The sequence below is a fragment of the Dendrobates tinctorius genome, unplaced genomic scaffold (genome assembly GCF_039654945.1).
Source record: "Dendrobates tinctorius isolate UK_male_01 unplaced genomic scaffold, ASM3965494v1 ptg000064l, whole genome shotgun sequence".
NCBI lineage: Eukaryota > Metazoa > Chordata > Amphibia > Anura > Dendrobatidae > Dendrobates > Dendrobates tinctorius.
Genome location: NW_027361732.1, coordinates 30,721,721 through 31,298,436, shown reverse-complemented (window position 1 = coordinate 31,298,436; position 576,716 = coordinate 30,721,721). Strand labels below are relative to the sequence as shown.

The 576,716-nt window shown below is 42.8% G+C and overlaps 1 protein-coding gene across 2 annotated transcripts; it reads right to left on the bottom strand.

Annotated features, from left to right (window-relative positions):
* Positions 1-98,966: 98,966 nt before the first annotated feature.
* On the bottom strand, positions 98,967-573,860 carry TDRD3 (tudor domain containing 3). Of its 2 annotated transcripts, none has more exons than XM_073580355.1 (14): positions 573,563-573,858; positions 462,748-462,832; positions 429,692-429,757; positions 364,934-365,094; positions 318,518-318,659; positions 261,877-261,948; positions 256,381-256,530; positions 251,673-251,810; positions 238,897-239,053; positions 232,646-232,771; positions 195,875-196,713; positions 181,518-181,643; positions 105,717-105,841; positions 98,967-99,201 (listed from the first exon to the last, which is right to left on the bottom strand). In XM_073580355.1, the coding sequence occupies exons 1-13, from the start codon at positions 573,604-573,606 to the stop codon at positions 105,725-105,727; spliced, it is 2,223 nt and encodes a 740-aa protein (XP_073436456.1). In that variant the 5' UTR covers positions 573,607-573,858; the 3' UTR covers positions 98,967-99,201; positions 105,717-105,724. The 2 variants fall into 2 exon arrangements, with proteins under 2 accessions (XP_073436456.1, XP_073436457.1); XM_073580356.1 differs by lacking the exon at positions 98,967-99,201 and adding an exon at positions 103,692-103,774 and having other exon boundaries at positions 573,563-573,860.
* Positions 573,861-576,716: the final 2,856 nt, after the last annotated feature.

The window sequence follows — 576,716 nt, the reverse complement described above, 5'->3', positions numbered from 1 at the left end:
AAAAATTGTGTCCAAACAAAAATTTTGGGGAAAAAAAGTTAAATGTTCATTTTTTTCCTTCCACATTGCTTCAATTCTTGTGAAGTACCTAAGCACCAAGAGGGGTGCAGTTTTTAGAATGGTGTCACTTTTGGGTATTTTCTGTTATATTGACCCCTCAAACTCACTTCAAATGTGAGTTGGTCCCTAAAAAAATGGTTTTGTAAATTTTGTTGGAAAAATGAGAAATTGCTGGTCAACTTTTAACCCTTATAACTGCCTAAGAAAAAAAAAATTTGGTTCCAAAATTGTGCTGATGTAAAGTAGACTTTGGGAAATGTTATTTAACTATTTTTTGTGACATATCTCTCTGATTTAAGGGCATAAAAATTAAAAGTTTGAAAATTGCAAAATTTTAAACATTTTCACCATATTTCCATTTTTTTCATAAATAAACGCAAGTCATATCGAAGAAATTTTACCACTAACATGAAGTACAATATGTCACGATTAGTGTTGAGCATTCCGATACCGCAAGTATCGGGTATCGGCCGATACTTGCTGTATCGGAATTCCGATACCGACATCCGATATTTTTTCAATATCGGGCATCGGAATCGGAAGTTCAAAGTTGATTGACAGCCGAAATGACGTCATCATGATGCGCGCTGTGTGCGCATCATGATGCGCCGTCATTTCGGGCCTTCCGGGGGTCTCTGCCGGCCTGCCGGGGGGCTGTGTGGACTGCCCGGGGTCTGTACCGGCCTGCCGGGGGGCTGTGCCGGCCTGCCGGTGGTCTGTGCACCCTGTGGGGGTCTGTACCGGCCTGCCGGGGGGCTGTGCTGATGTCCGGGGGTCTGGCGATGCCTGCTACCATGACAGTGATTGACACATTAGCCAATGATGGGACAGTAGTAGTCCCATCATCCGGCTAATGTGTTAAATGTTTAAAAAAAAAAAAAAAATACTACATACATACTACATACATACAGCTTTTACCATAAAGTGAGACTAGGGACTTTTTTTTTTTAAGTGGCGGAGGAATACAGTGCGGAAGGATACCTACCTTCCGTCATTGGATTCCTGCAGCCCGTAGAGAGCGGCAGCATCAGCTGATGCTGCAGTTCTCTACCCAAGATCGTTGTGGGACACACTCGTGGACTGCTTCGGATCATGGGTGAGTATTTTTGTGGTTTGTTATGTTAATATTTATTCCGTAGACGACAATGGCTTCGGGGAACAATGTGACAAGTATTGGTAAGTATGTTACTCTATGTTATATGTACTGTATGTCTATGTATGTATTGTATGAATGTATTGTATGTAGCATGCATGTAGTATGTATGTAGCATGTAGTATGTATGTAGCATGCATGTAGTATGTATGTAGCATGCATGTAGCATGTAGTATGTATGTAGCATGCATGTAGTATGTATGTAGTATATGTAGCATGTAGTATGTATGTAGCATGCATGTAGTATGTATGTAGCATGTATGTAGCATGTAGTATGTATGTAGCATGCATGTAGTATGTATGTAGCATGCATGTAGTATGTATGTAGCATGCATGCAGTATGTATGTAGCATGCATGTAGTATATATGTAGTATGTATGTAGTATGTATGTAGCATGTAGTATGTATGATGCATATATGTAGTATGTAGTATGTATGATGCATGTATGTATGTATGTAGCATGTAGTATGTATGTAGCATGTAGCATGTATGTAGCATGCATGTAGTATATATGTAGTATGTATGTAGTATGTAGCATGCATGTAGTATATATGTAGTATGTAGTATGTATGTAGTTTTTTTTTTGTTTGTTTTTTTTTACATTTAACACATTAGCCGGATGATGGGACTACTACTGTCCCATCATTGGCTAATGTGTCAATCACTGTCATGGTAGCAGGCATCGCCCGATGGGACTTGTAGTCCCATCGGACGATGCCTGCACAGACCCCCGGACATCAGCACAGCCCCCCGGCAGGCCGGCACAGCCCCCCGGCAGGCCGGTACAGACCCCCACAGGGTGCACAGACCCCGGGCAGTCTGCACAGCCCACCGGCAGGCCGGCACAGCCCCCCGGCAGGCCGGTACAGACCCCCACAGGGTGCACAGACCCCGGGCAGTCCGCACAGCCCACCGGCAGGCCGGCACAGACCCCCGGCAGGCCGGCAGAGACCCCCGGAAGGCCCGTACAGACCCCCGAGAGGCTGTACAAGGGCAGGAAAGGGTTTTTCCAATTCCGATACCGGAAGTCTCATAGACTTGAATGGGACTTCCGGTATCGGCATCGGCGATACTGATACTTTTTTTAAAGTCCATTCCGATCCGATATTTTGAAGTATCGGACGGTATCGCTCAACTCTAGTCACGATAAAACAATGTCAGAATCAGCAGGATCAGTTGAAGCATTCCAAAGTTATAACCACATAAAGTGACAGTGGTCAGAATTCAAAATTAAGGCCTGGTCTTTAACCTACAAAATGGCTTGGTCGTTAAGGGATTAAATAAAGCTGCTTTCTTTTATATACAACCTGGTATTTGACAAAACATTATTGATACAGACATGAGCAAATTACATGCGTTTTCAATGCATACGCAGAGGATTTTCAGCATCAAATACAATTCTATACAGAAAGTCTGCAAATAAAACTAAGCATACTTACAAGAAAACTTGACATGTAAAAGAGTTCAAGCACTCTCCGCAAGTCAGTTTATGCAGTGTAAATAAAAAGAAAAAAAGAAGAAGGCGCACAGTGGGCATGAGATTTCTATAAATCCCCTCCACTTTGCTGGAACTGTAAGATGCTACATTTTTTATGCAGCGAAAATGTGCAGAATCAAAAGCTAATGGTAGAAACTTATATATATATATATATATATATATATATATATATACTTGCCTAAAGCTGTAACACAGTACTGTATATAATAACCATGTACTTTCTATTTTATACTGCTTCTCAGCTTATATTTGCCTGGTAAACCAGCAACAGAAAAAATAAAATCCAGCACTGGAATTAAGCAGAGAAGTATGAAGCTGTTATCTTTTAGTTTGAATAAGCAAAAAGACGTAATTTTCACTACATACGCGCTTAAGTAATTAAATGAAACTTTTTTGTGCTGAGTCCTATGTTACTTACAAAACTAACATAAAAAACCAATTCACATACCAGTAGAAGGTAACTCATTTTAAGTAATTGCCTCCTGTTGAGCTAGCTGAACTACAAATTAGTTTTCTGAGATTCAGTAATTAGAATGCAGGCTATTCCTACTTACCAAACGAATGTCACCATTATGTGCTTTGTGTCACTGGTGGTGGAAAAGCATGAGCATTAGGAAGTCCCTAATGTGTGTGCATAATTTGCAATGTCTGCTTTACATAAGGTTGTTACGGTCTCTTTTTTAGATAAACAAACACATGAGCAAGCAGAACATACTCCACGTGCCACGTCAAAGCCAAGCATCAGTTTCAGGCAACATCCACACATCCATAAATACAGCAAAAAGGCAGAGATGCTTACCTGCCAAGGCCTCCAAACAAATGCAGTGGACCCATATAGTTAAGATGGCAGCAACACAGGTGCAAGAATACCGATGAGACAACCACTCACATCCTACCAATCCATGGAGGGGGCGGCTGATTGGTATATAAATGCACAATGAAGACTTGTATGTGGCGCTGTTCACACTATAGCAATGCACAGCATCCAGGTTAACAGCCTATAAAGGTACTGTCACACTAAGCGATATCGCTAGCAATATCGCTATAACTTGTGACATTAAAGCGATATTGCTAGCGATATCGCTGTATCTGATACTTACCTACGACCCGCTCCCCCGCTGGTTATCGCTGATCGCGCGAGAACGTCCAGGACTGTTTCTCGTCGTCAGCTTCCTGCAGCGCTTCCTGTGGAGCGACGAGCGTGGAGCCGGGCGGGAGGACGCAGGATCGCCTAGTGTGACAGGTAAGTAGCAACCCCCGTCCCCAGCGATGTCGCTGGTGAGATCTGCCTGTGTGGCAGCTCACTAGCGACCACTTAGCGATGTACCAGTGATCCTAACCGCGTCATATCGCTGGTCGGGATCGCTGGTACATCGCTAAGTGTGACAGTACCTTTAGTTACGCCCTTCTATTAGATCAGGCGGGCTGCCCAGCGCTATCAAGATGCCTCCCATGTGAACAGACACCACAGTTTACAAGACCAAATGGGCTCAACTGCACCCCGAATAAAAAAGTGCAAAAAGCACATTAAAAAATGTGAGGTATTAGTTGATATTTTGTCCAAAATACGTAAGCTCGTAATCCTCGTCACGGATCTCCACGTTTACGAGTCCCTAACACTAAACAGCAATAGCACAAATTTGTTTGGAAGCCTTAGCAGGTAAACATCTCTGCCTTTTTGCTGTATTTTTGAAGGATTTTCAATTCCTCTTTTTGTGCTATTGCTGTTTAGTAGATCCACACATTCATGTCTACTTTTACATCCATGTAAAATGGACCATTTTGCGTCGGAGTAACGTTCATTTTGAATCCATATTACATCCGTTTTTTCTCATTAATTTTTAAAAACTGAAGGAGGTAGATTATCTTCTACAGATAAAACGAACAAAAGATGGATGGTACACTAGAGAACAAAGTATTTAATCTGTTTTATACAGATCCTCAAACTTTAATTGCGGAGTCTGTTCTGCAAAACATGAGAATAGGACATGCTCTGAGGATTATAGACCAGAGACACAGATCGTTTTATAAAACAGCGGTATTCATGGATTAATGAAGCTCTAAAGGCCCCTTTACATTTAGCGATGCACCAGCGATCCCGACAGCGATACGACCCGGTCAGGATCGCTGGTGCATTGCTAAATGGTTGCTAGTGAGCTGCCACACAGGCAGATCTCACAGCGACGTAGCAACGCAGCAGCGGTCGTTACTTACCTTTCAGACGCGGCGATCCTGACGTCCTCCCGCCCGCATCCACGCGTCACTCGTCGGCGCCAGCAGGAAGCCCAACAGGAAGCGCCCTACGAGAAATGGACAATCAGCAACAGACAGCGGTGGAGCCGGTCGGAGGTAAGTATCACACATAGCGATATCGCTGCTGCGTCACAAAATCAGTGACACTTTAGCGATATCGCTATGTCTAAAGGCCCCTTAAGGGCCTGTGCACTGTCTGAAAAAAAGAGAGTATATGGACTTGTCACATGATCTATTAATATAGCCTCTGTCATGCAACAAAAACATGAACAAAATAGAATACAAATATAGAAATCTAGGTAACCACAAACAAATGTAGCTGATGAAAGGCTTAAATGCACAGTAAGTTTTGTATCCTGACTAATTTGTCTCAAAACTGGTCATTCAGAAGAACTCACTCTTTGCTTTGTCTCCAAAGAAAAGTCTTCCTTTTTGATCCCTTTCTCAAGAGGCTGGTGCCTACATGTTAGGTCAGCGTGGACATTTTTAGAGGTTTGTGTGCAGGGTTCATTTCTCACAAAAGTGAATTATTTCAACCACTGATACAGTGGGGAAAATAAGTATTTGATACATTGCCCATTTTGCAAGTTTTCCCACCTACAAAGAATGGAGAGGTCTGTAATTTTTATCTTAGGTACACTTTAACTATGAGAGACATAATCTAAAAATTAAAAACAGAAAATTACATTGTATGATTTGTAAATTACTAAATTGCAATTTATTGCATGAAATAAGTATTTGATCACCTACCAACCAGCAAGAATTCTGTATCTCACAAACCTGTTAGTTTTTCTTTAAGAAGCCCTCCTACGCTGCACTCATTCCCTGTATTAATTATGCCTGTTTAAACTCATTACCTGTACAAAAGACACCTTTCACACAATCAATGACAAATAAATCTCTCCATCATGGCCAAGACAAAAGAGCTGTCTAAGGACACAGGGACAAAACTGTAGACCTATACAATGCTCAGATGGACTACAGGACAATAGGAAAGCAGCTTGGTGAGAAGGCAACAACTGTTGACACAATTATTAGAAAATGGAAAAAGCACAAGATGACTGTCAATCTTCCTCAGTCTGGGGCTCCATGCAAAATCTCACCTCATAGGGTAAGAATTATTGTGAAAAAGGTCATGAATGAGCCCAGAACTACACGGGAGGACTTGGTCAGTGACCTGAAAAGAGCTGAACCCATAGTCTCAAACATTACCATTAGTAAGTTAGTAACACACCGCTATCATGGAATAAAATCCTGGAGGGCACGCAAGGTACCCATGCTAACACCAGCACATGTCCAGGCCCGTTTGAAGTTCACCAATGACAATCTGGATGATCTAGAGGAGGCATGGGAGAAGGTCATGTGGTCAGATGAGAACAAAATAATTTTTGGTATTCACACCATTCGCCGTGTTTGGATGGAGAAGAAGGATGAGTACAACCCCAAATACCCTGTCACAACTGTGAAGCATGGTGGGGGAAAACACCATTCTTTGGGGGTGCTTTTCTGAAAATGTGACTGGACGACTGCACCACATTGAAGGGAGGATGGATGGGGTCATATATCGTAAGATTTTGGCCAACAACCTCCTTCCCTCAGTAAGAGCATTAACCCTTAATGACCGGAGCTTTTTTCGGTTTTGCGTTTTCGTTTTTCGCTCCCCTTCTTCCCAGAGGCATAACTTTTTTATTTTTCTGTCAATATGGCCATGTGAGGGCTTATTTTTTGTGGGACAAGTTGTACTTTTGAACAACATCATTGGTTTTAACATGTCATGTACTCGAAAACGGGAAAAAAATTCCAAGTACGCTGAAGTCGCAAAAAAGTGCAATCCCACACTTGTTTTTTGTTTGGCTTTTTTGCTAGCTTCATTAAATGCTAAAACTGCCAATATTTCTTCAGATCATTATGAGTTCATAGACACCAAACATGTCTAGGTTCTTTTTTATCTAAGTGGTGAAAAAAATTCCAAAGTTTGCTAAAAAAAAATTGCGCCATTTTCCAATACCCGTAACGTCTCCATTTTTCGTGATCTCGGGTTGGGTGAGGGCTTATTTTGTACACGCCAAGCTGACATTTTTAATGATACCATATTTGTGCAGATATGTTCTTTTCATCACCCGTTATTGCATTTTAATGCAATGTCGCGGCGACCCAAAAAAACATAATTCTGGTGTTTCTATTTTGTTCTTGCCAAGCCATTTAGTGATCAGGTTAAACCTTTTTTTATTGATACATCAGGCGATTCTGAATGCGGAGATACTTGATATGTGTATGTGTGATTTTTTTATATTGTTTGATTTTGAATGGGGCGAAAGGGAGGTGATTTAAATTTTTATTTTTTTACATTTTTTTATATTTCTAAAACTATTTTTCTTTAAGTTTTGGCATGCTTCAATATCCTCCATGGAAGGCTAGAAGCTGCCACAACTTGATCGGCTCTGCTACATAGAGGCGATGCTCAGATCGCCTCTATGTAGCAGAATTACAGCATTGCTTTGAGCGCCGACCATAGGGTTACACTCATAGCAATCCGGCATCAACAACCATAGAGGTCTCCAGGAGACCTCTGGTTGTTATGCCGACGAACCAATGACCCCCGATCACAAGACGGGTATCAGTGGTGAGCGCATTTCCGGCCGGATGGCCGGGAGCGCTTGTTAAATGCTGCTGTCAGAGTTTGACAGCGGCATTTAACTAGTTAATAGGCCCGGGTGGATCGCGATTCCACTCGTGCATATTGCGGGCACATGTCAGATGTTCAAAACAGCTGACATGTCCCAGCTTTGATGCGGGTTTCACCGCTGGAGCCCACATCAAAGCAGGGGTGCTGCCATTGGACGTACTATTCTGTCTGATGGCAAAAAGGGGTTAAAGATGGGTCATGGATGGGCCTTCCAGCATGACAATGACCCAAAACACAGTCAGGGCAACTAAGGAGTGGCTCTGTAAGAAGCATTTCAATGTCCTGGAGTGGCCTAGCCAGTCTCCAGACCTGAACCCATTAGATATTCTTTGGAGGGAGCTGAAACTCAATGTTGTCCAGTGACAGCCCTGAAACCTGAAAGATCTGAAGAAGATCTGTATGGAGGAATGGGATAAAATCCCTGCTGCAGTGTGCAGACTTGTAAAGAAGCAACAGAAAAAACAGTGCATAAACATCCAAGATAAATAGGAATCACATAAATCTTTATTACAGACACAGATAAAAATTGGCATGACAGGAGTGACACAAGAAAAGCGCACAGAGGTACATAGCATCCCTAAGGTATATCAATATGGTAAAATATATCTCCATATCTAGTATACACAAGCCGACTAGTCATAATAGTGTAATAGCTTCCTTCCTCACCCCCTGAGGAAGGAAGCGGTTTTGCTTCCGAAACGTACGTTGGGCTGTTTTCCTTGCGCCAGTGGTCCAGTGCCCCCTTAGGTATGAGTACTATGCTTGTATTTTGATTTCCTATACCCCTTTTTGGGTTGCCTGACGGTCGGGGGACTTTACCCTTTACACTATTATGACTAGTCGGCTTGTGTATACTAGATATGGAGATATATTTTACCATATTGATATACCTTAGGGATGCTATGTACCTCTGAGCGCTTTTCTTGTGTCACTCCTGTCATGCCAATTTTTATCTGTGTCTCTAATAAAGATTTATGTGATTCCTATTTATCTTGGATGTTTATGCACTGTTTTTTCGGTTGCTTCTTTATATATTATAGTCAGTGTATCCTATTTTCGAATTGTGTTGGGCTTTAAAAACATGATTATTTGGATTTTCATTAAATTGAATCTAAACCATATATACCTACTTTTTAGCCCTATGCACTGTCAATTTTGTTGCTTACCAGTGTGCAGACTTGGTCAAGAACTACAGGAAAAGTCTGACTTCTGTAATTGCAAACAAAGGTTTCTGTATCAAATATTAAGTTCTGGTTTTCTATTGTATCAAATACTTATTTCATGAAATAAGATGCAAATTAATTATGTAAAAATCATACAATGTGATTTTGTGGATTTTTTTAGATTCTATCTCTCACAGTTGAAGTGTATCTACAATAAAAATTATAGACCTCTCCATTCTTTGTAAGTGGTGTAAGATGGCCATCGGACAAGTCCTTGAGGGGAGATATGTGTCACTGCGGCAGTTATCTGTGGTGATGTGAGCTTGGAAGCATGCTCCAGCACATATAGTGCTGAGAGAGTTATTTGGCCATTCCAGGGCCGGTATTACGAGTGGTCATAAGAGATGGGTGGGAATGACTGCTCACATATCCCAACCCAGGGGCATGGTTTGGCAGATAAAATGGAGGCGAGTCTCATTCAGTATCTGGAGATGTGGAGACCTCCCGTGTGTGTTGCGAAAGAAACACAGACCTGAGCGTGCGGACCAGCAGTGCTATGTGGACTGTTTATTTCTGTCTGTTTCACTTTGTTCTGGAAAAGGCTGTTAGTTTGTTTCGCTATCGAGAGGAGTTTATGCTGTTTCAATAAACTTGCTTGGACATTTCAGCAATATCGCTTTCTGTGCCTACCGCAACCGCAGCCAAGTGAGTACAGATCCCTAGAACTGGTTTTAGAAGCACGAGCACAAATCCCAAGAGGCAGTGTGCCTACAGATATTGTATGTCCTGGGTAAAAGCAGCTGCAGGAGTTAAATCTGACAACAAGGACGATCTGATAAAGCAACTGGTGCAGGCTAATCTCCAGCAACAACAGATGTGGCAGCAGCAGCAGTGGCAACAGCAGATGCAGCAGCAGATGGAACTCCTAGCTGAGGTGATCCGTGGCAGGGCCCCAACCCAAAATCCAGGTGATGACTCTCATGTGAGGAAGACGGTAAGAAAAGCATTGCAAAAGATGACCCCGGGGAATGACGTCGAGGCGTTCCTGGCGATGTTTGAAAGGGTGACGGAGAGGAAGAAATTACCTCCAGAGCAGTGGGCGGAGGTTCTGGTGCCATATTTGACAAGTGAACCACAGAAGAGGTATTATGACTTGGCTTTGCAGGACGCAAAAGAATACGCCAAGTTAAAGGCTGAGATCTTGGCATGCTTAGGAGTGACTCTGATTATCAGGGCAGAATGGGTTCACGAGTGGGTGTATCGCAGTGACAAACCTCCCCAGTCCCAAATGTTCGATCTCCTACACCTGGTCCAAAAATGGTTGCAACCTGAATCCTCCTCCCCAGCACAGATAGAGGAGAAGGTTGTCATGGACAGGTTAATACACTCCCTATGAAGGCCGATGCAATACTGGGTTGCCCAGGGAGATCCCCTTAATTCTGATGACCTAGTGAGCCTGGTGGAGAGGTACCAAGGGGTCCAGAGGTCCTTGGGGAAGCAAGGGGGTGGAGCCTACCCATACTGGGGGTCCTAAAACGGGGCAGACACCAAAAAGGGGGTGGGACATCCACAAACCCAGGAGGTATCTGAGTCAAAAGCCCCATCCAATAGAATAATTTGTTGGAGGTGTCATACCTCAGGTCACATAGCCGCTCGTTGCCTCATAACCACCAAGACAATGGATTGCAGCCTAGGACGGCGCTGCTCATATTTTGCATACCCAGCCTGCAGTGCTGTCCCTCAACCAGGTGAAGAACTGCAGTAAAGCTCCGTGTCAGTAAACGTGGTGCAAGTGACTGGTCTTCTCAACTAGTGAGGGCCACAATTCCCTATTGGCTGATTACTGGAAAGAGGATGGGTGTCCACTGTATCCATGGCAATGCAAAAGACTACCCTGTGGCCCAAGTGGTCATATACACAAACTCTAGCACCGAGTCCCATGAGGTCAGCGTGGTCAGGTACCTATTGCACCATATTATAATAGGGCATGACTTTGTGTTATTTTGGGACTTGTGGTGGAAAGGGAGGACGTCTGGTTGTTTGGACAACAGCCAGGTTGTTCCCAAAGAAACCTTGTAGCAGACTGCAGATGACACGTTTCCATTTTGTGTACTTGTTGGTGAGGAGGATGAGACAGCATCCACCGAGTCCAACGTCTCTGAGCTGGAGGTGTCCGGGGAAACTTATGGAACCGCCCAACTCGTGGACCTGACTCTTAAAGTGGCATTTGACAATGTAACTGTGTTAAATGGTGTGCCTCAGGAGCTGGGGGCCAATAGTCGGTTCCCTCATTTTGCTGTGATTGGGGATCTGCTTTATAGAGTAACCAAGCCAAGAGGTGTAGTAATAGAGCAGCTATATAGACACAGGGTGTTAGACATGGCTCATTCCCATGTGTTAGGCACCTGGGGCAGATAAGACCCAAGTGCACATTCTGCAGAGATTCTACTGGCCTGGGTGTTACAGAGAAATTGTAAACTATTGTTGTTCCTGACCCACGTGTCAGCTGACCTCCCCAGTAGACCACATCCACAGTCCTCTGGTAGCATCATTGAGGTGCTATTCAAGTGAATAGAAATGATCTGGTAGGTCCTCTAGTAAAATCTGCAAGAGGACATCAATATATATTGATGGTTCTGGATTATGCTACCCGGTACCCAGAGGCAGTACCCTTAAAAAATACCTCTGCCAAGTGTATCTCTAAGGATCTGATCCATATCTTCTCCCGAACCAAGCTGCCGAATGAGATCTCAACTGACCAAGGGACCCCCTTCATGTCAAAGGTCATGAGGGAGCTGTCCAAGTCCCTGCCAATTTCCCAGCTCAAAACCTCGGTATACCATCCCCAGACTAATGGATTGGTGGAGTGATTTAACAAAACCTTGAAGGCGATGCTAAAAAAAAGTGGAGGACGGCCAAGACTGGGACTATCTGCTTCCTTACCTGTTGTTCTCTATCAGGGAAGTTCCCCAAGCTTCCACCGGCTTCTCCCCATTTGAACTGCTCAATGAACTGCACCCTTGAGGTCTCCTGGATGTGGTGAAGGAATCCTGGGAAGCTGAAACCACCCCTTATAGAAGCATGGCAGAGAATGTCTCTCAAATGCAAGTGAGGATGGCCAACATGATGCCCATTGTGAAGGAGCACCTCCTCAAGGCTCCGGAAACCCAGTCCAGGATGTACAATAGGTCAGCCAGGGTAAAATAGTTCAACCAGGGGATCAAGTACTGGTGATGGTGTCCACAGTGGAGCCTAAATTCATGGCCAAGTAGCAGGGTCCCTATGAGATAGTGGAGAAAGTTGGTGAGGTCATCTACAAAGTCCACCAACCGGTGAAGCAAAAGCCCTACCAGGTGTACCACATGAAGCTGATCAAACCATGGCAGGACAGAGAACCGGTGGGAGCTCCTTGTCTGCTGGCCAAGTTCGATAACCAGGTGGAGAATGTTAAGGTGGCAGACACCTTGTCGCGCTCACAGAAGCAGCAGTGCCGAGAGTTGCTACAGCATAACAGAGACCTGTTCTCAAAACTTCCAGGTTGTATGAAGGTCATAGAGCATGACCTCCTGACGGAGCTTCATGTCCGGGTAAATTTGAAGCCATACCGGATTCCGGAAGCACGCCAAGAGGTGATCTCAAAGGAGGTGAAGCGGATGCTGAGCCTGGGAGTCATCGAGGAATCCAAGAGTGGCTGGTCCAGTCCAGTAGTCCTAGTGCCAAAACCAGATGGGGAATGGTGATTTTGCAATGACTATCGGAAGCTGAACGTGGTTTCCAAGACCGATGCCTACCTGATGCCCCGGGTCGATTAATTAATTGAGATTCTGGGGACGGCTCGGTACATTACCACCCTTGACCTCACAAAAGAATATTGGCAAATCCCCATGTCCCAAGGCTCCAAAGAGAAAACTGGTTCTCAACCCCAGACAGATGCTTCCAATACAGATGGATGCCATTTGGATTACAAGGAGCTCCAGCAACGTTCCAGAGAGCCATGGACAAGATCCTAGCTCCCCACAAAAGGTATGCAGCTGCCTACCTGGATGATATTGTGATCTTCAGCTAGGATTGGAGAAACCATCTGAGCAAGGTCCAGGCTATATTTGATGCTTTACAGAAGGCGGGGTTTTCCTTACACCTGAAGAAGTGTGCCTTGGGAATGGAGGAAGCGAGGTACTTGGGCTATGTTGTAGGCAGCGGCGAAATAAAGCCCCAGATAAACAAAGTTGAGGTGATCCAGGGTTGGCCACAACACCTCTCAAAGAAGCAGGTGAGGGCGTTCCTGGGCATTGTGGGCTATTACCGCTGGTTTATCTCAAATTTCACCATGGTAGCTGCCTCTCTGACAGACCTCCTTAAAGGGACAAAGTCAGCTATAGTGAAGTGGTCTCCAGAAGCTGAGACGGCCTTTCCAGGAACTGAAACTGGTGCTGGTAACACCTGACTTCTCCAAGGAGTTTGTAGTCCAGACAGACACATCAGATGTAGGGCGGGGAGCTGTCTTATCTCAAGAGATGAACGGTGAAGAGCACCCCATAATGTATCTCAGCCGAAAGTTGTCCTCCTGTGAAAAAAATTACTCCATAATGGAGAAGGAATGTTTAGCCATCAAGTGGACGTTAGACATGCTAAGATACTACCTTTTGGGCAGGAAGTTTAGATTGGTGTCAGACCATGCACCACTGAAGTGGATGAGTGAGAAAAAGACTTAGTGACCAGGTGGTTCCTAGCACGTCACTTCAGTGGTGAGCGGTGTGTCATTGATATCGATGACGGTGGAGCGCTGTCCCGGCTGGTGACAGGCACCCTGATTCCTCTTCAGTCCTGCCGTGCAGACGCGGCTCCCCTGCTGTGTATAGATACTTGCGGTGTTGCAGTGTCTGGCCGGCAAGGACCTGCATGACGTGGAGGGTCATGTGAGAGTCACGTGACTGGTATTTAGTAAGGAGCAGCAAAAGGACTACAACTATCCTACGCGTTTCAGAAACTCTGGTTTCCTTTCTGAGGATCCTTGCCAACCGCTGACCACTGTAGGTGGGCAAGGATCCAGCAAAGAAGTACTCCCACTCTATTGCACATCTCGCCTCACTTCTCCTGAGCCTCCACTACGCAGGGTTCATCCGGAGACAAGGTAATTGAATCTCTCCACATTGTGATGATAGATGACTTGAAGATGGAATGAGTGACAATTGTGTCTATTGAATCTCATTGCCTCAGTCAATAAGGATCTGCTAACCCCACATAGGGAGTTCTCTCCCTATTTGTTTTTTGTACAACGGAATTCCAGCCTCTGTATATTTATGATTAACCTGTGGTGATAGCCAGAGGCTAGCTACTTTCTCCCTCAGTAGTGGCATTTTTTGAGCGCAAATATGTTTATCATTGTTAAAAAAACACATGTATTCTAAAAAGTTTTATTTGTTGCTTGTGGGGGATTTTTGGTCAGACTATATCCAAAATCGTCCAATTTCTATTTTAAATATTTATTAGTAAAAATCATTGGTTACAAAGAACAATAAATCTTTTAAACCTTACCTGACATTAACTCTTATTAAACTAATACAATTAGGTAGGAGACTACTATTTTGTCTGGGGTATGTACCGTATATAATATAGGAAAAAAATATGTTTTCTTATAAAATCATATACCGTATATACTTGTGTATAAGCCGAGGCACCTAATTTTGCAAGAAAAAAATGGGAAAACTTATTGACTCAAGTATAAGCTGGGTATGCATTGTCCCCTCATCCCTATCCTGGCATGCATGGCTTCTCATCACTATCCTGGTATGCATGGTTCCTCATACCCATCCTTGTATGCATGGCTCCTTATCAGTATCCTTGTCTGCATGGCTCCTTATCCCCATCCTTTTCTGCATGGCTCCTTATCCCCATCCTTGTCTGCATGGCTCCTTATCCCCATCCTTTTCTGCATGGCTCCTTATTCCCATCCTTGTCTGCATGGTTCCTCATACCCATCCTTGTATGCATGGCTCCTTATCGGTATCCTTGTCTGCATGGCTCCTTATCCCCATCCTTGTCTGCATGGCTCCTTATCCCCATCCTTTTCTGCATGGCTCCTCATCCCCATCCTTGTATGCATGATTCCACATCCCTATCTTTGTATGCATGGTTCCTCATCCCTATCCTTGTATGCATGGCCTCCATGAGAAAAGCATTATAAAAAACACCCTACTTACTTTCCCTATGCACCCTTGCTGCATTTTGTTCCAGTGCCCACAGCTCCAGCTGGAGGGGCGATCACATGTCCCCACTCATTATGGTAATGATTATGCACTCCACTCCATGCCTATGGGAGTGGAGAGAGGTGAATATTTATAACTCTTATACAGTGGGGAAAAAAAGTATTTAGTCAGTCAGCAATAGTGCAAATTCCACCACTTAAAAAGATGAGAGGCGTCTGTAATTTACATCATAGGTAGACCTCAACTATGGGAGACAAACTGAGAAAAAAAATTCCAGAAAATCACATTGTCTGTTTTTTTTTTTCATTTTATTTGCATATTATGGTGGAAAATAAGTATTTGGTCAGAAACAAAATTTCATCTCAATACTTTGTGATATATCCTTTGTTGGCAATGACAGAGGTCAAACGTTTTCTGTAAGTCTTCACAAGGTTGCCACACACTGTTGTTGGTATGTTGGCCCATTCCTCCATGCAGATCTCCTCTAGAGCAGTGATGTTTTTGGCTTTTCGCTTGGCAACACGGACTTTCAACTCCCTCCAAAGGTTTTCTATAGGGTTGCGATCTGGAGACTGGCTAGGCCACTCCAGGACCTTGAAATGCTTCTTACGAAGCCACTCCTTCGTTGCCCTGGCGGTGTGCTTTGGATCATTGTCATGTTGAAAGACCCAGCCACGTTTCATCTTCAATGCCCTTGCTGATGGAAGGAGGTTTGCACTCAAAATCTCACAATACATGGCCCCATTCATTCTTTCATGTACCCGGATCAGTCGTCCTGGCCCCTTTGCAGAGAAACAGCCCCAAAGCATGATGTTTCCACCACCATGCTTTACAGTAGGTATGGTGTTTGATGGATGCAACTCAGTATTCTTTTTCCTCCAAACACGACAAGTTGTGTTTCTACCAAACAGTTCCAGTTTGGTTTCATCAGACCATAGGACATTCTCCCAAAACTCCTCTGGATCATCCAAATGCTCTCTAGCAAACTTCAGATGGGCCCGGACATGTACAGGCTTAAGCAGTGGGACACATCTGGCACTGCAGGATCTGAGTCCATGGTGGCGTAGTGTGTTACTTATGGTAGGCCTTGTTACATTGGTCCCAGCTCTCTGCAGTTCATTCACTAGGTCCCCCCGCGTGGTTCTGGGATTTTTGCTCACCGTTCTTGTGATCATTCTGACCCCACGGGGTGGGATTTTGCGTGGAGCACCAGATCGAGGGAGATTATCAGTGGTCTTGTATGTCTTCCATTTTCTAATTATTGCTCCCACAGTTGATTTCTTCACTCCAAGCTGGTTGGCTATTGCAGATTCAGTCTTCCCAGCCTGGTGCAGGGCTACAATTTTGTTTCTGGTGTCCTTTGACAGCTCTTTTGTCTTCACCATAGTGGAGTTTGGAGTCAGACTGTTTGAGGGTGTGCACAGGTGTCTTTTTATACTGATAACAAGTTTAAACAGGTGCCATTACTACAGGTAATGAGTGGAGGAAAGAGGAGACCCTTAAAGAAGAAGTTACAGGTCTGTGAGAGCCAGAAATCTTGATTGCTTGTTTTTGACCAAATACTTATTTTCCACCATAATATGCAAATAAAATGAAAAAAAAACAGACTATGTGATTTTCTGGATTTTTTTTTCTCAGTTTGTCTCCCACAGTTGAGGTCTACCTATGATGTAAATTACAGACGCCTCTCATCTTTTTATGTGGTGGAACTTGCACTATTGCTGACTGACTAAATACTTTTTTTCCCCACTGTAACTCTTAAGTAGCGTGCACCTGTGATAGCCCAGCAGCTGCTGGAAGCCGTCGGCTGACACTGTGCGCACTATAAGAGAAATGAGGACAAAATAAAGTTTCATGTGAAATACAGAGGTAAAAATCAATATAGAGAGTTCAGGACAAAAAATGGTTCTACACCACAATGAAAGGAAGCATATACAGGAAATGGGTAAATGAACCCAAAGACAAAAGAATTGTATTAAAAAGATATATTTTTATTATAATATCAATACAAACAAGTGCCAAATGGTAAAGGAAGTAAAAAAGTAAATAGTAAATAAATATCAAGTTTCAAAGTTAGCCTTAAGATGACACTACAAAGTAAAGTAACAGCAAAGTGAGGTAGGATAACAAAATAAATATAGGTTATACCCCACAAACAATGTGGCTAAACAAAAGGTGAATAATTATCAGAAAATGCAATGCCAAAATAACCAAGGTTTGTATAAAAGTGTCACAAAATATAAGTGAATAAGCCCAAGGGATATATAGAGTTAAAATAAATACCAGTAATGTGCCTTGGCGCCAGGAGTCTCTACACACGTTTCGGCAGTGTAAGTCTTCTTCGAGGGAATGCTGGAAGCCGGCAGCTGCGGCTGAACCTGTGCGTGCTATAAGAGAAATGAATATTCACTGCCTGCACAGTGAATATTCATTTGTCTTTAGTAGCGGGCACAGGACTTAGCCGCAGCCACCGGCTCCTGCCTCATGTGACAAGCTGCTCCAACGCTCCCCCTCTTCCGCTGTCTTCTGGGACAATGACTGGAGTATAAGCCGAGAGGGGCATTTTCAGCACAAAAAAAATGTGCTGAAAAAGTCGGCTGATACTTGAGTATTTACGGTATATTTGAAATGATAAAAATGAATCATTATAAAGAAAAGAGGCATATATATCACTTTGTAATGAGTCTTCCAACAGTTATATGAATCGAGGACTCTGAAATGCCATTTATTATACAACATCTGTAAGAAATTAGTAAATGCATAATACGACTGAGACTCTCACTGTGCTCTGACCTATTTTATTAGAAAGGTTTACTTTGAACGGTGTACTTATAGACTGAGCAGAGCAGGTAAACAGAATAAGACACACTTATGAAAACTGGACAAAAAGGGTTTTGCTTCTAATCAAATCAAATTGTTCATTTTCTTACTATCTGCAAAAACATTATTAAAATTCTCCTGTATCCATTTACAAATGTCAAACATGTATAAAAAAAAAAATAAGACATAAATGACACTCTGCAAATGTCACAAAGGCTAATATTGAGCCAAAATATATCCCTATCGAACACATTTTTCAACCCATTAACTGCTTCTTGACTGAATAATTTTTTTTTGCGCTTTCTAATTTTCCTCTCTGGCTTCCATGAACCAGAAACTTTCCTTTTTTTCTAGCAGCATAGATATACGATGGCTTGTTTTTTACAGGATGAAGTTTTGAATGGCTTCCTTTTATTTTACCATTCAATGTACAGAAGCATGAGAACAAATATTTCAAGTGGGTATGAAATAGTGAAAAAAATGCAATTCAGCAATTGCACTTCATGGTATTCATTACATGATAAAATTACTTGTCAACATGATCTTCCAGGTCAGTACGATTACAGTGATACCAAACTTACCATACGTAGTTTTTTTATTTGAAAAAATATTTGGCAATCAGGGGAAAAAAAGTTCTGCTTGTGATGCCATTTTCCCTTAAAGTTTTAATTTTTGGGTTGCTGGAGGGCTTGTTTTTGGACAAGCCTTAAACACTGCACTTCCGACATTGATTCTTTTTCTTGTTATGTCATTTATTGATAGGGATCATTAATTCCCAATTAGATTGTGACTTTCCAATGAAAGACAGGGACTTTACAATTGATGTAATAGAAAGTCATAAGTCATGAAAGGTTTTAAACTAAAGCACAGATACCTTCATTGTGTAAAATGAAGGCAAGATGATTTAATAATAAAAAAAGATAAACTAGGTTGTGTTTCACTAGAATTTCAGTTGTGGTCAAAAGTTTTGACACTGACAAAAATTTTGGTTTTCACAAAGTGTGCTGCATCAGTGTTTTTTGATCCTTGTCTGCAAATTGAGATTCTGATTTGGCTGTTATCCTAAGTCATATTACAAGACTCGTTAAAGGGTTGATTGTGACTTGTAGGACCGCTACTACCAATAGGTGGCGCTGTGGAGTAAAAGTCCTCTTACTCTCTGAAGAGGCAATTTGCATATTTTAGATCCTTTAGTCAGCATTTTATACGATTTTAAGCTTCTTTTACAACTACGTCAAGTTTATGCAAAGACTCCTCAGTCCTCTGCAGGCCAAGCGCTGTACTTCCAGTAAAGTTATTTTGTCTGATGATGCCTCCTTTGAGACATCTAGAAGAATGACTGCCCTGAGCAGAAAAAGAGGGACCACTAGTGAGTCTTGTGTCATTGCAACAGTAAAGTATCCTGAGACCATTCATGTGTGAGGTTGCTGCTCGGCTAGGGAGGTGGGCTCACTCACAGTTTTGCCTAAAAACACTTCCACGAACAAAGCATAATATCTAAATATCCACCAAGAGTAACTTCTCCAAACAATGCAGGAGCAGTTTGATGATAAACAATTCTTGTTATAGCATGATGGAGCTCCATGCCAAAGGAAAAGAAAGATGAACGAAAGACTGAAATATGGCCAAGGCCAGGAAAATGCAGTGGAATATGTTGGCGTTATGTGAGCAGGCATATTAACTATATAAATATCCATTTGCATCCAATAAGAAGATATAGGTCACCTCATAACAACCAACAGAAAAGGAAAAGATGGTATAAAATATATTGCAAATTATATAATCTTCATTGTAAACCATTTAAAGAGGACCTTTCACCAAATTGTTCATGTTGAAGTGGATACGTGATGTAATTGCTGCTGCTGAGAATTAAATGTTTTGTTTTTTTTTATTTTGCCTCTCCATTGCAGAGATATTAGCAAACAAAGTATTTGTCACCTAATGAATTACTTTTCGTTAAGTCCAAGAGGGTGTTATCCCTTTATGATGCTGACCAATCAAAGCCAGGCAGCAGCACTCAAAGGAAAGAAGCACATATCACCATCATAATTTAGAGCACGTTTCACAATGAGTAAGGTGTAATAATACAGCTCTGATCTCCTGGTCTAACCTCATGTATGAATCGGTGTGGGGTAAAGGGATGTGAAGCCGAGTTTAGCTATGTCACATTATAAATCCTTCTATCAGCTCTGCTCTTAGCATGGTCACTTCTGTAGTACTGCCCCTCCTCCCACACTGCCTTTCCGAAGATGTGTCAATATCACACTTATGGCTTCTGTGAATAACTTGTACTCTCTCTGCATTGAAATCAGACTGTCTGTCATTATATGTCTCACAAAGGAGTAACCTGCCCGTGCTGTTCTACTGCTGTGTGATATGTAATAACACCCTGCTCTCATCTCACTGCAGAGTGATTACAAGTTACTTGAGCACAGCACAATTAGGTGTGATACTGACACTTCTCCAGGTAGACAGTATGGAGGAGGGGCAGTCCAGCAGAGCTGACAATGTTTTGCTAGGAGAAGACTAAATGGAGGAATTTCTAATGTGACACAGTTAAACTTAGCTGCACCGGCCCTTCCCCACACTGACTCATTCAGGAGGTTAGACCAAGAGAACAGGGCTGTATCATTATATTTCTCAGTGAGAAATCTGCTGTGATGCTAGTCACAACCCACGGACAGGTCATAAGTCAGTGAAGTCAGATGTTCCAGGGTCAATACCAAAAAAGCACGTAGCAAACCAAGGAAAAATACAAAATTGTAAGTCAGGTCACATTCCGGTGTCAGAATACCAGAGAAATAGTGGATAAGAATATCGAACATATGAAATGTATAACTCATGGGAATCAAAAAGTAGTGCGAACATATAAATCCCCTAAAAACACAGTTTAATTAAAGTACATTAAAAAACACCTATCCCAGTGAAAAAATGGCAAATACCATGAAAGAAAAGACCTAAACTGGGATACTACATAGCCCTACATTAAGGCTTACTGATACCTTCCTAGCCGTGGAGGTTGGCACCCTAAGAACGAGATTTGGCGCCCCCACTCAACGAGGACTGTCCCTCACTCCCCTACCAGTCCCTGATCAGACAGGAGGGAAAACAATAATCTGATAGTGCAGAAATGAATATTCAAAATGCCCTAAGCTAGAGCAAAACCTCAAACAAATGGTAATACCGCATCCTGATCATTTATAGACTCATATATCAAACAAGCAGCTAAGCTCCCCACACAGGGGTATATTTTGAACTAATAAATTGCTTGTCATGTGCAGGTATGCCCCTCTGATAATACAACAATGAATATTCAAATTGCCTTAGGCTAAAGTAGGACCCCAGAATAATATCACAGATATATAAAAAATTCTAATATCTCCACATCATGATCATTTGTGACAGACTAATATGTCAAAAAGACAGATAATACAGATTCACCCCTCTCAGGGGTATGTTATGAATCATAGCATAATAAACAGAGTCACTTATCATGTGCAGGTCAACCCCGACACGTTTCTTCGCCTGTAGCGGTTCATCAGGAGGATCAATCAATAAACATATCCATATACGATACCCAGATGATGCATGATGGTACCGGTGGGCAGGAAAGGGTGGATTTAAATAACCCCCATGATGCAAAGCCACAAATCAAAGACAGATAATACAGATTCACCCCTCTCAGGGGTATGTTATGAATCATAGTATAATAAACAGAGTCACTTATCATATAATGGATATAATGTTTATTGATTGATCCTCCTGATGAACCGCTACAGGCAGAGAAACGTGTCGGGGTTGACCTGCACCAAGAAATCAATACAGGCAAAGGGGAAGGGGAGCACAGCATCTGTCCTCAGGTCCTTCCTCATCTGGACCACAATCTTTTTTGGACAGAGGCCCTGTAGCGGGCTATGATTTGAGGAAAAGACCATAATTGATCAAGGTCAGATCATAAATTTGTCATCACATAATTTATCTGGGGATGAATGTCTTGTTTTGCAGAAAGGTCTCAATTTTGTGCCGACAAATAAGTATAACTGCTTCAATTGGGTTAAAGATCTTAATTTGTTTGGTCGTAACCTAAAGTGGAAACTCTTTTTTAAGCAGCATGATCGTGAACAGTGCCTCAGACTTGGTTTATCAGAAGAGGACATGGAGGGTCTTGATGCCCTGACCAGCCTCCTGAGGGAGAATGAACAGCAGCGGGGGGTTGGTCCGTTCACCACCTTGAAAAATAAGAGTACCAGAATGCCACCTAAAAAGGAGGTAACAAGTATTGATATATTTATAAAGATGGTGGAGGATGACCTCCGGAAAATTCCTTGTGTCAGTCGTGATGGTATATGTAATCTTTCACATGCCGAGGATATAGCCCTTGAAGGATTGGAAAAGAATTGTAATATAATAATCAAGGCCTCTGACAAAGGTGGGAATCTGGTGGTGTTGGATCACGACAAGTATCGTGCGATGTGTTACACACTGTTAAATCATGAGGATACATATGAGGTGTTGCAAGGCGACCCGACTGTGGAATATAAGAAAGAATTATTGTTAATCTTGGATGAGGCAAGGCTTAATAAGCTAATATCGGGTAATGAGTTTCAGTTTCTGTTACCAAAGGCACCTGTGATTGCAACTTTCTATGCGCTACCAAAGGTGCACAAAGGGCTGGATCCACTAAAGGGTTGGCCCATTGTCTCGGGCATAGATTCCTTGACCCAGAACAGTGGTCTTTATTTAGATAGGATTTTGAGGCCCTCTGTGGCTGCACTTCCCTCGTATGTACGTGACACATCGCACTTATTAAATCTGCTTGAAGGGGTTACGCTTGAAGAAAATATTATGTTAGCATCCATTGATGTGGAGGCACTATACAGTTGTATTCCACATAGATGGGGTCTGGAAGCGGTTGCCCATTTTTTGCAAACGAGAGCAGTGGAATGTCGGGCACATAATTTATTTGTTAAGGATTTGCTGAAATTTGTCCTTATCAGGAATTATTTTCTTTTTGACTCCAGGTACTTCCACCAGCTCAGGGGGACTGCAATGGGGAGCCCTTGTGCCCCCAGTTATGCAAATATCTTCCTGGGCTGGTGGGAGGAGACCGTTATATTTGGAGATGAGGATAAGTGGTGGATTCCATTTCTCAGCCTCTGGGCCAGATATATTGATGATATATTGATATTTTGGTCTGGCCCAGAGGCTGAGTTTAACCGCTTTATTGAGTTGATTAACGTCAACTCAGTAGGACTAAAATTTACATATGAATGCCATATGCATAGCATTAATTTTCTTGACTTGACGATTACTAAAATGGCCGATGGGGGTATCAGTACTTGCACATATAGGAAGCCAACCGCCACTGTTATGATGAGTCTCCGAAGGAGGAAAAAACAAAATACCAGCTAAGTCCAGAAAAACCAGAGAGGTTGGCAGCTATCGGATTGCAGACCCTTGGACCTATCCACAACAACTAACAGTAGCCGTGGGGGGTTCCTACGGTGCCCTAGACCCCTCGATCACAGCCGGAGAACTACATAGCCTAAAGACAGAAAGGGGAAAAACTAAACTGCCCCAGAGCAGACCCCAAAGCAATAGGCAGCCCCCAACATATAATGACGGTGAAGCAAGATGAAAACACTAACACAGATAGAAAGATAGGTTGAGCAAATGATGGGGCCCAAGCTAACTACATAGGAAAGGATAGGAAAGCTGCTGTCTGCCATCCGCAAAAACCCTATCAAAATGAGCCAACCGACTGATAGGAAAAACAGGCCCTGAAGTCGCTAGGCTTCAAAAGACTATATCAGCACTCAGGTATATTCTGAAGACAGAGCAAAAGATAAACAGACCAGAGACAAAAATGGAATTCAGCTCACCCCCGGCCGGGGATGGCAGAACTCCCAAAAAACAAGGCAAAACAAAAACAAAACTGAAGAGTACAAAGCAGAGCAGAAAAACTTAGCTTTGAGATGCAGGAATCAGACTGGTCTCCAAGCATCCAGCAGGAAAATCACCAGCCAGGAAGAAGGGCGTCGGCAGCCTTATATCCAGTCCTCAATTCCAGCCACCCAGTCATCATCTAGCTGCCCAGGTGTTTGGTAATCAGCCTCACTACCTTCCTTCACCAGAGGAGAGAGTTCATCAGACCTCAATGGTGAAGGGAAAAATGAACTCACAACACGCCACTAATAATCTGCTTAGATGGACAAGTCATCACCCAGAGCCACTGAGAAAGGGGATCCCTAAGGGGCAATTCCTGAGGATCCGAAGGAATTGCTCTGATTTAAATGCTTATAGAAGACAATCCAAGGACCTGTATAACATGTTTAAGATGAGAGGGTACCCCCCCCACAGGTATTGGATAGACCACAACACGAGGTGATAGTAAGTGACAGACACTCCTTGCTTCAGAAAAAAGGACCCAGGAATGATATACATGAGAATATTGTGAGGCTCATTGGAACTTATGATGCTCAGGCGGATAAAGTATCACGTTCTTAAAAAACACTGGGGTATCTTGCTAGCTGACCCCAATATGAGAGGTCTTATAACACAAAAACCAAGTGTCACGTATAGGAAGGGGAGGTCTGTCGGTGATAGGCTTGTCCATAGTTTGTATCAAAGGCCAAGGGGGGCGGATACATGGTTGGATAGGAGACCCCTAGGTTTTTTCAAATGTGGTAATTGCTCTAGGTGTGAATATATGTTGCAATGTAAAACCTTTACTAGTTCACATAATGGGAGAACTTTCTGCATTAGAGATTTTGGTAACTGTAGATCTACAGGTCTGATTTATAAGGCCACGTGCACGTGTCCCAGGGACTATGTGGGTAAGACCACTAGAGAACTCAGGGTTAGAGTGGGGGAGCATCTGGGGGATATCAAGAATTAGAGAGATACCCCTGTCGCAAGACACATGAATGCAGTACACCAAGGCTGTGTGAGCGACATCTCTTTCACTATGATTGAACTAATAAAGCCGAAAGTGAGAGGAGGTAACCTGGATAACATAATTCTGAGAAGGGAATGTGAGTGGATTTTCAGGTTACAGTCCCTCTCCCCAGATGGGATGAATGAGTGCATGTCATATACCTGCTTTAAATAATAGAAAAAGACTTTTCCTGATATGACGATTGTTCCCTAATACATGTTTTTGATTGATGGGGGTTTTTTATCTAGAGGGCATATCTGAGGATGCTTGTAAGGCATACGCTGCATTGAAAAGGCGGCATTTATTTATTATATTGGTTTGCTGATTTGTATCTATATATAGAATTTTTTGTCTCCAATATTGTCTCTCTAATAAAAGGCATGTAGTGGAATATTAGTATAAATGAGCAATATACTTATATATTTTATACTTTTGAACATCTTGCACCCTGCTTGTGGTTCAGCGTTTTGTTTTCCCCATGGTAACTCTGGAGGCGGGGTTAGAAGGACTAAGACCGGAAGGTCCGGCGCCATTTTTGGTGCGCCCCGCTATGAGGTGTACACTGTCTGCTCCTCCCTGTATCTGAGGGCGGAAGCTTTTTGAATGCCGGTATTGGAGCCTGATTATGTCTGCCGAAACCGAAAGTCCCGGCGCCATCTTGGATGCGCTCCACTGTGGAGCGCACTCCGGGGCTTTACCTGCCCGCTATGTATCTGAGGCAGTTATGACGACGTGGGACTGACACTGAGGACAGGTGGCTAATGATTACGTTATCATGTGGATGTATTGGGGCTATCACTACCGTCTCTTATGTGATTTACCCACCGGATAGTGGGTGGGGCTGATTTGTGGCTTTGCATCATGGGGGTTATTTAAATTCACCCTTTCCTGCCCACCGGTACCATCATGCATCATCTGGGTATCGTATATGGATATGTTTATTGATTGATCCTCCTGATGAACCGCTACAGGCGGAGAAACGTGTCGGGGTTGACCTGCACATGATAAGTGACTCTGTTTATTATGCTATGATTCATAACATACCCCTGAGAGGGGTAAATCTGTATTATCTGTCTTTTTGACATATTAGTCTGTCACAAATGATCATGATGTGGAGATATTAGAATTTTTTATATATCTGTGATATTATTCTGGGGTCCTACTTTAGCCTAAGGCAATTTGAATATTCATTGTTGTATTATCAGAGGGGCATACCTGCACATGACAAGCAATTTATTAGTTCAAAATATACCCCTGTGTGGGGAGCTTAGCTGCATGTTTGATATATGAGTCTATAAATGATCAGGATGCGGTTTTACCATTTGTTTGAGGTTTTGCTCTAGCTTAGGGCATTTTGAATATTCATTTCTGCACTATCGGATTATTGTTTTCCCTCCTGTCTGATCAGGGACTGGTAGGGGAGTGAGGGACAGTCCTCGTTGAGTGGGGGCGCCAAATCTCGCTCTTAGGGTGCCAACCTCCACGGCTAGGAAGGTATCAGTAAGCCTTAATGTAGGGCTATGTAGTATCCCAGTTTAGGTCTTTTCATTCATGGTATTTGCCATTTTTTCACTGGGATAGGTGTTTTTTAATGTACTTTAATTAAACTGTGTTTTTAGGGGATTTATATGTTCGCACAAATAGTGGATAAGCAAAGGGTTAATAACAAATGGTAGTTAGAACACGGTCCCAAGATCCGCAGGAGAAAATTAGAACTTATGGGCAGCACGGTGGTTCAGTGGTTCGAATCCCACCAAGGACAACATCTGCAAGGAGTTTGTATGTTCTCCCCGTGTTTGCGTGGGTTTCCTCCGGGTACTCCGGTTTCCTCCCACACTCCAAAGACATACTGATAGGGAATTTAGATTGTGAGCCCCGATCGGGGACAGTGATGAAAATGTGTGCAAACTGTAAAGCGCTGCGGAATATGTTAGCGCTATATAAAAATAAAGATTATTATTATTAACTTACAGCACAAGGATCAGGCAAACACATGCCAGAGAGCAAAAGGTGTACCCACAGGACAGTTTCTGCAACTGCGTAGAATATGCTCAACTAATTTGGATTTTGAACTTCAAGCAGAGGATTTAAAAAGGACGTGGTTATAGCCGTCGCATGGTGAAACGGGCCTACAATCGTGCTAAACATTCTTTGCGGCATGATCTATTATATAAATCGGAGGTGCGACCAACTGATGATAAAGTAAGGTTTGTCACTGATTACCATGCCCAATCGGCCAGAGTAAGGGATATTCTTACTAAATCTTGGCCCATTCTTAGGGCTGACCCAATTTTGTCAAAATATGTTCCTGAAAGACCAGCTATTTCTACCAGACGCGCCAAGAATCTACGCGATTATTTGGTTAGAAGTTATCATTTGGGTAATTCTAAACCAACGTTCTTGGATACTGGAACAGGTCTCAGGGGAGGTTGTACTCCTTGTGGTCGATGTGTAGCTTGTCCTAATGTAGAAAGGTGCAATACCTTTCACAATGCCGATAGATCAAGGACTTATGACATAAGGAAAAGTATTACATGTAATACTCGTAATGTCAATTATTTTGCAACATGTCCTTGTGGACTTATTTACGTTGGTCTGACCACACGTCCCTTCAAGGTTCATGTGAGAGAACATGTTCTAGGCATTCTGGCAGCAGTCGACCACAAGGAGGCATCCTCCCTAAAAACTATACCGTGGCATTTTTGGCTGCGTCACTCTTGCGATGCCTCCCTTCTTCGTGTGAGGGGCATTGATTGTATTGATGCCACTCCGCGAGGTGGTAGAATGTCGCAGAAGTTGGCCCAGCTAGAATCCCGCTGGATTTGGACTCTTAACACACGTCATCCACATGGGCTTAATGAATATAATAGCTTTGCTTCCTTTCTATGATCTAGATGGCGTTAGTTGAGTTAGTTTCCATCTGTGTTAACAGCTTTGTTTTTTATTCTCATTTTATTTTTTTATGCTGATATTTTAGGTGGTTTGTGGAGTGCTCTTATTTCTGTGTTGCCACTTGTGTATTCCATGGAGTTTTGACATCTTGCAAAATGACAGCTACTGTGAATCTACGCGGATTCCCCTGGAGAGTGATGGAGGCCTATATTTGTTGGACAGTGTTTACATCATTTTATGTGCAATATAAAGCCAGGTTGCATTTTGCCTGCTTCGTATCCCTTTACTCTATATATACTGTAATTTGCATTATATGCACTATGTGTACATCATCATTGTTATATACGTGTATAACTATTCATATTATTTATGAAGGATATTGGTTTTTATACTATAGTCAAACCTATTTGGATGAAATATTATATATACATAGACATCATAGTATTATGTGCTGTAATTTTGCTAGCAAGAGAGATATGGATAGATATGCTTTTGTATATACATATGTATTTTCTGATGGTGTATTTTGTTATCCTGTAAGCTTATTCCACCTCTTTTTTGTGTCAATTCTGGTTGGTCACATAGCTTGATCATTCCACTTCTTTATGTGTTACAATTTTCTTTTTGTCACTCGTTTCTTTATGTTGCTACGTCAACGTTGATTTTCATGTTGGCTAGCGCTATTCTTATGTGCCCCTTTTATATATGACTAATGGTCTATGGTGTTCCATTTTTATGCATTTGCCCACACATTTGCCCTTTTTCAATATTGCGCCAAGTATCTGCACATGCGCGCTGTGAATCACTCTGATGGTGCTCTCCTTTCCTGGTGACGTCTGATCATGTGGGGCCCGCATGTTTCCGGCATTCACTAGGACTGGGGCGCGGTCTAGAGTTGACGGGCAGCTGCTGCGCTCATAGAACTTCCGGTCAGTGCACTATATAATGTAGCACATTGTGTTCCCTAACCACACCCCCTGAAGAAGGAGCAGGTGCTCCGAAACGTGCGTCGGGGAGACGCTTGGACACTGAACGCTGTTGCCTCCTGCCCCCTGCTGTTGTTCATTTAATTAGGTATGACTGTTTCTTTATCATTTAGTTGCTATTGCTATGTGAGTGTCCTCTGGTGCAGGCATTTATCCATGTGGTAGCGGATGCTCACTCTAATTAATCTCTTGGCACAAGATTTTGAGAAGTAATTTGGGTTACTATTATGATCTTTGATACAGAGATAGATGCAGGGGAGATTATTTATGACAAGCTATTTTTCCTATAATACATTATATGGATGAGGTGTCAGTGTGACGTGTCAGCGTCGTTAGCTTTCCTTGCTGTTTTCACAATGTGGTGTTTTAACCTCACCTGTATGCTTTCATATAATAAAGGATTTTTTATGAATTTTTTCATACTAACTTTGGACTTCATGATCGTATTTTTCTGTTGGTTTGTGGTAGTGATCTAGGCTAGACAGCTCACTTAAATAGCAGGGCAATTACTAAAAACAGGGAGCACCAGTGTGGAAATCTCTGCACCTGCCAGTCTCAGATAGGTCAATCTATCTGTCAATCAAAGCACTGACAGCTCAGCATGCCCCAGTACAGGATAGGATGACAGAGCTGTCCATGAGTGAGTCCCAGACACTCTGAGCAGAGGAATCATGACACTTGCTCTAAGCTATGATGAGAGTGTTTTTCGTTTCCTTTGAGTGTTGCTGGCAGCTTATTATTGATCAGCATTATACAGGGAGAAGAAATATACAACTCTAGAGAAAACTGTCTGATAACATTCACTTGAAATGATCAAAAAATCAAACAGTGGCAATTACTTTGATTTCTAATAGCTCTACAATGGAGACGTGAAATAAAGAAAAAAACAATTCTGCTCTGCGGCCACTTTTGCACGCTATGTCCAGTTCATCATGAAACATTTGGTGAAAGGTCCTTTATAAAAACAGACATATTTATTACAAGGAATCTCATACTTTCTTTGAGATACCTCGTTCTAGATATGTCTGTTTTTAAAGTTTACAGTAAAGATGATGTAAATTGAGAGATATTTAACCCATTCATCCAGAAGCCAGTTTTCACCTTCACAACCAGGCCAAATTTTACAATTCTGACCAGTGTCATTTTATGTGGTAATAACTCTGGAATGCTTCAACAAATCCCACTGATTCAGAGATTGGGTTTTTTTGGCGACATATTGTACTTTATGTTACTGGTAAATTTAGGTAAAAAAAAATGTTTGGTGAAAATGTAAACCATTTTATAATTTTAAAACTTTAAATTTTTAGATCTTTAAACCAGTTTGTCATGCTGTACAAAATAATTTAGAAATAACATTTCCCACATATCTATTTTACAACAGCATCATTGTTTAAACATAAGTTTTTAGTTAGCAAGTTAGAAGGATTGAAAGTTTATCAGCAATTTATTATTTTTTCAACAAAAATTTACAAAACCATTTTTATAGGGACCACATCACGTTGATTTTGAGAGGCCTATTTAACAGAAAATATCCAAAAAGTAACACCATTTTAAAAATTCTCAGGAAAGAAGGAGCACTATTTTACTCTTGGAAAACATATTATTGCAGAATAATTTGTGGACTCCATACACAGACCCCTAAGTGTCATAACAACAGAAGCCCCCCTCAAAGGGCCTCATTTTGGAAATTACACCTCTCTGGAAATTCATATACAGGTGGTGTCTATTTTGACTACATGAGAGTTTGACAAAAATAAACAGCAGTGAAAATTGCAAATCTGCACAGTATGTTGTAGTGCCCGTACATTGTGTCCAGCCCTTGCTCCTGTAGACATGGACCCCGTAAGTGAAGCGGGCTTTCGTCACTAAATAAATGCCAAACGTGGATGCTAACTGTGGTTTAGGCACACTGGTACTCAGAAGGGAGAGCAGATTTGGATTTTGGATTGCAGAATTTGTAGGATTTCTTTTGGGGGTGAGGAGTAATAAGTCTTTTCCAGAGCTTTTCTTCTGCCAGTAATATGAAAGCCCCCTATATTTCCATTGACAGGCGATAGACCTGGGTGGGGACCTGCTTTTTTTTGTGAATTGAGTTGAAGCTTTTATTGGGAACATTTTTACATAACATTTTGGATGACATTTATCCTGTGCTCTTCGCTGAGCACATAAATCGGGGTTTCCATGTAAATCTCTGAATGGCATGATTCAGATGAAACCCGAGGGATACATTCACTGCAATGAGGCAGCAGAGTTACTCTAGATTCCGTTTGGCCTCTTTTCAGTGGTGTCCTTCTTTTCAGAGGTGCACATAACTGTGGTCGATGGCACTTTTATACATGCTTAAAAAGATGAACACCACCAGATCATAGGCCAGACGGTGTCCACAGTGCCTAAACATCTGCTTCATTATAGGGAATGTTCCTTTGGGAGTTACATCTGAATCAGCTGTTTCAGAGAGTTACAGTTAAAACTCCGGTGTAAGTGCTCTATGCACAGGATAAATGTGAGCCGAGCCTTACTGCGATCTTTGTGAGGCAGAATGAACAAATCAACAGCATGTGAAGAATTGGTTTTATTTAATTTTTACGACGTTCCTCGTGTGGTATAAGTCATTATATTACTTTATTCTCTGGGTTTGTGCAATTACTGCAATACCAAAGTTATATTTTTTTATGTTTGGCTGATGTAACACACTCTTTTTGCAAAACAAAGTTTTTGCATCTCCATATTTTAAAAGCTATAATTTTTCTATATTTCTGCCAAAAGAGTAATATAAAGGCTTGATTTTACAGGAAGAGTTGATGTTTTTAATGATACCATTTTCAGTCACATAACATTTTTTAATCATTTTCTATTCTGATTTTTGGTAAGTAGGATGAAAAAAACAGAAATTCAGGAATTATTTTTTTAGGTGGAGTTTATGCCGCTCACATTGTGGTAAAAGTGTTAAAACTTTGCTCTTCGGGTCAACACAATTACAGCGATACCATATTTATGTTATTTTTTTTCTACATTTATCTACTCAATTAAACTATTTCCATTATGAGAGCTATAGCTTTTTTATTTTTCTGGGAATCCATGCAAAGAGAAAAGGTCGCACTCATCGAGATGGAAGTTTCACTGATTTATTGACATATCATAAACATGTCAAGTCAGGGGAGTGACATAAGGAGTGCAAGAAAGGCTGACAACGGCCGTTTCGCGCTGCTCGAGCGCTTCAACGGGTTAAACAGTGGGGGGAAGTGCCGGGTTCATATGCAAATCACATCACTCCGTACCTCCTACCTCCACAGCTGCTGTCTAAATGACATTGGTGAATTAAAAACATGCTGAGATGCATTACAACATACAAAAGCATAAATACAACTTACTGCACAAGCAGAAAAAATGGTTACATCGAGAGATAAATTACAATGCATATTCATACAACGAAGACTACTGTTATTTTCATATGTCGAAAACTACTATTTTTTTCTTTTCTTTTTTCTTATGGAAAACATCTACAATCATATGTATTCAGAGACCAAACTGTCTCACTATTATTATAATGAACTATTAATATACTCACAGGAAAAAAAAAAAAATTTTCAAAAAAATTCTCCCAAAAAATTTTTTTTCAAAAAATTTTTTTTTTCCTGAAATAAAAAATACAAATTGTGTGCAACTTAATATCTGTTTTTTCATAAACGACTATGTACATGCATAGCTGTGTCTTATTATGGATAAACACAAAAATGGACTATCAATGACAAATCTCAATCCTAGCGGACAGAAACCGCTGCACTGAAAACGCACAATGTATATGTGCACGTATACTAAACAAACAAAAAACAAGTCACTAAACGATTCAAGTGTTACGGGAAAAAAAAAAAAAATTCACCAATGTCATTTAGACAGCAGCTGTGGAGGGAGGAGGTACGGAGTGATGTGATTTGCATATGAACCCGGCACTTCCCCCCACTGTTTGACCCGTTGAAGCGCTCGAGCAGCGCGAAACGGCCGTTGTCAGCCTTTCTTGCACTCCTTATGTCACTCCCCCGTCTTGACATGTTTATGATATGTCAATAAATCAGTGAAACTTCCATCTCGATGAGTGCGACCTTTTCTCTTTGCATGGATTCCCAGGATTGACTGTTTCCAGGTCTGGCACCCGAGAATCCCAGCTGCTGGGCTTCTGTATGCCGCACATCATTTGAAGTCACACGGTAACAGCGGTGCCGTCCGCTTTTTATCTTGAGTTTTGTTTTTTATTTTTCTGCTTATGGAGCTGTGTGGCACATTGTTTTTTGCGGGACAAGATGATTTTTTTAGTTATACCATTTTTATTTACATTCGATTTTTTATAACTTTTTTTCCACTTTTTGATTAGTGGTATGATTAAATAATCTTTGCCACTTTTTTTATCTACAGTGTTCACTGAAGGGGTGTGGCAGTTTTATAGGTCAGGCCGTTCCAGATGTGGCGACAACAAATATGTTTACTTTATTTAAAAAACGAATCTGAACTGAGAAAGTAAGTTAATGTGTATGCACAATGTAAATGCATATTAGCACATGACCATAAACCAGAGAAAACTAAAAGCAAAAAACACAAATATCCTGAACTAAAAAGTAAAAAATAAACTGCAAATAATGCATAAAGGTAATAATAATAATAAGGGTATTTAGTAAACATAATTTTGATCAAAATAATGTATAAGCCATCCCGCCATGTCACGGCAACCCTTGTGGGACAGTCCCTACTCTAGTATTTAAAACCTTTTCACTTGCCAAGTGACATGAATGTGAACAAGGATTGAGCGGCTGAACCACTACTAAAAGCTTAGGCCAGACAGGATGGTTTTCCCAGCTCAGAAAGAGGGTGGTCACACCCATATATGCACTGAATGCACAATGAAATGAATAAAAAATGAATCTGAACTGAGAAAGTAAGTTAATGTGTATGCACAATGTAAGTGCATATTAACACATGACCATTAACCCCTTCACTACCAAGGGTGGTTTGCACGTTAACTACCGGGCCAATTTTTACAATTCTGACCACTGTACCTTTATGAGGTCATAACTCTGGAACGCTTCTATGGATCCCGGTTATTCTGACATTGTTTTCTCGTGACATATTGTACTTCATGTTAGTGGTAAAATTGCATTCAAATAACTTGCGGTTATTTGTGAAAAAAACGGAAATTTGGCGAAAATTTTGAAAATTTCGCAATTTTCCAAATTTGAATTTTTATGCCCTTAAATCACAGCGATACGGCACACAAAAAACTTAATACATAACATTTCCCACATGTTTACTTTACATCAGCACAGTTTTGGAACCAAAATTTTTTTTTGTTAGGAAGTTATAAGGGTTAAAAATTGACCAGCGATTTCTCATTTTTGCAACACCATTTTATTTTTAGGGACCACTTCACATTTGAAGCCACTTTGAGGGGTCTATATGATAGAAAATACCCAAAAGTGACACCATTCTAAAAACTGCACCCCTTAAGGTGCTTAAAACCACATTCAAGAAGTTTATTAACCCTTTAGGTGCGTCACAGGAATTTTTTGAATATTAAAAAAAAAATGAACATTTAACTTTTTTTCACAAAAAAAATACTTCAGGTTCAATTTTCTTTATTTTACCAAGGGTAACAGGAGAAATTGGACTGCAAGACTTATTGTGCAATTTGTCCTGAGTACGCTGATACCTGATATGTGGGGGGGGACCACTGTTTCGGCGCATGGCAGAGCTCAGAATGGAAGGAGCGCCGTTTGACTTTTTCAATGCAAAATTGGCTGGAATTCAGATCGGACGCCATGTCACGTTTGGCGAGCCCCTGATGTACCTAAACAGTGGAAACCCCCCCAAGTGACCCCATTTTGGAAACTAGACCCCCCAAGGAACTTATCTAGATATGTGGTGAGAACTTTGAACCCACAAGGGCTTCACAGAAGTTTATAACGTACAGCGGTACAATTAAAAAATCATATTTTTTCCACAAAAATGATCTTTTCACCCCCAATTTTTAATTTTCCAAGGGTAACAGGACCCTAAAAGTTATTGTGCAATTTGTCCTGAGTACGCTGATACCCCATATGTGGGTGTAAATGACTATTTGGGCGCATAGCAGAGCTCGGAAGGGAAGCAGCGCCATTTGACGTTTTTGGCTAGAATTGAGATCGGACACCATGTCGCGATTGGAAAACCCCTGATGTACCAAAACAGTGGAAACCCCCCACAAATGACACCATTTTGGAATCTAGACCCCCCAAGGAACTTATCTAGATGTGTGGTGAGAACTTTGAACCCACAAGGGCTTCACAGAAGTTTATAACGTACAGCAGTACAATTAAAAAATCATATTTTTTCCACAAAAATGATCTTTTCACCCTCAATTCTTATTTTTCCAAAAGTAACAGGACCCTAAAAGATATTGTGCAATTTATCCTGAGTACGCTGATACCCCACATGTGGGGGTAAACCACTATTTGGGCGTATGGCAGAGCTCGGAAGGGAAGCAGCGCCATTTGACGTTTTTGGCTGGAATTGAGATCGGACACCATGTCGCGTTAGGAAAGCCCCTGATGTACCAAAACAGTAGAAACCCCCCACAAATGACACCATTTTGGAAACTAGACCCCCCCAAGGAACTTATCTAGATGTGTGGTGAGCACTTTGAACCCCCCAGTGCTTCACTGAAGTTTATAACGTCCGGGCGTGAAAATAAAAAAATCGTATTTTTTCCACAAACATGATCTTTTAGTCCCCATTTTTTATTTTCCCAAGGGTAACAGGAGAAATTGGACCCCAAAAGTTGTTGTCCAATTTGTCCTGAGTACGCTGATACCTCATATGTGGGAGAAAACTACTGTATGGGCACACGTCGGGGCTCGGAAGGGAAGTAGTGACGTTTTGGAATGCAGACTTTGATGGAATGGTCTGCGGGTGTCATGTTGCGTTTGGAGAGCCCCTGATGTACCTAAACAGTGGAAACCCCCCACAAGTGACCCCATTTTGGAAACTAGACCCCCTAATGAACTTATCTAGATGTGTGGTGAGCACTTTGAACCCCCCAGTGCTTCATAGAAGTTTATAACGACCGGGCGTGAAAATAAAAATATCGTATTTTTTCAATAAACATCATCTTTTAGTCCCCATTTTTTTTATTTTCCCAAGGGTAACAGGAGAAATTGGACCCCAAAAGTTGTTGTCCAATTTGTCCTGAATACGCTGATACCTCATATGTGGGAGAAAACTACTGTATGGGCACACGTCGGGGCTCGGAAGGGAAGTAGTGACGTTTTGGAATGCAGACTTTGATGGAATGGTATGCGGGTGTCATATGCGTTTGGAGAGCCCCTAATGTACCTAAACTATTGAAACTCCCCACAAGTAACCCCATTTTGGAAACTAGACCCCCCACCGAGCTTATCAAGATGTGTGGAGAGCACTTTGAACCCCCAAGTGCTTCACAGAAGTTTATAACGCCTGGGCGTGAAAATAAAAAAAACATTTTTTTCCGCAAAATTATATTTTTGCCCCCAATTTTTTATTTTCCTAAGGGTAACAGGAGAAATTGGACCCCAAAAGTTGTTTTGTAATTTGTCCTGAGTAGGCTGATACCCTACATGTGGGGGTAAAACACTGTTTGGGCACATGGCAGAGCTTGGAAGGGAAGGAGCACCATTTGACTTTTTCAACGCAGAATTGGCTGGAATTGAGATCAGACGCCATGTTGCCTTTGGAGAGCACCTGATGTGCCCAAACAGTGGAAACCCCCAATTATAACTCCAACCCGAACCTCAACACACCCCTAACCCTAATCTGAGCCCTAGCCCTAACCCTAGCCCTAACCCTAGCCCTAGCCCTAACCCTAGCCCTAACCCTAGCCCTAACCCTAGCCCTAACCCTAGCCCTAACCCTAGCCCTACCCTAACCCTAACCCTAGCGGGAAAATGGAAATAAATACATTTTCTTTTAGTTTTATTATTTTTCCCTAACTAAGGGGGTGATAACGGGGGGTTTGATTTACGATTTATGGCGGTTTTTATGTTTGGCGGCTGTCGGACGCTAAAAGACGCTTTTTATTGTAAAAATAGTTTTTGCATCACCACATATTGTGAGCTATAATTTTTCCGTATTTTGACCCACCGAGTCATGTGAGGTCTTATTTTTTGCGGGACGAGTTGACGTTTTTATTGGTACCATTTTCGGGCACGTGACATTTTTTGATCGCTTTTTATTCCGATTTTTGGGACGCAGAATGAACAAAAACCAGCGTTTCATGAATTTCTTTTGGGGGGGTGCGTTTACACCGTTCCGCGTGCGGTAAAATTGATAAAGCAGTTTTATTCTTCGGGTCTGTACGGTTACAGCGATACCTCATTTAGGTCTTTTTTTATGTTTTGTCGGTTTTTTGCAATGAAAACTATTTTATATAAAAAATAATTATTTTTGTATCGCTTTATTCTGCGAGCTATAACTTTTTTATTTTTTTGCGGATGATGCTGTATGGTGGATCGTTTTTTGCGGGACAAGATGACGTTTTCAGCGGTACCATGCATATTTATATGCGTCTTTTTGATCGCGCGTTATTGCACTTTTTGTTCGGTGGTATGATAATAAATCATTATTTTTTGCTTCGTTTTTTATTTTTATTTTTTAAGGGGTTCGCTAAAGGGGTTAACTAATGGGACAGTTTTATAGGGCAGGTCATTACGGACGCGGCGATACCAAATATGTGTACTTTTATTGTTTTTGTTTTTTTTTATTTTGAAAAAATGGATTTATTGGGGAATATTTTTTTTTTTTTACTGATTTATTTAGCGATTTTTTTTAAATTATTTTTAACACTTTTTTTTTTTTTTTTTTTTACTTTATTACCTTGTCCCAGGTGGGACATCACTGTCCTGTGACAGATCGCTGCTCTGTCACATCACAGATCACTGTGACAGATCAGCGATCTGTCACAGGCACTGCTGCAGACTTCCTCATGCCTGCGCTTTGCAGGCAGTGAGGAAGTCAGCTCCCTGCAGGCCCCCGTCGCCATCTTGGATCCGGGGGCCTGTAGGGAAAGAGCCCCCCGCAGCAGCGCTGCACATTGCGCTGCCGTGGGGGGCTCAGGGAAGCACGGAGGGAGCCCCCTCCCTGCCGATGCTTCCCTTTAACCCCCGGTACACCGCGATCGCGTTTGATCGCGGTGTGCAAGGGGTTAACGTGTCGGGGGCGGTCCGTGACCGCCCCTGACACATTGTGCCGGGTGTCAGCTATGATAATTAGCTGACACTCGGCCGCGATCAGCGGCGCTTACCACGTGGGCGCCGCTGATCGCGATGACGTAATATTCCGTCCATGGTAATTAGGTCCATGGTCACATGGACGGAATATTACGTCAATTGTAGGTAAGGGGTTAACCAGAGAAAACAAAAAGCAAAAAACACAAATATCCTGAACTAAAAAGTAAAAAATAAGCTGCAAATAATGCATAAAGGTAATAATAAGAGTATTTAGTAAACATAATTTTAATCAAAATAATGTACAAGCCATACCGCCACGTCACGGCATCCCTTGTGGGACTGTCCTTACTCTAGTATTTAAAACCTTTTCACTTGCCAAGTGACGTGAATGTGAACAAGGATCGAGTGGCTGAACCACTAGTTAAAGCTTAGGCCAGACAGGATGGTTTTCCCAGCTCAGAAAGAGGGCGGTCACACCCATATATGCACTGAATGCACAATGAAATGAATAAAAACGAATCTGAACTGAGAAAGTAAGTTAATGTGTATGCACAATGTAAGTGCATATTAACACATAACCATTAACCAGAGAAAACAAAAAGCAAAAGGCGACACCAAATATGTTTACTTTATTTGTTTATTTTTGTTTTCACATAAATATATGTATTTATTGGAATATTATTTGCTTCTTTTTGCTCTTTGTCTTGTGATTTATTTTCTAATATTTTTACATTTTTTTAAAAACTTTTTGTTTTTTTACCGCATCTCACTATGGGACTTCAACTTTCCCTGCCCTGGTCTAACACTCCGCAACACTTTTGCATGTCAAGGTATTAGATCAGTGTCTCTCACAGAGAGAGGAGGCGTGTCAGCTCCTGCTCTAAGCAGGAACTTACAGGCCATTGTACCTGCATGACCCTGCTGCCATCTTTCAGCCTGGGGTTACCATGGAGGCCATCAGCACAAAGGTCCCTCATTCTGCTGTGGGGAGGAGGACTCCCAGACAGTGAAAGGACAGGTACCCAGGGGACCGCCATCAGGGTTCCAGAGGGAATGATACTGGGAGGACAATAAAGGGAGAGACTTGACTGAAGTTGTCAGGGAAACAGGGGGCGGAGCAAGCTTAAAAGGAGCAGGGGGCGCGCTGAAGTGGCAGTTGACAGAGAGCAGGACAACAGACAGGAAGCCGTGTGAGACAGAGAGGACCGAGGGAGCAGACGGTGTGTTGTGGAGAGACCGACAGGGGCCTGTGAAAGGAAAGCTGCGGACTCACCAACTAGTGACACGTGAGCGACTTGCACCGGCGGCTGCTCCCCACATACGGTCCCATACAGCGACTCCCGCTGTTTCCCACCCTGTTGTGACAAGGCGGCTACCTCGGGTGACCACTGTGACGACAGACCATTCCTTTACAGCGGTCAGGACACTGCCCCCCTGCCTTCTCCCACAGCTGCGGCCCTGTCATCACCGGCCACAGGGGGTGCCACTTCGCTACAGGCGATAGTAGAGGCCCCCGTCCGGTTTGCTAAGGGACCCTGAGCAGAGGTTGGTGAACGGTTATATTTAGAGACTGCGTCATCACCGCGCCCCATCAGCACCGTTTCTTCAGGGCCTGTTGCGCCCCACCGGCATCGTTTCTTCAGGGCCTGTTGCGCCCCACCGTCATCGTTTCTTCAGGGCCTGTTGCACCCCACCGGCATCGTTTCTTAAGGGCTTGTTGCGCCCCACCGTCATTGTTTCTTCAAGGGCCTGTCGAGCCCAGTTTCATCCCGGAGTATAGAGGCGTCAAGGCAGCCGCATCAGCGACCTCTACGTGGCCACGCCTGTGATCCTGACAGACCTCTGGAAGGATAAGTGTACTATAGGAGATAAGGACCCCCAGTTTGGTCATACGTGGCCTATAGTACCCGGGCCAACCGGGTTAGTCGCATTTACCACAAGAAAGTGTTGTTAGATTTGTTGAGTCCCTGCGTGGACTGGTGTTTTGTTCATACTTTTTGTTTGCTCAATATAGCCCCAGCAGCTACCATTTATAAAAGTTATTTTCACAAACCACACCCAGTCTCGTGTCTTGTCACTGCATCCTGCGAACCTGCTAGAACCCTACACTGCTATGCCAATCAATGTCACGGTCAGTACTGACAGAGACATCAGAAAGGTTAAACGCCCTCGATTGGTACGAGCACCAATTGTGGGAGTTGCTGCAGGGTGTCAGCTCTCAAATAGCGCAGACACCCACTTTTGATCTCGATGGCACTCGGAGCGAGCCCGCACAAACGTCTCGCTGCCCATATATGTCAGTTTGCAGGAATGCACTTCCCACTGAAATTTAATGTCACTCATCTTGCTCTCTGGTCTCTCCAGGAGCTTTATACGCAAGGGGGCATAACGTAATGAAGTCATTACTCTGCAACATACACCATGATTCTGCATGCACATGTGCAAAACCATCTCGGGCCTCATCAGAGCCTAGCATGAAGGAGGTCATCAGAAAATGCACTGAAGACTGGACGGGTGAAAGTGAAAAGCAAAGGGGCCAGAGAAGTGAGTGATAAGATGAAGAATAAGTTTTTTTTATTTTTTAATCTTTTGATGACCCTTTTTTGGTTCAGAAAAAATGGCAGCCAGTGACCTCCATTTTAAATAATTTTATCAGGCGAAAAATTACAAAAAAAAAATCAGGCTTTTTAGCGAATGCATATTTTTGTAATATTTGAGCAGAATTCAATTTCATGTGAATATATTTTGGCTATCTCTATCATTTACTCTTTTAGAAAGCTTTGATAAGCAAGGTCCTCAATTCCGTATATATCACTTTAATTGTCAATCAGTACAGTGTAGAATAGCAGAAAAGCTGCTCACGTTGACCTTAATCTTAATGTAATTGACTACTTCATATTTACATAAATGTAAGAACGTAGAAATGTAACATAAAACACTTCTGCTGTAGCAAGCAGGGAAAAAATATTTCTATTATACCATGTCCTTGAGTTATATTAATGTTATACTGATACAGTCTGTAATATTAGAGCTGTAAGTTTTATTATCACCAAATATGCTGCTTTTCTACCTAATCTCCATTTATGTTTCTGAGAATGTTTCACAAGATTACAAGTTCTTATTCATTCTCAAAGAAGGAAAGCATCTGTACTGATGCCCAAAATCTTTTCCTGTTGGATCCAGAGACAGATGAAGTGGGGTCTGCACAGAATCCAGACCGTCATCACCAGACGTTAACCACCGGTGGTGGAGGTGATCCTAATGAGACTCATATACCTGAGGCGCACGTGGATTGTGTTGTGCTGTCAAGGTAGGAAGAAGACGAGAGTGACTCTCAAGGTGAGGAGTGGGAGAATAGATAGGATGACGATTAGGCTCTAGATCACACTTGGTGTGAACCGAGAGGCACGAAGAAGAGTAGCTCAGCAGAGAAGGTGGAGGAGAAGGAAGACGAGGAGATTACATTGTGCCTTCTCGCACAGACACAGAGTGATGCAACCAGAACAAGCACTGCATTCACAGACACAACTCTTGCTGTGGCCAGCAGCAGTCTTGAGTCTGCAGTTTGCAGGGGCGGCAAGGGTTGCCTAGCCTGAGCCTTTTTTGAGACCGCAAAGGATGACAAGAACTCATGTCATCTGCCAACTTTTAAAAAAAACAACTCAGTAGAGGCAAAAATTGCAATAATTTGACTACTACATACATGAACTGGCAAATGCGCGATCAACAAGTTTTAGTCTGGGAATCTCACTGCGCAAAAATGTGAACTAGAGGGATTCGCAAACCACCAACGTCCCATTAACCACATCTGCTGCTTCTTCTTCCTCCGTCACTGTAGTAAGTGTTGTCACACAGGTCTCCAGCCGCAGAAGCTACACTTGTTTACCCCCTACAGCCGTTGTGCGTGAGAGCCCGTCAGTTGTTACGGAAGTGAAGATGACAGCTGTTTTTGTTTCACTGAGCACACCACATCTTTCTCAATCCACCATAACATCTCCGCCTGTGTAAGGAGGAAGACCAGGCTGCAGGCACCTGCACTGCACCGGGTCTGGAACTGTCAAGGCTGCGTACCAGCTTGTCCAGGGGAAGGTACTGTATAGGGAACTGGACAAACCTAGTGACCCGGAAGCAGAGGGTGCGGTAAAAAGCAAAGCGCGCAAAGCGACGTGCAGTTTCTTATCGGTGGTGTCAGAGCAGAGGTGTGGCAGGGTGCTCCGCTTTGTGTGCCACAGAATCACAACGTACCGCAGGTGGCTTCACACAAGCATGCCGTCGGGACCGGCAGCAGAGGAAGGGCTTTAGGCTCCAATGGACTGATTGTCGTGCGTGGGCACAGGAATGGGGGCCGTGTTCAGGACTGTTTGTTGTGGCCTTCTTTGCTGGACAACATGCTGCAGACCCCTCTTGTTAATAGACTGCAAGCATTTCCCTAGACTTAGGCTGCACAAGGCTGTGGACTAATTGACTCAATGGGTAAAAATCGGACACCGCCCGTTGCCGCCAGAAGATATACTGTGAGCTGTGGAATCTCCTCTGAGGACACTGCACCTGCCGTTGCTGGGATTACAACCCTCATTGGATCCTCCATGGCTGAAGAAACTACGAACATGATTAGTTGATTGCGTGGTCTGGTATTGTGGTTGCCTATTTTCCCATCATTTGCCCCTTTAACTGTTTATCTCCCTGTGAGGAGTATCTTTACTGTTAAACTAAATTGTCAACCCTTGTTCTACCTGTTTTGCTTCACTGCATCCCACAACCTGTTTACACTTGGCGTAGTTGGCAGGATGCAGCCCACAAGTGCCACAATCTCTCAAAGTTTACAGGGAGCAACTCGCTGCTATGGGACAGGACTAAACGGGTCAAGGGAATGCTGAGGATGCACCCTATGACACCTGGTATGCAGGCAGAGATTGCTGTGATGGCCTTGGATGGGGAAGCCCGATGTTCCGTTGTGTTTTGGCTCCTGCATGAGCAGAACACTTTTACTAAGGTGTTACAAATTTTGGATGAGATGCATGGGGACCCCACAGATGTTGTAGAATTGCGCATGCTCTTGTTTAGCCGCATTCAGGGCGAGAGGGAGAACCCGTTACTCAATAGATGAACGCTTTGCAGGAAATTCATGTGGCCATAACCAAGCAGAATGAGGTGGGCGTGGGGCCTCCAGTTGTGATTCTGAAAGACCACCAACTCGTAGCCGGTCTCAGAAGTCTGCTGGTTAAACAGGCTCTGCAGGAGCACTACCTAGTAAATCCGCACATGTCTTTCTTAGAGATTGGGGTAGAAGCGCGAGTGCAGGAGCAAGGGAAGGCAGCCTCAGGGGAAGGTTCGGAATGGACAGGTGCCCGCTTTGCCCGTAACTGAGCCAGGATGGGTCAGAGAGATCCGGAAGGAGATACAAGAAATGAGGGAATAGTGGACCGACCTTAGAAAAGCCCCCTCTGTGGCTCTGAATCCACCCAGAGGCAGAATTAGCCCAGACTCTCACTTGCCTCCTGTAACTTGCCAGGAAATGGGACAATCCCAAAAAGAGACACAGCTGATCTGTTTCAGATGTGGAGACATTGGGCTCAAGGATGTTCCAAGCGAGTGAGACTGCTCACCCGGCAACCGTTAAACTAGTGGGCTCTGCGGCTGGGGGAAAACACATGGAGACTCAGCAGCAAAGGAGGAGAGAAGGCAGTCTCGAAAGTTTGATTTTCTTGAGCCCCCTTGTATGGGCCGAAATGGATGGTCGGGCCATCCGCTGTCTAGTTGATACCAGTTCTCTGGTGACCACCATGCAAAAAACCCATTGCCGACGCCATTTTTCTGAAGCGGCATGGCCCGAATGGGTCCCAGTGATTAAGTTAACTGTGGCCAATCAATTGCCATTCCAGTCACATGGGTGGTCTGGACGCAGATTACTGTGTGCAGCAAAGATGTGGGCCAGAAAGGAGTCATGTTGACCACCAGAGAAAAGAGCAATGGCCCTCCAGTGACTCTGGGGATGAATGTGCTGAAAGAACTTGGTATCCTCTTAATTAGCAAGTCACCAGATGCTTTTCTGGACAGGTCGAGTCCATGAACCCCCCAGAGGAAGCTGTTTCAGCAGTTGATACGGGTTGCCCAGGCCCAGGAAACATCAAGTGAAGGGAAAGTTCTCGGAAAAGTGATAGTCCCTGCAGCTGCTAAACTCATCCTCCCACCTGGACAGATTGTGCTCACATTGTTCATACAAGCTTGTACGCCCCTCGAAGGAGTGGAAGTCCAGATAGAGCTCACCTCCATGGATCAGATACCCACAGGACTTCTCATTGCTCGGACCTTAGCCGTTGTTCATGATGGTAATGTTGTAGTGCGGTGCGCCAACCTGGGGGAGGATAATCTTACTCTCCAGCCCAAGAGTGAAGTGGCACAGGTGAAGGGAATGCCGGAAGAATTTATGCAACATGAAGCCGTCCAGTTGACAGTAAAACAAGGAGATCCATGGACTGTAGCTGTTACAATGACCCCAGTACAGTCGTCTGGAAATGTAAAAGAAGGGCGTTGAATCCTGGAGCACATGAGGGCTGAACTGACGAAGCTCACACCCCAACAGGTGCAACAGGTGCAAGCTGTGCTGGAGTGTACAAGGACGTCTTCACTTGTCATGACAATAACTTTGGGTGTAGCACAGCCATAACCCACAAGATACCTACAGGAAGTGCCACGTCAGTCCGTGATAGATATGGGCAGATCCCACCTCAAATGTACCAAGAAGTAAAGGATATGTTGGCTCAAATGGAGTTATTCGGGAGAGCCAGAGCCCGCGGGCAGCCCCCATCATCCTACTTTGTAAGGAGGATGGAACCCTGCATTTTTGTGTCGATTATAGGCGGCTGAATGCATGTACAGTGTGGGATTCATATCCCCTACCAAGAATTGAGGAGTCATTGTCCGCCTTAGGAAAAGCAAAATACTTCTCATACCTAGATCTGGCCAGTGGTTATTGGCAGGTGCCCATGGCCAAATATGACCGGCCAAAGACAGCGTTTGTACTGCCCGTGGGATTATTTGAATTCAATCAAATGCCTTTCGGCATGACTAACGCTCCTGGCACGCTTCAGCGATTAGTGGAAAGATGGTTGGGGGATCTGAACTTTGAAGCTACTCTCATCTACCTTGATGACATGATTGTCTATACTGCTACCTTTGAAGAGCATCTCCGACGGTTGGAGCAAGTGTTGAGTCGTTTACTGAAGCATGGCCTAAAAGTGAAATCTTAAGTGTCACCTTTTTCACAAATTGAATACTTGGGACATGTCATATCCGCTGATGGAGTGAGACCAGCACGAGAGAAAATAGCGGCAGTGCATGACTGGCCCACTTCGAAGTCAGTGAAGGACATTCGGGCCTTCCTGGGACTCACTGTGTACTATCGAAGGTTTATGAAGAACTTCACCCGAATTGCCAATCCCTTCTGGAGTTACGAAAGGGAGTGCCATCTGGTGCAAAAAATCGGACCATCCAGTGGGGCGATAGCCAAGAAGAAGCTTTCTAAGCTTTGAAGATGGCCCTGACTGAGGCCCCAATATTGGCCTATGCGGACTTCTCCCAGCCCTTCATCCTTCACACCGATGGAAGTCTACACGGTCTAGGAGCTGTCCTGTCCCAAATGCAGGATGGGAAGGAGTGAGTGATTGCCTATGCAAGCTAGTCCCTTTATGACTCAGAATGAAACCCAGATAAGTACAGCTCTTTCAAGCTAAAATTGTTGGCGCTGGTGTGGGTGATGACTGAGAAATTTGCCGAATACTTGTCAGGGTCCGAGGTCTTGCGCACCGACAACAATCCCCTGGCCCACCTGGAAAATGCAAAATTGGGAGCCTTGGAGCAGAGATGGGTGGCCCGCATGGTGAAGTACCAGTACAAGATAGTGTACCGAAAGGGGGCCGAGAGCACACATGCTAATGCTGTCAAGAGTGACTCATGACCGACCTCAGCACGACAGAGATGAAGAGCTAGAGGCAGAAGAGATTCCTGGGTTTCAGGGCCTCACCAGGCCATTGGCAGCGACACAGGGACAGATCAGAGAGGCGTCCCGAGAACAAGGGCTGGGGCAACCTCGAGACAAATGGGTGCAACTCCAGCAGAAAGATAGGCAACTTGCCCAGTTGAGACAGTGAGTGGCCTTGAAACGACTCCCTAGCTGAAGTGAAAAAGATACTTTGTCCCTGGGAACACTGTAGATCCTCAGGCAGTGGGAGAGTTTTCAGTTGGAAACGGCCTGTTGTATCGGAAAGTGCAGTTTGTACGGGAGTTGGAGGATACCTGGCATATGGTACTCCCAAAGAAGTTGATCAGTGTGGTAGCTACAGAGGCTCATGAGAGAGGGGCTGTTATGCTCCCAAGAGTGGACCCTCAGGATCGTGATACCCGAACCCACCTGAGCAACCTGATCTAGTGAAACCATCCCCTATACAGGGAGCATCAACGGCAGGCCCAGGGAGTCGGAATACCATGACAGCCGGTACCAAGTGGTGGCTCAGAGGAAACTGTGAAGAGAATAAGAGAACTGCGGGATGATAGAGAGAGCAACAGGGAACAGGGGAGGTGCGGACAGGAACACTGATAACACACGGTAGGAAGGTGGAGGTGCAGGAATGGGATCCGTGGACCAAGAACTATGGACGCAGAGCAGGGTTCAGACACAGATAGGATTCCAGGGAACCGGGCACTGCAAGGTAAAGGGGACAAGACAGAATAAGGCTACACAAGGAAATAGAGCACAAGGAGGGAGCCTGTGAGAGACAGCGCCAGAAAGGGACCTAGAGCAGGCACGGGGTAGAAATAAACAATAATCAGGCACGTTTTCTAACAGGAAGCAACCTGATATACTCGGTAGCCGCTGCCCAGACTGGGCAGTGCTTCCATGGCCAAACAATCTGACAGTATTAAACTGCCGGGATAGCACGCACCCGCGACCTAATCAGGTGGGTGTGTATGCGTGGAGCTGGAGATCCCCAGCGTGGCAGAGGACCCGGAAGTGCTGGTGAGACATGGCAAGGGACCCAGACAGTGGGAGAAGCGAGGTGAGTATCGTGACCAACCACTTTAGTAACAGGGGCCACTTTGGCTCAGAGAAGACATTCCAGTGGTTACAGAAGTTAGCCTACCACCCCCATTTGAAGACTGCAGTAGAAGAAGCCTGCCAGAAATGTCGAAGCTGCGAACTGTTTAAGACCCTGGAACAGAGAGCCCCCACACAGACCATCGTGACATTCTCTCCCTTAGAGATATTGGTGATTGACTATTTGACCGTGGGACCAGCTCATATGGAATATGAACATTGCTTAGTGATGACCGACCACTAACAAATTTTCTGTGGTGGTCCCCACTCGAGATCAGACTGCTGAGTCAGCTGCACAGGCCATTTGTCGAGACTTCATCTGCGTTTATGGCTGTCCAAAGTGAATTCATTCTTACCAGGGCGCTTGTTTTCAAGGTCGATTGATGGAAGAGCTGCACAGCCTGTACCAGATTGAGAAGTCCAGATCAACGCCCTATCATCTCCAAGGGAATGGGGTCTGTGAGCCCTTCAACCAGACACTGATCCAAATGATGAGAACGTTGGAAGAGGACAGAAAAGTTCGCTGACCTGAGTATGTGGTTGAGCTGGTCTGGGTGTAAAACAATCGGGTGCACAGTATGACCGGATACACCCCGTATACCCTGCTGTTTGAGTGAAAAGGACAAGAGATTACAGAGTTGGAATTGGATCCAGCAGAGGACTACAAGCGGATGGGGATGTCTTCCTGGGTCCCAGAACATTGACACAGGTTACAGACCCTTCATCAGCTGGTGCAGACCAGGTTTAGAGAACTCGAGAATCCTGAAACGGCACCTCTTCGAGGGACAGCTCCCTTTGTTATCTCACTCACATCATACATCAGGGACATGATGGATCTCCTCCGGAGGTTGGAGGGCATTTCCCATGAATCAAATGTCTTAGGCCGGTTTCACATTAGCGCTTTTTAATCGCACGCACGGCCGGGGGTAGCTCTGCCCCCGAGCCGGCTCTCTGCCCGGCGTGCCCGCCCCTTGCTTGTAGCGCCGCCTACTAGCGGACAGCGACGCCTGCGATCGGCGCACCCTATCTTTAGCATAGGGTGCGCAGATCGTGCGCAGGCCGTGCGCTAGTTGCGCTTTGACCTGCGCTGCGCACTTTTGACGGTGCGCCGTGCGCGCCAAAATCCGAAAAGTTTGATTTTGGCGCGCACGGCGCACCGTCAAAAGTGCGCAGCGCAGGTCAAAGCGCAACTAGCGCATGGCCTGCGCACGATCTGCGCACCCTATGCTAAAGATAGGGTGCACCGATCGCAGGCGCCGCTGTCCGCTAGTAGGCGGCGCTACAAGCAAGGGGCGGGCACGCCGGGCAGAGAGCCGGCTCGGGGGCGGAGCTACCCCCGGCCGTGCATGCGCTTAAAAAGCGCTAATGTGAAACCGGCCTTACTGGCCAGTATTGATGTAGAGGCTCTCTACTCGTCTATTCCACATGAGTGTGGCATGAAGGGGGTACAATACTTCCTTGCCACAAGAGGCCTTCAGTTTCAAGCCCATAGTGAGTTGGTGGTTACCCTTTTAGAGTTTGTACTCAGGAACAATTACTTCTGCTTTGATGGACATGTCTCCATCTGGTGTGTTACCTGTAGTGAAAGGGGTGTCAGCGGCCCTTTATACTATTTGTACTCTGGGGAAATTGATGCCTCTTTAGTTGTGTGTGGCAATATTTTTTTTGAAATGTTTGCACTCCAAGTTGGGTCTCCTCCATGTGTGTTGCCTGTAGCAGTAGGGCTCCCAGACCAGCAGGCCTGCATTTACTTTCAGTCAACTACTGGTGTTACTATCCTTACACTTTCTAACATTCGTGGTCTACCAAGCCAATATTTGTGCTAGGCGTCGGGTTCCTGCAACTGCACAGCGGGAATCCAGAGCCTTGCATCCAGCGGTCTCCCATTCTCCTCCGACCACTCAGGAGCCTGCACAGCAATCTCAGCATCTCAGACGCTGTGCTCAGACCAGCTCTGTAGGACTGGTTGCTGCTGCCACCTCTGGGTCAGCAATAGCAGCACAGGCTCTCCTGCAGCAAGTCACTCCAGTGGCAAAGTCCTCTCGTCGTGCTACTGGGCATGCTCACGAGACGATCTCCCATTGGAGATCGGGAGTCACGTGTTCCGTTCCTTCTTCTAATCTGATTGGTCCATCCCAGAGAACTGGAAGGTCCCGCACGGCTGTAAAAGGTCCACATGGCCACTCGGCCATGCGCTAGTATAGTCTCTAATCGCTACTGTGTGAATGATGATGGATGCATGTACCTGCGAATGACTCATTAAGATCACCTCCCTCTGATATTATGTGTGTGGATAGGGACTTAGCCTTAGAGTCAGTGCCAGTCAGTGGCATGCTACAAGCCACAGTGCTCATCTCCACAGAGCTAGCGTCCGACAGTGCGCCCCTCCTGGGCATTGTCGTATAGTGGCTGAGTCAGTTACCGTGCTGCAGTCAGCAGCACTTGTGGGCGTCCGCAGTAGCGACGCCGCATGCACGGTAGGTCTAGACGGACACCGACCCTGTGCCTTGGGCCCGAGTCCTGTGACCATATACCGTGCGTGCACACCGCTGACACCTGTGAGGTCAACAGGCTCAGCATTTATGTTTATGTCTTAAGTCGCCTCTGTGAATATAACAGAGTACGCCCAGTGCACACCGGGTGACGTTCAACCCGTGTGCGATATACCACCATATTGTGCGTCTGCCATTTTATAGCAGCAGTTTAACACCTCTGCACGGTGGACCCCGGGCGGTGAACGCACTTTCTATTATTTTATATTTAGTGCGTTCCGCCGTCCCTAACAATTTGTGCCACCTGAGTGTGGCTGTGCAGAAAAGCAGTTTGATCTATTGCATGAGGTATCAGAGCTCCCAGCACAGCAGGCTTACACCGATCACTAACCCACCATGCCTTATTTTAAAACTTAAATTCAAAGCTCTAAATGCTGGCACAGACCCTGATACCTCTCATGCATGGCTCATGGCTGACTGCTGCTGTGCCATTCTTAAATTTCTACTGTGAATTGATCATCATTCAACTACCTTTGTTATTATCCTTACATTTTTCTACCAATAGTTGTCTATGAAACTGATGTTTGTGTCACCTGAGTGTGGCTGAGCAAAAATCTAGCTTGAGCTGTTGCATGAGGTGTCAGGGCTCCCAGCAAAGCAAGCTTACATTGGTCCCTCACCACCTCGTCTTAATTGAAACTTTAATTCAAAGCTGTAAATGCTGCCCCAGACCCTGATACCTCATGCATGGCCCATGACTGACTGCTGCTGTGCCATTATAAAATTTCTACTGTGGGTCAATTGATTCCACTTTTCAAGCGGTCTGCCCCTAATTTTTGGAAATGTTTGGACTCCAAGTTGGGTCTTCTTCATTTGTGTTGCATGAATTTGGCAGGGCTCTCAGAGCACCAGGCCTACACCTGTCACTCATCCAACTCTTACTGATCAATGATTCAGCTAGAAATGCTGCTCTTATCCCTGTGCCATGCATCCTTGCTGTGCAGTTATACTATTTGTACTCTGGGTCAATTCATGCCATTTTTCCTGGTGTTTGTCCCTAATATGAGCTGTTTGGGAAGCTTTTTGACCTCCCTTAAGATGTTGTCTACGCATTTGGTTTTGCCTCCTTTTGAATTCAGTGGGGTTCGGGTATGTTCGGCGATCATTGGGACGTTTGCTGAACAGAATCTTGAAAGGTTCGCTCACCTCTAATCTTGATGTTCCTTTGTCCACGGTCCACAAGATAATCATGAATTTTACAACCCATGGCACTGTAGCTAATCTCCCTGCATGAGGACGGCAAAGAAAAATTGATGAAAGGTTGTAACGCAGGATAGTCCAGATGGTGGAGAAGCAGCCCCAATCATGTTCCAAGGAAACTTAAGCTGCCCTGCAGGCTAGGGGTGCATCAGTATCAGCGTGAACTATTGAAGAACATTTGAATAAAATGAAACTGTATGGCAGGAAACTCAGGAGAACTCCACTGAGACATAAAAAAGCTAGACTGCAGTTTGTCTTGTGGACAGATGAGACCAAGATACAGTGGGTACGGAAAGTATTCAGACCCCTTTAACTTTTTCACTCTTTGTTCCATTGCAGCCATTTGGTAAATTCAAAAAAGTTCATTTTTTTCTCATTAATGTACACTCTGCACCCCATCTTGACTGGAAAAAAACAAATGTAGAAATTTTAGCAAATTTATTAAAAAAGAAAAGCTGAAATATCACATGGCCATAAGTATTCAGACCCTTTGCTCAGACACTCATATTTAAGTCATATGCTGTCCATTTCCTTGTGATCTTCCTTGAGATGGTTCTACTCCTTCACTGTGTTTAATTAAACTGATAGGACTTGATTTGTAAATGCACACACCTGTCTAATAAGACCGCACAGCGCATGTCAGACCAAATGAGAATCATGAGGTCAAAGAAAAAATTGATCACTTTGTCCACCAGACATTGGTGAATACTTTCTGTAGTGAGGTATAGGGCATTGTCCCACTTAAAAATCCACTACTGTTAATAAGTAGTGATGGGCGAACTCAAACATTAAAGTTTGGGGTCCGAACCAAACACCTACTGTTCAGGCATAGACCCTGCACATGGACTTCTCCAGGAAGTCTGTGTTACTGATTAGGTTTGGTACCCCAAACATCGGGTGTTTCCCACATTGTCAGTTTTATGACAGTACCAAAAATACCGGCGGCTCTGATCGGCAGTAAGATTCTTACCATCAATCAGAGAGCTGGGATTCATCTGACCACCAGCAGCTGTGACAGGCGGTAACAATTTTATCTCCTTTCATAGAGGAGTCGGCTGATATGAGTAATACTACCATCAGCCTATGCCTGCTACCGCTAATAACAGCGAGAGCAGGGACTGCTAATGAAATGTTCAGTGGGGGGCCTGCGTTAGAAACAAATAAAAAAAATGACATGGAGTCTTACTATTTTGATAACGAACATGGCAAAACTGACAGCTGCGGGCTGCAACCCTTAGCTGTCAGCTTTATCATGGCTGGTTATTAAGAATAGAGGGATTTAAATGATGCTTGTGGGAAGAAAAGACTCAGTGCCGGATTTAAATGATGTTTGTGGGAAGAAAAGACTCAGTGCCCATTACCCAGTTTCAGGTCACTAGTTGTCCGTTTTGTATACCATTTTTGGTTCACTGAGTACTAGGAACAACTCACAAGACGTGCCTATTTGGAGATACTCTGAGCCAGTTGTCTAGCAATCACAATTTGGCCTTTGTCAAAGTTGCTTGCAATTGATCATTTTGATTCAAGGACATCAACATTTTGAAGTGACTGTGCATTTGCTAACTTAACCAGCATCATTGATCAATGTTATTCATTTCACTTTTACAATAATAATCTAATGATCAGCAAAATACAGTTTGGAACAAAATCAAACCCTGCAGAAATGTACTGCATTTACTAATGCAAATATATTTGTTAGTGTTAGACCAGTTTGACACATCCATGAAACATAAACCATGTTCACATCCCAATCCTTGGCTGGACTGCCTGGTTTCTTGACCTGAGCTAACTGACTTAAGACCTTTGAGACAGTTAGCTCAGATCAGGAGACCCAGTGAGCAACATAAATACAGTTTCACAAATTTTATCATAACAGGACGAGGAGCCTTCATGTTTGTTCTCATTCATATGAAGTGGCTGGTTTTGCCACGAAACGCGTAGACTTATTAAAGAAGTTTTTTTATTATATGGACTGCCGAAGGTGCGTTTTTTTTTTTTTCCTGGTCAGCGCGGTTTATTCAGCCCGGCTCTTTTTTCCACTTTGGATTTGTTTAATTTACTACCAGCGGGATACCAGCGACGACCGGACCTTTATGAGTGATTCCCAGTTTGTTGTGACTCACACAACTTCAGCAGGTGAGTCTAACTGATTGGACTTGCTTGCTATTGTGGTTCTTCAAGACGATACACCCTATGTGCGCTTTCCATCTTTGTTTTTTCTCATTCATATAGCAATATGCCCGTAATCACTAGCCTTGTCTTTGCTTAAGATCTAACCACCAAAATATGCAACTTTTCTCCACCCGAAAACTGGCATAAATAACTTAATGAAAATCCCCTATTGTTCTTTTATTCAGCTCAGAATAGGAAGTAAAAATTGAGTGCTTTTGGACTTTCACAAGATGAGATGGTGCTGTATTCAAAACACTTTTGGAATTTTTACATGTCTTAAGGACTTGTCAGAATGTGTAACTATCACAGTACTTTACACATTTTTCATTTATGGTATAAAATTTAAAATACAAGTAAAGTCACTTTTGGATATTAACATTTATGTAAGCCTGCAAAGAATTAATAATTGATCTACTTGATGCATTTTACAGATAACGTCCTTCAACTTCAAATTTGTGGGCTGAGAATTGTGGGAAAGTTGAAGTTTGTCATTATGAAATAATAAAGTAATAATGATGCAGTATCAGTACAAAAAAACAGATTTATCAAAAGGAAAATTTACATGATATGCATAAAATTTATCTGACTAAACACAAAGAGGATGTCCACTTTCCTGTTAGTGCAGGTTTGGGCTCATGTCAGATTGCATGCATAATAACTGAATTCATCTTCAATAGCGCAGCACTGGAAAAGTAGATGAGGTGTTTTCCTGCAACTCTGTAGCCTGAAATCGAAAATAGCAGGGAAGCTGATAGTAGCCCTATGTCACACTGGTGGGTGTGGACCCACTGCTCCGTGGAGTGGGGTGGAGCCTAGAGGGTTGTAACTAAGCAACCATCTGATTGTTCACTAGAGGCACTGATGGTGTGGTTAAACAAGAGCCACAGGTACCACTCCAGGATAGACTCCGGCACAGCAGCATCTGACCCCAATGGGACAGGGATGAAGGTAAAGACCTCATGGGGCAGGAACAGGATTACAGCCAGAACAGATATTCCAGCTGGTTCAGAAGAAATGGATTCAGAACTGTAGGACTGTCTAAGGGTTCAGTCAGAACTGAATAACAGGATCAGACAGGACCAACTCAGGATATAGGAACAGGTCAGATAGGATAGTATCAGGTGCCAAACTGGTTCAGACAAGGCAGGTTCAGGAAGGCAGAATTGGTCCCAGTTCTGGGAAACAAGACTGTTACAGGAATAGGAACCTGACTAGGACTTAGCAGCTTGCAGACTAACTAAATACAAATGTTGCTCAAGCACCTCACTACAGGGGAAGATGCTTTAAATACTTAGTGTCTCCCATCTATTCACTGGGGACACATTAGAAGTGCGTGCGCTACCCCTTTGAGAAATGAGGAGAATGCGTACACTAACCACATTGCCCGAAAACCAGCACGGTGTGCGCATGCCCTGGGACACTGTTGATGCGGGAAGAGCCAGAACAGAGGTTGGGTTGGGTGGCCATGACTGTATGTCAATGTCTCTGGTGGGGGTAGGGGGAAGCAGCATCCAGACATTACAGTGCTCCCTCTTTTTAAAGCGCACAAGGAATTTCTTCAGGACAAGTGGGGCATGAATATTCTCTCTGGGCTCCCACGATCTTTCTTCGGGACCAACCCCCTTCCAATCCACCAGAAAAAAGGTTTTCCGCTCACCTTCTCCATGGCCAGGATGCTCTCCACTTCAAAGCCATCCTCAGAGCTGACTGTAGCAGGAGTAGAACCAGGATTCTTGAAGTGGTAGACTCCTCAAATGTATGGAGGAAGGTGCTGTGGTCAGATGAGACCAAAATTGAACTTTTTTGCCACATGTCTTTTGGCAAACTCAAAACGAGCCTTACAATTTTTGTGTGTAAGTAAAAGATTTTTTTTTCTGCCCACTCTTCCATAAAGGCCACCTCTATGGAGTGTACGGCTTATTGTGGTCATATGGACAGATACTCCAGTCCCTTCTTGGGAACTCTGCAGCTCCTTCAGGGTTACCTTTGGTCTCTGTGCTGCCTCTCTGATTAATGCCTTCCTTGACTGAGCCGAGTGTTGCGGTGGATGATCCTCTCTTGACAGGTTTGTTGAGGTACCCTGATTTTTTCCATTTGATGATAATGGATTTGATGGAGCTTCAGGGTATCATCAGAGATTGGGATTTTTTTTTAAACCCAACCCTGACTTGTACTTCTCAACAACTTTTTCCCTGACTTGCTTGGAGATCTACTTGGTCTTCATGGTGGTGGTGTTTGGTTACTGGCTCCTCTTGTGTAATGGTATTGCAGCCTCTGTGGCCTTTTAGAACAATATATATAACATATACTGACATGTGACACTTAGATTGTACACAGGTGAGCATCCTTTTACTAAGCATGTAACTTATGAAGGCAATTGCTTGAACAACAAATTTTTAGGGGCTTCATTGCAAAAAAGGTGAATACATATGAACATGCTAATTTGTAGTTATTTGAGCCCATAAATTTCATTTATGCTTATATTTTTATCACTTCACCAATTTAGACTATTTAGTGCTGATTCATCACACACAGACTGGTTAACAAAAATATTAAACACAGGTTGTAATGTAACAAAATAGTTTGAAAAACCGATGGGGGTGAATATTTTCACAAGTCATTGTACATATATCAATCTAATGTAATCTACACAACCTACATATGCTGCCACATTAAAAATTCACATACCAGGAAAATCAGATATAAAACTGTATCTCAATACAACCCTAGATCAACTCCAATTTAGGGTCACTGGTAAAAGGTTTCTGCTGTTTCGACACCTTAAAGGCTCTGCAAATGCAACATGGGTCTGCAAACAGTTCCATCAAAGTCTAGGATCCAATATGTTATTCCTTCCTTTTGGAGCTGGACAGTGTGCCCAACCACTATCTAAAATTAAAAATTTTCTTTTTTATTCATTATTTCAAAGACACCAGTGGCTCCTTCTTTCTCCTTTGGCATTATTTGTGTTTTTGAGCTGGTGCTTCTCTCTTTTTGGACTTGCGATGTGATTACACGTCCCCCTTCCAGCTGTCCAAAATATGTATTGGGAACTTTGTGCTTTAATAAGTTTTTCTGTGTTTTTCACAGTTTTTCCCGTTACAAAAATGGATTTTCGCGCCCGTGATGGCACTTGGCGCACACAAATTAATAATGTTATCCAGGATAATGCAGATGAGGGTGTTGATGGGTCTAAAAAAGATCTGCAGGAGGCTATTGTACGATTCAAGGATTTGCTACGTAAAAGGACACACATTTCTTGGAATCACGAATTCCTGGACAAATACTTGCAGAAAGATCTCATTCCCAGAGGTCTTCGGGTACAGGTTTTCCCCTCTTTCCCAGCGTCAGATGAGGCATTTAAAAATACTTGGGAAAGCCTGGCGAATACTTGTTCCAAGGGATTCATGGCCCTCCTTAAACAGATGAACCATGAATGTTATGAATGAGTCACCGTAGGAGGCAAAAACAGAAATACTAGCTAAGCCCAGAAAACCAGAGAAGTTGGCAGGTATCGGATTGCAGACCCCTGAACCTATCAACAACAACTAGCAGTAGCCGTGGGGGGTTCCTACGGTGCCCTAGACCCCTCGATCACAGCCGAAGAACTACATAGCCTAAAGACAGAAAGGGAAATCTAAACTGCCCCAGAGCAGACCCCAAAGCAATAGGCAGCCCCCAACATATAATGACGGTGAAGCAAGATGAAAAAACACTCACACAGATAGAAAGATAGGCTGAGCAAATGATGGGGCTCAAGCTAACTAGATAGGACAGGATAGAAAAGCTGCTGTCTGTAATCCGCCAAAACCCTATCAAAACAAGAGCCAACAGCTGATAAGGAAAAAAGCCCTGAAGACGCTAGGCTTCAAAAAGACTATATCAGTACTCAGGTATTTTCTGAAGACAGAGCAAAAAGGAATTCAGCTCACCCCAGCAGGGAATGGCAGAAATCAAAGAAAACAATGCAAAACAAAACCAAAACACAAATGCAAAAAGTAGAGCAGAAAACTTAGCTTTTGAGGAGCAGGAATCAGACTGGTCTCCTAGAATCCCTCAGAGAGGTCACCAGCAAGGCAGAAGGGTGTCGGCTGCCTTATATCCAGTCAGTAATTCCCGTCACCCAGTCATCATCATCCTGCCCAGGTGCTTGGTAATCAGCCTCACTACCTTCCTTCACCAGAAGAGGGAGTTCATCAGACCTCAATGGTGAAGGGGAAAATGAACTCACAACAGTACCTCCCCCTTGAGGAGGGGTCACCAAACCCTCATCCACGCCACCAGGGTGATCAGGGTGAGCCCGATGAAAGGCACGCACCAATCTTTTGGCATGAATATCAGAGGCAGAGACCCAGGAATTATCCTCCTGACCATAACCCTTCCACTTAACCAAATACTGGAGTCTCCGTCTAGCCAGATGGGATTCCAGTATCTTCTCTACCTCATATTCCATATTACCTTCAACCAATACAGGGTCCGGAGGTGCCACACCAGGAAATACTGGTTCAACAAACCTCTTCAACAAGGACTTATGAAACACATTATGGATTTTAAATGTAACAGGAAGAGCCAAACGAAAAGAGACCGGATTAAAAATCTCCAAAATCTTGTAAGGTCCAATAAATCTAGGCTTAAACATAGGAGAAGCCACCTTCATAGCGATATTTTTTGATGATAACCAAACCATATCACCAACCTTAAACTGGGGACCAATGGTCCTATGTCGGTTGGAAAACCGCTGGGCCTTTTCCTGGGAGAGAGATAACTTATCCACCACTTGGTCCCAGATCTGGTGCATTCTCTCCACCACAGTGTCAACACCTGGGCAGGCAGAAGGCTCCACCTGCCCTGAAGAAAATCGAGGATGAAACCCAAAGTTACAAAAAAAAGGTGACATCAAAGTGGCAGAACTAGCTCTATTATTTAAAGCAAATTCGGCCAAGGGCAAAAATGAAACCCAATCATCCTGATCAGCGGAAATAAAACATCTCAAATACGACTCCAAGGTCTGGTTTGTTCTCTCCGTCTGCCCATTGGTCTGAGAGTGAAAAGCAGAGGAGAAGGACAACTGAATTCCCAGCTTGGAACAGAAAGTCGTCAAAAATCTAGACACAAACTGAACTCCTCTGTCAGATACAATGTTCTCAGGAATCACGTGCAAGCGAACCACCTGTTGCAAAAACAGGGGCACCAACTCAGAGGAAGATGGCAACTTAGGGAGTGGTACAAGATGAACCATCTTAGAGAACCTATCACAAATCGCCCAAATAACAGTCATTCTCTGAGAGACAGGCATATCAGAGATGAAATCCATTGAAATATGGGTCCATGGCCTCCTGGGAACCGGCAAAGGCATCAACAACCCACTAGAGCGAGAACAAGGTTTAGACCGGGAGCAAGTCCCACAGGACTGCACAAAATTCCTGACATCACGAGACAAGGTGGGCCACCAAAAAGACCGACTCACCAGATCTCTAGTACCAAAAATACCTGGATGACCAGCCAATGCAGAGCAATAAACTTCAGACATCACTCTCTTCTTCCACTGGTCAGGAACATACAACTTTCCACTGGGACAACGCTCAGGTTTGTCCTCCTGGAACTCTTCCAGAGCACGTCTCAAATCGGGCGAGATGGCAGAAAGAACTACCCCTTCGCCTAAGATGGTAGCAGGCTTGGTCACCACAGGAGAATCAGCAAAGAAGCTCCTAGAGAGAGCATCAGCCTTGACATTCTTAGTGCCAGGAAGAAAAGAGACCACAAAATCAAAACGTGTAAAAAACAAGGCCCACCTAGCCTGTCTAGGGTTCAAGCGTTTGGCCAACTCCAGGTAAATCAAATTCTTGTGGTCAGTGAGGACCACGACTTGATGTTTAGCTCCTTCCAACCAATGTCTCCACTCCTCAAATGCCCATTTCATGGCTAGCAGTTCCCGATTCCCCACATCATAGTTACGTTCAGATGGAGAGAACTTTCGGGAAAAGAAAGCACAGGGATTCATTTTAGATGTTACAGGATCCTTTTGGGACAAAAAAGCTCCTGCACCAATCTCAGAAGCGTCCACCTCTACCTGGAACGGGAGTGAGACATCAGGTTGCCGCAAAACCGGGGCAGAAGTGAATCTTCGCTTCAGCTCCCGAAAGGAAGAAACAGCCTCCGGAGACCAATTCAACACATCAGCACCCCTCTTAGTCAGATCAGTCAATGGCTTGGCAATACTAGAAAATTTTGCTATAAATTTCCGATAAAAATTAGCAAAACCCAAAAACTTCTGGAGGGCCTTCAAAGAAGTGGGCTGAACCCAATCATAAATGACCTGTACCTTGGCCGGGTCCATTTCAATAGTTGACGGAGACAAAATAAATCCCAAAAAAGAAATCCTCTGTACCCCAAAAAGGCATTTCGATCCTTTGACATACAGGGAATTCTCCCTCAAGATCCGGAACACAGTCCGAACATGTTCCACATGAGAATCACAATCCTTGGAGAAGATCAAAATATCATCCAGATAGATAATCAAAAATTTATCCACAAAGTCTCGGAAAATATCGTTCATGAAGCACTGAAAGACAGAAGGGGCATTAGTGAGCCCAAAAGGCATCACCAGGTACTCAAAATGTCCCTCCGGAGTATTAAACGCCGTCTTCCATTCATCCCCATGCTTAATGCGGATAAGATTATACGCCCCCCTGAGGTCAAGCTTGGTAAACCAGCAAGCACCTTTAACTCTGGAGAATAGATCCGAAATCAGGGGTAACGGATACTGATATTTAATAGTAATTTTGCTGAGGGCACAATAATCAATACAAGGCCTTAATGAACCATCCTTTTTGGCCACGAAAAAAAACCCAGCACCTAAGGGTGAAGAGGATGGTCTAATATGACCCTTCTCCAACACCTCCTTAATATAGGATCCCATAGCCTCGTGCTCGGGTACAGATAAATTGAAGAGCCAACCCTAGGTAAATTTACACCCGGGGCTCAGTTCAATTGCACAGTCAAAACTCCTATGAGGAGGCAAAGACACAGACTCATTCTCACTAAATACATCATAAAAATCCGCCAAATAGTCAGGAACATCATGCGACTGAGGAGAGGTGGAAAAAAACGGAGCCTCACTAAGGGCACACCGACAACCCCAACTCACCACAGACACAGATTTCCAATCCAAAACTGGATTATGAATTTGCAACCAGGGAAACCCCAGAACAATGGTATCATGCAAATTATGCAACACCAAAAATCTGCAATTTTCTTGATGGTCTGGGGCGACCCGCATTACCACCTGGGTCCAAAACTGAGGTTTATTTTTCGCCAAAGGAGTAGCATCAATCCCCCTCAAAGGGATAGACGTCCGCAGAGGTGTCATAGGAAATCCACAACGTTTAGCAAAATCCAAGTCCATTGGGTTCAGGGCTGCTCCCGAATCCACAAAAGCCTTGGCGGAAAATGTGGACAGGGAGCAGATCAGAGTAATTGACAGAAGAAACTTAGGTTGAACACCACCCACAGAAAACGTGTGTGCAAAACGTTTCTCTCGTTTAGGACAGACAGAAATAATATGCAAGGCATCTCCACAAAAGAAACACAGCTTATTACGCCTTCTGAACTCCTGACGTTGCTCCCTGGACAAAACTCTATCACATTGCATAGGTTCAGACATTTGTTCAACAGGTGGCAACACCTCTCATGCAGTCCTGCGTCCATGTAAACGCCGATCAACCTGAATGGCTAATGACATAGAATCGTCAAGACCAGAGGGAACAGGAAATCCCACCATAGTATCTTTTACGGCTTCTGACAAACCCTTCCGAAAGAGAGCTGCCAAGGCATTATCATTCCAGGTAGTAAGGACCGCCCACTTTCGGAATTTTTGACAGTACAATTCTGCAGAATCTCGACCCTGGCTCAATGCCAACAGGGTCTTTTCAGCCTGATCAATAGCATTAGGTTCGTCATACAACAACCCCAAGGCTTGAAAAAATGCGTTCACATTAGTCAGAATAGGATCATCTGGTTTCAAAGAAAACGCCCAATCCTGGGGATCGCCACGCAGCAGAGATGACAATTTTAACCTGCTGCGCGGAGCTCCCTGACGAGTTAGGCTTCAAGGCAAAAAATAATTTACAATTATTTCTGAAATTCAAAAATTTAGACCGATCCCCAAAAAACACATCAGGAGTGGGGATCTTTGGTTCAGCAGCATGTGAATGAGAAAGGTAGGCGGAAATTCCCCGCACTTCTGCAGCGAGCTGCTCCACACGATCAAACAATTTCTTTATCTCCATTGAGAGAAAAAAAAATTCCCCCTATGGCCTCAGAGATATAGAGGAAAAAATATACACATCTTTTTTTTCTTTTTTTTTTTTTACAATTCTTTCCTGCTATTGAGTACTCTAGGATCTGCGGTATGGCTGGTGATTCTGTTATGAATGAGTCACCGTAGGAGGCAAAAACAGAAATACTAGCTAAGTCCAGAAAACCAGAGAAGTTGGCAGGTATCGGATTGCAGACCCCTGAACCTATCAACAACAACTAGCAGTAGCCGTGGGGGGTTCCTACGGTGCCCTAGACCCCTCAATCACAGCCGGAGAACTACATAGCCTAAAGACCGAAAGGGAAATCTAAACTGCCCCAGAGGAGACCCCAAAGCAATAGGCAGCCCCCAACATATAATGACGGTGAAGCAAAATGAAAAAACACTCACACAGATAGAAAGATAGGCTGTGCAAATGATGGGGCCCAAGCTAACTAGATAGGACAGGATAGAAAAGCTGCTGTCTGTAATCCGCCAAAACCCTATCAAAACAAGAGCCAACAGACTGATAGGGAAAAAAGCCCTGAAGACGCTAGGCTTCAAAAAGACTATATCAGTACTCAGGTATTTTCTGAAGACAGAGCAAAAAGGAATTCAGCTCACCCCAGCAGGGAATGGCAGAAATCAAAGAAAACAATGCAAAACAAAGCCAAAACACAAATGCAAAAAGTAGAGCAGAAAACTTAGCTTTTGAGGAGCAGGAATCAGACTGGTCTCCTAGAATCCCTCAGAGAGGTCACCAGCAAGGCAGAAGGCCGTCGGCTGCCTTATATCCAGTCAGTAATTCCCGTCACCCAGTCATCATCATCCTGCCCAGGTGCTTGGTAATCAGCCTCACTACCTTCCTTCACCAGAAGAGGGAGTTCATCAGAACTCAATGGTGAAGGGGAAAATGAACTCACAACACACGAATCTTTGACATCTAGTGAGACTGAAATTGATGGTTTACAAATAATTTTAAGGAGGGATATGACAAGTGATTCCTTAAAGAAACTGAATGATGATATTGATATTGAGATGCAAAAATGGGTTACGGACGTACAGACTACTAAAACCAAAAAGTTCAAAAGGGATATACAGGATAAACGGGTAGCGTATATAGATGGCGGAATCCATCTGGCCGCTCCTGTTCCAGATTCAGGAGTGAATCGTATTCACGTTCAAGATCTACTTCCACACAATCTAATAGATCCAATTTTGAGGAGGATCTGGCACCTACTAAATCTCAAGCCGGAGGCGGTACAGCTGCGGAGTCCTCTAATAGAAGGATTGTGACAAGACAGCTCACTAAAACTAAGATCTCTAGTGCTGGAACACCTCAATCCAGCTCCCAAGGGGGACACCAGGTAGTTAATCTTTCCTGCCACATATTTACCATTCCCCAGTTGGAGGTTCTTTCTAAGGGCCTGACCTTTGCACCTACTATCCATTTCAATTACTTCACAGCCCTGAAAGATCTTCATCTTTTCTCGCACAAACTGGTATTAAGGAAACTTCACAGTAGAAAACAGACATTTGAATCTATGACTGAGGTTGAAAGACAGGCCCTACATGACTTGGAAGACCGCCTGGAGGAACAAAATACACCACAGGCAAGGAGTTTTCCTTCACATGTTCTTCCCAGGTCCACAAGGTTTCCCCCCTTGTCTCTGAGCTCCAATGTGGAAATTTTTACAAAGTTGGTTAGTAATGATTTTAGAAAACTTTCAACTAGGTGCAGATTTGATAATTTAACACACAAACAGCGCCAAGCCATTGGAGAATTGCAATCATGGAAGGATGTTGTAATTAAACCAGCAGACAAGGGGGGGAACATAGTGATCTGGCCCAGTACAAAATATGAGAAGGAAGTCTTCCGACAGTTAAGAGATTCTAACACCTATTCTAAGCTGTCCTTCAACCCCATGCCCTCCTTTTTGCGTGAGTTACAGACAATCTTGATGAGGGCTGTGGACAATAATATAATTACCAAAAAGGTTTTTGATGGTCTCATGGTCAGGTCCCCCAGAGCCCCAACATTTTATTTGTTACCAAAAATCCACAAGGACGCCCTCGACCCACCAGGTCGCCCTATCGAGTCAGGTATTGGAGGCATTTGTGATATGACTTGCCAATTTATTGACTATTATCTCAAACCTTTGGTAAAGACCCTACCCTCCTATATCCGTGACACGACGGATGTCTTGGCACGGGTTGACAGCGTCCTTGTGGATACCCATGTTCTTTTGGTTACGGCCGATGTTGAGAGTTTGTACACTTGCATCGATCATTCCCAGGGCCTGGATGCGGTTCGTCTCCTCCTGGGGGCCTCCAACCTGGAAAGTCCTTTGTGTGAGTTGATCATCGAGCTGGTGGGTTACATCCTCACCCACAACTTCTTTGTCTTTAAGGACGTCTTTTATTTACAGAGGCATGGCACTGCCATGGGCACGGCCTGTGCGCCCTCGTACACCAATCTCTTCCTGGGTGCCTGGGAGAGATTCATCTTCGGCAACAGGGGCCCGCAGGCTGCCTCCCATATGCTGTGCTGGTATCGATACATCGATGACATTTTATTGTTGTGGGATGGGGGGCACACCAGCTCGAGGACTTTATGAGGACGCTCAATGAAAATAACTGCAATATACGGCTTAGATATGCCTTAGAATCATAGAATCATAGAATTGTAGAGTTGGAAGGGACCTCCTGGGCCATCTGGTCCAACCCCCTGCTCAAAGCAGGATTCGCTAAATCATCCCAGTCAGATGTCTGTCCAGCCTCTGTTTGGAGACTTCCATTAAAGGAGAACTCACCACCTTTCGTGGCAGCCTGTTCCACTCATTGATCACTCTAACTGTCAAAAAGTTTTTTCTAATATCTAATCTGTCTCCTCCCATTCTGTTTCATGCCATTGCTTCTAGTCTTTCCTTGTGCAAATGAGAATAAAAATGATCCTTCTACAATGTGACAGCCCTTTAGATATTTGTAGACAGCTATTAAGTCTCCTCTCAGTCTTCTCTTTTGCAAACTAAACATTCCCAAATCCTGCAACCTTTCCTCATAAGACAGGGTTTGCAGACTGGTCACCATTCTGGTCGCTCTTTTCTGAACTTGCTCCAGTTTGTTGATGTCTTTTTTAAAATGTGGTGCCCAAAACTGGACACAATATTCCAGATCAGGTCTGACCAAAGAGGAGTAGAGGGAAATAATGACTTCACTTGATCTAGACTGTATGCTTCTGTTAATACATCCTAGAATTGCATTTGCCTTTTTTGCTGCTGCATCACACTGTTGACTCATATTCAGTCTGTGATCTATTAGCATACCCAAGTCTTTTTCACATGTGCTGTTGCTTAGCCCTATTCCTCCCATTCTGTATATCCTTTTTTCATTTTTATTGCCCAGATGTAGTACTTTGCATTTTTCCCTGTTAAAAACCATTCTGTTAGTTGCTGCCCACTGCTCCAGTTTATTTATATCTTTTTGAATCCTCTCTCTTCTCTAGTATTAGCTATCCCTCCTAGCTTTGTGTCATCAGCAAATTTAATCAGTTTACCCTCAATTCCTTCATCTAAATCGATGATAAAGATGCTGAACAATACAGGGCCCAGGACAGAGCCCTGTGGTACCCCACTTGAGACATTCTTCCAACTGGATGAGCAGCCATTTACGACCACTCTTTGGGGCCGATCACTAAGCCAGTTATGAATCCACCTAACAGTTGCCTTGTCCATTCCATACCTAGTCATTTTTTCAATAAGGATTGTATGAGATACTTTGTCAAATGCTTTGCTGAAGTAAAGATATACTATATCTACAGCATTTCCTTGATCCACACAATAAGTGATTCCGTCATAGAAGGATATTAAGTTAGTCTGACATGACTTATTAGTTACAAACCCATGCTGACTCTGTTTAATCACTTCATTCTTATCCAGGTACTGACATACATGTTGTTTAATAATTTGTTCAAAGATCTTTCCTGGTATAGAAGTCAGACTCACCGGCCTATAGTTGCCTGGGTCCACCTTCTTCCCCTTTTTGAAGATAGGAACAACATTTGCTCTTCTCCAGTCTTCTGGCACTTCTCCTGTTCTCCAAGAATTTTCAAAGATTATGGAGGGGTTCAAAAATTTCTTCTGCTATCCCCTTCAGTACTCTGGGGTGTAATTCATCTGGACCTGGAGACTTGAATTCATTTAGGTTAGCTAAGTGTTTCCTCACTATCTTTCTGTTTATAGATATCCTGGATTCTTCTATTCCCTTAATAGGACAGTGAAGAACAGTTGATGTTACATTTCCGTTCTGAGAGAAAACAGATGCAAAATTGGAATTTAAAAGTTCGCCTTCTCAACATCCTGTCTTACCATTTCATCATTTTCATCCTGTTAAAATCCTATAGCATCTTTGACTTTTCTTTTACTTTTGTCATATCCCCAAAATCCTTTATTATTGCTTTTGACATCTCTTGCAAGCCTTAATTCATTGTCAGATTTAGCTAATCTGATTTATGCCCTGCAGGTTCTGCAGACAGCATTATATTCTTCTTTAGATATGCCTCTCTCTTTCCATTTTATAAACTTTTTTCTTCCTTTTTAGCATGTGCTTAAGTTCTGTGTTCATCCATCCTGGTTTCCTTAAATGCTTCCTAATCTTCCCTCTTTTCAGAATTGTTAACAATTGTGCTTTGAGAATTTAATTTTTCAAGATTTCCAATCCTTCCTGGACATTTTTGTCTTTAAGGATATCCAGCCATTGGATCCCTCCAATTCTCTTTCTGAATCCCTTAAAATCTGCCTTTCTGAAATCTAAACTTGACGTCTGAGTCTTCACAGATCTTCCTCCTCTAGTTATCCAAAATTCTAAAATAGCATGGTCGCTACCTCCTAGGGTCCCATCCACTTTAACCTCCTCAACCATTTCCTCCCTGTTTAAAAGGATTAGATCCAAGGTAGCAGTTCCCCTTGTTTTCTCCCCTACCTTTTGGAAGATAAAGTTGTCAGCAAGAGAGGATAAGAATTTCCTTGACCTGTTAGTTTTGCCTGAGAGAGATTCCCAACAAATGTCTGGATAGTTGAAATCTCCCATGACAACTATGTCATATTTTTTGGAGAACTTGGCCATTTGACGCATATAGAGTTCATCCATATCTTCAGCTTGCACAGGCGGCCTGTGGTAAATGCCTACAATGGTGTCCTTTCCATTGTTCTGTCCTTGTATTCTTACCCAAACAGTTTCCACAGAACTCCCAGTCTCTGAAGCTTCAATCTCTGTGCAGATATACGCGTTTCTAACATACAATGCGACACCTCCTCCTCGTTTTGGAAGTCTGTTTCTTGCAAATAAGTTGTATCCTTCTAGTCTTGTATTCCAATCATGTGTATTGTCCCACCAAGTTTCAGTGATTCCAATGACATCATATTTCTTTTCCTGTGTTAGTAGTTCCAATTCTCCTTGTTTGTTGCCCATGCTTTGTGCATTAGTATAGAAACAATTTAGTTTGTGATTGGTTTCTCTTTCTCCAATATTTGTATTAATTAGATTCTTTTGTCTTTGTTCTTCCTTTCCACTTCTAATAGCAGAGTTCTCAATAGCATTTGTCAGGTGTATGGCTTTTTCTGGTCTTTTGCTTCCCTTCCCATGTTGTTCTAGTTTAAAGCTCTCCTTACAAGTGTAGCAAGGCGACTTCCAAATACATGTTTTCCAGTCTTCGTAAGGTGCACCCCATCTCTAGCAAGTAGTCCATCGCATAGTTAATTCACTCCATGATCCAGAAATCCAAATTTCTGCTGACGGCACCATCGACGTAGCCAGTTGTTCACCTGCAGAATCTTATTCCACCTCCTTGTTCCATGGCCATCCACTGGGAGGATGGAAGAGAAGACCACCTGCACTCCCAGTTCTTTCATTTTCTTGCCTAAGTCTTCAAAGTCTCTGCAGATGGTTTCCAGGTCGTTTCTTGCAGTGTCATTTGTCCCCACATGTAGTAGCAGGAATGGGTAGTCATCTGTAGGTCTGAAGAGTCCTGATATCCTGTCAGACACATCTTTAATTTTTGCACCTGGAAGACAGCACATTTCTCTTGAAGTTATATCTGTTCTGCAGATAGCGGCCTCTGTTCCTCTTAACAGGGAATCCCCCATGACCACCACTCTCCGTTTCTTCTTCACAACATTTTTCTTTCTCCATCCAGGAGGACTCTGAAGGCGTACAAGGTTGCTGATTGTGGGCAAAGTCTTATCCTGATGTATTTCTTCATCGTTTACCTGCGTGAGAGCCTGGTACTGGTTCCTGAGAAGTATGGGGGTTGACTTCCTCCTGATCCTCCTGCTTCTCTGGGTCACATGTTTCCATTCCTCTGTATATTCAGGTGCACTTGAATTTCTTCTCTTTCTGTAACATGGAGATAATTCTGCTCTGTCTAAGAACTCTTCACCTTCCTTAATGATCTTCAACGTAGCTAACCTCTCTTCGAGATTTTGCAACTTTTCCTCCAACAGGGACACAAGCTTGCATTTGTGGCATGTGAAGTTTGGCTTTTCCACTGGTAAGTCTGTGAACATGTAGCAAGAAATGCAGCTCACCAAATGGCTCCTGGCCTCTTCCATATTGAGATTTCTTAAAAACGATGAAAGATGAGCCAAAATTGGCGCGCGGTTTTCCGATTTCCTCTTTTCAACTGCAACGGCCAAAACCCAGTGATCGTTGAGCTCGCGGAGACTCTTCACTTATCCCAGAAGGCACTGGGAATATGCAAATGATCTCCTCAGGACTCTTCCCCTGGTTTTCAGATTTCCTCTTTTCAGCTGCAACGGACAAAATCCAGTGAAGAGAGCTCCAGGTTAGGGTGCGTGAGCATGTGTGGGACATTGGCGCAGCCAGAACAGCTACTGACATTAGGGAGTTAAAGGAGATTCCCCGGCATTTTAAGGCCCATCACAATTGTGATGTTAAGTTACTTCAGGTCAGGGGGATCGAGGCCCTCCACTTAGGGATCAGAGGTGGGGACGATAAAAACTCCTGGCTCAAATTGAAACCAGGTGGAGTGTGTGTCTCGACACAACTACACCTAATGGCCTGAATGAGTCTTTAAGTTTTGCCCCATTTCTTTAAACTCATCAATTCTTGTGGCGTCCTTCTCATCCCTCTCGTTATTCCCATCACACTATCCTATTCCTGATCCGGAGGATGTGTTGTGTCTCTTTTATTTGTAATGATTTTTAAACTTGTTGTTGTTTCTTTTCCACTAGTGACTTTGCTGATGTTCCATCATTTTCATTCATCTAGCCTTGTTGGGACACTGAAATAAATCAACTGATAGAAGGGATTGTGGATTTGCAGCATGGAGGACAAAAACAATATGATCCTCTGTGGAAATATTGATCTATCCGTATCATTTATGTATTTTCAATGATGGCTCTGTATGATATAATTGTTATTGTATATCAGCTATTTATATATATACATATTATATTTTTTCTATAATGATTTTATTGCTGCTATACATGAGCTCTGCTTTGTATTTACATTTATGGGCTTAGTGCCTTTGCTCCACCAATTTTGAGCTTATTATATATTTCCCTTCCCTCCCCTCTCCCCTTATATCTTTTTACTCTTTGGTCCCACAGAAGATGGTGCGCACGGCAGTGTTTCCGTCGGGGTCCTGTCTGCATCAGGGCGTTTCTACATCGCACACACCACATACTGAGGGGCGGGTACTGTGTACGTGACGCCTCTGGTGCACGCAGGACTTCTCCAGCGCACTGCGCATGCGCCGTTTGAATCACTTCCCATTGGTCACATATAACCATGTGACTAGGCTCACGGGGCTATTTGAAGGTCCTGTTTGGACTCTATTTACTTCCCCTTGAGAAAGCAGCTTTTCTTTGCCGCAAAACGCATGTCGGGGAGCTCCACACCCTCCATCCTGTCCCCGTCGCCTCTTTCTGGTAAGCCTGACAACTTTTTTACTCCACACTGGCCCTCCATCCACTTGGTATAACATTTGGGCGCTGTGTGGTCTATGCCATTTTGGCTGCTACTTTCCTTGATTGACCACTTACCTTTCTGCCTCACCATGGTTTGGACAATTATGTGATACACTTCCAATTTGTTCAAGAGGTTACTGGGCACTCGGGGATAGCCTCCTGTTCTGCATTTTCACTGGTATTTGTATACTTATATTTATATGCATGTTATTATTATTAATTATCTAAAAATAAAAATTGTCTTTTTTATTCATTATTTCAAAGACACCAGTGGCTCCTTCTTTCTCCTTTGGTATTAAGTGTGCCCAACCAGTAGTTTTCTGCCACATATGGGGTATCGTTGTACTCACGAGAAATTTTAGGGTCTACTTTCTTCTGTTACCCTTGTGAAAATAAATAAAATTTGCTAAAGCAACATTTTTGAGGGAAAAATATGATTTTTTTGCTTTCATGGCTCAAAGTTTTTAAAATTCTGTGAAGCACCTGCAGGTTTCAAAGTGTTCACCACTAGATAAACTCCAAAGTCAAAAAGTATTAATGCACATGTGCCAGTGAATTATGTCCCGGAACACAGCGAAATACTTCCGGGACACAGTAAATGCAGCGCATGCGCACTAATGCTTTTTGGCTTTGCTCGCAGTTGGGCAAAGCATACTGTGCACTCGCAGGAGGCAATTTGAATGCGCACGCGCGGTACCTGTGCGAAGACAATGCTGTTCACAGAACGGAATGCGTACAGCACACTGATTTGGGGTGGAGAGAGGGACCAGAACCAATGCGCATCGGACCAGACCGAGGATATTACCATACTGCGCGGGGGCAATATAAAAGGTTTTTATGGGGGATTCATGGGGAGTCAGGGGGTTTCACAAGTAGTTGGGGAATGTATACCTCACACTCTATAAGATGATATTTTTAGTTGCTAGGCCAAAAAACTGGTGACAGATTCCCTATGGAGTGCAATTTCCTAAATGGGCTCACTTGTAGGGGTTTTCCACTGTTAAGGCACATCAGGGCCTCTGCAAACACGATATGGTATGCACTATCGATTCCAGACAATTTTGAGCTTCAGAAGTCAAATGGTGCTCCTTCCCTTCTGTGCCCTGCTGTGCACCCAAACAGTAGTTTTCCATCACATATGGGGTATCGGCGTACTCAGGAGAAATTGCATAACAAATTTTAGGGTCTATTTTCTCTTGTAACCCATGAGAAAATGCTAAATTTGAAGCTAAAGAAACATTTTTGAGGGAAAAAATATCATTTTCATTTATTTTTGCTTCCACATTGTTTTATTTCTTACATAGCATCTGAAAGGTTAATAAACTTCTTGAATGTTATTTTGAGCACTTTGAGGGGTATACTTTTAAAAAATTGCTTCACTTTGGGTATTTTCTGTCATATAGGCCCCTCCAAGTCACTTCAAATGTAATGTGGTCCTTAAAAAATTGGTTTTGTAAATTTTGTTGGAAAAATGAGAAATTGCTGATCAATTTTTAACCCTTCTAGCTTCCTAACAAAAAATTGTTTTGACAATGATGCTGATGTAAAGCACAAATATGGTAAATATTAACTATTTTAAGTGACATAAATATCTGGCTTAAGAGCAGAAATATTAAAAGTTTAAAAATTGTAAAATGTTTAAAATTGTTACCAAAATTCTGATATTTTCATAAATAAATGCAAAATGTCAACCTAAATTTACTACTAACATGCAGTGTGATGTGGCTATCTCAGAATTACTGGGATACTTTGAAGAGCTGTTGAATTATTACTACAAAAAGTGTCACTGCGTATCATCCATGAGAAGATATAAAAATGAACTTTTATTTAAATGATAAGTTAAAATAGAGCTACCCTTTGTAGAAAGATACTCCTGATCTTCTCCATTGATTGGAGGGCGTTTCTGTGGATCCTGGGGTGTTGATAGGCAGTATAGATGTGGAGCCCCTTTACACCTCCATACCACATGACAAGGGCTTGGAGGCTGTTCAATACTTTTTGAGCACATGGGGTTGTCGGTATCGGGCCCATAATGAGTTCATTCTGAGATTGCGCTGCTTCTGCCTGAAAAGAAACTTTTTTCTTTTTGATCACAGGGTGTTCCACAAGCTCAGGTGAACCGCCATGGGGAGTCCATGTGCCCCGGTCTACGCCAACTTGTTCCTCGGTTGGTGGGAAGAGACCAAAGTGTTTGGGAATGACAAGAAGGACGGACGTATTGAGTTTTGGACCCTTTGTATAGACGATATTTTTGTGGTGTGGGGGCACTCATGAGTGTTTCCTTGCCTTCGTTGAGAATAGACCCAATGACTGTGGTCTACTCTTTATTCCCTTCATTGACTCCTCCTCCCTGCCATTCCTGGACACTATGATCCAGAAGGGACCCAATGGGGAACTTACCACGTGTACCTACAGGAAATCTACACCAACCAACTCATTACTTAAACGGCACAGTGGTCATCTTAAAAAAGGTATCCCAAAGGGTCAACACCTCAGTGTCCGCATAAACTGTTCCACGGAGTAAGCCTTTGAGATTCATGCCAGGAAGCTTAGAGATAAGATTCCTTGAAAGAGTGTACCCCCCGATGTCCTTAAACATGCCTATAAGGAGGTGAAATGTAAAAACAGAACTGACCTTAAATCGACAACTAAAATACCAACTACAGGTGAAACAAGATTTACTACCACCTTTTACAATGGGGCATAGGAGGTACGGAGTATCCTCAAAAAACATTGGCCAATCTTATTAATGGATTCCAAGATGGGCACCAAACTTATAGAACAACCACTCATTACTTACAGAAAGGGTCGCTCCTTCAGAGATAGACTTGTCAATAGTCATTTTAAGAAACCTGCCCCAAATATATGGCTGCCTAATGAAGTCAAGAGATGTTTCAAGGGCGGTCACTGTATTGCCTGCACCCACATTAGTCTTGGAAATACATTTACCAGCAATGTCAAGGGAAACTGTATAAGATAAAAGAATTTATCAATTGCAGTAGAAAGAGGGTAGTCTATAAGGCTACCTGCACAAGTGGCATTGAATATGCAGAGAAAACCATTAGGAAATTTAAACGCAGGATTGGTGAGCAAGTGGGAGACATCTAACATAAAAGATACCCCATTTTCACAACACATCAACAATCTGTCATGTGGGTGACATCTGCTTTATCTAATCCATGGGCATTGAAGGGATAGCCAAACCACAGAGAGGTGGCAACTGGGACAGGTTGATACTACAGAAAGAAACCAGATGTATTTTCTATTTGAAGACAGTGTCCCCGACAGACCTTAATGAGCAGCTTAATTATAGATATTTTACTTAAAATACTTTTTTAGTTACCTTGGTCTCTGCCTACCTCTGTTTAGGCCTTTTAATTGTCAATACCTTTTCCTTTTATTTGTTAGTTACCCGGTTAGGCTAGTTTCACACTAGCTTTTTTGAGCGCAGCGACGGCCTGCGCACGGCCGCCGCCAAGCCCCGCCCCCTGCCGCGCCTCTGCCGGTAGCTCCGCCTACCGGCGCATGACACTGCATGCGCCCTGCGTCCCCTATCTTTATCACTGGGGGCGCAGGCCGTGCGCAGTATGCATTTGGCGGCGCATGCGCCTTTTTGACGGTGCGCCGGCGCAACCAAACTGCAGCAGGTTGCGTTGAGGCGCGGCGAAGGGGCGGGGCTTAGCAGGCCATCGCTGCGCTCAAAAACGCTAGTGTGAAACTAGCCTTATGTTGTTGTTTTGGTTCTGCAATAATAACTACCACCTACTTGTCTTGTTACATGTTTGTTTCCATCACTAGATGCCCATTTATAAATATGTATCTATTACCTCCATTAGTACCAGCAAATCAGTTTTTCTATGGGCCATGTAACCGCATCTGGTATCAGTGGCGTTTTTGTATTCTAGCAATCTTATTCTTGTCAGGGTCGAAGATTGTTATTTATGCCTCGGGCTGATACCGGAAGTTATTCAATCCCAGTGGAATGGCAGCATTCCACCTACTACAATGCGCAGCAGGGTTCCAGATCGGGGGACCGGAGCTGCCTCTTACTCAGAGCGCAGTACGTTCCATGGTTGAGCTGAGCAACCGGTATAGGTTTCAGCCGCGTACAGTGTTCATTTTGACTGGGTGATGTCTAGTGATGTCAAATATCGGGTATCGGCCGATATTCGCTGTATCGGAATTCCGATACCGAGTACAGATATTTTTTCAATATCTGATACCGGAATCAGAAGTTCCCATAATGCAATGAGTCACTGTTGTGGCTGTGATTGGCTGCTGAAATGATGTCATCATGATGCGCGGTCTGTGCCGACTGCGGGGGGTCTGTACGGGCCAGCCGGGGGCCTGAGCTGGCTGCCGGGGGTCTGTACTGGTCTGCCAGGGCCTGTGCCGGCTGCCGGGGGTTTGTGCGGGCCTGCTGGGGGCCTGTGCTGGCTGCCGGGGTCTGTACAGGCCTGCCGGGGGCCGGTGCCGGCTGTCGGGGGGTCTGTACGGGCCTGCCGGGGGCCTGTGCTGGCTGTCGGGGGTCTGTACGGGCCTGTGCCGGCTGCCGGGGGTCTGTACGGGCCTGCCGGGGGCCTGTGCTGGCTGCCGGGGGTCTGTGCGGGCCTGCCAGGGGTCTTGTGTGTGTGCAGGCATCGTCCGATTGGACTACAAGTCCCATCGGGCTATGCCTGCTATAATGACAGTGATTGACACATTAGCCAATGAAGGGACAGTAGTAGTCCCATCATCCGGCTAATGTGTTGAATGTAAAAAAAAAAAAAAAAAGAAAACATACATACTACATACATACTACATTCATACAACATACATACTTCATATATACTACATTCATACAACATACATACTACATATATACTACATTCATACAACATACATACTACGTACATATACACTACATTGATACAACATACATACTACATACATATATACTACATTCATACAACATACAACATGCTACAGACATACAACATACATACTACATACAATACATTCATACAATACATACTACATATATACTACATTCATACAACATACATAGCACATACATACTACATACATACAACATGCTACAGACATACAACATACATACTACATACAACATACATACTACATACAATACATTCATACAATACATACATACTACATATATACTACATTCATACAACATACATACATAGTACATACTACATACATGCTACAGACATATAACATACATACTACATACATACTACATACATACTACATACAATACATTCCTACATTCATACAATACATACATATAGACATACAGTACATATAACATAGAGTACATACTCACCATCACTTGTCACTTTGATCCCCGAAGCCAGTGTCATCTATGAAAAAAAATTAGATAAAAACAAACAAGCAATATACTCTCTGATCCGCAGAAATCCACGAGTGTCCCACGACGATCTGCTGCACTGCATCACTGAGAGGTTACTATCGTTCACTGGTCTCACTTTATGGCAAAAGCTGTGTGGGAACTTTCTCACACAGCAATGCCAAAAATGAGACTAGGGACTATTTTTTTACAGTGGCGGAGGAATACAGTGCAGAAGGATACCTACCTCCCGTCATTGTATTCCTGGAGCCCCCAAGAGAGCGGTCGCACCAGCTGATGCTGCTGTTCTCCACGGGAGATTGGCGTGGGACACTCGTGGATTTCTGCGGATCAGGGAGTATATCGGTTGTTTGTTATTTTCATATTTTTTCACAGATGACACTGGCTTCGGGGATCAAAGTGACAAGTGATGGTGAGTATGTACTCTATGTTATATGTACTGTATGTCTATATGTATGTATTGTATGAATGTATTGCATGTAGTATGTATGTAGTATGTTGTATGTATGTAGTATATGTATGTTGTATGAATGTAGTATATATGTAGTATGTATGTAGTATGTAGTATGCATGTATGTTGTATGAATGTAGTATATATGAAGTATGTATGTAGTATGTATGTATGCTGTATGAATGTAGTATATATGTAGTATGTATGTTGTATGAATGTAGTATATATGTAGTATGTATGTATGTTGTATGAATGTAGTATATATGAAGTATGTATGTAGCATGCATGTATGTTGTATGAATGTTGTATATATGTAGTATGTATGTATGCTGTATGAATGTAGTATATATGTAGTATGTATGTATGTTGTATGAATGTAGTATATATGAAGTATGTAGTATGTTTGTATGTTGTATGAATGTTGTATATATGTAGCATGTATATATGTTGTATGTATGTAGTATGTATGTATGTTGTATGAATGTAGTATATATGAAGTATGCATGTAGTATGTATGTTTTTTTTTTACATTCAACACATTAGCCGGATGATGGGACTACTACTGTCCCATCATTGGCTAATGTGTCAATCACTGTCATTGTAGCAGGCATAGCCCGATGGGACTTGTAGTCCCATCGGACGATGCCTGCACACACACAAGACCCCCAGCAGGCCCGTACAGACCCCCGGCAGCCGGCACAGGCCCCCGGCAGGCCCGTACAGACCCCTGGCAGCCGGCACAGGCCCCCGGCAGGCCCGTACAGACCCCCGACAGCCGGCACAGGCCCCCGGCAGGCCCGTACAAACCCCTGGCAGACCCGTACAGATCCCCAGCAGCTGGCACAGGCCCACGGCAGGCCTGTACAGACCCCCGCCAGGCCCGCACAGACCCCACCCGCACACACAGACACGCACAGTGTCCGCCCACGCACCGCCCACACTCTTCCCCCCTCCCGAACTGGATGTGCAAGGAAAGAAAGGGTTTTTTTAATTCCGATATTTCTGTCCCATTGGCTTGAATGGGACTTCCGGTATCGGAATCGGCGATACCCGATACTTTTTGGGTATCGGTCCAATGCGATCCGATATTTCTTTATATTGGATGTATCGCTCAACACTAGTGATGTCATTATCCTTCCTCTTTGGTCAATCCACTTTTGTTATCCAAGTCCATCCTTTCAGGTGTCTCTTGCATCCCATAATCACAGGAAGAGCCCAGGAGTGTCCATTTCTGTCTGCACTAGCAGTGTGCCCATGTATGTTATAGGTCACCTGAAGATTTATAGCTGATAAAACGCATTGAGACGCAAAGGGAGAGTGCAGGTCCTCCATTGTAAGGGTCAGATGTGGACTGCCCTTAAGGGAGGGAGTCTTGGGGCTTAGGTTCTGCCAGCCATTATAGGGTCTTTTAGGGCCAGCTTTCTTACCCCGTTTCTCCTGCAGGATACCCGCATAAACGAGATGACCTCCTACACCTGACGTGATATCTACTCATGGGTGAGACCACTCTGTTTTACTATATATATTATCTGGATGGATTTCTTTGCCTTACCCATGTTATTATGTCCCTACATTGACATATGCAATTGTCATGTATAGTGGTTCTATTAGGGTTGGGTTGTCTTGACCACTATCAAGCTGTACCTCTCTAACTACCCTGTAGGAAGTACCATTCGCTGTACCTCTTTTGCGGATTGTGAGTTAGTAGGGTTTAATCCAGTCAGTGTGTTTGCAGGACTGAAAAATGTTGCCTGATATATGTACAGGGGTATTTGTTGCTATATGCTTCACCACATGTATCTAGTAATAGAAGAGGAGTGAGGTCTCCTTATTTTATTGTGCATTTGTTACCTTCATTTCCACTCCAAGGGTAGCTCTATTTTAACTTAACATTTAAATAAAAGTTAATTTTTATATCGTCTTTATTGCTGATACTTTGCATTATGAGAGACTATATAGTGGGCTTGGCCCATTTTTTTGCTGACTTCCCATAAAGTGATACCGGTTAGAAATGTAAAAATTGAGCTGATCAAGGTAAAAAAACAGGCTCGGGGGTGAAGGGGTTAATCCCACAAATTTCTAATAAACGGTAGTTTAGATAGGTTATCGGCAAAAGCAGACAAATCTGAATCACATTTATATTGAGTACAGGAAATTAAAGAGAAGATGTGAAACAACTGATTAGACATTCAGGAGCACTGGAAAAGTCCAAGAGCCAATAGGTTTTGTGAATGCTCCATAGACTGATGTTTGCTGATCCATTGTCTTAATTTATTACAGAACAAATGGATCATCTGCCATTTGTCTTGTAATTATGTATATTCGCGAGCCTTGACAATAACAATGTCAAGCTAATTACAATGTTAAGTTTTTCTGCTTATCCCATTCTCCCAGGTAGTAATGCCTAGATTCAGGGTCCTTAATTAGCAGTTATCTATGGGTTTTTAAAAGGTTTCTTTGTATCTGATTCACTTTGTTCATACCTTACATCAGGAGCTAATGCGTTAAGCAGACATTTAGAAAAAATTAAAAAGGCTGCTAATAAGCCTAGAGTAGAACCATTATCATTTTATATAGGGTCAGTGAACGCCTTGCATGAATTTAATGTGAAGAGGGACAGGAGAAAAAACTGGTTAAATAGGGTGCACTTATTTAGTATTGGGAAGCCTGCCCGTTTAACTCCTTAGTGACCACCTATACGTCTTTTTACTGATCTGCGATATAAGAGACTAGTATCCCCCAGTGGGTGACAATCCAGCAGCTGTTGCCTGCACACTATAGCTGACAACTTGCTGCTTCAGCTATAATCAATGTTGGTACCAACTATAGTAGTTTAACCCCTTAAATGCTGCTGTCAGTAAAGGCTACAGCACTTAGATGGTTAACTGAGTGTGGTGGCACCGTGAGATCTTGATCATGTGGTCCTGATGTTTGCCATGACAATTTATGGCCTTATAATGGCCTTCCAGCTATAGTGGCCTGATCATAAGTTAGAAACATTTAGATGGTAAAAAAAATTTTTTATTCCTGTTTTGCCACTTTGAATTAATTCCTGAAAAGCACCTGAAGGGTTAATAAACTATCTGAAAGCAATTTTGAATAAATTGAGGGGTGTGGTTTTAAAAACTGTACCACTTTGGGGGTTTCCAATATGTAGGACCCCCAAAATCACATCAAAACTTAATGAGTACCTAAAAAAAAATAAGTTTTGTAAATTTCCTTCAAAAAATGAAAAATTACTGCAACATTTTTAGACCTTCTAAAATGCTAACAAAATAAAACAACATTTTACAAATGGCGCTGATGTATAGCAGACATGAGGGAAAGGTTATTTATTAACATTATGACCATCTTGATTAAAGGTATAATCAAAGTTTGAAAATTGCAAATTTTTTTACATTTTGTAAAATTTCTGATATTTTTATAATAAATGCAGAAAATATCGACCTAAATTTACCAGTATCAACGTGTCACGAAGAAACAGTCTCAAAATCATTGGGATATGTTGAAGCGTGCCAGAGTTATTACCACATAAAGTGACACTAGTCAGATTTAAAAAATGTGGCTCAGTCACTAAGGGGTTAAAATTATAGGTGTTATTATTGGGCTGTATGCCTGATATTGTGCACCACTCCTATCTGTGTGACGCCCTGTGTAAGACTCATCGGTGGGCATCTATAATACTAGGCAATTACCCACTCCATGTTTGCTAGCTTTGCGTGGTTGCTTTATTAGTATTGTGCCTCTACCAAGAGGGCACCTGCATTTGAATTGTGATTTGCTGTAATTAAGGCTGCTTTTTTTTGTGCTGATTATATGTCCATTGGTTTTCAGGAGAAAAGACTCCCACAATCAAATGCATCTTTATCGACGACTATATATATTCCTACATCCCATTGATTATACTGAAATTCCTAAAATTAGTTGTAAAGCCTTTCTATTGCAAATCTCAACCCTTGATTCAACAGGGATCACAGAAAAAAAAGTGGACAGAATGTGCATGTTTGTTTGTGTAGTCATTTTCACAAGCAGAAGCCACACACTGAATTTAAAGGAAAATGCTTATAATCAAAGCAGTAAATCTTCAAAACAGCAGTTTGATGGAGACGCTTAAAGGGAACCTGCCAGGTCAGATAACACTATTAACTTGCATATATAGGGTATGCCTGCAAGACTGAATGCCAGGGGCAGCAGGTACGAATAAAGTGCATTTTTTCCCTGGTACAGGGACAGATGCGCTCTCCTATTAGCAAAGACATGGAGAAAAACATATGTTGTGCAGTTTGGCCAATAGAAGGGATCACATAATACACTGGACATATTTTCATGAGAAGAGTTATCTCTACAACCAACCATCCTGGAGCAGTCCAACAATTAATGTGGGGAGGGGAAAGAACTTCTCTTCTGCTGAATTTACTGAACTATAAAAACAAATAAGAATGTCTCTGCATGTACCAGACTATTAGAAACGGCATGTTATTACAGAGGACCATAAAGATTTGAGGACCCTTGTCTGGCATCTATGTTGGTTCTCCATCATTGATAATGAAAGGGGAAAAGCCAACCAAGCCACCAGGAAACCAGATAATACAAAAATATAGAACCTGAGGCAAAATAATTTAACTTTGCAGGAAAATATATTTATTGAAAAATGGAACATGGACAATACAGACTTCCCAACGTTTCGGCTCAACCGAGCCTTTGTCAAGGGTTTATCTATAAAAAAATAGAATAACCATAATATATAATCAGAATATGTTGGGAGAAAGTTTTAACATCTTGATATATAATCAATGTTCAGAAACAAAACACAAATCGCATAACACAGACATAAGATAATGATTCCATCCGATGACATGAATCCTAATACTCTGTTGAAAAAGAGACATATCATATATGTAAATATATGCGTTCATAAAAAATTATAGGTGACATGGCATCATAGAGGGAAAAAAATACATAAAAAAATAAAAATAATATTAATAATACCTGTGTAGTCATATGTTCCCTTTTTTTAAAATAAAGTTCTGGGAAATAGAGAAAAGAGAGACGAAAGGTTGCTAAATACCAGGTAGAAAAATAGCCCAGAAAACAAAAAAGAAAATCGCTATATGTGCAAACCTGTATAATCATGACACGCTGAGAACAGGGGACCACGCCGCCGTCTTGGTAAGAGAAAGTGTGTACCAGACAGAGGAGATGTAAGTTTATTTATAAACCTAATAATAACCAAAATGTCAGTCAGCTATGATTAGAATCATCACGAGTCATAGCGTTCCCTGGACATGCGCAATGCGTGCAACAAGACGGAAGAGAGGAAGAAACAAAACCTGCCATAGGTTCAGACGATCGCACGTCATTGTGCCACTCGCACATGCGCAATGTACATTGTATGACGGAAGTGGGGAAGAAAGAATTTTTATCGGGTCTGTCCAGTTTATATTATAAAGAGTCTCCGCGAGCTCAACGATCACTGGGTTTTGGCCGTTGCAGCTGAAAAGAGGAAATCGGAAAACCAGGGGAAGAGTCTTGAGGAGATCATTTGCATATTCCCAGTGCCTTCTGGGATAAGTGAAGAGTCTCCGCGAGCTCAACGATCACTGGGTTTTGGCCGTTGCAGCTGAAAAGAGGAAATCGGAAAACCAGGGGAAGAGTCTTGAGGAGATCATTTGCATATTCCCAGTGCCTTCTGGGATAAGTGAAGAGTCTCCGCGAGCTCAACGATCACTGGGTTTTGGCCGTTGCAGCTGAAAAGAGGAAATCGGAAAACCAGGGGAAGAGTCTTGAGGAGATCATTTGCATATTCCCAGTGCCTTCTGGGATAAGTGAAGAGTCTCCGCGAGCTCAACGATCACTGGGTTTTGGCTGTTGCAGCTGAAAAGAGGAAATCGGAAAACCAGGGGAAGAGTCTTGAGGAGATCATTTGCATATTCCCAGTGCCTTCTGGGATAAGTGAAGAGTCTCCGCGAGCTCAACGATCACTGGGTTTTGGCCGTTGCAGCTGAAAAGAGGAAATCGGAAAACCAGGGGAAGAGTCTTGAGGAGATCATTTGCATATTCCCAGTGCCTTCTGGGATAAGTGAAGAGTCTCCGCGAGCTCAACGATCACTGGGTTTTGGCCGTTGCAGCTGAAAAGAGGAAATCGGAAAACCAGGGGAAGAGTCTTGAGGAGATCATTTGCATATTCCCAGTGCCTTCTGGGATAAGTGAAGAGTCTCCGCGAGCTCAACGATCACTGGGTTTTGGCCGTTGCAGCTGAAAAGAGGAAATCGGAAAACCAGGGGAAGAGTCTTGAGGAGATCATTTGCATATTCCCAGTGCCTTCTGGGATAAGTGAAGAGTCTCCGCGAGCTCAACGATCACTGGGTTTGGGCCGTTGCAGCTGAAAAGAGGAAATCGGAAAACCAGGGGAAGAGTCTTGAGGAGATCATTTGCATATTCCCAGTGCCTTCTGGGATAAGTGAAGAGTCTCCGCGAGCTCAACGATCACTGGGTTTTGGCCGTTGCAGCTGAAAAGAGGAAATCGGAAAAACCGCGCGCCCATCGGCGCGTGAATTTTGGCTCATCTTTCATCGTTTTTAAGAAATCTCAAGATGGAAGAGGCCAGGAGCCATTTGGTGAGCTGCATTTATTGCTACATGTTCACAGACTTACCAGTGGAAAAGCCAAACTTCACATGCCACAAATGCAAGCTTGTGTCCCTGTTGGAGGAAAAGTTGCAAAATCTCGAAGAGAGGTTGGCTACGTTGAAGATCATTAAGGAAGGTGAAGAGTTCTTGGACAGAGCAGAATTATCTCTTCATGTTACAGAAAGAGAAGAAATTCGAAGTGCACCTGAAGAAACAGAGGAATGGAGACATGTGACCCAGAGAAGCAGGAGGATCAGGAGGCAGTCAGCACCCATACTGCTCAGAAACCAGTACCAGGCTCTCACGCAGGAAAACGATGAAGAAATACATCAGGATAAGACTTTGCCAACAAACAGCAACCTTGTACGCCTTCAGAGTCCTCCTGGATGGAGAAAGAAAAATGTTGTGAAGAAGAAACGGAGAGTGGTGGTCATGGGGGATTCCCTGTTGAGAGGAACAGAGGCCGCTATCTGCAGACCGGATATAACTTCAAGAGAAATGTGCTGTCTTCCAGGTGCAAAAATTAAAGATGTGTCTGACAGGATATCAGGACTCTTCAGACCTACAGATGACTACCCATTCCTGCTACTACATGTGGGGACAAATGACACAGCAAGAAACGACCTGGAAACCATCTGCAGAGACTTTGAAGACTTAGGCAAGAAAGTGAAAGAACTGGGAGCGCAGGTGGTCTTCTCTTCCATCCTCCCAGTGGATGGCCATGGAACAAGGAGGTGGAATAAGATTCTGCAGGTGAACAACTGGCTACGTCGATGGTGCCGTCAGCAACGATTTGGATTTCTGGATCACGGAGTGAACTACTTATACGATGGACTACTTGCTAGAGATGGGGTGCACCTTACGAAGACTGGAAAGCATGTATTTGGAAGTCGCCTTGCTACACTTGTAAGGAGAGCTTTAAACTAGAACAACATGGGAAGGGAAGCAAAAGACCAGAAAAAGCCATACACCTGACAAATGCTATTGAGAACTCTGCTAATAGAAGTGGAAAGGAAGAACAAAGACGAAAGAATCTAATTAATAAAAATATTGGAGAAAGAGAAACCAATCACAAACTAAAATGTTTCTATACTAATGCACAAAGCATGGGCAACAAACAAGGAGAATTGGAACTACTAACACAGGAAAAGAAATATGATGTCATTGGAATCACTGAAACTTGGTGGGACGATACACATGATTGGAATACAAGACTAGAAGGATACAACTTATTTGCAAGAAACAGACTTGATAAACGAGGAGGGGGTGTTGCATTGTATGTTAGAAACGCGTATATCTGCACAGAGATTGAAGCTTCAGAGACTGGGAGTTCTGTGGAAACTGTTTGGGTAAGAATACAAGGACAGAACAATGGAAAGGACACCATTGTAGGCATTTACTACAGGCCACCTGTGCAAGCTGAAGATATGGATGAACTCTTTATGCATCAAATGGCCAAGTTCTCCAAAAAATATGACATAGTTGTCATGGGAGATTTCAACTATCCAGACATTTGTTGGGAATCTCTCTCAGGCAAAACTAACAGGTCAAGGAAATTCTTATCCTCTCTTGCTGACAACTTTATCTTCCAAAAGGTACGGGAGAAAACAAGGGGAACTGCTACCTTGGATCTAATCCTTATAAACAGGGAGGAAATGGTTGAGGAGGTAAAAGTGGCTGGAACCCTAGGAGGTAGCGACCATGCTATTTTAGAATTTTGGATAACTGGAGGCGGAAGACCTGTGAAGACTCAGACGTCAAGGTTAGATTTCAGAAAGGCAGATTTTAAGGGATTCAGAAAGATAATTGGAGGGATCCAATGGCTGGATATCCTTAAAGACAAAAATGTCCAGGAAGGATGGGAAATCTTGAAAAATGAAATTCTCAAAGCACAGTTGTTAACAATTCCGAAAAGAGGGAAGAATAGGAAGCATTTAAGGAAACCAGGATGGGTGAACACAGAACTTAAGCACATGCTAAAAAGGAAGAAAAAGATGTTTATAAAATGGAAAGAGGGAGGCATATCTAAAGAAGAATATAATGCTGTCTGCAGAATCTGCAGGGCACAAATCAGATTAGCTAAAGCTGAAAATGAATTGAGGCTTGCAAGAGATGTCAAAAGCAATAATAAAGGATTTTGGGGATATGTCAAAAGTAAAAGAAAATTCAAAGATGCTATAGGATTTTTACAGGATGAAAATGATGAAATGGTAAGACAGGATGTTGAGAAGGCTGAACTTTTAAATTCCTATTTTGCATCTGTTTTCTCTCAGAAAGGAAATGTAACACCAACTGTTATTCACTGTCCTATTAAGGGAATAGAAGAATCCAGGATATCTATAAACAGAAAGATAGTGAGGAAACACTTAGCTAACCTAAATGAATTCAAGTCTCCAGGTCCAGATGAATTACACCCCAGAGTACTGAAGGAGATAGCAGAAGACATTTCTGAACCACTCTCCATAATCTTTGAAAATTCTTGGAGAACAGGAGAAGTGCCAGAAGACTGGAGAAGAGCAAATGTTGTTCCTATCTTCAAAAAGGGGAAGAAGGTGGACCCAGGCAACTATAGGCCGGTGAGTCTGACTTCTATACCAGGAAAGATCTTTGAACAAATTATTAAACAACATGTAAGTCAATACCTGGATAAGAATGAAGTGATCAAACAGAGTCAGCATGGGTTTGTAACTAATAAGTCATGTCAGACTAACTTAATTTCCTTCTATGACGGTATCACTGATTGGGTGGATCAAGGAAATGCTGTAGATATAGTATATCTTGACTTCAGCAAAGCATTTGACAAAGTCTCTCATACAATCCTTATTGAAAAAATGACTAAGTATGGAATGGACAAGGCAACTGTTAGGTGGATTCATAGCTGGCTTAGTGATCGGACCCAAAGAGTGGTCGTAAATGGCTGCACATCCAGTTGGAAGAATGTCTCAAGTGGGGTACCACAGGGCTCTGTCCTGGGCCCTGTATTGTTCAACATCTTTATCAACGATTTAGATGAAGGAATTGAGGGTAAACTGATTAAATTTGCTGATGACACAAAGCTAGGAGGGATAGCTAATACTAGAGAAGAGAGAGAGAGGATTCAAAAAGATTTAAATAAACTGGAGAAGTGGGCAGTAACTAACAGAATGGTTTTTAACAGGGAGAAATGCAAAGTACTACATCTGGGCAATAAAAATGAAAAAAGCATATATAGAATGGGAGGAATAGGGCTAAGTGACAGCACATGTGAAAAAGACTTGGGTATACTAATAGATCACAGACTGAATATGAGTCAACAGTGTGATGCAGCAGCAAAAAAGGCAAATGCAGTTCTAGGATGTATTAACAGAAGCATACAGTCTAGATCACGTGAAGTCATTATTTCCCTCTACTCCTCTTTGGTCAGACCTCATCTGGAATATTGTGTCCAGTTTTGGGCACCACATTTTAAAAAAGACATCAACAAACTGGAGCAAGTTCAGAAAAGCGCGACCAGAATGGTGACCGGTCTGCAAACCCTGTCTTATGAGGAAAGGTTGCAGGATTTGGGAATGTTTAGTTTGCAAAAGAGAAGACTGAGAGGAGACTTAATTGCTGTCTACAAATATCTAAAGGGCTGTCACATTGTAGAAGGATCAACTTTATTCTCATTTGCACAAGGAGAGACTAGAAGCAATGGGATGAAACTGAATGGGAGGAGACACAGATTAGATATTAGAAAAAACTTTTTGACAGTTAGAGTGATCAATGAGTGGAACAGGCTGCCACGAGAATTGGTGAGTTCTCCTTCAATGGAAGTCTTCAAACAGAGGCTGGACAGACATCTGACTGGGATGATTTAGCGAATCCTGCTTTGAGCAGGGGGTTGGACCTGATGGCCCAGGAGGTCCCTTCCAACTCTACGATTCTATGATTCTATGATTGATGAGTGCTATTGATGCGCCTTTATGGTACCATGATACTTTCTAAGATCAGTCCAGCGCGTCTGCGTGAGCAGGACTTTCTGCCACACTTCCTGTTCTTTCTTCCCCATACTTTCGTCTCTCTTTTCTCTATTTCCCAGAACTTTATTTTAAAAAAAGGGAACATATGACTACACAGGTATTATTAATAATATTATTTTAATTTTTTTATGTATTTTTTTCCCTCTATGATGCCTTATGATCACCTATAATTTTTTATGAACGCATATATTTACATATATGATATGTCTCTTTTTCAACAGAGTATTAGGATTCATATCATCGGATGGAATCATTATCTTAAGTCTGTGTTATGCGATTTGTGTTTTGTTTCTGAACATTGATTATATATCAAGATTAGAGTTGAGCGATACCGTCCGATACTTCAAAGTATCGGATCGGAATGGATCGGCCGATCTTTAAAAAAAGTATCGGTATCGCCGATTCCGATACCGGAAGTCCCATTCAAGTCTATGGGACTTCCGGTATCGGAATAAGAAAAACCCTGTTTTTGCCTTGTACAGCCTCTCTGGGGTCTGTACGGGCCTTTCGGGGGCTGTGCCGGCCTGCCAGGGGGTCTGTGCAGGCTCCGGTGGTCTGTGCCGGCCTGCCGGGGGGCTGTGCCGGCCGTCTGTGCAGGCTCCGGTGGGCTGTGCCGGCCTGCCGGGGGGCTGTGCCGGCCTGCCGGTGGTCTGTGCAGGCTCCGGGGGGCTGTGCCGGCCTGCCGGGGGGCTGTGCCGGCCTGCCGGTGGTCTGTGCAGGCTTCGGGGGTCTGTGCAGGCATCGTCCGATGGGACTACAAGTCCCATCGGGCGATGCCTGCTACCATGACAGTGATTGACACATTAGCCAATGATGGGACAGTAGTAGTCCCATCATCCGGCTAATGTGTTAAATGTTAAAAAAAAAAAAAAAATACTACATACATACTACATGCATGCTACATACATACTACATGCTACATACATACTACATGCTACATACATACTACATACATACTACATGCTACATACATACTACATATATACTACATGCATGCTACATACATACTACATGCTACATACATACTACATGCTACATACATACTACATATATACTACATACATACTACATACATGCTACATACATACTGCATGCTACATACATACTACATACATACTGCATGCTACATACATACTACATACATGCTACATGCATGCTACATGCATGCTACATACATACTGCATGCTACATACATACTACATACATACTACATACATACTACATGCATGCTACATACATGCTACATGCATGCTACATACATGCTACATGCATACTACATGCTACATACATACCACATACATACTACATACATACTACATACATACTACATGCATGCTACATACATACTACATACATACTACATACATACTACATGCATGCTACATACATACTACATGCATGCTACATGCATGCTACATACATACTACATGCTACATACATACCACATACATACTACATACATACTACATGCTACATACATACTACATATATACTACATGCATGCTACATACATACTACATGCTACATACATACCACATACATACTACATACATGCTACATACATACTACATATATACTACATGCATGCTACATACATACTGCATGCTACATGCATGCTACATACATACTACATACATACCACATATATACTACATACATACAATACATTCATACAATACATACATAGACATACAGTACATATAACATAGAGTAACATACTTACCAATACTTGTCACATTGTTCCCCGAAGCCATTGTCTTTTCTGGAATAAATATTAACATAACAAACCACAAAAATACTCACCCACGATCCGAAGCAGTCCACGAGTGTGTCCCACGACGATCTTGGGTAGAGAACTGCAGCATCAGATGATGCTGCCGTTCTCTACGGGCTGCAGGAATCCAATGACGGAAGGTAGGTATCCTTCCGCACTGTATTCCTCCGCCACTTAAAAAAAAAAAAGTCCCTAGTCTCACTTTATGCCATTGCTGCGTGGGAAATTCCCACACAGCAATGGCATAAAGTGAGACTAGGGACTTTTTTTTTTTTAAGTGGCGGAGGAATACAGTGCGGAAGGATACCTACCTTCCGTCATTGGATTCCTGCAGCCCGTAGAGAACGGCAGCATCATCTGATGCTGCAGTTCTCTACCCAAGATCGTCGTGGGACACACTCGTGGACTGCTTCGGATCGTGGGTGAGTATTTTTGTGGTTTGTTATGTTAATATTTATTCCGGAAAAGACAATGGCTTCGGGGAACAATGTGACAAGTATTGGTAAGTATGTTACTCTATGTTATATGTACTGTATGTCTATGTATGTATTGTATGAATGTATTGTATGTATGTAGTATATATGTGGTATGTATGTAGCATGTAGTATGTATGTAGTATGTATGTAGCATGCATGTAGCATGCAGTATGTATGTAGCATGCATGTAGCATATATGTAGTATGTATGTAGCATGCATGTAGTATATATGTAGTATGTATGTAGCATGTATGTAGTATGTATGTAGTATGTATGTGGTATGTATGTAGTATGTAGTATGTATGTAGCATGCATGTAGCATGCATGTAGTATGTATGTAGCATGCATGTAGTATGTATGTAGCATGCATGTAGTATGTATGTAGTATGTATGTAGCATGCATGTAGTATGTATGTAGTATGTATGTAGCATGTATGTAGTATGTATGTGGTATGTATGTAGCATGTAGTATGTATGTAGCATGCATGTAGTATATATGTAGTATGTATGTAGCATGTAGTATGTATGTAGTATGTATGTAGTATGTATGTGGTATGTATGTAGCATGTAGTATGTATGTAGCATGCATGTAGCATGCATGTAGTATGTATGTAGCATGCATGTAGTATATATGTAGTATGTATGTAGCATGTAGTATGTATGTAGCATGTATGTAGTATGTATGTAGCATGCATGTAGTATGCATGTAGTATGTATGTAGTATGTAGTATGTATGTAGCATGCATGTAGTATGTATGTAGTATATATGTAGTATGTATGTAGCATGTATGTAGTATGTATGTGGTATGTATGTAGCATGTAGTATGTATGTAGCATGCATGTAGTATATATGTAGTATGTATGTAGCATGTAGTATGTATGTAGTATGTATGTGGTATGTATGTAGCATGTAGTATGTATGTAGCATGCATGTAGTATGTATGTAGCATGCATGTAGTATTTATGTATGTAGTATGTATGTAGCATGCATGTAGTATGTATGTAGTATGTATTTAGTATGTATGTAGCATGCAGTATGTATGTAGCATGTATGTAGCATGTATGTAGTATGTATGTAGTATATATGTAGTATGTATGTAGCATGTAGTATGTATGTAGCATGCATGTAGTATATATGTAGTATGTATGTAGCATGTATGTATGTAGCATGCATGTAGTATGTATGTAGTATGTATGTAGCATGTAGTATGTATGTAGCATGCATGTAGTATATATGTAGTATGTATGTAGCATGCATGTAGTATATATGTAGTATGTATGTAGCATGTAGTATGTATGTAGTATGTATGTAGTATTTTTTTTTTTTAACATTTAACACATTAGCCGGATGATGGGACTACTACTGTCCCATCATTGGCTAATGTGTCAACCACTGTCATGGTAGCAGGCATCGCCAGATGGGACTTGTAGTCCCATCGGACGATGCTTGCACAGACCCCCGGACATCAGCACAGCCCCCCGGCAGGCCGGTACAGACCCCCACAGGGTGCACAGACCACCGGCAGGCCGGCACAGCCCCCCGGCAGGCCGGTACAGACCCCCACAGGGTGCACAGACCACCAGCAGGCCGGCACAGCCCCCCGGCAGGCCGGTACCGACCCCGGGCAGTCCACACAGCCCCCCGGCAGGCCGGCAGAGACCCCCCGGAAGGCCCGAAATGACGGCGCATCATGATGCGCACACACCGCGCATCATGATGACGTCAGGCCGTCAATCAACTTTGAACTTCCGATTCCGATGCCGAATTCCGATATTGAAAAAATATCGGAAGTCGGTATCGGAATTCCGATACAGCAAGTATCGGCCGATACCCGATACTTGCGGTATCGGAATGCTCAACACTAATCAAGATGTTAAAACTTTCTCCCAACATATTCTGATTATATAGTATGGTTATTCTATTTTTTTTATAGATAAACCCTTGACAAAGGCTCGGTTGAGCCGAAACGTTGGGAAATCTGTATTGTCCATGTTCCATTTTTCAATAAATATATTTTCCTGCAAAGTTAAATTATTTTGCCTCAGGTTCTATATTTTTGGGTTCTCCATCATGACATCACAGAAGCTTTGACAATTACAGAGGCGCAAAGGATAAAAGCAGTCAAGTGTCGATCGAGGAAGTTTGCAGGACTTTACAGAGAACCGGCATGGACACCAAACCAGGTCCTGCAAGTCTTTATGCTTATCTCTATGTGCTTCACACCTTGGATGGTGCAGGGAAATAATAGAAGTCCTTCATGTAGAAAAATGTTTCACATCCAGAGTACAACAGCTAAAATCAACTATATTTATTTAACGCCTTTAAAAAAAACAAACAAGTAAGCACTTTATACCAGGAGACTTACTGACACAAATCCTTAAGGTTACTACTCGGGGATAACATGCTTGTTTGAATGCTTTTAAAGGAATTAAATATTGTACTGTAGATTTTAAATATTACTTTGGTAGTGATGCTGGATACCTTTTTCTATATTGCGCTGAACTCAAACTATGTGTCTGGAAAACTGTCTGATTTTTTTGTGCATGTGCTATTTTGGTTACAACGAAAACAGACTTTACACAGAGAAGCATAGTGCAATGACAGACCAGTGAAAATCAATATCAAAATAGCATACAATAAAAACAGAGAAACCTATACAGTCATGGCCAAGTTTTGAGAATGACACAAATATTAATTTTTACAAAGTCTACTGCTTCATTTTTTCTAATGGCAATTTGCATATACTCCAGAATGTTATAAAGAGTGATCAGCTTAACAGCAATTACTTGCAAAGTCAATATTTGCCTAGAAAATGAACTTTATCCCCCAAAACACATTTCAACATCATTGCAGCCCTGCCTTAAAAGGACGAGCTAACATCGTTTCAGTGATTGCTCCATTAACACAGATGTGGGTGTTGATGAGGACAGGGCTGGAGATCAATCTGTCATGATTAAGAATGACACCACTGGACACTTTAAAAGGAGGCTGGTGCTTGGCATCATTGTTTCTCTTCTGTTAACCATGGTTATCTCTAAAGAAACACATGCAGTCATCATTGCACTGCACAAAAATGGCCTAACAGGGAAGAGTATCGCAGCTAGAAAGATTGCACCTCAGTCAACAATCTATCGCATCATCAAGAACCTCAAGGAGAGAGGTTCCCTTGTTGCCAAAAAGGCTCCAGGGCGCCCAAGAAAGACCAGCAAGCGCCAGGACCGTCTCTTAAAAGTGTTTCAGCTGCGTGATCGGGCTACCAGCAGTGCAGAGCTTGCTCAGGAATGGCAGCAGGCAGGTTTGAGTGCATCTGCATGCGCTGTGAGGCGGAGACTCTTGGAGCAAGGCCTGGTCTCAAGGAGGGCAGCAAAGAAGCCACTTCTCTCCAGGAAAAACATCATGGACAGACTGATATTCTGCAAGAGGTACAGGGAGTGGACTGCTGAGGACTGGGGTAAAGTCATTTTCTCTGATGAATCCCCTTTTCGATTGTTTGGGACATCTGGAAAACGGCTTATTCGGAGAAGACCAGGTGAGCGCTACCACCAGTTTTGTCTCATGCCAACTGTCAAGCATCCTGAAACCATTCATGTGTGGGGTTGCTTCTCAGTCAAGGGAATGGGCTCTCTCTGTCTTGCCTAAAAACACAGCCATGAATAAAGAATGGTACCAGAATGTCCTCCAAGAGCAACTTCTCCCAACCGTCCAAGAGCAGTTTGGCGATCAACAATGCCTTTTTCAACATGATGGAGCACCTTGCCATAAAGCAAAGGTGATAACTAAATGGCTCAGGGAACAAAACATAGAGATTTTGGGACCATGGCCTGGAAACTCCCCAGATCTTAATCCCATTGAGAACTTGTGGTCAATCATCAAGAGACGGGTGGACAAACAAAAACCTTCAAATTCAGACAAAATAAAAGCATTGATTTTGCAAGAATGGACTGCTATCAGTCAGGATTTGATCCAGAAGTTGATTGAGAGCATGCCAGGAAGAATTGCTGAGGTCCTGAAGAAGGGTCAACACTGCAAATCTTGACTTGCTGCATTAACTCATTCTGTCAATATAACCTTTTGCTACTCATAATATGATTGCAATTATATTTCTGCATGTGATAAAAACATCTGACAAACACACATAAAAACCAGAGAGCAGCAGATCATGTGAAAATATAATATTTGTGTCATTCTCAAAACTTTTGGCCATGACTGTACAATGACCATATACACCGAACAACCATAAGTACTTCACCTCTCCAAAGACATGGGATAAAAAGCTGAGTAAATGTTATATTACCCCAAATGGTACCAATGTTATTTATAACTTGGCCCACAAAAAAAAGTTTTCACAAAGCTCGAAATGACATAAAAATATAAAAATTATTGTTACGCTCACGCCCTGACTGTTGGGCACGAGCCTGGGGGTTGTAGCCCCACTGTGCCATAAACCAGACTACCTTGGAAGGGCTGTGACTAGGTCAGCTACCTTGGTGTTCACTGGAGCCTCTGATGGTGAGGTCAGGCTTGTGTGGAAGGTAGCTGCCAGGTGCCACTCCAGGGTGGTGTCTGGCTGTGGCTGCTGATCCCACTCGGGGAAATGGAACACTAGGACAAGTGCGGGCAACAGGCACGACTCTCAGATGAGCACGGCTGATACTCCGATGAGTAGGCAGGCAAGCATGGCAGAGACACTGGCAGGCGGGCATGGTTGAGACACTGGCAGGCGGGCACGGTTGAGACACAGGGCAGGCAGGCACGGCTGAGACACAGGGCAGGCAGGCACGGCTGAGACACAGGGCAGGCAGGCACGGCTGAGACACAGGGCAGGCAGGCATGGCTGAGACACAGGGGCAGGAACTAGCTCAAAAGACACAGGGACACGGGTAGGAAGGAGTGGTGTATGGAATAGGTAGAGTCCTGTTCACACAGCAGGTGCAGGTACTGGCAGGAAGAAATGGTGTATGAAGGAACAAGTTTGGACCTGTTCACACTGTGTCACACCAGCGCCACCTGTCAGGTCGGTACCAGCGCCACCTGTCAGGTTGGGGCCGGCGTCACCTGTCTCGCCGGGTCCCGCTCTGCCTGCTCCTGCTCCCTGGGTCTCCCCCCGACTCCCCGCTCACCACTCCAGCCGGTGCACGGCACCCCCAGTCTCCCATCCTGCAGCTCTGCATAAGGCTTCCTCCTCCTCCTCCTCTGCTCCTGTCCCGGGCATGCACCTTAGGCCACGGGCGCACACTCTTCTCTCTTAACCCCTTCTGCACCTTCCCTGTGGAGCAGTTACCAATCAAGCTCCAGCACAGGGTATATCAGGCGGCTCCTCCCTCATGGAGGCCCCTGATTATTGTGTGCCTTCTGTACGGTACTCTGGCCCCGTCCGGTCACTCCTGTCTCCAGTCGCTCCTGACTCCAGTCGCTCCTGACTCCAGTCACTCCTGACTCCAGTCGCTCCTGACCCTCTGCCTTGTTTGAATCATCCGCACCTGAGCTGCCCCTATTGGTATCAGCTGTCGCGGTATTCGACTCCTTCGGGCCTGTTCCTAATGGTCCCTGTATAGGGGTCGGCACCACCTGGCCAGCTCGCCCCAGGGATCCCGGTACCGTGACCCAGAGGGTCCACTCTTCCTACTCCTTACACACTGGAGAAGAACCGCAAGAGTACGGAGCAGGCAGAGCTGCAAGAGTGCGAAGCATAGGCAGAATCACAAGAGTACGGAGCAGGCAGAGCCGCTAGAGTGCGGAGCATAAGCAGAGCCACAAAAGTACGGAGCAGGCAGAGCCCCCCCAAGAGTGCAGAGCACAGGCAGAGCCGAAAGAGTACGGAGCAGGCAGAGCTGCAAGAGTGCGGAGCACATGCAGAACCACAAGAGTGTGGAGCACAGGCAGAGCCGCAAGAGTACGGAGCAAGCAGAGCTGCAAGAGTGCGTAGCACAGGCAGAACCGCAAGAGTGCAGAGCACAGGCAAATGGAGAGGACACAGGGATAGACACAGCAGTGAAAGGAGCCACAGACAAGGAGACTGACATACAGAAGTAGGACAGAGTTCAGACAAGGTAATGGTACAAGACAAGGTACAGGAACCAAGACACAGGGAGCCGGATATACTGCCACCTGGTGGGCAGAGAGGACACATGCAAGGAGGCAAGGCAAGGAACAATAGAACAGGGATCAGGATATTGCCTCCTGGAGGATGGACGGAGAGGTACAAGGCAAGGTAAAGAACAATAGCACAGGGATCAGGATATTCTGCCTCCTGGAGGGAGGACGGAGAGGTACTAGACAGGGCAAGGAACAAGGACACAGAGACTAGAATATTCTGCCTCCTAAAGGGCGGACAGACAAACACAGAACTAGAAATCAAGCTTCCAGAGAAGGCGAAACATAGGACAAGACCTGGCGACTCAGCAGCAAGACACTATCTGAGTTAAGGCTTTGCTCAGGCAGCTACCACTGGGTGGAGCTGCCCTAAATACTAGAGGCCTCTTGGTAATTGGTCAGGGACACATTAGACAGGTGCACCCTGATTCTATAAGAACCAGAGTTTTCTGGCGCCGCCCCCCTATGCACACAGCCAGGAAGCATGCAGAGAGCAGGCAGGAAGCAAGAGGCACACCGCAAGGAGCCGGCAGCAGACAGAACACACAGCAAGGCCTGGAGCAGTGAGTAAGTTGGTGTGTGGGGGATGGGAGGCCATGCAGTGATGTCGGCAGGGTTTGCTACAATTATGACTGAAATTAAAAAGTTGAACAAAAAAAATAAAAGAACAAATTGGTATTGCAGCGTAACAAGTGGCATATTGATAGTTCCAAGCCAACTTTTATCACAGAGTTAACGCTGTCAAAAACAAAACATAAACAACAATTGTGAAATAGGAGATGTAAAAACTGAAAAAGAAAAAAAATTTCTGAGGCAGTAAAGTGTCACCTCTCTGACAATGTGTATGGCTTTCTTATGCAGCAAAGAAAGTTCTGATCCATCAAAGAATTTGGTGGCCAGGTCAAGCTATCAGGAACATTTTCTGGCTTAAAAGAGGAGACTTCCTTAGAGAAAACCGTTGCCATGAAAACTGTACCAAGTTTCCAACAGTATTTAGGTAGATGCTAAACTACCACTCACAAAATGCCAGGACACAAGGTTTTCTAATAGAATACTGCCCAGAGCATCACACTGCCTCTGCTAGTTTACCTTTTTCCATAATGCATTCGGATCCTCTCCATTCCCCAAATGACAAACACATGCGCCTGGACAGTCACTCGAAGTAACAACCAACATGATTCAGATTAGTAGAAGAGGGAAAGAGGGGAAAAGATTTATGTGAATAAAAATTAACTTTCATTAAACTATTAAATAATATGTTTTTCTAAAAAACAAATTCACAAACATCCAATTAAGGATGTATTATGGGTCATAGTTAAATGAGCTGTTATGTTATAATCACTACTGTGACCCACTATAGTCTCGATGTGATGCTAGACTACAGATATATAATCATTTATAATAGGATCCCTAACCATTGTCCCTAATAACCAATTATAGGTCAGGTTTAATATCTCTATCATATACACATAGAGTCTCAGATTTTACAAACGCTGTCATGAATGAGTCTTAGATGGATTTAGACTCAACTGACACGCTGCAATAAATTGAAAATGTCTGTGACCACTACTATATTTGGTCAAAGTTATTACATATCATCAGACAAATTGTGTACCGGTATAAATATGTCACTGCTGAGGTGGTGACACACTGCTATTTAATTCACATATTGCTGATGATATTGTGCAGCTTATCAGAAGACCACATGTAGAGGTACTGCTGCTGTCATCGAATATGCTCGCCGCTAATGTTCTAGCACGCGATTCACATCTAATTATGTGCGGCCAGCAGGAGAGACTGTGTAACAGCTGCAGATGTGGTCTCCCTCAGTGAGTGAACCCCCCGATCCTGATCCTGCAGCATACACGGTTGTCAATTATGCAGCGCACGCTATTGTCAAATGTACTGCGGTTTCTTATAGGGAAGCCACTCTGGTGGCGTTCATTGACATCTGCTGACTTGTACACAGACCCTAATCATTCTCCGCTATGAAGCATAAGATTGAGTCATGTGGCCCTGATGCGTGTTTTGCCACGACACCAGCTTTTCCTCTGAGCCCTTAGACTGCACATGCTCACTGGAGCCATAGCAAAGATGCACCACTGAAATTGGGGAGGATGCGTAAAGCTAATTCTGTTAATTTTGCTAATTTTGTTGTCCAATCTGCAGGTTGTTGGACATCTAGGAAATAGTGACCACAATATCGTACAGTTTCACTTGTCTTTCGCTAGGGGGACATGTCAGGGAGTCACAAAAACACTGAACTTTATAGGAAGGCCAGCTTAAGGCCAGCTTAGAGATGCCCTTAATCTGGTTGACTGGGACAATGTCCTCAGAAATAAGAATACAGAAAATAAATGGGAAATGTTTAAGAACATCCTTAATAGGCACTGTAAGCGGTTTATACCTTGTGGGAATAAAAGGACAAGAAATAGGAAAAACCCAATGTGGCTAAAAGTAGTAAGAGGGGCAATTAACAGTAAGGCTATGTGCACACTTTGCTGATTCTGCTGCGTTTCCGCAGCGGTTTTGGCCCTGCGGAAACGCAGCAGTTCTGCAGACATGGTACAGTACCATGTTAGCCTATGGCATTTCAAATCCGCTGTGCTCACGCTGCGGTTTTTTCCACGCGGTTTTGCTGTGGTTTACAAACTGCAGCATGTCAATTGTTTGTGCGGATTCCGTAGCGGTTTCACACCTTTAACATAGTAGAGGTGTGTCACCGCAGGGCAAAACCGCAGGTCACTTTACCTGCGGTTTTACCTGCGGATCCACGTGGAAAAACCCACAGGTGAATCGGCAGCATGTGCACATAGCCTAAAAAGAAAGCATTTAAACTACTAAAGCAGGATGGCACTGTTGAAGCTCTAAAAAACTATAAGGAGAAAAATTCTTTATCTAAAAAAATAAAGCTGCCAAAAAGGAAACAGAGAAGCACATTGCTAAGGAGAGTAAAACTAATCCCAAGCTGTCCTTCAAATATATCAATAGTAAAAGAATCAACAGTGAAAGTGTAGGCCCATTAAAAAATTGTGAGGAAAGTATGGTTGTAGGTGATGAGAAAAAATAATATATTAAACACCTTCTTCTCCACGGTATTCACGGTGGAAAATGAAATGCTAGGTGAAATGCTGAGAGACAAAGAAAACCCTATATTAAGGGTCACCAATCTAACCCAAGAAGAGGTGCGAAACTGGCTAAATAAGATTAAAATAGATAAATCTCCGGGTCCGGATGGCATACACCCACGAGTACTAAGAGAACTAAGTAATGTAATAGACAAACCATTATTTCTTATATTTAGAGACTCTATAGCGACGGGGTCTGTTCCACAGGACTGGCGCATAGCAAATGTGGTACCAATATTCAAAAAGCGCTCTAAAAGTGAACTTGGAAATTATAGGCCAGTAAGTATAACGTCTATTGTTGGTAAAATATTTGAAGGGTTTCTGAGGGATGTTATTCTGGATTATCTCAATGAGAATAACTGTTTAATGCCATATCAGCATGGGTTTATGAGGACCAATCTAATCAGTTTTTATGAAGAGGTAAGCTATAGACTGGACCAAGGTGAGTCATTGGATGTGGTATATCTTGATTTTTCCAAAGCGTTTGATACCGTGCCACACAAGAGGTTGGTACACAAAATGAGAATGCTGGGTCTGGGGGAAAATGTGTGTAAATGGGTAAGTAACTGGCTTAGTGATAGAAAGCAGAGGGTGGTTATAAATGGTATATTCTCTAACTGGGTCGCTGTGACCAGTGGGTTACCGCAGGGGTCGGTGTTGGGACCTATTATCTTCAACATATTTATTAACGATCTGGTAGAAGGTTTGCACAGTAAAATATCAATATTTGCAGATGATACAAAACTATGTAAAGCAGTCAATACAAGAGAAGATAGTATTCTGCTACAGATGGATCTGGATAAGTTGGGAACTTGGGCCGAAAGGTGGCAGATGCAGTTTAACAATGATAAATGTAAGGTTATACATATGGGAAAAAGGAATCAATATCAGCATTACACACTGAACGGTAAACCACTGGGTAAATCTGACATGGAGAAGGACTTGGGGATCCTAGTTAATGATAAACTTACCTGGAGCAGCCAGTGCCAAAGCAAACAGGATCATGGGGTGCATTAAAAGAGGTCTGGATACACATGATGAGAGCATTATACTGCCTCTGTACAAATCTCTGGTTAGACTGCACATGGAGTACTGTGTACAGTTTTGGGCACCGGTGCTCAGGAAGAATATATTGGAACTAGAGCGGGTACAAAGGAGGGCAACAAAATTAATAAAGGGGAAGGGGGAACTACAACACCCAGAGAGATTAGCAAAATTAGGATTATTTAGTCTAGAAAAAAGACGACTGAGGGGCAATCTAATAACCATGTATAAGTATATAAGGGGACAATACAAATATCTCTCCGAGGATCTGTTTATACCAAGGAAGGTGACGGTCACAAGGGGGCATTCTCTGCGTCTGGAGGAGAAAAGGTTTTTCCACCAACATAGAAGAGGATTCTTTACTGTTAGGGCAGTGAGAATCTGGAATTCCCTGCCTGAGGAGGTGGTGATGGCGAACTCAGTCGAAGGGTGCAAGAGAGGCCTGGATGTCTTCCTGGAGCGTAACAATATTGTATCTTACAGTTATTGTTAGGTTCTTTAGAAGGACGTAGATCTGGGGATTTATTCTGACAGAATTTTATAGGCTGAACTGGATGGACTAATGTCTTTTTTCGGCCTTACTATGTTACTATGTTATTTTTGTCATGGCAAGGATGAGCTTGTACAATAAATTCAAAGGGGAAAGCCCTTGTAATGAACAAGGCAAAACCTAAATACAGGCTGAATTACAGGAGGCAATCCCATCAGGTGACAGGGAGAATAGGAGTAGGCTTTTATTTTTCCCTTTGATATAATTCCTATTTTTCGTTATCAATAAATATGGAAAATGCAGAAATAATGAAGACCAGAGACATTGTTCAGGTGCACTGTGGATTTATTGATGCAAACAAGAAATCAATATTTAAAAAAATCATTTGTTAAACTAATAACTGATGGCAAATCTGTAGCTACTTGCGTCTGAAAATTCTCAGTCTTGTTCGCAATAAGAATATTAACACCACAGTGCAAGGCAATTCTTTAGAAAAATATACCACTTCCGTGAAAACAGCTGCAGTATTCCTTTCTTGTGTGGGAATCTCATGGTGGATCTGGTGGATTACAAACAAGCATTAGGTAATACAACGGGAAATGGAAAGAAACTCAAGCAACTGCTATTCTATAATTATATAGGGAAGATTTTTAATTGCAGAAATCATTAAAGTCATGACTATACTGTAGATGAAAATACATGCTTTTTATTGGAAGAAAATGTCATCTTCCTCAATTTGCAGTTTTGTTCCTAATCAGCCTGCCTTCAAAATATCTACCATTAAAAAAGGTCTATCAAGAGCAAACCAGTAAATGGTAGATGTAGAGGAGCAAAACCCAGTTTCGGGCTGATATGAAAACACAGCTGAACAAAGAGAATCATTAATATTGAATACAAGATAAAAACAAGTAATAAATATCTAACGTAAATGCAGAGTGATAGTAATAATAGCAGAGTGCACAGTAGGGTGGGTATCACTAGTACATCCTCAAGGTGTAATATATATACCAAATATATACTGCAAAAAATTGTCATATGCGTAGATTATGCTGTATACACCTGCGATAACCACGTGACAAGGTATGGCTGAAGTATAGAAATAACATCCTGAGCAGATTAGTACAGGTCAATTCAATGCATAAATAAAAGTATAATATATTATTGCCATTCTACAGATGCCAGGATGAAAATAACCATATATTAAGCTATACAGTACAAAGGGCTATAAGCCAAGAGGTATGTTATTCACAAGTGTGGATAGATAGCTGAAAATAAGAAGTAAGTTGAACTGCTACCTTAGTGGAAAACAGGAAAGTATACCATGTAGGACCGACCAGAATATATCTCAACACTGCCAAGCATGTTTCGCAACTCAGCTTTTTCTGGAAGCTTCTTTCACGCCCCTGGAAGAACCTCAGTTGCGAAACTTGACATACAGGGCTGAGGCCAGAATTCCCGACCTAGGGCTCTCACTCCAAGCTGGGACTTCTGGCTCGAAAAGGCTCCGCGAGGTCACTGAGCATGTGCAATGACCGCTGTGGCCTGCTCACGGCTAGAAGACCCAACTAAAGGCCCCGTTACACATAACGATGTCCCAGCGATCCCACCAACGATCCGACATGATGGGATCGCTGGGACATCGTTAGGCTGATCGCTGGTAAGCTGTCACAAGACAGTCCCTCCAGCGATCAGGACCACCGACACTGGACGCTGGTTTCTAATGTAAACATCGGGTATCCAGGAGCTGCGGCTCCTGGATACCCACTGTTTACCTTGGAAACCGGCGTACACGCTGGTTTCCAAGGTAAAAATTGGGTATCTAAGAGCCGTGCGACTCCTGGATACCCGCTGTTTACCTTGGAAACCAGCGTTTACATTAGAAACCAGCGTCCAGCGTCGCTGATCTCTCGCTGCCACACGCAGCGATGAGCGCTGGCCAGCGGGAGACCAGCGATCGAAAAATGGCCCTGGTCGATCGAGCACAATCAGCGATACCCGGCAGGGGGGCCGGTCGCTGATCCCCGTCACACACAGCTCACTGGTGAGATCGCTGTGGCATCACAAAATCAGCGATCTCGCTAGCAAGATTGCTGTGTGTGACGGGACCTTTAGAGTAAACAATGGGCCAATGATGCAGTGTGATGAATGCGTGGAGACCTGCACAACGGGAAGGGAACAGGAGGGGCAGGCGGAGAGGTGAGCAGCAAGTTGTTTTTCCTTTTACAATAATTATGCTCGGGGGACTAAAAGAGACCCCCAGAGCATAATAGGGAACACTGAATTTGCATTCATTAAATTAGCTGTGAATCAAATTTCACAGTAAAATCCACGCAACTTGGCAAATTAAAATGGTGTCAGATTCGCTCTTCTCTAGTTGCAACACAGTTTTTTTTCAGTATAATAGGTATGCTTCAAAAAGCAAAAACTATACAAGATATACAGTGTTAATAAACACAGTCTTATAATTCATGGATAAAGCAAACAAACATCAGTAATTTGCATATATACACACACAACCTCCTGAAAATTACTAGGATGTAAGATGAAAAAAATTGCCAAAAAGTATATATAAGATTAAAAAAATCTTTATTCATAAAGTGTAATAAAAAGGGTAACATTTTTTTTTTTGCACATCAAGCTAATGGAACATGATGAAGAACAACACTGGGAAAATGTAAGGTAAGTACCAAGGACACACAAACTTTGTTTGAAAATCAATGCATGAAAACATAATTTTTTTTTTTTTTTTTTAATTTTTAATACAAAAGTGGATATTGCATGTGAAAATACATGATCTAAGGCTGGTTTCACACTTGCATTTTTTGCGCTGTATTTTAGCGCTAAAAAACGCATGCGTTTTTTTCCCTATATTTTGCATGGGATGCGCTTATGTGCGCATACACATGCGTTTGTATGCGTTTTTACGTGCATGCGTTTTTTTGTGGCGTGCGCTCGGGCGCACAAAATGCATCCTGTTGCATTTTTGGGGGTCCGACTTGCCTCAAAAAAACGCATGCGCGCGCAATGCGTTTGTTTACAGCAAGACACCCATTATAAGTCTATGGGTGCGCATTGGCATGCTCATGTATGCGTTTTTTTGCGCATGCGTTTTTTTGTTGACCATTAGTTAGACAATGGAATTTATGGGTTTGGGTTAGAGTTAGGGTTAGTTAAGGTGGGTTAGGGTTAGTATGGTTTGGTTAAGGGTTAGGGTTAGTTAGGGTTTAGGGTTAGGGTTTGGGTAGGGTTTGGTTAAAGGTTAGGGTTAGTATGGTAGGGTTAGGGTCAGGGTATGGTTTGGTTAAGGGTTAGGGTTAGCAAAGTCATGGTTTGGGTTAGTGTGAGGGGCCAACTAATGTTGGAAAAAACCGCAAACGCGGTAAAAACGCCCTAAAACGCATACAAACGCATAAAAACGCTACGTTTTTTTCATGCATGCTCATAAAAATGCTTGAAGAAAATGTAGCATTTGTACGCGTTTTTTCTATGCTTTTTTTGCGGGAAAAACGCGCTGCAAAACAAAGCAAGTGTGAAAGTAGCCTAAATGATATAAAAATTGTAAAAATTATATCAGTAATGATGGATGTGTCCACCACATACTTGTAAAGAAAAAAATCATGCAAGAAAAATCAAAACAAAAAAAAACACTGAAAACAACTCTTCATTGATATACAAGGAAGTATAATTGCATGCAAACTGTTGCACAAAAAAAAGGAATGTGAAATGATGTATCATGAAATACTAAAGTGTTCAGTGCACAAATGCAACAACTGCATGCAATTACATGATTAAATTAGGCACGTATTTATGTGCTGGTAAAGTAAATTCAGAGTGACGAATGCATGAATATAAAGAACCTCAGTGCGCTGTAAGGCTGTGTGCCCACGTAGCGATTTTTAAGCGTCTTTGCCGCGATTTTCGGTGCGAAAACATTTAAAAATCGTGTACAGAACGCCCTCCATGCATTCCTATGGCATTCTGCACATGCTGTGCTAATGCTGCGCTTTTTTCCGTGGCGGAATCGCATCGCGGAAAAAATCGCAGCATGCTCATTCTTTTGTGCGGAATCGCAAAGAATTACCGCGATTCCGCACCCATAGGAATGCATGAGAATCGCTTACTTCCCGCATGTGGCTATGCCCACCATGCGGGAAGTTAAGCGTCTCATGTGCGGTTGGTACCTACGGTGTGGAGGAGAGGAGACTGTCCTCCAGGCCCTGGGTACCATACTCCTGTAAAAAAAAAGAATAAAAAATAAAAAATCGGGGTATATTTACCTTCCAGCGTCCCGCGCTGCATTCCCGGCCTAAGCGTTCCCAGTAATGCCTTGCGGCACGGTCCAGTGATGACGTAGTCTCGCGTGACTCTAGCGGTCTCGCGAGATCGCTATAGCAACGCGAGACTACGTCATCGCAGGTCTCGCAAGGCATTACTGGGAACGCTGTGGCCCGAGATGGCAGCGCGGGACGCCGGAAGGTAAATATACACCGATTTTTTTATTTTTTTTTAGCATTTTAACATTCTATCTTTTACTATTGAAGCCGCATAGGCGGCCTCAATAGTAAAAACCTGGTCACACTTGTCAAACACTATGTTTGACGAGTGTGACCAACCTGTCAATCACTTTCCAAGCGATGCTTCAAATCGCTTGGAAAGTGCTTGAATATCGCACACGAAAATCGCGGCAAAATCGCGGTAAAATCGCGGTGAAATCGCGCGGGAAAAAAACGCGCGATTTCTGGGAAGGAGTCCGGTTTTTGGTGTGCGTTTTAACACGCACCGTGGGCACATAGCTTAAAGACTAATAAGTATGAAGCAAATGTCTATAAAACTCTTTAAAAAAAATATTTCAATGTGACAAGTGCATGAATATAAACAGCTTCAATGCACTATAATAGTCTGCATGTTAGCAAGCATAAAGAAAAAAATGGCATATAGAGATATACCTAAAGTGCATGTGTGCTCGGGCTCCCAGTGAATATCCTCCAACCCCGACAGCGCCGTTTCACAGAGTGCTTCTTCTATATAAATTTTTTTATATGTTTTCATGCATTGATTTTCAAACAAAGTTTGTGTGTTCTTGGCACTTACCTTACATTTTCCCAGTGTTGTTCTTCATCATGTTCCGTTAGCTTGATGTGTAAAAAAAAAAAAAAAAAAAAATTACCTTTTTTATTATACTTTATGAATAAAGATTTTTTTAATCTTATATATACTTTTTGGCAATTTTTTTTATCTTACCTCCTAGTAATTTTCAGGAGGTTGTGTGTGTATATATAAGATATACAGTGTGTCCGTAAAGTCACGGTGCACTTTTGACCGGTCACTGGAAAGCAACAAAAGACGATATAAATGTGAAATCTGCTACAAATAAATGTAAAACCCTCCCAGTTTCATACCTATTCAGTGCAGTTCGATGTGGGCTCCATTTGTTGCCCTACACACATCCAAACAATGTGGCATAAGCTTGTGGTTGCATGATGTCACAGACCTGGCAGTGTATTAGGCTATGTGCCCACGTAGCGATTTTTAAGCGTTTTTGCCGCGATTTTCGGTGCAAAAACGCTTAAAAATCGTGTACAGAACGCCCCCCCATGCATTCCTATGGCATTCCGCACAAGCTTTGCTAATGCTGCGCTTTTTTCCGCGGCGGAATCGCACCGTGGAAAAAATCGCAGCATGCTCATTCTTTTGTGCGGAATCGCAAAGAATTACCGCGATTGCGCACCCATAGGAATGCATGAGAATCGCTTACTTCCCGCATGTGGCTATGCCCACCATGCGGGAAGTTAAGCGTCTCATGTGCGGTTGGTACCCACGGTGTGGAGGAGAGGAGACTGTCCTCCAGGCCCTGGGTACCATACCCCTGTAAAAAAAAGAATAAAAAATAAAAAATCGGGGTATATTTACCTTCCGGCGTCCGGCGCTGCATTCCCGGCCTCAGCGTTCCCAGTAATGCCTTGCGGCAAGGCCCTGTAATGACGTAGTCTCCCGTGACTCTAGCGGTCTTGAGAGATCACTATAGTAACGCGAGACCAACGTCATCACAGGTCTCGCAAGGCATTACTGGGAACGCTGTGGCCCGGGAATGCAGCGCGGGACGCCGGAAGGTAAATATACCCCGATTTTTTTTTTTTTTTAGCATTTTAACATCCTATCTTTTACTATTGATGCCGCATAGGCGGCCTCAATAGTAAAAACCTGGTCACACTTGTCAAACACTATGTTTGACGAAGTGTGACCAACCTGTCAATCACTTTCCAAGCGATGCTTCAAATCGCTTGGAAAGTGCTTGAATATCGCACGCGAAAATCACGGCAAAATCGCAATCATAATCGCGGTAAAATCGCGGTGAAATCGCGCAGAAAAAAACGCGCGATTTCTGGGAAGGAGTCCGGTTTTTGGTGTGCGTTTTAAAACGTACGTGGGCCCACAGCCTTAATCAAAGTTCTGTTTTTTTGGCTTAATCTGACTGGGGGCTCAGCGACAGCTTAAATGAGTTTGCGCTGTTTGATTGGTTCTTGTTATCTCTCTTCATGAACAGGTCTGATATGATTGGGACAGAGAAAGGGCCAAAATGTAAACCATAAGGCTATGTGCACACGCTGCGGATTCACCAGCGGATTTTTCCGTGCGGATCCGCAGGTAAAATTGACCTGCGGTTTTACCTGCGGATTGGCCAGCGGTTTGACACCTGGACAATGGAGTAGGTGGCAAGCCGCAGCGGAATCTGCAGAAAGAATTGACATATCAATTCTTTCTGCAGATTTAAAACCGCAGCTTTTCCGCAGTGAAAAAAACGCAGCATGTGCACTGCGGATTGTAAATCCGATAGACTTATATGGTACTGTACACTGTCTGCGGAACTGCTGCGGATCCGCAGAGGCCAAATCCACAGCAGAATCCACAGAGTGTGCACATACCCTAAAAGTGCACCATGACTTTACGGACACACTGTATATTCTAATGTAATGTAAACCCTTCCAATTTTTCATGAATGTGTGTAACTACTGTAATATTGGCTACAAAGATAAAAGCAATGAATATCTATTGTATCTATTAAATTGTTTTCACCTTAACAGTCAGTTCCGTGCTCTGGGTGGTTGATAAAACTGTTGAGTGGGTCTAGTAGATCTTCTCGGTTGTCCATCACCTCCTCTGCGGAAATCAAGTGAATCTCCATATTCCCCTTCTTCTTCCTAAAACAAAGTTTTGCAGAATGAATGGTTAACTCCTTAAATATATCTGTACACCAAATGTAACACATAAATTTATGAATGGACAGTATAAAGTTCTAATGATCTAATCTAGGCCTGTTACGATGATAAATTGACATCCTCTACAGTTTTGGCCAAAAGTACTGACATCCCTGCAATTCTGTCAGATAATACTCAGTTTCTTCCTGAAAATGATTGCAAACACAAATTCTTTGGTATTATTATCTTCAATTAATTTGTCTTAAATGAAAAAACACAAAAGAGAATGAAGCAAAACATTGATCATTTCACACAAAACTCCAAAAATGGGCCAGACAAAAGTATTGGCACCCTCAGCCTAATACTTGGTTGCACAACCTTTAGCCAAAATAACTGCGACCAACCGCTTCCAGTAACCATCAATGAGTTTCTTACAATGCTCTGCTGGAATTTTAGACCATTCTTCTTTGGCAAACTGCTCCAGGTCCCTGATATTTGAAGGGTGCCTTCTCCAAACTGCCATTTTTAGATCTCTCCACAGGTGTTCTATGGGATTCAGGTCTAGACTCATTGCTGGCCACCTTAGAAGTCTCCAGTACTTTCTCTCAAACCATTTTCTAGTGCTTTTTGAAGTGTGTTTTGGGTCATTGACCTACTGGAAGACCCATGACCTCTGAGGGAGAACCAGCTTTCTCACACTGGGCCCTACATTATGCTGCAAAATTTGTTGGTAGTCTTCAGACTTCATAATGCCATGCACACAGTAAAGCAGTCCAGTGCCAGAGGCAGCAAAGCAATCCCAAATCATCAGGAACCTCCGCCATGTTTGACTGTAGGGACCGTGTTTTTTTCTATGAATGCCTCTTTTTTTCTCCTGTAAACTCTATGTTGATACCCCCCTATCCTGGTAAGCATGGTCCCCTCACCCCCTATCCTGGTATGCATGGTACCCTTCATCCCCCAATCCTGGTATGCATGGTCCTCTCACCCCCATATCCTGGTAAGCATGGTCCCCTCACCCCCTATCCTGGTACCCTTCATCCCCCAATCCTGGTATGCATGGTACCCCTCATCCCCCAATCCTGGTATGCATGGTACCCCTCCATCCCCTAATCCTGGTATGCATAGTATCCCTCATCCCCCAATCCTGGTATGCATGGTACTCCCTCATCTCTATCCTGGTATGTATGACCCCCTATCCTGGTATGCATGGTACCCCTCATCCCCCAATCCTGGTATGCATGGTACCCCTCATCCCCCAATCCTGGTATGTATGGTACCCTGTTGTGAATTCACTTTCTGGCCTACCTCTGGTAGCTAGTGAAGGTAGTGGAGCTGCTTGTATTGACAGAGGGGTCGCAAGTTCTCTTTCCGGGCTCCCTCTGGTGGTTACTGGAGGCAATGGAGCTGGATCAAATTAACAGAGGCCTGCCACCTGATAATGAGGAGGATGACTGGAGATTTGGAGTTTCTGACTGGATTTAAGACAGCCGACTCCCTCTATCCCTGCTGGTGATTTTTTCCTGCCTCCTGAGGTCTTAGTTTCCAGCTCAGTCCCTGCATGCTCAGCTAAGTGTTCTTTTGCTATTGTTCACATTTGATCTGGTTTTGTCTATTTCAGTATTGTGTGGTCAGCCAGCTCCGGCTGGGGCTGTGCTGAATTTCCATCCTTATGTTACTGCTTGTGCCAGTTTGTTTTTGTCCCTTATTAGATTGGCCTCTTTTTGCTCTGCTTTCAGAATATGACAGAGTGCTGATATAGTGGGCGAAGTCTAGTGACTTCAGTATTTTTTCTATCAGACGTGTTGGACATTTTGTGCAGGGTTTTTTGCGTGATTGCAGACAGTGTCTTTCCTTTCCTGTCTAGTTAGTGTGGGCCCCATTGTTTGCTCAGCCTATTTTCCTACCTGCGTTTGTGTTTTCATCTTGTCTCACCGACAATATATGTTTGGGGGCTATCTATTCCTTTGGGGTCTGCTCTAGGGCAGTTTAGATTTCCCCTTTCTTGCTTTAGGCTTATTTAGTTCTCCGGCTGTGTTGAGGCGTCTAGAATCATCGTAGGTACGCTCCACGGCTACTGCTAGTTGTGTGGATAGGATCAGGGGTCTGCAATCTGCTTAGTTACCAACCCCTCTGGTTTTCTGTGGCTTCGCTTGGTCTTGTTTCCTCCTTGGTGACCCAATCATAACAGTACCCCTCATCCCCCAAACTTGGTATGCATGGCCAGGGGAGGAGTCTAGCGCCAGAGTACGCGCATGCCCATAGCGCTGTCCGGCGCCATATTGCTGAAGACACACTGCAATGACCTCCGGTCATTACTATGCTCATTCACTTTTAGCCAGCGCAGTGGTACTTTCTTTTTTAGTGCTATTATTTTTTAACCCCTTTCTGCCATATGACGTACTATCCCGTCCATGTGCCCTGGGACTTAATGCCCAGGGACAGAATAGTACGTCATAGCGATCAAGGGCGCTCACGTGGTGAGCGCTGCTGATCGCGGCCGGGTGTCAACTGATTATTACAGCTGACACCCGGCACTATGTGTCAGGGGCGGTCTCGGAACGCCCCCGACACGTTAACCCCTGGCACACTGCGATCAAACATGATCGCAGTGTACCGGGGTTTAGGGAAGCATCGGCAGGGAGGGGGCTCCCTCCGTCCTTCCCCGAGACCCCCGCAGCAGCGCGATGTGCAGCGCTGCTGTGGGGGACTCCTTCCCTGCAGGTCCCCGGATACAATATGGCGGCGGGGACCTTCAGGGGCCTGCTTCCTCATGCCTGCAAAGCGCAGGCATGAGGAAGCCTTCTGCACTGCCTGTGACAGATCGCTGATCTGTTACAGCGATCTGTGATGTGACAGATCAGTGATCTGTCACATGACAGTGATGTCCCCCCGGGACAACGTAATAAAGTAAAAAAAAAAGTGTAAAAATAATTTATAAAAAAATCGCTAAATAAATGTAAAAAAAAAATTCCCTAATAAATTCATTTTTTGGAAATAAAAAAAAACCAATAGAAGTACACATATTTGGTATCACCGCGTCCGTAACGACCCACCCTATAAAACTGTCCCATTAGTTAACCCCCTTACTGAACCCCTTAAAAAATAAAAAACAAACCAAAAAATAATGCTTTATTATCATACCGCCGAACAAAAAGTGCAATAAAGCGCGATCAAAAAGACGGATATAAATAACCATGGTGCCGCTGAAAACATCGTCTTGTCCCGCAAAAAACGAGCCGCCATACAGCATCATCAGTGAAAAAATAAAAGTTATAGCTCGCAGAATAAAGCGATAGAAAAATAATTATTTTTTATATAAAATTGTTTTCATTGCATAAAAGCGCCAAAACATAAAAAAAGACAAATGAGGTATCGCTGTAACCGTACTGACCCGAAGAATAAAACCGCTTTATCAATTTTACCGCAAGCGGAACGGTGTAAACGCACCCCCCAAAAGAAATTCTTGAAATGCTGGTTTTTGTTCATTCTGAGTCCCAAAAATCGGAATAAAAAGCGATCAAAAAATATGTCACGTGCCCGAAAATAGTACCAATAAAAACGTCGACTCGTCCCGCAAAAAATAAGACCTCACATGACTCGGTGGGTCAAAAAAAGGAAAAATTATAGCGCTTAAAATGTGGTGATGCAAAAACTATTTTTACAATAAAAAGCGTCTTTTAGCGTGTGACACCTGCCAAAAATAAAAACCCGCTATAAATAGTAAATCAAACCTCCTTTATCACCCCCTTAGTTAGGGAAAAATAATAAAATTAAAAAAATGTATTTATTTCCATTTTCCCATTAGGGATAGGGCTAGGGTTAGGGGTGTGTTGAGGTTAGGGTTGGAGTTAGAATTGGGGGGGTTTCCACTGTTTGGGCACATCAGGTGCCCTCCAAACGCAACATGGCGTCTGATCTCAATTCCAGACAATTCTGCGTTGAAAAAGTCAAATGGTGCTCCTTCCCTTCCAAGCTCTGCCATGTGCCCTAACAGTGTTTTACTCCCACATATGGGGTATCAGCCTACTCAGGACAAATTGCAAAACAACTTTTGGGGTGCAATTTCTCCTGTTACCCTTAGGAAAATAAAAAAATTGGGGGCAAAAATATCATTTTTGTGGAAAAAAAATGATTTTTTTATTTTCACGCCCGGGCGTTATAAACTTCTGTGAAGCACTTGGGGGTTCAAAGTGCTCACCACACATCTAGATAAGTTTCGTTGGGGGGGTCTAGTTTCCAAAATGGGGTCACTTGTGGGGAGTTTCAACAGTTTAGGCACATCAGAGGCTCTCCAAGCGCGACATGACACCCGCAGACCATTCCATCAAAGTCTGCATTCCAAAATGTCATTACTTCCCTTCCGAGCCCTGACGTGTCCCCATACAGTAGTTTTCTCCCACATATGGGTTATCAGCGTACTCAAGACAAATTGGACAACAAGTTTTGGGGTCCAATTTCTCCTGTTACCCTTGGGAAAATAAAAAAAAATGGGGACTAAAAGATCAGGTTTGTGAAAAAAATATGATTTTTTTTATTTTCACGTCCGGGAGTTATAAACTTCTGTGAAGCACTGGGGGGGTTCAAAGTGCTCACCACACATCTAGATAAGTTCCTTAGGGGGTCTAGTTTCCAAAATGGTGTCAATTGTGGGGGGTTTCCACTGTTTAGGCACATCAGGGGCTTTCTAAACGCGGCATGGCATCCAATCCCAATTCCAGCCAAAAAAGTCAAATGGCGCTGCTTCCCTTCCGAGCTCTGCCAAGCGCACAAATAGTGGTTTACCCCCACATATGGGGGTATCAGCGTACTGAGGACCAATTGCACAATAACTTTTGGGGTCCTGTTACCCTTGGGAAAAAAAATTCACGGTGAAAAGATCATTTTTGTGGAAAAAATATGATTTTTTAATTGTACAGCTCTACGTTATAAACTTCTGTGAAGCCCTTGGGGGTTAAAAGTTCTCACCACACATCTAGATAAGTTCCTTGGGAGGTCTAGTTTCCAAAATGGTGTCATTTGTGGGGGGTTTCCACTGTACTGGTACATCAGGGGCTTTCCAAACGCGACATGGTGTCTGATCTCAATTCCAGCCAAAAAAGTCAAATGGCGCTGCTTCCCTTCTGAGCTCTGCCATGCGCCCAAATAGTCGTTTACACCCACATATGGGGTATCAGCGTACCCAAGACAAATTGCACATTAACTTTTAGGGTCCTGTTATCCTTGGGAAAATAAAAATTGGGGGTGAAAAGATCATTTTTGTGGAAAAAATATGATTTTTTAATTGTTCGGCTGTACGTTATAAACTTCTGTAAAGCCCTTGTGGGTTCAAAGTTCTCACCACATATCTAGATAAGTTCCTTGAGGGGTATAGTTTCCAAAATGGGGTTACTTGTGGGGGGTTTCCACTGTTTAGGTACATCAGGGGCTCGCCAAACGAGACATGGTGTCCAATCTGAATTCCAGCCAATTTTGCATTTCAAAAGTCAAACGGCGCTCCTTCCCTTCTGAGCTCTGCCATGCGCCGAAACAGTGGTTCCCCCAACATATCAGGTATCAGCGTACTCAGGACAAATTGCACAATAACTTTTGCCATCCAATTTCTCCTGTTACCCTTGGTAAAAAAAAAAAAAATTGGACCTGAAGTAATTTTTTTGTGAAAAAAAGTTAAATGTTCATTTTTTTTAAACATTCAAAAAATTACTGTGAAGCACCTGAAGGGTTAATAAACTTCTTGAATATGGTTTTGAGCACCTTGAGGGGTGCAGTTTTTAGAATGGTCTCACTTTTGGGTATTTTCTATCATATAGAGTCCTCAAAGTGACTTCAAATGTGATGTGGTCCGTAAAAATAAAATGGTGTTGCAAAAATGAGAAATCGCTGGTCAACTTTTAACCCTTATAACTTCCTAACGAAAAAAAAAATTTGGTTCCAAAATTGTACTGATGTTAAGTAAACATGTGGGAAATGTTACTTATTAAGTTTTTTGTTTGTCATATCTCTGATTTAAGGGCATAAAAATTCAGAGTTGGAAAATTGCGAAATTTTCAAAATATTCGCCAAATTTCCATTTTTTTCACAAATAAACGCAAGTTATTTGAATGAAATTTTACCACTAACATGAAGTACGATATGTCACGAGAAAACAATGTCAGAATCAGTGGGATCCATGGAAGCGTTCAGAGTTATTACCTCATAAAGGGACAGTGGTCAGAATTGAAAAAATTGGCCCAGTCATGAACGTGCAAACCACCCTTGGGGGTTAAGGGGTTAATGAGACTTTATTCAGGTTGCTTATACGATCATCAGCAGTGGCTATAGCTGTCTATTCGGTATCCTTGTATATAATCCTTTTTTTTCCTTTGTTACAAAAATGCTCTACAGCCTGAAACACATGCATTTTGCACCACTGTTGTCCATAGGCTGGGTCTGTTATTGTACTGTACACATGGACGAGACTGTATAGTTTATTCTAACCCTAAACAGCCACTATAAGAAAAATGCACCGCAAACAATTTCATGTCTATTCGAGAGTTAAAGCAAAAAAAAATTTTTTTAAAAAAATTCAGAGAAAAACTAATTAAGAACAGTGAAGAATAAAATTGTATCATGTCGTAACTTCAAAAAGCCAATAACAATTCAGCTAAATGAAAGTTTCCCTCTAATTGCAAAATAGGTCAAAATACAAAGAGTACTGGACAAAACATGTAAGGTATTGTCACATGGGGCGGATACCAAATGGATTTTCAATATTACACTAGCAGCAAAATGGATGAGATTTTACAAATCTTTTTCAATTGCTGCAAAAAGTAAAAATACACAGCAGAAATTTGCGGCATGTTAATTCATGCATAATTTAATTAATTCCAAAGACATACTGATAGGGAATTTACACTGTGAGCCCCATTGGGGCTATATTGATAGAGCTATATAAGAAAAGCATAATGATTCATGATGCAGATTTTCACAGAGAGTATGAACCTTTACAATGGCATGTGGTAACATCTGCACTAAGTCGGCATTTTAACATATGCAAAATCCACAAATAACCACAATGGAAATTTTGCCTATCCACACAGTTGGCTAGGAGCAGCAGCTATTAGTGCTGTAAGCATAGTCCATTTAGATTAATATTTGAGTTTCCTTTGAGATATTACAAAATAACCAACCTGGAAACCGATCAGTAGATGAAGCAAAGCGGTTAAGAGTTTTTAATGTTGTTAAATCACTCTTTAACGTTTCTAGGACTAATAAATAATACTGCAATTCTATATTTCAGTATTTCATTTCAATTAACTAGGGCTTCACAAACTGCTCGTCAGAAGCAGAGCGTCTGATACAGAAAATCATCAAAAATGGAACCACAATGAATGCTTGTAGTCTTACCTATACACGGTACACTGACACATACTGCACAGATAAGACCGATGGCACGCCTTGAAACTATGTTAATCTGCCTTTTTTGTATCCAGGGTACACATGGACATTTGTGTTTCTTATTTGAGACCGATGCATATGGTGATAATATGCTGAGACACAAATGCCAATAAAAAGAGGTGAAGTTCAACTTGCTGGGTTAATGTCAAAGCACAGGACCATAATATATGAATGTAGACATAATCGGGTCAGAAAGCACAGTATCACAGTCAATGTGGACAAATATAGCAACTGGCAGAGAAGCCAATCTCTAGAGCCCTGCGATTACATAACGGAGTTGTTGGTGTCTACTTCCATTTCGGCATCAGAACACTAGGGATAAAGCTACAAGAAAATGGTTAAAAATAAGCCGTTATGTCTGTAGTAACTGTGATAAAACACTCCAGGATCGCCTTTGCTGGGGTCAAAGGTCACGTGCATTCGGGTATAACTGACACTGGGTCAGGTTTATTAAAGGTGAAAGCAATGCATAAAGGAAATAAAAACATAAAACAAATCCTTGCCTGTCCGGCACCAACTAAACAAGGTACAACCTAACTACGAACTGGCGGGCTTCTCCCGTCCAGCCAAACCACAGTTACTGTGAGCACTGCTTTCATTCACATGTGTCTCTCACACAGACAGGCTCTCTGTGTCCCCAGGCTGAGACACTCACACAACCACCTGGCATCCTTTTATATCCGCCTCCCATTATTCATTAGTAACCAGGTGAGATACTGACCAGACTAGACCACATAGGAAAGGTATCTGGGCGAGATATACCTGCCCTCATCCACTATTCCCACATGATTCTCACATATCCCCCCCTCTGCTCAGACCACTCCGGTCGAGCAATGACACCCGCCAAACAGTGCACTCGGGACAGGGCATCTGCATTCCCCATCTGTACCCCTGGGCGGTGCTCCACCGTAAAAGTGTAGGCCTGCAGGGCAAGGAACCACCGGGTCACCCGGCTATTCCGTTCCTTGTGCAAGTGCATCCACTTGAGAGGGGCATGGTCAGTGATCAGCCTGAACTTTCGGCCCACCAGGTAAAATTTGATGGCCTCTAGAGCCCACTTAATGGCTAGGCACTCTTTTTCTACAACTGCATACTTTTGCTCATGATTATTCAGCTTCCTGCTGAGATAGAGGACAGGGTGTTCCACTCCGTCCCTCACTTGGGACAGTACGGCCCCGATACCGGTATCAGAGGCATCCGTTTGTACCACAAACTCGCTGCAGAAGTCCGGAGTCACCAGTACAGGTTGAGAGCAAAGTGCCCGTTTTAGGCTACGGGAGGTTTCTTCAGCCGCTAAATTCCATTTAATCATGACAGAGTCTTTCCCTTTGGTAAGATCGGTCAGGGGGGTAGCGATGGCTGCAAAATTGGGTATGAACCGGCGATAATAGCCGGCGATCCCCAGAAAGGCTTGCACCTGCTTCTTGTTGACAGGTTGTGGCCAGTCCTGATCCGCTTGAATCTTATCGACCTGGGGTTTAACAATACCCCTCCCAATTACATACCCCAAATACCGGGCTTCTTCTAGCCCGATGTGACATTTCTTGGGGTTCGCGGTTAGACCTGCCTCCCACAGGTCGTCAATCACAGCTTGTACTTTCTGGAGATGAGTCTCCCAATCCAAGCTGTAAATGACAATGTCATCCAAATAGGCCGAAGCGTACCACCTATGTGGCCTCAGGACTCGATCCATCAGTCTCTGGAAGGTCGCCGGTGCTCCGTGCAGTCCAAACGGCATATACACATACTGAAATAAACCTTCCGGCATAGCAAATGCCGTCTTTTCTCTGGCCGCCTCTGCCAGAGGGATCTGCCAATACCCCTTTGTTAGGGCTAGGGTCGTAATATACCGGGCTTTTCCTAACCGATCTATTAACTCGTCGACCCGGGGCATATGTTAGGCATCAAATTTTGAGACCGCATTCAGTTTCCTGAAGTCATTGCAGAACCGGATGGTGCCGTCCGGTTTAGGAATTAACACAATCGGGCTGGACCAAGCACTGTGCGATTCCTCAATGACACCTAACTCTAACATTGCCTTCACTTCTCGGGAAACGTCTTCACGGTGCGCTTCCGGAATTCTGTAGAGTTTCACGTGAACTGTGACACCAGGTTCCATTACGTCATGTTTCATTAGCGCAGTCTGCCCGGGTTTTTCTGAGGAAAACTTTTGGTTGTGAAGTAGAAACTGCCTGACTTCAGTCATTTGCTGCTCCGAGTGAGTCTCTGCAACCCGTACATCCGGTACGGTATGCGCGCAAACGGGACGGGCTAGCTCTGCTGACAAGGCAGACCGATCTTTCCAGGGTTTTATCAGATTTACATGATAAACCTGTTCAGATTTCCGTTTACCTGCCTGGTATACTTTGTAGTTTACTTCACCAACTCTTTCCTTAATCTCAAAGGGGCCCTGCCACTTTGCTAGGAACTTACTGTCCACCATGGGGACCAGGATCAACACCCGATCTCCGGGTGCAAACGTACGGATCTTGGCGCCCCGATCATAGCTTCTTTTTTGGGCTCCTTGAGCCTGCATCATGTGTTCTTTGACGATAGGCATAACAGCCGCAATACGGTCCTGCATTTGGGATATGTGATCTATCACTGTTTTAAATGGAGTGACCTGACCCTCCCAGGTTTCTTTGGCGACGTCTAACAGTCCGCGAGGACGTCGGGCGTACAATAACTCGAAAGGCGAGAATCCCGTGGAAGACTGGGGCACTTCCCTGATGGCAAAAAGCAAATACAGAAGTAAATAGTCCCAGTTCTTCCCATCCTTGTCTATCACCTTTCTCAGCATCTGCTTCAGAGTTTTATTGAACCGTTCGACCAACCCGTCTGTTTGAGGGTGATACACGGATGTGCGTAACGGTTCGATTTGTAACAACCGGAAGAGCTCCTTCATTACCCTGGACATAAAGGGAGTCCCCTGGTCGGTGAGTATCTGTTTTGGTATACTGACCCGACTAAAAACATGCACCAGTTCCTTGGCAATTGTCTTGGTGGCCGTGTTACGTAAAGGGATGGCCTCCAGGTAACGAGTGGCATAATCCAAGAGGACCAGGATATGTTGGTGTCCACGTGCAGACTGTGGAAGGGGCCCAACTAAATCCATCCCAATCCTCTCAAACGGGATCTCAATAATAGGTAGGGGTACCAAAGGGCTACAGAACCGGGGCTTAGGCGCAGAGGCTTGGCAGTCAGGACAATACTCACAATATACACGAATATCGTGATGCATGCCTGGCCAAACAAAACAGTGTAATATCTTTTCGGTGGTCTTCTGGACTCCCAGGTGACCTCCCATCACATGTCCGTGGGCCAGGTGAAGCACCTGACGCCGGTAGGGTTTTGGCACGACTAATAGTTGCACCGTGTCTTCACCCTTTTTCTCTATCTGATATAGTAAATCATTCTCCAGGACCATGTAAGGATATGCCAGCCTAGAGCCAGGTTCTACGGGTACCCCATTTATCACTTTTACATTTGTCCTAGCCTGAGAAAGGGTAGGATCCTTTATTTGCTCGCTTTGGAAGTCATCTTTCTGAACTTCCAAATCCGGCAAATGGGGAGGTGGACGGCTGTCGGCCTCCTCCTCTTCCCTGGTCTCCTCCGTATCACCCGCCATGACTGAAAACGGGAACTGCAGGTAATTTCCAGCAGATACTTCCACCGAGTCATCCAGGGGTTCGGGACTCACACGCGCCCTGGGAGAAGAACCATGTATATTATTACCCTGGGGCATCAACTGATTCTCCCACAATTGCCAGAAGTGGGGAAAGTCCCGGCCCAAGATAACATCATGCAATAACGCAGGGATGGGTCCCACTTTATGTTGCACAGACCCATAGGAAGTAGTAATGCATATGACCGTGGTTTGGTACGAACAGGTGTCTCCATGCACACACGTTACAGAAAATTTGTCTGATGGTCCAGTCGGGACTGACACCAGACTGGCCTTCACCAGAGTCACCACACTTCCTGAGTCTAACAATGCCACCACATTTTTGCCATCAACAGTTAAATCACACAAGTATTTCTCCACATCCTTTTGACTGGCATTCACACTCACTACCCGTGCAACCATAGACATGCGGTTTTTAGAGTCTGTGACGTCGCACTGCATGGGTTCAGCAGTGACCGGACAGTTCGCAGCAATGTGGCCCATCTCTTGACAGCGGAAACACCTAATGGGCCCCTTGCTTAGACCATAGTTCGTTACCCTCGGCCTCGCAGTGTGGGCAGTCCCGTTTTACTCCCCCACTGTCTTAGGGCTTTTTCCTTCTCCCCTACTCCCTGAAACAGTCTTACCGGTTCCACGTGGAGATGATGTAGAACGAGGTGGGGTAGCGTCGTCTCAGAGTCCTTCCGCCACGGAGTAACGTTCAACCAGATCCACCAGTTGATCTGCCGTCGTAGGATTTCCATGGCTTACCCACTTCCTCAGGGCTGGCGGTAGAGCTCTCAGGTACTTGTCCATGACGACTCTCTGGATTATCTCTGGCGCTGTCAGCACCTCGGGTTGTAGCCACTTCTTTGTCACGTGGATCAGGTCGAACATCTGTGACTGCGGTAGTTTATCCGGCTGATAAGTCCATTGATGCACTCTCTGCGCACGGACAGCGGTCGTCACTCACAGCCGGGCCAAGATCTCGACTTTCAGTTTGTCAAAGTCCTGCGCGGCTTCAGGTTCTAAGTAAGTAATAAGCATTTTGGGCCTCACCGGAAAGAAACGGGGCAATCAGGCCGGCCCATCGTGCCTTCGGCCATTTTTCTCGCACCGCCGTCCGCTCAAACGTGGTCAGGTATGCCTCGACGTCATCTTCGGTCATCATCTTCTGCCAGTACAGACTCAGGCTCACGTGAATCACTCTCGACTCGGCTTCCAGGTTACCCTCAGGTAAGCTTGCCAGGCGCTGCGCCACCTGCTGGAGAAGCGAACGATCGGTAGCTGTCATGTCCACCAACTCCTTCAGCTGGGCCATCATCACCCAATTAGCTTCTTGCTGGACGGCGGTGGACTGTACCAGCGCTTTCACCACATCCTCCATGCTCATGCTTCCAACGTGATGCCCGCTTTCTCCACCACAATGTGATAAAACACTCCGGGACTGCCTTTGCTGGGGTCAAAGGTCACGTGCATTCAGCATGAAACTCAGGCGCACAGCCGGGGTCCGGGTATAACGGACACCGGGTCAGATTCATTAAAGGTGAAAGCAATGCATAAAGGAAATAAAAACATCAAACAAATCCTTGCCTGTCCGGCACTAACTAAACAAGGTACAACCTAACTACCAACTGGCGGGCTTCTCCCGTCCAGCCAAACCAGTTATCGTGGGCACTGCTTTCATTCACGTGTGTCTCTCACACAGACAGGCTTCTCTGTGTCCCCAGGCTGAGACACTCACACAACCACCTGGCATCCTTTTATATCCGCCTCCCATTATTCATTAGTAACCAGGTGAGATACTGACCAGACTAGGCCACATAGGAAAGGTATCTGGGCGAGATATACCTGCCCTCATCCACTATTCCCACATGATTCTCACATAACAAACATATGATGCAAGTCAGAAAACCAACTAGGTGGAACTGCCGAATTACTGACACATGGAAGAATAGAAGAACAATTGTGCTGTAGTCCTTATATTACAGTATATTTCATAGAGCACTATAAATTAGGAGCGGTTCATCTACTTGTACATGTGATGCTTTAACCCCTTCACCACCTTGCGATTTTCCTTTTTTCCTTTTAGCTTTTTGCTCCCCTTCTTCCCAGAGACATAACTTTATTATTTTCCGTCAATATGGTCATGTGAGGGCTTGTTATTTGAGGGATGAGTTGTAATTTTTAACTACACCATTGACTTTACGATACTGTGTACTGGAAAACAGGAAAAAATTCCAAGTGCGGTGAAATTGCAAAAAAAAAAAATTCACAATAGTTTTTTTGATTTTTTATTTATCATGTTCAATAAATGCGAGAACTGAACTGCTATTACGATTCTCCAGGTCAGTACGAGTATGCAGGTACCACACATGTAGAGGTTCTTTTTTTATTTAAGTGGTGAAAAAAAATCAGCAAATTGTAAGGAAAAAAAATAAGTTACTTATGTCACCATTTCCCGAGACTCGCGGCTGGGTGTTGGCTTATTTTTTGGCGCCCTGAGCTGAGCTTTTCATTGATAACATTTTGGGATAGATACGATGTTCTGATCACCTGTTATTACACTTTATTGCAGTGTTGTAGAAGACAAAAAAACATAATTCTGGTGTTTTGATTTTTTTTCTTGTTACGCGGTTTACCGATTGGATTAATTCACTTTGATAGATCGGACATTTCTGAATGCAGCAATAACAAATATGTATTGTTTTTTAAATTGTTTTATTTTGAAAGAGGCAAAAAGGGGGGTGATTCTGAACTTGTGTTTTTTTTTTACTTGCTCCCCTTAGGAGACTTGAAGCTGCGATCATCCGATCGCCTGTGCTACACATAGCAGAGATTCAGCACTGTTAAGCGTAGCACAAATCACGATCTTCTACGAATGCTGGCCACGAGCCAGCGTTCATAGGAGATTCACAATGACAGGCATGGGTGTCTTCTGCAGTCTTACGGCTATCATGAAAAGACAACCCATCGGCACCCCTGGATCACGTAACAAGGGTGCCAATGGGGAGGGGGCAGGATTTGTGGTGTGCTTCCAGCCTGCGTGTGTTAAATGCTGCAATCAGTGATTGACAGCGGCATTTAACTTGTTAACAACTGCGGGTGGATCTTGGATCTACTCGTGGTGGTTAAGAGGCACATTTCCTGTCATGTGCAGGGAAAGAAGTGGGCTCAGAGTCTGCATCAAAGGCAGGGACACAACCTTGGTCATGAAGGGGTTACAGTCATACGCTTCCCAAATACAACCCACATGGCCAAAGTCTGCTCTGCAAAATTGCAGTTTTCCCCGTGAAACTATATGACCATTAGTTTTCCTCGGCTCCATGCAGCCATACTCTAATAACCTAACAGAGGTAAACAGGGGTCGCAATAAGGGAGCAGTCAGATGGGCATATAAATTGGACAGAGGTCGGAACACAAAGCACGGACTGGCAGGTAGCTCTCCCGACATCTACATATATGTTTAGACAGCTGTCACACTTGGATCAAGAGAGCCACCAGCCAGTCTGTGCACTGCGTTCCGACCTCAGTCCAATTTATACGACTGTCTGACACAGCCCTAAGGCTGGTTTCACGTTAGCGCTTTTTAAGCGCACGCACGGCCGGGGGTAGCTCCGCCCCCGAGCCGGCTCTCTGCCAGGCGTGCCCGCCCCTTGCTTGTAGCGGCGCCTCCTAGCGGACAGCGGCGCCTGCGATCGGCGCACCCTATCTTTAGCATAGGGTGCGCAGATCGTGCGCAGGCCGTGCGCTAGTTGCGCTTTGACCTGCGCTGCGCACTTTTGACGGTGCGCCGTGCGCGCCAAAATCGAACTTTTCGGATTTTGGCGCGCACGGCGCACCGTCAAAGGTGCGCAGCGCAGGTCAAAGCGCAACTAGCGCACGGCCTGCGCACGATCTGCGCACCCTATGCTAAAGATAGGGTGCGCCGATCGCAGGCGCCGCTGTCCGCTAGGAGGCGGCGCTACAAGCAAGGGGCGGGCACGCCGGGCAGAGAGCCGGCTCGGGGGCGGAGCTACCCCCGGCCGTGCGTGCGCTTAAAAAGCGCTAATGTGAAACCAGCCTTACACTGACAAAAAATCCTCTTCTTACGGTCAGGCTACTAATAGCTTAACATGGATGTCCAGACAAAAATACTGATGACCTCTCCAGAGGAAAGGTCAATAATGTTAGATAACTACCAAAACAGAAAAAAACATGTTTAAAAATTGGCTGCACTGCTGGAAAGAAGTCTCTGGCTGCAATATTCATTAGGAGATTTATTGAATAAAAAATAAAAGAACCTTTTAATGGACAATAAGGAATCTTCTAATGAATATTGCAGCAAGAGACTTCTTTCCCGCAGCACAGCCAATTTTTAAAAGGAACATGTCAGTAGGATTGTGCACAGTAACATATGCAGTAAAGAAAAAAATTTGATCCAGCTACTGATACGTTACAGATAAAATCCAAGATTTATTCTTATTCATTTAAATAAAGAAATATCCAAAAAACATTTGCCAAAGGATATTTGGAAAAAGGGGGGGGGGGAACATGGGAGGAAAAAGGACATATATTCACCATACGCATTTCGAACAGGACATGTTCCTAGACTTGGTGTGAATGAACACTAAACCATGGGAGGAACCTTATACTGTATATCCATCAGGTTGATTAGAAAACAGGTGTGTAGCATTCAGGAAAGAGAGAGGAAAAAAAAAGGGGAGAGACATACTAGAATAGCCAAATTTTTTTTTTACCCATGAATAAAAATGAAAAATAAATAAAAACAAGCAAGAACGTAATGTAACTAATAATGTAGCAACATTTCTTTTTGAAGGTTTAGACCTAGAGGAACCCATGTATCTAAAGCAAAAATCCAATATGCTTCTCTACTATGTAATGTGTCACTTCTGTTGCCACAGCACATTTTTTAAAATATGTGTTCAATCGAACCTGGTTGCCTTCCTATTGTGAATATCCACAAAATGCTTAGAGGCATTGGACATGGTACAATTAGTGGGATGTTCAATATCATGTAGGTGTTCCCTTATGCGTGTTTTAAGCTTTCTAGTTGTGGAACCTATATATTTTAATTTACAGGTGGTACACTATTATATAGATAATATGATCTGTATTACAATTTAGGAAGCTCCTGATGGGATATATGCGGCTATTGTCACTGCAGCTGTGAAAAAGATCTCTAAAATCGAAACACGTTGCTAAACAGTCAGTGCTCTGTGCACGTCCACTATATCAGGGTTCCCCAACTCCAGTCCTCAAGGCCCACCAACAGATCATGTTTTCAGGATTTCCCTAGTATTGCTCAGGTGGTAATTTATTCACCTGTGCAATACAAAGGAAATCCTGAAAACATGATCTGTTGGTGGGCCTTGAGGACTGGAGTTGGGGAACCCTGCACTATATTATGAGGATTTTTTGCCTGGAACATTATGCTTTAATCATTTTTCAATAAAGGATTGATTTTTAAGGAGCTGGAACAACAACCTTCATTTCTTCTATTGTGGCTACGTGGATGGAGTTCTGAGCACCTGTGGCTGTTGGCGAGCTGGCAGGGCTTAAGCCCGTTTTTCTTATTTTAAAGAAATACTAGTACTGTCAACACGATTAGTGAAAAGTAAATTAGACTGATTGTTATTAAGATACTGTAAAAAGGAAGAAATATCAGACATGGGGCCACTCCAAATAATTAGTATATCATCTATAAATCTAGTATAATAAACAATAATCCAGGGAAAAGAGAAAAACAGTCAAACCAACGCGTATATAAAAAAATACAAAAAACGTAGCCATATTAAAATGTGAAAAACTCTATAACTATAATAATAATATATAATAAACAATAGATGAGGATTTTGAACATTGTACACAAAGCATTCCTCCCACCATGCCATAACTAAACTGGCAACAGATGAAGAGAATTTTGCACCCATGGAAACTCCACTATACTGCAAATAAATTTTTTTTGTCAAATATATAATCATGTGTTAATAAAAAAGTCAAAACAGATTTAATAAATTCTTGTAGATCTTGTGAATATTAACTGTATTTGGCTAAATTATGATTTATAGCAGAAATAGCTATGTGGTGGGGAATGATGGTGTACAATGAGAGAACATCACAAGTGAGCCATGTCCAAGAATTAGACCAGTTTATGTCCTTAAACGTTTCCAAAACATCACACGAATCTTGGATTTAGCCTGGAATTCTATGTACAAGGGGTTGTAAGGCAGAGTCCAGCCTCTGTCCAAGAAGCTCACCAAGAGATCTGATGACTGATACAATGGGGCGCATAGGCAGTGGTGTTCCATATTTATGAGTTTTTGGTAACCCATGCATAGTGGGTATGACAGGATAATCCACAATTAAATATTTTTCTTTGTAAAAATACCAAGGGATACACCATCCAGAATTATTTTTTCTTTTCAGAAAAAAATAGAGTGGGGTCATTAGCAAGAGGGGTGCAGGTGGTAGCATCAGCTAGCATAGACTTGATGGCAAAGGCATAATCCTCACTCTTTAATACCACCACTGAGTAAGGGTACCGTTACACCTAGCGATGCACCAGCGATCCCGACCAGCAATATGACGCGATCAGGATCGCTGGTGCATCGCTAAGAGGGTCGGGGGTCGCTACTTACCTGTCAGACGCGGCGATCCTGCGTCCTCCCGCCCGGCTCCACGCGTCGCTGCCACAGGAAGCCCAGCAGGAAGTGGCCGACGAGAAATGATCCAGGAGCTTCTCGCGTGACCAACGATGAGCAGCGGGGGAGCCGGTCGGAGGTAAGTATCACATGCAGCGATATCGCTAGCAATATCGCTGCTACGTCACAAAATTGGTGACTTTACAGCGATATTGCTAGCGATATCGCAGTGTGTAACGGGGGCTTAACATACACACAGTATCAGGTTGTTGCTGTTATACTGATTAAAATGATACCTTGGTTGATGAAATCCATCTTGTGGATGTTCTTTAATCTTTATTTTCAGTTTGTAGTTAATGATATGCTTGTGCTCTGGAGCGGTCTGGAGGGGGGGGGGTCTGCATGTGGTGCTCTGATTACACTGTGTTACCAAGGTTTTGTCCCTCGGACAATTTTGAGTGTTCCTGATAGATTATTTCATGTTGATTTCAGAAATGACTACAGATTTTTCCTATCACGTAAGGTTTTTGGGAAATGATACAAAACATTATAATATTCTGTTACAATTCTAAAAACTCATATGAAACAGTATATTCTAAATTTTCCACTGAAATAACAAATCGTTGATCTACAACATATGCAAGCATTTATTATGCAAATTCTGCGCAGGCAATCATTCGTCTGACTGTGTACGGAGCATACCACATCTCCTGGGCAGGGGAGGAATCAAAAGACAATACTGACATACTTAGAACATGGCTGAATGGATCACGACCTTCAATGCCGTTCGCTGTCCCAATGATATGGAGAGAGCAGAGAAACAGGATATTCAGCAAATAACAAGAAATCAATAGAATATCCTAATCTTCCTTCAGCCATAAGACTAGTGCCACGCGATGAAAGTCTTCAAGCTCCAAAGCCACCCAAAGTATGGACAATGGAGGACAACGAAGATGAACTAACAATGTCATTGGAAAATGAAACTGCTGCAGACCCAGACTTTGAGCCTTCTACATCTAATCACTCTGTTCAGTCAAGCTGATATGAGTGACTTGGTCAGAGATTTGAAATTGTCAATGAGTCAGGCAGAATTATTGGGATCAAGGCACATAAACGGAATCTCTTATTACCAGGAACAAGAGCTTCTGTTTTTCACAGTCACGAAGACCTTAATCAATTTTTCAACCATGTCGACAGTTTAACCTTTTGCAACGACGTCTTGGGGTTGTTTGGAGCTCTTGGATGCAAACATGACCCGAAGGATTGGCGACTGTTCATTGACTCGTCAGTTTTAAGTCTGAAGGCTTTACTACACAACGGAAATATCTACCCTTCTATACCTATTGGACATGCCGTACACATGAAAGAAACGTATGAGAATATGGAGTCACTGTTGACCCACATTAATTATAAATTATATCTGGAACATATATGGTGATTTAAAAGTCGTTGCACTTCTTCTTGGACTGCAAATTGGATATACCAAGTATTGTTTTATTTGTGAGTGGGACCGTAAGGACTGGCCACTCCGCGAAAACCTGGTTGCTGGACAGAAGAATGTTAAATATAATCCTCTCGTTAATCTAGCAAAGATATTTATCCTTCCTTTGCATATTAAACTATTAAACTTGGGCTTATGAAGAATTTTGTCAAAGCAATGAACAAAGAATCGGAAGCCTTTTCTTACTTGCGAAAGAAATTTCCAAGAATAAGTAATGCAAAGATTAAAGAATGTATTTTTATTGGCCCACAGATCAGAGATATAATGAATGACAGTAGCTTTGATGGTCTTTTGCAAGGTGCTGAAGAAGTGGCATGGAAAGCCTTTAGAGATGTGACCTTCAACTTCCTTGGCAACAGCAGAGCACCGAACTTTGAACAACTTGTGGACAACATGCTCACAGCATATCATTTGATGAAATGCAATATGTCACTAAAAATGCATTTTCTACATTCTCACTTGGACTTTTTTTTCAGCCAAACTTGGTGCCGTTAGCGATGAACACGGTGAAAAATTTCACCAAGACATTGCGCTGATGGAAAAAGGGTACCAGGGAAAGTGGAGTATGTCAATGCTGGCTGACTATTGCTGGAATCTTATTCGAGAAGCAACAGACACGGATTATAAACGAAAGTTGTCTGTGAAGCACTTTTGAACAATTGCTTTTGCTATTGACATCGATGCACATGTACATAGTGTCTCGGACGTCATAATGTAGACTATAAACAGTTGTTTCCTAAAAACCTTACAGACTTTTGGAGCACATATTCATGTTCAGCATATCAAAATCTATAAGATGCAAAAAAATTTTCTCAGGGGACAAGAACTTCGCTGAAATTTGTTGTGCAGTGTTATATATTCATAATGCAGACTGCTGACAGGTCACTGACCTGCCCCCTCGGCTATCTCCGAGCTGCTAACGCGCAGGCGGCGCCATCTTGGAGGAGTAATTTTTTTTCTTCTCCAGAAAGATGGCGCCGCCAGCGCATGCACAGAAGCAGCACTCTGATAGCTGCTACTGCACAGGCGTGGCATTTTCAAATTGATCTTTTATCCCTAGTTGAATAACATCAAGAAAATGTATTATTGGCACACTAAACATGCGATTATGCTGCAGAGCAGGTGCCACGGCAGGCACCCGCCTGCAGAGGCTTTTTTGCCTCTTTCTTCAGTATGTTACAGTGCCTTGCGAAAGTATTCGGCCCCCTGGACCTTTTCAACCTTTTCCCACATATCATGCTTCTAACATAAAGATACCAAATGTAATTTTATGGTGAAGAATCAACAACAAGTGGAACACAATTGTGAAGTTGAACGAAATTTATTGGTTATTTTAAATTTTTGTGTAATTCAAAAACTGAAAAGTGGGGCGTGCAGTATTATTCGGCCCCTTTAACTTAATACTTTGTTGCGCCACCTTTTGCTGCGATTACAGCTGCAAGTTGCTTGGGGTATGTCTCTATCAGTTATGTACATCGAGAGACTGAAATTCTTGCCCATTCTTCCTTGGCAAACAGCTCAAGGTCAGTGAGGTTTGATGGAGATCGTTTGTGAACAACAGTTTTCAGCTCTTTCCACAGATTCTCGATTGGATTCAGGTCTGGATTTTGACTTAGCCATTCTAACCTGGATATGTTTATTTGTGAACCATTCCATTGTAGATATTGTTTTATGTTTGGGATCATTGTCTTGTTGGAAGACAAATCTCCATCCCAGTCTCAGGTATTTTGCAGACTCCAGCAGGTTTTCTTCAAGAATGGTCCTGTATTTGGCTCCATCCATCTTCCCATCAATTTTAACCATCTTCCCTGTCCCTGCTGAAGAAAAGCAGGCCCAAACCATGATGCTGCCACCACCATGTTTGACAGTGGGGATGGTGTGTTCAGGGTGATGAGCTGTCTTGCCTTTACACCAAACATATCGTTTGGCATTGTTGCCAAAAAGTTCGATTTTGATTTCATCTGACCAGAACACCTTCTTCCACATGTTTGGTGTGTCTCCCAGGTGGCTTGTTGCAAACTTTAAATGACACTTTTATGGATATCTTTGAGAAATGGCTTTCTTGCCACTCTTCCATAAAGGCCAGATTTGTGCAGTGTACGACTGATTGTTGTCCTATGGACAGACTGTCCCACCTCAGCTGTAGATCTCTGCAGTTCATCCAGAGTGATCATGGGCCTCTTGGCTGCATCTCTGATCAGACTTCTCCTTGTTTGAGATGAAAGTTTAGAGGGATGGCCGGGTCTTGGTAGTTTTGCAGTGGTATGATACACATTCCATTACAATATGATCGATTGCACAGTGCTCCTTGGGATGTTTAAAGCTTTGGAAATCATTTTGTATCCAAATCCGGCTTTAAACTTCTCCACAACAGTATCACGGACCTGCCTGTTGTGTTCCTTGGTCTTCATGATGCTCTCTGTGCTTCAAATATACTCCTGAGACTATCACAGAGCAGGTGCATTTATACGGAGACTTGTTGTGAGCTCATTTTCGGGTTTGCCTCTGGCTTCTGGTGAGGGTTATGGAGCTGGCTGTGCTGACAGAGGAGTAGTGAGTTCTCTATCTGGACTCCCTCTGTTGGTGAAGGGAGGTAATGAAGCTGATCTAAATGGCAGAGACCGGCCACCTGAGGAAGAGGTTGATCTCTTTTGCTCTGTCTTCAGAATATACCTGAGTGCTGATATAGGGTATTGAAGTCTAGCGACTTCAGGGCCTTTTTCTATCAGACGTGTTGGACATTTTTTAGCAGGGTTTTTTGCGTGATTGCAGACAGCAGCTTTTCTTTCCTGTCCTTTCTAGTTAGTGAGGGCCCCATCGTTTGCTCAGCCTATCTTTCTATCTGTGTTTTCATCTTGTTTCACCGACAATACATGTTGGGGGCTGTCTATTGCTTTGGGGTCTGCTCTGTGGCAGTTTAGATTTTCCCTTTCTTTCTTTAGGCTTATTTAGTTCTCCGGCCATGACGAGGCGTCTAGGACCACCATAGGCACGCTCCACGGCTACTGCTAGTTGTGTGTATAGGATCAGGGGTCTGCAATCCGCTAGTTACCAACCTCTCCGGTTTTCTGGGCTTAGCTTGCTTTTTGTTTTTTCCTCCTCGGTGACTCATTCGTAACAGAATCACCAGCCATACAGCAGATTCTAGGGTACTCAAAAGCAGGAGAGAATTGATAAAAAAAAAAAAAAAGTGTTGGAATTTTTTTTTTTATATGTATATTTTCTCCTCTTTCTCTGGGGCCGTAGGAGGATTCCTTTTTTTTTTTTTTTCTTTCTCCTTGATGGAGATTAAGCAATTGTCTGATCGTGTGGAGCAGCTTGCTGCTGAAGTGCAGGGAATTTCCGCCTATCTCACTCATTCACATGCTGTTGAACCAAAGATCCATAATCCTGATGTGTTTTTTGGGGATCGGTCTAAATTTTTGAATTTTAAGAATAATTGGAAATTATTTCTTGCCTTGAAGCCTAACTCATCGGGGAGCTCTGCGCAGCAGGTTAAAATTGTCATCTCCTTGCTGCGCGGCAATCCCCAGGATTGGGGGCTTTCTTTGACACCTGAAGATCCTGTTTTGACTAATGTGGATGCATATTTTCAAGCCTTGGGGTTGTTATATGATGAACCTAATGCTATTTATAAAGCTGAGAGAGCCCTATTGGCATTGAACCAGGGTCAGGATCCTGCAGTTATACTGTCAGAAATTCCGAAAGTGGACGGTCCTTACTACATGGAATGATAGTGCATTGGCAGCTCTCTTTCGGAAGGGTTTGTATGAAACTTTAAAAGATACTATGGTGGGATTTCCTGTTCCCTCTGGTCTTGACGATTCTGTCATTAGCCATTCAAGTTGATCGGCGTTTACGTGAACGCAAGACTACACGGGAGGCGCTGCCACCTTTTGAACAAATGTCTGAACCTATGCAATGTGAAAGAGTTTTGTCTAGGGCGCAACGTCAGGAGTTTAGAAGGCGTAATAAGCTGTGTTTTTTCTGTGGAGATGCCTCTCATGTTATTTCTGTCTGCCCTAAACGAGAGAAACGTTTTGCAAACACATTTGCTGTGGGTGGTGTACAACCTAAGTTTCTTTTGGCAATTACTCTGATCTGCTCCTTATCCACATTTTCCGCGAAGGCTTTTGTGGATTCAGGAGTGGCCGTGAACCTGATGGACTTGGATTTTGCTAAACGTTGTGGTTTTCCTATGACACCTCTGCGGACGCCTATTCCTTTGAGGGGTATTGATGCTACTCCTTTGGCGAAGAATAAACCTCAGCTTTGGACCCAGGTGATAATGCGGGTCGCCCCAGACCACCAAGAAAATTGCAAATTTTTGGTGTTGCATAATTTACATGATACCATTGTTCTGGGTTTTCCCTGGTTGCAAATCCATAATCCGGTTTTGGATTGGAAATCTGTGTCTGTGGTGAGTTGGGGTTGTCGGTGTGCTCTTGGCGACACTCCTGTTTTCTCCACCTCTCCCCAGTCGCATGATGTTCCTGACTATTTGGCTGATTTTTATGATGTATTTAGTGAGAGCAAGTCTGCGTCTTTGCCTCCTCATAGGAGTTATGACTGTGCAATTGAGTTGAGACCTGGGTGTAAATTTCCCAAGAGTCGACTTTTCAATTTATCTGTACCCGAACACGAGGCTATGCAATCTTATATTAAGGAGTCATTGGAGAAGGGTCATATTAGACCATCCTCTTCGCCCTTAGGTGCTGGGTTTTTTTTCGTGGCCAAGAAAGATGGTTCATTAAGGCCTTGTATTGACTATCGTTCCCTCAACAAAATTACGGTTAAATATCAGTATCTGTTACCCCTGATTTCTGATTTATTCTCCAGAGTTAAAGGTGCTTGCTGGTTTACCAAGCTTGACCTCAGGGGGGCGTATAATCTTATTCGCATCAAACATGGGGATGAATGGAAGACGGCGTTTAATACTCCGGAAGGACATTTTGAGTACCTGGTGATCCCTTTTGGGCTCACTAATGCCCCTTCTGTCTTCCAATCCTTCATGAATGATATTTTCCGGGACTTTGTGGATAAGTTTTTGATCATCTATCTGGATATTTTGATCTTTTCCAGGGATTGGGATTCTCATGTGGAACATGTTCGGACTGTGTTCTGGATTTTGAGAGTGAATTCCTTGTATGTTAAGGGATCAAAGTGCCTTTTTGGTGTACAGAGGATTTCATTTTTGGGATTTATTCTGTCTCCGTCAACTATTGAAATGGACCCCGCCAAGGTACAGGCCATTTATGATTGGGTTTAACCCACTTCTTTGAAGGCTCTCCAGAAGATTTTGGGTTTTGCTAATTTTTATCATAAATTTATAGCCAATTTTTCTGGTATTGCTAAACCACTGACTGATTTAACTAAGAAGGGTGCTGATGTTCTGAATTGGTCTTCAGAGGCTGTTTCAGCCTTTCAGGAGCTGAAGCGGAGGTTCCCGTCTGCTCCGGTTTTGCGGCAACCTGATGTCTCACTTCCTTTTCAGGTGGAGGTAGACGCTTCAGAGACTGGTGCAGGAGCTGTTATGTCCCCAAAAGATCCGGTGACGTCAAAAATGAATCCCTGTGCCTTCTTTTCCCGAAAGTTCTCCCCATCTGAACGCAACTATGATGTGGGGAATCGGGAATTGTTAGCCATGAAATGGGCATTTGAGGAGTGGAGACATTGGTTGGAGGGAGCTAGACATCAAGTTGTGGTCCTCACTGACCACAAGAATTTGATTTACCTTGAGTCGGCCAAATGCTTGAATCCTAGACAGGCTAGGTGGGCTTTGTTTTTTACGCGTTTTGATTTTGTGGTCTCCTTTCTTCCAGGCACTAAGAATGTTAAGGCAGATGCCCTTTCTAGGAGTTTCTTTGCTGATTCTCCTATTGTGACCAAGCCTACTACCATCCTAGGTGAGGGGGTAGTTCTTTCTGCCATCTCGCCCGATTTGAGACGTGCTCTGGAAGAATTCCTGGAGGACAAACCTGAGCGTTGTCCTATGGGAAAATTGTATGTTCCTGACCAGTGGAGGAAGAGAGTGATGTCTGAAGTTCATTGCTCCGCATTGGCTGGTCATCCAGGTATTTTTGGTATGAGATTTGGTGAGTCGGTCTTTTTGGTGGCCTGCCTTATCTCGTGATGTCAGGAATTTTGTGCAGTCCTGTGGGACTTGTTCCCGCTCTAGTGGGTTGTTGATGCCCTTGCCAGTGCCTAGGAGGCCATGGACCCATATTTCAATGGATTTTATTTCTGATCTTCCTGTCTCTCAGAGAATGACTGTTATCTGGGTGATAGGTGATAGATTCTCTAAGATGGTCCATTTTGTACCACTCCCAAAGTTGCCATCTTCCTCAGAGTTGGTACCCTTGTTTTTCCAGCAGGTGGTTCGGTTGCATGGGATTCCTGAGAACATTGTATTGGACAGAGGAGTTCAGTTTGTTTCCAGATTCTGGAAAGCCTTTTGTTCCAAGCTGGGAATTCAGTTGTCCTTCTCCTCTGCGTTTCACCCTCAGACCAATGGGTAGACGGAGAGAACAAATCAGACTTTGGAGTCCTATTTGAGATGTTTTATATCTGCTGATCAGGATGATTGGGTTTCATTTTTGCCCTTGGCCGAATTCCCCTAAATAATAGAGCTAGTTCTGCCACCTTGATGTCGTCCTTTTACTGTAACTTTGGGTTTCATCCTCGATTTTCTTCAGGGCAAGTGGAATCTTCAGCCTGCCCAGGTGTTGACACTGTGGTAGAGAGAATGCAGCAGATTTGGGACCAAGTAGTGGATAAGTTGTCTCTCTCCCAGGAAAAGGCCCAGCGGTTTTCTAACCGGCATAGGACCATTGGTCCCCGGTTTAAAGTGGGTGATATGGTTTGGTTGTCATCAAAGAATATCTCTATGAAGGTGGCTTTGCCAAAGTTCAAGCCAAGATTTATTGGACCTTACAAGATTTTGGAGATTCTTAATCCGGTTTCTTTTCGATTGGCTCTTCCTGTTACGTTTAAGATCCATAACGTGTTTCATAAGTCACTGTTGAAGAGATATGTTGAGCCAGTAGTTCCTATGGCGGCACCTCGTGACCCTGTATTGGTTAAAGGGAATGTGGAATATGAGGTAGAGAAAATACTGGATTCTCGTCTGGCTAGACGAAGACTCCAGTATTTGGTCAAGTGGAAGCGTTATGGCCAGGAGGACAATTCTTGGGTCTCTGCCTCTGATATTCATGCCGATAGATTGGTTCGTGCTTTTCATCGGGCCCATCCTAATTGGCCCGGTGGCGTGGATGAGGGTTCGGTGACCCCTCCTCAAGGGGGGGTACTGTTGTGAGCTCATTTTCGGGTTTGACTCTGGCTACTGGTGAGGGTTATGGAGCTGGCTGTGCTGACAGAGGAGTAGTGAGTTCTCTATCTGGACTCCCTCTGTTGGTGAAGGGAGGTAATGAAGCTGATCTAAATGGCAGAGACCGACCACCTGAGGAAGAGGACTGTGATTGGATATCAGGAATTTCTGATTGGATTTAAGGCAGCCGACTCCCTAGTTTCTTGCTGGTGATTTCTCCTGACTGTGGCTTCTGGTTTCCAGTTTGGTTCCTGCCATCTTAAAGCTAAGTTTTCTCTGCTTTTGTTCATATGAGTTTTTGTCTGGTTTACTTAGTTTTTGTGTTCAGCCAGCCCTGGCTGGGACTGGGCTGAATCCCCATTTTGTCTCTGATAAGTTGATCTCTTTTGCTCTGTCTTCAGAATATACCTGAGTGCTGATATAGGGTATTGAAGTCTAGCGACTTCAGGGCCTTTTTCTATCAGACGTGTTGGGACATTTTTTGGCAGGGTTTTTTGTGTGATTGCAGACAGCAGCTTTTCTTTCCTGTCCTTTCTAGTTAGTGAGGGCCCCATCGTTTGCTCTGCCTATCTTTCTATCTGTGTTTGTTTTTTCATCTTGTTTCACCGACAATACATGTTGGGGGCTGTCTATTGCTTTGGGGCAGTTTAGATTTTCCCTTTCTTTCTTTAGGCTTATTTAGTTCTCCGGCCGTGACGAGGCGTCTAGGACCACCGTAGGCACGCTCCACGGCTACTGCTAGTTGTGTGTATAGGATCAGGGGTCTGCATTCCGCTAGTTACCAACCTCTCCGGTTTTCTGGGCTTAGCTTGCTTTTAGTTTTTTCCTCCTCGGTGACTCATTCATAACAGAGACTTGATTACATACAGGTGGATTATATTTATCATCATTAGTCATTTAGGACAACATTGGATCATTCAGAGATCCATAATGAACTTCTGGAGTGAGTTTGCTGCACTGAAAGTAAAGGGGCCGAATAATATTGCACGCCCCACTTTAGAGTTTTTGAATTTCCACAAAAATTTAAAATAACCAATCAATTTCATTCAACTTCACTTGTTGTTGATTCTTCACCAAAAATTTACATTTGGTATCTTTATGTTTGAAGCATGCTATGTGGGAAAAGTTGGAAAGTTCCAGGGGGCTGAATACTTTCACAAGGCACTGTATGTATTCATTATGTAAACAAGGGGGCAGGTCAGTGAGGGATCAGTGACCTGTTAGCAGTCTGCATTATGAATACCTAATCAGATGACCACATGCAGACCCCCCCTCAAGGCCTGCCTTAGGGTACCGTTACACTTAGCGACTCATCAGCAATCCCGACAACGATACGACCTGGTAAGGATCGTTGGTGCGTCATTAAATGGTCACTAGTAAGCTGTCAAACAGTCAGATTTACCCAACAAAGCAGCAACGGTCCAGCGATCCATATAACGACCTCGGCGGTCGTTAGGACCTTGTCACACAGCAGTGATTTTTACGATTCCCGCCTGCATCCATGATTTTTGAGTCGTTACCTAGGTCGCTCATCGGTGTCAAACATAGCGATGCGCGCTGGCCAACGGGACACCAGCGATCAAAAAATGGCCCAGGACATTCGAGCACGATCAGCGATATCGCAGCGGGGGCCTGGTCGCTGCTAAGTGTCACACGTAACGAGATCGCTGGTGAGGTCGTTGCTGCGTCACAAAATCGGTGACGCTTCAGCGATCTCGCTATGTGAGACGGGGCCTTTATGGCACGAGCATATCATTAACTACAAACTGAAAATAAAGATTAAAGAACAACCACAAGACAAATTTCATTAACCAAGGTATCATTTTAATCAGTATAACCGCACCGACCTATGTGTAGGTTATTGTCCACAATCCTGCTGACAGATTCCCTTTAAACATGTTTTTTTCTGTTTTGGTAATTTCCCTCTGGCGGATCCTTCCCTCAGCCATGGGGCAGCAGCAGCAGCTGGCTATCTAAACCTTTATAGTGGTAGTGTCTTCACACAACCACCCAAGGTGAGCAAACCTATTGTTTTTACTGTCTCCTATATTAGGGTTTCACCCTATAGTGCACTTCTACCTTCACAGTCAATGTTTATTCAATAATGTGAGATAGGTGAAGGTCCAATACCCTCCCACCCCCACCAATTGATTGAAAGAAGCTCTGGGTACTGCAGCACTGCTCTTATTCCTTTTCTTTTGAATAAGAGTTGTTCTGCAATATTCAGCAGTGGCCACTACACAATGAAAAAAGCAGCATTTAGCAGTTCCGTTCAACATTTACATCCAGCGGCTGGGATTACGGGGTGTCAGTCCCATATCGACCACCACACTGATCTGCCCTATGGATAGGTCATCAATAATTTCCAGAACACCCCCTTTAAAATGTAAAAAGCAAATTACTTTTATCATTGCGCAGGCAGCAATCCCACAACTCATATAAATAAAGGAATATCAATTCAAACTACTGTCATATCTATTAATAAAATGTGGCAAAGAATTCTCAAGAAACTTTTACAGAAAACATTTTTTGTAGCATTTAATTTATGTAAAACACTCAAACAGAAAGAAAATACAATTTTGTTATATATTAAATTATTAATTCACTATATTTTTATGTACATATTGTAGGTCTTAAAAGAACAAAAAATGTAATCACGAGCAGAAGAGACAAAAAATGTGCAGGAATAACGGAGTTACATAGTGTGGTTGAAAAAAAAAAGGTCATCAAATTTAACCATCGGAGAGGCAAACATCTGGATTTTCACCAACATCATCATCACAATGTTCTTTCAAAGGAAAATGGTCATGTTAAAACCACAAAGGGCTCTGTTCACATTTTGTGATCTAAATGCTGAGTATCAAAAATTGGGGCAAACCCAACAGTTTTGCTGCAATTTTACAAAGATCACAACGGAAATAGTGATTTGACCACCCCATGTGAAGATAAAGCTGATATTTCCATCAGTTTTCCATTGCTCTTTTATGGAGGAAGGATGTCTTAGAATAAGATGAACATGGAATTCTGAAGTTTAAATTAAACACTCCTCAAGAGAAATGGAACTCTTGTCTGCACAGGAGAGCATGTACTGGAGTGTAGTCATACAGCCTAGAAAGAAAAGGTGAAAAACGTACAGGGGCAACAGAGCTGGAATAAAACAAGTTAGAGCGCACCTTTCTGGATGCCCAGCTATGCTGACAGCATATGGTGGCATTGTGCTGCATTTAGTGGCTGCCAGACCTGTAGTACAACAACAGGGCAGAGAAGTACACCTGCGCAGGAGCGCAATGCCTGGGAGCCATGAAGCAAGCAGGAGGGAGGCAATCATAAGAAGATGGGAGGCGCCACACCTGCGACACCCATCAGACCGTACCACCAAGGCTGTCAATTTTATTAAATATTAGAGTCAAAATTGCCTGTAATAGTTCGACTTTCTAACAAAGTCGACCGCAAATTGGTGGGTTGCTGGATCCCTGCATGCAGAACAAGGTCCCACAACCCTCCATGACCCCTCTTGCAATGAAAGAGTGAGATCTCACTCCTCCAACTCAACACTGCCGCGTGCCATACAGCAACCACTATAATGATGTTAATATTTGGTAACAGCAGAGTAAAAAAATACACCATAATGCTGGGTTAGTGGAGTGAGCTCATCCTTTCACTTAGAGGGGCCACAGAGGGTTGGGGGATCCTGCTCTGCATGCTGGTATTCCACAACCCGGAAAATCAAGACAGACTTTGGTAGATAGTCGGGCCATTTCTGGAAACATTAGGATCACATATACTGGTAAGCACTTTTGTAATGAAATAAGAACAGAGCCACATTAAATAGAGCCTGCACACACCACAAATATCATACATAACATATACTTTTATTCCAGCAGCCCTTTATCTTCTCTGTAGAATGGTTTGCTTTTTCAAATCGCTATTTGTATTTATTGTGCGTATCTTTTGCACTGACTTTAAGCTTGTGGCGATTCTATAACATATCAGGATAATGAGCATTCCTCTTATTATGTTCGTGGGCTGCAATGGACATAACCATAATTATTATATCGAGGGGGGGGATGTTTCTGGTGTAGTTTTTAAAATGGTCTTTAATTTATGTGTACAGCTATATATTTTTTTTAAATGAAATAAGTTGTTTCTGATATTTGGGGTATGTGCATTTTTCATTATATATACAGTATTTGCAACCTCACTCCATTTACACCTTGATCACTTAAGGTACCAATCCTCTGCCCTTTTTGAGTTGTATACTTATGAACACTAACTTATATTTACTAAAATCACATGTTTTGGCTGTTCACTTTTAATAAAAAAGGTCAGCCACAGATTGGTGATAAGTGTCCGCTTAAGGAGAACCTAACATTACTGAACCATGAAAGTAGCCTGGCTACACAGCTCCAAAGCATCTCTAACCTCTCACCACTTCTACAACTGAAGGTCTTCTGGTAAGACTATCTTCTTTTTGAATCTTCCTTTCAAGCTAGAGAAAAGGAGAGAGATTTGCAATTGAGATGCAGTGTCTAGGTTAAGCTAAGATCACATCTAGAGCTGAGATCATTGCCTTGTTTTCAAAGGAAAAAATCTTGGCTTTTTCTTTTTCCAATCTAGAGCAGATTGATGTTGGACCTGCACATATTTGTAGCTCTCACATCAGCATCGGGTTACTAAATCTACAGTATAATACTATGACCGAACTAGGAGGAGAATGCTGGAGCTGCTAATCATGCATGGAAAAGAGGGACTCTAGAGGGTTTGCATCAGGGAAGCCCAAAAACTTCCCTGGGGTAGAAACGCCTATTGGCAAATGACACTTAACATCGGTATGGTTAAATTTGACGTTTCAGTGGTGTAAGCAGCTTAGTGGGGTCAAAATTGCTGGAAGATCCCCTTTTTTAAGGAACAGCTTAAAAAAATACTTTCCTAATATATGTCTACAAGACTTTAAGCATATAGTAGTTTATACTGATCTATGTTGTATGTACAGCCTTATGCAGATTGTTTCCCGATAATTTAATTCGCCTTTTATAAAAATGAATTATGGTAACTATGGAACTTATTTCTTAGCAACAGCTAAATCCAAGGATCTGCTTTAATAATCTGTGCACATAATGTAATTACATAAGTGTTGTTAATTATATCTTAATGATCATCTCCAGAAATCTAAGCTTCTGCAAGAATTACTAGTTCCATAATTTATTTAGCATTGCACTGTACAAATTGGAAACAAAACCTAATATATTATAAGTGGTTACCATCTAATTAAACATAGTAACAGTTTGTGCGCTTGCCTTTTCGATGACACTAGACCAATAATCACCATTTCATCTTTTTCTTTATAACGGGGGAATTCTAAATGAATAGAAAGCCTCCTAGTGAAGCAGCCGTCTATGCCGCAGTGTACGGAGTAGCTACAAAGAGTCTCTCGCTCCAGAAGACTCGGCACATCTGTGCATCACATTAGCTGCACGCTGATTTCACGATGAATTGTTCTATGGTGGCGCTGCAGGGTAATTCAACACTTGTGCATCTGATTCCCACAGACTATAGATGATTTCTCTGGGTCTCAGCAGCAAGTCACCTGGTTATCTGTTTTACTAACAAAAAGTTGAACAAACCCTTTAAAGCAAATCTCCCCTAGATTAGACATTTGTTTGGCTGATAAGTTTTCTTGTGCTCACAACCCTAGTATGTCTTTCTAAGAAGAAAAGGTAAAAAAAAGGGATATATGACCACAAATGTGTAACAACTAGATACACACAGTGCAATTCTCAGTTTGATAATTAAGGCAAAAATTTGACAGTTTTAAATACCTTTTATCATAACATTGTACTGTCTTGAGTTTTCCCACATGCATGCATCAAAAGCATTTAAAAAGTGATGAACGGCCAGGGTTGCTTTTAATTAATTTAATTAAAAATAAGCCAGCTCCAATGGATAGCGAATGAGGTATTTTGAGCCATTCTACATTTTCTCTTGTACATTTGATTCCATAACATACAAAAGATATAAAAAATCTACAACCCTCTGTAAAATGTCAAGTGTTATGAGCTCATTTTCTGCTCCACCAGCTGGGAGTTCTCCTTCCGTTCTCCCTCTGGTAGTGACAGGAGGTAGTGAGGTTAGTTTAATTGGTAATGGTCTGCCACCTGACGAGGAGGATAGTGATTGGATCTCCGGAGTATCAGACTGGATATAATACAGCCAACGCCCTATTCTGTTTTGCTGGTGATTCAGTCTGTTTCTCAGGTCTTGGACTTCAGCTCTGCTCCAGTCATCTCAAGTTAAGTTTGTTTTTTGCTAATGTTCACACTTGCTCGTGTTGGTCAACTCAGTTTTTGGGTGGTCAGCCAGCCCGGCTGGGCTGTGCTGAATTTCCACTCTTATTTATCTGTATTTGCCAATTTGACTTTTTGTCCTTTATTAGATTGGCCTCTTTTTGCTCTGTCTCAGAATATTCCAGAGTGCTGATATAGTGGGAGAAGTCTAGTGACTTCAGGGTTAATTTTGTTATCAGAAGCGTTGGACATTATGTCTGGTAGGGTTTTTTTGGCCGATTGCAGACAGTATCTTTTCTCTCCTGTCCTTTCAAGTTGGTTTGGCCCCATCGTTTGCTCAGCTTATTTTTCTGCCTTTGTTTGTGTTTTCATCTTGCTTCACCGTCCGTGCATGTGGGGGGCTGTCTTTCCTTTGGGGTCTGCTCGGGGGAGTTAGTTTTCCTCTTTTCTTACTTTGGGCTTATTTAGCTCTCCGGTTGTGAGGAGGCATCCGGGACCACCGTAGGCACGCTCCACGACTGCTTCTAGTTGTGTGTTAAGATCAGGGCTCTGCAGTCTGCATAGTTACCAACCTCTCTGGTTTTCTGAGACTTAGCTTGTTTTGCTTTTTTCCTCCTCGGTGACCCATTCATAACAGAATCACCAGCCATATCGCAGATTCTAGGGTACTCAAAAGCAGGAAGGAATTAAGAAAAGAAAGGAAAAAAAAAGTGTCAGAATTTTTTTTTTTTATTATATTTTTTCCTCTTTCTCTGGGGCAGTAGGAGGCTTTTTTTTTCTCCTAATGGAGATTAAGCAATTGTCTGATCGTGTGGAGCAACTTGCTGCTGAAGTGCAGGGAATTTCTTCCTACCTCATTCAGTCAAATGTTGCTGAACCCAAGATCCCTACTCCTGATGTGTTTTCTGGGGATTGGTCTAAATTTCTGAATTTTAAGAATTGTAAATTATTTCTTGCCTTGAAGCCTAACTCATCGGGGAGCTCTGTGCAGAAGGTTGAAATTGTCATCTCCTTGCTGCGCGGCGATCCCCAGGATTGGGCGTTTTCTCTGACACCTGAAAATCCTATTCTGACTAATGTGGATGCATTTTTTCAGGCTTTGGGGTTGTTGTATGATGAACCTAATGCCGTTGATCAAGCTGAGAGGACCCTGTTGGCATTAAGCCAGGGTCAGGATCCTGCAGAGTTATACTGTCAAAGATTCCGAAAGTGGGCGGTCCTTACTACATGGAATGATAGTGCGCTGGCAGCTCTCTTTCGGAAAGGTTTAACAGAGACCGTAAAGGATGTTATGGTGGGATTTCCTGTTCCCTCTGGTCTGGATGGCTCTATGTCATTAGCCATTCAAGTTGATCAGCGTTTACGTGAACTTAAGACTACACGGGAGGCGCTGCCACTTTCTGAACAAATGTCTGAACCTATGCAATGTGATGGAGTGTTGTCTAGGGTGCAACATCAGGAGTTTAGAAGGCGTAATAAGCTGTGTTTTTTCTGTGGAGACGCCTCTCATACTATTTCTGTCTGCCCTAAACGAGAGAAACGTTTTGCACACACATTTGCTGTGGGCAGTATACAACCTAAGTTCCTTTTGGCAATTACTTTGATCTGCTCCTTGTCCACATTTTCCACAAAGGCTTTTGTGGATTCAGGAGCAGCTCTGTATCTGATGGATTTGGACTTTGCTAAACATTGTGGCTTGTCCATGACGCCTCAGCAGACGCCTATTCCTTTGAGGGGTATTGATGCCACTCCTTTGGCAGAGACTAAACCTCAGTTTTGGACCCAGGTGATAATGCGAGTTGCCCCAGACCACCAACAAAATTGTAAATTTTTGGTTCTGCATAATTTACATGATACTATTGTTCTGGGTTTCCCCTGGTTGCAAACTCATAACACAGTTTTGGATTGGAAATCTGTCTCTGTGGTGAGTTGGGGTTGTCAGTGTGTTCTTAGGGACGCTCTTGTTTTCTCCACCTCTCCTCAGTCTCATGATATTCCTGATTATCTGGCTGATTTCTCTGATGTATTTAGTGAGAGTAAGTCTGCGCCTTTGCCTCCTCATAGAAGTTATGACTGTGCAATTGAGTTGATGCCTGGGTGTAAATTTCCCAAGGGTCGGCTTTTCAACTTATCTGTACCCGAATATGATGCTATGCGATCCTATATTAAGGAGTCGTTGGAGAAGGGTCATATTAGACCATCCTCGCCGCCTTTGGGCGCTGTTTTTTTGTGGCCAAGAAAGATGGTTCATTAAGACCGTGTATTGATTATCGTTCCCTTAACAAGATGATGGTTAAATATCAGTACCCGTTACCTCTGATGTCTGATTTATTCTCCAGAGTTAAGCGTGCCTGCTGGTTTACTAAGCTTGACCTCAGGGGGGCGTATAATCTTATTCGCATCAAGCACGGGGATGAATGGAAGATGGCGTTTAATACTCCGGAGGGACATTTTGAGTACCTGGTGATGCCTTTTGGGCTCTCCAATGCCCCTTCTGTCTTCCAGTCTTTTATGAATATTTTTCGAGACTTTGAAGATAAGTTTTTGATCATCTATCTGGATGATATTTTGATCTTTTCTAGTGATTGGGATTCCCATGTGGAACATGTCCGGACTGTGTTCCGGATTTTGAGGGAGAATTCCCTGTTTGTTAAGGGATCGAAATGCCTCTTTGGTGTACAGAGGATTTTATTTTTGGGATTTATCTCGTCTCCATCGACTATTGAAATGGACCCGGCCAAGGTACAGGCCATTTATGATTGGGTTCAGCCTACTTCTTTGAAGGCTCTCCAGAAGTTTTTGGGTTTTGCTAATTTCTATAGTAAATTTATAGGTAATTTTTCTAGTATTGTCAAACCACTGACTGATCTGACCAAGAAGGGAGCTGATGTGCTGAATTGTTCTCCTGAGGCTGTCTCAGCATTTCAGGAGCTAAAGCGGAGATTTACTTCAGCTCCAGTTTTACGGCAACCTGATGTTTCACTTCCATTTCAAGTGGAGGTAGACGCTTCTGAGATTGTTGCAGGAGCTGTTTTGTCCCAAAAAGATCCTGTGACTTCTAAGATGAATCCCTATGCCTTCTTTTCTCGAAAGTTCTCCCCATCTGAACGCAACTATGACGTGGGGAATCGGGAATGGTTGGCCATGAAATGGGCATTTGAGGAGTGGAGACATTGTTTGGAGGGAGCTAGACATCAATTTGTGGTCCTCACCGATCACAAGAATCTGATTTCTCTGGAGTTGGCTAAACGCTTGAATCCTAGACAGGCTAGATGGGCCTTGTTTTTCACGCGTTTTAATTTTGTGGTCTCTTTTCTTCCGGGCACTAAGAATGTTAAGGCAGATGCCCTTTCTAGGAGTTTCTTTGCGGATTCTGTTAATGTGACTGAGCCTACTACTATCTTAGGTGAGGGGGTAGTTCTTTCTGCCATTTTGCCCGATTTGAGACATGCCCTGGAGGAATTTCAGGATGATAAACCTGAGCGTTGCCCTATGGGAAGATTGTATGTTCCTGACCAGTGGAGAAAGAGTGATGTCTGAAGTCCATTGCTCCGCATTGACTGGTCATCCAGGTATTTTTGGTACCAGAGATTTGGTGAGTCGGTCTTTTTGGTGGCCTGCCTTGTCTCGTGATGTCAGGAATTTTGTACAGTCCTGTGGGTCTTGTTCTCGTTCTAAACCCTGTTCTCATTCTAGTGGGTTGCTGATGCCCCTCCCGATGCCCAGGAGGCCATGGACCCATATCTCAATGGATTTTATTTCTGATCTTCCTGTCTCTCAGAGAATGACTTATCTGGGTGATTTGTGATAGATTTTCAAAGATGGTCCATCTTGTACCACTCCCAAAGTTGCCATCTTCCGCTGAGTTGGTACCCTTGTTTTTACAACAGGTGGTTCGGTTACACGGGATTCCTGAGAACATTGTGTCCGATAGAGGGGTCCAGTTTCTTTCCAGATTTTGAAAAGCCTTTTCCAATCTGGGAATTCAGTTATCCTTCTCCTCCGCATTTCATCCCCAGACCAATGGGCAGACGGAGAAAACAAACCAGACCTTGGAGTCTTATTTAAGATGTTTTAAATCTGCTGATCAAGATGATTGGGTCTCATTTTTGCCCTTGGCCGAATTTGCGCTGAACAATTGAGCTAGTTCTGCCACTTTGATGTCACCCTTTTTCTGTAATTTTGGCTTTCATCCTCGATTCTCTTCAGGACAAGTGGAATCTTCGTCCTGCCCAGGTGTGGACACTGTGGTGAGAATGCAGCAGATATGGGACCAAGTGGTGGATAAGTTGTCACTCTCTCAGGAAAGGGCCCAGCATTTTTCCAACCGGCATAGGACCATTGGTCCCCGGTATAAAGTGGGTGATATGGTTTGGTTGTCGTCTAAGAATATTCCTATAAAAGTTGCATCTCCAAAATTTAAACCAAGATTTATTGGACCTTATAAGATTTTGGAGATTCTTAATCCTGTCTCTTTTTGGTTGGCTCTTCCAGTTACGTTCAAAATCCATAACGTATTTCACAAATCACTGTTGAAGAGGTTTGTTGAGCCAGTAGTTCCTGTGGCGGCTCCTCCTGACCCTGTTTTGGTTAAAGGCAATGTGGAATATGAGGTAGAGAAAATATTGGATTCTCGCTTGGTCAGACGGGGACTCCAGTATTTGGTCAAATGGAAGGGTTATGGCCAGGAGGATAATTCTTGGGTCTCTGCCTCGGATATTCATGCCGATAGATTGGTTCGTGCTTTTCACCGGGTCCATCTTGTTCGGCCTGGTGGCATGGATGAGGGTTCGGTGACCCCTCCTCAAGGGGGGGTACTGTTATGAGCTCATTTTCTGCTCCACCAGCTGGGAGTTCCCCTTCCGTTCTCCCTCTGGTAGTGATAGGAGGTAGTGAGGTTAGTTTAATTGGTAATGGTCTGCCACCTGACGAGGAGCATAGTGATTGGTTCTCCGGAGTATCAGACTGGATATAAGACAGCCAATGCCCTATCCTGTTGCTGGTGATTCAGTCTGTTTCTCAGGTCTTGGACTTCAGCTCTGCTCCAGTCATCTCAAGTTAAGTTTGTTTTTTGCTAATGTTCACACTTGCTCTTATTGGTCAACTCAGTTTTTGTGTGGTCAGCCAGCCCGGCTGGGCTGTGCTGAATTTCCACTCTTATTTATCTGTATTTGCCAATTTGCCTTTTTGTCTTTTATTAGATTGGCCTCTTTTTGCTCTGTCTCAGAATATTCCAGAGTGCTGATATAGTGGGAGATGTCTAGTGACTTCAGGGTTAATTTTGTTATCAGAAGCATTGGACATTATTTTTGGTAGGGTTTTTTGGAAGATTGCAGACAGTATCTTTCCTTTCCTGTCCTTTCAAGTTAGTTTGGCCCCATCGTTTGCTCAGCCTATTTTTCTGCCTTTGTTTGTGTTTTCATCTTGCTTCACCGTCCGTGCATGTGGGGGGCTGTCTTTCCTTTGGGGTCTGCTCTGGGGAGTTAGTTTTCCTCTTTTCTTACTTTGGGCTTATTTAGCTCTCCGGTTGTGACGAGGCGTCCGGGACCACCGTAGGCACGCTCCACGACTGCTTCTAGTTGTGTGTTAAGATCAGGGCTCTGCAGTCTGCATAGTTACCAACCTCTCTGGTTTTCTGAGACTTAGCGTGTTTTGCTTTTTTCCTCCTCGGTGACCCATTCATAACAGTCAAGTTTTTGTCATGTAAAATCATACCAAGAAGAATCATTTCAGAACCCTTTCCACCTTTAATGTCATCCATAATCTGTACAAATTTATTTAGAAACAAACTGATATAATTTTGCAGGAAGAAATAAAAACAACAAAACTAAAGTAATGTGGTTGCATAGAGTTGGCATATGGTTGTGTTTAGAATTAGCCATCATATTTAAACTCGTGTCAAATAGTAGTCAGTACACTGCTGCCATCATTTATAGTGATCATACCATATTTTTCGTACTATAAGGCACACTGGACCATGAGACGGACTCCAAATTTTCAGAAGGAAAATAGCGAAAAGAAAATAATGTGTCAAATGGGGGTCCATCTTACTGGGGGGGGATCAGCACAGGTGGAGGAGTGATCACAGGGGAGCTGTCACAGGGGTTGTTCGGTGGTCCAGGCTGGTGCTGTGGCTTCCGATAAATCCCATCCCAGGCTGGTGCAGTGGTGGTGCTCTGGGGTTCCCGGTGGTTCCGCTGGTATTTTGCGACAGGTTCAGATATGGTATTTTGTGGTGGGGCGGTGATGCTCTGTGGTGTGGTGGGGCTCCACCGACATTTGGTGAAAGCCCAGACACCCCCACAGATCCATTGCTGCGATGTGCTGGCCACGGGGAAAATGGCCACTGGGGGTGATGCATGCTCAGATTCAGATCTCGTCTCCCAAGATCTCGGTGTCGAGATCTGAATCTAAGCACGCACCGCCCCCGGTGGCTATTTTCCAAGAGGCTACCGCATCGCAATAGATCTGCGGGGGCCTCCGGGATTTCACCAAATGTCACCGGAGCTCACTGGCACCACAGAGCATCACAGTCGCACCAGCCTGGGGAGGCTGCAGTGCCCTGCAGCGTCAGACCGGGACCGCCGCCACAGTATTTTGTAAGTATATTCCGACTGTAAGACGCACCCCCATTTTCCCAAAAAAATTTTTGGGAAAAAAGTGCGTCTTATGGTCCGAAAAATACAGTAATTAACTCCATATAAAGTTTAGCTGTTTTAGTAAGAGTTCCCTGATATTCTCTTTGTTGCATTTTACAGCAAAACCCAATGTTCAGTAAATAACTTACAACACAGCAAAAGGATCTCACTGTTGAAAGTTATCAGTCGTGACAAGGATCCAAAAAGATCTCCAAAGCATTTGCAATATCATGGAACACTATGAAGACGAACATCAAAAAGTGGCTTAGATTTGGAACAACATTAACATTTCTTAGAACTGGAGGTCCTTGAAAAACTGATGAAAAGCCAAAGAAAAAATTGGTCTGGGAGGCTGCCAAAAAGCATCTAGCAACATTGCAGGAGCTGCAGGAATTTTGGTTAAGTATTGGTTGTGTACGGCTTGTGACAATCTCCTGCATTCTTCATATGCATGGCATGTGGGGTAGGGTAGAAAAACAAAAGTCTGGATATGCTTTCCCAAAACCTACATCAAGTCTGCTGAAAGCATGTAGGAAAACATGTTTTAGTCTGTTAAGACCAAGGTTAAACTTTTTGGCCATAATTCCAAAAGGTAAATTTGACATGAAGCCAGACCTGCGCATCACCAAAACAAACACCATACCCAAAGTGAAGAACTGCGCATGAAGCAGTATGCTTTAGAGCCTTTTTTCAGCAGCTAGAACTTTGGCTTTAGTCAAGGTAGAGAGAATTATGAACGGTTCCAAGTTTCTGTGAGCTTTGCATCAAAACCTTATAGGGAACCTGTCACCTCGTTTTGCCGCTATAAGATGCGGCCACTACCATTCTATAATGCTTTAGATAAGCCCCCGGTCTGACATGAAAAAGAAAAACAAGTTTTATTATACTCATCCAGGGGCAGTCCGGTCCGATGGGTTCGCAGGTCTCGGGGCCGGCGCTTCCCATCTTCATGCGATGTCATCATCCTGCTTGCTTCGTGCCACACTCCTGCCCAGGCGTACTGATCTGCCCTGTTGAGGGCAGAGCAAAGTACTACAGTGCACAGGCGCCGGGAAAGGTCAGAGAGGCCTAGCGAGATTTTACACAAAATCTCTACATGCCTGGTTGAATTTTTCATATTCCAAAAATTCCAATTATGGTAAAAACATGCATTTCTGACATTGTTTTTTGGGGAATTGTGTCATAAAAATGTCCTGGCATCATGATTCTCTTCATCAGTACGATTACAGCGATACCAAACGTCCAGTATTTTACTTTAGTAGTAAATGGGAATTTAAATATATATTTATATATTTGTGAAATTTTCGAGATCCATAATGTTTTCACTTTTAAGTATGGTATATGAAGACATTTCTATAGATATGACATTTCGATCACCTCTCATTGCATTCTTTTGCGGAGACCAAAAAAATGCAATTTCGGTGTTTTTAAGTCTTTTTGGTTTACGGTGTTTAGCAATCAGGATGATCAATTTTATATTTTGATAAATCAAACTGTTATATGTTATGACTGAGTCACCGTAGGAGGCAGACACAAAAATAGAAGCTACGTCCAGAAAACCAGAGAAGTTGGCAACTATCAGATTGCAGACCCCTGAACCTATCAACACAACTAGCAGTAGCCGTGGGGGGTTCCTACGATGCCCTAGACCCCTCGATCACAGCCGGAGCGCTAAATAGCCTAAAGACAGAAAAGGAAATCTAAACTGCCCCAGAGCAGACCCCAAAGTAAAAGGCAGCCCCCAACATATGACGGTGAAGCAAGATGAAAAAACACTCACACAGATAGAAAGATAGGCTGAGCAAACGATGGGGCCCAAGCTAACTAAACAGAAAAGGAAAGGAAGGTTGCTGTCTGCAATCTGCCAAAACCCTATCAAAGACATAAGCCAACAGCTGATATGGAAAAAGACCCTGAAGCAGCTAGGCTTCAAAAACTAAATCAGCACTCAGGTATTTTCAGAAGACAGAGCTAAAGGAATTCAGCTCACCCCAGCAGGGAATGGCAGAAATCCAGAAAAACAAAGCAAAACAAAGTCAAAGCAACAATTCAAAAAGCCGAGCAGAAAACTTAGCTTTAGAAGAGCAGGAATTCAGACTGGTCTCCAAGGATCCCAAAGAGAAATCACCCGCAGGGCAGAAGGGCGTCGGCAGCCTTATATCCAGTCAGTAACTCCACTCAGCCAGTTATCATCATCCAACTCAGGTGTTTGATAATCAGGCTCACTACCTTTCTCTACCAGAAGAGGGAGTTCCTAGGGCCTCAGTAGTGAAGGGGAAAATGAACTCACAACAGTACCTCCCCCTTGAGGAGGGGTCACCGAACCCTCAACCACGCCACCAGGGCGATCAGGGTGAGCCCAATGAAAGGCACGCACCAATATTTTGGCATGAATATCAGAGGCAGAGACCCAGGAATTATCCTCCTGACCATAACCCTTCCACTTAACCAAATACTGGAGTCTCCGTCTAGCCAGACGGGAATCCAGTACTTTCTCTACCTCATATTCCATGTTACCTTCAACCAATACGGGGTTTGGAGGTGCCACTCCCGGAACAACAGGTTCAACAAACCTCTTCAACAAAGATTTATGGAACACATTATGGATTTTAAATGTGACAGGAAGAGCCAAATGAAAAGAGACCGGATTAATAATCTCCAAAATCTTGTAAGGTCCAATGAATCTAGGCTTAAACTTAGGAGAAGCCACCTTCATAGCAATATTTTTTGATGATAACCACACCATATCACCAAACTTAAACTGGGGACCAATGGTCCTATGTCGGTTGGAAAACCGCTGGGCCTTTTCCTGGGAGAGAGATAACTTACCCACCACTTGGTTCCAGATCTGGTGCATTCTCTCCACCACAGTGTCAACACCTGGGCAGGCAGAGGGCTCCACATGCCCTGAAGAAAATCGAGGATGAAACCCAAAGTTACAAAAAAAAGGTGACATCAAGGTGGCAGAACTAGCTCTATTATTTAAAGCAAATTCGGCCAAGGGCAAAAATGAAACCCAATCATCCTGATCAGCAGAAATAAAACATCTCAAATATGACTCCAAGGTCTGGTTTGTTCTCTCTGTCTGCCCATTGGTCTGAGGGTGAAAAGCAGAGGAGAAGGACAACTGAATTCCCAGCTTGGAACAGAAAGTTCTCCAAAATCTAGACACAAACTGGACTCCTCTGTCAGATACAATGTTCTCAGGAATCCCGTGCAAGCGAACCACCTGTTGTAAAAACAGGGGCACCAACTCAGAGGAAGACGGCAACTTAGGGAGTGGTACAAGATGAACCATCTTAGAGAACCTATCACAAATCACCCAAATAACAGTCATCCTTTGAGAGACAGGCATATCAGAGATGAAATCCATTGAAATATGGGTCCATGGCCTCTTGGGGACAGGCAAAGGCATCAACAACCCACTAGAGCGAGAACACGATTTAGACCAGGAGCACGTCCCACAGGACTGCACAAAATTCCTGACATCACAAGACAAGGAGGGCCACCAAAAAGACCGACTCACCAGATCTCTAGTACCAAAAATACCTGGATGACCAGCCAAAGCAGAGCAATGAACTTCAGACATCACTCTCTTCTTCCACTGGTCAGGAACATACAACTTTCCACTGGGACAACGCTCAGGTTTGTCCTCCTGGAACTCTTCCAGAGCACGTCTCAAATCGGGCGAGATGGCAGAAAGAACCACCCCTACGCCTAAGATGGTAGCAGGCTTGGTCACCACAGGAGAATCAGCAAAGAAGCTCCTAGAGAGGGCGTCTACCTTGACATTCTTAGTTCCAGGAAGAAAAGAAACCACAAAATCAAAACGTGTAAAAAACAAGGCCCACCTAGCCTTTCTAGGGTTCAAGCGCTTAGCCGACTCTAGGTAAATCAAATTCTTGTGGTCAGTGAGGACCACGACTTGATGCTTAGCTCCCTCCAACCAATGTCTCCACTCCTCAAATGCCCATTTCATGGCCAACAGTTCCCGATTCCCCACATCATAGTTACGTTCAGATGGAGAGAACTTTCGGGAAAAGAAAGCACAGGGATTCATTTTAGATGTTACAGGATCCTTTTGGGACAAAACAGCTCCTGCCCCAATCTCAGAAGCATTCACCTCTACCTGGAACGGAAGTGAGACATCAGGTTGCCGCAAAACCGTGGCGGAGGTGAATCTTCGCTTCAGCTCCTGAAAGGAAGAAACAGCCTCCGGAGTCCAATTTAACACATCAGCACCCTTCTTAGTCAAATCAGTCAATGGCTTGGCAATACTAGAAAATTTTGCTATAAATTTCTGATAAAAATTAGCAAAACCCAAAAACTTCTGGAGGGCCTTCAAAGAAGTGGGCTGAACCCAATCGTAAATGGCCTGTACCTTGGCCGGGTCCAGTTCAATAGTAGACGGGGACAAAATAAATCCCAAAAAAGAAATCCTCTGTACTCCAAAAAGGCATTTAGATCCTTTGACATACAGGGAATTCTCCCTCAAGATCCCGAACACAGTCCGAATATGTTCCACATGAGAATCCCAATCCTTGGAGAAGATCAAAATATCATCCAGATAGATAATCAAAAATTTATCGACGGGGCGTGGCCTGCACACTGATGGCGACGGCTGCTTGAAAGGAGAGCTCTGTGCTTCAGCAGGATAAACCAGCTCTTATCAGCTCACAGATAACAGGATTACCAGCTACAGGAGGTGTGAGTAACCCCAGCCCTTAGCGATGCCTAAGTTGAGACCTAAAAAAACTGGCACTCCAGCCAAGCTGACAGACTTTTACCCCCGGGATAGGGAAGTCTCCTCACCTAGCAAGATGGCGCTGGCTTCCCACTCAGCGTCTTCCCACTCCTCACAAGGAGACACAGGCTGCGTGAGAGGCAATACAGGCATTCCTCTGACAGAGGAAACAATGCAATCTCTGCTGAAAACGCTGAGGGTTTCCCTACAGGGTGATCTCAGAGAAATAGTCAGAGAGCTGAAGGAAGAAATCAGGTCTCTGGGTGATCGCACAGAGCACGTAGAAACTAAAATGGCTGAATTTGCAACATCACATAACAATCTGATAGATGCTAACACAGCTTTGGAAAAGGAGGTGGAGGCATTAAAACTTAAAATCAGTGATATAGAGGACAGATCCCGAAGAAATAACCTAAAAATCAGAGGGATTCCCTCATCTGTAGCAGATAAAGACCTCCATGAATACTTCCACAAGTTTCTGCAGCTTATACTTCCTGGATGGGATGCCAGAGACCTGATAGTGGACAGAATTCATAGAGTCCCTAAATCCAAAGGCATAGATCCAGCTCTGCCTAAAGATGTCCTGGCTAGACTTCATTTCTATAAAACAAAAGAAGCTGTGCTGTACACACTGAGGGAAAGTCCAGCCCTGCCAGACACTTTCATGGGACTAAAAATCTTCCCAGATCTTTCTGCTACAACTCTTAATAAAAGAAGAGAATTCGCCCACCTTTCTAAACTCCTTAGAGATCAAGACATCAAGTACAAGTGGGGTTTTCCGGTGAGGATGATAATTTTCAAAGATGGAGGCACTTACATATGTCATACTCCTTCTCAGCTGGGCAAATTGCTGGATGACTGGGGAATAGCCCACCCACCAAACCCTGGCGGGCGGGAGAATCAAAGAAGATCTCCAGACAGGATTAACCCTGAATGGTCAGCAACTTAGCTGGGACTCCTTCCTGCTTATGGCACCTGCTGTCCTTGCTCCTGTGACACGGGATGTCACGTAGCCCCCCTGATGTTCTCGCCTATGGCGAGCGGTTATACTCCGGTCACCCTACTCGAGGCAAACCGGTGTTGATGGAACTTTTTTGTTTTTGTTCTTCTCAAAAATGTTCTTTAATTTTTTTCGGAAATTTCTTTCAATTCCTTGTTGGTCTAACCCTTCTCATCCCTGATGGCGTTCCTAGGAATTCAAACCCCCCTGCGGCTCCAATATGAGAATTAAGATATTGTCTATTAATGTGAACGGACTCAACTCCCCAGCAAAAAGGTCAATGATGTGGAGAGAGGTGATGGCATCTAACTGTGATATAGCGTGCATTCAGGAGACCCACCTTCTTTCCACAGATAATAAACGGCTACTTCATCCCAGGTTTCAACACGCCTTTTTTGCTAATGACTTAAAAAAAAGAGGAGGAGTGGCCATTTTAATAAAGAACTCAGTGGCCCTTAAATTGATAAATGTCAGTTATGGAGCGGATGGAAGATATATTATTTTGTCTTGTTATATTAACAGTGTCCCTTATACCTTGGCAACGGTCTACTCCCCAAATTCATCGCAATTGACCTTTGCTAAGAAATTTTTCCAAGCATTCAAGGATACTGCCACAGGGGCGGAAATCATCTGTGGAGATTTTAATATACCTGTTATACGCTCCATGGATTGCTCCAACATCAACATCTCACATGCTAAGGAACTTAAGCATCTCATCTATGAATTCCATTTTCATGACATCTGGAGATATTTACATGCATCAGAAAGGGACTATACATTCTTCTCTTCCAGGCATCGCTCATACAGTAGAATTGATTTCTTTTTGGTCGACAGCAAATCTATAAGTAATTGTGTTGCAGCTGATATTGGTTTAATCACTTGGACAGATCATGCGCCGATCTCTTTGTCTGTTCAGGGTGGCTTTAATGTTCAAAATTCCCCCAGGTGGAGATTGAATACTAGCTTGCTTGGTAGGCAGAAGGTACATGATGAAGTAGAGTCAGTGTTAACAGAATATTTCAAACTTAATAATAATGGGGAAATTTCTGACGAGACCCTGTGGGCTGCTCATAAAGCAGTAGTCAGGGGGCAGTTCATAAAACTAGCCTCCATCCAAAAACGGCAAAAAGACGCAGATATTAAATATATATTAACCCGTATTCATCACCTTGAATCCCTGAATAAAGCCAAAGCAACCCCTAACTTGACTAAAGAAATTGTAACCCAAAGATTTCAACTAAGATCCCTACTCCTGCAAAATTACGAACATAATCTAAAAAAAAAATAGATCGACATTTTATGCTATGGGGGATAGAGCGGGGTCCTTATTGGCAAGAAGGACGAAAAAACGTGAGATTCAATCTAAAATAGAATTCCTGAGGGACCCAAATGGAACAATCACTAGACATCCCATTGAAATAGCAGAAGCATTTGCGAAATATTATGAGGCCCTGTATAATCTAAAAAATGATTCCAACACGTCACAGCCGACTCAAGTGGATATACAGGGCTTTCTAGACACCCTGGATCTTCCCCGGGTCTCAGATGAGCAATTAGAGGAACTTAATCTTCCCTTTACTACACATGAAATCCTAGGTGCCATCAAAATGACTAAGTCTAACTCTGCCCCGGGCCCCGATGGGCTGCCATACGAATATTACAAACAATTTACATCCACTCAGTCCCCCTTTATGTTAAAAACCTTCAATTTTTGGCAAAATAAAGGGTCAATTTCCCCAGACAACTTGGAAGCGATTATTATCACGCTACCCAAGCCAGGGAAACCTGCAGACACCCCGGGTAATTTTAGGCCCATTTCACTCCTAAATTGTGATGTTAAAATTTATGCCAAACTAGTGGCGGATAGACTTCATAAAGTGATCCCGGCCTTAGTGGCCCCAGACCAAGTTGGTTTTGTGACAGGCAGGCAATCTAAGGATGGCACCAGACGGATGCTTGACTTGATTGGACTGGTGGAGATATCGGGTGAACCCAGTGCATTCCTGTCTCTTGATGCTGAAAAAGCCTTTGACAGGGTGCACTGGGGATACCTGGAGAGAGTTCTAACAAAATTCGGGTTCTTGGGAAAAATTAAGTCATCCATTCTAGCTCTCTACTCTTACCCAAATGCGTCAGTGTTGGCATCGGGGTTTCTGTCATCTAAATTTCAAATAAGTAATGGCACTCGCCAGGGGTGTCCATTGTCTCCCGCTATTTTTGCTTTAGTGGTAGAACCTCTGGCGGAAGCTATACGAAAAAACATAGCCATTTCTGGTATAAGAGTTGGGGAATTTGAACATAAACTTGGTTTATACGCAGATGATGTGATAATTTCCTGTTCTAACCCTGTAGTTTCGATTCCAGCAGTGGTGAACACATTATCGAACTTTTCTAAAGTGTCGTATTATAAGCTTAATGCGGCAAAGTCTTTGATATTGCCGTTTAATGTACCGGTGGAAGCCAGGAGTGTGCTGGAGGGGGCCTTTCAATTCAAATGGTGCGACAGGGGGATACCTTATTTAGGTATTAAGCTGACACCATCGCAGATGTTAATTAAAGAAAATTTGGAACCTCTGATCCAAAATTTAGAAAAGGAATTGGGAAGGTATGAAAAAATATCGTTGTCCTGGATGGCCAGGATACAGTCCTTTAAAATGGTTTTCTTACCCAAAATATTGTATGTACTCAGATGCTTACCCATCAAAATTTCTCACAAAACCCTGATGAAACTTCAATCGTTGACTAACAAATTTGTCTGGGGTAATAAAAGGGCCAGGGTCGCAGGTAAAGTGTTATATCCCCCATATGACTCAGGGGGACTGGGCACCCCAAACATATCGGCATATTATAAAGCCTTACTAATTGAATCACTAAAGGAATGGTGGCGTCCAGGTAATTCACATAGATGGGCTCAGATTGAAAATTTCCTGTCCCGCCAGGGCTCGGTCAGAAGAATGATGGAAGCAGAATATTTGAACCGTTCACGGTTCTCCCCGTGTGTTCCCACCATGTCAGCTTCCCTGGAGGTCTGGCGAAATGACTTGATTCATAAGATTCAGATTCCTCTTTCAGAGATTTCCCTCAAGTCGTTGGAATCTCAAATCCCCTTTTTGAATCTAGCCAGGTGGGAGGGATCGGGCATTACAGTGCTGGCGGATCTATTCTCTGATTTCGGTGTTAACCCCTTTAGTGAAATAGTACGGAAACACCCCTCTTTAAAGGGTTGTTTCTATCAACACATCCAAATTAGTCATTTTCTGGCCTCTAAATTTCCTCTAAAGTCGAATCCTCTGTTACCTACAACAAAGGCTTTGGTATTTAAAAAGACAATTAAATCCAAAGGTATCTCCTCAACATACAAATGGCTCAATAACCCCCCCCGAAGAGCAAAAATCTCCTTATATGAATAAATGGGACGTGGAGTTGAATGTTTCTACCTCTCCTTCAAACTGGCACTCGGCTTCAGCAAATATCCAAAAATATTCCAAGTGCATAAATCATCTGGAGCAACTGAAAAAAGTACACCTGCGATGGTATCGGTCCCCAGCCAACTTAGCACAGTTCCTCCCAAATTATTCGCCACATTGTTGGAAGGGCTGCCTCCAAAGGGGTACTCTTGGTCACTGCTGGTGGGCTTGTCCCAAGGTTTTCTCGTTCTGGCTGGAGGTGTTTGGCCTGATGGGTGAGCTGACAGGCAATACTATTAATCCGAATCCGGGTCTGGCAGTGCTAAACGTGGGTATAGAGGAGTTCTCTTGGGAATCCAGGGGATTATTGGTTCACATTCTAGTTGCTGCCAGATATTGCATAAGTAGCTATTGGAAATCCCCAAAGACACCTACATTAGCTGAACTATATAACCGAATTAATCTCCATTGCCAATACGAGTTCTGTCTGGCTCACTCCATCCGCGCCAAAAACAAAATACTTCAGACTTGGGACACGTGGCTAAACTCTGTATATGCATCCCCTGTCAGGCATCTGTTTCCAGGGCAAACTGTCTGAGATTAATAAAATGGGTCAAATAGGGTCAAAGAGAGTGTTGCGCAGGGAGTTCATCCGTACCACATGTCAATATTCAAGGTGTTTATATCTATGTTGTTGTTACTGCTCGGGCTACCCCGGAACGCCATCTAATTCCCTAGCTCCCCCCCCTCCCTGGTTGCCTCTTTGCAACCATCCATGGTTCTCCCCCCCCCCCACCTCTTCCTCCCTTCCCCTTTCTTATCTTCCTTTCTTACTCTCTGGTTCTGGTTGTTTGAAACCCTCGTTTTGAGGATTAGAGAGTAAATTGTAGGTTGACTTTATACGTAATTAGGTGTTGATTAACCAAAAAAAAAAAAAAAAAAGGTTGTAACTTGTATCAGACATGATTGTTGGTGGTGTGATGGGAAATGTGAATCATAATCAAAAGATATACTACCACGTGTTACAGCGTTGTTCTCTTTGTGTATTAATGCCATTGATACCTGAATTTTTTTCCTTTTTCTAATGTAACTTCCTACAATAAAAATTGATGGGAATAAAAAAAAAAAAAATTTATCGACAAAATCTCAGAAAATATCGTTCATGAAGCACTGGAAGACAGAAGGGGCATTAGTGAGCCCAAAAGGCATCACCAGGTACTCAAAATGTCCCTCCGGAGTATTAAACGCCGTCTTCCATTCATCCTCATGCTTAATGCGAATAAGATTATACGCCCCCCTGAGGTCAAGCTTGGTAAACCAGCAAGCACCTTTAACTCTGGAGAATAGATCAGAAATCAGGGGTAACGGATACTGATATTTAATAGTAATTTTGTTGAGGGCACGATAATCAATACAAGGTCTTAATGATCCATCCCTTTTGGCTACAAAAAAAAAACCGGCACCTAAGGGTGACGAGGATGGTCTAATATGACCCTTCTCCAATGCCTCCTTAATATAGGATCACATAGCCTCGTGCTCGGGTACAGATAAATTGAAGAGCCGACCCTTGGGAAATTTACACGCCGGGCTCAGTTCAATTGCACAGTCATAACTCCTATGAGGAGGCAGAGACGCAGACTCATTCTCACTAAATACATCATAAAAGTCCGCCAAATAATCAGGAACATCATGCGACTGAGGAGAGGTGGAAAACACCGGAGCCTCACTAAAGGCACACCGACAACCCCAACTCACCACAGACACAGATTTCCAATCCAAAACTGGATTATGAATTTGTAACCAGGGAAACCCCAGAACAATAGTATCATGCAGATTATGCAACACCAAAAATCTGCAATTTTCTTGATGGTCTGGGGCGACCCGCATTACCACCTGGGTCCAAAACTGAGGTTTATTTTTAGCCAAAGGAGTAGCATCAATCCCCCTCAAAGGGATAGGCGTCTGCAGAGGTGTCATCGGAAATCCACAACGTTTAGCAAAATCCAAGTCCATTAGGTTTAGGGCTGCTCCCGAATCCACAAAAGCCTTGGCGGAAAATGTGGACAGGAAGCAGATCAGAGTAATAGCCAGAAGAAACTTAGGTTGAACACCTAACGTGTGTGAGAAGCGTTTCTCTCGTTTAGGACAGACAGAAATAATATATGAGGCATCTCCACAGAAAAAACACAACTTATTACGCCTTCTGAACTCCTGACGCTGCTCTCTGGAAAAAACTATCACATTGCATAGGTTCAGACATTTGTTCAACAGGTGGCAACACCTCTCGTGCAGCTTTGCGTTCGCGCAAACGTCGATCAACCTGAATGGCTAATGACATAGAATCGTCAAGACCAGAGGGAACAGGAAATCCCACCATAGTATCTTTTACGGCTTCTGACAACCCCTTCCGAAAGAGAGCAGCCAAAGCATTATCATTCCAGGTAGTAAGTACTGCCCACTTTCGGAATTTTTGACAGTACAATTCTGCAGAATCACGACCCTGGTTCAATGCCAGCAGGGTCTTTTCAGCCTGATCAATGGCATTAGGTTCGTCATACAACAACCCCAAGGCCTGAAAAAATGCGTTCACATTAGTCAGAATAGGATCATCTGGTTTCAAAGAAAACGCCCAATCCTGGGGATCGCCACGCAGCAAAGAGATGACAATTTTAACCTGCTACGCGGAGCTCCCTGACGAGTTAGGCTTCAAGGCAAAAAATAATTTACAATTATTTTTGAAATTCAAAAATTTAGACCGATCCCCAAAAAATACATCAGGTGTAGGAATCTTTGGTTCAGCAGCATGTGAATGAGCAAGGTAGGCGGAAATTCCCCGCACTTCCGCAGCGAGCTGCTCCACACGATCAGACAATTGCTTTATCTCCATTGAGAGAAAAAAAAAATTCCCCCTACGGCCTCAGAGATATAGAGGAAAAAATCTACCCTTTTTTTTTTTTTTCAAATTCTTTCCTGCTATTGAGTACCCTAGGATCTGCGGTATGGCGGGTGATTCTGTTATGACTGAGTCACCGTAGGAGGCAGACACAAAAATAGAAGCTACGTCCAGAAAACCAGAGAAGTTGGCAACTATCAGATTGCAGACCCCTGAACCTATCAACACAACTAGCAGTAGCCGTGGGGGGTTCCTACGATGCCCTAGACCCCTCGATCACAGCCGGAGCGCTAAATAGCCTAAAGACAGAAAAGGAAATCTAAACTGCCCCAGAGCAGACCCCAAAGTAAAAGGCAGCCCCCAACATATGACGGTGAAGCAAGATGAAAAAACACTCACACAGATAGAAAGATAGGCTGAGCAAACGATGGGGCCCAAGCTAACTAAACAGAAAAGGAAAGGAAGGTTGCTGTCTGCAATCTGCCAAAACCCTATCAAAGACATAAGCCAACAGCTGATATGGAAAATGACCCTGAAGCAGCTAGGCTTCAAAAACTAAATCAGCACTCAGGTATTTTCAGAAGACAGAGCTAAAGGAATTCAGCTCACCCCAGCAGGGAATGGCAGAAATCCAGAAAAACAAAGCAAAACAAAGTCAAAGCAACAATGCAAAAAGCTGAGCAGAAAACTTAGCTTTAGAAGAGCAGGAATTCAGACTGGTCTCCAAGGATCCCACAGAGAAATCACCCGCAGGGCAGAAAGGCGTCGGCAGCCTTATATCCAGTCAGTAACTCCACTCAGCCAGTCATCATCATCAAACTCAGGTGTTTGATAATCAGGCTCACTACCTTTCTCTACCAGAAGAGGGAGTTCCTCGGGCCTCAGTAGTGAAGGGAAAAATGAACTCACAACAGTTATAGATCTGGCAACATCATGTTTTTTTTACATTTTAAAATTTTTAAAGGGGAAAGAACGCGATTCCCACATTTTTTTTTTTATATATTTGTTAATTTTTTTTTAACTTTTCATTGTATTTATTAACATCATCCAATTGCTTGTACTATAAACTGTGTTCCAAATTATTAAGCAAAAAGAGTTTAGGAGTGATAAGGTTAGAATTTTTTTGTTTGTCATTTAAAATCATTGATGTTGATGTGTGTCGGGGCTCTTTATATCACTGAAAGCAATTGCAGAAACCTGTGCAAATTAGCTTGTCAGGTGTGTCCAAATAAAGGCAAGACTTCTTAAGAAGGCTGTTCCACATTACTAAGCAGCCTACGTTTTTTGCCAAAATGGGAAAGAAAAAGGATGTGTCGGCTGCTGAGAAGCAACAAATAGTGGAGTATTTAGGTCAAGGCATGACTACAATCAACATTGCCAAGACACTTCATCGTGATCATCGCACAATCAGGATGTAGCTGATTCCCAGCACACACGTGTGCGTGCTGATAAGGAAAAATTGAAGACGCTTTCCAACAGGCAATTGCGTCAGGCTAAAAGAGCAGCTGCAAAAATGCCTTGTCATAGCAGCAGACAAGTTTTTGAAGCTGCTGGTGCCTCCAACGTCCCCCGAACAACAAGATGCAGGGTTCTTCAGAGGTTTGCAGCTGTGCGTAAGCCTTCCCATCGACCACCTCTATCCACTGCACACAAGCAAAAACGGCTCCAGTGGGCCAAACGATACATGAAGACTGACTTCCAAACTGTTTTGTTCACTGATGAGTGCCGTGCAACGCTCGATGGTCCAGATGGATGGAGTGGAGGATGGCTGGTTGATGGACACCCCATGAAAACACAGCAAATGTGCCAACAAGGAGGAGGTGGAGTAATGTTTTGGGCTGGAATCATGGGGAGAGAGATTGTCGGCCCCTTTAGGATCCCTGAAGGGGTAGAGATGAACTCCATAATCTTTGTGGAGTTTCTAAAACAGCACTTCCTGCCAAGAGGAAGAGCCGTGCTTTCGGCAGCAAGATCATTTTCATGCATGATAATGCACCGTCTCATGCTGCAATTAACACATCTGCATCTCTGGCTGTTATGGGCATAAAAGAGGACAAACTTATGGTGTGGCCACCATCTTCCCCTGACCTCAACCCCATTGAGAACCTCTGGAGCATCATCAAAAGGAGTGTCTATGATGGCGGGAGGCAGTTCACATCTAAGCAACAGCTCTGGGAGGGTATTCTGTCCACATGCAAAACAATTGAAGCACAAACCATCCAAAAACTGACAAATTCAATGGACTAGAAAGTTCAGAAGCTTCTTTCGAACAAGGGGTCGTATGTGCAAATGTAACATCACCTAGAATAAAGTTTTGACTTGAAAACTGTTTGATTTAATTTTGTAATAAGCTGAAAATGCTTATAATTTCACAATTGACCATTTTTTGTTCAAAATAAAAATAAAAAGGTTGAAAACTCTGCTGTGCATAATAATTTGGAACATGCATTTTGAGTGTTTCTTATTTTTAAAAATATACTGTTTTCATAGGCAGTTTGTTCAAAAATATTGCAATTATACTAGAATATTAGATGACTGGAAAATAACTGCAATTCATATAGGTAATTTAGAGAAAATATGGGGAAATATTTTTTGCATAATAATTTGGAACACAGTGTACACTGCAGTTATAGTAAAAACCAGTTTTCTTTGAAGCTTGACCACAGGCTGAGTTACGATGGTGCTCCAGGAGAGCAGGTACAAAGGTCTTCAACAGACTCTGGGTTGCTATAGCAAACCATTGGCAGCCCAAAATCGTGTTGTTATGGCGCAAACGGCGTGGGTTTCCTCCCACATTCCAAAGACATACTGATAGGGTATTTAGATTGTGAGCCCCATTGGGGACAGTGATGATGATGTGTGCAAATTGTAAAGCGCTGCGGAATATGTTAGCGCTATATAAAAATAAAGATTATAAAAAAAATAAAGATTATTATTATTAAATGATGCACCCCCATGTTCGTGCACTATTAAAGGGGATGCCTGGTCTAAAACTACAAGTCTGCAGTCACCATATGTGACTTCTGTGCCGTCAGCATACTCTTGGCCATAATCCAAATAGATGAGCACAGAAGTCACGTATAGTTTTAGACCAGACAACCCCTTTAAGAGTGCAACAGCATAGGGGGTGGCATTTTTTTGCATCCTACTTATCTTCACTTATATCCCATTAGGCATATAATTATGATGGAAAAAAATTCTGAGATTTGCCAATCCTCCTGCTAGCCAGAAGTTCAATTTTTGTTTTTTCTTACAATCACAGCTCTACTGTATCTGACAAGCTGTGCCTGCTCCATTAGGCAATTGCAGCTCTGCTACATCTGTAGTACATGAAATACAATCATACCATCAATGGGGTAATTACCAGCCCCTTCACCTCCTCAATGATGCATAGAAGATGATTAAATATGGGTCTACATATATATGATATACACCAATTTACGTGTGTATATATATATATATATATATATATATATATATATATATATATATATATATATATATATATATAAATATAAAAGCAACATTTAATCTAGATTACAAAGTACCGCCACATTCAATCTAGATTATAAAGTACCACGGATTGAGCACCGTCATTGGACACAGTATGGGCCCAATTCATTACAACTGCCATTAATAGGTGAAATGTAGGGGACATGTAACAATGTTATTAGCACTGTAGATGGGATGTGTGGTGGAGGGGATTGCTGCTCTGTCACTTCTAATGCTGGAATGAATGACAGAGGTCAGTATTGGGGTAGATAACAGCCAATAAGTGTGCAGTGGGCAGGCAGAGGGCGAGGCTGAGGTAGATACTAACAGCCAATGAGTGTGCAGTGGGCGGGCAGAAGGCAAGGCAGGGGCAGATACTAACAGCCAATGTGTGTGCAGTGGACGGGCAGAGGGGGAGGCTGTGGTAGATAACAGCCAATGAGTGTGCAGTGGGAGGGCAGAGGGCGGATCTAGGGCAGAAACTAACAGCCAATGAGTGTGCAGTGGGAGGGCAGAGGGCAGATCTAGGGCAGAAACTAACAGCCAATGAGTGTGCAGTGGGTGGGCAGAGGGCGAATCTAGGGCAGATACTAACAGCCAATGACTGTCCAGTGGGCGGGCAGAGGGTGAGGCTGGGGTAGATAACAGCCAATGAGTTTGCAGTGGGCACACAGAGGGGGAAGGCTGAGGCAGATACTAACAGCCAATGAGTATGCAGTAGAAGAGCAGAGGGCGGATCTAGGGCAGAAACTAGCAGCCAATGAGTGTGCAGTGGGTGGGCAGAGGGCGAATCTAGGGTAAGTTACTTATTATTATTTTTAGTGCCAATTATGAGATGCAAGGATAGCATGTATTTGGAAGTCGCCTTGCTACACTTGTAAGGAGAGCTTTAAACTAGAACAACATGGGAAGGGAAGCAAAAGACCAGAAAAAGCCATACACCTGACAAATGCTATTGAGGACTCTGCTATTAGAAGTGGAAAGGAAGAACAAAGACGAAAGAATCTAATTAATAAAAATATTGGAGAAAGAGAAACCAATCACAAACTAAAATGTTTCTATACCAATGCACAAAGCATGGGCAACAAACAAGGAGAATTGGAACTACTAACATAGGAAAAGAAATATGATGTCATTGGAATCACTGAAACTTGGTGGGACAATACACATGATTGGAATACAAGACTAGAAGGATACAACTTATTTGCAAGAAACAGACTTGATAAACGAGGAGGGGGTGTCGCATTGTATGTTAGAAACACGTATATCTGCACAGAGATTGAAGCTTCAGAGACTGGGAGTTCTGTGGAAACTGTTTGGGTAAGAATACAAGGACAGAACAATGGAAAGGACACCATTGTAGGCATTTACTACAGGCCGCCTGTGCAAGCTGAAGATATGGATGAACTCTTTATGCATCAAATGGCCAAGTTCTCCAAAAAATATGACATAGTTGTCATGGGAGATTTCAACTATCCAGACATTTGTTGGGAATCTCTCTCAGGCAAAACTAACAGGTCAAGGAAATTCTTATCCTCTCTTGCTGACAACTTTATCTTCCAAAAGGTAAGGGAGAAAACAAGGGGAACTGCTACCTTGGATCTAATCCTTATAAACAGGGAGGAAATGGTTGAGGAGGTAAAAGTGGCTGGGACCCTAGGAGGTAGTGACCATGCTATTTTAGAATTTTGGATAACTAGAGGCGGAAGACCTGTGAAGACTCAGACGTCAAGGTTAGATTTCAGAAAGGCAGATTTGAAGGGATTCAGAAAGAGAATTGGAGGGATCCAATGGCTGGATATCCTTAAAGACAAAAATGTCCAGGAAGGATGGGAAATCTTGAAAAATGAAATTCTCAAAGCACAGTTGGAAAGAGGGAGGCATATCTAAAGAAGAATATAATGCTGTCTGCAGAACCTGCAGGGCACAAATCAGATTAGATAAAGCTGAAAATGAATTGAGGCTTGCAAGAGATGTCAAAAGCAATAATAAAGGATTTTGGGGATATGTCAAAAGTAAAAGAAAAGTCAAAGATGTTATAGGATTTTTACAGGATGAAAATGATGAAATGGTAAGACAGGATGTTGAGAAGGCTGAACTTTTAAATTCCTATTTTGCATCTGTTTTCTCTCAGAAAGGAAATGTAACATCAACTGTTATTCACTGTCCTATTAAGGGAATAGAAGAATCCAGGATATCTATAAACAGAAAGATAGTGAGGAAACACTTAGCTAACCTAAATGAATTCAAGTCTCCAGGTCCAGATGAATTACACCCCAGAGTACTGAAGGAGATAGCAGAAGAAATTTTTGAACCCCTCTCCATAATCTTTGAAAATTCTTGGAGAACAGGAGAAGTGCCAGAAGACTGGAGAAGAGCAAATGTTGTTCCTATCTTCAAAAAGGGGAAGAAGGTGGACCCAGGCATCTATAGGCCAGTGAGTCTGACTTCTATACCAGGAAAGATCTTTGAACAAATTATTAAACAACATGTATGTCAATACCTGGATAAGAATGAAGTGATTAAACAGAGTCAGCATGGGTTTGTAACTAATAAGTCATGTCAGACTAACTTAATTTCCTTCTATGACGGTATCACTGATTGGGTGGATCAAGGAAATGCTGTAGATATAGTATATCTTGACTTCAGCAAAGCATTTGACAAAGTCTCTCATACTATCCTTATTGATAAAATGACTAAGTATGGAATGGACAAGGCAACTGTTAGGTGGATTCATAACTGGCTTAGTGATCGGACCCAAAGAGTGGTCGTAAATGGCTGCACATCCAGTTGGAAGAATGTCTCAAGTGGGGTACCACAGGGCTCTATCCTGGGCCCTGTATTGTTCAACATCTTTATCAACGATTTAGATGAAGGAATTGAGGGTAAACTGATTAAATTTGCTGATGACACAAAGCTAGGAGGGATAGCTAATACTAGAGAAGAGAGAGAGAGGATTCAAAAAGATTTAAATAAACTGGAGAAGTGGGCAGCAACTAACAGAATGGTTTTTAACAGGGAGAAATGCAAAGTACTACATCTGGGCAATAAAAATGAAAAAAGCATATATAGAATGGGAGGAATAGGGCTAAGTGACAGCACATGTGAAAAAGACTTGGGTATACTAATAGATCACAGACTGAATATGAGTCAACAGTGTGATGCAGCAGCAAAAAAGGCAAATGCAATTCTAGGATGTATTAACAGAAGCATGCAGTCTAGATCACGTGAAGTCATTATTGCCCTCTACTCCTCTTTGGTCAGACCTCATCTGGAATATTGTGTCCAGTTTTGGGCACCACATTTTAAAAAAGACATCAACAAACTGGAGCAAGTTCAGAAAAGAGCGACCAGAATGGTGACCGGTCTGCAAACCCTGTCTTATGAGGAAAGGTTGCAGGATTTGGGAATGTTTAGTTTGCAAAAAAGAAGACTGAGAGGAGACTTAATAACTGTCTACAAATATCTAAAGGGCTGTCACATTGTAGAAGGATCAACTTTATTCTCATTTGCACAAGGAAAGACTAGAAACAATGGGATGAAACTGAATGGGAGGAGACACAGATTAGATATTAGAAAAAACTTTTTGACAGTTAGAGTGATCAATGAGTGGAACAGGCTGCCACGAGAAGTGGTGAGTTCTCCTTCAATGGAAGTCTTCAAACAGAGGCTGGACAGACATCTGACTGGGATGATTTAGCGAATCCTGCTTTGAGCAGGGGGTTGGACCAGATGGCCCAGGAGGTCCCTTCCGATTCTACGATTCTATGTATGTAGCCAGAAAGCCATTACTTTTTCTATTTTTTTGCTACTCAATAATTACAGCAATGTGTAAATACCTTTTAGTTCCAGTGTTCTTTTTTCTATGTATTAAAACACTATAGATAGTGAACATTTTATTTCACACAATTTTTCTTAGATTCTTTTAGCTATGCATTAATTTATTTTCATTGTAGAAAAAAAGGAAGCATGTCTGAGTAATACTATAAAATCTTACAAGGTTATTTATACCACAATTCATTAGACAACTATTGAAGTGGATATAGTATAAAGATCTGTCTCTGTTCTCATAAATTATGTTTATGTCTTATATATTATAATATTTAGAAATTAGCAAAATATTCTCACTACCCTGGTCCAGTAACTACTCTGATACTCCATGGAAGCCAGACCAGGGCAGTTCAGGAATCCTCAGCCAACAATTGAATGCACCAATTGTGATTAGTAGCCCACATCATGATGGCACATAAGGCCTAGCGACTAGGTCTCACACTACAATGGCCTAGAGTCGCCAAGGATGCCAGCATTTCAGTGTTGACTGAGGAAGCTCACATTGACCTCAACCAGGTGCCATATTTAGAGATCATCACATGAAATCATCACATTTATATTTGAAGACTTAGTAAGACCAGATAGCTGTCAGTAGAAAAAGATATTCCCACTAAATCTTCCATATCTATGCAAAACTAGACAAGAAGCTATCAGACACCTCTATTGACAGCTCATCTGCCCTAAAAGGAAAGTACTATGCATGTTCAAATCTAACATACTCAACTCTTTTATGCACAATGTCTACATTTGTGGAGAGGTGGAACAATCAAACATACATTAGATGGTTGATCAGTCCCAACAAAATCAGCAGATTGAGCTGATTCATTTAGATCAGTGATTCTCGAACTGTAAAGCTATGTTTACAAGTGAAAAGCCAGTTTGGTGTTGGTGAGGCTAAACACCTGACAAAAGTACTAACTGCTAACATTTGTTAGACATGTATGTACAGTATATGCAACGATAATTCTGTGGGGGATATATTGTATATTTTGTTCATTTTTGACATTGCAAACTTAAATTTCTTAGCATATTTTACACAAGGCTGGATTTACACTTGCCGTGTTTTTTGCGGCCTGTTTTTACAGGCCGATTTTGCCGTGATTTTTGCGGGGGCCGCAAAAAACCTTCTCAGATCGCCATTTTTCCCTGTTATAACAAATAGCAGGGAAAAAACAGCGATCAGCAAATATGGTGTACCGCAAAAACAAGCAAACGTTATTTTTGTGGTACCACTGAAATGCATTGCGGCCGTGTCCGTTAGCCGCATAAAATATCGAGCAAGCTCGATATTTTTTCACGGCCGCAAATACGGCCCTCACGGCCATACGGAGCACGGCCCTCCTACTAATTTTTGCGGCCTGTTTTTGTGGTCCCATTGAAATGCATTGGGGCCGCAAAAACGGCCAGCAAAAATACGGCAAGTGTAAAATAGACCAATCTTTATTTGTAAACAGTCCTAAATGTAAAAATAAAAACACACAAACTTTCATCCTCTGCACTTATTGGATGCCTTCTTTGCATGCACATAAGCCTGGAGACAGCAGCAGCAATACCTGGCACTATCACAATGAAGGATGACAAACTGACTTCAATCAGCTTAAAGATTAATAATAATCTTTATTTTTATATAGCGCTAACATATTCCGCAGTGCTTTACAGTTTGCACACATTATCATCACTGTCCCCGATGGGGCTCACAATCTAAATTCGCTATATTAGTATGTCTTTAGAATGTGGGAGGAAACCGGAGTACCCGGAGGAAACCCACGTAAACACGGGGAGAACATACAAACTCCTTGCAGATGTTGTCCTTGGTGGGATTCGAACCCAGTGCTGCAAGGCTGCAGTGCTAACCACTGAGCCACAGCTTCTTTTATGTTACCATTCAGCCTCTGCACAGGTCTGGATCTTTGACATATACCCAATTACAATCTTACATCTTTTTGCGGAAAGCGCTGTTTTCACTAAAGTTACTGTTGGTGACTGGAGGGAGAAGCAAAGGTGGCTCTGATGGCAGCATGCATGTATGCAAGAAGTGTGTGTGGAGCCAGTTTACATGCTAAAAAGGACATGACAGGTTCCCTTTAACATATTGTGTAAATACAAAGGTCAAAATGAGCAACATTTACCAAAATATTTTGCGGCGTAATCAATCAGGATAAATAATACAACACCAGGTCCTTTTTTATTTGCACTGATTAAGAATTAAGATGTTTTGTACATTAACAAATCGTAGTCCTGCTGATGTTCAAATAGGTCTAAATGGGTTTGTACAGTGTCTATTTGTTCCATCCAATCTGAAACCAGGTTCATAGACGTTGCTGTATTCTGGATTTGTCAATTGCAGAGGCAAGCGTCTGAGGCAAGGCAGGTATCGTCCCATTCTTATCAGGTCACATGAACATTACTGTAAGCACTGAGATGCTGAACACTGTGCTGGACTGTATGGATCCACGGAGACAGTATTGTCCCCCACAGATTACCTAAGAGAAACTGATGTGCGGTGACCTCAAAATATTATACACTAGAAATGAAATTGTAGAATTCAATAGAAACATCTCAATCTGCAGGGGAAAACAAATATGCAACGAGGAACAAAACACATACTGATATCCATCATCTTGTCATCCATTATTCCTGAAATTCTCAGTGCTTCTCAAGACCAAAAAGAGTAACATTTTTTAACTAAAGAAATAACAGCCGTTTTAAACATTTTTGTGATAACATTATATTTTGGGATTTTGTTCTGAATATTCTCCAACATCACAACTGAGTTTTTTGTTTACTTTATTATGAATGCTTGAAAATTTAGGACATCTGATATTCCAGTATTCAAGTCATATTATTTGGAGAAATTTTACTGACTATATTGCAAGAAGAAGAGAAAGTGCTTTATAATATTGTGTATTCACCACAAACTGGATGCAGTTCCTCGGCCACACATCACTCTTTACTACAGAAAATTTATATATATATAGATTTGTTTTGCTTCCATGATACAACAAACTCTTCAGTGAATACTGTTGATAGACACTTATGACACGACAAAGCTCTCTGTTCCACTGGAGAGTACCTAAGAAGCCAAGCCGGAGAGCAAACAATTATAGTCAATGGTCCACGAACGGTATTGATGAGGACACTTTATTATCAAAGGAATTGCTGCCCTTGTGTCACTGCATTCTTGCAATATTTTCAACAGATATAAGCAATTTAGCAAATAGCTATTACAAGTTAGTACTCAACAGGGAGTAGTTGACTTTCAACTTCACTTCCGTTCTAATTTTACCGGAGTCCCCATGACTGACCAATCTACTGCACCCTGCTGATTACGCACATCTAGAATAAAGAGCTCCATGCAGCTTATCGTTTTGACAAACTCATGCTAGATCGTAAAAACTGCATATTTATTCGAGCATTCGATTTCATTAAATCTGCAGCTGAAATAACTAATCCTACTTGAAGAGAAGAAAACGAGGAGAACGCTGAGCAGGTCAACCTTCCGGATGATGGTTTTTGAGCGTGTGTGACTACAAAGCGCTAAACTTCTAAATAACAGGCTGCGACCAAAGTTATTAAACAAGAACCACAAAAGAAAATGTTAAAACGTGGGGCCAGTTTCTGCAAGTGATACTTGTAAAAGTGAATATGTCTTTACTCTCTATATTAATAAAAGTTTACCTACAGAACCTGTAAGTACATTACATTTTGTACTTTCTCAGGCCATGTGCACATGATGCAGATTTCCAGCGGATCCGCAGCGGATTTTACCGCGCAGAAACGCTGCATATCCGCATTGTGATGTACAGTAGCATGTTAATCAACAGAAAAAGAAAACCGCTGTGCAGACGCTGCGGATTTTTCCACGCGGCTTTCTTGTGGTTCAAAATATGCAGCATGCCACTTCTTTGTGCGGTTTTCCACCTGCTCCATTCTCCAAATCCGCAGGGGAAAACCGCACAAAAACCGCAAGAAAAAAGGAAGAAATCCACAGGAAAAATGCAGGTCATTTGACCTGCGGATTTCTTCAATTCTGCGTGGAAAAATCCGCAGGGCAAAAAAGTACGTGTGCACTTAGCCTTAGTGTTTTTTTTTCTATTTAAAAGTATAATTACGATAATGTTGATTTATTTTTCCAGGAAAGACAGATCAGTGGTGTTTTCATATAGATTTATAATAAATAATAGCAATGACAAATGCAGAAAAAGAAAGATTTTGCAGATAAAGCTGTATTTCTAGGGAGATAATACCTATAAGGATACGGATAGTCATTATGTTTCTTTGTCTGGCCTTAGCCTTTAGATACTTTATTCTGTATCTATGTTCTAACGGCTTGAATACGGTTTAGTTACCTTGCAACCATAATATTTACAGCAAGCCTTGGATTGTAGAAAGGACACTGCTGATGGAAAATTATCAAGAGTGCTACTATAAAAAGAATTAAAGTTGGTGGGTTATTTGCGCTGTTATCTGAGAACTTTCCAAACAACTTTGCAAAAATATATCCATGGAAAAATAAAAGGTAAAAAGCTTGAAAATGCATCTGACTAGCAGAATTCCCTTTTCCATCTAAATTATTAGAAAATATATACTCTCCAACCTGTCAGTTGCCAATAGTGATGATTACTCAAAGAAACACAAATCAATACTACATTTATTTTGACAACTTTTGGAATGAATATACATCAACCACAACAGTATGAAGAAGAATAGTGAGATTTGGATGTTTCTAGAGATTTCCTTTGGTCAGGTTCCATCACTTCTTTAGTTCATAGTACTAATGGGTGAGCCCACCTGTGCTTAGAAATAACTTAGTAATTAGGAGGCATATATACATAATGCCATCATGTACATGGTATATTAGCCTCCTATGAATCCTAAGGTTTTAAGAACAAATAATCTGGTGTATATAGCTATTGGCAAATCTATTAACTTGATTTATAGTATGCTTAACAAATGCATATCTAGAGCTGTGAAGATAAATTGATGTGTGAACTGGCAATCTTGAGCTACTTGTGGTTGTATAATCAGGGATGATGAGAGGGGGAAGGAGCCACCAAGCACATGATACCATGAGATGCTTCCTGTATCTCTAACAAGGACAGAACTTCCTATACCAGGATACTGAGCAGCCTGGATACTGGGCAGCCTGGATACTGAGCAGCCTGGATACTGAGCAGCCTGGATACTGAGCAGCCTGGATACTGAGCAGCCTGGATACTGAGCAGCCACGATACTGAGCAGCCACGATACTGAGCAGCCACGATACTGAGCAGCCACGATACTGAGCAGCCACGATACTGAGCAGCCTGGATACTGAGCAGCCTGGATACTGAGCAGCCTGGATACTGAGCAGCCTGGATACTGAGCAGCCTGGATACTGAGCAGCCTGGATACTGAGCAGCCTGGATACTGAGCAGCCAGGATACTGAGCAGCCTGGATACTGAGCAGCCAGGATACTGAGCAGCCAGGATACTGAGCAGCCAGGATACTGAGCAGCCAGGATACTGAGCAGCCAGGTTACGGAGGTTCAGACTGGGGGATCAGTACATCTTCGGAAGCAGGAATAATTTTAGTAAGTGTTATCATTTCTTACAACAAAATCACTAGGCAATAATTTTTATCGAATAACCCCTTAATGCGTGTAAAGGAATAAATAAATATGGACAAGAATTATAACATGGTAGCCACAAGAACAAGCCAGCTTACGGACATCCTACAACATGTATAGAAAGAAATTGGCATGTAAACAACCACTAATCTTTTAGTAGAATAACATAGCACATCAAGCTATTATTTTGACTGAACAATTATTTATACTTTAAGAGGACCAAAATGTTACAAATTGTGAGTGTCTACAACTTACCTAATTTTACCAAAAAAACAAACAATGGCCTGAAAAAAAACCTGTCCTAGAATGTTAATAGGACAACAGCCTGTGAGCTTGTACACCATTGGTGCTGAGACAACAAAGGATGCTGCTTACACTGCTGTCAATCCTATCTTTCTGATATAATACTGGAAATACTAGTGGTGCTGTGGTAAGAAGAAGCTGCTCACTCTGCTGTCAACCCTGTCTTTGTGATTTAATACTGGAGATGCCAGTAACTGGTTTGGAGAGACAAAAAGATGCTGCTTACAATGATGTTCACGGTGTCTTTCTGATATAATACAAGAGATAACAGGAATGCAGAGGCAAGGAGAGGCTGCTCACATTGCTGTCCACATTGTCTATAAGATCTAATACTGGAGATACCAGTTGTGCTGAGATAAGACGTTGATCACACGGGTGACAAGCATGTCTTTCTTATTTAATGCTGGAGCTATCAAGGGTACTAAGGTAAGGAGAAACTGCTCACACTGTTGACAACGCTGTGTTTCTGATTTAATACTAGAGATACCATGTGTACTGAGTTTGAACCCGACCTTCCACCGCTCCACCCATCCCTTGTACTGAGGTAAGAAGAGACTATTCAAACTGCTGCCCACCCTGTCTATCTGATGTAATATTGGAGATACCAGAGGTGCGTGCTGAGGTAAGAGGCTATTAATACTGGTGTCCACCCTGTCTATCTGATGTAATACTGGAGATACCAGAAGTGCTCAGGTAAGAGGCTATTCACACTGCTGCCCACCCTGTCTATCTGATGTAATACTGGAGATACTAGGAGTGCTGAGGTAAGAAGAGGCTATTCACACTGCTGACCACCATATCTATATAATGTAATACTGGAGATACCAGGAGTGCTGAGGTAAGAAGAGGCTATTCATACTGCTGCCCACCCTGTTTACCTGATGTAATACTGGAGATACTAGGAGTACTGAGGTAAGAAGAGGCTATTTATACTGCTGCCCACCCTGTCTACCTGATGTAATTAAAACTGGAGATACCAGGAGTGCTGAGGTGAGAAGATGCTATACATACTGCTACCCACCCTGTTTACCTGATGTAATACTGGAAATACCAGGAATGCTGAGGTAAGAAGAGGTCATTCATACTGCTGCCCACCCTGTCTACCTGATGTAATACTGGAGATACCAGGAGTGCTGAGGTAAGAGGCTATTCACACTGCTGCCCACCCTGTCTATCTGATGTAATACTGGAGATACCAGGAGTACTGAGGTAAGAAGAGGCTATTCACACTGCTGCCCACCATATCTATATGATGTAATACTGGAGATACCAGGAGTGCTGAGGTAAGAGGCGGCTATTCACACTGCTGCCCACCATATCTATCTGATGTAATACTGGAGATATCAGGAGTGCTGAGATAAGAAGAGGCTATTCACACTGCTGCCCACCATATCTATCTGATATAATACTGGAGATACCAGGAGTGCTGAGGTAAGAGGAGGCTATTCACACTGCTGCCCACCATATCTATCTGATATAATACTGGAGATACCAGGAGTGCTGAGGTAAGAAGAGGCTATTCACACTGCTGACCACCATATCTATCTGATGTAATACTGGAGATACCAGGAGTGCTGAGGTAAGAAGAGGCTATTCACACTGCTTAGCACCAGGTACAGCAGTGCAGTTTCTTTCTGCACATGCTTATAGGCTCCTGTACTAATAGCATTCTAGAAAAAGTTTCTGACAAGACAGCTGCCATTTTAATGTACTACGGCAATTACTTCTCTGGACAACACGAGCATGGTTTGCTAATTAAAAGTATTTAGAATTTATTTTAGAATTACATTTCCTTTATTTTTTTTTCAATTCCAAGAGAACCCCTTTAAATAATATTATAATTTATGACAATTGGGTCAGTAAGATTGGGGTGGGGTTGGAATAGAATTGATTTGAAGTAACAATCCTGCATTACTGCCAGTGGGATAAAAGGAAATCACAAGACTTGCCTAGCTTAATGAGAAATGTCTACTAGGTGAATAATAGCAAGCGAGTGGATGTGTATTACATATATTAGAGCACATTGATTTTTCTGTTTACATTCCAAAGATTACACCATAACACAAATTAATATTGATCAGAGTGGCTAATGTTTGGTTAAGTAAATGAAAAATAAAGCAAATTACTGTTCACACAACAGGATTCGGTCACTGTAATAATGCTTCAACACTTATTCTCAGCGTTCTAGAATTAAAAAAATTGGAAAACATTTATTTTAGGAGAGTGCAGTGCAAGAAAAAAAAATGCACTTCCCACATCCAAAAATGTCTCGAACTTTCAGAACCAAATAAGCTTTCATACTTTTCACCTTCTTTATAGAGTACAATCCATGTGGTTAATTGATTCTGCACATTTACAATTTAGATCTATTTCTTGTAGCTATGAGGTGAAGGAAAATGTAAACCACAGCAGTATCAGACACTCCCCTCCTGTTTTCCTCCCAAACCACATGACAGAAAATATATTACAGTAAGCCATATTAGTAAAAGGGGAAAAGTAGGCATCTCCAACAGATCATATATTTTAAGGTGAAATCAGATGGTGCATCCACTGGCGTGCGCCCAGCCCATACTGTGGTGAAAGGTCACGATTTTGCTAGTAAATCATAAGTTCATTTGCTTCAGCATGTGTATGTGGCTTATATGTCTACATTCAGCCGCACGGCCTGGTTTTATCCTTATTGGAAATTGAATAAAAATTGCATAACTGTACTATGTTTTATTAAGTAAAAGATACAACACACATGGCACAAAAAGTAATAAATGTGATCCCAAACGATATGTAAAATGTTCCCAATAAAAGCTTCAACACAATCCACAAAATAAGCAAGTCCCCACTCAGATCTGTCACCTGTTAACAGAAATATAGGACGCTTCCACATTATTGGTAGCACAAAGGCTCAAGAAAACCTAAATGGCTCCTTGCTACCCAAAAGAAATTCAGCAAATTCTCAGTTTCCAAATCCAAATGCCCCCTCCCTTCTGAGCCCCAGTGTGCCTAAAGAACATTTAGCGCCTACATGTTTGGCATTTCTGTAGTGATGAGAACACGCCAAATTTACAGGTGCATGTCTCCAGAAGCATAATGTACTGGTGACTGCAACGTACTGGTCACTACAACAGCAGTTTGCAATTTTCACTTAGCAACATCCAGTATTGCTTCCTTCTGGAAAACACCCACAGAGTCAAAATCGTCACTACATCTGTAGATAAATTCCCAAAGGATATTTTCCAAAATGGGGTCACTTGAGGGGGATTCTGCTTTTCTAGCACTTAGGGGCTTATTATATGGAATCTGCAAACTAGTCTAGGAAACTCTGCACTCCAGGAGGCAAATAGCGCTCCATCCCTCCCGAGTCACGCCATATAGAAAAGTATTACTGTACAGCAACATATGGGGTAATTCTACATTCAGCAGCAATTGTGGAACAAATTCTGTTGCCATTTTTACCCATTTCACAGCGTGAAAAAGTAAAACTTGGGGCTAACACACAATCCTGGTGGTAAAAATATAAATTATTTTTTCTTCACTGCCCAGTGGCAGAGTTTGTGACACACCTGTGGTGTCAATATAATCACTGCACCCCTAGATGAATTCATTGAGAAGTTTAATTGGGGTCACTTATGGGGGGGTTCTGCTACCTCAGGGGCTCTGCCATTGTGACATGACACCCTCAAAACAAGTGCAGCACTGTAATATGGCGCTACTTCCCTTCTGAGCTTTGCACTGTGCCTCAAAAGTAGTTTTCGACCACATATGGGGTATCGGTAAACTCAGGAGAAATTGCCCAACAAACTTTGGGGTTCATTTTCTCCTTTTTCCCTTGTAAAAATACATTTAAAGCTAAAAAGAGATTTTTGTGGGAAAAATGTGATATTTTTTTTTTCACGGCTTAACGTTATAAACTTTTGTGAAGCACCTGTGGGTTCAAGGTGCTCAATGCACATCTATATAGGTTCCGTAAGGGGTCTAGTTTCCAAAATGGTCGGGGGTTTCCACTGTTCAGGGGCTCTTCAAATGCAACATGGTGTCCGCTAATTATTCCATCAAATTTTGTATTCAAAAAGTCAAATGGCGTTCCTTCCATTCCAAGCCCTGCCGTGTGCTCACACAGTAGTATTCTCCCACACATGGGGTATCGGCATACTCAGGAGAAATTATACAACAAATTGTATGGAGCACTTTCTCCTGTTACCCTTATGATTATGCAAAATATGGAGCTAAAAAAGATTAATTTGTGAAAAATGTGATTGTTTTATTTCCATGGCTCTACACTATAAACTTCTGTGAAGCACCTGTGGGTTCAAGGAACTCAATACACATCTAGATAAGGTCCCAAAGGGGTCTAGTTTCCAAAATGATGTCACTTGTTGGGGGATTCCACTGTTTAGGCACATCAGCGGCTCTCCAAACACGACATTGCAACTGCTAATTATTCCAGCATATTTTACATTAAAAAAGTCAAATGGCACTCCTTTCCTTCCAAGCCCTGCCGTGCACCCAAACAGTTGTTTTACTCCACATATTAGGTATCTGCGCACTCAGGAGAAATTGCACAACAAATTGTATGGAGCAATTTCTCTTGTTACCCTTATGAAAATGCAGAATTTGGAGCTAAAAAAGAAAAATGTGATTTTTTTTTAATTTTGATGGCTTAACATTATAAACTTCTGTGAAGCACCTGTGGGTTCAAGATGCTCTGTTATGAATGAGTCACCGAGGAGGAAAAACAAAAACAAGCTAAGCCACAGAAAACCAGAGTGGTTGGTAACTAAGCAGATTGCAGACCCCTGATCCTATCCACACAACTAGCAGTAGCCAAGGAGTGTATCTACAATGATCCTAGACGCCATGTCACAGCCGGAGAACTAAATAAGCCTAAAGCAAGAAAAGGGGAAATCTAAACTGCCCCCGAGCAGACCCCAAAGCAATAGACAGCCCCCAAACATGTATTGATGGTGAGACAAGATGAAAACACAAACACAGATAGAAAAATAGGCTGAGCAAACGATGGGGCCCACACTAACTAGAAAGGACAGGAAAGGAAAGACGCTGTCTGCAATCACGCACAAAACCCTGCCAAAAAAAGTCCAACACTTTCTGATAACAAAAACCCTGAAGTCGCTAGACTTCAACTCCCTATATCAGCACTCTGGTATATTCTAAAGACAGAGCAAAGAGACCAATCTGATCAGGGACAAAAAGCAAACTGGCATAAACAGAGACATAAGAATGGAAATTCAGCACAGCCACAGCAGGGGCTGGCTGACCACAAAAACTGAGTAAACCAGACCAAATCTCATGTGAAAAAATAGCAGAGCACACTTAGCTTGAGAAAGCAGGAACAGAACTGGAAACCAGAACCTCAGGGCAGGAAAAAAATCACCAGCACAAAATTAGGGAGTCAGCTGTCTTAAATCCAGTCAGAGACTCCTGATGTCCACTCACAGTCCTCCTCCTCAGGTAGCAGGTCTCTGCCATTTAGATCAGCTTCATTACCTACTGTCACCACTAGAGGAAGCCCGGATGAAGAACTCACGACTCCTTTGTCAATACAGCCAGCTCCAGCACCCTCACCAGAAGCCAGAGGTAAACCAGAAAATGAGTTCAAAACAGTGCTCAATGCACATCTAGATAAGGTCCCAAAGGGGTCTAGTTTCCAAAATGCTGTCACTTGTTGGGGGTTTCCACTGGTTAGGCACATCAGGGGCTCTCCAAACATGACATGGCGTCCGCTAATTATGCCAGCAAATTTTACATTTTTAAAGTGAAATGGCGCTCCTTCCCTTCCAAGCCCTGCCGTGCGCCCAAACTGTTGATTTCCCCCACATATGGGGTATCGGCATGCTCAGCAGAAATTGCACATCAAAATGTATTGTCCATTTTCTCCTGTTACCCTTGCGAAAGTAATATATAGACCCCTCAAAGTCACTTCAAATGCGAGGTGGTCCCTAAAAAAATGGTTTTGCAAATTTTGTTGTAAAAATTAGAAATCACTGGTCAATTTTAACCCTTATAACTTCCTAACAAAAAAAATAAGTTTCCAAAATTGTGCTGATGTCAAGTAGACATGTGGGAAATGCTATTTGTTAACTATTTTGTGCGATATGACTCTCTGATTTAAGGGTATACAAATTAAAAGTTTGAAAATTGCGAAATTTTAAAAATTTTCACGGAATTTCAGTTTTTTTCGAGAAATAAACAAAATAAAGTCATATCAAATAAATGTAACCACTATCATAAAGTACGATGTTACGAATAAACAATCTCATAATCACTGAGATCCGTTGACACGTTCCAGAGCAATAATCTCATGAAGTGACACTTGTCAGTATTATAAAAATTGGCCTGGTCAAGAAGGCGAAAACAGGCTTCGGGGCGAAGGGGTTAAATGTGACCCAGAAAAACAAGCCAGCATTTGCTTTTACAAGAAGAAAAAATGAAAAGTACTGACCCTTGGAAGAAGGGGAAAAATGATAATTTGCCATGGTAGGAAGATGCTAACCGCTTTACCCCTGAAGGTAGTTAGCACGATAATGCCCAGGCCAATTTTTACAATTCTGACCACTGTCACTGTCAGAGGTTATAACTCTGGAACGCTTCAACAGATCCCAGTGATTCTGAGAATTTTTTTTGTGACATATTGTACTTCATGATAGTGGCAACATTTCCCACATGTCTAATTTACATCAGCACAATTTTGGAAGCAATTTTTTTTTTGGTTAGGAAGTTATAAGGGTTAAAAGATGACCAGTGATTTTTCAAACAAAATTTACAAAACCATTTTTTTTAGGGACCACCTCACATTTGAAGTGACTTTGAGGGGTCTCTATGATAGAAAATACCCAAAAGTGACCCCAGTCTAAAAACTGAACCCCTTAATGTGCTCAAAACCAAATTCAAGAAGTTTATTAAACCTTTAGGTGCTTCACAGGAATTTTTGGAATGTGGAAAAAAATTAAATTAACATTTAACTTTTTTTCACAAAAAATGTATTTCAGATCCAATTTCTTTTTCATTTTGATAAGGGTAACAGGAAAAAATGGACTCCAAAATTAGTTGTGTAATTTCTCCTGAGCATGCAGATACTACATATAAGTGATAAAACCACTGTTTGGGTGCATGGCCGTGTTCAGAAGGGAAGGAGCGCCATTCACGTTTGGAGAGCCTCTGATGTGCCTAAACAGTGAAAATCCCCCACAAGTGAAACCATTTTGGAAACTAGACCCCTCAGGGAACTGATTAGAATGTGTGGTGAGCACAACAAACCTTCCCAAAAGTTTTACCATAACCAGGTTCCCCGCATCATGTTCCCACATGCTTTATGCATCCATTAGCCCAGGGTTTCCCAACTCCAGTCCTCAAGGCACACCAACAGATCATGTTTTCAGGATTTCCTTTGTATTGCACAGGTGAAGCAATTATCACCTGAGCAATACTAAGGAAATCCTGAAAACATGATCTGTTGGTGTGCCTTGAGGACTGGAGTTGGGAAACCCTGCATTAGCCCTCTGTGTCTGTACTGTTACACACTTAACATTATGGCTGGTCCATACAATCAGGGCAACTGTTACCACCCACCTTTCGTGTCTACCTCTTTCCTCATAGACTGTAAGCTTGCAAGCAGGGCCCTCATTCCTCTTGGTATTTGTTATAATCTATGTGATTTTTGTTATGCTGTAATGTCTATTCTCTGTACAAATCCCCTCTGAAATGTAAAGTGCTGCGGAATATGTCGGCACTATAGAAATAAAATTTATTATTATTATTAAACCTTCAGGTGCTTTAGAGAAGTTTATAACGTTGAGCCGTGAAAATAAAAAAAAAGACGTAGTTACTTATCGGTAACGGGATTTCTCAGAGCCATGACGGCACCACGAAAAGAGGGGATCAACCCTTCAAGGACAGGAAACCTACTGTACAGATAAAAAGGGACGTACCTCTCTCCCGCATCAGGTGTTGACGGAAAAATAAAAAAAGTCATGACTCTGGGAAGAAGGGGAGCAAAAAAACAAAAAAAGCGCGTAAACGGAAAATCCCATGTTCGTGAAGGGGTTATCTGTGTTTTAAAGTTGTGCAGCTGCTGCACTGAATGCATGGCCTACAAGGAGGTGATCAACTTTATTAGTTCTGGCAGCCACCGGGTATAAGTCATAGAGGCATGGCTTACGCAGCTTCAGTCACTACTCAGTACACAGTGAGCAATGGCTGTAAGCATGCTCTGGCACACTGGCCTTTTGCTGCATTAATATGCTGCAAAGATGGCTGTCAGTCCACGTACCGGGGTGTGCTTACAGTCACTATATATTGCGCCGTGACTCAAGTCACACTAGTACACCTCTTTGACTGAAAGTCAGAGAATGCTTGGAGAAATAAAGTTCATTTTCTCCTGGTAGCTGGGCTTTCAGTGCAGCAGAATCACAGCTTTAAGCCCCCGTCACACATAGCGATCTCGCTAGCGAGATCGCTGCTGAGTCACAAGTTTTGTGACGCAACAACGATCTCACCAGCGAGATCGCTGTGTGTGACACTGACCAGCGACCGGCCCCCTGCCGGTTATCGCTGATCGTTCTGGAATAGCCAGGACATTTTTTTGATCGCTGGTCTCCCGCTGGCCAGCATGAGACAGGCGGGAGACCAGCTATCCGCGCGCTGGTAACTAAGGTAAACGTTGGGTTTCTAAGTGGCGCGCGCTGCTTAGAAACGCGATGTGTACCTTAGTTACCAGCGCGCTGGTGCAGGGGAGCTGGTAACCAAGGTACACATCGGGTTTCTAAGCAGCGCGTGCCGCTTAGAAACCCGATGTGTACCTTGGTTACCAGCATACTGGTAACTAAGGTACACAGTGGGTAACTAAGCGACGTCCGTCGCTTGTTACCCATGTGTTGCTGGTGCTGATCGCTGGTGAAGCTGCTTGTTTGGCAGCTCACCAGCGATCATGTAGTGATGCACCAGCGATCCTGACAAGGTAATATCGTCGCTGGTGCGTAGCTATGTGTGACGGGGCCCTTAGAATGCTATTAGTCTGCAGATTAAGGGTCCTGTCACACATAGTGATCTCGCTAGTGAGATCGCTGCTGAGTCACAAGTTTTGTGACGCAACAGTGATCTCACCAGCGAGATCGCGACCTGCCCCCCTGCCGGTATCGCTGATCGCTCTTGGAAAGCCCTGGACATTTCTTTGATCGCTGGTCTCCCGCTGGTCAGCACGCATCGCTGCATGTGACAGGCGGGAGACCAGCGATCAGCTGGTAATTAAGGTAAACGCAGGGTTTCTAAGCACCGGGCGGTGCTTAGAAACCCGATGTGTACCTTAGTTACCAGCGCGCTGATACAGGGAGCTGGTAACTAAGGTACATATCGGGTTTCTAAGTGACGCACGTCCCTTAGAAACCCGATGTGTACCTTCGTTACCAGCTCTGTTATGATTGGGTCACCGAGGAGGAAAACAAGACCAAGCTAAGCCACAGAAAACTAGAGAGGTTGGTAACTAAGCGGATTGCAGACCCCTGATCCTATCCACACAACTAGCAGTAGCCGTGGAGCGTACCTACGATGATTCTAGACGCCTCAACACAGCCGGAGGACTAAATAAGCCTAAAGCAAGAAAAGGGGAAATCTAACCTGCCCAAGAGCAGACCCCAAAGGAATAGATAGCCCCCAAACATGTATTGTCAGTGAGACAAGATGAAAACACAAACACAGGTAGGAAAATATGCTGAGCAAACGATGGGGCCCACACTAACTAGAAAGGACAGGAAAGGAAAGATACTGTCTGCAATCATGCCAAAAAAACCCTGCAAAAATATCCAACACTTCTGATAGCAAAAAAACCCTGAAGTCACTAGACTTCACCCACTATATCAGCACTCTGGCATATTCTGAAAACAGAGCAAAAATGGGCCAATCTAATAAGGGACAAAAAGCAAACTGGCACAAGCAGTAACATAAGAATGGAAATTCAGCACAGCCCTAGCCGGGGCTGGCTGACCACACAAATCTGAATAGAAAAAACCAAATCAAATGTGAACAATAGCAAAGTACAGTTAGCTTGAGAAGGCAGGGACCGAGCTGGAAACTAAGACCTCAGGAGGCAGGAAAAATCACCAGCAGGGGCTAGAGGGAGTCGGCTGTCTTAAATCCAGTCAGACACTCCAGATGTCCAATCGTCGTCCTCATTATCAGGTGGCAGGTCTCTGTTAATTAGATCGGCTTCATTACCTCCTGCAACCACCAGAGGGAGCCCGGAAAGAGAACTCACGACTCCTTTGTCAATACAACCAGCTCCACCACCCTCACCAGCAACCAGAGGCAGACCAGAAAGTGAATTTGCAACACAGCTCCCTGCATCGGCGTCGCTGGTGCTGATCGCTGGTGAAGCTGTCTGTTTGACAGATCACCAGCACTCATGTAGCGACTCAACAGCGATCCTGACACGGGATCGCTGGTGAGTCGCTATGTGTCACGGGGCCTTAACTTGGGGACATAACAGGTTCCCTTTAAGTGTTCTATCACACCTAGAGACACTAATACCCGATTTGCATGTGAATTAAAATGCTAATTACTTGGGAATGCCACATTAGATTTCAAAGACTGGTATGTCCTTATATTCAGCTTGAAGGATGGGTTTGACCTTACTGAGAGAGTCTTGAAAGAGGACCTGTGTGCACTCTCAACATATCTAATTTATTAAATCGGTGAATTGTCTGTTAAATAATTCTGGGGAAATCTCTTGTAAGAGCTCAGAGTTGTGCAGTTCCTCGGTTGTTACTCTTAGTAATGCATGTGTAGAGTGACAAGGTGGCGTTCTCATTTCTATTATCCTTTCGACACATGACAGTTACATAATTCGCAATGGGCCTCAATCCATTTTAAATGACATACAGAATTAGAAACATCACTCACCCATGCTTCTGCCTGAATGGGTTTGATGTTTTCTAATAGTACTTCTTCATAGTTCCCATAATCGCTAAATTTTACGACAGCCGTGGTTCCAGAAGAGTGCAGGGCTTCAATCTCAGCTCTGTAATACTGTAAATAGATATGCACTTATTTATTACGTAGGTGAAGTTACTAATTAAAAATGTTCCTAAAAGTGATTTTGTTTCTCGTACAACATTTTATTTTTTAAATCAGGCAAAATGTCACCTTCTTAAAGTCCCACAAACAGTGAAGGAAATAATTATTTGATCCCTTGCTGATTTTGTAACTTTGCCCACTGACGAAGACATGAACAGTCTATAATTTTAATAAATTATATACATTTATTTGCATTTTGCAGTGAGAAATAAGTATTTGATCTCCTACCAACCATCAAGAGTTCTGGCTCCTGCAGACCAATTAGACGCACATAATCAACTCGTTACCTGCATTAAAAGGAACCTGTCAGCAGGATTGTGCTCCGTAACCTACACACAGTGTCAGGTCGGCGGCGTTATACTGATTAAAATGCTACCTTGGTTGATGAAATCTGTCTTGTGGTTGTTCTTTAATCTTTATTTTCAGTTTTGTGTTAATGAGATTCTCGTGCCCTAAGATGGGGTGGGGGTATGTGGTGCTCTGATTAGATATTCATAGTGCAGACTGCTGACAGGTCACTGAACCCTCACTGACCTGCCCCTGCCCCATAATGAATATATGTATATACTTTAAAAAAAAAAAAAAAATGCTTCTGCAGGCAAAAAAAAAAATCAAATTTGAAAAATACGCCTGCGTAGTAGCTGATTTTTTTTCCCTCTAGCTGAATAACCTGAATAAAATGTATTATTGGTACACAAAACATGCGATTTCGCTGCAGAGCAGGTGCCACGGCCAGCACCTGCCAGCAGAAGCGCTTTTTTTTTTTTTTTTTTTTTAAGTATATACAGATATATAATTATGCAAACTAGGGGGCAGGTCAGTGAAGGTTCAGTGACCTTTCTGCAGACTGCATTATGCATATGTAATCAGAGCACCACATACCCCAAACCCGCCTTAGGGAACGAGAATCTCATTAACACAAAACTGAAAATAAAGATTAAAGAACAACCACAAGACGGATTTCATCAACCAAGGTATCATTTTAATCAGTAAAACGGTGCCGACCTGACACACAAAGAAGGTTACTGTGCACAATCCTGTTCACAGGTTCCCTTTAAAGACAGCTGTCTTACATAGTGACCTGTTATGAATGAGGCAAAAACAGAAATACAAGCTAAGTCCAGAAAATCAGAGAAGTTGGCAACTATCAGATTGCAGACCCCTGAACCTATCAACACAACTAGCAGTAGCCGTGGGGGGTTCCTACGATGCCCTAGACCCCTCGATCACAGCCGGAGAATTAAATAGGCCTAAAGAAAGAAAGGGGAAATCTAAACTGCCCCAGAGCAGACCCCAAAGCAATAGGCAGCCCCCAACATATAATGACGGTGAAGCAAGATGAAAACACTAACACAGACAGAAAGATAGACTAAGCAAAGACGGGGCCCAAAACTACCTAGATTGGAAAGGACAGGAAGGCTGCTGTCTGCAATCTGCCAAAACCCTATCAAAGACAAAAGCCAACAAGCTGATATGAAAAAGGCCCTGAAGCAGCTAGGCTTCAAAAACTAAATCAGCACTCAGGTATTTTCAGAAGACAGAGCTAAAGGAATTCAGCACACCCCAGCAGGGAATGGCAGAAATCCAGAAAAACAAAGCAAAACAAAGTCAAAGCACAAATGCAAAAGGCCGAGCAGCAAACTTAGCTTTAGAGGAGCAGGAATTCAGACTGGTCTCCAAGGATCCCACAGAGAAATCACCCGCAGGGCAGAAGGGCGTCGGCAGCCTTATATCCAGTCAGTAACTCCACTCAGCCAGTCATCATCATCAGCCTCAGGTGCTTGATAATCAGGCTCACTACCTTTCTTTACCAGAAGAGGGAATCATAGAATCATAGAATCGTAGAGTTGGAAAGGACCTCCTGGGCCATCTGGTCCAACCCCCTGCTCAAAGCAGGATTCGCTAAATCATCCCAGTCAGATGTCTGTCCAGCCTCTGTTTGAAGACTTCCATTGAAGGAGAACTTACCACTTCTCGTGGCAGCCTGTTCCACTCATTGATCACTCTAACTGTCAAAAAGTTTTTTCTAATATCTAATCTGTGTCTCCTCCCATTCAGTTTCATCCCATTGCTTCTAGTCTTTCCTTGTGCAAATGAGAATAAAGTTGATCCTTCTACAATGTGACAGCCCTTTAGATATTTGTAGACAGCTATTAAGTCTCCTCTCAGTCTTCTCTTTTGCAATCTAAACATTCCCAAATCCTGCAACCTTTCCTCATAAGACAGGGTTTGCAGACCGGTCACCATTCTGGTCGCTCTTTTCTGAACTTGCTCCAGTTTGTTGATGTCTTTTTTAAAATGTGGTGCCCAAAACTGGACACAATATTCCAGATGAGGTCTGACCAAAGAGGAGTAGAGGGAAATAATGACTTCACGTGATCTAGACTGTATGCTTCTGTTAATACATCCTAGAATTGCATTTGCCTTTTTTGCTGCTGCATCACACTGTTGACTCATATTCAGTCTGTGATCTATTAGTATACCCAAGTCTTTTTCACATGTGCTGTCACTTAGCCCTATTCCTCCCATTCTATATAAGCTTTTTTCATTTTTATTGCCCAGATGTAGTACTTTGCATTTCTCCCTGTTAAAAACCATTCTGTTAGTTGCTGCCCACTTCTCCAGTTTATTTAAATCTTTTTGAATCCTCTCTCTCTCTTCTCTAGTATTAGCTATCCCTCCTAGCTTTGTGTCATCAGCAAATTTAATCAGTTTACCCTCAATTCCTTCATCTAAATCGTTGATAAAGATGTTGAACAATACAGGGCCCAGGACAGAGCCCTGTGGTACCCCACTTGAGACATTCTTCCAACTGGATGTGCAGCCATTTATGACCACTCTTTGGGTCCGATCACTAAGCCAGTTATGAATCCACCTAACAGTTGCCTTGTCCATTCCATACTTAGTCATTTTTTCAATAAGGATTGTATGAGAGACTTTGTCAAATGCTTTGCTGAAGTCAAGATATACTATATCTACAGCATTTCCTTGATCCACCCAATCAGTGATACCGTCATAGAAGGAAATTAAGTTAGTCTGACATGACTTATTAGTTACAAACCCATGCTGACTCTGCTTAATCACTTCGTTCTTATCCAGGTATTGACATACATGTTGTTTAATAATTTGTTCAAAGATCTTTCCTGGTATAGAAGTCAGACTCACCGGCCTATAGTTCCCTGGGTCCACCTTCTTCCCCTTTTTGAAGATAGGAACAACATTTGCTCTTCTCCAGTCTTCTGGCACTTCTCCTGTTCTCCAAGAATTTTCAAAGATTATGGAGAGGGGTTCAAAAATTTCTTCTGCTATCTCCTTCAGTACTCTGGGGTGTAATTCATCTGGACCTGGAGACTTGAATTCATTTAGGTTAGCTAAGTGTTTCCTCACTATCTTTCTGTTTATAGATATCCTGGATTCTTCTATTCCCTTAATAGGACAGTGAATAACAGTTGATGTTACATTTCCTTTCTGAGAGAAAACAGATGCAAAATAGGAATTTAAAAGTTCAGCCTTCTCAACATCCTGTCTTACCATTTCATCATTTTCATCCTGTAAAAATCCTATAGCATCTTTGACTTTTCTTTTACTTTTGACATATCCCCAAAATCCTTTATTATTGTTTTTGACATCTCTTGCAAGCCTCAATTTATTTCCAGCTTTAAATAATCTGATTTGTGCCCTGCAGGTTCTGCAGACAGCATTATATTCTTCTTTTGATATGCCTCCCTCTTTCCATTTTATAAACATTTTTTTCTTCCTTTTTAGCATGTGCTTAAGTTCTGTGTTCATCCATCCTGGTTTCCTTAAATGCTTCCTATTCTTCCCTCTTTTCGGAATTGTTAACAACTGTGCTTTGAGAATTTCATTTTTCAAGATTTCCCATCCCTCCTGGACATTTTTGTCTTTTAGGATATCCAGCCATTGGATCCCTCCAATTCTCTTTCTGAATCCCTTAAAATCTGCCTTTCTGAAATCTAACCTTGACGTCTGAGTCTTCACAGGTCTTCCGCCTCTAGTTATCCAAAATTCTAAAATAGCATGGTCACTACCTCCTAGGGTCCCAGCCACTTTTACCTCCTCAACCATTTCCTCCCTGTTTATAAGGATTAGATCCAAGGTAGCAGTTCCCCTTGTTTTCTCCCTTACCTTTTGGAAGATAAAGTTGTCAGCAAGAGAGGATAAGAATTTACTTGACCTGTTAGTTTTGCCTGAGAGAGATTCCCAACAAATGTCTGGATAGTTGAAATCTCCCATGACAACTATGTCATATTTTTTGGAGAACTTGGCCATTTGATGCATAAAGAGTTCATCCATATCTTCAGCTTGCACAGGTGGCCTGTAGTAAATGCCTACAATGGTGTCCTTTCCATTGTTCTGTCCTTGTATTCTTACCCAAACAGTTTCCACAGAACTCCCAGTCTCTGAAGCTTCAATCTCTGTGCAGATATACGTGTTTCTAACATACAATGCGACACCCCCTCCTCGTTTATCAAGTCTGTTTCTTGCAAATAAGTTGTATCCTTCTAGTCTTGTATTCCAATCATGTGTATTGTCCCACCAAGTTTCAGTGATTCCAATGACATCATATTTCTTTTCCTGTGTTAGTAGTTCCAAATCTCCTTGTTTGTTGCCCATGCTTTGTGCATTAGTATAGAAGCATTTTAGTTTGTGATTGGTTTCTCTTCAATATTTTTATTAATTAGATTCTTTCGTCTTTGTTCTTCCTTTCCACTTCTAATAGTAGAGTTCTCAATAGCATTTGTCAGGTGTATGGCTTTTTCAGGTCTTTTGCTTCCCTTCCCTTCCCAGGGAGTTCCTCGGGCCTCAGTAATGAAGGGGAAAATGAACTCACAACAGTACCTCCCCCTTGAGGAGGGGTCATCGAACCCTCCACTACGCCACCAGGGCGATCAGGGTGAGCCCGATGAAAGGCACGCACCAATCTTTTGGCATGAATATCAGAGGCAGAGACCCAGGAATTATCCTCCTGACCATAACCCTTCCACTTAACCAAATACTGGAGTCTCCGTCTAGCCAGACGGGAATCCAGTACTTTCTCTACCTCATATTCCATGTTACCTTCAACCAATACAGGGTCTGGAGGTGCCACCCCCGGAACAACAGGTTCAACAAACCTCTTCAACAAAGATTTATGGAACACATTATGGATTTTAAATGTGACAGGAAGAGCCAAACGAAAAGAGACCGGATTAATAATCTCCACAATCTTGTAAGGTCCAATAAATCTAGGCTTAAACTTAGGAGAAGCCACATTCATAGCAATATTTTTTGATGATAACCACACCATATCACCAACCTTAAACTAGGGACCAATGGTCCTATGTCGGTTGGAAAACCGCTGGGCCTTTTCCTGGGAGAGAGATAACTTATCCACCACTTGGTCCCAGATCTGGTGCATTCTCTCCACCACAGTGTCAACACCTGGGCAGGCAGAGGGCTCCACCTGCCCTGAAGAAAATCGAGGATGAAACCCAAAGGTACAAAAAAAGGTGACATCAAAGTGGCAGAACTAGCTCTATTATTTAAAGCAAATTCGGCCAAGGGCAAAAATGAAACCCAATCATCCTGATCAGCAGAAATAAAACATCTCAAATATGACTCCAAGGTCTGGTTTGTTCTCTCTGTCTGCCCATTGGTCTGAGGGTGAAAAGCAGAGGAAAAGGACAACTGAATTCCCAGCCTGGAACAGAAAGTTCTCCAAAATCTAGACACAAACTGGACTCCTCTGTCAGATACAATGTTCTCAGGAATCCCGTGCAAACGAACCACCTGTTGTAAAAACAGGGGACCCAACTCAGAGGAAGACGGCAACTTAGGGAGTGGTACAAGATGAACCATCTTAGAGAACCTATCACAAATGACCCAAATAACAGTCATCCTTTGAGAGACAGGCATATCAGAGATGAAATCCATTGAAATATGGGTCCATGGCCTCTTGGGAACAGGCAAAGGCATCAACAACCCACTAGAGCGAGAACACTGTTTAGACCGGGAGCACGTCCCACAGGACTGCACAAAATTCCTGACATCACGAGACAAGGAGGGCCACCAAAAAAACCGACTCACCAGATCTCTAGTACCAAAAATACCTGGATGACCAGCCAAAGCAGAGCAATGAACTTCAGACATCACTCTCTTCTTCCACTGGTCAGGAACATACAACTTTCCACTGGAACAACGCTCAGGTTTGTCCTCCTGGAACTCTTCCAGAGCACGTCTCAAATCGGGCGAGATGGCAGAAAGAACTACCCCTTCGCCTAAGATGGTAGCAGGCTTGGTCACCACAGGAGAATCAGGAAACAAACTCCTAGAGAGGGCGTCTGCCTTGAAATTCTTCGTTCCAGGAAGAAAAGAAACCACAAAATCAAAACGTGTAAAAAACAAGGCCCACCTAGCCTGTCTAGGGTTCAAGCGCTTAGCCGACTCTAGGTAAATCAAATTCTTGTGGTCAGTGAGGACCACGACTTGATGCTTAGCTCCCTCCAACCAATGTCTCCACTCCTCAAATGCCCATTTCATGGCCAACAGTTCCCTATTCCCCACATCATAGTTACGTTCAGATGGAGAGAACTTTCGGGAAAAGAAAGCACAGGGATTCATTTTAGATGTTACAGGATCCTTTTGGGACAAAACAGCTCCTGCACCAATCTCAGAAGCATCCACCTCTACCTGGAATGAAAGTGAGACATCAGGTTGCCGCAAAACCGGGGCGGAGGTGAATCTTCGCTTCAGCTCCTGAAAGGAAGAAACAGCCTCCGGAGACCAATTTAACACATCAGCACCCTTCTTAGTCAAATCAGTCAATGGCTTGGCAATACTAGAAAATTTTGCTATAAATTTCCGATAAAAATTAGCAAAACCCAAAAACTTCTGGAGGGCCTTCAAAGAAGTGGGCTGAACCCAATCGTAAATGGCCTGTACCTTGGCCGGGTCCATTTCCATAGTTGACGTGGGACAAAATAAATCCCAAAAAAGAAATCCTCTGTACTCCAAAAAGGCATTTAGATCCCTTGACATAAAGGGAATTCTCCCTCAAGATCCAGAACACAGTCCGAATATGTTCCACATGAGAATCCCAATCCTTGGAGAAGATCAAAATATCATCCAGATAGATAATCAAAAATTTATCGACAAAATCTCGGAAAATATCGTTCATGAAGCACTGGAAGACAGAAGGGGCATTAGTGAGCCCAAAAGGCATCACCAGGTACTCAAAATGTCCCTCCGGAGTATTAAACGCCGTCTTCCATTCATCCCCATGCTTAATGCGAATAAGATTATACGCCCCCCTGAGGTCAAGCTTGGTAAACCAGCAAGCACCTTTAACTCTGGAGAATAGATCAGAAATCAGGGGTAACGGATACTGATATTTAACAGTAATTTTGTTGAGGGCACGATAATCAATACGAGGTCTTAATGATCCATCCTTTTTGGCTACAAAAAAAAAAACTGGCACCTAAGGGTGACGAGGATGGTCTAATATGACCCTTCTCCAACGCCTCCTTAATATAGGATCGCATAGCCTCGTGCTCGGGTACAGATAAATTGAAGAGCCGACCCTTGGGAAATTTACACCCCGGGCTCAGTTCAATTGCACAGTCATAACTCCTATGAGGAGGCAGAGACGCAGACTCATTCTCACTAAATACATCATAAAAGTCCGCCAAATAATCAGGAACATCATGCGACTGAGGTGAGGTGGAAAACACCGGAGCCTCACTAAAGGCACACCGACAACCCCAACTCACCACAGACACAGATTTCCAATCCAAAACTGGATTATGAATTTGTAACCAGGGAAACCCCAGAACAATAGTATCATGCAGATTATGCAACACCAAAAATCTGCAATTTTCTTGATGGTCTGGGGCGACCCGCATTACCACCTGGGTCCAAAACTGAGGTTTATTTTTAGCCAAAGGAGTAGCATCAATCCCCCTCAAAGGGATAGGCGTCTGCAGAGGTGTCATCGGAAATCCACAACGTTTAGCAAAATCCAAGTCCATTAGGTTTAGGGCTGCTCCCGAATCCACAAAAGCCTTGGCGGAAAATGTGGACAGGGAGCAGATCAGAGTAATAGCCAGAAGAAACTTAGGTTGAACACCACCAACAGAAAACGTGTGTGCAAAGCGTTTCTATCGTTTAGGACAGACAGAAATATGAGAGGCATCTCCACAGAAAAAACACAACTTATTACGCCTTCTGAACTCCTGACGCTGCTCTCTGGAAAAAACTCTATCACATTGCATAGGTTCAGACATTTGTTCAACAGGTGGCAACACCTCTCGTGCAGCTTTGCGTTCGCGCAAACGCCGATCAACCTGAATGGCTAATAACATAGAATCGTCAAGACCAGAGGGAACAGGAATCCCACCATACTATCTTTTACGGCTTCTGACAACCCCTTCCGAAAGAGAGCAGCCAAGGCACTATCATTCCAGGTAGTAAGTACTGCCCACTTTCGGAATTTTTGACAGTACAATTCTGCAGAATCACGACCCTGGTTCAATGCCAGCAGGGTCTTTTCAGCCTGATCAATGGCATTAGGTTCGTCATACAACAACCCCAAGGCCTGAAAAAATGCGTTCACATTAGTCAGAATAGGATCATCTGGTTTCAAAGAAAACGCCCAATCCTGGGGATCGCCACGCAGCAAAGAGATGACAATTTTAACCTGCTGCGCGGAGCTCCCTGACGAGTTAGGCTTCAAGGCAAAAAATAATTTACAATTATTTTTGAAATTCAAAAATTTAGACTGATCCCCAAAAAATACATCAGGTGTAGGAATCTTTGGTTCAGCAGCATGTGAATGAGCAAGGTAGGCGGAAATTCCCCGCACTTCCGCGGCGAGCTGCTCCACACGATCAGACAATTGCTTTATCTGCATTGAGAGAAAAAAAAATTCCCCCTACGGCCTCAGAGATATAGAGGAAAAAATATACACTTTTTTTTTTTTTTTTTTTACAATTCTTTCCTGCTATTGAGTACCCTAGGATCTGTGGTATGGCGGGTGATTCTGTTATGAATGAGTCACCGTAGGAGGCAAAAACAGAAATTCAAGCTAAGTCCAGAAAACCAGAGAAGTTGGAAACTATCAGATTGCAGACCCCTGAACCTATCAACACAACTGGCAGTAGCCGTGGGGGGTTCCTACGATGCCCTAGACCCCTCGATCACAGCCGGAGAATTAAATAGGCCTAAAGAAAGAAAGGGGAAATCTAAACTGCCCCAGAGCAGACCCCAAAGCAATAGGCAGCCCCCAACATATAATGACGGTGAAGCAAGATGAAAACACTAACATAGACAGAAAGATAGACTGAGCAAAGACGGGACCCAAAACTACCTAGATAGGAAAGGACAGGAAGGCTGCTGTCTGCAATCTGCCAAAACCCTATCAAAGACAAAAGCCAACAAGCTGATATGAAAAAGGCCCTGAAGCAGCTAGGCTTCAAAAACTAAATCAGCACTCAGGTATTTTCAGAAGACAGAGCTAAAGGAATTCAGCACACCCCAGCAGGGAATGGCAGAAATCCAGAAAAACAAAGCAAAACAAAGTCAAAGCACAAATGCAAAAGGCCGAGCAGCAAACTTAGCTTTAGAGGAGCAGGAATTCAGACTGGTCTCCAAGGATCCCACAGAGAAATCACCCGCAGGGCAGAAGGGCGTCGGCAGCCTTATATCCAGTCAGTAACTCCACTCAGCCAGTCATCATCATCAGCCTCAGGTGTTTGATAATCAGGCTCACTACCTTTCTTTACCAGAAGAGGGAGTTCCTCGGGCCTCAGTAATGAAGGGGAAAATGAACTCACAACAGTGACCTTTACAAAAGACTCCTGTCCACACACTCAATCAGTCAGACTAACATGAGAAAGACCAAAGAGGTTTATAAGGATGTCAGGGACAAGATCATAAATCTGCACAAATCTGGAATGGGATACAAAACCATAAGTAAGGCGCTGGGTAAGAAGGAGACAACTGTTGGTGCAATAGTAAGAAAATAGAAGTAATACAAAATGACTATCAATTGACATCGATCTGGGGAACCATGCAAAATCTCACCTTGTGGGCTACACTTGCTCATGAGGAAGGTGAGAGATCATCCTAAAACTACATGGGGGGAATTTGTTAATGATCTCAAGGCAGCTGGGACCACAGTCACAAATAAAACCACTGGTAACGTACTACGCCGTAAAGGTTTAAAATCCTGCAGTGCCTGCAAGGTCCCCCCTGCTCAAGAAGCCACATGTGCAGGCCTGACAGAAGTTTGCCAATGGACACCTGAATGATTCTGTGAGTGATTGGGAGAAGGTGCTGTGGTCAGATAAGACAAAAATTGAGCTCTTTGGCATTAACTAAACTCACGGTGTTTTGAAGGAACAGAAATGCTGCCTATGACCCAAAGAACACCGTCCCCATTATCAAGCATGGATGTGGAAACATTATGTTTTGGGGGTGTTTCTCTGCTAAGGGCACAGTACTACTTCACCGCATCAATGGGAGAATGGATGGAACCATGTACCGTAAAATCCTGAATGACAACTTCCTTCCCTCCACCAGGACATTAAAAATGGGTTGTGGCTGGGTCTTCCAGCAAGACAATGACCCAAAACATACAGCCATGTCAACAAAGGAGTGGCTCAAAAAGAAGCACATTAAGGTCAAGGAGTGGCCTAGCCAGTCTCCAGACCTTAATCCCACAGAAAACTTATGGAGGGAGTTGAAGCTCAGAGTTGCCAAGTGACAGCCTCAAAATCTTAATGATTTAGAGATGATATGTGAAGAGGAGTGGACCAAAATTCCTCCTGACATGTGCACAAACCTCATCATCGACTACAAAAAATTTCTGACTGCTGTGCTTGCCAACAAGGGTTTTGCCACCAAGTATTAAGTCTAGTTTGCCAGAGGGATCAAATACTTATTTCTCACTTCAAAATGCAAATAAATTTATACAATGTGATTTTCAGGATTTTATTTTCGATATTCTAACTCTCACTGTTAAAATTAAGGTACCCTTAAAATTATAGTCTGTTCATGTCTGTCTGTCAGTGGGCAAACTTACAAAATCAGCAAGGGATCAAATAATTATTTCCTTCACTGTAATACAAAACAATATTACAATTCTGTATCAAAATGAACACCACTTCCATTTACTTCTTCAATTTTCATCTGACTAGATAATTGAGCTACACTGTTGACTTATGATTTAAAAAATATAAATACTGTAAAGCTCTTATAAGCAAATGCGTCAATGAAAAGTTTGTAACACAAAAGTTATTTCTGTGTTTATTTGGAAATCTTTTTTAAAGGTGGCCATGGCAAGCATATGTAATAGATCTACCTCTTCTCCAGTGTTGGTGGGCTTGATTTTAAGGGATTCCATAGTATAAAATATAAAAGCCTTGTTGTACAGTTAGCCAAGAAACAACTTTGAATTATTTCCAATGACCTCTAGCCATCTGAACCTGCAGGGCTGATCACATCTAATTGCCATATTATTTGAGGTTACACAAACAACCTATTTCTTAACTCTACAAACTGAAACATTACACATTATATATAGATAGTAACATCTAAATTTTTCAAGAAGCCTTGGAAAGTATTTTACTGAATTGCTTGTTTTTGGCTTAACATTATTGTTATAATTAATTTCTTTGCAGCCTCCTTGAATTCTCATACATTTCAGTCTGCTCAATCTTGTTCAGCGTGAATCTTTCAGATGACCTCTCTGAGGGCTCAGAGTGTAGCCCCTACCCTGAATAAAAATCTAAGCAGATGTATTTCTAACCAAATAGAATAAATGGAAATCGTAAATTTATGAGTGTCCGGGTAGAGGCAAGATGAGTAAGCAACCATGCATTAGAATCAGATCTCTGCCTTTACTGCCCTCTGATTAGAGCATTACACTGGTGACAAATTCTCATTAACTATTGCCACATACATAACTTAATTAACACCTTTATATTAAAAAAAAGGCAACTTAACGTATTTTTCGGACTATACGATGCACTTTTTTCCCAAAAAAATTTGGGACAAAACGGGGGTGCGTATTTTAGTCAGAATATACCGTAATTACAATTAGCGAGGTGGCAGCATGAGTCGGGCGATTCTTACTGTGGTCCAACGCTGCAGGGCGATGATCTCACTCCTATCCCAGTGCAGCAGGCGCGGCAGAGCTCGGTGGTGCAGGGAGGGCAACATTTTGTGAAAGCCCGGGGCCAAGCACTTCCATTGTCTCAATGCTGTGGCCTCTGGAGGCAGTACATGCGCAGATGAGATCTCGGGACGAGATCGCTTTGCCGAGATCTCAATCTGCGCATTCGCTGCCTCCAACGGCCATTTCCCCGGAGGCCACAGCATCGAGGCAATAGAAGTGCGCGGACTCCGGGCTTTCACAAAATGTCGCCGGAGCCCCCACCGAACCTGCTGCACCAGTCTTGGGATGGGATTTCCCAGAGACCACCGCATCGCAGTGTGGGGCTTTCACAAAATGTCGGCGGAGCCCCCCGCCCCACCGAACCTGCCGCACTAGTCTGGGTCATATAATCTCCAGACCACCAAACACCCCCTGTGACTCCACCAGTGGTTCTGATCTCCTCAGGTTAAGCCGAATTCAGGACTGTAAGATGGACCCTCATTTGACGATTATTTTTTTTCCCCCATATTCCTTCTGAAAATTTAGGGTGCGTCTCATGGTCCAAAATAGTCCAAAAAATACAGTAGATCTGTTTTTATTTTTAAATTTCCAATACTATCAAATCTTTATTCAGTCTAACAATCGCGGGTTTAGTAGAGCTCTGCTCGCGACTATTAAAATTTTAAATGCCACTGTTAAACTCTGAAAGCAGCATTTCACACGTGCAAGCATGGGGGAAGCATCATTCCATGCGTCCATCAGTATGCCAGTGATGTGATCACGGCTCGCTGATGGGTTGCAATGACAGCCGGGGGGTCTGTTGTAGATCACCGCACTTGTCATTATCGAGTAAAGATATTAAAAAAAAAACAAAAAAAACTTATGTGGTATGCCATGCTCAGAAAGGTCCGATCTATCAAAACATAAAGATGATTAGCCCGATTGGTAAACAATGTAAATAGAAAAAATTAAGAACAACAAAATTTATTTTTCTTTTGGCCGCTGCAATTCTGCAAAAAATTCCTATTCATAAGAACCTGTGTCTTGGCTCTGGTTGTCAGGATGCCGTCAGCGTCACTCACCTACCAATATGGAAGTGAGTGGTGGCAGAGCAACCCTTTAATATAAATATTTTTTTTACAGTAAATTTAAATGGAATCTGCCAGCAGATTTTTGCCATTTACTTTGAGAGCAGCATAATGCAGGAAGTGAGAGCCGGAGTACAGAGACGTGTCACTTATTAAAATGTGAGTTGTAATTTTAATATAAATCAGTATTTTATCAGCAGCACATTATCACTGTAGGACTACATGTCATGTGCAAGTCAGACTTATCTTTGCAACCATTCTCCCCACCACTGATTTGCAGCTTGCTGACAGTTTACAGTGTACAAAGCAAGCTGCCAGTAAAAGTTGTAAGCGAAGTTATACAGAGTGCAGAAGTCTTAGCTCTGCTACTTCTACATCGGTCAAAACAGGGGTTCTATCAAAACTACACCAAGTCGTCCAGTAAGTGATACATCCATCGTTGGAATCAGGCTCTGACTCTACATTATGCTGCTGTCAGATTCCATAGCAAAAACCTGCTAACAGATTCCCTTTAAAAACTTACAATCAGTCTTGTGCTTATCAAGTTTAATCAAGACATTTACCAGTGTCAGAATTTATGTAATTTACTGTACAATAGAAGTAAACACAGTTTGCAAGGCCCTGTCCACACATTAAAAAAATCTGCACGTGGTGGCATTTTAAACCAAAATAATTTCATTTTTGATGTAGAAACATTACAATTTTTCAATGAAAATATAAAATATCTCTTTCAGACGACCACACTTATCCAGAGCAGATTTCTTGAGACAGATATTCATTTCCACCATATATTATGCATACTATCAAATTTGAGAAGCTCACCCTGTAGAAGACCAATTTTAAATGCAATTTTTGGGTGATCATCTCAAAGATGTTTTACTGTACCTCAGCTTTATCCCAGCTAATAAAAAGTAATGTATAGCTATGTCTGAATATCATACCTTATTATCTTCCCAGTAAAGCGCTAAACACTCATCCCCTGGTCTCCAGCTAAAGATGGGGTAGACATTATCCATAATTCGCTCTGGTTTTATCGGACCAGATCTCTTTTTAGAGTTATTGGTGCAGAACATCATCTTATTTCTATCCTCTTGTGTGGAATTCAGGTTTGATCCTATTGGTTTTATAGGACCCATTCTTCGTCCTTTTTGCTCAAGTTCTCCATTTGGTAAATCATTAGCATCATCTTTTACTAATGTTGCATGGTAGTTTGAGGAGTCCGCATTGGCACCAATAGATTTCTCATTTGGTAAATTAGTGTATGGTTCACTGTTACTTGTCCGTGGTCTCCTGTCAATATAAAATTCAGAATTGTGTCTTTGGTCTTCCCTTCTACGTTTTTGCTGGACAACCTCTGCATTATTACTCTGAATGCTGGTGTCCTCTCTTGAGTCAAGGAGGTTAGGACCTTTTACTGTCCTACATTGCATAGTATTATCTCTTTTTTTAAACGTACCATCATTTTGGAAACTAGAGGAAGAATGTGAAAAATCTTTTAATCGATCATTCCTTTGATATCCTCTTTCGCACTTACTCCTGTCTTCCAACCATGGTTCTGAACTGTGTTTTTCTGGTCCTCGACTTCTTGGTGCCCCATTACCTTCAAATTGTCTAGACGAGTGTACATCTCTTTGAAAACGAGGGGGCTTTTCATTCCTTGGGCCTCTAGAATCATTTCTAGAAAACTGACGAGACTGGATGTAATCCTTCACTCCATTTTGCTCCACATGTTGAACTCTGTGTTGCCCTTGGCTTTGAGGTTGAGTTTGTGGCTTGTTGTCTGCAAGAAATAAACTCGTGGTGAATTTAAAGTTTTAGAAAATGGGAAACAGACAATGTAAGATTAATGTACATACTGTATATACATACTGTAAATATTGGTTTCTGAATTAAAGAGATAAAAACAACCAACATAATTACTAAATATAGCTAATGGAAAAGCAAACTATCAGGTGCAAATATTAACTGAACCTTAACTAAAGGACTGACAACATAACCAACGCATCATGATGCTTACCTCAACATGGGCAATCTAAAGGAACATTTGAAGGCATGAAGCAGTGTTAGTTGACTAAGAATAATGCAATTTGCTTACAAAACAGGCAGACGTATAATGTGATTGTATATCTTTGTGAAGTGGGGCATCAAAAGAGAGAAGATCTGGATAAACAGTGGTAGATGCTTCTTAGAAAAGGTTAATAAAATTATTTATTATTATGGCTTACTCAGTAATGGTCCCAGAAAGATTTTATTCTAAAGGATTCTATGGAACTATATAAAAACAGTCCAGAAATCGAAGACACCAAAATCATACAAATACTGATAGGAGCTTAAAAAAAATTATCCCCAAACTTACAAATATATACCTATCCAAAGGGCGCATTGTAAAATATAATTAGATAGAATGTAAGTCCGCAAGGACAGGGTCCTCTCCCCTCTGTACCAGTCTGTCATTGTAAATTTGTTTACTGTTAACGATATGTAGACCTTTGTATGTAACCCCCTTCTCATGTACAGCACCATGGAATTAATGGCGCTATATAAATAAATAACAATAATAATAATAATAATAATAAATTCTAAGAAGAAATGTATTAAATCACCACTTTAGAGTTTTTTTGTTTTATCGCTGGAGTGGTGCCACTAATCTAAGGCTAGTTTCACATTTGCGCTTTCTAGCGCAGCGACAGCCTGCGCACGGCCGCCGCTAAGCCCTGCCCCCTCCCGGCTCCCTGCCCGCCCCATCCGGTCATCGCCTCCTACTAGCGCACATGGACGCTTGCGATCTGCGCACCCTATCTTTAGCATAGGGTGCGCAGATCATGCGCTGGCTGTGCGCTAGCAGGATTTTGGTGTGCGCTGCGCACTTTTGAAGGTGCGCCCGTGTGCGCCGAAATGCAACATGCTGCGTTCGAGGCACATATCAGCTGTTCAAATCAGCTGACATGCCGGGAAAGATGTGGGCTTAGTGCCAGAGCCCTCATCAAAGGTAGAGACAAGAGATTCACAGTACATGTACGGCACATGTCGTGAAGGGGTTAAAGGAAATTTATTTCCAGGTTTTTGCCACCTAATCGGAAAACAGCATAATGTAGACACAGAGACCCTTATTACGGTAATGTGTCACGTAGTGGTTTGCTTGTTGTAGTTTTGATAAAAATACTATTTTTATCAGCAGGAGATTATCATTAGTGAACTTTTAAACCAGGTAGTTAAGTATACTTATGTGCTCTGTATATTCCTGCCTGACTGATTTGTAGCTTTCAGTGTACACTGCACATGGGCAGGAAGCTGCCAATCAGTAGTGTGGGTGGAGTTATACAGAGCTCAGCATTCAGAGAACTGCTAGACCTGCAACGGATAAAACAGTGAATGTATCAAAATGACCGCAAACTAAGTGACATATTCCTAAAATCAGGGTCTCTGCAGCTACATTATGCTGCTCTTAGATGAGGTAGCAAATACCTGTGATGAAGGAGCAGCCACCATCTTGGATATGGGGCCACATGTCTGAGCTTGGCATCCATTTTGGTCTAAGTTCAGGAATTACAGGCAGTTAACAGCTTCTGTACCCCCAGGTGCTGTGTAAATACAAGCAGGATTTAGTGTTCCAATGCTAAATAGCCAGAGCCATTGGTGTGATAATGAGGATAGGCCCAAAACAGAGCTTCAAAGCTCAGGTACGGAGCCGTGCCAGCAGCGGGCCGGAAAAAAGCCTAGGGCTTCAATTAGAATGTACCTGCTAGCAGACGCAGGAATATACGTCCTTTGTGTGTCCCAGACGCTTTGGCTCCATCCTAGGAGCATGGATTATTAGCCCACCCTCTGACACAGGGGGAGGAACCTAGCGTGTTTAAGGACTAGCAGCCCCTGGCAGATATTCATTCCTTCACACACAAGATCCAGACGATGACGATCTAAGAAGGACCTGGGGACAGACCTGCCGAGGGGAGCAGCGGCCCATGCTTTGGGGGTCTGTCCGGCAACTAAGATTCTTGTACCTGTGGACTGCAGAGCTCCCCAGCACCCACATGACCCTACAATCTGGTAAATTGACCTCCAGCTTAATATCTTAAGTCTTGTACCCTTATTGTTATATCTTTTCTCTGACTGCAAATTTACTGTATATTTCTGTAATTATCTAGTGCGCCCTTAAGGCAATTAAACTATAAACGTAATCTTGGGCTGATGCTTTTACTCTGATCACGAATCTTTGAACCCCCAGCGGGTAACAGGACCTCCTCCCCGGCGACCATTTGCTCTAGGTGCAGTTCCCTTACTGACCTGAGAGACAAAGGGGGCGCCGGAGAGCTGTGCCTGTGTAGTTACGTCACGGTGGTGACGTGGGAGGAAAGGGTCTGTGTGCGTTCCTCCACAATACCTGTTGACAGATTCCCTTTAACCTTCTCATATCAGACGTACTGCCTTACATCAGTGATAATAGACCACTCAATAATGGTTAGGAGTGTGGGTAGGGGAATAGTGATTTGTACAGCACAATTTGTGGAAATGGTCTACTATTTATAATTCATGAAGATGACAAGATACAAAAAAGTGCAATAACTTTTTGTTGTTGTTTTTATGATAGAAAGCACATATTAAAGTCAATTACAGCTTTCTGTGCTGGGCACCGTGACTCTGAGTCTTAACCAGACAGTCCGGACAAGGACACTTAACTGGATCTAGAGCTGCCAATTCCAGTCACACCTTTTAAGTGTTTCTACTAATTTTCTCTGAGTCCTGGTAGTTTATTTCTTTTGCTGCCTGTCAAATGAACTGTCTAAAATATTGTTTTAAGGATTTACATAAAGGTTTTGAAAAAGCGGGTCAATACATGCCGATCTATAACAATTGTTCTCATTATGTACATATAAAAGGAGTGTGCACAGAAACATCCAGATATTTAGCCACAGAAACATTTACTATACCTGCACTGTAGATGGGCAAGTTTTAATGCAACAAAGTCATTTTACAATTATTTTTTCCATTCATGTTTGGATTTGTGCAATATTTCTTTCACCATTTCTTAACCAGCTTACAACGTTTTCCCACTTAAATGGCCCCCTTTAGTTTTGCGTAATATGGCATAAAGATTTCACTGGGGGGTTGCCTTGCTATAAGCCACAGAATTTTTAGAGGATCCATGGTGTATTGGTGATCCATATTTGCCGCTAAAGATTATAATGCAGTAAATTAGGCTTCCATCATGCATTGGCTATACTTACTGGAGTCTATCAGTATGGCACATTTTGCCTACTCTGCCTTGCGGTAGTGCTCCAAATCTGTCATAATTCCAAACATACATTTTGGAATTAGGGACAAAAAGTTCAACCTTGGTCTCATCAGATCAAGACATGTTTTTGCACATGCTTTCGGCAGAATTGATGTAGGTTTTATCAAAACATAGCTGGGTTTGGATGATTTTCTTTGTGAAAAGGCTGCCGTCTTACAGGCCAGACATATACAGTTGTGGCCGAAAGTATTGACACACCTGCAATTCTGTCAGATAATACTCAGTTTCTTCCTGAAAATGATTGCAAACACAAATTCTTTGGTATTATTATCTTCATTTAATTTGTCTTAAATGAAAAAACACAAAAAGAATTGTCCTAAAGCCAAATTGGATATAATTCCACACCAAACATAAAAAAGAGGGTGGACAAAAGTATTGGCACTGTTCGAAAAATCATGTGATGCTTCCCTAATTTGTGTAACTAACAGCACCTGTAACTTACCTGTGGCACCTAACAGATGTTGGCAATAGCTAAATCACACTGGCAGCCAGTTGACATGGATTAAAGTTGACTCAACCTCTGTCCTGTGTCCTTGTGTGTACCACATTGAGCATGGAGAAAAGAAAGAAGACCAAAGAACTGTCTGAGGACTTGAGAAACCAAATTATGAGGAAGCATGAGCAATCTCAAGGCTACAAGTCCATCTCCAAAGACCTGAATGAACTGTGCCTACCGTGCACAGTGTCATCAAGAAGTTTAAAGCCCATGGCTCCCTAGATGTGGACGGAAAAGAAAAATTGACAAGAGATTTCAACGCAAGATTGTGCGGATGTTGGATAAAGAACCTCAACTAACATCCAAACAAGTTTAAGCTGCCCTGCAGTCTGAGGGTACAACAGTGTCAACCCGTACTATCCATCGGTGTCTGAATGAAAAGGGACTGTATGGTAGGAGACCCAGGAAGACCCCACTTCTTACCTTGAGACATAAAAAAGCCAGGCTGGAGTTTGCCAAAATTTACCTGAAAAAGCCTAAAACGTTTTGGAAGAATGTTCTCTGGTCAGATGAGTCAAAAGTAGAGCTTCTTGGGCAAAGGCATCAACATAGAGTTTACAGGAGAAAAAAAAGAGGCATTCAAAGAAAAAAACACGGTCCCTACAGTCAAACATGGCGGAGGTTCCCTGATGTTTTGGGGTTGCTTTGCTGCCTCTGGCACTGGACTGCTTGACCGTGTGCATGGCATTATGAAGTCTGAAGACTACCAACAAATTTTGCAGCATAATGTAGGGCCCAGTGTGAGAAAGCTGGGTCTCCCTCAGAGGTCATGGGTCTTCCAGCAGGACAATGACCCAAAACACACTTCAAAAAGCACTAGAAAATGGTTTGAGAGAAAGCACTGGAGACTTCTAAGGTGGCCAGCAATGAGTCCAGACCTGAAGCCCATAGAACACCTGTGGAGAGATCTAAAAATGGCAGTTTGGAGAAGGCACCCTTCTAATATCAGGGACCTGGAGCAGTTTGCCAAAGAAGAAAGGTCTAAAATTCAAGCAGAGCATTGTAAGAAGCTCATTGATGGTTACCGGAAGTGGTTGGTCGCAGTTATTTTGGCTAAAGGCTGTGCAACCAAGTATTAGGCTGAGGGTGCTAATACTTTTGTCTGGCCCATTTTTGGAGTTTTGTATGAAATGATCAATGTTTTGCTTTTTGATTCATTCTCTTTTGTGTTTTTTCATTTAAGACAAATTAAATGAAGATAATAATACCAAAGAATTTGTGTTTGCAATCATTTTCAGGAAGAAACTGAGTGTTATATGGCAAAATTGCAGGGGTGTTAATACTTTTGGCCACAACTGTAATAAATATGGTAGATTTCGGTCTCAGGTCGAACAACAAAAGAATTTACCAGATATATCTGCAGCTCCTTCATTGTTGCTGCAAGTCTCTTGGCAGACACAGACCAATTTTCTTCTGATATTTTCATGAATATTTGAGGGAACATCCGCTTCTAGGTATTGTCGCTTTTGTGCCAAATTTAAGACACTGCTTGATTACGGTCTTCAGAGTGTTCCATGCTATATCTAATACTATGGAACTTTAGTTGAACCCTTCTCCTGCTGAATAGCTTTCACCAATGGGATCCTTTGAGATGTGTTGAAAGCTGTTTACGAATCAAGGAAAATCCTACTAGAACAGCTATAAACTTTATATGGGGTAAATCAGAATCACTATAAATGATGGCTGCTATGTACTTTTAACATAAATATAAATATGATTAGCTAATTCTAAGAACAGACACACCCCAATTATAAGAGAGTGTTCACATTTATGTAACCACATTATTTAAGTTTTGCTATTTTTATTTCCCCACCTCAACATGATTTCAGGTTGTTTCGCAATGGACCAAATTTTCGTGCGGTCGCCGCACACATCAAATCGCCGCATGCGGACGCATCCGCATACAACGCATATCCCTGCGTACCCAATGTTAAAGATAGGTGCGCAGGGAAACGCAGGACACATACAGAAGTAGGTGAAGCGTAGGCGGAGCTTCAGGGAGGAAGAAAAGAGGAAGCAGGCAGCCATCTGCAGCCCTTCTGAATGCAAATGTGAAACCAGCCTAACAGAACAATTTGTCGTTCATTAGTCCAATCGACTGTGGAGGGCAGCTTCTTCTTGGTGAGTTCCATCAGGGCCTTCCTCAGACTAATATGGGACAAACCTCCTATAATACCTGGAGGTGCCCAAGAAGGGCATCACCTGTTTCTTGGTCCTGGGGGTGGGCAAGGATGGAGTAGCAACCACCTTCCCGGGCTCTAGCTTTATAGCCCTGCCCCACCTACCTGGTGTCCAAGGTAGTGGACCTCATTGATGCCCAGCTGGCACTTCTCCAGCTTGATGGTCAAGCCTGCTTGATGGATCCTCCCAAGCATTTGAATTAGATGCTCTAGGTGATCCTCCCAGGACAGAAGATGGCAATGTCATCCAGGCACGTGGCCGCGTACCCTTAAAGTCCCTTGAGCAGCGTGTTGACAATCTGCTGAAAAGTGGCAGGGGCATTCTTCATCCTGAATGGCATCACTGTGGACTGGTACAGTCCAAGTGGGGTGATAAAGGCATAGCATTCTCGTGCCTCGGTGGTCAGGGAAATCTGTCAATATCACTGGTTCAGATCCATGATGGCACTGGACCTCGGCCAACTGGTCAAGTACGTCATTGACGCACGGCAATGGGTACACATCGGTGACCATGACAGCGTTGAGCCCCTTGTAGTCCATGCAGAATCGGGTTGTCCGATTCTTCTTTGGGATGATGACTACAGGAGAAGTCCAAGAGCTGTTGGATGGTTGAATGACCCCTAGCTTCATAATCTCATCAATCTCCTGGCACATGTTCTGCTGTACCTCCAGGTTGAGCTGATATGCTGAACACCAGATTCGAGGGTGATTCCCGGTGTCCACGTGATGGACAGCCGACTTTGTCCTTCCAGGCTTGTTGCTGAACAAATCCTGAAATGGGTGTAGGGTCGCCCACAGCTGGGTCCATTAGTCTGACAAGAGCTGGTTGCAAGCCTCCACATCCTCGATAGTCCCACTCGCCTTAGACTGGGTAAGCATATCCGAGAGGGTTTCAGCCTCTCCCTCTTCTGGCAGGTTGCATACAGGGTGGGCGCAGGCCTCCCACTCATGATGGGCCTTCATCATGATCACATGGAAGGCCTTCCGACTTCGCTGGGTGTGATCCAGGGTGACCAGGTACGTTACGGCATTGAGCTGCTGGTGTACAAGATACAGACACTCCCAGGCCACCTGAAGCTTGTCTTGGGTTAGGGGGACAAGTACCCACACCTTTTGACCCACCTGGTCATTCCTTTCACAAAAGTCCTGGTCATACCATTGCTTCTGATCAGCCTGGACTCGCGTCATATTATCATGAACCACATGCGTCAAGACCTGCATCTTGTCACAGAAGCGCACGACACACTCGACGGCCAATACTCCAGAGGTGGCTAAGTTTCCTTTTTCCAGACCTCTTTCACCAGAGTCAGGGGCCCCCGAACACATTGTCAGTACAGGAGCTCAAAGCAGGAGAACCCCGTTGACGCTTGTGGAACCTGCTAGTAGGCACATAGCAGGAGTGAGAGGTACCACTCCCAGTTGCACCCGTGGGAGTGGACCAACATCTTAAGCATCTACTTCAGGGTGCCACTAAACCTTTCACACAGGTCATTGGTCTGTTAATGGTATGGGCTGGTCACCGGATATTGCACCTGTATCTGCTTACAGAGGGACCATCAGCTGCGACATGAAATAGGTCCCCGAGTTGGTGTGCATTTCCGGGGGAACACCCACTTGGGGGAAATTCTCCAATAAGGCAGTGGCCACCTAGCTGGCCAGAATGGATGACAAAGAAATCGCTTCCGGATACCGGGTGGCATAGTCTACTAACATTTCCCTGAGCTTCTGGGAGTGGCCATCGGGCCAACCAAATCCACAGCCACTCTACTGAAAGGCTCTTCCATGATGGGGAGAGTTACCAGAGGGGCTTTGTGGTGAAGCCCCGCCTTCCCCTCCCTCTGAAAGGTGTTACATGAACAGCAGTAGGCAGCCACATCAACCCATATCCTTGGCCAGCAGAAATTCTGGGCTAGCCTGGCCTTGGTGACACCTTGGTGTCCGGCCATCAGTATCTCCTGTGCAATCCGCAACAACTCTGCCCTGAATGGATAGGGTACCACCAACTGTTGGTCACTGGGCCACTCCTCCAGTGAACCTCGCTGGACCGTTACCCGGTACAGTCGTCCTTGGTGTCAGACCATCCACTCGAGCTCTGAGTCTGAGGGAGACTGTGCCGCCTGTTTCTTAAGAGCCTTTACGCTGTCATCGGCTTCCAACGCCACCTGAAATTCCTGAATGGACTTTGCAAGAATAGACGAGACTGCCACGTCTTTGGTCAGTTCTCAGAGACTTGTCTCCTGGCTTCCATCTGTCCCAGCAGCCACTTGGTCAGAAGGAGGGAAGCAGTCAGAAGCCAAGGGCCCCCGGCGCTACCACTGCGCATGACAATGGCCACGGTAGCTGCAACCGCGGGTAGTGCCTGCTTCTTCTCTGCTTCTGACCAAGTTGCTGGTCCAGACTGATTCATCTGGCTTTCTGACATCCAAGGTGTAGCAGAACCGTGCAATGAGGCCTTACCTGGGAGCCCTACCTCTCCTGGGACCGTCCCACACTCAACTGTACACTCCCCCTCCACAGCTGTCTGCCCCCTTTCTGTCCCCTCTGTGATAACCTCACATGACAAACTGTTCCAGCTGGCCTGCTGGCTACACTCAGAGGCATTATCACAGCTGGCTTGAATAACCCCCCCCACCCCCCAGATGGGAGTGGGACACAGTACATCACCCACCCCCAGATCCCCATCAGTAAACACATATTCACATTGACACCATCACGGGTGGACATTACATTTTGGTCTGTAAGAGCAGGCCTTGGGGATTCAGCAGCCGCATACTGGGACACTAGCCGACCCAAATCAGTACCAAGTACTGTAAAATACTTGCGGATTATTCAAAGTTACCCCCACCTCCCACACTCACCCTCCCAGCACCCCATTCCAAATACACCTTGTTGACGGGCTGCGCCAGTTTGACGACTCCAATCTCAGAGACAGGATTTTTAAGTCCTCTTTTTGTGCTGTTTTGCAGTTATGTTAGGGACTCGTATGCGTGGGGATCCTTGACGAGGATTACGAGCTCACGTATTTTGGCCAAAATATCAACTAATACCTCACATTTATTATGGGTTTTTTGCACTTTATTTTTCAGGGTGCAGTTGGGCCCATTTGGTCTTGCAAACTGTGATGTCTGTTCACATGGGATGCATTTTGATAGTGCTGGGCAGCCCGCCTGATCTAATAGAAGGGTGTAACTACTAGGCTGTTAACCTGGATGCTGTGCTGTTGTGAATTCACTTTCTGGTCTACCTCTGGTTGCTGGTGAGGGTGGTGGAGCTGGTTGTTTTGACAGAGGAGTCATGAGTTCTCTTTCCGGGCTCCCTCTGGTGGTTGCAGGAGGTAATGAAGCTGATCTAATTAACAGAGACCTGCCACCTGATAATGAGGATGACGATTGGACATCTGGAGTCTCTCACTGGTTTAAGACAGCCGACTCCCTCTATCCCTGCTGGTGATTTTTCCTGCCTACTGAGGTCTTAGTTTCCAGTTCAGTCCCTGCCTTCTCAAGCCAAGTGTTCTTTGCTATTGTTCACATTTGATTTGGTTTTGTTTATTCAGTGTTGTGTGGTCAGCCAGCCCCGGCTGGGGCTGTGCTGAAGTTACATCCTTATGTTACTGTTTGTGCCAGTTTGCTTTTTGTCCCTTATTAGATTGGCCTCTTTTTGCTCTGTTTTCAGAATATGCCAGAGTGCTGATATAGTGGGTGAAGTCTAGTGACTTCAGGGTTTTTTTGCTATCAGAAGTGTTGGACATTTTTGCAGGGCCTGATTGCAGACAGTATCTTTCCTTTCCTGTCCTTTCTAGTTAGTGTGGGCCCCATCGTTTGCTCAGCCTATTTTCCTACCTGTGTTTGTGTTTTCATCATGTCTCACCGACAATATATGTTTGGGGGCTATCTATTCCTTTGGGGTCTGCTCTGGGGCAGTTTAGATTTCCCCTTTTCTTGCTTTAGGCTTATTTAGTCCCCCGGCTGTGTCGAGGCATCTAAAATCATTGTAGGTATGCTACACGGCTACTGCTAGTTGTGTGGAAAGGATCGGGGTCTGCAATCCGCTTAGTTACCAACCTCTCTGGTTTTCTCTGGTTTAGCTTGGTCTTGTTTTCCTCCTCGGTGACCCCATCATAACACTGTGCATTGATATAGTGTGAACAGCGCTGCATACAAATCTTCATTGTGCATCAATATACCAAGCAACCGCCCCCTCTATGGATTGGTAGGATGTGAGCGGTTGTCACATCGGTATTTTTGCACCTGTGTTGCCACCATCTTAACTATATGGGTCCATTGCATCCTGATAGTGCATTTGTTTGAAGGCCTTGGCAGGTAAGCATTTCTGCCTTTCTTGCTGTATTTTTAAATTTTTGGAGGATTTTTAAGTCCTATTTTTGTGCTGTTTTGCAGTTAGGTTAGGGACTCATAAACGTGGGGATCCTTGACTAGGATTACGAGCTCACGTATTTTGGCCAAAATATCAACTAATACCTCATGTTTATTATGTGTTTTTTGCAGTTTAATTTTTGGGGTGCAGTTTAGCCCATTTGATCTGTAAACTGTGGTGTCTGTTCACATGGGATGCATTTTGATAGCGCTGGGCAGCCTGCCTGATCTAATAGAAGGGTGTAACTACTAGGCTGTTAACCTGGATGATGTGCATTGCCATAGTGTGAGCAGCGCTGCATACAAGTCTTCATTGTGCGTCAATATACCAAGCAACCGCCCCCTCCATGGATTGGTAGGATGTGAGCGGTTGTCTCATCGGTATTTTTGCACCTGTGTTGCCACCATCATAACTATATGGGTCCATTGCATCCTGATAGTGCATTTGTTTGAAGGCCTTGGCAGGTAAGCATTTCTGCCTTTCTTGCTGTATTTTTGAAGGATTGTTAGGATTGTTAAGTCCTCTTTTTGTGCTGTTTTGCAATCTCAGAGACAGCAAAGGTTTCCCAAAGTACCAAATCCTGTGGGGACACCAGCTCAGGCTGCACAAGAGTCATCTCAGCACCGGTGCAGAGATGACGTAATCGGAGTTCCCCCACCGATGTGGAGAGGGAAGATGGGCAGGTGCCCCCTTGGACTTGGGGGCAGGGAAAGCAGGCACCGCGCTAGTCTTACTCCCTCTCCAGTTGGCAAGTTTCTTGGTCTCTGGTGTCCTGTTGTTGGAATACTCATCGGCAATTCTCGATGTTGTAGAGGCCCCCTTTGGCTTCCGGTCACGGAGGTACTGCTGGAGGTACCCCGGGCAGTACCACAAAAAATGGTCAGGTGTGATGAGCTCCTTCATCTGGTGGATGGTGGTAAGCACCAGTCTTGTGGTCCATTGGTCAACTGCTCTCAGTAGGGCCCAATTATGATCGGCCCAGCTGTCTACAGGACTCCCTCCATACTCCAGAGCTTCTTCCGGTACGTATCAGAGGTCAAGTTGTACTGCTGGACCAGAGTCTGCTTGAGGTCCTCATAGCTCAGGGAGTTCTCACTGAGCAGGTACCCAAACATTTCCAGGGCCTTACCCCTGAGGTGAGGGGTTAAGAACCGGACCCACTAATCCTTAGGCAGATGGTACAGATGGCAAGCTTTTTCAGATGCTAGAAAGAAAGTGTCTAAATCCCCTCCTTTGTCCAGGAGAGGGAAGTCTTCTGCCCATAGCTTCGGGATCTGGATCTCAGGGGACTCATGACAGGCTGGGGTCAGCAGCTGGAGTTGGAGCTGAAGTATTTGTTGCAGGTACTCTTGCTCCCGCTAACATTCTACAGCTTCCTCGAGACTTACGGCCATAAGAGTACCATAGATGGCCTTGTCTCCAGCCTGGAGAGTGGCCAGGGCCGCTTGCAGGAGGTCATCTGAGCCTGCCTGGCTGGGGGGATGGGCAGGCGGTTTGCAGCTGCCGGCAACAAGTTCCTTGGGGAGCCTGGGCTGAACTCCCCCCTTTGTTTAAGCAACATCAATTTTCACTTCCTCTCCACCGTCTGTAGTATTGGCCATCCTTGCACTCTTTGGTTACTGACACAGAGCCTTTTAATATTTGCACTCGGACTGTCTAGTGCTGAGCTGATCTTAAGATCCCGAGTGGCAAAGGGCTACTGCTGGTAGTCTTTAGCGTCTGGGAGTATGGGTCAGACACACTCACACACTATTATCTCGATCCCACCACGCTGCCACCACTTGTGACGAACGTTAAGGATCCACACCTCGTCACTCCGCCTGAGGTCAATATTACCTCAGCTGGATAATGTGGCAAGGTCTCCTCACTTGTACCAATGTGACATTCTGCACCCCCTGGGGACACGCAAGGTCAGCTTGGCACAGTTTTACACGGACGTCCCCCTGCCCACACGGGTGCAGGGAAGCACAAGGAGTGAGAAAAAGTAGCCCAAGCAAAGACATGACACCAAACTCGCCCACCACCCTGACAGGCTGAGAGGCCCCTTTCAATAGCACCAGTGAAACATAACCTTATCAGCCTGATAGGACAGTCACCAGTTCCTCGTTTGATATACGCTTGGCCCATTAACAGGGTTATATCAGGCCAGAAATCAGCCCCAGTAGCGTGTGAAATTAGGCCAAGAAAAGGATGTGTGAATTCGTGGATCGAGATAAAAGAGCAGCCCAAGGTTAAGTTATACATTTAACTGCCTTAAGGGTATACACAAGAAAATACACTATATACACACTGGTTATACATATATGATGGTCAGATTTGCAAATACAATAGTGGTAGGACAAAATGTACAAGCAGAATATATAGTCTTTACCAGTTAGATGAAAGGCCTGGCTTGCAGGGGAGGGGCTGCCACATAGGAATCTTGTGGTCCCCTCTGTTTGTGACTTCTCATCACAAGATGTGTTGTGGTAACCTCCCAGAGAGAAAAAGCAATAGGATATGCACCACACACAAGCATTTAACCCTCTGGGTCACTCCCCTCCTGCCCTCTGAGCTGAACCTAAATCACTTCCACTGGAGGTTTGGAGATAAATCTCCCAAAACCTGGGAAAGATCATAACTCCTTTCTGAGCGGTCGTAGGGCAGCAGTTCTGGTGCCATTGGATCTGACCGGGATCCTGCTACTCATAGAGACTAAACACAATTTTACTACCTAGCTGCTAAAGGCTGTTCTATGTATCTCCTTTTCTGTTCGGGTTAAAATTGCTGGAGACCCTGGTCAGGCGCTTGCCCTTTTCTTTGGATCTTGGAAATATACATGATGCACAGCTAGGACGTATAGTATTTCCATAACTCCTTTATGAAAACCTAGCTGGCTGAACAAAGAACTCAAGAAAAATGGCTTGGATCCACCAGGGGTCTTCCTGTAGAAGGTTGCATACCAGCTAGCTGTTGGGGGTTGGGTGAAACCCTTAATTGAAGCTGGTCAGGTGTCATGTTACCACTGCATGTGCTGAAAGGATTTTTATAATTCCATGCCCAATATGATACAGATCATTGACATGAAATTATATCTCCAATATTCATCAAAATGACATGGTCTATTATTCACTACTTTATTGGCTCGATCTAATATCCATTTGTTATACCCTTGATTTCAGAGTCTATTTCAAATAGCATACTTTTCTTTATCAAATTGTTCATACTCAGAGCAGTTTGTTTTTGCCAAAATCATTTCATCCATAGGGACATCCTGAATGGTGTGCCAGGAATCCATTTGTAAGGTAGTTTTTCAGAAAATGTTTTCGCTGTAAGTATGTTTTTATTATTTTATTTTCTATATTCGCTCGCAACGTCAAATCATGAAAGGATACCTCCTCTATATTCCAAGAAAAGGTGAAGAACAAATTGCAGTTGTTCTGACATATTCTGTAAAACATGGTACGGCAGATACATGCAACAACCAAATAAGTAAGGTGCGCAGTCTGGATGGTGCGCTGTTTCCTTCGGTAATGTGAGGTAGCGCTGTCATCTAGTAGGGGATACTCGCTTGCAGCCACAAAAAAAAAAATCACATCCGGCACAGGATTTTCATCAAATCAAAACAGTTCATGCGGTTTATTCACGCCTCATAAACCACAGCAGCAACAGAAAGTTCACTTAACAGCATTACCAGCATAGCGTCCATTATAATGCTTCACTCTGGTTATCAATGTCCAGTACACAGGCTCTCTTAGCCTCACAATTATCTCACCCAAGTCAGGGCTCCTCATGCGGCTTCAGCATTCCGCACTTTCATTCCCTCCAGGGAACTCTCAGGCACACATCGCCATTGCTCACAGCCACTTCCCACGTACTGTCCGGCAGGAAGCTCCATCTCAGCGAGACCTCCCACACTGGACCAACCAGGTCCCAGCATTCACATGTGACCGTGACCTACCCTGGCCACATTATATTGTCTATAGCCACGCCCACCGGGTCACGTGACTATGACCTCATCACAGGTCCGTCACACACTCACATAGCCTTTTACTACAGGCGTTTTCAGACACACTCCTGGGTGGGTTTGTAGGTAACCAGAACCCGCCCATCTCTCTAGTTACCTGAAGACTTCTCCCTTACACTTTGAAACAACACCTCAGCAATGATATTACTGATCACACATACACAAGTCTCCATCTCAAAGCTACCGACTTTGAGATACATAACCATCCTTCAGGATTCTGCCATTCATCCGTTCTCTTGGGACCTCCACACAGTGCCCCCTAGCGGACACAGTGATTACCACACAACATACTTCGCCCCTCTGTTCAAACTTGTGGGGTTGAACACACAACACTACACCAGGCTCTCAAGACCGGGCACTCATCACACCTTGCCCCACAGGTCGAGAGAACCTTTTCCATCTGTCATACGGCCTCCTCTCTACATTAGGCCTCCCCCGCCCCCAGTGGTCAGAATATCGGTCCTGCTCTTTGACCCTCCAGTAACAGTTTGCGTCATCAGACACTGTCTAATCAGCACTTTCCTCTCTCTGTTTGTTCCGTTTCCTGACCAGCTCCCCCAGTTAGTACGGTCATCCGTCTTAAACAGGCCTACTGTCTGGCCTGAGTCTGACTCATTTAGGGTCTCACAGGAACTACGTTCTCTCAACGTCATCCTGCCAGTCGAACTACCACTTGCTGACATTCTTCGGCCATCTGCCCTGTTATTTCTTGGCGGAACTCCCCGGGTCCTTACATCTTGTTGGGTTGCAGGCGGCTGCCACCTGGTATTCCGTACTTCTTTATTAATTCGCCGGCGGTCCTGCCTCAACTGCTCAATCTCTTGCAGGTACCTCACTCAATACTCCAAGAGCATTCGAAAGTCTCTCAGGCTCTCCACGGAGCCATCAGGATGGGAATCCTTCCCACTTCACTGGATACTTGGTCTTCATCATCAGGACGGATCCTCACTCTCACCACACCGGAGATATTCACAAGGTCTTGCATTACCTTCCCGAATCTTCCAATGATTCTCCCAATCAGAGCTTTGGGTACCGGCACCACATCTTTCCGCAAACCCAGCTGATCCATAGCCTCCCTTGCTAACTCTATGCGTCAAGCAGCCTTTACATTACTCTGCCTGACTCGCTGTTTGGTGTGGAGACATTGTAGATGCATCTCTTTCAGGACAACTACTCGGTTTGATGTATCTTCTCTGTCCGATACTATCACCAACTGCCGAGTCTCAGGTGCCCAGTGCACCTCACACGCCTTGATCGCCTCCTTGAAAGCCTCATGTACACCTTCCTTCGCACAGGCTTCTTGCATGTCCTCTGGTACATCAATCACAAACTGGAAGGTTGTGGTCCTGCTCTCTTCCTGGACCGAAGGCTCTAGCTTTACCACGGACACTTCCCTCACTGCCGTTAACCCGACCGGGTGACTGTCTTCCTCAGTTCTTAACTCACCAACTTCACACAATTTGACAACTTCCTGACCCTTTGCCACGAGGGCTACTGGCCGTTCGGTCCTGTTATCACTTGCGCTCACCCGCGGTAAGTTTTCGTCCAATTTCTCCCGCAGAAGACTTTTAACTACTCCTCTGAGTTCTTCCATTTCTTCCCTAAGGGTCTTGTTCACATTTTGCCACATTGACAGGTGACCTCTGAGCTCCAAGACTCCTTTCTCAAGCCCTTCCACATCTTCTCTTAAGGTGTTGTTCACGCTGTGCCACGTTGACAGGTGACCTCTGAGCTTCAAGACTTCTTTCTCAAGCTCCTCCACTCTGTGCTCGACCGTTTTTCTCATCACTCTTTCTCGTTCGAGCTGTTCCTTCATTGTCTCTTTTATTAACTGTATCTCCTGCTCTAGTTCTCTTTTGGCCAGTATGTGTTGCACCATTACTTCTTTAATTATATCGTCAAAAGGTACCCCTGGGTTAGTCCCATTAGTCGAGTGAACCTCCCAGTTAACCTCTGACTGTGTCTCTACACCTGTTATCTTCTCGATCAGGTTACCATCAGTCCTGTCACTAGTTTCAGTCAGCACAGCACTCGATCCTGTTCTAGTGGTGGCTACTGGCAACAACACGTCACAGTCACACCACCCCGTACGGTAAACCCCCAAGGCACTCTCTATCCGTGTGTCAGCTCTGCTCTTTTTGTTTACCACATCCTTCTCATTCACACTGATGTACCTTCAGGTGATGTCAGGTCAGTAAATTTGTCGCTATTCTTTCTCCGGTCGCCCCTACGACTGGCCTGTCCACGTTAGGAGGCGTCAGCGTCTCAGTGTCTGCTAGCCCTACAGTAGAAACGTCTCTATCCTCCTCCCCCACATCATCAAATAGGACTAAGTCCCGGCGCTTCTCAAAGGTATGCACTAAGTTTGGTGGTATCCTACCACCTTGGCACTCCCCCTTTTTCATCTCAATCAGGACTCTGTCCACCTTATAATTCACAATGCCCCCGTGGATGCAGCGAACTCTGACGTTTTTCTCGGTCAGAGATAAAACGAGCGGAGTTCCTGTCAGAGTCACCTGACTCTTGGAGTCCAGTCTACCAGACTCCTTCCTGGTACAGCATCACGGTACACAACTGGGGCCCGCCATTACTACCCGGAAAGGATATCTCACATTCCTCCCAAGACATACAGTTGTGGCCAAAAGTATTCACACCCCTGCAATTCTGTTAGATAATACTCAGTTTCTTCCTGAAAATGATTGCAAACACAAATTCTTTGGTATTATTATCTTCATTTAATTTGTCTTAAATGAAAAAACACAAAAATTTGTCCTAAAGCCAAATTGGATATAATTCCACACCAAACATAAAGAAGAGGGTGTACAAAAGTATTGGCACTGTTCGAAAAATCATGTGATGCTTCTCTAATTTGTGTAATTAACAGCACCTGTAACTTACCTGTGGCACCTAACAGGTGTTGGCAATAACTAAATCACACTTGCAGCCAGTTGACATGGATTAAAGTTGACTCAACCTCTGTCCTGTGTCCATTGAGCATGGAGAAAAGAAAGAAGACCAAAGAACTGTCTGAGGATTTGAGAAACCAAATTGCGAGGAAGCATGAGGAATCTCAAGGCTACAAGTCCATCTCCAAAGACCTGAATGTTCCTGTGTCTATCGTGCGCAGTGTCATAACCTCCCTAGATGTGGATGGAAAAGAAAAATTGACAAGAGATTTCAACGCAAGATTGTGCGGATGTTGGATAAAGAACCTCAACTAACATCCAAACAAGTTCAAGCTGCCTTGCAGTCCGAGGGTACAACAGTGTCAACCCGTACTATCCGTCGGCGTCTGAATGAAAAGGGACTGTATGGTAGGAGACCCAGGAAGACCCCACTTCTTACCCCGAGACATAAAAAAGCCAGGTTGGAGTTTGCCAAAACTTACCTGAAAAAGCCTAAAACGTTTTGGAAGAATGTTCTCTGGTCAGATGAGACAAAAGTAGAGCTTTTTGGGCAAAGGCATCAACATAGTTTACAGGAGAAAAAAAAGTGGCATTCAAAGAAAAAAACACGGTCCCTACAGTCAAACATGGCGGAGGTTCCCTGATGTTTTGGGGTTGCTTTGCTGCCTCTGGCACTGGACTGCTTGACTGTGTGCATGGCATTATGAAGTCTGAAGACTACCAACAAATTTTGCAGCATAATGTAGGGCCCAGTGTGAGAAAGCTGGGTCTCCCTCAGAGGTCATGGGTCTTCCAGCAGGACAATGACCCAAAACACACTTCAAAAAGCACTAGAAAATGGTTTGAGAGAAAGCACTGGAGACTTCTAAGGTGGCCAGCAATGAGTCCAGACCTGAAGCCCATAGACACCTGTGGAGAGATCTAAAAATGGCAGTTTGGAGAAGGCACCCTTCTAATATCAGGGACCTGGAGCAGTTTGCCAAAGAAGAATGGTCTAAAATTCAAGCAGATCATTGTAAGAAGCTCATTGATGGTTACCGGAAGTGGTTGGTCGCAGTTATTTTGGCTAAAGGTTGTGCAACTAAGTATTAGGCAGAGGGTGCCAATACTTTTGTCTGGCCCATTTTTGGAGTTTTGTGTGAAATGATCAATGTTTTGCTTTTTTCTTCACTCTCTTTTGTGTTTTTTCATTGAAGACAAATTAAATGAAGATAATAATATCATAGAATTTGTGTTTGCAATCATTTTCAGGAAGAAACTGAATATTATCTGACAGAATTGCAGGGGTGTCAATACTTTTGGCCACAACTGTACACATACACTGCGGTACTGCAGACATACCCACTGAGTCAACCAGTGCTGCTATTTCCTGAACCACCCCAATTTGGGTTACCGCCCCCTTCTGGGACTCCACCCCCTTTCGGGAGCTCCCCATGTCCGTTATACCGGTCTTCTCAGACCACAGTTCACACAACACAGTTTATGTCTTAACGATACCACACAAGTCCTTGTTGGCACCACCACAGCTCCTGCTGTCACGGATCACCGACACCACCGGCTGCTGTTCACACACTCAGCGGCTGGAGTCACTGCAGCTCCTGCTGCGCAGTGTTCGTGGACCCGCCGATCCACCGGAAGCCGCTTGTCCCCTTCGTAACCCCGCCGAGTTACCGGAAGCCGCTTGTCACCTTTGTGACCCCACTGAGCCACATAAAGCCGCTTGTCACCTTCTTGACTCCCACTGAGCCACTGCAGGCTGAGTTGAGAAAAAAAGAAAAGAAAAACACCACACAAAAAAACTCAAAAAAACTCACGTGTCCTTTCTGTGTGCTATTCAGGACGTACCGTCTCCACCTGAGACCCTCCAACACACAGGGCGCACCGGGTGCTATTCAGGGAGCCACCCTCCTCCTAGGGTATCCCAACACACCGGCCTCACCAGGTCCAGGGGTTTAGCGGGTGCTATTCAGGACATCCGTCTCGGCCTGAGACTGCCCAACACTTACGCCTCACCAGGTCCAAGGTCATACCACGTGCTCCAGGGATCTTCCCAACACTGACCCTCCAGGACCTTGCTCACTGAACCCTCCAGGAACACAGTCTTTCCCACTGACCACCCCACGGTTCCAGAACCACAGCCGGGCATTGGCTTCCCCAACCGTCAGCCTTCCTGGCTCAGCGCTGCCAGCACTGCAACATACGCCTTTGGAAACTGTTGCCCTTAGCAACCGACTTTGCAGTCCTCTTCCGTTGCTCCAAGCAACAAGGCTACAATATTGCCCATTGCTTCTCCACCAAATGTGAGGGGATACTCGCAGCCACAAAAAAAAAAAATCACATCCGGCACAGGATTTTCATCAAATCAAAACAGTCCACGCGGTTTATTCATGCCTCATGAACCGCAGCAGCAACAGAAAGTTACTGAACCCGCATGGCTACCACAGCATCTTGCAGCGGCATGCTATTCCATCCGGTTTGCGTTTAGTTGGACCATCATTTGTTTTTCAACAGGACAATAACCCCAAACACACCTCCAGGCTGTGTAAGGGTTATTTGACCAAGAAGGAGAGTGATGGGGTGCTATGCCAGATGACCTGGCCTCCACAGTCACCAGACCTGAACCCAATTGAGATGGTTTGGGGTGAGCTGGACCGCAGAGTGAAGGCAAAAGGGCCAACAAGTGCTAAGCATCTCTGGGAACTCCTTCAAGACTGTTGGAAAATCATTTCCGGTGACTACCTCTTGAAGCTCCTCAAGAGAATGCCAAGAGTGTGCAAAGCAGTAATCAAAGCAAAAAGTGGCTACTTTGAAGAACCTAGAATATAAGACATATTTTCAGTTGTTTCACAATTTTTTGCTAATTATATAATTCTACATGTGTTAATTCATAGTTTTGATGCTTTCAGAGTGAATCTACAATTTTCATAGTCATGAAAATAAAGAAAACTCTTTGAATGAGAAGGGGTGTCCAAACTTTTGGTCTGTACTGTATATCAACCGTAAAACGCAATGTGCAATGTAAGACTATGTGGTCCCAAATGAAACGCCATGTAGCAACACCTTTATATCATAGCTGGCATTAATCTTTTCAGCTTTTATTATTTGCTACATTACTGTGGGATTGGACCAAACAAGTCCTTGCCCCGCACACATATCAATAAGTCTTTGTTGTCTTTCTTTGGACCACAATTGGCAGGTACCGCTCAGTGCATACCAGAAATAGCTCCATAAAACCTGCTATTTTGGAGATGCTATGACGCAGTGTAGCCATCAGTGTTGCCCTGGTCTAAGAGTAGATATCCTTACACTTGCCCATTTTCTTAACTTCTATCAGTGAAGCATAAAAACCTTTCCCAGTAACCATGGTTTATGGTCTTTACACTTTAGGTTCAACAGCACAAAAAAATGAAACACTGGAGTATAAAGTCATTATAGGACATTACTAACTTTCAGGTGAATTGCTGGTACAAATTGTTTATCTGTTATTACGTTCCTGGAAACAAATCGCTTAAGTTGTCTATATCAGAACACAGGACAATTTTCTCTGAAAGGGCCATTAATGCTGGAAATAAACTACTATTTGAGGATGTCATATGTGTGCAGTTCAGCACTATTCCATTGTCTTTAGTTCTTTGCAGTTTAATGTTCTGTCTATTTTTGGAAACAGGGAAGTTGCAGTGATTGTAGCCACTGCAGAAAGTCACAGTAATGAAAGTAAAGAACTGCTACAATAAAACATATACATCCGCTATTTTACAATGCCAATAATCTACTTTAGCCTAAACTACAGAAATGATTGGTTAGCATAAACAATACATAGCAAGTACATTACATCCCTCAATAATATTCTCTAATGGCAGATTGAGCCATATAAATAGTGCACAGTATGGTGGTGTATTTGGTTTACCCGTGGTTAAAAACTTTGTTTGCTATTGACATTTATCTTAGTATTCCATTTTTTGGGGCGAATAACTCTCAGATGTCAGGATCTAGAGAGCTGAAATCCATTTTTTGACTCTTGGGCGACATCATACTCACCGCTCCGGTCGCCCAGCTGCGTTTCCTGCTCCAGCTCTCCCAGCATCTCCTGGGTCCCAGGGCCTGCGCATGCCACGCAGGTCCCCTGGCAGCTTGGAGCGGATGTGCGCTACCCAGTTCTTAAAGGGATAGCATAGGCGCTCCTGATGTGTCCCCAGCCAATAGCTGGGAAACATGAAGTATTTAAGGAACTGTCCCCCTGTATGGACGTCCCTGAGCAACGTTAGTGTCTAGTCTAGTGTTTAGTCTTCACAAATACAGTGGGGAAAATAAACACTTTATATACTGCCGGTTTTGCAAGTTTTCCCACCTAAAAAGAATGGAGAGGTTGATAATTTTTATTGTAGGTACACTTCAACTGTGAGAGAATCTTAAAAAAAAAAAAAAAAATTAAGAAACTCAAATTGTATGATTTTTACATAATTAATTTGTATTTAATTGCATGAAATAAGTAACTTGGTACAATAGAAAAACAGAACTTAATATTTAGTTCAGAAACCTTTGTTAGCAATTACAGAGGACAGAAGTTTCCTGTAGCTCTTGATCAAGTTTGCACACACTGCAGAAGAGTTTTTGGCACGCTCATTCATACAGATCTTCACCAGATCTTTGAGGTTTTGATGCCGTCACTGGGCAACATTAAGTTTCAACTCCATCCAAAGATCTTCTATTGGGTTCAGTTCTAGGGACTGGCTAGGCCACTCAAGGACATCAAAATGTTTCTTCCAGAGCCACTCCTTAGTTGCCCCTTGCTGTGTTTCAGGTCACTGTCATGCTGGAAGGCCCAGCCATGACCCATCCTCAATGCTTCTTACTGAGGGAAGGAGGTTGTTCTCCAAAATCTCACGATACATGACCTCATCCATAGTCCCTTCAATAAAGTGCAGTCATCTTGTCCCCTTTGCAGAAAAGCACCCCCCAAAGCATGATGTTTTCCCCCCAACATGCTTCACGGTCGGGACTGTGTTCTTGGGGTTGTGCTGACCCTTTTTCTTCCTCAAAACACGGCGAGTGGAGTTAATACCCAAAATTTCTATTTTGGTCTCATCTGACTAACAGTAATGTTTGAGACTGTGATCCCAGCTCTTCAGGTCATTGACCAGTACTCCCGTGTAGTTCTGGGCCGATTCCAGACCTTTGTCAGAATTATCCTTACCCCCACGAGGCGAGATCTTGAGTAGAGCCCCAGACTGAGGAAGATTGACAGTCATCTAGTGTTTTTTTACATTTTCTAATAATTGTGCCAACAGTTGTTGCCTTCTCACCAAGCAGCTTGCCTACTTTCCTGTCTTGTGCAAGTCTACAGATTTGTCCCTGGTGTCCTAAGACAGCTTTTTGGGTCATGGCCATGGTGGAGAGATTGGAGTGTGATTGATTGAGTGAAGGCCCGAATTGCTAATCTGCCAGGCTAGATGCCTTGTGGACTTGCGGCTCTGTAATACAAAGTGGGCCGCCGGCCCTTTAAAACATCTTACTAAAGGCCCTGTGTGTGAGCGCTCTGTCGCTTGCATGCAATGACAAAGGCAGTTGTGGCTCTTGTCAGTACGTGCTCGCCACGGTGGCCCTTGCCAGCTCGAATGTGCACGCGCATGAATGCGGCCTCTGTCAGTGTGTGTAAGCATGAGAGAGCGCGCACACAGAGACTTCTTTCACATTTGAAAGGGCTGCCAGGGCTCTTCTGTCTGACGATGACCAGTACCAGCATCACAGCAGCTTTTTTTTGTTTTCTGCTGCACTACTCACCAGTCTTAGTCAGGGATCCGCTCCTCTGCATGTCCAACGATGGACTCACCTCAGCAACTCATCCTCCCCCATCTCAGGGACCTAGGTGAGCCCCAGTATGGAAAATTAGTTTTCTGTATATACAGCACTTGCAGTACCACCTGTATAATGTATATAGACTGCTGTACATATACTATACACAGCTCTACTCTGTATTCCTTAACACAGTATATATTGTGGAGCTGTGTATACTTCTCCTTGTATACATGGTTAAATTCTCAGTATCTGCTTTTATTGTTTGTGTGTGTGTATGACTCTGATAAATTGTGAAAAAAGTGTCGGGACTCTTTGTTAGCCCATCTGGCAACATTTCAGATCCAAAACATAACCTTTCTCTGCTGTGGAACTGAAATGTTGCCACATGGGCTAATAAAGGGTCCAACCCTACCCTGCTTGCTCAGGGCCCTGGCACTTGCAATACTTACCTTTTCACGCTCCTCCGCTGCAGCGCCTTCCGCCTGTTGACGTTTCAGGTCAGAGGGTGCGATTTTATGTCACGTCTGTGCGCCCTCTGCTTTCAACAATCACAGTGCAGAGAGCCTTAAGACGCCAAAACTGAGGAGCCTGGAGAAGAGCAGCGGAAAGCGATGAGAGGTGAGAATTTCATTTTTTTTATGTTTTGAGCAATATATGGGGCCCATCATACACTGGAGCATTATACAGGGAACATTATGTATGGAGCACCATATGGGGCCCATTATATATAGGACCACAATTTGGTGCCAATTGTATATGGAGCATCATATGAAGCATCATATGGGGCCCATTATAAAGGGCCCATTCTGTTTGGAGCAATACATATGGCCCATCATATACTGGAGCATTATATTCTGTATGGAGCTTTATATGGGGTCTATTCTGTTTGAAGCAATATATTTTTGTTGTTTTCTCAGCATGTAAACAAAAAATTCCCTCACTGTCACCTTGAGCGACTCCCGCCTGGACTACTGCAAGTCTGCAACGCTCTATTAATTGGCCTCTCCCCTCACTTGGCTTTCCCATCTCCAGTCCATCCTTAATGCAGCAGCCAGGGTCGTCCACCTGGCTAATCGGTACTCAGATGTGTCCGCTCTTCACCAGTCGTTACACTCGCTGCCCATTCATTACAGGATCCAAGTCAAAGTACTTGTTCTCTTCGACAAAGCTCTCCACAGTGCGGCATGCCCTTACATCTCCTCCCTCATTTATGTCTATTGGCCTAGCCAATCGCTGCATTCTGCAAACGACTTTCGACTAACCTCTGCACTAATCTGTACCTCCCACTCCCGACTCCAAGACTTCTCCAGTGCTGCGCCAATCCTCTGGAATGCTCTACCCCAAGAAAATAGGACCATCCACAACTTGCACAGTTTTAAGAGCTCCCTCAAAACACATTTGTTCAGAGAGGTCTATCACGTTCCCTAATCAAAGTTATTTTATGTGTAAGTGTGTGTGTAGTCTATTCACTATATCTAACCCTCACTCCCTCAAGATGGCTGGACGATCATTGTAAAAACACACCTGTACATTGTATCTCCACCACCTCATTGTAGATTGTAAGCTCTCACGAGAAGGGTGATCTTATTTTGCTTTAATTATTGTATTGTTAATGCTGTCATTTATGACTGTTGTGTTTGAAACTGTTAAACAGTAAAGCGCTGCGGAATATGTTGGCGCTGTATAAATGAAGATTAATATGGGACCGATCATATACTGTATGGAGCATCGTATGGGGCTCATTATACTGTATAGAGCATTGTATGCGGCCCATTATGTATGGAGCATTATATGGGACCCATTATACTGTATGGAGCAATATATGGGGCTCATTATTCTGTATGGAGCATTATATGAGGCTCATTATACTGTATGGAGCACTATGTGGTACCAATAATACTGTATGAAGCATTATATGAGGATTATTATTCTGTATGGAGCAATATATGGGGCTCATTATTCTGTATGGAGCATTATATGGTGCTCACTATTGTGTGTGGAGCAATATATCGGGTTCATTATAATTTATGGAGCACTATGTGGTAAACATAATACTGCATGAAGCATTATATGGGACTCATTCTGTATGGAGCATTATGTGGGGCTCATTCTGTATGGAGCATTATATGCGCTCATTATTGTGTATGGAGCAATATATCGGGTTCATTATAATTTATGGAGCACTATGTGATAAACATAATACTGTATGGAGCATTATATGGGACTCATTATTCTGTATGGAGCAATATATCAGGCTCATTATAATGTATGGAGCACTATGTGGTAAACATAATACTGTATGGAGCATTATATGGGACTCATTATTCTGTATGGAGCATTATATGAGGCTCATTATTCTGTATGGAGCAATATACTGTCTGGTTTCTGACCTATTGTACAATGTACAATAGATATCACGCATGTAATGCAAGAAGTGAAATCTTTAGCATTGTACTATACCTATATTTCTCTGCTGTATCTGTGCATTATGAATTGTGGAATATGTTAAAAGGGCCCACTGAGACTCTTTCCCCCGGGGCCCACAAAAACCTGGAGCTGGCCCTGTATGCACTGCACAGTACCACTTCTTCTGTCTTGTTGTTGAAGAAGCGACACTGGACTTTGGGAGGGTCAATATTGGTTTAGTAGTTTCACTATTACTATGGTCAAATAAAAATAAAATATTAGAAACACTGTTTAAATGAATTTTCCCAAGTAATCCCCTCTCCTCTGGACAGGGGCTAACTTTCCAATTGCTGTAGATCCGAATGCTGGGACCCCTATGATCCAGAAAATTGGAGCTCTGTAGAGCACCATGTAAATGCAGCTGTGGTTGATCATATGCACTGTGGCGCCATTCACATGTGGCTCTTCAAATATCTCCTTTTAGGAGAGTGAGGGGAACAAAATATTAAGGCAAAATTCACTGATCGGAGTGTTATAGTTTGTGGGTTGGTGGGGTTTGTGTGGCAGAGCTGACTTTTTTGTCCCTGTCCGGCCCTGATTGAGTATATGGACTGGTGTCTTTTAAACAGGTAATGAGGTCAAACAGGTGCAATTAATAACGGTGAAGAGTTCAAAGTAGAAGGGTTTCTTAAAGAAAAACTATGATAGACAGAATTCTTGATGGTTGGGAGGTGATCAAATACTTACTTCATGCAATAAAGTGCAATTTAATTACCGTATATACTCGTGTATAAGCCAAATCCCCTAATTTTGCCACAAAAAACTGGGAAAACTTATTTACTCGTGTATAAACCTAGGGTGGAAAATGCAGCAGCTACTGGTAAAATTTCAAAAATAAAAATAGATACCAATAAAAGTAAAATTAATTGAGACATCAGTAGGTTAAATGTTTTTAATATCCATATTGAATCAGCAGCCCCATATAATGCTCCATAGAGTTCATGATGGCCCCATAAGATGCTCCATACAAAATACACCCCATATAATGCTGCACAAAGGTTAATAATGGCCCCATAAGATGTTCCATAGAATAATATGCCCCACATGCTACTCCATAAAGGTTATGGCCCCATAAGAGGCTCCATAGATTATGCCCCATAAGATGCTCCATAGTTTATGCCCCATATGCTGCCCCATATGCGGCACCTGGCTCCCCCCTGCAGTCTGTGACAGAGGCTGGTCTGTGTTGGCACGGTAATAAATTGTGTTATGTCCAGCTTTACAGAAGGACGATAACACCATAGAAATTATAAGAATAATAGGCCTCAGTTACCACAACTGTCTACAAAGAAAACTGTTGCTGATAACAACCAATCACAGCTCATTTTTCATCTTTTAAACAGTTCTGGGACAGCGTGGCGAGTTTTGAGTGGCGACTTTTGTGTTTCGACTTTTATGTGGCGAGGCTGGTGTATGTGTGGTGAAATGTATGCTGAGGGTGGTATATGTGTTGAAGCACGTGGTAGAGTGTGGCGCATTTTGTGTGTGTTCATAACCCCGTGTGTGGTGAGTATCCCATGTCAGGGCCCCACCTTAGCAACTGTACGGTATATACTCTTTGGCGCCATCGCTCTCATTCTTTAAGTCCCCCTTATTCACATCTGGCAGCTGTCAATTTGTCTCCAACACTTTTCCTTTCACTTTTTCACCATTATGTAGATAGGGGCAAAATTGTTTGGTGAATTGGAACGCGCTGAGTTAAAATTTAGCCTCACAACATAGCCTATGACGCTCTCGGGGTCCAGACGTGTGACTGTGCCAAATTTTGTGGCTGTAGCTGCGACACTGCGGATGCCAATCCCGGACATACATATACATACACACATTGAGCTGATGCTCTCGGGGTCCAGACGTGTGACTGTGCCAAATTTTGTGGCTGTAGCTGCGACACTGCGGACATACATACATACATACACACATTGAGCTTTATATATCAGATATATATACACACACACTACCGTTCAAAAGTTTGGGGTCACCCAGACAATTTTGTGTTTTCCATGAAAACTCATACTTTTATTAATCAAATGAGTTGCAAAATGAATTTAAAATCTAGTCCAGACATTGACAAGGTTCGAAAAAAAGATTTTTATTTGAAATAATTTTCTCCTTCAAACTATACTTTTGTCAAAGAATACCTTTGACATTCTAGCAGTTAATTTGCTAAGGTAATCTGGAGAAATTTCACCCCATGCTTCCAGAAGCCCCTCCCACAAGTTGGTTACGCTTGATGGGCACTTTTTGCATACCATACGGTTAAGCTGCTCCCACAACAGCTCAATGGGGTTGAGATCTGGGGACTGCGCTGGCCACTCCATTACAGATATTATACCAGCTGCCTGCTTCTTCCCTAAATAGTTCTTGCATAATTTGGAGGTGTGCGTTGGGTCATTGTCTTGTTGTAGGATGAAATTGATTCCAATCAAGCGCTGTCCACAGGGTATGGCATGGCGTTGCAAAATGGAGTGATAGCCTTCCTTATTCAAAATTCTTTTTACCTTGTACAAATCTCCCACTTTACCAGCACCAAAGCAACCCCAGACCATCACATTACCCCCACCATGCTTGACAGATGGCATCAGGCACTCTTCCAGAATCTTTTCAGTTGTTCTGTGTCTCACAAATGTTCTTCTGTGTGATCCAAACACCTCAAACTTGGATTCATCTGTCCATAACACTTTTTTCCAATCTTCATCTGTTCAATGTCTGTGTTCTTTTGCCCATATTAATATTTTCCTTTTATTAGCTAGTCTCAGATATGGCTTTTTCTTTGCCATTCTGCCCTGAGACAAGCATCCTGGAGTCGCCTCGTAACTGTAAACGTTGACACTGGCATTTTGTGTGTACTATTTAATGAAGCTGCCTGTTGAGGATCTGTGAGGCATCGAATTCTCAAACTACAGACTCTAATGTACTTATCTTGTTGCTCAGTTGTGCAGCGGGGCCTCCCACTTCTCTTTCTACTCTGGTTAGAGCCTGTTTGTGCTCTCATCTGAAGGGAGTGGTACACACCGCTGTAGGAAATCTTCAGTTTCTTGGCAATTTCTCACATGGAATAGCCTTAATTTCTAAGAACAAGAATAGACTGTCGAGTTTCACATGAAAGAATGGAACCAACAAATGTAATGCTCCAGATTCTCAACTAGCTCAAAGGAAGGTCAGGTTTATAGCTTCTCTAATCAGGTAAACAGCTTTCAGCTGTGCTAACATACTTGCACAAGGGTTTTCAAGGGTATTCTAACCATCCAATAGCCTTCTTACACAGTTAGCAAACACAAAGTACCATAAGAACACTGGAGTGCTGGTTGTTGGAAATCGGCCTCTATACACCTATGAAGATATTGCATTACAAACCAGACGTTTGCAGCTAGAATAGTCATTTAACACATTAACAATGTATAGAGTGTATTTCTGAATCATTTAATGTTAGCTTCATTGGAAAAAACTGTGCTTTTCTTTCAAAAATAAGGAAATTTCTAAGTGACCCTAAACTTTTGAACGGTATTGTATATACACACATATGCACACACACACATATGATGTTCTATATAACCTCTTTAGTGATACATGGCAGTATAGTGTAATGCGGTTCGGCACTATGCCATGTGGCATTACTATATTAGTTTCTGGATTTGAACAATGCCTTGGCTAGTAACTGTTACTCCTCAGCTGCTTTCTCCAGATAGGGAAGTGCAGCCTTTATTATCCATTTCTTAATTAAAACCAGTAACAATCAGCTCAGCAACACTTACTGCACGACAAACACGTAAGAAAGCTGTTAGTTTTAGGGTACCGGGGGTTAATGTCATGCGCAGCGGTGCTTAAAGAAAACATTTCCCTGAGGTATATAGAATGTATATCTATTACATTTGTCTAGATTAGGCGACATGAAAGTATACGTAAAATATATATTGCAGGTACTGTACATATATAACTCTGTGAGTGAAGTGCCATATATTCATCAGTTTTGACATTTTCCTTGCCTCACAGCTCGCAGTTTATGTGGTTATAAAGCTGGTACGCATTTCATTAAGAAGGCATAAAAATCTATCAGCCAGAATATTTCCCACACAGTCATGAGTGTCAATAATAGTTTAGGGAAAAAACTCCTACAAATTGACTGGCAAAACTAATCTCACAGGGAACACCGCCAGACAGTGCTTAACATTCAGCTAAACTAGATGCTGGAATCTGACCGTTAGCAGTGGCAATTATACTCCCTGGACACTGCGGATATTCAGCCACTGATAATGTACTGGAAGAAAAACTATTTGCCAACTAATTTCTCTCCCCGCTGTACACAGCATGACTTTACTTTCCCTCCCACAACTATTGGGAGAACTTCTCTTTCTTAAACAACAAAATGAAAATACGGCAGCATTTTCCATTTAGATTTAATAAACTGAGATTATCAACGTCCTAAAGAGTCTCGAAAATCTCAACTCCTCAGATATAAACCATAAATCCAAAAGACACAGATTACTGTAAAACTGCTTAAGCTTTAAAGCTTTCATTCCTCTTTTTATCTCCCCACCATGATCACGCACCAGTGTAGGGACAGAATCATCACTAGCACTGGGCAATTCTCTACGAGCCAAGCTTATAACTGCCTGGACCCTCCAATGTTATGTACACGACATGCAAACTAAGCTGAAATGACTCGAGTCGGTGGAAGCACATTGCGCAGCACTGAAACATGGTAAACTATTTCCAGCCTATTTTATCAGTTCCTCAGTAGGAAATGGTTAAAGAGCGCCAATAGTTCAGCATTAAAAAAAAAAAATGATTAAAGAAGATCTATCACTACCTTGAAATAAAAGGAGACCAAAATAACACTTCCCTCACATATATCAAACTAGGAAAACAACTGTCAAATTTAGTGATAATAGGTGTGACCCTTTGGGAAAGGCAGATTGGAGTAGACTGAAGTCCGGCTCTCCACTGTCTCACTATTTTGAAGTACCGCTGCTAGGGGGAAGGCTACGTGAGGAGCGCGACAATTCCTGGGAGATCAGTGCGGTTATTGTATTTTATAATGGGTGTAGCAATGTGAAAAAAAAAAACCTGTAAAATGAGTTCCTGCAACAACAAAAGTAAATCCTATCACAATCATCTTCTTAGTATGAAGGGCTGTCTGTCTATGTGTGACATGTAGTAAGATTTCCAAACTAACCATTTCCAAGCTGCTATGAATTCTATAAGAAGAGTAACACTTTAGAAGTAGTAGTATCTTTTATAAACCATGCTGTTAAATACACAGGAACTTATTAGATGTCTGATCTATAATTCTGTATGTAGTAAAGTTCGTAGCTGAAGTAAAGGAAAGATTTGCGCGATTTGTGTTTTGTTGATTCATAAAATTGACGACCTTACAAGCTAATCTTAGGCGTGACGTGTATGAGATCAATCACTGAACTCAATAATTGTGTACTTATACAGAGTTCACCAGAGTTCTAAATAATCCAAATTATAGCCTTCTAAATATAATGGTCTTCTAAAGGGAAATGTATCAGGTCTAAATCAAACAGCAATTTGCCTAATTAAAATGCATGCCAACTTTTACAAGAAAATAATAGAAACAAGGATCCTTACCAGATGGAAATGCATACAACTAAGGCCTGTTTCACACATCCGTTTGTCAGCATCAGTCAAGATCCACCAATTTGGAAAAAAACGGATCCGCCATTTTTCTTGGCGGATCCGTTTTTCCCCCATAGACTTGCATTATCGGCGGATCTTGAGGGATGTTCATCCGTTGGATCCGATATTTTGCGGATCCGCCAAAATTTTGGTGTCCGCTGACATCACTGGACAGACAATGCAACGTTTTTTGCAACGTCGGATCCGCATTTTTGCTACTCCGGGAGATTGAACCCTAAATACCGGCCACAGGAAAAAATCAATCTCTCTCTCTCCGTTCTCCACCTTTTTGGCAGCTACCAATTGACAAGGAAAACGTAAGTGTGAAACAGGCCTAATTAGTTAATTCTGTATGTTCTACCACAACACTTTATTGGTAAAATTTCTTAGTAGGAGTAATTAAGGTTCCCTATAGAACAAAATGTACTAACCTTCATGATGGTACACTTTGTTTACATGCACTGTTATCTGTATTCTCAGAGAATATATTGCACTGCATTTAACTTTAGAAGTCATAGGAAACAAACAAGTGTACTATAATAAAGAGATGCATGACTAGATAAAATCATAAAGGAGAACTGTATCTTAACTTGGCCAACAACAAAACAAAATCAGGTAACTAACTGATGTCAGTCATTCCAGAATTTATTTAAATGATCGTCTTTTCAACAAAGTACAAGCACATAGCAGAAACTATGTAATAAGTCTTATCAGAGAAATAGATTATTTTTCTAAACGTAAAATAGGCATAGAAATCTAGAGCTCAAAAAGGGGGATAGGACTGGCTGGATGCTGTTGACAGTTGGTGGGGGTCCTGGGTGACAACCCGTATGGTAATAAATAAATGAATGAACTGATACTACGTGTTTTGGGGAACATAGTCCCACTTCATCAGGGTATACTCCCTACCTCACTTTGATGAAGAGGAATCAACCCCTACTTATAGTATGACTTTTACCTTTTTTTTTTTTTTTTTTTTTTAAATCAAAGAGGGATTTTCCCTTGGAATGGCAAGTCTGCCACTATTTAGTATCCACTGATTATTGACTATTCCTGGGGATAAATAAGAGCAGTATTTGCATAATGCACATTATAATTGCCCTATCCTTAAAGGTAAATATTGTTATCAGCACATAATAATACAATTACTGTATTTTTCGGACTATAAAACGCACTTTTTTCCTCCAAAAATGTGGAGTTTAATGGGAGGTGCGTCTTATAGTTCGGATGCTCTGGCTGTGGTGGGGAGGTGGGGGAGCGGTTTTGGCGGAGCAGCAGGTCACAGAGGTAGGAGCCGGCTGCTGCAGCTAACACCTGTGCCCGCAAGCGAAATGAATATTCACCGCATTCAACGCCCATGAGCATGGAGGGCAATGATTATTCATTGCTCTTTAATGGCATCCTGGTATGATTGGCCTCCATCCCAGTCCTGGTATGCATGGTTCCATCCTTTCCTTATCCTGGTATGATTGGCCCCCACCCCCATCCTGGTGTGCATGTCTCCATCAGAAAACATTAAAAAACAAACCATTACACTTACCTTCCCTGCGCGCCCTCACAGTCTCCTGGTCCGATGCCAGCAGCTGCTTTATACTTGCAAGCAGCACATGGAAGGGACGACATGAACTGCTTGCAAGCCGAAGGGCAGCTGCTGGAATACTCAATGCTCTGCATGTCGGGACTGTGTGTACGGAAAGCAGTGGGTATTCATTGCTCTCTAGCGAGCACAGTGTCAGCCGGAGCCTTCCTGCTGCTGCCGACAGTCACATGTGCCGATAACTAAGGGAAATGAATATTCACCCCACTCCATGAATATTCAATTCTCTTAAGTATCGGCACACATGACCGCCAGCAGATGCAGGAAGTCTCCGGCTGATGGCTGTGCTCCCTTCGGAGCAATGAATACTCACTGCTTTGTGCGCACAAAGTCCCGGCATGCAGAGCATTGAGTATTCCTGCAGCAGCCCTTTGATTTGCAAGCAACGCATGATGTCCCTGCCATTCGCTGCTTACAAGCATAAATCAGTTGCTGGCATCAGAACAGGATGCTGCGAGGGAGCGCCGGAAGGTAAGTGTAATTTTTTTGTGTGTGTTTTTTTTTTTTTTTTAAAGTTTCCTGATGGGGCCATGCATACAAGGACCGGGATGGGGCCAATCATACCAGGATAAGGATGTTAACATGCATACCAGGATGGGGTCATGCATACTAAGACGAGATGGGGGTCTTGCGTACCAGGATAGGGATGAGTGTGATCATTCCTGCCAGGATAGGGATAAGGGGGACCATTCCTACCAGGATAGGGATGAGGGGGACCATTCCTACCAGGATAGGGAGAAGGGGCGCATGCATACCAGGCTAGAGATGAGGAGGAATGTATACCAGAATGGGGATAAGGGGGCCATGCACAATAGGATTGGGATGAGGGAGCCATGCCTACCAAGATAGGGATGAGAGGGCCATGCATACGAGGGTAGGGATGAGATGGGCCATGCATACCAGGGTAGGGATGAGGGAGTAATGCATACCAGGGTAGAGATGAGGGAGCAATGCATACCATGATAGGGATGAGGGAGCAATGCATACCAGGATAGGGATGAGGGAGCAATGCATACCAGGATAGGGATGAGGGGGGGCCATGCATAGCAGGCTAGGGATGAGGGGACCATGTATATCAGGATGGGGATGAGGGGACCATATATACCAGGATAGGGGATATTAAGTACAGAATTGACCACAATTTTGCTTCAATTTTTTCCCCAAATTTCCTCCTCTAAAACCTAGGTGCGGCTTATGGTCCAATATGTCTTATAGTCCGAAAAATACAGTATCTACCTAACTCTAGGTGCCATAATTGCGTTCATGTCTATATTTTAAGGTAATTTTTAGTAATGCCAATATTCCATCATACACTGAATCATGCATTATATTTTATGTAGGTTCTAGGTCTATATTTTTTCCTATGCCCCCTTTCCTAGCTGTTTTGTACGATAGCATCAGCTCATTCAGATTATTGTTCTAGCTTACGCCATTTCCTCCCATTAATCTCACTCACCACAAAACAGACTGACAGCTCACTGATGGATCAAATTACTACTGCCTATTAAAGTCTATGGAGACATGGAAATGAAAGAGAGAGGAAGGAAGGAAAGAGAGAGAAACACAAAGACTGTGTCGCTGCTTTCTAGTAAGTGTTTATCTCACCAGAGAGCTGGACTCACAAACACATTGCTCCATGCTGCGCCTGATTATGTGCTACAGGTTACCCTAACAATGTCATGCACTGGTTAAGCCAGATGGTTTTTCACACCTGCTTGACTGATAATTTACTTAATCACTCTAACTATTTGAAGTTGGCGAGCTACTGCTTGCCTGACTTTACCCTGAAGAAGCCACGCTGTGTGGCGATACGTGTGGGGCTACTCCCCCTCCTCCATTATCTGACCGGGTGACTTTTCTCTCCAGGATCCAACAGGTCTTATGCAGCCTCATTTCTTCTCCTCCCTTTCTAACCCTATGCTTATTTCTCAGAGGGTCGTTCCCTTATTCCCTTTGTCACTTTTTGCGTTTCATTGAACTACCTAAAGGGGGGCATACAGGTGTTTTGTATTGTTATTGCTGTCATTGTTTGTGACTCTGTAGGCTTCATACTGTTGAGTCTCACTTGTTTTTGATATCATATACCTTGTGAGTACATTATTATAGCCTGTCAGTGCAGGTCCCATCCTGTGGAGCTTCATTAGCTTTTCACATTATTTCTAGCTGCTCAGTGTGGTTTACCATAAAACACTCCTGGTGCACATAGTGGAGGAATGTCTTTTTTTGGCGGGGCACTTACAAGGCCATCCATGTGTGTTCACCTCACGGTTTTTTGATTGTTTTTAATCTTTTTGTTGCTTGTCTCACTTTGAAATGCTTAAATAATAAAATATATTTATTTTTTGTTATATTGTTTTTTGGTGATCCTTTCCTCTACACGCTACTTTTTCTCCTTTATGAATATGTGCTACAGGAAGACAGGAGACAAGAAATGCCTCACTGTCTCTGCGTATTTTGTTAATAAGACATCATAGCAGCTGGTCTTCTCCTATTAGCTTAGGGAGAACTGAAAATTAGAAAAGGTGCATGCAGATGTGGAAAATGGTGAAAAATTCTGGGTACAGGTTATGCAGAAAAAGTGTCATTCTGGTTCCCTGAAAAGAAAGTTAGTGTAGGAATCTTTTTTTTTTTGGTTTTTGAAGTTCTTCACTGAGATTCTCCAGAATGAGAATCATCCATATTCCATTCACAAAACATTGATTTTTAATAAATCGACAAATATTCAAGATCTCTACTACATTAAGTGCAAACAGAATTACTTAATGCAAATCACATAATACTCGGAAATGCTTCCTCAAGTTATGTTTGTCCAAGCAGTGGGCTTAAACCAGATGTGAACTTTTTTTTATAGTCTTAAAAATACATCAACAGCTTTAAATGTTTAGTGTTATAAATGTAAAAAAAAACCTAAACCAAACATAGTCTATATATAAAATGTAAAATAAATGTGCATCATACCTTCTAGTGAAAAAGTTCCCATTTTGGACTCAAGAAAGTCAAACAGAGTACTAGGTGCAGAAGGTCTAGCATTTGATATTTCATCGTCCGCTTCTGCCCGGGTTCTTCCACGACCTTTCCCTTTACCTGTTCATAGCACAAATGACATATTAGTTTTCTCACAGTGTTAAGTTGTAATTTTTTTTATTCAGGATCATTACCTAAATTGTTAACAAAATCTACATTACCTGTTCGACATGTACAAAAAAAAAAAAAAGGTGGAAGTATTTGGTGACTTGCAAAAAAAAAAACCTACTATGTATCAGCTTGATCTAAACTATACTTTCCCTCTAACCCAGAGACTGAGAAATTCTCATTGTAGAAGACAACTGCTTTTCAGATGTGGACAATAATGTGGATTGTGATATGATGCTGCAATAACAACACTAAGGACCTACTGAGCAGGGAACTACGGTATCTAATGCATGTAAAAACATGCCAATGAGATAAATAATATAAAAAAAATAGTTTGACACCCATAGCTTTTTCTTAAATATTTGCAACTGTACGATGTCTTGTTTTTTCCTGAATTATTTATAGTTGTCATTAGTAGAGATGGGCGAACCCTAAAAGTAAAGTTCAGGGTGCGTACCGAACACCTACTGTTCGGGCATGGACCCTGAACACAGATTTCACCAGAAAAAGGAAGTTCATGTTACTGTTCGGGTTCGGAGGCTCTGAGATATAAGATCATTAGCACTGGTCAGAGTGCTGCGGCTCCCACGTTGTCAGATGACGGTGTGAGCCTGCAGCTGAGGGGAGGTAAAAAGTTTACCTCCGGACACTGGTGTCTGCTGATGGGACTACTATTCCCATCAGCTTCAATGGAAAGGGCGTTAGGTGAGTATTTTTGTTGTTTATTATTTTGTTTTTTTTACTGACGACAAGGGCTTCAGTGGAATGGGTATGTGAGTAGTAACTGTATTTGCTATTTTTAAACAAAAAAGCAGTCTCCATTATTAAGCCATTGGCTTGATGTCACCGGAAAATTCAAAGGTGACATCAACCTCACAAATATGAACCCCCACTTGCCATTGCCACAGCGAAAGTGGGAAGAGCCGGGCATCTAATAGATGCGTCTTTTCTTCTGGGCTGGCTGCTATTATTAGGCTGGGAGGGCAATATCCATGCCTCCTTACCAGCTTGAGAACACCAGCCCCCAGCTGTCTGCTTTAGCTTGGCTGGTTGTCAAAAATGGGGGAGACCAGACATTTTTTAAAATTATTTATTTAAATAATTAAAATAACATTGTGGGGACCAATCTATTCTTGAAAGCCTGCCCTGCTAAAGCTGAGAGCTGGCAATTGCAGCTCGCAGCTATCAGTTTTGCCTGGCTGGTTATCAAAAATACAGGGGAATTCATGATTTTTAAAAAAAATTACTTATAGCGCAGGTGCCGCCTGATTAATACGCCCATCAGCTGATGCCTGCTCTCAGTGTTATTAGTGGCAGCAAGTATAAGCTGATGGGAGTAGTAGTCCCATCAACCGACACATGATAGGGGCCGTGGATCTCTAACCAGCAGCACTTATCCTACTGCAGACCAGAGGAAGTGTTCTCCGCGCTGTCACGCACATGGCAGTGTCGCAAACACTGGATGTTCAGGCTCCTCATTCAAGTGAATAACTTTCGGGTACTGTTCTGGTACCTGAACAGAACTTATTTTGATCTGTTTGGCTCAACCAGCCAGACCCGAAGATCCAGGGGTTCGCCCATCACTATTCATTAGCACCATTGTGAGATATGCAAGACATGTTGATCAACGCATTCATTTTCTTGGTGGTTGGGGTAAAAATAAACAAAAATAAAAAAAAAAAAAAAAAACTACCAATTCTGCCACCATAACTTTAAACGTAAGTTTTAAATATTTTTTGCAGTGGAATCTAAATGGTAAAATACCGTATATACTCGTGTATAAGCCGAGATTTTCAGCACTTTTTTTGTGCTGAAAACTCCCCGTCTCGGCTTATATACGAGTCATTGCCGGCAGGGGAGGGGGGTGAGCAGAAGACATCATACTCACCCCCCTGGTGTCATCGCTGCATATCAGTCCCTGCATCTTGGGTGCGGCATCTCTCCTCCTGTCTTCCTTCCTGTGCTGAGCGGTCACGTGGTACCGCCCATTAAAGTAATGACTATGCATGCGTCTCCACTCCTATAGGCGTGGAGCGCATATTCATTACTTTAATGAGCAGTATTACTGACCGCTTAGCACAGGAAGGAAGACAGGAAGAGAGATGCTTGCGCCCGAGATGCAGGGACTGATATGCAGCGCCAGGAGGGTGAGTAGCAATGGGGGAGGGGGAGCCATGCAATATTCACCTGGAATACACAAGCTCTCACTGCCCTCACTTCCTACAGACAGCCATTTGTCCTAGCTAATAGTTAGTCCCGCCCCTTCCTCACTCATATAATGCTCCCCATACGTTCACTCACCAGCGATGGATACCGCGTCGCTGATGACTGCACGCCGGCACCCCCACCCACCCAGGTGAGCCTTTAACCACTTCCATACCACAATTTGTACTTGCATGGATTTGGACCGAGTTTTATGGCTAGTTATTTCCTTTACTAGGTACTACTTGATACAGGCTCCATGCCCAGCTCCTAGTGCATGACCAGTCACATTTAAAGTGGTAGGCCACCTTTTTCATCTTTTTCACTATGACCTTCTATTTATTCATATTTAGCCTGGTGTTCTCACCTCCACTTATTTACCTTTATAGACTATGGTGTCACTCCTATTATCGCACTGAACGCGAGTAACTACTATACTGCAGTCTGGTGTGTCGCCTCATTTTTTCTACCAGCTATTATACTCTCATTTGTTTATAATATTATTATTTTGTGCAATTTAATGGTAGTTTCATGCCACTTTAAGCGGATCTGATTGTTCTGACATGACCCTATGTCTAGATTATTCCTTGTCATTCTAGACTGCCCAATCCTGTATAAACTTTATTTATGTTTTTGTTGTAATTTTTTAATGATATGATATTTTCATTGTCAATTATATTTTGTATATATTTTTTCATTTCTAGTTACTGATTAAGGCCAGTGAGGCCGAAACGTCTAGATTATATTCTGGCTGCATTAAAAAATCCCAAAAAAAATATTCTAGAAGTTGAGTGCCAACTTTTCTTTATTATAACTTATAATCATTACTGCAATGCTATAAATATACAGTTAATTTTACACATGTACAGAATAAAAAAATATTTTATTTTTGTATTATTTTGTACACTATTTCAGTGTTTTTTCTTCTACCATTGCTTGATTCCGAACATAAAAAACTGCAATGTGACTGTAGTTGTCAAGGACTAATAAGAGGGAAGCCATGGCAGGTCTAAAAGCTTTTATAAAATCATCAACTGTTACAGAAAGATATTAGCACCCTACAATCATATCTCAGGGTTACTGATGGGGTGACAGAAGGAGCTGCTGTCGCTGATGCTGCATCTAGGTAGTTAAGACTCCTGGGGTCTGCTTTCGCTGTGATACCTGCAGTTGCAGTGGGAGGTCAGCTGTATATACAGTATTACCAACCTCCAAGGATAAAAAGGGACTTCGCCCATATAAAAATCAGACCTCAAATAAAGATTTTTGTCATTTATTTGCCAGAAAAAAAACCAAACAATTTCTTGTCTTGTCAGGGCTCCTGCCTACAATCTGGAGACTACAGCCAGTGTTGAGAGCTGGAAATGACACTTTCTTAGCTTACCTTCAGGGTGCATCAAAGCTCGCATTGGATTTTTTAAATTCAGCAAGTAAACCATTAAAATCTATACTGCAGACCCATAGATACATGTAGATTTGGTCTAATTAGCGGTTTTTGGGGGCAAAAGTCTTCTTTTAAGAACACTCGAAATGTACTCTTCCAATTGCATACTAAAGTACTAAATTCTAAACCAAATAAAATTTACAGCACTTCAGAATATCTTGCAGCTATTTAAAGATACCATAATATCAAATCAAGTATTATAATCGATTAACAAGGAAAAAAAAAACCCGCTAAAGTGTTTATTCCTTCTTCACAGTCATATCAAGGATAACGCAAGTAAGCTAGAAAAATAAAATGTACTTTAAAGCTTTATAATTTCAGCTGCTAAAGTAAAAAATAATGGTTTATTTAACTCTGACTTTTCCTACACAGGTTGACCGTTATCCCAAATAACTAAATTATTTGGTGACGTTCAGTTTTTGGCTTCTGCTATATGGAACACCTATGTACAACAATCTTTCCTACATAGTTATTAGAGAACAATACTCATAAAAAAATAGGGATATCTGGCTTTCTGGCAAAATTTTCACACTACAGTGATATTTTATCAAGAAAGTAGTTCATGTAAGTAGAAGCTTGTAATGGTGATTCCTCATCTCAAACAATTTATCTAAAGAGAAGCCAAAAACAGTGGTGGGTATACCCCAACAAATAATGTCAATGTCTCAGTAACTTGTCATGTGACCATGAACATCAATTACGGATGGACAACGAAGTCTCATGCTGTTCACAAGATTTATTGTCTACTGAAGCATAGCATCCTACTCTTCTTGCAGGGCAGCCCCCAGGTCACTGAGGTTCTGAGATACAGAGTTACGAGCCTCTACATGGTGACCCAGCTGATTCCATAGGTTTTCTATGGGATTCAGGTATGGAGAAAGTGCAGGGCCACTCCATTTGAAGTACCCCAGTCTACAGCAACTGTTCTCTTAATGATTCAACCTCGATTAGCTGGAGCATCGTCGTCCATGAGGTTAAATTACGCCTGTGTTATCTGTGCAGAGGTATAGTGACTGGATTAATTATGATATTCAAGGGGCTTGTCACTGTACCATTTGCAAAGTGTAGGGCAGCTCTGTACTGACTAGACACACCTGCCCACACTGTAACACAGCCACCAAAGGCTTGTCTGGTGACAACAGTGGCTGACACATAGCGCTCCCCTTGACGTCTCCAACATCGTTGGCGGCCATCATTTATGCTCAGTGTGAATCGACTTTCATCAGTGAACAGTACTGAGGCCCACTGGTCCCTTGTCCAGCGCAGATGCTCCCTGACCCATGCAAGACTATGACACCTGTGTCTGGTGGTGTGGTCAGGTAGCCTTGCAGGTTGTCTAGCACGCAGACCATGCTGATGTAAACAGTTTGAATGGTCTGACGTGACATTTGGGTGCCTCTCACCTCCCTTAAATGTACATGGAGTTGTGTGGCATTGATCATCTGGAAGTGCATTGTTCACAATGAAGCGGTCATCAGTGTAGGATGTGGCCTAAGGACGTCCACTTCTCTACCTTTCTGTAACTCTTCCAGTCTCTCTGCATCAACCTGCTGATGACACGCTCAGTGGCCACTTCCATTTGAGAACATCCTGCTTGAAACATCACAATGGTGAGGTACTGTTGATCAATTGTTAGGTGTCATCTTCGTCTCATTATGTCAAAATGTGAACAGCATGATGTAAAGGACTGTTTACTACCAATTCTAACTGAACCCCCAAATGTATTGACCGATTTATGGATCACACACCTGTTGTGATATTTTTCATTAAGCTCCTTGTTAGAGAAAAGCAAGTTGTGAAAAAGTACTGAACCATTGAACAGTTGGACATCTGCATTCAAATGCTTGGAGATTGTCATATTAAGTTCACCTGAAAAGGGGGAGTACATTTTAGGTTCATCCTCAAATTTCACCTGAAAGCCAAATATTCTTAACATTTTGGGAGTAGTGTGTATGTTACAATTGAATAACTAATGTAATGTGTTGGTCCAGCCAGTACATGAATGTGTACGGTATATTACTGCAAATAAAACAATTGAAAGGCAAGGTATCCTACTTGTGCATTGTAAGGAGAGTTTGTGCATCTGCACTCCAGATTCAACATAGCATCATTACAGCTTTGGGAGCTAAGCTTAAGATTGCTTCAAATAAGGCACTGATGGACATTTTGGGAATATATTTCTATCACGCTACAAAATAATAGTGGGACTGCACATGGAATATTGTGCAGTTTTTAGCACCACTGCGCAAGAAAAACATAACACAGCTTAAGTGAGTGCAAAGGTGGACCACAAAAGCCGTAAATGGATTAATGGAAACGCGTTGTGTCTAATAATCTGCAAAATATGGTATTTTACTTTAGTATGTACGGTATTTATATTTTACTTGTAACTTCTAGACATCAGCCATTCATTCTGATACATGATGTATACCTCGGGGTGGGGGCCCTTGAACAGGTTTTGGTTTGCTGCCAGCAAGAAGGAAATTTAGAGCTGCCTCCAAATTGTTGCTGAAGTCCATGAGTGCCTGCCTTGCTGCTTCTTTGCTGAAGCCCATCTCTGTGATGTGTCTCAGGGCCTTTTCATCAACCTTTATTAAAATAAAAAATACATAAGGAAAATCAGGAACAAGCTGTGCAACATTTTCTATTCCGGCACAATATTTTCAGTACTGTTAACTTATTCACCCTGGTGATTTCCCAAAGTATTTAAATAAAGCAATGCAAAGAATCAAAACACAAAATCCCCCAAAACAAGATCATTTATTTAATATGATGATTCTCTGATCAAATAGAAAGGCTATGAAAGAAACAGCAGAAGGAGCATTCAAACGACGTACATGGAACATCTGCAGAGAAATGGAGTCTTTTTATTAAAAACACGAAATGACACAAAAAACAGCGCAAGGCAAATAGAAAGATGTACTGTCGCTCTAACAATTTGCACATTAAAGAGGAGATGTTATACTGATCTTTCAGTCTTCAGCGCTATTTAGTTGGTTAGGACTTGAGCAATTTTCAAATGCAATTACATTACTGAGTGACAAATCAGATCTTCGATCGCAAAAAGGTACTGAGATCAAATGACTAAAACAACAAATAATCTTAGATAATTAGAATAGAAAATCTATTGCAGAAAGGTACAGGCTAAGGGAGACATGGCGTTTTGTTACAATGTCCAATCGAAACATTATCACCATTGTCGAGGGGCGCTTCCCATTCTCCTTTAGTTCTCAAAAATAATGTTCGGCTCCCGAGATACAGATCAATATAGTTACATCTCACTTACTGCAACAAAATAATGGCCAAATCACATCATTATTACTGAGCACCTTAGACAAATTATTATTTAAAGGGGTCTGAAATAAAAATTTGTATGACAGGTCTATTGGCACACGTCATAAAACCTTATGATTAAACCTCCAGCATCTAAGAATTTCACTGACCTGAAAAAACTGTCCTGTGCAGGAATCTATAAAGTGCACGTGCATTTCATCTAAGATCCATAATCATCCTGCATTAAAGTAGTTGTCCAGGCGTAGGTATATAAATGACTCAGATACAAAATAGGTCGTCAATAGCATATCAGAGGGGGTCTTTACAGCCGGCAACCCCAAATGATTAGCTCCTTTTTGCTCCATAACCAGACAGATGAAAATACTTTGATTGCTGAACGCAGCCCAATTCAAAGTGTTGCTGCTGTTAACGACTGCTGCAGCGGAGCTCCTGCTCTTTTGGATAGAAAGTACTCAACAGCTCTCTTTAAAGTGTTTACATCTGGCTGTCTCTGGAGTAAAAATCATCAGATTGTTGACTGTGCCAGCAGTTGGACCCACACCAACCTGCCATCAATAACCAATAGTGTTAATAGGTCATTAAAGGGAACCTGTCAGCAGGACTGTGCTCAGTAACCTACAGACAGTGTCGGGTCGGAGCCGGTACACTGATTAAAATGATACCTTGGTTGATGAAATCCATCTTATGGTTGTTTTTTAATCTTTATTTTCAGTTTTGTGTTAATGAGATTCCCATGCCATAAGACTGCTGACAGGTCATTGCTCCCTCACTGACCTGCCCCCTAGTTTGCATAATGAATATCTGTATGTAAGTAAAAAAACTTAAAAAAAAAAAACGCTTCTACAGGCAAGTGCCAGCCTTGGCACCTGCTCTGCAGCAAAATCACATGTTTTATGTGCCAATAATACATTTTTTTTCAAGTTATTCAGCTACAGGAAAAAAAAAAACAATTTGAATATGGCGCCCATCGCACCTGGGCATTAGCTGCTATCGGTGTCTGCTGCGGTGATCCGATAGCTGCTACTGCGCCGGCGGTGCCATCTTATTGGAGAAGAAAATTCCTCCTCCAAGATAGCACCACCTCCGCAGTAGCAGCTCGGAGATAGCCGACAGCTGCTACCGCGCAGGTGTGGGCAGCGCCATCTTGGAGGTGGAATTTTATTCTACTTCTACAGTAAGATGGCGTCGCCGGCGCATGCTCAGTAACAGCTCTCGGCAAATTCCCCCTCCAAGATGGCGCTGCCTGCGCAGTAGCAGCTCGGAGATAGCCGAGAGCTGCTAGTGCGCAGACAGCGCCATCTTGGAGGAGGAATTTTTCTCTTCTTCTCCAGTAAGATGGTGCCACCAGCGCATGCGCAGTAGCAGCTATCGGATTACCGCAGCAGACAAGTGATAGCAGCTACCACACAGACGCGGCGGGCACCATTTTCAAATTGTTCTTTTTTTTTCCTCTAGCTAAATAACCTGAAAAAAATGTATTATTGGCACACAAAACATGCACCTGCTGCAGAAGCTTTTTTTTAAAAAGTATATACAGATATTCTTTATGCAAACTACGGGGAAGGTCAGTGAGGGATCAGTGACCTATCAGCAGACTGCATCATGAATGTGTAGTCAGAGCACACATTCATGAACCCCACCTTAGGGCACGATAATCTCATAAACACAAAACTGAAAATAAAGATTAAAGAACCACCACAAGATGGATTTCATCAACAAAGCTATCATTTTAATCAGTATAAGGCTGGTTTCACATTAGCGCTTTTTAAGCGCACGCACGGCCGGGGTAGCTCCGCCCCCGAGCCGGCTCTCTGCCCGGCGTGCCCGCCCCTTGCTTGTAGCGCCGCCTCCTAGCGCACAGTGGCGCCTGCGATCGGCGCACCCTATCTTTAGCATAGGGTGCGCAGATCGTGCGCAGGCCGTGCGCTAGTTGCGCTTTGACCTGCGCTGCGCACTTTTGACGGTGCGCCGTGCGCGCCAAAATCCGAAAAGTTTGATTTTGGCGCGCACGGCGGACCGTCAAAAGTGTACAGCGCAGGTCAAAGCGCAACTAGCGCACGGCCTGCGCACGATCTGCGCACCCTATGCTAAAGATAGGGTGCGCCGATCGCAGGCGCCGCTGTGCGCTAGGAGGCGGCGCTACAAGCAAGGGGCGGGCACGCCGGGCAGAGAGCCGGCTCGGGGGCGGAGCTACCCCCGGCCGTGCGTGCGCTTAAAAAGCGCTAACGTGAAACCAGCCTAACAGCGCTGACCTGACACTGTGTGTAGGTTACTATGCACAATCCTGCTGACAGGTTCCCTTTAAATTCTTATGCACAGATAACCACTTCAGCAAAAAAGGAACTACATGCAACAATATACCACCACTTTGTAATTGTAGGATCCTGTAATCAAGGAGAAAGTAGCTGTGTCACTTAACTTAAAGGGCTGTTCCTATATGGGACATTTATGGTAGAGGGATAGGATATTCCATAATTGTCTGATAGAAGTAAGCCCCAGCTTGTTCTATCAGACATTTGCGTATGCACAACAACCTCTCCATTTCTGACTTAGCCCTGCTTTCTAAAATGATTTTTTGAAAATGCATGGCAGTGATATGTCTTAAATTTTCCAAATGGGAACACCACTTTCAGATGTAATACAGACACTTCATCAGGATGCCAAAAGAATTGTGTTTGGGAGAAAGGAAAAAGCTTTTATTGGGCTCCATAGCCCTAATATTATACTGCCAGGTGGCGAGACCCCAGCAATCAGACACCAGCTAATTTCCTACTTATAGAATATACTAAAGATAGAGAATTATTGGAATGAAACACAAGCCACATTGAAAAACATCTAACTAGCTGCATTTTTACGAATGAGTTAAAAAAAATGGAGATGAATTGAAAAGAATTACTCTTTCAGTACCTCTTGTAATCAAAAGCTCAACTCCAATAATAAAGAGGAAAAATGCTAGATGTTCTCATATCTCCTTCTGAGCTTTATACTTCCAGAAAAATCACATCTATATTTTACTATCCATTGTCAGAGTGAAAATGCAAAATAAATCTCACTGTGCTAAAACAGTTACATAATAGAGATCTAAGAACAAGGTGTAGAATTAAAGGATGCCGTTTACTCTTATCAAAGAAAGAAAATCAAATGTATATGTGTGCAATTAGTCACGGTCATACCGTATTTTTCGGATTATAAGAAGCACTTTTTTCCCCCAATTTGGGGGGATAATGGGGGTGCATCTTATAATTTGAATATACCTTACTGGCCGCGGTGGAGCAGGGTCCCAGGGTCGCTGCTGGAAGAGGCAAAAGAGGTGGGTGGCTGTAGGCTGGGATGAGGGGGGTGTTTGGAAGTGCGACACTGCGGGTGGTCGTGGTGTGGGGGCTCCGCCGACATTTTGTGAAAGCTCGGCACCCCCACACTTCCATGGTTTACATTGCGGTGGATTCCGGGAAAATGGCAGTGGATGCAGAGATGGAGATCTCGGCACCAAGATCTCGGGAGAGGAGATCTCAGCACCAAAATCGCCATCTGTTTATGTGCCGCCCCCGGCCATTTTCTCAGAGTCCACCGCAATGTAAACGACGGAAGTGCAGGGGTCCCGAGCTTTCACAAAATGTTGGCAGAGCCCCCACACCATCGAACACCCCTTTCTCTCAGTCTGGGGTCCGCAGCATCGCCCCACTCCTGCCTCCACCAGCAGCGACCCTGGGACCCAGCTTCACCGCAACCACCACCCCTAGTAAGCAAAAAGACGCATGGATTGTAAGAAGCACCACCATTTTATTTAAAAAAGATTTTTTTCCTATTTTTCTCCTCAAAATTTGGGGGTGAGTTTTATAATCCAGTGCGTCTTATAATCCACAAAATACGGTAAATTGCGCATACACTCATACTGTAATAACAAACTAAAAAATACAATTAAAAATACATAAATTTCACACTATTCAGTAACAGAATATTCTATAATGAGGAAAGGCAACATAGGTACTTAAAAAAAAATCAGACTACCGTATATACTCTTGTATAAACTGACCCAAGTACAAGCTGAGGCACCTAATGTTGCGACGAAAAGCTGGGAAAACTTTATTGACTCGCGTATAAGCCGGGTATGCATTATCCCCTCATCTCCATCCTTGTCTGCATGGCTCCTTATTCTCATCCTTGTCTGCATGGCTCCTTATTCCCATCCTTGTCTGCATGGCTCCTTATTCCCATCCTTGTCTGCATGGCTCCTTATTCCCATCCTTGTCTGCATGGCTCCTTATTCCCATCCTTGTCTGTATGGCTCCTTATTCCCATCCTTGTCTGCATGGCTCCTTACTTCCAATCCCTCTATGCATGGCTCCTTACTTCCTTTCCCTGTATGCATGGCTCCCTATTCCCATCCTTGTCTGCATGGCTCCTTATTTGCATTCTTGTCTGCATGGCTCCTTATTAGCATCCTTGTCTGCATGGCTCCTTATTTCCCATCCTTGTCTGCATGGCTCCTTATTTCCCATCCTTGTCTGCATGGCTCCTTATTTCCCATCCTTGTCTGCATGGCTCCTTATTTCCCATACTTGTCTGCATGGCTCCTTATTTCCCATCCTTGTCTGCATGGCTCCTTATTCCCATCTTTGTCTGCATGGCGCCTTATTTCCCATCCTTGTCTGCATGGCTCCTTATTTCCCATCCTTGTCTGCATGGTGCCTTATTTCCCATCCTTGTCTGCATGGCTCCTTATTTCCCATCCTTGTCTGCATGGCTCCTTATTCCCATCCTTGTCTGCATGGCTCCTTATTCCCATCCTTGTCTGCACGGCTCCTTATCCCTATCCTTGTCTGCACGGCTCCTTATCCCTATCCTTTTCTGCATGGCTCCTTAAACAAATTAGTTCATTAAGAGCTTGTCTAAACAAAAAACTTTTAGTTGATTAAGACTGGAATCGAGAGCAGACTCCATTGTGCGTTTGGAGAGCCCCTGATGTGCCTAAACAGTGGAACCCTCCCACAAATGACCCCATTTTGAAAATTAGACCTCTCAAGGAATTTATCTAGATGTGCGGTGAGCACATTGAACCCCCAGGTGCTTCACAGAAATTTATAACGTTGAGCCATGAAAATAAACAAAAAATAAAATCAATTTTTTTTCCACGAAAATGTTCTTTTAGCCCCAAATTTTTTATATTTTCATAATGGCAACAGGAGAAAATGAACCCCAAAATTTGATGCGCAAGTTCATGCGAGTCGTGTAGAGTGTATCAGGTTGGCTTACGAGAGTTGCGTAGGGTGCATCAGGTTAGCTTACAAGAGTTGTGTAGAATGCATCAGGTTGGCGTACAAGAGTTGTGTAGAATGCATCAGGTTGGCGTACAAGAGTTGTGTACAGTGCATCAGGTTGGCGTACAAGAGTTGTGTAGAGTGCATCAGGTTAGCGTATGATGTATAAACAGGAAAATGCAGCATAGAAAGGTTTAAAGGGAACCTGTCACCAGAAATAACGATGTTAACCTGCAGATATGTTATCAATCTGCAAGCTAACAACGTTATGCTGTCCAGCACCTGCAAGTAGCCGAAAGCAGCAGGGAGAAAATGATTCTCCATTCTACAGAGCGGACGCAGTAACCACACCCCCAACCCTGACTGACAGCTGGATGCAATGTAGAGCCTGTATCAGTCATGGCCGGGAGCATGGCTACAGCGGCCACTCTGTATATTTAAAGCAATGAATGAACCTGTGCCGCCCCCACCTGCATGACTGAATACCGAATGCTGGCGGGGAGAATAAAGATCATTTTCTCCCTGCTGCATTCAGTTGCGTGCATGCGGCAGACAGCATAATAACGCAGCTAACTTTCAGATTATCTTCATGTTTAACAGCGTTATTCCTGGTAACAGGTTGTCTTTAAATAGTGATTTTTATTAGCAAATATCTTTTAGAATAACAGTTTACAGAAAAGTGTAAAAAAGACAGACAAACGAAAGACAGCCATGAGTACATAAAAAACCACAACAAGTGAAGTGACAATTACATAGACTATATAAGTAGTCACAAATGAAGGGCAAAAACAGTCATAGGTGAAGATAAAAACTGGAGAATTTTTATTGATACATAAATTTCATACAGACAAACAATATCAGATGGGGCTGGAAGATGTAAAGGTCATTCAAACCACATATGTGAGGCCCAGGGTAGGTATGTAGGAAGGCAGATATATAGTAATGTCATAGTACAAAAACCATATGTGCACAGTGGCAGAATAGATAAAAGCCGCAGGTACGTGACAACATCATATAGTACAAGTAACCAGCACAATACCCATAAGTGCATAATAGCACAAGCAAAACCTGACATAAGTGAAATCACCAAGGCCTAAACATGGCCATACACGTCAGGTACATAGGTAGCAAATAAATGTGCTTAAGGAAACAAACATGAGCTAAAGTACCTGCAAATGAATAGCCGCCTTCCTCCACGTCCCACCCGCCCCGACGCGCGTTTCGGCGTGCCTTTATCAAGGGGCATGATAAAGGCACGCCGAAACACGCGTCGGGGCGTCGAGTTTTGTCAGGTTTTATTTTTGTTTGTGCATCCAGCAGCCGCCGAGTGATGATCGGTGATGGAAATCACTGATCAGCACTCGTACCCGCTGTTTTACAGGACATTTTTTTTGTCCTTGTCTTTATTTTTTCTCTCCCCTTCCCACCACCTCAGTGTGTGCATCCTACAACCGCCGAGGCGCTGATCAGACACACATCACTGATGACACCTGTGCTCGCTTTTGGCAATGACTTTTTTTTCCTGTCTTTTCTTTATTCTTCTTTTTGCACCACATCCATGCATGTGTCCTACAGCTGTTGAGCGCTGGTCGGTGATGCACATCACTGATCAGCCCCTGGTTGTTTTTTTTCTGTGTGAAAAAAAAGAATCAAATCAAATAATTTAGATTAGCTGATAGGACTAGATTAGGGGCAGTAAAAATATATCGTAGTAATCTGTGTCTATTACAGTATTTGTTAATGAATTTAGTCATGGTTAGTGTCAGATAGTTGCGCATGTCCTGCAGCCGTCAAGCGCTGACCGGCACTGATCGGCCTCCGGTTGTTGTTTTTTTTTTTTGTGTAAAAAAGAATAAAAAAAAAAAAATTAGATTAGTTGATAGGACTAAATTAGGAAAAGTAAAAATATACTGTAGTAATTAGTGTATACTTTTTTTATTGAATACTGCCATGGTAGTCAGATAGTTGCGGGCACTTAGTAATTTTTCTTTTACCGATTGATGTCTGTTTAGTAAGGCTGGTTTCACACTAGCGCTTTTGAGCGCAGCGACGGCCTGCGCACGGCCGCCGCTAAGCCCTGCCCCCTGCCGCGCCTCCGCCGGTAGCTCCGCCTACCGGCGCATGACGCTGCATGCGTCCTGCGTCCCCTATCTTTATCACTGGGGGCGCAGGCCGTGCGCAGTATGCTCACATCAGCAACAAGTTTGCTTAAGTGTATGTTCCCCAAAGGAACAGCTGCGTGGATGAGTACATAATACATTTGAAGGGAAGGCTCAGATTCTGGCAATACCTTCCCATTAAGACAGTCAGGTTGAATTAAGCTCCACAAAATATGTGAGAGTGCACCCACAGGTTTAGGGTTTATGAAGGGAAGGACACCCAGATTCAACCCCCTGAATGCCCCCAGTCCTGAGAGTGAGTGGGAAGGTTGTGTGGGATTTGGTGCACCCACTGCTGGATCAAGGTTATCACCTCTATGTAGATAAATTTTATACCAGCATCCCACACTTTATGTCCCTCTCTGCACGAGCTGCCGCAGCATGCGGCGCTATCTGTAACAATCAAAGAGGCCTCCCTAGAGAAAGAAAGCTAATTGAGCAGCTGCTCAGAGAGGGTGAGAGCAGAATGTAGCGACAACATGCTGGTGGTCAAATGCAAGGACAAGAGGGATGTCCTTTTCTTGACCACCATGCATGGTGATGGCAGCACCCCCACCTCTGTACAAGGTTCCTCTACTCAGGTCACCAAACCAGTCTGTGTCATGGCGTACAACAAGAACATGACGGAGTTGATCTCTCTGATCAAGTCCTCCAGACGTATATTGCCATAGGAAAATCCAAGGTGTGGTACAAGAAGCTGACAGTGCACATAGTACAGATGGCAATGCATATCAGTTTTGTGCTATCACGATGTACAGGCAAGACTGGGACTGTCCTTCAGTTCCAGGAGGTAGTGATCAAGGCCCTAATATTTGGTAGGTAGTAGCGGGCCCCTGTGCTTTCGGAACTGAATGTGCCCGTAAACTGCAAAGAGAGGAAGGTCGCAAATAAGGTGCAAAGTGTGTTACAGAAGGGGGGTACCAAAGGACACCATTTATCAGTGTAACACTTGCCCTGGTCTGTATATGAACGCCGGTTTCAGAATCTACCACACGTTCATGGACTAATACATTTATTTCTGACTTACACAACTCACATTTACCAACCTGATGCACTCTACACAACTCATTTGCCAGACAAAAAAACCCAGTTGCATATTGCATGTGAAGCACTGCAGCAAGGTTGGTGCAATAAATCACAGACAAAAATAACCAACTCCTAGCAATCATGTAGAAACAGAAGAATACGGAGTAGAAAGGTTTAAATAGTATTTTTTTTATTAGCAAATTTCTTTTTGAATAACAGTTTACAAAAAAGTACGTAAAAAGAAACAAATGAAAGACAGCCATGGGTACATCAAAACCACAACAAATAAAGCGACATTTACATAGAAAATATTTGTTAGCTAACAGCAGCACAACACTAACCAATTATTGCATATCTTTCTCAGACAAATTGGACAAAAATATATGGTTGGGAAGGGTAGATCTTGCTTATGTGAAGAGACTCCGGTGGTCAAGAAAAACAGATGACAAGACCCCCCGACGTGCATTTCACATGTTAGGATATTGCTTTCTCAAGGGAATGCTGTATATAGTACTATCCAGGACCTTTTATCTCCCAGGTAACAGGCCACGCATTGAACCACGTGATCCGTAGTGGACCAATGGAAAAGCTACCTGGGAGATGAAAGATCCCTGTTAGTACTATATTCAGCATCCCCTTGAGAAAGCAGTTAGTCACAGTGATCGCATGAATGACATGACGTAAATATACACACGTGGTCAAAATTGTTGGTACCCCTCATTTAATGACAAAAAAACCCACAATAGCCAAAGAAATAATTTGAATCTGACAAAAGTAATAATAAATCATAAATATATGATAATGAACAAATGAAAGTCAGACATTGCTTTACAACCATGCTTGCACAGCATTTTTTTTTAAATAAAAATCATGAAATAGGCCTGGACAGAAATGATGGAATCCCTGAAAATAATGTGACAAAAGGGACATGTTAAATCAAGGTGTGTCCACTAATTAACATCACGGGTGTCTACAATCTTGGAATCAGTGAGTGGGTCTGTATATAGGGCTACAGATACTCACTGTGCTGTTTGGTGACATGGTGTGTATCACACTCAGCATGGACCAAAGGAAGTGCAGGAAAGAGTTGTCTCAGGAGATTAGAAAGAAAATTACAGACAAACATGTTAAAGGTAAAAGTTATAAGACCATCTCCAAGCAGCTTGATGCTCCTGTGACTACAGTTGCACATATTATTCAGAGATTTAAGCTCCATGGGACTGTAGCCAACCTCGCTGGATGTGGCCGCAGGAGGAAAACTGATAACAAATCAAAGAGACTGATAATACGAATGGTAACAAAAGAGCCCAGAAAAACTTCTAAACAGATTAAAGGTGAACTTCAAGCTCAAGGAACATCAGTGTCAGATGGCACCATCCGTCGCTGTATGAGCCAAAGTGGACTTCATGGGAGATGACCAAGGAGGACACCATTGTTGAAAAAAAATCATAAGAAAGCCAGGATGGAATTTGCCAAACTACATGTTGACAAGCCACAAAGCTTCTGGGAGAATGTCCTAAGGACAGATGAGACAAAAATGGAACCTTTTGGCAAGGCACATCAGCTCTATGTTCACAGACGGAATAATGAAGCATATCAAGAAAAGAACACTGTCCCTACTGTGAAACATGGAAAAGGCTCTGTTATGTTCTGGGACTGCTTTGCTGCATATGGCACAGGGTGTCTAGAATCTGTACAGGGTACAATGAAATCTAAAGACTATCAAGGATTCTAGAGAGAAATGTGCTGCCTAGTGTCAGAAAGCTTGGTTATGTTCTGGGGATGCGTTGCTGCATCTGGCACAGAGTGTCTAGAATCTGTGCAGGGTACAATGAAATCTTGACTATCAAGGGATTCTAGTGCCAGAAAGTTTGATCTCTGCCGAAGGTCATGGGTCTTGCAACAGAATAATGACCCAAAACACACAGCTAAAAAAATCTAAGAATGGCTACGAGGAAAACATTGGATTATTCTGAGGTGGTCTTCTATGAGCCCTGACCTAAATCCTATTGAGCATTTTTCGAAAGAGCTGAAACATGCCATCTGGAAAAGGCAAGCTTCAAACACGAGACAACTGGAGCAGTTTGCTCTTGAGGAGTGGGCCAAAATACATGTCGAGAGGTGCAGAAGTCTCATTGACAGTTACAGGAATCATTTGATTGCAGTGATTGCCTCAAAAGGTTGTGCAACAAAATGTTAAGTTAAGGGTACCATCATTTCTGTCCAGGCCTATTTCATGAGTTTTATTTTTTTAAAAATTCTGCGGAAGCATGGTTGAAAAGCAATGTCTGACTTTCATTTGTTCATTTTCATAGATGTTTGATTTATTATTACTTTTGTCAGATTCAAGTTATTTCTGTCACCATTGTGGGTTTTTCTGTCATTAAACGAGGGGTACCAACAATTTTGACCACGTGTGTACTTCTTCCTTTCCACGACATCTATATATAGGATAGGTACTTAAAATGTCAAGAAGTTGCTAAATACTGCCAAGCCTAACAGACAAATCCTGAGAGTTCTCGTTCTCCTGCCCACATACTGCAGACAGATAAGCTCCTCTGATATGTAAATATATACAGGCTAAAGGGGTCAATCCCCCAGTATGTGGTTGGGAAGAGGAAGGTTCATAGGCTCACTGAACTACATCATAGACAACTGAATGTGCCAAATCACTGCATCTCCACCAAAATGCCAATCTGTTCAAAATGCTCACACTCCAGTCCCCAGCCGGTCTCCTACGTCCTGCTGCACTGATGGCACCCAGACACAGAAGCATGTGACAGCTGCAACCAATCACTGTACAAAATTCAGAAACACTCATATCTTGAGCAAAAAATACAGATTATATGTAATTTTTTAGATGGACCATTTAGAAATCCTTCACATTCAGCTTCTATCTATTACAATAGTTAGCAGTTTACAAGAGTAGTGTAAACTGCACTACTAAAGATTATGCAGATGAAACATAACCATTACCATATTCATTTACTTGTTATTATAAACAATACAAAAAGTCTAGTTCACGACACAAAAACAAAACAAAATCAGCAAACATTCGGCTACAAATTGTAGAATCTCAGCTGACGGTGTCCTATGTGACGACATCCCAAATATAATCATTTCTAGCTCAAGACTGAATCTCAACAGCGTTGGACTTCATTTACTGGTATTAAACAGAGCAGATTGTTTTATTTTAAACTTTTCGCTTTAAATGCAAATTAAGATGCATCTCTGAAGATACAAGAGCATTTTTAGATGGGTAGGAAGAGTAAGCCAAGTCATAACAATACATGTAACAAATGCTCGATGTAATCAGCTTCTCACTGCCAGTATAAGTGCCAAGAACTATGCTCAATCGCTATAAAGAAACTTAGCAGAAATCTGTGCAATAATAAGGAACAGAGAGGATAAGAGGACTAACATTTGTTTTTTTCATTTATGTAATGCTCTGCCCAGTGATGAAACCTTACCAGCTCACGATACACTCCTTCTGATCTACCTTCACTTCTGATAATCTTCTCTTTCTGGAACGCTTCCCTATTACGACTCCCTCCAGCAGCAGCGTTGAGATTACTTCCAGCATTCCCGCCTCCTCCGAACGTCTTGGTCTGAAGATAAGAAAGGCTGCGTTAGGGTAAACAACTCCTATTTAAACTCATCCTAAAGATTAAGCCATTATTCTGAGAGCAATAAATCCCCAGAAGATGCTTTTTATTGAACCGTACCTACTGATAAATAAAACGTTAATTTCCATAAAACGGAACAGTAATCTACTCGTTGGCCATTTCGGTATTGTCAATGCTTCAGGCCGTAAAAAATCTGTTATATAATGTTCACGATTATGAGCTACTCTGAACCGAATCATAGCAATAAACGCAAATGGAAAACTATATAGCAGAATATAAAATAACACAAGCGTTAAACTGGGGAACTTCCAGAGGAGTTTTACACCAAATCCAAGTCTTTGCAGCTTAGAAATCCAGCCAAAATCACAGCTGTCAGAAAAAGCTTGGTCTTTGAATTTATCCAGCATTCTAATCAGAATATTAATGTACGGATTATAAGGGTTTATTTATAGAAAACATGATGCAGCTTTGGCTTCAAAATTTGCAATATCAGCTAGAATACAACATAAACGTAAAGACCCAAGATTATCACGTGCTGCCTGCAGAAGGACAGCCAATACTCCGCTGCCTAAGGTGGTCATAGTATGGCTGCACAGGATGGGGTCTTACTACACATCAATACTTGGGAAACACAAAGCTATCCTTTCACCACATTGTAGATAGTGGATCTGCAACTCAATATGTTTTACTTTTATTTATTTTGAAAATGCAATTATAATTTATTGAACGCCTTCAACGCCTTACTTTTAATGAAAGAGGGATCTATTCCTGACAGAGGAAAATTCCTCTAACTGGTAAGTTTCCGAAACAATTCTTGAGTGCTCTGGAATTCTGCAGTCCAAGTGGGATCTAAGGGGTAACATTTCTCCTTGTGGAGAGTGATATGCCTGGCATGCTAATGTGAGAAGGCTTATAAGCCATGCAATACTGCTCTGTAAAACCAAGTATGCAAACTGCCTCTTCAGAGAAGAAGACGACTAGAACTCTAGGGTCACCCATTGGAAGTAGCAAAAGTGGTCCTAGAGTTCTAGCCCTCTTACTTTCCGAAGAGGCAATTTGAATTCCATGTGACAACTGAAAGTTGCCAATTGGGGATGTGTCGCTGCACAGTCTGACAATATCTAGTCAGATCAGCCAGTACCTGACTCTCCCTTTTGACAAGAGGAATAGCATCACCCAGCTGTCAAGTTGTTTTGAATTTTCAAGTATCAATAAAATACGAAAAGCAAAACATAGGGTTCTATAAAGGGGATTCTTTACCATTGGGAATTGATAGGGAATATAAGGGAATATAATTTTTTACTAAAACTTAGATGTTAAGAGCGCTGGTACGTCGTCTTTAATTAAAATGCAATTTTTTTTTAAGCTGGAAATGAATGTTGATATTACATTTTCTTAATTACTCCATGTTTCTGACTTCATGCAGTACATAGTGTGTTTTACCAAATGCATAAATCCATACACCATATCCAGAGTACAAGACTCCCAAGTATGAGTGCGGGGGAAGCAGACTACTTGTATGTGGCAGCCACAGAGAGAAAAGTGCAGGAGCTGGGTCTGCACAGCATTCTCACTGTGACTGTAGTATGTTCTCCTTCATGCATTTATCATTATACACCCATTTATTCCATAGCGCTTTACATGAAAAGGGGTATAAATAAAAAAACAAGTACAATAATCTTGAACAATGCAAGTGACTGACTGGTACATGAGAGAAGAGCCTGCCAGCGAGGACTCACAGTCTGCAAGGGATGGGTGAGGATACAGTAGATTATGGTAGAAGTGGTCATGCAGCACTATAGTGGAACAAGGGTTAATGCAGGTTGCAGGCTTGTCGAAAAAGGTGCCCATAGAGCCCTGCTCTATGTAGCAGACATGCTCACTTGCTATGAGCACCGCCCACTGGGCGGCACTCATAGTTATCTGCCTATGACAACCACAGGGGTCTACTGCTGACCCTTGGTTGTCATGCCAACCTATTGACGACCCGCGGTCATGTGACACGGGCGCTGATAGGAGATGGTAATGACGCGCTATAGGTCAGGGCTCATAGAAGGCCGCTGTCAGAGTTTGACAGCAACATTTAACATGTTAACAGCCGCGGGTAGATTGTGACTCCACCAGTGGCTGTTAGGGGCACGTCAGCTGATCAGATCAGCTGTTATGTGCCGGAAAAGGTGCGGGCTCATCGCCGGAGCACGCACCAAACAGGGGGAGCCTTCCAATGATGGACTGTGCCAGTCACTGGACGTTAAGGGGTTAAGATAAATTGGGGTGTGCGAATGTGTTACAAGGGAAGCCACAGAGCAAAAGGTTGCAGTAGTCGAGGCGGGAGATCATGAGGGCATCCACTAGTGTTTTTGCAGACTCTTGATTAAGGAATATACATATCTGGGAAATATTTTTGAGTATGCATTGACAGGAAGTGAAAAGGGCTTGGATATGTGATTTGAATGAGAGATCAGAGTCAAGGGTTAGTCCGAGGCAGCAAACTTGTGGGACTGCGAAGAGTGAGTAGTGATTAACTTTGATGGATAGGTCTGTTGAAGGGGGTTGAGTCAGATGGGGAAAGATGACGAATTCTGTTTTGTTCATGTTAAAGGGGCTGTCTTGTCCAAATCGATAAGTTTGCAGTCAATGCACTATGTGCTGCGGGGATTCGCCGGTTTCTCAGCAGTCAAGCACAGGGTATGTATGTTTTATACATACTCCCGACCAGGGCCTGACTATTGGGCGTGGCCTCGCTCCATACACTTGTATGGATCGAGGCTGCACTCTGTCTAGGGACGCAGCCAGCAAGTGAGCCTGTTCGACTAAAGGGTGCGGCCTCACTCAATACAAGTGTATGGAAGTGAGGCTGTGCCCACTGGCTGGGAGTATGCACAGTGCGTGCGCTGGGGGATTCATAAGTCTGCAGTTACACAGAGTGACTACAGAGTTATCGATTTTGACTTATCTAAGTTTTAGAAATCGAGCAAAGAAGAAGTATGAAATAGCAGACAGACATTGTGGGATTCTGGTTACGTTTCATCAGCACAGAGATGATATTGAAAGTTGTAGGACTAGGAGCTATACAAGGCTGAAGGTGTAGATGGAGACGAGCAGGGATCCTAGAACTGAAAGTTGGGGTTCACCAACAGATAAGGGGCAAGATGAGGAGGTGGTGTGTGAGTGGGAGACGCTGCATGCCTGGTCTGTTAGGTACGAAGAGATCCAAGATAGAGCCAAGGCTGTGATGACCAGAGATGAGAGAATCAGTAACTAGAGGAAATGGGCCACTGTGTCATAGGCAGAGGACAGGTCCAGGAGGAGGAGTACAGAGTAGTGTAGCTTGGATTTGGCAGTTAGTTAGTCATTGGTGACTTTAATCAGGGAAGTTTTAGTGGAATGATGCACTCAGAAACCAGAAGAAGCAAGAGAAGAGGTGGGAGGACAGTTCAAGATGGATGTGTTGTTCCAGTAGTTTTGATTCATAGGGGAGAAGTGATATGGAGCGATAGCTAGACACAGAGGATGGGTTAAGGGAGTGCTTTTTCTGGATGGGTGAGATCAAGGCATATTTAAAGTATGAGGGGATAGGGATGGGATGAAGGCTGTGGTGAGATTTGGGATGAGGTGGGACAAGATCGGGTCAAGTGCACAGGTATTGAGATGTGATCTGGAGAGTAGAGAGGGAAATTGATTTACTGCAATTAGGAAACTAATTGCAATACATGACTTTGCACTCTGGCCCCTGGAACAATAACAACTAGCTGACAATTCCAGTTCAGTTTACTGCAGGTCACTTGTCATGTTTGCCGAGTAGGTAGCAGGAATTTCCTGAAAGCTCTATAGCACTGCTATAGGCCTCAGTAATGCCCAATAGCCCACTCTGTATGCATACTGTTCAGCTCAGGGGTAGAGGAAATACTTTATCACTTCTGGAAGACTATAAAGGTAAGACCACACAGAGCGTCCATGACAGCAGCTGTTGGCATTTTTCATATGATTGGTGAATGGTTACATGACTTTGCAGGACAGTTGTTTCAACCACAAAACCAGGCAGATAATTGCAATGGCTGCAACTTTTTTCTTTAGTGAAAAAGCTATTCTGCTGCAAAATTATGCGGTTCTTTAACAATCAATTTAAAAACCTGCATTGTGACCACAACACATCTGTTCCATGCAAATTCACCCCTACAAAGTTTTCTGAGTTCACATTGATGCTCCGTCATAATACTGTAGAGTCTACAAAAAGTTTAGAAACAACTCAATACATTCAAGACTCTTTTTACGGTTTTCTTATTCAGTGCTGCTACAGGTCAATGAGTATTAGCCTCCAAATCCATATCAGCCATATTCTACTGAATAGTTTATGCAAAGTTTTGCAAACAAGGTCATGGTACATTTTCAGTCATAAAGTGGAGTCCTGGAAGGAAAATATTCCTGCTGATTTGTGAAAATAGAACAGAAAGCAAATAAACAGATGAAGAATGACAGTTTTTCTGTTGAAAACAAACTCATTCAATCCATTAGCTAAGGTTAACTACTCATGTAAACAAGGAGTGCAAACCTCTTTGCTTTTTGCTACTTCAGCAATGGCAGCCGTCCTTTGTTTTTCAAACTCATCATTCTCCCCAACAGACTTGGTGGCACTAGGAGCCTGCAGCGTTTTCCGGCTATCAAGTTCTCTGCTGTCGACTGAAGTAACAGATGCACAACGCTGAAGGGAAGAATAAAAGGTGATTACCAGTTGTCAGGATTTATTTAACTGCTGGACACACACACACACACACATATATACGGTATATATATGTATATATATATATATATATATATATATATATATATATATATATATATATATATATATATAGTCCTCAACAGAACTTCCTCAAGATTTATTGCGTGCCGAAGGTCACCGTTCTACTATATTATAATATATATATATATATGTGTGTGTGAAGGGTTACCGTGACGTGGTGAAGCGGCTTGGTATACATTTTTTGCAAAAAACGTACCGACTAAATACCCTGTATTCGTTATACAGCACTTGCTGATTACTGTCATGTTTTTTACTGCAGAGTATTTTTTGCAAATTTGTCATTTTGTGTTCTCTTGTGTTTCAGCCATTGGGTGGTGTGAGCATTGTCTGACCGACTTGTTCACACTTGTGCATGTCACATATGTTTTTAATCCGTTTTTTCCTTGCTCATGGTTTGGGAGACCCCACCCCTCTCCTGTGTGACATGCACATAAATGAGCTGTCTTACACCACAAGCCCATATGCTAGGAGGCGCCTGTCTGTATCCTGTTCATTTAGACACTGTTCACATGTTCAGGTTTTAAATACATTAGATAGGGACTGCTTCGTGAAGGGTTACCGTGACGTGGTGAAGCGGCTTGGTATATAATTTTTGCAAAAAACGTATAGACTAAATACCCTGTATTTGTTATACAGCACTTGCTGATTACTGTCATGTTTTTTACTGCAGAGTATTTTTTTGTAAATTTGTTATTTTGTGTTTCAGCCATTGGGTGGTTTGAGCATTGTCTGACCGACTAGTTCACACTTGTGCATGTCACACATGTTTTCAATCTTTTTTTAATAAATGTATATATATATATATACAGTGCCTACAAGTAGTATTCAACCCCCTGCAGATTTAGCAGGTTTACACATTCGGAATTAACTTGGCATTGTGACATTTGGACTGTAGATCAGCCTGGAAGTGTGAAATGCACTGCAGCAAAAAAGAATGTTATTTCTTTGTTTAATTTTTTTTTTAAATTGTGAAAAGTTTATTCAGAGGGTCATTTATTATTCAACCCCTCAAACCACCAGAATTCTGTTTGGTTCCCCTAAAGTATTAAGAAGTATTTCAGGCACAAAGAACAATGAGCTTCACATGTTTGGATTAATTATCTCTTTTTCCAGCCTTTTCTGACTATTTAAGACCCTCCCCAAACTTGTGAACAGCACTCATACATGGTCAACATGGGAAAGACAAAGGAGCATTCCAAGGCCATCAGAGACAAGATCGTGGAGGGTCACAAGGCTGACAAGGGGTACAAAACCCTTTCCAAGGAGTTGGGCCTACCTGTCTCCACTGTTGGGAGCATCATCCGGAAGTGGAAGGCTTATGGAACTACTGTTAGCCTTCCACGGCCTGGACCGCCTTTGAAAGTTTCCTCCCGTGCCGAGGCCAGGCTTGTCTGAAGAGTCAAGGCTAACCCAAGGACAACAAGGAAGGAGCTCCGGGAAGATCTCATGGCAGTGGGGACATTGGTTTCAGTCAATACCATAAGTAACGTACTCCACCGCAATGGTCTCCGTTCCAGACGAGCCCATAAGGTACCTTTACTTTCAAAGCGTCATGTCAAGGCTCGTCTACAGTTTGCTCATGATCACTTGGAGGACTCTGAGACAGACTGGTTCAAGGTTCTCTGGTCTGATGAGACCAAGATCGAGATCTTTGGTGCCAACCACACACGTGACGTTTGGAGACTGGATGGCACTGCATACGACCCCAAGAATACCATCCCTACAGTCAAGCATGGTGGTGGCAGCATCATGCTGTGGGGCTGTTTCTCAGCCAAGGGGCCTGGCCATCTGGTCCGCATCCATGGGAAGATGGATAGCACGGCCTACCTGGAAATTTTGGCCAAGAACCTCCGCTCCTCCATCAAGGATCTTAAGATGGGTCGTCATTTCATCTTCCAACAAGACAACGACCCAAAGCACACAGCCAAGAAAACCAAGGCCTGGTTCAAGAGGCAAAAAATCAAGGTGTTGGAGTGGCCTAGTCAGTCTCCTGACCTTAACCCAATTGAAAACTTGTGGAAGGAGCTCAAGATTAAAGTCCACATGAGACACCCAAAGAACCTAGATAACTTGGAGAAGATCTGCATGGAGGAGTGGGCCAAGATAACTCCAGAGACCTGTGCCGGCCTGATCAGGTCTTATAAAAGACGATTATTAGCTGTAATTGCAAACAAGGGTTATTCCACAAAATATTAAACCTAGGGGTTGAATAATAATTGACCCACACTTTTATGTTTAAAATTTATTAAAATTTAACTGAGCAACATAACTTTTTGGTTTGTAAGATTTATGCATCTGTTAATAAATCCTGCTCTTGTGTGAAGTTTGAAGGCTCTAACTTATTTGCATCTTATCAAACCTGCTAAATCTGCAGGGGGTTGAATACTACTTGTAGGCACTGTATATATATATATATATATATATATATATATATATATATATATATATATACACATACACACACTTTATATATATATATATATATATATATATATACATACATACACTATATATATATACACAGTATATATATATATATATATATATATATATATATATATACATACATACACACACACACTATATATATATATATATATATATATAATATAATATAATATATATATATATAATATAATATATACACATACACACGGATCTGGGAAAAATTAGGAGACCACCACATCAAAACCCTGTCATGGACAGACCAATCTCCAGACCTGAACCCCATTGAAAACCTCTGGAATGTAATCAATAGGATGATGGATAGTCACAAGCCATCAAACAAAGAAGAACTGCTTACATTTTTGCACCAGAAGCAGTGTGAAAGACTAGTGGAAAGCATGCCAAGACACAAGAATACTGTGATTAAAAATCATGGTTATTCCACAAAATATTGATTTCTGAACTCTTTCCGAGTTAAAACATTAGTATTGTTGTTTCTAAACTATTATGAACTTGTTTTCTTAGCATTATCTGAGGACTGAAAGCACTGTTGTTTTTTTAATTTTGACTATTTCTCCTTTTCAGAAACAAAAAAAAAATATTGCTTGGAAATTCGGAGACATGTTGTCAGAAGTTTGTAGAATAAAAGAACAATTTACATTTTACTCAAAAATATACCTATAAAGAGAAAAATCAGACAAACTGAACATTTGGAAGTGGTCTCTTAATTTTTGCCAGAGCTGTGTGATTATACATACTGTGCATACATATACACACACACACACACGTGGTCAAAATTGTTGGTACCCCTCATTTAATGTCAGAAAAACCCACAATGGTCATGAACAGATGAAAGTCAGACATTGCTTTTCAACCATGCTTTCACAGAATTTATAAAAAAAAAATAAAACTCATGGAATAGGCCTGGACAGAAATGATGTACCCTTAACTTAACATTTTGTTGCACGACCTTTTGAGGCAATCACTGCAATCAAACGATTCCTGTAACTGTAAATGAGACTTCTGCACCTCTCGACAGGTATTTTGGGCCACTCCTCAAGAGCAAACTGCTCCAGTTGTCTCGTGTTTGAAGATTGTCCTTTCCAGACGTCATATTTCAGCTCTTTCCCAAGATGCTCAATAGGATATAGGTCAGGGCTCATAGAAGGCCACTTCAGAATAGTCCAATGTTTTCCTCTTAGCCATTTTAAGAGGCCCAGCCAGAGCCCTGACCTAAACCCAATTGAGCATCCCTGGAGAGATCTGTAAATGGCTGTCCACCAACGTTCACCATCCAACCTGACGGAACTGGAGAAGATTTGCAAGGAAGAATGGCAGAGGATCCCCAAATCCAGGTGTGAAAAATAGAAGGGTGCTTCTATTCAATATTGAGCAAGGGGTCTGAATACTTATGACCATGTGATATTTCAGTTTTTCTTTTTAAATAAATTTGCAAAAATTTCTACATTTTTGTTTTTTTTTTTCAGTCAAGATGGGGTGCAGAGTGTGCATTAATGAGAAAAAAATGAACTTTTTTGAATTTACCAATTGGCTGTAATGAAACAAAGAGTGAAAAATTTAAAGAGGTCTGAATACTTTCCGTACCCACTTGTAAGTTATATTTAGTAAAGTTGTTAGTCTGTGGCTGCCCATTGTTTTGTTAGATACAAAGAGCAGACACAGACTGACAGCAGGGCCTCTCTAAGGCTGGTTTCACATTTGCGCTTTTGTGCGCTGCGCATCGTGCGCACCCGTGCGCATGCGCACTGCGCACCTATGTTTAACATGACGTGCGCATGGTCTTGCGCACACTTGCGTTTTCGTGCGCATGCGTTTTTTTGTCTTTTGCGCCAGGCGCGCCAGACGCAACATGTTGGATTTTTTGGTGCGCCCTGTCTCGGCAAAAAAACGCATGCGCACGCTTGCGCACGGAATGCGCAAAAACAACACATTGAAGTCTATGGGAACGCATGCGTGCGCATGGTCTTGCGCACGGTTGCGTTTTTTTGCGCATGCGTTTTTGAGTGAAACAAGTCTAGAATGTTCTCTAGACAATGGAAAAAATGTCACACCTAAAAACGCATGTGCATAAAAAAACGCAAACGCATGCAAAAACGCATGTAAAACGCAAGCAACGCTGCGTTTTTTTGACGCATCAGCGTGCGCATGATGTTAAAAAAACGCGCGTTTGTTTTGCGTTTTTCTTTGCGTTTTTTATGCGCACGATGCGCTGCGCAAAAAAACGCTAATGTGAAACTAGCCTAAGGCTGGTTTCACACTTGCAGTTTTTTGTGCTGGTTTTTAGCGCAAAAAAAAACACATGTGCTTTTTCCCCATACTTTAATATGGCTGCGCATAGGTGCGCATACACATGCGTTTGTACGTGCATGCGGTTTTTTGTAGTGTGCGCTCGGGCGCACAAAATGCATCCTGTTGCATTTTTTGTGCGTCCGACTTGCCCCCAAAAAACGCGTGCGCACGCAATGCGTTTTTTTTTTTTACAGCAAAACACCCATTATAGTCTAGGGGTGCGCATACGTGCGCACTGTAATGTGCACGTATGCGCAAAAAAAGCGTGTTTTTTTTTTAAACGCACCAAAACCCGCAAAAAAACGCACACAAACGCATGATGCGTATTTTTCATGCGTTTGTGTTCGCAAAAAAACGCGCAGCAAAAAAATGCAAGTGAGAAAGTAGCCTAAATGAAATTGAAAGCCCTTTTATTATTTCATATCTTCCATATCAAACCAGAAACAGAAGAGCAATAGTATTTCATTACACAGAAGAGAACAATCATACCTGTCCAAAAGGCACAAATGGTGGAGGACCTCCTTCAGTTCCAATATTGCTTCGACTGTGCTTTGATAAACTCTGTATAAGAAAAAAAAAATTGAATAAAAAAAAGAGCACAGGAAAATGACCTAAAAGATAAAGTAAAGTAAACATTTTATAATATTTTATAGACTTTCCGGACTCCATTGAGTGTAATAGTGCGGTAAGCAGCAGTGACAACTAAATTGGGCATTTAAGTGTGGAGAAACTGATTGAGAAAATTATGGCCACCCACTGTCATTAGTTATTATTATTAGTCTCTCATACTACCTAGAAATTGGCACGGTATGAATAGTGAAATCATGACTGCAGGCTCTGCTAGACTACTAATTCAGGAACAGGAGAAACGTTTTCAATAACAAAACTTTAAAGGCAATGTGTCAGCAGGATTTCAGACCCCAAACTATTTACGTGCTCATGTAGCTCTTTCAAAGACAAGTCCAGCAAAACCTTTACAAGGCCAGTGTACTCATTCAATTGTGAGAAATCAGGGATTGAATTGATATGTGAAGGACACGGAAGAACTATTTGTCAATCTAAAGCCTCTGCCACTCCAGCTCCATTCTCTGCCCAGCACCAGCAGGGAGTAGAGCCAGTAAGAAATCAGCAACATAGAACTGGTATTCCTGACACCTGCTGCAGGAAGTAATCTATCACAACCAGACGTCAGTGGAGACTCCCTGAAGTGGCATTACATCGAATATAATGGGGACAGCTGTTCTATGTCAAGAATGTACAGTACCTCTGACTGCATTTAGATAGGACACTGCAGAACAAGTGCAATGTGAGGAGAATCCTTCTCTAAAGGGTTATGCCCATCATCATGCTTCTGGAGTACACCACTCTCCTGACAGACTGACTTCCCAACTGCTGGGGAGTGTGAACTGATTGAATAAAGGCTCAGGTCAGCATTATTGTGGCCTGAACATGCACACTTGCAGATGGCGGGGAGCAAGAGGAAAGCATCGTAGTAAAAACTGAACCTGGGCTACTAGGCATACAAATCAATAAAGCTATAGAGAGGTGGCCAATAGGGATGAGTGAGTATACTTGTTGCTCGGGTTTTCGCGAGCATGCTCAGGTAGTCTCAGAATGTTTGGAAGTGCTCAGAGATTTCGTTTCTGCCGCAGCAGCAGCATGATTTGCGGCTACTTGACAGCCTGAATACATGTGGGAATTGCCTATTTGTTAGGGAATTCAAATCATGCAGCTGCGATGAAAGAAACTAAATCTCTGAGCACTTCCAAATACTAGGAGATCACCAGAGTATGCTCGGGAAAACTCTAGCAACAAGCATACTCGCTCATCACTAGTGGCTAATGTGTGCCATAAGATCTTGGCCAGCCTCTGTAAAAATAATCTAATATGAACTACACACATTGCCAAGGTAACTGGTGGTCTTGGGAGAGGTGGCCATTACACTAGGCAATGAGCTACAGTGGGGAAAAAAAGTATTTAGTCAGTCAGCAATAGTGCAAGTTCCACCACTTAAAAAGATGAGAGGCGTCTGTAATTTACATCATAGGTAGACCTCAACTATGGGAGCCAAACTGAGAAAAAAAAATCCAGAAAATCACATTGTCTGTTTTTTTTTCATTTTATTTGCATATTATGGTGGAAAATAAGTATTTGGTCAGAAACAAGCAATCAAGTTTTCTGGCTCTCACAGACCTGTAACTTCTTCTTTAAGAGTCTCCTCTTTCCTCCACTCATTACCTGTAGTAATGGCACCTGTTTAAACTTGTTATCAGTATAAAAAGACACCTGTGCACACCCTCAAACAGTCTGACTCCAAACTCCACTATGGTGAAGACCAAAGAGCTGTCAAAGGACACCAGAAACAAAATTGTAGCCCTGCACCAGGCTGGGAAGACTGAATCTGCAATAGCCAACCAGCTTGGAGTGAAGAAATCAACTGTGGGAGCAATAATTAGAAAATGGAAGACATAAAACACCACTGATAATCTCCCTCGATCTGGTGCTCCACGCAAAATCCCACCCCGTGGGGTCAGAATGATCACAAGAACGGTGAGCAAAAATCCCAGATCCACGCGGGGGGACCTAGTGAATGAACTGCAGAGAGCTGGGACCAATGTAACAAGGCCTACCATAAGTAACACACTACGCCACCATGGACTCAGATCCTGCAGTGCCAGACGTGTCCCACTGCTTAAGCCTGTACATGTCCGGGCCCGTCTGAAGTTTGCTAGAGAGCATTTGGATGATCCAGAGGAGTTTTGGGAGAATGTCCTATGGTCTGATGAAACCAAACTGGAACTATTTGGTAGAAACACAACTTGTCGTGTTTGGAGGAAAAAGAATACTGAGTTGCATCCATCAAACACCATACCTACTGTAAAGCATGGTGGTGGAAACATCATGCTTTGGGGCTTTTTCTCTGCAAAGGGGCCAGGACGACTGATCCGGGTACATGAAAGAATGAATGGGGCCATGTATCGTGAGATTTTGAGTGCAAACCTCCTTCCATCAGCAAGGGCATTGAAGATGAAACGTGGCTGGGTCTTTCAACATGACAATGATCCAAAGCACACCACCAGGGCAACGAAGGAGTGGCTTCGTAAGAAGCATTTCAAGGTCCTGGAGTGGCCTAGCCAGTCTCCAGATCTCAACCCTATAGAAAACCTTTGGAGGGAGTTGAAAGTCCGTGTTGCCAAGCGAAAAGCCAAAAACATCACTGCTCTAGAGGAGATCTGCATGGAGGAATGGGCCAACATACCAACAGCAGTGTGTGGCAACCTTGTGAAGACTTACAGAAAACGTTTGACCTCTGTCATTGCCAACAAAGGATATATCACAAAGTATTGAGATGAAATTTTGTTTCTGACCAAATACTTTTTTTCCACCATAATATGCAAATAAAATGAAAAAAAAAACAGACAATGTGATTTTCTGGATTTTTTTTTCTCAGTTTGTCTCCCATAGTTGAGATCTACCTATGATGTAAATTACAGACGCCTCTCATCTTTTTAAGTGGTGGAACTTGCACTATTGCTGACTGACTAAATACTTTTTTTCCCCACTGTATATTTAAAAAAAAAAAAAAAAAAAGAAACTTTCAGCTGGGCCAATTTTAGAGTACATAATACTCCATATAAGAGAAAATAAGGGCACAAAATCCAACTAGAAAAAAGCACATACTATATAAAGCATGTCCCTCTTAATAGCCAATTGTGAGCACCAGTTCCAAATCCTCATAGAAAATTATTAAAATAATTGGTAATTTTTCTTCCTTGTTTTGAGGGGCTATGAAAGTAGAATATTAACTTTGCTGTCATCATGACGAGATTCATTTTACTCTATTGCAGGCATTCATGATGAAGGAGATTGGTGGGTATTATAATTTTCAGTATAGGTCTATGGATGGTTTCGCTACCGTGGTGTGCAATAGCAGAGTAAAACATAGGGTTACTATGCACAGCTGCGAATCCTGTACAAGCCATTAAAGAGCACACTTTGCAGATTATTTGAGTATCCAACCGATGTGACAAACCTATTTAAAAGCAACGAAGGAGGCAGCAAAACAAATTGCTGCTAGCAACAGGCATATATTAAACTCCGGTGAAGTATTCCTAGTAATTTAGATGCAATATAAGAAAATCATATTGAAAATGTATTAGACAATATAAAATGCATTTCGAGATTTTGTGAGATTTCGGATGGCTTTTCCTGCCTTGCTCTATTAGTAACCTTCTCTTCTTGTTAGATATGTGACATGCATGCAAAAACCTGATTGAATAGAGCCATAAACTGTGCGAAATGGAGGCAGAGGCTGTAGCGAGAGACTTGCACATTAGTTCTTTGAACTGCATTAAAAGTATATTTATCTGTCCCTGTTCAGATGACACAAATTTAACATATACACACACAGGAGATAAACTTCATGTCATAGTCATCTTTTTACTGAATGCGTCTATTTACATGATATTTTCAAATCATCTAACTATGAATTTTTATATTACATTTCTGCACCATCTAAGGAAAAATACATTTAAAGGGAAACCAGCATGTCCAGGCTATGGACAAAGTAATAGGATTTATTTATACGTTTATGCTTCCTTTAAGCAAATGGTGCTCCACAAAAAGAAACCTCATTATTTGATATTTCTTTGCTTACGTTGCACCAGCAGATTTACGGTTTACTTGAATTCGACCACCAGTTTATTTAAAATATTCTTCCAAATATAAAGGGGGAAAAAAAAAAAAAAAAAAAAAAAGATTATAGTGCCGAAGTGAGCACAGTCAGTTTTTCAAATCATTGCAGTGTTAATTCTGGCCAAGACTGCGCCCACGTGGAGAAGTACAGTTTTGAAATAGCTTGCTAATTGGCCGTACAATTTTTTTTGGCAATATTAACTGTCTCACTTGGGCCCTACACTTGTTTATTATGAATGAGCTAGAGCATTATTATTTTCATTAGCCTTGTACTAGCATGTTGGGTGTATAACATCACGGTGGCTTTGATCATTCTTTGCCAAATGTTTGTTCTTCCAGTTTTTTAAACATTATTGCGAGCATTGTGCCTGTGACATGACTCAGTGCTATAATCCATTCCGCTGACCTCACAGGTATAATGAAGATAGTAAGTAGTGCGCTATCATTTTTTACAACATTGTGCTTATTAGAAAGGTGGATTTATTCTGAAAGATTATCATGAATAAGGGCATCTAGAATGTTCGTTACACAATAGTTGTTCATTCAAAACAGGCTGCCAATCACCAGATGAACTAGCAAAAGGCTTGTTTATCTGGCAAAATGATTGGTGTGCACAAAAAGATAATAGTTTCTGGCAGCGCATTCTCCTTCATAAACCAGGACATGCGCTGCCGAGGACAAAAGCAGCCTAAGCGCACTAAACATTCTAAACAGATCATTTTGCGAGCATTCGACGTGGGGTCAACCAGTGTAATAAATATGCTACTAAACGAAGTGGTTTATTATCTTTTGTGGTGTGACTGGTGGTCGCGTGGTTAAGGGAAGGTGTGTGTCACTGAGATGGCAGCTCCCTGTGATGTAGCCCGGAGTGTTTTCTTAAGTAGCAGTTGTTCACATTTGGGTCCGGGCTACGGGTAGCTTTGACAGTTGGGAGGGTCGGGCTACCCATGTACTACACACTGTGGTGAGGGGGCTCACTGTACCCCGTTTTGGCTGAAGATACAGTCATGGCCAAAAGCATTGACACCCCTGCCATTCTGTCAGATAATACTCAGTTTCTTCCTGAAAATGATTGCAAACAAATTCTTTGGTATTATTATCTTCATTTAATTTGTCTTAAATGAAAAAACACAAAAGAGAATGAAGCAAAAAGCAAAACATTGATCATTTCACACAAAACTCCCAAAATGGGCCAGACAAAAGTATTGGCACCCTCAGTCTAATACTTGATTGCACAACCTTTAGCCAAAATAACTGCGACCAACCGCTTCCGGTAACCATCAATGAGTTTCTTACAATGATCTGCTGGAATTTTAGACCATTCTTCTTTGGCAAACTGCTCCAGGTCCCTGATATTTGAAGGGTGCCTTCTCCAAACTGCAATTTTTAGATCTCTCCACAGGTGTTCTATGGGATTCAGGTCTGGACTCATTGCTGGCCACCTTAGAAGTCTCCAGTGCTTTCTCTCAAACCATTTTCTAGTGCTTTTTGAAGTGTATTTTGGATCATTGTCCTGCTGGAAGACCCATGACCTCTGAGGGATACCCAGCTTTCTCACAGTGGGCCCTACATTAAGCTGCAAAATTTGTTGGTAGTCTTCAGACTTCATTATGCCATGCACACGGTCAAGCAGTCCAGTGTCAGAGGCAGCAAAGCAACCCCAAAACATCAGGGAACCTCCGCCATGTTTGACTTTAGGGACCGTGTTCTTTTCTTTGAATGCCTCTTTTTTTCTCCTGTAAACTCTATGTTGATGCCTTTGCCCAAAAAGCTCTACTTTTGTCTCATCTGACCAGAGAACATTCTTCCAAAATATTTTAGGCTTTTTCAGGTAAGTTTTGGCAAACTCCAGCCTGGCTTTTTTATGTCTCGGGGTAAGAAGTGGGATCTTCCTGGGTCTCCTACCATACAGTCCCTTTTCATTCAGACACCGACGGATAGTACGGGTTGACACTGTTGTACCCTCGGACTGCAGGGCAGCTTGAACTTGTTCGGATGTTAGTCGAGGTTCTTTATCCAACATCCGCACAATCTTGAGTTGAAATCTCTTGTCAATTTTTCTTTTCCGTCCACATCTAGGGAGGTTAGCCACAGTGCCATGGGCTTTAAATTCTTGATGACACTGCACACGGTAGACACAGGAACATTCTGGTCTTTGGAGATGGACTTGTAGCCTGGAGATTGCTCATGCTTCCTCACAATTTGGTTTCTCAAGTCCTCAGACAGTTCTTTGGTCTTCTTTCTTTTCTCCATGCTCAATGTGGTACACACAAGGACACAGGACAGAGGTTGAGTCAACTTGAATCCATGTCAACTGGCTGCAAGTGTGATTTAGTTATTGCCAACACCTGTTAGGTGCCACAGGTAAGTTACAGGTGCTGTTAATTACACAAATTAGAGAAGCATCACATGATTTTTCGAACAGTGCCAATACTTTTGTCCACCCTCTTTTTTATGTTTGGCGTGGAATTATATCCAATTTGGCTTTAGGACAATTCTTTTTGTGTTTTTTCATTTAAGACAAATTAAATGAAGATAATAATACCAAAGAATTTGTGTTTGCAATCATTTTCAGGAAGAAACTGAGTATTATCTGACAGAATGGCAGGGGTGTCAATACTTTTGGCCATGACTGTATGTGTGTGGTTGTGAATCTGCAGGACCTGTGATGAGGTCATGAACATGTGACTAGCCATGTGATTGGTAACTGGGAGTGGTTACAGGATATTTAAGGAAGGTGTGTTGCACAGGTGTGAGTGTGTGTTGCAGTCTGTCAGTGTAGAAAGAGCTCCCATGTTCCAGGCTCGGACGTCGCATAGCCTGTGGAAGCCGTGTCGGCGACTCCGAGCCAAAAGGAGAGGATGGTCTTGAAAACCGTGTGATACTGACCGGGGTCAGAGAGAAATGTGTACAGGATGCCTCTGCGGTAAGAGGTAAGAAGTGGCTATAGGGTGCCTCTGTGGATAAGAGGTACCCAGGAACCTGTATGGCCGACACCAGCAGGTAACAGACAGGTGTTCGTGTTATACCGACCGGGTTCAGTGAGAAGTATTTTCAGTGAGAGACTGTATCTGTATTCATGTGCTAAAGCTGAATGTTTAACAGACAGTGCAAATGGCTGCTGGAACTGTCTTAGTAATAAACTGATTGGCTTCATTTTAAACCCTGAGCGTGCCAGTGTTTACCTCAAAGACCTGCAAAGTGAGGAATCCCTGTCCACTCACATGGTGGAACGTTACACTTAGCATTGCAACAAGCAAGTATTTTTTTCTCGGGGTGACATTATAGTGTATATTTAATGGGATATGTATGTGAGAAACCTTGTTCCTAAATCCCACAGAAAGAAAAAAAAGTGATAAGTTCTTAAAAAAACAAAACTACAGATCAGCTGGAAAGCAAAGGCAGTAATTTGTAATTCAAAAGGGAGTCTTTGAGCAGCTTGGACTGGGCACCTGTTGGAAGCATGTGAAGGTTTGGTAAAATAACTTTTGGTAGGTTTTTAACAGCAGCATTCATGAGAAAAAGTTTAATCTGGCACATGCTGTTACTGCAAGTTCAACCTGGACCATTAGAACTTACAGAGGTGGTTCACTACAGTGAATATTGTGTTGATTTAAACCATAGAATAGAATAGAATAGAATCGTAGAGTTGGAAGGGACCTCCTGGGCCATCTGGTCCAACCCCCTGCTCAAAGCAGGATTCGCTAAATCATCCCAGTCAGATGTCTGTCCAGCCTCTGTTTGAAGACTTCCATTGAAGGAGAACTCGCCACTTCTCGTGGCAGCTTGTTCCACTCATTGATCACTCTAACTGTCAAAAAGTTTTTTCTAATATTTAATCTGTGTCTCCTCCCATTCAGTTTCATCCCATTGCTTCTAGTCTTTCCTTGTGCAAATGAGAATAAAGTTGATCCTTCTGCAATGTGACAGCCCTTTAGATATTTGTAGACAGCTATTAAGTCTCCTCTCAGTCTTCTCTTTTGCAAACTAAACATTCCCAAATCCTGCAACCTTTCCTCATAAGACAGGGTTTGCAGACCGGTCACCATTCTGGTCGCTCTTTTCTGAACTTGCTCCAGTTTGTTGATGTCTTTTTTAAAATGTGGTGCCCAAAACTGGACACAATATTCCAGATGAGGTCTGACCAAAGAGGAGTAGAGGGAAATAATGACTTCACGTGATCTAGACTGTATGCTTCTGTTAATACATCCTAGAATTGCATTTGCCTTTTTTGCTGCTGCATCACACTGTTGACTCATGTTCAGTCTGTGATCAATTAGTATACCCAAGTCTTTTTCACATGTGCTGTTGCTTAGCCCTATTCCTCCCATTCTGTATATACTTTTTTCATTTTTATTGCCCAGATGTAGTACTTTGCATTTTCCCTGTTAAAAACCATTTTGTTAGTTGCTGCCCACTTCTCCAGTTTATTTATATCTTTTTGAATCCTCTCTCTCTCTTCTCTAGTATTAGCTATCCCTCCTAGCTTTGTGTCAGCAGCAAATTTAATCAGTCTACCCTCAATTCCTTCATCTAAATCGTTGATAAAGATGTTGAACAATACAGGGCCCAGGACAGAGCCCTGTGGAACCCCACTTGAGACATTCTTCCTGCTGGATGTGTAGCCATTTACGACCACTCTTTGGGTCCGATCACTAAGCCAGTTATGAAACCACCTAACAGTTGCCTTGTCCATTCCATACTTAGTCATTTTTTCAATAAGGATTGTATGAGATACTTTGTCAAATGCTTTGCTGAAGTCAAGATATACTATATCTACAGCATTTCCTTGATCCACCCAATCAGTGATTCCATAATAGAAGGAAATTAAGTTAGTCTGACATGACTTATTAGTTACAAACCCATGCTGACTCTGTTTAATCACTTCATTCTTATCCAGGTACTGACATACATGTTGTTTAATAATTTGTTCAAAGATCTTTCCTGGTATAGAAGTCAGACTCACTGGCCTATAGTTGCCTGGGTCCACCTTCTTCCCCTTTTTGAAGATAGGGACAACATTTGCTCTTCTCCAGTCTTCTGGGACTTCTCCTGTTCTCCAAGAATTTTCAAAGATTATGAAATGAAATGAGTCTTTTTGCAAATACCTTATGTTGACATATTTGCCTCTGAGCGGCGCTATCGCTGTTCGCTCAGTCCAGATCATGTGACACCCGGCTCAAGCCACCAATGACATCCGGAGATGTCACATGAACTTCCGGAGTCTGGAAGTTGACCTTTCATCATCAAGGCATAACCCAGCCTCATGCACTGCCCCTAATTGACTTGGCTGTAAGCGGTGTTTCACTGCATGTTACACCACAGTATCGAGCACACGCTTGCGGAGCTCTGCCAATGAAAGCAGATGAGAGAAGGAAAGTTTCTACAGCGCAAGCTGAATACTGGGCTGGGACGTGCTGTAAAATACCGCCCACAGCCCAGTCAATCAGGGGGAGTGCATGAGACTGGGTCATGCCTCGGAGATGCAAGGTCAACTTCCAGAATCCAGAAGTGACATCACTGAATGTCATTAGCGGCTGCATCCGGGGGTCATGTGATCGGTACTGAGCGAGCAGCGAAAGTGCCGCTCAGAGGCAAATAAGTCAACATAAGGTATTTGCAAAAAGAATTATTGGAAAGCCTTATATCTATGTGAACAAAATACATTGTAGTGGACTAACTATTTAAGTGCTCTTCGCTTTCTGCATGCATGTTGTCCACAACCTATCCCTAAACTCTTTAGTGATGTTGGTGGCATCCAATCATGAGCCCATTGCAGCCTTCAATCAATAGAAAAGGGGCGTGATACTGGATCACTTGAAGTAGAGGCCCATCACTCAGTGCAGAGGAGAGGCTCCATCACTCGGAGCTGATGAGAAGAGCTGTGTAAAGACCCTATAACTCACAGCAAAGGAGCTGGGGAAAGGGCCAATCACTCAGAGTAGAGTAGAGAAGCTGGGGAGAGGTCTCACAACTCAAGAGTAGAGAAGAGGAGCTGGGGAGAGGCCTCAGAAGAAGCAGACAACTCCTCAGTACTTGGAATTCTGACACTAGGACATTCAAGTCTGTATTTTTTTTTATAAGTAGAGATGATTGACAGCGTCCAAACTGGGTGCTAGTACTGTATCAAAGGATGAACTGTATTCTGCGAAATACATTTTATTCAGCCAAATACAACGGTATCTTTAGATACTCTACTATCACCTGGTTTGGCCACTGTCTATTATCTCTACATTTGTACTACTGCCGAGTGGGGTACCTCATCATTCGACTTTTCGACCCTTGAATATAGGAGTGCTGCGAGCCACATCTTTTACGGTTTTGATTTTTAAGGCTATGTACCCACTTATGCAGAAAATTCCTGACAGAAAACCGGACTCCTTCCCAGAAAACGCGCGTTTTTTTCCGCACATTTTCCGTGCGTTTTTTGCATTAAAAAAGCGCGTTTTTTATGCGTTTTTTCCGGAGCGGCCCCAGTCTCATAGAAAATAGTTAGAAATGCGGATTTTTCCATGAAATTAATGAGCATGCTGTGTTTTTTACCGCAATGCATTTTTTTCATGGAAAAAAACGCATCAATATGCACAAAAAGTGCAGAATTCATTAATATGAATGGGGAGCTTCTTTTAAGTGTTTAAGCGTTTTTGCCGATAAAAACGCTTAAAAAACGCAAAAAAACCGCTTATGTGTGCACATACCCTCAGACATCCAACTTACATGACCCTCCCCACAGGAATTTTCACACTGGTCTCTTTGCCCATTAAATAGCACTGTCATTAGTTCTGTGTCAGCGTTATTAAAGATCTAGAGTAAACTATTTAGGGCCTCTGCAACACAGACATGTACATGAATGTCAAAGTATGAAGAGGAAAACAAATGCATCCGTACAGCTGTGGGGATGAGATTTTGGATCCAGTAATGATTTACTTTTGCTGATTTATTTACATAATCTCTATTACAATACTGGTGTCTATAGGCAAACAAGTTACAGTAACACTAGCAGACCGTGTTTTTTTTTTTTTTTTTTTTTTAATGAAAAATGCTGGCGGGGTCTGAAGATTCACTTTACCATTTGTCTATTAAATCTCTACAAGATTATAATTCTTCCTTAGATCTACACTTACACACATGAAGTTAAGTTATAGGAAGAAGTAACAGTTTACACCATTAGCCTGCCTTGTCATCAATAAGCCCATTGGTGCCAGTCATCAAGACAAGCCATATCACATTATGAAAATGTACAATAATAAAGCATCATGGATACCTAGAAAACGGCCACCTGTGCAGGGCTTTACCAATATGGTTAATGGGTTATTCTGACAAGCTATGCAGTCTCAAACACTTGCAAGAAGCAGTGTTATGTGTCTTTGTATTCCGGTAGCACCTGTCTATGGAGTTAAAAGCGTTTTTCTATGACAATGAATGCGCTTGTCATCCTATAACATGTAGCTTGTCCTTATTGCACACAGATTTTTTTTTGGTATTATGTTAAATACCCCGTTTACATAGCATGCCACCAGAACGGGAGTGAATTCTGTCGGACTTGGGTGCAAAAGGGGAGCCCAAATTCATCAACATGAGAATTTTGTATCCTGATTTAAAGCTGTTGTCCAAGACTTTGACCCTTTAGCCTGCACTTCAGAAACGTCATGATTTTTGTATTATCGGTAGTAGTTATCCAACACCCAACATCACCAGGTCCCACAAGTATACGGTGCCTGAACTGGACTGCACAGTTCTATACACTGTGTAGTGGCAGCCCAGCTCCCATTCATTTTAGCAGATGAGTAGCACAATCCAAAAATGAACTCTACAGTTGTGGCCAAAAGTATTGACACCCCTGCAATTCTGTCAGATAATACTCAGTTTCTTCCTGAAAATGATTGCAAACACAAATTCTTTGGTATTATCTTCATTTAATTTGTCTTAAATGAAAAAACACAAAAGAGAATGAAGCATAAAGCAAAACATTGATCATTTCACACAAAACTCCAAAAATGGGCCAGACAAAAGTATTGGCACCCTCAGCCTAATACTTGGTTGCACAACCTTTAGACAAAATAACTGCGACCAACCGCTTCCGGTAACCATCAATGAGTTTCTTACAATGCTCTGCTGGAATTTTAGACCATTCTTCTTTGGCAAACTGCTCCAGGTCCCTGATATTTGAAGGGTGCCTTCTCCAAACTGCCATTTTTAAATCTCTCCACAGGTGTTCTATGGGATTCAGGTCTAGACTCATTGCTGGCCACCTTAGAAGTAACATAGTAACATAGTAATTAAGGTTGAAGGGAGACTTTAAGTCCATCTAGTTCAACCCATATCCTGTCCTAACTTGCCCTAACATGTTGATCCAGAGGAAGGCAAAAAAAACCCATGTGTCAAACAGTAAGCTTCACATTGGGGAAAAAAATTCCTTCCCGACTCCACATACGGCAATCAGACTAGCTCCCTGGATCAACGCAACACTAAGGAAACTAGTGTATATACCCTGTAATATTATACTTTTCAAGAAAGGCATCCAGTCCCCTCTTAAATTTTAGTAGGGAATCACTCATTACAACATCATATGGCAGAGTTTTCCATAGTCTCACTGCTCGTACAGTAAAGAATCCGCGCCTGTTATTATGCTTAAACCTTCTTTCCTCCAGACGTAGAGGATGCCCCCTTATCCCCGTCACAGGTCTAAGAGTAAAAAGATCATTAGATAGGTCTTGGTATGGTCCCTGCATATATTTATAGATTGTAATAAGATCACCCCTAAGCCTTCGATTTTCCAAACTAAATAACCCCAAGTGTAATAACCTGTCTTGGTATTGCAGACCCCCCAGTTCCCTAATAACCTTGGTCGCTCTTCTCTGCACCCGCTCCAGTTCAGCTATGTCTTTCTTATACACCGGAGACCAGAACTGTGCACAGTATTCTAAGTGTGGTCGCACTAGTGACTTATATAGAGGTAAAATTATGTTCTCCTCCTGAGCATCTATGCCTCTTTTAATGCATGCCATTATTTTATTTGCCTTTGCAGCAGCTGCCTGACACTGGCCACTAAATGTGAGTTTGTCGTCCACCCATACACCCAGGTCTTTTTCAGTGACTGTTTTGCCCAGTGTTTTACAATTAAGCACATAATTATACATCTTGTTCGTTCTACCCAAGTGCATGACCTTACATTTATCCCCATTAAAGCTCATTTGCCATTTATCAGCCCAAGCTTCTAGTTTACATAAATCCTCCTGTAATATAAAATTGTCCTCCTCTGTATTGATTACCCTGCAGAGTTCAGTGTCATCTGCAAATATTGAAATTCTACTCTCTATGCCCCTTACAAGGTCATTAATAAATATGTTAAAAAGAAGCGGGCCCAAAACTGACCCCTGTGGTACCCCACTGCTAACTGTGACCCAGTCCGAGTGTGCTCCATTAATAACCACCCTTTGTTTCCTATCCCTGAGCCAGCTCTTAACCCACCTACACATATTTTCTCCTATCCCCATTGTTCTAATTTTATGTATCAACCTTTTGTGTGGCACCGTATCAAAAGCTTTTGAAAAGTCCATGTACACCACGTCCACTGCATTCCCTTGGTCCAGTCCGGAACTTACCTCTTCATAAAAGCTTATCAGATTAGTCTGACAGGAACGGTCCCTTGTAAACCCATGTTGATATTGGGTCATAAGTTTATTCTTCTGCAGATACTCCAGTATAGTATCTCTTAGAAAACCCTCCAGGATTTTACCCACAGTTGAAGTTAAACTCACTGGCCTATAATTTCCAAGTTCAGTTTTTGTCCCCTTTTTGAATATTGGCACCACATTTGCTATACGCCAGTCCTGTGGTACAGACCCTGTTATTATGGAATCTTTAAAGATTAAAAATAATGGTCTATCTATGATTGTGCTTAATTCCTGCAGTACTCGGGTGTATCCCATCCGGGCCCGGGGATTTGTCAATTTTAGTGATTTTTAGACGCCGCCGTACTTCCTGCTGGGTTAAGCAGGTGACATTTAATGGACAATTTTTATCCCTGATCATGTTATCCGTCATGGGATTTTCTTGTGTAAACACTGTCGAAAAAAAGTCATTTAGCATATTGGCTTTTTCCTCATCCTCCTCCACCATTTCACCCAGACTATTTTTAAGGGGGCCAACATTATCATTTTTTAGCTTCTTACTATTTATGTAGTTAAAGAATATTTTGGGATTATTTTTACTTTCTCTGGCAATGAGTCTCTCTGTCTCAATCTTTGCTGTTTTGATTTGCTTTTTACAGAATTTATTTAATCTTCTGTATTTAGTTAATGCCTCATCACTACCTACTTGCTTTAATTCTTTAAATGCTTTATTTTTATCTCTTATTGCACCCCTTACAGCTCTATTTAGCCATAGTGGTTTCCTCCTATTTCTAGCATGTTTATTCCCATACGGTATATATTGTGCACAGGTCCTATTCAGGATGCTAATAAACGTCTCCCATTTTCTTTGTGTATTTTTATGACTCAGGATATCGTCCCAGTTAATTGCACCAAGATCATCTCTCATCCGTTGGAAATTTGCTTTCCTGAAGTTTAGTGTCCTTGTAACCCCTCTACTACACATCTTATTAAAGGATACATGAAAACTTATTAATTTGTGATCACTATTACCCAAGTGACCCCCAACCCTTACATTTGATATGCGGTCTGGCCTGTTGGATAATATTAGGTCTAGCAGTGCCCCCCCTCTTATTGGGTCCTGAACCAGTTGTGAAAGGTAATTGTCTCTCATAGTTGTCAAAAACCTATTACCTTTGCTGGAACTGCAGGTTTCGGTTCCCCAATGTATTTCAGGGTAGTTGAAGTCCCCCATAATAATGACTTCTCCTTGAGTCGCTGCTTCATCTATTTGCTTTATGAGGATATTCTCTGTTGCTTCCATTATTTTTGGAGACTTATAACAAACCCCTATCAGTAATTTATTATTTTTCCCCCCTCCCCTTATCTCTACCCACAAGGACTCTACATTTTCATTAGATTCATAAATATTATCACGAAGGATGGGTTTTAAGGATGATTTTACATATAAACACACGCCTCCCCCTCGTTTATTAGTACGGTCATTTATGAACAGACTATAGCCCTGTACATTAACAGCCCAGTCATGGCTCTCGTCCAGCTATGTCTCAGATATCCCCACCATGTCATAATTATGCTCCAACAACATTAACTCCAATTCCTCCATCTTGTTGGCGAGGCTTCTGGCATTAGTATACATGCACTTTATGTATCTCTCTGTACCTCTATTCTTTCTTAAATTATTAACTGTTCTAACCCCACCCCCCATGCCACCCCCACCCCCAATTTCATTATTTGTGCCCAGGTCTCTAGCTGCACTGTCTTCCCCTCCTATAAAAGGAATACCCTCCCCCCCGTCCCTAGTTTAAACACTCCTCCAACCTTCTAGCCATTTTCTCCCCCAGCACAGCTGCACCCTCCCCATTGAGGTGCAACCCGTCCCTAGCGTAGAGCCTGTACCCAATTGAGAAGTCGGCCCAGTTCTGCAGGAACCCAAACCCCTCCTTCCTACACAAATTCCTGAGCCACTTATTAACCTCCCTAATCTCCCGTTGCCTCTCTGGCGTGGCACGTGGTACAGGAAGTATTTCCGAAAATACCACCTTGGAGGTCCTTGCTTTAAGCTTACAGGATAATTCCCTGAAATCATCTTTAAGGACCTTCCACCTACCTCTAACTTTGTCATTTGTGCCAATGTGCACCATGACCGCTGGATCCTCACCAGCCCCTCCCAGTAATCTGTCAACCCGATCAGCGATGTGTCGGACTCGAGCGCCAGGTAGGCAGCACACCGTTCGACGATCCCTGTCTTTGTGACAGATTGCCCTATCTGTTCCCCTAATAATTGAGTCTCCCACTACCAGAACCTGTCTGGCCTGCCCTGCTCTCCTATTTCCCCCTTACTGGAGCAGACACTCATCCGGCTTTCAGAGGACATGCCTTGCTGCAGCAGTGCTACTCCTGCACTAACACTCCCCTCATCTGCCAACTTAGCAAACTTATTGGGGTGTGCCAGATCAGGACTAGCCTCCCTGGTGCTCTTCCCTCTACCCCGCCTTCTGTCACCCAGCTAGCTGCTTCATTGTCCTGCAGCTCCAACCTAGCATCCCCCCCTCATCTATCCCATTGAGCGTCTGCTCAGTGAGCAGAAGACTCCTTTCCATATTGTCTATGGATCTCAGTGTTGCCAGCTGCACATTTAGATCCAGAATCTGGGCTTCCAAATGCACAACGTGCTCACATCTCGCACAGCAGTATGCACCCTCGACCGGCTGTTCGAGGATTTCATACATGCGGCAAGACGTGCACTGGATGGCATTGGCAATAGTGGAGCACATCCTAATGGGGACTGCAAAAGACAATACGATAGCAAAAATAAATAAAGTATTAATAAAATATAACAGCAATTCAGTAATACCTCCCTTGGAGACTCCCTGAATCCAAAGTCACAATCTCAAGTCACACACTTACCACAGTTCGCACTTACGCTCAGGTCACACTCAGCTCGTTCACACTCGCTCAGGCAGAAGATTTAAAATTTTTTTTTTTTTTTCCCCTTTTACCAGCACACCACCTTGCTGCTCAATGCACTTCCAAAAAGTCTCCAGTGCTTTCTCTCAAACCATTTTCTAGTGCTTTTTGAAGTGTGTTTTGGGTCATTGTCCTGCTGGAAGACCCATGACCTCTGAGGGAGACCCAGCTTTCTCACACTGGGCCCTACATTATGCTGCAAAATTTGTTGGTAGTCTTCAGACTTCATAATGCCATGCACACGGTCAAGCAGTCCAGTGCCAGAGGCAGCAAAGCAACCCCAAAACATCAGGGAACCTCCACCATGTTTGACTGTAGGGATCGTGTTTTTTTTCTTTGAATGCCTCTTTTTTTCTCCTGTAAACTCTATGTTGATGCCTTTGCCCAAAAAGCTCTACTTTTGTCTCATCTGACCAGAGAACATTCTTCCCAAACGTTTTAGGCTTTTTCAGGTAAGTTTTGGCAAACTCCAGCCTGGCTTTTTTATGTCTTGGGGTAAGAAGTGGGGTCTTTTTTGTAAAAAAAAAAAAAAGTCACCATTTTCCAAGACCCGTAGCGCCTCAATTTTTCCATTTTTGCCTGCTGAGCAGACGATTTATTCATAACATTTTGATGTACCATACAGTCCCTTTTCATTCAGATGCCGACAGATCGTACGGGTTGACACTGTTGTACCCTCGGACTGCAGGGCAGCTTGAACTTGTTTGGATGTTAGTCGAGGTTCTTTATCCAACATCCGCACAATCTTGCGTTGAAATCTCGTAAATTTTCTTTTCCGTCCACATCTAGGGAGGTTAGCCACAGTGCCATGGGCTTTAACCCCTTCACCCCCAAGGGTGGTTTGCACGTTCATGACCGGGCCAATTTTTACAATTCTGACCACTGTACGTTTATGAGGTCATAACTCTGGAACGCTTCCATGGATCCCGGTGATTCTGACAATGTTTTCTCGTGACATATTGTACTTCATGTTAGTGGTAAAATTTCATTCAAATAACTTGCGTTTATTTGTGAAAAAAATGGAAATTTGGCAAAAATTTTGAAAATTTTGCAATTTTCCAACTTTGAATTTTTATGCCCTTAAATCACAGAGATACGGCACACAAAAAACTTGATAAGTAACATTTCCCACATGTTTACTTTACATCAGCACAATTTTGGAACCAAAATTTTTTTTTGTTAGGAAGTTATAAGGGTTAAAAGTTGACCAGTGATTTCTCATTTTTACAACACCATTTTATTTTTAGGACCACATCACATTTGAAGCCACTTTGAGGGGTCTATATGATAGAAAATACCCAAAAGTGACACCATTCTAAAAACTGAACCCCTTAAGGTGCTCAAAACCACATTCAAGAAGTTTATTAACCCATTAGGTGCGTCACAGGAATTTTTTTGAATATTTAAAAAGAAATGAACATTAACTTTTTTTCACAAAAAAAATACTTCAGGTTCAATTTTTTTTATTTTACCAAGGGTAACAGGAGAAATTGGACTGCAAAAGTTATTGTGCAATTTGTCCTGAGTACGCTGATACCTGATTTGTGGGGGGGAACGACTGTTTCGGCGCATGGCAGAGCTCAGAATGGAAGGAGCGCCGTTTGACTTTTTCAATGCAAAATTGGCTGGAATTCAGATCGGACGCCATGTCATGTTTGGAGAGTCCCTGATGTACCTAAACAGTGGAAACCCCCTACAAGTGACCCCATTTTGGAAACTAGACCCCCCCAAGGAACTTATCTAGATATGTGGTGAGAACTTTGAACCCACAAGGGCTTTACAGAAGTTTATAACGTACAGCGGTACAATTAAAAAATCATATTTTTTCCACAAAAATGATCTTTTCACCCCAATTTTTATTTTCCCAAGGGTAACAGGACCCTAAAAGTTATTGTGCAATTTGTCCTGAGTATGCTGATACCCCACATGTGGGGGTAAACCACTATTTGGGCGCATGGCAGAGCTCGGAAGGGAAGCAGCGCCATTTGACGTTTTTGGCTGGAATTGAGATCGGACATCATGTCGCGATTGGAAAACCCCTGATGTACCAAAACAGTGGAAACCCCCCACAAATGACACCATTTTGGAAACTAGACCCCCTAAGAAACTTATCTAGATGTGTGGTGAGCACTTTGAACCCCCCCAGTGCTTCACAGAAGTTTATAACGCCCGGGCGTGAAAATAAAAAATTTGTATTTTTTCCACAAACATGATCTTTTAGTCACCATTTTTTTTTATTTTCCCAAGGGTAACAGGAGAAATTGAACCCCAAAAGTTGTTGTCCAATTTGTCCTGAGTACGCTGACACCCCATATGTGGGAGAAAACTACTGTATGGACACACGTCAGGGCTCGGAAGGGAAGTAGTGACGTTTTGGAATGCAGACTTTGATGGAATAGTCTGCGGGTGTCATGTTGCCTTTGGAGAGCCCCTAATGTACCTAAATAGTGGAAACACCCACAAATGACCCCATTTTGGAAACGAGAACCCCTAAGGAACTTATCTAGATGTGTGGTGAGCACTTTGAACCCCCAAGGGCTTCACAGAAGTTTATAATGCCCGGGCATGAAAATAAAAAAATCGCATTTTTTCCACAAACATGATCAATTAGTCCCCAATTTTTTCATTTTCCCAAGGGTAACAGGAGAAATTGGACCCCAAAAGTTGTTGTCCAATTTGTCCTGAGTACGCTGACACCCCATATGTGGGAGAAAACTACTGTATGGACACACGTCGGGGCTCGGAAGGGAAGCAGTGACGTTTTGGAATGCAGACTTTGATGGAATGGTCTGCGGGTGTCATGTGCGTTTGGAGAGCCCCTGATGTACCTAAACTATTGAAACTCCCCACAAATGACCCCATTTTGGACACTAGACCCCCTCACGGAACTTATCTAGATGTGTGGTGAGCACTTTGAACCCCCAAGTGCTTCACATAAGTTTATAACGCTCGGACGTGAAAATAAAAAAATCATTTTTTTCCACAAAAATGATATTTTTGCCCCCAAATTTTTATTTTCCTAAGGGTAACAGGAGAAATTGGACCCCAAAAATTGTTTTGCAATTTGTCCTGAGTAGGCTGATACCCTACATGTGGGGGTAAAACACTGTTTGGGCGCATGGCAGAGCTTGGAAGGGAAGGAGCACCATATGACTTTTTCAACTCAGAATTGGCTGAAATTGAGATCAGACGCAATGTTGCATTTGGAGAGCCCCTGATGTGACCAAACAGTGGAAACCCCCAATTCTAACTCCAACCCGAACCCCAACACACCCCTAACCCTAGCCCTAACCCTAGCCCTAACCCTAACCCTGGCCCTAACCCTAGCCCTAATGGAAAAATGGAAATAAATACATTTTTTTTATTTTATTATTTTTCCCTAACTAAGGGGGTGATAACGGGGGGGGTTTGATTTACTATTTGTGGCGGTTTTTATGTTTGGCAGCTGTCGCACGCTAAAAGACGCTTTTTATTGTAAAAATAGTTTTTGCATCACCACATATTGAGAGCTATAATTTTTCCGTATTTTGACCCACCGAGTCATGTGAGGTCTTATTTTTTGCGAGACGAGTTGACGTTTTTATCGGTACCATTTTCGGGCACGTGACATTTTTTGATCGCTTTTTATTCCGATTTTTGGGATGCAGAATGAACAAAAACCAGCGTTTCATGAATTTCTTTTGGGGGGGTGCGTTTACACCGTTCCGCGTGCGGTAAAATTGATAAAGCGGTTTTATTTTTTGAGTCAGTACGGTTACAGCGATACCTCATTTAGGTCGTTTTTTTATGTTTTGTCGGTTTTATGCAATGAAAACTATTTTATATAAAAAATAATTATTTTTGCATCGCTTTATTCTGCGAGCTATAACTTTTTTATTTTTTCGCTGATGATGCTGTGTGGCGGCTCGTTTTTTGCGGGACAAGATGACGTTTTCAGCGGTACCATGGATATTTATATGCGTCTTTTTGATCGCGCGTTATTACACTTTTTGTTTGGCGGTATGATAATAAATCATTTTCTGCTTCGTTTTTTTTTATTTTTTAAGGGGTTCGCTAAAGGGGTTAACTAATGGGACAGTTTTATAGGGCAGGTCGCTACAGACGCGGCGATACCTAATATGTGTACTTTTATTTTTTTTTTTATTATTTTCAAAAAATGAATTTATTGGGGAATATTTTTTTTTTTTTTTTTACTATTTGGCGATTTTTTTTAATTTATTTTTACATTTTTTTTAAAAAATTTTTTTTTACTTTATTACATAGTCCCAGGTGGGACATCACTGTCCTGTGACAGATCGCTGATCTGTCACATCACAGATCACTGTGACAGATCAGCGATCTGTCACAGGCAGTGCCGAAGGCTTCCTCATGCCTGCGCTTTGCAGGCACTGAGGAAGCCAGCTTCCTCAGGTCCCCGAAGGCCCCCGTCGCCATCTTGGATTCGGGGGCCTGGAGGATAGGAGCCCCCCACAGCAGCGCTGCACATTGCGCTGCCGTGGGGGGCTCAGGGAAGCACGGAGGGAGCCCCCTCCCTGCCGATGCTTCCCTTTAACTCCCGGTACACCGCGATCATGTTTGATCGCGGTGTGCAAGGGGTTAACGTGTCGGGGGCGGTCCGTGACCGCCCCTGACACATTGTGCCGGGTGTCAGCTGTGATAATCAGCTGACACCCGGCCACGATCAGCGGCGCTCACCACGTGGGCGCCGATGATCGCGGTAGACGTACTATCCCGTCCACGGTCATACGGGCCCGGGTACCGTGGACGGGATAGTACGTCGTATGTCAGGAAGGGGTTAAACTTCTTGATGACACTGCGCACGGTAGACACAGGAACATTCAGGTCTTTGGAGATTGCTCATGCTTTCTCACAATTTGGTTTCTCAAGTCCTCAGACAGTTCTTTGGTCTTCTTTCTTTTCTCCATGCTCAATATGGTACACACAAGGACACAGGACAGAGGTTGAGTCAACTTTAATCCATGTCAACTGGCTGCAAGTGTGATTTAGTTATTGCCAACACCTTTTAGGTGCCACAGGTAAGTTACAGGTGCTGTTAATTACACAAATTAGAGAAGCATCACATGATTTTTCGAACAGTGCCAATACTTTTGTCCACCCTCTTTTTATGTTTGATGTGGAATTATATCCAATTTGGCTTTAGGACAATTCTTTTCGTGTTTTTTCATTTAAGACAAATTAAATGAAGATAATACCAAAGAATTTGTGTTTGCAATCATTTTCAGGAAGAAACTAAGTATTATCTGACAGAATTGCAGGGGTGTCAATACTTTTGGCCACAACTGTACATAGCATACGGTACGGTCTGGCTCATACACGGCTTACCTCCAGCCTTCATAAGACCAGTTATCAGCTGATCAGTGACGGTGCTAGATGCTGATGACCTGCACTATGGATAGTCTATCAATACTAAAGTCCTGGATATCACCTTTAAGGTGAGGAAGCAAATATGGTCACTATAAAGAAGACTTTCATTCTAGAAATCAGTGGTAATCTGGGATCACAAACATCAGCAATAACCTAATGTTACTCTTCTGCCAGTGGAGAAATGTTCCAGTGAGCACAATCGGTCGGACAGTGACCAAGGCCACCATATGATGCTCTGTGAGTATGTGCAGGAGTGATATTCTATACATGCATGGGGATGGGAAGATTTTGTCATTTAGCCTTTGCGTGATATTCACTGGGAGAGCGGATGGAAAGAAGAAGGGAAGAGGACATATGACTGGTTGAAGCACAAAATACAGCTCTTAAAAGGAGTAAGCTAATTTTATTATTTTAACCCCTTCACCACCTCGGGTTTTTCCATTTTTAAGTTTCCATGTTTTTTGCCCTCTTCTTCCCAGAGCTATAACTTTGTTATTATTCCGTCAATATGGCCATGTGAGGACTTGTTTGCTGTGGGACGAGTTGCACTTTTGAATGGCACTATTCGATTTTTCCATATAGTGGAAAACGGGAAAACAAATTCCAAGTGCGGTGAAATTGCAAAAAAAAAAGTGCTATTCCACACTTGTTTTTTTGCCATGTTCACTAAATGCTACACCTGACCTGCTATTACTATTCTCCAGGTCATTATCAGTTTGTAGATACCAAACCTGTATAGGTTTTTTTTTAAGTGGTGAAAAAAAAACAATGTTTGTAAAAAAAAAAAAAAAAAAGTCACCATTTTCCAAGACCCGTAGCGCCTCAATTTTTCCATTTTTGCCTGCTGAGCAGACGATTTATTCATAACATTTTGATGTATATACAGTCAGGCTCGGACTGGCCCATAGGGGAACAGAGGAATCCCCCGGTGGGCCCCTTTGCAGATCTGGGCCACCAATCCTATTGTATGGGCAGTACTTGGCATAATTCACTTGATTCACACTGTACAGAAAAAGTATCTCATCATTCATTAACCAAACTACTCAGTTTATTATTATATAGAGATATAGGTAAATTTGTGAACAAGTGTAGTATAATATATGTATGCAGGTGAAAAGTGAGCCCCCTCAAAGTCAATGTTACTGGTGGGCCCTTGGCACCCCAGTCCGACACTGCATACAATCTTTTAATGATCGCCCATTATTGCATTTTAATGCAATGTTGCAGCCAACAAAGAAAGTAATTCTCACGCTTTGATTTTTTTTTTTCTCATTACGCTGTTTACTCGATCGGATTAATTCTCTTTATATATTGACAGATTGGGGGATTCCGAACTCAGTAAAAACAAATATGTATTTTTTTTATAGTTTTTTTTTTTTTCTATTTGAAAGGGGCAAATTTGAAGTGATTTAAACTTGTGTAGCTAAACTGTGTGTAGCTAAAATGCTCACCTGCTTTGAGCGCCAGCCACTGGTCGGCGCTCATAGCTATTAAGCAATAATAACCACAGGGGTCTCCCACAGACCCTGGGTAGTCATGCCAACCCATCAGTGACCCACGGTCATGTGACACGGGTGGAGAGGAGATGTAGAGTGGTGTTAAAGCGTGGTGCATTTTGTGGATGGGTGTGATAAGTTTATATTGAACTCTGTAGCAGATGGGTAACCAATGAAATGACTGGCACTGGATAGAGGCCTCAGGAAGGATTGGAGAGCGGAGAGTTTAGTAAGAGGGTGACCGTTTATTTGAGAGTTACAAAAGGCCATACGAGAATAAGAGCAACAGTCAAGAGTTTTTGCCGAGTTGAAAGTAAGTAAAGGTCGAATTATAGAAATGTTTTTGATGTGTAGATGATATGGGCAAGCGAGATGTAGGGAATGAATGAAAGATCTGAATCAACTATGACTCCAAGACAGCGGGTATGCTGCTGGGGAGTAATGGTAAAACCAGACACGGTAAAAGCAATATGGAGGGGGGGGGGGACTAGAAGTTCAGTTTTTGAAAGGTTCAGTTTCAGACAGAGGGAGGACATGATATTAGAGACAGCGGTAAGACAATCACTCGGGTTTTGTAGTAATGCAGGGGTGCTGTCAGGAGACAATGTGTATAATTGGGTGTCATCAGCATAGAGATGGTACTGAAAACCAAACATACTGATTGTTTGTCCAATAAGAGCAGTATAAAACGAAAAAAGGAAGCTGCCTAAGACTGATCCTTGAGGAACCCCGGCAGTAAGGGGAAAAGGAGAGGAAGAGGAGCCAGCAAAAGATACAGTGAAGGAGTGGAGATAGGAGAACAAGGAGAGAGCAGTAGGGTGACAGTTCTTAACAGAGAATGAAAGAAGGTTGTGGTCTGAGAGGGAAAGAGTGGAGTTAGTAAAATCATGCACTGAGCAGAGTTGGAAGAAGACCAGGTCCAGCATATTTCCATATTCATGTGCAGGAAAGTTAGTAAGCTGTGACAGGTCGAAGGATGAGGTTAGAGATAAAAGGTGAGTGGCAAATGGGGAGAGGAAATTACCAATGGGGCTGTTAAAGCCTTCCATAATGAGGGCAGGGATGTCACAGGATACAAAATGTGGAAGTCAGGTGGCCAAGTGATCCAGGAACTGATGGGATAGGCCCGGAAGATGATACACATCTGCCGCTCGAAGGGAGAAGGGGCTGTAGAATCTAAGAGCATTGACCTCAAATGAAGAGACGATAAGTGAGGATACTTGTGGAATAACCTAAAAAGTATTTTTTTTTTTTTTTTGATAGTAGACCAACACTTCCATCTGGTCTGTTGTCAGATCTCGGGCTATGAGAGTAAAGTAGGCCTTTATAGGAGAGAAAGGCAGCAATGGTGGTGACTGCTGGATCTAGGTTTCAGTAAAAGTCAGAACTTGAAGAGAATCAGAAAGGAAGAAATCATGGACGTAGGAGAGTTTGTTACACGCTGAATTTGAATTCCAGGGAGATTTGCAGGGTTTCTGAGTGTAGTAGGGGAGGGGATCAACTTACTATTACAAAAGGGGCCAGGGTTGTGAGAGATATCTCCTGCGACTAGGAGAAGGTGGATAGAGAGAGTGAGAAGATGGTTAAGTGATTTATGAGAGAGTCTCCTGTTGTAGGAGGATACAAGTGTCACAATTCTGTTGTCAGATTACCCGGGGCCAGGGGCTCCATAGCTATCCCTACTCCATGAATTTCTTCTGATGCTGAAGACACTGGGGTCACATACCTTGCTGAACTCCTTAATCAGCCCTATATCTGTCACCCTCCCTCACCCAGGGAAGTGGGGAGTAATAGTGTATACGAATATATAAAAAACAGACAAACAAGGAAAGACTTACAGGGTTAAAAGGAAAATGCCAAATCATATAAGTATGCACTGACTGACAAAAGAGGGGAACAACGGGGAGAAAAGGATTGTACACCAAATAGGAAAGAAAGCAAATTTGCAAACAGCCCAAAAGCAACTCCAACACCTCTACCTACAACCGACTCCTCCACACAATACAAGACTTAACAATGGCAATCCAGAGGTAATTCTACTGTATATAGCAGAAGACAGTGGCCAATACTGCACAGCTGAGATCATCCAAGCGGGGAGGCTTCAGAGACTCTAAGATGAACAGTTTAATCCCTGCACTGCTAACAGAAACCTGCACTCTTTGATATGAAGGAGATGAGTTTCTAATCAGTGTAGGGGTACGTGAAATCAGACACTGCAGTCTTCTGTCCTCACTCTGTTGTGGTAAATCCATGACAATAAGTTATATAATGACTATAAATACTGTTATTCCGAATGTACACATACCAAACCTTAACATCATCCACAAACTTAATCTATTACATTATGTAACAGATGCCTATCTCTAAAAGGATCCATCTCCCAAGCACATTCTCTTAACCAACTAATGGAGTTGCAGAGAAAATTTTTCCAAGTGTACAATGGTCAAGCTTGTTATTAGGCAAAATTCATAAAGAGCAGAATGGGTTATTGCCAACAAAAAAAGCATCCTCATTTTTACTTTTCAAAATAAATAACTTTTACTGATCAAAATTCAGAATAAGCTTTTATACTATCCTGTTTCAGTGTAACACACAATTTGAAGAAGCAGCAAGGAGAACATTATAGAGACCTATTAAGCAGATAACTTGTGAATTCCATAAGATACTACTTTTTCCACTAAGATTCCCTTCCTCCACCTTTTCCCTCTCTCCATAGACATAAATGGATTGTCCAGCACTGGAACTGTATTTTCTAACTATCTATCCTTACATGTCAACCACTTTTGTAATGAGTTTCTTACACAACACCCTACACTTCTCCCTCTCTAACTAATATCTAAATGTGTTTCTTTACTGTACTTCCTGTGACGTTTCATTTGAGACTCCTCTCAAATATGATGTCACAGGAGGTTGGGGCTGCAACTCCCCACAGCGTACATCGCCCTTCCTGGAACAAGAAGTCACGGGGTAGTGCTGCAGTTACCGAATGGTTTCTTGCATCGCTGCCCCTTCTAAAGACATCCCACATCCTAGATGATGGACGCTGTGGTAAATGTGAGTGCAGCACTGGCTCTCTGCTTCTATCTCAACTGCCGCAATAGCTTCTGTGAAAGACGTCTTCGACAGTGTGTGAAGACAGAAGCTCACCAGCGCTGAGCCTTAGATTTTAGCACCACCCTCAAATTGTCACCAGGGTACGTTGCTTCCCCCCTAAAGCAGTCTTCTTTAATGAAGGCTACTGTGGCAGCAAAGATAGCAGCAGAGAGTGAGCGCTGCATCCACATCTGCCACAGTGTCCAAACGAAACATCACAGGAAATATGGTAAAACATGGATTTTTGTGATAACTCACCGTAAAATCCTTTTCTCCGAGACACTCATTGGGGGACACAGGTACTGTGGGTGTATGATACTGCCGCCTGGAGGCTGACACTAAGTGAAAAAAGAGGTTAGCTCCTCCTCTGCAGTATATACCCTTGCCCCGATTGTGGGCAGAAACCAGTTTGGTGCAAAAGCAGTAGGGTAGGAGATCAAACAAAAAACAGACATCAACCTTAAAGCAGGTAACAACATGTCTAGAAAATAACCACCCTGTGTTCCCAGGTACTGTGGGACATCCTAAAGCAGTCCCTGGGTGGGAAGTTGACTCACCGATCCAAGCTACATGCACATCCTGTCTAAAGATGCGCCACCGCTGCTTGGAGAATCCTACCCAGGCTCGCATCCACTGAAGCCTGAGTATGGATATTGTAATGTTTAGTAAACGTGTGCAGGCTGGACCAGGTTGCTGCCTTGCAAACCTGTTCCATCGAAGCCTGGTGCCGAAGCGCCCAAGAGGTGCCCCCTGCCCAAGTAGAGTGTGCTCTGATCCCTGCTGGAATCGGCGCGCCTCTGATGCGATAGGACTCCTGAATAGCCAAACGAATCCATCTGGCTATGGTCGATTTGGAGGCAGCAAGTCCCTTCCTGCGACCTTCAGGGAGCACGAACAGCGCGTCTGACTGACGAAAGGGTGCCGTCCGCGACACGCACCTCCTGAGTGCTATCACCAGGTCTAACGTATGCAGGGCCTTTTCCACACGGTGTACCGGTGCTGGACAAAAAGAGGGCAAGACAATATCCTCATTAATGTGAAACGAGGAAACTACTTTTGGCAAAAAAGGAGGAGCTGCCAAGATAACGCTGCCAGCTCAGAGACCCGCCTGATTGATGTTATAGCTACAAGGAACACCACCTTCCAGGAAAGGTATGACAAAGAGACATCCTGTAGCGGCTCAAATGGAGCTTCCTGCAGAACACTTAGGACCAGGTTAAAGTCCCAGGCATCCATAGGTGCCTTATAGGGAGGTACCAAGTGGGAGACCCACTGGATGAAAGTCTTTACCTGCAAGTTGGTAGCAATCCTGTGCTGGAAAAGGAAGGATAAAGCCGATATCTGTCTGCTGAGAGAACTGGGGGCCAAGCCTGAGTCTAGGCCAGACTGGAGAAAAGCCAAGATATTAGGGATGGAGAATCTCAGTGGAGAACAATCGTTGCCTCGACACCATGCAAAGATAACCTCCCAGGTGTGGTGGTAAATTCGTGCTGAGACAGGCTTCTGGGCGCTAACCATCGTAGCAACCACTTTGCGCCCAAACCCCGCCTGCGTCAGAATCCAAGATTCAACGGCCAACCCGTCAAACACAGGGCCCGAATTCGGGTGGCAGATCAGCTCCTGAGAAAGTAGATATGGGCGCTCTGGCAGTCGCCATGGCACGTCGACCAGCAGCTGCACTAGATCTGCGTACCACGCCCGACGAGGCCAGTCTGGGGCCAGCAGAATCACTGGCACCCCTTCTGCCTTGATCTTCTTGATGACCCTCGGAAGTAGTGGCAGTGGGGGAAATGGGTATGGGAGGCGAAACTGATTCCATGGCAGAACCAGCGCATCCACGGCAGAACCAGCGCATCCACGGCGATTGCCTGCAGGTCCTGGGACTGAGCGACAAATACAGAAACCTTGGCGTTCACCCTGGAGGCCATTAGATCTACATCCGGTGTTCCTCACCTCTGGCAAATCTGCTGAAAGACATCTGGGTGTAGTGACCATTCCCCGGACGCAAGCCCCTGCCAGCTGAGAAAGTCTGCCGCCCAGTTCTCTACCCCCGGGATGTGGACCGCCGATATCACCGAGTGGTTCCTCTCGGCCCAGCAAAGCACGTGCCCTATCTCGCGCATGGTTTCCCTGCTGCGGGTGCCCCCTTGGTGATTTATGCAAGCCACCACTGAGGCGTTGTCCGACTGAATCCGGACGGGGCGGCCTGCTAGAAGGTGATGAAACCGTTGCAGAGTCAGCCGGATCACCCGTATCTGCAACAAGTTGATCGGGAGATGTGCCTCCTGCGGTAACCACCGTCCCTGTGTCGTGTGGTGGCGAAAAACCGCTCCCCAACCGAGGAGGCTGGCGTCGGTTGTGACCACCAGCCACTGATCTGAGGGAAAGGGGTTCCCCTGAAGAAGGGAGGAACTGACTGTCCACCACTCTAGTGACTGTCTGACCTGAGAAGACAACCGGCACCGATGATCGAGCGTGAACGGGTTCTTGTCCCAAGATGACAAGAGGGCATGCTGCAGGGGGCGAAGATGAAACTGGGCGAACGGGATCGCTTCCATCGTCGCCACCATTTTTCCTAGAATCCTCATGCAGAAACGGATGGTGTGAGGGACTGGTTGGCGCAGTACCCGCACTCCCTGCCGGAGGAATAGGGCCTTGTCTCGAGGGAGAATTACCAACCCTCGGCAAGTGTCGAAGGTCATCCCTAAAAATAAAATTCTCTGAGCTGGAACAAGGGATGACTTCTTTACATTGACCAACCACCCTAAGCGGGCAAGAGTATCTAGCGTGTTGCTGACACTTTCCTCGCATGCCTGCCTTGAAGGGCCCTTGACCAAGAGGTCGTCTAAGTGTAGGAATAGGACTATGCCCAGGGAGTGCAGGATGGCCATGGGGACTGCCATGACCTTTGTGAACACTCTGGGGGCAGTGGCTAGCCCGAAGGGCAGCGCTGCAAACTTAAAATGTAGACCGTTGATGGCGAAGCGCAGAAACCTTTGATGCGGAGGGAAAATGGGGATATATAGATAGAAGTCCTGAATATCGATAGAGGCCAAGTACACTCCCTGCCCCATTGCCGATATGACTGAACGGAGAGACTCCATCCGGAAATGTCTGATCCTGATAAATTTGTTCAGGAGCTTTAGATCAAAAACGGGCCCTACAGTCCTGTCCTTTTTGGGGACTGCAAACAGATTGGAATAGAAGCCCTGAGTCTTCTTGTTTTCCGGTACTGGAATGATGACTCCGTTGTGGCTGAGCGCATCGATGGCTCCTAGTAGAGCCTTTGCCCGGGTATCCACTTTGGGAAAACGTGTAAGAAAAAAATCGTCTTGGGGGGTACCTGACAAATTCTAACTTGTACCCTGTGGACACCAGCTCTCTCACCCATGTGTCGTGTGTGACATTGAGCCATGCGTGGTGAAACCAGAGTAGGCGGCCGCCTACCTTGCTGGTGCCGCCTGACAAATGCCCAGAGTCATTTGGCTGAAGATCTTTGGGACCTGGATCCCCTCGACCTGGACTGGTTTGCACGCATCCTCCCCAATGGGTTGGGTCTATATGAGACCTGTCGGTGCCTATTCTGGTTGGGGCTCCCTGACGCGGCGGAATTAGCCTCCGTAGACCACCCGGGGTTGCGAAAGGCCTGAAAACGCGACTGAAACTGGTGACGAAACGGCGGTTTGACCTTTTTTTGAGGAAGAAAACCGCTCTTGCCTCCTGTGGAGTCGGAGATGAGCTGATCTAACTTCTCTCCGAACAGGCGGCCACACTGGTATGGTAGCGCTGTCAAGGACTTTTTAGAGGCTGAATCGGCCCGCCATGTCCTTAACCATAGGCCTCTCCTAATGGAGATTGCATTTGTGGCCACAAGTGCAGCGCAGTTGGCCGCATCTAAAGATGCATTTATCAAGTAGTCCCCGCCATGGCTATCTGATTTGTAATTTCTGATACTTCAGCTGGTAGGTCTATGTCTTGCAAGGCTCTATTCAATGATTCTGACCAAGAAATCATGGCATTGGCTAGCCACGTTGCTGCGAATGAGGGAGAGAGTGCTGATCCCGATGCCTCAAACACTGAGCGAGCCAAGTTCTCTATGAGACGATCAGTGGGATCCTTAATAGAAGAACCACTAGGTATGGATAGTAGAGTTTTTGTAGCCAAGAGCGACACAAGTGGATCCACCGTTGGGGATTCCATCCACTTTTTAACGGAGGATATTTCGCCTCCAGTGCTTTCTGGCCCGAGAAACGCCAGTCCGGCCATTCTCTCTGTCGTTGCACTATGTCCTCAAATTCAGGGTGAGTGCAAAATACTCTATGGGGACACTTAAGTCGCTCAAATGATACCTTATGGCCCAGAGCGGAATCATCCTCAATCTCCAGAGTTGTGTTGACGGCTTCTATGAGACTGTCAACAGTTTCCTGACCACCCGGCGTATCTAGGTCAAGAGGTTCGTCCGAGTTGTAGTCCGAGCCTTGCTCGCTATCGACTGCTGGTGACAGGGAGCGAGAAGCAGAGCTCACGGATGCCGAGGCACTGGGAGACGCTGTGTGGGTTCATTTCCCCCGGGTCAGCCTGGAGTGAGAGCGGCTCCTGGAGGCTCCCGTGAGGTAGAGAACCCCTCTAAGACTGGCGAGCCACTGTCCCTGCCCCTATCTGGGGCCCGAAGGGACTTGATTGCTCTCGTAAGTGATGCCATAGATTGCGACAGTGATAACGCCCATTCCGGGGCTCTGTCGCAGGGGAGGGCTCCTGAGCGCGTTTGGACTCGCAGGCTTCGCATACTCGCTTGGTCTGCGCCCGCGGAAAAACGGACCGACAGGAGATGCATGAAACGTATGCGTCTTAGGTTTTCCTGACATGCTGTACCTGTCAGGCATCTGCGCTGAAAAAAAAACACCGGGGGAGGGCGCGCTTCGCTTCTCTTAGCGTGGCCTCTCTGTGGGGCTAGGGGCAGCTCTTACCCCAGTCCTGTGTCCCCTGTGTCCTCAGCGTGCGAGGCGTCGCTTCAATCTGCGCACCACCACTGCGGGCACTCCCCAGGAAGAAAAAAGGGATCCTGGGGGCAGTACTTTCGTGTGTGGCCTACATTCGCCTGAAGCCGGGGCCTAAGGCTATGTACACACGTTGCGGATTCTGCTGCGTTTCCGCAGTGTTTTTGGCCCTGCGGAAACGCAGCAGTTCCGCAGACATGGTACAGTACCATGTTAGCCTATGGCATTTCAAATCCGCTGTGCTCACGCTGCGGTTTTTCCGCGGTTTACAAACCGCAGCATGTCAATTCTTTGTGCGGATTCCGCAGCGGTTTCACACCTTTAACAAAACAGAGGTGTGAAACCGCAGGGCAAAACCGCAGGCTAATCCGCAGGTCACTTTACTTGCGGATACGCGCGGAAAAACCCGCAGGTGAATCCGCAGCGTTTGCACATAGCCTAAATTTCTTCGGCATCCGCCCAGGCCACGGGGGGCGGGGCTACCGTGACACGACGCCGGGGGCGGGGAGTTCTGGCCGCGGCCTAGCGCCGGCCAAAGCCGCGGCCTCGATTTTTACCATCCGCCCGGGGGGGAGGCGAGCGGAACCACCGGACCCCAGAACCAAGGCTGGGACCGGATCCACCGCTGCCAGACGCCCATCTCTGCTGCTGCTCGGGAGAAGTTAAGGGCTCCAGCCCTGCGCCGCTGCAGGAGCCCTCCCTGGCCATCCTCCTCCTTCCAGCTCAGGTAGAGGGGAGGGGGGCCATATGAAAAAAGGACGGTGCAGGCAGCCTAACTCCATCTAACCCCTTGCCGGGTTGAGGAGTGGGACCGTCCGCCGCCTTTCCCCACCGCAGTCTTAGCATTGGTGGGGCAGTGGGGGCCGCACAGACTACACTTGTGCCTCTGTGCATCCTAGGGTTTCAATACCCTAGGGTGGACAGATACCAAAAAAGGCTACCAGTACAAAAGCTCATCCACTAGAGCAATATATATACACCAAAAAGAGAATGGAGCCAAGAGCAATGAATAAGATGTATATTTTTATTATCCAAAAGTTGATAAAATACAAATTTACAATAAATCAATCAAAAAAGTTGAATACATAAGGGAATCAGCAACACCCAGTTACCACACACAAATAAGGAAGGGCAAAAGTGGTAATTTTATAAGCTCTTGCATGAAGCAAATATGGCCTGATAAAATGCACAGAATAGTATCATTAGTAATCAATTTGTTACCCACCACAAATGGGGAAAACATATGCAATTATAAATATATATATAAGTATATCATATCTATATGGACTGGCACAACTATTTCTCGATAATTATGTAAAGTGCAATAGTGCTTGTTAAATGATCCATACAGAAAGGACCTACAATTTATAAAGGAGAAATTGTTGCAAAGTATCAGGAGTGACTGCTACCATTGTAAGACCGCCAGTCTGGGGGAGGTGCCGTGACCCTGTGACCAAGTCTACAATTTAACCCCAGATTGGGAAGCGCCAACCGGATAGCAAAGATAACTGCTGCCCAGATATATAGAGCCAAAACTAAGTACATGCAGTACAATAGAGAATTATAGCATAAGACCATAGACCAACCTTTCTGTAATGTGGGATGCAGGACCCCAATGCGCGTTTCGTTACTTAGCTTCTTCGGGGGGCGTGATGTCTCAATGAAATAAGCAGGTTTATATGTGTTTCCCAAAACACCGTGCTTATACCTCATGCCAAAGGTTCACAAGAACTCCTAACTGTCCACCGGGTCGACCTATTATCTCGGGGAATGGAGGACTCCTTGAGAATATAAGTAAGATGTTGGATTTCTACTTGAAACCAATAGTTGAAGATCTTCCTTCCTATGTAAGGGACACGAGTGATTTACTTAAAATCACTAACATTTGTATGGAACCCGACATGTGGTTACTTACATTGGATATTGAATATTGAATCCCTCTATACCTCGATTAGGCATGCTGACGGACTTGATGCGGCCAGCTTTTTTCTTGAATCCTCTGAAATGGATGATCGCTTTATCCGCTTTTTACTATCTACCTTGGAGTTTGCAATTTCACACAACTACTTCATCTTTAAGGGGGAACTCTACCTACAGCTCCAGGGAACAACCAAGAGGGCGCCATTGGCGCCGTCCTACGCATGTCTGTTCCTGGGGCTGTGGGAGAGAAAAATCTTTGTAACCGACCCTAATCCCTTGGCTTCCAATATTTTGATGTGGACTAGATACATCGATGTATTTGCAATCTGGCAGGGTACTGAAAGCGATCTCCTCAGATATATTGAATTACTCAACTTCAATGACCATAGTATAAAACTTACTTTTCATTACAGTCAAATGAATGTTGATTTTCTGGACATACGCATTTTTCAAGGAAAGGATGGCTTCCTGCAGACTGATCTGTTCCGCAAGGAGACTTCGGTCAATAGCGTTCTTCACGCTTCCTCTGCACACCCTGGTCATTTAAAGAACATACCTTATGGCCAATTCCTAAGGGCAAGACGCATTTGCTCAGAAGAAACTACTTATCATACACAGGCGGATGATCTTCAGAGGCGTTTTGAAGAGAGGGGGTGTTCTGGACGTACTAGCAAAAACTGCAGGAATAGAGCTTCGAATGTCAAGAGAGAAGATCTACTGAAAAGCAAGAAGAAATCAGCATCCAGACAAGAGGCGAGATTCATTTCTACTTTTTCTAATTCCCTTCTAGTAAGAAAAGCTTTGGAGAAATATTGGCAAGATCGCATTTTGGCTGAGAGCACCAATTTGCTACCTTCTATAACTTATCGGAGAAGTAAAAATCTTAAGGATCTTCTGAGCCAGTCACTACAAAGGACAGGAACGTGAATGCTCGTTTGGGTCACGTGGCTCCAAATGGGGTTCCTTTCCATGCATGAATTGTGCGGCTTGTAAAAATTTAGAACGCTCAACTTCATTTAAATCCAGCGATGGGCCTAAGGAATTCTCTATTACACATCACATCAATTGCTCTACTGAAAACGTGATTTACTATGCAATGTGCCCTTGTGGTTTCATCTATGTCGGACTCACTTCACGACAACTTCGCGTGAGAGTAATAAGAGAGCATGTCAGAGATATCCAAAATGCCGCCAAGTGTCAATCGCTTGAACAACTTAAGCCTATACCTCGACACTTCAAGCAGTCACATGGCTGCAATAGTAGCCTGTAACGGGTTTGAGGGATTGACCATGTCATTTACGACAAACGTGGAGGGGACATTAGGAAAAAATTGGCTCAACTCGAGACACAATGGATTGTCAAAGTTGATTGTGTTCGTCCTAAGGGACTTAATGAGGTTCTTAGTTTTGTTCCTTCTCTGTGATTTTAGTGTATGTCTTTGTATTGTATTTTAACTCTTTTTTTTCGTTTTAGTATTCTGGTTTTTCATGACAGCCTTCAACAAAAAAAAAAAAAAAAAAAAGGGACTCTTGTTATCTCAAGAAATTTTGGTGGATCACGCTACGCATTATCACATCATCTATATATGTAATATGGGAGAATTATATAATTTTACTACACAGTGTATCGCATTTACTGTATTTATAATTCTTTTATTTTCACAGTACACTTTGAAAAAATTATTAATAGGTCTTTCTAATTCTATATAGAGAGACTGTTCACATTTGTCTGCAGTTGTATACAGGCTTGTTATTACACATATATATTCAGTGTAAGTATATTATATGCGTGTACATATTGGTTATATTTGTATGTGTATTTGCATATTTTCAATATTTTATCTACACAGCAATTTTATTTGCTACTACAATTTATCTCTTTCTCACTTTGTATTGTTGTATTATTATTTTTATGTATATATGTATGCTTGTGTGTATATATGTGAGTATGCGCACGGCCGTGTGTATGCAACCGGTGTGTGCATGCGTTCGTGTGTATATGCATTTATGTGTATTCACTTTTGTCATGTTTCTTACTTTTACATATATTTCTTCACGTGCACTTTATTGTATTATTGTCCCCTTCTTGCTACCATGATGGCCTTTATTTATCTCTGGGTATATATTATATGTATTAATAGGAGGTAATTTCTTCATATTTTTATTCTGTTTTATTTATTTATTTTCCTTTGTCATCTGGATTTCATACAGTGCGGTGAGCTACCCTTTCTGAAAAAGCTGACTGCTATCTCAATTAAGATGTGAACAGACACCTTGGATTTAAACCCGTCCTTTACAGTTTCCTCCCCCTGTTTAGCCAATCACTCAGATATATATATCGCTAAGGTAGTCACACTTACTTTATCAGAGGGTCAGATTTCTTATCCCCGTACAGATCTGTCTGTTTACCTTAGTAAACCTGTCACATGATGCGGGGAGCACTTCCTGCTGTGGGTGTTGACTCGTTGCCATGACTATGTGTCTCCCAGCATTGCAGACTGAGCCTCCGCCTTGCAGTGATGCCCTGCTGGTGGGGGTGTGTCTGTGACGTCAGACGCTGAACTCACTGCCTCTGACTCACCACCACATGACCGTATGCGCCGCTCTCACCGCTCAGAAGGCTGATTTCCGCCCATATAAACCAGCTTATTTCATTGAGACATCACGCCCCCCCGAAGAAGCTAAGTAGTGAAATGCGCGTTGGGGTCCTGCAGCACACAGTACAGAAAGGTTGGTCTATGGTCTTATGCTATAATTCTCTATTGTACTGCATGTACTTAGTTTTGGCTCTATATATCTGGGCAGCAGTTATCTTTGCTATCCGTTTGGAGCTTCCCAATCTGGGTTTAAATTGTAGACTCGGTCACAGGGTCACGGCACCTCCGCCAGACTGGCGGTCTTACAATGGTAGCAGTCACTCCTGATACTTTGCAACAATTTCTCCTTTATAAATTGTAGGTCCTTTCTGTACGGATCATTTAACAAGCACTATTGCACTTTACATAATTATCGAGAAATAGTTGTGCCTGTCCATATATATATGAGATATATATATATATATATATTTATTTGCATATGCTCTCCCCATTTGTGGTGGGTAACAAATTGATTACTAATGATGCTATTCTGTGCATTGTATCAGGCCATATTTGCTACATGCAAAAGCTTATAAAATTACCACTTTTGCCCTTCCTTATTTGTGTGCGGTAACTGGGTGTTGCTGATTCCCTTATGTATTCAACTTTTTTGATTGATTTATTGTAAATTTGTATTTTATCAACTTTTGAATAATAATAAAAATATACATATTATTCATTGCTCTTGGCTCCATTCTCTTTTTGGTGTATACCTAGGGTGGACAGGGCTAAGTCCGACATCATGTCCCACGGTGCGGGAGAGGATACGTGGAGGGACACTAGCACATGCTCGCCCGTTGTTGGTTTGGGGAGATCGGACCCTTTCAATAGGGTCCGTCGCCCCTGTTTTATCTTAATGAGGAAAAAAAAAAATCAGTCTTGAGACAGACGTGTACCTCCACCAGACACTAAGCAAAAAACTGGTTTTCGCCCGCAATCGGGGTGAGGGTGTATACGGCAGAGGAGGAGCTAACCTCTTTTTTTCACTTAGTGTCAGCCTCCAGGCGGCATTAGCATACATCCACAGTACCTGTGTCCCCCAATGAGGCGAAGGAGAAAAACATTCAGGGATTAGGCATATAGGGAGAAGTGTGAGGTTTTGTTGTGTAATAAAACTCATTACAAAAGTGGTTAGGGCGTAAGGATACATACCGTAGTTAGAAAATACATTATAGGTGATGGATCCCATTAATAGACATTTGCAATATGATCTTTCAGTAAGTTGGCGGTATCATTTGACCAAGACGGATCTTAACACATTCCTTAAGAGGAATTAAGAGAAAAGTACCTCATAGCTGGAGAAAGAAGCATATTTCTTTAAGAAAATATATTACAAAGTGTCCTATATTCACTTGTACTATTGATTTATAGGACAAAAAAAACTAAAATACCCAGTTAAAAGTCAATACAGACACATAGAACCTAGACAGCTGTGCGTCACCAAAGACCATTATAATTCATAAGTGAGAGTCATTTTCTACAGTACTTGCTTCAATCACTCCACTATATTTAGTAAAGACAAAGGATCATGTCATTGTGAACAAAGTAGGATTGCAAATTATATTCTGAGTAGACAACACTAGTCACAATCCAAGAAGACAGCACTTTACATAGCAGTATACAATGCATTAAATGCTTTAATACAGCTGATCATCAAGAGTGTGATTGTTATTCTTGCGCTATGTAGAGTGATAAGTTCCTTTTTCTCTTGGCACTGTTTGTAGTACTTACAGGGCATTACAATAATTCTGTAACATTAGCAAATCTTACATACGGTAAGAATCTTACCAGCAAAGACCTCAAATAAACAAGCACACTGCTTTTATATAAAAGAAAAATCCTAATTCTTTCTTTAAAAGGTTTGTGTCTTGCAGATATAGTTTACTTATAGACTGTACAAAAGTACCAATTCCCATTTAATTATATCACCCAAGTTAATTGGAAGATGTAGCAATAACCATTTACATTCCTAATTTTACTGAATGTGGGGGTTAAATCCTTTCCGTGACTTTCAATGCTCATGTAAATTAGCCACAGTTTTGGCATCCTCTTAGCAGAAATTAAATTCTTTTTCTAAAGCTATGTACATCATCTGCCCTTGTGTACATTAATGAGAGACTATTTAGGGATTAAAAACACATTTTAAAAATAATAGTAAATAAGCAGACACAATATAGACCTGTTAAACAAATTGGCCAAAGGAAAGGATAATGGATGGAAACCTTTAATGCATTAAACAAAGCATGTTTACAGCTCCACTATTGCAGCCAAACAAATAAGCTTGTCTGATGGAACGGGATCCAGATTATTGCTTGTAATTGACTGAGAAAAGGAAATAGAAACAAATTAAAACAGCAGCCAGAAGTTGTTCCATGTAAGAAAATGAAAATCTGATATTTATCCTTCAGAAACGTGGAACAATGGAGTGGTTTGTAAAGGGAAACAAATGAGATTGTAGAGGTCTACCTAATATCTTTTGAGGTGGTCTCATCATTTAGGGATAGTGGGTTCCTGATTGACTAACGGTTCGGATAAGTGGAATTCCGAGCCAATGGCCAGAAGGGTACATGCTCTCCAATACTGTAAGCAGAGGCAACTTTGTTTCTGCAGCATCAGAGGGAGCACATGGGGGAATGAAGCTGACTAGCGATGAGAACCTTGCTAAAGAAAGTAGCCACTGCTGAAAGACAGCAGCGGTGCCTGGTAAACTGGGCAACAAACAGCAAACAGAATTAAACATTCCTCTGTTATTGAGAAGCTAATTGCAAAGTTGCTTGTTTTTACTAAGATTTAGCAATTTTAATCGTTAAGGAATTGAGAATAACCCTTTAACTAGAGATGGGCAAACCCAAACAGTATAGTTTGGGGTCTAAACAGAACACTTAGGCGATAAGCAGTAAAATAATAAAATTAAAAAGTGCTCCGTTCTTGGGAATAAAGAGGATTTTTTCAACATGTAACCTGCAAAATTGCTTATTTTTACCCATTTAGGAGACAAGTCCATTATTTAGTTAGCACACTGGTAATCCCCTAACAGGAAAACTCACTTAAAGGGGTTGTCCACTTCAAATCGATAAGTCTGCGGTCATTCTGTGTGACTGCAGACTTATGAATCTCCCCAGCGCACACTCTGTGGGCTGTGGGGATTCGCTGGTTTCTGAACCGGGACCGGAGGGTATGCATGAGTTATACACGGGGGTCAGGATGGGAGATATTATTACAATAGGGGAAAATTAAGGGATATTATTACTGCAGTGATGTATTTGTTTCATTTTTTGAGGATACTGTTTTAAATGGGGGAGGCGGTCCTGTTACTACGCAGAGCGACACTATCCGTTGCCTTTTTTTCTTCATCTGGTGTAGTTTAGAAGTTGGGAAAAAATTAAGTAATTTGTTCTGCAAATGGTGCTCTAGATAACTGTGTTATTTCCTGCAGAGACGAGCCCTGGCTGGAAGAAGTGATGGCGGTCTGTGCTGGATGAAGATGAAAGGCGAAGATGAAGGACTTCACCTAGAGACGTCACTGGTGAGTCAGTGTGTTACCTGTAAACTGACACTATCCACTGTATACTATATACAGCTGTCCTGTGTACAATGTCACCAGTGATCACTGTATTAGCTTTACACTGACAATATATACAGAGCTTCTGTGTATGTCATTGATCACTGTATAACCTGTACAATATATACAGCGCTCGTGTGTATAATGTCGCTGTTGATCACTGTATTACCTGTACACTGATACTATATACAGAGCTAGAGAATATAATGTCACCGGTAATAACTATTACCTGTACACAGACACTGCACACTAAGCACAGATTTCCTGTGTATAATGGCACTTACAGTGATATTAGTATTGTTTTTTCATTAATGATCAGTATTGTAGTATTTAGTCACTATGTGGTGGAAATATGTTGCACGGCAATGGTGTGCCGGTATTTGTTCCCTGTATGTGGTATTATTTGGTCACTATGTGGTGGTAATATGTGGTCTGGTCATGGTGTGGTGGTATTTGTTCTTTGTATGTGTTATTATTGGTCACCATGTGGTGGTAATATGTGATCTGTACATGGTGCAGTGGTATTTGTCCCTTGTATGTGATGTTATTCGGTCACTGTGGTGGTAACACGTGGTCTGGACATGGTGTGGCATTTGTTCCTTGTATGTGGTATTATAGGTCACTATGTGGTGGTAATATGGTGTCTGGTCACGGTGCAGTGGTATTTGCCCCTTGTATGTGATATTATTGATCATTTTAAAAATTGAAAAATAAATAAAAACATACCTAAATTATATCGGATATTTTAACAAATGTTTAATAGGTTAGAGTAGAGAGACTACCTGGTCGTGGTGGCTTACAAAGTATTTTGGCTATATGTGTGATCTTGTGATGGGAACTATTAATGTGTAATTGGTGATTTCTAAGAGAGAGCGATGGGACTGTGGACAGTTCGAGGGGTGGAGGCAGGGCTGGGGTGGAGCCTGGGTGGAGTCTCAAGGGGGCCCCGAAAATGTTGAAAGTATGGGGCCCTGAAATTCCTAGTGACAGCCCTGCATGTATCCAAGCAGTAGTTTTCCCACCACATATGGGGTATCTGTGCACTGAGGAGAAAATGCACAACAAAATGTATGGTCCATTTTCTCCAGTTACCCTTGTGAAAATTAAAAATTTGGGGCTAAACCAACATTTTATGGGAAAAATTAAAACTTTCATTTTTTACCTTCCACATTGCTTTAACTCCTGTGAAGCACCAAAAGGATTAATAAACTCCCTAAATGTGGTTTTGAGTATTTTAAGGGGTGCCATTTTTAAAATAGTGTCACTTTTGGGCATTTTTTGTCACATAGCATTTTTTGTCACATAGCATTTTTTGTCACATAAGCCCATCAAAAATCACTTTAAATGTGATGTGGTTCCTAAAAAAAATGGTTTTGTAAATTTTGTTTGAAAAATGAAAAATTGCCGATTTACTTTCCACCTTTCTAGCATAAAATTTAGCTTAAAAAATGATGCTGCTCTTAACCCCTTAATGACCATCAATATGTCTTTTAACTTAAAAGAGAATAGCATCCCCATACAGGTTGTCAGGAACACCGCACTACACTGGCTCGCAGAGCCTGTGCGCGTGTCCTGAGTACAGAAACAGTGCTAAAAGATTCCTGTGGAGCAGGTCAGCAGGGGTGACAGTGCGTGCTTCAAACTATTAGTGTCAGGGTCCAGTCAGCGCCGGAAAGTAAAGAGGCATAGGACCTGCGGACACTGAAGTTAGCAAGCTGGCACAGGACCTATGGTCAGGTGACTGAAAGGGGGCGGGGCTTAGTGTCCTGCTTTCAGATATGACAGGACACCATACAACAACTCAGTCAGGCAAAACGGAGGTCACAACAGTACGGGCAAACGAGGCACAGGAGGGACAAACAGACGGGTAGTCAGACAAGGCCAAAGGTCATACACAAGAGGGCGACGTGGTACCAAGGGGATGAGCAGAGAGAAATCTGGTCACAAGCAGAGAGTCATACACGAGAGGTAGCGCAGTACAAGGGGGACAGGCAGAACTCGTAACAGGGACAGAACCGGATCAAAACCAAACAAGCAAGCAAGATATCAGGCACAAGGCACACGTACGCACAAGGTCAACTAACTCAGCCGAGGGCAGGAGTATAACTGACACCAGACCTAGGTCCAATGAGCATTAAATAGCCACCCTCTGCCAGAGAGGCGAAACAATTAACCCCCAGTCTGATCAGGACGGGCCAAAGCGAAACCCCGTCCTGGATCATGACACAGGTGACAATCCAGCAGCTGTCGGCTGTCCACTATAGCTGACAATATGCTGCATCAGCCACGATCAGTGTTGTCACCATCCATATCTGTTTAACCCCTTAGATGCTGCTGTCAATAGTGGCTATATCATATAAATGTTTAAAAGAGTGTGGCTCCTCCCTCTTTATCCCCATCGACACCCTGAGATCATGATTGTGTGGTCCTGATGTTTGCCATGGCAATTCACGGACAAATAGTGGCCTTAGAGTGTGATGGCTGTTGTAACCTGTTCAGATAAATTAGCAACATTTAGGTGGTAAAAATCAACTTTCTCATTCCTATCATGCCAATTTGTATTAATTCCTGAAAAGCACCTGAAGGGTTAATAAACTACCTGACAGCAGTTTTCAGTTTTTCAGGGGGTGCTGCTGTTAAAATGGTATCACTTTTGGGGGTTTTCCAATATATAGCACCCCTAAAGTCACTGCAAACCTGGATAGGTCCCTAAAAAAATAAATTTTGTAAATTTCCATGAAAAAAAAAAAAATAATTACTGCTACATTTTTAAACTTTCTAAAATGCTAATAAAATAACATTTTACAAATGGTGCTGATGTAAAGTAGGCATGTGGGAAACATTATTAATGTTTTGCTATGGTTTGATTATCTGAATTAAAGGAATACTCATTAAAATTTTGAACATTGCTAATTTTTTTTACATTTTTGTCAAATTTCTGATATTTTTTTATAAAAACAAAACATATCAACCTAAATGTACCATTATCATAAAGTATATGTCACAAAAAAACAATCTCAAAATCATTGGGATTTGTTGAAGTGCTTCAGCGTTATTACCACATAAAGTGACACTGCTCAGATTTTTAAAATTTGGCTCTGTCACTAAGGGGTTAAGTAGAAATGTGGTAAATGTTAACTATTAACAATTTTGTGTGCTATAACTACTGTATATGGTTTAAAGGGGTTGTCCACTACTAGGACAACTCCTTAAACTAAATGTTCGGCCCAGATAAAATAACAAAGCCTATGCTCACCTCCCATGGCCGGCTCTGTTCTAGCAGTGTAGGCACTTGCTGTCCTGGGGCTGTGATGCGGTGGAATGACACGTGATGCCCAATCAGCACTGGTGTCACTGTCTCCACCATCAGACAAAATGAACATGAAGAGGAAGCCCTGGCTTCCTCTTCATGTTCAGTTGGTATGAAGGCAGAGACAGCGATACCTGTTCTGATTGGGCGCTGGCTTTGTGTCACAACACCGCATCACAGCCCTGGGGGGAGAAAGAGTGCTGACACCACGGGAACAACGTCGGAGGAGAGTATAGATTTCATTATTCTATTGGGTCGAACATTTAGTTGAAGAAGGGGTTGTCTTAGGAGTGGACAACCCATTTAAGGGCATAATTCAAAGTTTGAAAATGGTGAAATGTTCCCATTTTTTGACAAATTTTCAATATTTGCATAAACAAATGCAAATCATATCGACCAAAATTTACCATTATTACGAAGTACACACATGTCACGAAAAACAACCTCAGAATCACTGGGATATGTTGATGTGTTCCAGAGTTATTACCACACAATGTGATGCTGGTCAGAATTGTAAAATTTGGCCTGGTCAGGTAGGTGAAAACAGTCTGGGGGGGGGTGAAGGGGTTAAGAGCCTTCCCTTTGCCAGTACAGAAACACAAGCTGAAACCCATGAAAGATGCCTTTAACACCGGTTTTACTAGCCACAGGTGTTGCACAGCAAGGACTATTTTCAGGTCTATTGTCAATGATACACAGCATTGTGCATGCACACTTTTAATTACATCCTAAACTATACTACTATCACTGTGCGCACAGGCCATATCTACTGATAAGGGTTATCCCTAGAAGTCACTGATGGTCTCCTATATGATCCTCCTAATGGGGTTTTCCAATCCAATTAACAGTAGGGGCTATAACTGCAGCAGTAACAGTGATAAGATTGGAAACATTTAGTGGGTCAGATAACGTTTAGATTGTGCCTGATGATTACCATATATTATTATAGAAAAAACGGTGCGTAAATCCAGCCAAATCCAACCAGAGCTCTAATCTTCCACAAACATGCACACTTCTGTATAAAAGTATTAATAATAATTATGTTGTATAGAGCACAAAGCAGAATACAGCTTGCTAACGGTGCACAGCTACAAAATGAAATTATATTGTAGAAATAGGAAGGAAGTAAAAACTGAACAGTGGAGGTCCCAGCATTGCAATCACTGCTCACCATAATCACTGCACAGAACACATAATAAAAATAAACACTAAACTAAAAGCACCAGACAGAGGGGAAAAGAAAGATAAGTGTAATCTGTTTGCAAGAAATTAAACTACCCACTGGAAAAGCAATGATTGTGATCAGGAAAATAAAAATACTCAATGGAGAGAAGCCATACAGAACCATGAAAAATCCAAAGGAGCGATGTAACTATTAAAGCTTGATTTAGAACCATGTGGCGTAATGTGACAACTGAAGCTTGATTTTTGCTTTTTGACAAGCACCACAATATTTCATGCAACTTAATAGCCGTTGAAAAGATTCGCACTCTCAGGTAGGCATTAGGTAGCGTTCACACAGGCACTGGATTCTTTAGTCAAAACAATGTAACATTTATTTATAACCATAAAAACAACATCCCTAGCACTGTCCAAGCACTAACTAAACAAAACAGAGCCTGGCTGCTCATACATGGCTGAGATAGTCCCAGTTCTGTCAAACACAATGGTTATTGTCCATATCAATCACTGATACTTGCAGTTTGGTGCACACAACCGATGCAGCCCCTTCTTAGAGAGGGAATCTGGCTTGTCTATCTCTTCAGCTCCAATACTATCCCCTCTGGTCAGCTTCCTCCCAAGTGACTGACTACGGCCCCTTCACACGTCCGTGTACACGTACACATGCACAGCCATTATAACATTATAATCTATGGGGCTGAACCAACGTCCGTATTTCACACGGACACACGCTCTGTGTAAACCACACAGAGAGAGTACATATCACATGTACCCATACAAGTCTATGGCTCCGTGTAAAACATAATATAATGCTTTCAAGAAATTACAGATTTTAGTGATGTGCAAAGACAAAAAATAGCTTGCAGTGCTTTCTATTTAGCCACATAAATAAATCATAAAATGAAAAAAATGACGTAGGGTCCCACCTATTTTTTCCCCTCATTCACCAATTTATTCAAAAAGGAAAAAAATCCCACGCAGATCCGCTATCGTCCATCAAATCCAACGTAGTCCGATTCCAACAAACAAGGCTATGGAGCCTTGTTCTGACTCTGCATAGCCTTTGCCTACAGCCACTGTGGGGTCCTGCTATACAGTGTGAGACTGGGCGATTCTCAAAAGCAGACACGTCCGTAACGTTAACCGTCAGACATTTATTTAATACTTTGTACAAAAGGCTTTATTTTGTGATGACTGCTTCAAGCCACCTCCTGTATGGAGAAACTAGTGCATGCATTGCTCCGATGTGATTTTGGCCCATTCTTCCACACAATCACTCTTCAAATCTTGAAGGTTCTGTGGGCTCCTTGTATGAACTCTGAGCTTTAGTCCCTTCCATAAATTTTCTATTGGATTCAGGTCAGGTGACTGGCTGGGCCATTCTAGCAGCTTTATTTTCTTTCTCTGAAACCAATTGAGAGTTTCCTTGGCTGTGTGTTTGGGGTAGCGCACATAAGGAAAAAATTCAAGTCTACCTTTCAAATGTGTTTTTTGAATTTTTTCCTTATGTGCGCAATTCAGATTTAACAAAAAGCAAAAAACAAATATCCTGAACTAAAAGTAAAAAATATACTGCAAATAATGCATAAAGGTAATAATAATAATAAAAAAGGGTATTTAGTAAACATAATTTTGATCAAAATAATGTACAAGCCATCCCGCCACGTCACGGCAACCCTTGTAGGACAGTCCCTACTCTAGTATTTAAAACCTTTTCACTTGCCAAGTGGCGTGAATGTGAATAAGGGTCGAGTGGCTGAACCACTTGTAACAGGTTAGGCCATCCAGTCTGGCCTAACCTGTTACAAGTGGTTCAACCGCTCGACCCTTATTCACATTCACGCCACTTGGCAAGTGAAAAGGTTTTAAATACTAGAGTAGGGACTGTCCCACAAGGGTTGCCGTGACGTGGCGGGATGGCTTGTACATTATTTTGATCAAAAATATGTTTACTAAATACCCTTTATTATTATTATTACCTTTATGCATTATTTGCAGTATATTTTTTACTTTTAGTTCAGGATATTTGTGTTTTTTGCTTTTAGTTTTCTCTGGTTAATGGTCATGTGTTAATATGCACTTACATTGTGCATACACATTAACTTACTTTTCTCAGTTCAGATTTGTTTTTTATGCAATTCAGATTTAGTGTTAGGGACTCGCAAAATTTGGGGACTCTCGACGTTGGGTTGGGGTTGCGAGCCTATCAGCTTTGGCCAAAATAGTAACTAATACCCCGTATCTTTATCTTTTTGCACTTTTTATCATTTTTGCAGGATGCAGCTAGACCTCTTTATGTTGGCTTGGTTTTTCCTGTGTGATGCATATATAAAGTGCTGCGCAGCCCGCCTGCTAATAATATAGGTGTCATTAATAGGCTGTTCAGACACTTTGCACCACACTTATCTGTGTTACTGATGTCCTATGCAAGCCCTATTTGTGTGCATTTTTTCCACTAGGCAGCCAGACCACCTTGGGATACTGGCTGTTTTCATCAGTGGTTTGCACCTGTGCTGCCCCAGCCTTTATCAGTGGAGGTCTGCTGCATCCTGCTAGTGCATTAGTCAGGGTCTTGGTGAGTCTACCTTTTAACTGTGTGCTTGGGGTCAATGTCTTGCTGAAATGACCACCATTGTTTCATCCTCATCATCCTGGTAGATTGCAGCAGATTTTTATCAAGAATGTCTCGGTACATTTGTCCATTCATCCTTCCTTCAGTTATATGAAATTTGCCAGTGTGGTATGCAGAAAAACAGCCCACACCATGAGGTTTCCACCTCCGAATTTTCCTACTGGTATGGTGTTTTATGGGGTGATATTCAGTGCCTTTTGGATTCCAAACATGGCGTGCATTATGGCATCCAAAGAGTTCTATTTTAGTTTCTGACCAGACTGTATTCTCCAAGTACATCACATGCTTGTCTAAATCTTGGTGAGCAAACTTTAAAGGCGCTTAAACCTGTTTTTGGTTCAACAATGGATTCTTGTGTAGTGAGCATGCACACAGGCCATGGAGGTTGAGTTAATTAATTATAGTCTTTTCTTTTTAACAACTGTACCTACTGATTCCACTTCTTCCTGTAGCTCTCCCCAGGTGGTCCTTGACTCTTGCACAGCTCTTCTGATAATTCTTTTCACTTCTCTGTCTGAAATCTTGCGAGGAGCACTAAAGCTGGAGTCACACATAGTGACTTACCAGCGATCCCGACAACGATATCAACGTGTCAGGATCGCTGGTAAGTTGCTATGTGATCGCTGGTGAGCTGTCAAACAGACAGCTTCACCATTGATTAGCACAGCGACGCCGCGCGCGCGGCATCGCTGTGTTCATTAGCGGTGATTCCATGGATCCATGTAAAAAATAGAATTAAAATAAAAAAATATTGTTATTCTCACATTCCGACGTCCCGTGCAGCATTCCCGCCTCTCTCCACACTCCGGTCCCAGTAATCTCTTGCGAGAATGACCGCGATGACGTCCGTTCTCGCGGGATTGCGAAGTCTCGCGGTCATTCTTGCAAAGGATTACTGGAACCGAAGCGTGGAGAGAGGCGGGAATGCTGCATGGAACGTCGGAAGGTGAGAATAATAACAATATTTTTTATTTTTTTTATTATTTTTTACATCCTAGTACAGCTGATCGCTGGTCTCCCGCCTGTCACACGCAGCGATGCGTGCTGGCCAGCGGGAGATCAGCGACCAAAAAAATGTCCAGAGATTTCTTGCAGCGATCAGCAATACTGGCAGGGGGGCTGGTCGCTGATCGCTGTCACACACAGCGATCTTGCTGGTGAGATCGCTGTTGTGTCACAAAAGTTGTGACTCAGTAGCGATCTCGCTAGCGAGATCGCTATGTGTGACTGGGCCTATAGTCATGGCCGGATTATGATGAAATTATATTCTTTCCACTTCCGGATTATGGCCCCAACAGTGCATGAAATGTTTCTTGAGTGGCATCTTAGTAATAAGACACCTTTTAATAGGCGATCAGTTGAACCAGCTGATATTATTATTCACCAAGTGGCAGGATTGCTTTCTAATTACTGCTAGATTTCAGCTTGTGTCATGAGTTTCCATGGCTATTTGCACCTCTCTGTCTAAGTGTGTTCAATACTTATTCTTTGTGGAGTCGGAATGAGGAGTCAGAGAAATTAAGGAATCAGAGTTGTTAAGACGGAAGTCAGGGAAATTGAGAAGATGGGAGTCAGAGATGGTGGTTTGGCTTACCGAATCCACAGTCCTGCGGACAACATACCGATTGAAAAAAAAACAACAAAAAAATGTACAAATGGATGTTGAACAAAAAGCACACGAATAGTCAAAACGGAACATCCTACATGGACATATTTTTATTCGCATGTGTGAAGGGGAATTAAGGTGAACGCCAAGCCTGTTATATGCAGAGCTAGCCAGGTGCACCTAATCAGAACCTGTAGAGCTATGATGTAACCACAGCTTACATTGCTTTGCTACACCATATAAAAAGTATTTCTAAGAGGTAAGACTAATCACAATTAACATCTTCACTAATGATTGTATTAAAGATTAAGGGTTTGTTCACACACTGTGTTTTTGCCGCCGAAAAAGAAACAGCGTTTAACAATACCAGCCAAGATTACTGACGTCACATGTACACGCTACTTACTTTTTCCTTGCGGATTTCAACCAAAGTGTTTTTTTTTTATCTGCACCATGTCAATTCTATCAGCATTTTTTTTATCCATTCAAATGAATGGGGAAAAGAACACAAGTAAAGAAAAGCATCAAAACTGCACATATTTTCTAGGGGGTGTTTCATGCGAACACACTGGTTTTTGCTGCAAAAAAATCTACTGCAAATATTCAACTGTGCCCATAGTTCAATATAAGCTCCCTGTTGAGTAGTCACCTTCACATACTCTAAAGACTCAAACTTATATGCTTCCTATTGCCAAAAAAAGAAACTTAATTAGCTTTCTAAACAAATGTTTTTGTAGAGTCTGTGCAACTTTTGTACATTACAAACTGTGTGCAGCTGCTTCTGACATAGATCTGGGAGCATATTCTACATGGCTGGCCGGCCCCTTCCTGCACCCTCCTCTCAGTGTTAGTGACATCAGCAGGGAGGGAGAGGAGGTCATAAATGGCAGAACATAATACAGTTAGGTCCATATATATTTGGACAGAGACATTTTTCTAATTTTGGTTCTAGACATTACCACAATGAATTTTAAACAAAACAATTCAGATGCAGTTGAAGTTCAGACTTTCAGCTTTCATTTGAGGGTATCCACATTAAAATTGGATGAAGGGTTTAGGAGTTTCAGCTCCTTAACATGTGCCACCCTGTTTTTAAAGGGATCAAAAGTAATTGGACAATTGACTCCAAGGCTATTTCACAGACAGGAGACAGAATCCCTTTGTTATGTCAATCTCAATTAAGCAGATAAAAGGCCTGGAGTTGATTTGAGGTGTGGTGCTTGCATTTGGAAGGTTTTGCTGTGAAGGAAACATGCGGTCAAAGGAGCTCTCCATGCAGGTGGAACAAGCCATCCTTAAGCAGCGAAAACAGAAAAAACCCGTCCGAGAAATTGCTACAACATTAGGAGTGGCAAAATCTACAGTTTGGTACATCCTGAGAAAGAAAGAAAGCACTGGTGAACTCATCAATGCAAAAAGACCTGGGCGCCCAGGGAAGACAACAGTGGTGGATGATCGCAGAATAATCTCCATGGTGAAGAGAAACCCCTTCACAACAGCCAACCAAGTGAACAACACTCTCCAGGAGGTAGGCGTATCAATATCCAAATTTACCATAAAGAGTAGACTGCATGAAAGTAAATACAGAGGGTTCACTGCACGGTGCAAGACACTCATACGCATCAAGAATCGAAAGGCTAGACTGGACTTTGCTAAAAAACATCTAAAAAAAAGCCAGTACAGTTCTGGAAGAACATTCTTTGGACAGATGAAACCAAGATCAACCTCTACCAGAATGATGGAATGAGAAAAGTATGGTGAAGGCGTGGTACAGCTCATGATCCAAAGCATACCACATCATCTGTAAAACACGGCGGAGGCAGTGTAATGGCTTGGGCATGCATGGCTGCCAGTGGCACTGGGTCACTAGTGTTTACTGATGATGTGACACAGGACAGAAGCAGCCGAATGAATTCTGAGGTATTCAGAGCCATACTGTGTGCTCAGATCCAGCCAAATGCAGCCAAACTGATTGGTCGTCGTTTCATACTACAGATGGACAATGACCCAAAACATAAATCCAAAGCAACCCAGGAGTTTATTAAAGCAAAGAAGTGGAATATTCTTGAATGGCCAAGTCAACCCAATTGAGCATGTAATTCACTTGTTAAAGACTAAACTACAAACAAGCCGCAACTGAAAACCACCGCAGTGAAGGCCTGGCAGAGCATCAAAAAGGAGGAAACACAGCATCTGTTGATGTCCATGAGTTCAAGACTTCAGGCAGTCATTGCCAACAAAGGGTTTTCAACCAAGTACTAGAAATTAACATTTTGTTTACAATTATTTAATCTGTCCAATTACTTTTGGTCCCTTTAATAACAGGGTGGCAGATGTTAAGGAGCTGAAACTCCTAAATCCTTCATCCAATTTTAATGTGGATACCCTCAAATGAAAGCTGAAAGTCTGAACTTCAACTGCATCTGAATTGTTTTGTTTAAAATTCATTGTGGTAATGTCTAGAACCAAAATTAGAAAATGTTGTCTCTGTCCAAATATATATGGACCTAACTGTATAAGGCAAAATCAATGAAGCATACAGCTTCTGGCGGTGTAACCAGTCTCTGCTCTTTCACGCTCTCCTCTCAGCGTAAAAGATGCCAACAAAAAGGGGAAGTAGATATTGGACATGGCAGATCAAAGTGTGGAAATGCAGGAAGCATCGAAGTTCAAGAAGTGCAGATCACACAGGTTGTAGAGAATTCAGTAGATATAGAAGACAGCTCACACAACTAGGTCTTCAGAAGGAAAGGAAACACAGACTGTGAAGTGAGGAAAGAGAGCAAGCTAAGAGGACTCTGTAGGAGAAAGGTAGAGGGTCAAAATAATCAGTTTAAGTCAGCACAAAGGATAAGAGACTCCTTAAAGGTAACCCGTCACCTGTTTTGGTCGCTATATGATGCAGACACTGCCTTTCAGGTCCAACCTGAAAGATAAGAAAAATATGTTTCATTATACTCACTCGGGGGGGGGCAGTCCGGTCCGATGGGTGTCGCGGGTCTGGGTCCGGCGCCTCCCATCTTCTTGTGACGACGCCCTCCTGCTTGCTTCATCGCTCCCGGCACTTCTGCGCAGGCGTACTTCTCTGCCCTGTTGAGCGCAGAGCAAAGTACTGTAGTGTGCAGGCTCCAGGAAAGGTCACAGAGGCCCAGTGCCTGCACACTGCAGTACGTTATTCTTCCCACAACAGGGCAGAGAAGAACGCCTGAGTAAGATGCCGGGAGTGATGATGCAAGCCGGAGGACGGCGTCGCAAGAAGATGGGAGGCGCCTGGACCCTCACCTGTGACCGGAATGCCCCCCCCCCCCCGGGTGAGTATAATAAAACTTATCTTTCTTGCAGTTCGGACCCGGGTCTTATCTACAGCATTATAGAATGCTGTAGATAAACCCTGAAAGGTAGTGACCATGTCTTATAGCGGCCAAAATAGGTGACAGGTGCACTTTAAGGACTGTAGGAGGAGAAATAAGTTTAATTATATATATTACTAGAAGACAATAGGTATGGGTTCAGATTAGCTATACATTTAAAGGGGTTTAACTTTGATGGCTATTCTTAAAATAGGTAATGAAAATTAGATCAGTGAGGAGTGAGAACACTGGCACCGCCACCGAAAAGCTGATCAGTTGCAGAGCTGCATTGTACAGCTCAGTCAACTGTACAGTGGCTGAGGCTGAGTACGGCACATCATCCTCCCCTATTCGAATGATTAGGGGCAGATCTTCAGTAATCCGCTGTGACCACTATGAAGTTGATGGAGGTGTGCTCTTCCGCTCCACAACTAACAATATCTGGCTGCTACTGGTAACGGGAACAGCTAATTAGGGGTTGTGCATGTAAAAGTTTTAAGATTGTGTACAGAGAGATCAAGTTGCTTTTCTGTATATGTAGATTTCTGCTTGTGTGGATTCTAATCAATTGAATATATTTTGCATGTTTTCAGTGACTGGATGAGTACCGGATGATTCTTCTTGAAAGGCTGCTTCACCTACTGCCTCTATGGATGTTCTGAACATCGATTAAAGTGTAGTTTGTGATTCGCGAGCAAGCTGATACTAGTTTTTATCTATTCCTGAAAATATGCCAGTTTGCCAATCTTCAAATATCATATCATCCCATATTTTTTTTCTTATGATGTAGGGCATAGTTAAGACAGATCACAGCTGTCACACATCTCATGTCTTCAGTTGTCACAATTTGCATTTCAGTATTAGGGACGTTTATCATGAGCCTAAGACACCACTAAAATCTATGACAGATAGAACTTGGTAAATCTGCACTAGTAATATTAGATCCCTTTGAAAAGCGGATTACTAACACAACATTTTAGGCTTTTGTAACTTCATTAGGACTTTTTTCCCTCTATAAAATCAAAACATCTGTTATCTGTATTGATATATATCATGTAGCAATACTATAGTTGCTTTTCTGCATCTGTAAAAAATTTAAATACAGTAATGTGCAAAACTTTTAGGCAGGTGAGGAAACATGCAGCAAAGTAAGAATGCAGTTTACTTTCATAAATTAACAAAATGCAAAGTAAATGAACAAACTAAAAATATGAAATCAATATTTGGTGTGACCAATCTGCCTCCAAAACAGCATCAAGGCATCAATTCTTCTAGGTACCCTTAACCACAATTTTTGAAGAAGCTCGGCAATGAAGTTGTTACAAACATCTTGAAGTAACCACATACTGTATCTTCTGTGGATGTAGGCTTCTGCAAATCCTTCTGTCTCTTCTTGTAATCCACACAGACTCTATGTTGAGATCAGAGCTCTGTGAGGACCATATCATGACTTCCAGGACTCCTTGATCTTCTTTACAGTGAAGATGGCACTCAATGACATTGGTTGTGTGTTAAGGGTTATTGTCGGGCTGTAGAATAAATTTGAAGGCAAATAGCTGATTTCCTGATGGTAATGAATTATGGATAAATATCTGTGTATATTTCGCAAGATTGAGGGCACCATTAACCCCTTCCCGACATCTGATGTACTAGGACAGCAGATGTCCCCTCCCCCTCTTTGGTGCGGGCTCCGGCGCTGAGCCTGCATCTTTTCCGGCACATGACAGCTGATCTGATCAGCTGACATGTGCCCCTAACAGCCACAGGTGGAATCGTGATCCACCTGCAGCTGTTAACATGTTAAATGCCGCTGTCAAACTCTGACAGAGGTATTTAACATGCACGGGCTGGAAGCGCATCACAAATGCAGCCATCGGTACCCGTGTCACATGACCAAAAAGCTGTCATGCAGGAAACCCCTGTGGTTCTCATTGCTGGATCTCTATGAGGGCCGCCCATAGGTCGGCGCTCATAGCAAGTGAGCATTTCTACTACACAAATCATCTCTGCTACACAGAGCAGGGTTGAAGCCCTGCTGCGTGTAGCACAAGCGTTCGGATGATCACAGCTGCTAGTCTCCCATGGAGACAACTGAAGCAGGTGAAAAGTAAAAATGCTTTCAAAAATATAAATAAATAAATTGTATCTATGTATAAGCCTCCTACTCCTTCTCAGACCCATGAAAATATGCTTTATAATTCTACAGCCCATTCTGTACAACACATTTTGTGCTGACAGAGTCACTTTAAAGGGAACCTGTTATGTGAAAAATTGCTACTAACCTGCAGATATGGGGTTAATCTTCAGATTAATAAGGTTCAGAAACCGTGAAGCCGCCACAGAGAAAGACCTGCTGCTGGGATGAAATTAATTATATTCTTTCTGGTAGCCTCCGGCTTTCAGTCATAGAGGTTCGGCTTCAGTCATCGATCAGTACATAGTGAGCTGCGGCTGTGACCACGATGACAACACTGACTAACACGCGGCTCTGTACTGATGCACTACTGATCCGGCCGTCAGTCGGTGTTGGGAGCATGGTTACAGCCGCTGCTCACTATGTATTGAGCAGGGATTGAACTGGTGTCTCAGATTGTGTAGGTTACTGTGCACAGAGTGTCAGGTCAGCGCTGTTATACTGATTAAAATGATACCTTGGTTGATGAAATCTGTCTTATGCATGTTGTTCAATCTTTATTTTCAGTCTTTAATTACCATATATACTCATGTAGAAGCAGAGATTTTCATGACCTTTTTTTGTACTAAAAACGTCACCCTTAGCTTATGCACGAGTCATTGTCCAGGAAGCCGGCAGGGTAGGCGGAGCTGCGGCAGGAGCTGGCGGCTGTGGAACAGTGACAGCTGCCTTCAAGAAGACATCATACTCACCCTCCTCGCGCCGTCGCTGCATCTCCGTCCCTGCATCTCTTTCCCAGAGTCGGTAGCTCGTTCCCTGTGCTGAGCAATCATGAGAGAACGGGCAAGCCGAGCCATGCGGGACCGGACAAGCCGAGCCATGCGGGACCGGGCAAGCCGAGCCATGCGGGACCGGGCAAGCCGAGCCATGCATACAACAAGGGGAGCCACACATAGCAGGACAGGATGGCTGGAGCCACACATAGCAGGACGGGGGAGGCACACATAGCAGGACAGGAAGGAGGAGCCATATATACCAGAAGAAAACAGGGGAGCCACGAATAGCAAGACAGGGATAAGGGGACAATGCACACCCGGCTTATACTCGAGTCAATAAGCTTACCCAGTTTTCCGTGGCAAAAATAGGTGCCTCGGTTTATACCCGGGTCGGCTTATACTAGAGTATATACAGTAATGATATGCTCGTGCCCCGGGGCGGCCTGTTGGGGGTCATGTGGTGCTCTGCTTAACTATTCATAATGCAGACTGCTGACAGGTCACTGCCCCCTAGTTTGCATAATGAATCCCTTTACACACTGGAGAAAAAAAAACCCTTCTGCAGGCAGGCACCTGCGCTTCAGCATAATGGCATGTTTAGTGTCATAGTAATCACTGTTCCTGATGTTATTGAGCAAGTACAAAAAAAAATAATCTATTTGAACATGGCGCCTGCGCAGTAGCAGCTATTGGTGTGTATAGAGATCCAATACCTGCTACTGCTCAGGCGGCACCATGTTGCTGGAAAAGAAAAAAAAAAAAATCCTCCTCAGAGATGGCGCCACCCGCATCTGCGCAGTAGCAGCTATCGGAGATCGCAGAGAGCTGCTACTGCGCAGACACCCTTTTAGGGACAGAATAACTGTTCAACCAAAGTACAGACACTCGGTGCTTCACGGCAGGGCCAATCATTTAAACACACCTTCTCACCTGCTTGTTTTCCCTCTATCTCCACCCTTCTTTGGCCCCATGAAGACATAGCTGTCAAGTAAAGAAGAGGTGGAGATCGAGGAAAAACAAGTATGTGTGAAGGTGTATTTAAACGATTGGCCACGCCATGAAGCTCCGAGCTGTGAAACATAGTTTGGACAGTCATTCTTCTGTCCTGATAGATAGAATGAACGAATTTGTTCGGTTTTTGTCCCCGAATCAGATTTTGACATATTTGTGCCAAATGTATGTTTCATGATCGGTTCTGAACATATTCGGGAATTTTTACTCCCACTGACTCTAATGACATTTGACCTGTTCCACAAACATTGCAAAAACAATATTCGATGCCGATCGTATGCAGAACCGAATCCGAACAAATTCGCTCGTCTCTACTGACAGAGTCCCTTTATTGCTGTTTTGAAGACAAAGGGTGGTCACACCAAATACTGTTTAGATTTAGACTTCTCATTGCCCATTCACTTTTCGTTTTGATAAAAAAAAAACTATTAACACTTCTATTTTTGAAAGCAAGCATATTTTGCAGAACTTTTTCCACACCTGCCTGAAACATTTGCACAGTACTGTATGCAAAGAAATTTAGATCTTATAACAAATGTATGTGTTTTTACAATTCCCTAAAAAATGACTGTAATGAAATGGGATACAATAAAATAAAATGCATTCTGTTAACACCGCTTGCTTGGAATAAATAGGCAAACACTGTTATAAAAGGGCAATATTGGATGTATGCTTCCAAAAGGATATTCATTCTCTGCCTGGAAGAGTCAATTTAGTAACACACCAGCAACAAGAGCTCAAAGTGATTTGTGTTGGCCTCACCCTCTGCAGCTCCCATTTCTCTATAAGCGGTTCCACTTCACCTCCAAGCACGATGGTGTTGGTGTCATCCAAAAGCAAGCATCCATTTTTCACTTCAACAGTTCCTAATAGCTTTATTTTTGTGCCAGGTGGAGTGTTCAAGCTAGAAGGGAGGAAAAAGACATAGAATACAATTAAAATGTTAGACTTTTGTACAAGCTGCCAAGAAATGCAATAATCAATTCTAATTTTCTTCTAAATGCATACAAAAACAAATGTAACAGTACAGACACTTAGGAGACAGAAGTACACGGCCCGCGAACATTGCAATCAGCAGTTAAAGTATATACTGCTGCCGTTTAGGATTTACTTTCTGAAAAATACTGTACGTAACACCACATTAGAAGCAATTACAAGGTCAATGAAGTTATGACAGTAGAACATATGGGAAATCCCACGATGCAAGCAAAGCACAACACAAGCAATTATTGCCTCCTGTAACACACTGCACCTCTTACAATGGATCCACGCTGCGGCTTGCTTTTCCTACTAGGGTTTTTTTTTAAATCAATTCTACAAAGTATGACCACACACCGTGCTAGTAAAGTGGAACGCAATAAAATACAGGAATGTTAAACAAAAAATTGTTCTTTATAGCACTAGATACGTAAGGATGAAGGACTCTGAACAGTTATGAGCGAGTATACTCGTTGCTCAGGTTTTCCCGAGCATGCTCGTATGTCCTCTGAGTATTTTGGTGTGCTCGGAGATTTAGTTTTCATCGTCTCAGCTGCATGATTTGCGACTTGTAGACAGGCTGAATACATGTGGGATTCCGTAACAAACAGGCATTCCACACATGTATTCAGCCTGTCTAGCAGTCTCAAATCATGCAGCTGAGACGATGAAAACTAAATCTCCGAGCAAGGCAAAATACTCGGAGGACATCCGAGCATGCTCAGGAAAACCCAAGCAATGAGTTTACTCACTCATCACTAACTCTGAACTGAAACTACATCCATTTATTTAATATTTTAGGAAATCCTGACACTTTCCATAGTTCGTAAGGTAATAGGCATGGACCCAACCAGAACAGACAACAGAGGCATTCATAATCATCCATTCCAATGAGAAAAAAAGAAATGTGTCACCTACAAAAGTCTCTAATGTCAACTAACCAGATTGGGTTCAGTGACTCACAGGATAGATGATAAATGTACGATTGCTGGGACAATCCCTAGAATGCCCAGTTTCTCCACACCTGCAAAACTGCACCAAAAAGAAACTTGAATGGATTGGTGGCAGCTGCCAATCAACGTATACGAGGCTGACAAACAGCTAAGCGCAAAAACCCCTTAGAATGACATTTTGTTATGTAATGACAGGTGAGTAATAGCGCTTCACCGACCATTTTCTGTAAACAAGTCAATAAATGTAGAAAATTGCAGAATTTAAATCCAACATCGATGGATTATTTTACCGTTTCTTTACAAAGATGGAAGCTTTGGAGTCCGACGATATAGCTAAGCATCTGCAAGATAAAATTAGTAGAGCGGCCAAAACAAGGAGCAGCCAAAATCATTGAGGAGCAAAGCACACTTGACACGACTGTCAGATTTTGTCGCTTCCCTTTTTTTCCCTCAGTACTATTGACTGTACACACAAACAGACTACAATGGGACATGCACTGCGATTTCCATGATTCCGGCACCTAGGTTAGTGAGATATATTGATGTGTGAATGGCACCACTGACACTTTAGTTTATAAAAACGCACCAAAGAAAACAAACTGTTGTATGAATAACTCTTAAATCACCACTCCGGCGGGTATTTTTCATTCAGTGCTGGAGTGGTGCATTAAAGCTAAGGTCACTGCCCCTGCTCTTATACTCACACTGCAGCATCTTCACAGCTTTTCGGAGCCTCTCTGGTGCCGTCGTTCCATCTTGTGACTGCAGCTTCTGACTTGCAGGAAGCTGAAGCTACATCACAAACTCTCAAAGCCTCGTCCGGGCTCTCAGACTCGTATTGAGTTGTGACCTCCGGCTTACTCCATGAAACAATGGAGCAGCAGACAGCTCACAAACTGCCAGAGACCGACAGGATCGGCAGTGATAACAGATGAAGGTGCTGAAAAGTGAAACAAGACAGGGAGCAGGAGACTTAGATTTGAAGCACCACTCCAGAGATAAAATAGAAAAAAACTCTGCAGTTTTGGCAGTCAGTTTTCTTTAATTAAATGACCATACCTATATTCTAAAGCATTTTGGTTAAAATTAAGGTTGTGCACAATGACAACTTCATACATTTCCAATTCATCACCAGGAAAATAGCATCACAACAATCAGACAGAATTAACCCCTTAATTACCACCATACGTCTTTTTACTGACCTGCGATATAAGAGACTGGCATACCCATACAGGTGAAAATCCAGCAGCTGCCGGCTGTACACTAACAACTTGCTATATCTGCCACGATCAGTGTTGGCACCATCCATATCTGTTTAACCCCGTAGATGCTGCTGTCAATAGTGACTACATCATATAAATGGCTAACAGAGTGTGGCTTCTCCCTCTTTATCCCCATTGGCACCCTGAGATCATGATTGTGTGGTCCTGATATTTGCCATGGCAAGTCACGGCCAACTAGCGGCCTTAGAGTCTGCCGCCTATAGCGGCCTGTTCAAAAGTTAGCCATATTTAGGTGATAAAAATACATTTTTTCATTCCTGTTATGCCACATTGCATTAATTCCTGAAAATCACCTGAAGGGAAAATAAACTACCTGACCGCAGTTTTCAATATGTTAGAGGGTGCTGTTTTTAAAATGGTATCACTTTTGGGGGGTTTCCAATATATAGGACCCCCAAAGTCACTTCAAACCTGGATAGGTCCGTGAAAAAAATATTTTTTGTAAATTTCCTTGAAAAAATGAAAATTTACTGCTACATTTTAAAACTTCCTAAAAGGTAACAAAATAAAATAACATTTTACAAATGGTGCTGATTTAAAGCAGACATGCGGGAAATGTTATTAGGTTTTTCTATGGTGTAACTATCTAGATTAAAGGGATTAATCATTCAAAGTTTGAAAATTCTTTTTTTTTAAATATTTTTGACAAATTTGAGATTTTTTTTTTATAAATAAACACAAAACATATCGATCAAAATCTACTATTATCATAAATTATAATGTGCCAAGAGAAAATAATCTCAAAATCACTGGGATTTGTTGAGGCATTCCAGAGTTATTACCACATAAAGTGACATGGGTCAGAGTTAAAAAATTTGGCCCTGTCACTTTGGGGATAATCACTCTTTTTAAAAAAAAAAAAAAAATGCAAAACTTTTGGCCTCTACTGTATGCCGTTTGGTGATGTTGATCTTACAGACTGGTTCCCTTTAAATCTTCTACGTCTTTAGGTTCTACACAGCTATTCATACCACCCAAACACAATCCATTGTCGTGCAGTAGCCTGTACACATGTGATATTAAAAGCTCGGGTTGCAGTAATAGCTCTGGATCCTGTAAGATTTCCATTAGTGCATATTAATTACAGCAACCACAATGAGTGGCGGATATTGTAATCAGGTATGGCGGAAAGTATCCGGGATAAACAGCGAGGTGAAGAGTACACGTGAGATTCTAGTGCAGTGCTTCTGAAAACTTTTTCGTCTTTTCATTCAAACTTTGGATCCTTTGTATTTTTCTGTAGGAGACATTCAGGCAAGCACTGCGAGAAACGGGCCAACATCTTCATCGTGACTCCGTTTATGCAGCAAAATCCCAAAATAACCTTCCATTATATGTTCTTTCATAGATGAAGGATACGCAGGGATGTCAACCATTTATACAGAAGATTCTCACAGCTTTTTCTTTTGTTACTTCAATATGCTTCAAGTGGCACTGATGCTATTTCATAGAAATGAAAATGACCCAAAATACATGAGATACAAATATCTTCTAGCTGCAGCATTAGACCCAACCAATGTAGAATAAAGGCACAGGAACACAATAGCATGAATCATGAGAAATCAGCACGATCATAAAGGTTAGGCTGACTCCATTCATCACAGAGGAGGACTGCTCATCTGCCAGTAGTCCGATAACGATGGACATAGGCCGCACAGTCCCCTCTCAGAGCTGTAGATAGAGCAGATACTGCCACCATGAATAGAGACTGGATTATTAGTGAAAGTCTGTGCACCGTGACACCCATGATACATGAACAGGATGGGGTTTCATTTCTTTCCCATACATTATTATTATTATAGCGCCATTTATTCCATGGCGCTTTACATGTGAGGAGGGGTATACATAATACATACAAGTACAGTAATCTTAAACAATACAAGTCACGACTGGTACAGGATGAGAGAGGACCCTGCCCGCGAGGGCTCACAATCTACAACGGGATGGGTGGGGATACAGTAGGCGAGGGTAGAGCTGGTCGTGCAGCGGTTTGGTGGATCGGTGGTTACTGCAAGTTGTAGGCTTGTCGGAAGAGGTAGGTCTTCAAGTTCTTTTTGAAGGTTTTCATGGTAGGCGAGAGTCTGATATGTTGTGGTAGAGAGTTCCAGAGTAGAGGGGATGCACGGGAGAAATCTTGTATGCGATTGTGGGAAGAGGAGATAAGAGGGGAGTACAGAAGGAGATCTTGTGAGGATCGGAGGTTTCGTGCAGGTAAATACCGGGAGACTAGGTCGCAGATGTATGGAAGACTCAGGTTGTGGATGGCTTTGTATGTCATGGTTAGGGTTTTGAACTGGAGTCTTTGGGTAATGGGGAGGCAGTGCAGGGATTGACAGAGGGAGAGGCCGGGGGACAGGTGGATTAGTCGGGCAGCAGAGTTAAGAATAGATTGGAGGGGTGCGAGAGTGTTAGAGGGGAGGCCACAGAGCAGGAGGTTGCAGTAGTCAAGGCGGGAGATGATGAGGGCATGGACTAGGGTTTTTGCAGATTCTTGGTTGAGGAATAGAATCATAGAATCATAGAATCGTAGAGTTGGAAGGGACCTCCTGGGCCATCTGGTCCAACCCCCTGCTCAAAGCAGGATTCGCTAAATCATCCCAGTCAGATGTCTGTCCAGCCTCCGTTTGAAGACTTCCATTGAAGGAGAACTCACCACTTCTCGTGGCAGCTTGTTCCACTCACTGATCACTCTAACTGTCAAAAAGTTTTTTCTAATATCTAATCTGTGTCTCCTCCCATTCAGTTTCATCCCATTGCTTCTAGTCTTTCCTTGTGCAAATGAGAATAAAGTTGATCCTTCTACAATGTGACAGCCCTTTAGATATTTGTAGACAGCTATTAAGTCTCCTCTCAGTCTTCTCTTTTGCAAACTAAACATTCCCAAATCCTGCAACCTTTCCTCATAAGACAGGGTTTGCAGACCGGTCACCATTCTGGTCGCTCTTTTCTGAACTTGCGCCAGTTTGTTGATGTCTTTTTTAAAATGTGGTGCCCAAAACTGGACACAATATTCCAGATGAGGTCTGACCAAAGAGGAGTAGAGGGAAATAATGACTTCACGTGATCTAGACTGTATGCTTCTGTTAATACATCCTAGAATTGCATTTGCCTTTTTTGCTGCTGCATCACACTGTTGACTCATATTCAGTCTGTGATCTATTAGTATGCCCAAGTCTTTTTCACATGTGCTGTTGCTTAGCCCTATTCCTCCCATTCTGTATATGCTTTTTTCATTTTTATTGCCCAGATGTAATACTTTGCATTTTTCCCTGTTAAAAACCATTCTGTTTGTTGCTGCCCACTTCTCCAGTTTATTTATATCTTTTTGAATCCTCTCTCTAACTTCTCTAGTATTAGCTATCCCTCCTAGCTTTGTGTCATCAGCAAATTTAATCAGTTTACCCTCAATTCCTTCATCTAAATCGTTGATAAAGATGTTGAACAATACAGGGCCCAGGACAGAGCCCTGTGGTACCCCACTTGAGACATTCTTCCAACTGGATGTGCAGCCATTTACGACCACTCTTTGGGTCCGATCACTAAGCCAGTTATGAATCCACCTAACAGTTGCCTTGTCCATTCCATACTTAGACATTTTTTCAATAAGGATTGTATGAGATACTTTGTCAAATGCTTTGCTGAAGTCAAGATATACTATATCTACAGCATTTCCTTGATCCACCCAATCAGTGATTCCATCATAGAAGGAAATTAAGTTAGTCTGACATGACTTATTAGTTACAAACCCATGCTGACTCTGTTTAATCACTTCATTCTTATCCAGGTACTGACATACATGTTGTTTAATAATTTGTTCAAAGATCTTTCCTGGTATAGAAGTCAGACTCACCGGCCTATAGTTGCCTGGGTCCACCTTCTTCCCCTTTTTGAAGATAGGAACAACATTTGCTCTTCTCCAGTCTTCTGGGACTTCTCCTGTTCTCCAAGAATTTTCAAAGATTATGGAGAGGGGTTCAGAAATTTCTTCTGCTATCTCCTTCAGTACTCTGGGGTGTAATTCATCTGGACCTGGTGACTTGAATTCATTTATGTACGGATCCGTGAAATATTTTTGAGTTGAAGTCGGCAGGAAGTGGAAAGGGCTTGGATATGTGGTTTCAAAGAGAGATCAGTGTCAAGGATAACCCCGAGGCAACGAGCTTGTGGGACTGGAGAGAGTGGGCAGCCGTTTACGTTAATGGATAGGTCTGTTGGGGGGGTCATGTGAGATGGGCGAAAGATGATTAATTCTGTTTTGTCCATATTAAGTTTTAGAAATCTAGCGGAGAAGAAGGATGAAATAGCAGACAGACATTGAGGGATTCTGTTTAGTAGGGAGGTGATATCTGGACCAGAGATGTAGATCTGTGTGTCGTCAGTATAGAGATTATACTGAAAGCCATGAGATTCTATGAGCTGTCCGAGGCTGAATGTGTAAACGGAGAAGAGCAGGGGCCCTAGGACTGAACCTTGCGGGACTCCGACGGATAGGGGGTACGGTGAGGAGGTGGTGTGCAAATGGGAGGCGCTGAATGTCCGGTCTGCTAGGTATGACGCAATCCAAGATAGGGCCAAGTCTGTGATACCAAGAGATGAGAGGGTCTGTAGTAATAGGGAATGGTCCACTGTGTCAAAGGCAGAGGACAGGTCCAGGAGGAGGAGGACAGAGTAGTGTCGCTTGGCCTTGGCGGCTAGTAGGTCATTGGTGACCTTAGTTAGGGCAGTTTCAGTGGAGTGGTGTGGCTGGAAGCCGGATTGCAAGTGGTCAAGGAGGGAGTAAGAAGAGAGGTGGGAGGATAGTTCAAGATGGATGTGTTGTTCCAGTAGTTTTGAGGCATAGGGGAGAAATGATATAGGGCGATTCTGGAGGGAAAATCCATGTGTGAACATACCCGTATAGCGTGCATACACGTTTCTGTGCAGTACAGATTTATTTTTCTCATTTATACTTCTTTGTAATGACCCCCCTAATGTGTATGGTCTATCCCCGCTGCCATTTAGAGACACTACAATATAATATTATATATATATATATATATATATATATCGCAAACACATAAAAAATATTGAATCACAACAACATGCTCTCAATCGGCTTAATATATCTATTGAATATGTATGTACACATTTTATATCTATCTATATTTATATATAAAGATAGATATAGATAGACATATATCTCTCTCTCTATATATATATATATACATACATACACACACACACACACATACACTGTTCATAAAAATAAAGGGAACATTTACACAACAGAATATAACTCCAAGTCAATCACACTTCTGTGAAATCAATCTGTTCACTTATGAAGCAACACTGATTGTGAATCAATTTCTTCTGCTGTTGTGCAAATGGAACAGACAACAGGTAATGATGATAGAAATGATAGGCAATTAGTTAGACAACCACTATGAAGGAGTGGTTCTGCAGAGCGTGACCACAGACCATTTCTCTGTTCTCATCCTTTTTGACTTTTGTTTTGGTCACTTCTGCATTTTGTCATTGCTCTCACCCCTAGAGGTACTGTACAGAAGCATGAGGCGATGTCGACAACTCACAAAAGTTGCTTAGGCAGTGCAGCTCATCCATGATGGCATATCAGTGCGATCTGTTTATCCTTAAGCAACTTTGTTACCATTTTGGCAGTATGCTTCGGGTCATTGTCCATTTGGAAGACTCATTTACACCCAAGCTTTTACTTCTTGGCTGATGTCTGAGATGTTGCTTCAGTATTGCCACAATCTTCTTTTCTGATGATGTCATCTATTTTGTGAAGTTCATCAGTTCCTTCTGCAGATAAACAACCCCACAACAGGATGCTGCCTCCCTCAGATTTCAGAGTTGGGTTAGTGTTCTTAGGCTTCCAAGCTTCTCCCTTTTTCCTCCAAACGTAACAATGGCCATTATGCCCAAAAAGTTCAATTTTAGTTTCATCAGACCACAGGACATGTCTCAAAATATTAAGGTCTTTGTTCCTGTGTGCATTTGCAAACATTAATGTAGCTTTTTATGTTTCTTTGGAGTAATGCCTTATTCTTGGCAGAGTGGCCTTTCAGCCCATGTTGTTACAGTACTCGTTTCACTGTGGATATTTACAATATCTTACCTGATTCCGCCATCATCTTCACAAGGTATTTTGCTTTTGTCCTTGGGTTGATATGCATATGTCAGACCAAAGCACATTCATCTCTGGGACACAGAACCCGTCTCCTTCCTGAGCGAGTATGATGGCTGGACATTCCCATCTTTTTTGTACTTGCGTATAATTGTTTTTACAGATGAGCGAGGCACCTTCAGGTATCTTGAAATTGTACCCACAGATGAGCCAGACTTGTGCAAGTCCACAATTCTCTTCCTGATATCTTGGCTGATTTCTTTTACTTTCCCATGATGCTACACAAATAAGCAGTGTGTTTCAGGTGTGCATTAAAATACGGTACATCCACAGGTGTGTCTCCAATTAACTCAGGTGTTGCAAAAAAACAAAAAAAAAACAAACCAGAACCTACTAAACATATGACATCATCATATGGGCAGTCCAGAATTGTTTAAAGGCACAGTAATCATAGTGTATGCAACCTTTTGACTTTGCAGTAATAAAAATACCTTAAAAGATTTTCTCTCTCATTATTCTGGAATTTAGAAAATATTAATAATTATGGTAATCCTAATTGACCTAAACAGTGAAAGGTTTATTCTGGTTTCATGTCAGATATTGAAAAAAACATGCCCGCGTCTTTTTATACAGTGTATGTAAACTTCTAGTTTCATCCGTATATATTATATATACACTCACACTTACACACATATCTCTAGTTACACATATAGATACACATACACAAACACACGCATGAAAATTTTACAGAAGCTTGAATAATAAAGAGTCAGCCAGTCACTGCATTCTCATTTATTACATGGGAACCTGTCGCTACAAAGACTTCATCAAGGTTAATCTTTTCACATAGGAAACTTTCACACTGCTGCCATAGTATTATACGGGATAATAACAGACTTTCAAAAACTTCACTCTAAAATGTTAACTTCATAAAAGGATAAAACAAAATGTGCAGATAGCACACACTACATGTGAACTTTTATGCAGTCACTGCTTGTACCTAGCGCATGTGCAGTGGCAGATGAAGATGAGGCCAGCACACTACACTGTGCAGGCACAGAATGCTGCTGGAGCTTGATTGCAATCAACGAGTGCATAGCTAATTATGAAAATAAAACAGTCTCCGTTATTCACAGGTAGTGCGTGCTTACCTGATAACCATTTTTTCCTTTACAATGAAAGTGATATTCTTAAAGTATAACTGTCATTTCATTTTTTTTTTTTCAGATGACAAAAGTCCTTCAGATGTCCTTGTTGGGGAACCAAGGTACAGAGACCCACACTGACCATTCAAAAAAATGCACAGAAGCACACAATTTCTGCATGAACCATGCACACAGCCAAGTATGAGCTCAATAGAAAGGGAATCCACTCACTGTATGGCATTATTCTGTTTGTGTATGATTGTTATATTTTGTCATTGTACGGCACTTATTATTAAGTCACTGTATGGCAGCATTATTCGGTCTCTGCATGATGTTTCACGACCGCGGACACGGCCAAGCCGACGCCTCCACGTCGCCCGAGCACAGCGACGTGAGGCGAGCGTCCCAGGTGGGGATGTAATGTGGACCCACTCGACCACATAGAGTAACCTGGACCTACCCAGACTAGGGAAGGGCAGCGAGCAGGATCGGTGGCAGCTGAGCACATGGACGAGATGGCAGAACTTCATGACACCGCACAACTTCAGGTATGAAGGCAAAGTTTTACTCAACAGAAACAAAGTACAAGCACGAAACATAATTATGCCAGGCTCCCAATTCCGCATATCAGGGAAGGGTACACGTCTCAGGATAACAGACGAAGGCAGGAGGACATCACGGGTTGATGCAGTCCAGGGTTATCTGGCACAGAAATACTAGGACAGCCTCTCTTTCAGGCGTCAGGCGTAGCACAGGCTCAGCAGGAGAACACCTGACACTGACCCAGGACAGACGTCAGACGATGGCAAGGGTCATCACAGGTTGATGCAGTCCAGGGTCATCTGGCACGGGCATACTAGGACGGCCTCTCTCTCAGGCCTCAGGCGTAGCACAGGCTCAGCAGGAGATCAGACACCGATCCAGGACAGACGTCATCACAGGGTGGACCTCAGGGAACCGGTGGAACATCGGCACACAGGCAGGACAGGAACAGAAACTCTGGCATGGCAACACAGGTCATCGGCTGGTTAGATCCAGGCAGAGCCGTCACCCGGAAACAAGGCTGGAGACTGCCCAGGAACACAGGCGGGACCGACTCAGGCTGGACAACCTGGACCACGGACCGGACACCGAGAGACATTAGGAACACAGACTGGACACCAGGAACAGGAATTGGACACCAGGAACACGGACTGGACACCAGGAACACGGACTGGACACCAGGAACACGGACTGGACACCAGGAACACGGACTGGACACCAGGAACACGGACTGGACATCTGGACACCAGGCGGACATCATGTCTCAGGCAGGACCTCAGCACTCGGATCTCAGATAGACAAAACCGTTGGCACAACCCTGTGGTAGTGGTGCACAAATAGTATCCCAATCCGTGAATATCAATAGATAAACTTGGCACCCACAAATGGATTTCAATGCAAATGGTGATATAATAAAGGACAGTACATATATTGAGACATTTCGGTCTGTATGACCTTAATCAATGTACTGAAAGTAAAAATAAAATTTGACATAAATATGCAAAATAAAGTATATACAAAATGTGTAAAAAAATCGATCTGGGTACAGGATGTAATACGGAATAACAAATGCCAAGAAACATCAATCGCATTATAGCATAAAGCATATTGTGAAGCTACAGAATCCAAGCAATACCAGGGATCAAGAATTAATGTGAAGAGAGAGGCACATACCCCAATGTTGTACTGTGAGCTCTCAGTGCCCGTTTGTTCTTACCGTTCCCGCGTGAGCTGGTACACAAAACGCTCACTCGGGAATGGTAAGATGTAACTCGGGAATGGTAATGGTAACTCGCCGTTTCTATATTGATGGCCAATAATTTTTGGAGCTATTTTTTGGTAAAGCAGTACAATCACCTCTTACAGAGAGACGGCCCAAGGTGTCTCCTCATTATCTGCTGGTATGTAGTTTTACTATATTCCTGCCAACCACTATCACTTACTATAAAGCACAGGATGACAAATGTGCAGAAATACCTTGCAGTAAGACATATGACAGTAGTCAGCAAGTGCTGATAAAAGGTAACAACAAATACAGGGTATTTAGTCGATACTTTTTTTTGCAAAAAATGTATGCGAAGCTGCTCCACCTCGTCAAGGTAATATATGGCACACTTACCATATATGATCCGTTTATTTTCCTCTTAGGCCCTATTGCCCAATAACTGAGAGCTCACAGTACAACATAGGGGTATGTGCCTCTCTCTTCACATTAATTCTTGATCTCTGGTATTGCTTGGATTCTGTAGCTTCACAAAATGCTTTATGCTATAATGCAATCGATGTTTCTTGGCATTTGTTATTCCGTATTATATCCTGTACCCAGATCTATTTTTTTTTACACATTTTGTATATACTTTATTTTGTATATTTATGTTAAATTTTATTTTTACTTTCAGTACATTGATGACGGTCATACAGACCGAAACGTCTTAATGTATGTACTGTCCTTTAATAAATCACTATGTGCATTGGAATCCATTTGTGTGTGCCAAGTTTATCTACCGGATCTCAGATAGGACATCAGAACACTGGCATCGGACTCCGGACATCTGGCTTCGATCGACAGGCTCCGGACATCAGGCTGCAGACATCAGGCTCCGGACTTGAGGCCAGTCATCAGGCTCCGACATCGGGCAGGGAAGCATAGAATCCGTACATCTGGCAGAAGACATCAGGCACAGCACATCTGGAAGTGGTCAGACACCGGACCGCGGTCATCAGGCTCTGGACGAGAGGCCATGGTCATCGGGCTCCGGACATCTGGTGCAAGACCTACCGGGTTGGACTGGAACCGGCCGGGGATTGCACCAAAAAACAAGCTGAGCACAGAGTAGGAGAAACTTAGCGGACACACCGGACTCCTACTGTACTTCCAAGATGAACTAAGGTTAGATCACAGAAAGTCAGATAGCAAAGAGTCACAGTCACTGGGCACAAGGTTCAAGACACAGAAGGACCTCCGGAACATAACACAGGGCACAGTTCAGACAGGGTCAGGTACAGGAGCAGATCCAGGATTCAGGAAACAAGACACAACAGGAATGAGTACAAGGCAAGATTCCAAACAGTAGCACAGGGACCAAAATATTTTGCCTCCTGGAGGGCGGACAGGAACCAGGATCAGGATATTCTGCCTCCTAGAGGGCAGAAAGACAGGCATCAGCTCACCTAGAACTGCAGGCAAGCAGGACAGGTGCTGAACACCAAACAGACATAGCAAGACACAGAGACATAAGACAAAGCTCTGGAAACGCCCCACAGGGCAGGACAACTTTATATAGGAGCTGCCTCACAGCGATAGGCTGGAGCAACAATTCTCGCACACACCCATTCCTCATAAAAGCAGGTGAGGTGTGGCCGCGTGCCCCTAAGCACAGCCAGTCATAAATCAGCATTGCAAATGACACCTGTCCGGAGCTGCAAGCCTGAACACACTTAGTAAGCTATGCACAATGCAGAGGACCTAGAAACCCGCAGATAGCTTTCCACAGCGGCAGCCAGGGACTGCACAAGCGGGTGGTCATGCAGCGCAACGGAACCACACACGCATGTACGGCTACGCAGTGAAGCCGGGAACTGAGCAAAGGGTTTATGCAGAGACATGCAGAGTAACGCCGGGGAAACAAGGTACAAACACACCGGCGTTACATGATGGTTATATTTTGTCATTGTACGGCAGTATTATTAAGTCACTGTATAGCAGTATTATTCAGTCTCTGTATGATGGTTATATTTTGTAATTGTATAACAATATTATTCAGTGAAAGTATGGTGGTATTATTATGTGCCTATATGGTAGCTATATTTAGTTATTTTGTGGTTCAAGTATAAAGAATTATTTAGCCACAGTATGGTAGCATTATTCACAGTGTCATTGTGGTTATAGTTAGCAAATGGAAGTATTATTTAGTCAAAAGAATAGTAGTACTATTTTGTGTCTGTAAGGTGTTCCTATTTAGTCATAGTATGGTATTAATATTCAGTGTGTCATTGGTGGTTATATACAGGACTGATATATGCATACAAATTCTGCCACAGCAGAACATCTGGTGATCAATGTTTATCACAATAAGTGAGATGTATAATGGTTACCAGTTTGATGTATAATGGTTACCAGTGCAACGTGTAATGGCCGCTCTCTGCTCTCCTGATCTCATTGCAAAGCTGTGTGTCACATCTGCAGATTCCTCTCAGGGCTTCAGTTTCCATCACAGGGCGACATTATTGCAATACAGCAGATCGGGCACAAATGTGATTGTAAGGAGACAAAGTTCAGTTCTGCTGTTCTGTCAGTTACATGTCTCAAACTGGTAACACCATGTTTAACTAAAAAGAAGCTCTGGAGGCAGATTCTTATACAGATCAGAGTCCAACCTAAAGTTCTGAACAGCTCATTAACATATAAGAAAAAAGTGAATTTCTCTGGAACAAAGACATCAAATCGCAGATATCACGGTAGCATTTTATACAGCTTCCTATAACCTACCTACATGCCATGACGGCTTAGGTGGGTTGAATCGAATAACAGATTTTCCTTAATAAATCTTCTGCACTACTCTTTCCCACAAACGATCATTGCATCTAACAATGTTCTTACTATGTATCAATACAAAAGGCACCATGAGCTGCTGAATAAAAACTTCCTTTAATTACTACATACAATTTATCATTTATGGCCAATTTATCAAGAATCTCATTACAATGTAAAAGTTTGAACCTTTGAGCACCTGGTTTGGATGCGAAGTATCGCCTGACATGTGTTTCAAAGCTATTGTCTAAAAAACCGTAAGCTGTAATCAGTCTTTTTGTGGGTTACATGTGGTTGAATATTCAGTTACCGGTTATATTTGAGTTTCTGCAGGTGTAAAATTTCAACACAGGTCAAATCTAGTCAACCATTAAGTCTCTCCAAGCCCGGGAACCGAACATAACACAGCTTTATTAACAAGTCTATAGCATTTATGTGAAATCAAAGCAGTCTTGTGTCAACACATCCGTAAAGGAGGAAGGGCTGAACGGAATCAGAGAGCTAGAAGCAATCTGTAGGCAATCCTTCATAGGTGAATCATACCAATGAAATTTTAGAGGTATCTCTCGTCTCCATGGCACTGCTGCCCTCTTCCTGCAGAATACTACAGCAGAATTGTCCAAACTGGCAGACTTGCTAGAAAATCATACTTTTAGGTTACATGCACAAGCAGCATATTTCATGAAGATATTCCATGTAGAAAATCCATATTGTAATACAGGAATATACCGAGTAAATAAATAAGAATTTTAAAGGGATTGTCCACAACTGGAAAACCTTTATTGCTCAAGCACCTCACATAAAATAAAAATCATATTCTTAACTCCTTGACGGCACTCGTGATTCCTGGCTGTCAAGTGATACTGTAATATCACATCATCACTGCTGCCAATCAGTGGCTGCTGATCGGCTGCAGCCTTTTAAAATTCCATCAGAGCAGCTGCACTGCTTGCAAGCTGTCATATGACAAAGTCACATGACTGCAAAGATTCACAACATCACAGCACCAACATTGCAAAAGTGGCAAAGGCCTGGAAGGTAAATATTTGTTTTGTTTTTTATGGGCAGCATGGTGGCTCAGTGGTTAGCGCTGCAGCAGATAAAACACTAATTGCATCGAAACTACAACACAGCCTAATTAGTGACACATCCCTGGAATAAAGATCTCTACCACTACATTATCCTGCTCTTAGATTTAATAGCAAAACCTGGTGGCTGTTTCCCTTTAAAAGAAACCCATCATGTAAAATAACGCTATTAGCCTGTAGATAAGGAGTTAATCTGCAAATTAATAGTATTCTGACAAAGTGCAGTGCCCGCATCGAGAGCCTGGGCGCTGGGAGGAAATTAACTTTATTCCCCCTGGCAGTGTTTGACTTCCAGTCATAGGGGGGGTGTTGGCACTGTTACAGTCACTGCCCTGTGTATAGAGACACAGGTCTGTAATCCCCCCATGGCACTGACAGCAGTTCAGCATTCGGGCTGGCTGCTAGTGAACGCTGGGGGTGCGATTACAGCCACAGCTCTCTATGCAAAGAGTGGTGTGAAACCATGCTAGCTTCACTCCTGGCTATGACTGGAAGCCGAATGCTGCAGGGGAAATAAAGTTAATTTCCCCCTGGCTCTCAGTGCGGGAGCTGCACGGTGTTACAAAGCTATAAACCTGCAGATTTTCTCCATATCTGCAGGTTAAAAGCATTATTTTACATGACAGGTTTCCTTTAAGTTATACATCTACAGTACTTAAATGTGGAAATCTGACTTAAAGAAATATTTACCAGAGTAATTAAAGCGAACCTGTCAGCAGATTTTTGACAAGTAAACTAAAGGCATTGTCAGGTTGGCAGTGTTAAACTGATTAAAATAATACCTGGGATGAAGAAATAAGACTTGTGGTTCTTGTGTAATCAGTGTTAGAAGTTTTCAGTTAATGAGATTCTTGTGTTCAGGGCGAAACTGTAGGTAGAATCTGATCTTCCTGCTCTAATGCAGAGAAACCCAAGGAAAGACCTTACTACAGGCTGCCCCACAGCACAAACATGTTCGTCATCATAGAGACAGAGAGAAAGACAGACTGTTTGTGCTATGGAGCGGCCTGTGGGAAGGTCTTTCCTTTGTTTCTCTGGCTTAGAGCAAGAAGATAAGACTCTGCCTACAGTCCTGCACCGAAGTACGAGAATCTCATTAACTGAAAACTTTTAACACTGACTACACAAGAACCACAAGGCGGATTTCTTCAGCCCAGGTATCATTTTAATCAGTAAACACTGCCAACCGTAGTTAGCAAAATCCAGCCAACAGATTAACTTTAATGACTATGTTGTAGCCATGCTCTCTAAATGTAGAAAAGTGAAAAGACTTGGTGGATAGTAGCTGATGTACAGACGAAAGCATTAAATTACTATAAGCTCAACCAAAGCTAGAGGGAACATACGTAGCTATAATATTCATATAAGGGCTTGTGCACAGACATAAACTGCTTCCTAAATATGCAGAGCATGTTTAGTAAGTCGCTCTCCGGCTCACTGCGAATGGCAGCCTTTCATTTGCTAGAAGCCAGAGTTCACACGGTTTTTAGATGTCTATTACAATATTTATATTGAATACTTCTGACAGACTAGTAAAACGTGTCAGCCCTGTCAGTAGGTTTCATAGTGAAGGCCTTTTGAAAAAAATCACATCTGAAAACAAGTTCAGATATATTCTAGGCTAAAAACAAACTCCAGCAAATTGTGAAAAAATAGAAGTGCAGACCTTTAATCCTACGAGTATTCTACTATCACGTTCTAAAAGAAGTCTAACCAAGATATCAAACCAGAAACACATTGCAGCAGAACTTACATTACTCCCTTACTGTTGGATAGGCATATAAATTACTGCTATACTGTGTACTAAATTAAAGGGCTTGTCCATGATTAGATGGAAGGTCTTTTCTAAAGTAACAGCAGCACACTTGTCCATGGGTTATGTTTGCAATTGCAGTTATCACTAGCTCTAGTAAGTGAATGAGTGACATTCAATGCCAGATACCGAATTTTTCTCAATCTTTGCCAATTTGATCACTTACCGACATAAGAAGTATTAGCGTATCATACAAATGAAAGTAACAGGATGTCCAAATGACCGTGCAGGCAGAGAAGAAGTTGTGGTGGCCGGCACAATCTCTGTAAGAGCTCGGTTTAACTGACGCCCAAGCTCCTGCAGTAACAGCCAGGGTCACATAGTTGTGAGTGGGCTCATCGGCACCCCCATGCTGCAATTTCTGGATGCCATTGTTGCCATAGTAAATCAAGTCCAACCTCTTGGTCTGCATGGTACGGAGGCCTAGAAAGGCCTGCCATAACGAGGAATCGTATCAGTTTCAGAGTTTAAGGGCTCCATTCCCACTTACGATGAAATAGGACGAATGCAATCCGATGTTATTCAATGATTGTGTCTTCACCTGCGTTTTTTTTCCAGCTCGGATCGGATCACGATTGGACAGCAAAAAAGTCGCAGCATGCTGTGATTGTAATCGGAATTCGGATCGCATCCCGCAATAGAAGTCAATGGGTGCGAAAAAAAAAAAAAAAATCACACAGCACTTGGGTCTATGAGAATGCTGTCCGATTTTTACACACCGCTCGCATTTGAAAAGCCGGTAATTCATATGCGGCTACAGTAAAATCACACTGACAGGTTAGGATATATACACATACAACACATATATATACTGTTTATATATATATATACACACACACACACACATATATACATACATATATATATATATACACACACACACACATATATATATATATATATATATATATATATATATATATATATACACACACACACACACACACACACACACACACACACACATATATACATACATACACACACATATATATAAAAAATTTTTAATCCGCAATTTTTTATTTTCACAAGGGTAACCGGATAAATTGGACCCCTAAAGTTGTTGTCCAGTTTGTCCTGAGTATGCTGGTACCCCATATGTGGGAGGACCACTGTTTGGCACACGTCGGGGCTTGGTAGGGAAGTAGTGACACTTTGAAATGCTGACTTTGATGGAATGGTCTGCGGGCGTCATGTTACATTTGCAGAGCCCCTGATGTACCTAAACTGTGGAAACTCCCCACAAGTGACCCCATTTTGGAAACTAGACCCCCCAAGGAACTTATCTAGATGTGTGGTGAGCACTTTGAACCCCCAAGTGCTTCACAGAAGTTTATAACGCAGAGCCGTGAAAATAAAAAATCTTTTTTTTCCCCTCAAAAAATGATTTTTAGCCCAAAATTTTTTATTTTCACAAGGGTAACAGGATAAATTCGACCCCAAAAGCTGTTGTCCAGTTTGTCCTGAGTATGCTGGTACCCCATATGTTGGGGGGCCACTGTTTGGGCACACATCGGGGCTCAGAAGGGAAGTAGCGATGTTTTGAAATGCAGACTTGATGGAATGGTCTGCGGGTGTCATGTTACGTTTGCAGAGCTCCTGATGTTCCTAAACAGTAGAAACCCCCCACAAGTGACCCCATTTTGGAAAATAGACCCCCAAGGAACTTATTTAGATGTGTGGTGAGCACTTTGAACCCCCAAGTGCTTCACAGAAGTTTATAACGCAGAGCCGTAAAAGTTAAAAATCTTTTTTTTCCACAAAAATAATTTTTTAGCCCCCAATTTTTTATTTTCCCAAGGGTAACAGGAGAAATTAGACCCCCAAACTTGTTGTGCAATTTTTACTGAGTACGCTGATACCCGATATGTGGTGGTAAACCACTGTTTGGGCACACGTCGGGGCTTGGAATGGAGGGAGCACTGTTTGACTTTTTGAACGCAAAATTGGCTGGAATAAATGGTGGCGCCATGTCGTGTTTGGAGACCCCGTGATGTGCCTAAACAGTGGAAACCCCTCAATTCTAACTCCAACCCTATCCCCAACACACCCCTAACCCTGATCCCAACCCTAATCATAACCCTAACCACAACCCTAACCCCAACACACCCCTAACCCTAAGAAGGTGGGGTGAGTGGAGAAAAGGGGGAGGGGAGCAGATGATGATGGCAGCAGCACATTGCCGCCGTCAGTCGGTATCAGGGGGCCGATCGGCCCCGTGAGTCAGTGGGGGGGTCAGAACTGGGTCTCCAGCCATGTCCGATGCTACTGCAGCATCTGAGTCAGTGGGGGGGTCAGAACTGGGTCTCCAGCCATGTCCGATGCTACAGCAGCATCTGCCATGGCTGGATTGTAATATTTCATCAATTTTCAGTGATGAAATATTACTATCGCTCTGATTGGCTGTTTCACTTTCAACAGCCAATCAGAGCAATCGTAGCCACGTGTGGGCGAAGCCACGCCCCCTGTGGTGAAGTACAAAGCCCCCTGTATCTGCGGGTCTGGTGACCTTTCTGTGAGCCCGGTCACCCGACCCACAGGGGGGCTTTAAAGTCATGACACAGGGTATGCGTCATGGGTCGGATTGGCACCGACTTTCATGACGCATATGCTGTGTCACAGGTCGGGAAGGGGTTAACAGCAGCTCAGTTTAGAGACCCGGTCAATGCCACACAGAGTTCTAGCAGCAGACACATCTCTACAACAACTTTTAAGAGGAGACTTTGTGCAGCAGGCCTTCATGGTAAAATAGCTGCTAGGAAACCACTGCTAAGGACAGGCAACAAGCAGAAGAGACTTGTTTGGGCTAAAGAACACAAGCAATGGACATTAGACCAGTGGAAATCTGTGCTTTGGTCTGATGAGTCCAAATTTGAGATCTTTGGTTCCAACCACCGTGTCTTTGTGCGACGCAGAAAAGGTGAACGGATGGACTCTACATGCCTGGTTCCCACCATGAAGCATGGAGGAGGTGTGATGGTGTGGGGGTGCTTTGCTGGTGACACTGTTGGGAATTTATTCAAAATTGAAGGCATACTGAACCAGCATGGCTACCACAGAATCTTGCAGCAGCATGCTATTCCATCCGGTTTGCGTTTAGCTGGACCATCATTTATTTTTCAACAGGACAATGACCCCAAACACACCACCAGGCTGTGTAAGGGCTATTTGACCAAGAAGGAGAGTGATGGGGTGCTACGCAAGAAGACCTGGCCTCCAGTCACCAGACCTGATCCCAATCGAGATGGTTTGGAGGTGAGCTGGACCGCAAAGTGAAGGCAAAAGGGTCAACAAGTGCTAAGCATCTCTGGGAACTCCTTCAAGACTGTTGGAAGACCATTTCCGTTGACTACCTCTTGAAGCTCATCAAGAGAATGCCAAGAGTGTGCAAAGAAGTAATCAAAGCAAAAGGTGGCTACTTTGAAGAACCTAGAATATAAGACATATTTTCAGTTGTTTCACACATTTTTATTAATTATATAATCCCACATGTGTTAATCCATAGTTTTGATGCCTTCAGAGTGAATCTAAAATTTTCATAGTTATGAGAATAAAGAAAACTCTTTGAATGAGAAGGTGTGACCAAACTTTTGGTCTGTACTATATATATACACACACACACACATATATATATATATATATATATATATATATATATATATATATATATATATATATACATACATACACGCGCACATATATATATATATATATATATATATATATGTATTTATATTACATAGATAGATAGAAGAAAAGCTGGTAATTTTGCAGCCGCAGTAGTGTAAAATCACAGCAGTAGCCGACAGGATAGAAGAGATGGATTACATACAGTAAATGCAAATGGTATAGGTAGATATATACTGTAGATGTCAGTGACAAATACAATTACTACAGTGTGTGTGCAAATTACCGGACATGTATTTAATTAACAAAAGATTATTTTTCGGAAAAAAATGGCGTGGGCTCCTGCGCGATTTTCGTAACCAGCAGAGGGAAAGCAGACGGCTGGAGGCAGATGTTTATAGCCTTGGAAGGGAGTAATACCCATGGAGCTTCCCAGGCTATTAATATCAGCTCATTAATATCAGTATGAATGGCTCGGCTCCCCTGTCCCATCCTTCTATGTGTGGCTCAGCTCCCTGTCCTCCCCGTCCCCCTCCATGCTCCTCAGAGCACCCCTGTCCTACTCTGTGCTCTCCCATCCTGCTCTGTGCTCCCTCCGTCCTCCTCTGTGCTCCTCCATGCTCCTCTATCCTGCTCCGCCGTCCTCCCCCATGCTTCCCCCGTCCTTCCCCCATCCTCCTCCGTGCTCCCCCATCCTCCTATCACACAGCGTGGGAAACAACAGTTTTTCTGCTGTGTACGTTCGGCTATATTCGGCGATTAAATCGGCGAATATTGCAAATTCGGCGATCATGAGCCGAACCGAACATTGAATTATTTGCTCATCTCTACTCTTAATGTTCTACTGAGAGAAGCAGATAAGAAGCTAGTCGGCATGTAATGGCATCGCATACTTGTGGTCATGTGATGACCTCTCGAGCTGGCAATGGAGAGACACTGTGCACATTGTCAAGATTCAGCAATCGACAGTCATACAAAGTGATTTCTGAAATTTTTATTCAGCCTTGAAAACCCCTTTAATATGGAATCTGAATTGGTTGGGGAGATATTGATTCAATGGTCACCACAAAGCCTAAAAGGCCTGCCTGTTTTACACCGGAGTCACAATGCCACATTCACAAGTTGTGGAGAACGGGAAGATTTTGCTGCATCTTATTATAGATATGTTACCATGGGTTGTACATCTAGTGGTTTTTGACTGGCACTGTGGAATATTCTGCAGATTTCATTCTTTGCTCTTGAAATCTGCTGCGAAATCCACAATTTATTGCTGATTTTGCCGCTGTAGAACTTGGATGTTTACAAGTCTCTTTTTCTTGATCGAGTAAAAAAAGAAAACTCCAAGCATATATTTTTTTTTGCATTTTTTTTTTTTTTTTGGTGGAACTCATTGCAGACCTGACCAGGAGCAATACATAAGATGAAGTTTGCAGCTATAAAATGCCCTGTAGAAGCAACAGTTAACCCATAAGGATTTTGATGCAATTTTACTGCAAGCATAAATATGCCCTATATGATCCCCGCCTTATGGTTCGTGTAAATCAAGTCTGAAAAGTCTTACTGAGCTATTTTCAGTGACTATGTTAAAATCAGAACTATTACATGGCGCAAATTATATATTTCAAATAAGATAATATAATTCAAATAATATAAAAGCCCATAACCCATGTATTTCTTTTGTTGCACGTACTCCAGAGATTTCTCAATCAGCATACTCAAGCAGATTATGAACACGCAGCCAAAATAGCAATTATAGGCCTCAGATTCATAATTGCAAAACCACAAAAATTAAATGATACGTGGTTAATGGTCCGGAATACAACATTTTGCTGCTCAACTGAGAATTCATTCTGTAGGGTCATAAATTATTTGGCTGCGGTTGCAACAACCAATCTGCACATTGGTTGAATGGATCATAATGGAATATGCATGCCATTCTGTAGATCCTGTTCCCCTTCACCTTTTCTCAATTTCGCAACAATATCTTGTAGCAACATAACATTAAGATGCTGAATAACTTTGGAATGTGCTGAATTCAGCAAATTGTTAACTTGTTTTCAAGGACACATCTGTAATTTTTGATAATTTCTATGCAAGTCTGTTTCTGGGCACCAAACAGTTTGGGACATCAGCCAGGTTTTCATACACCCATTTCACATAATGAATTTTTTTTTGATTTTGAGCTAACAAAGCACATTTTAAGTAAGCAATGCAGATGGTCAAGTTCATCGCTCATCGTCATGCTCTGGGAGGCCATGTTGTTCTCAGAAATCAACACAAAATTATTGCAAGGCTCAAAACTCCATATTCACATGTGCATTCCAGGCATTGATTTCCAAAATCAGGGACATTAATAGCATGGGTAGCTCCAAATTGTCTCATCCCAACAAACATCTCTTATCGCCAGGGGAGCTGCAACCAGCCACACAATGCACCCATTCAAATCAACAGCTGTCCATGGAATGCATGGAAACCCCACACTCACCCCCAAGTGTGAAAGCAGCTCAATATTCCAGCACACGAAGGCCACATCTCAGAGGATGTGCACAAGGATGGTCTTTATGGGACACCATCTAAGATCTAAGATTTCCATTCATTGATACAAAATGGTCATCAGATTTGCATGAGTGGCTATGACGCCGCTCGTGCAAGTTATGTTATCACACCCACAGGGGCGTGATAACATAAGAGGGCTTACTAGTCTGGGGCAACTAATGCCCTCTCGAATAGTCAAATCCCTCATTAGCTTAGGGAAAGCGGAGGTTATAAATGCTTTTTTTAAAGCATTTACTTAACAGAATTATGTTATACAAGGATGGCTAGAGGTAGTTTAATCACAAATAGAAGAATGATGGTGGATTGGAGGGTATGGGGCACCTGACAGGTTCCTTTTAACAAAATGTAGCTGTCAGATCAGGGCAAGTTCAGAACCATTTTTTCCCAGTTACAGGGGTTGTCTGGTTAGAACATATCACTTATCGACAGAATAGGTGATGACTTTTAAAGGGGTTGTCCGGGAAGTTTACATTGATGGCCTATTCTAAGGCTAGATCATCAATATCTGATCGGCGTCTAATAGGTTGAAGATGCACAGTGCCAGGTCACGGCCACAATATAGATGACAGAGCTGGTCTTTGCAGTTTGGTAACTGAGCTGAACGCTGCCGATTGAACTTCCACTGATCAGATATTAATGACCTATCTAAAGATTAGGCAACTAATATAAAAGTCCCAAACAACCCCTTAAGTCAATAGAGGTCCATCCTCTCAGACCCCCACTGATGGGCAGAATGAGACATTTTTATTCCTATTAAAATGGAGAGACAGCATGCAACTGTCACTCCATTCACTCTCTATAGGTCTTTCAGAGCAGAGTCATTCCATTTCAAGTGAATCAATGCAATTGTCATCTAAAGTTTTAATTATTTTGACATTTTGCTGTTTGGTAATTATGTGTTAGAGAATACAAAATGTGAAGAAAAAAATTCTTTAATCTTTATTTTTTTTTTAATTAATTTTAAAAGTTTTGAAAAAATGCCTGGACAGAAGCAAGATAGAGAAATGGAAAAAACACTCAACTGTACAGGCTTTCATCTGATATGTTACAAGAGTATCTTTGTTAATAATTTACCCATGAGGCCTCAAATGTAAAATTTTGAAAAGCATTTCTTAAAAAAAAACCAAAAAACTATATTATGTAAAATGTTCAGAAAAATTCACATTTGACTTCTATGCTCCTGGCCACATCTGTACCAAAGATCAAGTTGGGATCTCAAAGGGATCATACATCAAGAAGTAACTATATAAACAGTGTCAATTTGAAAATCTCAAATTCAGATCTGTTCAGCCTGTCATTTGAAAGTGTATTGTCTATAATTTCCAAATAATAAAAAAAAAAAGTTCATAACTTGTCCTGATTAGACAAATCAGTGTATCTTGACACCGTACAGGCTGAAAACTGTTTATCCCCAGACATGGATTACGGCTTGGGACAGCACGATGGACAGGTGATGGATGGATATTGTCGATTTTTATTTTTGTTTTCTAGCAGGAGACAAGGGCTTTAATGGAATGGGCGATGGATAATGAGAGTATGGTTTAATTTAGAATCATTAACGGAGTCTGTGTCATTCTTTCAATTAAAGAACTTAATTATGGCTGTTTGCTTATTTACAATATAACTATAGGATTAGTAATGGATAGGCATCTTATAGACATGCACATGACAGCGTGACAAACACCTGGTGTTCGGGGGGCTGAACCCGAACAGTTTGGCTGCATTCACACATCGCGTTTTTTTTGCATTTTTGTAGCGGTTTTAAACGCGCAATTTTGCTGCGAAAACATGAAAAATAAGCATCCCATGCAATCCTATGGAATTCCGCAATGCTGTGCTAATGCTGCATTTTTTTCCGCGGCGGAATCGCTTCGCAGTAAAAAAACGCAGCATACTAATTAATTTAGCGGAATCGCGGCGATTCCACCCACACAGGAATGCATTGTTTTGCTTACTTTCAGCATGTGGCTGTGCCCACCATGCGAAAAGTAAGCAGAACATTTGCGGATGGTACCCACGGTCCGGAGGAGAGTAGACTGTCCTCCCGGCTGTGGGTACCATATCCCTGTAAAAAATAGAATTAAAATAAAAAATATTGCTATTCTCACCTTCCGGCGTCCCGCGCAGCCTTCCCGCCTCTCTCCTCGCTCCCGTCATCTTCCGGTCCCAGTAATCCTTTGCGCGACGTCTCGCTGTCATTCGCGCAAAGGATTACTGGGACCGGAAGATGCCGGGAGCGTGGAGAGAGGTGGGAAGGCTGCGCGGGACGCCGGAAGGTGAGAATAACTTTTTTTATTTATTATTTTTTTACATCATATCTTTTACTACTGATGCTGCATAGGCAGCATCAGTAGTAAAAAGCTGGTCACACTTGTCAAACACTATGTTTTTATCGAGTGTGACCAACCTGTCAATCATTTCTCCAAGCGATGCTCCAGATTGATTGTAAAACGCTAGCATTCTGCAAGCTAATTACGCTTGCAAATCGCTAGTTTTTCCGCGGGAAAATCGCGGGATTTAAAATGCGATTTTCCCGCGGAATGGAATTCCGGAATTCTCGCAGTAACTTCCGCAATAGTTCCACTACGTGTGAACGTAGCCTAACACGTACTTCCTGGTGAAGTCCATTTCCTGTGTCCGTGCCCTGTCAGTATGGACACCGAACATTACTGTTCAGGTTAGCCCATCTCTAGTCCTGATTTTAAACCAGGCAAATCATTAGTTAACTCTATAGTGGATACAGTGAAAGGTTTTTACAATAGTGATGACGTGAGCCGAATTATAGCTGACAAGAAAGTTTGTGCATCTACGAAAGTGAACGGTAAGAAAACTCATGTCCAGAAGAGGCTGGTTCTTACCGAAGCACCCCAATGCAAACTCGAGCAGTGAGCACTCGCGTTCAACACTAATGATGACATATTCAAAATGACGAACTAATTTTACCAAATTCTGTGTAGTAAATATGGGTTAAAAATCCTCACTATTTCCCTGGATAAAATCTTTAAGGGGTGTAGTTTCCAAAATGGGGTCACTTGTGGGGATTTCCACTGTTTAGGCACATCAAAGGGCTCTTCAAACGCAACATGGTGTCCACTATCGATTCCAGCCATTTTCACTGCTTGCCTTTCAAGCCCTGCCATGTGCCCAAACAGTAGTTTTCCCCCACATATGGGGTACCGGCGTACGCACGAGAAATTACACAATAACTTTTGGGGTCCAATTTCTCCTGTTACCCTTGTGAAAAAGTCATTTTTTATCATATTTTGGGCTAGAATTAAGATAACGAGATGGAAGAGGCATCATTTTGTTCAGAATTATATGGGCTTCAATTACATATGTTTGTTTATATTTTGCTTTTGAGGTGTCAAATTCTAAATTTTGATGGTCGATTTCAGAAAAACTATATCTTATACATTCTTCAAATAATGTATATCTGTTACTTGTGTTCTTGGTTACATTTACTCAGAGTTGGGATCTCTGTAGGATCATATTTGGAAATGTGATTTTCTAAATACAGTCTCATTCTAATCACATGTTTAATATTAAATTAAAATAATCAATTAAACACTTTTTAAATATACATGTAACAATTTTTTTATCATTACGTCACTAGATATGTAAAAAAGTCATAAAAGCCAAAAATTCAGGCTTTCAAAACTTTAGAAAACTAAAAAAAAAAAAAAAAAAAAAAAAAAAAATTAACTAATGACTAGAGTTGAGCGACTTTGGTCGGATCGGGTTTCGTGAAACCCGAATGAAACAAAATAAGTTTCAGATGAAACTCGTCCGACTAGAGCAAAACAAAGTCGGAGTTTCGTCCGAAACCCGACCCCAATGCAAGTCAATGGGAAATAAAAGTCGGACGAAACTCCGACTTTGTTTTGCTCTAGTCGGACGAGTTTCATCTGAAACTTATTTTGTTTCATTCGGGTTTCACGAAACCCGATCCGACCAAAGTCGCTCAACTCTACTAATGACGATAAACATTAAAAAGTAAAGTTATTTTTAATTCACTAAAGCAGCACTTCAAAAAACACCAAAGAAAATAAATATCCTAAGATGGTAAAAAAAATATTCAGATTTGGATCTCTTGGAATGGAATGAGCTAGCACTGTACTTGCCTTTCTCCAGTAGTCCCATGGAAAATGAGCAGAGTGTTGACTGAGCACTACTGCTCCATCATAACGTATAAAAATGCTGCATTTTGGGGATCCATGGGGTTCCCAGCAGTCAGACTCCCGAATATAAATGTTATTGATTCTGTGTATAGGTTATAACTTATCCCAACCATACAACTGCTTTAACAATATGTTTCTACTTATTGACTACAGAGATCTTGAAACCACGAACAAGGAAGATAAAATACAGTATTTACAGAGGAAATGAGCCACATAAGCAATATTGCACATATTGTCGTATATACACTACCGTACAAAAGTTTAGGGTCACCCAGACAATTTTGTGTTTTCCATGAAAACTCATACTTTTATTAATCAAATGAGTTCCCAAATGAATTTAAAATCTAGTCCAGACATTGACAAGGTTTGAAAAAAGGTTTTTATTTGAAATAATAATTTTCTCCTTCAAACTTTGCTTTCGTCAAAGAATGGTCCCTTTGTAGCTATTACAGCATTGCAGACCTTTGGCATTCTAGCAGTTAATTTGCTGAGATAATCTGGAGAAATTTCACCCCACGCTTCCAGAAGCCCCTCCCACAAGTTGGTTTTGCTTGATGGGCACTTTTTGCGCACCATATGGTCAAGCTCCTCCCACAACAGCTCAATGAGGTTGAGATCTGGTGACTGCGCTGGCCACTCCATTACAGATAGAATACCAGCTGCCTGCTTCTTCCCTACATAGTTCTTGCATAATTTGGAGGTGTGCTTTGCGTCATTGTCTAGTTGTAGGATAAAATTGACTCCAATCAAGTGCTGTCCACAGGGTATGGCATGAAGTTGCAAAATGAAGTGATAGCCTTCCTTATACAAAATCCCTTTTACCTTGTACAAGTCTCCCACTTTACCAGCACCAAAGCAACCCCAGACCATCACATTACCTCCACCATGCTTGACAGATGGCTTCAGCCACTCTTAGAGCATCTTTACAGTTGTTCTGCATCTCACAAATGTTCTTCTGTGTGATCCAAACACCTCAAACTTGGATTCTTCTGTCCATAACACTTTTTACCAATCTTCCTCTGTCCAATGTCTGCATTCTTTTGCTCATATTAATCTTTTCCTTTTATTAGCCAGTCTCAGATATGGCTTTTTCTTTGCCACCCTGCCCTGAAGGCCAGCATCCCGAAGTCACCTCTTCACTGTAGAGGTTAACACTGACATTTTGCGTGTACTATTTAATGAAGCTGCCAGTTGAGGACCTGTTAGGTGTCAATTTCTCAAACTACAGACTCTAATGTACTTATCTTGTTGCTCAGTTGTGCATCGGGGCCTCCCACTTTCTACTCTGGTTAGAGCCTGTTTGTGCTCTCCTCTGAAGGGAGTAGTACACAACGTTGTAGGAAATCTTCAGTTTCATGGCAATTTCAAGGCATGGAATAGCCTTCATTTCTAAGAACAAGAATAGACTGTCGAGTTTCAGATGAAAGTATGCTTTTTCTGGCCATTTTGAGAGTTTAATGGAACCAACAAATGTAATGATTGAAATTCTCAAATAGCTCAAAGGAAAGTCTGGTTTATAGCTTCTCTAATCAGCCAAACTGTTTTCAGCTGTGCTAACATACTTGCAAAGAGTTTTCAAAAGTATTCTAACCATCCCTTTAGTCTTCTTACACAGTTAGCAAACACAATGTACCATAAGAACACTGGAGTGATGGTTGTTAGAAATGGGCCTCTATACAGTTATGAAGATATTGCATTACAAAAGAGACGTTTGCAGCCAGAATAGTCATTTACCACATTAACAATGTATAGAGTGTATTTCTGAATCATTTAATGTTAGCTTCATTGGAAAAAAATGTGCTTTTCTTTCAAAAATAAGATAATTTTTAAGAGACCCTAAACTTTTGAACAGTAGTGTACAATTCCCCTGGCTGTAACAGAACTATCATTCTCCAACGTGACACAAAAGGATAAACTTTCAAGTTTTATATGCTGGTTGCCACACAATGCTATGAACGGATTAATTATCTAATGAACAAATACCACAATTATGTGGATGCTGCACTTAAAATAATGAAATATATCATCAAGAAGCATAACAAAAAAGGGTGAAAAAAAAAACAGATTTACAGGACTGTAAGTGCATTAGGCAGGATTAGAAGGGAAGCTGTATTCTTAAGTGAATCTCTGACCTTCCCACCTTGTGCATTTTATAGTCATGAACTTCTATAACTAATATGTTAATAGGAAAGGAAACAACAGAATTAGATTACCATGTGCTGACATGTACACTGGAATCCCAAGATAACATCCCTGTCATCTCAGGGAAAAAATATTCTACCCTGTGTGATGGTGTGATATGTTATGTGGGTATCATTTTGTGTTTATTCATATTATACGGATTTCCATAGTGTTTTCTTGTTGCCCTGTATCATTCTGTATATTCCCCATATTGTCTAGAGTCTCAATTACCTTCCAAAAGTCTGATAATTGAATTAGCTTACTTAAGCCCCCTTTACATTTAGCAATGCACCAGCGATCCCGACCACAATATGACCCGGTCAGGATCGCTGGTGCATCGCTAAATGGCCACTAGTGAGCTGCCAAACAGGCAGATCTCACAGCGACGTAGCGACGCAGCAAGCGGTCGTTACTTACCTTTCAGATGTGGCGACGATGACGTCCTCTGCCCGCGTCCACGCCAGCAGGAAGCGGCCGACGAGAAATGGACGTGGACGATCTCGCGCGATCAACGATAGCCAGTGGGGGAGCCGGTCAGAGGTAAGTATCACACATAGCGATATCGCTGCTGCGTCACAAAATCGGTGACGCTTTAGCGATATTGCTATGTGTAAAGCCCCCTTTACTGTCTGCAGCCTGACTGTACCTATGCCTCTTGTTGAACCCCCTGTAGTGCCTTAATCCCCAAGGCACCTTAGTCAGGTCTGGGAGGCCTGAAAACCGCCCCAACCTGTCTGACTACCCCTGGACATAAGGAGGGGGCTGGGGAGGACAGGAGCTGGTCAAGTCAGACACTCTGTGGTGATGATCGTGTGAAGACGGCACGTCAGAGAGAAGGGGAAGCATATATGGACCCATTTTATCCTCTGACTGCCGGATTATTGGACTCTCACCTCCTTGGACATTCATTCTGTTACTAAATTGCATTTGAGTTCTGGACTATTGTATCCTCAGTGAGGTGGACTGTTTATGGACCTTTTAGTTTTGCCTATAATAAAGGTCTTGGGATTGTTAACACTTCCCGCGCTCTGTTGATTATGTGGTATCGGAGGACCCGTGACACCCTGTTCCTTCAAGAAGACTAAGTCCTTTTTTGATAAAGGGAATCTGTCATGAGGTTAGTGCTACCCTCTTAGAGCAGCATAATGTAGGGGAAAAGTCGCTGATTCCAGTGATATGCAGCTTACTTTGCTACTGTTTGATAAAATCACAGTTGTATATGTAGTAGATCTACCAGTTAACTGAGCTCAGTATAATCCCACCAACACCACTGATTGGCAGATTTCTGTGTACACTGTGCATAGGCAGAAAGTGATGGGAAGCAGTGCTGTACAGAACTCAAGAATATGGAGGACTACATGACGGCAGGTTTACTCCTCTAGAGATAATCTTCTGCTCTACAGCACGCAGCCCAGTAAGTGAAACAACACTGGAATCAGGATCCCTGTCTCTATAATTACACACTGCTCTCAAATTAGGTGGCAAAATCCTGATGACAGATTCTTTTTAAATCACGCTTATATAGCCAAAAGCAGCTTGACTTTGTGCTGGAAATGTACGGGTAGAATTCCATCTGTAAATCAAATGTATATCTTTGTACCGTGTTAGCCAGTAGATAGAAATATTTGCCCTTAAGACCTTGTGGGGGCATCACAACACATTAGGAGACCCCAATCAGAGGACAATAAAACACCCAGACTCCTTATTTATGAACTTGTCCAATATTTATTCTTCTCCCTATCCCATAATGATATTTCTGCTTCAAGTCACTTTCTTATCTATTGCATTTTTTCTGTGCTGTGTTGTGCATAAATATGTGATTCTTCAGATGTTGTATTAGTCAATGCCTGATGAAGAGACCCGAGTAGTCTGGAAAGCTTGCAATGTGTGTTACCATCTTTTCAGTTAGCCATTAACCCCTTTTTGCCATCCGACGAACTATCCCGTCCATGGGACCTGGGCCACTATGCCCATGGACAGGATAGTACATCGGCGCGATCAGCGGCGCCCACGTGGTGAGCGCCGCTAATCGCGGCCGGGTGTCAGCTGATCGCGGTGTACCGGGGGTTAAAGGGAAGCATCGGCAGGGAGGGGGCTCCCTCCGTGCTTCCCTGAGCCCCCCTCGGCAGCGCAATGTGCAGCGCTGCTGCGGGGGGCTCCTTTCCTCCAGGCCCCCGAATCCAAGATGGCGACGGGGGCCTTCGGGGGCCTGAGGAAGCTGGCTTCCTCAGTGCCTGCAAAGCGCAGGCATGAGGAAGCCTTCTGCAGTGCCTGTGTCAGATCGCTGATCTGTCACAGTGATCTGTGATGTGACAGATCAGCGATCTGTCACAGGACAGTGATGTCCCACCTGGGACTATTTAATAAAGTAAAAAAAAAAATAAAAAAAAGTGTTAAAATAATTTAAAAAAAAAAATCGCCAAATAAATTAGAAAAAAAAAAAAATATTCCCCCAATAAATCCATTTTTTGGAAATAATAATAAAAAAAACAATAAAAGTACACATATTAGGTATCGCCGCGTCCGTAATGACCCGCCCTATAAAACTGTCCCATTAGTTAACCCCTTTAGCGAACCCCTTAAAAAATAAAAATAACAAACGAAGCAAAAAATAATGATTTATTATCATACCGCCAAACAAAAAGTGTAATAACGCGCGATCAAAAAGACGCATATAAATATCCATGGTACCGCTGAAAACGTCATCTTGTCCCGCAAAAAACGAACCGCCCCACAGCATCATCAGCGAAAAAATAAAAAAGTTATAGCTCACAGAATAAAGCGATGCAAAAATAATTATTTTTTATATAAAATAGTTTTCATTGCATAAAACCAACAAAAACATAAAAAAACGACCTAAATGAGGTATCGCTGTAACCGTACTGAACCGAAGAATAAAACCGCTTTATCAATTTTACCGCACGCGGAACGGTGTAAACGCACCCCCCCAAAAGAAATTCATGAAACGCTGGTTTTTGTTCATTCTGCGTCCCAAAAATAGGAATAAAAAGCGATCAAAAAATGTCACGTGCCCGAACATGGTACCAATAAAAACGTCAACTCGTCCCGCAAATAATAAGACCTCACATGACTCGGTGGGTCAAAATACGGAAAAATTATAGCTCTCAATATGTGGTGATGTAAAAACTATTTTTACAATAAAAAGCGTCTTTTAGCGTGCGACAGCTGCCAAATATAAAAACCGCCATAAATAGTAAATCAAACCCCCCGATATCACCCCCTTAGTTAGGGAAAAATAATAAAATTTAAAAAAAAGTATTTATCTCCATTTTCCCATTAGGGTTAGGGCTAGGGTTAGGGCTAGGGTTAGGGTTAGGGCTAGGGTTAGGGCTCAGATTAGGGTTAGGGGTGTGTTGGGGTTAGGGTTGGAGTTATAATTGGGGGGTTTCCACTGTTTGGGCACATCAGGGGCTCTCCAAATGCAACATGGCGTCTGATCTCAATTCCAGCCAATTCGGAGTTGAAAAAGTCAAATGGTGCTCCTTCCCTTCCAAGCTCTGCCATGCGCCCAAACAGTGTTTTACCCCCACATGTAGGGTATCAGCCTACTCAGGACAAATTGCAAAACAATTTTTGGGGTCCAATTTCTCCTGTTACCCTTAGGAAAATAAAAAATTGGGGGCAAAAATATCATTTTTGTGGAAAAAAATGATTTTTTTATTTTCACGTCCGAGTGTTATAAACTTCTGTGAAGCACTTGGGGGTTCAAAGTGCTCACCACACATCTAGATAAGTTCCGTGGGGGGTCTAGTGTCCAAAATGGGGTCACTTGTGGGGAGTTTCAATAGTTTAGGTACATCAGGGGCTCTCCAAACGCACATGACACCCGCAGACCATTCCATCAAAGTCTGCATTCCAAAACGTCACTGCTTCCCTTCCGAGCCCCGACGTGTGTCCATACAGTAGTTTTCTCCCACATATGGAGTGTCAGCGTACTCAGGCCAAATTGGACAACAACTTTTGGGGGTCCAATTTCTCCTGTTACCCTTGGGAAAATGAAAAAATTGGGGACTAATTGATCATGTTTCTGGAAAAAATACGATTTTTTTATTTTCATGCCCTGGCATTATAAACTTCTGTGAAGCCCTTGGGGGTTCAAAGTGCTCACCTCACATCTAGATAAGTTCCTTAGTGGGTCTAGTTTTCAAAATGGGGTCAATTGTGGGGGGTTTCCACTGTTTAGGTACATTAGGTGCTCTCCAAAGGCAACATGACACCCGCAGACCATTCCATCAAAGTCTGCATTCCAAAACGTCACTACATCCCTTCCTAGCCCCGACGTGTGCCCATACAGTAGTTTTCTCCCACATATGGGGTATCAGCATACTCAGAACAAATTGGACAACAACTTTTGGGGTCCAATTTCTCCTGGTACCCTTGGGAAAATAAAAAAATGGTGACTAAAAGATCATGTTTGTGGAAAAAATACGAATTTTTTGTTTTCACGCCCGGGCATTATAAACTTTTGTGAAGCACTGGGGGGGTCAAAGTGCTCACCACACATCAAGATAAGTTCCTTAGGGGGTCTAGTTTCCAAAATGGTGTCATTTGTGGGGGGTTTCCACTGTTTTGGTACATCAGGAGTTTTCCAAACGCGACATGTGTCCAATCTCAATTCCAGCCAAAAACGTCAAATGGCGCTGCCTCCCTTCCGAGCTCTGCCATGCGCCCAAATAGTGGTTTACCCCCACATGTGGGGTATCAGCGTACTCAGGACAAATTGCACAATAACTTTTAGGGTCCTGTTACCCTTGGAAAAATAAGAATTGAGGGTGAAAAGATCATTTTTGTGGAAAAAATATGATTTTTTAATTGTATGGCTTTATGTTATAAACTTCTGTGAAGCCCATGGGGGTTCAAAGTTCTCACCACACATCTAGATAAGTTCCTTAGGGGGTCTAGTTTCCAAAATGGTGTCATTTGTGGGGGGTTGTGGGGGGTTTCCACTGTTTTGGTACATCAGGGGTTTTCCAAACGCGACATGGTGTCCGATCTCAATTCCAGCCAAAAAGGTCAAATGGCGCTGCTTCCCTTCCGAGCTCTGCCATGCGCCCAAATAGTGGTTTACCCCCACATGTGGGGTATCAGCGTACTCAGGACAAATTGCACAATAACTTTTAGGGTCCTGTTACCCTTGGGAAAATAAAAATTGGGGTGAAAAGATCATTTTTGTGGAAAAAATATGATTTTTTAATTGTACCGCTGTACGTTATAAACTTCTGTAAAGCCCTTGTGGGTTCAAAGTTCTCACCACATATCTAGATAAGTTCCTTGGGGGGTCTAGTTTCCAAAATGGGGTCACTTGTAGGGGGTTTCCACTGTTTAGGTACATCAGGGACTCTCCAAACGTGACATGGCGTCCAATCTGAATTCCAGCCAATTTTGCATTGAAAAAGTCAAACGGCGCTCCTTCCATTCTGAGCTCTGCCATGCACCGAAACAGTGGTTCCCCCCCCACATATCAGGTATCTGCGTACTCAGGACAAATTGCACAATAACTTTTGCAGTCCAATTTCTCCTGTTACCCTTGGTAAAATAAAAAAAATTGAACCTGAAGTATTTTTTTTATGAAAAAAAGTTAGATGTTCATTTTTTTTTTAAATATTCAAAAAAATTCCTGTGACGCACCTAAAGGGTTAATAAACTTCTTGAATGTGGTTTTGAGCACTTTAAGGGGTGCAGTTTTTAGAATGGTGTCACTTTTGGGTATTTTCTATCATATAGACCCCTCAAAGTGGCTTCAAATGTGATGTGGTCCTAAAAATAAAATGGTGTTGTAAAAATGAGAAATCGCTGGTCAACTTTTAACCCTTATAACTTCCTAACAAAAAAAAATTTTGGTTCCAAAATTGTGCTGATGTGAAGTAAACATGTGGGAAATGTTAATTATCAAGTTTTTTGTGTGCCGTATCTCTGTGATTTAAGGGCATAAAAATTCAAAGTTGGAAAATTGCAAAATTTTCAAAATTTTCACCAAATTTCCGTTTTTCTCACAAATAAACGCAAGTTATTTGAATGAAATTTTACCACTAACAAGAAGTACAATATGTCACGAGAAAACACTGTCAGAATCACCGGGATCCATGGAAGCGTTCCAGAGTTATGACCTCATAAAGGTACAGTGGTCAGAATTGTAAAAATTGGCCCGGTCATGAACGTGCAAACCACCCTTGGGGGTGAAGGGGTTAAAAGGTATCAACCACTGAGGACTCTCAATTCTGAATATTTTTCGATCTGTAAATCAATAAATAGCTAGGAGGCAGGATTGTACAAAGGGCCATCATGGCAAATTGGGCTCACCCTAATTTGTTGTTGAAAACTAAAGGGATATTTCTTAAAATGGATGGATGGATGGATGGATGGAGTAGCACAGTCAAGTGTCTGAAAGAAAGGTGAAATCTGACTGTCTATTGTAAGTCATCTGTTTTACTGATAAGGACGGAACAGCAGATCCTTGAGGCTTAGTCATGGGAAGGGCTTCTTCTAGGCTTTTTGTCCTACTGCAGACAAGGCAGAGTGCAGAGGCGTTTGCTGCAGGTTCAATACAGAGTCTCCACAATATCATACAGAGGCACACTTAATTTTATTTCCTCACAAATTCATATACAGGTCCTAACAAAAAAAATCGTGGTAAATTCCAATATATTCTGACTAGTCTGGTATTTTTTCATTGGAAGCGCCATTATAGAGAGCAGAATATGTGTCCATTGAAAATGCTGTCCCATGGGGCCCACCGCTAAGTGAGACTAAACAACAACTCTCCATTGTGTTTGTTTCAGGACCAAAAATAGAGATCAAATTGTTTGGTGATCTGATCTAGGGCAGCTACAATGCAGATTAGAACGGAGTGTTAAAGAAGAACTAACTCCTAAGGGAAACCAAAAGCAAAAACCACAAGAAACAAACACAAAAAATGTTAATTTTCAAAACAATAAATTTCAAAGTAGTTCCAAACAGTGCGAAAACAAGCCATGCCATGGATTAAACAATCAAATCAGGAAGCAAACAGAAAAATAGGCAATACATGTGAAGGCATTTTGCTTCTTTCTCCATGACCAGGAGTGTCATGGACAAAGGAGAAATTGTCAAATGGAAACTCTTGCACGGCTGCTATGCTTCAGACTCCAACCTGATGTGTTTGCTTGGTTTTTGACAGGGACAGATAATTTTTCCATCATGGATTTCAGAGCATAATGCCACGTTCACACCATCAGTATTTGGTCAGTTTTTTACATCAGTATTTGTAAGCCAAATCAAAGGAAAACGTATAATAGAAACACGTCACCACTAAACAGGTGACTAAATGGGGAGGAACCATAAAAAAGTGCCTTTGTCTTTATTCCAGGAATAAAACCCATGTAACATAGTAACATAGTTATTAAGGTTGAAGGAAGACGTTAAGTCCATCTAGTTCAACCCATATCCTATCCTAACTTGCCCTAACATGTTGATCCAGAGGAAGGCAAAAAAAAACCCATGTGGCAAACAGTAAGCTTCACATTGGGGAAAAAAAATCCTTCCCGACTCCACACACGGCAATCAGACTAGCTCCCTGGATCAACACAATATTAAGGAAACTAGTGTATATACCCTGTAATATTATACTCAAGAAAGGCATCCAGTCCCTTCTTAAATTTTATTAGGGAATCACTCATTACAACATCATATGGCAGAGAGTTCCATAGTCTCACTGCTCTTACAGTAAAGAATCCCCGTCTGTGAGTATGCTTAAACCTTCTTTCCTCCAGATGTAGAGGATGCCCCCTTGTCCCCGTCACAAGTCTAAGAGTAAAAAGATCATTAGAAAGGTCTTTGTATTGTTCCCGCATATATTTATACATTGTAATAAGATCACCCCTAAGCCTTAGTTTTTCCAAACTAAATAACCCCAAGTGTAATAACCTGTCTTGGTATTGCAGACCCCCTAGTTCCCTAATAACCTTGGTCGCTCTTCTCTGCACCCGCTCCAGTTCAGCTATGTCTTTCTTATACACCGGAGACCAGAACTGTGCACAGTATTCTAAGTGTGGTCGCACTAGTGACTTATATAGAGGTAAAATTATGTTCTCCTCATGAGCATCTATTCCTCTTTTAATGCATCCCATTATTTTATTTGCCTTTTTGCAGCAGCTGCCTGACACTGGCCACTAAATGTGAGTTTGTCGTCCACCCATACACCCAGGTCTTTTTCAGTGACAGTTTTGCCCAGTGTTTTACAATTAAGCACATAATTATACATCTTGTTCGTTCTACCCAAGTGCATGACCTTACATTTATCCCCATTAAAGCTCATTTGCCATTTATCAGCCCAAGCTTCTAGTTTGCATAAATCCTCCTGTAATATAAAATTGTCCTCCTCTGTATTGATTACCCTGCAGAATTTAGTGTCATCTGCAAATATTGAAATTCTACTCTCTATGCCCCCTACAAGGTCATTAATAAATATGTTAAAAAGAAGCGGGCTCAAAACTGACCCCTGTGGTACCCCACTTCTAACCGTGACCCAGTCCGAGTGTGCTGCATTAATAACCACCCTTTGTTTCCTATCCTTGAGCCAGCTCTTATCCCATCTACACATATTTTCCCCTATCGCCATTGTTCTCATTTTATGTATCAACCTGTTGTGTGGCACCGTATCAAAAGCTTTTGAAAAGTCCATGTACACCACGTCCACTGCATTCCCTTGGTCCAGTCCTGAACTTACCTCTTCATAAAAGCTTATCAGATTAGTCTGACAGGAACGGTCCCTTGTAAACCCATGCTGATATTAGGTCATGAGGTTATTCTTCTCCAGATATTCCAGTATAGTATCTCTTAGAAAACCCTCCAGGATTTTACCCACACATTCATTGGGTGGTTTCCCAAACGCCAGTCCTCACGGAGCCCAACAGATCATGTTTTCAGGTTTTCCTTACTCTTGTACAGGTGATGAAATTATTATGGAATGATCATCAACGCATCGGAAATTGCCACAGGTTCTGTCACCTGTACAATAGTAAGGAAATCTTGAAAACACGAACTGTTGGGGGCCATGAGGAGCAGAGTTTGGGAAACACTGCTCTAGAACAGATGGCCATGGTGAGCTGAAGGTGTAGTAGGGGAAGAACATATATTTACACAAGGTTTTACAACTCTACAGGTGCTTTCAAACTGCGTTCTGGCACCCGTTCTTTGGTCCCGTCAAGGCTCAAGTCTGAACCGCAAAACAGGATTCGTGCGTATGCGCCAACTGGGCCATAGACTATAAGGGTGTTGACAGCAGAACGAACGTGGGCTCTGTTGCACATCATTTTCGTGGTGTACACCTTCTGGAGGAGGTCACTCAGATGTAGTAGACTGTGTGAATCCTGGTAAATCCTCTTCAGCCAGTTACCCCTTTTCTAGCATACATTAGAAACGAGCCGAAATGCATCACAGATATTAATACCTCAGTAAGAAATAACCCATAGAAGAATGTTCGAGCTCTGGTCCCTTCAACATGATATTGGTAAGTATCTTAACTTATTTTGGTGTCCTGTCAGAAACCCCTATGTGGAATATGCAGAATACAACATTTTCAAAGCAGAAAAGGAAGAATAAAGTGCACGGTGACTGTTCCCACATGCAAGGAGAGACGATGGATAGTGCACAGGAATAGCGGCTCTTATCGCATGCCCCAGCCTCACTAGTCATGATCCAACAATGTAATTATTTAAGTGAATTCCTGCAGAGCATTTGAAGCTATTAAAGTGACACCTCTACAGAGCGGGAGACAGCCATTCATTAATCAGATGCTCGGATCACAGATAGCTGGAAATTACAGCATTTATTGAACAGCGCAAACCTTTAACAATGCTTCAAATGCAAAGTGGGAATGTTTCACCGTGTACAGGTGGGACGTGCAGGTCAGGGCAATTATACCAGGACTGAATGGATTCAGCGCGGCAGTGACAGATATCACCCATTGCTCACATATTAATATACGGTAATAGGTTACAGTTGTGGCCAAAAGTATTGACACCCCTGCAATTTTGTCAGATAATACTCAGTTTCTTCCTGAAAATGACTGCAATCACAAATTCTTTGGTATTATTATCTTCATTTAATTTGTCTTAAATGAAAAAACACAAAAGAGAATGAAGCAAAAAGCAAAGCATTGATCATTTCACACAAAACTTCAAAAATGGGCCAGACAAAAGTATTGGCACCCTCAGCCTAATACTTGGTTGCACAACCTTTAGCCAAAATAACTGCGACCAACCGCTTCCGGTAACCATCAATGAGTTTCTTACAATGCTCTGCTGGAATTTTAGACCATTCTTCTTTGGCAAACTGCTCCAGGTCCCTGATATTAGAGGGGTGCCTCCTTCAAACTGCCATTTTTACATCTCTCCACATGTGTTCTATGGGTTTCAGGTCTGGACTCATTGCTGGCCACCTTAGAAGTCTCCAGTGCTTTCTCTCAAACCATTTTCTAGTGCTTTTTGAAGTGTGTTTTGGGTCATTGTCCTGCTGGAAGACCCATGACCTCTGAAGGAGACCCAGCTTTCTCACACTGGGCCCTACATTATGCTGCAAAATTTGTTGGTAGTCTACAGACTTCATAATGCCATGCACACGGTCAAGCAGTCCAGTGCCAGAGGCAGCAAAACAACCCCAAAATATCAGGGAACCTCCGCCAAGTTTGACTGTAGGGACCGTGTTTTTTTCTTTGAATGCCTCTTTTTTCTCATGTAAACTCTAGGTTGATGCCTTTGCCCAAAAAGCTCTACTTTTGTCTCATCTGACCAGAGAACATTCTTCCAAAACGTTTTAGGTTTTTAGGTTTTTTCAGGTAAGTTTTGGCAAACTCTAGCCTGGCTATTTTAGGTCTCGGGGTAAGAAGTGGGGTCTTCCTGGGTCTCCTACTATACAGTCCCTTTTCATTCAGATGCCGACGGAGAGTACGGGTTGACACTGTTGTACCCTCGAACTGCAGGGCAGCTTGAACTTGTTTGGATGTTAGTCGAGGTTATTTATCCAACATCCACACAATCTCGCGTTGAAATCTCTTGTCAATTTTTCTTTTCCGTCCACATCTAGGGAGGTTAGCCACAGTGCCATGGGCTTTAAACTTCTTGACGACACTGCGCACGGTAGACATAGGAACATTCAGGTCTTTGGAGATGAACTTGTAGCCTTGAGATTGCTCATGCTTCCTCACAATTTGGTTTCTCAAGTCCTCAGACAGTTCTTTGGTCTTCTTTCTTTTCTCCATGCTCAATGTGGTACACACAAGGACACAGGACAGAGGTTGAGTCAACTTTAATCCATGTCAACTGGCTGAAAGTGTGATTTAGTTATTGCCAACACCTGTTAGGTGCCACAGGTAAGTTACAGGTGCTGTTAATTACACAAATTAGAGAAGCATCACATGATTTTTCGAACAGTGGCAACACTTTTGTCCACCCTATTTTTTATGTTTGGTGTGGAACTATATCCAATTTGGCTTTAGGACTATTCTTTTTGTGTTTTTTCATTTAAGACAAATTAAATGAAGATAATAATAACAAAGAATTTGTGTTTGCAATAATTTTCAGGAAGAAACTGAGTATTATCTGTCAAAATTGCAGGGGTGTCAATACTTTTGGCCACAACTGTATGTCAAGTATTTTTAGACAGTGCTAGATTCGATAATTGTGCGCCCCCCCCCCCCCCCTGACCTAACATAACAACTGCTGAAGAAAAAAAAAAAATCTTAAGATGTTCTCGTGTCTTTCCATCTTTACATTTCAGAGCTATGCACGGATTCCTTGCAAGAAAGCTGTCATCTACAAATTCAGAGCAGCAACTTTCTCCAAAATCACAGCCTTCTGCTATGGGTGAAAAGATCAGTAATTAGTTAAAGGAATATTGCAGCCTCAAGTATTATCATACTGAGATTGGTGGGGTCCAACTAAGGCCTGTTTCACACTTCCATATTTTCCCGTCAGTCAAAATCCGCGTAGTTTTTAAAAAAACGGATCCGCCAAAAAAGGGGCTGATCCGTTTTTTTCCCCCCATAGACTTAAATTATTGGCGGATCTTGACTGACGGTCGTCCATTCCATTTTTTATGGATCCGCCAAGATTTTAGCGGCTCCAGGGCGGATGAGACAGACCCTGCAACGTTTTTTTTGCTTTGACGGTCCGCTATTTTGAGCATTAACTCAAAAATGCTATTCCGGGAGCCGCTAAAATCTCTCTCTCTCTCCCCACCTCACGCTCCCGCGTCCCATCCGCGCGATCTTGCTCCACCTCCCGATCTCGCTCCAACTACCGGAATTTCTCGATGCACCTCCCGGCCGACCGCTCTCGATCCAACTCGCGGTCGCTTTAAATTACGCCACGTCGCTTCTCCTGTGGATCCTTCCTTCAACAACTCCGCTGCCATCTGTCCGTCAAGGATCAGTTGCTCTGATTTCAATTGACTGCCGACGACGGAGGTATGAAACAGGCCTAATGACCGCCAGGACAGGATAGCCTTCATAGTCTATGGCTCTGGTGGAAGCAGCCGAGTGCTGTCCTGGCTGGTTTCTCTCAAAACCATAGTCAGCGAAAGGTGCGGCAGGGCACAGGGTAAACCACTGCACCCTACATACTCTTCTCATTCGCAGTGCTATGGGGTGAAAGGCAGTACAGAGACATTTGTGCACTGAACATTGTAAGTAAATCTTTTAATTCAATGTATGTGTGTATGTATGTGTGTATCACCAACCAATCAAATAGCATCTTTCATTTCACCAGAGCTGTTTAAAAGAAGCTGAGCTGTGATTGGTTGCTATGAGCAACAGTTTTCTCACTCCAGAACACATCTGCAGATACTAACTGGATGGGAGAAATCTAGCATCCCTGGCAACATAAGCTCCCAGCCATTATCTGCCCCCCAGAAAGGAGCTGAGACCACATGGCAGAAATGAATCACCCCCTCCCGTGCCCATATACCTATTACACATCCTCCATCCCAGAGGCACATCTTCCCTCTTAAAGGGATCTCCGGTATGGACGTTAGGGCAAATCCCTCAGCGCTCTGATTCTGACCCCAGGCTTCTATTAAAGGGATCATTGGTATGGAAGTCAGGGCAAATCCGCTAAGCGCTCTGGTTCTGACCCCAGGCTCTCTTAAAGGGATTCCTGGTATGGAAGTCAGGGCAATTGCCTTCAAATGCTTTGGTACTGACCCCAGTCTCTCTTAAAGGGATCATTGGGTATGGAAGTTAGGGCAATTCAACTAAGCGCTCTGATTCTGACCCCAGGCCTCTGTTAAAGGGAACCCCGGTATGGAAGTGAGGGCAAATCCACTCTGCGCTTTGATACTGACCCCAGGCCTCTCTCAAAGGGATCTCCGGTATGGAAGTTATGGTAAATCCCTCAGCGCTCTGATTCTCACCCCAGGCTTCTAATAAAGGGATCTCCTGTATGGAACTCAGGGCAAATCCACTCAGCGCTCTGGTTCTGATGCCAGGCCTCTCTTAAAGGGATCCCCGGTGTGGAAGTTAGGACCGTTCCACTCAGCGCTCTGGTTCTGATCCCAGGCTGATGGGATGATGTGGGATATTAGTGGTAGCAGTCCGGTGGCTCTGATGGAATGATGTTGGATATTAGAGGTATTAGGGATAGTAGTCCAGTGGCTCTGACGAGATGATGTGGGATATTAGTGGTAGTAGTCCGGCGGCTGTGACGGGATGATGTGGGATATTACAGGTAGTAGTCCGGTGGCTCTGACGGGATGATGTGGGAGGATATTAGTGGTAGTAGTCCGGTGGCTCTGGCTGACGGGACGATGTGGGATATTATAGTGAATGTGGCTATGCGGAGTGGGCGGGGCTCTACACTCAGCTTTATATATAGATATATGTAGATATAATCATTATAATTTGTTATAACTAACCGTAGTTCGTTACTATGCCCGGGCAATGCCGGGCTCTTCAGCTAGTTGCAAAATAAAACCAATATCCGAGTCCTTAAGATATTGTGCAGGATTTTTAGAACTATTTTACGAGACCTGTAACATTTTACCTTTTCGGGATATGGGGCTGTGTGAGGGATCATTTTTTGCACCATTACGTTTTTACTGACACCATTTTGGGGTAGATACGATGTTTTTATCGCCTTTTCTTGCAGCTTATTAAAACGAAGTGATAGCAAATGTGTATTTTTTAACTGTTTTATTTTTAATAGGGCAAAATAACTGATTTGAACAATGCATTTTATTTTACTTTTTCATATTTTTAAAAACGGTTTTTCTCACTTTTTACTGTACTTGTTGAAGCCTCGATCATTTAATCACTTGTACTATACATAGCAGTGCATCAGAATTGTTATGTATAGGTAAAATCATGGTCTATGAGCACCAGCTGAACGCTGGCTTTCACAGAAGTATTATAATAACAAGCTCGGGGGTCTTCATCAGACCCTCGGCTGTCATGGCAATCCATTGGCGCCTCTTGATCACGTCACGTCGATGAAAATGTGGAATGACGTGCCACCTACGGCACTTGTTAAATGCTGCTGTCAGAAATCGATAGTGGCATTTAACACATTAACAGCCGCAGGTAGAGCTCAGCTCCATCCGCAACTGCTAGAGGCAGAAGATGGCTGAATACATCACCCATCATCTGTCGGGAAATATGCAAGCTCAGCTTGCGGCCCTGCAACAAAGGAAGGGACATGGCATGACGTAACTATATGTCACACAAGATGAAGGTGTTACGGGGTTGCATAACTAGTTTAAAATTGATGACCTATCCTCAACATATTGTGGGTCTGACACTAGGCAGCTCCAACAATCAGCTGCCTTCCATGCTGGCAGCTGCAGGACTGAATGGCTCATCTCCGTCCACTGTGTAATGGTCACTGCTGCTATACATTCAAATAGATCCGAATCTGCAGTACTCGGCACTACATTGTGACAGAGCTGTACTATCCAGCTCCACAACTGCTAACATCAGGTGTCAGAATTCCATCGATCAGATATTGATGTCCTATATTGATAGGTAATCAATTTAAAATATTTTGAGGACATGATCTTGTGGCACTTACTAATATATGAGCAATACAGGCTCTCATTCTGTAATGGACAGTGTAGTTTTCATACAGATCACACAGAGATGCCATTTTCAATATGGTCGCTGGTGGAAAAATATGTGACCAGATAGGAGTATGAATTCCAGCCCCTCACTATGCAGGGTGCCATTATTAACATTTGTGATAGAATGGCTTGTGGTAAAGAGAACACGGATATCGGCGTGCTCCTGTAATAGGATGTCACTTGCGTAACTAGTCAGTAGATGACATTTCTTCTCTCATAAATATTCCAGCATCAACCCTGGGTGGTATTATTGAGAAGTGGATGTTAGGAACCACAGCAACTCAGCTGCTAAATAACATTACGCAGCATGGTCCTCCGACAGCTCAGAGTCATAGTGCACAAAAGTCAACATAAGGAAATTACATGCAATTCCCAATAAATACTTCTTATCACAATCCCTCCTTGTACAGGAGTAATCAAAATACACAGTAAGATGTATGAATGCAGTCAATGCCTACTGCTCTGCACTAAATTTGTCATTTTGAACTAGATACACATTGTAATAGTGTCTTCAGAGTGAAAGAAAACTTCTCCTTTGCAGACATATTAGCAATTGAAGTATTTGGCAAATGATCAGTTAACACTCACTTGGATTTAATAAAAGTTATCAGACAATTTTTCAATGTGGGTACATATTTCTTCCCCTTGTATGAGCTGACCAATCAGACAGGGGGCAGCAAAACTCAAAAGAAGAATATGGACCCCACAATATCCAAGAGCAGTTTTCTGTGTGTGAGGTGTAATCATTCAGCTCTGATCTCCTGGTCTAACCTCGTGCATGAAGCAGTGTAGGAATCAAGTTCTGGGCTTCCCCTGTGACCCTGCTCTGATCTCACTACAGAGTGATTACAAGCTGCACCAAGTACAACAGACATAAGTGTTATACTGACACATGTCCAGACAAACAGTGTGGAAGGAAGGGCAATACAGCAGAGGTGATAGTGCTATGACATGAAGAGATCTGGTAGAAGAGTTTGTAATGAGACACGGCTAAGCTCACCTGCACTGCCCTTTCCCTAGAGGGACCTTATCTGAAAGGTGTTAGTCACCGGTGGTTTCTAATCATGCACAAGATCAGGGATACATCTCACACACTGAAAAACCGGTGCTAAGCTATGATGGAGGCGTGGTCTTTTTCGGCTATGTTGCTGCCTGCTTATGATTGGTCAACATCGTACAGGGTAGAAAACACACACCCCAGTGAAAACTATCTGATAACACCCACTTGGTTTAATAGAAAGTTGACTCATTAGGGGCTAAATACTTTTACTGCTAATATCTCTGCAACTTGGATCCATAATAAAAAATATATATATATTCCTCTCTGCAGCAACTATCAAAATATGAGTAGAGTTCAACATGAAAAATCTGGTGAAATGTCGCTTTGAAGAGAATTTTCAGGAGGTATTTGGGATTATAATGTGGAACAGCCTAAACAAACTGCCATGTAAATCAGTTTGGGTTCACTAAAGTATAAGCATAAGCCACAAATAATAAATAGTATTTCTATATAAGGGTGTTGGTTTAGCGGCTTTTTAGTAGGGATTTTAGATAGGAGAGCCTCTTACCTGACTTTTGACAGGTGATTAAACTCTATAGCCGTGCAGGACGTATGGCCATCTGTCATTTGCAATCGAAGCATCCGAGGAGCTGCCTGAGATTCTTCATTGTCTTTCGGCGCAGATATATTGCGGATTTTCTGAATTTGTAGAACACAAGGACCATCTATCTGAAAAAAGGTAAGGGAGCTTTAGAAGAAAAGCAAGCAGATATATTAAGCTGTATGATACGTTTTAAATATTATTTTCAAGGAAAATAGAGGATAAAGACATCCCAGGATGCAGCTGAATCCCCACGACCCACGCCATGAAGACAGAGGGGCATGCATGAACGCTGTGAAGAATACAAAAAACCTTGACATTTACCACCAAAGAGTAATGGCTTCCAGATTCAGAGAATCGGCATGTGTACGGCGATACTGAGCAGCTAGTTACCAAGAGAACATTGGCCACAATTCACCACTTGCAATTTTTTTGTCATTGTTCTTTTGTCTTTTGTAATGTGCTGACATAAATTTTTCAAAATATCCCACGTGGTTGATGAATTTGGAGCAAAAATTTTTAAAAAATGTGCTTTTACTTTTTCTCCTTTATCCCAGCTTTTGTGACTTCTTGGTGCAAAAAAGTCACAATTCCTTTAAAATGGCGCATATCAGTCTTCAGATGTGCCAAAAGAAAAATTTTGCTATAGTCCTTACTCCAAGCAGACACTGGAGTGAGATGCACCACAAAAAATGCAACCTTTAGAAAAAGTCGCATTGTAAGAATCTGTCTAAAACATCTGGATAAGCAAATATGCTGAAGAAAAATAAAAAAAGGATTTAAAAATGACACAAAACATATAGAAAACAAGGCGCATGTACTAAAGCTACTAATAAATAAAAACAAATTAATCAACAAAAGAGGAGAATCGCCAATGATGTATAGAGACCATATATCTTAGGTCACGGAAGAGGGAGAACAACAAACTCTTACCTGCTGATATCTGTCTCACCTTCTGATTAGCCAGCTTTGCGTGATGTCATTCTTGTGGCACGGCGCACGTGGTATTGAGTAAGGTCGGCTAATCAAAATATAAGCCACAGATGTCAGTAGGTAAGAGGCGGTTCTCCCACTCCCATTCAGCGAGATCACAAGTTCAAAGTTGGAATGGAATGTGTGAGTTTATAAAAGCATCATCTCTATTATGCAGCCATTCTGACAGGTAAACACACCAGAATCATCAGGTCTAAGATCTGTTTAATAATGTATGAAATATGGTGACAAATCGGCCTTGAGCTGCAGAGAGATGGGTAGTTTCTTTCTGACAGATTTCTGTAGAAACAAAACATGCAAACTTTGTGTTCACACAGAGCCAGTCGGCAATGCTGGAAGATGGAAGATGTCAGCGCTAAAGCCAGCCACAAGTGAGAAATTAAATTTGTTTGCAAGCATAATTATTCTCTTATATACAGTGCCTTGCGAAAGTATTTGGCTCCCACATATCATGCTTCAAACATAAAGATACCAAATGTAAATTTGAGGTGAAGAATCAACAACAAGTGGAACACAATTGTGAAGTTAAAAGAAATTTATTGGTTATTTTAAATTTTTGCGGAAATTCAAAAACTGAAAAGTGGGGCGTGCAATATTATTCGGCCCCTTTAACTTAATACTTTGCTGCGCCACCTTTTACTGCGATTACAGCTGCAAGTCGCTCGGGGTATGTCTCTATCAATTTTGTACATCGAGAGACTGAAATTCTTGCCCATTCTTCCTTGGCATACAGCTGGAGCTGTGAGGTTTGATGGAGATCGTTTGTGAACAGCAGTTTTCAGCTCTTTCCACAGATTTTTAACAGGATTCAGGTCTGGACTTTGACTTGGCCATTCTAACACCTGGATACATTTGTGAACCATTCCATTGTAGATTTTGCTAAATGTTTTGGATCATTGTGCTGTTGGAAGACAAACCTCCGTCCCAGTCTCAGGTCTTTTGCAGAATCCAACAGGTTTTCTTCAAGAATGGTCCTGCATTTAGCTCCATCCATCTTGCCATCAATTTTAACCATTTTCCCTGTCCCTGCTGATGAAAAGCAGGCCCAAACCATGATGCTGCCACCACTATGTTTGACAGTGGGGATGGTGTGTTCAGGGTGATGAGCTGTGTTGCCTTTACGTCAAACATATTGTTTAGCATGTTGCCAAAAAGTTCGATTTTGGTTTCATCTGACCAGAGCACCTTCTTCCATATGTTTGGTGTGTCACCCAGGTAGCTTGTTGCAAACTTTAAATGACACTTTTTATGGATAACTTTGAGAAATGGCTTTCTTCTTGCCAATCTTCCATAAAAGCCAGATTTGTGCAGCGTTGTTGTCCTATGGATAGACTGTCCCACCTCAGCTGTAGATCTCTGCAGTTCATCCAGAGTGATCATGGGCCTCCTGGCTGCATCTCTAATCAGTCTTCTCCTTGTTTGAGATGAAAGTTTAGAGGGATGGCCGGGTCTTGGTAGATTTGCAGTGGTATGATTCCTTCCATTTCAATATGATGGCTTGCACAGTGTTCCTTGGGATGTTTAAAGTTTTGGAAATCATTTTGTATGCAAATCTGGCTTTAAACTTCTCCACAACAGTATCACGCACCTGCCTGTTGTGTTCCTTGGTCTTCATGATGCTCTCTGTGCATCAAACAGAACCCTGAGACTATCATAGAGCAGGTGCATTTATACAGAGACTTCATTACACACAGGTGGATTATATTTATCATCATTAGTCATTTAGGACGACATTAGATCATTCAGAGATCCACAATGAACTTCTGAAGTGAGTTTGCTGCACTGAAAGTAAAGGGGCCGAATAATATTGCAAGCCCCACTTTTCAGTTTTTGCATTTCCACAAAAATTTAAAATAACCAATAAATTTCGTTCAACTTCACAATTGTGTTCCACTTGTTGTTGATTCTTCACCAAAAAATTACATTTGGTTTCTTTATGTTTGAAGCATGATATGTGGGAAAAGGTTGAAAAGTTCCAGGGAGCCGAATACTTTCGCAACGCACTGCACAATACAATAAAGGGAACACTTACACAACACAATGTAACTCCAAGTCAAACACACTTCTTTGAAATCAACCTGTTCACTTATGAAGTAACACTGATTGTGAATCAATTTCTCCTGCTGTTGTGCAAATGGAACCGACAACAGGTTGAAATGATAGGCAATTAGCAAGACAACCCCTATAAAAGGAGTGGTTTTGTAGGGGTGACCACAGACGATTTCTCTGTTCTCATCCTTTTTGGCTGTTGTCACTTTTGCATTTTGTCACTGCTCCCACTAGTTACAGTAGCATGAGGCAGTGTCTACAACCCACAAAAGTTGCTCAAGTAGTGCAGCTCATCCAGGATCGCCTATCAACGCGAGCTGTGGCAAGAAGGGTAGCTGTGTCTCTCAGAATAGCATCCAGAGGATCGAGCAGATACCAGGTGACAGGCTAGTACACCAGGAGACGTGGAGGGGGCCGTAGGAGGGCAACAACCCAGCAGCAAGATCGCTACCTTCTCCTTTATGCAAAGAGGAACAGGAGGAGCACTGCCAGAGCCCTTAAAAATTACCTCCAGCAATGTGTCTGCTCAAACTGTCAGAAACAGACTCCATGAGGGCGATACGAGGGCCCGACATCCACAAGTGGGTGTTGTGCTTACAGCCCTACATCGTGCAGGGCGATGGCGATTGACATTTAACAAAGAACACCAAGAATGGAAGGTTTGACATTGTCACCCTGTACTCTTCACGGATGAGAGTAGGTTCACACTGAGCACATGGGACAGACGTGAAAGTCTGGAGATGCCGTGGAGAACGTTCTGCTGCCTGCAACATCCTCCAGCATGACCTGTTTGGCAATGGGTCAGTAATGGTGTGGGGAGGCATTTCTTTGGAGGGCTGCACAGCCCTCCATGTGCTAGCCAGAGGGAGACCATATGCATGTGTACTGGGCCCTGGGTTCCTTCTGATGCATGACAGTGCTAGGCCTCATGTGGCTGAAGCGTGTCAGCAATTCCTGCATGATGAAGGCATTGATGCTACAGACTGGCTTGCCCATTCCCCAGACCTGAAATCCAATCAAGCACATCTGGGACATCATGTCTCGCTCCATCCAACAATGCCATGTTGCATCACAGAATGTACAGGAGTTGTGTGATACTTTAATCCAGGTATGGGAGGACATCCCTCAGGAGAATATCCACTGCCTCATCAGGACAATGCCCTGGCATTGTAGGGAGGTCATATAGGCACGTGGATGCCACACACACTACTGAGCATCATTTCCTTGTCTTGAGGCATTTCCATTGAACTTGGATCAGCCTGTAATTTGATTTTCCATTTTGATTTTGAGTATCATTCCAAATCCAGACCTCCATGGGATATTAATTTTGATTTACATTGATCATTTTTATGTTTTATTGTTCTCAACGCATTCCACTATGCAATGAATAAAGATTTGCAACTGGAATATTTCATTCAGTGATATCTAGGATGTGATAATTTAGTGTTCCCTTTATTTTTTGGAGCAGTATAAATTAATTATAAATGGAAACTATAAATTGTGATTTACATATGGCTTCAGATGTCAAATTAGTTGAGGAAATTTGAAGAATGGCCTCCTCCACATCCTGTACTACACGCAGCCTTGATCCATTGTATATAGAGATAATAATTGGCTAACCCTACACCAGAGCCTGGTAATAATTTGCATATATATTTGCACTATACAACACCATTAAGGTAAAACACTTTACTGCTGAAGAGGACAGGACCTGCGATTTTCTAGCTCTACATAATTTTTTTTCATGCCTGATATTTCAGTGTTAACCTGTGGACCCGGCGTTAGCAATTACAGTATAAGTGCCGTAGACAGGATATGACACTTCTGGTGATACGGATGTGTATGGTGAGGTCCTGGCTCCATAGCTACTCAGGGATCACAAAGCAATGCAAGTGATCTGTGAACATCCCTGCACCATTTATTTTAGATAATTTTGTGAAGGACTATAATATTTCCTGAAATAGACTCTAAATATTCATAGGCAGATATCTATTTGTTATTGGTTTTTCTGAAAAAAATGTATTTGCTTATAAAACAAAAGTGGGAACTGGAACTGGGGGTCATTTCTGAGGACAGGTGGTCCTCGGTCGGGGAGAGTGTCACCAGTGTCTCACAAAGTGAACCTGGTAGACTCTAACAAGTAAAATGTCAAACAGAGTATATAGTTCACCAGTTGTGCTGTTCAAAATGGGTATCAGATCAAACTAATTGCTCCAGGGAGGAAGCAAGAGTATTTCACATGCTTCTCCTGACGTCACCCCAGCCTGTCTAGAAAACACCGGCGATTGTCTAAACGCTGTGTCTAACATCATGTCCTCACTATATATGAAACTTAACCTGTCAAAGACTGAACTCCTGGTGTTTCCTCCCTCTACAAATGTACCTATACCCGACATTGCCATTTCTGTGTGTGGTTCCACTATTACTACCCAGCAACATGCCCGCTGTCTTGGGGTCATACTTGACTCCGAGCTTTCCTTTGCCCCCCACATTCGATCACTGGCTCGCTCTTGTCATCTGCACCTCAAAAACATTTCTAGAATTCGACCTTTTCTTACTTTTGACACTGCAAAAACTCTTACTGTTTCTCTTATTCATTCTCGTCTCGACTATTGTAACTCTCATCTAATCGGTCTCCCTCTTACCAAACTCTCCCCTCTCCAATCTGTCTTGAATGCTGCAGCCAGGATCATATTCCTCACCAATCGTTACACCGATGCCTCTACCTTGTGCCAGTCATTACACTGGCTACCCATCCACTCCAGAATTCAGTATAAACTTATTACCCTCACCCACAAAGCCCTCCATGGCTCAGCACCACCCTACATCTCCTCCCTTGTTTCAGTATACCACCCTACCCGTGCCCTCCGCTCTGATGACCTGAGGTTAGCATCCTCAATAATCAGAACCTCCCACTCCCGTCTCCAAGACATTACACGTGTTGTGCCAATTCTTTGGAATGCACTTCCCAGGTCAATATGATTAGTCCCCAATCCCCACAATTTTAAGCGTGCCCTGAAAACGCATTCATTCAGACTGGCCTATCGCCTCAACACATTAACCTAATATATCCCTGTGTGGCACAGCCAAAAGTTTTAGCACAACCAGGTTCCCCGCATCATGCTCCCACATGCTTTATGCATCTATTAGCCCTCTGTGTCTGTACTGTTACACACTTAACATTATGGCTGGTCCAAACAATCAGAGCAACTGTTACCACCCACCTTTCGTGTCTACTTCTTTCCTCATAGACTGTAAGCTTGCGAGCAGGGCCCTCATTCCTCTTGGTATTTGTTAAAATCTAGGTGATTATTGTTATGCTGTAATGTCTATTGTCTTTACAAATCCCCTCTGAAATGTAAAGTGCTGCGGAATATGTCGGCGCTATAGAAATAAAATTTATTATTATTGTTATGGTCTTGCCCACAATTATATACATTTTGGATTGTGATTCTTAACCTTATAAAACTGGCATATGACTGCATAGTGCATAAAGATCCCCTGATTTGTATTCTGGGATAGTTTGAGGAGTTGAGAGTGGAAGAGGTGAGGAAAATATGGTAGCTATTGAATGCTTGCCGTTTGGTGCCAGGAAACTAATTGCTAAAAATTGGATATCAGAGAGACCTCTATCCTGCAGAGAACATATCAATATGAGAAGTCTCTTATTTTGGTTCAAAAAGGGATCCATTCCAAAAAGAACAAAAGTGCATATTTTGACAAACTTTGGTCTCCTTGGATGGTTCACAACTATTAATCATTGTTCTTTAGTGGGAGGAGAGACAGATTAGATATTAGAAAAAAGTTTTTGACAGTTAGAGTGACCAATGAGTGGAACAGGCTGCTACGAGAGGTGGTGAGCTCTCCTTCAACAGAAGTCTTCAAACAGAGGCTGGACAGACATCTGTCTGGGATGATTTAGTGAATCCTGCTTTGAGCAGGGGGTTGGATCAGATGGCCCAGGAGGTCCCTTCCAACTCTACCATTCTATGATTCTAAGCGCAAATGACAGCAAAGAGAGCTGGTTGAAATAATAAACTTAACAATTTGAGCTCAAAATGCCACGGGGTTGGCCGTGTTTGCTGCGCAGCTCCCTCTTCCCCTGGTATGTGTCTCCTAGGTATTCTGAGATTTTGGGTGCTTACATTATACTTTGGTATGGCTTAGCATGGGAATTGTCACTTTATTCTATGTGCTTTCCACTCCACTCTCTGCTTATATGTAACATCATTCACTCTGCCAGGGATGTACTTTTCTCATCTTATAATTGTTTTGAGGTGTGTTGTTCAGCACTACACTGCCTGTTATTGTTGTGTCACTTTTTATCCCACAATTTTACTGTACCTGGTATTTCAATAAAGATTTGATCTTTTACCCATATATATGCTGGACTCTTTGCACTGCTTTTCTCTATGTGGTGTGAATTCTATGATTCTAGTATTGTACTAAAGAGCCTTAATAGATACGCTACATATATTGACTGCGCGCTGGTTAGCTGGTCTAGACAAAGTGCGAAGAGACATGTTGCAGATGTTTTGGACTTTATACCTATGTGTGTACTGCAATTTGGGTTCAATTCGAGCAAGACTGGTATTCGAAAAGGTGTGTTGATTGTTTGGAGAGGTGGGGGAGGGTTGAGTTGAGCTTCAAATGTTCTGATTTGGAAATCCTGCTTTATATCTGTAAAATGTTTTAAAATTAATAAAAATTACTGGATTTAAATATTCATAAGGAGTCACATATAGCAGAAAAATTGCTGACAGATCAACGCACAATTGGTCATCTTGTGGCATTCCTCTTGGGATACTTCGAGGCAAAAGTAAAGCTAAGGATGGACATTTCTGCTGGATTCATTCTAACGGATCATTACTGAACATAGCCTAAAAGCTGCTCTCTTCATTCATTCAAGGCTGACAAAAACTGGCAGCTAGAGTTGAGCGAAACGGGTCGGTCAAAATCATAAGTCGCCGACTTTCGCTAAAGTCAGGTTTCGCCGATCGAAACCCGACCATAGCGTGAGGTCGGCCATGAGGTCGACAACCCGTGCACCAAAGTCGCGTTTCCCATAATGCTTCCAGCGCCTTTTCTCAGCCAATCATCAAGGACGCACACTGTGGGCAACGCGACCACCACCATCTTAGAGAAGGGCATTCGTGTGATTGGCTTGTTTTGTGTGGCGTCACAGTGGCTATAAAAAGCCCTGACCGCCGCCATATTACTTCTGCCAATCTTAGCATAGGGAGAGGTTGCTGCCGCTGATTCTCAATAGCGTAGCGTTAGGCAACAAAGAAAAAAGAAATCTGTGCTTCTTCTGATAGCGATTTCAACTGTACAGTTAGTGTGCAGTGACAGGGGAGGATTTTTGTGTGTGCAGCAGCGCTGGTGGTTATTAGGCTAACTTATAATGTTACCTGATAGCTGCATTGCTGTGTGCACACTGCTTTTTTCAAAGAAAAAAAACTTTTATTCTCATTTTCTGCACAGTTACAGAGCGTTCATTTTTTCACACACCGTATAGAGGTGTACGCTCCTCACACACTACCGTGCACTGGCTGGTATCACGGACATATACATGCTATCTGTGTGTGACTCCGTAAAAAAATAGACGGAGATTTTAAATTTTACATACAGTGCCTACAAGTAGTATTCAACCCCCTGCAGATTTAGCAGGTTTGATAAGATGCAAATAAGTTAGAGCCTTCAAACTTCACACAAGAGCAGGGTTTATTAACAGATGCATAAATCTTACAAACCAAAAAGTTATGTTGCTCAGTTAAATTTTAATAAATTTTAAACATACAAGTGTGGGTCAATTATTATTCAACCCCTAGGTTTAATATTTTGTGGAATAACCCTTGTTTGCAATTACAGCTAATAATCGTCTTTTATAAGACCTGATAAGGCCGGCACAGGTCTCTGGAGTGATCTTGGCCCACTCCTCCATGCAGATCTTCTCCAAGTTATCTAGGTTCTTTGGGTGTCTCATGTGGACTTTAATCTTGAGCTCCTTCCACAAGTTTTCAATTGGGTTAAGGTCAGGAGACTGACTAGGCCACTCCAACACCTTGATTTTTTGCCTCTTGAACCAGGCCTTGGTTTTCTTGGCTGTGTGCTTTGGGTCGTTGTCTTGTTGAAAGATGAAATGACGACCCATCTTAAGATCCTTGATGGAGGAGCGGAGGTTCTTGGCCAAAATCTCCAGGTAGGCCGTGCTATCCATCTTCCCATGGATGCGAACCAGATGGCCAGGCCCCTTGGCTGAGAAACAGCCCCACAGCATGATGCTGCCACCACCATGCTTGACTGTAGGGATGGTATTCTTGGGGTCGTATGCAGTACCATCCAGTCTCCAAACGTCACGTGTATGGTTGGCACCAAAGATCTCGATCTTGGTCTCATCAGACCAGAGAACCTTGAACCAGTCTGTCTCAGAGTCCTCCAAGTGATCATGAGCAAACTGTAGACGAGCCTTGACATGACGCTTTGAAAGTAAAGGTACCTTATGGGCTCGTCTGGAACGGAGACCATTGCGGTGGAGTACGTTACTTATGGTATTGACTGAAACCAATGTCCCCACTGCCATGAGATCTTCCCGGAGCTCCTTCCTTGTTGTCCTTTGGTTAGCCTTGACTCTTCGGACAAGCCTGGCCTCGGCACGGGAGGAAACTTTCAAAGGCTGTCCAGGCCGTGGAAGGCTAACAGTAGTTCCATAAGCCTTCCACTTCCAGATGATGCTCCCAACAGTGGAGACAGGTAGGCCCAACTCCTTGGAAAGGGTTTTGTACCCCTTGCCAGCCTTGTGACCCTCCACGATCTTGTCTCTGATGGCCTTGGAATGCTCCTTTGTCTTTCCCATGTTGACCATGTATGAGTGCTGTTCACAAGTTTGGGGAGTGTCTTAAATAGTCAGAAAAGGCTGGAAAAAGAGATAATTAATCCAAACATGTGAAGCTCATTGTTCTTTGTGCCTGAAATACTTCTTAATACTTTAGGGGAACCAAACAGAATTCTGGTGGTTTGAGGGGTTGAATAATAAATGACCCTCTGAATAAACTTTTCACAATTTAAAAAAAAATTAAACAAAGAAATAACATTCTTTTTTGCTGCAGTGCATTTCACACTTCCAGGCTGATCTACAGTCCAAATGTCACAATGCCAAGTTAATTCCGAATGTGTAACCCTGCTAAATCTGCAGGGGGTTGAATACTACTTGTAGGCACTGTACATACACCGTATAGAGCTGTCCGCTTCTCAAACAGTATCATATCTGCTGTTTGATCACTGTCAAATCTACACAGAGACAGCGTTTGTGTGACTCCGTAAAAAAAGACAAATTTAAAATTTTCCATACATACACCATATAGAGCTGTCCGCTTGTCAAACAGTACCGTATATCTGCTGTTTGATTACGATCAAATCTATACAGAGACAGCGTGTGTGTGACTCCATAAAAAAATAGACTGAGATTTAAAATTTTCCATACATACACCGTATAGAGCTGTCCGCTTGTCAAACAGTATCGTATATCTGCTGTTTGATCACGGTCAAATCTATACAGAGACAGCGTGTGTGTGACTCCGGCAAAAATTAGACAGCTTTAAAAATTTCCATACATACATCGTATAGAGCTGTACGCTCCTCACACACTACCGTGTATCGGCTGGTATCACGGACAAATACATGCTGTGTGTGACTCCGTAAAAAGATAGACAGAGATTTTCATTTTTCCATACATACACCGTATAGAGCTGTCCGCTTCTGATACAGCACCGTATATCTGCTGTTTGGATTACGGTAAAATCCATACTGAGACAGCGTCTGTGTGTGACTCCGGAAAAAAATAGATGTAGATTTTCATTTTTCCATACATACAACGTATAGAGCTGTACGCTCCTCACACACTACCGTGTACTGGCTGGTATCACGGACAAATACATGCTGTGTTTGACTCCGTAAAAAAATAGACGGAGATTTTAAATTTTCCATACATACACCATATACAGCTGTCCGCTTCTCAAACAGTATCGTATATCTGCTGTTTGAATTACGGTCTAATCTATACAGAGACAGCGCGTGTGTGTGTGTGTGAGAGTCCGTAAATACATAGACGGACATTTCCATTTTTGCATACACCGTATAGAGCTGTCCGCTTCTCTAACAGTATTGTATATCTGCTGTTGACTCCGTCAAAAAATAGACGGAGATTTAAAATTTTCCATACATACATCGTATAGAGCTGTCCGCTTCTCAAACAGTATCGTATATCTGCCGTTTGTCTTACGGTCAAATCTATAGAGACAGCGTGTGTGTGTGTGACTCCGTAAAAAAATAAGAGAGAATGATTCACCGCAATCATTCTTTTATGTGTACAAGGCCCTAGCGGTCTAATTCACCTGCACCTACTTTTTCCAGGACCTGAGTGCGCACCATTTCCACGTATATAATCAGTAAAAAAACTAGACGGAGATTTAAAAATTTCCATACATACACCGTATAGAGCTGTACGCTACTCACACACTACCGTGTATTGGCTGGTATCACGGTTAAATACATGCTATCTGGGTGTGACTCCGTAAAAAAAATAGACGGATATTTTAATTTTTCCATACATACACCATATAGAGCTGTCCGCTTCTGATACAGTACCGTATATCTGCTGGTTGGATTACGGTCAAATACATACTGGGAGAGAGTCTGTGACTAAGGAAATATATACGGAGATTTAAATTTTTACCTACACCTTATACAGCTGTACGCTCCTCATACAGTACCATATATCTGCTGGTATTTTTGTTACATTTTCACAAACATGAGGAAGTATGGTGGAAGAGGCCACGAACGTGGGCGGGGGGGCTGCAGCTGGTACTGATGGTGGTGGTGGTGCATCTGCTGGTTATGCCAAAAGAATAGCAGCTAAGGCAGGAGGTGTTGAGCCTGCGTCATCGTCTGGCACAGGAAGGCCTGGAAGGTTCCCTTTTCTGGGAGTAGAAAAACCGCTTTTAAAGCCGGAGCATCAGGAACAGGTTTTGGCTTACATTGCCGAAACAGCCACTAGCTCTGTTGCCTCCTCTTCTGAACTTTCAAAACCTACAAGCACCGAGTCGTCAGTGCAGGGTTCTGGTCAGGAAACACACCTTTCCTTGCGTCCTTCACCCCCACCAAAAGTGAAGGATGCGGCAGCCCACACTTCAGATTACTCCATGGAGCTCTTTTCACATACCATGCCTGGGTTATCCAGTCAAATCCTGAATTCCCCAGTCCAAGATGAATCTGACATGGAGTGCACTGATGCACAGCCACTGCTAGATGATTCTGCTGGTACATTGACCCACAGCACTACATTGCCCTCGCAGTTTACTGAGACAGAATCTGACCCTGATGAAACTCAGGTGCCCCTTCCCGCATACTATACCACCTTACACGGTGACACAGAGGAAGGTGCAGATTAAACTGAAGAGGAGGTGATGGATAACCCAGTTGTTGACCCGGATTGGCATCCATTGGGGAAGAGGGTGCCGCTGGCAATAGCTCAGATAAGGAGAAGGATCCGCAGCAGGCATCGACATCACAGCAGCGGTTATCTGGCAGGCCCGTCGCTGTCCAAAAACGTGGAACAAAAACCAAAAGAGTTGCAGGACTGCTTGGCCAGACGGTCAAATTAGCACAGCGTGAAAGCCCTGAAAATTTATACCATAGTAGGAAGAGTGCAGTGTGGCACTTCTTTGTCCAAAATCCTACGGATGAGGCAAAGGTTATCTGTAAGAAGTGTGGAAGGACCTTTAGCCGAGGGAAAAATCTCAGAAATTTGAATACCAGTTGCATGCTTAGACATTTAACCACCATGCACTTGCAAGCGTGAACGGACTACAAAACCTCAGGTACCACATGTGCACCTGCTCCGACTGAAGGTAGCCAGCAACGCTCCATCGCTTCCCTCACTGTAAGACCACCGCCACCGGTAAGCACAACGCCAGCAATAAATGTTGAGGTGTCGTCACAAGGCCAAAGCAGTCAGGGAATCACAATGGTTTTGCAACGAAACACTGAATCTAGGCCATCATCACCAACACCATCACCAACCCCCTCTCAGTCCGTCCGGTCCACCGCTAGTTCCCCCATATGCAGCTTTCAAGTCCAGCTCACCCTAGCAGACACTCTGAGTAGGACAAAAATGTACTCATCCACTCATCCGCGTACATTGGCTTTGAACGCCTACATTGCCAAACTGATCTCATTAGAGATGATGCCCTTCCCTTGGGCGACAACAGACACACTGCAGAGGTACTGGCCGACTACTTGCAGCGACAAACTGAGTCATGGCTGGGCAGCCTACATCTTGAGCCAGGCAAGGTAGTCAGTGATAACGGCCGGAATTTTGTGGCAGCCATAGCCCTTGCAAAACTCACACACATACCTTGGCTGGCTCACACTTTGAACCTGGTGGTGCAGTGCTTCCTAAATAATTATCCGGAGTTAACAGGCCTGCTCCAAAAGGTGCGAAGACTGTGATCGCACATCCGTCGCTCGCCCGTACACTCCAGTCGAATGCAGAAGCTTTTTTCTCTCATTCATCTAGCTGAAAAGATGTTGTTACAAATCTTCTTTACTTCTGCTGTAAGATGTCATGAGTGGAATTGGTCAATCATGATGGAAGTCTGCTGCATATATTCATCAAGCCGCCTTCTCTGCTGACCTATTTTTATATAATGATTTTAATACCGCAACTGTATTAATATATTTAATTGGGTCGATGGAATCACATTTGATTAATGGGGTTTAATTCATTTGATAGGGCTGAATATATGTTGTATAAAATTGTTGGTCATATCACTAATAAAAATTATGTACTTTTTTATACTATTATAGTAGTATGTATTGCACAGTATCTGAAATAATATTCTTTACATAAATAGGATGTATTTTAATTATTTATTTTTTGAATATATGCACTTTGAGTAATGCACAGTATATAGTATGTGTGTTTAGATATATATATTAACCACATAATTAACTATGTCTCATCACACATACATTGGATAGGATGCACTATATTCACTTTAATTGATTGGTTAGTTCACTCATACATGAATTAATAGTATTTTGACCCATTTTTAAATCTTTTTCATTGGTCACATTGCATGGTTTTTCCCTGTTTGTTTATTGTTATTGTGATCTCGGCGCTCAGCTTCAGCGCATGCGCCCGTCATGGCAACCTTGTGATTTCCTGCCTCGCTCCATATAGTGATGCATAGCGGTCCACGCTTGCGTTCCAGGCATGAGGTACAGGAAGTCACTCTTTCATGAAGGAAGTCTGTGGATGGACGCATGCGCAGTAATGAGCTGAGGACGCCGACATTACTTGCAGCTGTATGGAGGGATATTTAAAGCCGTTCACTTTGTTACACACAAATGCCCCTGATTGAGGAAGCCTGTGAGGCGAAACGGCGCTGTCGGGGTCGCGGTGGGCAGCTGGACCGGGACATATACACATGCAAGTGAAGGATCTTTACCGTTATGCAGCTAGCATTTTATAAGCAGCATATTAATGTGAACATCTTTTTGTAGTACTAGTAACATGTATTGCACTGCAATGCAGAGTGAATGGGCACATGGTGGCTTTCATTAGGTGGCTAGCATTTTAGATGCAGCGTTTCAATGTGAACACCTCTTTGTAGTACTGGAATTATATATGACATGCATTGCATTGCAAGTTAGAGTGAATAGGTACATGGTGGCTTTAATTAGGTGGCTAGCAGTGTATTTGCAGCATGTAAATATGAACACATTTTATAGTACCACAATAGAACATTGTATTTTCTAGTAAATAAGCACATGGTGGCTAAACTATTGTACTGAATGGCTTACTATACTGCTCACTGATCATTCTGTTATTGGTAAAGCAATCGGATTGGTTTATATCCTCATTTTTGTCCTTGTTGTACATGCTACCCACAGCACATTTTTTGTGTATATCCCTTGTTTTTATCCTATGTACTGTAATTGATGTATAATAAATTATTGTATATTTATTCTTGAATCATTGAGGCCTCTTTTTCCGACATCTATTGGTGGTGGATATGGTTTACTGTGATCTTATTTGAGGTGATTGATATCACTTTTCTTGGACATTTTGATATGTTTACGAATGCAGAAGCTGCAGCGATTGCTCCACCTCCCCAAGCACCCCCTAATCATAGACGTTACAACAAGGTGGAACTCCACTCTGCACATGGTTGAGAAACTGTGCGAACAGAGGCAGGCTGTAATGCATTTGTGGGAGGACACACGGGCAGGCAGTTTGAGGGCAGACATGGAGTTGTCGGGTGTGCAGTGGTCAAAGCTGAAAGACATCTGTAAAGTCCTTCAGTGTTTTGAGGAATGCACACGGCTGGTAAGCGCATACGATGCCATCATAAGCATGAGCATCCCACTTGTGCGTCTGCTCATGCAAAGTTTGACGCACATTAAGGATCAGGCGTCTGCTGCGAGGAGGAACAGGAGGAGGGAAGCCTTGATGACAGTCAGCCATTGTCTGGTCAGGTAACTGTCCTGGATGAGGTGGAGGAAGAAGAGGAAGAGGAGGATGAGGGGGATGATTATTTTGGGGAGGAGGAAGCTTCTCAGGGGGCAAGAGAAAATTTTGGCGTGGCAAGGTCAGGTACAGAGTTTGTGCGTGACAGGAGGGATGTGGATTTGCCAGAAAGTGCTCCTCCACCCACCACTGCCAGTGCATCATTGACACCTGGAACATTGGCCCACATGTGTGATTATGCCTTGCGGATCCTAAAAAGGGACCCCCGCATTGCCAAAATGATGAAGGATGACGACTATTGGTTGGCCAGCATCCTCGATCCACGCTATAAAGGCAAATTACACAACATCATGCCACAGGAGAACCTAGAGATAATATTGGCTAACAAACAAGCAACTCTGATAAACCGTTTGTTTGAGGCATTCCCAGTAAACCGCAGCGGTACTGGTTCTCCCATGAGCACCATGGAAGAGGTGATCGTGGTGTACACAGCCGAAGTGGCGTTGGAGACAGGGGTTTCATGACCATGTTGTGGACTGATTTCTCAAGTACAGCTCACATGACTGGTAATACTGCATCGATTGCAAGTGACAGGAGACAGCAGTTGTCAACTATGGTTGCAAACTACTTCTCCTCCCATATCGATGTTCTCCCTCACAGGTCATTCCCCTTTGATTATTGGGCCTATAAACTGGACACCTGGCCTGAATTGACACAATATGCCTTACAGGAGCTCGCTTGCCCTGCTGCTAGTGTGCTATCTGAAAGAGTCTTCAGTGCTGCTGGATCAATCCTGACGGAAAAAAGGACCCGTCTGCTGACCCAAAATGTTGATGATCTAACTTTCATTAAAATGAACCATGCACGGGTTTCAAAGGATTTTGTCCCACCTTCCCCTGATGACACATAGGTTGCCAGAAATTTGGCTCACTTTTGTCCTCCTCTTCCTCGGACTTGTCCAATTCCTCCATTTGCAGCTGCTGAATGTACAGCCTACACATCAACATATGCCATTTTTTAACCCTCCCTAACTGGGTTGCCCCCCCCCCTTAAGGGCTGGGGTCACCACCTGGCGCACCCGGGCAAGTGCCGTTACTCTGAACAGGTGGGTGGGCCCACTCTTGGCCAACGGCACTGGCAAAGGGCCCCTCATAGTACAATACAGTGTCTCTGACGGTGGGGGGGCCCACTCACCGTCAGACACACCAGCGTACTATGAGGGGCCCTGTGCCAGTACCGTCTCCCACGAGTGGGCCCCCCCTGCTTGCTCATGGCCACAGCACTTGCAAGTTGCAATACTTACCTCTCCCTGCTCCACCGCTGTGTAGTCTGGGCAGTTAAATCCTTCACAGGGACGGCCACTACAAATTTGGTGAACTGATCGATGATGGTTAAGATGTAGCTATGGCCTGTCCTGCTGGCCTCTACCTTCAGATGATCAATGGCTACCATTTGCAATGGACGTCAACTCACAATCGGATGCAGTGGTGCTTTATGATCAGCTTTCACAGTTTTCCTAGTCACAGACGTGTGACATTCCTGCCACCATTTTTCAATGTCTCCTCTCATGCCAATCCAATAGAATCGCCTACGACCTGTGGCTTCTGTCTTTTGCACTCCAAAGTGACCAGACACATCATGATAGGCAGTGAGGACCATGTCTACATCTCTCCCTGTGATCACAATTTGATGGAGACGAGTAACTGTGATGGGATCCACGCTACTGCGATACAGCAATCCTTTCTTCACAAATAACCGTTTTCGCTGTCTCCACAGACAAAGTAATTGAGGGTCAACATCGCCTCTGCGAAATCTACCGGGAGGTTTTCCCGTGATTAGTAATTCCTAAATTTCTGCAAACACTCGACTTTCCATCTATACTTGTATCCATCTAGTTTCCAGTAGCGGAGAGTCTGGACTGGCTTACTGAGACTGAAATATATACAAAGATTTAAAAGTACCCCAACAATGTATACTGGTGTACACTTCGAATACATTTCCCTTTTTCAACTTTTTATATTCTGGTATAATCCATACTGAGCCTGTGAGTGTCTGTGTCTGACTCCGGAAATATAGACAGAAATTTACAATTACCCCTAGACTGGATACACCTGGTATCTGCTGATACAGTACCTTTGTTCTAATTTTTTATTAAGGTATAATCCATACTGAGTGAGCGTTGTGTGGTTTCCTCCTTCTATATATACGGAGATAAAAATTTTACCCTATACTATATACAGCTTCTATCTTGCTATTCAGTACCTTTGTTCAACATTTAGTATTACAGTCAAATCCATACTGAGTGAGCGTCTGAGGGTGACTACAGGAATATCTATACGGAGATTTAAATTGTACCCTATAATATATATACTTGCTATCTTGTTATCCAGTACCTTTTTTCAACATTTTGCATTATGGTCAAATCCAGACTGAGTGAGCGTCTGAGGGTGACTCCGGAAATATATACCGAGATTTCAAATTTGCCCAACACTGTATACAGCTCTACGCTTCTGATACAGTACCCTTTTTTGCTATTTAGATTCTGGTGTAATCCATACTCAGCCTGTGAACATCTGTCTGTTGCTCCGGAAATATATTTGGAGATTTAAGATTACACCAACACTGTATACAGCTGTACACTTGTGATACATTACCCATTTACTGCTTTTTATAATTTTTGTCTAATCCATACTGGGCCTGAGAGTGTTTGTGTCTGCCTCCTGAAATATATACGGAGATTCAGAATGTTTAAACTATACTATATATACCCCTTGTAGCTGGTGATACTGTACCCTTTTTCAACTTTTTATATTATTGTGTAATCCATACTGAGCCTGTGAGCGTCTGTGTATGACTCATGAAATATATACGGAGATTTACAATTATCCCTAGACTGTTTAGAGCTGTACGCTTCTGATACAGTACCATATTTCTGCTGGTATTTTGGGTACATTTTCACAAAGATTAGTAAGTATGGTGGAAGAGGCCGCGGATGTGGGCGTGGGGGGCCAGCTGGTACTGATGGTGGTGGTGTTGGTGCATCTGCTGGTAGTGCCAAAAGCACAATAGCAGCTAAAGCAGGAGGTGTTGAGCCTGCATCATGGTCTGGCTCCGGAATGCCTGTAAGGCTCCCTTTTCTGGGAGTAGGTAAACTGCTTTTAAAGCCGGCGCATGAGGAACTGGTTTTGCCTTACATTGCTGAAACAGCCTCCAGCTCTATCGCCTCCTCTTCTGAAGTTTCAAAAATTGCAAGCACTGAGTCGCCAGTGCAGGCTTCCGGTCAGGAGCAACCCCTTTCCTTGGGTCTTCACCCACACCAAAAGTGAAGGATGCAGCAGCCCACACTTCAGATTAATCCATGGAGCTCTTTTCACATACCATGCCTGGGTTCATTCTAAATGGGGCACATTATATATGGAGCATTATTTTGGCCCATAAGACACTGGAGCATCATCCATGAGGCCCATCATATACTGGAGCATTCCAAATGGGGGACATCAGACACTGGAGCAGCATTTACGGGGCCCATTATACACTGGAGCATTAGAAATGGGGATCATTATATATGGAGCATTATTTGGGCCCATAAGACACTGGAGCATCATCCATGGGGCCCCATCATATACTGGAGCATTCTAAATGGGGCAGATCAGACACTGGAGCAGCATCTATGGGGCCCATTATACACTGAAGCATTAGAAATGGGGCCCATTATATATGGAGCATTATTTGGGCCCATAACACACTGGAGCATCATCCATAGTGACAATCATATACTGTAGCATTATGTGAAGCTGATCATATACTGTATGGAACATTATATGGGACCAATTATTCTGTATGGAGAAATAAATGGGGCTCATTATTCTGTATGGTGCACCATATGGTGGCCATAATACTGTATGGAGTATTATACTGTCCGTTTTTTTTAGCTATTGTATTATTTAAAATAGATATCAGTCATGTCATCTAAGAAGTGAAGTATTTTTCACTAAACTATACCTATATTTCTGTGCCGTATCGGAGCATCATGAATTGTGGTATGTGTTAAAGGGGCGCACTGACACTCTTTGGCCGGGGGCACATGAAAACCTGGAGCCAGCCCTACACCCCCACACAACTTTAGCCAAATAACCCCCAGTTTTCAATGCGTAACTATTATTATTATTATTATTAAGTAAATTAAGGTTGACAAGCTTAAGTAATAAGAATTGATGTTGTTGGCATTGAAATGGGCACTGTAGGTGTGTTTACTGTCCTCCACTCCCTGCCAACTTTGCTAACCCATTGACTTGCATTGGGTTTCGTGTTTCAGTCGGACCTCCGACTTTTCCCTATAGTTGGCCGATTTCCTTCGACTCGACTTTTGAGAAAGTCGGGTTTCATGAAACCCGACTCGACCCTAAAAAAGGCAAAGTTGCTCATCTCTACTGGCAGCATCTAATAATCTCCATACCTACAAAACACATCACCTCATATCTAGAACGTATAGGAAATGTACATTCTCTTTTTACTCCTCGTTCGCAAGCTGATCTCTATGAGAACTTTAAACCTATTATTTGACGTTAAAAACCATTTGCAAGACAGTCACATAACAGTAAAACTAGACACTACGATGAGTGGCCTTATAGCATGGATCAGAAGCAGTTATGTCTATGTGAGAAAGGCCTTCTTGGCCTGCAAAAAAGCGTATGCATCTCATAGCAGCAATTAAGAACAGCTTAATGACCTTTCTCAGTGTCTGACTACATTTAACCTTGCATTGCAAAAATCAATTTGCAACCTTTTGAAATCCATTGTGATCAAAATACTAACGTGTAGTGTATAGAGAGCCTATTCTCCAACAGGGAGGGAAGAGAAAGCATTACATAATTGCTATAACATTTCATTACAGGTTATTGTATATCACCTTCAAAGTCACTTTCACCCCTCTCACTAGATACGGAGAAGGTGGCCATGTTGTGCGAGTAAAATGGATGAGAATACAACAATTCTTTTCAGTATAATAAGAGTATTTGGTATTATTAGGGTGACGGCAGCTAGCTGCAAATTCTGTCCCCATCCCAAAAGATATGATGGGAGAGGAAGAGAATTACCGTAAATGTGTGTTATAACTAGATGAGTTGAAGAAAAAGATTCACAGGACCCTGGTCCAGCCTCCACTTGGGTGGTCTGTGACCACACACCAGAGCACTGCGAATTCTTCTTTATTTTTCCGTTCTCTTACTTGAACCCTCATATATTTGATCACATACTATATGCAGCAATAATGGATTATTACAGTATATACATGCACACTGTCCTATATAGCCAATTCACAAGCTGTGCTTAATATGAGTTCCAATATGAAGGTGATGGGAGCATTCAGTAGGCCCCGGGATGAAACGGTAACCCATCAGCAGTCCACATTAGCAATGCAGGGGGGACAATGGAAAGCCGCTCCGCACGTTCAATAGCATCCAGCCACTTAGATGCTGCCGTTAAATGGCCCCCTCATCCCTATCCTGGTATGCATGGCCCCATCAGAAAAACATTAAAAAAAAAAACCATTATACTTACCTTCCCTGTGCTCCCTTGCAGCACCTTGTTCCGATGCCAGTGCAGTTAATTTATGCTTGTAAGCAGCGCATGGCAGTGACGTCATGCGCTGCCTACAAGCAGAAGACAACTGCCGGAATACTCACTGCTCCCACACCAGGATTTTGGGAGTGTGGAGCAGTGAATATTCACTTATCTTTAATAGCAGACACAGTGTTAGCCACAGCCGACGGGCGTTCATCTGTGCCCGCTACTAAAGTGAATGAATATTCACTGCTCTCTACTCCCATGGGAGTGGAAAGCAGTGAATATTCATTCCCTTAAGTAGCAGGCACAGGTGAACGCCTGGCAGCTGCAGGAAGCCAGCGACTGCGTCCAATAGTCTGTCCACTATTAAAGAGAAATCAATATTCACTGCTCTCCACTCCCATGAGCGTGGAGAGCAGTGAATATTCATTTCTCGTTAACAGCGGGCACAGGACTTACCCGCAGCAGCTGGCTCCTGCCTCCTGTGACCCGCGGCTCTGCCGCTCACCCACCTCCCCACCACAGCCAGAGCAGGTAATCTGGACTTTTAGACACACCTCTCATTTTCTTCCACATTTTTGGAGGAAAAAAGTGCGTCTTACAGTCCGAAAAATACAGTAGATGCCACCTATCTGCTGTACATGTTTTTCATGGACCCATTGACATGTCTAGGCCCTATTCATGCGTGCTGCCGGAAAAAAAACTAACATGTGCATAGCAGCATAGATTATAATGGGTACGTATGAAAAACGTGTTGTGTCAGATTTTTTTCACTTGCAACATGGATGTCTTAAACAGGCCTAAAGTTGATGAAAATGGGTAATTTCAACCTCAAGGACTGTTTGTCAGGTTGTATTTAACAACAATCATTTTGGTTGATTAATGACAAGATGGCATCTTATGAAAATAAGACAGGTATGCTTAAAATATTCATCAGATCATAGTCTCTAGTCCGCTAATGATCTCTCTGAAAGAATCTAGCGTGATCTCAGAAAGAAAGTTCAGACTTATTAAGTCTGGCTCTGTTCACACCAGTCTTGATGAGGGGGTGTGCTGTAGTAAGACGCAACTTATTCATTAAAAGCAAACGCCTGGCGTGTCTGAAAAGTGAAGTGAGCCTCTGTATGCCTCACAACAAATCTTACTCCAGTCAGGGAACAGCCAGTAAGAACATGGCGGGTTTATATTATCTCATTCTTTTACATGTATTGTGGCCTGGGTACCACTTTATTATATTTTTCTAGTCTCGCAAAAACAATTTTGAAACACAGTTTAAGATTATGCTTCTTTAACCATTTACTGTGAAAACAAAACAGTCGTACTTTCCTAATCCTGCACAGGCTCAGACATGTCCCCAGATGCGACCTTCTTATGGACTATGCTTGAAATTGTGACTTCTATGGTCTTCACTGATTACAATGCTGCCTATGGAAAGCAATAGGAAGTCAGACATTCAATGGCAAAATGAAGGTCATTGAGGTTCTGGGGTACTGAGTTAAGAGCCTCTACACTGAATCAGCTGATCACAAAGGTTTTCTTTGAGATTTAGGTCTGGAGAAAGTGCAGGCCACTCCATTTGAGGTACCCCAGTCTCCAGCAGCCATTTCATAATGATGCAACCTTGATGAGCTGGAGAATTGCCATCCATGAAAATGAAATTAGGCCTGTGATGTTCGTGCAGAGACATAATGGCTGGATTAATGATGTTATTCAAGAAATAGGGGCTTGTCACTGTACCATTTACAAAGTGTAAGGCAGTTCTGTATTGACTGGACACCCCTGCCCACCCTGTAACACCTCCACCAAAGACTTGTCTGGTGACAACAGGTGCTGACACATAGCGCTCTCCTTGATGTCTTCAACATCCTTGGCGGCCATCATTTTTGCTCAACGTGAATCGGCTTTTATCAGTGAACAGCACTGAGGCCCACTGGTCCCTCGTCCAGCGCAGATGCTCCCTGACCCATGTAAGACTATGACGCCTGTGTCTGGTGGTGTGGTCAGGTAGCCTTGCAAGTTGTCTAGCACTCAGACCACGCTGATGTAAACAATTTGAATGGTCTGATGTGACATTTGGGTGCCTCTCACCTCCCTTAAATGTACATGGAGTTATTATTATATTATATATATATTATTATATTATATATTATTAATTATTATATATTACATGGAGTTGTGCGGCATTCATCACTTGGTTCCAAAGGGCATTGTTCACAATGAAGTGGTCATCAGTGTGGGATGTGGCCAAAGGATGTCCATTTCTCTGCCTTTCTGTGACTCTTCAACTCTTTCTATATCTCTGTTACAACCTGCTGATGACACTCTCAGTGGCCACTTCCATCTGAGAACATCCTGCTTGAAACCTCACAATGGCGAGGTACTGTTGATCAATTGTTAGGTGTCGTCTTGGTCTCATGATGTCAAAATATAAACAGCATGATGTGGAGGACTGTTTAATACCAATTCTAATTAAACCCTGAAATTTATTGGTGGATTCATGGATCGAACACCTTTTGTGATATTTGTCATTAAGCTCCTTGTTGGAGAACAACAAGTTGTGCAAAAAGTACTGAACCATTGAACAGTTGGACATCTGCATTCAAAAGTTTAGAGACGGTCATATTAAGTTCACCTGAAAAGGGAGAGTGCATTTTAGGTTAATTCTTCCTGAAATTTCGCACAAAAGCCAAATATCCCTAACTTTTTGTGAGTAGTGTATATAATAAATTAGGTTCAGTAGATTAATGCAGGATGTGCTGTAAAAGTTTTCAGAAGAATTTGGTAAAGTTATTAAATGTCTGTTCTGTTCCTGATCTAAGGATCTGGGCTTTTAGCCAAGATGAATCTGTGCTGCACTTTATGTACATACTCAGTAGTGATCGATGCAGTGGGGTCGGAGTGGCGATGAATCTGTGCTGCACTTTATGTACATGCTCAGTAGTGACCAGTGCTGTGGGGTCGGAGTGGCGATGAATCTGTGCTGCACTTTATGTACATGCTCAGTAGTGACCAGTGCTGTGGGGTCGGAGTGGAGATGAATCTGTGCTGCACTTTATGTACATGCTCAGTAGTGACGAGTGCTGTGGGGTCGGAGTGGCGATGAATCTGTGCTGCACTTTATGTACATGTTCAGTAGTGACCAGTAATGTGGAGTTGTAGTGGAGATGAATCTATGCTGCACTTTATGTACATGGTAGTGATCAGTGCTCTGGAGTTGTAGTTGAGATGAATCTGTGCTGCACTTTATGTACATGCTCAGTAGTGAGGCAGTGCTGTGGGGTAGGAGTTGAGATGAATCTGTGCTGCACTTTATGTACATGCTCAGTAGTGAGGCAGTGCTGTGGAGTCGTAGATGAGATGAATCTGTGCTGCACTTTATGTACATGCTCAGTAGTGACCAATGCTGTGGGGGAGTAGTGGAGATGAATCTGTGCTGCACTTTATGTACATGCTCAGTAGTGAGGCAGTGCTGTGGAGTCGTAGATGAGATGAATCTGTGCTGCACTTTATGTACATGCTCAGTAGTGACCAGTGCTGTGGGGGAGTAGTGGAGATGAATCTGTGCTGCACTTTATGTACATGCTCAGTAGTGACCAGTGCTGTGGGGGAGTAGTGGAGATGAATCTGTGCTGCACTTTATGTACGTGCACAGTAGTGATCAGTGCTGTGGGGTCGTAGTGGAGATGAATCTGTGCTGCACTTTATGTTCATGCTCAGTAGTGACTGGTGCTGTGGGGTCGGAGTGGAGATGAATCTGTGCTGCACTTTATGTACATGCTCAGTAGTGACCAGAGCTGTGGGGTCGGAGAGGAGATGAATCTGTGCTGCACTTTATGTACATCCCCAGTGCTGTGGGGTGGCACTTGGGGAGTCGGAGTCAGGGTAATTGAGGAGTTGGAGGTTTGGCTTACTGATTTCACTTTCGCTTTCTTAGGCTAGTTTCAGACTAGCATTCTTGGGCGCAGCGCAGGGCCGCCGCTAAGCCCCACCCCCGGCCGCGCCCCCTCCGGTCAGTTCCTCCTCTGATCGCATGAGGCTGCATGCAATCAGCGTATCCTATATTTAGCGCTGGATACGCTGATCGTGCGCTGGTCTGATTTTGCTGGCGCTGCGCAGTTTTTGGTGAAGATTTTTGAGCCACTAACACACAAAATTGCCAAAAAACCTATACTGCAGTAGTACACGTGAGAACCTGTCGTTAAGTACTGTGGAGCAGTGACCACTATGTCCACTAGGGGGTGCTGTGTGGGTGTCCCAGGACGGGCCTACAGGCATATCCATTGTGGTAATGGGTATAGGATGCTGAATGACCGTTATGTATCCCAAGGTAGGTGTCCTTGGGATGGAAGCTTGAATATGTGTGGTGATCAGCAGAGGCACTGCTGAGCTGTTGTTACACTGTGTCAGCGAGAGCTACCTACAAACCCACTTAGGGGTGTGTTTAAGAGTGTCATAATAAAATGTGTATGAATGCTTGAAGGACCTGTGATGAGGTCATAGCCATGTGACCCGCTGGGAGTGGCTACGGACCATATAAGGTAACCAGAGTAGGTCACATGAGAGAGAGCGCATGGATCTGATTGGGCCATGTGGAAGGTCCCAGCAGGCCTAGGTGGAGGAAGGTGTGCTACCTACCTGAAGACCACGTGCTGAGGCTGCTGACCCGGTGAGGCCTGTGGATATTGGCTGTATGTGAGGAGAGGCTCCAGGACTGAGCCTGAAATCATGGACACTTATGCTTGCTTTTGCCTGAGCTAAAGGCTATTCATTGTGTTATGTGCTGCTTTATGGGTTATGAAGCAATAAACCCAATGAACTTTTAAAGGAACGTGCGTCCTGATTGGCTCCTGAACGAGTTGAAACCCTACAGTACATACAGTACCACTGCTACCGAAGTAATAGGAAATAAGACAGAGGAAGAGTGGTCTCTGGCGAAGCAGCAAAGGGTAATATAATTCCAGATGTGGAAGAAATAATCATGTTGCAAAAGCTTCAACATAGAAATGATTCTCGACCTCATTTAACCCCCATCTTGCCGGTCACCAGAACAGACAGCATTACACCGCAGCAATTTGTTAAATATGCATATTAGACTTTCCACGCATGACTTCTCAGATGTTTCAGGTGTTTCTCTCAACGTTAGGAGTCACATCAATCAATCTAAAGTACACAAATTCTGCAATGCGCATTTCACAATTGGAAAAGTACCTTGTTTTTTCGTGTTCTCATTACCAATATGTCACATTGCACAACATGGCTGATTCTGGGCTGACGTTGCCACCTAGTGGACAACAACAAGAATACAGAACTTTGCTTGGCAATGGCAGTTTGTATTCTAGATTTAAACATGAAGAAAACATTCCTCCTTTATTTTTCTCTTTATTAACCGACATGGGACATTTGTCTGAATTTTTATTTTGTAAATTGTTATATTCTGTGCTGGGGATAAATTGCACAAGTTAGGCCCAGAATGAATAAAAGGTCGTGCAACTGTACAATCTAAGCTTAGACAGAAGAAAGATATATAGGAAGTAATCACCAAATTTACTCTTCAAAACATTTGGAAGTGCTGATCTCGGGGCATTAACCAGCAACCATTCACTATATACAAGCCAATTAGTGCTTCAACAAATACTGAGGTGACCAAAATATCATGTAATCGACAGCACAGCTCCTGTTTACATGGGCCGATAATGTGCTACAGAGAATTCTGATTTTTATGCTAGAAAAAAAAATTCATAGGGAAAATCTCTAGGAAACGCCCATACAGTCACATCAATCAAAAAACATATGTAGCGGCATCATCACCAGTGACCACCCCACATTGCCTCATCATGCCCTGTGGGCCATCCCTGGTGCTGTCTTAGGCCTCTTTCACACATCCGGTTTTCCCCGTTAGGCGCGATCCGGCATGTGTGTAAAAAAAAGGATCCGTTTTTTTTTTTTACGCCGGATGCATTTTTTTCTCATTAACTAGCACAATGCGTCGGATCGCGCCTCAAGTGCTTGTGTTTGTTCCGTTTTTTTCCGGATCCAGCTAAAATCTCATTTCCGGACAAAACGCGTGTAACAACTTTTTTTGTCCGGCGAAAAAACACCGGACATGCGCGGAAGCGGCGCTCCCGGCTCTGTGGTACAATGAAAGTCAATGGTAAAATCTGGCCACCAGATCAGTCTTGTCCCTGATCCGGCCACCGCATTCAGTTTTTCCCCTCTGTGCATGCCCGGAGTAAGTCAGTCAGTCTCTCTCTCCCTCCATACCTTCTGTCATCCCCCGTTCTGCGGCGTCTCCCTCTCCTCCTGCCTCCATACCTTCTGTCATCCCGCGTTCTGCGGCGGCTTCTTGTTGAAAGCCGAATCAGGCGCCGCATCTACTTCCGGTGCCTCCGTTACAGGCCGGATCCGGCAGTCCGGCTTTTAGCCGCACGCCGCCGAACTTTTACAGCCGGATATGTGAAAGTAGCCTAAGGGTGTGTGCACACGCTGTGGATTCTGCTGCGGGTCCGCAGCAGTTTTTGCTGCGGTGTACAGTATCATTACTCCCTATGGGAGTGCAAAACCGCAGTGCAGATGCTGCGGATTTTTCTGCGCGGTTTTTCTGCGGTTTTGAACCCGCAGAAAGAATTGACATGTCAATTCTTTCTGCGGATTCCGCTGCGGTTTGCCATCTCCTCCATTGAGGAGATGAAAAACCGCAGGGCAAAACCGCAGGCTAATCCGCAGGTAAAACCGCAGGTCTTTTGACCTGCAGATTTACCTGCGGATTTTACAAAATCCGCGCAGCCAAATCCGCACTGCAATCCAAAGCGTGTGCACGTACCCTTAGGGTACGTGTACACGTTGTGGATTTGGCTGCGGATTCTTCCGCGCAGGTTTTGCAAATGATCTGCGTTTTACCTGCGAATTTTCTCCAGTTTTTGTGTGGATTTCGCCTGCGTTTTTACACCTGTGGATAATGGAAGAGGTGTAAAAACGCTGTGGATTCCGCACAAAGAATTGACATGCTGCAAAAAATAGACCGCAGTAAATGTGTGCGGAACTTTCCGCAGCACCTGCACAGCGGATTTGGTTTTCATAAGGGTTACATGGTACTATACACCGCATTGAATACTGCTAAAGATCATCAGGGCCAAATCCTGAGGGTGTGTGAACACGCTGCGGATTCTGCTGCGGAATTTTCCACGCGGATTTTGCAAAATCCACAGGTAAATCCGCAGGTCAAAAGACCTGCGTTTTATCTGCGGTTTTACACCTGGACAATGGAGTAGGTGTAAAACCGCTGCGGATTCCGCACAAAGAAGTGACATGATAACACAACCAGGTAACATGATAAACTCAGAGGCAAAATGGTGCCAATTAGCACACAGAAACTAGAAAAAAAACTCAAGCTCCATGAATACATAGAAAATAGGAGAACCACAGGAGCATATAAATATGCAAAATTTTCAAAATTTATTCATATCATATAAATGTCATATTTCAAATAGTAGAAAAATAGTACAACACTCAATAAGTAAGATACACAAAAGGAGGGGGAGAAAACCTACCGTATATGCTATAGCCGACATAGGGCACTGGGTGGAACCCCAGAAAGTGGTGTGCCATGCCTGTATGTGTAAAGGTCCCAGCAGGAGATCGCCCTCAGAAGATTAAAGATATCCCATAATGAGATAATTGCAAGCAGAGCGATACTTACCAGTAAGGACCAGGTATGGGGCACCAAGGAAGGTCCAAGAGACCAATTAATCTCATTATGGGATATATTTAATCTTCTGAGGGCGATCTCCTCCCGGGACCTTTACACATACAGGCATGGCACACCACTTTCTGGGTTTTTTTCTGTGGTCCATCCAGTGCCCTATGTCAGCTATAGCATATAGGTTTATTACCCCTAATTTTGACTTTGCACATTTGTCCTGTTACTTGTCAGGGATATTAGCACCTTATTTATATTTGGGGTTTGTATATGCCTTAATACCGGTTTATATGCTGACATCTGAGCCCTGAATTTATCCCTCATTTTCTCCCCATCCTTTTGTGTATCTTACTTATTGAGTGTTGTACTATATTTCTACTATTTGAAATATGACATTTATAGGAGATGAATAAATTTTGAAAATTTTGCATATTTATATGCTCCTGAGGTTCTCTTATTTTCTACAAAGAAGTGACATGCTGCGGTTTTGAAACTTTCGCAAATCCTCGTGGAAAATTCTGCACAGTGTGCACTGCGGTTTTTGCTTTCCATTGATTATAACGGTACTGTACACCGCAGCAGAAACTGCTGCGGATCCGCAGGACCAAAACCGCTGCGGATCCGCAGCAGAATCCGCAGCGTGCGCACACACCCTTACACTCCTTTGCTGCTCGTCTAAATGTACATTATGAATGACTGTAGTTAGCTGTGTTGGTCTGCACTCAGTCATGCTTCATCATTCCCACAGACCCCTGACAGAGGTACAAAGTATCCGCCGTCTTGTCACTGTATGTCAGCAAACTGTTTACTAGGGAGGGGGACATGCAAGGCAGACAAAACTCAACCAGGTACTTTCTATCTGGATTGGGGTAGGACAGGTGGGGCAGGGGACAATTCACAGGTCTCCTACTTGGACAGTAAATTATTGAAGCAGTATGGCAGGTTCTACTGCTCTGTACCTACAGGTTTCTCAACATGGGAGTAGACCATCTCTTCTGGTGATGTGATGGATAAAAAGGTAAAAAAAAAGTATTCTATGCAGTATGCAGTTTTTGCAATGGGTCCCTGTGGTGTAGAGCCATCCATCCAGACTGCTGCCACTGATGGACCTAGACCCCATGAGGCTCACATACTTGTGCACTTAGCCTTCACAATCACATATCAACTCTGATACTGGATTGTAAACTCCTGCACGGTTCTTCTTGCTTTAGCTCCTAGTTTGGGGTCATAAGTAAAGTTGAGCAAATATGTTTGGAATCGATCACTGAATCTGAATTTGCCATATTCCTGCCATATCGGTACCCGATTCGTGCCGAATTTATGTTTGATGATCGGTTCCGAACATATTCGGTAATTTCTACTCTCAATGACTCCAATGATGTTCAGTGAGTATTGCAAAAACAATATTCGCTGCCGATCATATTTGGAACCGAAATTTGAAAAATTCGCACAACTCTAGTCATGAATTCATTAATGTACCAAGAGCCATCACTGCCCTCCCAGGCACAGAAACTTCTGGACCAGTGCAGGCAGTTGGAATATGTCTGTATTACTAGAGAAAAATGAAGGGCCCGTTTAGGCAGGCCAATAAGGGAGTGTTCACAGCACTGCTGGTCTCCGTATTATCGCCCTGTCTACATAGGGAGGCAATCAACCGACAAATGAGCAAAAAGCTGGATTGTTGGGTGAAATGATTACGGTACTTAAAATCATCGCTCAAGGCGGCACATTGCCCTGTGTAACCAGGAACCAGCAAATGTGCTGCCTATAACTTGTGTTTTTTGTGGACAGAACTATCATATTAACAATTGTTCTGTGAGCATAGCAGTGCAGTGGTCCTGTCTAAACGGGTTGTTAAATGTCTGTAGATCAGCTTACATGTAGACCAGTCCTTGCGTACCCCAACAAGTCATGTTTTTAGGATTTCCTTAGTATTTCACAGGTGATGGAAATATCATCAAGGCATCAGGAATTCTCTCACATGTGTAACACTATGGAAATCCTGAAAACATGACCTGTTGGGGTCCGCAAGGACTGGAGTTTGGGAACCACTGATGTAGACAATCAGTGGCAGTTTATCAGCAAAGATCAGGTAAACCTGGCCTTAGCTAGGACTTCACTTCTTGTGGTTAAATTGCAGAATAATGGCATCTGAGTGTCCATCTACCTGTAACCTCTGAATTATATAGTGCTGCAGGATATGTTATTATCATCATCACTATTCCAAACATGGGTGGAACCTATAATATGGGAGTGGGTGACATTTTGAAGTTCAGGTCATGTCAAGTTATGACGTTTATTTTTAGCAGTGAAATGGTTAAACAATAATAATTTATTATAATTTGCTAAGTAAGCTCATTAAAAAAAAAAAAACAAACTCTGACAACAGAAACAATACAAAAGAAATCTCACATACTTAACTACTGAGACATTACTTCTATTAATGGAGATTAAAGGGTTTTCCATCACTGGTCACAAAAGCTGTGAATATCTACAGCTCTGTCAACAAGAGAAGGGCAGTGCCATCTAGTGGTAAAATACCTTACTACAGCCCTGCAACTGCATTACTGAGTCAAGAGCAAAACTATTGTGGTCGCCAAAAAACTTGTAACAGATGAAAGAATAGAAAAACAAGTATACACACAGTGTTCATTTCATTCAGAAACCTAATGACATGTGATCTGAAATTTACTGGCAACAAACAAGTCTCAATAAAACTGTGATAGAAACAATTACGGTAAGCACTCAAACATGTAGCTGAACAGTATATACATCTTTTAATTGAATAGCCGTAAAAAAAAAAAAAAAAGTGCGAGTAATTCACGCAGATATTTCGGACCAATATGACCTTTGTCAGTGCACTCTAAAGCAGTGTTTCTCCACTCCAGTCCTCAAGAGCCACCAACAGGTCCTGTTTTCAGGATATCCTTAGTGTTGCACAGGTGATAATTTCATCACCTGCTCAAGCATTAATTCCATCACCTGTGCAATACTAAGGAAATCCTGAAAACAGGACCTGTTGGTGGGTCTTCAGGACTGGAGTGGAGAAACACTGATCTAGAGGAATAACGAGTGACAATTGTCAACTGTTGAGTATGTATAAGGGAAATCAAAAGCATTTAGAGAAATGTAAACAAAATTTGTCATATAATGTGATAACTTCTCAATTTATAGGAAAATCTACAGTCAAGTCAGACAAGTCACACTCTCGCACACAGAACAAGCGGTGGACACCGTGGTCAGTGACGCCATACTTCTTCTTGTAGGTTTTTTATGCGCTTCTCACCTATTCAGTGGTGATATCACTAAACTCTATATTACTCACTTGTATTTCTCATGTCTCTTTATAGAAATATATCTTATAAGACACTGGGTCATATCTGATGAGAAAATGAAAAACGGTCTTAGGAGCGCAGGAAAGAGACTCAGACAAGAGATGGGTTTAAACCACAATGCGTTTCAACGGAGGATCTGTCTTCATCAGGTGAAACTTCCACCTGATGAAGACGGATCCTCCGTCGAAACGCATTGTGGTTTAAACCCATCTCTTGTCTGAGTCTCTTTCCTGCGCTCCTAAGACCATTTTCCATTTTCTCATTGCTCCTATCCTCCATTGGAGGTTTTCATCTGGAGCTGCGGTGGAGACCTGACATCCTTGTCTGCCCCTTGGTTGCTTCCTAAGCGCTCCTTTCTGACCGCTTATCACTGACTCTTACTGAGTCACATCTTTCCTTCCTCCTGTCCCCTGATCTGTGCAGTCTGGTTTGTGCATTGTAATATGACTTACATGTATTACTCTCGCTTTTTTTTTACTGCTATTCAATTAAAAGCTACATATACTGCTCATTTACAATTGTTTTCTATGATATATTACCGGTAGTGGACCCTACTTGAGCACCTATCCCAGGAGAGCTGAGAATTTGTTATAATTCAATAAGTTAACGTCCTATAGAGGTACTATGTAAAACAAGTGAAGAAAAAAGGTTAAAAAAAGCATAAATATTTTTAAAATATCACAAAATAAATTAAAAAAAAAAATACCAAAAATACATATATTTAGGTAAAAGCAAACAAACAAAAAAAATACAGTACACATATGTGGTATCACTGCTTTAGAAACGACCTGGCAAGTAAAATTGTCACACTAGTTAACATATTATAAGGACTTTTTAAGATCCACTTTTTTCCGCCAAAATTTTGTAGGAAAGTGTGGGGAAGGGGGGGGGGGGGGGTGCAGCATCTTGTAGTCCGGATGTACCTTAGTTCGGCTGTGGCTGTGTACGAGGGGGGAGCTGCAGTGGCGGAGGAGCAGGTCACAGGAGGCAGAAGCCAGCAGCTGCAGCTAACACATGTGCATGCTGTTAAAGACAATGAATATTCACTGCTCCCCACTCCCATAGTCCCTCCCACCTCTATGCAGTGAGGCTGCTGCTGATAGGTCGATGGACTAATGGAGTGGAGAGGAGTGATTATTCATTCTTTTTATTATCAGGCACATTTTTAGCCACACTGTAAAAAAAAAGTGACAAAAAAAATGCTTTTTCACTGTACCGCCGAAAGCTGAAGACACCAACATGTCCCGCAAAAAACAACCCACCATACAGCTTCATGAATGGAGACATTACAAAGGTTATAGCGCTCAGAATAAATAACTAATTAAATTGTTTTTATTGTGTAACAATTTCAAAACATAAAAGAATTATATAATTATAGCATCGCTGTAATCGTACTAACCATAAGAATAAAATTGTCTTATCACTTTTACAACACTATTTAAAAAAAAAATTTAAAAAAAAAAATCCTACACTGCTGATTTAGAAATAGAATTAAAAGGGACCAAAAATGTTATGTGCCCAAAAGTGGTACCAATAAAAATGTCAACTCTTTCTGCAAAAAAGAACTATAGCTCTTTTTTCTGCTAAAAAAAAAATTTAAAAAAAGTTTTTTTAGTGTGTGACAGCAGCCAAACATAAAAATCCCAGATACGAATCTGGTACAGGTTTAATCGCACCGACCCGAAGAATAAAGTATCTTATTACTTATACTGCATGGAAAACAGCATATGGATTAAATAAAACCAATTCTTCACCTGCTGATAATTTGTTCATTCTGCTTCCCAAAGATCGCAGTAAGGCTCGGCTCACATTTATCCTGCGCTCTGCGCTGAGCGCCTGCGTTTCAATGTAAATCTGAAATACATGATTTAGACAGAACTCTCGATGCAAGATTCCCTGCAATGAGGCAGATGGGGACACTGTGGACGCAGTCTGGCCCATGATCAGGTGGTCCCGTTTAATTTACTTTGTCCAAGTCACCAAAAGCACGCGCTCTGCATAATGTATGGGCATTACAATGGTAGATTTGCAATTTTCACTCAGCAACATTCACTGCTGCTTGTTTCTTGAGAACATACATGGAGTCAAAGGATGTAATGAATTACATAATAGGTTTTTTCAGAACCCATGACAGCATCAGAGAAAGAGGGGATGCGCCCTTCAAGGACAGGAAACCTACAGGATAAAAGTGCGGTATCTATCCCTCACATCAATTGGATTATAGGGAATGAGAGGACCGCCAATGGTTATTAGAACATTTCAAATATTAACACGATATCCTTAAGCACTGCATGACCTAAAACTAAATGCGTGCTCACCCACAAATGGTAGGCGGGAATATAAGGGTGCTATTATGGGTTCTAAAAAATTCCATTATCGCCAAGTAATTACATCTTTTTCTCTCACCCAAGGCAGCACCACGGAAAGAATTACAGAGAGTAAGTATTCAAGGAGGGACCATGGCCTGTAGAACCCTTCTCCCAAAGGAGAGATCAGTGGAGGAAGCCAGGTTCTACCTATACTGTCCATAGAAAGTTAAGGGAGAAGACCATGCTGCTACCTTAGAAATTTGTTCAATGGATACATCTGATCTTTCTGCCCAGGAGGTTATCACAGCTCTTGTGGAATGAGCCTTTAAACCCCTTAGAATAACATTTCAACACACTGAGTAGGCTAAAGATGGCCTCCTTAATCCACCTGGCTAAAGTACATTTTGAAGCTTTAAGGCCCCGTCTCACTAAGCAATCTCGGTAGCGAGATCGCTGCTGAGTCACAACTTTTGTGACGTAACAGCGATCTCACCAGCGAGATCGCTGTGTGTGACAGCGATCAGAGAGCGGCCCCCCTGCCGGTATCGCTGATCACTGCAAGAAACCTGCACATCCAGTTGGAAGAATGTCTCAAGTGGAGTACCACAGGGCTCTGTCCTGGGCCCTGTATTGTTCAACATCTTTATCAACGATTTAGATGAAGGAATTGAGGGTAAACTGATTAAATTTGCTGATGACACAAAGCTAGGAGGGATAGCTAATACTAGAGAAGAGAGAGAGAGGATTCAAAAAGATTTAAATAAACTGGAGAAGTGGGCAGCAACTAACAGAATGGTTTTTAACAGGGAGAAATGCAAAGTACTACATCTGGGCAATAAAAATGAAAAAAGCATATATAGAATGGGAGGAATAGGGCTAAGTGACAGCACATGTGAAAAAGACTTGGGTATACTAATAGATCACAGACTGAATATGAGTCAACAGTGTGATGCAGCAGCAAAAAAGGCAAATGCAATTCTAGGATGTATTAACAGAAGCATACAGTCTAGATCACGTGAAGTCATTATTTCCCTCTACTCCTCTTTGGTCAGACCTCATCTGGAATATTGTGTCCAGTTTTGGGCACCACATTTTAAAAAAGACATCAACAAACTGGAGCAAGTTCAGAAAAGAGCGACCAGAATGGTGACCGGTCTGCAAACCCTGTCTTATGAGGAAAGGTTGCAGGATTTGGGAATGTTTAGTTTGCAAAAGAGAAGACTGAGAGGAGACTTAATAGCTGTCTACAAATATCTAAAGGGCTGTCACATTGTAGAAGGATCAACTTTATTCTCATTTGCACAAGGAAAGACTAGAAGCAATGGGATGAAACTGAATGGGAGGAGACACAGATTAGATATTAGAAAAAACTTTTTGACAGTTAGAGTGATCAATGAGTGGAACAGGCTGCCACGAGAAATGGTGAGTTCTCCTTCAATGGAAGTCTTCAAACAGAGGCTGGACAGACATCTGACTGGGATGATTTAGCGAATCCTGCTTTGAGCAGGGGGTTGGACCAGATGGCCCAGGAGGTCCCTTCCAACTCTACGATTCTATGATTCTATGATTCTACCTCTGGACATTTCTTTGGTCGCTGGTCTCCCGCTGGCCAGCATTAAACCCATTCCCTGAAAGGAAACAAATAAAGGCCGATTCTTTCTCCAGGCCGTGTGACTGACAGGTACTTAGACATCTCCTCACGTCCAGAGTAAGAAGTTTTTCTCTTTAGTAGGATTTTTTGGGTGTAACAAAAAAAGGAAGTACTGAGACCTGGAAACAGGAAGCCTCTTTGGGCAGTCATTTTAAAACCAGATCAAGCCTCTTCCAGAATCTGTGTGAATGGGAGCCTGCTGAAAGGACATGAATATCACTAACCCAGATAGCTGAAGTTAAGGCAACTAGGAGAGCTGTTTTTAATGACAGAACCTTGAGTGATGTTGACTCTAAGGGTTCAAATAAAGAATTAGTCAGAGCTGTTAAGACCAGATTCAAATTCCACGAGGGTAAATTTTGCTTAATAATGGGATCTAAAGGAGGCCCTAATGAACTGGGAAATCCAACGATTACCTGCCAGGTCGTAATTATATAGAGCTCCAAGCGCCGATACCTGATCCTTAAAAGGTACTGGTAGAAAGACCCCGTTCTAGACCTATTCATAGGAACTCTAAGATGGCACTATCTGGTACCCCTTCTTCCACTTTTGCTCCTGAGATGGTTAGAAATTTTTTCTAGATCCTACCAAAAATTTTAGTAGTGGCTTCCTTCCCACTATGAAGTAGAGTAGAAATTAGGGGAAAATCCTTTGTCTCTCAATAGTCCCCTTTCAAATTTCATGCTGTCAAATGCAAACTATATCCTTGGGAATGGCTCACCAGTCTATGGTAGAGAACATCCAGAATTTCCAGAAGCACCCAAGGATCGGTGACCAACATTACATTTTACCAGGAAAACCACTGCCTTCTGGGAAATCAGTATCACTCTTGCATTGTCCTTCCTCTGACTGCTGGGATTAGAATTACTAGTGGAAATGCATAGGTCAGATTGTAATCCCAGGGAATCAAGAAGGCATCCACTATCCGAGGACTACCTTTGGGATCCAGGAAACACATTTTTTTTTTCACCCTCTTGTATTGTCTGTTCGCAAACAGATCTATGTCCAGGATGTCCCATATATTCACAATGTGGTTGAAAACTAACTGATTCAACACTCATTCTCCATGTTTTAGCTAATTATGGCTCAAAAAGTCTGCTCTGCAGTTTATTTTGCCCTTTATGTGGAGAGCTGTTAGTGAAAGACGATGGTCTTCTGCTACCTGAAAAATATGTCTTATCACCTGCATTAAAGGCCAGGACAGGGCTCCTCCTTGATGATATATATAGGCCATCACTACCTGATTGTGTGAAAAGATTCTTACACGGTGAACTTGAAAAGACTAGGCTGAGCATCTAATTGCTTCTGGATTTTTTTCCGCAAAAGCAGGGAAAAAGGGGGAGACCCTCCCCCCCATATCAGAAGACACCAGGAAGATTTTTTGCTGTCATGGGAGGGAGCACCAAACAGAAAGTCTTGAAGGTCTCTACCCTTATTCCTTCGATCCTCCTATCTATCCTGATCTCTGGGGGGGTCTTTTCCTGTTAAATCTTCTCCTCTGAAAGGACTTCTTATAGGACAGAGCCAGAACGCCCTACATGCTGCATTGGAAAGTGGCACAATCTAGCCGCCAGTCTAACAGTATGGGAATGTGGCTAAAACATTACCCCTGGCCACTTTATATTTAAGCTGATCTTCTAAACGGTCCAACCAGACCATCAAAGACCTTGCCGTGCATGTCGCCACCACAGCTAGTTTCAAGGTCCCACCTGAAGCTTCCCAGGAAGGGCAGGGCAATCTTCTTAGATGCTTTTCCTGTCGCTACATCTAGCTTCGGTGCTTTATCCTAGGAAGACGATGAGGCTTCATCAAAAGGATATTTCTTTTAGAAAGACGGAAGAAAGAAACCCCTCTTTTCTGTTTTTCCCCCACTCTTTTTTAACTAGTGACTGAATTGTTTCGTTCATGAAAAAGGATCAGCGCCTCGTCTGCTCTAGACTGCCAAACATTATATCTTGAATAGATTTTGTCAGTTTGGAATCAACCATACCCATCATGGATCTAACCACTTTAATTAGCTTATCTGCCTCTGACATTCTCGCATATCCTCATCAGATGATGAAGTTGAAGAGGAAGATTCTAAAACCCCATCTTCATCCTCAGCCTCTGATTTTTCAAAGGTATATGACTCAGGGGACAACCTCCAAGATTTATTGCCTCTCCTATTCTTCCCGTTTCCTTGGGACAAGAATTTTAGGGAATTTTTAACCTATGCCCTAATAAAAGATCTCAGCTCAAAGGCAAAGTAAGGGTCTCTTCACATAATGTCTGCTAGAAACAAGACTAACTAAATCTCTTCTCCCAGGTATGTGGCAACTCTTGTTTACAGAGTGCACAATCCCTATGCTTGAACTTCGTTATGCACTTTCTTCACCAACCAGACAGCGCATCACTCCAGGCGCCTCTTCTTGTCCCATGTCTCCAGCAAAATGTCATCGTGGAGCGCCTCCTTGTGTGCGCTGCTGGAGATGCACAGAAGCTGGCAATCCATCGAATGTGGTGTTGCTGCTCGCACCCGCTCACACGTAAAAGCCCCTCCAGGCCCAATGTCGAGCTTCAGGACCTATGCACCAGCCGAGGCAGAGAAGGGTTCGCTGCCTGCCCCGACCGGCCAGGCCTGGAAATAATTGCTGCTGCCATGTTTTCTTTATGGTGCCTGGAAGAAAGGACTCCCTGTCAAGGACAGGAAACCAACTGATCTCAGCTTCCAGCTCAGAGGAAACCATGGCCACAACAACACCCTGAGGAAGAATGGAGGAAGGAGGTTCTGGAGGAGACACAGAATCAAGACTACGAGACAAGGCATCCGCCTTCACGTTCTTAGACCCTGGTCTGAACATAATAGAAAAATTGAATCGTAAAAAAAAAAAAACAGACCATCGGGCCTGTCTAGGTGCCAACCGCTTGGCATTCAATATAAGCAAGATTTTTGTGATACGTCACCATGGTGACTGGATGACACGCTCCCCACAAAAAATGCCTCCACTCTTCAAAGGCCAACTTGACCACAAGCAACTCTCGATTACCCACATCAGTTTTTCTCAGCAGGAGAAAATTTTTTTTTCAGAGAAGGCGGCAGACGGTCGCAGGTTAGTTAAAGTCTCAGGACCTTGAAACAATACAGCCCCCTCCCCGACATCAGCATTACCTCCACAATAAACGGCCTCTAGAGGTCTGGTTGCACAAGAACAGGAGCAGACATAAAACATTTCTTCAAATTTTCAAAAGCCCCAACTGCTTCCGGTGACCAAACCTTTAGCTCCGCCCCATTACGAGTGAGGTCCGTAAGAGTATTGACGATCTGAGAAATACTCTAATAAATTTTCTGTAATAATTTGCAAACCTTAAAAAGTACTACAGAGCCTTAAGGTCGCTGGGTTGAAACCAATCAATGATGGCCTGAACTTTCCCAGGATCTAACTTACCCAGAGGCTGACACAATGAAACCCAAAAATGATATTTCTTGAACGAACAGAAAAGGTACATTTTTCAATTTTAGCAAACAAAATTATCCCTCAACCTTTGCAAAACCAAACGGACATGTTTATGATGTGAATCCAGGTTAGGTGAGAAAATCAGAATGTCATCCAAATAAATCACAATAAATTTCCCAATATAATCAGGAAAAATATAATTCATAAATTTTTTAAAAAATGCAGGTGCATTCGTTAGATCAAAAGGCATGACAGGATTTTCAAAGAGACCTTCAGACTTTAAAAATGCGGTCTTCCACTCATCACCCTCACGAATCCGAATAAGATTATATGCCCCTATAAGATACAGTTTGGAAAACCACTTGGACCCAGAAAGTTGATTACATAGATCGGGAATTAGTGGATAAGTATTTTTAACCGTGATTTTGTTTAATTCTCAGAAATCGAGACAGAGACGAAGACCTCCATCTTTGTTTTTAATAAAAAAGAATTTGGCAGCTACCGGCGATCAGGAAGGGCGAATAAGACTTTTTCATAAACTCTCGCTAATATACTCTTTCATGGTTGATCACTCAGGGCAAGACAAATTATACAAGGGAACCTTGGGTAATTTGGCATTATGAATGAGAATGATTGCACAGTCATAGAGCCGGAGAGGAGGTAATAGCTCAGGCTCATTCTCCGAAAAAAACATCTCCTAAGTCATTCAGGTATTCCGGAAGACCCTCCAGACTAATGGAACAAAAACATGCACAGTTTTAAGACATTTTTCAATACAAAAAGGACCCATTTGACAATATCGCTACGATTCCAGTCAATAATTGGATTATTCGTAAGCAGCCAAGGAATACCCAACACAATTCCAGCAGGTAAATTGTCCAAAACATAACAGGAGATATTTCCCATATGAAGAGACCCCACCTTGAGTGTGAACTCCACCGTAACCAACTGAACCAGAGTTTTGAGCAACGGTGTTCTGTCAATGGCCAAAATTTGAATAAGGCTTGCTAGCTTAACTGTCCCTAATCCTAACTTCAGAACCAGTCCCGCATCTATGAAATTAGCAGCAGATCCATAGTCAATAAAGGCCAATGTGAACAGACACTGATCTTGAAATACAAGTTCAGCATTTAACACCACCTTATCAGAGAAGTAAAAGGGTACCTGTAAATCTGAGTGACCTCCTCGATAATCACCCAGATTTAAGAGTTTCCCGACGGCTTGTTTGCTGCAGATCATGCCAAGCAATCCTTTAGGAAGTGTCCAGCTTGACCACAATAGAGACAAAGTCCAAGTTCCCACTGGCATCTCCTCTCCTTAATCCTAGAGCTGGCAGCACCAACCTCCATAAGTTCCAACTCGGGTGCACAAACCGGGCCAGTTGGACAAAATGGGGCCTCTTTTCGCACCTCACATCTTTCCTGCATCCTCCAATCCATGAGGTTAGCCTGAGTCATGACCTCCACCAAGCAACCAGGAGGAGCATGGAGGAGCATGTAGAGCCAGACTGTCCTTAAGAGACTCCAAAAGACTCCTGAGGAATTGGCATCTGAGAGCTGCGTCATTCCACAAGACCTCAGAAGACCACTGATGAAACTCAGTATGTTAGTCTTCTGCTGTGTGGTTCCCCTGTGACAGGTTAATGATCCTTGTCTCTGCCACCTTGACCCTGTCAGGTTCATCATAGATCTGTCCTAAAGCGTCAAAAAAGGTGTCCACCAAAATACGTGAAGCTAAACTTCATCCTCTTACCCTGTTGTAGACACCTAGAATGGGAGAAGAGGGGTGATGTCACAGACATGTGAGCAGACTTTGCCCACATTTACTGCAGTCGTAATGTGAGCTAGTTGTACACTAGCATTTCAGGGCAAATTTCAGCAACTGCTCCCCAGTGTTTAAAAATATAACACCTTTTTTAAGTATTTTTCATATTTAACTTCATTAACCCCTTTACCCCCAAGGGTGGTTTGCATGTTAATAACCAGGCCAATTGTTTACAATTCTGACCACTGTCCCTTTATGAGGTAATAACTCTGGAACGCATTCATGGATCCTGCTGATTCTGACATTGTTTTCTTGTGACATATTGTACTTCATGATAGTGGTAAAATTTCTTGGATATGACTTGCGTTTATTTGTGGAAAAAAACGGACATGTGGCGAAAATTTCACAATTTTCCAACTTTGAATTTTCATGCCCTTAAAAGTATGTCACAAAAAATAGTAAATAAATAACATTTCCCACATGTCTACTTTACATCTGCACAATTTTGGAACCAAAATTTTTTTGTTAGGAAGTTATAAGGGTTAAAAGTTGACCAGCGATTTCTCATTTTTATAACACCATTCCTTTTTTATTGACCACATCACATTTGAAGTCACTTTGACGGGTCTATATGATAGGAAATACCCAAAAGTGACAACATTCTAAAAACTTCACCCCTGAAGGTGCTCAAAACCACATTCAAGAAGTTTATTAACCCCTCAGGAGTGTCACAGGAATTTTTTGAATGATTAAAAAAAAAAAAAAACATTTAAGTTTTTTTTCACAAAAATTTACTTCAATTTGTTTTATTTTACCAAGGGTAACAGGAGAAATTGGACCCCAAAAGTTGCTGTGCAATTTGTCCTGAGTATGCTGATACCTCATATGTGGGGTAAACCACTGTTTGGGCGCATGGCAGAGCTCAGAAGGGAAGGAGCACCGTTTGACTTTTTCAACGCAGAATTGGCTGGAATTGAGATCAGACGCATGTCGCATTTGGAGAGCCCCTGATGTGTCTAAACAGTGGAAACTCCTCATTTCCAAATCTAACCCCAGCATACCCCTATCCCTAATCCCAACCATAACCCTATCCAAAAACCTAACCCTAACACACCCCTAACCCTATCTTTAGCCCCAACTCTAACTTTAGCCCTAACCCTAGCCTTAACCGGAAAATGGAAATATTCTTTTTTATTTTATTATTTTTCCCTAACTAAGGGGGTGGTAAAGGGGGTTTTGATTTACTCTTTATAGCGGGTTTTTATGTTTGGCAGCTGTCACACACTAAAAGATGCTTCTTATTGCAAAAAAATAGTTTTTACATCACCACATTTTGAGAGCTATAATTTTTCCATATTTTGGTCCACAGAGTCACGTGAGGTCTTGTTTTTTGCGTGACGAGTTGACGTTTTTATGGGGTACCATTTTCAGGCACATGACATTTTTTGATCACTTTTTATTCCGATTTTTGGGAGGCAGAATGAACAAAAACCAGCAATTCATGAATTTCTTTTGGGGGGGCGTTTATACTGTTCCGCGTGTGGTAAAATTGATAAAGCAGTTTTATTCTTTGGGTCAGTACGATGACAGCGATACCTCATTTATATTTTTTTTAATGTTTTGGTGCTTTCATACAATAAAAACTATTTTATAGAAAAAATAATTATTTTTCCATTGCTTTATTCTGAGCGCTATAACTTTTTTATTTTTCCGCTGATGGGGCTGTATGGTGGCTTGTTTTTTGTGGGACAAGATGACGTTTTCAGCGGTACCACATTTATTTATATCCGTCTTTTTGATCGCGTTATTCCACTTTTTGTTCAGCGGTATGATGATAAAGCATTTTTTTTGCCTTTTTTTAATGGTGTTCACTAAAGGGGTTAACTAGTGGTACAGTTTTATAGGTCGGGTCGTTACGGACACGGCGATACTAAATATGTGTACTTTTATTGTTTATAATTATTTATTCCAATATTGATTTAATGATGGAAAAAGCTTTTTATTTTTTTAGTATTTTTTAAAATATTATTACAGTTAAAGAAAATTTTTTATTTCATTCTAACTTTCACACTTTGTCCCACTATGGGACACTCATTTTGTGCAGGCTGATTGCTTATATGGCATGCAGATCTGCAGGCCATATAATTGTCAGCGCTGCAGGGATTTGTCACTAACCACAGAGACGTCCTGACATGCACTGCGCACGACAGGAAGTCTCTGAGCTCTGGTAACCCGGATGTTGTCATAACAACATTGGATTACCATGGGAGCGATCGGGACCCTGCGTCATGCCGCGGGGTCTCTGATCCAAAGGCAGAGCGGCGGTCACAGCTGACAGCCCCTCTGCCTGCTCCCGAAATGCTGCAATCATGTTTGATCGCAGTGTTTCAGGGGTTAAAGTGCCGGGAGCGGTCTGTGAACGCTCCTGGCACTTAGTGCCGGGTGTCAGCTGTGAGAATCAGCTGACACCTGGCGGTAACCAGCCGCACTCCCCCCCCCTCCGTGAGCGTATGACGTACTATCCCGTCCATGGGCACATGGCCCAGGGCACATGGACGAGATAGTACGTAATATGTCAGAAAGGTGTTTAAAAAAAAAAAAAAAAAAAAAACACAATTTTTTTTATTTAACCCCTTCCTGACATGAGACGTACTATCCCGTCCATGGGACCCGGGCCCCTATGCCCATGGACGGGATAGTACGTCTACCGCGATCAGCGGCGCCCACGTGGTGAGCGCCGCTGATCGCGGCCGGGTGTCAGCTGATTATCACAGCTGACACCCGGCACAATGTGTCAGGGGCTGTCACGGACCGCCCCCGACACGTTAACCCCTTGTACACCGCGATCAAACACGATCGCGGTGTACCGGGAGTTAAAGGGAAGCTTCGGCAGGGAGGGGGCTCCCTCCTTGCTTCCCTGAGCCCCCCACGGCAGCGCAATGTGCAGCGCTGCTGCCGGGGGCTCCTTTCCTGCAGGCTCCCGAATCCAAGATGGCAACGGGGGCCTTCGGGGGCCTGCAGGAAGCTGGCTTCCTCAGTGCCTGCAAAGCGCAGGCATGAGGAAGCCTTCTGCAGTGCCTGTGACAGATTGCTTTTCTGTCACAGTGATCTGTGATGTGACAGATCAGCGATCTGTCACAGGACAGTGATGTCCCACCTGGGACTATTTAATAAAGTAAAAAAAAAAAAAAAAATTTTAAAAAAAAAGTGTTAAAATAAATTTTAAAAAAATCGCCAAATAAATTAGAAAAAAAAAAAATATTCCCCCAAATAAATCCATTATTTAGAAATAAAAAAAAAAAACAATAAAAGTGCACATATTAGGTATCGCCGCGTCCGTAACAACCCGCCCTATAAAACTGTCCCATTAGTTAACCCATTTAGCGAACCCCTTAAAAAATAAAAATAAAAAACGAAGCAAAAAATATTTATTATCATACCGCCAAACAAAAAGTGTAATAACGCGCGATCAAAAAGACGCATATAAATATCCATGGTACCGCTGAAAACGTCATCTTGTCCCGCAAAAAACGAGCCGCCACACAGCATCATCTGCAAAAAAATAAAAAAGTTATAGCTCGCAGAATAAAGCGATGCAAAAATAATTATTTTTTATATAAAATAGTTTTCATTGCATAAAACCGACAAAACATAAAAAAAGCCCTAAATGAGGAATCTCTGTAAGCGTACTGACCCGAAGAATAAAACCGCTTTATCAATTTTATCGCACGCGAAACGGTGTAAACGCACCCCCCCAAAAGAAATTCATGAAACGCTGGTTTTTGTTCATTCTGCGTCCCAAAAATCGGAATAAAAAGCGATCAAAAAATGTCACATGCCCGAAAATGGTACCAATAAAAACGTCAACTCGTCCCGCAAAAAATAAGACATCACATGACTCGGTGGGTCAAAATTCGGAAAAATTAGAGCTCTCAATATGTGGTGATGCAAAAACTATTTTTACAATAAAAAGCATCTTTTAGCGTGTGACAGCCGTCAAACATAAAAACCGCCATAAATAGTAAATCAAACCCCCCGTTATCACCCCCTTAGTTAGGGAAAAATAATAAAATTAAAAAAATGTATTTATTTCCATTTTTCCATTAGGGTTAGGGTTAGGGCTAGGGTTAGGGTAGGGTTAGGGCTAAGATTAGGGTTAGGGGTGTGTTGGGGTTCGGGTTGGAGTTAGAATTGGGGGTTTCCACTGTTTGGGCACATCAGGGGCTCTCCAAATGCAACATGGCGTCTGATCTCAATTCCAGCCAATTCTGAGTTGAAAAAGTCAAATGGTGCTCCTTCCCTTCCAAGCTCTGCCATGCGCCCAAACAGTGTTTTACCCCCACATGTAGGGTATCAGCCTACGCAGGTCAAATTGCAAAACAATTTTTGGGGTCCAATTTCTCCTGTTACCCTTTGGAAAATAAAAAATTGGGGGCAAAAATATCATTTTTGTGGAAAAAAATGATTTTTTTATTTTCACGCCCGAGCGTTATAAACTTCTGTGAAGCACTTGGGGGTTCAAAGTGCTCACCACACATCTAGATAAGTTCCGTGGGGGGCCTAGTGTCGAAAATGGGGTCACTTGTGGGGAGTTTCAATAGTTTAGGTACATCAGGGGCTCTCCAAACGCACATGACACCCGCAGACCATTCCATCATTCCAAAATGTCACTGCTTCCCTTCCGAGCCCCGACATGTGTCCATACAGTAGTTTTCTCCCACATATGGGGTGTCAGCGTACTCATGACAAATTGGACAACAACTTTTGGGGTCCAATTTCTCCTGTTACCCTTGGGAAATTAAAAAAATTGGGGACTAATTGATCATGTTTGTGGAAAAATACGATTTTTTTATTTTCATGCCCGGGCATTATAAACTTCTGTGAAGCCCTTGGGGGTTCAAAGTGCTCACCACACATCTAGATAAGTTCCTTAGGGGGTCTCGTTTCCAAAATGGGGTCATTTGTGGGGGATTCCACTGTTTAGGTACATTAGGGGCTCTCCAAAGGCAGTATGACACTCGCAGACCATTCCATCAAAGTCTGCATTCCAAAACGTCACTACTTCCCTTCCGAGCCCTGACGTGTGTCCACACAGTAGTTTTCTCCCACATATGGGGTGTCAGCGTACTCATGACAAATTGGACAACAACTTTTGGGGTCCAATTTCTCCTGTTACCCTTGGGAAAATGAAAAAATTGGGGACTAATTGATAATGTTTGTGGAAAAAATACGATTTTTTTATTTTCATGCCCGGGCTTTATAAACTTCTGTGAAGCCCTTGGGGGTTCAAAGTGTTCACCACACATCTAGATAGGTTCCTTAGGGGGTCTCATTTCCAAAATGGGGTCATTTGTGGGGGGTTTCCACTGTTTTGGTACATCAGGGGTTTTCCAATCGCGACATGATGTCCGATCTCAATTCCAGCCAAAAACGTCAAATGGCGCTGCTTCCCTTCCGAGCTCTGCCATGCGCCCAAATAGTGGTTTACCCCCACATGTGGGGTATCAGCGCACTCAGGACAAATTGCACAATAACTTTTAGGGTCCTGTTACCCTTGGGAAAATAAAAATTGGGGTGAAAAGATCATTTTTGTGGAAAAAATATGATTTTTTAATTGTACCGCTGTACGTTATAAACTTCTGTAAAGCCCTTGTGGGTTCAAAGTTCTCACCACATATCTAGATAAGTTCCTTGGGGGGGTCTAGTTTCCAAAATGGGGTCACTTGTAGGGGGTTTCCACTGTTTAGGTACATCAGGGACTCTCCAAATGTGACATGGCGTCCGATCTGAATTCCAGCCAATTTTGCATTGAAAAAGTCAAACTGCGCTCCTTCCATTCTGACCTCTGCCATGCGCCGAAACAGTCGTCCCCCCCCCCTACATATCAGGTATCAGCGTACTCAGGACAAATTGCACAATAACTTTTGCAGTCTATTTTCTCCTGTTACCCTTGGTAAAATAAAAAAAATTGGACCTGAAGTAATTTTTTTTGTGAAAAAAAGTTAAATGTTCATTTTTTTTTAACATTCAAAAAATTCTTATGAAGCACCTGAAGGGTTAATAATCTTCTTGAATGTGGATTTGAGCACCTTGAGGGGTGCAGGTTTTAGAATGGTGTCACTTTTGGATATTTTCTATCATATAGACCCCTCAAAGTGACTTCAAATGTGATGTGGTCCGTAAAAATAAAATGGTGTTGCAAAAATGAGAAATCGCTGGTTAACTTTTAACCCTTATAACTTCCTAACAAAAAAAAAATTTTGGTTCCAAAATTGTGCTGATGTAAAGTAAACATGTGGGAAATGTTAGTTATCAAGTTTTTTGTGTGCTGTATCTCTGTGATTTAAGGGCATAAAAATTTAAAGTTGGAAAATTGCGAAATTTTCAAAATTTTCGCCAAATTTCCATTTTTCTCACAAATAAACGCAAGTTATTTGAATGAAATTTTACCACTAACATGAAGTACAATATGTCACGAGAAAACAATGTCAGAATCACCGGGATCCATGGAAGCGTTCCAGAGTTATGACCTCATAAAGGTACAGTGGTCAGAATTGTAAAAATTGGCCCGGTCATGAACGTGCAAACCACCCTTGGGGGTGAAGGGGTTAAACATTAATACTTTACATTTTTTAAATTGTTGAATTTTTTTTCAATCGCACTTTCTCTTTAAGGCAGAAAGTTTTACAAACAAGCAACAACTGAAGGCAGCTGCAGTAAGGGCTTGACAAAGCATCACAAAGAAGGAGGAAGCCCAGCGTTTGCTGACGTTCATGGCTTCCAGACTTCACACAGTCATGAACATCTATTTATGGTACAATTAATTTGCCCATTTACTTTTGAGCCCCTGTAAGGAGGTGGCTTTGTATAAAAGTGGTTGTAACTCCTGAACGTTTCACAGGATATTTTGGTTCAACCCCTTTAATTAAGCCTCAAAGTCTACACCTCTATTGCATCTCAGATATTTCATTTTAAATCAAAAACAGTGGCATGCAGAGCTGAAATCACAAAGATTCAGTCACTATCCAAATATTTCTGGACCTAACTGTATGTAGATATAAAAAATGCAGAGCAGAAAGGAAGGGGTTAAAGGCACTGGATCAGATTAGAAGATATTGGTTGTTCTAGCTTGGGGAAAATATGGGTTTTGATGAGATTAGAAAAAAAAGCTTTAGTTACAACTGTTGATTTTACAGCCTTGTAATGCCTGCAAAACACATGTAAACTGATCACTTCATGTTTCAGTGGTTTTAATGTGATAGTTCTTGATATTGATGTAGGAGAAATGGGCAAGTCCCAACCCATGATACTAAGATGACAAAGCGTGACGTATATTCCATGGTTCTATGATGCGCAAGGGTAGCAAAGATTAGCCCATTTGGCTCAATCACATACAAATGCTTCTGTAGCTCAAATTGATGACAAGGTAAAGAAGAACGATCGTTTCATTTTTTACCATCTATATATATAATTGCCTTAAATTGTCTGTCATCCACTTCCGTCTGAATGTCCCCAAATCCCACAATCCACCGCGCCGACCGCCATATTAAAATACCCCAGTGATGGGTGTTCCAATATGGTGCCCGCTCCATAAGTTTTCTATGGGATTGAGGTCTGGAGAATGGCTAAGCCACTCCATGACCTTAATGTGCTTCTTTTTGAGCCACTCCTTTGTTGCCTTGGCTGTACAGTCATATGTTAAAGTTTGGGCACCCCTATTAATGTTAACCTTTTTTCTTTATAACAACTTTGGTTTTTGCAACAGCTATTTTAGTGTCATATATCTAATAACTGATGGACTCAGTTACAATGTTCTGGAATGGCCAGTCCCAGTCCCCAGACCTGAATATCATTGAACATCTGTGGGATGATTTGAAGCGGGCTGTCCATGCTCGGCGACCATCGAACTTAACTGAACTGGAATTGTTTTGTAAACAGGAATGGTCACAAATACCTTCATCCAGGATCCAGGAACTCATTAATAGCTACAGGAAGCGAGTAGAGGCTGTTATTTTTGCAAAAGGAGGATCTACAAAATATTAATGTCACTTTTATGTTGAGGTGCCCATACTTTTGCACCGGTCAAATTTTGTTTAAATGCAGATTGCACATTTTCTGTTAGTACAATAAACCTCATTTGAATCCAGAAATATAACTGAGTCCATCAGTTATTAGATATATGAAACTGAAATAGCTGTTGCAAAAACCAAAACTGTTATAAAGAAAAAAGGTTAACATTAATAGGGGTGCCCAAACTTTAACATATGACTGTACAGCCAAGGCAACAAAGGAGTGGCTCAAAAAGAAGCACATTAAGGTCATGGAGCGGTATAGCCAGTCTCCAGACCTTAATCCCATAGAAAACTTATGGAGGGAGTTGAAACTCTGAGTTGCCAAGTGACAGCCTCAAATTCTTAATGGTTTTGAGATGATCTGCAAAGAGGAGTGGACCAAAATTCCTCCTGATATGTGAGCAAACCTCATCAACTACAAAAAACGTGTGACTGCTGTGCTTACCAACAAGGGTTTTGCCACCAAGTATTAAGTCTAGTTTGCCAGAGGAATCAAATACTTATTTCTCACTGCAAAATGCAAATAAATTTATACAATGTGATTTTCTTGATTTTATTTTTGATATTCTGTCTCTCAATGTTAAAATTAACCTACCCTTAAAATTATAGACTGGTCATGTCTTTGTCAGTGGGCAAACTTACAAAACCAGCAAGGTATCAAATACTTATTTCCCTCACTGTATGGGATACCAGCAGTGCAGATTATCCACAAACCCTCATTATCTGTGTTTTCCTGTTCTGAAGACCCGTTGGACCTGCAGCAGCTGGATGTATAAGTGATTGAAAAGTTGTGTATACACAACTAAATCATGCTAGTATAACCTTAAACAGCTTTATCTCCCTTAGATAAAACCCTATTGCGCTGTCTTTTTCCTCCTAGTTTTTTTCAATTGAATAATGTGGTAGCATATACGTAAATTGTGTAGAGTGCATTAGGTTGGCATTCGTGAGTAGTGTTCGTCAGGTTGGCATACGCGAGTTTTGCAAGTCAAAAATGAATATAGTAGTCCATGGATGTGTGGTACAGTCTGAAGTATTCTTTTATACACAGGCCAGGTTTGGTCGGGGCAGGCGCTGCATTGCCAAATGGTGTCCTTGCATATTCATCTTTTGTAACAGAATCTGCACTTTTTTTGCCTTCCTTTCTTCACGGTTTGAGGGACCTCACAGACGAAATGTTGGCCTGGTACGATACAAGCATCTTCCGTTTCGGAAGCACTGGGGCCTACTCCTTCCTGACTGCCAAATATCAGGGTCTTAATCACTACCTCCTGGAACTGAAGGTATGACGTACCATTCTTGTCTGAAAATCATGACAGCACAAAAGCGTTATACATTGCCATCTGTACCACATCTTGGCCTTTCTCATGGCATTGTATGGCTGGAGGACTTGATCAGAGATAAACTACCCCCATGTTCTTGTTGCACCCCAGTACACAGTGTGGTTTTTGGACCTGGGTTGAGGTACCTCATACAGCACTGGGGGTGCTGCCACCATGTATGATGGTCAAGAAAAGGACATCCCTCTTGTCCTTCTACTTTATCACCAGCATGTTGTCGCTACATTGGTCTCTGCTCTCGCCCTTTGTGAGCAGCTGCCCAATTAGCATCTTAGGGAGGCCTCTCTGATTTTTGCGGATAGTACGGTAGAAGCACAGCAGGCTGCGGTCCTTGCACAGAGAGAGACTTGAACAGTGGGATGCTGGTATAAAAGTTGTCTACATAGAGGTGATAACCTTGATCCAGCAGTGGTGCACCAAATCCCACACAATTTTCCCACTCACTCCCAGGACAGGGGTATTTTCAGGGTGTTCAATGCGGTGTTCCCTTCGTAAACCCTAAACTTCTGGGTGTACCCTGAGGTACTCTCTCACAATTTGTACAGCTAAAAAGCTTGTAAAGTCTATTTCTGTGAGGCTGGTGGTGACAAATTGGGATTCCTGATTGTGCCGCATAATCAGGAATATGTGGCTCATAGTCTTCGGTGGGTGAGGTCCATACAGGGTCAGCAATGGTGTGTGCTGGTTCATTTTCTGTCCTGGGGCATCTATGTGGTGGTTCGGTATCACTTAAGGAAGAGGATGACTTGGAAAAATAAAGGCAGGTGGGATCCTCTCTCTCACTGTCAGTGCGGGAGGCAAGGAAGGCGTATGCCTCCTCTGCTGAATACCAAGTTTGGGACAAGCGCGATGACATTTTTTCACGTGTGTTTATGTGTAAAATAACCAAACTTTATTCAGGGGTGTGTGTGTATATTTACTTGAGAAAAAAAATCTAATCCTATCAACTACTCAAAATATTTTATTTTACTCTTTTCACACAAAAAAAAAAAAAAAAAAGAAAAGGAAAAAACAGCTGTAGGTCGATCAGTGATGTGTTGCTGATCAACACTCGACGGCTCTAGGACGGGCGCACGGATGTAATTCTTTTTTTCCATGCACTCTGAGACTAATCCTAAATCAATTCAGTAAAAAATACTATAGTACTATACTATATAGTACTAAATAATACTATAGTAAATAAATATTTGATGATGACTACTACAGTATATTTGTACTGTTCCTAATCTAAATTAATTTATTCTTTAAAAAAAAAAAAAAAAAAAACAACCAGAGGTTTATCACTGATGTGTGTCAGTGATCAGCGCTTGACGGCTGTTGGACGGACGCATGGATGATTCTTTTCTTCTACGCTGACACTATCTAAATTCAGTAAAAAATACAGTAGCACATGACGATTACTGTGGTATATTTTTACTCTACCTACTCTAATCCCATGAACTGATCTATATGATTTTTTACTCTATACTTATTTAACACAAAAAAAAAAAAAAAAGACACCGATTAGTGATATTTATCCCCAACCAGCGCTCGACAGCTGTAGGGTGCACGCATGGATGTGGTACAAAAAGGGGATGACAAAAAAAAAGTAAAAAAAGTTCTTGCCAAAAGTGAGCACAGGTGACAATCAGTGGTGTACGTCTGATCAGTGGCTTGGCGGCTGTAGGACGCACACAAGTACTGGTGCAAAGGAGGGGGGGGATCAGTGCGGATCAGTGATTTATGCCGTTGATCAACACACAGCAGCTGTAGAATGCACGCGCGGAAGTGCTGCAAAGGGGGAGGCATCACTGATCAACGCTTGGCTGCTGCAGGACGCACGATAAAGAAGAAAACTGCCAAAAATCGAGCGATCAAGTACTGATCAGCACTCAGTGGCAAAAGGGTGGGTGGGGAGGGAGAGGGGTAAAAGGAGGGAAGAAAAAAAAAAAAAATTAGAAAAGAATCAGGGATCAGGAACTCTTTCTTCTTCTTTTTATCGCAGGAACAGGTGCAGTAGTCGCAATTGTGATATCACAGGCTTCTGCGGCACCACAAGGCCCAGCACGGTGCACAGAGGGACAGAGTAACCGCCCTGTACAAATCCACAGCCAGAATGAGGAAGTACAGGGCGGTTACTCCAGGTGAAATCGCCTCTGTGTGCTTTGATTGGTTTGATCGCTGTTATAGTCGCACACCAATCAGAGCTGGCCATGGTGACTCCCTGACTGCTAGGCTCCAGCCTAGGATTGGTGCTCTTACAGCACAGATCCTAGGCTGAACATCAGTGTTTCACGTAATCCAATTGTCTGAAACACTGAGAAAACACTGCGATTTTCTGTTCAGGTTTGAACAGCGAAACACAGCAATCATAGATGAGGGGGTTGGCAACACCCCCCTCAGGATGACAATGCCATGTGTTCAGCTTCAAGACGGTGGCAACAGATGAATGCAGGTTTTTGCTATGTAATCTAAGAGCAGCATAATGTAGCCACTGAGACCCCGATTCCAGGGATTGTGTTATAGTTTCCATAAAATGAGTGTTTTATCAACAGGAAATGATCACTACTTGACTACGGATCACGCGCAGCCCAGTCAGGCTAATTAGTGTAACCTGGCCACCACAAGTGGTTAGCAGCTTGCTGACAATGCACAGAAGACTTACCTCTGCTACATCTACAGCAGAGAAACCGGTATTCTGTCAAAACTACACCAAGCAGCCCAGTAAGTGACATATCATTGGAATCAGGGTCTCAGTCTCTACATTATGCTACTATCAGTATATATGGCAAAAACCTTCTGACAGATTCGCTGTTAAGAGGTGAAAAATATAAAATTTGAGAAAATAAAATTGGGTTTGAGCGTTTATTTCCCGACACCCGTAATGTTTTCATTTTTCCATTACTGGAGCTGTATGAGGGCTTGTTTTTTGCTACGTGAGCTGACATTTCTATTCAAATCACTTAGGAATTCATGCAACATTATACGTCTTCAACATTATGCACCTTAATTGCCACTGTCAGCGCTGGATGTGGACGACAGCCATATAACACAACAGGCATCTGCTTTGTGTGGGACAGACTCGGCTCCTACATAAAATCCACTGAATGAAGAATGTACCAGTATGTTTGATGATGGGAAGGTGTTAAATTAACTCTGTAAAATATCTTATTGCTTTCTACTACTCTAATTCACATGTACCCCTTAGGCTGGAGTTATATGAGTGTATGTTGTTTTGTGTGACAGAATCGAGGCAGATTATGCAAATAACGCTGTCACGAGTTTGAGCCAAGTGTCGGTACACATGATAGAATCGCAGCACAGGTGCGGAGGAGACAGAGTAATTTCTTCATCTCCTCCATTGCCGAGATCCACAGATGACATCCGAGTGCAGTCGGATGTCTTACACACACCCATACGTAGACTTGTATGGGTGAGTGCAATCTGATTCTCGGATGCATGTGAGCTGCCCCATAATATAACATTGGGCCGAGTGTTATGCGATGTTTTATTGCACAGCACTTGTCAGTGTTATACGCTTATATTAGCGAGCACTGACCTTCACACCAAAAGGCAGAAAAGTGTTTCCTAGGCAGGTTGCAGTGTATGGAGCGGACTTCATACAGGGCAGGCGCTGGTGGGCTATATACAGCCAGCATCAGGCTCTGACAGCAGAGATCGGAGCTAGCTCTAGTCAATGCCATTATCAAGCTCTGACAGCAGAGATCAGAGCTAGCTCTGGTCAATGGCATTATCAAGCTCTGACAGCAGAGATCGGAGCTAGCTCTGGTCAATGCCATTATCAAGCTCTGACAGCAGAGATCGGAGCTAGCTCGGGTCAATGCCACTATCAAGCTCTGACAGCAGAGATCGGAGCTAGCTCGGGTCAATGCCATTATCAAGCTCTGACAGCAGAGATCGGAGCTAGCTCTGGTCAATGCCATTATCAAGCTCTGACAGCAGAGATCGGAGCTAGCTCGGGTCAATGCCATTATCAAGCTCTGACAGCAGAGATCGGAGCTAGCTCGGGTCAATGCCACTATCAAGCTCTAAGAGCAGAGATCGGAGCTAGCTCTGGTCAATGCCATTATCAAGCTCTGACAGCAGAGATAGGAGCTAGCTCGGGTCAATGCCATTATCAAGCTCTGACAGCAGAGATCGGAGCTAGCTCGGGTCAATGCCACTATCAAACTCTGACAGCAGAGATCGGAGCTAGCTCGGGTCAATGCCACTAACAAGCTCTAACAGCAGAGATCGGAGCTAGCTCTGGTCAATGCCATTTAACTACTTAAGAGCAATGCTCAATCTCTGATAGTGAATAAGTGGTGGGATGACAGGGATGCGTCCATGCTGGTTCCCTCCCCAGGCAATAAATGAAGCATCTCAGACTGCTTTTTCTGACAAATCACAGCATTAATGACACCCCTATAGCTGCTGATGTACATATAATTTTAAGCTCATGCCTGGACATCCATTATACTTATTCTGACAGTTTTTACTTAAAAAAAATAATTACCAGCAATTCATTCCCACCTACACCAAGATAAAAATAATACATGTAATCATGCACCTAAGAAAGTCTATACATTGCTCTTAGTGCTACTCCCACAGATAATAACATACCTTCCACTGATAAAGAGAACTGCTATTATTAAATTGACCAAGTTTTTATTTTCTATCCAGAGCACATACACAGATAACAGAGCAGAGACCAGGTCAGCCTTCTCTGGAGACACCAGGACTTTTATAAACCTTGGAAGACTGTGACATGAGACAAAACTTAGTTTTGTGGAGGAGTATGCCCCCGCTAGAAGAGAGACTGCCACCCTTTGATTTCCATGCAAATCAGGCCACTTAAATGTTAGTGCGCAGTTAAACGTGTACGACTTTAATGTCACAGAGTTATTGCTTTCCCTCTGCAATGTATGTGCCTTAAGCTGATTGATGGGCCCTGTAGGAGGAAAAGAATAGCTTACATGAAGGTCTACACAACAATGTGACATTCAGAAATCAAAGTACTGAGCCGCCTGTAAAAGAAGAATTCCCAGGCAACCTCTGAACAAACTGAGCCTTACCCAGCCCATCTGCAAATAGTGAATATATGAGAATCCAGGTGGATGGATGGTGTGATCTCTCAGGCAGAACACTTCTACATTCAGCTCCTGAAGGTCGTTTCAAGGCTTCTGCAAACAGCAGGGACAAGAAAGGCCTGAGGCATCTGCCACGCGATTAACCACAAGACCTTATGCATATGACAACAAGGCTGTCCTAAAAGCCATATGCACTTCTAGGGGGCTTCCTGTTATAGCGCCCTACTAGTGAGGCCTAGAAAACTGAACTTCCTCCATAACGGTCACTGATCTCTCTGTGGCCACCTTTCAGTCCCTAAAAGATCCACGCTTTTTTTTAGGTGGTATTAATATGACACAAGAACATACTTATACAATGTGTAAAATCTAGTTAAAAAAAGAACTTTGAGGCAATAAGGAACAAATGTAATACTAATTATAAAGATACTGCAGAAATCCACTTTGTGGTTGCTCTTTAATCACCATTTCAAGCTTTTTTTGGTAATTAGAATTTGGTGCACAGGGCCCGGACTACATATGGGGTCTTCTGCTCCCTGTCCACAATATCCCAGCCCCTTTGCTGCCTCCAGTCAGTGAATGACCGCCTCCACTGAAATCTCAGCAGTGACCAGTCATTAACCAACCAGAGGCAGGCGGAGGGGCCGGGGATCACAGATAAGGAGGAGAACACCCAGTGTACAGTGCCGCCCCTGTGCACCGAAATCCACCGAACAAAGCGGATTTCTTCACCACAGGCATCAATGTAATCGGTATTACAGCGCCATTACAGCCATGTTTTTACTTTACACTACAAAATCGTGCGGACAGGTTCCATACATGCCCTTATCTTGGGGTATAAATTCCTGATGACAGGTTCCACTATTGGACAATTAATGCCCCCAGAGTGCTGCATAAATAGAGATGAAAAAAAGCTATACACCAGTATTGTTTTCATTGCCTACGTTAACACCATATGATAGAAAAAAAGGACATTTTGGGCCCATCAGCGAATTTCCAAGGGCATTGTTTGCACAGCTTCTCGGATTCGTCTACCCCCATACAGCAGTTTTAGACCCTTCTAGTTACAGATTTTTGTTCTGTAGGGAAACTAGACACAAGCAAGAAATCTTTAACTGTTGCCCAAGTATTCAGGTTTCATCTAGCTGAAGAAAGAAATCTCAGTGTAGAAGGTAATGATCTGCCATCTCCCCACACGCAGCATGCGGTTCGGGAGTGACGGCAAGAACAGCAGATATTAAGGAAGCGCTGCCATGGGAAACAGCTACCTTCTCTATTATCTTCATCTCAGACAAGCTGCCGGTACATTGCAAATATGTGACAATAATTGATGGTTTACCAGACAAATTGAAACTTCTATTTCTTTAAAATATTGTACTTAAAGGGTTTTGCCACTTTAATAAATGTGCTACTGACATGATTTTGCAGCATCAGCTTCATACTTTTTCGGAAGGACGCCATCTGCTGCCGGGCACGTCATGAAGACGTGTGTGGCTCATCTCCCAAAAGAACAAAATATTGGACATGGAGAAACTCAAAGCTCTAAAATCTGCCACTGAGGAACAGAAGAAATTTATAATGTCATCTACATGACATGTCACCTATTGAAATGGTTTTCAAATCCGCAGGGCTAAAAAAAACAAAACCTGTGCTGTCATTTATATGGTTCTCTGATTTTCCATTGCAATCAATTGGATGCACCTTGTAAAAGAAAAAAAAACAAAAAAACATGAAACAAAGTATCCTTAGGGTATGTTCACACAGTCTACTGAGGATATTTCTGCTAGAAAACTCTGCCTTGGAAACGTAAAGTCGTTTTTGTGCCTTTCTTAAGGGTATGTGCAAATGATGTGTCTTTCAGGTGGATGCCAAGTAGAGCCTACCTGAAAAGTACAGCAAGGAACATGATGCAGAGCAATGTGAAAATGACATTGTGCAAGTGTTCAGTCTTTTGTTACTTCTTTTAACCTACCGTATTTAATGTTCGGAGAAGAAATAGGATGTTTAATCTTCAGGTTGTTTCTGCTAGTTATAGTTTAATTTAGGTTTCGGAAAGCTGCAAAAATGGCAGCAAAACAGACAGCAAAGCTGCTGAAGGCTTCACCTAGAAAAACCTTGGCAGGTCCGCCAGCGTCTTAAAAACTTCATGCATAGATACCCTTATGATGCTTTTTTTTGTGTATGAGGCTTATCTACCGTACTTTAAAAATAATTTACCGGACAAAATGCCCCATGTGTTGACATGCTGCTTTTTCCTCAGGTTGAAGAGAAACAAACACCATAATAAGATGCCTATTTATACTGTATTAGAAGCGGTTTTTGATGCACATTTCAGAGTAGAATCAGCTCAAAAATGATCCTAACAAAAAAACATGGTTGCGAACATGCCTCTTGGGGTATATGCAAACGATCAGAAAACGCTGCGGGTTGGAACCAGATGGGTTGGCCAGATGTTACCGCATAGTGGATGGGCTTTCAAGAAACCCCATGTCCACTATGTGTCCACAGATGCCCACGGCTCACCCATGGAGACAGACACGTGGCATGTCTCTCCAGACCACAGCATGTAAATTTCATCTCCGCAAGAGAAATTTCACAAATAGAAAGTATCAGTAAACACATGAGGATTCCCCTGCGTTCAATAGAATGCAGCGCTTAGGACACAGCGAACAGGAGCTGCCTCCAAAGTGTTGCTTCTTACGGATCATCCGCACATGACCTTAGGGTACACTCATGCTGCCTATATAAAGTAGCTGGAAGTCTCAGCCAGAAAAGTTGGACATCGTCAGACGAGTGCCATGCATTTTTCTTCTCACCTAGAATCAGCATGACATGGGTATGTAATTCGTTTTTACATACAATAATTCTCTATGTCATTTCAATCTAGTTTTCCAACTAATAAAACTATCTTATATACAGATATAGATTGAAAGATGATACTAAGAAATATCTCAGTGAGTTATATAATCAGTGCTTTGAATGTGTAGTTTTTTGCACATGTATTTAGCTAATAAATACAATTTAAAAAATGGCATGGGGTCCCCCTTATTTTTATTATATTGGCACCATCCCAGACTAATAACACCAGCATTCAGTCACCGCAGAAACAGCGCATCTATTAGATATGCCAATTCTGGTATTTAGCCTCGGCTCTTCCAGCTTACCCTGGTGTGTTGGCAAGCAGGCTAATGGTTTTGGGGTTGATGTCAGCTGTTTACTGTCCGCAGACATCAAGCCCCGTGGATAATAATGGAGAGTTGTCTATCAGACACTCCCATAACTAGTACTCCATAGTCAAAGGAAATAAACATTGAGAAAAGTCCTTTATTTGTACAAAAAAAAAAAACCACTCCCCGACCCTTTTTAACTACTTATTACCATTAAAAAAATGAAATGTGGTGACATGAGGAGTGGGATGAAATTTCTCACGATGCGAGGAGTGATGTCAGTAATATTGCCACAGTTCATCGGCTATGAACTACAATAACCTTAGTTATGTCAGCGCTCATCACAGCAGCCAGATTCACAAGCTACTGACAGTGTGTTTCGGCTGTCGTGATGAGTGATTACTCATGTCATCGCTTAACACACTATCAGTAGCAGACTTGGAGATCATCTTTGGATAGGTTTTTTAATGGAAAAAAAAAGTGGGTAAAACAGGGTCTGTTAGTTTTTTTTTAATTTTTTTTACAATTAAAGGACTTTACTCTGTGTGTGTGTTTATTTCTATTTTTACAGGGTTAGTAATGGGGTTGTCTGTTAGACACCTCTCCATTACTAACCCATGGGCTGGATATCAGCAGGGCAAGTGGGAAGAGCTTACGCTAAGTGCCAGAATCTAATGGATGTGCCATTTCTGGGGCGGCTATGTGCTGCTGTTATTAGTCTGGGAGGGGACCATCCCTTCTAGGCTATTAATATTAGCACAAAATTATCTGCTCAGCTTTAGCTGATTATTAAAAATAGAGGGGACCCCACATCTTTTTTTTTGGGGGGGGTCCCCCATTTTTAATAAATAGTAAAGACTATGCAGACAGCTGTGAGCGGATATTCTTAGCCTGGGAAGCTTCGTAGATATTGGCCTCTTCCCAGAATAAGAACACCAGCCCTCAGCTGTCTGCTTTCCCTCAGCTGGGTATTAAAAATAAGGGATACCCCAAGCAATTTTTTTCTTTGATTTCTTTGTAAATAAATACACAGTATAAGCTACACACTAACTGCACTAATTATATATCTCACAGATATTTTTCTATAAATATATCTATTCTATTCTGATGGTTCACGCAGTGTCACGCTGTGAAATTACTGTACTCGGCTGATGAAATGTCAGGTTTCCTATTAGATGGTTGAGTAAAAATCGGATGGCAAACGCACGGTCCATGTGTTGTACTATCCTTTTCTCGCACCCTTTGACTTGCATTGGTGAGTCTCTGCAGTGTTCCGTGGTCATATGCAGCATACTGCGATTTTTACCTTACCCCAATTCAAGGTGAGGAAAAACTCACATATGAACATTGCCAAATTCACTAACATTGTAGATCATAGAATCGTAGAGTCGGAAGGGACCTCCTGGGCCATCTGGTCCAACCCCCTGCTCAAAGCAGGATTCGTTAAATCATCCCAGTTAGATGTCTGTCCAGCCTTTGTTTGAAGACTTCCATTGAAGGAGAACTCACCACTTCTCGTGGCAGCTTGTTCAACTCATTGATCACTCTGTCAAAAAGTTTTTTCTTATATCTAATCTGTGTCTCCTCCCATTCAGTTTCATCCCACTGCTTCTAGTCTTTCCTTGTGCAAATGAAAATAATGTTGATCCTTCTACAATGTGACAGCCCTTTAGATATTTGTAGACAGCTATTAAGTCTCCTCTCAGTCTTCTCTTTTGCAAACTAAACATTCCCAAATCCTGCAACCTTTCCTCATAAGACAGGGTTTGCAGAACGGTCACCATTCTGGTCGCTCTTTTCTGAACTTGCTCCAGTTTGTTGATGTCTTTTTTAAAATGTGGTGCCCAAAACTGGACACAATATTCCAGATGAGGTCTGACCAAAGAGGAGTAGAGGGAAATAATGACTTCACGTGATCTAGACTATATGCTTCTGTTAATACATCCTAGAATTGCATTTGCCTTTTTTGCTGCTGCATCACAATGTTGACTCATATTCAGTCTGTTATCTATTAGTATACCCAAGTCTTTTTCACATGTGCTGTTGCTTAGCCCTATTCTTCCCATTCTGTATATGCTTTTTTCATTTTTATTGCCCAGATGTAGTACTTTGCATTTTTCCCTGTTAAAAACCATTCTGTTAGTTGCTGCCCACTTCTCCAGTTTATTTATATCTTTTTGAATCCTCTCTCTCTCTTCTCTAGTATTAGCTATCCCTCCTAGCTTTGTGTCATCAGCAAATTTAATCAGTTTACCCTCAACTCCTTCATCTAAATCGTTGATAAAGATGTTGAACAATACAGGACCCAGGACAGAGCCCTGTGGTACCCCACTTGAGACATTCTTCCAACTGGATGCGCAGCCATTTACGACCACTCTTTGGGTCCGATCACTAAGCCAGTTATGAATCCACCTAACAGTTGCCTTGTCTATTCCATACTTAGTCATTTTTTCAATAAGGATTGTATGAGAGACTTTGTCAAATGCTTTGCTGAAGTCAAGATATACTATAGCTACAGCATTTCCTTGATCCACCCAATCAGTGATTCCGTCATAGAAGGAAATTAAGTTAGTCTGACATGACTTATAAGTTACAAACCCATGCTGACTCTGTTTAATCACTTCATTCTTATCCAGGTACTGACATACATGTTGTTTAATAATTTGTTCAAAGATCTTTCCTGGTATAGAAGTCAGACTCAGCGGCCTATAGTTGCCTGGGTCCACCTTCTTCCCCTTTTTGAAGATAGGAACAACATTTGCTCTTCTCCAGTCTTCTGGCACTTCTCCTGTTCTCCAAGAATTTTCAAAGATTATGGAGAGGGGTTCAAAAATTTCTTCTGCTATCTCCTTCAGTACTCTGGGGTGTAATTCATCTGGACCTGGAGACTTGAATTCATTTAGGTTAGCTAAGCATTTCCTCACTATCTTTCTGTTTATAGATATCCTGGATTCTTCTATTCCCTTAATAGGACAGTGAAGAACAGTTGATGTTACATTTCCTTTCTGAGAGAAAACAGATGCAAAATAGGAATTTAAAAGTTCGGCCTTCTCAACATCCTGTCTTACCATTTCATCATTTTCATCCTGTAAAAATCCTATAGCATCTTTGACTTTTCTTTTACCTTTGACATATCCCCAAAATCCTTTATTATTGCTTTTGAAATCTCTTGCAAGCCTCAATTCATTGTCAGCTTTAGAAAATCTGATTTGTGCCCTGCAGGTTCTGCAGACAGCATTATATTCTTCTTTAGATATGCCTCCCTCTTTCCATTTTATAAACATTTTTTTCTTCCTTTTTAGCATGTGCTTAAGTTCTGTGTTCATCCATCCTGGCTTCCTTAAATGCTTCCTATTCTTCCCTCTTTTCGGAATTGTTAACAATTGTGTTTTGAGAATTTCATTTTTCAAGATTTCCCATCCTTCCTGGACATTTTTGTCTTTAAGGATATCCAGCCATTGGATCCCTCCAATTCTCTTTCTGAATCCCTTAAAATCTGCCTTTCTGAAATCTAACCTTGACGTCTGAGTCTTCACAGGTCTTCCTCCTCTAGTTATCCAAAATTCTAAAATAGCATGGTCGCTACCTCCTAGGGTCCCAGCCACTTTTACCTCCTCAACCATTTCCTCCCTGTTTATAAGGATTAGATCCAAGGTAGCAGTTCCCCTCGTTTTCTCCCCTACCTTTTGGAAGACAAAGTTGTGAAATGCGATTTATTCTCACATTGCACTTGCCGATGTTATACACAGATGTGAGCGTACCCTTAGAGGAATTCTGTCACGAAGTGTTTGCTATGGAGGGTTAATTTTTTTTTTTATTATTATGTCTACATGAATGTTTATTGTTTTTTTTTCTTTCCACATTTTTATATTCAATCATTTGTACTTCATTTAAATGAGCATTTAAGTGATAACTTGTGTTTTAAACGTCACCTCCAGTCCCTTTATAAGGGAGAAGGGGATTCTTTTCTATTATGCCTGAGGAAGGAGGTTCCACAATGAAGTGCATTGCAATAAATTGAAAGTTTTTTATACTTACCACCTGGATCAACCTTTGTCAGGGCACTCCTCTTTTCTCTACAAGTTTTTGCTATGAGTCTGAGAAAATGATGAAGTAGGGATAGAGACCCTGATTCCAGTGAGGTGTCAATTACTGGGCTGATCAGTGTAGTTCTGATAATCTCCTGATAAAACAATGATTTTATCACCAGAGGACTAGTAAACCTTCTGCCATGTAGTCCTCCATTTTCATGAGCGCTGTATAATCCTGCCCCCATTACTGATTGGCAGCTTTCTGAGCACACTGTACAAGGGAAAAAAGCTGCCAATCAGTGATGTGAGTGGGGCTATAAACAGCTCAAACGTCAGAGAACTGATAGATCGGCAGCAGAGAAAACAGCTATTTTATCAAATCTACAGCAAGCAGCTCAGTAACTGATACATCACTGGAATCAAAATCTGTGTTCCTACATTATGCTACTCTCAGATGGGGAAGCAAAAACCTTGTGACAGAATCCCTTTTAGAGGTTGGCAGTGATGTCCCTTCAACAGGTGCCTGCAAGGATGAATGCACGAGCCCTAGCAAGCGTCAGTCAACGTAACGTTACCAGCACGCCTCACTTCCCGAAGCAAAAGTTAGTGGCACGATTATCTTTTTTTTTTTTTAATTAATGAAGGAGACCATTGTGGCTTTTCTATGAATAGAATCCTCAGCCGAAGAGTGAACATAACTATAAACTTGGAAACAAAATTAACCAGAAAACTATGTATGACAACAGCCCAAGAACACTGACGGCATTTTGAGCCCCTCACACGTTCATAGCTCTGCACGATTCCCTTTCAGCAATTATTTCTAAACTTGCCATATGTTCACCAGGTTTGTATGCCAGGGAATAGCCTGCTGCATAGGAAATTTGCTTTTATATAAAATAAGAAGCAATGTTTTATTAATGTTTTAACCTCTGGAACTCTGAGGTATTTTATTTGTATAGGGCTATAGTTTTATTAAAACACTTTTCTGACTTGGCGAGCAAACGGATTACTGTGACTATAATAAGCAAATCTGTTACAAGAAAAAAATGGAGCGCCGCTCATGAGGAGGTGGCATCGTACCCCCGTAAGATAACAAAACTGGCTGGTGCTCAGAAGCCACAAAAAAGGAGAGGTGAAAATAGAAAATAAGCTTTCAAGCATTTGGATTTCCTGGGCCCACACAGTGCTGCTAATGAACGGTGCATCTATTATATTAGCAGACTTATTTTTAAGGCGGTGTATACATAGGGCGTGTGGCCGGCCTGCGGACCCCCGGCTGCCCCATTCCTAATTATTGAAGGTGGTTCGCTTGTCACGAATCGAGTCAAACCCTGCAGCCCCAGCTGACAAACAAACAGAAACAGCTGGTAACGCGCAGCGCACCGAAACCGCTCACCGCCAGTCAGCTCTGATTCACCTCACAAACTAAATCCTCTCAGAAGCATTAATAAAACACTGGTGTGCATCCTCCATCAGCCCTGCGCACAGGCAAGACATGCAGGGGGGGACATAATCAGTCCCAGCCAAAGCTGCCGACGCACAAGAGGTCAACAGCGGTGGCACGCAATTCTAACACAATTCGGCTTCAACTCCCCCGAGAAATGACCTCATATAAAAAGGGTCTCCATCCTAGAAAGGGGGGAATAGAAGAGGATTCAGCTTCCCACATGTAACACACTGCCGTGACAATGAGGTTAGGAAAAAGCCGGACTGCTCGTTACCTTCTCTACTTTTCCTCCATTTATGTCGCTGGGGAGAAACTTCTTCCCGATGCTTCTAAGGTCTGTCTGAAAAACAGAAAAAAGGAAATGTACAGTAGTGATGTGCTTTGTGACAAGGGAGAAAGTGAAGGGACGCAGAGTGCCAGGCAGGTATAAGACACAGCGACAGATCTGACAGGAAAGCCACAGATTTAAGAGCTTTAATTTGTGTAAGCATTCACTTCCACAAGTCACAGCATACATCAGCAGGAGCGAGCGCCACAGGCGGGTTATAAGGCCATGTGCACACGATGCAGATTTGCAGCGTTTCCGCAGCGGATTTTACCGCGCAGAAACGTTGCATATCCGCATTGTGATGTACAGTACCTTTAAAATGAATGTAAAAAAAAAAACGCTGTGCAGACGCTGCGGATTTTTCCGCGCGGTTTTCCTGCGGTACAAAATCCGCAGCATGTTACTTCTTTTGTGCGGTTTTCTATCTCCCCTGTTACCAAATCCGCAGGGGGAAAACCGCAATGGAAAACCGCATGAAAAATGGAAGAAATCCGCAGGAAAAATGCAGGTCATTTGACCTGCGGTTTTCTTCCATTCTGCACGGAAAAATCCGCAGGGCTCAAAACTCCGTCTGCACTCAGCCTTACACTGCGGGACACGTAGTGCTGGCTGGAGGCTGAAGACGATATGCTACATCCATGAAGCGCCTTTATGGACGCCCAGCTCAGCCCTTGGGAACCGAGTCATTAACCATCTGAGGGGTCTTTGGGACGGGCCTCATACTAAAAGCACATTCACAAGCAGCATTTGACTTGTCCCAGCAAAGTGAAGGAGGTTCTGAAATCTCATGCACATGTTGCTTATTTTTTCCTTACAGATTGGACGCAGTTTCGAATGTCAGCATTTTTCACTCATGGCATCGATTTTTCTACAACAGCAGCTGTCAAATTTTACAAGGCCAAATACAGCTTCCTATGTTAAAGACTGGCAATATATTTGTAAAAAAAAAAAAAAAAGGTGCAATGAGGTTGATCCTATAGGATCTTAATTTTTTTTCCGCACTCATAAACCTGAACAGGTGAGTTTCATCCGACATACTGAAGAAGCTAGTGCATGTGGAGATGATTTCTCTTCAAGTGCAGATACCGTCTGTGAAAAAAATAACGGATATAATTGGATAACATTGGTTTTAGCGCTGTCTGTTTGAGGTCAGTGTTTTCACAGACCACGTTCGGACCAAAAGTGAGGTTGTGTGAACACTGCCTACATGTTAGAATGAAGGAGCCTGGAGGAACAAATCCATGTCCATATGGACCGATCCCAATCCAGGACTCCACAAAGTGCTCCTGAAAACACCTAGAGGGGAACGTAATACAGACTTTATGCCAGAATGTCTGCGTCCCAAAGCTTGTGCAAAAGCGGTTACTTTTTATGTTTTTATGCCTCAATTCACTTTTCTCACAGGTGGGGGAGATCTCCTGTTGACTAATAGATTTTGTATATGGCAGAAACTGGTATAAATGAAATCACAAACCAATACAAGTTGTGTATTACTTTTCCATCTCATCAAAAATGTGTCACATTCTTCCTCTAGCGCACTCTGGACCTAGAAAACAAAATCCCCCACAGAGCTAAGGAAAAGGTCTCACAAAAAGGTAGGGGACAGTGCACATGGGGATATCATAGGACCTCCCTCCTTGGGGCAGAATACGGAGCCGCTTTCTTCCAGCACATTTAGCCAGGCCTATGACTGCAAAATGAGCAACAGTAGGGATATGATGCCAAACATCAGATGATTGAGCAAAATGATTTGTATGCGGACTTAAAAATCATCGTTCTCAGCAGCACACTGTCCAATGCAAACAGCATTAGCATTATATGCAAAGACATACTGATAGGAAATCTAGATTGCGAGCCCCAATGGGGACTGTGCCGATAATGTCTGGAGAAAGCTGTGGAATTAATAGCGCCATATAACTGAGTAAAATAAATAAAAAATAAATAAAATAATGAACAAAGTACGATCATATTAACATTCATTCTGTGAACATTAAACATTCGGTGACCAGTGAAAACAGGCACGTAAATAACAACTGAATTGTATCTGATCGACAGTTATTTAATGGCCAAGGTCGGCTAAGGCTAGTTTCACACTAGCGTTAGGAGGCGCAGCACACGGCCGCCGTACAGCTCCGCCCCCTGCCGCGCCCCCTCCGGTCAGCTCCTCCTATGAGCGCATGACACTGCATGCGACCTGCGTACCCTATCTTTAGCATTGGGTACGCAGGCCGTGCGCTGGTATGCTTTTGGCGGCGCATGCGCCCTTTTGATGGTGCGCCGACATGCGCCAAACGCACCGTGTTGCATTTTGGTGCGCTCGGCGCACAGTCAAAAAGGTGCAGGCGCCGCCAAAAGCATACCAGCGCATGGCCTGCGTACCCAATGCTAAAGATAGGGCAGGCAGGTCGCATGCAGCGTCATGCGCCCATAGGAGCTGACCGGAGGGGGTGGAGCTGCACGGCTGCTGTCCGCTGCGCCTCCTAACGCTAGTGTGAAACTAGCCTTACATAAATAGGCCATAAGGATGCTTTAAGAAATACAGATATTTGACCAATTTCTGTCCAGTCTCATTTCAATCTAAGTTGGTATGAACAACTGGCCATTTTTCCTAGCTTAAATCTGGCTTATGTGACAGCAGACTGAGTTGTCCGCCAATCAGAATGATTGTAGTGTATTAAGATCTACGGTTCTGAAAGAAAAAATCCATTACATGGAATAAAAAGGCTTCATTTTCAGATGATCAGAACAGATGTTTAGAGCAGATGTGTGGACTAAAATTAGTTCAATCCTAACAGTAAATATATCTGTGTCTTTAAACAGCCAGCTCATCTATCTGTAAGATCTGATTGATCTTACATTTCTGTGCATAATGGTGGGTTTGCACTTGTTGATGGCGCCCAATAAATGACAACTAATCGGCTACATGTTTGATGAATGGTGGTCGTTTAACAGCCTGTTAAGACTTCCCATGGGCACGGAGAAATCAGTAATAGATCCTTCTGTGTACACAGTCCTCATTCTTCTCCGCAGCACGTCCTGTTACAGAATGACAATTTTTAATCATGCTTAAAAATAATTTCACCCAATGAAAGAGTACATTTCCTGTTTGTGAAGTGTTTGGCAGTCGGTTTACAGTGGTCAATTATCAGGAAACAAGCAAGTCTTGGAACAATTGTTCATAATAATGTCAGCCAGTGTAAAAAGATATAGAGTGCCCTCAGTGGGAGAAACAAAATAGGAATCTTGTGGGTGTGATACCTTTTAATGGCTAACAAAATATAGTGAATGATGTTGTCTGTGTGCCTCTGTTCCGGTCCTAAGGACAGGGATGAACACCTAACCCAGTTTAAAATGTCATTTTTAAATCAAGGTTACCATCCCACCTCCATTGATGATCAGATCATTAGGGCCACAAAGATCCCAATAAGTCAAGTACTTCAATCCAGAAAAAAGAGGAAAATCATCGTTTACCTCCGGTAGTGACCTACAACCCACAGCTTGAAATACTGAGCAAAGCGGCTAAGATACTTCACCACATCCTACACAAGGATGACCGGTTACAAATATTATTCAAAGACCCCCCCCCTTGCTATGTTACAGGCAACCTCCCAATCTAAGAAACATCATGAGCCGAAGTTCAACGCCCTCAGATTCACCAAGTGGGACGAATCCTTGCAATGGGAGGAGGTGCAAAACCTGCAGTCATATAGAGGCCAACAACAAGATCCAAATCCCCAACACACGGCGGGACATTCACATGTTCCTCTTCCAATGTGGTGTATTCAATTCTATGCAATATATGTCCTGAGGGTGGCCTCTATGTTGGAGAAACAGGACAGAGACTGAGAGCAAGGATGAGGTCTCATCATCATACAATTACAGACAAAAAAAACATTTACCTGAGGCCAAACATTTCTGTGGTCCAGGACACAACACAGACAATATGAAAGTTGTCATTTTGAAAGGCAATTTCAAATCACAGAAACATCGCAGGGTCTGGGAATACAAATTCATTACCATCTTTGATTCTGTTCTCACAGGACTCAATTTGACAGGAGGATTTATGGCCCACAACCAAATCTGAGCTATATCCTCCAAAACCAATGAAGGCACCACCAGCCCTTTGATCTCACCTGCATATGGGGTCTATAAAACTTTCACACCACTTATCTAATCTTACCTAATTAAGGATTCTCTCTTTAAGCTCAGTGTTTGTTCATTGAAATGTCCATGTATCACACCATACCTGTGCTCTTTACTGTATATAATTGGGTTTCTTCAAATATTTTGTTTTGTTGTGATGAAGAGACGTAAGCAGTCTCGAAAGCTTGCTTTGTAGCATCATTCCCTATATTTTGCCATTAAAAGGTATCACACTCACAAGATTCCTATTTTGTTTCTCCCGCTTTTTCTACTGGCTAACACGGTACCAAACCACTTTTTTTTCGTTTAGTCAGTGTAAATGCATCCTAAACAATGGAGGGCCTGAAGATAGTGTGTTCAATCGGTTTTGGACCACAAACCAAGAAGCAGTACAAAGCTTAAGCCTGTTTCACACTTCCGTTTTTGTGTCCGCCAAACGGATCCGTTTCCGTTTTTTTGACGGAAACGGATGCCAACGGATCCGTTTTTTAAAAAACGGATCCGTTTTTTTGACGGATCCGCGGTAACCGTAATGGAAGTCTATGGGACAAAAAAAACGGATCCTGCAAAAAATGGCGGATCCGTTTTTTTACGGAAAACAACGGATTTTGACGGATTTGAAAAAACGGAAGTGTGAAACAGGCCTTATTCAAACACAGGAACTCTTTTTTTACATGACTGTGCCTGGCACAGCAGCTCGGCCCCATCTTAATTTGTGACCTATCCACAGGGTCTTAAAGCATCAATATTTAGCTATAACCAGCAGAGATGAGCAAACCTTTTCAGGATTGGTTCAATTTGCCGAACATGTTCATCAAACAATTTGACGAACTGACCCGAACCCCATTAAATTCAATGGGAGACCAAAACAAATGAATACACAAGACCTTAAGGGGTGACAAAAAGCTTCTCAAACAGCTAAAATTAGGGGCAGAAACCATGAAAAGTGGCATCAATTAACCCACAGTGGAAATTTGCAAAAGGCACAGCAGCAGTCAGCCGTGGGCCATGCATGAAGTATCAGGGTCTAGTCCAGCATTTACAGCTTGGAATTGAAGTTTCAATGAGGACCTGGTGGTTAAGGGTGCAGTGTAAGCCTTCTTAGCTGGGAGCCCTGATAAATCATGCAATACCTCCAAATATTTTATTTTTATTTCTAACCACACTCAGATGGCACAAACATCAGTTTCATACAGTACTATTGGTTGAAAAATGTAAGGAAACCAACACAGGTAGTTGAGTGAAAGTGCAGGCTGGTCAGGAGACAAATCTCCAGGAGTGGACCCTCTGGACCGTGGCACCGAGGGGCCCCGGGCGAGCTGCCAGGTGGAGCCGACCCCTATACAGGGATCGTTAGGAGCAGGCCCAGGGGTTTGGGTACGACGATAGCCGGTACCGAGAGGGGCGGCTCAGGACGGACTGGAGTAGGAGAGCGGGACTGAAGCGTAGACAACAGAGCGGGATCACTGGAGACTAGACAGCAGTAGGACTGCAGGACTGGAGCATAGACAACAGGACGGAGCAGGAACACGGGAGGCTGGACTGGAGTAGGACTGTAGGACTGGAGTGTGGATAGCAGGATGGAGCAGGAACACCGGAGGCAGGACTGGAGTAGGACTGAAGGACTGGCGTGTGGATAGCTGAATGGAGCAGGAACACCGGAGGCAGGACTGGATTAGGACTGAAGGACTGAAGTGTGGATAGCAGGGTGGAGCAGGAACACCGGAGGCAGGACTGGAGTAGGACTGAAGGACTGGAGTGAGGATAGCAGGGTGGAGCAGGAACACCGGAGGCAGGACTGGAGTGTAGATAGCTGGACCCACGGAGCACCGGACTGCGGGGCTACTGCAGGGGCAACGGAAGGCAGGACTGCGAGACTGCAGAGAGCACACGAGGAAACAGGGCCCAGTGTGCTAGCAAACACAACGATCAGGCGCCTCCCTCAGGGGGGGAGCGGCCTGATATGGCCCTGTCAGGTCTGCCATTGGTCCATAGGTGCTTCCGGGTCAGGGCATTGCCGGAGCACAAGTAACAGGAGGGAGGCGCAGCCGCGGCCTATGGCGCATGCGCATTGCATGCACAAACCCCGTTGGCCGCGAGCCTGTCAGAAGGGACCGCCGTGGCTGTCGGGCGGCGGGGGGCTGCGGCATGGGAGCGTAGGACGGGTGAGTATGCGGAGGTGGCGTGACAGAGCCCTACTTCTACAGGCAACACACATGAAGGAGACCAAACTTGGATTCTCCACATTTCCAAAAATTATTGTCACACAGCAATAAAGTTGCATCAATTTCCACAGAGTAGAAACAGTATAATAGGCCACCTTCTACAGGCAACCCACCAGATGGAGATACAACTTGGCTGCCGGCCATGACAAAACTCCAAGGCGTGACAGGCGAGCTCAGGCCACTCTTCCATTTTTGAAGGCCTGAAATGCAAAAAGGTCCAAGCTATTCTGGATGGCATAGAAATTGAGCTCCAGATACTCCTGAATCATCCTCTCCAATCGTTCACAACTTGTCAGACTTGTAGTCTGTTCTGCTGGTGAACATGCTGGTCAAAAAAAAAAAGTGAGGAACAACTCACAGAAACGGCTTATACCACCGACACTGCTGCTAATGTTTTTGCAATGACGCCTTCACGTTCCTGGGGTTGGACATCTAGGACTGCGATGCATACAGTGTGCCTCACTGTTATCTTGATGAAAACCACTCTTAAGATTGTCTACAAGGGGTTTTTGATACTTCAGCTTAAAGGCCCTGTTACACGCATCAATGTCCCAGCGATCCCACCAACGATCCGACGTGGATGGGATCGCTGGGACATAGTTAGCTGATCGCTGTTGAGCCGTCACATAGACAGACCCACCAGCGATCAGGACCAGCGAGCAAGCTGGTATCCAATGTAAACAGCGGGTATCTAAGAGCCTCTCGGCTCTTAGATACCCGCTGTTTACCCTGGAAAAAAGCATGCACGTTGGTTTCCAAGGTAAACAGGGGGTAACTAAGAGCCGCGCGGCTCTTAGTTACACGATGTTTACATTGGATACCAGCTCACAGCGTCGCTGATCGTTGCTCTCCCGCTGCCACACGCAGCAATGCGTGCTGGCCAGCGGGATATCAGCGATCAAAATACAGCCCAGGACGATCCTGCACGATCAGCGATACCTAGTGTAGGGGTCGGTCGCTGATGCGTGCCACACACAGCAAGATCGCTAGCGAGATAGCTGTGGCGTCACAAAATCAGCGATCTCGCTAGCGATCTCGCTGTGTGTGACGGGGCCTTAAGTGCGTCCCTTTCTAAGGGGGAAGCATTTGACTAAATTTACTCTTGGATTTAAGAGAGTGCCAACCCAGTAGTCAGTATTATGTGTAACCTTAACCTCTTCTCCCCGATGCCTGTTTTCACCTTCATGACCAGGCCAATTTTAACAATTCTGACCACTGTCATTTATAAGGTAAAAACTCTGAAACACTTCAAAGGATCCTGGTAATTCTGAGAATGTTTTTTTGTGACATACTGCATTTTATGATAGTGGCAAAATTTGATTGATATGACTTGCATTTATTTGTAAAGAAAATGGAAATTTGGCAAAAACTTTGAAAATGTCGCAATTTTCAAAATTTAATTTTTATGCCCTTAAATCAGAGAGTCATATCGCACAAAATAGTTAAAAACTAACATTTCCCACATGTCTACTTTAGATCAGCACAATTTTGGAAACTATTTTTTTTGTTAGGAAGTTATAAGGGTTAAAGGGAACCTGTCACCCCAACCAGGCGTTTTTAAGTAAAAGAGCCACCTTGTGTAGCACTAATGCTGCATTCTGTCAAGGTGGCTCTGTTACTTAGCTTCCCTTCCACCGCCGAAATAATCGTTTATAAAATTGTTCAAAAAATACCTGAAATTTGACAGGGAGGCAGGTCTTTCCCCCTCTGACAGATGCCTCGCATCCGTCACTCATTTCGTAATTGGCGCCGCCTCCTCAGTTTTCTTTTGAAATGCGGCGCCTGCGCTGTACTATATCTTCTTGGGGATGCGCAGTCAGCGCTGCCCGACGTGCCCGTGCTCAGATCGCATCCCGGCCTGCCTTCATATCGCGCGGCCACAGATCCTGCCCCGCAGTCGCTTATGATTTATTCACACTGCGGGGCTGGGAATCTTGGGCATGAGAGCCACAGATAACTACTGCGCATGCCCGAGATTCCCAGTCTCGCAGTGTGAATAAATCATAAGCGACTGCGAGGCGGGATCTGTGGCCGTGCGATATGAAGGCCGGGATGTGATCTGAAAGCGCGGGCAGCGCCAGGGGCTGGCTGGCACTTTTCAGCCTGGGGGGCAATCACAAGGCAGTGGCCCTCCAGTTGCGATGCTTTTGCCCTGCTTATCTCTGGCCGCTGCATTAAAGCAGCAGAGTTAACAGGCTTTAATAACAGGCTGGTACATAGATATGGGAACAGAACGGAGCTAGCTGCATATATATGGGAGCAGAACCAAGTTTGCTGCCTACATCATAGATACTGTAACAGAAGCAAGTTGACTATATAGACACGAGACCGGAACCAAGATTGCTACGTAGACAAGGAAACTGACTGGAGCTTACTACAGAGATATGGGAGCAGAACCAAGCTTACTACAGAGATATGGGAAAAGAACGGAGCTTACTACAGAGATATGGGAACAGAAAGGAGCTTACTACAGAGATATGGGAGCAGAACCGAGTGTTATGATTGGGTCACCGAGGATGAAAGCAAGACCAAGATAAGCCACAGAAAACCAGAGAGGTTGGTAACTAAGCCGATTGCAGACCCCTGATCCTATCCACAAAACTAGCAGTAGCCGTTACTAAATAAGCCTAAAGCAAGAAAAGGGAAGTCTAAACTTCCCCAGAGCTGACCCCAAAGGAATAGATAGCCCCCAAACATACACTCACTGGCCACTTTATTAGGTACACCATGCTAGTAACGGGTTGGACCCCCTTTTGCCTTCAGAACTGCCTCAATTCTTCGTGGCAGAGATTCAACAAGGTGCTGGAAGCATTCCTCAGAGATTTTGGACCATATTGACATGATGGCATCACACAGTTGGCGCAGATTTGTCGGCTGCACATCCCTGATGCGAATCTCCCGTTCCACCACATCCCAAAGATGCTCTATTGGATTGAGATCTGGTGACTGAGGAGGCCATTTGAGTACAGTGAACTCATTGTCATGTTCAAGAAACCAATCTGAGATGATTCGAGCTTTATGACATGGCGCATTATCCTGCTGAAAGTAGCCATCAGATGCCTGTTCTTAGCTGAGAGGAGTGGTACCCAGTGTGGTCTTCTGCTGCTGTAGCCCATCTGCCTCAAAGTTCGACGCACTGTGCGTTCAGAGATGCTCTTCTGCCTACCTTGGTTGTAACGGGTGGCAATTTGAGTCACTGTTGCCTTTCTATCAGCTCGAACCAGTATGCCCATTCTCCTCTGACCTCTGGCATCAACAAGGCATTTCCGGCCACAGAACTGCCGCTCACTGGATTTTTTTTCTTTTTCGGACCATTCTCTGTAAACCCTAGAGATGGTTGTGCGTGAAAATCCCAGTAGATCAGCAGTTTCTGAAATACTCAGACCAGCCCTTCTGGCACCAACAATCATGCCACGTTCAAAGGCACTCAAATCACCTTTCTTCCCCATACTGATGCTCGGTTTGAACTGCAGGAGATTGTCTTGACCATGTCTACATGCCTAAATGCACTGAGTTGCCGCCATGTGATTGGCTGATTAGAAATTAAGTCTTAACACACAGTTGGACAGGTGTACCTAATAAAGTGGCCAGTGAGTGTATATTGTCGGTGAGACAAGATGAAAACACAAACGCAGGTAGGAAAATAGACTGAGCAAATGATGGGGCCCACACTAACTAGACAGGACAGGAAAGACACTGTCTGCAATCACGCAAAAAACCCTGCAAAAAATGCCCAACACGTCTGATAGAAAAGTCACTAGACTTCGCCCACTATATCAGCACTCAGGTATATTCTGAAAGCAGAGCAAAATGAGGCCAATCTAATAAGGGACAAAAACAAACTGGCACAAGCAGTAACACAAGGATGGAAATTCAGCACAGCCCCAGCCTGAGCTGGCTGACCACACAAAACTGAAATAGATAAAACCAGATCACATGTGAACAATAGCAAAAGTACACTTAGCTGAGAATGCAGGGACTGAGCTGGAATTAAGACTTCAGGAGGCAGGAAAAAATCACCAGCAGGGATAGAGGAGTCGGCTGTCTTAAACCCAGTCAGAAACTCCAGATCTCCAGTCATCCTCATTATCAGGTGGCAGGCCTCTGTTAATTAGATCAGCTCCATTACCTCCAGTAACCACCAGAGGGAGCCCGGAAAGAGAATTCGCGACCCCTCTGTCAATACAACCAGCTCCACTACCTTCACAAGTAACCAGAGGTAGGCCAGAAAGCGAATTCACAACAACCGAGCTTACTCCAGAGATATGGGAGCAGAACGGAGCTTACTCCAGAGATATGGGAGCAGAACCAAGCATACTACAGAGATATGGGAGCACAACAGAGCTTACTACAGAGATAAGGGAGCAGAATCAAGCTTGCTGCCTACATAGATACTCTAACAGAAGCAAGCTGACTACAGAGATATGGAAGCAGAACCGAGCTTACTACAGAAATGTGGGAACAGAACGGAGCTTACTACAGAGCTATGGAAGCAGAACCGAGCTTACTACAGAGATAAGGGAGCAGGAACGAGTTTTCAACAGAGATAAGGGAGCAGAACCGAGCTTACTACAGAGATATGGGAGCAGAACAGAGCATACTACAGAGATATGGGAGCAGAACCAAGCTTACTACAGAGATATGGGAGCACAACAGAGCTTACTACAGAGATAAGGGAGCAGAATCAAGCTTGCTGCCTACATAGATACTCTAACAGAAGCAAGCTGACTACAGAGATATGGAAGCAGAACCGAGCTTACTACAGAAATGTGGGAACAGAACGGAGCTTACTACAGAGCTATGGAAGCAGAACCGAGCTTACTACAGAGATAAGGGAGCAGGAACGAGTTTTCAACAGAGATAAGGGAGCAGAACCGAGCTTACTACAGAGATATGGGAGCAGAACAGAGCATACTACAGAGATATGGGAGCAGAACCGAGCTTACTACAGAGATATGGGAGCAAAACAGAGCATACTACAGAGATATGGGAGCAGAACCGAGCTTACTACAGAGATATGGGAGCAGAACTGAGCTTACTACAGAGATATGGGAGCAGAACAGAGCTTACTCCATAGATATGGGAGCAGAACAGAGCTTACTCCATAGATATGGGAGCAGAACAGAGCTTACTGCAGAGATATGGGAGCAGAACCAAGCTTTCTCCAGAGATATGGGAGCAGAACGGAGCTTACTGCAGAGATATGGGAGCAGAACCGAGCTTTCTTCAGAGATATGGGAGCAGAACCGAGCTTACAACAGAGATATTGGAGCAGAACAGAGCTTACGCCAGAGATATAGGAGCAGAACCGAGCTTACTACAGAGATATGGGAGCAGAACGGAGCTTACTCCAGAGATATGGGAGCAGAACGGAGCTTACTCCAGAGATATGGGAGCAGAACCGAGCTTACTCCAGAGATATGGGAGCAGAACCGAGCTTACTAGAGAGATAAGGAAGCAGAACAGAGCTTACTACAGATATAAGGAAGCAGAACAGAGCTTACTATGTCTACAAGATACAGAAACAGAACCAAGCTTATGGCATACATTTTGTACCAGAAACTAGATTACTACATCAATACAGTATCAGAACCAAGGTTACTGCTTAGATATGGTACCATAACTGAACTTACTTACAAACATACAACTCCAGAAACACGGACATTTAAACACACAATATGGTAGGGGCATTGCCAGGGTCCTTAAAGCTCAAGGGCCCAAGCCCCAAAATGCATGTCTCCCCATTAGACCAACCTTTAGCCATTTAAAATAGCATGTATATATAACATGTATATATAATTACAGTATACCACTGTTGCTATCCAAAAACACACAATGCAAGGACCAATATGATCAATATTGCTACTATAAAAGGCCAAAACAATATGTCTGCAGAATGCCCACCACCATCACCACCACACCGCGAATACATAATATAATATGACCATTATCTCTACATAACAAACCACTCTAATCAGACCAATGACACCACCATACACCTTCTACTACATAATGACCGAAACACATTCTGTTACTAAATAAATAAAAAAAAACAAAAGCTACTTAAAAGAGCACTACTTACAGGAACCCTATATTGGTAGCTACCAGTCCTGCAGAACACACACATGATTACAGTCAGGGCAGCCACTAGGAATTTCGGGGCCCCATACTGGCAAAATTTTCGGGACCCCTTGAGACTCCACCCAGGCTCCACCCCAATTCTGCCTCCACACCTCTAGCCTTCCACAGTCCCATTGCCCGCTCTTGGAAAAACTCATCTTCTACACCACGTCCTCACCAATCTATTAACAGTTCCCAGAAAACACCAGATCACATACATAACCAGCAGCTTTTATTTTGGCCAAAAGAATTTTTAAGCCACCACCACAACAAAGTAGACTCTTTTGGCCGGGCCATATTCTACTCTTACTTATTAAACATTTCCTAAAATATCCAATACTCTTTTTAGGTTTATTTTTATTTATTTTTCTTTAAGGGAACGAGTCGCATATATTATTTAGAATGACCATTAATACCACATACAAGGGACGAAAACCGTCACACCATGACCAGACCATATATTACCACCACATAGCGACCGAATAATACCATATATAAGGAACAAATACCTCCATACCATGACCAGACTACATATTACCATCACATAGTGCCAAGTAATACCACATACAGGGAGAAATACTGCCACACCATAACCAGATCACATACTACCACCATATAGTGACCGAATACTACAATACAGATTATTAATAAAAAAAAAAACACAACACTAATGCCAATATAGACAGGAGCTTTGTATATAGTGTACAGGTAATACAGAGCTCACCAGTTACATTATACACAGGAGCTCCGTATATAGTGTCAGTGTACAGGTAATACAGTGATCACCAGTGACATTATACACAGAAACTCTCTCTCTCTCTATATATAGTGTCAGTGTCCAGGTAATACAGTGATTACCTGTGACATTATACACAGAAGCTCTGTTTATAGTGCACAGTGAACAGGTTATAGTGTATAGTGTCAGTGTACAGGTAGCACACTGACTCACCAGTGACGTCTCCAGCTGAAGTCCCTCATCTTTGCTTTTCTTTTTTATGCAGCACAGACTGCCATCATTTTTTTCAGCCAGGACTCGTCTCTGCATAAAATAACACAAAGTTACCAAGAGCATGGCTTCCAGAGCACATTCCCCATTTTTCCCCTTTCTTCTACACTACACATCTAAATATAGACGTGCACCCACCATTAATATATTATAATCCACCATTCCAAATATAAATAATTCAACACTGCGCCCCCACCAACAATAAATAGCAATTTCCCCACCTAATATATACATTAATTAGCCCCTGTACTCTTCCTCCATTTCATTACCAGTCACTGCATCCTCAATGTCCCCACTATGTGCCTCCCGCTCACCAAATTCATTATATTTATATGCCCCTTCCGCCCAAAATCATTGTCATGTCTTCTCTCTCTCCCACCCTCTATTATCAACTGCTCTCCCCCCACATTCAATATATCATTTACTCCCATCACCCTGAAAATTCATTATTTGCTCTCCCCCAGGTCCTCATTTGTTCTCACCATCCCCCACCTTCAATTCAATTCCTGTCCCCGTCCCTCATTTCATCATTTGCAGTCCCCCTCACTTCATCATTTGCTGTCCCCCATTCTCCAACCACTTCATCATGTGCAGTCCCCTTTCGTTCATGTGCAGTCCCCTATCCCCTCCCTCACATCATCATATGCAGCCCCCCTCCATCATTTCCAGCACCCTCTCCATCATTTGAAGGCTCGCTCCATCATTTGCAGCCCCCTCCATCATTTCCAGCACCCCCTCCATCATTTGCAGGCCCGCTCCATCATTTGCAGCCCCACTTTATTATTTCCAGGACGTCCTCCATCATTCCATCATTTGCAGCCCCATCCATCATTTCCAACCCCCTCCATCATTTGCAGCACCCCCTCCATCATTTGTAGCCCAGCTCCATCATCGGCAGCCCCGCTTTCATCATTTGCAGTAACCCCTCCATCATTTGCACTGAAGCACCCCCTCCATCATTAGCAGCCCCCCTCCATCATTTGCACTGCAGCCCCCTCCATCATTGGCAGCCCCCTCTATCATTTGCAGCCCGACTTTATCATTTGCAGCACCCGCTCCATCATTTGCAGCACCCGCTCCATCATTTGCAGCACCCGCTCCATCATTTGCAGCACCCGCTCCATCATTTGCAGCACCCGCTCCATCATTTGCAGCACCCCTCCATCATTTGCAGCCCCCCCTCCATCATTTGCAGGCCCGCTCCATGATTTGCAGCACCCGCTCCATCATTTCAAGCACCCGCTCCATCATTTGCAGCACCCGCTCCATCATTTGCAGCCTCCTCCATCATTTGCAGCCCCCTCCATCATTTCCAGCAGCCTCTCCATCATTTGCAGCACCCTCCATCATTTCCAGCAGCCTCTCCATCATTTGCAGCCCCCTCCATCATTTCCAGCACCTCCTCCATCATTTGCAGGCCCGCTCCATCATTTGCAGCCCCCTCCATCATTTCCAGCACCCCCTCCATCATTTGCAGCCCCCCTTTCATCATTTGCAGCCCCCTCACCCATTTAATTCATTTTATAAAGAAAAAAAAAATGTTTTTCATACTTACCTCACAAGTGATTCCCAGCAGGCAAAGCTCCTCTTGTCACAGTAGACGCTGCTGGAAGGAGCCCGCCATATATTGTATCGTTTTCAGCAGTGAATCAGCTAGACTGTATGGGCTGCTGAGAGGACCTGAGAGGAGCCCCTACAGTCTAGCAAATTCACTACTGAGACAGCTAGAATGTATGGGCTGTAGTCAGGACCTGCAAGGAGCCCATACATTCTAGCTACAGCCATGTCACCTGAGCAGAAGTCCAGGGAGGGCGGAGGGAGAGAGTCGGAGCTGCGCAGCTGGCAAGGTAAGACAGCTATGCACAGCTCAGAGAAAGCTGCAGGCCCGACGTGTGCGCCTGGGGGAGCGGCCCGGGGGGCATATGCCTCCCTGCCACCCGGCCCAGCCCGCCCCTGGGCAGCGCTGACTGTGCATGCCCAAGAAGATATAGTACAGCGCAGGCGCCGCATATCAAAAGAAAACTGAGGAGGCGGCGCCAATTACGAAATGAGTGATGGATGCGAGTCGTCTGTCAGAGGGGGAAAGACCTGCCCCCCGTCAAATTTCAGGTATTTTTGAACGATTATTTTGGCGGTGGAAGGGAAGCTAAGTAACAGAGCCACCTTGACAGAATGCAGCATTAGTGCTGCACAAGGTGGCTCTTTTACTTAAAAACGCCTGGGGGGTGACAGGTTCCCTTTAAAAGTTGACAGCAATTTCTCATTTTTACAACAAAATTTGCAAAACTATTATTTTAGGGACCACCTCACATTTGAATTGATTTTGAGGGGCCTATATGACAGAAAAAAAAAAAAAAAGATTCTAAAAACTGCAGCCCTCAAGGTACTCAAAAGCACATTAAGGGTATGTGCACACGTTGCAGATTTGGCTGCGGATCCGCAGCGGATTTGGCCCTGTGGATCCGCAGCAGTTTTCCATTCGGTGTACATTCCCTTGTAACCCTATGGAAAACCAAATCCGCTTGTGCACATGCTGTGGAAAGTCCCGCACAGATTTGCTGCGATTTATTTTCCGCAGCATGTCAATTCTGTGTGTGGATTCCACAGCGTTTTTACACCTCTTCCATTATAGGAATCCGCAGGTGTAAAAACGCAGGTGGAATCTGCACACAATCTGCAGAAAATCCGCAGTAAATGTGCCTTAAATCCGCAGGTAAAACGCAGATCATTTTACCTAATTCAGTCAAATCCATGTGTGCATATATCCTTAAGAGGTTTATTAACCCTTCAGATGCGTCACAGGAATTTTTGAAAATGTAAAAGGAAAAAATAAACATTTACTTTTCTTTCACAAAAATTTTCCTATAGACCTATTTTTTTTTACTTTCGCAACGGTAACAGGAGAAAATGGACCATACATTTTGTTGTGCAATTTCTCCTGAACATCTCAATACTCCATATGGGGGGGAAATCTACTGTTTGGGCACACGGCAGGGCTCGGAAGGTAAGGAGTGCCATTTCACTTTTTGAATGTAAAATATGCTGAATAATTAGCGATTGCTTGTCACGTTTGGAGAGCCTCTGATGTGCCTAAACAGTGGAAACCCCCAACAAATGACACCATTTTGGAAACTAGACCCCTTAGAGAACTAGTCTAGATGTGTATTGAGCACCTTGAACCCACAGGTGCTTCATAGAAGTTTATAGTGCAGAGCCATGGAAATTAAAAAAAAAAAAGTTCACATTTTTCACAAATAAATCTTTTTTAGCTCCATAGTTTGCATTTCATAAGGGTAACAGGAGAAATTGCTCATAACAATTTGTTGTGCAATTGCTCCTTAGTACGCCGATACCCCGTATGTGGTTGAAAACTATTTTTGAGGCACAGTGCAAAGCTCAGAAGGGAAGTAGCGCTATATAACAGTGCCATGTTTGAGGGTGCCATGTTACGCTCCCTGAGGTGCCAGAACAGCAGAACCCCCCCATAAGTGACCCCATTTTACCAATTAAACCTCTCAATGAAAACATCTAGGGGTGCAGTGATTATATTGACATCACAGGTGTGTCACACACTTTTATACCATTGGACAGTGAAGAAAAAATAATTTACATTTTTACCACTAAGATTGTGTGCTAGCCCCAAGTTTTACATTTTCACACTGGGAACTTGGTAAAAATGGCAACAGAATTTGTCCTACAATTTCTGCTGAATGTAGAAATACCCCAAATGTGGCTGTACAGTACTACTTTGCCGGATCACAAGTCAGACGGTGTCCACAGTGCCTCCATCTCCCTCAATACTTTATAGGGAATCTTCAGTCAGAGGTTCTGTCTGAATCACGTATTTCAGAGATTTACATGGAAGCCCTGTTGTAAGCCTTCAGCGAAGAGCGCAGGATAAATGTGCGCAAAGCCTTACTGCGATCTTTAGGAAGCAGAATGAAAAAAAATCAAAAGCATGTGAATAATTGGTTTTATTTTTTATGCCGTTCCTCGTGCGATATAAGTGATTAGGCAACTTTATTCTTCGGGTTAGTGCGATTACAGCGATACCAAATTTATACAGGGTTTTTATCTTTGGCTGCTGCCACACACTAAAAGACGCTTTTTACTACAAAAACTAGTTTATGCGTCACCATATTTTAAGAGCTGTAATTTTGTCATATTTCGGCTGACAGTCATGTGAGGGCTTGTTTTTTGCGGGACGAGCTGACGTTTCTATTGGTACTATTTTTGGGCACATGACATTTTTTGAGCGCTTTCTATTTTGATTTTTGGGAGACAGAATGAACAAAATCCAGCTATTCAGGAATTTCTTTTTTTATTTATCGTATACTCGTGTATAAGCTGACCCGAGTAAAAGCCGACCCCCTAATTTTGCCACAAAAAACTGGGAAAACTTATTGACTCGCGTATAAGCCTAGGGTAGAAAATGCAGCAGCTACTGGTAAATTTCAAAAATAAAAATAGATACCAATAAAAGTAAAATTAATTTAAACATCAGTAGGATAAATGTTTTTAAATATCCATATTGAATCAGGAGTCCCATATAATGCTGCATACAGTTCATGATGGGCCCCATAAGATGCTCCATACAAAATACACCCCATATAATGCTGCACAAAGGTTAATAATGGCCCCATAAGATGCTCCATATGCTGCTCCATAAAGGTTATGGCCCCATAAGATGTTCCATATATTATGCCCCATATGCTGCCCCATAAAATGCTCCATAGACTATGCCCCCATAAGATGCTCCATAAAATGCTCCATAGATTATGCCCCATAAAATGCTCCATAGATAAGCCCCATATGCTGCTCCATAAGATGCTCCATAGATCATGCCCTCTTAAGATGCCCCATAAGATGCTCCATAAATTATGCCCCCATAAAATGGCCCATATGATGCTCCATAGATTATGCCCCCATAAGTTGCTCCATAGTTCATACCCCCATATGCTGCCCCATAAGATGCTCCATAGTTCATGCCCCCATATGCTACCCCATAAGATGCTCCATACATTATGCCCCATATGATGATCCATAGATTATGCCTCCATATGATTCTCCATAGATTATGCCCCCATATGATGCTCCATAGTTTATGCCCCCATAAGATGCTCCATAGAATAGGCCCCATATGCTGCCGCTGCTGCAAATAAAAAAATGCCATACTCACCTCTCGTCGCTGGGGGCCAGGTGCGGGGCCTTGAGCAGGTGGGGACACCGGTGCACTATGGGGGACAAGTGCCAGTGTCGCCGCTGGCTCAGGGCCCTGGCACCTGAGATATTCACCTGTCCCCGGCCCACCGCTGCCACTCTCTTCCGGGTCCACTGTCAGTGATGTTCAAGCAGCAGACGGCGCGGCGTGCACTGACTACGTCATCACGCCCTCTGCTGCCTGAACATCACAGCCAGAGGATGCGGAGGACAGGTGAATATTGCATATACTTACCCCTTCCTGGCGCGGTCTCTGCAGCCCCTCTTCTCCCGATCTCAGGCTCCTTCCTTCAGCAGTCATGTGGTACCACTCATTAAAGTTAAGAATATGCACATATTCATGACTTCAATGAGCGGTACCACCTGACCTCTGAAGGAAGGAGCCTGAGACTGGGAGAAGCGGGGAGGCTGCAGAGACGCACCGGGGGTAAGTATGATCTCTGACACCCCCGCTCCCCCGCCGACCCCCTGGCTTTTATGACTCGCGCATAAGCCAAGAGGGTGACTTTCATCCCAAAAAAATGGGCTGAAAATCTCGGCTTATACACGAGTATATACAGTATTCATTTTTTTAATACCGTTCCATGTGTGGTAAAATTGGCAAGGCAGCTTTATTCTTCGGGTCAGTAAGATTACAGCAATACCTCATTTATATAGTTTCTTATGTTTTGGCGCTTTTACACAAAAACTAATAGAAAAAATAATTATTTTGCATCGCTTTATTCTGATAGCTATAACTTTTTTATTTTTCTGCTGATGGAGTTGTATGGTGGCTTGTTTTTTTTGCGGGACAAGATGACGTTTTCAGTGGTACCATTTTTTATTTACATCCGTCTTTTTGATTGTGTTTTATTGCACTTTTTGTTCAGCGGTAAGATGATAAAGCATTGTTTTTGTCTTGTTTTTCATTTATTTTTTTTACGGGATCATTACGGACGCGACGATACCAAATATGTGTACTTTTATTGTTTTTTTATTTACATAAATGAATGTATTTATTGGTAAAATATTTATTTTATTTTTTACTTTATTTGGAGATTAAAAAAAAAAAAAAAAAACATTTTTATACATTTTTTTTTAACTTTATTACATTTTCCCAGTATGGGACATTACTATTTTATAGCAGATCACTGATCTGACACTCTGCACAGCAGGGTATCAGATCAGGATCTGACAGGCAGGGAAGAAGGCATGCCGGCACCTGCTCTCATCAGGCGCTCACAAGCCACCTTCCCTGCAGGACCTGGAAGAAACCCACTCCATGGAGACCATCAGGACAGCGCGATCGCATTACGTTTTTCCAATGGAAGCGAGTAGGGAGCCCCCTTCCCTGAGCGATGCTTCTCTATGCCGCTGTATCAGAGGGTTTAAATGCCTAGGATCGATGCTAACACCGATTATGGGCGTGTCTGCGCGGTGTCAGCTGTCACATACAGCTGACACCCGGCGCGATCACCTCAGCGCGAAGCCTCGCCGTACTAGTACTGCTCTTTGCACGAACGCACCTCCCGCATAGCAGTATTAGTACAGCGCATGTCGAAAAGGGGTTAAGAATATGGGCAACATGTTTAAGAAAGTGCAGCAAGAAGGCGCTTATGTGTTGGGTGCTTCCAAGAGGTCCAAGTCCATGGTGTGTTGGTGGCGGGGTAACACCTAAGGTTGCTTCCTCTGTCCCCTCCCACCAACCATTAACAACAGAGAGAGGATTATTATCTTCTTCTCCTGATTTGCCATTTCAAAACTGTGCAGAAGGGAGCAGAGGTCCTTCATCTGTGCCCACTCCAAAAGTGTGATTTGCACCACGTCCGTACTGTGTTGACCCAGGCTATGCAAAAGGACATTCTGCACCAGGGCTCATCGCTGCTGCCACTCACTGCAACATATGCAGAATGGAATTCCACTGTGTCGGAACATCGCAAATCAAACTGTTAACTGGTAACTCTGTAGCGAGGACCTGCAAGATGCGATCGTCGGACATGAGCACACAGAGATTGTTTTCTGCAGCAGCGCATTCAGGCAGGGATAGCGGCAGAGAAATTGCTGTACCACCAAGTTGAGGACATGAGCCACGCAAGGCACGTGTGTGAGGTTGCCCCGGCGTAGGGTCGCCACCAGGTTTCCACAGTTATCGCACACGGCATTCCCTGGCTCCAGGTGCAGTGGAGACAGCCATTACTCTAACTCAGAGATAGTGGACTTCAAGCTCTTAGCTTTGGCTTGTGTAGGAGGAAACATACTTTTACATGACCACAACTGTGGGATCGAGGACTGGCTGCTGTGCTGAGAGGGAGTAGAGAGAAAGGTACAAACTGCTGGACTGTGCATGAGGTGCAGGCAGAGACGTTATGGTGGATTGAAAAAGATGTGGTTTGCTAGGTGACACAAAAATAGCAAGCATGTCCTCTTCAGTAACAGATGACAGGTTCTCACTCACCCAGGCTGACTAGGAGTGGTGACGGAGAAGGAAGAAGCAGCAGATGTGGTTGATGGAATGGCCAATGGTTGAAGAGGCCTGCTAGTCTGCATTTTAGCATAGTGAGATTCCAACACTTAGGCATGTTGAACATTCATGTAGTTGTCAAATTATTGCAATTTTTGGCTCTACAGAGTTTTTCTTTTGTAAATTTGGCAGATAACGCGAGTTGGGTTATCCTTTGCGGTTTCAAAAACCGCACAGTCTAGGCAACCCTTGCCACCCCTGTGAACTGCACACACTCGTGACTGCGGCTGGCCACAGCCAGAGTTGGAGCGGAGGACGCAGTGCTTGTCGTGGTTGCAACACTTTCTGTGTGGGAAGCCGCAATGTAACCTCGTCTTCCTCCTCTGCTGAACTACTCAGCTGCATACCAATGGGTTAACACCAGGTGGGATCTATAACCTCATAATCATCCTCTGTTCTCACACTCCTCACCCTGAGAGTCACCCTCCTCCTCCTCTTGCTGCCCTGACACCACTGTACAGTCCGCGTGTGCCACTGGTGACGGAGTCTCATCAGGATCACGTCCATCCCGGTGGTTAATGTCTGGTATCAATTATCTGGATACTACTAGGACCAGTCTTTGTCTGGCCCCGGTTCCAACATGTAAAAAGTTTGGGCATCAGTGCAGATGCTTTCCTCCTCTGGATTATGTGAATTTTTGGAGCAGACCTCTGATGTCCATGGAATAGAATGTGTGAACAGCTCTGCAGAATGGCCCATCTGTGGTTCCCAACAGTCAGTTGGACGCTTGGAAATTTGTGACACGGGGGGGACACAAAGGTGCACCTCTGAGGATTGTACTGTATGTGATAAGGGGGAGGAAGAGGAAGAGAGGCCACTTGATGAAGCGCTTGCCTTCCAGTGACGTATATGCTCTTTCTGGCACTAATCTACAAGGCGTACCACTGTGCGGCTGCCAAAGGAAGGGAGTGGAGTAGCCTGTTCAGTTACAAATTTCAGTGGTCTTTCAATAGGATGAGGCGGTATTTGTTAAGTTGAGCTTTCAGTAACATTAACACCTAACCCACGTACACGTCAAACACTAAACCAATTACCCTTTTCACATAACCTCGCTTTTTCCCCACTTATATTGTATGTACCCTTCCCCTCTTGTAACCTGCTGTTTTACAACCTTAGACCTACAGCTGTCAGTCACCTGTCACTAAATGAACAATCCCTATTTTATTTGAGAGTGTGCCTGAATAACACTGTTATACCTAAATATTTTAAAGAGGAAATATAGCCTTCGGATTTCTCACTAGGGCGCAAATTTATCAAAAAAGAATTGGATTAGCAAATTGGGCCTTTTGGCTGCACCCCAATATTTAACCTAACGATTTTTAAGTGGAAGGCTGGCCTTCTTATTTCTCACTGAAACACAGTTTTATCACAAACAATTTGGATTAGCAAATGGGACCTCCTGAAACTGCAACACAGTTTTAGCACAATCTAGTTAGATGCTGGAAGATCAATTTCACACAGGACAGGATTCTATCTAGCCGACACGTCTACGTTCAGCAGCAAAAGCAGCACTAGCAGGATCATCTTCACTGCACTGTGACACTGAGAAAATGGTGCCAGCTAAACAAGATGTCGCTTTTTATATGGTCGGGTACAAGTGACTTTATCAGCCAATTACAGTAGACCTTGTGTCATGACGTTGCGCCTTGATTGGATGCAGGAACGAAAACATTGTAAACATTAAGTTATTAACTCCTTTCCGACATGTCGAAATAATACGCACATGTCGGATTCCCCGTTTGGTACGAGCTCTGGCGCTGATACCGCACCTTTCCGGGCACATGACAGCTGACCTGTACTGCTGACATGTGCCCGCAACAGCCACGGGTGGAGTCATGATCCACCAGCGGTTGTTCACTAGTTAAATGCTGCTGTCAATCAATGACAGTGGCAGTTAACTCGCGCTTCCATGAAGCGCGTCACCGGCTCCACCCATCGGTGAACCCGTCAAATGATCGAGGGTCAACGATGGGTCGGCATTACAACCAGGTCTGCAGCAGAATTTCTGCTACACACAGGCGATCTGATCATCACTTATGTACAGTCATGGCCAAAAGTTTTGAGAATGACACAAATATTATATTTTCACATGATCTGCTGGCCTCTGGTTTTTATGTGTGTTTGTCAGATTTTTTAACACATACAGAAATATAATTGCAATCATATTATGAGTAACAAAAGGTTATATTGACAGTTAGAATGAGTTAATGCAGCAAGTCAATATTTGCAGTGTTGACCCTTCTTCAGGACTCAGCAATTCTCCCTGGCATGCTCTCAATCACCTACTGGATCAAATCCTGACTGATAGCAGTCCATTCTTGCAAAATCAATGCTTTTATTTTGTCTGAATTTGAAGGTTTTTGTTTGTCCACCCGTCTCTTGATGATTGACCACAAGTTCTCAATGGGATTAAGATCTGGGGAGTTTCCAGGCCATGGTCCCAAAATCTCTATGTTTTGTTCCCTGAGCCATTTAGTTATCACCTTTGCTTTATGGCAAGGTGCTCCATCATGTTGAAAAAGGCATTGTTAATCGCCAAACTGCTCTTGGACGGTTGGGAGAAGTTGCTCTTGGAGGACATTTTGGTACCATTCTTTATTCATGGCTGTGTTTTTAGGCAAGACTGAGAGAGAGCCCATTCCCTTGGCTGAGAAGCAACCCCACACATGAATGGTTTCAGGATGCTTGACAGTTGGCATGAGACAAGACTGGTGGTAGCGCTCACTTGGTCTTCTCCAAATAAGCAGTTTTCCAGATGTCCCAAACAATCGAAAAGGGGATTCATCAGAGAAAATGACTTTACCCCAGTCCTCAGCAGTCCACTCCCCGTACCTTTTGCAGAATATCAGTCTGTCCATGATGTTTTTCCTGGAGAGAAGTGGCTTCTTTGCTGCCCTCCTTGAGACCAGGCCTTGCTCCAAGAGTCTCCTCCTCACAGTGCGTGCAGATGCACTCACACCTGCCTGCTGCCATTCCTGAGCAAGCTCTGCACTGCTGGTAGCCCGATCCCGCAGCTGAAACACTTTTAAGAGATGGTGCAATCTTTCTAGCTGCGATACTCTTCCCTGTTAGGCCATTTTTGTGCAGTGCAATGATGACTGCACGTGTTTCTTTAGAGATAACCATGGTTAACAGAAGAGAAACAATGATGCCAATCACCAGCCTCCTTTTAAAGTGTCCAGTGGTGTCATTCTTACTTAATCATGACAGATTGATCTCCAGCCCTGTCCTCATCAACACCCACACCTGTGTTAATGGAGCAATCACTGAAACGATGTTAGCTGGTCCTTTTAAGGCAGGGCTGCAATGATGTTGAAATGTGTTTTGGGGGATAAAGTTAATTTTCTAGGCAAATATTGACTTTGCAAGTAATTGCTGTTAAGCTGATCACTCGTTATAACATTCTGGAGTATATGCAAATTGCCATTAGAAAAAAATGAAGCAGTAGACTTTGTAAAAATTAATATTTGTGTCATTCTCAAAACTTTTGGCCATGACTGTATAGCAGAGGCGATCAAAGTACTGCAGCTTCTACTCTCCTATGGAGACTATAGAAGCATACAAAAGCAAATAACAAATGTTTTTAAAACTATAAAAAAATAAAAAAAAATCTAAAAACTTCAAAATCACCCCCCTTTCGCCCCATTCAAAATAAAACAATAAAAAAATCAAATATACACATATTTGGTATCACTGTGTTCATAATCGCCCGATTCATCAATATAAAAAAAATTATCCGGATTGCTATACGGAGTAGTGAGAAAAATGAAAAATTCCAGAATTGAGATTTTTTGGTTGCTGCTACATTGCACTAAAATTCAATAACGAGCAATCAAAACATTGTATCTACACCAAAATTGGATCAATAAACGGCAAATCGACGCGAAAAAAATTAGGCCTCACCCAGCCCCAGATCACGAAAAACCAGAGACGCTACAGGTCGATATGTTAGACCAATGGTGTTTTTCAAAAGTACAACTTGTCCCGCAAAAAAAAGGCCATTACGTGGCCATATTGACCGTAAAATAAAAAAAATCATGGCTCCGGGAAGAAAATGGCGCGGGGGTTAAGGAATTAAAGGAAAAAAAAAAAAAAAAAAAAAAAAAAAGAACACTCCGCAGCTCCTCTGACCAAAACACCATCTCATCAAAAACGTCCCCCCCCCTCGCTCATCGTACAGCACCACTAACCTAGCCAAAGTCATAATAAAAGCATTAATACGGTGATTTACCAAACTGTGAACGAATTTTGCCGACGTTTGAGTAAAAATGCTTGGGAAACCGAGCACGAATACGAATGTGCTACATTCGTGCCGAATTTGAGATTGGCGAAATTTTTCTTAACAAGTTTGTTCATATCTAATAACCAGATCATCATTCTGGTAGTTGCGTTCATATTTTCAGCGATTTAAATGCCTTTTGCTCCAATGAACTTTTGAGGAAAACATTAAACAGTACCGAATCGTGTCTCACATAGGAATACATTTTGCATCCTAAGAGCTCACACACTGTATTATGGGTCAGAGTGAAATGCAACAAAACATTGGATTGTACTCGTACAAATGTTAATCTAGGGAGCTGCGCATATGTCCAGTTCACAATCACAGGATGTCAGAGTTTGACCTGATATTAGGATTGCACATGGTCATGCAAGTCAATAAGTGCTTGGTCTGCACTCTGATGACATCCGAGTGCAGTCAGACTTCTACACACTGACACAGTGGCGACATCTTCTCCTCAGTGTGTTCCAATACTCTTATCAAAGAGAATCGGATCACATTGTGACAACAGAGTTTGAAGAGAGTATCATTTGCACAATCGGCCTGATTCTCTGAGATGAGAGACTCTACAATCTGATATTTTGTTTTCTACTTCATACCAATGATCATACATAATCCATAGACTTATTGGAGTGCACTATGCGTGGGAATCAAGCAGAAATTAGAGCCACTGTCTAAAGGCTTCAGGCTAAACCATACTCTTTATACTCCCAGTGTGTGGTCTGGACATTGGGGCCCAAACAAAGCCTAAAAAAAAAGAAATCTGATACGTTGGCGGCATTAACTGACTAGTATGACAGACATTCGGCGTATAGTCGCGTTTCGCTGCTTTAGTTTGGAAGTCACTAAAGCATAGAATTACGCCAATTGCTGTGCTGTAGCACAAGTCATTTGTAGTAGCATGCAATAATTAACATAAGCAGCTGGCATCCAGCAGAGAACAATTTCAGCTCCATGGGAGATGAAGTGTGATGGGACAAGGGTTATTAAGTATCCGCACTGCTTTTTATCTGTAAACCTGTATTTACATACATACATTTAAGGAAAAGGAATAATTATCTTTAATAATCTTTTCCTCTAACAGAACATTCACAAAATAACATTTTAGAAACAATCATTTGAAAAAGGTTTATTCTTTTCAGCAATCAGCCCTGTGGATTCAGAGTTGACCTGCACCCTCATACTGTGTATATTGGCATATCTGCAGTCAGAGGCGGGTTGTTGAGCAAGTGTGTGTGTGTGTGTGTGTGTGTGTGTGATGGCGTCGGTGGACATCTATAGAGTGGGTGGGAAGGGGTCCACCATATCTCCACCTGCAGAGCCCACACCGGCATGTGTGCAGACAGGACCTGTGACGATGTTACAGTCATGTGATCATCAAATAGTCTGGCTTAAATAGCTTGACGTCAGAGACAGTGGGTGTGTTGTGGTTTGGGGAGAGCAAGACTCCAATGGCGGCTCCAGGTGGTGCTGAGGACAGCTGGTGGTCTGAGCAGGCAAATCCATCAAACAATTGGACTTTGTTATATGCTAGCTTTTTGTTTTACCGTTACGCCTGACAGGTTCTGTTTATTTTGCCGAACCCCTGCTATGGTTTATGTGGTCTATGATAAACCAGCAGGTGACTTACTACAAGAAACGTTCCTGTGTCTGTCTACCTAGGGAAGCAGCTAAGTGAGTCAACCCCTCACAATATATACATGTACGAGTGTGTATGTGTATATTTACAGTATACAGCTGTTTCTGTATGTGTATAGCACTAGTCTATATAGGTCTGTACATTTACAATATATGTCTCTGTATGTATATACAGTGGGGAAAAAAAGTATTTAGTCAGTCAGCAATAGTGCAAGTTCCACCACTTAAAAAGATGAGAGGCGTCTGTAATTTACATCATAGGTAGACCTCAACTATGGGAAACAAACTGAGAAAAAAAAATCCAGAAAATCACATTGTCTGTTTTTTTTTCATTTTATTTGCATATTATGGTGGAAAATAAGTATTTGGTCAGAAACAAAATTTCATCTCAATACTTTGTGATATATCCTTTGTTGGCAATGACAGAGGTCAAACGTTTTCTGTAAGTCTTCACAAGGTTGCCACACACTGTTGTTGGTATGTTGGCCCATTCCTCCATGCAGATCTCCTCTAGAGCAGTGATGTTTTTGGCTTTTCGCTTGGCAACACGGACTTTCAACTCCCTCCAAAGGTTTTCTATAGGGTTGAGATCTGGAGACTGGCTAGGCCACTCCAGGACCTTGAAATGCTTCTTACGAAGCCACTCCTTCGTTGCCCTGGCGGTGTGCTTTGGATCATTGTCATGTTGAAAGACCCAGCCACGTTTCATCTTCAATGCAATTGCTGATGGAAGGAGGTTTGCACTCAAAATCTCACGATACATGGCCCCATTCATTCTTTCATGTACCCGGATCAGTCGTCCTGGCCTCTTTGCAGAGAAACAGCCCCAAAGCATGATGTTTCCACCACCATGCTTTACAGTAGGTATGGTGTTTGATGGATGCAACTCGGTATTCTTTTTCCTCCAAACACGACAAGTTGTGTTTCTACCAAACAGTTCCAGTTTGGTTTCATCAGACCATAGGACATTCTCCCAAAACTCCTCTGGATCATCCAAATGCTCTCTAGCAAACTTCAGATGGGCCCAGACATGTACAGGCTTAAGCAGTGGGACACGTCTGGCACTGCAGGATCTGAGTCCATGGTGGCGTAGTGTGTTACTTATGGTAGGCCTTGTTACATTGGTCCCAGCTCTCTGCAGTTCATTCACTAGGTCCCCCCGCGTGGTTCTGGGATTTTTGCTCACCGTTCTTGTGATCATTCTGACCCCATGGGGTGGGATTTTGCATGGAGCACCAGATCGAGGGAGATTATCAGAGGTCTTGTATGTCTTACATTTTCTAATTATTGCTCCCACAGTTGATTTCTTCACTCCAAGCTGGTTGGCTATTGCAGATTCAGTCTTCCCAGCCTGGTGCAGGGCTACAATTTTGTTTCTGGTGTCCTTTGACAGCTCTTTGGTCTTCACCATAGTGGAGTTTGGAGTCAGACTGTTTGAGGGTGTGCACAGGTGTCTTTTTATACTGATAACAAGTTTAAACAGGTGCCATTACTACAGGTAATGAGTGGAGGAAAGAGGAGACTCTTAAAGAAGAAGTTACAGGTCTGTGAGAGCCAGAAATCTTGATTGCTTGTTTCTGACCAAATACTTATTTTCCACCATAATATGCAAATAAAATGAAAAAAAAAACAGACAATGTGATTTTCTGGATTTTTTTTTCTCAGTTTGTCTCCCATAGTTGAGGTCTACCTATGATGTAAATTACAGACGCCTCTCATCTTTTTAAGTGGTGGAACTTGCACTATTGCTGACTGACTAAATACTTTTTTTCCCCACTGTATGTGTGTACGTGTATATGTCTGTGCATGTGGGTGTCTGTGTACATGTGGTTTGTATTGTAAGGCAGCGGCTTTCGAGGCAGTGACCCAAGTAAGTTTAACATAAAGGGCTTTGTCAATGAACAAAATAAACTCAAAGCTTCATCATTCGGCTCACAGTAAGAATGTCTGTATCCAGTTTGATGCCATGGGTGCATGCACCATTGTAAGAGTCTCGTGTGCAGTAATGGCTTTGCCCAAATTAGTGGCATCTGCACCACCATAGAAATGTCAGGTGCAGTAGTAATAGCTTTGTCCAAGTCTCTGGCATCTGCACCACCATGGGAATTTTGGGTGCAGTAATGGCTTTGCCCAAATCTCTGGCACCTCCATCACCATAGGAATCTCAGGTAATGACTTTGAACGCAGACCAGAGCCTTGTTCAACCTCACACAGCCAGGCAGAAACCAACAGTGACACACTCAAACCTTACCTGCAGGTTCAAATGTGAATTGTGGCCATTGGTCACTTGCTAAACCCGAACTTGAGGAAAAGATCCATCCCACTACCTTCCTACAAATATTTCCAAAAATAAAAGCCTATATCAGGTTTTCCTAAATATAACTTGACCCAGTCCACACTTACTTTTACTTTGTGTTTTAACCACAGCTGTGGCTGTGATTACAACACTCTTCAGAGGGTTCATTATGTTTCCAGACATATCTGTGTGTCATCAGTGTGACACGCACAGGCGCCTGGGAAGCTTTGGTACTGTTAGTGCTGTTCCTCCAACTCCGGGTGCTAACAACATCTTTCATCATTCTCCCCTGCTTGCTAGCAAGGGACAATGTTGAGAGTTGTATTCAACTGATAACAGCGAGAGCAGACAGTGGCTGATGGGACTACTACTCCCATCAGCCTACACCTGCTGCTGCTAATAACAGTGAGAGCAGGTGGTGGATAATGGGAGTATTCATCAGCCACCCCCTGCGATATAGTAGCAGTGTCAGTACCACACGTACCAGCACCTGAGAAACAGCAGTACTGTTCATGCTGTTTCCCAGTGTCGCGTGTTGAAGACAGTCAGTGACTTCAACGCACTTCAGCTCGGTGAGGTCACCACTGCTCACTGATGCTGCACTCACAGCAGCTCATTCATCAGTGGTTCTCAGCCTGGATGGTGTATCTTGGCACTGTCTAGATTGAAAACGATTTATCCCCAGACATGGATTACACCGTGGGATAGAACGATGGACAGGTGAGGGATATTATTGTTTTTGTTATATTAAAGGAGACAAGGGCTTCAGTGGAATTGGCATTAGGCGAGTATAAATGTTTATTATTGTAAAATAAAAAAGGAAAAGTGTGTTTTGCTTTTATTTTAAAAAATACATTATTCTTGAGGTGTTTTTTTTTTCCCAATACAACTATAGGATTAGTAGTGGATAGGTGTATTATAGACGCCTGTTGATTACTAACATGTGGGCTTGATGTCACCAGACAATACAAAGGTGACATCAACCGCACCTGTCAATGTCACAGGGCAAGGCGACAGAGTTGATGCATCTAGCAGATGTACCTTTTCTGAGCACTTGCCGGCTGCTATTTTTTGGATGTTGTGGGTGGGGAAATACCCATGGCCCCTTACCAGCCTGAGAATACCAGCCTCCAGCTGTCTGCTTTAGCAAGGCTGGTTGTCAAAAAAAGAGGGGAACTCCACAACGTTTTTTAATTATTTATCAATATGCCCGATCTATCAATATAAAAAAAGAATTAACCGGATTGCTAAATGGTGTAATGAAGAAAAAGTCAAAACGCCAGAATTACGTTTTTTTGGTCGCAGCAACATTGCGTTAAAATGCAACAACGTGTGATCCAAAGATCGTATCTGCACCAAAATGGTATCATTAAAAAAAATAAGACTGATTTGATCAGTTATTTTGAAAGTGGATGGTGAGTACAAGAAGCAGGAGGAGGAGAAGAAGTGGCTCATAAGTAACAAAGTATGCAATTTCTTCCAAATCTATATAATACAAAAGGTTTCTATATTCATTTTTACTATTTATTTTATTTATTTTCAGAGGTTTTCCCCACGAACAAAGTTTGTTTTATTTAACATTTTAATCAATACATCTTTGAACAATAATAAGTTCCTCAATTGGATGTGTTTAAAAAAATGTTGCTATGCTGAGACAATCAAAATGTGCCCCTGCTATGGACTGTTTTTAGGGATTTGTTTCAACACTATTCATTATGCGGTAAAAGATGATCCGCCAACATCATTCTCTGGGTCAGTACAATTATGGGAATCACAAAAATGTATAGGTTTTAGTTTTTTTATTATTTTTTTAAGTGGTGAAAATTTATAAAAATGACAATTTTGGTTGCGTTGCCATTTTCCAGAACATGTAAAATTTCCATTTTTGGGTAACTGGAGCAGTGTGAAGGCTTATTTTTTGCATGACAAGCTGGGGTAAATACAACATTTTGACATTTTTATTGCAACTTTTGGTTTGGTTTTGCAACTTTTCTGAGAATTGCTGATGTGTGATCATGTCGCTGTGTAGCCCTAGCCTAAAAGTTTTATGCATTACGCCAGTTCCAAGACAAATCCCCAGCACATGTGGATCCTCTTATAAAATCAGGCTTAAAGGGGTTGTCCGGGCTTTTCACATAATCTCAGTACATATCTGGGCTGCAGAATTATGACAATAAGTAATTTACTTTCTGTCACTAGTTTGCACGGTTTTCTAGATATTCTGAACAGAACGTCCAAGGGGGGATGTGTTATTGCATTGCAATGAGAACTAGTCGTAACCTCCTACTCTACTCCAAACATGCCCTCTATAGCAACAACCCCACCCTCCATAACTACAGGCCCTCCCTGTCCACATGAAGAAGCCCTCATCACACAGTAACGAATTCTTCCCCTCCAGCAGCCTCACTGCAGAGAGCAGACCACCCAGCTGCTCCTCCCCCAGACACATGCTGAACAGTGATCTATGGAAAGTGAAACTAGTGAGGAGGGAAAATCGTCCTGTATTCTGGGACAGGCTGCTCTCATCCTTAATCAACCCAAAACACTTGACTGAGTTCAGAATAGTGATACAAATATGACCCAAGCCAAAAAAAAAAAAAAAAAACAACTTTTTTTTTTGTTGTTTATGGTTATCCAAATAAAATGGTATTGAGGGGCAATGTTGGCACTAATAAAATGCCGATAATGAAAGAGCTGGATTTGCGATGGTGGTTTGAGAGCCAAAGAAGACCTCAATAACTATATATAAACTTACTCTGTTGGATCAGGCAACACATACATTATTAAGGTTAATAAAAATGTAAAACGTGCAGCGTGCTCACCGTTTTGTGAGAAAAGGATTGTGTAGGGTAGATTTGCATCAGTTTTATAACGGAAAAAGTCAACAACATGTGGTCTAAGTGTAAAAAAATTAGGCCTTAAGACCCCGTCACACACAGCGATCTCGCCAGTGAGATGGCTGATTTCGTGACGCCACAGCGATCTCGCCAGCGAGAACGCTGTGTGTGACATGGATTAGCGACCGCCCCCCCGGCCGGGTATCGCTGATCGTGCAGGATCGTCCTTTTTGATCGTAGGTCTCCCACTGGCCAGCGCGCATCGTTGCGTGTGGCAGCGGGAGAGCAACGATCAGCGCCGCTGCACGCTGGTTTCCAATGTAAACAGAGGGTATCTAGGAGCCGCGCGGCTCTTAGATATCCGTTGTTTACATTGTAAACCAGCTTGCTCACTGGTCCTGATCGCTGGAGGGGCTGTCTATGTGACAGCTCACCAGCAATCAGCTAACTATGTCCCAGCGATCCCATCCACATCGGATCGTTGGTGGGATCGCTGGGACATTGATACGTGTAACGGGGCCCATACATTGCAGGGTAATAATTATTTGATGTAAGAAAAACAGGTGAATATTGATAACGGACACATATGCAGACACAGAATAGGAACACACACAACACAAACTGACAAAATACTGCATCACTGCATCCATTTATTATAGAACAGTGTGAGGAGTACAAAAAATATTACACTGGTAATAGCACTGCACTACTAAAAGCAAATTAAAAGGGGATACTTACATTGAGAGCAAGGAGGACAATAGCACTTCTGGTCAGCTTATCTGAGGACCCTTTACAAGCTTCAAATCCCTCTTCAGAAAGATGCCTGTTGGAAGAAATGTAAAGAATAGTTTAATAGGAGGTTTTCTTTGAAATTATTACATATACTTTTTTTCACAGTCCATACAGGGATTTTTTTTTACCGGTTGCAATAGCCAATGATATGTTGTGGCTAGAATACAAGAGCCAGAGCTCAGATCCTTACATCACATATTACAGCCCAACTTATCTGAAGGTATGGAACCACATATGTTCAGCCTTCAGTTACCCAGGAGGGAATATGCAAAAATAAAAACAAACAAAAAAAAAAACACAGAGAGAGTAACTAAGAACACCAAGGGTCTCACATATATAGTGGAAGGAGGAGTACTGACAGCTTACAGGAGTGCAGTTCAAGTACGGTACTTCTTACCACTTCCATTAAGAACGTGTCATATCAAATATGGGGCTCTGGTGGGCAATAAGCCTCCAGATCAACAATCCATTAAAAAAAAAAAAAAAATATATATATATATATATATATATATATATATATATATACACACATATATATATATATATATATCATATACACACACACACACACATATACAGGTGCTTCTCACAAAATTAGAATATCATCAAAAAGTTAATTTATTTCAGTTTCTTCCATACAAAAAGTGAAACTCCTATATTAGATAGAGTCATTACAAACAGAGTGATCCATTTCAAGTGTTTTTTTTTTTTTTAATGTTGATGATTATGGCTTACAGCCAATGAAAACTCAAAAGTCATTATCTCAGTGAATTAGAATACTCTATAACACCAGCTTGAAAAAATGATTTTAAAATCCAAAATGTTTGGCTACTGAAATGTATGTTCAGTAAATGCACTCAACACTTGGTCGGGCTCCTTTGGCATCAATTACTGCATCAAAGCGGCGTGGCATGGTGGCGATCAGCCTGTGACACTGTTGTGGTGGCATGGAAGCCCAGGTTGCTTTGGTAGCAGCCTTCAGCTCATCTATATTGTTGGGTCTGGTGTCTCTCATCTTCCTCTTGACAAGACCCCGTAGATTCTCTATGGGGTTAAGGTCAGACGAGTTTGCTGGCCAATCGAGCACAGTGATAATGTTGTTTTTAAACCAGGTGTTGGTACTTTTGGCAGTGTGGACAGGTGCCAAGTCCTGCTGGAGTATGAAATTTCCATCTCCAAAAAGCTTGTTGGCAGAAGGAAGCATGGAGTGCTCTAAAATTTCCCAGTAGATGGCTGCGCTCACTTTGGTCTTGATAAAACACAGTGGACCTACACCAGCAGATGACATGGCTCCACAAACCATCACTGATTGTGGATTACTTCACACTAGACCTCAAGCAGCTTGGATTGTGTCTCTCCACTCTTTCTCCAGACTCTGGGACCTTGATTTCCAAATTAAATGTGAAATTTACTTTCCTTGTGGAGTGTGTCAATGACTGCCTTCTGGACATCTGTCAAGTCAGCAGTCTTCGCCATGATTGTGGAGCCTACTGCAATAGACTTGGAGACCTTTTTAAATGCTTAGGAAGCCTTTGCAGGTGTTTTTTGTTAATTATTCTAATTTACTGAGATAATTACTTTTGGGTTTTCATTGGCTGTAAGCCATAATCATCAACATTAACAGAAATAAACACTTGAAATAGATCACTCTGTTTGTAATGTAATGACTCTATATAATATAGGAGTTTCACTTTTTGTATTGAAGAATTGAAATAAATTAAATTTTTGATGATTTTCTAATTTTGAGAGAAGCACCTGTATATAAATATATATATATATGTATATATATATATATATATATATATATATATATATATATATATATATATATACACACACACACACACTCTCCTTTATTTTCAGGTCTTCAGCTATATTACCCAATAAAGAAGATATGTGCTTTCTGAAAGAAAACAAACCATATGATTTGGAAAAATATTGTGCCATTGGGCTACAAAAAAAAAAAAAAAAGCATTGCCTGTGTAACGCATTTTTACACAGATCCAGGAGACTGATGAACTTAAACAGCGTTGTCTTCTCTCCATTAATGGCTAAAATTGCAAAATGCTTGTAAAAAACAACTTTGTAAATTTACAATCTATGAAAAAAAACTGCTTCATTTTCAACAACAGAAAAGGAGTTTTCATTCAAATGTGTGCAGCTCATTGATCAGGATATCAGCTTGCCTGCAGTTTCAAAGCAGGCAATGAGCACACGTCGCTTGCAGGCTCTATGCTTTAGAGCCTGTGATTGTCAGTCTGAGACTGGATGGATCACTTCAGTTTCTCTGCTTTTCCCATGCTGCAGAGGCAAAGCTGACTCTGCTAGTAGCCTGGCAGTATGTTTAGTTTGGACCACAAACAAGCTGTTAATAGGGAAAAACTCACTGCAAACAGAAAGCAAAGAGGCAAGGGAAGCAAAGAGGCAAGCAAGGGTAGCAAAAAGGCAAGGGAGGCCAAGAGGCAAGGGAGGCCAAGAGGCAAGGGAGGCCAAGAGGCAAGGGAGGCCAAGAGGCAAGGGAAGCCAAGAGGCAAGGGAAGCCAAGAGGCAAGGGAAGCCAAAAGGCAAGGGAAGCAAAGAGGCAAGGGAAGCCAAGAGGCAAGGGAAGCAAAGAGGCAAGGGAAGCCAAGAGGCAAGGGAAGCTCCCACCCCAATTCTCTTTAGATGTCACTTAAAATACAACCGACAAATGAGTCAAATCTTTCTGGTCTGGTGAAATGATTTTTTATGACAGGCTATGCACAAAAAACCATTAGCGACGATTGTTCTTTGTATATCGGAAGGCGGTCGATCTGTCTACACAGGCAGTGACCCAAAAGCTGTAGCTTTAAAGGCTTCCATACAGAAGTATTGCTATGTGTTATAAAGCAGGAACATGTTACCAAACGAGAAGTAAAAAAAAAAAAAATAAAATTGTTTACATTTTAAAATTATGATCAAAATAGACAAGACTAAGTATAAGCCAACTTACAATTTGTGTGAATAACCAGTCTAAAGGCCCCGTCACACATAGCGACTCACCAGCGATCCTGACAACGATATGACCTTGTCAGGATCGCTGGTGTGTCGCTACATGATCGCTGGCGAGCTGCCAAACAGGCAGATCTCAGCAGCGATCAGGACAGCGACACGGTTAACATACCAGCGCGCTGGTGCAGGGAGCTGGTAACCAAGGTAAACATCGGGTTTCTAAGCGCCGCTTAGAAACCCGATGTTTACCTTGGTTACCAGCGTCCAGCTTGATGATCGCTGGTCTCCCGCCTGCCACACGCAGCGATGCGTGCTGGCCAGCGGGAGACCAACGATCAAAAAAATGTCCAGGCCATTCGAGCATGATCAGCGATACCCAGCAGGGGGGCCGGTCGCTGATAAGTGTCACACATAGCGATCTCGCTGGTGAGATCGCTGTTGCGTCACAAAACTTGTGACTCAGCAGCGAGATCGCTGTGTGTGACGGGGCCTTAAGAAACAAAAACAGTTTTTGTAGGATGGAGAAAGGTACTAACACCTTATTTTCCTAGGACATGTTACCCTCAGCGCATGTTGAACAATTCCTTGCATATAGAATTTGTAACAAGTTTTGATCCAAAACAGAAGGCAAAGAAAAGTAGAATAAGAAAAAGAAGAAGTTGCTGGAATTTTTTACATGTAATTTTTTTATATTTAAAGTAATTGTTCAGGAGAAAAAGTTGGGCCACAGCAGAAACATATGCTAAACCTATGGTATGTTGTCTGGGAACTGGATGGAAGTGTAATGGTTCTCCAATTATTTTAAAAAACAACATCTGTATAGAGTAACCGTCATTTTTCTTTCATAAATCCAAAGTACACATGAAAATAATAAACGTTGTAATATATCTTAGCAGAAAACTCTAGGAGAAGCTGGAGGCCGACAGACACTCTGCTGAGAGTTCTGCTGAAATGAATTCTCCACAGAACTTTATGAGTACCGACCATCACCTACAATCTCAATCTCATCTCAATCTATTCTATTATTTCTAACTATTTTTTGGTGATTACTTTGTATCTCCAATCATACTGCACCCACACACACACAAATGATACACCATTTGAAAGGTAAACTTGCCCCCTTCAGCAAGAAAATAGCCAAACAAACCACACATCCACCATTTGATCACAAAATACAGTTTAAACATTAATTTTCACAAACCTGCAGTAAGAAAAAATGACCTGCAGGTGGCACCACACTACCCCAAAGCACACTACCACAAAGCTGCCTACAGACATCACAAACAAATCCAAACATTTGCCTTGGGGGCTTTCCAGCTTGCCGAGCTGCTTGACCAGCCTATTTCAGGCACACTGAAGGATTGCACTCTTCAATGCAGGTGAGTCACATATGCAGCAAACACATTTGTAAACATGCACTACTTTTTCGCTGATTACTTGGCCCCAACCACACAAATGATACACCATCTGAAAGGTAAACTTGCCCCCCTCAGCAAGAAAAGAATCAAACAACCCACACATTCACGATTTTATCATTAAATACAGTTTAAACATTCATTTTCATAAACCTGCAGAAAGAAACAATGACCTGCAGGTGACACCTCAACCGAAAGACATTTTTTGGCCTCTACTTATGAAACCAATTTATTGTATTACCAATCTACATAAATAAATACCTGTCTGTGTTCATCATCTCATGGAATGCATTTACATTTGACCAGCTTGCTTTTTCTGAAATTGCCTGCGCTCCCGACGACTAATGTGCGAAAATTTTGCACGGGCCAAGCTAGTAATAGGAAAATCTGTATTCAAGGAAGACAGATTATTACCCCTGAATGGACACCGAACATCAGATCAGAAGGAGAAAGAAGCAGATTTCTCTGCTAAGATAGATTACAAAGTTTCTTATTTTCAGGTGTACTATTAGGCTATGTGCACATGTCCGGAATTCCCACGGAAATTTCCGTGGGAATTCCGCAACTCCCTGCCGCGGGAAATATGCTAGAATTCCGCATGCGTAATTCCCGCGTATTTCCTGCGATAAACTAGCGTTTTGCAAGCGTAATTAGCTTGCAGAATACTAGCGTTTTCCAAGCGATCGGTAGCATCGCTTGGAAAACTGATTGACAGGTTGGTCACACTCGTCAAACATAGTGTTTGACTAGTGTGACCAGCTTTTAACTATTGAGGCCGCCTATGCAACCTCAATAGTAAAAAGATATGTTAAAAATAATTTAAAAAAAAAATAAAAAAATGGTGTTATTCTCACCTTCCGGCGTCCCACGCAGCGTCCCCAGGCAAGTCCCGTTCCCAGCGATGCCTTGAGACAATGATCTTTGATGACGTAGCAGTCTTGCGAGACCGCTACGTCATCAAAGGTCATTGTCGCAAGGCATCGTTGGGAACCGCTTGCCGGGAGCATCGCTGAGGCTTGGGGACGCTGCGTGGGATGCCGAAAGGTGAGAATAACACCATTTTTTATTTTAATTCTTTTTTTTTTTTTTACAGGGATATGGTACCCATGGACTGGAGGAGACTCTCCTCTCTTCCAGACCCTGGGTACCATCCGCACATTTTCCGCTTACTTTGCGCACGGTGGGCATAGCCACATGCGAAAGTAAGCGGAACAATGCATTCCTATGTGTGCGGAATTCTCGTGATTCCGCAAAATGAATGAGCATGCTGCGTATTTTTCTGCGGAAAAATATGCATTAGCACAGCATGTGCGGAATGCCATTGAATTCAATGGGTTGCTTATTCTATGTGTTTTTGCGGCGAAAAAAACGCATAAAATCCGTGGGAATTCCGGACGTGTGCACATAGCCTTACTCTATGGAAGGGGAGGGGGGATGAATAAATTAAAACAACTTTACCCTTAAAAGTTAATTTTTATGACTCAGGCCCTTTTGCCCCTTTTTTGTCCCCTTCTTGCCCCTCCCAGGCATTGTACTTGAACAGAGGCACTTAAGTAGTTAATTGGCACATCTGGTAAACAAGTAGCATTTGCTAAGTAAGGTGCAGGCTCAGCTCCTGAAAACACATCAAACATGGGGACCCAACATTTGAAATACCAGCAGCCTAAACCAATGAAGAGATGGAACTTTCTTAGGCCACCTCAGATACCCTTAGAGACTGCTACTAAACTTTAGTTACAAATCTGTGCCCTATACAAGAAGAGATTAAAAAAAAAAAAAGCAACAAGATCTGAGGAAAATAAACAACATGCAAGCAACACTTTTAGATACTGGAATTAAATTTTTAAATTTTTCTCAATCGACAGAGAAATCATCACAGTATTAAAGAAAGAAAAACATTGCCTACCCATTATATTGTATTACATACTCTATGGAGACATGACAGCAACAAAAGTCTCATTTCAGAGCACAATGTTATAAAATCAGATTTCAAGCCTACAACAAAGAAGAAAACATACAAACAGCTGTCAACACCTAGTAATGAAACACACCACACCTCACTACAACCCACCAGGTTCTCATATGTATCATTAGGTTTTTTACAAAAGCAGTAAAGAAAAAGAAGACAATAACCTCAGTTTGGTTTTAAGATGTAATAAAATCTTTGGCTGAGCTGCAATTCAACTGTCCTAAACCTAGATTACAGTTCACAGGAGCGCTTTATAAAACAGGACTATTACAAAGTAAGGTCTGAAGTCGGGAAACCTTTGGGCTCTCAGTTCTTTGCACTTTTCTACTTTTCTTTCGTTTCATACAGAAAAAAAAATAAATTGTGACCAGGAAGCTTTTTAGTAAACCTGCATGTATCTGGTATGTGGGAAACTTGTCATACTGTCGGGCAGCACGGGGGCCCTGGGGCCAAACTCTACCAAGGACAACCTCTGTAAGGAACATATATGTTCTTCCCATGGTTGCGTGGATTTCCTCCGTGGTCTCCCACACTCCAAAGACATACTTTGGAGAATTTAGATGATTATAAGCCCCAATGGGGGACAGTGATTATGTCAGTAAAGCACTAGGGAATTTATGGTGCAATATAAATACGGTAAGTAACATACAAGTGCTTCTCAATAAATTAGAATATCAAAAAGTTAATTTATTTTAGTTCTTCACTACAAAAAATGAAACTCGCATATTATATAGAGTCACTACACAGTGATCTATTTCAAGTGTTTATTTCTGTTAATGTTGATGATTATGGCTTACAGCCAATGAAAACCCAAAAGTCATTATCTCAGTAAATTAGAATAATTAACAAAAAACACCAGCAAAGGCTTCCTAAGCGTTTAAAAAGATCCCTTAGTCTGGATCAGTAGGCTCCACAATCATGGGGAAGACTGCTGACTTGACAGATGTCCAGAAGACAGTCATTGACACACTCAACAAGGAGAGTAAGCCACAAAAGGTCATTGCTAAAGAAGCTGGCTGTTCACAGAGCGCTGTAATCAAGCATATTAATGAAAAGTTGAGTGGAAGGAAAAAGTGTGGTAAAAAAAGGTGCACAAGCAACCGGGATAACCGCAGCCTTGAAAAGATTGTTAAGAAAAGGCCATTTAAAAATTTGGGGGAGATTCACAATGAGTGGACTGCTGATGGAGTCACTGCTTCAAGAGCCACCATACACAGACGTATCCAGGACATGGGCTACAAGTGTGGCATTCCTTGTGTCAAGCCACTCATGGCCAATAGACAACGCCAGAAGCGTCTTACCTGGGCCAAGGAGAAAAAGAACTGGACTGTTGCTCAGTGATCCAAGGTGTTGTTTTCAGATACTTGTGTAGATTCACTGCGTTTTATCAAGACCAAAGTCAGCGCAGCCATCTACCAGGAAATTTTAGAGCACTTCACCCTTCCTTCTGCCGACAAGCTTCTGGAGATGGAATTTTCATTCTCCAGTAGGACTAGGCACCTGTCCACACTGCCAAAAGTACCAATACCTGGTTTAAAAACAACAGTATCACTGTGCTTGATTACCCAGCAAACTCTCCTGACCGTAACACCATAGAGAATCTATGAGGTATTGTCAAGAGGAAGATGATAGATTCCAGACCCAACAATGCAGATGAGCTGAAGGCTGCTATCAAAGCAACCTGGACTTCCATAACACCTCAGCAGTGCCACAGGCTGATCGCCTCCATGTCACGCCGCATTGATGCCAAAGGCGCCCCGACCAAGTATTGACTGCATTTACTGAGTAGACATTTCAGTAGGCCAACATTTCGAATTTTAAAAGTATTCTAATTTACTGAGATCATGACTTTTGGATTTTCATTGCCTGTAAGAAAAAAAAATGTTAGATTTGACTAGGTTGAGAATCTACACAACAGGGCATCTTGAGTTTGCTCATCTTTTTGTTTTGTTTGCTTACACACCCTCTGTGTACCTTAGTTACCAGCGTGCTGATGCAGGGAGCTGGTAACTAAGGTACACATCGGGTTTGTAAGTGACGCACGCCCCTTAGAAACCCAATGTGTATCTTAGTTACCAGCTCCCTGCATCAGTGCGCTGGTAACTAAAGTACACAGTGACGCCACGCGCTCGGCGTCGCTGGTCCTGATCGCTGGTGAATCTGTCAGTTTGACAGCTCACCAGTGATCATGTAGCGACTCACCAGTGATCCTGACACCTTGATATCGTTGTCGGGATCGCTGGTGAATCGCTGTGTGAAGGTACCCTAACTGTTCCTCTTTAGGTTATCGGATTCATATTATGTGAAACACATTATAGACATTTATAGAAACCATATTGGCTATTATTACCATAAATAAATGTAAAATAATCCATGCTACTTAAAAAGGAAGACCAAATTAATGAAAACAAGGAAGATCAGATCCAGAAAATGTGTAATGTTTGCCGTTTACATTTTCGTTAGCACATTAACACTTTAAATGCTACTCACTGAAGAATGGAAACCATTTAGCACCTCAGGCAGAGACAGATGCTTCACAACTAATGCTGCTAATTGGTCACAAATATCTTCCCAGCAAAGGCAAAAATAAATATGACCAATTCTACTAAAGTTTTGTCTCACAGCCCAGCTGGAATTAAATGCGCAAAGTAGCTTGTAAATTGATAGTCAGAACATATTACCGTCACATGTAGGTGAGAACTAATTACCATACAGTCAAAGCAATTCTGGGTAATTTGGTGACTACAAGCACAATGGCAAATCTGATAGAACAACTTTCCTGCTGTACATTATGCAGATGACATCCACAATAAAAAGGTCTAGATAGGACAGAAATTAATTTTAATCAAACTGCCATAGGCTCCCTCCATAGATGAAAGCAGATTTACACCGAGCACATGTGACAGACATGAAAGAGTCTGGAGATATCAGGGTGGAAGTTGAGCTACATAATCCAGGATGATTGGCTTGGGTGTGAAGGTCTGGGGAGGCACATACTCGTACATTGATGGCCCAAGTGACTGTTAACAGTACCTCGACTGCTGGTAAGGCCTCTTTCACACATCAGGTTTTCGACGTCAGGCGCGATCCGGCGCTTTTGACAGAAACCGGATCCGGCGAAATGCAATGCCGGATCCGGTTTCCCCCCCATTGACTTGCATTTGCGCCGTATCGCGCCGGATGGCCATGCGTTTCATCCGGTTTTCGCCGGATCCGGCAATGTGTCGCGATCCGGCGTCTGGAAAAAACGGCTACTGTAACGTTTTTTGTCTCCGGCGAAAAAGCCGGACACGCCGGATCCGGCGCGTCCGGCTTTTTCACACAATGAAAGCCTATGAGCGCCGCAATGCGCCTGATCCGGCGAAAGCCGGATCCGGTGGCCGGATCCGGTTTTTTTGGTCTGAGCATGCTCAGTAGCTCTGCCCACAAGACATATATAAAAGCAAGACAGTGGGACCCACAGCCACACCCAACATGCCACCCAAGAAAGCAACCAAGCGCAGCAGGAGAAGGCAGGAGACCACTGCAGCACCATCAGCACCACCACCACCCCAAATGGAGCAGCAAATGGAACATGCTGAGGAGGGGAGGCCAGCAGCAGATGAGAGACGGTAATTATCAAATCCCCCATTCCTCCAAACTAGGGCTATTGAATATCAAGATATTCATTGGCCCTTTGTTTCTCTTTATTCAACAGCCGCCCAATAGATGCAGCAGCAGCAGCAATGGCAGCAGCTGGAACACCACCCACAGGCATGGAGTGTGGCCACCAGGAAGACAGCACATCATCTTCTGGGAGCCCTCCCTCGCATCGTCAGCGTTTGACGGTAAGTTTTTATTTCCAAAATCCATCATCTCTGTAATATATGTCTATTCATTGCCTTTTATTTAAAAACAGGATTCACAAGATGAAGAGGAGCTCCCAGAAGAAGAAGGAAGGGGTGGACAGACACTTGGAGTGGGCTCACAATTGGTAAGTTTTTTGCATCAAATGCAGAAACACAACATCACACTACACACAACACATAGAAAACAATGTTCTGCAGACCACACACAGCAAACAAATGCCTACATCCAAAGACATAACATTTTTTGTTTTCTTCTCTAGTCTTCCCAATCTGGTGCTCGGCCAAGAGGTCCTCGCAGTGCCTCCCAGGGTCGTCGGCGACAGCAACGCGGCGGTCACCAGCGTGTAAGTATAAATATTTTTGCTTTGTTTTTTTGCACTTTTTTATTTCATTTCTTTTGTGGAGGCTAATTATGTTATTTTTGTCTTTTTCTTTAACAGCTTTCACAGCGTGCTCCCGACTCTGACGGTGAGGATGGAGGACTCGATGTGGACCACCTCATCGATCTCGTCAGAGAAAGGGAGCCGCTCTGGAATATGGCTGACCGCCGCCACGCTGACCTTATCGTTACCCGACGACTCTGGGAGGAAATCTGTTCGCTCCTTGTGGGCCGCTGGGAGGACCTCGATGTTCGGGCCCAGATTAAAGAGCGTAAGTATATACAGTACCGGTTGCTTGATGTAAACCAGTGTTTCCCGAACTCCAGTCCTCGTGGTCCCCACGGATCATGCGTTCAGGATTTCTATTTACTATGGAAATCCTGAAAACATGACCCCTGGGGACCATGAGGACTGGAGTTTGTGAAACACTGATGTTGTATACTAACCACTCCTTTCTCGTTTCAGGGAACAGAATTGTGAATCGGTGGCGGTCTGTGAGGGATCGTTTCAAGAAGGAGTTCAATAAAGAGATGCGGGCCCCGAGTGGATCTGGAGGACGCAGGAGCAAGTACAAGTACGCACAAGCCCTGTCGTTCCTCCGGGAAACAATGGTCACTAGAAGGTAAATATTACACACCACATGTGAAAAAAAATGTTAGATGTAACTTTTTTTTTCAGCCAGGGCCATACCATGTCAGTATTTTAATTGTTTTTTTTTCTCTTTATTCCACAGCACGGTGAGCAGCACTCGGGAGCCTGCACGATTGGACCCTTCTGAGGCGATCCCTGAGGAGACCGGCACCGAGGGACACTTCGACCGCCCCGGTACATCTGCACCTTCCCAGCCTTCCCACACATTCGACCCATCTGTCCCATCCACCAGCACAGGAGCATCGTGGCCGCCTACATTACATGAAGCTGCTGGTGAGGAGATCGCTTTCCCTTTACCCCACCCTTCTGCCCCTGCCACCTCTAGTACACCTGCGGGTACTGGGCGGCAGCGGCAGAGGGGTCAGGAAAAGAGTTATGCGCCAGAGTTCTTGCATCTGAATGCATCTTTCCAGAACTGTCTAAAAGTCTTGTCAGAGCAAATCTCCGCAGGCTTTCAGCAGATCAACTCCAGCATTCTGGAGGTGAAGACACTTCTGCAAACCATGCATTCAGAAGCAAGATCTTCACCAAACCACACCTTTTTCAGGTCTGTTGTGGAGCGCATGGCAACACTATCTCCTACCCAGCAGATGCATGTAATGCATTCGTGCCACGGTGCTCTACAGCAGGTTACCTCCCAACCTCCACCTCCCACCACTGTAGTTCCTCCACCTGCACCCCCTCCAGCCACTTTCCATCCTCCCCCTCCTATTACATCTGCACCCCCTCCAGCCACTTTCCATCCTCCCCCTCCTATTACATCTGCACCCCCTCCAGCCACTTTCCATCCTCCCCCTCCTATTACATACCAGCAACCTCAACAGTACCAGCAACCTTCCCAGTACCAGCAACCTCCCCAGTACCAGACATCTCCCCACTTCCAGCAACCTGCCCCGTACCAAACTCCTTCCCCGTACCAAACTCCTTCCCCGTACCAAACTCCTTCCCCATACAACTTTCCATCAACATCATCTGCTCCTACAGTCCCTGCCCAACCCTCCACTCCACCGCCCACCACCTCTTCTGCCTCCCACATGTCCACCCATTCTGTAGCTTTTTCCACACCATCACCTCTAACTGTTCCTTCCCCACCACGATCCCAGTCCTCTCTCCACACTCCCATTGTCGAAGTGTCCCGCAGCCCCTCCAGCAGTATTTCCACCCCACACTACACCGAGTTATAATGTTTTTTTTGTAATAAAAATGCCCATTTGGTTGGTTTCAAACCTTTATTAAAAAAGTTTTTTTAACTTTAAAAACAGTTTACACAAAAAAAAATATTTTAAATAAAAGTTAAATTATTGTTTACACTGGTTGTCTGTCATTTCTTTCTGCGGCGAAATATGTTTAAAAAAAAGGTTAAATACAGGGTATTTAAAAGGTAAAAAGGTATTCAAAACCAGGTATATAACTGTGGGTAAATTTTAGCTTTTTGCCACAGTTGTGTTCCTGGTTGTGTTTGAAGCAAAGTATTTCACCTGAAAAGTTGTGTTTATTGTTGGTGATTTCCTAACAATGTACACAACTTTTGTTAAAAGGTGAAATACTTTGCATAAAACACAACCAGGTACACACCTGTGGCCTAAAGCTAAAAATAGTAAGACCATGACAAGATAGCCAACTTTGGTTGGCAAAGGTATATACTGTTGGTCCAGAAGGTACACAAGTTTGGTTAGGGCACAAATCTTTCACACTCTGTCATCCTGCCAGTGTACTCTGCCTTGAGGTCACAAAGTATAGTGCAAAATTGTCCCTCATTACTGAAACCGTCACAGAACTTCTAGTGGTAATATTTCCAATGACAACATCCATCTTCGCCAGTAACTTGCTCTTCTCTCCAACCTGCACTTTCTCCTCTACAACCTGTCAAAGAAGGGCTGTAGGAACATGCTATATATAGTTTTCCAGTAGCCAATCCCGTTCGGAAGGCCACAAGGGTCAATTTTAAAAACCAGATCCGGCGTAATCCGTCGAAAAACGGATGAACCGGATGAGACGGATCCGGTTTTGTCTGTCAAGAACAAGACGGATCCGGCAGAAAAGCGGATCCGGCACATCAGGTTTTACAAAACATTTGCCGGATCCGGCATTCCGGCACGACGCCGAAAACCTGACGTGTGAAAGTAGCCTAAGGGTCAATTGGTGCAGAAGAGCAATGGGTAGGAACTGGTGCAGAATAATGCCCAGACTTATTTGCTCACAGTGTGCAGACAGTTCCTGGATGACGAATGCATTGATGTCACTGACGGCCCTCACATTCCCCTCATCTGAAAATAAATTAACCTATAAAGACATTATATATCTGTGCATAGGCCATCCCAACACAGCAACACCGGCTGTCCAAGAGCTCACTGATACACTGATCCAGGTCTGGGAGGAACACTCTGATACACCTCAAGGACATTATGTATCTGTGCATAGGCCACCCACCAAGTAGCACCACAGAATGTTCAGGAGCTCACTGATACCCTCCCAAGTCTGGGAGGAGCGCCCCAATACACCTCTAGGTAGGACATTATGTTTATGTGCATAGGCCACCCACCAAGTAGCATCACAGAAAGTCCAGGAGCTCACGGATACCCTCCCAGTTCTGGGAGGAGCACCCCAATACACCACTAGGTACGACATTATGTATCTGTGCATAGGCCACCCACCAAGTAGCACCACAGACTGTCCAGGAGGTCACTGTTACCATCCCAGGTCTGAGAGGGGCACTCCAGTACACCATGCACCATCTTATTAGGAGCATGTCGGGAGTGCATGCAGGGGTCATACACATCACTGAGTCCCAAAAGTTGTCATTATGAAAGTAACGCAGTTTGAATCTGCCTGAGTTTTTTTTTTTTAATTTTGGGAGAGATTTGGAATCTAAAGCCTTACATTTTATTCTGCCTCCTGTGGCGACGCTTCGGTCCGAAGACCTTTTTCAAGCACTTCGGACCGAAACGTCACCACAGGAGGCAGAATAAAATATAAGGCCTTTTTTCATCACTGTCTGAGGTGCTGTCTTTTTTATCTATTGCTATGGAACTTGCTCCAGGATGGACTCCCTGGTTTTGACATGCGCCTTCACAAATCTGTCTTAAAGACTTTGACGCTTACAGGGTGAGGTTTAACTTTTCATTTTTTGGTATCAGATTTGGAATCAAGTCCTCAATTGGTTGACGATTTTGGTGTCCAATGACTGTTCACATGACACTCCACTCTCAGATAACTCCACAATTTATATCAGTAAAGATGTTCATCTTCAATCTCTCCGAAGTGTGATTTATACAGGCCCCATCATAAGTCAGATGTGCCCAGTTTCTGCTCATATATTTTTCCTAGTGTAATCCACAGTAAGCTGTTTTTTATTTATTTTTAACATTATGGGCCTTTTATTACTTGCTAATTTCTGTGGTTGCTACCAAGATGGTTTGGCCTAGAGGGTAAATATACAAAGCAGATTAACCCCTTAATGACCAGGGGTATTTTTGGTTTTGCATTTTCATTTTTCCCTCCCCTTATTTCCAGAGCCATAACTTTTTTATTTTTCCATCTATATGGCCATGTGAGGGCTTATTTTTTGCGGGAAGAGTTGTACTTTTAAATGACACCATTGGTTTTACCATGTCGTGTACTCAAAAACGGGAAAAAAATTCCAAGTGCGGTGAAATTGCAAAAAAAGTGCAATCCCACACTTGTTTTTTGCTTGGCTTTTTGCTAGGTTCACTAGATGCTAAATCTGACCTTCCATTATGATTCTCCAGGTCATTACGAGTTCATAGACAACAAACATGTCTATGTATTCTTTTATCTAAGTGGTGAAAAAAAATTCCAAAGTTTGCAGTCTCCATTAGCGTCTCCATTTTTCATGATCTAGGGTCAGGTGTGGGCTTATTTTTTCCGTGCCGGGCTGACGTTTTTAATGATACCACTTTTGTGCAGATACGTTCTTTTGATCACCCGTTATTGCATTTTAATGCAAAATTGGCTGGAATCAATGGTGGCGCCATGTCGCATTTGGAGACCCCCTGATGTGCCTAAATAGTGGAAACCCCTCAATTCTAACTCAATCCTAACCCCAACACACCCCTAACCGCAACCCTAACCAAAACACAACCCTAATCCCAACCCTAACCACAAGCCTAACCCTAATCCCAACCCCAACACACCCCTAACTCTAATCTTAACCCCAATTCCAACCCTAACTCTAATGGAAAAATAAAAATATTTTCTTTATTTTATTATTTGTCCCTACCTATGGGGGTGATAAAGGGGGAGTTTATTTACTTTTTTTATTTTGATTACTGTGATAAACCCTATCACAGTGATCAAAATGTACCTGGAGTGAATGAATGAATCTGCCAGCCGGCAGATTCGGCGGGCGCACTGCGCATACGCCCGCCATTTTGGAAAATGGCAGCGCCCTTGGGGGAAGAACAAGGGACACTGGGAGTCGGGAGGTACCGGGGGGGGGGAAATCGCAAGGCGGAGGGAGGGAATGGAAGGCGGGGGGAGCAAATACCAACGGCGGAGGCAGATCACTGCCACCGTCAGTTGTGGGGGGGTCTGATCGGTGTCTCCAGCCAAGTTTCATTGGTGAAATATTACAATCGCTCTGATTGGCTGTTGAAAGTGAAACAGCCAATCAGAGCAATTGTAGCCACGGGGGGGGGGGCACCCGACCCGCAGGAGGGCAATCTCCCCGTGACACAGCACATGCGTCACAGGTCGGATTGGCACCGACTTTCATGTCGCATACGCTGTGTGATAAGTCAGGAAGGGGTTACTGTTATCCACACCCTAACGTTATTTGACAGTGAATGACCACTGGCCACTGACGAGGCTGCATCGATATGGAGGAAGATACAAGGTGATATAACAGAAATGAGAGTCCCCACCGGGCAACTGTAGGATATGTAAAGCAAAGAAAAGAGCTCAGAATACGAAGCATTTAGTGATTTCACTGCTAATCTTTAATTAACAGAAGACTAAATGCTCACACACAAAAAACACCTTGTTAGATTTGCTCTACATGTATAATTTCCCTCCAAATAATGTATAATTATCTACAGAAAGGTCTATTAATGAAGCAATAATTACTGGATTGGAAAAGGAGAAGGAAAAACTCTCTATGGTAATCATCTTCGCTTCTTGGTAAAATAAAGGATGCAATAAGCTCTTCCCTGTGCTGTGCACTAACTAGCCATGTGATGTATGTGCCACGCTCTTTCTGCCCTGATTGAGAGGGCTGGCGGCCTGCATGTATGCCCCTGTCCGCACCTGCACCGTGCTGGGAGAGAATGCTGAAGAAACAACTGGAGCTTTCTAATCAGTTCCCTGGTGTCCCTGAAGCCCACGAGTGAGAGACCGAGGAGAGCGGCCCTTGAGAACGCTTGTTTACTTGAACAACCGGCAAAAACACAGATTTCCCTTCTTCCCTTATGAAAGGCCTAGCCTTGTAACATGCCAAATCCAATTATTTCTCTCTGAACTAAAAATATAGCAACATGATGTTTGCTGTAAAAAGCCGACAAGCTAATAGCATATTTTTATCTAATTAAGCAAGCAGGTAATACCGCTCCTGGTCAACGGGAGCTAATGTGCGGTAATATTAGACGCCGGCTGTCTAATTGCTGTTTCGTACAGTACGGAAAGCCAGTCTGGTAGAAAGCAGACAGCAAATGATAGCCATCTAAGAAGGAACATTTATGGCCAGCCCGTTATCAGCAAAGATTGATAAAACGAAATCTGACCCCGTGAGACAAGCAATAAGCAGTAATAGTCCTATAGAAGATTGGGTGGGATGGAACACACGAAGGATTATGCTGTTCATAGACTATCATCATCTAAATAGTAATAGTGTAGTAAGAGAGTGGTGACATGAACCTAATCCAACATCTGTGAACTGCAACATAATTTCATGTCCCAAAGGAGAAGAAAATAATTATTATATGCCAAGTGATATTAACATGTGTGCCTTGAGCGTGCATAGTCATGTTAATATGCTTGTCCAATAATCCAGAAAATGGACACAAACAAAAATGCTTTAAAAAATGAAATCTGCAACTCCACAGAACTGGGTCCACCCTGCAATGGGAACGGACAAACCTGTCCTTACTCTCAGGCTGTGTGCCCACGTTGCGTTTTTTTAAGCGTTTTTTGATGCGTTTTTCGGGGTCAACCCGCATCAAAAACGCTTAAAAGAAGCATCCCATTAATTTTAATGCATTTTGGCCTTTATGTGCCAATGGATGCGCTTTTTACCGCTAAGGAAACGCTTAGTGGTAAAAAACGCAGCATGTTCATTAATTTACGCTTAGGTCCGCGTTTTTGGCTATTTCCTATAGTCCAGAAGACGCGCAGAAAAAAATGCATCAAAAACGTGTGTTTTTTGCGCAAAAATCGCTGAAAAAAAACGCGTGTTTTCTGGGAAGGAGACCCGTTTCCTGAGCGTTTAAAAACGCTAACGTGGGCACATAGCCTCAACGTGAAGTCCAGCCTCCAGCTCATTTGGTAATGCAGAGCTTTCTTTGGTAATCACAGTAGTATCAGTCTCATCTTTGGTGATCAAGAAATATGCTGACATTACACCAGATAGCACATTTGGTGCCATTAATCCAGGCACCTAGCCATACTGTGGGCAGCACGGTGGCTCAGTGGTTAGCACTAGAGTTGAGCGACTTTGGTCGGATCGGGTTTCGTGAAACCCGAATGAAACAAAATAAGTTTCAGATGAAACTCGTCCGACTAGAGCAAAAAAAGTCGGAGTTTCGTCCGACTTTTATTTCCCATTGACTTGCATTGGGGTCGGGTTTCGGACGAAACTCCGACTTTGTTTTGCTCTAGTCGGACGAGTTTCATCTAAAACTTATTTTGTTTCATTTGGGTTTCACGAAACCCGATCCGACCAAAGTCGCTCAACTCTAGTTAGCACGGTTCCTTTCCAGCGCTGGGGTCTCAACTTCAAATCCCAACAAGGACAACATCTGCAAGGAGTTTGTGTGGGTTCCCTCTGGTACTCTGGTTTCCTTCCACAATCCACTATACGTACTGATGGGGAAAGTAGATTGTGAGCCCCAATAACAATAATTTTAGATCTATATCGCCAACATACTCCGCAGCACTTTACATTTTAGAGGGGACTTGTAAAGACAATAAAAGACATTACAGAATAACAAATCACATAAATCAACGTCGTCAAAAAATTTACCATTTGGTGCGGTAGATTCTAAAAAAAAAAAACCCAACAGACTCAGCATTCATGATCTGCATGTTTTTGTGTCTGTGTATTAGAATAATTAATTGAAAGGGGGTGTGTGGGTCAAAATAATAGCAGTGTGTAGATCAATTAGTGAGGTCAATCATTCTGTGATGGGTGTGAATCAGGTGGCCCTTAACCCCTTTACCCCCAAGGGTGGTTTGCACGTTCATGACCGAGCCAATTTTTACAATTCTGACCACTGTCCCTTTAGGAGGTAATAACTCTGGAACGCTTCCATGGATCCCACTGATTCTGACATTGTTTTCTCGTGACATATTGTACTTCATGTTACTGGTAAAATTTCATTCATATAACTTGTGTTTATTTGTGAAAAAAAGGGAAATTTGGCGAAAATTTTGAAAATGTCGTAATTTTCCAAATTTGAATTTTTATGCCCTTAAATCACAGAGATACGCCACACAAAAAACTTGATAACTAATATTTCCCACATGTTTACTTTACATCAGCACAATTTTGGAACCAAAATTTTTTTTTTGTTAGGAAGTTATAAGGGTTAAAAGTTAACCAGCGATTTCTCATTTTTGCAACACCATTTTATTTTTACGGACCACATCACATTTGAAGTCACTTTGAGGGGTCTATATGATAGAAAATATCCAAAAGTGACACCATTCTAAAACCTGCACCCCTCAAGGTGCTCAAATCCACATTCAAGAAGATTATTAACCCTTCAGGTGCTTCATAAGAATTTTTTGAATGTTTAAAAAAAAAAAAATGAACATTTAACTTTTTTTCACAAAAAAAATTACTTCAGGTCCAATTTTTTTTATTTTACCAAGGGTAACAGGAGAAAATAGACTGCAAAAGTTACTGTGCAAATTGTCCTGAGTACGCTGATACCTGATATGTGGGGGGGGAACCACTGTTTCGGCGCATGGCAGAGCTCAGAAGGGAAGGAGCGCCGTTTGACTTTTTCAATGCAAAATTGGCTGGAATTCAGATCGGACGCCATGTCACGTTTGGAGAGCCTCTGATGTACCTAAACAGTGGAAACCCCCCACAAGTGACCCCATTTTGGAAACTAGACCACCTCAGGAACTTATCTAGATGTGTGGTGAGCACTTTGAACCCCCCAGTGCTTCACAGAAGTTTATAACGCCTGGGCGTGAAAATAAAAAAAATCATATTTTTTCCACAAACATGATCTTTTAGTCCCCAATTTTTTTTATTTTCCCAAGGGTAACAGGAGAAATTGGACCCCAAAAGTTGTTGTTCAATTTGTCCTAAGTCCGCTGATACCCCATATGTGGGAGAAAACTACTGTATGGGCACACGTCGGGGCTCGGAAGGGAAGTAGTGACGTTTAGGAATGCAGACTTTGATGGAATGGTTTGCAGGTGTCATGTCGCGTTTGGAGAGCCTCTGATGTGCCTAAACTGTTGAAACTCCCCACAAGTGACCCCATTTTGGAAACTAAACCCCCCCACGGAACTTATCTAGATGTGTGGTGAGCACTTTGAACCCCCAAGTGCTTCACAGAAGTTTATAATGCCCGGGCGTGAAAATAAAAAAAAATCATTTTTTTCCACAAAAATATTTTTGCCCCCAATTTTTTATTTTCCTATGGGTAACAGGAGAAATTGGACCCCAAAAGTAGTTTTGCAATTTGTCCTGAGTAGGCTGATACCCCATATGTGGGGGTAAACCACTGTTTGGGCGCATGGCAGAGCTTGGAAGGGAAGGTGCACCATTTGACTTTTTCAACGCAGAATTGGCTGGAATTGAGATCAGACGCCATGTTGCGTTTGGAGAGCACCTGATGTGCCCAAACAGTGGAAACCCCCCAATTCTAACTCCAATTCTAACTCCAACCCTAACCCCAACACACCCCTAACCCTAATCTCAGCCCTAACCCTAATGGGAAAATGGAAATAAATACATTTTTTTTATTTTATTATTTTTCCCTAACTAAGGGGGTGATAACGGGGGGTTTGATTAAAGCTGTGTTCACACACAGCGTTTTTTTAGCGGTTTCTACCGCGGTTTTCACTATAAAACCGCTAAGAATAAGCTTCCCAGTCATTTCTATGCATTTTGCACTTTTTGTGCACATTGATGCGGTTTTTTTACCGCGAAAAAAATGCATCGCGGTAAAAAACGCAGCATGCTCATTAATTTTGCGGATTTTTCCACAGTTTTGGCTTCTTCCATGCGGTTTGAAACCACTGCGGAAAAACCGCATCAAAACCGCCGCGGAAAAATACAGTAGGTGCGGCTTCTGGGAAGGGATTCAGGTTTTTGAGCAGAAATTTTCTGCAACGTGTGCACTTAGCCTTACTATTTATGGCAGTTTTTATATTTGGCAGCTGTCACACGCTAAAAGACGCTTTTTATTGTAAAAATAGTTTTTGCATCAGCACATTTTGAGACCTATAATTTTTCCGTATTTTGAGCCACAGAGTCATGTGAGGTCTTATTTTTTGCGCGACGAGTTGACGCTTTTATTGGTATCATGTTCGGGCATGTGACATTTTTTGATCGCTTTTTATTTCGATTTTTGGGGCGCAGAATGAACAAAAACCAACATTTCCAGAATTTATTTTGGAGGGTGCGTTTACACCGTTCCGCGTGCAGTAAAATTGATAGGGCCGTTTTATTCTTCGGGTCAGTACGGTTACAGCGATACCTCATTTATGTCTTTTTTTATGTTTCGGCGCTTTTATGCAATGAAAACAATTTTAAATAAATAATTATTTTTGCATCGCTTTATTCTGCGAGCTATAACTATTTAATTTTTTCGCTGATGATGCTGTATGATGGCTCGTTTTTTGCGGGACAAAATGACGTTTTCAGCGGTACATGCATATTTATATGCGTCTTTTTGATCGCGCGTTATTGCACTTTTTGTTCGGCGGTATGATAATAAATCAATTTTTCTTCGTTTTTTATTTTTATTCTTTAAGGGGTTCGCTAAAGGGGTTAACTAATGGGACAGTTTTATAGGGCGGGTCGTTACGGACGCGGCAATACCAAATGTGTGTACTTTAATTGTTTGTTTGTTTTTATTTCCAAAAAATGAATTTATTAGGGAATTTTTCTTATTTATTTAGCGATTTTTTTTAAATTATTTTCACACTTTTTTTTTACTTTATTAGGTTGTCCCAGGGGGGACATCACTGTCCTGTGACAGATCGCTGATCTGTCACATCACAGATCACAGGCATAGATGCAGACTTCCTCATGCCTGCGCTTTGCAGGCACTGAGGAAGCCAGCTCCCTGCAGGCCCCCGTCGCCATCTTGGATTCGGGGACCTGCAGGGATGGAGCCCCTCCGCAGCAGCACTGCACATTGTGCTGCTGTGGGGGGCTCAGGGAAGCACGGAGGGAGCCCCCTCCCTGCCGATGCTTCCCTTTAACCCCCGGTACACCGCGATCGTGTTTGATCGCGGTGTGCAAGGGGTTAACGTGTTGGGGCGGTCCGTTACCGCCCCTGACACACAGTGCCGGGTGTCAGCTGTGATAGTCAGCTGACACCCGGACGCGATCAGCTGCGCTCCCCCCGTGAGCGCAGCTGATCGCGCTAGACATACTATCCCGTCCATGGGAATAGGGGCCCGGGTCCCATGGACGGTATAGTACGTCTGATGTCAGAAAGGGGTTAATTAAGGGTGAAGCCAGGACACGTTGTACATGCATTTCTCCTTGAGAGTCTAAGAAATGAGTTGTTTGAGACATTGTTTAGAAGAACACTGTACTTTGATTAAAAAATTGATTGGAGGAGGGTAAAACATATAAAGAAGTGCACACATTGATAGGTTGTTCAGCTAAAATGATCTCCTGCTTTAAAATGGAAAGCCAAACCAGAGAGACATGGAAGAAAACGGAAGACTACCACGGAATGGATGGAAGAATAGCCAGAATGGCAAAGGCTCAGCCAATGACCAGCTCCAGGATGATCAAAGACATTCTCACGTTACCTGTCAGTACTGTGACACAAGAAGACGCATGTGTGATGCTAATGTCTTAGGCTGGGTTCACACTGCGTTATGGCAGTCCGTCTAACGGATTGCGTTACAACGCGTCATTAACACGATGTAACGCATCCGTTAACGCAGCCATAGACTGCCATAATGTAGCGCATCGGTAACGCATGTCATAATCGGCATGCGTTAGCGATGTGCCGTCATGCTGTGACGGACCCTCGGACGCGGTCTGCAGCGTTCGGGGGTCCGTCACTGCTAAAGCATCTGCGCTAGCACGATTGTATAACGCGATCTTTAAAAGGCACTTGTGTTAGCGCCGTCTGTTTAACGCATGTGTTGAACGGACTGCACGAACACAATGTAATCCTAGCCTTAGAAAGAAGTCCCCGCAAAGTCCCACTGTTAAAAAAAAAAAAAAAAAAAAAAAAAGACATACTGCAGCGGATACAATTTGCCAAAGAATACATCAGCTGGCCTAAAGAGAAAGGAGAAACATTTTGTGGACTGGTGAAAGTAACATTGTTCTTTTTGGGTCCAAGGGCCGCAGACAGTTCGTCAGATGACCCCCAAACTCTGTACTCAAGCCACAGTACACTCTGAAGACACTGAAACATGGTGGTACAAGCACCATGATATGGGCACGTTTCTCTTACTATAGTTCCGGACCTATTTACCGCATACTAGGAATCATGGACCACTTTGCATATATTAAAATACTTGAAGAAGAGGTCATGTTGTCTCACGCTGAAGAGGATATGCCCTTGAAATGGTGCTTCAACAAGACAACAACCCTAAATACACCAGTAAACAAGCAAAATTTTGGTTGTAGTCCAACCAAATTGAGGTTATGGAATGGCCAGCCCAATCCCCGGACCTTAATCCGATAGAACACTTGTGAGGTGACATAAAAAATGCTGTTTCTGAGGCAAAGCCAATCGATGCCAAAAGATTGGGAGATGTAGTCAAAACCTTCTGGGCTGGAATAACAGGCGACAGCGGCCAGAAGTTGGTTGACTATGTAACATAGATGTGAAGCAGTTCTAAAAACTGTGGGTAATAACTAAATATTAGTGATTCACAGGAATGCTAAATCCTCAAAACGGTACATACTGTGAGTCTGTAAAGACAAATGCAGACGCTGCCATATTTTACAACAGTCCAATGTTCATTTTTTGTTATTTTCTGCAAAATAGTTTAAAATTATATACATTTCTCTTCATGTTTTGAATTAGAAAACAGTGTGCAATGTTCCCAATGCTGGAAATAAAAACTAGTGTAAAGATTTTGTGATTAATGTTTTTGAACACGTTGCTTTTATTTTGAACACTACTGTACCAGGAGGAGTGAGGGCCATGACCCCAAGCCTACAGTCTATGAGGAAATAGTGGAGACACAAAAGGTGGTTGTCAACAGTTGCTTGTATGGTATGGATCAGCCATCAATGTAATAAATAGGGTGCTCACATAATGCTGCACAGACCATTAACCAACCAGTATCTGTAAAAGTACAGACACAGAGGGCTAGTAAGTGCATGAAGGGTATGAGAACAGCGGATAAGAAGGTCCTGCTTTTGAAGAAAATGTTATATGGGCAAAACAGGGATAGTTAGATAAATATGTTGTGGAAGTAGGCCAGACAGAAGAAATGCATTTTTAGGACACACATAAAACTGTGGGTCTTGTGGATTAATCAAATTGTCTTGGGTAATGCATTCCAAAGCATTAGCGCTGCACATGAGAAGTCTTGGAGACGGGAGTGGGAGGTTCTGATTATTGAGGATGTTAATCTTAAGTCATTAGCAGAACGGAGGGCACGGGAAGGATGGTAGACTGAGACGAGGGAGATGTAGGGTGGTGCTGAGCCATGGAGTGCTTTGTGGGTGAGAGTGATAAGTTTATATTGAACTCTGCAGTGGATGGGTAACCAATGAAATGATTGGCACAGGGTAGAGCCATCAGTGTAATGGTTGGTGAGGAATATGATCCTGGCTGCTGCATTCAGGACAGATTGGGGAAGACCAATTAGTAAAGAGTTACAATAGTCCAAATGAGAATGGATAAGAGCTACATTAAGTTCATGCAGAGTCGAAAGTAAGAAAAGGGTGAATTCTGGAAATGTTTTTGAGATGTAGATGATAAGAGTGAGTGATTGGATGTAGGGAGTGAATGAAAGATCTGAATCATTTCTAAGCCCAATGGGAACAGTTATGAAAATGTCAGTAAAGTGCTGTAGAATATGATGGCGCTATAAAAGCATGCATATCAAATAAGAAAGAAAAATAAATTGAAAAAAAAATACTTAAATGTTCACACTAAATGCACTTATATAAAGTACAGGCACATGAGCACTTCAGTCTAGATAAGTGATCTCAATAAATAGGAAACATGGCTGCTGTAGCAAACAGTCACATGCTGAAATGACAAATCACAGCTTCAGCTATAAGAGCCACCACGCCAAATCAGTTCTCATACTTTGTAGAGACGAGGGGCAATACCCCGAAACGCAGTGTGTGCAAATTGAGATTCCGATTTGGCTTTTATCCCAAGTCATATTGCAAGGCTTGTTAAAGAGACGACAATGACTTGTAGGATTGCTAGTTCCGATAGGTAGTACTAGAATTCAATTTTTAATTTCTCAGAGTAGCATGCATGGTGTCCTCATACTGGTGTGCCAGACCTGGCACGTCACTCTCCACAAGGAGAAACCTTACCCCTTAGTGACAGGAGTATAAAATCCAGCCATGCATTCTGCGTTACATACATTTGTGAAGGAACCACCCATTCTGAATTTGAGCATGGAATAAAAGTAGGATGACACCAGAGTAACAAATCAGTTACTGAAATTTCTTCCATCCTAAATATTCCACAATCAAATGGGTGGTATTATGGAAAAGTCGAAGTGTTTGGGACTCACAGCATTTCAGCCTCAAAGTGGTGACCATGTAAAGTCACAGAAGAGAGTCACCGACTGCATAAAAATTGCAAGAGCTTTGATGACCCAATAAGTGGAAACTCCAAACCTTAACTAGCTTTAACATCAACACAAAAACTCTGTGTCGGGAGAATCATGACATGTGTATCCATGGAAGAGTAGCTGCACACAAGCTTTACATCACCAAAAACAATGCCAAGTGTCGGAAGGAGTGGTATAAAGTCCACCACACCCCGGACTCGGGAGCAGAGGAAAAGTGTTCCGTGGAGTGTCAAATCTATACTTCTCCATCTGGAAGTCTAATGGACGTTACCTGCCTGACAGCACTGTGCCAGATGTAAAGTTTGGAGGAGGGTGGATAATGCTATGGGCTTGTCTTTCAGGAATTGGCCTAGGCCTCTTGGGTCTAGTGACTGGAAGTATTAATGCTTCTGCATACCAAGACATTTTGGAAAATTGCATGCTTCCAACTATGTGTCAACAGTTTGGAGAAGGCCCTTTTCTTTTCCAGCACGAGTGTGCTTCAGTGCACAAAGCAAAGTTCATAGAGTCATGGTTGGGTGAGCTTGGTGTATAAGAACTGGACCACTCTGATTATGTGATCTCAACCCCAAACAACTTTGGAATGAACTAGATTGTGAGAGTTCCCCTTGTCCAACATTGGTGCCTGACCTCACAAATGCTCTTCAGTATGAACAAGCCAAAAAAATCCTAAAGAAAATCTTTTAGAAAGCCTTTTTTCAGAAGGGCAGAAGCTGTTATGGCTGCACAGTGGAGACCAACTCCATATTAAACCCTTTGTATGTTATAAAAGTTTCTGTAATTGTGATGCTGCCCCAATACTTTTGTCTGTATTTAGGTTTTGGGTTTTTTTTTTTTTTATTGATCTAATGTATGAGCTATGAATGACTTGTCTCTACTTGATAAAAGGCAATTATTTCTAAGAACTAACAGAAACATTGGAGACTAATACATCGCCAGAGTGGTTTGACATAATGAATGATGGCTTTCCTCATATTTCTGACATCAGCAGAAGTTATTGCTAAAGCTTTCATTATTAGCATTATTAGATCTGAGGCAATGGGACACAATGGTATTATAATTTAACATTTATCTGTGGCTGGCAAGCACAGGAGCCTGAAAGATTAAGCAGTCCCCAGCGACTGCCCACTTTAATCAACCCTGCGTTAGCAATATTGTATTTAGAGATCCATAAAGTCCGACTTTCCAAGAAGTTATGATCGACATAAAACGCCAGCCTGAGAAAGAACCGGAGATGACCATTGCCTGTGGAGCAAGACTCAATTAACTCCTAGAAATAAAAGTTTTACTTGCTTCACAGGTTTCTCAAAATTTAACTGAGCCAATAAAAGTTTCATACATTATTTAGAAGAACCTGCAAGAGTGAGCACTTAGTGCTGCATCCAATCAATCAGGAAACGCCACGTACGGCACACACAGCCTACTCGGAGAGAAGCACATTTTAACTCCCTTTTCCTTTTATCCGTATGTGAAACTTCCTCCAGCCTAGAAAGACTACACAACCTTTCTATTAGTCAATAGCACATTTCTCCATGTAACTTCGCTTTCTTGAATAAATCATTGAACGATCAGCGGCGTCACATGAGCAGTAATAAAGTTTACTACATATGAATGATTCATGAAATTAACCACATCTGGTGAGATTAGATTTCTTTTTGCAGGCGCACTACAGACAGACTTCATGCAATTACCACGGGAAATAAGAGGACTTAATTCACTGCTTTACCCAAAATATCACCTTTACATATTTAAATAAAAATGACAAAAACAAGAGAGAAGAAAACCTGCAGCTTAGCCCTCAGCAAACAGCGCCCCTGTACATGACTTATCACTCCGCAGTATTGCAGATAGTGTCCTGGCTGTTACACAGCATCGAACGCAGGATATTACTATTTAAAAGGCGTTCTCCGATGAAAACAAGTTAGCACTCATTTCTTGGATAGGTGCTAACGTCTTGATCGGTGGGGGTCTGACCACTGGGACCTATAACGATCAGCAGTAAGGCGAACTTTCAAGCCTCTTATAGCGAAGCGGCAGTGCAAATCCTTGACCACCGTTCCATTCATTTCCTATGCTCAGTCCCATAGAGAATGAATGGAGCAGCAGTCCTCCATTATGTAACGGGGTTAAAAGTATCCCATTAGGGATAAAAATTCCCCGGTCGGACGATCAATGTAGGTCCCATCAGTTGCATGGAGTCTGGAGTGGAGATAGCAAGCAACATCATCTCCTCCATCAGGGTCTGACCTCACAAATGCTCTTCTGTATGAATGAACAAAACGATCCCCCAAAGAAAGTCTCAAACAATCTTTTTGAAAGCTTTCCCTGTAGAGAAGCCATTATATCTGCAAAGTGGAGACTAACTCCATATTAATACCTATGCATATCATAAAAGTTCCTGAAAGTGTAATGCGTGGCAGCCCCAATACTTGTGTCCATATAGTGTAGATGTTTGGCCCAGCAATCAGTAATTTAACGCCTATCTTTGGGAAAGGTGATAACTTGCTTTCACTGGATAATCCCTTAAAATCAGTTACTTATGGTGGGAGTAAAGTGAAACACAACTTTTTTTGTCCCATGTCACTACCAGAAAATGACCTATTGTTTAAATCTGGTTTTTGTGTTACATTTATTTATCTATTTTGGCAATGGATGTTTTTATATCACAATCTGTATTACAAAAACCTAAAACTAGTATACTTGCAGTTCCCGGCTTTTCAAAGAGCCTTTTCAGCAGAGGATTACAATGACAGACAACGCCTGTATACACAGACCGTAAAGGATTCATCATCCACAACAGGCGATTTCAGAGCTGGCCCAGATCCCCGTCCCTTCACAGTTACCTTTGTAAATGATGATGAAATACTTTCTGAAACCCATTTGAAATGTCACAAAACCTATCAGACTAGCTAACTTCATATTCACTAATAATAATCTTTATTTTTATATAGCGCCAACACATTCGGAAGCGCTTTACAGCTTTCCACAAATCATCATGGCTGTCCCCAATGGGGCTCACACTCTAAATTCCCTATCCATATGTCTTTGGAATGTGGGAGGAAACTGGAGAACCCAGAGGAAACCCATGCAAACACAGGGAGAAAATACAAACTTCTTTGCAGATGGTGTCTTTGGTGGGATTTGAACCCAGGACTCCAGCGCTGCAATGCAAACCACTGAGCCACCGTACTGACTCATGTGATGGAACTTACTCAACCACAGCGGCTCCCCTGACTGAACCCCGCGTGTAATATCACAGCGGCTCCCCTGACTGAACCCTGCGTGTAATGTCACAGCAGCTCACCTGATAAACATAGTTAAGATGTCAAAGCAGCTCACCTGACATAAGGGGGTTTCACACATAGCAAGATCGCTAGCGATATCGCTCGAGCGTCACCGATATTTGACGCAACCGCGATATCGCTAGCGATCTCACTAAGTGTGAAATGTAGCGGCGACCAGACCCCCCGCTGGCTATCGCTGATCGAGCTAGAATGAGCAGATCCATTTTTCCATCGTTGGCGTCCCGCTGGCCAGCACTCATCGCTGTGTTTGAAGCTTAAAAAAAACGAGCGACGTTGTTAGCGACGCAGAGTTCAGCGATACAGGTCTGAATCGGTTACAATTAAGTTGTGTGAAAGGTACTCAACGACCAACGAGGTTGTTATGCAGATCGCTGATCTGTCTTGCGTCGTTGATGAGATTGGACTGTTTGAAAGCTATCTAGCGATCATGTAACGACGCACCAGCGATCTTTGCCACGTCGGATCATTATCGTTATCGAGGGTGCGTCGCTATGTGTGAAGGGGCCTATAGTTAAGAGGTCACAGCAGCTCACCTGACTGAACCCTACGTGTGATGTCACAGCAGCTCACCTGACTGAACCCTACGTGTGATGTCACAGCAGCTCACCTGACTGAACCCTACGTGTGATGTCACAGCAGCTCACCTGACTGAACCCTACGTGTGATGTCACAGCAGCTCACCTGACTGAACCCTACGTGTGATGTCACAGCAGCTCACCTGACTGAACCCTACGTGTGATGTCACAGCAGCTCACCTGACTGAACCCTACATGTGATGTCACAGCAGCTCACCTGACTGAATCCTACGTGTCATGTCACTTCCGCTCACCTGACTGAACCTTACGTGTGATGTCACAGCAGCTCACCTGACTGAACCCCACATGTGATGTCACAGCAGCTCACATGACTGAACCCTATGTGTGATGTCACAGCAGCTCACCTGATTGAACCCTACGTGTGATGTCACAGCAGCTCACCCGACTGAACCCTACGTGTGATGTCACAGCAGCTCACCTGACTGAACCCTACGTGTGATGTCACAGCAGCTCACCTGACTGAATCCTACGTGTCATGTCACTTCCGCTCACCTGACTGAACCTTACGTGTGATGTCACAGCAGCTCACCTGACTGAACCCCACATGTGATGTCACCGCAGCTCACATGACTGAACCCTACGTGTGATGTCACAGCAGCTCACCTGACTGAACCCTACGTGTGATGTCACAGCAGCTCACCTGACTGAACCCTACGTGTGATGTCACAGCAGCTCACCTGACTGAATCCTACGTGTCATGTCACTTCCGCTCACCTGACTGAACCCTACGTGTGATGTCACAGCAGCTCACCTGACTGAACCCTACGTGTGATGTCACAGCAGCTCACCTGACTGAACCCTACGTGTGATGTCACAGCAGCTCACCTGACTGAACCCTACGTGTGATGTCACAGCAGCTCACCTGACTGAATCCTACGTGTCATGTCACTTCTGCTCACCTGACTGAACCTTACGTGTGATGTCACAGCAGCTCACCTGACTGAACCCAGTGTATAATATCACAGCAGCACACCTGACAAACATAGTTAGGCTGCTTTTACACTTACTGTGTTTTTGAGGGCAGATTTTGCTGCCCGCTCGATCTTTTCACGGCGTACGGACACGGCCCCCATTTAAAATCAATGGGGCCGCAAAAACAAACCGTGACTTCTGGTTTTGCGGAACACCATTTTTTTAACGATACTATTTCTATAGTATTGGAAAAATTAAAAACGGCGATCTGCAAGCTTTTTTGCGGCCTGTTATTGTGGCACACAGTAAAAATTGCGGCGATACGGCCAGCAAAATCGGGCCACAAAAAAAGCGGTAAGTGTAAAAGTAGCCTTACCTGAACTCTGCGTGTAATGTCACAGCAGCTCAGATGACTGAACCCTGCGTGTAATGCCACAGCAGCTCACCTGACTGAACCCTGAGTGTAATGTCACAGCAGCTCACCTGAGAGAACCCCATTGGTTTGCAAGTTTACAGCTTCTAATTTATTGCTGGGGAGGTGGAACTTCTAGCCATAAGCCACATCATTCAAGGCTCTATGGCAAATCCCATGCTATAGTACCAATCTAAGAGAAATTTTCGGACATAGATAGAAAGAAGCATGGTTTCTTACATATCATCTATTAAATATTAAAGCGCCCCTGCACTAAAAATGACTATATAGCTTCCAGACACCCTCTATTTGCCTCCCACTGCCTTCTCTTTTCAGATTGGCATTGCGTTTTTCCTGCCTATAAGTGCCATCAAATTAAGCAGAGAAGGTGCAGAGAGGCAAATGCAGGGCATTAGGTAGGATGATTGAACATGTGATATGTAAAATCTATTTTTACTCCCATGGTGTTTGGTCACTTTAAGGAACACGATCTCTTTAGGATAGTTATTTTATTTGCTGACATAGTGCCATTAATTCCGCAGTGCTTTACATATATGTATATCGCTGTTCCCATCGGGGCTCACAATCTAGGTTCCCTATCAGTATGTCTTTGGAGTGTGGGAGGAAACCAGAGTACCAGGAGGAAACCCACGCAAACACAGGGAGAACATACAAACTCCCCAAAACCCCAGAGCTGCAAGTGCTAACCACTGAGCCACCGTGCCGCCCCACAGTGAAGACCTACATCCTTATTCATACACACATACTTGAACTTATTTCTTTATCTATTTAACTACTATTTTTACATTCAACTATACATACAGACATAGTCAATCGGTCAGAAACAAACAGGGCTTACTTGCTTTCTAGTAGTGTATGTTTCCTAATTTAGGCTTTTATATAATAACATAAATAGCACAATTTTTGAGACGAACCCCAAATCTGATTTGATTAGTACTGATCCAGTATTTTAATTGAAAATTATTTCCCCAAATATGCAATTGGTATTGTAAATTAGTCAAAACATAATTATCCTGATCAGGTTCTCTGCAAATAGTGATATCTTGATTTATATCAGTTCAAAGAATAAAATACGGCACATTGCTGTAAATGTGCTTGTAATACAATGCAGTGGTGCAGAAGGTGATCGATTACAAATAAGAGCGCTTTCCTCATATACATACAAATTAATCCCCATCAATCTATGCAAAGATTTGCAGCATGCTGCCAGCAGACGAGGGTTTCTAGATTATTGCACTCTTGGCAATGCAAGAAGGGAAGCAGCCACAAGATGGCACTGTTGGCCCACTTCACAGGGAATAGAAAATACAGCATTCTATTAGCCGCTGTCACTGTCATTTTGTTCTTCACAAAAACAATCTAGACCACACAACAGCAAAAAATAATTTCTTACAGGATATCAAGATACTCCTTGATTCTGGAAAACTGGAAATAGTGTCAGGCTTGAATGTATATATATAGTGCTTGCAACTAAGTGTGCACATAAACACGTAATATACTTCAGACGAACCTGCATCTTCTATGAGAAGCCCCAAAAACTGCAATTTAAGTAAACATCTAAAAATATGAAAAAGATGGCAAAAATTACAATCAACATGGGTCAAATTCTATAAAATAATTATAGTCATGGCCGAAAGTGTTGGCAGCCTTGAAATTGTTTCAGAAAATGAAGCATGTCTTCCAGAAAGTTATTGCAATGACATGTATTATTATTATTATACACGTTTATTTCCTTTGTGTGTATTGGAACAACACAAAACCCTAAAAATGGGCAGGACAAAATTGCTGGCAGCTGTTCAAAAGAAGTTTACATCTCAATCTCCCTGGACGCAGAGAAATAATGATGAAAGGCTGCAACAGTCCAGATGGTGGATAAGCAGCCCCAATCAAGCTCCAAGCTATGATGCAGGCGCAGGGTGCATCGGTGTCAGCACGGACTATCCATCGACATCTGAATGAAATGAAATGCAATGGCAGGAGACCCAGGAGGACCCCACATAAAGCTAGACTGCAGCTTGCCAAAATGTACGTGAATAAGCCAAAGTGTCTTGGGGACAGATGAGACCAAGATAGAGCTCTTTGGTAAAGCACATCAGTCTACTGTTCACCAAAAATGGTATTTTGAAAAAAAAAAAAAAAAAAAAAACTATACTCACGTACCGAATTTGCTACAGGCACTCGCCGGAGTCATGGCTTCACCAACTGGATGGGGCAGCACATGACTTCTGCAGGCTTTACAGTCCTGGCCAAAAGTTTAGGGAATGACACAAATATTAATTTTTACAAAGTCTACTGCTTCATTTTTTCTAATGGCAATTTGCATATACTCCAGAATGTTATAAAGAGTGATCAGCTTAACAGCAATTACTTGCAAAGTCAATATTTGCCTAGAAAATTAACTTTATCCCCCAAAACACATTTCAACATCATTGCAGCCCTGCCTTAAAAGGACCAGCTTACATCGTTTCAGTGATTGCTCCATTAACACAGGTGTGGGTGTTGATGAGGACAGGGCTGGAGATCAATCTGTCATGATTAAGTAAGAATGACACCACTGGACACTTTAAAAGGAGGCTGGTGCTTGGCATCATTGTTTCTCTTCTGTTAACCATGGTTATCTCTAAAGAAACACGTGCAGTCATCATTGCACTGCACAAAAATGGCCTAACAGGGAAGAGTATCGCAGCTAGAAAGATTGCACCTCAGTCAACAATCTATCGCATCATCAAGAACTTCAAGGATAGAGGTTCCCTTGATGCCAAAAAGGCTCCAGGGCGCCCAAAAAATACCAGCAAGCGCCAGGACCGTCTCTTAAAAGTGTTTCAGCTGCGGGATCGGGCTACCAGCAGTGCAGAGCTTGCTTAGGAATGGCAGCAGGCAGGTGTGAGTGCATCTGCATGCACTGTGAGGCGGAGACTCTTGGAGCAAGGCCTGGTCTCAAGGAGGGCAGCAAAGAAACCACTTCTCTCCAGAAAAAACATCATGGACAGACTGATATTCTGCAAGAGGTACAGGGAGTGGACTGCTGAGGACTGGGGTAAAGTCATTTTCTCTGATGAATCCCCTTTTCGATTGTTTGGGACATCTGGAAAACGGCTTATTCGGAGAAGACCAGGTGAGCGCTACCACCAGTCTTGTCTCATGCCAACTGTCAAGCATCCTGAAACCATTCATGTGTGGGGTTGCTTCTCAGCCAAGGGAATGGGCTCTCGCTCTGTCTTGCCTAAAAACACAGCCATGAATAAAGAATGGTACCAGAATGTCCTCCAAAAGCAACTTCTCCCAACCGTCCAAGAGCAGTTTGGCGATCAACAATGTCTTTTTCAACATGATGGAGCACCTTGCCATAAAGCAAAGGTGATCACTAAATGGCTCAGGGAACAAAACAGAGATTTTGGGACCATGGCCTGGAAACTCCCCAGATCTTAATCCCATTGAGAACTTATGGTCAATCATCAACAGACGGGTGGACAAACAAAAACCTTCAAATTCAGACAAAATAAAAGCATTGATTTTGCAAGAATGGACTGCTATCAGTCAGGATTTGATCCAGAAATTGATTGAGAGCATGCCAGGGAGAATTGCTGAGGTCCTGAAGAAGAAGGGTCAACACTGCAAATATTGACTTGCTGCACTAACTCATTCTAACTGTCAATATACCGTATTTTTCGCTTTATAAGACGCACCTGATTATAAGACGCACCCCCAAATTTGGTGAAGAAAAAGAGAAAAAAATGTTTTTTTATGTTAAATGGAGGTGTGTCTTATAATGCCAGTGTCCGTCTTACAAATCATATATATGTCCCTCATTCTGGTATCTATATAACCCCCATCCTGGCACATGGCCCCCATGTGCTGGCACATAGCCCCCCATCCTATCCTTGATATGACCCCCCCAGTCACTATATGCCCCCCTGCTGGCACTCACATGGCCCCCCTCTATATGCCTCCCTGCTGGTACGCACACGGCCCCCCGTCCCTATATTTCCCCTGCTGGCACACATTGTCCCCCTGTCCCTATATTCTCCCCTGCTGGCATTCACACAGCCCCCCCGTCCCTATGTTCCCCCCTGCTGGCACACATTGTCACCCCGGTCCTATAATCCCCCCTGTCGGCACACATCGTCACCCCGGTCCTATAATCCCCCCCTGCTGGCACACATTGTCCCCCCGGTCCTATAATCCCCCCCTGCTGGCACACATTGTCCCCCCTCCATATATTCCCCCCTGCTGGCACACATTGTCCCCCCTCCATATATTCCCCCCTGCTGGCACACATTGTCCCCCCCCTCCATATATTCCCCACTGCTGGCACATATTGCCCCCTCCCATCCCTTTATTCCTCCCTGCTGGCACACATGGCCCCTTGTTCATATATTTCCCCCTGCTGGCACACATTGTCCCCCCATCCCTATATTTCCCCCTGCTGTCACACATGGCCCCCGTCCCTATATTTCCCCCCTGCTGGCAAGCACATGCTAAAATAATAAACAGTTAACTCACCTACTGATGATCGCTCCTGCTCCCAGCTCCCCTGTGGCTTACCTGTGTCTGTGCTGTCATCCTCCTCCTGCAGGGCACATGCAGCTGCTGCTCATTCAAGCAGCTCATTGTAGCTACAGGACGTTCCATGATGTGACCAATAAGAGCTGCTCAGCTGCGGTCATGTGACTCGCAGTGCACACTGGGAGTCATGTGACCGCAGGTCCTATGGTCACATCATGCAAAGTCCTGAAGCGATGAGCAGCCTGAATGAGCTGCTGCTGCTGCTCACCCTGCAGGAGGAGGATGACAGCAGACTCGACACAGGAAAGCCAGGGGGGAGCTGGGAGCAGGAGTGATCATCAGTAGGTGTCTATAGTGACTGGGGGTGAGTGCAGGCACATGTAATATGCACCGCTCCCCTGTCTACCAACTCGGCGCTGTTTCAGCACCGAGGTGATGGACAGCGGGTGCAGTGAATATTACATGAGCCTAATGAGCGGGAGCACAGGACCTCCGCTGTCTCTGCAGCCCCATCCAGCCCACCCCAGCCCCCTGACTCCATGCCAGAGCCGCGCCCCCCCACTCTATAGCACAGCAGCACACAGATTCGCTTTATAAGACGCACCCCCCACTTTCCCCCAAAATTTGGGGGAACAAAAGTGCGTCTATAAAGCGAAAAGTACAGTAACCTTTTGTTACTCATAATATGATTGCAATTATATTTCTGTATGTGACAAACACACATAAAAACCAGAGGCCAGCAGATCATGTGAAAATATAATATTTGTGTCATTCTCTAAACTTTTGGCCATGACTGTACATCTGATCCAAATAGGAAAACTAGATGTCAGCCTGTTGCATTCAGTGTAAAAACCAGTAGTGCGGCAAAAAGTGATTAATATATAGATGGTGAGATGAAGAAATAGGACACAGGCAAAATGTAACAATGAACTGATAGGAATTTCAGTGGGTACAGAAATATACATAGAAATGCTGAGGCTTCTAAAGACCTGCAAAGGGGAGGTTACCGGAATCAACCAGACATAGTGCAACTCCTCATTTACACATGACAGCTTATTCTGAAACCCACCTGATGCTCTGCAGTGAAGCAGGCACCTCTAACCGTACAATACACCAGGAGGCTAAAAGAGGCGATCCAGCCATTATAGGCTTCCTCACCTAGGGAGTAGTACCTCTGACATCAGGTGTGCAGGCTCAATAGCTGAGCCTACTCCACACACAGGTGGGGAAGGGTGGGTGCCGGCTGTGTCACAGCAGGTACATGCTTCTAGCAGCAGCAACCGGAACTAGCTCTGATCACTGCGGTGTAACCAGTTAGATGGTCGCGCTGTGTGCGTGCCCCTCCAAGAGCCCATCGCAGAGTGCCGGTGGCTTACCATGGCAGCTAGCGGTCTACTGTAGGCCCCTCCGACCCTCATTGCTGCTGCCTCTGTACTTTCACGAAGCCCCGACAATTAGGAATAACAGTGTGAATATATGTAGAAAACTCATTTTTAATCACTAAAACAAAAAAGATAAACTACAAGTTTAGTATCACCTTACCAGGTCATTTCTACCACACAATGAACTCAGTAAAAACTAATCATAAAAACAATTGTGGCATTGAATTTTTTTTTCATCACTGCACTTGTTTTTTTTTCTCATTTTTCAGGACATTACATTCTAAAATGAATGGTGTCAATCAAACCTACAACTTCTCCGGCAAAAATACAGGGCTATAATGACAGAAAAATGTAAAAAAAAAGTTATAACTAAGAAGAGGGGAAAAAAAACAAAAAGCACAGAAACAAAAATTGGACATGGCAAGGACGGGTTAAAAATGAATGGCTTATTCTTAGGTCTACAGGATTACCGCAGGATAGTCATCTGGGTGGAGCCAGATCAGCTGGCAGCGCTCTAACCCCACCCCCTGACTATGCTGACACATCAATGGTGGAGGTTGATGAGGAGCTTTAGTGGGGGATGAGAGAGATGTGGGGGTTGATGATGAGCTTTAGCAGGGGGCGAGGGAGATGTGAGGGTTGATAATGAGCTCTAGCGGGGGATGAGAGATGTGGGGGTTGATGATGAGCTTTAGCAGTGGGCGAGGGAGATGTGGGGGTTGATGATGAGCTTTAGCAGGGGGCGAGGGAGATGTGAGGGTTGATAATGAGCTTTAGCGGGGATGAGAGATGTGGGGGTTGATGATGAGCTTTAGCAGGGGGCGAGGGAGATGTGGGGGTTGATGATGAGCTTTAGCAGGGGGCGAGGGAGATGTGGGGGTTGATGAGCTTTAGCAGGGGGCGAGGGAGATGTGTTGGTTGATGATGAGCTTTAGCAGGGGCGAAGGAGATGTGGGAGTTGATGATGAGCTTTAGCAGGGGGCGAGGGAGATGTGGGGGTTGATGATGAGCTTTAGCAGGGGGCGAGGGAAATGTGGGGGTTGATGATGAGCTTTAGCAGGGGGCGAGGGAGATGTGGGGGTTAATGATGAGCTTTAGCAGGGGGCGAGGGAGATGTGGGGGTTAATGATGAGCTTTAGCAGGGGGCGAGGGAGATGTGGGGGTTAGAGCATTAACTACATGACAAGTCTGTACTGTAAGGAGGCGCATAGGAACTTACTGCATGGAATAATACATGGAAATGCAGAATAAATGCTTATCCAATATGCTCCCCTATAAAACTTTACATCTGAGCTTTGTAAAAAGTAGTGGATTTTAGAGTCCTGTACCATTACAAAAAAAAAAAAAAAAAAAGACGTATATGGAATGAATTTCATAGGTGTCTCCAAGAACCTTTTCCAAGTTCAGTCTCTTCAAGAAAACATCTTACTCTACAGGATGTCGTTCCTGGCTTAGGACACAAGGTAGCCATGGCCTTAGGTCACTCAGATGGCCGTAATGAGGGCAGCTTGGCATTCGTACTACGGACAGACTGCGAGTTTTATGAACTGGACGAATAGTATCTGGAAAATCTATGATGCTGGAAGTTCAGGTCTGTAGGTTACGACTTGCGGACATAGTACAGAAGTTAAAATGTTCCGGCAGGACAGCAGTGTGAATATGGCCATAAGCGGTTCTCAGATCGCAGTACATTTTAATGCTCAGAATACAATGCCTGGACCTGGATCTGCCTAACCGAAATGTCATGATTATATATGGTGCCATAATAGAGTATGGTGCCAAATCCTGAGTAGCGGACTGTAAGAACAGGCACTGCGGCTGAATACAGATACTGCTAGATAACACGCATACACAATGCAATGAGCTAAACGCCTTCTTCTTCCCAAAGTCTGAGGACGCAGGTTTCACGCTTACACATTTAGGATTAGAAGTATTTATACCTTTCCCATGCACAGTATAAAATACTGCAGTTTTAGAGGGAGTCCATCAGCACAGAACCCTGTAGGGGGCCTAGTGCTGAGAGGAGCCATATATTCATCTTCATGCGGTCCAATATTTTAAATCAGACAGCTCTGTGATCAATTTTACTCAATGGAACAGAGATGACACATGATTTTCTTCACATGCAATCTGTGAGCGAGTAAAGGAAAAAAAAATGCAGTATGTTGCAATTTCACATTGAAATTGGGTGCCACTCACTCATCCAAATCTATGGGTGCATGAAACACATCAGACTGCATTCAGATGACATCAGAGTGCAGTCTGATTTCAGTGGACTCAGAACGGAGAAGATGGAGACATTTTGTTCTCCATCTCCTCACACTGTGCTCCGATTTTCTCATCTGAGAGCATCAGATCACACTATGATCACACTCTGATCAGAGTTTGATTTACATAACTGGCCTGATTCTCAGAGGAGAGAATATACAGTCGTCTGACCGTAGCCTTAAAGTGAACCAGCTGATTAATGCTGCCTGAACCACAGCAAATGCAAACCGGCGCCTGCATTGTAAATCTATGTCTAACTTTGATTCCCTGCAGCGTTTCACAGAAAAGCATAGTTGGAGGTAGAACTGGCAAAGAAGGGACTAGACCGAGACGCACATCCCTGCTGGCTGCTCCTCAACCACTCAGAATCACAGGCCCGTCAGTAGGGAGAGACCTGTCAATCTAGTCGAGCAGGCGGGGAGAATCCCTCGGAGGATGAACCGCGCACTCACAGCATGTGAGGGGAAAACTGAAGCCTACAAGTCGGTCTCAGAGTCCTGCTGTCCATGGTTCATCACCATGAATCAGCTATCAGGTGTCATTTCGCATCTGCTAGATAGTGTCTGAGAAAATATATATGTAGATATGCAAATGAGATGATTGGAGCACAGTGGGTGGGGCCGCAGTCTGGATCAACCCTTCCTTATGCAGTTTTAGCTCAGCGCTGTCAACCAAAGCAGTGGGTAGTGGATTTAGCCATGGAGACAATCCGAGGAAGAGTGCTGCAGATCGCAAGGCCCCATCCACAGCACAGGGTCACCTACAAGGGCCTGAGAATACTTTGTTACGCACTTCCCGGCTGACAGATGACCTTTCAAATCCACAGAACGGCCATTATTTTTGTGTAACAGCCTCATTGAAGGATTAGGGGGTGTGCACATGCTGCAGATTCTGCTGCGGATCCGCAGCGGTTTTGGCCCTGCAGATATGCAGAAGTTTCTGCTGTGGTGTACAGTACCATAATATCCTATGGGAAATGGAAACCGCAGTGCAGACGGTGCGGATTTTTCCGCGCGGATTTGCTGCAGTTTCTAATCCGCAGAAAGAATTGACATGTCAATTCTTTCTGCGGATTCCGCTGCGGTTTACCATCTCCTCCATTGTAGAGGTGATAAACCGCAGGGCAATCCGCAGATAAACCGCAGGTCTTTTGACCTGCGGATTTGCCTGTGGATTTTGCAAAATCTGCGCGGATCAATCCGCAGGAGAATCCGCAGCGTGTGCACACACCCTTATAGTGTTAATCCAGACAGATCCGCTGGCACATCCGTGGCAGAAAGCTGCGCTGCAGCTTCAGATTTCTGCTGCGGTGATTCTAGAAAAAAAGAAAAAAAAAAACACTACAAGCCATTGGATCGTGTGCTACAATATAAGACGGTACATGAGCAGGGATTATTACAGGTACAAATTGCACAGTCCAAAATACAGAGAGATTTTTTGTAAGAAGTAACATGTAACACAAAGTCTTCAACGCAACCAGAAAAATCCCCCACTGTTGGATTATACTTCCATTAGTCAGAAATGATCGTTTCATTACCAGGCGCCGAGTGATCGCCATGGGTCACTCCACCGAATGTCTGTGCTTATGGGCCTAGGAAGATGCTAATCGCAGCATGAACAAGACAGACTTCCGAATACATTTTTGATTAAAGACGACGCACGTCACATCTGCAAAGGCACTCACTTTAATAAGGAGCCACAGGATGTCACCCTTGTAACACGCTACAGCTGTAGACATCGCTGGCTGAAACCTGGGGAATAGGATTTCAGAAAACTCCAGTCTCCAAGGTGTTTCAAACACTTGGTGCCTAAGTTTTAATGAGACGGACGACGCTTCGTGGTTACAAATTTAACTTCGAGTTCACCTGTGTAATATTATCCAAGTACAGAGACGTCTTCATGACTTTCAGCTTTATCTACAAATTGAAGCCGTGATCAGAGAGAAATTCTCATTTCGCAGGCTGCATTACACTAAGCAGGCATTCTGCATGACTTCCAGCTGTGCCAAGCCTAATGTGCCAGGAGGACGTGGATGCACACACACATATACAACGGGCACAGATAGTCAGGGGCTCATTATCGCCTCCGTACAGCAGAGCAGGCGAGCTTCACGGCCATTTTATTACTCGGCTCTAAACTAACAAGAGAAGAGCCCCTTACTATCCGAGCCTGTTATTTGCAATTAGTGACACACTTGGATATTCAGCAGACCGCAATTTACACTAAAATACATGTGAATGGGGTTTTCAAAACATCAATGATATTGAGTGGCGCGAAAAAAAAAAATCAGAAGGCAGAAATCAGAGAATGGTGTAGAGCCCGACAATTCTCACCCGTGTGTAAATGTAGATTTCCCGGCATAAGGGAAGGCCAACGACATAAGTATCACTCGTTCATGATACAATCCGTAACGAAAATTCTCCACCATTTCTAGACTTATAGGAGGCTAGAAATGGAAAAAATATTTCAGCCGGCCAGGAGAGATCAGCAAAGTTTGTAATGGCTATACTTATGGCAGCTACAGAGCCATAAGTGTCATTTGTGGTTTTCAGACATTCAACCAACATGAATCCATTACACTGCAATATAGTGTCAAGATAAACAAGCCAACATGTAGTTCTCAAAAATATCCAGGATGTAAATATACCGTACACACATCATACTGCAATATCAAGCCAGCTATAGTGAATACCGCTAATTATCCCACTAACAGGGCACCTGTCGGGGGTGGGGTATATTAGGCAACAACCCTAGGGGTTGACATAGCCTACAAATGGCCCAGACACCGCTTAATCTGTCCGAGCATCTGTGGGGATACCTGGAAGTCCAATCCATGGAGGACTCACCTGGCAAACCAATGACTTAATTTTTAGCTCTAAACCACCACCATGTCATTATTCTGTTAGGGCACAGTTGTGTTAAAATACTCCACAGGATTCTCTGAGGCCTACAGATGGAGAATCGATTCTCAAGACTTCAGTCCATCGGCAGATTAGTAACCTGAGACTGCGGGCCGGGGGGCCTGAGAGTCGCCTCACCTCGCAGAACTCCCAGTTCCTCTTAATTAGGCATGATGCACATATGGCATTGAACCAGCCCAGATAATAAAAAGAAGAGCCTGAAATCCAGGAGGTAAAGAGATCCGCCAGCCAGGATGGCTCCCATCCAGCGGTCACAGATTACTGATCGGCTTGAAGGACCTGAATATGGTGAATCATTTCTCCAATCTCTAAAGAGAAGTCCCCACTGCTCTACATATTTACTCTGAGAGCAACATCCCCTTGGTAAGACCATCAAAATTAGAACCCCACCACCTAGGTAAGTTGGGAACTCCTTTCCACACTCCAACACTCGCATCCCACACAACATGGTAGTTCAGCACAACCACAGTGAGGGTTCTCTCTCCTCCTAGACATTAGGAGTGCCCTGGTGGTTCCCTGCTTGGAACACTGGATGTGCTGGGATTTGGGTGGAGTTGAGATCCATATAAAAGGTTGGGAAGGTTTAGAATTACAGGTCAGTCTGGACAGTCAGTCAGGAGAGTCTGAGGACGGGTCCGAGAGGAAGGAGATCCCTAGAAGAGGGAGAGAAGGAGTGCTGCAGCTGCCTCAGTGATCTGAGCCAGCTGGCACGGGAGAGGTACAGAAGGAGAAAGACGTAAAACTGCAACCTAAGCTTCCCTAGGAAAGAGGTGTAGAGAGAACAGAGAGGAGTTGTGGGTCAGAAGAGGAACCCTGCCTATAGGTTCTCAGCGCAAGGCCGGGGCCCGGTCCCCGAGGTTGTATGGACGCTTATGGTTCTGCAGCAGACACCGGTGGAGTAGTTGGCTGTAAATGCACTACCATCTAAGACTTGGGGCACAACAGCAACTGAATAGAGAGCCAGGACTCCAGAGAAGGGAGTCCCCGAGAGAGGCTACAGCTGTCTGCCATACGAGTAGAGTTGTTTGGAACATCTGACAGGAGGGACTTCAGAGTACTACGGTACTGGAGCTCTTCACACCTTAAGGTGCAATAGAGTCATCGTTCAGGAAAGGTACATGTTGGCGGAGTGTTGGAGAGGAGAATCCTGACTTGCCCGGGAGGTTGATTGAGTCTCTGCCCCAGAGGACACAGCACGGAGGCAGGCACCAGTGTGTACTACGGACTGTGAGTAAAGCTTTGGAACTGCAAGCCCTGGTGTCTTCCATTAATTTGTGCGCTAACACCGTCAGCACCGCTACATCTGCGTACCCGCATTCCTCACACAGCCTGCGCCTATCCTCATCTATTTCCATTACACTGCCCTGGGGTTACAGCTTCACCTGTGGGGAGCTACACCATCTATGCTGCAACACACCATCAGCGCCAGAGGATCTGCACGCAGCGTTGGCTTAACATCTTGCTTGCCAAACACCACAGGTGGCGTCACGAACTATCACATAAACTATATCACAAACCACCATTGATTTGGGCACCCAGGGCCACGGATCGGGTCACCGCCGCTGTGACACCTTTCCCCCTGACACCGGCCCGGTACCCAGTACCCCACAGCCCTGGGGTGTCAACCCAAATGCAGGTTTTGATGAATCAGGCCCATATTGTTTATCAAAAACCTAAACTGATACCAGGTCTTACAGAACAGCGCCTTGTACATTTATAGATTGTATACAGTTTCAAAAAAAAAAAAACACTCACAATTGCAAAAATGCTACCTAAGCAGTGAGAAAAACCAGCAGCTGAGAAATCAGTAATGATGTGCTGACCGACCGGCAGCAAATACTACGGTAATAATGGTAAAAATAGCGGCGTTACAGCGTGCACTAATAGAAAGCATTGTGGGGCTTCACACATTTTCTTACATGCTGATGACAGGTTCAAACATTAGGTTTAATGAACCATTTTAGCACAAAATGCCACAAATTGTCAAGGTCAAGAATTTTAATAGGCCTCCGAAGCTTCCATAGTCCAAATAGATGAGCGTTTCAAGGACATAGGCAAATAAATGCACTGAAGAGGATAAAAAGGATTTCTACTGGGAGCATGGAATATTTAGCCTCGGAGGACACACAACACCGGCACATTTCTACCACAGCCTTGCTATTATTCAACCAGTGCTCTTCAGGGACAAGAATTTTCATAAATGAGGTTTCTTGATGCACGACAGTAGGAGGTGGAGGTGATTTACTAAATGGGAAATAATTTTCGCACAAACTGTGTGAAGACGTGGAGAACATGGTGTGCACAAAATGTATTCTCACTTTTAGAAACCTTTTGCGTCTACTTTACAAATTAGAGGACGTATTGGATATGCAACATGAGGGAATGATGGTAAAAGGACAAGTGGAACCATCGAGAACAACGCTATCCTCAGGAGGAGGAGGCTTAATGAGCCTGCCATAGCCCACCACTTCCCGGCCCTCCATACGAAGGACACTCGAGTCGTTCACATCCTACTTGTTGCTTTGAGAAGCACCAGGAGAGTAGAACCAACTCTGCTTTACGCCTAAACTGTTAAGTATTCAAGAAATGAAATCATTTAAAATGTATTGTGGCTCTTCTTATTTGCACGTATGTCGTGATGTTCACAAGATCTCGGTGAAACGTTAACAGATGTGAGAAGAATCTCTCAAACAACATATGCAAAAGAATTTCAGAAGTTTCTTGTAGTTAGGAAACAAAAATCTGCATTTAGCACATGCAAAGTGTCGCAAAGAATTATTAAACTCTGCAAAACCCAACTAAAGAATTCTTAAAGTAGTCCTGTCTTTTTTCATGGTCTTACTGCCCTCAAAAACTCAAAACTGCTTTAGAAGCACATAAGTTTAACATATGTACAGGAACAGTCTAATATACATACTTTGTAACCCACTCATAAAGAGAGAGTGGTCTCTGTTCATTGACAGTCTTCCAGCATTATAGGTGCAGGAAATACCCCCATTAACGCTTGCCACCGTCCGTTGGCTTACCCTGAACTGAAAGCCCGCCTTCATTATCCCTGTATGCAGGTACAAATACAAAGACCTACCCCGCTTCCTGTAATCAGGGTTGTGTCTCTGCTGCTAGACCCAGTTGACAAAATGGAGTACACATCATTTGAAGTCAACACATTAACACCACAGTGACCATGCATGAATTTTAAAGGCTCCATGTACAGTTGTTTGAAACAGCGTTTGCTCCGTCCTGCTTTTCTATTCCACACTTAAATGTTTCAGATCACCAAACAAATTTAAATATTAGACAAAGATAACACGTAAAAAGTGATTGCCCCCTCCCCCTAAACCCCCAGGCCATTTTCCGTTTTTGTTTTTTCCTCCTCTTTTTCCAGAGTCATAACTTTTTTATTTTTCCGTCAATATGGCCATGTGAGAGCTTGTTTTTTTGTGGGACAAGTTGTACTTTTGAACCACACCATTGGTTTTAACATATCATGTACTGGAAAGCGGCCAAAAAACTCAAAACGGGGTGAAATTGCTAAAAAAGTGCAATTCCACAGTTGTTTTTTTGTTTTTTACCATGTTCACTAAATGCTAAAACTGACCTGCCATTATGATTCTCCAGGTCATTACGAGTTCACAGACACCAAACATGTATAGGTTCTTTTTTATCTAAGCAGTGAAAAAAAATCCAAAATTTGTTTTAAAAACAAAAATGGCGCCATTTTCCGAGGCCTGTAGCGTCTCCATTTTTCATGATTTGGGGCTGGGTGAGGGCTTATTTTTTGTACGCCGAGCTACCATTATTATTGATGCAATGTTATTGCATTTTCTTGTTTTACTTTGATAGATCGGGCGATTCTTAATTCGGCGATACCAAATATGTGTATATTTGCTTTTTTATTGTTTTATTTTGAATGGGGCGAAGGGGGGGGGTGTGATTTGAACTTTTATATTTAAAACTTTTGTTTTACTTTTTGCATGCTTCAATAGTCTCTATGGGAGACTAGAAGCTGCACTTGTCTGATCACCTCTGCTACACACAAGCTATGATCAGATCGCCTGTGTGAAACATAAATGTTCACCTGCTACGAGCGCCGACCACAGGGCGGTGCTCATAGCAATCTGGCAATGACAACAACAGAAGTCTCCTGCAGGCCTCTGGTTGCCATGCCAACCCACCGGTGACCCGCGATCATGTGATAGGGTCACGGATGGGCGAAGCTAGTGATTCGCTTCCTGTAATCGTGAGTTAAATGCCTCTATTAGAGATTGACAGCGGCATATACCTAGTTAACAACCGCAGGTATAACGTGTCAGAGCCTGCACCAAACAGGGGGAATCTGACATGGGCGTATTATTACGGCATACGTCAGAAAGTAGTTAAAACATAAATTAACTGTAGCTTTTTTTTACAACTGTTTAGTAAAGCATAGCTGACAGCCCCATCTCATACAGAGGGTCACAGCAAAACACAAACTGAACATTCTGCAGTTTAAGATTTTCCACAATGCGGCCTTTAGGGGTGATGCATGCCATGGTCCGCGAAAACAGTGCCATTTGACAAGAAATGTTCCTGGTTTACACATTTATCAGAAGCCTCAGCTACCATGAACTTATTGGCCTTAAAGGGGTTTTCCCAAGAACAAAAAGTTCATTTCAATAGATCTTAGAATAATAACAACTTCCAAAACTGGATGTGTTTAAATAAAATGTTCCTGTGCCAAGACAATCTGATATATGTGCGACTGCTGTATATTATGTACCGGTAATATAAATTCAATCAACAATGCTGTGCACTATGTAACCAAAATGCAATCAATGGCTCCTAAAAAATCTCTGTACCTGACCACTGTACAAATTAATAGGGAAAATCTTTCCACTCACTTCTTCCATTAGTGCGTAGACATAATATGTTTTCAATTGTACCATGGCTTGCCAGGCTCCGCTTTATCAGGATAGATAGGGAGACAGAAAAAGAGCACTTGATATCCCTGACTAATAGAAGACTTTAAGAATGAAATGTCAAAATCTTAAAAATAATACAGAAAAAAAATAAGAGAACATGACATGTCACTGAAAAATACCCTGACCTTACAAGTCCAACTCTGCAACGGCAGCAGTAAGAGTGTGTGTAGTACACAAGAAAATTGGATCCTACACTGGCTTATTAGGTTTCCCGAGCGCCTCCAGCAGTGACGCCGCCTTCCCTTCTCTCTACAGTTAATAACTGAATTTTTCTTATTAAAGCCATTCCACTTTTGGGTTTGTGTCTTTTTTTCCCCCAATGTTGTCCAATTCCTATTATGCCTCCGTATAAAGAAATACAAAGTGGACTAATCTCCACGACTCCGCGTGTCCAGGGTGTTCATTGTAAGGGATGGAAGATTTCACTGTCTGACTTGACTTCTACTCATTACCAGCTAAGAAAGTGTAAGCCATTCTGCTAAAACTGCTGTGTGCGGCACTACAGAATGGGAGATTTATTTTCTTAAGCGTAACTCGGCTGAGCAGCGGCACATAAATCCTGCAGCTATATGTATTTGAATAGTTTGCAGATGCATACATTTTTAATATCGCTGAATGTTTTTTATTGTCAGATCATGGTGCCGCATGTACCGGGGACAGTAATGTGTTTTAGACAGATAACTGTGAGAAGCAATTTCAGAATTTTAACATTCAATCTGTATATAGCTTGTTCATCTCGTTCAAAACAACACCGAGAAATGGAAAGCCAAAAAAAAAAAAGCAGTTTTCTGAACCCAAAATAAAACCGGACATCGGGGCAGATTATTAACCTCGCGGTTCTTGGATTTGACAGGATTTGAACAAATGAGGAAAAGCTTGCTGAGGAAGATGATTATCTGAAGGAGCCTGATTTACTGGCATGAGCAGGAGTGATACAGCAGGTTCTGCAGGTACACAAGAGGCCCACATTCAAGAACTGCTGAAATTCCATTTAAAGGACAGTCCATAAAACTCAAATTGCTGATTTTAATGGCTTTTCAGTAATCTAAAAATTGGAGGGATTATGCTTATTAGTCGCCAAGTAGAATTCTGTAATTTGCACTTATTAATTTCAGAGACCTCACTTCACAGCTGATATTTTGTGAGTAGTTACAACCACCCCTATGGCCATAAGATATGCAGAGACCACCATATTCGCCTCCTGTTCTAGAATTGTAATTAGAGAGTGTAAAGGTCTTGTCACAATTCCTCCACTCTGTCTGGGACTCAGTGATGGACAACACTGTCATCATATCCTATGCTGGGGCGTGCTGAGCTGTCAGGCCTTTGATTGACAGCTCAGTTGACCTCTCTGAGACTGGAAGGTGCAGAGATTTCCACAGGTGCTCCCATTTTTTGGTAATTGCCCTGCTATTTAGTTGAGCTGTCTGACCTAGATCACTGCCAGTCAAAAGCATGTTCTAAGCATCTGCTGGCTTGATCCCTGTTCTCATCTATTGCTGCTGACCTTTGGACCGTGATCTGACTATTCATTTGTTATTGCCCCTTTGCATCCGATATCCTGCTGCTGACCATTGAACCATGTTCTGACTACACATTTGTTATTGCCTCTTTGCTTATCCACAGTTTCTCTAGTATTCTCACCCTGGCATGTGACCTCACTTACGACTTTATATTTTACCTTCGTTTAATACATGCTCTTTTGGTGTTGACCCCGGAACGTCTGACTTCACTGACTCACGGTCTGTACATGGGTTGTGACTAGCGTCACAGGTCTCATACACATTGGATGAAGGTCAACAGAACACTCCAGCTTGGGCGGGATTTCTCAACTAAAGTATGAGGGCCTCCCAACTTTCCCCTGACAGATGATGTCAGGGGAAAAAAGGATCTGGCCTGTAGAATTTCAATAGCATATCCTTTTGTTCAGGGCAGAGATATGCCGCTGCTAGAGGAGTATGGCTAAGGCTTTCTCACATAAAATACAGGCCATCATTAATGTAAAACTCTACTGTGTACATGGACCATTCAGAGGCACGACTGGTGAGACCGAGCCAGTTTTGGGTGTAATCGGCAGAAATTATCTACTTAAATCCAGACTTCAAAGTAGAAATAGGATGCTCTAGAGGCTAGGAATAACACTACCACTTTCTACAGTAAGTTTATATAAGCTATATACAGCTCTGGCAAAAATTAAGAGATCACCACATGAAAATCCTGTCATGGGAAGCCCATTCTCCAGACATGAACCCCATTGAAAACCTCTGGAATGTAATCAAGAGGATGATGGATAGTCACAAGCCATCAAACAAAGAACAGCTCAAATTTTTGCACCAGTAGAAGTGTGAAAGACTGGTGACAAGCACACCAAGACACATGAAAGCTGTTTTTAAAAACCATGGTTAATCCTCAAAAAATTGATTTCAGAACTCTTCCTGAGTTAAAACGCTAGTATTGTTGTTTCTAAATTATTATGAACTTGTTTTCTTTGCATTATTTGAGGTCTGAAAGCACTGTTTCTAATTTTTAATTTTTGACCATTTTTCTTTGTCAAAAAAAAATACAAAAGTTATTGCATGGAAATTCAGAGACAAGTCAGAAGTTTATAGACTAAAATAACAATTTACATCTTACTCAAAAATATACACTACCGTTCAAAAGTTTAGGGTCATTTAGAAATTTCCTTATTTTTGAAAGAAAAGCACAGTTTTTGCCAATGATTCAGAAATACACTCTTTACATTGTTAATGTGGTAAATGACTATTCTAGCTGCAAACATCTGGTTTCTAAAGCCATATCTTTATAGGTGTATAGAGGCCCATTTCCGACAACCATCACTCCAGTGTTATGGTACTTTGTGTTTGCTAACTGTGTAAGAAGGCTAATGGATGGTTAGAATAACCGTATGCTAGCACAGCTGAAAACAGTTTGGCTGACTAGAGAAGCTATAAACCTGACCTTCCTTTGAGCTAGTTGAAAATCTGGAGCATTACATTTGTTGGTTCCATTAAACTCTCAAAATGACCAGATAAAAAGAACTTTCAGGTGAAACTCGACAGTCTATTCTTGTTCTTAGAAATCAAGGCTATTCCATACGAGACTGAAGATTTCCTACAACGGGGTGTACTACTCCCTTCAGAAGAGAGCCCAAACAGGCTCTAACCAGAGTAGAAAGAGAAGTGGGAGGCCCCGCTGCAAAACTGAGCAACAAGACAAGTACATTAGAGTCTGTAGTTTGAGAAATCGACGCCTCACAGGTCCTCAACTGGCAGCGTCATTAAATAGTACACGCAAAACGCCAGTGTTAACCTCTACATTGAAGAGGCGACTTAGGAATGCTGGCCTTCAGGGCAGAGTGGCAAAGAAAAAGCCATATCTGAGACTGGCTAATAAAAGGAAAAGATTAATATGGGCAAAAGAACATAGACATTGGACAGAGGAAGATTGGAAGAAAGTGTTATGGCCAGACGAATCCAAGTTTGAGGTGTTTGGCTCACACAGAAGAACATTTATGAGACGCAGAACAACTGAAAATATGCTGGAAGACTGCCTGACGCCATCTGTCAAGCATGGTGGTGGTAATGTGATGGTCTGGAGTTGCTTTGGTGCTGGTAAAGTGGGAGATTTGTACAAGTTAAAAGGGATTTTGAATAAGGAAGGCTATCACTCCATTTTGCAACTCCATGCCATACCGTGTGGACAGCACTTGATTGGAGCCAATTTCATCCTACAACAGGACAATGACCCAAAGCACACTTCTAAATTATGCAAGAATTATTTAAGGAAGAAGCGGGCAGCTGGTATCCTATCTGTAATGGAGTGGCCAGTGCAGTCACCAGACCTCAACCCCATTGAGCTGTTGTGGGAGCAGCTTGACCGTATGGTACGCAAAAAGTGCCCATCAAGCCAAACCAACTTATGGGAGGGGCTTCTGTAAGAATGGTTTGAAATTTCTCCAGATTAACTGCTAGAATGCCAAAGGTCTGCAATGCTGTAATTGCTGCAAAGGGAGAAATTATTTCAAATAAAAATCTTTTTTTTCGCACCTTGTAAATGTCTGGACAAGGTTTTAAATTCATTTGGCAACTCATTTCATTAATAAAAGTATGAATTTTCAGGGAAAACACAATTGTCTGGGTGACCCCAAACTTTTGAACGGTAGTGTACCTATATAGTAAATAGAAAAATCAGACAAACTAAACATTTGAAAGAGGTAAAGTGGTTTCTTAAATTTTGCCAGAGGTGTGTGTGTGTGTGTGTGTGTGTGTGTGTGTGTATAATATATATTGTAAGGTAGCGCTCACTGAGTGTATTGGGGGACACTCACTTGGCAGCAGATTAACAAGGTCCGGCATGGGTTTTTCTCATAAATCAGTCCATGTGGTTTATTATTAGACGGCATAAACCTTAAACAGCAACAGTCTTATCTCAGACAGGTCAATGTTCATCAAAGAGCTTCGCTCTCTCAGCCCTGTGGTCACACAGGCTGTGCTATGTCCAGCAATCAGGCTTTAAAGTCTCACTCCAGACGTCCTTCCCTCCTGGGGACTGTCCGAGACACACAGGCCATTACACACAGGCCTCACACGGTCAGCGGCGTCCGCGTGTGCGCTTCAGGAAGGCAGCACACCTTCCAGCATGTCAGCCTTCCGGGACCTTCCACACGAACAACTCAGATCCAGGCACTCTCTCTCATGTGACCTACCCTGGTCACCTTATATGTTCCGTAGCCACGCCCACCAGTGAGATGCAGATCACATGGCTATGACCTCATCGCAAGTCCTATTTCAGACACCCAGCCATACACACATATATACAGGCTTACTATGGGCGTTTAGACACACGCCCCTGGGTGGGTTTGTAGGCGACTGGTCCCACCCATCTCACCAAGCCACCTGGAAGCTTTCCCTGTTACACTGTAACAAAAACCTCAGCAGTACCTCTGCTGATTAACACACATTCAAGCTTCCATCCCAGGGCCACCGACCCTGGGATACATAACGGTCATTTACCAACCTGGCATTCATCCTATCTCCATTACCACAATGGATATGCCTGTGCGCATGACCCATACAGTGCCCCCTAGCTGTCACAGTGGTCACTGCACCACAATAATATATATATTATATACACACACATACAGTACAGACCAAAAGTTTGGACACACCTTCTCATTCAAAGAGTTTTCTTTATTTTCATGACTATGAAAATTGTAGATTCACTCTGAAGGCATCAAAACTATGAATTAACACATGTGGAATTATATAATTAACAAAAAAGTGTGAAACAACTGAAAATACTGTATGTGTTATATTCTAGGTTCTTCAAAGTAGCCATCTTTTGCTTTGATTACTGCTTTGCACACTCTTGGCATTCTCTTGATGAGCTTCAAGAGGTAGTCATCGGAAATGGTTTTCACTTCACAGGTGGGTGTGCCCTGTCAGGTTTAATAAGTGTGATTTCTTGCCTTATAAATGGGGTTGGGACCACCAGTTGTGTTGTGCAGAAGTCTGGTGGATACACAGCTGATAGTCCTACTGAATAGACAGTTAGAATTTGTATTATGGCAAGAAAAAAGCAGCTAAGTAAATAAAAATGAGTGGCCATCGTTACTTTAAGAAATGAAGGTCAGTCAGTCTGAAAAATTGGGAAAACTTTGAAAGTGTCCCCAAGTGCAGTGGTAAAAACCATCAAGCGCTACAAAGAAACTGGCTCACATGAGGACTGCCTTAGGAAAGGAAGACCAAGACTCATCTCTGCTGCGGAGGATAAGTTCATCCGAGTCACCAGCCTCAGAAATCGTAGGTTAACAGCAGCTCAGATTAGAGACCAGGTCAATGCCACACAGAGTTCTAGCAGCAGACACATCTCTACAGCAACTGTTAAGAGGAGACTTTGTGCAGCAGGCCTTAATGGTAAAATAGCTGCTACGAAACCAGTGATAAGGACAGGCAACTAGCAGAAGAGACTTGTTTGGGCTAAAGAACACAAGGAATGGACATTAGACCAGTGGAAATCTGTGCTTTGGTCTAAGGAGTCCAAATTTGAGATCTTTGGTTCCAACCACCGTGTCTTTGTGCAACGCAGAAAAGGTGAACGGATGGACTCTACATGCCTGGTTCCCACCGTGAAGCATGGAGGAGGAGGTATGATGGTGTGGGGGTGCTTTGCTGGTGACACTGTTGGGGATTTATTCAAAATTGAAGGCATACTGAACCAGCACAGGCTATTACAGCATCTTGCAGCGGCATGCTATTCCATCTGGTTTGCGTTTAGTTGGACCATCATTTATTTTTCAGGACAATGACCCCAAACACACCTCCAAGCTGTGTAAGAACTATTTGACCAAGGAGAGTGATGGGGTGCTACGCCAGATGACCTGGCCTCCACAGTCACCAGACCTGAACCCAATCAAGATGGTTTGGGGTGAGCTGGACCACAGAGTGAAGGCAAAAGGGCCAACAAGTGCTAAGCATCTCTGGGAACTCCTTCAAGACTGTTGGAAGATCATTTCCGGTGACTACCTCTTGAAGCTCAACAAGAAAATGCCAAGAGTGTGCAAAGTAGTAATCAAAGCAAAAAGTGGCTACTTTGAAGAACCTAGAATATAAGACATACTTTTAGTTGTTTCACACTTTTTTCTTAATTATACAATTCCACATGTGTTAATTCATAGTTTTGATGTCTTCAGAGTGAATCTACAATTCTCATAGTCATGAAAATAAAGAAAACTCTTTGAATGAGAAGGTTTGTCCTAACTTTTGGTCTGTACTGTGTATGTGTATATATATATATATATATATATATATATATATATATATATATATATATATATATCTGGCAAAAAATTACGAGACCACTGCAAAATTTTCAGTTTGTCTGATTTTTCTCTTTATAGGTATATTTTTTAGTAAAATGTAAATTGTTGTTTTAGTCTACTGTATAAACTACTGACAACGTGTCTTCGAATTTCCAAGCACTAAATTTTGCGCTTATTTTCAGAAAATGAGAAATGGTCAAAGCAACAAAAAAATTCAGTGCTTGCAAACCTGAAATAATGCTAAGAAAACAAGTTCATAATCATTTAAAAACAACACTAATTTTTTAACTCAGGAAGAGTTCTGAAATCAATAATTTGTGGAACCACCATGATTTTTAATAACCGCTTTCATGCGTCTTGGCATGCTTTCCACCAGTCTTTCATACTGCTTTTGGGTGACCTTATGCCACTCCCGGTTCAAAAATGTAAGCAATTCTTCGTTTGATGGCTTGTGACTATCCACCTTCCTCTTGATTACATTCCAGAGGTTTTCAATAGGGTTCAGGTCTGGAGATTGGGCTGGCCATGACAGGGATTTGATTGACCTAGCTGTGTGGCATGGCGCATTGTCCTGCTGGAAAAACCAGTCCTCAGAGTTGGGGAACATTGCCTGAGCAGAAGAAATCAGCCGTTTTTCCACGATAACCTTGTATGCGGCTTGATTCATACGTCCTTCACAAAAGATTAACCTGCCCAATTCCAGCCTTGCTGAAGCATCCCCAGATCATCACCGATCCTCCACCAAATTTCACAGTAGATGCAAGACACTGTGGCTTGTACGTCTCTCCAGGTCTTGTGTAACCATTAGATGACCAGGTGTTGGGCAAAGCTGAAAATTAGACTGATCAGAGAAGATTACCTTACTCCAGTCCTCTATGGTGCAATCCTTATGGTCTTTGGCAAACTTCAGCCTGGCTCTCCTTTGCTTCTCATTGATGCAAGGCTTTTTTCTACCTTTTCATGGCTTGAGCCCTGCCTCTAGGAGCCTGTTAAGAACTGTTCTAGGCGTGCACTTCACCCCAGCTGCCATTTGCCATTCCTTTTGTAGGTCAATTGATGTCATCCTGCAGTTGCTGAGTGACATTCGAATAAGATGACAGTCATCCCAGTCAGTGAAGAGTCGTTTTCGCCCTCTGCCGATCTGTAGCTTTGTTGTCCCCAATTGCGCTGCTTGACCTTGTTGTAATGGACTGCCGTCTTAGAAACTTTAAGGATGGAGCCAACATGACGCTCACTGTATCCCTCTGCTAGTAAAGCCAGAATTGAACCCTTCTTTTCCTCACTCAAGACTTTTCTTTTCAATTCTTTTGGCATGGCTAAAAGTTATTTTTTCATTCCTATTACTTTTGGGATATTACTAGCACTTGTTTTGCCATCCAGCTTGTCTTATTGCAAGAGGATTGTGAACACCACAGCAGGGTTTTTTTATTCTTTCCTTCATTAAATAAGATTTGGTTCAGGTGATCACCTAATCAGAAGCACATTAAGTAGAATGAGGTGTACTTTGGTTGGAAGTCAACTGACACTGGAATGGAATGGCTGTCAGACATGTAGAAAAGCTGATTTTTATAAAACTGTGCAGTGGTCTCTAAGGGTATGTGCACACGTTGCAGAAAATTTCTGCACAAAAACCTGAATCCCTTCCCAGAAACCGCACCTATTTTTCCGCCGCGGTTTTTGTGCGTTTTTTGCGCGTTTTTGATGCTTTTTTTACCGCAGCGGTTTCTGAAAAGCATGGGAGAAGCCTAAACCGTGGAAAAAAACCGCAAAATTAATGTGCATGCTGCGGTTTTTACCGCGATGCGGTTTTTTCGCGGTAAAAACGCATCAATGTGCACAAAAAGTGCAAAATACATAGAAATGACTGTGCACCTTATTTTTAGCGGTTTTATAGTGAAAACCGTGGTAAAAACCGCTAAAAAAACGCTGTGTGTGAACACAGCCTTAAGTTTTGCCAGAGCTGTACAGCGATGTATATGCCTACACATAAATGTATATGAGCCATGTAGAAGGAATCAGAGCTGAAGAGTGTGGAAAAACAGAAATCTGCCTCACCGACTCTGCAGTCCTGTTCTGTAGACATCGCAATCTCCCGACAAGCATCAGGACTTCTGGAGAGCACTACATGCACAAATTTCATGCTGCAATTTCCGTATATAGTAATTAATATGGTTCATGTCAAGCACATATCGGGGTGGGTCTGCTTCTCTTTTTGGTTTTATACACTTTGTGTAATGAGCAATTTTCCTAAAGTATTGAAAATAAGTTACCATACATTACTCCAGAATTATGCTGGAAATTCTTTAAAGCCATATTGTCTCGATGGCAGGTCTCCTTCACACAGAACTCCCTCACGCATCGAGGGGATGCTTCTATCTGATATGAGAGTTTAGTAGCCAACTGTACTCCCAATGTGAGACTAAGGAAACAGCTGTATTGTCATTTCTGATTTTCGGTTCTGTCATATGAGCAGAAAAATGGAAACAATATCTAATCCATCACCCAACAAGCACCAAGAAAGCCCGATAGGCCCAACTGCTTGTAATGATGTACATCACGGTGGCAATTATGTTGCCGAAAAGAGTGATGTACTATTCTTCTCATTAAAGGGATTGTCTAATAATAGAAAACCCGTTCTGAATCACAATGCTTCCCCCCCCGCCATGTAAAATTAGAACCGCTATACTCTCATCTGGTTCCAACACCACTTCAGTGATGTCTCCACTGGCCCTCCCAGGGCTCACATGACACTATTGTGTCACTCAATCAATGTCGACTATCAGTGGTCGTTTCCATCGTCTCTCTTTCAGACAAATCTAAGTTCTGGAGGGAGAGAGTAGCCACAACTCTCACTTCTTTCAGGTGTCCCTTATGTTTGAAGGGGAGTGTGAAACAGCTGCCGATTGGATGCAGGACTCGTATGACAACAAACATGCGAGCCCTGAGAGAGCCAGCACCAACACCACTGGAATGGAACCCAAACCAGAGAAGAGTATAGCTGTTATTATTTTCTAAGGGAGGAACATATTGATTGGGAAGGGGTTTCCAAGTAGTGGGCAACCCCTTTAAATATAATAGAATCGGTGAAATGGAATCGGAACCACACCCAAGATCAATTTTCCTGTTTGATGTACTTTTAATATGCGTCCATCTATGTCAACTATGGATGCAGTAGATTATTCTCCATTTTAGATTCTCCTTTTGCTTGTCTTTTTATTTAAAGGGGTTTTCCCTGTTTTGCACAAATTTGTTGTGGCAGCGTTAAGAGTAATAAAATAAGTTGGTACTCCACGTTCATCGCCGTCTCTGCTGCGGCTCTGGAGTTTATGACATCACAGGCTGCAGCGGTGACGTCACATCAATAGCACAGCATGCCATCTACTGCTGAGCTTAGCGCACTGCACCATAGCAATACAGCATATCTCTGTCAGCGCTTTGTTCCACCCTCCTGCTCTCCTCACAGCTCCACATAAGCAGCTTACCTACGTTGCTACACGCTATTCTGAACCCACAGTGTCTTGTTTTTGGAATATTAACAGGTTTTGCCATTGTCTGAAGAAGGTCCATGATAGTGACCGAAACGTAACAAACTGAATGTACACCGTGTGGATTATTAAGCTGTGAATAAAACTAAACTATTTTTTCTGCATTTGGGAGTGCCAGATTTCTTTTTCTGTATTGAATTGGGACTGGTATCCTTTGCTGCGCACCCCACATCTGAATTCTCGGAGTGACATGTCTTTTGTCATAGCAATTTCTTACAGCGCTGTTGATGTGATCTCAGCAATGCAGCCTGAACATAACCGCAGTGGCAGTCGAAAAGCAATGGATTGGAATTTATAAAAAGAAAAAAAAAAAAGTTGAAAGAGGAAAACCCATTAATGTTTTCCTTATTTCACCCTGGAAATCTTAAGTACCTTAGTTTGTAATCCGGCACTGCACTACTCAGCCCACTTTTTTGCCTTTTGAATTTGAAATAGATTTTTTTCTTTAAAAATAGAGTAATAAAGAAGGATAAAAGGCACTGAGTGTACTTTAATAGAACGAGATTATTCTTTTACCACAATATAATGACTAATACATTACATAGCCACTTCCATGTTTTACAAGGCCATTAAACAGCTCAGTGTCATTGTCGGTAGACGTATATGTTCCAGAAGCCTATTCTCAGCCACAAAAAACACTTCACTGATTGTTCCAAAGGTTTTACATACTGTATTACTGAGACACGAACACAGGGAGAGGTTATGGGATAAAGCCAGGTGACTGTAAGGGTGCTTTCACATTGCGTTTAGTTACAGGTTTGCGAGTCCTGTCGGGTAGTGTGACCAAGCTCCCCGCAAAACGGGATTCAGATGTATGTGCTGACGGGGCCATAGACTATAACGGAGCCGGAAGAGTGAATATGCTCTCTGCCGTGCATGGTTTTCAGGAGTGTACGCCAACCTGGATGCGTAACTACCGTAAATGCAATGTCAAAGCATCCTAAGGCTAGCTGCTTAGCCTTTGGCACCACCTCAGGTTGTGCGCACAGTCAAGTGATCCCACAGTTCTGCTACTGTTTGCAAATTTTATGAAATGCGGATAATAAAATGCCTGTAATGACATCTGCACCAAAGATATCAGACTCTCCAGCATTGGTCGACATAGGAGCTTCTCTCTGTATAAACATCTTAAAAGGCCACATGGATCACAGTTTTTTTGTGTATCATTAACCCCTTAGCGACAGAGCCAGTTTGCAGCTTAATGACCAGGCCAATTTTTACAATTCTGACCACTGTCCCTTTATGAGGTTATAACTCTGGAACGCTTTAATGGATCCTGCTGATTCTGAGATTGTTTTTTCGTGACATATTGTACTTCATGTTAGTGGTAAAATTTCTTCGATAAGTCTTGTGTTTATTTATGAAAAAAACAGAAATATGGCAAAAAATTTTAACATTTTGCAATTTTAAAACTTTAAATTTTTATGCCCTTAAATCAGAGAGATGTGTCACATAAATTTCTTAATAAATAACATTTCCCACATGTCTACTTTACATCAGCACAATTTTGGAAGCAAAATTTTTTTTTGTTAGGAAGTTATAAGGGTTAAAAGTTGACCAGCGATTTCTCATTTTTACAACAAAATTTACAAAGCCATTTTTTTTAGGGACCACATCATATTTAAAGTCATTTTGAGGGGTGTACATGACAGAAAATACCAAAAAGTGGCACCATTCTAAAAACTAGACCCCTCAAGGTGCTCAAAACCACATTCAAGAAGTTTATTAACCCTTTAAGTGCTTCACAGGAACGAAAGCAATGTGGATGGAAAAAATCCATTTAACTTTTTTTTGGAAAAAAATTAATTCAGAACCAATTTTTTTTATTTTCACAAGTGTTAAAAGAGAAAATCAACCACAAAATTTGTTGTACAATTTCTCCTGAATACGCCGATACCCCATATGTGGGGGTAAACCCCTTTTTCAGCACACGGCAGAGCTTGCAAGGGATGGAGCACCGTTTGACTTTTTCAACGCAGAATTGGCTCGAATTAAGATGGGATGCCATGTTGCGTTCGGAGAGCCCTTAATGTGCCTAAACAGTGGAAAACTCCAACAAGTGACCCCATTTTGGAAACTAGACCCATTAAGGAACGTATCTAGATGTGTGGTGAGCACTTTGAACCTTCAAGTGCTTCACAGAAGTTTATAACGTAGAGCCGTGAAAATAAGAAATCCATTTTTTTTCCACAAAAATGATCTTTTCGCCCCCAAATTTTTATTTTTACAAGGGTAACAGGAGAAATCATACCCCCACAGTTATTATGCGATTTGTCCTGAGTACACTGATACCCCATATGTGGGGGGGAACCACTGTTTGGGCGCATGGGAGTGCTCGGAAGGGAAGGAGTGCCATTTTGGAATGCAGACTTTGATGGAATGGTCTGCGGGCATCATGTTGCGTTTGCAGAGCCCCTGATGGGCCTAAACAGTGGAAAACCCCCACAAGTGACCCCATTTTGGAAATTAGACCCCCTAAGGAACTTATCTAGATGTGTGGTGAGCACTTTGAACCCCCAAGCGCGTCACATTAGTTTATAAACGCAGAGCCGTGAAAATAAAAAGTATTTTTTATTTCCACAAAAGTGATTTTTTTAGACCCCAATTTTTAGACCCCCAAAGTTGGTAAATAGTGGAAACCCCTCAATTCTTGCTCCAACCCTAACCCCAACACACCCCTAATCCCTAATCCTAATTCTAACCCTAATCCTAGTTCGCCCTAACCCTAGCCCAACCCTAGCCCTAACCCTAGCCCAACCCTAACCCTTAACCCTAACCCTAGCCTAGCCCTAACCCTAGCCTAACCCTAACCCTAGCCTAACCCTAACCCTAGCCTAACCCTAACCCTAGCCTAACCCTAACCCTAGCCTAACCCTAGCCTAACCCTAACCCTAGCCTAACCCTAACCCTAGCCTAACCCTAACCCTAGCCTAACCCTAACCCTAGCCTAACCCTAACCCTTATGGAAAACTGAAAAAAAATATTTTTTTTATTTCATTATGTGTGCCTATATAAGGGGGTGATAAACGGGGGGGGGTTATGTACTATTTTTATTATTTTGATCACTATGATCGTTTATCATAGTGATCAAAATAATGAATGGAATCTGCCAGCCGGAGCCAGCAGATTCCCGGCGGGCGCACTGCGCATGCGCCCGCCATTTTCAAGATGGCGGCGCCCATCGGATGACGCCGGCGGGCGCGGGACCACCGGGAGGGGACGGAGGACAAGGGAGAGGTACCGGGAGGGGACCGGGGACCCTATTTCTCTATCCTCTGATGTGCGATCACATCAGAGGAAAGAGAAATTAAATGTAAAATCGCGGCTTTTTTTTTTGCGGTCGCCGTTATAGGGTTAATAACGGCGATCGCAAAAGCGGGGGTCGGTAAAAACCGACCGATTCATGTTCTCTGGGGTCTCGGCTACCCCTGGCAGCCGAGACCCCGGAGAAAATCCGACACTGGGGGGCGCTATTCACTTAAATCACAGCGCCGTGAATTAACGGCACTGTGGTTTAAGTACCCTTAATTACCGCCGTTAAAAGGCGTATCGGCGGTCGTTAAGGGGTTAAATGGGTTATGCCCATTTTAAATAAAGAAAAAAAAACAGCTACCGTTGTTGTAAAGCAATAAAAGTATGGGCTCGTTTACATTGTCCGATGGCGCAGCTGTTAACGATCACCAATAGGTTACATGTTTGCAGATTGGCTTGTCTTAACAGGCTATTAAACGAGTGCCAAATGAGCATTTAATCTCACACAACAATCAGTACTAGATCATTCTGTGTGCATAGACTGTCAATGCTCTGAGCAGCACATATCCTTGTCACGACTGTTGTTAAGGTGTCCCAGGACCAGGGGCTCCTTCCCCCTAACGCGCTCCCTGGAATACTTCTAATGCTGAAGACGCCGGAGACACGAACCTTGCCTTATTTCCTGAACCTGTTCTCATTGTGTACCCTTCCCCCACCCAGGCAAGAAGGGAGTAGTAGTGTACCATAATACACCAACCAGACTTGACAAGGTAATATGAACGGGGGGTAACTGAAAATACCAAACATACAAATATACACATGTATAACAGAGGTATGCACCGGGGAGTGGAGGATGGGGTTAAACCAAAGTAGAAGAAAGGGAATTATCACACACTCAAAATCAAGTAACAGTCACAAATAAATCCACAAAACGCCTACTCAAATAACCACCAGCAACAACTTCCAAGCCATGCAGCAAAAACTACTCTGACACTGAGTGCTAGCCAGGACCCAGTTTATATAGGAGATGGGAGTGGTAACAGTGCACAGCTGAGAGCCTTAGTTCCAAAAGCTGTCAACAGATCAGGTAAACCACTGCATTGACCAAAGAAATTTACACCGTTTAATATGCAGGTGAAGTGTTTTTCCTATTCAGCTCAGGAGGAGAAATCAGATGCTGCAGTATTCTGGCTCCTCTCTGTAGGGGTAACACCGTGACAATGCTTTTTTCTAGAATGCTGTAACACAGTCTCCAATCCAAGCCACCCAGCATCTCCTCTCTTTGTGATGCCATCATGCTTTTCTACTTCGTGTGGATGGCACGTTGTACGACATCCACACAGTGTTCCTCATCACACTCCTGCACAGGCGTATTGCTCTCTGACCTGCAGAGAGCAGAGTAAAGTACTGTTCTGCGCATTCACGGGAAAAAGCCATAGTGCACCGGCACAAGCACACTATGGCGTATATGGGAAATTCAGGCGACAGGTGATCAGAAGCCTGTTTATATCAGTGAATAATTGGGAAACTAGCATATCCTAGAAATGCTTTTTCATGATCAACAGCCAGTACAACAAATGCACCCTACCAGTAGCCACCTCCTCTGCTGCCCATGATCTCGGGTCGATCCCGCTACAGTGCTTCCATTCTGTATTTACATGCAGATAGAAAATGACCTCTCCTCAGCCAATCAGTGGCTGAAGTGGTCATTGTCTGTGCTACTAGCATTACTGTTTATTGATGGGAGCCTTTACCGGTGTTGTAAGATAGATGGGGCACCACTCACGAGATCCTGACTAAGCAAAAAACCGGGTGTTCCATAATGTGCATTGAAACAAAGTAGAGGAGAAATTAAGGACTTTGAGTTGCTACAAAAAGCACCAAGAGTCAAAAGCTTGATTAGGCCCCGTCTAAGGCACAACAATGAAAATGGAGACCTTAGTGTCAAAATATTTGGAGATACCAGTATTAAGACTATCCCTTCTAGACAACTACGGCATTCCCTATGGATAAAAACCCTCTAAAGTGAAGACAGATTTGATTCTGAGTATTTGATAAACTAACAGAGGAAAAAATTTATAATAAAATATTGGAAACATCCAAGTGTGCACACGGCGATGAATATAATTAATAGAGTAAAAAGACAAAAGTACTAGAAAATACAGATACACACATGAATGCACCAGATTTTATTAAAAATGTTGAACTCCGTACAAAAAAAAAAAAAAAAAAATTAGTAGATTGGCATCAAGGATCAGTGCCACACCTTTAACAATTACGCCTTATGCAGTGCAAGTGCAGAGTATAGCATTCTGCTGGCACAATGACCTGCGGTCAAGAAGATCTTAACTAAACGTACTGCTTTGAAAAAAGGCAGAACAGAAGGAAAGACTTACAAAGCTCAAAGCAGACAGTAGGAACTAAGCGAAGAGATTTCAGAGCTACACTACTGTTTTGGCTCCTTACATGAGATTAGAACATCTGTGTGACCACTAAGTATTAAAAAGATATAACCAAGTACTATTAGCAGTAACAGTCATCAACAAGACCACCAAGGCATGTACTAAAGACACAAGTACAAGACAGAAGTCTCCTAGTCGCTACAGCAAATTGCCTAATATAAATGAGATTATTTTTTTCTTAAAGCAGTCACATCAAAGTTTTTATGCTCTTAATATATTGCAGTCATAATATTATAAAGCACTGCTTTAAATGCTTTGTACCAAGTTAATTCTCTTTTCAATTAGGTCTATGACATCATGTGATTAAAAATGGACAAGTTGAATCCTTCTAAGCTTTATGTAGAAACAGGAGGTCAATTTTCCTACTATGACTCATAAGACACAGCAAAAGTCAATGACAGGGGAGGGGCAGAGCTGCTGGGTCAGGAGATGAAGAAGAATGATTTCTGCAGGCACAAGATACTTCCTGTTTCTACATACAGGAGAGAAAATAAGAATTAACTGGGGTGAAAGGCAAAATGAGAAATTGTAAGTACACAGTGCTGTAAAATATGATGATTGTAATATATTAACCCCTTTACAACCCATGACGTACCTATACGTCATAGATCACCTCCCTCCCTTTGATGCACGCCTTTTTTCAGGCACATGACAGCTGATCTGATCAGCCAGGAAGTTAAAGCTTGGGTGGAAATGGGTCTTCCAAATGGACAATGACCAGAAGCATACTGCCAAAACAGTAACAAAGTGGCTTCAGTATATCAAAGTCAATGTTTTCAATGTTTTGGAGTGGCCATCACAAAGCCCTGATCTCAATCCTAGTGAAAATTTTTGGGCAAAGCTAAAAAGGCCGATGCGAGCAAGGCGACCTACAAATCTGGATCCGTTACACCAGTTTTGTCAGGAGGAATGGGCCCAAATTCTGACCAACTATTGTGAGAAGCTTGTGGAAGGAAATCCTAAATTTTGACCCAAGTCATTCAGTTTAAGGGCAATGGCACCAAATACTAATGAAATGTATGTAAACTTTTGACTTTGCAGTAAGCAATAAAAATGCCTTAAAACATTCTCTCTCATTCTGGCATTTGGCAAATATTAATAACTAGCTGAAGAGCCCGGCGCTGCCCGGGCATAGTAACTAACTGTGGTTATAGCAAATTATAATTATCCTCCATCCCATAGTCCCGTGCCCATATACCCATCATACATATCCACGATCCCATAGGCTCGTGCCCATATATCCATCATACATATCCTCCATCCCATAGTCGAGTGCCCATATACCCATCACACATCCTCCATCCCATAGTCGAGTGCCCATATACCCATCACACATCCTCCATCCCATAGTCCCATGCCCATATACCCATCACACATCCTCCATCCCATAGTCCCATGCCCATATACCCATCATACATATTCGCCATCCCATAGTCCCATGCCCATATACCCATCATACATATCTGCCATCCCATAGTCCCGTGCCCATATACCCATCAATAATATCCTCCATCCCATAGTCCAGTTCCCATATACCCATCACACATCCTCCATCCCATAGTCCCGTGCCCATATACCCATCACACATCCTCCATCCCATAGTCAACCATTCTGACATCATAGTGAGCGGCGGGGCTTGCAACCCATGACATCCGCGTCGCCATGGCAACCATTATGACATCATAATAAGGGGCGGGGCTTGATACACACATTTTCCCCATTATGTAGATAGAGGCAAAATTGTTTGGCGAATTGGAACGCGCGGGGTTAAAATTTCGCCTCACAACATAGCCTAGGACACTCTCGGGGTCCAGACGTGTGACTGTGCCAAATTTTGTGGCTGTAGCTGCGACGGTGCAGATGCCAATCCCGGACATACACACATATACACACACACACACACACACACACACACACACTTGAGCTTTATATATTAGATTATGGTAATCCTAACTAATCTAAAACGGAAAAGGATTCTTCTGATTACATGTCAGATATTGAGAAAAATATGCAGACGTGTCTTTCTGGTTCAACTGTATATTAATTGGAAGGGATTGTCTCCAGTTAAAAATACCATATGTTCAGTGCATTGGCTAGGTTACCAGCTACCCTGCAGTGCCAGCCTAGTTGGTTACCTTGGCAAGGCACACACAGAGCAAGCAGGCTCTAGGTGTCACTCTGAATATGGCTGGAGCCTCAACCGGTCACGATCCATTTTTGGATCTGTGGCAGATCTGCATTCTCACATTAAAACTTTTTTCCTTTCAGACCATCGGGGGTTAATATCAGTTTTTTCCCCCGGTGGCCGCTGGTGTAATTACATTGCAAGATGAGTTTGCTGATGCAGGTGGTGACCACTCCCACCTTCCTTTAAAGGGTCACCTGGTGCATCAGCTGACTGTTGGTTATACAGGTCCTTTGGAAACCAACCGTGCTGAAGAAAGGAACTTTCTGGTGCAGTGGTGCTTCAGCTGAATGCTGTGATCGGGTGCCTTACTCTGCTGTGCGGTGCAATGCAGCAGAGAAAGCTAAGTGTTTGTCTTACATTGTCTGTTATATTTTCCCTTGGTGTTGTATTAGTGCAGCAGTGGGACCAGTGTCCGCACTTGCCAATTCCCTACTGAGGGTTAGGTGCAGGGCAAGCGAGGGCTAAGGTATCCTGCCCAGCGACAGTTTGAAAGAAGCCGTATAGGGACATCAGGATAGACCAGGGCACAGCCTCACGAGAGTGCAAGAGGTGTCCATTTCCCCAGTCCCTATCGCAGGGCCCACCTTGTTTGTTTACTGTTTAGTGACCGACCGTTTGCTGGGTCGTGTCACACAGGGCCAGTCACTTCGCGACACAACCCCTCAGTGACTGTCCCATGCTGAAGCGGCAAAGTCACCTCCGCTGGCGGCCTGAGAGGGAGCAAAATTCAGACCAGAGGTATGACTATGTAGCTGAACTGTGTGTTCAGGAGTGCACCACTCCAGCAAAGATGAAAGCCGGGGGGTGGAGCGCTGTGTGCTCCTGAAGATTCTAACTTTAAAAAAAAACTCCTTAAAACAATGTATGCAGTGTGTATTGTGACATTCAAGGCCAGATTTTCCTTAAAGTACATTGTCTGGACCTTAACTAAGGACCTTTCAATTATTTCTCTTATCAAGCTTGGATATTAGACATTTGCATTTTTTTTTTAAGCTGAAACTTTTTAGTAGACTGAGAAAATCAACTCTCTACAACATTTTCTCGATTTAGAATGGTCAACAGGTCTTCTCGGGTATTTATAATGTCCAATCCAAAGCCAGTGGGAGCTATTATTGCAAGAACCGTGTGTCAAAAACTATTTTGTCTACAGAGTTTTAGTTACACACACATACAAGTTTAACAAAACAGACGTGTGCACGTATTTATGTAGTCCAAAAACCTTCTGATGTCATTTCTTGACTTTCCAAGCACATAGCCACTATAAAAACTTGTGGAAATCTATTCCAAGTTCAGGTTTAATCTTTCCTCATGAAGAATGAAATTTTAATCTAGACCTTTCTTGGCATTTGGCTGTAGGGACAGGATATAAAGTACCAGAGTGTTTCTTGCATTAAACCCCTACTGTCTCTATCACATCAATTAGCTAAATGCAAGTTACAAATTGTGTTTAGCCACTTAGAATGTCAGACACTAGCCGGCAGCTGCCAGGTCTACTCAGATGTCCTGCAGTGTCTTCGGTCCCACAAACTAAAACAGACGGCACACTATTAATATTTAGGACTCGAGGAAAAGGTCTCTGGCTATGCACTAGGGGAGTACGTTTGTGTCAGGTTATAAACATTAACCTTTTAGTGGTTAAATTAGTTGCTGGATGGCAAATAACTATACTTTGCACTAGGAGTCCCAGCGGTACGAGAGAACGGCTGCGTCATTAGACAAGTTAAAAACAGTAGATACGAGACAAAAAGAAGTGAAGCACCTGGGTTCATAAATCTATATTTAGGGGGGCTTCCGGTCACATAGCAAAAATCAAATTAATAAAAAAATATATATTTCATAGTTGATCATCGCCGGAGCCAGCAGCAAACAGGGTGAGGCAAACTTGGACGTACCTATACGTTTAAGGTCGTGAAGGGTTTAACAGGAGCATAGTAAGGTAGGACACTCAGGCCTCTCTACCTTCAAGAGTACCCACAGGATAGGGATTGTTAGGGTCCCAGTACCAGGACAATTTGTGGCCCCCAAGACAGTCAGAGCATGACATTATCTCTAATTTGTTCTCGCCTGAGCACTGCCTATCTTCACAAGTACAAAATGAAATTAAGCTCCTCAGGGGAAACAAAAATGCTGCAATAAAATATGCACAATGGTAGAAAAGAAAGCCAACCCTTCAAGTCACCAAGACCATTAAACTTAAGAAATGCTCAGCAACAGATTTCAGAACAATGAAAGAACATCATGATAGCTAGAAATATAAGATAAAAATAGAACTTAAAAGGGCTTTTCTGGGACTTTAGTACTGATCAGCCCTCTGGTGAGCATTCCTTGTCGACCAGGCATACATTTTGTACTGGCTGTTATTGATAGGAGCATGTGGAGAGTTTCGCTATTGAAATGAATGAAACGGACCTACAATACCAAGCACAGCACTATAAAATGTAAGGATCCGTGCCTGAAACCCAAGGAATCAACTGATCTGTGAAGATAGTGGAACGTGGACCCTTAACAGTCTGCTATTGATGACTTGTGTTTATGAAAGGTAATCAATATCAGAGACAGTGAGGACCCTTGACATGGGTTGCGAAGTTGCATATTTTGGTCTAAATATCATCAATACCTCATTCATTGTATTTTCTTTTAGTTGCACATTTTTCCATCTTTTACTGGGCTCTTTAATGCTGACTGGGTAATGGGGGCATCTGTCCTTGTGGGGGGGCACTAATATAGTGCTGCGCAACCTGCCTAATCTAATAGTATGTGTGTTACTAATAGGCTGTAAGCTAGTGCACTATATGTGTGTGACCAGCGCCATATACAGGCTTTATCCGAGGCCATTTGTAAAACTAGGCAGCCACTCCCTCCATGAATGATAGGGGTGCGAGTGATTGTTTCATTAGTGGTTTATTTATTTGATGCTTCCTGTAGTGCATTAGTATTATGACCTGCCTTTTTTTCTGTGATTTTTTTTTTTAATTTTCTGCCTTTTCAGTAAGTTGCTTTAAATATCAAAGTCCCTAAAACCCCTTTTAACTGAACAACAATGTAATTTATGAAGTGGGGAGGTGTATATAAGTGGTAGGATATAAACCATGACATAGTTCCATTCATTTATCAATCATTACATTAATAGGGCAGCATGGTGGCTCAGTGGATAGCAGTGCAGCCTTGCAGCGCTTGGTGGTTCAAATCCCACCAAGGACAACATCTGCAAGGAGTTTGTATGGGTTTCCTCCCACATTTCCAAGTCATACTGATAGGAAATTTAGATTGTGAACAGTGATGATAATGTGTGCAAACTGTAAAGCGCAAAAATAAAGATTATTATTGATCACATTTATTTACGTTTCTTAAAAACAGAGAGAGCAAACAATTGTACACCAGGGTTTTGGTAAATCATTTTCTATTAGCAAGAGAATTTGTTCAAGCTCTTAAAAGTCACTAAAATTTTCCAGAAAATCATGCTGGATTCTAGCAATAGGACAGGTATTTATTTTTAATTTATTGCACGCAAATTTAAGTTGTCAAATAAAGCCTGGTGGCCATTAAAATGATTAATAATGTTTTTGCTGCCCTTGACATGAAATGTTTTAAGAAATGCCAATTTACTCAAGTAAACTTAATGAATATTGATTGCTTAGTGGCTGAAGGAGAACTACCCTCATACAAACTACCAGCGCAAAAATGGGAATTAGCACAAGGAACCAATGGCAACAATAAACAAATTGTTGAAATAGGGCGATACAAGTAGAAAAGAGTTAGAAATATGATGCAGAAATCACATATGCAGTTCTTGGTGCTCTTTTTTTTTTTTTTTTTTTTTTTTAAATAAAGGATGTGGATTACAAAAAAAATATTAGGATGATATATTCACTCATGGCAGATTTGTTGCAGAACGTTCCAGATAATTCATGCACGGGCTGTAGAGATAACTTACGGTAACTCATGTATAAAAAGGAGTTGCAGAAAATGTAACAACAAATGAACATACACCATAGGAATAAAAACTGAAAAAAACACTGCAAGAACTGAGCTCACGTGTCCAGTAATCATTCATTAAAAAAGGATCAGACAAATTAACCTATATACTTGTGTATAAGCCAAGGTTTTCAGCACATTTTTTTTGTGCTGAAAACGCCCCCCTCGGCTTATACACGAGTCACTGTCCCAGAAGACGGTGGGGGAGGGGGAGCAGCGGGTCACAGGAGGCAGGAGCCGGCGGCTGCGGCTGTAACTGTGCCCACTGCTAAAGAGAAATGAATATTCACTGCACTGGCAATGAATTTTCATTTCTCTTATAGCATGCAAAGTTACAGTCGCAGCCGCCGGCTTCCAGAAGCTGTCGGGCTATCACGGGTGCGCACTACTTAAAAGTTACAAATATTCACCTCTCTCCACTCTCATTGGCGTGGAAAGAGGTGAATATTCATTCCCTTAATGAGCGGGGACACGTGATCAAATTGCCGCAGGAGCTGCAGGCACCTTAACAAAATGCTGTAAGGGGCGCAGGGAAGGCACGTAGGCCTTTTTTTTTTTTTTTTTTTTTAATGCTTTTCTCATGAGGGCCACGCATATAAGGATGGGAATAAGAAGCCATGTAAACAAGAATAGGGATAAGGAGCCATGCAGACAAGGATGGGAAATAAGGCGCCATGCAGACAAGGATGGGAAATAAGGAGCCATGCAAACAAGGATGGGAAATAAGGCGCCATGCAGACAAGGATGGGAAATAAGGAGCCATGCAGACAAGGATGGGAAATAAGGAGCCATGCAGACAAGGATGGGAAATAAGGAGCCATGCAGACAAGGATGGGAATAAGGAGCCATGCAGACAAGGATGGGAAATAAGGAGCCATGCAAACAAGGATGGGAAATAAGGCGCCATGCAAACAAGGATGGGAAATAAGGCGCCATGCAAACAAGGATAGAAAATAAGGAGCCATGCAGACAAGGATGGGAAATAAGGAGCCATGCAAACAAGGATGGGAAATAAGGAGCCATGCAAACAAGGATGGGAAATAAGGACATGCAGACAAGGATGGGAATAAGGAGCCATGCAGACAAGGATGGGAAATAAGGAGCCATGCAAACAAGGATGGGAAAAAAGGCGCCATGCAAACAAGGATGGGAAATAAGGAGCCATGCAGACAAGGATGGGAAATAAGGAGCCATGCAGACAAGGATGGGAATAAGGAGCCATGCAGACAAGGATGGGAAATAAGGAGCCATGCAAACAAGGATGGGAAATAAGGCGCCATGCAAACAAGGATGGGAAATAAGGCGCCATGCAAACAAGGATGGGAAATAAGGCGCCATGCAAACAAGGATGGGAAATAAGGCTCCATGCAAACAAGGATGGGAAATAAGGCGCCATGCAAACAAGGATAGGAAATAAGGCGCCATGCAAACAAGGATGGGAAATAAGGCGCCATGCAAGCAAGGATGGGAAATAAGGAGCCATGCAAACAAGAATGGGAAATAAGGCGCCATGCAAACAAGGATGGGAAATAAGGCGCCATGCAAACAAGGATAGAAAATAAGGCGCCATGCAAACAAGGATGGGAAATAAGGTGCCATGCAAGCAAGGATGGGAAATAAGGCGCCATGCAAGCAAGGATGGGAAATAAGGAGCCATGCAAACAAGGATGGGAAATAAGGAGCCATGCAAACAAGGATGGGAAATAAGGACATGCAGACAAGGATGTGAATAAGGAGCCATGCAGACAAGGATGGGAAATAAGGAGCCATGCAAACAAGGATGGGAAAAAAGGCGCCATGCAAACAAGGATGGGAAATAAGGAGCCATGCAGACAAGGATGGGAAATAAGGAGCCATGCAGACAAGGATGGGAATAAGGAGCCATGCAGACAAGGATGGGAAATAAGGAGCCATGCAAACAAGGATGGGAAATAAGGCGCCATGCAAACAAGGATGGGAAATAAGGCGCCATGCAAACAAGGATGGGAAATAAGGCGCCATGCAAACAAGGATAGGAAATAAGGCGCCATGCAAACAAGGATGGGAAATAAGGCGCCATGCAAGCAAGGATGGGAAATAAGGAGCCATGCAAACAAGGATGGGAAATAAGGCGCCATGCAAACAAGGATGGGAAATAAGGCGCCATGCAAGCAAGGATGGGAAATAAGGAGCCATGCAAACAAGAATGGGAAATAAGGCGCCATGCAAACAAGGATGGGAAATAAGGCGCCATGCAAACAAGGATGGGAAATAAGGAGCCATGCAAACAAGGATGGGAAATAAGGCGCCATGCAAGCAAGGATGGGAAATAAGGAGCCATGCAAACAAGGATGGGAAATAAGGAGCCATGCAAACAAGGATGGGAAATAAGGACATGCAGACAAGGATGGGAATAAGGAGCCATGCAGACAAGGATGGGAAATAAGGCGCCATGCAAACAAGGATGGGAGATAAGGCGCCATGCAAGCAAGGATGGGAAATAAGGAGCCATGCAAGCAAGGATGGGAAATAAGGCGCCATGCAAACAAGGATGGGAAATAAGGCGCCATGCAAACAAGGATAGGAAATAAGGCGCCATGCAAACAAGGATGGGAAATAAGGCGCCATGCAAGCAAGGATGGGAAATAAGGAGCCATGCAAACAAGGATGGGAAATAAGGCGCCATGCAAACAAGGATGGGAAATAAGGCGCCGTGCAAACAAGGATGGGAAATAAGGCGCCATGCAAACAAGGATGGGAGATAAGGCGCCATGCAAGCAAGGATGGGAATAAGATATCCAAAAAGAAGACCAAAAATAAATGTCAACTTCCAAAAAGGAAATAGATATACCCAAGAAAAGAGGAAGTACCAGACAAGATAAAATACTGGAAATTTTATTAATCACAATTAAGATAGATCATATACAAAAGAATAAGCAGAACAAGACAGCGTGTTCTCCCTGCGACTATCAAATTAAATCAAGTGAGCCAGGTATATAAGACAGCAGAAGCACTGTTTTAATGAAAACCAGAAACACATAGCCACTCGGTGCAAAAGCAGTAGATCCATGTGGATACAAAAGTGGTGGGCAGAAACTGGTATATGACAAATGCTAAAAAAAATGCCATGTAAAGTGCATTGTGCTAAAGCATGAAATGCCATAATTCATAATATTATATAAAGTGCGCTGTGCTGAAATAAAATGCGATAATAGGGTAAACCTATAAACCCAGGGAATATCCCAATATATAAAGCCAAAGTGCCAGAGTATTGCAGAGATGCAAATAGGGGCCAATATAAATAGGTTAGCCAGAATGCTGTCGGCAATAAAATATATACCTGGTGATAGTAGCAAGGAGATAGGAACCACATGGCTCACATGAGGACCGCCCCAGGAAAGAAGACCAAGAGTCACCTCTGCTGCGGAGGATAAGTTTATCCGAGTCACCAGCCTCAGAAATCGCAGGTTAACAGCAGCTCAGATTAGAGACCAGGTCAATCCCACACAGAGTTCTAGCAGCAGACACATCTCTACAACAACTGTTAAGCTCGGAGACTATGTGCAGCAGGCCTTCATGGTAAAATAGCTGCTAGGAAACCACTGCTAAGGACAGGCAACAAGCAGAAGAGACTTGTTTGGGCTAAAGAACACAAGGCATGGACATTAGACCAGTGGAAATCTGTGCTTTGGTCTGATGAGTCCAAATTGAGGTCTTTGGTTCCAACCACTGTGACTTTGTGCGACGCAAAAAAGGTGAACGGATGGACTCTACATGCCTGGTTCCCACCGTGAAGCATGGAGGAAGAGGTGTGATGGTGTGGGGGGTGCTTTGCTGGTGACACTGTTGGGGATTTATTCAAAATTGAAGGCATACTGAACCAGCATGGCTACCACAGCATCTTGCAGCGGCATGCTATTCCTTCCGGTTTGCGTTTAGTTGGACCATCATTTATTTTTCAACAGGACAATGACCCCAAATACACCTCCAGGCTGTGTAAGGGCTATTTGACCAAGAAGGAGAGTGATGGGGTGCTACGCCAGATGACCTGGCCTCCACAGTCACCAGACCTGAACCCAATCAAGATGGTTTGGGGTGAGCTAGACCGCAGAGTGAAGGCAAAAGGGCCAACAAGTGCTAAGCATCTCTGGGAACTCCTTCAACACTGTTGGAAGACCATTTCCGGTGACTATCTCTTGAAGCTCATCAAGAGAATGCCAAGAGTGTGCAAAGCAGTAATCAAAGCAAAAGGTGGCTACTTTGAAGAACCTAGAATACAAGACATAGCGTTTCACACTTTTTTGTTAATTATATAATTCCACATGTGTTAATTCATAGTTTTGATGCCTTTAGGGTGAATCTACAATTTTCATAGTCATGAAAATAAAGAAAACTCTTTGAATGAGAAGGTGTATCCAAACTTTTGGTCTGTACTGTATGTGTGCCACATCAGTATGAATCTATGGAACAAATATTGGCGCAGACTAATCTTTTGATGACTGAATACTAGTGGAGAAGCACTCCTCCGATCAAAGTTTTCATCCTTTTGATATATTGCAGTACTGTGTACATGCAATCGCTCATTTTGCCTTACTACCCAGTTAATTATTCGGTTTTCTCTGCTCTATGTAGAAACAGGAAGTCTCTTATCCCTGCATTTATAATGCTCCTCTTCAGCTCCGGACCCAGCTGTTCCCTCTTCCCCTGCCAGAGACTTTTGCAGTGACTCACGACAAAATTGGCCTCCCGATTCTACATACAGCTAGTCTGTTTTTAATCTCGTGATGTCATACACCTAATGGAAAAGAGAATAATGAGCTGGATAGAAAGGCAAAATGAGAAATTGTAAGTGCACAGTGTTATATAAATATGATGACTGCAATATATTAAGATTATAAAAATTTTGATGGGAGTGCATCTTTAACAAGCTGCTGTCACGAAGTAGTAATGCAAAAAAATGGGGTAAATCACTTAAAAATAATATACATTGCCATATACTTAGCATGTCCTAAAAGTGCTAAATATTGCCTGCTCATTAAAGTCAGAAATACCCTTGCCCGTAAGGGATAAGACCCAGAAAACGGACAGAAGCTAAAATCAAAATGTTTTCGGAGATACTGGGAAAGCGAAGCTTGTTTTTTAGCACAGCGGTTATTTCAGTATCATGAAGTGTAGCAGCATGCCTAAATATATCTTCTTTTAAATCATTGTGCTCAAGTTACAATGGTCTCCTGAGAAGCCTCACTGCGCCACACATTGGGACCAATTTGTGGAGTACATCTAGGCACCTGTACACACAGAGAGCAAGTGCACTCCTAATAACTTCTCCACCACAATACCCTCCATTACTGTGACAGATCATTGAGATTTATAGGAGGGCACGTTATACCTTTCCTGAAATAAACATAATTTATGGGAAAAGGCTTCACATGATTTTCATTTCTTCCAGTCTCATCTAACACTAAGACCTATACATTTCCAAAATAAGTCCTGATCTCTACTGCTTCCAGTCTATAAGCTTACTGAAATCCTCAAAAATCTGATAATAAATTTAATAAATTCAAACTTAAGAAAAAAAAATAGCCTGTTATTTTCACGATTTTCTTAAGTAGATGCTTAAACTGACAATACAGCCACAGGACTTCCTCATGGAATAGCAACACATAGGGAATTCCAGACGAATGAATAGACCAGTGGTGACATACATTATTCTGCTTCATATTACTCCATTATATATCTGCTAAACAAAGCACGGCACATTTAGTATGCATTGTGCACATTATTCCTAGCAAAGGCCACAGCTTGCCCTCCGGTAGATTTGTCACTTTCAGTTTACTGGAGCGATTATTAGAAACATTACTGAAAATTTAAAAAGGAGGAACTTTTTCCCCAGAAAGACATTTTTATGAAGTTCAGGCACTATTTCAGGGCTGATTTATTAACAGCAAGAATGATCACCACCCTCTCCCATTCCAGTTATATAGTTAGAAATCATATTCACATCCACTGATAAGGTATATCACCATCACAATGGAGAACGCCGCTCAGAATGCCCCTTAGGAGTCAATGGAAACCAGACATTAAGGGGGTGTTCTCAAGATTGAAAGTTTTCCCCTATACATGGCACAAGGGCTAAACCTCCGATCACTGGGGTTACGACCACCGTGGCGCCACAAATCCAGAGATCAGTGGCTGAGTGGAGCAGAGATCCATCATGCACATTACTGCTACATTCACGCTTAGTGGGAGCGCCGGAGATTGCCCGGTGCCGAGCTCGGCTGATCTTCAGTGATCCTATAGGAATGATTGGAGCAGTAGTGTCCACTCCATTCAGCCAGTGCTGTTCAGAGCCCCGGTTCTTGGCATCAGTGGGGGCCGTGGCGGTTGGACCCCAAGCGATCAGAAAGTTATCCCCTATCTTATGAATAGGGTTTAATTTTCAAGTAAAATAAAGTGGCTTCAGTGTCCAATAATGATCAAGTCGCATTATTATGGCATCACAGATACTGAAACAGCAGCATCTCAACCCCTAGTATAGGTCTGGGTGTTTGTCAAATCTAAAAGAATGAACTGGACATTTGTCGGATTTACACACAGGCTTTCAAACAGTCCTTCATGTTCTGCAGAGCTAGTATAGGTTTGGGTCTTTTTCAAAGACTTATACTAGGGATTGAAGTGTTGCTGCCATTTCTGTATTTGTGATGCCATAAAAAAGCTAATTCATCATTATTGGATGCAGAATCCACCGTAACTTGAATTTTGCTGAGGAAAAAGGCATCATCCCACATTTGGCCTTCATGCGTGTAGATGGTATTGAAGCTTGATGCTGTCTAATCAGTATTGCTAGAGGAAAACTTTAAACTTGAGACCACCCCTTTATATGCCTATAGATAGAATTGAGCAAAATGATTTGCATGAGCCTGGTGAAGAGGCCAAGATGGTAGTCTGTGTTTTTCAGATCAGAGTCATTTGAACCTCCTACTTGCCAGAATCCACTGCGCTGCTTCTAATTAGTAGTCTAGGTGCAACACTGAGTTTGCGTAAGGCCGCAATGATGTTGTGGCTAGGCCGACTAATCCAGGAGCCAAGAGGAACTTAGAAGGACTATGGTCTAGCAGTGTCAGGTTACTTATATGGCCACTGGACAAGGGTCTTAGCAAATCTTTTAGTTTAACTTTAGTAATCAATGGAATCTCTGGAAAAAAAAATGGAGTTAAGAGGACAATCTGAATATAGCCTGCACTTTTTGCACACCAGACTAAACCACGGTATGTCACAGCCTGCCATGTAAGTAGCTGACATAATATATATACAGTGGTGTTCCAAGTTGGTGAACCCTTAGGCTATGTGCACACGTTGTGGATTCTGCTGCGGATCTGCAGCGCTTCTGGCCCTGCGGGTCCGCAGCAGTTTCTGCTGTGTTGTATTTTGACCTGCGGATTCTTCAAAATCCGCGCGGAAAAATCAGTAGCACTTCCAACTACGTGTGCACATAGCCTTAAGAATTTTCCATATTTCAGCATAAATTTGACTTAAACCTACATCAGGTCCTAAAAGTAGATAAACACAAGCGAAGTAAACAAAAAAGTCAAAAATATTACCTTTCCCATATTTTAAATGAGGAAAATGATCCAATGTCAATCCAAGAATGTGAGAAGTAAAAATAAGTGAACCATTACAATTAGCAGATAATCTGAAGATGAAATTAGAGTCTGGTGGTTTCACTTAACGGGATAACAGTCAGGTATGAGTGGGTGACCTCGTTTATTTAAAGAACAAGAATCTATCAAAGCACGTCTGTGGAAGTGTATAATGGCATGAACAAAGAAAGATGCAGGAAAATTGAAAATTCACGATATCGCACCAGGGGGGCTAGCTCTACATCTACATAAATTGCTCATCTATCCACGTGAGATGATAAATGTATGATTACTGAGAGAGAATGGGGGTCTCAAAGTCCCCTGTATACAGTTCCTTGCGAAAGTATTCGGCCACCTGGAACTTTTAAACCTTTTCCCACATATCATACTTCAAACATAAAGATACCAAATGTTAATTTTTGGTGAAGAATCAACAATAAATGGGACACAATTGTGAAGTTGAATGGAATTTATTGGTTATTTTAAATTTTTGTGCAAACACGAAAGCAGAAAAGTGGGGCGTGCAATATTATTCGGTCCCTTTAAATTAATACTTTGTTGTGCCACTTTTTGCTGCGATTACAGCTGCAAGTCGCTTGGGGTATGTCTCTATCAGTTTTGTACATCGAGAGACTGAAATTCTTCCCATTCTTCTTTGGCAAACAGCTCGAGCTCAGTGAGGTTTGATGGAGATCGTTTGTGAACAGTAGTTTTAAGCTCTTTCCACAGATTCTCGATTGGATTCAGGTCTGGACTTTGACTTGGCCATTCTAACACCTGGATACGTTTATTTGTGAACCATTCCATTGTAGATTTTGCTTTATGTTTGGGATCATTGTCTTGTTGGAAGACAAATCTCCGTCCCAGTCTCAGGTCTTTTGCAGACTCCAACAGGTTTTCTTCAAGAATGGTCCTGTATTTGGCTCCATCCATCTTCCCGTCAATTTTAACCATCTTCCCTGTCCCTGCTGAAGAAAAGCAGGCCCAAACCATGATGCTGCCACCACCATGTTTGACAGTGGGGATGGTGTGTTCAGGGTGATGAGCTGTGTTGTTTTTACGTCAAACATATCGTTTGGCATTGTTGCCAAAATGTTCGATTTTGGTTTCATCTGACCAGAGCACCTTCTTCCACATGTTTGGTGTGTCTCCCAGGTGGCATGTTGCAAACTTTAAATGACACTTTTTATGGATATCTTTGAGAAATGGCTTTCTTCTTGCCACTCTTCCATAAAGGCCAGATTTGTGCAATGTACAACTGTTTGTTGTTCTATGGACAGACTGTCCCACCTCAGCTGTAGATCTCTGCAGTAAATCCAGAGTGATCATGGGCACAGGGGTCCTTGGGATGTTTAAAGTTTTAGAAATCATGTTGTATCCAAATTCGGCTTTAAACTTCTCCACAACAGTATCACAGACCTGCCTGTTTTGTTCCTTGGTCTTCATGATGCTCTCTGTGCATCAAACAGAACCCTGAGACTATCACAGAGCAGGTGCATTTATACGGAGACTTGATTACATACAGGTGGATTATATTTATCATCATTATTCATATAGGACAACATTGGATCATTCAGAGATCCACAATGAACTTCTGGAGTGAGTTTGCTGCACTGAAAGTAAAGGGGCCGAATAATATTGCATGCCCCACTTTTCAGTTTTTGCATTTCCACAAAAATTTAAAATAACCAATACATTTCGTTCAACTTCAGAATTGTGTCCCACTTGTTGTTGATTCTTCGCCAAAAATGTACATTTGGTATCTCTATGTTTGAAGCATGATATGTGGGAAAAGGTTGAAAAGTTCCAGGGGGCCGAATACTTTCGCAAGGCACTGTAAATGGAGCAGTGGTCGCACATGCTTAGTAGCGATAATGAATCACATATATTATTGAAATTTTCTACATAAAGATTATATATATATATATATATATATATATATATATATATATATATATATATATATATATATATATATATATATATATAGGAAAAAAGGGTAACTATTTTCCAGAAATACTAAAAGAATGAGAGGAAAAAAAAAAACAATCGTAATAAGCCACAACGATAACACTACAAGGCTGCGGATTTGCGAACCAAAAGGGTTGTAAGAAGAGTTTAAAAAACAAGGGGCAGTGGTGGGGAGGGACATGGGAAGGAAGGGGAAGGTAAGGAGTCAGAAAATCCTGCTTTAAATATAGAGGTCAACTAAGCGATCTAGGAGATCAAGCTCAAATCAAGGCCTGAACATTACAGAACTAGCTATATGTAAAGAAAAAAAAAATGAATAACAAAAGAAATTTGTAGGAAGACAGAAATTCAGGATTACTAGTTGTGCTTATTTGGTGATCCTTTGAGGGGTTCAACCAGGCTATCCATGCGTTTAGAGTCTTTAGGTTTTTAGATCCTGAAAGTCTAATTTTCTCGTATTTACCGATTTGGTTGGATTCTTTTATCCATTCTTTGCAGGTAGGGGTCTCTACATCTTTCCAGTGTCTTGCAATAGTTATTATAGCTGCGTTGAGTAGGTGAGGTATCAGTGAGCCTTTTTTAAAGTGTAAATTTGAAGGATCCAGATTGAATAAAATAAAACGATGTTAATAGGATGTCTACATTTAAGGTTTTCTTTAATGAATCGCTGTTTTTATAGACAAAGAAAACTCTGATTAGTAGTCTGTTTAAACACAGCCAAAACTAACAGACTTTCTGTCACGATCCATTTCTGGATGCGTGGCAGCTCAGGTTCCACTATGATTTAAATGTGGCTTTTTTCCTTACAGGCCAGCGGGGTGGTTAATGTCAGTTTCCCTTGTTGGCAGCTTGCTGCAACTGTAGAGTTGCTAGATCAGCTGATGTGGGTGGTGACCACTCCCAAAGTTCTTTAAATGGTCACCTGATGCATCAGCTGACTATTGGTGATAGAGTTAGTCTATGGAGACCAGCCATGCAGTTGCAGCTCCCTGGTGTCAGCGCTGTAGCAGCTTTTTCTGGAGTCTGGAGTCCTGTTTCTGTGTCCTCTGCGGTGTGGAGCTTGGATGTGTTTTTATCAAGTCTACCTTGTAATTGCCACTACTCCGTGTTGTACCATCTGCAGTAGTGAGGCTAGCGCCCTTGCCGGCCAGTGTACTAGCCGGGGCAGTGCGAGGTGACAGAGGGACAAGGTTCATGACGACAGCGGGGGGGGGGACCCGCTTAGGGTGGAGTCAGGAGGTGTTCCTTTCATCATTCCCTATCAGTAGGGCCTTCCTCCCCCCCTATTTCCATCCTGATGTATGTGTGTTGTCCTGTCCACTGACCGACCCCCTGTTGGATCGTGACACTTTCCTTCTATAGGATCTTGAATCTAGAGATTGTATTCGTTCCTCACGTAATTATGGAAAAATATAAAGACTACATTAGATTTCTTACATTTCAAGTATATTTTCTGTTGCTTAGAGAGGTTGTGAGATGTAATTATTGGAGTCCTATCTTTGGTATAATTCATCAAAATCACATTGGTGGGGATTCAACAACCAGCATCTCCATGATCAAGTGATGCAGCTGATGAATTGGCACCGCTCGCTAAAATGCCCTATGGCCCTAAATGGTGCTGCAGTATCAATCTGATACTGATGATCTATGCAAAAGATTTTTATTAAAGTTCTCAGTAAACCATTTGCAGATTTTTCTCCAAAATTCACTGATAACATTGATAGACCTACAATAAATTAAATTGACAGTGTCATGGCGGTAACTCGCTTTCCTCCTCAACACCGACCTACTCAGGGTGGCCTCCATGTGGCTTCTCCTCACGTCAGGCCGACTCTCTGAGTTTTGCATCTTACAGCACTCCTCAGCACTGCTGCATTTGAATGTGTTTCCATTTGGCTTTAGAGGGGCTTGGCTGGTCTCTACAGGAATTTAACTGTGCCCAGCAGAGATTACGTTCCCCCAGCTATCCTGTGCCAGCAGGCTCTTTATTAAGCAGCTTGTCCCCTCGCTCCTTGCCTGAAAGTTGGTTCCTAGTCAGTTGTTCTGCTATGTTTCTGTATGTGCTTGCGTGTTTTGCTTCTCCAGTTGTTGATCCGGCTCATATACCCATTTTATCTGACTTCTCCAGTTCTGACCTCGAACAGTATGTCCACATTTTATGTCTTCACCTTCCTGACCCTCCAGTCAGCTGCTGCAGTCCCGGGGACTGCCCTAGAGTAGTGCCTGGTGTCTACCAGCAGCACAGCCTATCCTCACCACCAGAGACTCTAGTGAAGACCAGGTAGAAGCCTAAAAACGTTACACACATAAATTTACCCTTCACACTGCTGATCAGCGGTGTCCCAGTAAATGGGCTCTATAATTGCACAATGATGACCCATTCTAAAAGATACCTTACACACATAGATTCATGGAAAATCCCTTTGACTCTTTGACAACGAATGACGGACATAGCACGTCATAGGAAGGCGTCAATTCCTGCATCATGTCTGTCATGGAATAAAACGGTCACTGTGCGTAAACACATTTGACAGTTCTGTACAGACATCTATCAGTGACAGCTGAGCGGCATGGGAAAAGGTGAACAGTCATACTTACTGACTGATCCTATGACTCCCACCATAGGAGCTTGGCGCAGCCAACAGATTCGGCAGTGTCCATCTTTTTAGGCGTGCATAAAAGCGCGGTTGATCATAGTTTTGTGCACCTTGGAAAAGTTGGATACCACCAAAAGAAAGCCAGATGGAGTCCAGAGTAATTCTGCTGCTCCATTAGTGAAAAGATCCCTCAGACTGGTTTTAACCCTTTCCTGACATGTCCATTTTCAATTTTTTGCCTTTTTGTTTTATCTTTTCCTTCATAGTTATGCTGTAACCTCTGCTGAAGTTTTTATTATTTTTTTTCTAAAGCTACTTGCTGCATTTTTGATAAAACCATGCTGCAGATCAATCAGTTCTCTAAATGCTGAGCTCTGTCACCTGGCCCACATCACTGATTGCAAGCTTTCTTGTACTAATCAGAGGTAGGGACAGGATTACACAAAACTCATGAAAATGGAGGCTATATGACAAGTTTACAAGCTCTCTAGTGAAACTCATGCTGATAATACTGCAATTTTATGCAAAGCACAGTAAGCAGCCCAGTAAGTGACACATAGCTGGATTCAGGGTCTCTGTCTCTACATTATGCTGCACTCAGATACGGTGGCAAAACCTAGTGTCAGATTCCCGTTAAAGTCATATTCTTGGGTGAAGGGCACATAGCATCTGACCCTACTTTCAAGTGGATATGGTTACGAGATATACAACAGTCAGCAGTCAAGAGCTTGGCTGTATACTGCAGCAACCACCCTCGCCATGTATGATAGGTGTGTGAGTGGTTGTTTCATCAGTATTCTGCACCTATGCCTTCATCAGGGGGTCGGCTGTAGTCTCCTAGTGCATTTTTATTGTGATTTGCCGTTTGGAAATAAGGCAGCACTTAGTGAAGTTTTATTCAATTTATGTCCTTTTATGCTACCAACCGAATACCAAAGCAACTCATTTGCTTTTCTGCGACTGCCCTCCATATAACAAAGCTGTGCCTTTTGCACGTTCCTATACAATTAAATAAATGGTTTGCAGGTGAATACATGCGAGACGGAAGGACATACTTGAGACGCCCATCTCATGCATGGGGGTCTGTTGCAATGTTATACCCCGGCAGCTGTTTCAGATACAAATGTTTAGCTGAGAGCAGCAGCACAGTGTGTCTTTAGAGCTCCATCTCTTCAGCATCTGTCCTTAGACAACCCTCCAAGTTTATCTGAAAAAGTCAATGTGCTTTAACTAAAAACACTCACCACTCTAAACCAAGAAAAAAAATACAGCTTTTGACATTCCGGTAAAGTTCATCTACAAACATCAAAACACTATACACAAAAAAGCAAAGAAGAAAGGGCCGAGCCCGGAAAGAAAAGAGAAAAAACTGCAGATACGGCTGTAGAAAAAACAAGGTGTTCTAGTCATCATCGACTTCTAAATAATTCTCAAATCAAAGCAGAATCATGATTTCCCATAAATTATAGTGCAGACGATATCATACGCTGGGCCACCAGCTTTCTCTTGATAATTACGATAGCAGACACTTAAACAGTGAAGACAATTCACATAGCGCCTCCCACGGGTCACACCAGCTAACACATCTGGGTAACCTTTTTTGCGACTTATTTTTCATAAACCAAGATGCAGGTATAAAATAGTCACTATGTTAAAGCTGCAGGTTTTAAAAACAAAGTGCCAAATTGTAAACTGCCGGCAAGTCACAGTGAGTCTAGGATATCGGTAAATGAAGCGACAGCCTGTGTGTGCGCTCACAGACTCCCAAACACCTGCGGGTGACCATGGCAGCCAAGGGTCTGCTACAGCCCCCACGGCTGCCATCTTAGTATTTTTGTGAAGCTACAGGATGAGCTCCAAACCACACCATGATTCTTTTCTAGATCCCAGAGTGGAATAAAAAATAAAAGTTTCATAGTTACATAAGGGCCTGTCACACTAAGTGATATCTCTAGCAATATCGCTATAACTTGTGACGTTATAGCGATATTACTAGCGACATCGCTGTGTGATACTTACCTACAACCCGCTCCCCCGCTGGTTATCGCTGATCGCGCGAGAACGTCCAGGACCGTTTCTCGTCGTCAGCTTCCTGCGGAGCTTCCTGTGGAGAGACGAGCGTGGAGCCGGGCGGGAGGACGCAGGATCGCCTAGTGTGATAGGTAAGTAGCGACCCCCGTCCCCAGCGATGTCGCTGGTGAGATGTGCCTGTGTGGCAGCTCACTAGCGACCACTTAGCGATGTACCAGCGATCCTGACCGCGTCATATCGCTGGTCGGGATCGCTGGTACATCGATAAGTGTGACAGTACCTATAGGTTCATCTAGCGCAGCATTTCTAAAAAGATATACTTTATCACTAGATGACTTACAGTACACAACGCCATATGTTTTATAAAAGCTGGTATACTATCTGCCATTACCCCCTCTTAGGGTATGTGCAGACGATCAGAAATCGGCAGCGCTTTGCATGCAGCTTGTGTCCACTACGTCCAAAGCGCTGCCGGATATTGAACGCAGGTGATTCCGCATGTGATCACTGAACTGTGCGGATTCACTGCATCCAATACAATGTATGGGTGAAATAACTGGCGTCACCACAAGAGAAATAGCCATGCTGCGATCTGGAGAGACATGCCACACGTCCGTCTCCATGGGTGAGCCGCGGGCGTCGGTGCACGCATGGTGGGCTTGGGTTTTCTTGAAATCCCATCCACTATGCTGTAACATCTGGACGCTGCGGATGTACAAAAGTCCAACAGTTTACTGATCGTGTGCACATACCCTTACGGCATTCCACAGTCTGGCTGCTCTAACTGTAAAGAATCCTTTCCTATTTAACAGCCAGAATCGCTTGTCCTCCACATGTAATGAATGTCCCTTTGACCTTTCTAGTATCCTTGGAAGGAATAAGTCGTGGCAGTAAATTGCATTGCTCACATATTTAATTGTACACATAATTGAGGTCTCCTCTGATGCACTTTTCTAAGCAAAACAAACCCTATTTTTTAACCATTCATTATAAAGCCAGATGAACACCACCGTATTTTTAATCTGAGTGCGATCCGAAAAAAACATCGAATCACACTCGAATGTTAGTTTAGGGGACAGTGCACATGTCCCATTTTTACCAGAAAGCGACAGTGAAAAGGAAAAAAAAAAAAAAAAAAAAAAATCACAGCATGTCAGTTTGATCAGATAGGAGAATCACACTTGGCTATGCAAGTCAATGAGTGAGTAGAAATCATTGGACTGCACTCCGATGACATCTGAGTGCAGTCCGATTTCCGTGCACTCACAGAATGGAGAAATTTTGTTCTCCATCTTCTCCTCACACTGTGCTCCGATTCTCTCATCAGAGAGCATCAGACCACACTATGCCAACAATCAGAGTGTAATTTGCATTAGCTGCCCGATTCTCTCTGATGAGAAAATTTACGGCCCTCTGAGACCTTTCAGGACACTTACTCTGGCTACTCGCATTTGATCTGCTTCCAACTTTCAAATATCCTTTTCAAAATGTGGAGCCTAAAACTCGATCCCATATTCTAGATGCGACCTCACATGTGATATTTAGAAAATGGTAATAATACATTGGGATCAAGGGAATGTCTCTCTTTAGCCATTTGCCTTTTTAAAAATTTCCTAAAATACACTATGCAAATTGTCTCTTCAGACAGGAAGAGGACTAGAACTCAAGTGCCACATAATGGAGGTAGCAACCCTGACCTTTAGGATTGCTACTTCCAATAGGGGGCACTAGAGTTCTAGTCCTCTTCCTCTCTGAAGAGACAATTTGCATATTTCCCAGAGGAGCATTGCGGCGTTAAGTCTCCTCATCTCGGCATGCTTAGCATGTCAATCTCCGCAAGGAGAAACGATACTTCTCGGATATCTAAAATACACTAAAAACATACATAATCCACACGACTGTGTCAATAAACACACTATACTACAATTCAGAAATCATTCATATCTTATACTAAGCTATTTCTCTATGCAGTAACCATGAATGATATATGCAAATAAATCATTCCATCCAAACAATTAAAAGGTGGAGAATACAAGGATAAATCATGCTATTAGCAGCAGGTTGCATAGAAAACATTTGGGGATAATAAACTCTTTGCCAGGGGGCAGCTAAGTATATAATGAAGTGCAAATGAGCCGTGTGATTAATGCAGGTAATAATACAAATTAAATCAAACTGACCAAGCAGTTTTTAATTCATCTGCAAGGCTTCATGGCCATGTTGTCTGCACCACTAATTAGAGATTAAGGCTTATTTTGCTACCTTTATTTCTCTTATAGACAAGGTCCTTTTAACCAAAAATGGAGGGGCTTATACTGATCCGGATTTGGTAAAAGTGCAGTAATCACTTTAAACTATAACAGGATTTCTTACATTTTTACAAAATAAATAGTTTTAATCTAGTTTTCACACTAGTATTAAATATGGAAAGAAATTCATTAACTCAGAAACAGGATCATTTTAACAAGGCCATTGCAATCAAATCTTCTCGAACGTAAAAGTACCAAAGTAATCGGTTTCTCTGTAAAGCAAAACAAAGAATGAGTTTGTGCAGTAAAATCTTTAAAGCAACCATTCCAGGGGTTTTTTTTTTTAATGCACCACTCACTCTAGTGCACGAAAAAAATGTTGCTGTAGCATTTTTTTCCACCTTCTCATTGCTTTCTATGGGTGAAAAAGTGCTGAAAGAAGTGCTCCAGATTACAAAAATGCTGCAATTCTTAAATTCAGTCAAGAAAAAAAAAAAAAACTATAAGGGTGCATATAAGGGTGTGACCGCCCTGTTTCTGAGTTGGAAAATCCATCCTGTCTGGCCTATACTATTACTGGTGGTTCAGTCCCTCTGTCCTTGTTCACATTTACGTCACTTGACAAGTGGAAAGGTTTTAAATACAAGAGTTAGGACTGTCCCACAAGGGTTGCCGTGACGTGGCGGGATGGCTTCTACATTATTTTGATCAAAATTATGTTAACTAAATACCCTTATTATTACTATTATTACTACCTTCATGCAATTTTTGCAATATATATTTTTTTGCTTTTTTATTCCAGGATATTTGTTTTGTGTTTTACTTTTGGTTTTCTCTGTGTAAAGGTCATGTGTTCATATGCAATTACATTTTGCATGCACATTAATTTACTTTTTCTGCTCAGACCCAGTTTCTCTTTCTATGGGTGAAAAAGTGCTGAAAGAAGTGCTCAGATTACAAAAATGCTGCAATTCTTAAATTCAGTCAAGAAAAAAAAAAACTAGCAGAGCTTTGTTTTTCACTGCTGGAGTGGTGCTTTAAACGTCAGTCTCCTGCCCCTGGTCATATTCTCACCCTCCAGTGTCTTCACCATTACTCGATGCCTCGGCGCCATCTTGTGAGCGCAGCTTTTGACTGGTCGGAAGTCAGAAACTACGTCACAAGCTCGCAAATCAAGTCTTTAGGGCCTTTTACATTTAGCGATGCACCAGCGATCCGACCAGCGATACGACCCGGTCAGGATCGCTGGTGCATCGCTAAATGATCGCTAGTGAGCTTTCACACAGAAAGATCTCACAGCGATGCAGCAGTGATACTCACCTTTCACACATAGCGATCCTGACGTCCTCCCGCCCGCGTCCAGCGTCGCGCGTCTCACACAGCAGGAAGCCCAGCAGGAAGCGCCCGATGAGAAATGGAGCCGCCTGATCTCGCGCGATCAGCGACGGACAGCGGGGGAGCCGGTCGGAGGTAAGTATCACACATAGCGATATCGCTAGCAATATCACTATAACGTCACAAAAATCAGTGACGCTTTAGCGATATTGCTATGTGTAAAAACCCCCTTTTGAGGGCCAGAAGGAGGCTCTCATAGACTTGCATTGAAGAGTGACCTCCAAACAGCTCTATGAAACATTGGCACAGACGGCAGGTCACAAACTGCAGGAGGAGAGGAGGCGAAAACAGATGAAAACCCCAGAAGGTGAGTATCAGACAGGGGGCAGGGGACTTGATTTTATCTGCACCACTCCAGTGATGAAATAAAAATGCTGGCGTGGTGCCTTAAAAGGAATCTGCACCCCATGGGACGCTTTTAAGCTATTAATATGGGCATACAGGTGATAGAATTGTTCAAATAGTCATAGCTGTATGCCTCATTGCTCCAGTCTTGTTGAGAAATCACATTTTAATCCTGAAAGTTGATGAATTCTTCCAGGCTCTGGGGCGTGCGGAGCCTGGAAGAAAACGCTGTCTCAGGTGTCCATTTACGCACCCCCCCTCCCATCAGCGTCAGTGTGCCTTATCAGAGTCCCGTGACCGGCTATAGCGCGATTATCCTTGCCTTTTCCGCCTTTCGATGGGCATTGGCTTCATTGTTCTTCTGTGCAGGCGAGTCACTGCTACTGAAGTGACTGAAGCGGCTGAAGTAGCAGTGACTCACCTGCACAGAAGAACAACGAAGCCAATGCCCACAGAAAGGCGGAAAAGGCAAGGATAATCGCGCTACTGCACTAAAAACACATGCAATCCACACAACTGTATCAATAAAGATTTGTGAAAGCCAGATACCAGGAATTATCAAAAACAAAGCAGCTTTATTCAAAACATCATATACCAAAGTGAGACAAAAACTGCAATGTTAAAAAAGTAATAGAAATGCATGTAAAAAAAAAAAACATTCTAAAAATGCTATAAAGAAACGAAAGAAGCCTAATGTACCTAAATTAGTGCCCAACGTCTGCAACATCTAAAACTCACGAGTCCTACAATCCATTACAGTCCTACAAACATTACAACAGCCTCATTGTGGAAACGCAGCCTAAGGCCATGTGCACACGGTCAGTATGTTACATCAGTATGTGTAAGCCAAAACCAGGAGTGGGTGATAAATCCAGAAGTGGTGACGTGTTTCTATCGTACGTTTCCTCTGATCATGCCACTCCTGGGTTTGGCTCACAAATACTGATCTGAAATACTGACCAAATGCTGATGGTGTGAGTGTGGCCTATAGAAGAGACTGACACTTCTCTTTTGTATCGACTCCTCTGTTTGGCTCACAAAACTCCAACAAAAATGCCATAAAACCTGCCTGTGTGATTTCCGCAGAATACATTTGCAGGGATTAATGTAAACCAGTTTCATCTATACTTAAGCTTTCATTTCAGAGTCAGTTTATTTGAGTATATGGTAACAGCCTCCAACACCTTGGTCATTTTTAACTCCTTAGCTTTCACAAGCAATACATTTTTTTACTTGTCTGTCAACATAGCTGTAACAAGGGTTTGTTCTATAATAAACAAGTTCAACTTTTGATTGACACCATTCATCTTCCGCAAAGTTAAAAAAATTCCAATTAGTGTTGAATTTATTTCTTAGTCTTGTTCTTGCATCATTTACTTTTGCAGAAAAGAAAAAAAAACTGACATCTTTATTTTATGGGTTAGTGGGGTTATAGCAATACCAAGTTTATAGCTTTTTGTTGTTTTTTTTCAATTGTTTAACAAAATAAAAGTTACAAATATGGCTCCAGGCACCGTAATCTGGGAGCCAGGCCTTTTGGATTTTTTCACTCAACAGAATAGTATGAAAATTTGTTATCTGCAGGACAAGCTGCATTTTTTACTGATGCCATTATGGCCTTCATATAAGCTTTGTAATCACTTGCTTTCATTTTTAGGCTAAGTCTCCCCAAAAAAATACAATTACACTTACCGGTAATTTGGTTTACAAGACCCTCCAGGACAGCAATAATAATAAAGTAACTTGGCACTCAACTGAATTGTCCTTTTAAGTGAAGTTTTTATTTATGTGCAGTCCTACAAACATTTTCACCCATGAACATGCTGGATAAGTTTGAACTGACTAAAGATCTTTTCCTCTTTTGTAGGCAGCTGACCTTTAAAATGCTATATCAAAATCCGTCAAAAATTAATGATGTACCCGATAATGATAGGCAAGTACTTCGGGACCTCCTTGATCTCTTGGAAGAAAACATAATGAACATAATGATGGGAGGCGAAAATGTACAGGTAGGTTGCCTTCTCAGGCAACTCCCTCATTTGCACTCTTCCCAGCCATACAAATCTTCTTTGAGAAGACTAGTAGAGATATTCAAAAATTGAAACTAAATAAACATGGTCATAATAACTTTTCAAAGGGAGAGAGGAGGGCGCTATCTGCTCTAAGCAATAATGATACATTTGAGATCAAGCAGGCTGACAAAGGGGGAAATTTGGTCCTATGGCCTAAGGATATGTATATGGATGAGGCCAGGCGGCAATTGACTAATATTGAGCATTATCAAGCCCTTCCCTCTGATCCCACAGAGATTTTCAAATCTCAACTAGATAGATTACTCTGTAGGGCATATCAATATGGGATAATAGATAAAAAAGAGAAGGACTTTCTAACAGTAAAACATCCAGTAGTACCAACATTTTACATGGTGCCCAAAGTTCACAAATCCTTGCAAAAACCACCTGGGAGACCGATTGTGTCGGGTATAGGAGGATTATACGAAAGGTCATGTGTATATGTTGACTTTTTTTTGCAGCCTATAGTACAGGGACTGGACTCATACATCCGTGACTCGGCACATCTTATCCAGTGCCTGGAACCCTTGGAACTTCCGGACCACATCCTTCTGGCAACTTTAGATGTCGAGGCGTTATATACGAGCATAAAGCATGACACAGGTATTTCGGAGGTAGAGTATTTTTTGGATTTGTTCTCAACAGGGCACAGGGGACATGATACCTTTGTTTTGGATCTTTTGAGGGAAGTACTCGAAAAAAACTATTTCATTTTTTATAGAGTTTTTAATAGGCAAGTCTCGGGTACCGCCATGGGTGCCAGATGTGCACCTTCGTATGCGAACCTGTACATGGGATGGTGGGAAAATACTCAAGTGCGGACAAAATCAGCCTTCCAGTGCCATGTGCATGGATGGTACCGCTTTATTGACAATATCCTCATCCTATGGACAGGCTCGAGGGTAGAATTTGATTCTTTCGTTGAGGAACTTAATAACAACAGCTGGAATATACGCTTAACCTCCTGTGTTTCCAACAGCTCGGTGAATTTCCTTGACTTGAAAGTCATGATTCAAGATAATAAGATAAGCACGACACTCCATCGGAAGAGTACAGCGACGAATTATTTTCTTCACTACAAGAGTTTTCACCCAGCCCACTTGCGTAATGGGATCCCGAAGGGACAGTTCTTACGATTAAGGAGGAACTGTAGTCGGCTGGAGGATTTCCAAAAAGAATCTCGTGCTCTAACGGAGCGTTTCCTGGAACGTGGTTATCCACGAAATACGGTGTCCAGAGCGTATGAATATTCAAGGAATTGTACGAGAGAAGACACCCTGAGGCCTAGGGTAAGAACTAATCTAGGCACAATAAATTTAATAACCAAATTTAATAATCAATGGGGTGATATTTATAGAATTTTGAACAACAATTGGGATATTCTTTGTAGTGAGAATAAACTAAAGAATTTTATCTCTGAGAGGCCTAGGATGATAGCAAGGAGAGCAACAAACTTTAAGGACTACCTTACGAATAGCTACTTTAGACGTTCCAAAACTAAAATCAGATGTGGTAATTCCAACAAGGGATCATTCCCTTGTGGTAATTGTACAGTATGCCCACTGATGATTGCGACTAGGGGGCTCTCAATACCAGGTATACCTATACAGGTCCAGTCTAGGGCATATTTCAATTGTCGTTCGCGCAATTTGGTCTATGCACTGGTTTGTGGTTGTAATAAGGTATATGTGGGTCAAACCACACAAGAGTTGCGCAGGAGAGTCCAACAACATCTCTCTAATATAGCCACGGCTAGAGTTGATAAAACTAAAGAAAAACAGATCACGTCTGTAGCAGCTCACTTTTTGGAATGTCGTGGTGGTAGTCCAAAGTCTCTTCGAGTCATGGGGCTGGAAGGAGTTCAGACAAACATCAGGGGAGGTAAAATTACAAATGAGCTATTGAGGCGTGAAGCCAGATGTATCTTTGAACTCAAAAGCTTGGCTCCAGGGGGTTTAAATGAAGAGCTGCTGTATACAGGGTTTTACAAAGAGAGTTAATTTACTATCCTCTTATCTCCTTTGATGACCAGTTTACAGTGGATCTAGAAACACCGATTCCTCCCGTGAACCCCCAGCCCCATGACGTTTTCTTTTCTTTTGTCCGTAGGGCTCTAGGATTGGGATCCAAATCTGGGGGAATATCTCCTGAAAGATACGTGATGATGAAGTTGATTTGGACAGAACAACTACCAATTCGTTACATCTTGGATAATATTTGGACATTTAAGACTAATTATCTTGTGATGATTATGTTTCTTATTGATGGCATAAAAGTTGTGGTATAGTCCTTGTATTATATCGGAACTTCATAAGGATGGACCTTTGATACTAAAATAACGCATGTTTATGTCTAACTCACATGCTCTGTGTCTTAATATGTCGGTCATCAATATCTACAGGAGAATTTCGTGTAGATGGATAGCTTTTTTTAAGATTAGCTAAGTAACCCTGTTAGTATATTTTTGAGAAATTATTCTATATCTATATGGGGTGATATCAGAGCCTGGTTTCTGAGTGATTTAAAGTATAGGAGTGTGCTTGATTTCATCAAGATAAATTCTATATCCCTATGGTGCTTCCAGCAAGGATGAACATATAAATACATAGATTTTATAATTATATCTGATTTAAATAACCTGGTGACTACTCAAATAAGGTCTTTATGGGCATAGTGAACATTATTTGCGACTTAAATATTTGGGGGTATCCCGGTTAGTTTGCATTATTATGACGCCCTGAATAGGAAAATTGTGCTATCAAATCTAAGTGCTGAATTCACACTATGCGTCATCTTATGGTAGCGCTTTTAGCGCATTAAGCTTTGGTGCCTGCACTTGGATGTACTGATTTGGTATATGATCTTCTTCATATTCCTATGGAGCTTCTAGCAAGGCCGATTGTGCTATTAAATCTGGACGCCGTGATATTGAGTGAACAGATAAAGCTTTATTCACACTATGCGTCATCTTATGGTAGCGCTTTTAGCTTATTAAGCTTTGGTGCTTGCACTTGGATGTACTGATTTGGTATATGATCTTCCTTATATTCCTATGGAGTTTCTAGCAAGGACGATTGTGCTATTAAATCTGGACGCCGTGATATTGAGTGCACAGATAAAGCTTTATTCACACTATGCGTCATCTTATGGTAGCGCTTTTAGCTTATTAAGCTTTGGTGCTTGCACTTGGATGTACTGATTTGGTATATGATCTTCCTTATATTCCTATGGAGTTTCTAGCAAGGACGATTGTGCTATTAAATCTGGACGCCGTGATATTGAGTGCACAGATAAAGTTTATTATTACTGTCATGTTGTGCCAGTGTCTAGACTACTTTTTGACACATCAAATTGTGGCTGTATTCACACTATGCGTCATCTTATGGTAGCGCTTTTAGCGCATTAAGCTTTGGTACCTGTGCTTGAATGTACTGATGTGATATATGACCTTTCCTATATCCCTATGGTGCTTCCAGCAAGGACGATTGTGCTATTAAATCTGGGCGCCGTGATATTGAGTGAACAGATAAAGTTTATTATTACTGTCATGTTGTGCTAGCGTCTAGACAACTTTTTGACACATTTAATTTGTGGCCTTATTCACACTACTGATGGGAGCAGGACGCTGCCTCATTAAACTCAGAACTGACCCACCTTTTTTTTCCCCCACTTTGAAACTCAGCTGGTAAGAGTGATTACTAATTGGATAGGTATATATATATATAAAGGATTTCAACAGAACAATACACTGACCTTGAGAAAGACACATCACTGTGTCGATACGCGTGGGTTTGGGGGTCCCATGTAACCTACCCGGTAGCTTGTTCATCCTCAGAAACCAGGTGATATCATGCTAGGGAAAGGGACTTGTTAATCTATGTTTATTTGTGTTGGCAACATGATAAGTATTCAATTTTCTATTCATGGCATATGTAGAATCTCTATGTAATCATAGTAGTTATTTATAATATGGTATTTTTGATCTAAGGTCATGATTGTCATTACAATTGATTTGATAGACCCTAGGTTATGGTAACTAGCAGATACCTGGCATTATACTGAATGGTTGGCCTTGGGACCCATAGTATTTAACTATTTATCAAAATGACCCATTGTCTTTGTTTTGTTATCAGTGTCTGGTTGTTCAGACTTTTTAATTGTTTTTAAACAAAGTGTCTGTTTGTTGTGTCCATTAATAAAATTGATACTTTTTGATTATCATATCTTTGTGGTGATCCCTATTTGTGTGCATATACTTTCTTTTCTTCATGTGTTTTCATGTTAATTCATTTATATGCACTAGGTGATCCCACCTAAATTGACATTGTGGTTGGTGCCCGTTTATTCTATATCTTGTCCTACAAAAAGAGGTTTCGGCCTACACTTGGCCTTCGTCAGTCCAACTGCTGTCTATATTGTATGAACAAACGTATGTCCACGAGCAAAATAATTTTTTTGTAAGTTCCTGCTTCCAAATGTGGTGTAGGCATATAGAAGGCTTCCAGCTACCCTTAAGGTGTGCTGTGCTGGTAATTCAAGTAGATGCAATATATTCCATAAGGAAATGAGGAGAGGTTCCCGCTGGATTGCTGAAGCCATATGCCTGTGGAAGATGTCTGTACTGAGACCGGTGTAAAAATATACCTGTAGAAAATGTCTGTACTGAGACCGGTAGCAAAAGGCCCGTATGGGGCATAAATAGTAGCTTGCAGGTGAGGACGGCAGCCTAAGACTAATATGGGGTTTATAGAAGTAGGTTGCAAGTGTGCAGGGCTGAACGCGGTATCCACCGCCTGCAAGCTACTATTATATGCCTCATATTAGCGTTAGGCTGCCGGACTCACCTGCACACCTGGTTTTTGACAACTATGAGAAACAATTACCTTTCACAACTGGTTCAGGACCCAATGAGAGGGGGGCACTGCTAGACCTAATATTAACCAACAGGCCAGACAGCATATCATATATAAGGGTTGAGGGTCACTTGGGTAATAGTGATCACAAAATAATAAGTTTTCATGTATCCTTTAATAAGATGTGTAGTAGAGGGGTTACAAGGACACTAAACTTCAGGAAAGCAAATTTCCAACGGATGAGAGATGATCTTGGCGCAATTAACTGGGACGATATCCTGAGACATAAAAATACACAAAGAAAATGGGAGACGTTTATTAGCATCCTGAATAGGACCTGTGCATGATATACAGTTGTGGCCAAAAGTATTGACACCCCTGCAATTCTGTCAGATAATACTCAGTTTCTTCCTGAAAATTATTGCAAACACAAATTCTTTGGTATTATTATCTTCATTTAATTTGTCTTAAATGAAAAAAAACACAAAAGAGAATTAAGCAAAAAGCAAAACATTGATCATTTCACACAAAATTCCAAAAATGGGCCAGACAAAAGTATTGGCACCCTCAGCCTAATACCTGGTTGCACAACCTTTAGCCAAAATAACTGCGACCAACCGCTTCCAGTAACCATCAATGAGTTTCTTACAATGCTCTGCTGGAATTTTAGACCATTCTTCTTTGGCAAACTGCTCCAGGTCCCTGATGTTTGAAGGGTGCCTTCTCCAAACTGCCATTTTTAGATCTCTCCACAGGTGTTCTATGGGATTCAGGTCTGGACTCATTGCTGGCCACCTTAGAAGTCTCCAGTGCTTTCTCTCAAACCATTTTCTAGTGCTTTTTGAAGTGTGTTTTGGGTCATTGTCCTGCTGGAAGACCCATGACCTCTGAGGGAGACCCAGCTTTCTCACACTGGGCCCTACATTATGCTGCAAAATTTGTTGGTAGTCTTCAGACTTCATAATGCCATGCACACGGTCAAGCAGTGCAGTGCCAGAGGCAGCAAAGCAACCCCAAAACATCAGGGAACCTCCGCCATGTTTGACTGTAGGGACCGTGTTCTTTTCTTTGAATGCCTCTTTTTTTCTCCTGTAAACTCTATGTTGATGCCTTTGCCCAAAAAGTTCTACTTTTGCCTCATCTGACCAGAGAACATTCTTCCAAAACGTTTTAGGCTTTTTCAGGTAAGTTTTGGCAAACTCCAGCCTGGCTTTTTTATGTCTCGGGGTAAGAAGTGGGGTCTTCCTGGGTCTCCTACCATACAGTCCCTTTTCATTCAGACGCCGACGGATAGTACGGGTTGACACTGTTGTACACTCGGACTGCAGGGTGCTTGAACTTGTTTGGATGTTAGTCGAGGTTCTTTATCCAACATCTGCAAAATCTTGCGTTGAAATCTCTTGTCAATTTTTCTTTTCGTCCACATCTAGTGAGGTTAGCCACAGTGCCATGGGCTTTAAACTTCTTGATGACACTGCGCACGGTAGACACAGGAACATTCAGGTCTTTGGAGATGGACTTGTAGCCTTGAGATTGCTCATGCTTCCTCACAATTTGGTTTCTCAAGTCCTCAGACAGTTCTTTGGTCTTCTTTCTTTTCTCCATGCTCAATGTGGTACACACAAGGACACAGGACAGAGGTTGAGTCAACTTTAATCCATGTCAACTGGCTGCAAGTGTGATTTAGTTATTGCCAACACCTGTTAGGTGCCACAGGTAAGTTACAGGTGCTGTTAATTACACAAATTAGAGAAGCATCACATGATTTTTCGAACAGTGCCAATACTTTTGTCCACCCTCTTTTTTATGTTTGGTGTGGAATTATATCCAATTTGGCTTTAGGACAATTCTTTTTGTGTTTTTTCATTTAAGACAAATTAAATGAAGATAATAATACCAAAGAATTTGTGTTTGCAATCATTTTCAGGAAGAAACTGAGTATTATCTGACAGAATTGCAGGGGTGTCAATACTTTTGGCCACAACTGTATACCGTATGGGAATAAACATGCTAGAAATAGGAAACCACTATGGTTAAATAGAGCTGTAAGGGGCGCAATAAGTGACAAAAAATATAGCATTTAGAGAATTAAAGCAAGTAGGCAGTGATGAGGCATTAAATAACTACAGAAAATTAAATAAATTCTGTAAAAAGCAAATCAAAATAGCAAAGATTGAGACAAAGAGACTCATTGCCAGAGAAAGTAAAAATAATCCCAAAATATTCTTTAACTACATAAATAGTAAGAAGCAAAAAAATGATAGTGTTGGTCCCCTTAAAAATAGTCTGGGTGAAATGGTGGATGATGGGCAAAAAGCCAATATACTAAATGACTTTTTTCAACAGTATTTACACAAGAAAATCCCATGACGGATAACATGATCAGGGATAAAAATTCTCCATTAAATGTCTCCTGCTTAACCCAGCAGGAAGTACGGTGGAGTCTAAAAATCACTAAAATTGACAAATCCCCGGGCCCGGATCGGATACACCCCCCCGAGTACTGCAGGAATTAAGCACAATCATAGGTAGACCATTATTTTTAATCTCTAAAGATTCCATAATAACAGGGTCTGTACCACAGGACTGGCGTATGGCAAATGTGGTGCCAATATTCAAAAAGGGGACAAAAACTGAACTTGGAAATTATAGGCCAGTAAGTTTAACCTCAACTGTGGGTAAAATCCTGGAGGGTTTTCTAAGAGATACTACACTGGAGTAACTGAAGAAGAATAACCTCATGACCCAACATCAACATGGGTTTACAAGGGACCGTTCCTGTCAGACTAATCTGATAAGCTTTTATGAAGAGGTAAGTTCCGGACTGGACCAAGGGAATGCAGTGGACGTGGTGTACATGGACTTTTCAAAAGCTTTTGATAGGGTGCCACACAAAAGGTTGATACATAAAATCAGAACAATGGGGATAGGGGAAAATATGTGTAAGTGGGTTAAGAGCTGGCTCAGGGATAGGAAACAAAGGGTGATTATTAATGGAGCACACTCGGACTGGGCCAAGGTTAGCAGTGGGGTACCACAGGGGTCAGTATTGGGCCCGCTTCTTTTTAACATATTTATTAATGACCTTGTAGGGGGCATAGAGAGTAGAATTTCAATGTTTGCAGATGACACGAAACTCTGCAGGGTAATCAATACAGAGGAGGACAATTTTATATTACAAGAGGATTTATGTAAACTAGAAGCTTGGGCTGATAAATGGCAAATGAGCTTTAATGGGGATAAATGTAAGGTCATGCACTTGGGTAGAACGAACAAGATGTATAATTATGTGCTTAATTGTAAAACACTGGGCAAAACTGTCACTGAAAAAGACCTGGGTGTATGGGTGGACGACAAACTCACATTTAGTGGCCAGTGTCAGGCAGCTGCTGCAAAGGCAAATAAAATAATGGGATGCATTAAAAGAGGCATAGATGATCATGAGGAGAACATAATTTTACCTCTATATAAGTCACTAGTGCGACCACACTTAGAATACTGTGCACAGTTCTGGTCTCCAATGTATAGGAAAGACATACCTGAACTGGAGCGGGTGCAGAGAAGAGCGACCAAGGTTATTAGGGAACTAGGGGGTCTGCAATACCAAGACAGGTTATTACACTTGGGGTTATTTAGTTTGGAAAATCGAAGGCTTAGGGGTGATCTTATTACAATGTATAAATATATGCAGGGACAGTACAAAGACCTTACTAATGATCTTTTTACTCTTAGACCTGTGACGGGGACAAGGGGGCATCCTCTACATCTGGAGGAAAGAAGGTTTAAGCATACTCACAGACGCAAATTCTTTAATGTAAGAGCAGTGAGACTATGGAACTCTCTGCCATATGATGTTGTAATGAGTGATTCCCTACTAAAATTTAAGAAGAGACTGGATGCCTTTCATGAAAAGTATAATATTACAGGGTATATACACTAGTTTCCTTAGCATTGCGTTGATCCAGGGAGCTAGTCTGATTGCCGTATGTGGAGTCGGGAAGGAATTTTTTTCCCCAATGTGAAGCTTACTGTTTGCCACATGGATTTTTTTTGCCTTCCTCTGGATCAACATGTTAGGGAAAGTTAGGATAGGATATGGTTTTAACTAGATGGACTTAAAGTCTTCCTTCAACCTTAATAACTATGTTACATACACACGTGGTCAAAATTGTTGGTACCCCTCATTTAATGACAGAAAAACCCGATGAGACAAAAATGGAACTTTTTGGTAAGGCACATCTGTCCATAGGACATTCTCCCAGGAGCTTTGTAGCTTGTCAACATGTAGTTTGGCAAATTCCAGTCTGGCTTTTTTATGATTTTTTTTCAACAATGGTGTCCTCCTTGGTCGTCTCCCATGCAGTCCACTTTCGCTCATACAATGACGGATGGTGCGATCTGCCATTGATGTTCCTTGAGCTTGAAGTTCACCTTAAATCTGTTTACACATTTTTCTGGGCTCTTTTGTTACCATTCATATTATCCGTCTCTTTGATTTGTCATCAATTTTCCTCCTGTGGTCACATCCAGCGAGGTTGGCTGCAGTCCCATGGAGCTTAAATTTCTGAATAATGTGTGAAACTGTAGTCACAGGAACATCAAGTTGCTTGGAGATGGTCTTATAACTTTTACCTTTAACATGTTTGTCTATAATTTTCTTTCTAATCTCCTGAGACAACTCTTTCCTTTGCTTCCTCTGGTCCATGTTGAGTGTGATACACACCATGTCACCAAACAGCACAGTGAGTATCTGTAGCCCTATATACAGACCCACTCACTGATTCCAAGATTGTAGACACCTGTGATGCTAATTAGTGACACACCTTGATTTAACATGTCCCTTTTGTCACATTATTTTCAGGGGTACCATCATTTCCGTCCAGGCCTATTTCATGAGTTTTATTTTAATTCTGTGGAAGCATGGTTGAAAAGCAATGTCTGACTTTCATTTGTTCGTTTTCATAGATTTTTTATTTATTACTATTATTGTCACATTCAAATTATTTCTGTGACCATTGTGGGTTTTTGTGTCATTAAACGAGAGGTACCAACAATTTTGACCACGTGTGTGGAACTCTTTGGCTGTGCAACCTGTATTGTGGTCAAAGTCGCCCTGTAGTAGTTAACACTACTTACTGCAAACTGAGATTATGATTTGGCTTTTATCCAAAGTCACATTTCAAGGCTCATTAAAGGGCCAATAGTGACTTGTAGGATTGCTCCTTCCAACAGGTGGTGCCATAGAGTTCCAGTGTCTTTTCTCTCTGAAGTGGCAATTTGCATATTAAATTTCCCAGTGGAGCATTGCATGGCAAATAAGCATCCTTACCTTGGCATGCCAGAGTCAGTATGTCACTCTAAGCAATGAGAAACATTACTTCTTAAGCCTTCTGTCCAGAGCCTCACACCTAGCCAATTGAGTTCTCATACTTTGCACTGACGAGGGGCAATACCCCGAAACACCGTGACTGCAAATTGAGTTTCTGATTTGGCTTTTATTCCAATTCACATAACAAGGCTTGTTACAGGGTCGATAGTGACTTTTAGGACTGCGGATTCCAACAGGTGGCGCTACAGAGTTCAAGTCCTCTTCCCCTATGAACACGCAATTTGCATGTGTAAATTGTGACACAAATATATGTCTGTTCTACCCAGGTTTGATTTTCTGTCCAATAGACAGTCTCTTACTAAGCTTGGTGCTTTGCATTCAATCAAACTAGTCAATGTCTTTGTATACACTTACGGTAATCAGAAGCGGCGCTCCATCTTTCCCACACCCCAGCCCGGCAGATCTGCGGCCAAGATTCCTCCGGAATCTTATGGAAACAGGATGTCTCCCGTTTCCATAAGACGCTGGAGGAATAATGTCCATCAAACTAGGGTATGGACCACTAGCCTTCATAAATCTCCAAAATAATACGCTGACCTTCAGAGAATGCATGTTTTTAGGATTCAGGAGGAACAACCGTTAGCTTCTTCAGCTGACCGCTGTCTAAAGTATTATCGATAAGAAAATACATGCAAACAGAGGTCGTGATCTGTTATAGGAATGGCTGAGACTTTAATGGGGTGGCTCGAAACTAAAATGTATTTTAATCCTAAATGTCTATTAGGCTATGTGCACACGTATGCAGAAAATTTCTGCATGAAAACCGGACTCCTTCCCAGAAAACGGGCGTTTTTTTCAACGTGCTTTTTGCGCGATTTAGCCGCGATTTTTTCCGGAGCGTCCCTAGACACACAGAAAATAGCCAGAAATGCGGAATTTACCGTGAAATTAGTGAAGATGCTGCGTTTTTTACCGCAAAGCATTTTTTTCGCGGTAAAAAACGCATCAATATGCACAAAAAGTGCAAAATGCATTAAAATGAATGGGAAGCTTCTTTTAGGCATTTTTTGAGCGGATTTTTTGGTAAATCCACAGGAAAACCGCAAAAAAAAAAAACGCAACGTGTGAACACAGCCTTAGTGTCATAATCTAATTTCTTTTCTAACATACTTTTAATTAAGAGACCTCTGTTTTTATGTATTTTCCTATCAGTACGTTTTAATAAACCTGTCACAGTGAGAGAGATCTTAAGTGATTCCAGAGAAATTCCATTAACCAGAAGCAAAATATATAGTGCTCCTGACTGTCCTGGAATTAATGTTTCCTTTTCTTACAGTTCAAAAGCATGGAGTATAAAGGACTGTGTTCCAGGCTCATTGGTAACACCAGGAGAGGAGGCTTGCTCCGTCCCAGTGTTGCTCTCCACAAGGATTAGAGCACCGATGCCTTCAGAAAGACGGCCCTGCTGTTTTATTCACACCGCATGAACATTTGTTCAAATGCTTAACACGAGCGCAGAAAGTGATGCGAATCTGAAAAGAGGGAATTGATAATTGAATGGTCCCTGAAAGTCTCGCTGTTCTGTGCTGTTAACAGCTATGCAAACCAGGTCTCTGTGACATTGACAATTATTTCCATTCCCGCTCTTCCAATTGCTCTCTGCAGTATTCGCTCTCCTCAAAGCCATGTATTTTATGGAGTGTTAAAATGGTATTTTCAAGTTTATTTTGCCGGCTCCCCACACAATAGGGATGCGATAAACAATTGACTGGGATATGCCTAGACTTTCACACCATCTCTTTCACATCGTTTCTGAGCGAGAAATTTCCTTTTTTTTCCCGAGCAAACAATTGTGTTTGTCATGTTTAAAAGACCACGAGGGAATAAAAAAAAAAAAACGGAGTGACATGGGACATCCTCCGACACAGAGAACAATAGCTTAAAAGGTGGAAAGTGTAATAGCAAAATCAGAATTACAAGAAGAGCAAAAATGAACTGTCAAGAGGTCTGACGAGTAGGACGGCTGCTTTACTAGCAGAGAAAGCATAATGAAATACTGTGAATGGAGCGCACAGAACATGAAGTGCTGCACACAGCAGACTACACCTAAACTAGAAAAAAATACAAAAACGCCGCTTCAATGAAGAACGTAGGAAAGAGAATGGCTACTAGCCGGATTCAGGAGACCACATCAAATGTCACTTCCCGGGGAAAAACGGTGCAATTGTCTGTACACTCATAGCGCTGAGCGTATGGCACCACTGGCTGGGGACACTGGTATTTATAGCACAGTCATGTGGAACAACTTGACACTCATCTAGTCAGATCCTGTACAGAGGTCCACAGCAGGCTGCCCGCGTCACTGGTTAGGCCGGTGACCGTTCGCAATAAGCTGGTGCGTGGAGGAACAACACCATGTCTCACGATCAAATAAGTCAGGCAACTGCAATCCGATAAAAAATTTGGATTGCACTAGGCCGAATGTTAACCTATCGTGCAGCTCACATCTGCAATTGTTTCTCATGCAGATTTCAGTCTGAGAAAACAATTGCTGGATTGGCTGCGAGAATTAGATCACACACACCAATACAAGTCTATAGCGTGTGAAACATTGTACTGCACTCGGATGTCACCCGAGTGCAGTGCGATTCCTGCGGACGCTGGCTATTGGGACATGGAGAAATTGCTTTTCCTCAGCACTTGTGCTGCGATTCTCTCATGCGAGAGCATCAGAGCACGGACACTAGGCTCCGCTCACAGCAGAGCAGGAGCCGAGGGTCATTAGCATATCGCATCTGGTGATATGCGCTAGTGTGACTCCAGCCTTAGATGCCTTGCAGCCTGCAGTTATTTTTCCTCCAGTAGTATGCTCTGGGGTACATGTGCCCACTTGCTCTAGCTTGCCTTTTCATTTGCCCCTGCATCCCATGTGCTACTTATGTGACTCGAGCAGCAAAAGAATTTGAGGTCTTTACTTCCGCTTACTTACTACCCTTTCTTATTATATGGGGCCCATATGGTACTGTATTTTCCAAATAACTCTCTCTTTTGCACATATAGGACTTGCTAAAAAAAACTGCTATTATAGTCTGTTTTTGCGTTGCACTTTGGGCTTTTTTTCAGGACTTGGTGTGGTTTGCCCAGGCCTTCATTCTAAGGCTGGGTTACTGATAGGTCTTTTTCTCCATGTACGGTGTGTACTTTTAATTGCTTTTAAAGTGGTTTGTGCTTTGTTCTCATGTACTTTGTGTCCGTCCAATATGTTTAATAAAAAATTATTTTTATATGCAATTGAGGTGTCTCCCATATATATGGGCATGATCTTTTTCTTTTCTCTTGTCCCAGTATGTCATAGCTTGCCCATGGTGAGCCCTCTTGCTCATATTAATGAGTGGTGCCCTTCATTTTCTTCAGTTTTTGTCTCTTTTAAAAGATGACATCCCACAGATGTTGTTTTTCTTTTCATTAAATCTGTGTATGCAGTGTGTGTTAGTATAATCCCCTTCCGCCATCTTCTCCAGTATCCAGCGCCATCACTGCTCGGCAGACTCTCCGCAGCGTCAGGCTAGAGAGCTACATTGGTAGGGCTTTCGTATAAATCACACAAGTGCAATCAGTTAAACAAAAAAAAAAAAATCAGATTGTTATTCAATGAAGCAGTGCAGATCTGTGTTTTTTTTCTAAGCTGTATTCAGCTTGAGAACAAAAAAAAAAAAAAAATAATATTAATATATATATATATATATATATAAAAATATATAATCAGAGCATACTGCTATTCCACTCCAAAATCAGACAATGTGAGAAAAAAAAAATGGATGCCATACAATTAGTGTGACATCAGATTTTATGGATAAATTACAATTTTGTAAGATGGGGAACTGTAAATGGTTAATAGCTGCCGAGTGAACAAACAGTAGCACCCGGTCAAAAAAAAAAAAAAATAGTCCCACTTTTCTGCATGAGAATGGGATGAATTTTTTTTCAGCACTAGGAGGAGCATAAAGAAACACTAGCACCCATTTACTGTGATCCATCTCATCATTGGTACTGCTAGGGACAGATAACAAGCAATGAGCTGCCAATTCCACAGAAAGGCGGCACCAGGCGGCCGGCGCACTGCAGTGACTTTTTTGACAGACATTATAAATTTGGATATAGTATCTTGCAAATTTGTATTGGTAACAAAGCTGCTAACAGTGCCAACAAAAAATTCTGCTTCATTCACATTTGGGTTGAAGGATAAGGGAAAACTGCATGATTAGTGGGGTCTGGCCTCGGGGACAAAAACAATCGTGGGACTGGGGTGAGCAGAGTGGTAGCGCCCATTGCTCCCACAGACAGTGAAAGAGAGCAGTCAGGCATGCACATATTGTCATGTGCATAGGGGACGCTTGTGGGGTAACCGCCTTAGGCCAGGGTCACACTTGTGCGAGTCGCTCGCATCAATACCCAGCACTCGAGACCGGAGTGTTCGGCTGTATGTACGTATTTCCATGCAGCCGCACACTCCGGTCCTGAGTGCCGGCGGCAGTGGCAGGTATTGATGCGAGTTTCTTGTTGCGTTCCCGTGCGATCGGCAGGCACGTCAACACGCTGCATGCGGACGCATCCGCATACGACGCATGTCCCTGCGTACCCAATGTTAAAGACACTGTCCCTTTATGAGGTAATAACTCTGGAACGCTTCCATGGATCCCTGTGATTCTGACTTTGTTTTCTCGCGACATATTGTACTTCATGTTAGTGGTAACATTTCATTCATATAACTTGCGTTTATTTGTGAAAAAAACGGAAATTTGGCAAAAATTTTGAAAATTTCGCAATTTTCCAACTTTGAATTTTTATGCTCCTAAATCACAGAGATATGGCACACAAAAAACTTAATAAGTAACATTTCCCACATGTTTACTTTACATCAGCACAATTTGGGAACCAAATTTTTTTTTTTATTAGGAAGTTATAAGGGTTAAAAGTTGACCAGCGATTTCTCATTTTTACAGCACCATTTTATTTTTGGGGACCACATCACATTTGAAGTCACTTTGAGGGGTCTATGTGATAGAAAATACCCAAAATTGACACCATTCTAAAAACTGCACTCCTCAAGGTGCTCAAATCCAGATTCAAGAAGTTTATTAACCCTTCAGGTGCTTCACAGGAATTTTTTGAATGTTTAAAAAAAAAAATGAACATTTAACTTTTTTTCACAAAAAAAATTAATTCAGGTTCAATTTTTTTTATTTTACCAAAGGTAAAAGGAGAAATTGGACTGGAAAAGTTATTGTGCAATTTGTCCTGAGTACGCCGATACCTGATATGTGGGGGAAGCTCGGAAGGGAAGGAGCGCCGTTTGACTTTTTCAATGCAAAATTAGCTGGAATTCAGATCGGATGCCATGTCAAGTTTGGAGAGCCCCTGATGTGCCTAAACAGTGGAAACCCCCCAACAAGTGACCCCATTTTGGAAACTAGACCCCCCAAGGAACTTATCTAGATGTGTGGTGAGCTTTTTGAACCCCCAAGGGCTTTCACAGAAGTTTATAACGTACAGCCGTAAAATCAAAAATTAATATTTCCCACAAAAATGATCTTTTCACCCCCAATTTTTATTTTCCCAAGAGTAACAGGACCCCAAAAGTTATTGTGCAATTTGTCCTGAGTACGCTGATACCCCATATGTGGGGGTAAACCACTATTTCGGCGCATGGCAGAGCTCGGAAGGGAAGCAGCGCCATTTGACTTTTTTGGCTGGAATTGAGATCGGATGCCACGTCGCGTTTGGAAAACCCTTGATGTGCCAAAACAGTGGAAACCCCCCAATTCTAACTCCAACCCTAACCCCAACACACCCCTAACACTAGACTTAACCCTAATGGGAAAATGGAAATAAATACATTTTTTTTTATTTTATTATTTTTCCCTAAGTAAGGGGGTGATAACGGGGGGTTTGATTTACTATTTATGGCGGGTTTTTATGTTTGGCAGCTGTCACACGCTAAAAGACGCTTTTTATTGTAAAAAATAGTTTATGCATCACTACATTTTGAGAGCTATAATTTTTCCATATTTTGACCCACCGAGTCATGTGAGGTCTTATTTTTTGCGGGACGAGTTGACGTTTTTATTGTTACCATTTTCGGGCACGTGACATTTTTGATCGCTTTTTATTCCGATTTTTGGGATGCAGAATGAACAAAAACCAGCGGTTCATGAATTTCTTTTGGGGGGTGCGTTTACACCGTTCCACGTGCAGTAAAATTGATAAAGCGGTTTTATTCTTTGGGTCAGTATGGTTACAGCGATACCTCATTTATGTTGTTTTTTATGTTTTGGCGGTTTTATGCAATGAAAACAATTTTATATAAAAAATAACTATTTTTGCATCGCTTTATTCTGCGAGCTATAACTTTTTTAATTTTTCGCTGATGATGCTGTATGGCGGCTCGTTTTTTGTGGGACAAGATGACGTTTTCAGCGGTACCATGGATATTGATATCAGTTTTTTTGATCGCGTGTTATTGCACTTTTTGTTGGGCGGTATGATGACAAAGCATTATTTTTTTGCTTCGTTTTTTACTTTTATTTTTTAAGGGGTTCACTAAAGGGGTTAACTAGTGGGACAGTTTTATAGGGCGGGTCGTTACGGACACGGCGATACCAAATATGTGTACTTTTATTGGGTTTTTTTTGTATTTTCAAAAAATGAATTTATTAGGGAATTTTTTTTTTTTAATTTATTCAGCGATTTTTTATAAATTATTTTTACACTTTTTTTATTTTTAACTTTATTACATTGTCCCAGGGGGGACTTAGGTCCCCGGTCACATGGACGGAATAGTACGTCTAATGTAGGAAAGGGGTTAATGGCAAAGTTTGATTTGCAAAACCGATGAAATTAAGACACACGGAGTCTCACGGATGTTTGCATGGATCAATAAAACTAGATGGGTCAGTGTGCTGTCTACAACAGACAGCACTAAAACATATCACATGGATGTGTGAAAGTAGCCTGTCAGGATTCCCCTTTATTGTCAAATCGGGAAGGTAATCTGTATGCTGGCAGTCACGTGCCAACTAGATTTTTAGGATTCTATTGAGAAGCAGATGAGAAATGGATTCGCATGTAGCCGCATATATGTACATTGATTGTGTGACCATCACTTGTCTGCCTGCTCCATCTGGCAAATAAGGGGAATCCTGACATTGTATGTAATGCATACTATCTGGATTTGCAAATCTGCAGTAAATTAAAGTGACAGTAGAAATTTATCCCTAGCCAGAAAACCCCTTTGATATAAGCATTTACTAAACAGATGACTGAAGAACTGTCTGTTCCACTTTAACAAAGACCACAACACTCAGGAGTCCAAGAGACACTGCTACAAAGGGTGTTGCAAGCAAGCCAGAAAAGGGAATCTTGTATGGGATCACTCAGATGGCTGCATAAGTGGGACTGAGATCAAACTGCAAAGCGTGGACTGGCCGGCAGCTCTCCAGACCAGAGCGTGACAGCTTCATAAAAATATATGAATGAAGCTGTCCGGCTCGGGTTGAGAGAGCTGCCGGCCAGTCCACACATTGCGGACCGCATAATGAAGGCTTCTGACTGCATCCTAACAGTCATTCATTTCTATCATATCTATTAAATAATCAAAAGAGAGATATCATGTGGTACTCCTAGGTATGTATAGTACTACATAAGATGAAACTCCACAACATGTATGGTACACCCAATCTGATGCGACCAGTGCCCTGAAGAGAAGAAACAATACATGTGCGTCTCCATTTACACGACTGAGACAAGGAACATATAACCAATAATCTATTGGCCTACACAAATATCCATATTGTGGTGGATAGTCAGTCCATAAAGAGATGATTTGTGTCTCAGTCACACTTGGTCTATGGTGTCACAGATAGCATAAGGATGCCATCCATGTAACACCCTTGTGATCTGCTCTTTGCTCCATGTGCGCAAATCTTAAAAGGTCGCACTCTTAAAAACGTGAGTGAAACGAAGGAAAGACGGCCTAAACGTATGGCATCTACGTAGATGTGGGATTTTTCTGTCTTAGCCTAAGGCCACATGCACACTGAGTATTAGGTCAGTATTTACCCCAGTATTTTTAAGCCAAATCCAGGAGTGGGTGATAAATCCAGAAGTGGTGACGTGTTTCTATTATGCTGTTCTTCTGATTGCTCCACTCCTGGTTTTGGCTTACAAATACTGATGTAACATACTGACCAAATACTGACCGTGTGCACCTGGCCTAAATTTACATTCCCACGATCAGGAAGTAGCAGCACTTTGGATGCAGCATTTTTTCGCTGCATCCAAAACACGCAGGTAAATCCGCACGTGTTCACTGAACCATGTGAATTTACTGCATCGAAATACATTGTAGTGTTGAAATTTCACGTTCCAGAAATTGACATGCTGCAGTCCTGTAACACACGCCCCGTGTCAGTGTCCACGGGTGCAGAGTCGCATAGTGGACAGGGGAGTTCTAGAAATCCCATCCACTATGCTGTACCGTCTGAACGCTACATAAATGCGCAGTGTGAAACCCGCAGCAGTTCCTGATCGTGGGCATGCACCATTAGGCTTTGATGTTGCAGATTTCCTGCAGAATTTCAGCGCCAATTAGGCAAGTTCTGGGGTTTTATCGCATTTTTAGGGCGCTTTTTGCTTGCACTTTTGGCGCTTCAGTTCCTGCTGGTGTGTCTTGTTTTAACCCCTTAGTGACAGAGCCATTTTGCAGCTTGTTTTTTCATGACATATTTTACCTCATGTTAGTGGTAAAATTTCTTCTATATGACTTGTGTTTATGAAAAAAAAACAGAAATATGGCAAAAATTTGGCAATTTCCAAACTTTACATTTTTATGCCCTTAAATCAAAGAGATATGTCACACAAATGTTTTAATACATTAAATAACATTTCCCACATGTCTAATTTACATCAGCACAATTTTGGAAACAAAATTTTTTTGTTAGGAAGTTATAAGGGTTAAAAGTTGACCAGAGATTTCACATTTTTACAACAAAATTTACAAAACCATTTTTTTTTTTTTTAGGGACCACATCATATTTTAAGTCATTTTGAGGGGTGTACATGACAGAAAATACCCAAAAGTGAAACCATTCTAAAAACTGCACCCCTCAAGGTGCTCAAAACCACATTCAAGAAGTTTATTAACCCTTTATGTGCTTCACAGGAACTGAAGCAATGTAGAAGGAAAAATTAAAATTCAACTTTTTTTTGCAAAAAAATTACTTCAGAACCAATTTTTTTTTTATTTTCACAAGTGTTAAAAGAGAAAATGAAGCACAAAATTTGTTGTGCAATTTCTCCTGAATACGCTGATACCCCATATGTGGGGGTAAACCACTTTTTGGGCGCACGGCAGAACTCGCAAAGGTAAGGAGCGCCATTTGACTTTTTCATCTCAGAATTGGCTGGAATTGAGATTGGACACCATGTTGCGTTTGGAGAGCTCCTGATGTGCCCAAACAGTGGAAACCCTCCACGAGTGACACCATTTCGGAAACTAGACCCCTTAAGGAACTTATCTAGATGTGTGGTGAGCACTTTGAACCCCCAAGTGCTTCACAGAAGTTTGTAACGCAGAGCAGTGAAAATAAAAAATAATTTTTTTTTCCTCAAAATTTTTTTTATTTTCACGAGGGTAACAGGAGAAATTGGACCCCAAAAGTTGTGCAATTTGTCCTGAGTACACCGATACCCCATATGTGGGGGGAACCACTGTCTGGGTGCATGGGAAAGCTTGGAAGGGAAGGAGCGCTGTTTTGGAATGCAGACTTTGATGGAATGTTCTGCGGGCATCATGTTGAGTCCCTGATGTGCCTAAACAGTGGAAACCCCCACAAGTGACCCCATTTTGGAAACTAGACCCCCCCCAAGGAGCTTACCTAGATGTGTAGTGAGCACTTTGAACCCCCAAGTGCTTCACAGAAATTTATAACGCAGAGCCGTGAAAATAAAAAATATTTTTTCCACAAAAGTGATTTTTTTAGCCCCCAATTTTTTTATTTTCCAAAGGGTAACAGAAGAAATTAGATCCCCAAGGTTGGTGTGCAATTTGTCCTGATACCCCATATGTGGGAGAAAACTACTGTTTGGGCACACATCTGGGCTCGGAAGGGAGGGAGCACCATTTGACTTTTTGAATGCAAAATTGGCTGGAATCAATGGTGGCGCCATGTCGCTTTTGGAGACTCCCTGATGTGCCTAAATAGTGGAAACCCCTCAATTCTAGCTCCATCCCTAACCCCAACACACCCCTAACCCTAATTGCAACCCTAACCTTAATGGAAAAATGAAAATAAATATATTTTCTTTATTTCATTACATTTCCCTGACTAAGGGGTGATAAAGGAGGGGGGGGTTTATTTACTATTTTCTTATTTTGATCACTGTGATAGGGTTTATCACAGTGATCAAAATGTACAATAAATGAATGGAAGGAATCAGCCGGCCGGCAGAATGGGTGGGCGCACTGCGCATGCCATTTTCTTCCCGGACCAAGATGGCGGCGCCCACCAGAGGAGGCAGGAGGGCCCAAGGACCCCCGGGACGTCCCGGGGGGTTGGGGGGGAAATCGGGGACCCTAATTCTCTCTCCTCTGATGTGCGATCACATCAGAGGAGAAAATAAAAGCAAAATTGTAGCTTTTTTTTTGTGGTCGCCATTACACAGTTTATAACGGCGATCACAAAAGCGGGTTCCGTAAGAACCGACCCCAGTCATGTTCTCTGGGGTCTCAGCTACCCCTGGCAACCGAGAACCCGGACAAAATCTGACTCTGGAGGGCGCTATACACTTTTTCCACAGCGCTGTCGTTAAGGGTTTAAATAAAGCCGCTTTGTTTTATTTCTCTTGGTAGTTGGCTTTTACAAAACTTAATCTGTGTGGTTTATTTTATTAACTAAGCCAGCCCCCTACCCCATCACCGCTGACGCAGAGGAGGCCGACTTATTATGTCAGCAGCCAACACAAGCGGCGGTGGGCGCTCTATGCCAGCATGTAAGGAGCTCTGCGAATATTAGGTGTAGAGCCCCTGGCAGCGCTGTCAGTATCATGGAGCCCCACACTGGTCTCCCTGCAGCTTAGCACCAGGTTGTCAGGCACAGCGCCCCTAGCAACCAGGCAGGCTCAATCTCCAGGGGGCTGACCCCGGCCATCCTCTGAGGGGGCTTACTACAAGGATGTGAGGACGGTGGCGGCTCCCATCACACACTAGCACCAGCTGTGGGACTCCAGGAGGGCTGCGCACGCCCAGCATTCGTCCCCTCCCACAACACAGACGTATATACCGGCACAGCACGGCTCTCCGGTGTCAGGGCCCAGCTTACCATCCTTCCTCCTGGCACAGGGACACGCTCGTCGCTTCTGCCATGTTCCGTGCGGAGCACAGCGGCCGGGCACGTCTCAGCGGACACACAGCGACCCTCAGGGATAATGGCAATTACTCCTTTCATTAATTAACCCAAGTCCCGGGGACGATAGCTGCCGAATCCCAGTGTGCTGAAGGACCTCCGATGACGTCATGGCCACGTGACCAGAGGGGAGCTGCTAAATTGCAGTGTGCTGCAGGACCTCTGATGACGTCATGGCCACGTGACCGGAGTGTAGACGCTACATTGTAGCAGGCTGAGGCCCTCTGGTGTCGTCATGCCCACGTGACCAGGCGGCAGCTGCTAAAACTTAGCTGGCGAAAGGACCTTTGATGACGTTCTGCTCATGCGACGAGACTGTAGGGTGGGCGGAGCTATCATAGTGTGCCGGAAGTGAGGCGGTACTAGTTGGAGGTGGCTCGTACGGGGTCGCAGGCTGTGAGTGAGGGCTTCCATGGGGGCCCAGACTTAATGCTAAAGGGTCACAGTGTGGGTGAGGAGGGAGAATACAGAGGGCAGACTATATAACATACAGGGGGCTGGAGAGGCCGGGACATCAGTGTCTGTGAAGAGAAGCCTCTGTTGTCTGCCCCAATGAGAGGGAGCAGACAACACAAGCTGAGTGGGAGCGCTAGAGCAGGGGGCTCAGACTCTGCCCAGTAAACGGAGAAGATTACGTTTTCAGGGATCCTGTTATTTATGACTTTTTGATACTTTTAACCCCTTAGCGACCATAGCTACGCCTTTTAATGGCAGCAGTTAAGGGTACTTAAACCACAGCGCTGCTTTTTAAAGGCGCTGAGGTGTAAGGGTATAGCACCCCCCAGAGTCGGAATTTCTCAGGGGTTTCGGCTACCAAGGGTAGAAGAGAACCCAGAGAACATGATTCGGATCAGTAAGACCCCGGTATTGTGATTGCCGTTTCTAACGGTATAACGGCGGCTGCAAAAAAAAATCTGATTTTCTTTCTTTCTCCTTTGATGTGATCACACAGCAGAGGAGAGTGAAGTAGGGTCCCCTGATTTTCCCCCCCCCCCCCATACTTCTGTTGTCCCTGCAACCGCCCAGGAAGTCTCCTGGGCTGCTGGTGTCTTCTGTCTTTCGAGAGAAAATGACGGGCGCAGTGCCCCTGCTGAGGTCTGCCGTCTGGCACCCAGAAACAATAGGAAATTTTTCTTATTGGTTCATTTTGATCACTGGGATAGACCCTATCACAGTGATCAAAATAAAAAAAAATAGTAACTCAAACCCCCCTTTTATCACCCCCTTAGTTAGGGAAAAATAAAAAAAAAATTATTTCCATTTTCCCATTAGGGTTAAAGTTAGGATTGGGGCTTGGATTAGGGTTTGGTTTATGGTTAGGGGTGTGTTTGGGTTGGAGTTAGAATTGGGGGGGGGGATCCACTATTTAGGCACATCATGGGGTCTCCAAACACGACATGGAGCCACCATTGATTCGAGCCAATTTTGCTTTCAAAAAGTCAAATGGTGCTCCCTCGCTCCTGAGCCCTGCCATGCACCCAAACAGTGGATTTCCCCCCACATATGGGGTATCGGCGTACTCAGGAGAAATTGCACATCAAATTTTGAGGTCCATTTTCCCCTTGATACCCTTGTAAAAATAAAAAAAATTGGTTCCAAAGTAAAAAAATTTGAGAAAAAAGTAAAATGTTCATTTTTTCCTTCCACATTGTGTTAGTTCTCATGAAGCACCTGAAGGGTTAATAAACTTGAATTTGGTTTTGCGCACCTTGAGGGGTTACGTTTTTAGAATGGTGTCACTTTTGGGTATTTTCTGTTATATTGAGCCCCCAAACGCACTTCAAATGTGAGGGAGTTCCTAAAAAATGGTTTTGTAAATTTTGTAGGAAAAATGAGAAATTGCTGGTCAACTTTTAACCCTTATAACGTCCTAACAAAAAAAAAATTGTTTCCAAAATTGTGCTGATGTAAAATAGACTTGTGGGAAATGTTATTTATTAATTATTTTATGTCATATGACTCTTATTTAAGGGTACAAAAATTGAAAGTTTAAAAATTTCACGTTTTTTGCCTAATTTCCATTTTCTCCATAAATAAACATTGGTCAGAATTGTAAGGCTATGTGCACACGTTGCGGATTTTGATGCAGATCTGCAGCATTTTTGGATGCGCGGAACTGCATCAAATCCGCAGTGTAGTGCACAACCAATGTTTGGGAAATTCAGAGTTGTGCACATGCTGCAGAAAAATACACTAGGATTTTCAGTGTTTTATTTATTGCAGCATGTCAATTCTTTTTGCATATCTGCAGTGTTTCTTCACCCATTGACTACCATTGAGTCACTCACATCCACAGCAAAACCGCACGTGTAAAAAGCTTTGCAGTTTTGCTTCAGAATTGCATGTGAGAAACGCAGATCGGGAGGAGGAAGAGTGTGTAGGTGGAGACTATGTGTGTGCGGAGAATGTGTCCGTGGGGCTGTTTGTGTGTGCTTGTGCAGGTATCGTCCGATGGGACTACTAGTCCCATCCCGCTATGTCTGCTACAGTGACAGCAATAACCGATGATGGGACAATAGTAGTCCCATCATCTGGCTACTGTGTTGAATTGTAAAAGAAAAAAAGAAACACACACACACATACAGTACATACCATACAGCTAATCCCCGATGCCCTCGATCACCTGCAAAAAAAAATAAATAATCCAACAGTATACGCCCTGGTCCGATGTAATCCATTTATTAACGATTGTCCCACAACAATCTCCCGGGTAGAGCTGTCACATCAGGAGATGTGACTGCTCTACAGGGGTTCTGGTGTACAGTGACCAGAGATAATCCTCCTGCAGTGGATCACACCCCCCGCCTAGAGGTCACTGGAGTTCATCCTGTCACTTGCGGCATCACTGCGTGAGAAAATTCTCACACAGCATTGGTGCTGTAAAGTGAGAGCATGAACTCCAATGAACATCACTGGAGGAGTATTATCTCCGGTCAGTGTGTCATTGGAGGCTCCTGGTGTGACTGCTCTATAGGGGAGATCATCATGGGACACTCGTTATTAAATGGATTACATCGGGACAGGGAGTATTTCTGTTGGTTTATTTTTTTTTTTTGCAAGTGATCGAGGG

Coding starts and splice junctions, on each gene's coding strand:
- TDRD3 (XM_073580356.1), bottom strand. CDS start 573,606: ATGGCAGAAGCGACGAGCGTGTCCCTGTGCCAGGAGGAAGGATG. Junction 429,758..462,747: donor TTGTCCTCCTTGCTCTCAAT/GTAAGTATCCCC, acceptor TCTGTTTTTCAG/ACAGACCTTAGAAGCATCGG. Junction 256,531..261,876: donor CATTTGTGCCTTTTGGACAG/GTATGATTGTTC, acceptor TCTTCCCTTCAG/CGTTGTGCATCTGTTACTTC.